General features: G+C 49.1%; 21 protein-coding genes, 6 long non-coding RNA genes and 1 other non-coding gene across 108 annotated transcripts in view; 16 read left to right on the forward strand and 12 right to left on the reverse strand.

Annotated features, from left to right (window-relative positions):
• NEMP1 (nuclear envelope integral membrane protein 1) overlaps positions 1–11,653 on the reverse strand; it is a 30,391-nt gene extending 18,738 nt beyond the window's left edge. For 2 of the 3 annotated variants that reach the window (XR_002515959.2, XM_021923279.2), the window contains exons 1-4: positions 11,385–11,557; positions 3,686–3,810; positions 1,554–1,773; positions 111–183 (exon numbers count right to left, since the gene is read on the reverse strand). Coding sequence is in view for 2 of the 3 variants with exons in the window: in XM_021923279.2 (XP_021778971.1) it covers positions 111–183; positions 1,554–1,773; positions 3,686–3,810; positions 11,385–11,511 (545 nt within the window). In the remaining variant the exon portion in view is untranslated. Of the gene's footprint in view, positions 1–110; positions 184–1,553; positions 1,774–3,685; positions 3,811–11,384 lie in introns of all 3 variants that reach the window. The other variant, XM_009181016.4, reaches the window with a different exon arrangement.
• Positions 11,654–21,913: 10,260 nt separating this feature from the next.
• Positions 21,914–28,483, forward strand: NAB2 (NGFI-A binding protein 2). Of its 2 annotated transcripts, XM_003906637.2 has the most exons (7): positions 21,914–22,340; positions 24,127–25,000; positions 25,450–25,583; positions 25,917–25,968; positions 26,063–26,195; positions 26,407–26,598; positions 27,617–28,483. In XM_003906637.2, the coding sequence occupies exons 1-7, from the start codon at positions 22,258–22,260 to the stop codon at positions 27,724–27,726; spliced, it is 1,578 nt and encodes a 525-aa protein (XP_003906686.1). In that variant the 5' UTR covers positions 21,914–22,257; the 3' UTR covers positions 27,727–28,483. The 2 variants fall into 2 exon arrangements, with proteins under 2 accessions (XP_003906686.1, XP_009179285.1); XM_009181021.3 differs by lacking the exon at positions 26,407–26,598.
• On the reverse strand, positions 28,423–44,689 carry STAT6 (signal transducer and activator of transcription 6). Of its 5 annotated transcripts, none has more exons than XM_009181020.4 (22): positions 44,568–44,689; positions 41,429–41,565; positions 40,872–41,010; positions 40,498–40,581; positions 39,965–40,103; positions 39,800–39,852; positions 39,463–39,611; positions 38,750–38,881; positions 38,433–38,621; positions 37,999–38,086; positions 37,730–37,852; positions 36,089–36,181; positions 35,550–35,756; positions 33,322–33,416; positions 33,093–33,229; positions 32,620–32,766; positions 32,339–32,402; positions 32,116–32,226; positions 31,832–31,924; positions 30,070–30,135; positions 29,852–29,980; positions 28,423–29,763 (listed from the first exon to the last, which is right to left on the reverse strand). In XM_009181020.4, the coding sequence occupies exons 2-22, from the start codon at positions 41,542–41,544 to the stop codon at positions 29,574–29,576; spliced, it is 2,544 nt and encodes an 847-aa protein (XP_009179284.1). In that variant the 5' UTR covers positions 41,545–41,565; positions 44,568–44,689; the 3' UTR covers positions 28,423–29,573. The 5 variants fall into 5 exon arrangements, with proteins under 5 accessions (XP_009179284.1, XP_009179283.1, XP_003906682.1 ...); XM_009181019.3 differs by having other exon boundaries at positions 44,564–44,688; XM_003906633.4 differs by having other exon boundaries at positions 44,402–44,688.
• An 18,943-nt stretch (positions 44,690–63,632) lies between these two features.
• Positions 63,633–149,357, forward strand: LRP1 (LDL receptor related protein 1). The gene is given in 90 exon segments (XM_031651048.1): positions 63,633–63,699; positions 73,137–73,259; positions 76,036–76,173; positions 78,363–78,482; positions 79,943–80,071; positions 80,198–80,461; positions 89,490–89,652; positions 89,761–89,983; positions 91,381–91,570; positions 92,068–92,211; positions 93,693–93,929; positions 95,117–95,297; positions 96,191–96,413; positions 97,594–97,795; positions 98,136–98,261; positions 100,704–100,844; positions 100,983–101,108; positions 101,862–101,978; positions 102,378–102,458; positions 104,081–104,248; positions 108,334–108,516; positions 108,947–109,147; positions 110,613–110,858; positions 111,062–111,259; positions 112,190–112,394; positions 112,575–112,739; positions 113,377–113,476; positions 113,478–113,622; positions 113,904–114,035; positions 114,343–114,570; positions 114,796–114,970; positions 115,061–115,155; positions 115,398–115,547; positions 115,728–115,868; positions 116,219–116,353; positions 118,471–118,602; positions 118,868–119,002; positions 119,179–119,308; positions 119,430–119,556; positions 119,927–120,078; positions 120,169–120,293; positions 120,619–120,996; positions 122,347–122,536; positions 125,852–126,056; positions 126,367–126,559; positions 129,308–129,433; positions 129,640–129,768; positions 130,057–130,176; positions 130,390–130,503; positions 130,843–130,992; positions 131,066–131,188; positions 131,429–131,545; positions 131,724–131,852; positions 132,109–132,231; positions 132,314–132,454; positions 132,538–132,728; positions 133,443–133,626; positions 133,770–133,855; positions 134,016–134,135; positions 134,630–134,817; positions 134,939–135,144; positions 135,663–135,851; positions 136,320–136,468; positions 136,884–136,977; positions 137,134–137,250; positions 137,469–137,588; positions 137,935–138,057; positions 138,218–138,343; positions 138,864–138,980; positions 139,622–139,728; positions 139,829–139,961; positions 140,811–140,930; positions 141,027–141,149; positions 141,502–141,642; positions 141,744–141,878; positions 141,951–142,070; positions 142,866–143,134; positions 144,037–144,215; positions 144,710–144,816; positions 145,083–145,199; positions 145,691–145,867; positions 146,028–146,168; positions 146,304–146,477; positions 146,713–146,874; positions 147,179–147,353; positions 147,486–147,587; positions 147,752–147,816; positions 147,929–148,019; positions 148,118–148,262; positions 148,416–149,357. Coding segments are annotated over 90 exon segments (13,635 nt in total). The 3' UTR covers positions 148,557–149,357.
• A 3,452-nt stretch (positions 149,358–152,809) lies between these two features.
• NXPH4 (neurexophilin 4) lies at positions 152,810–162,384 on the forward strand. 3 transcript variants are annotated; one of them, XM_009181023.4, is made up of 3 exons: positions 152,831–153,046; positions 160,830–161,667; positions 162,212–162,380. In XM_009181023.4, the coding sequence occupies exons 1-3, from the start codon at positions 152,990–152,992 to the stop codon at positions 162,322–162,324; spliced, it is 1,008 nt and encodes a 335-aa protein (XP_009179287.2). In that variant the 5' UTR covers positions 152,831–152,989; the 3' UTR covers positions 162,325–162,380. The 3 variants fall into 3 exon arrangements, with proteins under 3 accessions (XP_003906687.2, XP_009179287.2, XP_009179286.2); XM_009181022.4 differs by having other exon boundaries at positions 160,830–161,642; XM_003906638.3 differs by having other exon boundaries at positions 152,810–153,046; positions 160,830–162,384.
• A 3,512-nt stretch (positions 162,385–165,896) lies between these two features.
• SHMT2 (serine hydroxymethyltransferase 2) lies at positions 165,897–171,347 on the forward strand. Of its 7 annotated transcripts, none has more exons than XM_003906639.3 (12): positions 165,897–166,386; positions 167,379–167,576; positions 168,056–168,135; positions 168,288–168,488; positions 168,787–168,868; positions 169,029–169,151; positions 169,278–169,417; positions 169,754–169,919; positions 170,137–170,236; positions 170,325–170,480; positions 170,579–170,686; positions 170,810–171,347. In XM_003906639.3, the coding sequence occupies exons 1-12, from the start codon at positions 166,354–166,356 to the stop codon at positions 170,935–170,937; spliced, it is 1,515 nt and encodes a 504-aa protein (XP_003906688.1). In that variant the 5' UTR covers positions 165,897–166,353; the 3' UTR covers positions 170,938–171,347. The 7 variants fall into 7 exon arrangements, with proteins under 7 accessions (XP_003906688.1, XP_017801455.1, XP_009179290.1 ...); XM_017945965.2 differs by having other exon boundaries at positions 166,241–166,386; positions 168,962–169,151; XM_009181025.2 differs by having other exon boundaries at positions 166,241–166,386; positions 169,001–169,151.
• On the reverse strand, positions 171,124–174,704 carry NDUFA4L2 (NDUFA4 mitochondrial complex associated like 2). Its single transcript, XM_017945967.3, has 4 exons — positions 173,630–174,704; positions 173,198–173,286; positions 172,353–172,413; positions 171,124–172,222 (listed from the first exon to the last, which is right to left on the reverse strand). Exons 1-4 carry the CDS (start codon positions 173,684–173,686, stop codon positions 172,166–172,168), a joined length of 264 nt encoding a protein of 87 aa, XP_017801456.1. The 5' UTR covers positions 173,687–174,704; the 3' UTR covers positions 171,124–172,165.
• Positions 174,705–180,057: 5,353 nt separating this feature from the next.
• On the reverse strand, positions 180,058–188,378 carry STAC3 (SH3 and cysteine rich domain 3). 5 transcript variants are annotated; one of them, XM_003906646.5, is made up of 12 exons: positions 188,185–188,378; positions 186,775–186,841; positions 186,245–186,512; positions 185,911–186,008; positions 185,324–185,396; positions 184,331–184,428; positions 181,745–181,811; positions 181,516–181,565; positions 181,137–181,222; positions 180,915–180,966; positions 180,688–180,825; positions 180,058–180,510 (listed from the first exon to the last, which is right to left on the reverse strand). In XM_003906646.5, the coding sequence occupies exons 2-12, from the start codon at positions 186,838–186,840 to the stop codon at positions 180,412–180,414; spliced, it is 1,095 nt and encodes a 364-aa protein (XP_003906695.1). In that variant the 5' UTR covers position 186,841; positions 188,185–188,378; the 3' UTR covers positions 180,058–180,411. The 5 variants fall into 5 exon arrangements, with proteins under 5 accessions (XP_003906695.1, XP_003906696.1, XP_031506936.1 ...); XM_003906647.5 differs by lacking the exon at positions 186,775–186,841 and having other exon boundaries at positions 188,185–188,372; XM_031651076.1 differs by lacking the exon at positions 185,324–185,396 and having other exon boundaries at positions 188,185–188,273.
• Positions 188,379–190,996: 2,618 nt separating this feature from the next.
• R3HDM2 (R3H domain containing 2) lies at positions 190,997–371,239 on the reverse strand. 25 transcript variants are annotated; one of them, XM_031651057.1, is made up of 27 exons: positions 371,106–371,239; positions 341,089–341,151; positions 249,186–249,385; positions 244,556–244,579; positions 242,071–242,112; positions 238,756–238,842; positions 238,006–238,132; positions 236,419–236,497; positions 235,661–235,720; positions 234,748–234,888; positions 233,746–233,854; positions 230,912–231,007; positions 227,362–227,393; positions 227,210–227,263; positions 222,194–222,426; positions 218,647–218,819; positions 210,328–210,429; positions 207,516–207,758; positions 207,087–207,213; positions 206,684–206,844; positions 206,071–206,225; positions 204,193–204,293; positions 196,085–196,254; positions 195,218–195,365; positions 193,642–193,739; positions 193,222–193,306; positions 191,961–192,349 (listed from the first exon to the last, which is right to left on the reverse strand). In XM_031651057.1, the coding sequence occupies exons 3-27, from the start codon at positions 249,348–249,350 to the stop codon at positions 192,009–192,011; spliced, it is 3,153 nt and encodes a 1,050-aa protein (XP_031506917.1). In that variant the 5' UTR covers positions 249,351–249,385; positions 341,089–341,151; positions 371,106–371,239; the 3' UTR covers positions 191,961–192,008. The 25 variants fall into 25 exon arrangements, with proteins under 25 accessions (XP_031506909.1, XP_031506923.1, XP_031506924.1 ...); XM_031651058.1 differs by having other exon boundaries at positions 341,089–341,156; XM_031651049.1 differs by lacking the exon at positions 371,106–371,239 and having other exon boundaries at positions 190,997–192,349; positions 341,089–341,545.
• Positions 192,336–199,793, forward strand: LOC116268972. Its single transcript, XR_004176287.1, has 2 exons — positions 192,336–193,509; positions 199,698–199,793. It is a non-coding gene; the product is annotated as an uncharacterized LOC116268972 (long non-coding RNA).
• Positions 238,117–238,920, forward strand: LOC103875784. The gene is made up of 2 exons (XR_634743.1): positions 238,117–238,208; positions 238,539–238,920. It is a non-coding gene; the product is annotated as an uncharacterized LOC103875784 (long non-coding RNA).
• LOC116269003 lies at positions 360,054–360,161 on the forward strand. The gene has a single exon (XR_004176329.1). It is a non-coding gene; the product is annotated as a U6 spliceosomal RNA (small nuclear RNA).
• Positions 371,240–375,763: 4,524 nt separating the features above from the next.
• Positions 375,764–392,161, forward strand: INHBC (inhibin subunit beta C). Its single transcript, XM_003906648.5, has 2 exons — positions 375,764–376,278; positions 389,495–392,161. Exons 1-2 carry the CDS (start codon positions 375,966–375,968, stop codon positions 390,238–390,240), a joined length of 1,059 nt encoding a protein of 352 aa, XP_003906697.2. The 5' UTR covers positions 375,764–375,965; the 3' UTR covers positions 390,241–392,161.
• Positions 392,162–394,550: 2,389 nt separating this feature from the next.
• On the forward strand, positions 394,551–398,113 carry INHBE (inhibin subunit beta E). The gene is made up of 2 exons (XM_003906649.5): positions 394,551–395,923; positions 396,183–398,113. The coding sequence occupies exons 1-2, from the start codon at positions 395,626–395,628 to the stop codon at positions 396,938–396,940; spliced, it is 1,056 nt and encodes a 351-aa protein (XP_003906698.2). The 5' UTR covers positions 394,551–395,625; the 3' UTR covers positions 396,941–398,113.
• On the reverse strand, positions 397,550–399,997 carry LOC103875787. The gene is made up of 3 exons (XR_634745.4): positions 399,818–399,997; positions 399,224–399,634; positions 397,550–397,848 (listed from the first exon to the last, which is right to left on the reverse strand). It is a non-coding gene; the product is annotated as an uncharacterized LOC103875787 (long non-coding RNA).
• On the forward strand, positions 399,865–412,277 carry GLI1 (GLI family zinc finger 1). Its single transcript, XM_003906656.3, has 12 exons — positions 399,865–400,281; positions 403,706–403,832; positions 404,038–404,130; positions 404,720–404,915; positions 405,158–405,302; positions 405,648–405,737; positions 405,829–405,966; positions 406,281–406,430; positions 407,674–407,838; positions 408,328–408,558; positions 409,447–409,714; positions 410,319–412,277. The coding sequence occupies exons 2-12, from the start codon at positions 403,733–403,735 to the stop codon at positions 412,061–412,063; spliced, it is 3,321 nt and encodes a 1,106-aa protein (XP_003906705.1). The 5' UTR covers positions 399,865–400,281; positions 403,706–403,732; the 3' UTR covers positions 412,064–412,277.
• Positions 402,032–403,038, reverse strand: LOC116268973. The gene is made up of 2 exons (XR_004176288.1): positions 402,805–403,038; positions 402,032–402,686 (listed from the first exon to the last, which is right to left on the reverse strand). It is a non-coding gene; the product is annotated as an uncharacterized LOC116268973 (long non-coding RNA).
• Positions 412,267–420,530, reverse strand: ARHGAP9 (Rho GTPase activating protein 9). 13 transcript variants are annotated; one of them, XR_002515962.2, is made up of 18 exons: positions 420,393–420,434; positions 419,753–420,086; positions 419,194–419,411; positions 418,105–418,326; positions 417,814–417,927; positions 417,529–417,621; positions 417,244–417,305; positions 417,018–417,108; positions 416,725–416,820; positions 416,487–416,585; positions 416,124–416,265; positions 415,932–416,039; positions 415,218–415,316; positions 414,969–415,046; positions 414,766–414,819; positions 414,377–414,572; positions 413,934–414,039; positions 412,267–412,694 (listed from the first exon to the last, which is right to left on the reverse strand). XR_002515962.2 is itself a non-coding variant. In XM_003906651.5 (18 exons), exons 2-18 carry the CDS (start codon positions 420,066–420,068, stop codon positions 412,523–412,525), a joined length of 2,205 nt encoding a protein of 734 aa, XP_003906700.1. In that variant the 5' UTR covers positions 420,069–420,086; positions 420,393–420,530; the 3' UTR covers positions 412,267–412,522. The 13 variants fall into 13 exon arrangements, 11 of the variants coding, with proteins under 11 accessions (XP_003906700.1, XP_009179315.1, XP_031506938.1 ...); XR_002515963.2 differs by having other exon boundaries at positions 414,377–414,511; positions 414,795–414,819; positions 420,393–420,433; XM_003906651.5 differs by having other exon boundaries at positions 414,377–414,511; positions 420,393–420,530.
• A 9,187-nt stretch (positions 420,531–429,717) lies between these two features.
• On the forward strand, positions 429,718–455,659 carry MARS1 (methionyl-tRNA synthetase 1). 4 transcript variants are annotated; one of them, XM_021923286.2, is made up of 22 exons: positions 429,718–429,975; positions 430,805–430,895; positions 431,057–431,135; positions 431,214–431,348; positions 431,692–431,767; positions 432,005–432,177; positions 432,324–432,430; positions 437,878–437,994; positions 438,141–438,344; positions 440,031–440,232; positions 444,500–444,574; positions 451,041–451,211; positions 451,351–451,446; positions 451,576–451,693; positions 452,088–452,301; positions 453,730–453,861; positions 453,961–454,065; positions 454,157–454,343; positions 454,921–454,992; positions 455,135–455,158; positions 455,248–455,340; positions 455,439–455,659. In XM_021923286.2, the coding sequence occupies exons 1-22, from the start codon at positions 429,867–429,869 to the stop codon at positions 455,583–455,585; spliced, it is 2,727 nt and encodes a 908-aa protein (XP_021778978.2). In that variant the 5' UTR covers positions 429,718–429,866; the 3' UTR covers positions 455,586–455,659. The 4 variants fall into 4 exon arrangements, 3 of the variants coding, with proteins under 3 accessions (XP_021778978.2, XP_009179310.2, XP_021778979.2); XM_009181046.4 differs by lacking the exon at positions 455,135–455,158; XM_021923287.2 differs by lacking the exon at positions 431,214–431,348.
• DDIT3 (DNA damage inducible transcript 3) lies at positions 455,597–460,430 on the reverse strand. 3 transcript variants are annotated; one of them, XM_009181045.4, is made up of 4 exons: positions 460,363–460,430; positions 457,214–457,261; positions 456,274–456,429; positions 455,597–456,185 (listed from the first exon to the last, which is right to left on the reverse strand). In XM_009181045.4, exons 3-4 carry the CDS (start codon positions 456,409–456,411, stop codon positions 455,814–455,816), a joined length of 510 nt encoding a protein of 169 aa, XP_009179309.1. In that variant the 5' UTR covers positions 456,412–456,429; positions 457,214–457,261; positions 460,363–460,430; the 3' UTR covers positions 455,597–455,813. The 3 variants fall into 3 exon arrangements, with proteins under 3 accessions (XP_009179309.1, XP_003906709.1, XP_009179308.1); XM_003906660.5 differs by lacking the exon at positions 460,363–460,430 and adding an exon at positions 460,194–460,307; XM_009181044.4 differs by lacking the exon at positions 460,363–460,430 and adding an exon at positions 460,194–460,288 and having other exon boundaries at positions 456,274–456,524.
• MBD6 (methyl-CpG binding domain protein 6) lies at positions 460,418–469,937 on the forward strand. Of its 10 annotated transcripts, XR_634749.3 has the most exons (15): positions 462,479–462,768; positions 463,834–463,897; positions 464,089–464,225; positions 464,529–464,631; positions 464,763–464,925; positions 465,157–466,197; positions 466,375–467,036; positions 467,311–467,464; positions 467,653–467,822; positions 467,948–468,364; positions 468,470–468,522; positions 468,750–468,813; positions 468,964–469,133; positions 469,399–469,462; positions 469,723–469,931. XR_634749.3 is itself a non-coding variant. In XM_009181062.4 (13 exons), the coding sequence occupies exons 3-13, from the start codon at positions 464,113–464,115 to the stop codon at positions 469,036–469,038; spliced, it is 3,015 nt and encodes a 1,004-aa protein (XP_009179326.1). In that variant the 5' UTR covers positions 460,418–460,523; positions 463,834–463,897; positions 464,089–464,112; the 3' UTR covers positions 469,039–469,931. The 10 variants fall into 10 exon arrangements, 6 of the variants coding, with proteins under 6 accessions (XP_009179326.1, XP_009179324.1, XP_003906708.1 ...); XR_634748.3 differs by having other exon boundaries at positions 468,964–469,462; XR_634747.3 differs by having other exon boundaries at positions 469,399–469,931.
• A 158-nt stretch (positions 469,938–470,095) lies between these two features.
• Positions 470,096–487,538, reverse strand: DCTN2 (dynactin subunit 2). Of its 4 annotated transcripts, XM_003906655.3 has the most exons (16): positions 487,234–487,538; positions 486,242–486,310; positions 481,181–481,189; positions 478,323–478,328; positions 475,536–475,632; positions 475,271–475,332; positions 474,847–474,945; positions 474,080–474,240; positions 473,741–473,885; positions 473,021–473,086; positions 472,767–472,805; positions 472,514–472,591; positions 472,353–472,424; positions 472,005–472,107; positions 471,803–471,894; positions 470,096–470,553 (listed from the first exon to the last, which is right to left on the reverse strand). In XM_003906655.3, the coding sequence occupies exons 1-16, from the start codon at positions 487,267–487,269 to the stop codon at positions 470,467–470,469; spliced, it is 1,221 nt and encodes a 406-aa protein (XP_003906704.1). In that variant the 5' UTR covers positions 487,270–487,538; the 3' UTR covers positions 470,096–470,466. The 4 variants fall into 4 exon arrangements, with proteins under 4 accessions (XP_003906704.1, XP_021778986.1, XP_003906703.1 ...); XM_021923294.2 differs by lacking the exons at positions 478,323–478,328; positions 481,181–481,189 and adding an exon at positions 478,057–478,151; XM_003906654.3 differs by lacking the exon at positions 481,181–481,189.
• Positions 487,539–490,446: 2,908 nt separating this feature from the next.
• On the forward strand, positions 490,447–528,911 carry KIF5A (kinesin family member 5A). The gene is made up of 29 exons (XM_003906663.3): positions 490,447–490,925; positions 504,741–504,828; positions 504,922–504,995; positions 505,415–505,519; positions 505,770–505,818; positions 506,227–506,282; positions 508,275–508,362; positions 508,645–508,769; positions 510,227–510,331; positions 510,520–510,668; positions 510,797–510,945; positions 511,265–511,440; positions 513,503–513,571; positions 514,264–514,470; positions 514,783–514,929; positions 517,305–517,493; positions 517,876–517,993; positions 518,323–518,387; positions 518,505–518,614; positions 518,997–519,098; positions 519,951–520,011; positions 520,242–520,313; positions 520,472–520,576; positions 523,231–523,447; positions 523,690–523,843; positions 524,145–524,227; positions 524,854–524,881; positions 525,351–525,465; positions 526,478–528,911. The coding sequence occupies exons 1-28, from the start codon at positions 490,797–490,799 to the stop codon at positions 525,427–525,429; spliced, it is 3,099 nt and encodes a 1,032-aa protein (XP_003906712.1). The 5' UTR covers positions 490,447–490,796; the 3' UTR covers positions 525,430–525,465; positions 526,478–528,911.
• A 4,238-nt stretch (positions 528,912–533,149) lies between these two features.
• PIP4K2C (phosphatidylinositol-5-phosphate 4-kinase type 2 gamma) lies at positions 533,150–545,383 on the forward strand. The gene is given in 11 exon segments (XM_003906665.4): positions 533,150–533,448; positions 535,982–536,079; positions 537,072–537,168; positions 537,842–537,864; positions 537,866–537,986; positions 541,039–541,185; positions 541,374–541,412; positions 542,284–542,397; positions 542,771–543,038; positions 543,205–543,308; positions 543,488–545,383. Coding segments are annotated over 11 exon segments (1,266 nt in total). The 5' UTR covers positions 533,150–533,274; the 3' UTR covers positions 543,569–545,383.
• On the reverse strand, positions 544,923–546,744 carry LOC103875789. The gene is made up of 3 exons (XR_001892714.3): positions 546,660–546,744; positions 546,180–546,226; positions 544,923–545,787 (listed from the first exon to the last, which is right to left on the reverse strand). It is a non-coding gene; the product is annotated as an uncharacterized LOC103875789 (long non-coding RNA).
• Positions 546,578–551,770, forward strand: DTX3 (deltex E3 ubiquitin ligase 3). Of its 6 annotated transcripts, none has more exons than XM_009181082.4 (6): positions 546,578–546,828; positions 548,156–548,218; positions 548,401–548,476; positions 548,837–549,585; positions 550,490–550,707; positions 551,047–551,770. In XM_009181082.4, coding segments are annotated over exons 3-6 (1,044 nt in total). In that variant the 5' UTR covers positions 546,578–546,828; positions 548,156–548,218; positions 548,401–548,475; the 3' UTR covers positions 551,123–551,770. The 6 variants fall into 6 exon arrangements, with proteins under 6 accessions (XP_009179346.1, XP_003906719.1, XP_009179342.1 ...); XM_003906670.5 differs by having other exon boundaries at positions 548,856–549,585; XM_009181078.4 differs by having other exon boundaries at positions 550,490–551,164.
• Positions 551,771–552,092: 322 nt separating this feature from the next.
• Positions 552,093–559,227, forward strand: ARHGEF25 (Rho guanine nucleotide exchange factor 25). Of its 4 annotated transcripts, none has more exons than XM_003906672.5 (16): positions 552,093–552,287; positions 552,542–552,656; positions 554,905–555,119; positions 555,240–555,335; positions 555,416–555,492; positions 555,670–555,736; positions 555,992–556,095; positions 556,306–556,375; positions 556,490–556,579; positions 556,663–556,755; positions 556,941–556,991; positions 557,212–557,289; positions 557,495–557,695; positions 557,818–557,998; positions 558,266–558,477; positions 558,762–559,219. In XM_003906672.5, the coding sequence occupies exons 1-16, from the start codon at positions 552,189–552,191 to the stop codon at positions 558,870–558,872; spliced, it is 1,860 nt and encodes a 619-aa protein (XP_003906721.1). In that variant the 5' UTR covers positions 552,093–552,188; the 3' UTR covers positions 558,873–559,219. The 4 variants fall into 4 exon arrangements, with proteins under 4 accessions (XP_003906721.1, XP_009179337.1, XP_003906720.1 ...); XM_003906671.5 differs by lacking the exons at positions 552,093–552,287; positions 552,542–552,656 and adding exons at positions 553,404–553,962; positions 554,729–554,871 and having other exon boundaries at positions 555,016–555,119; positions 558,762–559,225; XM_009181073.4 differs by lacking the exon at positions 557,818–557,998 and having other exon boundaries at positions 552,137–552,287; positions 558,762–559,227.
• Positions 555,364–559,487, reverse strand: part of LOC103875788 — a 4,674-nt gene continuing 550 nt past the window's right edge. The window contains exons 2-3 of the long non-coding RNA XR_634752.4: positions 557,201–557,635; positions 555,364–555,685 (exon numbers count right to left, since the gene is read on the reverse strand). This is a non-coding gene — a long non-coding RNA (uncharacterized LOC103875788). The remainder of the gene's footprint in view (positions 555,686–557,200; positions 557,636–559,487) is intronic.

The raw sequence follows: 559,487 nt of genomic DNA on the forward strand, positions 1-559,487 counted from the left end.
CAAGCCATAAAGATCCTGGAAATGGGAATGGCAGTACTTAATAGTTATTATAAAACCCAAGCAGGATAGGTATGAGCCGTGTCATTCTACACACTAGCCTTGGAACCTACCTGCTCAGCAAGTCTCCACAAAAAAATAGCATAAGTCCAAGAAGGAAAACAAGAAAGAGTTTGGGATCAAATCCTGAAATAAATAAAGATTTTTGCTTAATAAGGGAACAAAACAGCTTAAGGCATTATAGAATAAAAGACAATGTTGGCACTATTGGTCAGCTACAGTAAAAATAAATGCGAACAGCCCACCTAAAAAGCATTTAAATTCCACCTAAAGCCTGGGCACCCTTCCAGTGTATAATTAGGTCTCTGTCTAACCTGTATTTCCCTGATGATCTTACTTTTATTTCGGCTAAGGTTAAAAGAAACTCAAGCTTCATTTTGGACAAAGCTAGACACAGTACCATCAGCAATTCATGCAATCACCCACTAGGGGTCTCTATCACTCTGGCTTTCAAGCTTTAAGTCACTCACAGTCATGGAACTCAGCAGATTTGCCCAGAACTCCCAGAACTGTGGGTCAGGGCCTTGTGTTGTTCTCTAACTGGCCGCTTTTCTTGCCCAACAATACCACCTACTTCCCTTTGCTACAGAGCACTGTGCTGGAAAAGCCTACACGCAAATACATCTCACTCAGGACCAGGGGGCCCTTGCAAAGGCCCCTCGGTGGCATACCAGATACTCCCACAGCTTTCACATTCAACAGCTCTACGGGAGGCCCACAAACAGAACAGGAGCAGCAGGAATCAGTAAATGTGGAAGGAACGTCAAAAAACAAGCCAACCCTACATAACCAAAGAACCCTAAGACAAATGGAAGGGCACAACCTATTTCATACTAAACCTAGAAACATTTCTACTACTTACAACATCCCAGGACCCTGTGTAGTAACCAAGGGGAAACAAAGTCAGAGAGAATTCAAGAGGATCCATCTCCTCTGAAACTTTCTCAGTCATCTTCAGAAAAGAGAAAACTTCTCCCAGTTCCACTGAGTAAGTTTTAAACTGCAGTGGTCTTCATCTTTATTTATAGTTCCATGAATACACTTTTTACTTGTGAATGATTAATATTCAGTTTTACCTTTCTTCAATTTTTATTAACCATTCATGTCTTTAAATATAGGCATGTACACATCGGATAGTTACCTTTGTCTAGAAGTGTCCAGAAGGCAGAACACATCTATCTGATTTACTCTTAAGAGTATTTGGCATATATGCTCAGGGCCATTAGCAGCACATTGTAATTATGAATAAAAGTCTTCACAGTTCCAGGTAAGGAAGTACTCAGAATTTCCTGAGGTGGAGTTTCAATTCTAGGCCTAAAGTGTCTGATATGGAGTGAAGTCTCCATGAACTGTTTGGAGCAGTGGTATACTCAGGGTTATAATCAGAACCCAACTGGAGATGTCTTGGGCTGACTTCTCAGTCTCACTAATTATACCCTTCAGAACTCAGTCCTTATCACTACAGAATCCATCAGAAAAACAGAGGTGAGACTTACTCCGGATCACAATGACACTGTACTTGGTGTCCTTCTCTATAATTTCAACTTTGAGGCAGGTTTTCGTGCTGTATAGACCCACGTTAACATAGGTGTCATTCAATTTCTCCTTTAAAAAGGAGGAAAAAAAGTTCCAGATACTAAACTGCTCTAGCTCCTTCAGTTTATCCTCATTCTCCACCTGCGTGACTCGAATCAATTTGGAACTATTTACTCGGATCTGTAACACAAATAAAATCAGGATGAGAAAAAAGTAAGTAGGAATTTTAATTTTTCACAAATACAATTTTTTTAAAACCCTCAGAGTAAACAACTAAATCAGTAATAGTGTCAGTTTTCCACAAGGCTTATCAGAAATATAGAAATACAGAGGCTAAAACATAATTGGGCAAGTAACACTGCACATGTTAGAGAGACAGCTGTTAGAATACCTTCTTGTTAACACGACCTGAATCTACTATTAGGTCGTTCTGACCTAGAACGTAGAACATAGAGGAAAAAAGGCTTCCAAGCTGAAAGAGTTATCGACACAGCTATTTATTAGAGATCACACAAAGCAAAGGTCTATAATATTAAGAAAATTGCCAGGCATAAACTGCCCCAGAAGACTAAAAACGTTTTCCATAATGACAGGCTGAGTTCAATCCATTGTCACAAGTCACTGATTATGAGTAAATGTTGGTTATAATGTGCCCCAGATGGAGTATCACTTTTTTATCAGATAATTTTTTTTTTTTTTGAGACGGAGTCTTGCTCTGTCGCCCAGGCTGGAGTACAGTGGCATGACCTCGGCTCACTGCAACCTCCGCCTCCTGGGTTCAAGTGATTCTTCTGCCTCAGCCTCCTGAGTAGCTGGGACTACAGGGTGCATGCCACCACCCTCGGCTAATTTTTGTATTTTTAGTAGAGACAGGGTTTCACCATATTGGCCAGGCTGGTTTCGAACTCCTGACCTCAAGTGATTCACCCGCCTCAGCTTCCCAAAGTGCTGGGATTATAGGCATGAGCCACCGTGCCCAGCTTATCAGACTTTTTTTTTAAATAATTTTTTTTAAAAACCCACAAGTGGGTCAGGCACGGCCCCCAGCTACTCAGGAAGCGGAGGTTGCAGGGAGCTGAGGTCGTGCCACTGCACTCCCTCCCACCTGGGTGACAGAGCAAGACTCCGTCTGAAAAAAAAAAAATCCACAAGTCCACCCTATGTTTTTGATGTGAACAACAAATGCCCTTATCAGTAACTATGCTTATAACAACTACGACATTTCTGAAAGGACTCATTTTGTTCAATCACTGTTACTGCCAGACACTCCTGTTTGCCAGGTGACTTAACAGTGTTATGAAACAAATGAGACCAAAGTCATTCTTCAGCTCTGGGGGTTTATGAAATACCTCATGTAGAATCAGAATAGGAACAGCGGGGCAAAAGAGTTTACATCCTGACAGGCACATAACAGTTTCCAGCCCAAAGAAGGCATAAGACCTTTAAAAAGAAAGAGGAGGGCTGGGTGTGATGGCTCGTGCCTATAATCCCAACACTTTGGGAGGCCGAGGCGGGCAGATCACTTGAGGTCAGGAGTTTCAGAGCAGCCTGGCCAACATGATGAAACCCCATCTCTGCAAAAAATACAAAAAAATTGGCCAGGTGTGGTGGCGCGTGCCTGTAATCCGAGCTACTCGGGAGGCTGAGGCAGGAGAATCGCTTGAACCCGGGAGGCGGAGATTGCAGTGAGCCAAGATGGTGCCACTGCACTCCAGCCTGGGCAACAGAGGGAGACTGCCTCAAAAAATAAAAAATAAAAATAAAAAAAGCAAGAGGGGTGTGTGTGTGTGCACACATACTTACTGCAAAATGAAGGACAAGAAAATGAAGCAGTTTCTTTGGGAAAAGGAGGGAAAAGGAAAGGAAGTTTACCCTGGAATACTGTAATCTACTTGAGGGAGCAGAGGGGAATACAAAGTAGGCATAAATGCTTATTGATGAAAACACAACTCAGGATAATCTCAACCCTAACAAGATTGTTAACATTTTTTTTTAAGTATGTGAAAGGGAGAAAAGTGTCAAAATACTCATTAATCACCGACAGACAGAAATTTACAGAAGCTGCCCCTGCCAGAGGATTCCAAGTTATTACCTGTATCCGTGTCCATATATCATGCCATTTTGGAATAAGCACATTTGTGTAACAGAATTGTTGGCTGGCACGCTTTTCACAAACTTGGGATTCCTGAAGCATGACCACATTTACATCAATTTCAGCTTTATGCAAAGAAAGGAAAAAAGAATTAAACATAACAAGCTAATAACTATAACTCATTTCATGAAAAAGATTAAACTAACCACTTTCCTAAACTTTGGGTTAAAACATTAGCCAGACTGAGAAATAAGGGAAAAAACTGAGAAGAAAGAACAACTAAGGCAGAGTCTTATTTCTGTTGTTTAATTATTTAAATATTACACAGTCATTCAGTCAGACAAGTAATAATAAAAACTACTATTAAGTACCTATTAAGACAGTATGCTGCCAGGCACAGTGGCACATGCCTATAATCCCAGCACTTTGGGAGGCCGAAGTGGGCGGATCACCTGAAGTCAGAAGTTTGAGACCAGCCTGACCAATATGGAGAAACCCCGTCTCTACTAAAATACAAAAACATTAGCCAGGCATGGTGGCACATGCCTCTAATCCCAGCTACTCGGGAGGCTGAGGCAGGAGTATCGCTTGAACTTGGGAGGCAGAGATTTCGGTGAGCGAAGATCATGCCATTGCACCCCAGACTGGGCAACAAGAGCAAAATTCTGTCTCAAATAAATAAATAAATAAATAAATAAATAAATAAATAAGACAGTATGCTGTCTCATTTAATGCTCCCAACAATGCTATGAGGTAAGCACTCTCATAATCCCTATTTCATAAATGAGGAACGGATGTTTAAGAAAGATTAATTTGCTCCAAAATCACACAAGTAGTAAATAGCCTATCTGAGATTCACCCCCAGGTTTGACTATGGTCTAGATATACTTCCTGTCCTATAAAGGAATAGTTAAAGTAAGCTAAAATACTCCATCTGTTGATTTTCTCTATCCCTTTCCTGAGTGGAACAGAATTGGCAAGTTTTTTCTTTTTTTTAAGACAGGGTCTGGCTCTGCTGCTCAGGCTGGAGTACAGTTATGTGATCATAGCTTATTGCAGCCTCAAACTCTTGGGCTCAAACAATCCTCCCACTTTAGCCTCCCAAGCAGCCAAGACTACAGGTACACGCCACCACACCCAGCTAGTTTTTTTTTTAGAGAGACAAGGTCTTACTATGTTGCCCAGGCTGGTCTTGAACTCCTGGCTTAAAGCAATCCTCCCACACTGGCCTCCCAAAGCACCCACACTGGCCTCCCAAAGCACTGGGATTACAGATCTGCCACCACACCCAGCGAGCATTTTTTTTTTTTTTCAGACAGCGTCTCCCTCTGTCACCCAGGCTGGAATACAGTGGTGCAATCTTGGCTCATTGCAACCTCTGCCTCCCAGGTTCTATCGATTCTCCCACCTTAGCCTCCTGAGTAGCTGGGATTACAGGCATGAGCCACCTCAACTGGCTAACTTTCTTTTTGTATTTTTGTAGTAGAGATGGAGTTTCACCATGTTGGCCAGACTGATCTAGAACTCCTGGCCTCAACTGATCCACCCACCTCAGCCTGCCAAAGTGCTGGGATTACAGGCGTGAGCCACCACGCCCAGCCAGCAATATTTTTAATATATAGTACTTTAGGAGGATACTAAAAGATTTCAAGGTTGTTTCCTTCCAGCTGTTTTGTCTCACTTCAAGTTTTAAGAGCAGGCAATGATTATATGAAGTCCCTCTGATATACCAAAACAGAAGATTCTCCTCTCAATTTCTATTTAGTATCAGCTAATTCAAGGTTTAAAAGTGACCACTGTCCAGCCGGGCATGGTGGCTCACACCTGAAATCCCAGCACTTTGGGAGGCCAAGGCAGGCGGATCACTTGAGGTCAGGAGTTCGAAACCAGCCTGGCCAACATGGTGAAACCCTGTCTCTACTACAAATACAAAAAACTCAGCTGGGCGTGGTGGCGGGCGCCTGTAATCCCAGCTTCTCGGGAGGCAGAGGCAGGAGAATCACTTCAACCTGGGAGGGGAAGACTGCAACTGCAGTGAGCAAAGATTGCGCCTCTGCACTCCAGCCTGGGTGACAGCATGACTACGTCTCAAAAAAATAAATAAAATTAAATTAAATAAATAAATAAAAAGTTGGGGCGAGGCATGGTGGTTCACGCCTGTAGTCCCAGCACTTTGGGAAGTCAAGGTGAGGGGATTGCTTGACCTCAGGAGTTTGAGACCAGCCTGGCCAACATGACGAAACCCCATCTCTACAAAAAGAAAAAAGAAAAATATGGCCAGGCATGGTGGCTCACACCTGTAATCCCAGCAGTTTGGGAGGCTGAGGCAGGCAGATCACTTGAGGTCAGGAGTTTGAGACAAGCCTGGCCAACATGGCGAAATCCTGACTCTACTAAAAATACAAAAAAATTACCCGGGCATGGTGGCGCACACCTGTAATCCCAGCTACTCGGAAGGGTGAGGTAGGAGAATCACTTGAATCTAGGTGGCCGAGATGGCGCCACCGCACTCCAGCCTGGGCAACAGAACAAGACTCCATCTCAAACAATTAATAAATAATAAAAATTTAGGCCGGGTGCGGTGGCTCAAGCCTGTAATCCCAGCACTTTGGGAGGCCGAGACGGGCAGATCACGAGGTCAGGAGATCGAGACCATCCTGGCTAACACGGTGAAACCCCGTCTCTACTAAAAAAATACAAAAAACTAGCTGGGCGAGGTGGCGGGCGCCTGTAGTCCCAGCTACTCGGGAGGCTGAGGCAGGAGAATGGCGTGAACCCGGGAGGCGGAGCTTGCAGTGAGCTGAGATCTGGCCACTGCACTCCAGCCTGGGCAAAAGAGCGAGACTCCATCTCAAAAAATAATAATAGGCCGGGCGCGGTGGCTCAAGCCTGTAATCCCAGCACTTTGGGAGGCCGAGGCGGGCGGATCACGAGGTCAGGAGATCGAGACCATCCTGGCTAACATGGTGAAACCCCGTCTCTACTAAAAATACAAAAAACTAGCCGGGCGTGGTGGCGGGCGCCTGTAGTCCCAGCTACTCGGAGGCTGAGGCAGGAGAATGGCCTGAACCTGGGAGGCGGAGCTTGCAGTGAGCCGAGATCGCGCCACTGCACTCCAGCCTGGGTGACACAGCGCGAGACTCCGTCTCAAAAAAAAAAAAAAAAAAAAAATAATAATAATAATAATAATAATAACAACAACAATAATAAAAATTTATACACAAAGATGTTCACAAACTTACAACACTGAAAAACTAGAAATACCACAAATATCCAATCAACAGTACAAACCACCAATATCCAACCAAATGTTTAACCCAGAAACATTAATAATGATTTTTATCAGGCAGATGACACATGCCTGTAGTCCCAGCTACTTGGGGAGACCGAGATGGGAAGTTACAGTGAGCTATCATTGTGCACTGCATTCTAGCCTGGATGTCACAGCAAAACCATGTCACTAAAAAATAATAAATGAAGGCCAGGCGTGGTGGCTCACACCTGTAATCCCAGTACTTTGGGAGGCTGAGGCAGCTGGACCACCTGAGGTCAGGAGTTTGAGGCCAAGCTAGTCAACATAGTGAAATCCCATCTCTACTAAAAATACAAAATTAGCTGAGTGTGGCTGGGCGTGGTGGCTCATGCCTGTAATCCCAGCACTTTGGGAAGCTGAAGTGGGCGGATCACAAGGTCAGGAGTTTGAGACCAGTCTGGCCAGCCTGGTAAAACCCCGTCTGTACCAAAAATACAAAAAATTAGCCGGGCATGGTGGCGTGCACCTATAATCCTAGTTACTCGGGAGGCAGAGGGAGGGGAACTGCTTGAACCCTGGAGGCTGAGGTTGCAGTGAGCCGAGACTGTGCCATTGCACTCCAGTCTGGGCAACAAGGGCAAAACTCTGTCTAAAAAAAAAAAAAAATTAGCCAAGTATGGTGGCACACGCCTGTAGTCCCAGCTACTTGGGAAGCTGAAATGGGAGAATGGCTTGAAACCAGAATCAAGACTGCACCACTGCACTCCAGCCTGGGCGAGACAGAGCAAGACTATGTCTCAGGGGAAAAAAAAGAGAAAAAATTAAATGAAGATTTGCCCATATATTGGAATGTAATACAAGTAAGACAACATTTATAAAGAATTTTAATGCCAGGTGTGGGGGCTCACGCCTGTAATCCCAGCACTTTGGGAGGCCGAGGCAGGCGAATCATCTGAGGTCAGGAGTTCGAGAACAGCCTGGCCAACATGGTGAAACCCCCGTCTCTACTAAAAATACAAAAAAAAATTAGCCGGGCATGGTGGCGGGCGCCTGTAATCCCAGCTACTCAGGAGGCTGAGGCAGGAAAATCATTTAAACCCAGGAGGCGGAGGTTAAAGTGAGCTGAGATTGCACCATTGCACTCCAGCCTGGGCAACAAGAGCAAAACTCCATCTCAAAAAAAAAAAAACAAAAAAAAAACAAACCAACCAAACAACAAACTAACAAAAAAAAAAGAATTTTAAATTACGTGGGAAAATTATTGTACTACAAAATCAAACGATAAAACTATCTCTGGTAACAACTGGCAGCCTCCAGGGAAGAGAACTAGAGTACTGACTGGATACAAATTATCAATTCATAAAAAATTAAAAATATGTGGAAAAAGATCAGAAGAAAATGTGCTATTTTAAAATAGATTGCTTCTGAATGGATTAACAGTGAGGTTTCTGCCTACTTCTTTATACTTAATTGTACCTTGCCAAATCTTCTAAAATAAACATGCATTATTGTGGCCGGGCACAGTGGTTCATGCCTGTAATCCCAGCACTTTAGGAGGCCGAGGCGGCCGGGCGTGGTGGCGGGCGCCTGTAGTCCCAGCTACTAGGGAGAATGGGGCAGGAGAATGGCATGAACCCAGGAGGTGGAGCTTGCAGTGAGCGGAGATCGTGCTACTGCACTCCAGCCTGGGTGACAAATAAACAAACATGCCTTATTTTTACAATCAAATTTCTTTTTTTTTTGAGTCAGAGTTTCGCTCTTGTTGCCCAGGCTATAGTGCAATGGCGTGATCTCGGCTCACCACAACCCCTGCCTCCCAGTTTCAAGTGATTCTCCTGCCTCAGCCTTCCTGAGTAGCTGGGATTACAGGTGCGCGCCACATCCGGCTAATTTTATATTTTTAGTAGAGACGGGGTTTTTCCATGTTGGTCAGGCTGGTCTCGAACTCCCAACCTCAGATGATTCGCCCGCCTTGGCCTCCCAAAGTGCTGGGATTACAGGCGTGAGCCACCTCGCCCAGCTACAATCAAATTTTTCAAAAAAATTTCCAGTGAGAAGGAACTCTCTACATTTTGAAGTACTCCATTCTAACTTTAGGTAACGTCTGAGTTTTAGAAAGTTCTTGTCTAATTCCATGATTGCTCTTCCTAGCTGCCACCAGTCTATCAGGCAGCACTGAACAAATGTAACCCCTTGAGTTTACTCTTCTCCAAGCCAAGAAGTCTCTGTTCCTCTCCTCATTTAAGAAACTTAGATCTCTACTAAAAAAATACAAAAAACTAGCCGGGCGAGGCGGCGGGCGCCTGTAGTCCCAGCTACTCGGGAGGCTGAGGCAGGAGAATGGCGTAAACCCGGGGGGCGGAGCTTGCAGTGAGCTGAGATCCGGCCACTGCACTCCAGCCCGGGCGACAGAGCCAGACTCCGTCTCAAAAAAAAAAAAAAAAAGAAACTTAGAGAGAGACTGCTAATTGAGTGCTTACTATGTAGGAGCATTTTTGCCTATATTTTCTCTTTTCTTCACAACTCACTACCCCATTTATTAAGAAGTTTATTCACATCATGGCCCTTCGAATGCTATCCTGGGCCCTCTTCTAAGGATGCTGAGACCACCTTAAAGCTGTAAGGATAATCCTCAAGTGGCAGCATGAGATAGGCAGGAACCAAAGGGAGAGGTGAAAAAGAGCATGGCCAAATGTGGTGGCTCACTACTGTAATCCCAGCACTTTGGGAGGCCGAGGCAGGTGAATTACCTGAGGTCAGGAGTTAGAGACCAGGCTGGCTGGCTAACATGGTGAAACCCCGTTTCTACTAAAAATACAAAAAATTAGCCGGCCGTGATGCCGTGCGTGCCTGTAATCTCAGCTACTTCGGAGGCTGAGGCAGGAGAACCGCTTGAACCCGGTAACTGGAGGTTGCAGTGAGCCGAGATCGGGCCACTGCACTCTAGTTTGGGCAACAAGACAGAAATTCCTCCGTCTCAACAACAACAAAAAAAGCCGGGCACGGTGGCTCACGCCTGTAATACCAGCACTTTAGGAGGCCCAGGCAGGTGGATCACGAGGTCAAGAGATCAAGACCATCCTGGCCAACACGGTGAAACCCCGTCTCTACTAAATACAAAAATTAGCTGGGTGTGGTGGCACACGCCTGTAGCTCCAGCTACTCGGAAGGCTGAGGCAGGAGACTTGCTTGAACCCGGGAGGCGGAGGTTGCAGTGAGCTGAGATCCTGCCACTGCACTCCAGTCTGGCGACAGAGCGAACTCCATCTCAGGAAAAAAAAAAAAAAAGATGGTAATGTGTGTTTATGAGATACTATTATCTTTATTCTCTTGAGCGTCAACTTCCTCCAGTGGATTCTAGAAAACGTCACGTATTTTTCTGTTTTGAATTTAATGATAAGGGGGTAGAAGGAGGTTTTCAGAAACACATTCTAAATTTTCTGGATTGGAGCAGAAGAGTTTCCTTTCCAGTCCAAACTTCATTATCCAGCAGCAGGTACCAAATAAGTGGAATATAATGTAAGTGGAAAGTGGAATAACTTATAATTCACTTATAAGTGGAATAACTCCAGTTCCGTTCTACAGGGCTGTTAAGAGTCAAGATCTTGGAAGGGCGCAGCGCCTCACGCCTGTAATCCCAGCACTTTGGGAGGCCAAGGCGGATGGATCACGAGGTTCAGGAATTCAAGACCACTCTGGCCAACGTGGTGAAACCCCGTTTCTACTAAAAATACAAAAATTAGCCGGGCGCGGTGGCGGGCGCCTGTAATCCCAGCTACTCGGGAGGCTGAAGCAGAATTGCTTGAACCCGGGAGGCGGAGGTTGCAGTGAGCGAGATCGCACCACTGCACTCCAGCCTGGGTGACAGAGCAAGACGCCATTTGAGGGCGGGTGGGGGGGGGGGAAGGAGTCAAAGTTTTACATGAGAAGATAGTAGAGATCACTGCATTTAGGTCAACCACATTCGTTCTGCCACCCGTGCCCTGCGTCCTGACAGAGCATAAGCTCAGATGGTGTTTGCTAATTTGCCGAATGAATGAGATGGTCCTTTTCCCGCGGCAGCTCTGCCTGCCCAGAATGGTCCCCTGGTTTTCTCTTTTAACCAAGAAACTCGAGGAGGCCTCTGCGGCGCGACAGAGCCCCCAGGATCGCTTCTCAATGAGTCTAGGCCTCCCTTCCTGTCTCCGCCAAAGGGCTTCAGGCTCCTCCCCACTCTGGGAAGCTGCCCCAGCCCGCTCCAGGGCCCAGACCCTCAGCCCCGGGGCCCAGACCCTCAGCCCCGACGCCCACTAGCCCGCCAAGTTTCTTCCACCACATTACGCCGGCGCCCCTCGGTAGAGCCACCGCCTGTCTGCAGAATAACGGCCCGCGCCCTCCAGACAATCCCTTTTCCAAAAATAACCCCCTCGGCACCCGCCCCCTTGGCAGCTGCTGCCCGGGCGGTACCTGTGCCGTAGACCAAGCAGCCGGAGAGGATCAAGAGTAGCCGCACTGTCCTACCGCCCCCGACACCCCAGCCCCAGGGCCCGGGACCAACTGCCGGCGAGACCGCCACTTTCATTCCTCCCGCCATGGTTGCCTCAAGCCGCCTCCTCCTCACGTGCCTTACCCCAGCAACTAACTCTGAACGGGCAGCACCAGCAGCCTATCCTCTACGAAACCCGCCCCTATCAACCAATCGGATGGGCAGAACTTCGAGCACCCGGCTCTCCAAGGGTCCTACGAGTCCCGCCCCTTAGCAACTGAAGAGAGAGGGCGGGAAAAGCAGCTGTCAGCCTATTAGAAAATGGGTTCTCACCCTAGCAGTGGCGACAGGAAGATCCCACCCCGCTAACAACACGCTTCCGTCTTCAGTTTATTTACAACTGGTGTGATTGATGGTAAGCTTAACCAATAGAAAATCGGAATGGGAGAGGCCTTCTTGACCAAACTCGGTATAATCATCAAAGCTGTTTGAAGTTCCTTCGCTTTTCTTTCGGTTACTTTTTATCACGACCTTTCTGTTATGAGGCGCCTACAATTGAGATCGCTTTATGAGTAGGGTCTTGATAGGCCATTTTTTAAAGTCGACTGACAAAAGTGTGGTTCTCCAAAATCCTAAAGGATTTAAAATAGAAGTCACAAAAAAGTGTGTGTTGTCAATATTTTATAAGCATAAACATTAGCTTTTAAAAATGTATTCATAGGATTTTTATTTTTGGAAGTAAAATTAATGTTAGGATTAAGAAAGATTTATTTGCCGGGCGCGGTGGCTCAAGCCTGTAATCCCAGCACTTTGGGAGGCCGAGACGGGCGGATCATGAGGTCAGGAGATCGAGACCATACTGGCTAACACAGTGAAACCCCGTCTCTACTAAAAATTCAAAAAACTTAGCCGGGCGAGGTGGCCGAAGCCTGTAGTCCCAGCTACCGGGGAGGCTGAGGCAGGAGAATGGCGTAAACCGGGGAGGCCCGAGGAGCTTGCCCAGTGAGTTGAGATCCGGCCCACTGCGCACCTCCCACAGCCTAGGCGACAGGCGAGACTCGTCTCAAAAAAAAAAAAAAAAAAAAAGAAAGATTTATTTATTCCTCTTATCATCTTGTGAGACAAATGTAATTCTCTCCATTTAAGAAGCCAAAGCCAAGACAGCCACAGGAACCTGCCCAAGATTTCATAGTTCATCTGGTCTGTGGTCCCAACCTAAATCCTACTGACCCCAAAGCCTGAGTTATTTATACGGATTAGCTGCTTCCCATTCAATGATTTAACACAGGTCCCAGCAGAGAGCCAGGTGTTCCGAAACTCTTAGTAGAAATTGAAACCTTTTTTTTTTTAAGAGGATCCGATGGTGGTGGGTAGGAAAACTACAGATGATAAAGCCAAATGAATTGAAGAATTCAAGGAAGGGGGTATCTTCTGGGGAAGGCTCAAGCTTTCAAAACAATTTTTTTTTTTTTTTAAATATTTTTAGAGACAGGGTCTCTCTCTGACACCCAAGCTGGAGTACAACAGCACCATCACAGCTCAGTGTAACCTTGAATTCCTGGACTTAAACCATCTTCCTACCTCAGCTTCCTAGATAGGTTGGGCTACAGGGATGCACCACCATGCCCGGCTATTTGTTTGTTTCATTGTTGTTGTTGTTGTTGTTGAGACAAGGTCTCCTTCTGTAACCCGCCTGGAGTGCAGTGGCATAACCACAGCTCACTGCAGCCTCGAACTCCCAGGATCAAGCAATCCTCCCACTTCAGTCTCCCAAGTGGCTGGGACTACAGGCATGAGCCACTATGTCTGGCTTAATTTTTTAAATTATTTTTTGTAGAGACTGTATCTAGCTATGTTGCCCAGGCTGACCTCAAACTCCTGGCCTCAAGTGATTCTCCCACCTTGGCCTCCCAAATTACTGAAATTACAGGCATAAGCCACTGCACCTGGTCTAAAACAAGGAATTTTTTAAAAGTCAAAATGGGCCAGGCACGGTGGCTCAGCTCTGTAATGCTAACACTTTGGGAGGCCAACACAGGCGGATCACCTGAGGTCAGGAGTTCAAGACCAGCCTGGCCAACATGGCAAAACCCTGTCTCTACTACAAATACAAAAATTAGCCAGGCGTGGTGGTAGGCACCTGTTACCCCCGCTACTCGGGAGGCTGAGACAGGAGAATCCCTTGAACTTAGGAAGCGGAGATTGCAGTGAGCCAAGATCACCCCATTGCACTCCAGCCTAGGTGACAGAGCAAGACTCTGTCTCAAAAAAAAAAAAAAAAAAAGTCAAAATGGGCTGGGCGTGGTGGCTCATCCCAGCACTTTTGGGAGGTTGAGGTGGGAGAATCACTTGAGGCCAGGAGTTCAAGAACAGCCTGGCCAACACAGCAAAACCCTATCCCTACCAAAAATACAAATATTAGCCCAGCATGGTGGCAGGTTCCTGTAATCCCAGCTACTTACAAGTCTGAGACAGGAGAATTGCTTGAGCCCAGGACGCAGAGGTTGCAGTGAGCCGAGATCACACCACTTCACTCCAGCCTGGGCAACAGAGCAAGCCTCTGTCTCAAAAAAAAAAAACAAAGGAGGCTGAGCGCCTGTAATCCCAGCACTTTGGGAGGCCAAGGCGGGCGAATCACGAGATCAGGAGTTCAAGACCAACCTGGTCACCATGGTGAAACCCTGTCTCTACTAAAAATACAAAAAATTAGCTGGGCATAGGGGCGGGCACCTGTTATCCCAGCTACTCGGGAGGCTGAGGCAGGAGAATCACTTGAACCTGGGAGGCGGAGGTTGCAGCAGTGAGCCAAGATCAGTGCCACTCCACTCCAGTGTGGTGACAGAGTAAGACTGAGTCTAAAACAACAACAACAACAACAAAAATAAGGCCAGGTGCGGTGGCTCAAGCCTGTAATCCCAGCACTTTGGGAGGCCGAGACGGGCGGATCACGAGGTCAGGAGATCCAGACCATCCTGGCTAACACGGTGAAACCCCGTCTCTACTAAAAAAAACACAAAAAACTAGCCGGGCGTGGTGGCGGGCGCCTGTAGTCCCACCTACCCGGGAGGCTGAGGCAGGAGAATGGCGTAAACTCGGGAGGCGGAGCTTGCAGTGAGCTGAGATCCGGCCACTGCACTCCAGCCCGGGCGACAGAGCGAGACTCCGTCTCAAAAAAATAAATAAATAAATAAATAAAAATAAAAAAGGAAATCTGAATAAACTGTAGACTTTAGTTAATAATAATTTTCAATACTGTTTCATTAATGGTGGCAAATGTACCATACTAATGTCAGATAATAATTGGGGAAATTGAATGTAGGGTATATAGGAATTCACCATATTATCTTTTCAATTTTTCTATACATGTAATGTTTCTAAGTTGGCTAGGCTCAGTGGTTCACACCTGTGATCCCAGCACTTTAGGAGACCAAGGCTGAGGATGGCTTGAGCCCAGGAGTTCAAGACCAGCCTGGGCAACATAGTAGGACTCTGTCTTTACAAAAATACAAAAATTAGCCAAGTGTGTTGGCACGCGCCTATAGTCCCAGCTGCTCAGCAGGCTGAGATGGGAGGATCACTTGAGTCTGGGAGGTTGAGCCTCCTGTGAGCCATGACCATGCCTCTGCAGTCCACCCTGGGTGACAGAGTAAGACCCTGTTGCTAAAAAAAATGAATAAATTGGCCAGGCGCAGTGGCTCACGCCTATAATCCCAACGTCTTGGGAGGCTGAGGCAGGTGGATCACTTGAGCCTAGGAGTTTGAGACCAGCCTGGGCAACACAGTGAAATGAAACCCTGTCTCTACAAAGAATACAAAAAAAAAAAAAAGAAAAAAATTAGCTGGGTGTGGTGGCATGCACCTGTGGTCCCAGCTACTTGAGAGGCTGACGTGGGAGAATCGCCTGAGCCTGGGAAGTCAAGACTGCAATGAGCTGTGATTGCACCACTGTGCAGCCTGTAATCCCAGCACTTTGGGAGGCCAAGGTTGACAGAGTGAGACCTTGTCTCAAAATAAATAAAATAAAGCCTACTAAAAATATGTATGTATAGATATGTATGTGTATTTTTTATGTGTAGGTATATATACACATATATAAACACATGCTTCATTTTTTTTTACCAGGCCCCATCCTCACCATTCAGAGCTTGCTCTTTAGTTTTCACTAAAGGCAAATCCAGGGAAACTAATCTCAGAAGATCACTGACCACTGACTATTGAAATATAATGAAGTGTATAGTAATGAGACTGGCTGTCCATAAAAACATTACAACCTATCATCCAAATGAGTGCTGTCACTTCAAAATAGTCATTCAAGAAGCTTTTAGCCTTGTTTTAATGAGGACACTGCTCAAAACAAGAAGAATCTCCTTCGGAGTCTATAACACACAATGCAATGAATATTCATTATCTGCAGGTGGATTGGATTTATGCAAATAGCCAAAAGAACTCAGGCCAACACTGATGAGTAAATGGGGTGGGAAATCTGGATGGTAAATGTGTTTCAAAATTTTTTGGATTTTTGAAAGATAGTATGGTGCATATACAAAATATAAAGCAACAATCCCAACGCATCTGGACAGCACCCAGTAATCAAATAAATTAATATTTATGCAATGACATATATGACTATTCATACCGTGATAAGTGAAAGATGGAAAAGTGAAAACTATGAATAACTTTATGTAAGTTTAGGTCAGGTCCTGCCACAAAATAAATTCAGTTCAGATTAGGTTTCATTGTCAAATACGTTATGAAAAAGATTTTGTTTTTTGTTTTTGTTTTTTTGTTTTTTTGAGACAGAGTTTTGCTCTTATTGTCCAGGCCAGAGTTCAATGGCGTGATCTCGGTGATTCTCCTGCCTCAGTCTCCTGAGTAGCTGGGATTACAGGCGCCCACCACCACGCCCAGTTAATTTTTGTTTTATTTCGTTTTGTTTTGTTTTGAGACCAAGTCTCAGTCTGTCATCCAGGCTGGAGTGCAGTGGCGCGATCTCGGCTCGGCTCGCTGCAACTTCTGCTTCCCAGGTTCAAGCAATTCTCGTGCCTCCGCCTCCGAGTAGCTGGGATTACAGGCACGTGCCACCACGCCCAGGTAATTTTTGTATTTTTTTTTTTTTTTTTTGAGACGGAGTCTCGCTCTGTCGCCCGGGCTGGAGTGCAGTGGCCGGATCTCAGCTCACTGCAAGCTCCGCCTCCCGGGTTCACGCCATTCTCCGGCCTCAGCCTCCCGAGCAGCTGGGACTACAGACGCCCGCCACCTCGCCCGGCTAGTTTTTTGTATTTCTTAATAGAAACGGGGTTTCACCATGTTAGCCAGGATGGTCTCGATCTCCTGACCTCGTGATCCGCCCGTCTCGGCCTCCCAAAGTGCTGGGATTACAGGCTTGAGCCACCGCGCCCGGCCAATTTTTGTATTTTTAGTAGAGATGGGGTTTCACTATGTTGGCCAGCTTGTCTTGAACTCCTGACCTCCGGTGATCCACCCACCTCAACCTCCCAAAGTGCTAAGATTAAGGGCATAAGCCACCATACCCAGACAAGCTTTTGGTTTTCATAATTTTTTTTAATTTAGAAATTGTGAATGAAGGATTTGCAAACCACGAATATTTGATGAAGGCAATTCCAGAGTTTTGAGAAGGAGCACTCCATTCCACATACTCAGTCACCCAAGCTAGGAGCCTGAGGGTCATCCTAAACCCTCATTCTCTCCCCTCAACCCTCAGTCAATCAGTCAAGTCCTGTTGATCTTATTTTCTATCTTTTGAATCTGTTCTTCCCCCCATGCCAGTGCCTTGCCATCTTTCAATTGAGAGGGTCCTTCAGTTTTTTTCTAGCTGACCTTCCTACTCTTTTTGCAGCCATAAATCCTTCCTCCACTCTGCTCCTAAGTGCAGATCTGACCATGCCATGAGTCTTTGTTTCCAGAGTCTTTATGGTTCCAGTAACACCACAGGATGAAGTCCAACATGCTTAGTATGATCTAAAACTCAGATGCAAAGACACAAATAGCTATAATAATGTTATTCAATGTTTGTTACCAATCTGTAATGAAACAATTCCAGAGATTAAGTGTAGCCGGGCACGATGGCTCACGCCTGTAATCCCAACACTTTGGGAGGCCAAGGCGAGTGGATCACGAAGTCAGGAGATCGAGACCATCCTGGCTAACACAAAACCCTGCCTCTACTAAAAATTCAAAAAAATTAGCCAGGTGTGGCGGCGTGGTGGGACTACTAGCAGTAGTCTTAGCTACTGGGGCAGCTGAGGCAGGAGAATGGCGTGAACCTAGGAGGCAGAGCTTGCAGTGAGCCGAGATTGCGCCACTGCACTCCAGCCTGGGCAACAGAGCGAGACTCTGTCTCAAAAAAAAAAAAAAAGAAATTAAGTGTAAGCATTTAGAAAGTTTTATAGGAATTTGACAGAGAAATTTTATATTTATTGAATCTAACAAAATGGTAGTTTGTTTTTTGAATAATTCACTTTTAGTGCATTCTATAAAAGTAGTGGACAATAATAGATTGAAAATGTTTTAAAAATTGGTCCTTAACCATACTTTGAGAAGCACTGGTCCATAATATTTTTAATGTCATGTACTTGTACACCTCTCTAGGCTCATTTCTAACCACCTCCACCCACCACCCAGCAATAATGAACAACCTTTTATAGTTTCTGAAACATATCACTCTGTTTCATATCTCCACCTCCATGGAAATGCACTTTCTGGCCTCTCTGACTTGACTTCCCTTCCTCCTGGAAAATTTTTTTTTTTTTGAGACTCACTTTTTGCTCTGTGGTGCAGGGATGCAGTAGTGCCATCAAGGCTCACTGCAGCCTTCAACTCCTGGGCTCAAATGTTCCTTCCATCTCAGCCTCCTAAAGTGCTGTGATTACAGGTGTGAGCCACCGCCCTGGCCACTCCTGGAAATCTCAAATTGACTGCATCATCACCTCCTTTGGATGCCTGTCTAAACCAAGGCCCCTCACAACTCCAAGCAGAACAGATCACTCACCCTCTTATACTTTGGTCATTGTTTATACCCCCATTATTGCACTATGTTGTAATTATTTGTTTATAGGTCTATTTCCCTATTAGTCTGTGAGTTCCTTAAAGGCAGTGGTTAGGATTATCTGTCTTTCAGGACTGAAACATTTCTTGTAAAATAACTAACTCGAAGGACAACATTCCTTAGATGATAAATTCTGGCATGTTACTGAAAGAGAAAAAAAGGGATCATTATTTTATATTTTTCTATTACCAGCCGGGATTTCAGCCTACTACCTTTTGCATCTGACTCTGAATTAACTTACCAGAATGGTGGACATTTTAGAAGGCCAAGGAGCCAGACTTGTGGGACTCACTGGAAACTTTACAAGGGAAAGAGATATGGAAAACAAATGTCTCCACTTAAACAGTTTTGCCCAGGCTCAGTCCCTTTGGGAGTAAAATCTGTGTCACCTGCCCTTTCAGAGTTGCACAGGCCCGTGAATAGGATCAATTCATTCATTTCAGAGGGTCCACCAGATAACAGGCTGGAGAGCTCCTGGGTTTTGGCTGAAACAAGCAACTATAATTGGAAATGTGTACAAAGAGCAATGAGGAGGCCACCGAGGGGTGGGAGGAATTAATTCTGCCTGAAGGAGTGGAAGGGGTCCAGGAAGGAGAGGGTGAGCCAAACCTTGCTGAGTGAGTCGGATCTGGCCCAGTGGAGACGTTGGGGGAGGAGTGAGCAGAGCAATCTGCTAGATGAAAATCTACACGTGCGTAGGGACGACAGTCTCTGCACTCCTCTTCCGCCCACTTTCCTCCCTTTCCTCGCAATCGTTTCCCCTTTTCTTGGAAAACTAGGACTGAGGATACTGTTTCCCTTCACGGAGGAGACCAGTACAGATAAAGGGAATATTAATCCTTTTTATCACGAGACCAGTTGCTCTGCTCTGTGTGTCTTTGAGAACACTGGGGATGGAGGGAGCAGGTGAGTCAAGCAAAGAAGTGGTCCTTCTTTGAGTGAGCCAAGGGGACACGGGAGAACAGGGCCCATGCAGGAAACAAATGAAAATTTTTGTATTTGTCCCCACTCCCTTTTTGTCACCACTCCCCGCCCGGCCCTCCCCCCCCCCAAAACACACACCTGTCTCTCTATGTTTTTCTATAGTTTCCCATGGTCTCCGTCTTTGTCTTTGCCTCTTTCCCTTTGCTAAAGGCTGGAAATTCCTTGTTCTCAACGGAAGGGAGTAGGAGGGGAGCTGGGGGTGGCAGGAGTGGGCGGGAAGAACAGACATCTCGGCAGCTCTGGCTGCGGGCTGCGGGGGCGCTCTGGGCCTCTGGCGGGCCCTGACAAGTCAATGATTTTTTAAATAGGGGCTCATATACAAACCTAGAGAGAGAGAGAGGGACACAGATATACAAGTGGATGTAAAGAAACATATAAATACATAATCTCAGGTACAGAGACACAAACTGGCAGTAGCGTCTTAAATATGCTTAGCATTCTACAATTTAGAGAGTTTTCCTGTACATTCTCTCATCCGAATCTCACGACAATCTTGAGAAACAAGGACACAAAGACACAAACACCCAGTAGTTTCACTCTCACACACCGGGTCACACCCGGACCCCCGCGGGCTCCCCTAGGGGAGTGGGCAGGCCCCTTCTGCGGAATTTCTCTTCCCTCGTCCCTCTCTGGCCGAGCACCCCCTCTCCCAGGACCGGGGAGTGGAGAACTCAAAATCAGCTCCTCCCTCCTCCTCTTTCCCGGACCAGGACCACGACCCGGGCGACCGGCGCCCAGTAGGTTGCCGCCCACTTGCTCACGCCCTACTCCGCCTCCTCCTTGGGCGGGCGTCTCCCAGATCCCAAGGCTCAGCACCGCCCCAAGGGGGCCGGGGTGGGAGGGAGGGGGGCGCCTCGAGCAGAGGCTGCGTGGGCGGAGGATGTGCGTCACGGGGAGCGTGGGCTGGGGGAGGGAGGGGGCACGTGGAAACCCGGGGCCAGCGGCTGGCAGCCCGGGATCCAAAATAACCTGAGATGGGGAGGGAGGGAGGGAAGGGGCGCCCACACCCCGTACGGGGTCGGGAGTGTCCCCTAGGGGAGCCCGTCTAGCCGCGCCCTCCAGTTGCGGGGCGGGGGATTGGGAGACGGGACTCTGCTCGTTCCCACCACCCCCACTGTGTTTGGCGCTTAATAGGATGAAGAAGGGGACCTGAGCAACTGAAATCCCCCCACCAACAACGCGCTCATTCTCCCCGGACCCCACAAGGCGGAAAGGTCTCCTCTCTAGGCCAGAATGTAGAACCAGCCCCAGCCCACGGCCTCCACGCCCCAGCCCCTCAGAAGTGCGGACAGAGGAGAGGGGCGGGGCGGGGCTCAGGTTTCGGACTAGGGGAAACCTCACCTGTGGCCAGTCCGCTGGCTTCCCTTTGTCCCCCACCAGCCCCCCTTTCCCTGGGGCTTAGAGCCTTTGGGCCGGGCCCTCAGAGCCCCCGCCTCCCCCAACAGCCCTCCCAGCCGTGGGCGGGAGTGCAATGCGAACCAGATGGGGCTAGGAGAAACCAAAGGGGGAGACGGTGGTGGGTTGCAGGGGGTGGGGGACTAAGCTCCTTCAAGGCGCTCCTCCCTCCAGCTCCGCCGCAGGAAGTCACGTCGGAGGCTCCCGACCTCTTATCTTCCACTTGACTCTCGGGCGAGGTCCCTAATAGACGGCCCCAGGAAGGGTATCGTCTTTGTCACAGCCTTGCCACACAAAATTCCCAAGCAGGGCCTCATCCTCAGCAAACAGAGGACAAGTGGAGGAATCGCTGCCTGACCTACGCGCTGACAAAACCCGATGCGTCTAATCAACACTTGCACCTAAGTGGTGGCATGCAGCATAACCCCCCCATCCCTGTTTCCCAAACTTTTCCAGGCTAGCATGGAGGCCTCGGTTTCTGAAAGCTGCCCCCTCAGATTACTCCACTGGGGGACTGGGGAGGGGCGCGGGGATATCTAGGGGATCCCTGCAGAACCCCACGCTCTCAGGCCTGCCTTAAGTGCACACATATTATGGGAGTCAGATGCACACACAGGAGGAGCCGCACACCCCAGCCTTCGCGAACTTTTCCCGACTGACTCCTAACATTCACAGGTCCAGCACCACAAGGCCTGAGTGTGGGCAACGGGCGTCCCCGTAGTTGTTTAGGCGCGTGTGCACGTCCGTGCGCTTCTTTGTGTACTTGTGCGTGGTTGTGAAACTCCTCTCAACTCGGAGGAGTGGGGGAGACTAGGAATGTCGCCGGCGGGGCGCTCACGTGGGTACGTGGGCGCCAAGAGGGCCGGCTGTGCATCCGGCGTGGGCGGCACAGAGCGACCTCGCCCCGCCCGCTGGGTCCCCAAGCCCGCCCTCCACAGCCGGGCCTCGGTCACCTCGGTCCCCAATTCGGCGCCTCGGCTCTGAATCCCCGCCCCCGCCTCCTGCTCCACACCCCCTCCCCCCAGTCTCCGCCTCTCCCAGTCTCTAAGCCGCGGCGTCTCCGCGGCCGAGAGGCCCTGGTGCCCGCCCCCCGGCCCCCGCCCCCACCCCCGCCCCCGGCTCTGCCCACGCCCTCCGCCCGCCAGCCCGGCAGCCAGCGCAGCGCCGGGCCTCGCTCCCCGTGCGTCCTGCGGGGGCGGAGGCGCGGAGAGGCGGCGAGCGCAGCCGGGGAGGGTGGGGGGGCAGAGGCACAGACAGAGGCGCGGAGGCTCGGAGAGAGAAGACGTGGAGGGAGGGACAGAGCCTGGACAGCGGTGGACACGGCATCGTGCGCGGGGCAGAGTGCAGCACGCAGCAGGCGCCGAGCGCTGGGCACCGAGAAGAGCAACCCGGGTGGTCTCCGGCTGTCCATGCACAGAGCGCCTTCCCCCACAGCCGAGCAGCCGCCGGGCGGAGGGGAGAGCGCCCGCCGGACCCTGCAGCCCAGACTCAAGTTAGTGGGCAAAGGGAGGCAGCGGGGAGTGGAGATGGGTGGAGCTGGACTTGGGAATGGGGTCCAGAGGGCGGAGGTCGAGGGGAGGACGTGGGGAAGCGGGACGGGGGTGGGGGGTGGAGACTGATGGAAAAGGGGGTGCGTCTTCGAATTAGGGGGCCCTGGGAGCAGGCAAACATCTGATGAAGCTGGATATGAAAGAGTAGTACCTAAATCTCCATTCCTGGTTTAGTCTGTGGGCTCTCTCTGGCCTAAGTGCCCCCTGTAAAGAACGTGGGAGCCTCCTAGCACCAGGGAATGCCCTGGAGCTCGAGCTGGCGTCAGTGCGGAAGGTGGAGGGACGCTCAGTTACCTCAGTCCCTCGTTGGCACGGAGCGCGCGGGCCCCCGGGGTCCAGGAGAAGGCGGTGCCTTTGAGTTAAAGGAGCATCAGCTGGGGGAAGGGGGGTGACGAGGGAGGCAGGGAGGCCTCAGGCAGTTCCTTGCTATATCTGTTCCTTTATTCACAGAGTGGGGAGGGGAGTTTCAGTGTGCAGCCCCTTCAGCAAGAGGCCTTGAGCCTCTCCCCTACTCCACTTGAAGATGCGGATGGAAAATAAGGGAGAGGAGAGTAGGCGGGAGCCCCTGGGCGGTTTTCGCCCACAGACGCTACCACTGTGGGAGTGTGTGTGGGCGGAACGGCCCCGGAGCAGAACAATTGCGCCCCTCCCCCTGCCGCAGCCCCTGAGCTGAAGGAAAAGGCCGACCGAGGAAGTGGGGAGTGTCACTGCTAGGAGAGGGGCCACTGAGGAGCACTGGGCAGCCTGGAAGGGTGGAGAGGTCCTGGGGGGAGAGAGGAAGCGTGCTGGTTAAGAATGCTTAACCAGGCCATTCTTAACCAGGCCGGGCGCGGTGGTTCACGCCTGTAATCCCAGCACTTTGGGAGGCCAAGGCGGTTGGATCACGAGGTCAGGAATTCGAGACCACCCTGACCAACATGGTGAAATCCCGTCTCTACTAAAAATACAAAAATTAGCTGGGCGTGGTGGCGGGCGCCTGTAATCTCAGCTACTCAGGAGGCTGAGGCAGGAGAATCGCTTGAACCCAGGAGGCGGAGGTTGCCGTGATAGCGCCACTGCACTCCAACCTGGGCAACAGAGCCAGACTCTGTCTTAAAAAAAAAAAAAAAAAAATGCTTAATCCCTCGGAAAAGCTGAGCGGAGAAGAGCAAGGCACCACCTGGCTCACTGAGTGGGAAAGCCAGGGAAGGTGCCACACCCTCCCTCCTAGCCACCTGGGGCTGTGGCTCCTTCACAGGGAATGAAGCTGGCCAGCAGCGTCCACTGTGCGGGAGACAGGGGTTCTACATTCACTTTAGTATAGGCGACTTCACTTTAGTGTTGAGACTGCTGAGTGTTTAGAGTGGAAGGTGAGGATTGTGTTTTGGGGGAGAGGGAGGTCCAGCCATCCGAGGTCGGTGCTGGTTAGCCTCAGCGCTCAAGTTCTTCTTACCACAGACCAAAAAGATAAAAGCTGAAGATAAGGTTTAAGAGGCTTCGACTCCTGCAGACACAGGGCACTGGTTTTTGGGGCTTCGGGCCAGTCTAGGACAGCACTAGCTTGTCCGTGCCTCTGAGCAGTGCCTGATTCTCAGAGTCTGTACTCAGACCTGGGCACTGCGCAGGACAGCATCCAAATGAGAGAGGGGAAGAAAAGCAGGCAGGGAAGAGGGAACAATTGTTAGTGTGGGTTGGTACCCAGTAGGGGACTTGCACCGACTGCCTCTCTCTTGTGCCCCTCCTTCTCAGGCCCAGTGCCCGAGCCATGGCACTGCCTCGGACGCTGGGGGAGCTGCAGCTGTACCGGGTCCTGCAGCGCGCCAACCTCCTTTCCTACTATGAGACCTTCATCCAGCAGGGAGGGGACGACGTGCAGCAGCTGTGTGAGGCGGGTGAGGAGGAGTTTCTGGAGATCATGGCACTTGTGGGCATGGCCACCAAGCCCCTCCATGTCCGGCGCCTGCAGAAGGCACTGAGAGAGTGGGCCACCAATCCAGGGCTCTTCAGTCAACCAGTGCCTGCTGTTCCCGTCTCCAGCATCCCGCTCTTCAAGATCTCTGAGACTGCGGGTACCCGGAAAGGGAGCATGAGCAATGGGCATGGCAGCCCAGGGGAAAAGGCAGGCAGTGCCCGCAGTTTTAGCCCCAAGAGCCCCCTTGAACTTGGAGAGAAGCTATCACCACTGCCTGGGGGACCTGGGGCAGGGGACCCCCGGATCTGGCCAGGCCGGAGCACTCCAGAGTCGGACGTTGGGGCAGGAGGAGAAGAGGAGGCTGGCTCGCCCCCCTTCTCCCCCCCTGCAGGGGGAGGAGTCCCTGAGGGGACTGGGGCTGGGGGGCTGGCAGCAGGTGGGACTGGGGGTGGACCAGACCGACTGGAGCCAGAGATGGTACGCATGGTGGTGGAAAGTGTGGAGAGGATCTTCCGGAGCTTCCCAAGGGGGGATGCTGGGGAGGTCACATCCCTGCTAAAGCTGAATAAGAAGCTGGCACGGAGCGTTGGGCACATCTTTGAGATGGATGATAATGACAGCCAGAAGGAAGAGGAGATCCGCAAATACAGCATCATCTATGGCCGTTTCGACTCTAAGCGGCGGGAGGGCAAGCAGCTCAGCCTGCACGAGGTGAGAACCCCCAGGCCTCCTAGGATTGACCTTGACTCCTGGGCCTCCAGCCGCTTACCTCTGCAAGTTTCTACGGTCTCCAACTCTGTTTCATTACCCCTTGACCAGGACCCCAGGCCCTGATCCCCTCCCTGACAGGCCCCCACCCCAGCGGCCACAGTGCTTCCACCCTCAGCTGAGGGGGAAGCAGAGATACAGGCCGCACCAAGCTGTTCAGCTCCTTGTCACTCAGGACCCCACAGGAGTGGAAGAGGCCCTGGGCATTCCTAGGAAGCTGTGGGTGCTGATCTCTGTCTGTCTTCCTCAGAAAGCTCCCATGTAGTGTCAAAACCAAAGCAAGCATCTGATGGATGGGCCTCATTTGTCTGATGGTGAAGGGGTGTGAGGAGGTCTGGTGAGGCAGCAGGGGAGTTCAAATTCTGACTCTCCTGGTTGCCCTCTCTCCACAGCTCACCATCAATGAGGCTGCTGCCCAGTTCTGCATGAGGGACAACACACTCTTATTGCGGAGAGTGGAGCTCTTCTCTTTGTCCCGCCAAGTAGCCCGGGAGAGCACCTACTTGTCCTCCTTGAAGGGCTCCAGGTGAGACCCCTTCCCCAGGTCCTTCCTGGACTGGAATCCTGCTATGGAGTTAGATCATGTCCTAACCTTCAGCTCAGGCAGCTCTAGGCCTGCTTCCCGCCCACCTGGATGTCCTGCTTTTGGTCAAGTCAGCTTGTCTCAGGTCTGGTCTCTCCTCCCATCCATGTCGGGTCCCCCCAACCCCCTACAACAATAGGGCCTGAGCTAGAGACTCTTTCTCGGCCAGCTTCTTGACAAAGGTTTTAAATAACACGTCTCTGGCCGGGTTCTGTGCTCTGCCCGTCACGTGGCCCTCATCAGCCTCACCCACTTTATTCTTATCCATCTTTTCAGGCTCCACCCTGAAGAACTGGGAGGCCCTCCACTGAAGAAGCTGAAACAAGAGGTATGTTTTCCGGGGTGCATGTAGGGGCATTGGGCAGCCTTCCCCAATCCCCTCCCTTGCCAGGTCTTCATTTCCCCATTTTGGGCATCCACAGGTTGGAGAACAGAGTCACCCTGAAATCCAGCAGCCTCCCCCAGGCCCTGAGTCCTATGCACCCCCATACCGCCCCAGCCTGGAGGAAGACAGCGCCAGCCTGTCTGGGGAGAGTCTGGATGGACATTTGCAGGGTGAGTGTGCCTCAGAATACTTTTCTCTTCATTGAGGGTGGGGGAGTAGGGGAGGGGTTGGGGGGAGGAGTGAGCCAGGAGGCAGTGCCTGGAACAGGGTTGGGAAGCTTGGCTGGAGGGGGGGCAGAAGGGCCTGTGGGCTGGCTGTGTGGTTGAGGGTGGGGGTTCCATTGGCTGCAGCCCCTTACCTGACCAGTGCCCATGCCCACAGCTGTGGGGTCATGTCCAAGGCTGACGCCGCCCCCTGCTGACCTGCCTCTGGCATTGCCAGCCCATGGGCTATGGAGCCGCCACATCCTGCAGCAGACACTGATGGACGAGGGGCTGCGGCTCGCCCGCCTCGTCTCACACGACCGCGTGGGCCGCCTCAGCCCCTGTGTGCCTGCGAAGCCACCTCTCGCAGGTGAGGCAGCCAGCAGTGCTGTCCCCAAGCACCCCGGCCACCCAGGCCCCACACAGCAATTCTGGTGTCCTGGGGCCAGGTGGGAGGAAGAGGGATATAGTCATCAGAGCGGGCAGTAGGAGGGCTGGGCTCCAGCCAGCCAGGCCTTGGGGTGCGGTGAGGCAGACCCTGCCGGGCTGCTCCCTCCCACCTTGAAAAGTCTGGTCCTAGTGTAGATCTGTGAAAGGGGAACTGGGGAACGGGGAACAGAGAAAAGAGGATGAAAGCGCAGGAAGGAGGAGCATCAATAAGGGAAGCTCAGATGGCACTTCCACCAACCCAGGAGTGGGGAGCAGGCTAGGAGTTGCGGGGATGGGGATGGGGATGCCCAGCTTGGAAGCAGAGGAGCCCAAAGCAGTGATGCTTTGTGTGTGGAAGGGGGAAGAGGGAGTGGGCAGGCAGAGGGCTGGGCAGCCGCTGGGCTGAGAGTGACGCAGCAGACAAAGCCACCAACCCTGGCTTGGTATTTTTAAACTGTGCGTGGGTGGGAAGTGGGGGCGGGGACTGGAAGGGGGCCTCTTCTTGAGGGAGGAGCTCGGAGGCTGGCTTCCTGTGCTCCCCCTGATTTGGCTACCAAAACACTTGGGGGGCCATGGTAGGGTGACCTGGGAGGGGCCTGGGAGGGGGCCAGGGATGAGTGGGGGGTGGCAAAGCTTGGGAAGAGGGGGAGGGGAGAGGTCAGAGCCAAACCACCCCCGCAGCTCCTGACAGAACCAGAAATTCCAGCACAACGGAGGAGGCGGGAGAGACAGAGAAAGAGAGAGACACAGACAGAGACAGAGCTACACACAGCCAGAGAGGGGAGGGGGCTCACACACACAGGAATGGAACCCCCCATACACATGCAGTGGGCAGGAAGCAGTAATTCAACAAACGGAGCCCATCTTCACAACTTTCTTTGCCCTTGCTTCTGTTCCCAACCACTTCTGTCTGCAGCCAGTCACCCTACAGTCTCCTAACTGCCCCCTTTTCCCTGCAGAGTTCGAGGAAGGGCTGCTGGACAGATGTCCTGCCCCAGGACCCCATCCCGCACTGGTGGAGGGTCGCAGGAGCAGCGTGAAGGTGGAGGCTGAGGCCAGCCGGCAGTGAGGGGTGGACTGGTGTCTTCAGACCCAGGACCTCAGACTTCTGGCTCACACAGACCCCCATGCTCTCCATCCCCGGAATATAGTCACAACCCTGGATCCTTCCTCTGCCCTTCTCCTGCCTCCCCACCTGCTCCATGGGCATAAGACTGTGGGGCTTCAAGCAATAACAAGCAGGGGCCTGGAGAGAGGACACAAGGAGGGTGCGTGGTGCCCTCACCCCTGCCCAGAGCGAGGGGGCAAGGACTCTGCCTCCAGGGCATCTGGGGTTCTCCCCTCCCTCACACGACACACTCCCATTCTCTTTAGGTTTGCACCAGTGGTGTGAGCAGTTGGACTCAGTTTGGACAAGGGGGAAAGGGGGACTTCCCTGGGAAGGTCCAGCAGCTAAAAGTGGCAACATTTGCCCCCAGAATTGGGGGCCTGGGAACACTGGACCTGCTCCTTCTTCCCTCTCCTTCCCCGTTTTTGTGCTTCTGGTTTGTTTCTTTAATTTAACAAGTGCTGCAGTTTGCCCTCCCATTCCCATCTATCCCCCAAGTCCTTTGCAATTTCCTCCCTCCTGCCCTACATGGGGGCGGTGGGTGTGGGATCCCTTCACTGGCCCCCTTGGGAGGCCTGGGTTGGACTCAGGGTCTCCTCCAGCTGGGGGCTGGACCGCAGCACCTATCTGAGCAGTTAGAGCGTCTTTCTTTTCAGATTGTGTACAGTAGATTATTTATTTTGTTATTTTGGAATAAAATTTATTTTATGGCTTAGGATCTATGACCCCTGCCTCGAGAGGGAGAAACGGTGACATGGGATGGGGGAGTGAAGGGAAGCTGGCAGTGGATAGGGCAACAGAGAAGATACAGCAGGCAGGGCCCCTTCATACACTGGAGGGCCACATGGTCAGGCCTGGACCCAGACTCTCACCCTGGCTCCCAGGCAGCATTGGAGATATGGAGCCATATGTAGATGTCACAGCCACTTGGACCCACTTGGGCACAGTCAGACTCCAAATTCAGAGTAGTTTTGGGTTAGCATATGTCAGAGAGGCCAGCACACTTGCTGCTGTCTTCTGTGCAATGTCTCACACTCCCAAATTTGTGTTGTCAAACAGGCAAAAGCAGACACATGTTCTATGTGGTCATGCAACTAACATGCCAGCTATACATTAACATAGGTACATACACGTTCACACAGCTATACATGAAGAAACTCGGCCCTTGTACTTTTGCATAGTCTCATACACATATCAGAAGCCTCCACCTCGCTAACAGGAATTTGGGGCTTTGGGAGATTTTTTAATCAGGGCAAAACTTGTATTGGTAACCACATGTCCAGACTCCTCCTGTGCTCCATCCAGGGTCCCTTGAGCTGCTTCCCATTCCCCCAGGGCTGAGACCCAATATTCTCTATCCCTGGCCTCTAGTGTAAATACGTCTGTATGTTCCTGCCTAACCATCCTAGGCCTTGGGTCAGAGTGGGCGGAGAAGCCTTCCATGCCCTAACCTGTACTCCTACCCAGCCCACCTCCTGCTCAGCCCCATCACCCTCAGAGAGCTCTGTATGTGTGTGTGCGTGCGTGTGCGCGCTGCAGGTGCGGGCATGTTGGGGCGTGTCTCAGAGCCTGAACTTCCCTTCCAGTCAGTGCTGGAAGGAGGTGGGCAGGGGAATGATAGAAAGGAAGGAGTGGATTGGCTCCACCCACCATGCATTCTCCTGTCTTTTCCTCCTGACCGAGAAGTAGGTGGGGATAGGAGGGCACCCTCCCCATCTGCTGCTTGGCAGGGCATGAGTAAGTGTCCAGAGCAGGTCTGTGGGGGTAGTAGAAGAGCTGTCTCTCTGGGTTCTCCCTCCCGGCTGGGATCACCAACTGGGGTTGGCCCTTAGGTCCATGTGGGACATTGAGATCCCAGATTGCCCATAGTGGGAGGGTTGCAGGAGGGGCTGGGCCCCCAAGGACCCTCCCCCCGATTCCCCTTGCCCCTCCAGGAGAAGCTTAGTGAGGTCCTGTTCAGTGGGAGGCAGCAGAGGAGGGAATATGTCTTCACCAATCCTACAAGGAGATGGGAGAAGCAGTGGAGTAGGCATGGCGCCCACTCCCCTAGATGCCACCCAGCCTCCACTACTAAGCTGCCACTCACCAAGTGCCCTGAGAAAACGCTCTCACTGGCTGGCTCAGGCAGCTGTCTTCCACCATGGTCACATCTGAGCAGAGCAGGGGGTCAGGGCTGGACACAGCATGCTCCTGAGGCTGGCATGGCAGCAGGCCCCTGCCAGGAACCAGCAACGGAAATAAGGAGGGAGGGGCAAGGCCAGGAAAGAAGAGGCACATGGGGTCAGGAGGGGCCTTGTCACTCACTGGGGGTGAGGCTGGTCAAAGGACAGGCTCATCTGGCCCAGGCTGGGGGGCATCTGCAGGTGAGGCCTAGAATTAGGGAGACCACAGTTAGAGGAAGGCAGGCTAGGCAAAGGCAAAGTGGTGCAAAGTCAGGACCACTGAGTGAGGAAACAAGCTCCAGCTCCTTATCCTGACTTAGTAGTGGCTTTGGGCAAGCTATTTCTATGCTCTGAGCTCAGTCTTCTCGTCTGTAAAATGTGTGTGTTACGGGGGTGGATTAGCCAATTTCTAATGTTTCTTTGGACTCTGAACTTTGATAGTTCTTAAGTCCCCAAGTCCTCACTCCCGCCTCACCTTCTGGGAGGGAAGATGTTGTGCCTTGACTAAGAGTTAATAAGCACCTGAGTGTTATACTTGGGGAAGAAAAATGTCTAGGCCATCTCAAGGCCAAAACAGATGAGTAAACAAAAATCAACACAGCAGAGAAGTGACAGTGGCTCTCAGGGGCAGGACAGAAACAGTCATGCACCACACAACGACATTTCTGTCAGCTACAGACCACAGTGGTCCCATATGATTATAATCAAGGCCAGGCAGAGTGACTCACACCTGTAATCCTAACACTTCGGGAGGCTGAGGTGGGAAGATCACTTGAGCCCAGGAGTTTGAGACCAGCTTGGGCAGTAAGTGAGACCTTGTCTGCAGAAAAACCTTAAAAAAGAATTAGCCGGCCGGGCGCGGTGGCTCAAGCCTGTAATCCCAGCACTTTGGGAGGCCGAGACGGGCGGATCACGAGGTCAGGAGATCGAGACCATCCTGGCTAACACGGTGAAACCCCGTCTCTACTAAAAAATTCAAAAAACTAGCCGGGCGAAGTGGCGGGCGCCTGTGGTCCCAGCTACTCGGGAGGCTGAGGCAGGAGAATGGCGTGAACCCGGGAGGCGGAGCTTGCAGTGAGCTGAGATCCGGCCACCGCACTCCAGCCTGGGCGACAGAGCCAGACTCAGTCTCAAAAAAAAAAAAAAAAAAAAAAAAAAAAAAAAAAAAAAAGAATTAGCCGAGTATCCTGGTGCACAACAGCATGAGGATTGCTTGAGCCCAGGAGGTAGGGGTTGCAGGGAGCTAAGATTGCACCACTGCACTCCAGTGAGTGAGACCTTGTCTCAAAAAAAAAAAAAAAAATTATAATCAAGCTGAAAATTCGTATCACACAAATATTTACCATTATGTAACTATTTCCTTATACTGTTCAGAACGGTATCATGCTGCTCAGGTTTAAAGCTAGGATCAACAGGCTACACAATATAGCCTCAGTGTATAGTAGCCTATACCATCTAGGTTTGTGTAATTACACTCTATGATATTCGCATAACTATGAAACTGCCTAAGGACAGAAAATGCTCTTTCATTAAGTGATCCACGACTGGACTTACACAGCTTTTGCTATGAGCCAGGCACTATGCTCAGCTTTGTAAGTGTTATGAACTCATTTAATCTCCAAAATAATGCAGTGACGTAGGTTATTATTATTAGCATTATTATCCCTTATTGGGCAGATAAGGCACCAAAGGCTAAGTAATTTGCCCCAAACCAGTAAGTGGTAGAGCTAGAATTCAAACCTAGGCAGTCTGGATCTTAACTACTATCCCCTCATTAGAGTGGACAGAAGAGAAGAAAGGTTGTTAGCATTTGGTGCTCCTTTCTCACAGAAGAGCCTCTTCTAACAATTCGAATGCCCACCCCCTTAGAGTGGGATGGTATCCCCATGAGGTTTTTCACTTACTCCTGGAAGGCTGACAACACATTGACTGATTCTTCTGGGGAGAGGCCTTGATACGGGGGGATGGAGTGAGAGTGTGGTGGGTACACCTGGGGCCTAGGGAAAGAAAACAGACCCCCTGATGCCAGCCCTTCTCCTGGACACCACCACACCCTGCTTTTGAACGGGTGTCCCTTTCATGGAAAGGAAAATTCCCTGTTCAGCCCCCAGTGCCAGCTCTCCCAGCTGCCCATGCTAAAAGCCCATCTGCACAGACCACTCCCATTCCTGTCTTTCCAGCTCCTTACACCATATCTGGGCCAAGCTGCATGCTCATGGAGGAATCAGGGGCCATTCCAAGGTCATAAGAAGGCACCATGGTAGGCATCTGGAGCTCTGGGGTAGGAAGTGGCTGGTCCCTGGAGGAGGGAAGGAGATACATATGACTGACCAAGAGTTGATGGCACCCCTCCTTCCTGCAGATAAGCACTAGATCCCTAACCTACCCACTGTCCACACCACCACACTCACCTTTCCACAGTCATCTTGATGGTAGCTGGGACATAACCCCTGCCATCCTTACCCATCTGTTCAGCTGTTGTGAGAAGGAAAAGAGAGCCATGGAGTGCTCTGGAGTTAGGGAGGAAGGGAGGTGGAAAAGGTGGGCATGGATGATGGGGAAGTAAGAGAAGCGCAGCTATGTAATAGGGAGTGACATCAGGATGACACAGGCAGGCAGGGAGAGGAGGGCAGCGGGGAGCAGGGAGGAAGTGGGTGACAGGAAGGAATCAGAACTTCCAGTTCCAGCTCACGCTTGTAGTGGCTCCGGAAAGCCTCATCCTTGGGCTTCTTGGGATAGAGGTTTTTGAGCTGAGCAAGATCCCGGATTCGGTCCCCCAGTGAACGAATGGACAGGTCTTTGGCAGAGAATGGCTGGATGTTCTCTATCTGTGGAGAGCCTATGGTAGGAATGAGACCCTGAGATCCCCCTGTTCAGACTTTCTTCCCCTTCCCCAACCCCCACCACAAGACCTGTTCTCACTCCACCAAGGCAAGAGGGAGAGGACGTAGGGTGGGGCTCCTGAGGGAGCGAGACCCACTAGTCTCCATTCCCACAGAGGTCACGGTGAGAAGGTGAACATTTAGACCCCAGAAGGAAGAAGAGAAGCTGGAAGAACTTCCTAAAGATCAGGATCAGCATCAGGAAGGTCAGGACGTTTCATTCCCAGAAGAAACCCCAGAGGGCACAGGCACAGAGACATAGGACTGGCTGGGGTGGCCTCACCATCCTGGCCCCGGATGACGTGGGCAATGGTGATGCCCCCAATCTCTGAGTCGCTGAAGCGGAGGAGAAAGGTTCCGTCGGGCTCGTTGAGAAGAAGGCTAGTAACGTACTGTTTGCTGATGAAGCCGATAATCAGCCTGGCCGGGATGAAAGAGAGGATGGGGCATGGGCAGTGAGTATGGAGGTGACTGGGGTATGGCTGCTCAGACCACCCAGGGCGGGGACTCACCGGTCAGACCAGTAGCTCCGGAGACAGCGTTTGGTGAGGTCCAGGACACCATCAAACCACTGCCAAAAGGTGAAGCCACGGCCCAGCAGGATCTCCTAGCGGGAGAAGGGAAATGGTGTGAGCCAAGAGAGGGCCAGAGCTGGAGCCTGTTTAGGGCAGGCACTGAGCTGTGAGTGCCCTCATGACAGAATCACAGGGCTGAGGGATCGGACCGAACCTGAGACTCCATCAATGACAACGACCAATCCTCATGCTTACATGTGCCAGTCACTATTTCAAGCCTTTCCATGTATTTATTTGCTCTTTATAAGGCTATGGAGGTAGGGACTATAATAATTCCATTTTACAGATGAAGAAATGGAAGTCCAAAAACATCGAATGACTTGCCCAGGTCTACACAGCTGGTAAGAGGCAGAGCTAGGATTTAAACCCAGGCATTCTGGCGCTGGAGCCCCTGTTAACTACTGTGCTACACCCTCTCCCTAAGGAGGTGTGGCAGAGGTGAAGCCCAAAGGAAGGTAACCTGCTGGGTGTGACTGTCTTGCTCCCTTTTGCTAAAACACCCTCTGGTCACATGAGCCTTTCTTTCTTCTCTTTAAAGATTCTGTCTCACACTAAGAAAGAAAGAAAGAAAGAAAGAAAAGAAGGAAGGGGAGGGGAGGGGAGGGGAGGGGAAGGGAGGGGAAGGGAGGGGAAGGGAGGGGAAGGGAAGGGAAGGAGGAGGGAGGGAGGGAGGGAAGGAAGGAAGACCAAAAATTAAAATAATGTAATATAACATAAAATCAAAGAGCAAGAGTCAGAAATATGTAGTTCTGTCCTAGCCATGGCACTCACCTGCTTTGGACCTTGAACAAACTACATAACCCTCTGAGCATCAGATTCCTCATCTGTAAAATGGGGATAATAATAGTATCTACCTCAAAGGAATGTCAGGAGGCTTAAGTGAGATAACATACATAAAGTGTTAAGCACGGTGCCTGGTATATAATAAGCTGTCAACACGTGGTAGCTGGTATTACTGCACATGTCCCTATGGGATTTTGTTCAGTTTAGACAGAATCTCATTCTGTCAGCAGGCTGGAGTGCAGTGGCACAATCTTGGCTCACTGCAACCTCTGCCTCTCAGGTTCAAGTGATTCTCCTGCCTCAGCCTCCCAAGTAGCTGGGACTACAGGCATGCACCACCATGCCCAGGTAATTTCTGTATTTTTAGTAGAGACAGGGTTTCACCATGTTGGCCAGGATGGTCTTGATCTCTTGGCCTTGTGATTCGCCCTCCTCAGCCTCCCAAAGTGCTGGGATTACAGGTGTGAGCCAGCCTGGGCCTTTTTTTTTTGATATGGAGTCTTGCCCAGGCTGGGGTGCAATGGTGCGATCTTCCCTGCAGTCTCTACCTCCTGGGTTCATCTCCTGCCTCAGCCTCCCGAGTAGCTGGATTACAGACGCAAACAACCATGCCTGGCTAATTTTTTGCGTTTTTAGTAGAGACGGGGTTTTGCCATGTTGGCCAGGCTGGTCTCGAACTCCTGACCTCAGGTGATCCACCCGTCTCGGCCTCCCAAAGTGCTGGGATTACAGGCATGAGCCACCATGCCTGGCCCCCTTCTTTTTTTTTTTTTTTTTGAAACAGTCTTGCGCTGTCACCCAGGCTTGAGTGCAGCGGTGTGATCTCAGCTCACTGCAACCTCCGCCTCCCGGGTTCAAGTGATTCTCCTGCCTCAGCCTCCCACGTAGCTGGGATTACAGGCATGTGCCACCACAACTGGCTAATTTTTGTATTTTTAGTAGAGATGGAGTTTCACCATGTTGGCCAGGATGGTCTCGAACTCCTGGCCTCAGGTGATCCGCCCACCCCGGCATCTCAAAGACTGAGATTACAGGCATGAGCCACTGTGCCCAGCCAGGAACAATTTTTCCAATGGGTCAAAGTCACTTTGAATCAGAGCTCTGTTTACACACAACCTGGGTGAGTCATGCAAGTCGCTGGTAAAGAGAAAGGACAGATGACCCCCAGACCAAAACCACAGGGATGTCAGAGAATGCATCTCTGGAGCCAACCCCCAGACCTGGGGTTTTTCCTCCCTGGTCCATGACAGGCCTTCCTAAAGGACCTGAGAGGGCACTGTGGAGACTCCAGCGGAAGGTCCCTGCGTGGAGGCTGAGCAGGCCCTGAGTGCCTGAGGCATGAAGAGCTTGGGGGTGGGAGGTCCAAAGGGCAGGAGAATGACCTTGTTGAACTGTGACCAGGACACAGAACGGTGCTGGAAGGCCTCCATGCTGAGGCTGTTGTCATTGAAGATCTTCTGGGCCAGGAAGAGGAAGTGCTCTGGGAGCAGCCCCCGGTTGGTCCCCACCTCAGCCATGAACTTCAAGTTCAGAGTTTCACACATCTTCTCCCAGGGCACCCGCTCAGCCACCACAAAGGGCACGCGGTCCTGAGGAGAAGGGGGAAGAAGAGAGCATCAGAGGCTACCGTCTTGTTCTTCCTCAGGCCGGCCTTCATCCCTCCCACCTGCCTGTGGCCTGCCCATCCACAGCACCTGATATCGCTCACGAACATGCTGCTTTTTCTAGGTTACAGTGCTGTGGCCTGATAGTTGTTAAGACTGGGGTGAAAAGAGGTCAGAAGTACGAAAATAGGCCCATGAGAAGGTGTTAAGGTCACACCCATTTAAACATGCCTGCCACCCCATCAACAGGCCTGCACCACTGCCCATATTAGAACCCACCCTGCCCCTGTTCCCTCCAACTCCAGGAATTTCCTCACCATCTCAGAGAAGGCATTGTCCCACAGGATGGTGGCTTTGGCATTGTTGTCTTGGTTGCCATGGACGATGACCACCAGGGGCAGAGACAGGGCCTGAAGAGGGTGAGGACAGGGGTTTCTTTTCTTTCTTTCTTTCCTTTTTTTTTTTTTTTAAGATAGTATCTCACTCTGTTGCCCAGGCTGGACTGCAGTAGCACAATCTCAGCTCACCGCAGCCTCAGCCTCCAGGGCTCAAGTGATCCTTCCACCTCGGCCTCCTGAATAGCTGGACCTACAGGTATGGACCACCTAATCCAGCTAAGTTTTTATTTTTTGTAGAGATTGGATCTCCCTATGTAGCCCAGGCTGGTCTTAAACTTGCAGGTTCAAGCGATCCTCCTACCTTGGCCTCCCAAAGTGCTAAGAATTTTTTTTTTTTTTTGAGACAGAGTCTTGCTCTGTCACCCAGGCTGAAGTGAAGAGGCGTGATCTCAGCTCACTGCAACCTCTGCCTCCCGGGTTCAAGCGATTCTCCTGCCTCAGCCTCCTGAGCAGCTGGGACTACAGGCCTGCACCACCACACCCAGCTAATTTATTTATTTATTTATTTATTTATTTATTTATTTATTTAGAGACGGAGTCTCACTCTCACCCAGGCTGGAGTGCAGTGGCGCGATCTCGGCTCACTGCAAGCTCTGCCTCCTGGGTTCACGCCATTCTCCTGCCTCAGCCTCCCAAGTAGCTGGGACCACAGGTGCCCGCCACCACGCCCAGCTAATTTAGATATGGGGTTTCACCGTGTTAGCCAGGATGGTCTTGATCTCCTGACCTTGTGATCTGCCCACCTTGGCCTCCCAAAGTGCTGGGATTACAGGCGTGAGCCACTGCGCCCGGCCAATTTTTTTATTTTTAGTAGAGACGGGGTTTCACCATATTGGCCAGGCTGGTCTTGAACTCCTGACCTCGGGATCTACCAAAGTGCTGGGGCTACAGGCCTCCCAAAGTGCTGGGGCTACAGGCCTCCCAAAGTGCTGGGGCTACAGGCGTGAGCCACCACGCCCAGCTGGACAGGGGTTTCTTAATAAAGCAAGAAGTTTCCTCAGGGGGCTGGCTCTGAGCACTCAGAGAAGTTACTGGACTCACACATCATAATCAAAAAGTTCATGCCATGTTATTAAAAGTTTTCTGAAGCTCAGTCAGGGCCTCACTCTAGAGAAGTGGTTATGAGTCACTGCTATGGAGCCAGACCTCCAGGTTTCAAATACCAGCTCCAACACTTAGCTGTGTGACTGGGACAAACTACTTAAACTGTGTCTCAATGTCCTTATCTATAAAATGAGGCTGATAATACTGCCTACCTCATAATGTTACTGTGAAAACCAAACATGTGTGTGCTGGCACACATGTGCGTGTGTATCATTTAATAGAGAGACCTGGTCTATAGGAAGTGCTTCCTAAGTGTTTGCTGCTATCCGCTACCATTCCCTGCCCCGTGCGCTCCATGTTCTTGCTTCACCCCACTCACCCGGGCCCCAGTGTGCATGAATCCCAGACACATGGGGTATGGGGCAGTCACAGGAGGTGAGGGTCCAGGGACCCTGTGTGTGGCATTAGAGAAGGACTCGGGGTCCCAGATTGGGGTAGGGCTGGGCCACGGTTCACCTGGAGCTGGATGGGGAGTTTGCCGGGGCCAAGTGTGAAGCTGGCAGAGAAGAGCACAGCGCACTTCTCCTCTGTGACAGACTCAGTGCCCTTCCGCTCACACCGCTTGATCTTCTTGAGAAGCTGTGGGTGGGGTGAGGGAGAGCAAGGGCGAGTGCATGAGAACAGAGACCGCTCCTCTTGGGCTTCCCGACATCCTCTCCAAGGAGAGTCCCATAGTCTCCTAGTGGTGCCCCCCTCACTGCCCACTGCACCCCAAAGCCCCTCACCAGGTTCTTGAACAGGGCAGAGCAGCAGTTCCCAGGAATGCTGTTCTCCAAGGGCACAGTGTTGTTGATGATTTCTCCAGTGCTTTCTCTGCCAGGGGAGGTCAGAGTGTGAACAAGCTCATCTCACTGTGGCCAGGTGTGGCGACGCGCTTGAGTGCATGAGTGAGTGTAGACTACCCATTGTTGCCAGCCCTAAATCTCCACGTCTCTGTTTGGGTTCTTAAGGGAGGAGTCCCCATCTTGGCCAAGTCATGATGCCCCCACCCCATTCCAGCCCTAAATGGGTCCCTCCCTTTCCTCTGCCTTGACCATTCAGGGTCTCCACATCCCATGGCCCTCCCTCCCCATCCCTTGCTCTTTTCAGTGCCAGCCCCCCAAGCTGCCTCCATCATCCTAACATGCCTTCTCCAACCCCAGGTCCAATCCCAGCTTACGCTCCAGCCCCAGGACCCTGAGGCACACTCAGCTCCCTCGCCTGCTTCTCTGTCACCATGTCAGCCCTGACCAGTGGAGGCTTGGCTGGGGCCCCCAGGAACCTCAAGCCCAACAGGAATCGAACTCCAGCCTGGAACTTGGTCTGAGTCTTCAGTACCTGGGGCGGCTGCTTCTCCACCAGGAAACAACTGGGAGTGAGGAGGACACAAGGGGAGTTGGGGGCTAGGTCTCTGCTGGTGCCCTCCCCACAGCTCTAGCCCCCTTCTTTTCTTCCTGAGGTCTGTTCTAGGCCAGACTGGGGACTCCCAGAACATACCTGGTGACGAGGGTTCGCAGGACTTCATCCAGCCGGCCAATCAGCGATGCCCGGGTCTTGGGCTCAAGCTCCCCACCAGCTGCCCCTACCTCCTGCTGTAGCTGGGAATAAATGTCCACCAGGCTCTCACACCTGGGGCCAGGACAGTGGTCAGGGGGCATAGGATTAAGGCTGCTTGCTCCGGCCCAGACCCCCTTCCACTATACCCAGGGAGAAAGGCTATCATGCGTGGAGGAGTGGGGTGGGTAGTGGGTATGGCTGCAAGGCACCTGGGCTGAAGGGGGTTCTGTGATCTGTTGGCCTAGGGTCTGGGTGGGAGGTTTGTTCTCAGTGCCTACACCCCTGTGGAAACCCAGCTGCCTCTCCCCCGATGGCTCTTGCACCCAGGACAGCTACCCGCCCTTACAGTGCTTTGTAGCAAATTGGAAAGTGTTCCCACCCAATAAACCAAATGGAAAAGCCCTCCTATTCCTCTGGGCATGGAGAGAAGCCTGGGTTGGATGAGTCCCCGTTTGTGCCTCTCGACTGGGCCCACTTGTACAGGATGCAACCTGAACGACAGTGTGCACAGCCCCGCTGGAACTGGCTTTTGTGCATCTTGGTCCACTCCAAGGCCCTCCCGCCTGGCTTCTCTCTCTCACCTGTAGGGCCTCCAGCAGTGTCAGCTGCCCGCCCCCAGCTTATCCCCCCTTCCCCATCAGCCCTGGCCCAACCTCTCCTGGAGTGGGGCCAGGCTCTCCTCAAAGGGTGCGCCATTCCCTGCCAGCTGCTGCTGCCGTTTCCAAATCTGGATCCTCTTCAGCACTAGGGCCTTGGCTGTCTCCAGCTCTCCAGTGGTCTCCTGCAGTAGCATGGCCAGGGCCTATGGGCAGAAAGGGGCCTGAGCCAGAGCCTCACGCTGCCTCCGCACCCAGCTCCTGGGATACGGCTCTTTTTCTCACTCCTCTGGAATTCCCTTACCCTACTTCAGCCTGTGTGTCTCTGAGGTCTGGCTTCCATCCCTCCAGCTGCACTTTGACCTCAGTCTCCACCTCTCAGCCCGTTACTCACCTCACTTGGCCCAGTCCCATTAGCAGGAGTTTCTATCAAGCTGTGCAGAGACACTGAGGGTTGGGGGCAGAAATCAAGGGTGCAGACAGATTAGAGGTTCAGTTAAGGTTGAGATCCAAGAGGGGACCACTCCTATACACTCCCCAGAACCACCCTGGCCCCCACCTTGGCCAGCGTCAGCCCCCTTCTGCAGGGCTTCTCGAAGAAGGTGGATCTCCCCTACTCGGTGCTGCAGCCTCCGCAGGGCTGTCTTGAACTTGAGTTCTTCCTGCTTCCAGTGGAAAGGCATTGGCAAGTGTCGAAACTACGCAGGAAGGACAGATGCCAAGAGGTGAAACACTCTGCTCATCCCTCTATACCTGGCCTCTACTCTCTGCTCTGCAGAGAGCGTTTTCTTGCTCCCCTCTCCCCTTTGGCAGTTCTTCCTGACCTTTTGGAATATCGTGGGACCTTGCTCCTAGCAGAATCAGCTCCTTATCCCTTGCTGTGTTCTCTCCAGGCCTCTTACCCTCAGTCCCTCATAGAAAGATTCCCTGAGCTTGATTTGGGGTTCACTCTGACCTTAAGAACCTCCTTTGGTTATTCCTGGGCCTAGAACACTGAGCCTTTACTGAGGTTCAAATTCTTTCTAGTTTGTCATGGCTCAGGCCAAAGTCTCAGGGAATTGAGTTGGGGTGGGAAGTGGAATATCACAATACCTGTTCCATAACAGCTTTTTTCTCTCCTTGAAGTATTTGTCTGAAAGTGGCCACCAGCTTCAGGGGGTCCCTCTGATATATGCTCTATAGAAATGAGAGTGGTAAACAGTGAGCTTGGCTCTTACCCATGTCCCTCAATCCCTCCAATCCCCAGGCCCCCATTCACACATATACTATAAGGCAGCACAACTGTAGACTCCAGAAGTTTTTGTGCATTTGCATGCTTTTAAAATCTAATTTGCCTGCTAGCTAGTAGCTAACCACAGGAACACAAATTTGCTTCCAGCATCCAACCAATTTTCTTCCAGGGCCCAATGCTCAACCCAGTTCAACCTCAGCCCCACCCAGCCTTGTTCCCTCCCCTCCTGCCCCACCTCCAGGGTACTGATGTGTTGCAAGATGGTGCTCCCCTCCCCCTGCTCTCCCGCCGAGGCCTGAAGGCGCTGGACAGTGTCTGAAAGTAGGGCACTAGCCATGTTGCAGCAGAAGGCGTCTGAGCCGACCAGGAACTCCCTGCAGGAAGATCAGGATGAGGCTACCTCAGGCCAGGGCTTCCTCAGCTCTCCTGACCCTTTACCCCACAGCCAAAAGCTCAGCAGTTCCTTTCTCGCTCCTTATTCTCCATCTAGGCCCTCTGTAGCTTTCACCCGTGCTCCTTGTTCCCCAGTCTTCTAGCTGTTATGAGAAGTGCCTTTGTCCCAGCCCAAACCTCCCTCCTCTTCAGCTCAGCCTCCTAAGAGATGGGGTCTCCATCTGTCAACATTCATAGGCTGGTCTTGATGGGGCACAGACTCCCTGCTAAATCTAGGTCACTACACATGGAATAACAGGTCTCAAGTTCTGAATCCATGGCTGAGGGGAAAAAATCTAAGGAGAAGGAAGATGAGTCAGGGAAGACTTGGGGAACCAGCAGGGAACAGCCAGGACTCACCAGGGCTGGCTCTCCAGCCAGTCACCCAGAAGATGCCGCAGGTGTTGGGGAAAGTCGACATAGAGCCGCTGCACTTTTTCTGGGGGCATCTTGGAGACCAGACCCCACAGAGACATGATCTGGGACTTGGAGGTTGCCTGGAGGAGAAAAATAAGGCCACTCTGAGGGGTGCCCAAGAAACTTGGCCTATCTTCTGGAGCAGCCAGGGACCTCCTATAGATAGCCCTCCTAGGGACCATCCCCACCACCACTCATGGCCAGACCACCTTAAACCAGGGGCATCCTGGGTCAATGCCTGAGATGGGGGTGACTCCTTCAGTGATAGACACAGGGGTGGAAAGAGCTGAGCTGTAGCCAGAGGGGTGGGGAGGCAAAGGGAGACAGGGCAGTAGGGAGAGAGCTCTCTTGGAGATGGCAGAGAATTTGGTTGCAGCTCTAGACCTGACTCTGGTTCTATGGGCAAGGAGCCTTCCCTGTGTGGGCTTTGATTTTCTCATCTATAAAATATGAGTGTTAGATGAATGGAAAACTTTCCAAACTTTTTAAAGCAGTAGGCAATGTCAGCTTTTAATCTGTGGAATCTCAATTACATAAAAGGTACGAAACTGAAGATGCCCTGTTGAAAGCAAGCATGGAAAGCCTGAAACTTGACTGCTTCTACTTCCCTCTCCCCATCTCCTGACACCAAAGGCGTCCCTAGACAAACCTCTCAAAATTCTAGGACTCCATGAGATAATTTGAAAACCACAAGGCTCGGCCAGGAGCGGTGGCTCACACCTGTAATCCCAGCACTTTGGGAGGCCGAGGTGGGCGGATCACTAGGTCAGGAGATCAAGACCATCCTGGCTAACACAGTGAAACCCTGTCTCTACTAAAAATACAAAAACAAAATTAGCAGGGCGTGGTGGCAGGCCCCTGTAGTCCCAGCTACTTGGGAGGCTGAGGTGAGAGAACGGTGTGAACCCGGGAGGCGGAGCTTGCAGTGAGCCAAGATTACACCACTGTACTCAAGCCTGGGCAACAGAGCGAGACTGTCTCAAAAAAGCCTGGGCGACAGAGCGAGACTCTGTCTCAAAAATATATATATATAAAAGTAAATAAAATTAAATAAAAATGAAAACCACAAGGCTAGATGATGAAGAGGATGGGAGAGTAATAACAGCTACTATTTGTTAAGCACTTACCACGTAGGAGGCATTACACTCAGTGCATTATCTCATTCAGGCCTCATGACACTTTTGAAAATATATAATATCCATTTTATAGATGAAGAAACTGAGGCTTAAGGAGTTTCTCTACCCTGCCCAAGGTCACTCAGTAGGTGAGTTTGGAAAGCAGCCTTTGAATCTGAGTGGGGATTAACCATCGCACTGTGTTGTTAGGATCCCTTCCGGGGCAAATCTGATCATCCTAAGAAGCGGGGGAAGATGGGAGACTTGAAGGAGGAGAGTTGGAAAAGGAAAGTAGAGAGAACTAAGGAAGAGGATGGGAGAGACCGGAAAAAAAGGCAGGTTTAGTAAGCCAGGAGGAAAGAGCCTAGAAGAGAGAGGAAGCTGGAGGTGAAGAAGAGAGACGAAAAGAGGGAGAAAGGAGAGAAGGGGACAGGGAAGTAGAGGAGGGGGTTGCATCCCCATTTCCAGGTTCAGGGGGAACTGGGTAGACCAGTGGTTTCCCAGGGGCCTCTCAGTTCACGTTTCTCACAATATCCCTCTCCTAGAGATGAGGGAGAGGATGGGATGACAACTCCCCCGGTCTCCCAAAAACCAGTAACCCCAAGTCCTCCTGTTCCACGTTCAGCCTCTCACTTCACCCAGGACTCTCAAAGGGATGGAAAATGGAGAGGCCCCTTCTCTGGACCTTCCTGCTCCAAGACCTTCATGCCCCTCTTTCCTCCAGTTCCCACTTCCCCCAGCTCTTTTCTCCTCAAGGCGAATCCTTACCCCTCCTGCTTAGGTCCCTCCAATAGGCCTTTCTCTAACCCAAGAGAGAAAGGTCCTCTGGAATGGGTGGGCATCGCTTTCCTCTGCATCCCCTTGCAAAGTGACCAGCCTCCTGGCATGGCCCTGGCTAGAAATATCCAACCCCTCTTCTTCCCCAGACATTAGGAGGACACATTTCTCCCCACCCCAACTCATAACAAGGCTGGGTCGATTGGCTTGACCAGGACAGGGGCTCCTTTAGCGTTCAGCCCGCTGTAGGGGAAGGGAGGGAGGAACCACGGCGTGAGGGGCGGGGCCAGTGTTCCCTCCCAAACCCAGAAGGGAAGCGCAAGGTCTGGGATCCTTGTCCGTCCGCTTGGTGGCCTAAATTCGCTTATCTCAACCCCTACCTCCCGAAGTCCTCTGACTGTGGGACCACAGGATCGAAAGTTAAAACAGCTTCTCTGAGTTGCCCAATGTGTGGATGTGGCGGTGGGGGCGGGCGGGGAGGTGGAGCCAGTTCAGCACGAGGAGGGTTAACTCGGCGCCACCGCTGGGAAATCTCAGCGTCTACAGCAGCCAAGCGTGGAGCAGTTTTGAGGGGGAAATTCCCCCTCCTCTGGGGCACCATGAGGTCTACATCTGGGGCTCGCTCACCCCCCAGCCACACCCTTGAACAGGAACCTTTAGCGGAGGGCAGGATAGGGGTTTAACGAGGATCCACTGCCCTCTGGCATCAACCTTCCAGGGAGGGGCGGCCACTTCCCCCGACCCAGGGCAGAGGAGCACTCCTTCACCTTCTTTCCCTGACTTTCCATTGCCCTGGGGGTGCAGGGGTGAGGCTGTGAAAACGTGACCCATGGGGGAGGGGAGTACTGAGGCCTGGACCCTCCCAGATTCCTCCAGGAGTTCGAAACTGCCAAAACCCAGTGCCACCAGCCACCAACACTAGCTGAAACCATCTCTTGGGGACCATCCACCCAGCCAGGGGAGGATCCCGAGAGCTCCCCCGCCGAATCCACCCCCACACACTCAAAGAGGCCCCCGCACCCACCTCGGAGGCAACCCCTCTGCTGTCTTCTCCCTTTCTCAGCGGGCACTGCCAGGCCCCATAGGTCTGTAGCTCTGTCCAGCGAGTTCAAGGCTGGCCCTGCTAGCACCTCCCCCCTTCCACCACCATCACCAAAAAGAAAAATAAAATAAAACACACACATACATACACACACACACACTCCTCTCCCGTCCTCCCTCTTCAGTGTAAGCAGTGGCTGCCCCAGCCCGCTGTTTCCGGCTTCTCCTTCTACCCAGGTCCCTCCCTGGAGCTCTGACGACACAGAGAAGAGAAAGTGGGCTGGAGGAGGAAGAGGAAGAAAGTGGGGTGAATATGTGTGCCTCCTGTGCCGAGTCGGGGAGCACGTGGGGGATCAGGACTGGGGTCCAGGCCCTGGAGCCAGGCTCCGGCGGAGGCTGACCCCCACTTACTCTGGCCCCCTCAAAAGCATCAGCTTTTCTCCAGAAAGTCACCCAATATCAAACAGAGACATGCCACCCCTAACTGGTTGGCTCCCAAACTCAAACTGCCAAGGGCTGGGGTTTGGGCCCACGAGGGACTGGGCTCCCCAGGGCCTCAGGAAAAGTAAATCCCTCTGGACTCTGCGCTCCCTCCAGTGGAGGACCCTGAAAAGCAGCTGGGGAGCTCGATGCCAGCCCACTCCTAGGTCCCCCTCCCTTCTGGCAGGGAACGCCTTAGAGGTCGGTCTCGTGACCACTGACGGGAGGGAGTGGGGGAGGGGAACCCTCAGCTCAGAATTCTGGAAGACTCCAGGAGTCCCTTGGACTGAAGCTGGTCTTTGCCCTCTCCTCACAGGGCACCCCTTCTGAGACTGTGGGGGGAACCAGCACAAGCCGGAGCTGCTGCCTGCAGATTCACAAGGGACAAGTTTGAATTCGAATCTGCTGTGTTCCTATCTGCCAAGTTCCTATCTGTTTCTGGGGTAAACACTGAGACACGCCAAGAAACAAACACACACATGCACAACTTCCCTGACCACAAGACTACACACACACACACACACACACACACACGTGCAGGCAGGCTCACAAACATATCCGCACTCAGAGCCCACTGTAATCACACCACCACACGCACACACACACACACACACACACACACACAGTCTTGCTCAGCTTCTGAGTCATCATCATAACTAGTGGAGGGTTCTGCAGTTTTTGCTGGGGGAGGAGCTGGAGGATACCAAGGGACCCAGAGAGGCCTTTACTCCCGGACACCTGAGAGCCCAGGTGTGTGGAAGAGGTGGTGTCTGAGGGGCGGCGGGAGGAAGTTTCTGCTCCCCTCCTCCCTCCCATAGCCGGGCTGGGCTGAGGGGCCAAAGCTAGGCCTATGCTGCCCCCTGGTGCCTGAACTGATTTCCAGACCCAGCTCCTCCCACTCCATCCCTTGGTACCCCGCAGGTCTGTGCATGAGTGCATGTGTGTGGATCCAGCCAGGCAGCAGAGGGTTTGAACACAGCAGAATATAGCAGTTAAGAGACTGGACTGTGCATACAGGCTGCTTGGGTTCAAATCCTGCTAATGCTGCTAACCACACAACCCTGGGCAATTTACTCTGTGATTCATTCTCGTCATCTGTAAAGTGGAGCAAATAAGTCTTAACTCATAATGTTGTGAGAATCAAATGCAGTAATACATCTGAAGGCTTAGAACAGTGACTGACACACAGTAACTGTCAGGCACTATTTTTATGGTTCTTAATAAACCAGGTATGAGGAAAGGAGAAGGGTCTCCATCCTACATAGAAGTCCCCAGATTTGGGGGTCATATTACTGCCAAAAGAATCCTATTGAGAGTGTATGTGCATATGTGTCCGCTGTGTCTGCAGGGCAGTGAATGGAAGAGAAGGGAGGCACGGGTGGAGGTGGCAGGCAGGGACTCTGTCCATTGGCTTGTCCAACAAGCCATCCTAGGATCAAGGTGTGTGTACATACATGTTCACGGCACACGTGCTTTGTATGTGCTCCTGGGTGCCCACTCTGCCTGCAGACATCCACAGACAGTAGGTGAAGCCAGGTTTCACCATCTAGGGGTGTCAGAGCTACAAGTCCCCAAAGACTTGGGTAGCAGGAGGGAAAAGAGTAAATGTGCTCTCTGACTTTCGCTCCTTTTAAGGGGTAGGAAGGCAAGGGGCAAGTACTGGTAGAAAAATGGTATTTATTGTCTCCCTCTCTAACTGATTATACCAATGGGAACACTGTGATGCAAGGGGGAAAAAAACAGAATTTAGAGGCAAATCTGGCTTGGGTCTGATTCCATTTAGGAGGTTCTCAATCAGGTGTCAATCCCTCAAATGAGAATAATAGTCATACCTACTTCAACAGAGTCTAGGCTAGGGTAAAGTGCCTAGAGTATGAAATTTAAGGAGATACTCATCTTCAGATTGTACAATTGCAGGGTCTGTCAGACCTTCATTAATGACATCTGCACCTGCATGACTGTGAGGGTGACTGTATCACCCTCTCCTGGGCCCTGCCATCCCATCGAGTGGTGGTAAAGATTGCACAAGAGAGGCTCATGCCTGTAATCCCAGGACTTTGGGAGGCTGAGGCAGGCAGATCACAAGGTCAGGAGATTGAGACCATCCTGGTCAACATGGTGAAACCCTGTCTCTACTAAAAATACAAAAAATTAGTCGGGCGTGGTAGTGCATGCCTGTAGTCCCAGCTACTTGGGAGACTGAGGCAGGGAAATCACTTGAACCTGGGAGGCAGAGATTGTAGTGAGCCGAGATCACGCCACTGCACTCCAGCCTGGTGACAGAACGAGACTCCGTCACACACACACACACACACACACACACACAAAAGATTGCACAAGAGAAAGCAAAAGGAAAAAATAACTTTATGTCTGTGTACTGCCGGTTACAACCCAATAGTGAGTCACAAAATCAATTTGACAACCCAATAGTGAGTCACAAAATCAATTTGGTGAGTGTATCAGTTTGCTAGGGCTGCTGTAACAAAGTACTACAAATTGTATGACTTAAACAACAGAAATCTCTCAAGATGCTGGAGGCTAGAAGTCCAAGATCAAGGTTAACATGAGCAGGGTTGATTGATTCCTTCTCAGGGATGTGAAGGAAGGCTCTGTTCCAGGCCTCCCTCCTTGGCTTGTAGGTGGCCATTTTCACATTCACACAGTGTTCTCTTTGTATGCAAGTCAGCCTCCAAGTTTCCCCTTCTTTCAAGGATACCAGTCATATTGCATTAAGCACCACCCTAATGGCCTCATTTTAACTTAATTACCTCTGTAAAGACCCTGTAAGTGGGTCCTTCAAAATAAGGTCACATCCTGAGGTATTTGGGATTAGGACTTCAAGAGAATTTTTGAGGAACGCAACTCAGCCCATAACAGCATCTTGACCAGGCACAATGGCTCACACCTGTAATCCCAATACTCTGGGAGGCTGAGGCAGGAGGATTGCTGGAGGCCAGGAGTTCGAGACCAGCCTGGGCAACATAGCAACATCCCATGTCTATGAAAAAAATTTAAAACAAAATTAAAAACCAAAACATAAAAAAAAAAAAAAACAGTGTCTTGACCATCACTCTTTAAAACTGAAGTAAAGGCCAGGCGCAGCGGCTCATGCCTGTAATCCTAGCACTTTGAGAGGCCGAGGTGGGTGGATCACCTGAGGTCAGGAGTTCGAGACCAGCCTGGCCAACATGATGAAGCCTCGTCTCTACTAAAAAACACAAAAAATTAACCGGGCACAGTGGCACGTGCCTGTAATCCCAGCTACCTGGGAGGCTGAGGCAGGAGAATCACTGGAACCCAAGAGGTGGAGGCTGCAGTGAGCTGAGATCATACCACTACACTCCATTCTGGGCAACAGAGCAAGACTCCATCTCAAAAAATAAAAAATAAAAATAAAAAAGTGAATAAAATTAAAAAATAAATATCAGAAGGCATCATGTGAAGTAAGGATAAGTATTGTTTAATTAAACTTTTGTTTCAGCTTTATATATGTATCTGAATTCTTTTTTTTTTTTTTTTTTTTTGAGATGGAGTCTCCCTCTGTTGCCCAGGCTGGAGTACAGTGGCGTGATCTCAGCTCACTGCAACTTCCGCCTCCCAGGTTCAAGCAATTCTCCTGTCTCAGCCTCCCCAGTAGCTGGGACTACAGGCGCATGCCACGACACCCAGCTAATTTTTGTATTTTTAGTAGAGACACCATATTGGTCAGGCTGGTCTTGAACTCCTGGCCTCAGGTGATCCACCCACCTCGCCCTCCCAAAGTGCTGGGATTACAGCCATGAGCCACCACTGCCCGCCCTATATGTATCTGAATTCTAAGTCATGATGTAAAACATACTTTTTAGTGCTGGTTGTGTAAAAAAAAAAAAAAGCAATTCCAGCACTTTGGGAGGCCAAGGTGGGCAGATCACCTGAGGTAAGGAGTTCAAGATCAGCCTGGCCAACATGGTGAAACCCCATCTCTACTAAAAATACAAAAATTAGCCAGGCATGGTGGCACTGTCCTGTAGTCCCAGCTACTTGGGAGGCTGAGGCACGAGAATTGTTTAAACCCAGGAGGTGGAGGTTACAGTGAGCCAGGATCACACCACTGCACTTCAGCGACAGAGTGAGGGTCTGTCTCAATAATAATAATAATAATAATAATAATAATAATGGAAGCACAATTTGGATACTGGTGGCCACTACATGTTCCTTTGTATTGCTTTTTAATTATTTTGTGGGTACATCTTTCTTCCTCAACAATAACACAAGTTCAAGGAGGGCAAGGACTCATATTATACTGTACACACTGCTGTGCAGCAGCTAGAAAAGACAACATGCATTCTTGCTGGTAAAGATACCAAGGGCTACAATTAACTGAGTGTCTCCCGTGTACTTGGTTCTGGGCTAAATGTTTTACACATAGTCTCCTATATAAGGACTAAACTGATTGATGGATTGATTGCTGGAGCTCAATACATTTCACAGACAAGACAGTTCAAGAACACTGAATAGTGGCCCGTGATTTGTGGAGGATGAGGGAAACGAGAAGGGGGTCACAAAAGAATTGTGGGAAGCTGCTGAGGGCCCCTAGCCAACTCTATCTCCCAGGCCTTCACTGTTCTCCCCAAGTTTCCATCCATCTTCATACCAACTCATCATTTAATTAGGAAACACCTGTGCTCAAGGCCCCTCCCTTCTGCCTCTTCAGGCACTTGTTCCATTTATTATCCCCTTGATTCCCCAAATCTCCACCCTCCTGCTCTGTAGTTATGACAGCTCTATACTTTCAGCATAAAGCATGCCTGAATCCTTCTCTCTCTCTCTCTCTCTCTCATAGAACAGGGTCTCAATATATTGTCCAGGCTCTTGAACTCCTGAACTCAAGTGATCCTCCTGCCTCGACCTCCCAAAATGTTGGGATTACAGGCATGAGCCACCGTGCCCAGCCTGAAATGAATCTTGAAGGGACATAGGAATTATTCAGGCAAAGAACAAGAAGAGCATTGAGGCAGGAAGAAGGTTTAGTATATGCAAAGGCACGGATACCTGTGGGAGCATGGTACCTTCTGGGAACGGGTAGTAGTGGGCAATGGGGAGCATTAGAAGATTTAGACAGGTGGGTCATATGATAAGATTTAGTAGAGGGATCAGCCCAGCCTAGCTGCAATGTGGAGGATGGATTTTTTTTTTTTTTTTTTTGAGACGGAGTCTCGCTGTGTCACCCAGGCTGGAGTGCAGTGGCGCAATCTCGGCTCACTGCAAGCTCCGCCTCCCAGGTTCACGCCATTCTCCTGCCTCAGCCTCCGAGTAGCTGGGACTACAGGCGCCCACCACCACGCCCGGCTAGTTTTTTGTATTTTTAGTAGAGACGGGGTTTCACCATGTTAGCCAGGATGGTCTCGATCTCCTGACCTCGTGATCCACCCACCTCGGCCTCCCAAAGTGCTGGGATTACAGGCTTGAGCCACCGCGCCCGGCTGAGGATGGATTTAAAAGATAAGTCCTGAAGCAAGGAGATCCATTCAGAAGGTTAATAACAACAGAGAGGGAGACAATACAGTTGAAGAGCAGAGGTGAAGCACTGTGGAATGGAGACTGGTTAGGAAGAAAAGTAAAGACACGAGGGGCCAGTGTCAAAGGAAAGAAAGGCAAGAAACTGGAAGTCTCAACAGACTTAAAGACCAGGCTTCTTAGAGGCAAGGGAAAGAAAGAACTGTAAGGGTAGGATGTTGTGGTCAGAATCTAGGGAGTGAGATTTCAGTCCAGCTCTCCTGCAAGGGTGTGGTAAAGGTGGTGGCTATGAGAGTGAGTGGTTACAGCAACACAGAGGTAAGTCATTGGCGTCAAAGAGAACAAGGAACCAAGAGGCCAGGGTGTTGGCTGGACTACCTGCATGAGCACTGAAACCATCTGGGTTTGTGGAAAGCCTGAGGTGGACAGGAAGACAGTCGGCTGCTAAAGTCTTCACAGAAGGCCAGGCGTGGTGGCTCATGCCTGTAATCCCAGCACTCTGGGAGGCTGAGGTGGGCAGATTGCTTGAGGCCAGGAGTTTGAGACCAACCTGGGCAACATGGTGAACTGCTGTCTCTAGAAAAAATACAAAAATTAGCCTGGCATGGTGGTATGTGCCTGTAGTTCCAGTCATTGGGGAGGCTAAGGTGGGAGGATTCCTGAGCCCAGGATGTCAAGGCTGCAGTGAGCCATAATTGCACCACTGCACTCCAGCCTGGGCAACAGAGTGAGAGCCTGCCTCAAAAAAATAAAAACAAAATAAACAAAGCCTTCACAGAGTAAAGTGACCAGGACATCAGTGGATAACAGCAAAAATAATAACTAACACTTAGTGGGGCTTTATGTGTTGCTTCAATTCTTACTCTAAAATTGAAGCACTGTACTTTTTATCCTACAATAATAATATGAGCTAGAACTACGTGCCCAATACAGTAGCTACTAATCACTTGTGGCTATTTCAGTTTTAAAATTCAATGCCTCTGATGTATCAGCCATATTTCAAATGTGCAATAGCCATGTATGACTTGTGGCTACTATATTAGAACAGACATGGGGCATTTCCGTCATCACAGAAAATTATATTGGATAGTGCTGATAACCCTCATTTTACAAATGAGGAAACTGTGGCATGGAAAGTTCAGCAACTTGCTCAAGGTTAAAGTGAGAGAGCTGGGATTCGAATCCATTTGGTTTGGCACCAGAACTGTTGCCCTTAAACCCTATGTTGCACATCCCAGTGGAAGGTGAAATAGCTGGTTCTTAAAGGAAGAGGAATTTGATATGACTATTGAGGCAAGCACTGGCGGTGCCTATTCAGCAGCCAAGCTTTTCTCCCTTGCTAGCAAAGTCTGGATTTCACACAGGTGTCCCCCTCCTATATATTCAGGAGATGAATCCAGTTGGCTTAGCCAATCATAGTATTTCTATTCCCTTGGCCAGTGACCCAATCCTGGTCAATAGGACTTAGGGGGCTTCTGGGAAAAGTTTTGTTCTTCTTCAGTGCCATGCTCACTTTTAGGATTGGAATAGCTGCAACCACATTGCAACTGGGAGGGGAGATACTACCAACCAATGAGGATAAAGTATGAGTGTGAAGAGGTGGAAAACCCTTGATGAATCAACCAGTCCTGGACCTGCTATAAAACTCCTCATTGTTCAGCCTGCTTTAATTGGGTCTTCCATTACTTGCTGTTAAATGCATCCCTAACTAAGACCATGGTGAAGCCACATGGCCATAGGAAATGGAGACTCCCAGGTGGGCTGCCTGTCCGTCTTCCCACTACCACCCGCCCTATACACTTGAGAGAGTAAGTGATACCTCATTAAAGGAAGAATGTTCTCAAGGAAGGATCAGGTTCCAGACAAGTCAAGAGGAGCAAGGATAATGTGAGCCAGGGGTGGCTCCAGGCTGCAAGCAAGAAGAGGGGTGGAGAGCAGTATAACAGTGTTAGGAAGAGGAAGGACTGGGCTGAGTGGAGAAGGATGGATGCCCATCAAGGCCTGCCAAGGATGACAGGATGTGAGCAATGGTGGAGTCAGCTGATCTCAAGGCTTCAAATGGAGCCCTCGGGCTGTCACAGGCTTACTGTGGTGAAGGGACCTTTACTTCACAGAAAGACAAAGTAGCCATCCTGGTGAATGGGCAAAGTCATGCAGCTCTGGATGGAGTCAGCTGTGGTCAGGATTGTGCCTCTGCAAGGAAATCTCAGCTTTCTAATTACTGTCTTGCCTCTCTCCCTTCCCCTATGCAGTTACTCATATTCAGTCTTCTCTTCCTTACCTCCTCATTACACTGCCAGCTGGCTGCTGCCCCCACCAGTCATGAAACTGTCCTGGCCTATGTCACATACACTCTCCTAGGGGCCTTGAATGATGGCACATTCCTGTCTCTCTCTTGTTGAACCTCTTACCAGTACTCAACACTGTTAGCCATTCTTGAGTAAGTTCTCCCCCAAGTACTTTTCATGATTCCTTTCTTGGTCTTCGGCCTACCTCTCTGGGTCCTTCCTCTCAGTCTCCTGTCTTCACGGGATACTCTTTCTGTGTGATCTCATCCACATTTGAGGCTCCACAGCCTGGGCAAGGCTACATAGTATGGTGATTAAAACCATGGTCGCTGGCAGACCACATGTGTTCAAATCTCTGCCCTACCAGGTGGTTGCTTTGTGACACCCAAACTTCTATCAAGATGTGGATCATTACCCTTACCCCAACCCACAGGGAAAGCTACTGTTCTGATTTTTTTTTTTTTTTTGAAACGGAGCCTTGCTCTGTCCCCCTGGCTGGAGTATAGTGGGGCGATCTCGGCTCACTGCAAGCTCTGCTTCCCGGGTTCACGCCATTCTCCTGCCTCAGCCTCCTGAGTAGCTGGGACTACAGGCGCCCGCCACCGCGCCCAGTTAATTTTTTGTATTTTTAGTAGAGACAGGGTTTCACCGTGGTCTTGATCTCCTGACCTTGTGATCTGCCCGCCTCGGCCTCCCAAAGTGCTGGGATTACAGGCGTGAGCCACCGCACCCGGCCTCTGATTTTTTTTAAAGCAGAGTAATGTAGGATGTACTTTTATGTCTGGTTTCTTTTCAGTAACATGTTTTGAGGTTCATCCATGTTGCTGCATGTATCTATAGTTCTTTCATTTTTGTTGCTGAGTAGTGTCCCATGGTGGATCTATACCACAGTTTGTTTATCCTTTTTCAAATGAAGGATACCTGAGCTATAGCCAGCTTTTGGCTACTGTGAAGAGAACTGCTATGAATATTCTATGTTCAAGTCTGTGTGTGAACATATGCTTTCATTTCTCTCGGATAAATAACTAGGAATAGAATTGCTGAGTCATAGGGTAGGTGTATGTGTAGTTTTATGAGAAACTGCTACATATTGTTCCAAATTGATAGTATACTTTACATTCCCACTAATGATGTATGAGAGTTCCAGTTGCTCTGTATTCCCACTAACATTTGGTACTGTCAGTTTTTTAAAGTTTAATCATTTTGGTGAGTATGGAGAGGTATCATACTGTGGTTATAATTTGCTTTTTTTTTTTTTGAAACATAGTCTCACTCTGCACCCAGGCTGGAGTGCAGTGGCACCATCTTGGCTCACTGCAAGCTCCGCCTCCTGAGTTCACGCCATTCTCCTGCCTCAGCCTCCCGAGTAGCTGGGACTACAGGCACCTGCCACCACGCCCGGCTAATTTTTTGTAATTTTAGTAGAGACAGAGTTTCACTGTGTTAGTCAGGATGGTCTCGATCTCCTGACCTCGTGATCTGTCCATCTCAGCCTCCCAAAGTGCTGGGATTACAGGCATAAGCCACCGCGCCTGGCATAATTTGCATTTTCTGTTTCTTTTTTTTTTTTTTTTTTGAGACGGAGTCTCACTCTGTTGCCCAGTCTGGAGTGCATTGGTGCGATCTCCGCTCGCTGCAAGCTCCACCTCCCGGGTTCACGCCATTCTCCTGCCTCAGCCTCCCAAGAAGCTAGGATTACAGGCGCCCGCCACCACGCCCGGCTAATTTTTTTGTATTTTTAGTAGAGACAGGGTTTCACTGTGTTTGCCAGGATGGTCTCAATCTCCTGACCTCGTGATCTGCCTGCCTCGGCCTCCCAAAGTGCTGGGATTACAGGCGTGAGCCACTGTCCCCAGCCAATTTGCATTTTCTTAATAACTAAAGATACTGAGTTCTTTTCTTTTTCTTTTTTCTTTTTATTTTTGAGACAAGGTCTCACTCTGTTGCCCAGGCTGGAGCACAGTGGCACAATCACTGCTCACTGCAGCCTCAACCTTCTAGGCTCAAGCAATCCTCCTGCCTCAGCCTCTTGAGTAGCTAGGACTACAGGAATGCACCTCCATATCTAGATCATTTTTTATTTTATTTTTTATTTTTTTTTATTATTTTGAGACGGAGTTTTGCTCTCATTGCCCAGGTTGGAGTGCAATGGCACAATCTCAACTCACTGCAACCTCCACCTCCTGGGTTCAAGTGATTCTCCTGCCTCAACCTCCCAAGTAGCTGGGATTACAGGCGTCCACCACCACGCCCAGCTAATTTTTGTATTTTTAGTAGAGACATGGTTTTGCCATGCTGGCCAGGCTGGTCTCGAACTCCTGACATCAGGTGATCCGCCCACCTCGGCCTCCCAAAGTGCTGGGATTACAGGCATGAGCCAGGGCACCTGGCCTCGAGTACCTTTCATATGCTTATTGTCCATTCATTGGGCTGTCATTTTATTACTATACTATAGGAATTTTTAATATCTCTCACATTCCTTTGTCCCTTCTCAGATCAATGTTTTGTCTATCTATTTGACTTACGTTCATAATAACATCTTTTTTTTTTTTTTTTTTTTTTTTTTTTAGTCAGGGTCTCACTCTGTCACTCAGGCTGGAGTGCAGTGGCACAATCATAACTCACTGCAGCCTCTAACTCCTGGGCTCAGGCAATCGTCTTTTCTCAGGATCTGGAGTAGCTGGGACTACAGGTGCACACCACCACACTCAGCTCATTTTAAAAATTTTTTGTAGTGACAGAGTCTAGCTTTGTTGGCCAGGCTGGTCTCAAACTCCTGGCCTCAAGCAGTCCTTCTACATCAGACTCCCAAAGTGCTGGGATTGCACGATAATGATGTCTTTTGACGAGCAAAAGTTTTCTATTTTGACGTTTCACTTATCAAGAAATTTATTTTATGTTATTGCTTTCTATAGCTTAAGAAGGGATTGCTTTCCTCCAAGTTATGAAGATACTCTGTGTTTTTGCCTAAAAGCTTTATGATTTTAGCATTTGTGGTTTAGGTCTATAATCAATCTTTTTTTTAGACGGAGTCTCACTCTGTCACCCAGGCTGGAGTGCAGTGGCGTGATCTCGGCTCACTCCACCCTCTACCTCCTGGGTTCAAGCAATTCTCCTGCCTCAGCCTCTTGAGTAGCTGGGATTACAGGCGCTCACCACCACATCCAGCTAATTTTTGTATTTTTATTTTATTTTATTTATTTATTTTTGAGAGGGAGTCTCGCTGTGACACCCAGGCTGGAGTGCAGTGGTGTGATCTCGGCTCACTGCAAGCTCTGCCTTCCGGGTTCACGCCATTCTCCTGTCTCAGCCTCCTGAGTAACTGGGACTACAGGCGCCTGCCACCACGCCCAGCTAATTTTTTGTATTTTTAGTAGAGACGGGGTTTCACTGTGTTAGCCAGGATGGTCTCGATCTCCTGACCTCGTGATCCGCCCACCTCGGCCTCCCAAAGTGCTGGGATAACAGGCGTGAGCCATCACGCCCAGCCTATGTTTTTAAATTAATTTTTTTTTTTGAGACAGAGTCTTGCTCTGTCATTCAGGCTGGAGTGCAGTGGTGTGATCTCAGCTCACTGCAACCTCCATCTCCCAGGTTCAAGCGATTCTCCTGCCTCAGCCTCCTGAGTAGCTGTGATTACGGGCATGCACCAACACGCCCAGCTAATTTTTGTATCTTTAGTAAAGACAGGGTTTTGCCATGTTGGCCAGGCTGGTCTTGAACTCCTGAGCCCAGATGATCCACCCACCTTGGCCTCCCAAAGTGCTGAGATTACAGGTGTGAGCCACCATGCCTGGCCTGTTAAGGTTTGTATTTTTAGTAGAAACAGAGTTTCACCATGTTGGCCAGGCTGGTCTTGAACTCCTGACCTCAGGTGATTTGCCCGCTTCAGCCTCCCAAAGTGTTGGGATTACAGGTGTGAGCCACCAGGCCTGGCCTGTAATCAATCTTGAATTAATTTTTTGCATATGGTGGGAGGTAGGGGTCAAGGTTCATTTATTTCTCTCATATAGATGTGAAGTTGTTCCAGAATTATTTATTGAACAGACATTCCTTTCTCCACTGACTGGCTTTGACATCTTTGTCAAAATCAAATGACCTTTACAGTGGGGTCAGCAAGTTGGTGCAATAGGAAGTCCCACCTCTCATCCCCTTGCAGAAACACAGACTTAACAATTTGCTGATCAAAATACCTTTATGAGAAGTACAGAATCCAGTTGAGAAGTGTGGTACCCCAGACAAGTAGAGAGCTGAGAACAGTTGCACTGAGATGGATCCTGCATTCCTGGGTGTGGGAGTGGGGCTTTCCCAGCGATACCATCCTCCAGCAGTAAGAGACTTCCAATAGTCTGGTCTCAGACAGGTTCCAGCTCCGAGTAAAATTCCAGATCAATGGTGAAGAGGAATTTAAGAATGGATGCTGACGCCAGGCATGGTAGCATGTGCCTGTAGTCCCAGCTACTTGGAAAGTTGACAGGGGAGAAGAGTTTAAGCCTGGGAGGTTGAGGCTGCAGTGAGCTATGATCATACCACTGCACTCCAGCCTGGGCAACAAGAGCAAAACTCTGTCTTAAAAAGAAAAACGAAGGCTGTGCCTAGTCAACATTGAAGCAAGAATGCAGAAGTTGCACAGGGTGAGATAGGGATGAGCAGGGTGGAGGGGTGGTAAACACGAAGGAATTGCAATAAGAAATCGAACAACCATCTGATTTTTAAAAATTATGTTGAGATATTTGGGAAAAATGATAGATGCATAGAAAACTAATCAAATGAAAAATAATAATTCCAAGATAAAAGTGTATAAAAGTAACATTATGAAATAATGAATGCATATATAATTTTTATTTAAGAAATCAAATGATTGTAAGTCTATTTCTGGTTCTCTATTCTGTTTCATGGATCTGTTTATCAGTTCTCATGCTAGCACCACATAGTCTTGATTACTGTGGCTTACAAGTCTTGAAATCAAGTAGCATAAATCCTCCAGCACTGATACATTTATTTTTCTTTTTGAGACAGGGTTGCACTCTGTTACGCAGGCTGGAGTGCAGTGGCATGATCATGGTTCACTGCAGCCTCAACCTCCTGAGCTCAAGCCATCCTCCCACCTTAGTCTCCTGAGTAGCTGGGCCTACAGATGCATGCCACCACAGCACTGGGATTTTTAAAAACTCTCCAGGTGATTCTAATGTGAGCCAAATTTTCTAGACTCAGAATTCTCTGTCACTATCTTGAGGCCTATACAGTTAACTGGTTAGTATACTAGATCCTACTTTTTAATTGTTTCTGAATCCTCTTCCTCTCCAGCTCTATCGCTCATGCATTAAGGACTTCACCAATTTCTCAACTGGCTCTACACTACTTTTAGAAAAAAATTCTAAGTCCTTACTGTGGCTAACATCATGCTTTGTGATTAGGCTTTCTGATACTTCATCTATCCCTCCCCTCAAAGTACCTTAAACTTCAGCTATCATACCATATTTGATGTTCTTCACATATTTTAAACTTCTCATGCCTCCAATGCCTTTGCCTACCATGCAGCCTAAAACACCCTTTCTTTTTGTTATCGGTTGTCATTTTCTTCCTCTCATTCAACGTTTAGCTTGGCATCACCTGCTGCTTTCTCTCTTGACCACCTTGCCTGGAAGAGGCATCCTTCCTGGGTTCCCATGCCCTTCTGTGCATGCCTTCATCACGGGTGTTAAGGTACTGACTGTGTTGTCATTGTCTGTCACTTGTTGAGCACCCAGCTAACCTGCAAGCTTCTTGAAGGCTGAGACTGTGTGTTTCCCTTTCTTATCCCTAGTGCCTAGCAATGTACTTGCTTATACAAGGTACCTAATATTTTTATTAAGTGAATGAAATCCGGGCTTGGATCTGCACCATTATTTGGTGCAGATTCCTTACTCTCTCAGAAGATTCTTTTTTTTTTTTTTTGAGACGGAGTCTCGCTCTGTCGCCCAGGCTGGAGTGCAGTGGCCGGATCTCAGCTCACTGCAAGCCCCGCCTCCCGGGTTTATGCCATTCTCCTGCCTCAGCCTCCGGAACAGCTGGGACTACAGGCGCCCGCCACCTCTCCCGGCTAATTTTTTGTATTTTTTAGTAGAGACGGGGTTTCACCATGTTAGCCAGGTGGTCTCGATCTCCTGACCTTGTGATCCGCCCGTCTCGGCCTCCCAAAGTGCTGGGATTACAGGCTTGAGCCACCGCGCCCGGCCTCTATTTTCTTATACACACTGGAAATAACACCCATGACAAAAGGTAGACTTAAGTGAGCTGATACTGTAAATAAAGTCCACTGCGTGGGCCTGGGACATGGTCAGCGCTCAATAAATACTGGTCCTTCTCCCTCTCTCCGCCTGCCGTCAGACTTTTCCGAGATACCCTTCCTACGCACACTTCCTTAACTGACCACTAGGTGGTGCTAGCCTCTGGCTTGACATTCAGTTCCAGAGCTGCCCAATTAATGCCCCAGCCCAGGCCCTATTATACTTAGAAAAGGGAGTATTTTGTAATTTGCTGAGCGACCTGAAAAAGGAGATACCCTTTCCCCACACTAGCTTCTTTGCCCTAATCACCATTCCAGGTATCAATCATGAATTGCAGAGAATTCCTCCATGATTCCCTACTATTTTGGTTATAATCCCAACCCAAGAATTTGAAAATGCCTCTTAAGAACAGATGTGGGGAGGAAGAGAAGGCGCTGAGGCGGAGAGGATCAAACAATGAATGCTATAGGAGAAAGAGAGGGAAGAAGATGCTTGAAGTCACATCCTGTTCCAGGGAAGGCAATTCTAGTCCTAACATTCCTTTTACCAATCAAGAGCCTCTCACGCTGGGTGGAAACAAAGAAGAAAAAGACATGGTTCCTGCCCTCAAGGAGTATATAGTCTAGTGGTGGATATAGAGCCCACAAAATAAAGTAATAAAGTGCTACACTCTGGATACTGAAGCTATCCTGAATACAAGTTTGGAACAGGAGAGATGGGCAGAGCGAGAATAACAGGAGGGCTTTTCTGAGGAGGGTAGAGGAGCAGGGGAACTGTATAATCAATGGCTCAGGTAGAAATATGCATTCTCAGCAGGGCGAGGTGGCTCACACCTGTAATCCCAGCACTTTGAGAGGCTAAGGTGGGTGGATCACCTGAGGTCAGGAGTTTGAGACCAGCCTGGCCAACATGGAGAAACCCTGTCTCTACTAAAAATACAAAAATGAGCCAGGCATGGTGACGGGCGCCTGTAATCTCAACTACTCGGGAGGCTGAGGCAGGAGAATAGTTTGAACCTGGGAGGCAGAGGTTGCAGTCAGCCGAGATCATGCCACTGCACTCCAGCCTGGGCAACAAAAGTGCAACTCCGTCTCAAAAAAAAAAAAAAAAAAAGACATAAATACGCATTCTCTCACCTTACAGACATACCCTGAGCAGTTCACCTGCTGGAAATAACCCAAGTGCCCAACAATACCAGCAAATTGTGGAACATCCAAGCAAGGAGATTCCAAGTAGCCAAGATAAAAGGGTAAGCTAAATGCGTTCATGCAATGTGGAAAGGGATCAAGCTAAGTTAATTGAAAAAAAGGCAACTTACAGAACAGTATATATCATATGAGTTCCTTTGTGGTTTTAAAGGATATTCACTTATATTTGTATATTACTGTTTTATTTATTTATTTATTTATCTATCTATTTATTTATTTATTTATTTGAGAGAGGGTCTCCCTCTGTTGCTCAGGCTGGAGTACAGTGGCACGACCTCGGCTCACCGCAACCTCCACCTCTCGGGTTCAAGCGATTCTCGTGCCTCAGCTTCCCCAGTAGCTGGGATTACAGGTATGCGTCACCATACCTGGCTCATTTTTGTATTTTTAGTAGAGATGGGGTTCCGCCATGTTAGCCAGTCTGGTCTCGAACTCCTGAAAAGTGATCCGCCTGCCTTGGCCTCCCAAAGTGTTGGGATTGCAGGCATGAGCCACCACACCTGGCCTGTATGTTACTGTTTTAAAAACTCCCCTGGCCGGGCACGGTGGCTCACACCTGTAATCCCAGCACTCTGGGAGCCTGAGGAGGGGAGATCACGTGGTCAGGAGTTCAAGAACAGCCTGGCCAACATGGTGAAATCCCGTCTCTACCAAAAATACAAAAACATTAGCTGGGCATAGTGGCGTGTGCCTGTAATCCCAGCTACTCGGGAGGCCAAGGCAGGAGAATTGCCAAATCTGGGACACAGAGGTTGTAGTGAGCCGAGATAAGGCCACTGCACTCCAACCTGGGCAACAGGGCAAGACTCTGGGGGCAGGGTGTGGGGGGGAAATTCTGCTGGTAGGGGAGACCTGAAGAACTGTTAATAGAAGTTACTCTAAGGGTGCAGCTGAAAAATGGGGGTGTGGAGAGCATCAAGTTTCCTTTTACTTTGTACCTTCCTGTACTTTTTTTAACCACTAGTTATTACTTTTTTTTTTTTTTTTTTAACAATATAAAGTTAATACACATTCACATTCAGGATATAGCAGGGGATAGGAGGTTGCAAGTGAGAAGTGCATGCCGACTGAGGCCAGGTTTTGGAAGACCATGACTGAAGAGGAGTTCACATTTGACTCTGGTCTATAGACACCCACTAGAGTTTCCCCAGCAAGGAAGAGACACAGGGAGAGCAGTTTTTGGAAGAGTCACCTGACAGATGGGTAGGGGGAGGGAGGAAAGCCCCTTCAAGCCCTTTCAGGCTACATGTGGTTGCTCCAGATACCATTTTCCTTTCAAAGCTGTCAAGCTGTCCCAAGTCTGTTTCAACCTGATTTCACTTGAATCCCAATACTGGGAGGGGCCCTGGGAGGAACCTGGTAGGCATTTGGTGAGTCCCCACAGTGCGTCTCACACTGTATTGGGCTATGGGAGCTGGATAAAAGGAGAAATAAGACCCTATTCTTGCCTGGAGCAACTCTCCAGCAGTGGAAATGGAGGAAATCTGAGATATATTTCAAAGGAAAAAAAACGACAAGCCTGGAGCATAGGCTGGCAAGATTGGATATAGGAAGGAAAGGCCCCCTTGAGTTGGCAAAAAGTCTGAGGTTTCTAGCCCGGGAGACTAAAGGCAGGTGGCCACGGCGCTGAGCAAAGCCGGCTGGAAGAAGCTAAAGGTTGAGATCACTGTCATTAGGAGGCAAGTCCTTTGTGCTGCTCCTGTTTCTGCCAAGGACAGACTGGAGTGGGGATCTTTCCGTGACTAGAACGTAAAAGGGGGAATCGTCCCTCCTCTCCAGCGTCAATTTTTGGCAGCCGACGTCGTCTGCCCGGCTCCTTGAACTCTGACATGCAGACACCCAGAAAGTCAGACACTAAGGGAACAGCCATAAAACGCCGCCCAGAAGGGGGCAGTGGCCAGAAGCACGTTCACTGGCCCCTGGGAACCGCCCGGCGCCTGCCTTCTGCAAAGTATCATTCCCGTGTGGGCTGAGCCTGGGGACAAAGGTCCGGCACTCAGCAGACACCTTCTTGGAACCCGAGGCCTGGAAATGAAGGTCCAGAGTCCCTCATCTTATTCCAAATCCTGGCTCTAGGAATCTAGAACTCTGAATTGATGGCAAACCAGTCAGAAGGTATTTAAAAAAAAAAAAAAAAAAAAAAAAAAAGCAGAAAAATAAATGAGCCCCGGCTTCTTGGGCGAAAGGGGGTGGCCCTTCCTCAACCCCACCCGCTGGTGACTCACCTCCCTCCAAACCAGGGCCTGCCCCTCCCGTGCCCAGGGCTGGGCGAGCAGGGTGGGCGGGTACTAAGGTGGGCTCCATCCCCGAGTCCCACGCGGGAGGACAAGCTCCGGCGTGTCCCCGCGGGTGTCCCTGTTTACTCCGAGCCCGGGAGCAAGGTGGGGGCGGGTCCTCTCGGTCCCTCCCCCACCCCGCCCCCTCCTCCGCAGGCCCCAATCCCAGTCCAGTCTTCCAAAGTCTCCAAATCAAAGCTCAGCCTTTCCCTGCACCTTCCCCGCGGACTGGCTGCCCCAGTCCCCACCCCGGGCAGAGGAGGCACCTTCAGGGTTCCCCTAGAAAATCGGGCCTCGGCCCAGACCACCGAGTCCCGGACGCCCCCGGAGGGAGCCTGAAATCTAGAGTATGACACTGAGTTTCAAAGGGGAGCCGCTCAGCTCTCCGCCCACTGCCCAATCCCACCCTCGGCCCCTTCAGCTCTCTGGAGCACCAGGGATGAGGGTCCAGCCAGGGGAGAGGGCGCCCCAGGCCCCAAACTAGCTAGCGAGTCCTCGGGACCCCCACGCTCGGACCGCTTTCCAGAACTCCTAACCCTGTCGCGGGTCCGCGTCCCCCTCCCCCGGGCAGCGCGTCAAACCGGCGCATGCGCACTCACCGGATTGCCGCGTAGCTCTTTCTCCCCCCCACCAACCTTTTTTCTTTCCCCGCCCCTTCCCTCCCTCCCTCCTCTACCCGTCCCCTCCCTCTCCCCCATCAGCCCCCTCCTCGGCACTTCAGTCCGGGGAACAGCGGTGCGAGCTCCAGGCCCATGCACTGAGGAGGCGGAAACGAGGGGAACCCCCAGAGCTCCATCAAGCCCCCTTGAAAGGCTCCCCTACCCGGTCCACGCCCCCCACCCCCCCCCCCGCCTCCTCCCAATTGTGCATTTTTGCAGCCGGAGGCGGCTCCGAGATGGGGCTGTGAGCTTCGCCAGGGGAGGGGGAAAGAGCAGCGAGGAGTGAAGCGGGGGGGTGGGGTGAAGGGTTTGGATTTGGGGGCAGGGGGCGCACCCCAGTCAGCAGGCCCTCCCCAAGGGGCTCGGAACTCTTCCTCTTCACCCACGCCCCTGGTGCGCTTTGCCGAAGGAAAGAATAAGAATAGAGAAGGAGGAGGGGGAAAGGAGGAAAAGGGGGACCCCCCAATTGGGGGGGGGGTGAAGAAGAGAAGTAGCAGGACCAGAGGGGAAGGGGCTGCTGCTTGCATCAGCCCACACCATGCTGACCCCGCCGTTGCTCCTGCTGCTGCCCCTGCTCTCAGCTCTGGTCGCGGCCGCTATCGACGGTGAGTGAGATTCCGCGTCCCCCTTGGACCCCTGGGGGCACCCTCTCCCCAGCCCCCACTCCTGCATACGGATGGGGAAGGGAGACGCGGGAGGGGGTGCCTTTTGTTATCCCAGTCCAGCTGACACAGCAGCGGCCCGACTGGGGGCGGGGATGGGGGTCCGATTTGGGGGATGGGGGCCCTGGGCAAATGATGCTTCCGGGGCCCCCCAGCACAAACAAAGACCAGAGGCCTGGGTACAGAGAAGAGGGATCCCCATTTTTCTGATCCTGGGGAGGAGAGGCCTTCTTTTCCTATCTCTGTTCGGGGAGGGCCTCCGCCTCCCCTACATCCTCCAACCCCCCCACCCCCCATCTGAATTGTGAAGGAATCCGGATTTGCAATGTTCGGCTGCAAAAGGGGGTGGGGGTGGGGTGGGGGGGCTTTTTGCAGTGACCTCTGTAGCTCGAAGGGGGAGCCAGGCCAGGGGTACCCTGCTGGGCACAGGGCAGGCAGGCCCGGGAAGGCTGTGGATGGGGAGAGGGAGGGCCCCCTGCTTGGGCTGAAATGGACCCCAGAGCCCCGGCTGGAGGCCTGGGTGCTGAAGTGGGCTCTTCCCCCTCTCAGGGCCTCTGTCAGTGGCCTGGGGTAGGGCTGTGTTGGGGGGCAGAGAGGGGGAGCTCGCCATACTATGTGACTTTGAATTTTCCTTCTTAATTCCTGGGAGCTTTGAGATGAAAAAACGTCAGATGTCATCATTGGGGAAGGGGACTGGAGAATGGCCTGGAATGCTGGGGTAGGAGGGTGGGGGAGGCTGCCTTCTCCCTGACTTCTGGCTTCATCACAGTTGGATTGGAAGGAGAGCTGGAGGTTGGATAGGGATTATGGCTGTGCCCCCACGCTCCTTTAGTAAATGGGTTTATTCCCTGCACCCCTCCAAGCCCAAAATCCCATATACACACATTTTGTATATTGCAGAGTTAGGCTTAGGCTAGAACTGCGTCCTTTTGGGGAAATGGGGTGCCTCTCTTCCCTTTTCTTGTCAGCTGTTTTTTTTCTCTTACTTGTGAGTCACTGGTTCAAGTCTTGCCCAAGCTTTAAGCGTTAAGCTGGGGTCATGGGGTTGGGCTGGGCTAGGTCCCTGATTTGAGACGGGGTGGGATCTCATCCCTTCCTGTCATCTTAGCCCTCTCATCCAAAGACAAAACTGGGCCCAATACCATCATACACCCCCTCCTCTGTCCTGCTAGAGTGGGATTGGGAAAGTTTTTCTCAAACCAGACTATCTCCCTCCCTCTCCCTAACTTGCTTCAATTGGGGGAGGAGACTTACAGGGTGAGGAAGCAGCTGTGCCCCCAAAAAACATATTTAGTGGCCCTCAGTTGTGCCCTCTTGGGGACTGTCTAACCCCCACCCCCACCCCACCAATTATCTGCCCCGGAGTAGGAGAGGAGCTTTGCCTGAATATCCTCCACACATCGCACAGCCAGTCATTATCTGTGCATAGCTCCTGTCATTATCATGTGTTTTGCTCTTGTTTTCAGCCCTGTGAGGTGAGAAGGGAAACTGAGGCAGGGAGATTGGCGTTGCAACCACTTCTGAGAGGAATAGAAAAAAAATTGAGAGAGAGAGAGACCCATCAGAAGCCCCATGAAGGAGGGTGGCTAGAGTTAGGCAGCAGCAAGAGGGTTTCTGTGGAGAGCAAGGAAGGTCAGGAAGGGACCCCAGATAGTGTCACTCCCAGGGCTCTAAAGGAGTTCTATTTGCCACACCAAGTTAGTGGAAGAGAGAGACTGGACATGTTCTCCTTATCTCCCTACCCTTTCTTAAAATGTTCACCCATACCCCCTCTATCTCCAGCTCAGATCAAACTATCTGAAACCCCAGGAGAGGACCCTTCCGAAACACACACCAGTGGTTCTGCCTTGGGAGTGGGAATATAAATAATCAGCTCCACCCCACTCTTGGGTACAGGGTGGTGAGAAAGGAGAATTGCACAGAAATGTAAGTTCAACTCCATCCAGAGGCAGCCTAGAGGATCCCTTATCCCTAACCCCTGCCCTCTTGCCTCGGGGTCCATCAACACTGAACTTTCTTGTTTACTTTCCAGAGAATGAAAATGACCCAGCTCACCTGACTTAGTATGTAATCTTCCTCCTGCTATCACAGCCTTGCTGCTTTCTCTCCAGTGCAGCAATCCTAGGGGCTTTCCTACCTCTTCTACTTTCTCTTCTGTGTCTGAATCTGCCTCCGGGGTCCCCTGCCCTTTGGGGAGTAACATCACTCCCCACTAGTGACAAAATTGAGTGTACCTGCTGCTGGAGAGATTGGAGAAAGATGGGGTGGAGAATGGGAAGAGGGACTATTGAGGGCCCTGCTGAGATTGGGGAACATTTTCTAGTGGGGAGGGTACCCCCAGACAGATACAGCTCAGAGAATAAGGCTGACTTCCTCCCTCCCTTTTTCCTGACCTTTCTCCACCCACCCCCTTGAGCCAGCATATTACCAGTTACTAGAGTAGGTACAGTGGAAGTGAGTTACGAAGCTGGGGTGTTAGCGTCCTGGATCCCTGAGAGAAAGTTCCAAACTCCTTTCTCCCTGATCAGACTCACATCCTAAACGTCTCCCTTTGCCTCACTGTCTTTTAAAGCAAGAATGTGTAGAAATTCATTTTGGGGTTGGAGGGATATTTTGATGTTTAGGGCTGCTTCACTAGACATCTTTTTCTTCTGATCTTGTTCTCTTGTTCTCTCTCCTCTCTTCATTTTCTCCATTTTTTTTTTTTAACCCTCAACCACCCTTCCATCACTGAGCCTCCCAAAGGATGACAGCCCAGGTTCTGGCCAGTCAGTTCCTGTCCAGATGCCCCCATTCTTCAAAACCCCTTCCTTACCTTTTGGGAAGCCCTTCCTCACTCAAGTCTAACTCTGTCTCCTCCTGCTGCAGTGTGAGCCCTTGCACATCAGAACCCCAAAGCCTAGTTTTATTCCCTCCCAGTACTCTCTTCTCAGGGTCCTCCTTGCTCCTTAGACTCTCTACCTTTCAGGTCCTCCAGCTCTGGGTGTGGGCTTATTGCTCTTGAGGCATCTGGGTGCAGTTGAATGGTACTGTGGGAAGGCCCCTGACTTGGTGGTTCTGGATTTGAGCGGTAGAGAACCTGCCTCCCCCTTCTGTCCCAGATTTCAGCCTGGTTAGCAGGATCCTGCATTGTTTGGAGAAGGAAGCAGTTGGCTTTGGAGTGTTTCCGGTGCGATGGCCTCAGGCACCAATATAAACCCTCCCTGGGAAGGAGGTGAGGGGTATATGTGGAGAGTGGTCCCTCTTGCTCCCCCAAGGGAGATGAGAGCCTCTCCCCCCAGGCCTTAGCTTCCCTGATGGAAGAGCTCCATTTTCCTTCCTCCTTTCTACCCTTCTGACTCCAGGGGTTGTAGTGGTCCCTATTCTGGGTCTCCCTTGCATCCGGCACTGCCTAGGACCGACACTGTCTCTCCAAGCTAGGACAGATCTTGCTCCCACCCTACCCTAGGCCCAATGGGGTAGTCATTCTCTGGGTTCATCCCAGGACAACTGTGTCATCGCCTTGGCAATTTCTGGACTGAGCCCCCTTCCTGGCTTTTCTGCCTGTCTGTCTGTCTTTCTGTCTGTCTCTCAGTGTGCGCTGTCTTGGCTTTTTAGAAACTCTGTCTCTCACCCTCTCGGTTCATCTCTTACTGCCAAACCTTTGTGACATTATCTGCCCTTCTTTCTGCGTCTCTGTAACTTGTCTTATTTTTCTCTGCCTATCTCCATTTACCCACGTCTAGGCCTCTTGGTATCCCAAAAGCTTCTTGGGAGCAAGAGTCTCTTGGGGCTTCCCCACTTATCCCCTAGCTCCCTCCCCTCTGTTTTGGCTATTTTTCCCCCTTCCTGGCCAGACCCAGTGTCCAGTTCAGCACCAAAAGTTTCCTCTCCACTTTCCTCCGACTTCCTCTTTCTTCTTCCCCCTCCACTAATTTGGGGAATGGGTTTTGGAGAGAATGTTTCTGGAAGAAAAGAACTTGATACCCTTTGTGGGCTAGGAGGGAGAAAGGAGGTATTTCAGAAGGAAGGAGGGAGGTTAGACTTCTGGCAGAACTTCCTCCTGACCAGGAGCCTAAGAACTGGAGAAAAATGTAAGGAGTGAGTCAAGAGCTTGGAGCTTTTACTCTGGTGAGCATAAGCCGTGTGTGGCTGGGGTGGGGGGAGAAGGAGGGGAGGCTTAGAAATGCCTGGTGAGTGATATGGTGACCTCTGGAGGCCTTCTAGGGGTCTGGCTTTTATTTGTGGGGAAAGGAAAAGCTGGTGGGGGAGGTCACGGGTCAGGCTAATGTCCTGCTGCGTCAATATTGACTCAGAATGGAAGCGGAGACCCTTCCCCTCCCCTGTCTGTCTGTCTGTCCAGGCCGCAAAGCAGAGGCCCAGACTCAGGAATGACAAAAATGTGTCTGAGCCTCAGGAAGGAGCCACCGGGCAACACCCAAAATACATAAAATTCAATGAAAACCTCTCGGTTTAGGTTTGGGAGGCCCTTGCTGCCCCACCCCCATAGGGTTGAAAATTCAGATTCCTGCAGGCTCTGTCCCCGCCCCCTTGAGCATCCTCCCCCAACTCTGTTCCCTTAGCTATATCATGTGGTTCCCTTTCGAAAACCCCCCTCTCACCTATCTCAGAGGGGAGCCTATCTCTCCTTCTGCTGTGTCCACTCTTAAAAAGGGCCCCAAGGGTCCCTGTCATGCTTTTGCAGTCCCTGAGTCTGCTTGTCCTTTAAGAAGCACCTCTAAGGTCTTAGCTCTCTTCCTCGACCTCGCCCTCGCTCCCTCAAGGGGTATCAAAGGATGGGTTCCCCTCCTCTGGAGAAGACTCCTTCAGGGTTGGACTTCGCTGTCACCTTCTCTGGCCAGGAATTCTCACCCCACTTCCCCACCCCTAAGGTCCCAGAATGGGACAGAGGATGACAGCCAAGGCTTAAGCAGGGCAGTGGGGTCTGTGTTGTGTCTGGACGCACACCCAACTCTACACCTCCTGCCCTGGCTCCAGTTTGGTGGCCCTGGGGGCCATGGCTGGGCTGGGTGCCTGGGTTTGGGGGGGTGGGGCAGGGTGTTGGCCAAGTTAGCATGGCAGTCACATTCATCTTCAGGCAAAGCTGAGAACAGACGGCCCCTGTGTCCTGGTGTTCTTCCTCTAAACTCACTCCCTCTCCTTCCTCTCTAGTTCTCTCCTCCTTCTTCTCCTGCCTGTCTTCCCCTTCCTCTGTCCCATTCTTGCTCCTCTCTCTCTCCTCTGTGCCCTCCCCTCCTCTCTGAGGAGCCCTGAAGGCCACCCCTCATAATCCTCTCCCCACTGCCAGGGCCAGAGAACGACAGCGTGCTCCCTGTAATTTCCCTTCCTTGTTTTTTGTTTTTGTTTTGTTTTGTTTTTGAGACAGAATCTCACTCCATCACCCAGGCTGGAGTGCAATGGCACAATATCTGCTTACCGCAACCTCCGCCTCCCGCTAATTTTTGTATTTTTAGTAGAGACGGGGTTTCACCATGTTGCCCAGGCTGATCTCGAACTCCTGACCTCAAGTGATCTGCCCATCTCCGCCTCCACCTCCCAAAGTACTGGTACTACAGGCAGGAGCCACTGCGCCCAGCTGGTTTCCTTCCTTCCTTCCTTCCTTCCTTCCTTCCTTCCTTCCTTCCTTCCTCTCTCACTCCCTCCCTCCCTCCCTTTCTTTCTTTCCTTTCTTTATCTTTCTCTCTCTGTTGCCAGGCTGGAGTGCAGTGGTGCGATCTCAGTTCACTGCAAGCTCCGCCTCCCTGGTTCACCTGCCTCAGCCTCCCAAGTAGCTGGGACTACAGGTGCCCGCCACCACGCCCAGCTAATTTTTTGTATTTTTAGTAGAGACGGGGTTTCACCGCGTTAGCCAGAATGATCTCGATCTTCTGACCTCGTGGTCCGCCCGCCTTGGCCTCCCAAAGTACTGGGATTACAGGCGTGAGCCACCATGCCTGGCCTGGTTTCCTTTCTTAACCTGGCTCCATTCCATGGCCAATGAGGAAACCACCTGCTCAGTTACCGTCACTCTGTGCCTCAGCTTCCTCATGTGTGAGATGGGGGTTGCAAGGGCACCCACCTCACAGGGTTGTAGGAACTAAATGAGTTAATAGTTACTGTATTTCCAATCAGTGGCAGGTGGTTAGCAAGGTGAAAGGGTTAGCTTCTATCAGTCATGGAGACCGCCAGGTTCTCTCATGTGGGCCAGGAGGTGGGAAGGCCTTAGCGCGATGTTGTTCTCTCATCTAAACTGCAGGCCACAAAGGTGGGTTTTCTGGGTGCTGGATTCAGACACAGAAGGCTCTGCTGAGGGGAGTGGGGTTGGCTTTCCCTCTAAGCAGATGATAAGTGTCCTACCCCACCCCCATCACGGCTCCCTCCCAGCTCTGAGTGAGGCTTCCCTTGGCTGTGTAGACTGCCCCAAAGTCGTTTATTTGTTTCTTTCTTCCCTCTCCCGCTGAAGGAAATCAAAGACAGGCCTTAGCCTTCTCACTCCAGATTCCTGGGGCCTTCAACATCAGCCCTGACAGGAAGTTCTTTCACGTATCTCTCTGCAATCCTTGTGCTGGCCAGGCCCTCAGGAGATGTGGCCCCCTCCCCTGGTGCTGCTGTGGGATAGGGGCCTGGTCCCTCCTCTTCCTTTCACTTGCCCCATCCCCCATCCCCTCCCTGCAAGAGCACATCTGGTTTGTGAATCTCTCTCATTCCAGCTTTTGGAGTTTGCCAGCTGCTGTTTCCTCTGTGGAGTTCAGGCCAAAAATGGGGGTGGGGGACAGCGGGGGGACTCAGTGAAGGCTAAAGGAGGGGGCACCATAGCTGGGATGTGAAATGGAGGGGAGGTTAGGTGACCACCCAGTGACCTCAGGCCTTGGCTGTGCGCTCTGCCCCTGGGAGGAGCCAGGGCATGGACCAAGTCCCAGGTGGGTGGCACGGGGGTCTGTTTCTGGGCTCCAAACATCCCATCTGCCTCTGAGTCCCATTCCAGCCCCCCTCTTCCCCCTCAGCCGGCCACGGCTGGTCAGGGGAAGCGGACAGTTCTCCGGCATGCTAACTAGGCTGGCGGGCTGTGTTTCCCGGGAAGACCTCACAGCTGGCCCAGTGGGGCAATGAACTCAGCATTATCCACCTCCTCAAGGGGCCTTTATTCCAGGCTCAGGGTGGGGGCCAGGAGAGGGGGGCTGAAGGGGGAGCCTGGCTAGGCCATCCTTGATGTGTTTCCTGAACTCGGTCATTTTGGCCAGGGGCCTGAGTGCGGTCCCCCCTGCCAGCGGTGGGGGTTAGGAGGGAGGACATCTCGGTGTGGCTCCCATCAGACTCCCTCCCTCCTCTGAACCCCCCTGACATTTTCCTTATACTTCTGTCTCTGCCCTGCATTTGCATTAGTTGGGTACAGCTGTCTTCTCAGGCGACTCTGGCTTCTGCGGGGCAGAGGGTCATCTCACCCTCCTTGGCACCCTGATGCCTAGTGCAGTGCCTGGCATAGAGCTGGCCTTCAGTGTGTGCCAGCAGAATAGAAATGCGATGGCACAGGCTGAGGAAAAGGCACGAAAGGCCGGGAGACTGGGAGCCCAGCCTTGGGTGGGGGAGAAGGGGTGGGTGACTGTTCCTCCTGTGAAGGATGTGGTGACAGAGGTTGGGAGGAGTGGGAATGGGAGGTCTGGTGTGGATTTCACTGGTTCAGAGTTTGGAGTCAGCTTAGCTGGTCTGAGTCCTGGTTTTGTCACTTGCCAGCTATTTGACCCTGGCCAAGTCACCTGGCTCAATTTCTTCATCTGTGAAATGGTGGTATTAGTTGTCCCCACTTTGTCATACTGTGGAGGGGATTAAATAAGATGATACATGGAAAAAACTGCTTTACCACAGTTCTTGGCACATACTGAGCCCACAACAAGAGTTAGTTGTCAGCCAGGCACGATGGCTCACTCCTGTAATCCCAGCGCTTTGGGAGGCTGAGACAGATGGATCAGCTGAGGTCGGGAGTTCGAGACCAGCCTGACCAACATGGAGAAACCCTGTCTCTACTAAAAATACAAAATTAGCTGCACGTGGTGGTGCATGCCTGTAATCCCAACTACTCAGGAGGCTGAGGCAGGAGAATCCCTTGAACCCGGGAGGCAGAAGTTGCAGTGAGCCAAGATTGCGCCATTGCACTCCAGCCTGGGCAATAAGAGCAGAACTCCATCTCAAAAAAAAAAAAAAAAAGAGAGAGTTACTTGTCACCACTCTTAATTCCTCCTTGGGGATGAGGGAAGAGAATGGGTAGGAGTGAAAGAAGTCTGGTTGGGGTGGGAGGGTAGGGCCAAGAGGTCCTGAATATAGTAGCTAACTAGGTTGACTGGACTGAAACCAGTTCCTAGAGTTCATTTCAGCCATCCCCCTTCCTCTGCTCCCCAATTCTGATATCTTGAAAATCTTTAGGTGCTTCTTCCCTCTAAGGATGTCTACTGAAACTACCCCTGAGGTCTAACCAAGGGAGGCTGTGTCTTTAGAGAATGGAGAGGACAAGACAGGTGGATCACCTGAGGTCAGGAGTTTGAGACCAGCATGGGCAACATGGCGAAACCCTGTCTCTACTAAAAATACAAAAATTAGCTGGACATGGTGATGCATGTCTGTAGTTCCAGCCACTGGGGAGGCTGAGGCGGGAGAATTGCTTGAGCCCGGGAAGTGGTGGTTGCAGTGAGCTGAGATTGTGCCACTGCACTCCAGCCTGGGGGACGGAGTGAGACCTTGCCTCAAAAAAAAAAAAAAAAAAAAAATTAGGGAATGGAGATGGAAGCAGGGCTCTCCATCCTGCCCATTCCTGCCCAGCCTTGCCCTCCTGTGCCTCTGCTAATACCATCTCCAACTACTGTGTGTGCGAAAGGCATCCCTCCCCACTGCTTCCAGCTAGGGGCCTAGTGATTAGGGGTTGGGAAGTATGGGGTGATGGGTCAGGGGACCAGGAGCGTCCCAGAAGGCAGAGAAGCAGAGAGGTTGGATAAGACCAGCTCTGGGCCTGTAGTAGTAGTCAGAGGAAGATAAAGAGAAAACATGTCAAGGCCTAAATGTACCCCCCTTCACCATCACTCTGTCATCAAAGCCAGGGGGTGCTGATGTCTGATCACAGTAACCAAAAATAGCAAAGGCTTTGACCCTGACTCCTAGGAACAGGCAGCCTAGAGGACTTGGAGGGGTGCAGTAAAATGTGCTTCTGGATCCCCCCACCCCCACCACAGATACACGGTGTGTAGGAACTACCCAAAGCCACCCCCTGACACCCTCAGGCACATAGACCATGGCTCAGGGTCTGGGCCAGATGGAAACTGATGCTAGGGAAGGAAGAGGAGTCCTAAGGAACTTTAGGGCCACAGAGTCAGCCTCCACCCTTCATTTATATCCCCTTTCTTTCCTTGCTCTAGCCCCTAAGACTTGCAGCCCCAAGCAGTTTGCCTGCAGAGATCAAATCACCTGTATCTCAAAGGGCTGGCGGTGTGATGGTGAGAGGGACTGCCCAGACGGATCTGACGAGGCCCCTGAGATTTGTAAGTACCTTTTCTGGATTCTTCTCCCCAAACCCTTAACTTATCCCTCTTCCTTTGGCAGATGTTTGGGAGGAGGACAGCTGATCCCTAGCCTGGCATGGACCTTGCGCAGTGATTGTATTTGTCCATGACACAGCTAAAACTGTCCTTTACCCCCTTCAGAATGCTTCGCGTGGTGCCTGTTGGGCTTAGAAATGGCGCCTCAGATTTCTCCCTCAGGTGATGCACCCCAAGACAGTGTTCTCTGGGCTGACAACTTTGCTAGAAGATGGCCTGGCCTCCCTTTCCTTCCAGCTCTTCCCTCGTTCCCCCTCTCATCCTCCCTGACCGTTGATGATTGGCCCCAGGTCTTGTCGGATCCTCAGATCTTCCTCTGTCCTTTTGCTCTCGGGCCAGAGGCCACTGGCGCTTGCTCAGCCCCATACCAGAAGCCCCACCCCTGTGCGTTTCCCGCCACCCCCGCCTTCCCCTGCCCCCAGTAAGTGGTGTAATCAGAGGCAGCTGTTTTAACTGGGAGAAAGGTCCCCGCCCAGCTTTTGCCCTGCCAAGGGAGGTGGAGAACTTGTTGGTGGGACCCCAGAGTCCTGGATAGCTGGCACAGTCCTGGTGGCTCCACCTTTAGCCCCTCCCCTGCTTGGTTAATCTGGGCCAGGGTCAAAGCGACCCTGCATTCCTAGGTCTGTCTCTGTTCTCTCTCGTGGGCTTTATCCTGCTCCAGTCCTATCTGGTGTCCTGTCCCCACACCCCCACCCATAATTATCAGGGGTAAATTTAGGGCTGGAAAGGGAGCCACGAATGGGCTCTGCCTTACCCCTACACTCTGCCCTGGAGGGTGGGGGCCGGGGTATTCAGCGAGTATATGTATGGCGGGGTGCTTCAGCCTGGAGTCTCTTCTTGTCTGATGCCACCTGCTCCCCCACACTTTTGACCCTGATTCTTGGGCATTAGAAGTAAAGAAAGTCATGCAGAAGGGCCAGATCTGGCTCTTTTTGTTCATTCTTCCTTCAGTTTGCTGTAAACCTCACCTTATATGCATTACTACTCTGTTCACGCTCATACCCCCTGGACTCATAACATCACACACAGACCCACCTGGCACTGATGAGCCCACCTCCCACCCAAAGGCACAAACACATTCTCCCAGTAACACAGAGTCACACTCAAATGTGGATGCAGAAACACACTGTATACTCAGACAGATGTCCCCAGACACAGAAACTCAGATTGATTCACATGGAAACTCACATACTGAGGCCAGAAACACCAGCATACAGAAAGACACACAGATACACTCTCACTACACACCCCTGCATGCTATACAGCCACACCCTCAGTTGTGTACGTGGACTCCTGTCCAGGCACACATGGATCATAGACACTGTCACTCACACACCATGTCCAGGCTTGGGGGCCAATAGACAGTAGTCTCTCTATCTCATCCATCCTCCAGAGCAACAAAGGAAGTTCCAGAGATGATATGACCAGTTGGTCACAACCTTCTTTTTTTTTTTTTTTTTTTAAGAGGTGGGGTCTCACTATGTTGCCTTGGCTGATCTCAAACTCCTGACCTCAAGTGATCCTCTGATCCTCCTGACACAGCTTCCCAGAGTTCTGGGACTATAGGCGTGACCCACCATGCCTGGCCAGACCGCAACCTTTGATTCTTCCCAAATCCTTCTATCAGGCCTGTCGCTTTGGGGTTGGAAGTCTAGAATAGTGCTGTCCAATAGAAATGTATTAAAAACCACATGTGCTATTTTGAAATTTTCTAGTAGCCACATAAAAAAGGTAAAAATGAACAGATGAAATTAATTTGAATATTTTATCCAGTGGATCCAAACTATTATCTCTTTAGTACAGTATATTCATATAAAATCATTAGCAATCTTTTGCATTTTTCTGGTAAGTCATCAAAATCCAGTGTACATTTTATACTTACAGTTTGAACTTGTTGCCTTTCCAGTGCTTGATAGCCACATGTGGCTGGGCTACGTATTGGACAGTGAAGGTCTAGAACATTTGGTACCACTCTTGGCCCTGGGTTCTGCAAACTGGGAGCTACGGGAAGGAGTTTTTCTTTATCATTGGAGTTTCTCTGCCATGGACTCTGCTTCCCTCAGCTCATCAAAACCTGTTTTTGTTTGTTTGTTTTGAGACAGATCTCGCTCTGTCATCCAGGCTGGAGTGCAGTGGTGCAATCTCAGCTCACTGCAACTTCTGCCTCCTGGGTTCAAGCGATTCTCATGCCTCAGCCTCCCGAGTAGCTGGGACTACAGGTGCATGCCACCATGCCTGGCTAATTTTTTGCATTTTTTAGTAGAGACGGGGTTTCACCATGTTGGCCAGGCTCATCTTGAACTCTTGACCTCAAGTGATCTGCCCACCTCAGCCTCCCAAAGTGCTAGGATTACAGGCAGGAGCCATCACTCCCGGCATCATCAAAACTTTTACTGACCTCAGTCACCATAAAAAACCAGGCTATCCTCAGCCTGTCTCCTGAGCATAGAATGTTGAGGCATTGGGGTCCATAGGTATGGGACATTGCGGGGGTGGACTCTTTGCTGAAGGCCTAGTCTCTACCTCCGCCTGTTTGCCTACAGGTGTGTGACTACTGTGGGGAATGCCGTAACAGAGTTCTAGGTGGAAGAGTCTAACTAGCCCTGAGACCTCCTGAGATCTGAAACCCCAGTTTTATCTCCCCTCGTCCCCAGTGAACAGCTGGCCAGAGAGCCACCATAGCCAGCTTGTTCATACCCACCCTTCTGTCTGCCCTCAGGTCCACAGAGCAAGGCCCAGCGATGCCAGCCAAACGAGCATAACTGCCTGGGTACCGAGCTGTGTGTTCCCATGTCTCGCCTCTGCAATGGAGTCCAGGACTGCATGGACGGCTCAGATGAGGGGCCCCACTGCCGAGGTAAGCACTTTTCCACTCTCTACTCTCCTGTGTGGATGCAGCATGTTGCCAGCCCACCTTCCGAGGACTGTCCTGGCACCTTCAGTGGGGATGAGGCCTTGTCCTGGTCCCCTGCCTAGATTTGCCTTCAGAGAGCAAATGAAATTGATGTGCCCCATGGGCCTGGAGCTTGGTCAGACAGCCCTGTGGGCCTCAGCCGTGGGCCCTAGCCTGGGCACTTCCCTCTGGCTCTATGTTCTCGGACTAGTCACTACTGCTCTCCAGGTCGCAGTTTTTCTTCTGTAAGATGAGAGATCAGTGTTTTCATACATTTTTTAAAATAGTATGATCCTTTCTTCAAAAGGTTTTCTGCATGAAGCCTGAGTGTGAACACAGGGAGGAGCAGAGGTGCTGTGACTAAAGCTTAGCAATCTAGTTTAGTCCACCTGCCACCCCTATGGGTGCCCTAGAAGGCATCCCCCAGGAGCTGCAGATCTTTGGGGGGCCCTAAAGCTGCCTTGGTCCCTCCCTCTCTGACAGTCTGGACTGTCTGAGGTGGTTGATAGGAAAACCATTCAGGCCGAGGTGGGAACATTAGGATGATAAGTCAGACTGCTTCCAGCCTGTGGCTCAGGTCACCAGCTCTACAGTCTTTACCCCAAAGGGCCCTGTGGGCCATGGAGAGTCCGGTCACAGCGTGAGCATTTGAGAGTCGTGTCGGGGGAGGAAGAGCCTCAAGCCTGCATGTTAGGGAATAATGGCTTCTCCCTTCTCTTGTCCTCCGGGTCCAGGCCCAGAGCAAGAGGCCAGCTTTGAGAGGCCATGAGGCTTTGAGAGGCCATGAGCGTGGCCCTAGGGGAGGGGCTGTGCTTGGGTGTGGGGGCAGCGTCCTGTGCTGTGTGCCCGAGAAAACATCTGTCTGTGGGAGGAGACTTGTCTGGATCCTGTTCACTAGGAAGGAGCAGGGAGGATGGAGCAAGGGAGTTTGTGGAAGATTTTTCTCCCTTTCTTTGGTTGGTTTTGCATGTTTTCATCTGAAGCTCCTGGGACAGGATGCAGAATGTGGGCCTAGGGGCTGACTTAAATGACAACGCGCACCCCTTCCTCTCGGGTGGCGTGTGTTCAAGTTTGCTTCCTTTTGAGTACCTTTACAGTCTCTAAAACAACAGAGAACTTCAAAAACCTCAGGTCTGAACCTCCTTCTCTGATATTACAGAAATTGGCCTCCTCATCCCCTCACCCTATACCCAGAAAAGTTACTCTTTTCTAGGTTTTCCAGAGCAAATGGTATTTTCCCCCTCTGTGGAGGAAGGCTGGGCAGGCAGCACGAATGGCTCTCGGGTGGAAGTGGGGAGGAGAAAGAATTGCTGGGGTTTGGCCCCCCATCCCAACTCTTCCTGGCAGGCTTAGTGCCTCTAAACGTCTTAGCATCTTGGGCGGCTCTCTCTCCTAGGTGGGGGTGGAGGGGGAAGCCAGGGTGTGAGGCCGCTGGACAAAGGGGTCTTTGTGGCCAGGCTGCCTGGCCCCACGCAAGGCCATTAACTGGGTCGCTGGTCTAGGGGGGGCAACTGCTCTCCCACCTCTCCCCCCTCCTGTCTCATTCCCTTCTGTCTCCCCTGTGGAAGTGGGTCAGTGGCAGGAGAAAGATTAGAAAAGAATCCAGAGGGAACCAGTTTTGCTCCTCCTTCCCGTCCTCTACCTGGGCCTTAGGTCTTCTCTCTGAGGCCTCTAGGGCTTGGGGGATGAGTTAGACGGGTGCTTCCAGGCCAGAGCTGGGATCCTGTGGGGACAGACACAATTCCATGCCCAATCTTCAGCCCCAGCTGAAGCCAACATTGTAATCTCCAGGCAGTGTGGACAAGAGGCATACGAAAGGGATAAGACACACCGTCCCCTCTTCCTGATGACCCCAACAAAGTGCCAGAACCCCTCTCAATGGGGACAGAGGTAGCCCAGAACATCCAGAACAGGGACATGTGGGTTCTAAGCCATCACTTGCTGTGTGACCTTAGGCTTTTCTTATAGCCTCTCTGGGCATCAGTTTCTTCACTTGTGAAATATGGTAGATGCTTCCTAAGGCCCCTTCCATCTCTGACACTGCAGCCCTTAGAAGTGGTTTCTGAAGGTTGACTGGGTTTAGGGGAAGGGTGTGGCCTGCGTGCGGGTGCCAGATCTGGTGACCTGAATGTGTCTCTCCTGCCCCCACACAGAGCTGCGAGGCAACTGCTCTCGCCTGGGCTGCCAGCACCATTGTGTCCCCACACTCGATGGGCCCACCTGCTACTGCAACAGCAGCTTTCAGCTTCAGGCAGACAGCAAGACCTGCAAAGGTATGTGAGTGCATATGCCTGTGTGCATGTGTGTGTGCCAGTGGCCAGTTGAGGTGGGCAGGGAGGGGCAGAGAGGGGTAGGGAGCTTGGCTGGAATAAGAAACTAGAAGGAAGGTGCAAGAGAGGGGGTGCCACCACCCCAGGGCATGACTGTGAGCTCTAACCATTTGCTTCCACCAGACTTTTAAAAATTCACCTTAAAATTATAGTTTATATGTAAATTTTTCTGTTGTAAAAAACTGAAGCATTAACAGATAAAACCAAAGTCCCCTTTGACAAATCCCCCTCAATTCTGGTCCCCTTCCCTTCTCCCTGGAGTTCAACTCTATTATCAGTTTGCTCTCTCTCTTTCAGGCCCCTTTTTATGCGTTTGTCTGTGTGTATTCACAGAAAATCTAATTGGAAGTACTGCTCAAGAGTACTGTGTGCTCTTTTTTGCGTAAATGATACTATACTGTATGTATTATTTTCAAGTTTTTCACTCATCAATATGTTCCACAATTTTTTTCTGTATTAATATGTAAAGATCTACATCATTCTTTTAGAAACCACTGTGACGTATGACTTTTACCACAGTTTACTTAGTCACCTCCCTGTTGATGAGTAAGATGTTCCCAATTTTTCACTGCTACAAGCAATGCAAACTTTTCTGTTTTAAATTTGCCTCCCTCGGGTCTTTGCGCAAATGCCACCTTCTCAGGTGCCACCTTCTCAGTCAGGCTGTCCCCTGACTCCTCTAAAATCATACCCCTGCCATCTGCATTCTCCATCCCTGTTCTCTTTCCGTGGCACTAGCACCTCTAACATATACTTTATTTACTTTGTTTCATTTGTTTTTCACCCAGGCTGGAGTGCAGTGGCCGGATCTCAGCTCACTGCAAGCTCCGCCTCCCGGGTTCACGCCATTCTCCTGCCTCAGCCTCCCGAGTAGCTGGGACTACAGGCGCCCGCCACCTCGCCTGGCTAGTTTTTTGTATTTCTTAATAGAGACGGGGTTTCACCGTGTTAGCCAGGATGGTCTCGATCTCCTGACCTCGTGATCCACCCGTCTCGGCCTCCCAAAGTGCTGGGATTACAGGCTTGAGCCACCGCGCCCGGCCTTCATTTGTTATTATAGTAACTATATTTCATTTATTATCTGAATATAAGTTTCCTGAGGACAGCAATGTGGGTCTATTTTAAAGTTCACTGATGTACCTCTGGCACCTGACACATAGTGGGGACTCAATAAATCTTCCCTGCATGAATGAATGATATGCACATGTGTGTTTCTCTAGAGTGGATTCCAAGACTAGACTTGCTGAGTGATAAGGTTTGCACATTTCATGCTGTAATAGATTCTGCCGAACTGTCCTTCAAGGTGGCTGTAAGGATGGACACGTTGGTCACGTCTGATGATCACCCACTTCCCTGCCCTTGTCACACTGGAAATGACCACATTCTTGTCCTTTCCCCGGCAGATTTTGATGAGTGTTCAGTGTACGGCACCTGCAGCCAGCTATGCACCAACACAGATGGCTCCTTTGTATGTGGCTGTGTCGAAGGATACCTGCTGCAGCCGGATAACCGCTCCTGCAAGGCCAAGAATGGTGGGTGGGGTTGCCTGTGGCCACAGTGCTAACTAAGCCCCCTCAATGCTATTCCCTGATGGGTGGTGGCCTGAGAGGTGGTCCTAGAGCCCTGGCTACACTGACTCTTCTCTTCCCCATTCTCAGAGCCAGTAGACCGGCCCCCTGTGCTGTTGATAGCCAACTCCCAGAACATCTTGGCCACGTACCTGAGTGGGGCCCAGGTGTCTACCATCACACCTACGAGCACTCGGCAGACCACAGCCATGGACTTCAGCTACGCCAATGAGACCGTATGCTGGGTGCATGTTGGGGACAATGCTGCCCAGACGCAGCTCAAGTGTGCCCGCATGCCTGGCCTAAAGGGCTTTGTGGATGAGCACACCATCAACATCTCCCTCAGTCTGCACCGTGAGTCACCTGCTCTCAGCTTGGAGGGCTGGGGAGGGTAGGGGAGACAGGAAAGCTGGAAGCTGTCTGGAACAGAGGCCGGGAGTTACACAGGATGGCTCCTGTCTGGGGCAGGAGAAGCAGGAGGCTGGATACAATGGTGTGTGTTTGAGGCAGGGGCAGAGCTCCCTCCCAGCTCTCTGAGCAAGTGTCTGGATGGTCCCTGCATTTCTGGCCAAGGGCTGAGGGGGCAATGAATGGTCAATCTCCAGAGACCAGGGACTGTCCCTTCTCTGAGAGGGGAGTGTTGACTAGACTGCAGAGGGACTTTCCAGTGCGGTGGGAGCCAAGGCTAGGGAAAGAAGGAGCGGAAGCCTGAGGTGCCCTGTTAGGCTGCAGCTGAGGGTAAAGGAGCTGGGGCCCAGCTGCTCTGTCTCCATGGGCCATCGTTTCCCTCGGGGACCATTGCCAATGGACTCTCTGCTGCCATCGGGGGAGGGCAGTACTGAGGTTATTTCTCTGTGGCTTTGTGGCAGTGAATGAGGCTGGGAGAGAAGCGTGAGCCACATGAGATTTTAGAATATCCTGGATGCTTCCATTCAGGCTCCTACCTAGGCTACACTTTGCTGTCCTAGTTGTGGAAGAAGGGGTGTCACAGGAAGGGGCGCGAGCATAGCTGGGTGTAGACCCACTGCCAGGAACAGCCCTGCCCATCTCAGATGCTGTTACACCAGCAGCCTTAAAGTCAACATCTGGCAGCATCACATTTCCAACGAAATGCACCACAGGGCTGAGAGGAAGAATCTGGCCTGTGGTTGATCTGACCCCCTGAGGGAGACTAACTTGATCCCTGACTGTTTAGTAAACCAGAATTCCCATCTCTGCCTTGGTTTCCTAATCTGCATAATGGGTTTGAGCTTATCTGTCCAGATCAGATTAACTAGAGTGAAAGCCAGTGGTAAAGGATAGCACGCTTTGAATTGAGGATTGTGAACCTTGGGCCTCTCTAGAAGATCTTCAAGTTTCTTTATTTGGTTCTTGTGATGGAAAGAAAGATCCCAGGAGATTACAAGGGATTCATTCTGGGAGAGAGAAAGGCCCCTCCCCGGGATGGTGGAGAGCAGGGGTCCTTCTGAGAGCCCTCACTCTCCGTGGCCTCAGCTTAAGGTTCACATTTCAGCCTTTGGCTCCTCCAGAGCATCCCTGATAGCGTCCTTGTGATAGGTCCACAGCTCACCTGTGATCAGACATGTGTCCTCCTTGGGGTGCTGAGCTGGGGGTTGTCAAGCCTGGTTGGCTGAGCTCTTAACGCGTGGGTGGCTCAGGGAACCCCATGGCCGATAGGGTGGGATTGGCACTAGACCCTCTTGTGCAGCTGCCCTCCCCCTGTTCCATGTCTATTGCCCTACTTAACAGGCCTGTCTGGGCAGACAGCCTGTCAGTTCCCTCCCCAGCCCTGCATCTGTGCCATACAGTGGGCTTGTGGGTAGGTGGCTATGGGGTGTCCTGGAGGGAACCTTCTCAACTTCTACTCTGGCCTCGTCTCCTTATCTGACTTCCTCCCCAAGAGAAGCCGGTACCCCTCCCTTGGCAAACAGATTTGCCTTGCCTCCCAGTCTGCTAAACTCATTGGGCCTCTCAGGGGCAGAGTCCAGGAGGCTAGAAGAGTCCAAGGGGAAATGCTTGTGGGGTAAATGAGTGGGTTTCTCTTGTCCCAGCTTCTGTCCCTTCCTCCTTGCCCTCCCCCTGCTCCACACCCCTGCCGCCTGAATGTCTGGCTGTCACCCTGAGGATGGTTGTTTTGCTCTCTCCCACAAACTAATTATGGGTCCCAAACTGAGGATGTCAGTGTCTCTCCCCTAGCCCCTCCCCCAGTTCCCGGGTCATCCCCCTCCCCAGGAGACGCTGACTGGCCTGTCCTGGTGTGTGGGGTGGCTGGTCCCAAGCACTCACCTGCACAGCAGCTGCTGGCCTGTAATTAGCTCCCCAAGGAGGATGATGAAGAAAGGCTACAGCTTTCTCCTGCTTTCACTCTGCCCTCTGGGGCAGCCCTGCCTGCAAGCCTTCCATTCTGTGCTGTGACTGTGACCTCTGTTGGATCCCTGGGGCTGAGCCTCATGCAGCAGGGGTGCACACAGAGGGAGGAGTCTAACAATTGAGGGGTGTTCGAACCAGCGAGACCAGCCCGCTGGTGCAGGCAGAAGAGGGAGTCTGCCCCAGAGAAAACTCTGGAAGCAGAAATAGAATAGAAAGAAGGAAGGAGGCCAGGAAATGAGCCTGGTTCACATGTGTCCTGGGCCATGTGAGTCAGACCTGCTGTGGAGTCCTGAGAGCCCCCGAGGGCCCCCCCGAGGCCCTGCAGTGTGTGCACGTTCCTCTTCAACACCCCAGGGCTGCTGACCCTCCTGCCCCAGGCCCAGTGTCATCCCCCTGGGTGGGGTGGATCATCTCTTTTTCTCCCACCTGAGATTACCTCCCCTTTCCCTCTGCCACTGGCCTAGTGGTTTGGGGAGGTCTATGAGGCTCGAATTCCAAGACCGGAGAACTCGATGGTGAGAGCTGGAAGAGGAGGGAAGACCCTTGGCCAGCACCAAGAGCAGCCCTTTCACTACTGCTTTCTCAAAGGGGCTATGCATTGATTTGATTGTAGGTGGTACCTGCACAAGTTTTTTTGTTTGTTTTTGTTTGTTTGTTTGTTTTTTTAACTGTTACGTTTTTATTTGATATACATTAGGAAACTCCTGTAACTAGCACATCAAATCTGTTATTTCAGCAATTGTTTAGGATGCAGTGAAATAAGAAAAGTAAGTTAATTGAAATATCTGGCAATAAACAGTAGCACAAGCTGTACATAAGCATGGCAGACATTTTGAAAGTGATACACAAAAGACTAAAGTTCTGAAAATTGAGACCCAGAGGGATCAACAGGCCTGATAGTCCCTGAGTCAGGAACCAGGCCTGCGCACTCTCGCCCCCACCTGTGACCAGTCTCTCAGCTCCAGAGGGCTATGGAGCCTGTAACCCCAGCTTTGTCCAGCCTCCTGCCAGGCTGCCCCTGGGCAGGGCTGGTGGTGCAGTCTACCCACCCCAGCCCAGCCCTGCATTTCCTAAGCTGAGCTCCTCTGATCTGTATTCCCTTCACCTTGGAGGATGCCACCACTGTAGAAAGAATGAGGCAGACTGCAAGAGTGGGGCCCTGGGAACATGTGTGTGTATGGTGAGGGGAGGTTCTGAGGTTGTAAATAGAGGCCTTAAAGGAAATCGGGTTTGCTGAAGTCACTCAGGAGTTTGGACTGTGTGTGAAAGGATGGTCTGAAGGGGCCCTCAGAGGTCTCAGGGTTCCGCTCCCTGCACCATGCTGCATGGGGAAGAAGGAGGTGGCCGGGGAGCTCAGCAAAGGCCCCCTAGGCTGCAGGCAGCAAGGTTGCGAAATGGGTCCCCAGGTCCAGCTGGCCAACTTCACTTTTCCCTTCCTCTCCCTTTCTTTTATTTATTTTTTTAGTGTGTGTGTTTTCGAAATCACAACAGGAAATGGGGTAGTGATTTGTCTAGAGGGGAGGCAAAGAAGGGGCAGACAGCTGCCCCTCTGAGTCTAATGAACTGGCTGCTGCTGCTGGAAGGGGTGCTACCTCCTCACTGTGCTGGGCACCCCTGGACCCTCTCAGCCGCCCACCCATGCCTACAGAGCACTTCCAGACTTCACATGTGAAAGCTAACCATGCCCCTCCTTTCCCTTTCTGACCCACAGGATGCCAGGCTGTTTGGGAAGGGGTGGCTCTAGCCACCCTACTCTTTGGCCTTGGGCCCCCTGCATCCTGGCACTTTTGCTTCCCATTCCTGTTCTGAGTTTCCTAATCATTTAACAGCTCACTCTTGCTCCTCCTCTCTCCTGGCCAGGGCCAGCCCTGTGTCTCCCGGCCCAGATCCAGCCCTGTCCTCTCCTCCCCCGCTGTCTCCTTGAAGTTGCCTCTCCACCCAGACTGCTCCCAGCACTCCCCTCGCTGTTTTCAAGCCAAAGGAAGTAACTTAAGCAAGAGAGATGTGTTTTAGAGCCCGGCAAGGATTTCTCAATAGAGGGAAGACCCTAGGATGGGCTGAGCGGAATCCAGGCGTCATCCCTGGGATCTAGGTTGAAATGCCTCTTGGGGACCTAAGCCAGGCAGGGGAAGGTAGCGGTACATAACTTCAGACTGAAATCACAGGCAGGAGCAGGAAGGGAGCCCAGGGGAAGGAGGTGACACAACACGGCTAAGCTCCAGACTGGCTGGTGGAAGGAGGAAGAGCTGAAGTCGGGACCCAGCAGGAAACAAGGAGCATGAGGCCACGTCATTTAGCAGAGCTGCCAGGCTCACCACGAGGCCTCCTTTTCACCTTCGAAGTCCTCAGACTCTCCGCCATCTCTCCCAGCCCCCAGGCAAGATCCCTGAGTGGGATTACTAGACAGACTGCCCTCTCCCACTGTCTTGGAGTGTCCCAAGGCCAGAGAGGGAGGATCCTGGCAGTAGAAGAGCGGGGGGAAATGATGTCCCAGCTCTAGAACAACAGACTGGGGGACTCAGTCTTCAGTAAATATTTGTTCAACGGATCAATACATGTGTGTCAGGCGCCTGGGACAGAGACAAAAGGCAGCACCCTCCTCACAGTATTTGTAGTCAGGTGAAGAGGCCATGATCAAATAAGCTCCAGAGGCCTATGGAGCCTGTAACAGGAAAACTTCCTTCTTTTTTTTTTTTTTTTTTTTTTTTTTTTGAGACAGATTCTTGCTCTGTTGGCCAGGCTGGAGTGCAGTGGCGTGATCTCGGCTCACTCCAAGCTTTGCCTCCCGGGTTCACGCCATTCTCCTACCTCAACCTCCTGAGTAGCTGGGACTACAGGTGCCCGCCACCACGCCCGGCTAATTTTTTTGTATTTTTAGGAGAGTCGGGTTTCACTGTGTTAGCCAGGATGGTCTCGATCTCCTGACCTCGTGATCTGCCCACCTCGGCCTCTCAAAGTGTTAGGATTACAGGCGTGAGCCACTGCTCCTGGCCTCGAAAACTTCCTTCTAATAGGACAAGCTTCCTTCTGGGAGCCTGAGCCGAGTCTTGATGAATAGTAGGTGTTAGCCCCAAATGGCCCACCTGGAGGGCCCACCCAGAGTCAGGAGACCACAGGGCTCTGGCTGGAGGCACAGAGGGCGACTTGGTGGAAAAGATGGGAAAGGATGGGCTTGGGGAGGGGAGGACATGGTGGGAACTGCAGCCCCCATGTGGGGAGTGTTTATCATGCACCAGGCCCAGTGCTAAGTGCTGTTAGTCCACCATCCAGTTCTACAGATGAGGAAACAGAGACTCAGAGACATTAAGTAACTTGCCTATAGCCTCAGTTGGAAGGTGATGGAACCAGAATTCAAACTCAAGCTGTGAGTGTCTAGGGCCCAGCTGGACCCAGGGCAGAGCAGAATGATAGGAGGAGAGGTGGGGAGGCTCCTGGAACAAGGGCCAGAATCTAGTGTGCTCCCTGGGGATGTGGTTAGAGGTCCAGGGACCTCTTTGGATGTGTATACACTCTTTGGGTGTGTAGATGTGTTGGGTGACATTTTCTCAGGGCATAAAGGCTTCTTCCTTCAGAGTTCCTTATTTTAGAGCAGGTGACTAGAATCCTGCAGCTGAAGCTAGAGTCTTCTTGGGCATGGGGTGGGGCCTGTGTGTTTGAGAAAGCAGCCACCATGTACGGAAATGCCTCTTGAACAATGGGAATGATGAAGAAGTTGAGAAAAGCTGGAGTTGTAGTGAGTGCAGATGCTGAGCAGTGGGATGGGGTGCAAGGACACCAGGTCTATTCTGGGGCCTGGAACTGAAAGTCCTCTGTGACATCACGGGTAGCTGTGGTCTCTCGTCTGACTCCTGCACCTCTTCCCTGCTTCCTAGCCTCCCTCTTGATGCTGGAATCCCCTGCCCTTCTGCCCCTAAACCGTCCCCAACTCCTCCCACAACACAGCCTCCCTCTCTCCCCTTGGGTTTATTTGAGATTCTCCCGTCCTCAGGATTTTCGGTCTTTGGCCAGAGCCCCTTTTAGAAGGTGCGCTGGGGTGAGTTGGCCCTTAGAAGGCTGGGCCGCAAGGGGATGGCTCCCCTCAGGGTTGGTGGAGCCAGAATGATCAGCATCTCTGGGCTGAAGCCCAGGACTCCACCTGGACCCCAGTTCATAAGACAGAGAGGGGTGGCCCAGATACTGCCTATAGGGCAGCCCTGGAGGCAAGGTTCCTCTTCTCAATTCAAGCCCATCTCTCTACACTGGCCTTGGAGTGGTGGCCAAGTGTATGTGTGCGGGTGACTGTGTATGCATGTGTGTGTGTGCATATGTGCGTGTGTGGTGGGGCAGGCAGAGGAATCTGAACTTTAGGAGAGAGAAAAATAATGTGGTGCAGGGGGTTGGATAACAAAGGATTTTTGCTTGCAACTAATAGTCTCCAGCTGCAAAAATACCAAAGGGGAGGCCAGGCAGGCTGAGGACTCCAATTCTTGCCAACTCCTCACCGGCCTGCTGAGTGGGGCCCTGCCTGGCCTTTGGGGAGGTGGAAGGGAGACCGGCCAAGGGTAAATATCTGAGAGCAGGATGATCTCTCTGCCTTCCTTCCCGGAATTGGGAGGGAATCCAGGCCACATCCTGGGGCTGGGGGCGCTGATTGTGGAGCTGCACCTGGGATGGTGGCATCAGATCTCTGCAGGTTTCTTCCTCCTCCCTCTTGCCAAGAGAAGGGTGGATAGGGGGAGCAGGGGCAGGTTATTGCCAGCCCTAGGGCTGGGCAGTGACTCAGGGAAGCCTCAGGAAGTCGGAGAGAAGGCCGGCCATAGCTGCGCCAGCTGGTGCTGGGAAAACAGCTTTCACTGATGAAGTTCATATACATGCCAGCAGCCCCCAGACCCCTGCCGTGCCCACCAAGTAAAGGGCACGCAGCCCTGTTTGACTTCCAGCCACCCTGCTGGCTGCCAGGGGCTGCAGGCAGGTCCCCGCTTTGAGACTTCGATTTCCTTTGGAGGCAGCCCAGCAGCATTCATTTGAATCTGTTTTCTCTGTGGTTACAGCGTGTGGGGCAAAGAATTTGGTTGCCTTACCCCTGCACTAGGCCCTCTTCCTACAGGGCCTTGGCCTCCTCAAGCTACTCTTCCCCCTCTCTCTAATCTTGTGAGGATGGGACAGTATTGGGGGCCCAGAGGAAAGAGTGGCTGGGCTTGGGGATGCATGAATGCTTACAGGGGTAATATATTGACTCTGTGGCCTTGTTCTCCAGGCATTGGGGTGGGATTTAGAAGAGAGGACCTGAAGAAGAAACTAGTTTGGTGAAGCCCTCAGTTGGCTCCTTCCCTTCCTGTCCTGTGACTCTGAGTCAGTTTCAAGGCCCTGCCAAGTTCCTTGAGAGCTGTGTTCCTGTTCTTGTTGCCCCCACCCACCCCCACCCACTGTTAGGGAGCAGCCCCTGAATTCCTGTGGGGAGGAGGGGGAAATTAGGGAGCAGTTAAGCAGAACAGCAAGTCATTATACCTGTAGCTGTGTGGGGGCAGAAGAATCCCTGTTGGGTTGAGTATGGGTAATGGAGGATGAGTTTCAGCCCAAAGCAGGTAGCCCAATGATTTCTTTAGCTGTTGGGGAAACTAGTGGAAGTGGAGTTCCAGGCAGGGGTCCCAGAAAGTCACTGCCTTAGGAGTTTCCCAGTTTGTAAGAGGCATCATCTCTGATGGTGGTAGTTGAAGTGGGCAGTGAGTAGATGGAAGGAAGCCAGTGGTCCTGGAGAGGAGGAGCCCAGAGGAGGCCAGCAGGTGTCCCTGTCCCCAGACTTCCTGCCTCCTTGAATTCCAGCCACCCTTGCCCTGCCTCTCTTTCCTTTGGCCCTTCTTGGCCTCTTCCATCTCCTCCAGAACCATGCCTGAAACTGAGTCTAGGCAGCAGGGCTCCATCTTCTTCCCCAACTCCCATCCTCCTTAAGCCCCACCTTTTTCTGAGCCATACCTCAGTTTACCCTGAGGGTTCTTTCATGGCCCTTTTCCTAGACTCTCTCTCCTCCTGCCCTGTGACTTACTCCCCACCTCTTCTGACCCTCCCTAGGACATGAGGACATTGAGCAATAAGGACATTGCAGGAACAGGGGACTGGGACTGAGTAGAGGAAGTTTGGCCCATGTCACTGGTGCCCAACCTTTTGCCCCCATGAATCTTCCCTTTTGCATCTCTGTAGAGCTCATATTTTAAAATACTTTTCTCTCAAACTGGGTTTATTAGCGTGTACCCTGCTTTTCCACTTCAAAAATTTATGCCATATGTCCAGCTTCCAGTCAGTGCTTCTGGTTAGCATGAGATAACTAGATTTATCATAAAAAGTAGATAAAAGGGCTGGGCTCAGTGGCTTACCCCTGTAATCCCAGCGCTTTGGGAGGCTGAGGCGGGCAGATCGCAAGGTCAGGAGATTGAGACCATCCTGGCTAACACGGTGAAACCCTGTCTCCACTAAAAACACAAAAAAATTAGCTGGGCGTGGTGGCGGGCGCCTGTAGTCCCAGCTACCCTTGAGGCTGAGGCAGGAGAATGGCATGAACCCAGGAGGCGGACCTTGCAGTGAGCCGAGATCCTGCCACTGCACTCCAGCCTGGGCGACAGAGCGAGACTCTGTCTCTAAAAAAATAAAAAGAAAGAAAGAAAGTAGATAAAAGTCCAGTGAAAAGCAAAGATGTGTAATGTTTTGGTAGCCTGAGTGCTCTTATCCCAAGTAAAAGCAAAGTTAAAAAAAAAATACTGGACTGAGCTAGTGGACTTGTGCTCTCTACCTTTTGGTGCCCCGAGAAGATGGTCCCTTTTCAAAGATGGGCTAGAATTGGGAAGCCTGTCAGTCAACCGGCCAGCCAGCATTTATGCGAGGCCTCCTGTATATCCACCCTGAGCTCAGCATGGGGGTGTTGGGCGGGAGGTCATCCAGAGAAGGTGGGCTTCCAGGTGTGGGTTCTCACCAGCAAAGGGTGGGCATCTCTGCAAGAGGGCCTACCCCACCCCATGACTCTTTCATTCATACTCTCCAGACGTGGAACAGATGGCCATCGACTGGCTGACAGGCAACTTCTACTTTGTGGATGACATCGATGATAGGATCTTTGTCTGCAACAGAAATGGGGACACATGTGTCACATTGCTAGACCTGGAACTCTACAACCCCAAGGGCATTGCCCTGGATCCTGCCATGGGGTGAGAGTGGCAGGCGGGGTTCTGGCCCTGGAAGGTGGGAGGCTGAGGCTACAGTGGTAAGGAGGGTGCCCAATGTCCAGACCCCATTTAACACGCATCTTCCCACAGGAAGGTGTTTTTCACTGACTATGGGCAGATCCCAAAGGTGGAACGTTGTGACATGGATGGGCAGAACCGCACCAAGCTTGTCGACAGCAAGATTGTGTTTCCTCACGGCATCACGCTGGACCTGGTCAGCCGCCTTGTCTACTGGGCAGATGCCTACCTGGACTATATTGAAGTGGTGGACTATGAGGGCAAGGGCCGCCAGACCATCATCCAGGGCATCCTGGTGAGGGAGCTGCTGTCTGAGGCTTTTGTGGGGGAACTGTGATCCAGGGCCTTCTGGTGAGGGGGAAGCCTCTGTACGGGAACCGTTCTCTGAGTCTCCTGGTAAAGAGTGTGGATGCCCCAGGCCTCTAGTGGGAGTAGGGTGGGCGTGAATACTGCAGAGAAAGGACAAGATATGTCTTCCACTGTGATGGGAATAGTCATTTTAGAGACACCACTTCTGTTTACTTCCTTTTTCTCATTTGACTCTTATAATAACCCCTAGTTGATGAACAGGGAGGTGGTTCAGTTCCCTTTCAGCAGATGAAAGAGCAGGATCAAAGAGGTTAGGTGATCTGCCTGTGTTTGCAAAGCCAGGTGATAGCACTGGAACCTGGTCTAGAAGCCTTGCTGGCTTGGAGGTAGCATCTCCATTCTGGGATAATTAGGGTGAGCAGCCAGCCCAGTTTGCCTAGGACTATCCCAGTTTTAGCCCTGAAAGTCTGGTAAGCCAGCAAACCCTTACCTTTGTCTTAGGCAAACTAGGACAGTTGGCCACCACAGATAAGCTATATGGGTAGTCAGGGTGTTACAGGGCTTGCTTGGGGCAAGCGTGTCCTCTTAGCCCTCATAACAGGCTAAGAATGTCCTCTGTGGACAGAGTTTACAGCCCAACTCTAATTCAGTCTAAAATCACTAAAGTATCTACCGAGTGCCTAATTCTGTGAAGGACAGGGTTTCTGCCCTCAAGGGGTCAGAGTAGAGTGGGTGAGATAAGTCCACAAATCACCATGCCAGACATGGATAGATAGCAGTGTCACGGAGGACGTATAGAAGGAGAAAACATCTCTGGTTAGAAGATCCCAGAAACTCTTCAAAGACATGCTCTGTAGAGGAAGAGTGGAATCTTGGCAAGCAAAAATCTTCAGAATAGGTTAGTCCAGCCAGAGGAGACAGGAGTAAAGCATGGAGTTAAAAAATAATGGGGCCAGGCACGGTAGCCTGCACCTGTAATCCCAGCACTTTGGGAGGCTGAGGCAGGAGAATTGCTTGAGCCTCGGAAGTCGAGACCAGCCTGAGCAACATAGGGAAACCCCATCTCTACACAAAAAATTTTTTTAATTAGCCAGGTGTTGGTGGTATGTGCCTGTAGTCCCGACTACTGAAGAGGCTGAAGCAGAAGGATGGCTTAAACCCAGGAGGTGGAGACTGCAGTGAGCCATGATCGTGCCACTGTACTTCAGCCTGGGTGACAGAGTGAGGTCCTGCCTCAAAATAAATAAATAAATAGAAATAAAAAACTACAGGATGAATTGGGGAATACAGGTCATGAACTCTGGAGGAAGCTGAGGGGATCTCCAGGGCAGAGGGAGGAACCCCTGTCATCTCATGCTGTCCATTCTTGCCTGCCCATCTCAGATCGAGCACCTGTATGGCCTGACCGTGTTTGAGAATTACCTCTATGCCACCAACTCGGACAATGCCAATGCCCAGCAGAAGACGAGTGTGATCCGTGTGAACCGCTTTAATAGCACCGAGTACCAGGTTGTCACCCGGGTGGACAAGGGTGGTGCCCTCCACATCTACCACCAGCGGCGTCAGCCCCGAGGTGAGCAGGGCTCCATGGCCTCTCCAAAGCTGGCTTTACCCCACGACGGCTCTGGGCCCTTGGGATCACAGCCCCTCTATGGGCCCTCCTGTGGGGACCCTGGCTCCCTTCATGTCATGGCTGATTCTCCTAGCCATCCACTCGGGCTACCTGCCCTGGCCCCCCCAGCTTCCCCTGCCAGCCCCCGTCTACCCACTCAGCCTCTAGATCCCACTCTGTCCCTCCCACTCCCCTTGCCAGTCTGGAGCAGGAGAACCTGGCCATGGACAACCCTGGAACTCTCTCCCCTGACTACTGAAGCCCCCACCCAAGAATCTGAAGCCTGGATTGTTGAGGGGGGGTCAGAGGATTTCCACCCCTGTGGCTTCCAAATTCTAAAATGGGATAGCAAGCACAAAGACCACAGCAGCAGGGGGTGTGGTCAGATTCAGGAAGCCTTCTCAAGGCCTGGCACAGGGGCTCTGAGGGGTCCTGACAGCTCTTCACCCTGTCCCCAGTGAGGAGCCATGCCTGTGAAAACGACCAGTATGGGAAGCCGGGTGGCTGCTCTGACATCTGCCTGCTGGCCAATAGCCACAAGGCGAGGACCTGCCGCTGCCGCTCCGGCTTCAGCCTGGGCAGTGATGGGAAGTCATGCAAGAGTGAGTGACAGGGAAGGGGGTTCGTGCCCGTTGGGAGGCGGCAGGAGGGTATCCTCAGGTGTCCCCCACAGCCTGGCTACCTCTGTCTGGCAGGGAGATGAAGGAAGTGTCCCAGAGTGTACCTGCTAGTGAGGGCAGAGATGGGACTCGAATCCACATTTGAAAAATGTGCTTTTCTCACTCGCCCACTGGACTCTGCAGAAAACTAAACTGATTCATTCAGCAAGTGTCTAGTGAGCAGTGAGCACTCACTACATGTTTGGCACTGTTCTGGTCATCAGGATTAAGCAGTGAACGAGACAGATGTTGTCCATGGCCTCATGGAGCTTACAGTCTAGTTGGGGAAACAAATAAATGTGTAACTTTAGGGGTAATAAGTGGTTATGAAGAAAATAAAACAGAGAATAGTCAGGCGTGGTGGCTCATGCCTATAATTCTAGCACTTTGGGAGGCCGAGGCAGGCAGGTCACTTGAGGTGAGGCGTTCCAGACCAGCCTGGCCAACATGGTGAAACCCCGTCTCTACTGAAAATACAAAAATTAGCTGGGTGTGGTGGTGCATGCCTATAATCCCAGCTACTCGGGAGGCTGAGGCAGGAGAATCGCTTGAACCTGGGAGGTGGAGGTTGCAGTGAGCTGAAATGGCACTACCGCACTCCAGCCTGGGTGACAGAGCGAGACTCCATCTCAAAAATTAAAAAATAAATGAATAAATAAAGCAGACAATAAAGTTAATGAGGACAGCGAGGGCCTCTCTGAGGATGTGGCATTTGAGCCGAGCTCTCTGTGAAATGAAGAGGGCAACCATGTAACTCCCTGAGGAAGGAGCATGTCTGGCAGAGGGAATCAACAGTGCAAAGGCCCCGAGGCCAGCGTGAGCGTGGCAAGCTAGAGGGACAGCATGACGGCCAGCAGGGCTGAGTAGTGTGAGGGCAGAGAAGGAGGGAGGGGTTGGATTTTATTATAACTGGGATGGGAAGCTCATGGTGACTTTTGAGAATGGAAGTGACATGATTGGATTCACATTTGTATAAAAGTCACGTAGCTGCTGGGTGGGGGATGGGCAGTAGGGAAGTAGCCAGGAGACTGTTTCAGTGTAGTGGGCAAGAAGTGATGTGGTTTGCACTAGGATGGCAGCAGAGGAAGTGGTAAACAATGATGTAACTCCAACATATTTTGAAGGTATTCCTTTTATACCACTGATTTCATGACTGATCAGTGGGCACTTAGCTGAAAACCTGCTATTCTTCCCTCATTTCCTACCCTTGGAGTGCAGAGGTCAGACCCCGGTGTGTTGCGGCCAAGACCCAGAGTCCTGCATGTTAGCGTGTGTGTGGTCAGTCCATCTGACCCAGAGTCTCACCTCCCCAGCGTCTCCTGACCCATCACAGCTAGGGCATTGCAGCCCCTTGGCCGCAGCCCCTGGGTGGGGATGATGGTCGTGTGTGTGGCTGACTGTACCCTGGCTTGTGCCTGCTCTAGAGCCGGAGCACGAGCTGTTCCTCGTGTATGGCAAGGGCCGGCCAGGCATCATCCGGGGCATGGATATGGGGGCCAAGGTCCCGGACGAGCACATGATCCCCATTGAAAACCTCATGAACCCCCGAGCCCTGGACTTCCACGCTGAGACCGGCTTCATCTACTTTGCTGACACCACCAGCTACCTCATTGGCCGCCAGAAGATCGATGGCACTGAGCGGGAGACCATCCTGAAGGACGGTACAGGCTCCTAGGGATGTGGCCCATGGGGATGGAAGGGGGCTGGGGCCCAGACATCTGTTTCTCGGTGCCCTCTCAGCAGGATGGTCCCCTGATGACCGGCTGGCTGCACTGGTTGGCATGGAGATGAGGGGATAGACAGATTGACCCCTGTGTGACCCCCTTCTTGGCTGAGCTGAAGAGGCAGGAGGATGGATGGGTTAGGCAGCATGGGCTGTCCTTGCCAGCCCTTGGGAAAACTCAGGGTCTCTCTGCATTGGCTCAGAGCCCTGGAGCTGCACACAGCAGACAGCCAGGAGACAACTGAGGTCTTGAATTGGAGACAGGCCTGCCAGATCAAAACAGGGCACACCCACACGTACGTGCGCACACAGGGTCTGTGCAGCTGACCTTACAGCCGCCAAAAACTGCATGCTATTGTGTCCTGAGAAAATCGTGTTTTGTGAATTGCATCCAGGTCTTCCCTCTTAGCTGCTTGGGCAGGTTCACAGTGCATCGTCTTTTTAATGTCTATGTGAAGGATTCTGAGCTGTACGAGTTCTGCCCCAAATCTGCACTTGGGCCCCAGGATCAGGCCACCTCCTCATCAATCTGGCGGATGCCAGTTATAACCTTTGCCCTGCACCCCATCCACACTGCAGTTCAGAGAAAACCAACAGTCAGCAATCATATCATAAGACTTTGGGGAAATCAAAAGTAACTCATCAGGAAAAGATTGGGGATCCCTATACCAAGGGAACTGCTATTTAAAGGGCACTTGGAGTGAAGCCTTTGGCTAAGTGAAAAATCACTTCCTAATTTATTCATTTTGTTAGTTCAGGATTTTTAGGCCTAGGATATGATGTCACACTTGTGCCCAGAGCCACATACCCGTTGTTTCAGCTCTCCACTCAGGCACAGGCCAGATGCCCTCATACAAGAGCCCACATCAGCCATGTAGTTTACTATCTGCCACATGTGGTTTTGAGAGGCTGGCCCCAGTACAAATGGCAGCACACAGGGCCTTCCCCTATTCCTCTTCCAGCCTCCTATTCCTGCCCCCACCCACCTGTCTAGGGCCCCAGAGGGTCTCTGCACCCCTCTGTAGCCCAGGCTGCTCAAAGGTACCTGAGTTCGGGAGGGCCAGAGGCAGGCAGCTTTGAACTTCCTTTGAAGCTGTTCATCACTGATCCCTCTTCCCCCAACAGGCATCCACAATGTGGAGGGTGTGGCTGTGGACTGGATGGGGGACAATCTGTACTGGACGGACGATGGGCCCAAAAAGACAATCAGCGTGGCCAGGCTGGAGAAAGCTGCTCAGACCCGCAAGACTTTAATCGAGGGCAAAATGACACACCCCAGGGCTATTGTGGTGGATCCGCTCAATGGGTGAGTCCTCCCAGGCCTTGGGGGTGGGAGGAGCTGGGAGTGTGTGGGCCTCAGAGAACTAGAAGATGAAATGGACAGGGAAGCAGGAGAAGGCAACTGAGGCAGGATACTTTAGCAGGAATGGGAGGCTGCAAGGGGAGAAGGAGTCCCTGTCTTCAGGGAAATAGGAGTGATTCCTTAAACATAGAAGAAATCTGATCCTGTCACTCCTAGCTCAGAGCCTTCCACCAGCTCCCCTTACCCTGAGAATGAGGCCCACGTTCTCATCAGGCTTGCACAGCCCCACAGCGTCTGCCTGGCCCTTGTCTGACCTCATCTGCATCTCACTTCCCACACTTGAAGTTCTGTCCCCACTGCCTGCTGTCTCTTTCTCAAACAAGCACCCCAGCTCCTCCTGCCTCAGGGCTTTTGCTCTTGGAGTTCCTCGGCCTGGAACTCCCAGATATTTGCAGGACTGACTCCTTCTCTACATCAAGTCTCACTCATGCCACCTCCTCATGGCAGCCTTCTCCATCACTCTCCTCACACTCACCCCCACCTGCACCCCGGTTACTCTCCACCCCATCACCCTGCTTTATTTCCCTCCTGGCCTTTATTGCTCTCCATGTAACCTTGATTGACCTGTTTCTTATGGGATAGGAGCTCCATGGGAGCAGGGACCTTGGCTGCCTTGGTCTCCACTGCATCCCTGAATGCCAAAACTGTGCCCAACTTACAGACACTCAGCGAATATTTGTTGAATGGAGTGAATGAATGAAATGTGTGGTCCAGGGATGAGCAGGACAGGAGACCCCTTTGAGGAGCTCTGGGACAGCACTCATGGATTGGGATCACAGGGGAGGCTGTTGATGGGACAGTGGGCCCACGTGGTGCTGACCAGTCACTGCCCACAGGTGGATGTACTGGACAGACTGGGAGGAGGACCCCAAGGACAGTCGGCGTGGGCGGCTGGAGAGGGCCTGGATGGACGGCTCACACCGAGACATCTTTGTCACCTCCAAGACAGTGCTTTGGCCCAATGGGCTAAGCCTGGACATCCCAGCTGGGCGCCTCTACTGGGTGGATGCCTTCTACGACCGCATTGAGACGATACTGCTCAATGGCACAGACCGGAAGGTGGGCAGGCATGTGCCTGTGTGCGGGAGTCTGTGTGCGTTGCTAGACTATGCTTGTGCATGGTTGAGGTTCTGTGTGAGGATGTGGGTATCTGTGTGTGTCCAGGCCTGTGTGCCTTGTGTATGTTTATCTGTGCGTCTATAGATGTGTACATCTGTGTGCTTGCATATCTTATATATTGTGTTGTTATTTGTTTGAGGATTGCCTCCATTTGTGTCTCTTTGTGTCTATTTGTGTTGTCTGTGAAGTTGACTGTCCACGTGCCAGTCTCTGCATACACATCATGTGCGTCTTCTCATACGTGCATAGATACACGGCATGCCTTGGTGTGTGTCTGCACTCTCTGCAAGTGTGAGTGCCTAGGGGCGGCATATCTCTACACTTGGTCATTTGGGTTGTCACGTGCTTCATGAGTCATGTACATGTTCTAGTATATAAGGCCCTTCATGATATGGCCCCTGACCCCCTCTCTGGTCTCTTTTCCCCCCACTTCCTGCATCCCAACACTCTTTGAACAAGCAGCACTAGGCAGATTGTTCCTCCCAGCACACGTCACAGAGCATCTGCCCTCTGTGCCATTACTCATGCAGTTCATTCCACATGGAATGTTCATCCCAGCTCCTCTTCCCCTGGCAGAGTGCTCAGGGGCCACCTCCTCTAGGATGTCATCTCCAGACCCCTCTTCACACTGAATCACCCGTATGTGCCCTGCATGAGACAGTGGGCAGCTCATGGGCACAGACCATGTCATTTTCACCTCTTAATACCTACTACAGCTCAGCCCGTAATAGATCCTGGTAAATGTTGAAGAAATGAATAGATGAATACTGACTGTCTACTCATTTGTGTGTATGTGTGTGTGTGCACGTGTGTGTGCGTGTGTGTATGTTTGGGGACTATGAATGAATGTGAATGAGCCCAGGAGAGGATGGTGAGGATGGTGAGGATGGTGACCAACCTCACCATCAGCATCCTTGCTGGATCACTCGATCACCTGCTGGCTTCAGGATCTACCATCCTACTGTGTGCAAAGCTATCACCCCCAGGGGCTCCCAGGCTAATGGGGGAAACAAAGCAAACACCATGCTCAGGACATAGACAAATGAATGTACAAAAAGTGATCTCACAGGCCTCCCTCAATTTTCTTCCAAGTCCTGAGTAACATCCTCTCCATCCCTAGATTGTGTATGAAGGTCCTGAGCTGAACCACGCCTTTGGCCTGTGTCACCATGGCAACTACCTCTTCTGGACTGAGTATCGGAGTGGCAGTGTCTACCGCTTGGAACGGGGTGTAGGAGGTGCACCCCCCACTGTGACCCTTCTGCGCAGTGAGCGGCCCCCCATCTTTGAGATCCGAATGTATGATGCCCAGCAGCAGCAAGGTACCCCCTTGGGGCCGGGGGCAGCATGGGACCTGGAAGGGGTGGTGGGACCTAGGCAGGGATTTGAGACTTCCCTGGGGGTGAAGGCACTTCCCAGGGATCCTAGGCTCTGACTTTTGAGGATCCTGAGAAGAGAACTCCCCCCAACACAATCTGATTCTCAGTTCCCCATTTCCCTTCCTGCCCCATGTCTGTGTCTCCTGTTCTTCAACATGATCTTCTTCCTCTCCATATTTCCTCTTTCTGTCCCCGTATCTTCATGTGTCTCCTCCCCTATCCCTTCTCTGGCCTCTCTTGACCTCCTCCTCCCCTTGCCCTTCTCCATGGCCCCTCCTCACAGTTGGCACCAACAAATGCCGGGTGAACAATGGCGGCTGCAGCAGCCTGTGCTTGGCCACCCCTGGGAGCCGCCAGTGCGCCTGTGCTGAGGACCAGGTGTTGGACGCAGATGGCGTCACTTGTTTGGGTATGAGGGGCCTGGCTAGGTGGGAGTGGGAAGCAGACCCCAGCAGGAGGATGCCTCAGAGAGGGTTGGGGAGGCTCCAGGGTCCCAGTCAGAGATTAAGGAGGCAATGAGGGGGCCTGAGGGGGCCAACAGGAATCAAGGGAGGGGGTGAGCAAAGGCTCTGGGGGCTAGGAGGGAGTATAGGGAAGATGGGAGGCTGGGAGGGACTTGCGAGGGGATGGCGATTAGGGGAAACTGAGTGAAGAATGGACAGCTATGGATGGAAGGAGAAAATTATCCTTTACTTCTTTTAAATGTATTTCTCCGTTACTCAAGTAAAATAATAATAGTTCGAAATACTGGAAATTACTTTGGGAGGCCAAGGCAGGTGGATCACTTGAGGTCAGGAGTTTAAGACCAGCCTGGTCAACAAGGCAAAACCCCATCTCTACTAAAAATACAAACATTAGCCAAGCGTGGTGGCAGGCACCTGTGATCCTAGCTACTCGGGAGGCCGAGGCAGGAGAATCACTTGAAGCCAGGAGGCGAAAGTTGCAGTGGGCCGAGATCATGCCACTGCACTCCAGCCTATGCAACAGAGGGAGACTCTATCTCAAAAAAAAAAAAAAAAATAAAAATTAAAATTAAAAATATATATAATATATATGTTGGAAATTAGAGAGGAGAAAAAAGCCCAAATCCCACCAGTGAGCAGCACTACATTGTTAGCATTGTGGTAAAGTGAACACCATTCTTTTTTCCTCAGGGGGATTATGTTATTTTTTACATAACTATAATCATCTCTTTATAAAATGTCTTCTGCCTTTTTTGGTTCAAGTGTCACAGCATTTTCTGTGTTATTATTGCATGATTTTAATAAGCCTTGTTTTTTCTAAAAGTGGGTTGTATTCATTGTAAAACTAAATAAGTAAGGCCGGGCACAGTGGCTCACACCTGTATGTAATCCCAGCACTTTGGGAGGCCGAGGCAGCCGCTGCACATACTGTTCTGTTTCCTGCTTTTGTCACTTGACAGCATGTAATGAGTATGTAAGCAGCATTTTTAATGGCTAAAATATCTTTCATTTGGTAAATATAATGTAATTTACTCAACTGTTTCTCTACTGTTGGATGTTTAGGTTGTTTCCAGTTTTTTGATATAATCCCAACCCACATTTGTTGAGCATGGACTATGTGCTCAGCACTGTCATAGACATTTCCCTTGCAGTAATTTGTTTACCCCTAAAAACATCCTGGTGGGAAAGGTGGTTTTATTATCCCCATTTTACAGATGAAAAAACTGAGGCCCAAAGTTAGAAGCAGGATTTAAACCCAGGAAGTTTGACCCAGAGCCTGTTTTGTAATCATACCTCTGCTATTTCTCACATCATCATGCCTGCCCATATTCTGGATGGTTTCCTTAGGATAGAATCCTGGAAGTGAAAATGGGTCAGTGCAGCCATAGTGTACAGCTAAGAGGGAGTGGCTGGCATCAGGAGAGGGCATTGACTGAGGGGGTTAAGGAATGGAGGGGCCAAGGTAATGGGAGGATCATCCACATGGAAGTTGAAATCACCAAGAATTGAACCAGGAGTGATTTTGGAGAAAGTGCTGGTGAGCCAGGAGCTAAAAACCCTTACAGATGACAGGGTGCGGCTTGGGAGCCTTCCAGAAGTAGATGTTTGTATAGAAGCATGATGTAAGGGGAAGAACAGTCCAGGGAACAGCAGTGAGGAGCAAGGAGGACACATACCAGCCTCCAGACCCATGGTCCACGGGATACGGGAGGGGAAATCGCCACCCATGGGGCCATGAGAATTTTAAGAGATTAGAGAGGAGTGAGAGATGAGTCAGACCAGGCAAGCGCACAGCTATGAGGTCTGGAGACCGGACTCACACAGGAGCCTGCACTTGTGGAGGTTACCAAGGCACAGACAAAGGATGTCGTGATTTAGCTGCTAATGGGCCAAGACAGATAGTGATGGTGAGGTGTACATGCTGGGGACAGGAGGGGTGGAGCCTGTGCGGTTCTGGTGCCTGTCTTCACTCCTGCTGGTGGGGTCGATGAAACTGTGAAAGAAAAAGTCCAGGGACCGGGGCAGGGCCCTGGGGTTCCCGGAGATGACTTTCAAGGGGCAGTTCATGGAGAAGGCAGAGAAGGAGTGGGGAGAGCCTGTTTGGTGGTGACAGAGGTATAGAGGCGATGGGCTCTCTTGGACACCATTTGATTCTCAGATCACACTGAAGTACAGCAAGTATTAAGTAGAGTAAACATCACTATTATTGCTTGGGAAAGAATTGCAGTTTCCATCCAGATAATTTGTTCATGAAGAATTTTGTACTAGAAAAAATTACTTTATATTATTAAAAAATAGTAAAACAAACAAAAATGGTGCAAAGGGCTTAGCACTTGTCCCACGACCGGGGTCTGACTTTCCCCCTCACGATCCTGTGGTGCCCACAGCGAACCCATCCTACGTGCCTCCACCCCAGTGCCAGCCGGGCGAGTTTGCCTGTGCCAACAGCCGCTGCATCCAGGAGCGCTGGAAGTGTGATGGAGACAACGACTGCCTGGACAACAGTGATGAGGCCCCAGCCCTCTGCCGTGAGTCACCCGCCCTGCCCCACCCTGTTGGATGGCAGACCTGCAGGGCAGCTCAGCTCTGGCAGTGCCTATCCCAGAGTGAGCAGGAAGCTGGGGGCACCCAACCTCTCGCTGACCCCTGACTCATTCCCTCCCCAGATCAGCACACCTGCCCCTCAGACCGATTCAAGTGTGAGAACAACCGGTGCATCCCCAACCGCTGGCTCTGCGACGGGGACAATGACTGTGGGAACAGTGAAGATGAGTCCAATGCCACTTGTTCAGGTGTGGAATGGGGCTCAGACCACACTAGGCACCCCTCAGTCAAGGAGGCAGGGGAGACGAGGGGTCAGGCCTGGGAAAGAGAGAAAAGAACCCAGGGGCCAGGTTCGGTGGCTCATGCCTATAATCTCAGCACTTTAGGAGGCTGAGGTGAGAGGATCACTTGAGCCCAGGAGCTCAAGACCAGCCTGGCCAACATAGTGAGACCTCCCACTCTCTACAAAAATTTTTAAAAATTTGCCAGGCGTGGTGGCGTGTACCTCTAGTCCCAGCTACTTGAGAGGCTGAGGTGGGAGGATCACTTAAGCCTGGGAGGTTGAGGCTGCAGTGAGCCATGGTCATGTCACTGCATTCCAGCCTAGACAAGAGCGAGACCTGTCTCTAAAAGTAAAATAAAATAAAGGAGGAAAGGAATTTAGGACAGAGGGGATGGAGCCCTGAGCAGGAGAGGGGTCTGCTATCCCCTTCCCAGCCTGGGACACTGAGAGGGCTGAGCTTGCAGGGCATGGAGCACAGCTCTAGACTGCAGAGCAGTAACAAGGCAGGGTAGATCTCCTCCTGGGAGGATACCAGAGACCCCTTGAGAGGAAGAGTAAAGCATCCAGTAAGACCAGAGAGACGGTGTTGAATTCTCTAAAAGAAATGGTTTTGGATCCTTGGAAATAAGGGACACCAAAGGCAGAGAATAACAGGGAAGAAGAGGCAGTGAAGAGAGGGTCGGGACAACGAGTACTCACGCCCATCCCTGCCCCCCAGCCCGCACCTGCCCCCCCAACCAGTTCTCCTGTGCCAGTGGCCGCTGCATCCCCATCTCCTGGACGTGTGATCTGGATGACGACTGTGGGGACCGCTCTGACGAGTCCGCCTCGTGTGGTAAGAGGGATGGGCAGAGGGAGTCAGGCTGGGCCTGGGGAAGGGGCATCCTGAGAGCATGCCACTTGGGGGTGCCCGAGACACCTGCGACTCAGTACTTGGGTGGCCTTGAGCAAGTTAATCTCGGTGGCCTCTGTGAGAGGAGAGCCCCATCATCACAGCATTGTGTCTCAGCAAACTCATGCAGGAAAAGCACTCAGCACAGGTCCTGTGTCTGCTGACTCATGGGGATGAGTGAGTGAGCGGAGTTTCCAGCAGAGGCACTGCTGTGGGGCCTTCCCCACCCTTCCTGACTGGGCTAAGGGCTGCCGGTTATGGGAGGGCCCCTGCACTCACCTGCCCAGTACCGTGGTGCTGTGTAATCTTGAAGGCCCTACTCAGCTACTTTCTTCCTCACAGCCTATCCCACCTGCTTCCCCCTGACTCAGTTTACCTGCAACAATGGCAGATGTATCAACATCAACTGGCGATGCGACAATGGTAAGAGCTTGCTCTCTTCACCTGCCAATTCCTAAGACAGCTAGAGGCTACAGCCAGGCCCTTCAGGGAAGGCAAAGGGCTTTAGAATCCAGCGGGGCCTCCCTCCAGGACACTGAATCCCTGCTGGGTTGCCTGGGAGAAAATAGAAGTCAGAAATGCCAGGAGGGAGTCACGATGGACCAAGGGGAGACCCTAGCCATCACCTTTTAGTGGTGTTCCTACCCCAGGCAGGGCCTGAGCTGCCCACCCTCTAGTAGGGCTCGGGGGCCAGGGAAAGACGAATGAGATGGGCCAGAGAGGCAGAGTGAGGAGAAACCGGTGCCTGATTCCTTTCTCCCTGCAAACCCCCATCTCCTGGAGTCCTTGGTGCACCCCTCAGGCTCTGGGCTTGAGGCTCGGAAGCCCACCTAGCGGTTAGCCATGGACCAGGTGATGTCAACCTCGAGCCACCGGGGCCATTGTGTGTGTACATGTGTGGGCAGGTGACCGCCGTGTGTGGTGTCTCAGGGCTCTATTGGGTCTGCGTTGTGTTGTGACGTGCTGCCCCAGTGGTTCCTGTCCCAGCTGATGTGTGAGCAGATGTGTTGGGTCAGTGCCACGTTGCCCCTCACCTTTGCTGTGTCTCGCGTGCCAATGGTTGCCCCGGCGGTTTCTGTGTTTCAGAGAAGGATTGTGGGGACGGCTCTGACGAACAGACCTGTCCTGAGCCTGCCGGTCAGTGCATAGAAGCACATGCACCATCACCCAAAGCCCAGCTGGCCCCAGCCCCCTGCAGGTTCTCCAGGCCCCCACTCCAGAGCTGCTAGGATATGAAGAAAAAGCAACAGAGAGGAGGGAGAGCAGAAAACAGGGAGAAAGCAAATAGTGGACAGGAAAGAAGCAGAGAGGGCAGAGGTAGCCTCTCAGGAAAGGAGATGACAGAGAGGTGGTGACAAGAAGGCCAAGATGTAGGGGGAGGAGAGAGTTAGAGAAGCAAATCCAGTTGGAAAAGAGGCAGGAACATAATCCAAACCGCAGTCTCCACCACATGTCCCGTAAGTGTCGAGGGTCAAGTTGAGTAGCCCCCACCCAAGGCCGAGAAAGCAGGAGCTTCCTTCAGTCAGCCTCAGTGAGCTTGGTCCAGAAGTGGCCCCCACCCTTGCCAACCACAGGCAGGGCCCCTGTGAGCCAGGCACCCAGAGCATGGTACTCAGCAGTGCCAGGCTCAGGGCAGGCCTGTAAAGCTCGTCTCACCCCATTAGAGAGGCCTTACCTGTACCCCACCTACCTCTCTCCCTCCAAAACTAGAGAAACCCCTGCCTTTTCCCCAAACACAAGCAGACCCCTGTTCCCACACCTGCCAGAAAGGGGGAAGGAATGTTTAATGTTCCCTACACCCAGCCTTTCTGAGCTTCAGTGAGGGGCCCTCCAGGAGCCTTCTCCTCCTCCCCATTCCGACCACGTGGGCCATGGTGCATGCTGCAGTCTATGCAGTTTCTGTGTCTTTTCTGTTTGTTATTTTCCCAGCGGGTGGGTTGGGGTGGGCCGAGGGTGGGTTCTGGGCAGGGGGCCCAAGCTGGGATCACAGAGAAGGCTGCTCCACCAACTCCCTCTTTGCCTGTCCCCTTCTTCCTTCCCCCCAGACAATGACTGTGGGGACAACAGTGACGAAGCCGGCTGCAGCCACTCCTGCTCTAGCACCCAGTTCAAGTGCAACAGCGGGCGCTGCATCCCCGAGCACTGGACCTGCGACGGGGACAATGACTGCGGAGATTATAGTGATGAGACGCATGCCAACTGCACCAACCAGGGTGGGCACCGGGGGCCCGTGGGGCGGGGATGAGATTGAGCCCCCTGCATCAGACACCCAGCCCATCTGTCTTTCAGACCCACGGTGCGTCGGCCACCATTTGGGAGCCAGAGGTAGCCTAGGCATGGCTCTTGCCCTTCAGGAGCTCCCGGTCCTGTGGGAGAGGGAGGTTGCCAAAAAGTAATTGCCACACACTGTTAATATCATGCGCTTTGCAGTTGGTGGCCTTGGGTTTGAGCTCCAGCTCTGCAGCTCATTATCTGGGTGGCCTTGAGCAAGTTACTTAATCTCCATGGGCCTCTGTGAGTTTTGTCTGCAAAGTGGGGTAATAATAGCACCAACATCACAGCATTGATGTGGGGGTTTAGTGAGATCATGCACGAAGAGCGCTCAGCACACAGCCTGTGTTTGGTAAATAGTAGCTTGAGAAAAGGATGCTGCAGGCAGGGATGAATGAGCATGAGGAGACAGAGGAGAGAGGGGCTGGCTCCACAAGGCTCCCAGTGCCCTGGCCTCTGGAGCTCAGCCTCAGGGGCGGTGGAGGCCTAGTTTTCTAGAGGGATGGGATGTTTTCCTCTCAAGGGATGCTGGCTTTCTAGCTCTGGCCTATTATTACCATGGAGGAATGTAAACCCAGGGTTGCCTTGACTTCAGGAGAAATCAGATGTGCAGATTTTTATGTGGAAACTACCAAACTTTTAACACTACAGTGTTAGTTTCTCTCATCTCACAGTTCTAGAGGCTTGAAGTCCCAGACCCAACTGTTGGCAGGGTGGGTTCCTTCTGAGGCCGTGTGGGAGATTCTGTCCCAGGCCTCTCCCCAGCCTCTGTGGTTTGCTGGCAATCTTTGCAGCTCCTTGGCTTGTCAAAACTTGACCCGATCTCTGCCTTCATCTTCACAAGGTGTCCTCCCTGTGGGCATGTCTGTCACCAGATCCCCATTTCCCCTTTCTGTGAGGACACCTGTCATATTGGATTAGGATGCACCCTTATGACCTCATCTTAAGTTGAGCGTCTGCAAAGACACTATTTCCAAATAAAGTCATATTCACAGGTATTATGGGGTAGGACTAATATCTTTTTTTTTTTTTTTTTTTTTTTGTACGGAGCCCCGCTTGGGTTCCGGCTTGAGGGTAGTGGCCGGGTCTTTTCTTCCTTCCAGCTCCGCCTCCCGGGTTCACGCCATTCTCCGGCCTCGGCCTCCCGAGCAGCTGGGACTACAGGCGCCCGCCACCTCGCCCGGCTAGTTTTTTGTATTTCTTAGTAGAGACGGGGTTTCACCGTGTTAGCCAGGATGGTCTCGATCTCCTGACCTGGTGATCCGCCCGTCTCGGCCTCCCAAAGTGCTGGGATTACGGGCTTGAGCCACCGCGCCCAGCAAGACTAATATCTTTTTAGGGAATACAATTCAAGCCATACCAACTGGCAGTTAATTTTAGAGGTTTTAAAAGGCTGGGTGCAGGCCAGGCATGGTGGCTCATGCCTATAATCCGAGCACTTTGGGAGGGTGAGGTGGGAGGATCACTTGAGGCCACGGGTTGAAGACCAACCTGGTCAACATAGCGAGACCCCCATCTTGGAAAAAAAAAAAAGGTTGGGTGTGGTGACTCACACCTGTAATCCCAGCACTTTGGGAGGCAAGGCAGGAGGATCACTTGTTTCTAGGAGTTTAAGACCAGCCTGGGCAACATAGTGAGACCCCTTTCTCTGTAAAAAATAAACAAAATTAGCACTTGCCTGTAGTCCCAGCTACTCAGAAGGCTGAGGTGAGAGGATCACTTGAGCCCAGGAGGTTGAGGCTGCAGTGAGCTGGGTGACAGAATCAGACCTTGTCTCAAAAGAAAAAAAAAAGTTTAAAAAAAAACTACAGACCAAACTGTTCCTGCAGGCCTCATCTGACCCATGGACCATCAGATTACAGCCTCTGCCTTACAGAGTTAGGGCACATTCCCATCCTAGTAGGAAAAGACTGTAATCTGATGGTCCATGTCGAGTGCCCACCTTGAGCCCCGCCCTGAGAGGGAGGACAGCTAAGGCTACAGGAAGCTCAGGAAATAGTCTCCAGGGCCATCTCTGTGAAGGGGAGGGTAAGGGGCACAGGTGATATCCCTTGGGGTTCTGAGAAGGGGCCTCTGGAGGCTGCGTGGTGTGGTGAGAAGAGCTCCCTGCCCCTCCCAGATAAGCTGGGCAAATTTGGACAAGTTGGTTCCCCTGAGCCTGGGCATCCTCCCGTATGAAATGAGCTGAGGTATGTGAGGCCTGGCGTGGGGGAGCAGGATGTCACTACTGGTAGCAGTTGTTAACTATGGTATGAGCTGGATGATCTGGGACCATTCAGGAGGAGTTGTGTTTAGACTGCAGGTAAATGGACGGGAGGGAGGGTCTTCCAGTGGGGATGGCATGGTCTGGAGAATGCTGTCGTCAAGACTTACAGGGTGAAATTGAGCACTTCTGTAGGGTGACAGTGGTGCCAGGTGGGGCCGTTCAAACCGAGGGAAAGGCTCATGCAGGGACAGTGGGGAATGAGGCTGTCCTCAAAGGGGGCAGATGATGACAGCAGGTGTAAATCAGTAAGAGGCTTGATTTGGGAGTCATGGGAACCTTTGAAGGATTTCCAAGCTGGAAGGTGTAGGAGATGATTTCGGAACACAGCCCTGGAGGAAGATTAGATTGAAAAGAGGTTCAGGGGCCCCAAGAAAGGAAAATCAGTTCAGAGACTGCTGCTGAAAGTCCCGGCATGAGATGAGAGCATCAGCCAGGTCCAGGGTAGGGAAGGGGGAGGAGCAGGGTGCCTGTGGCAGCATGAGTGTATGAGTGTGAGACTCCACCAGGCAGTGCTCCTGCTCCTCTCCAGGCCTCCTGAGTCAGATCTCAGGACAGCAGCCAGAGTGATCCTGACAACATAAGTCAGATCATGCCCCAGCCCTACCCTCGAGCCTGTACTGGTTCCCTGCACCCTTGGAATGAATGCCAAGCCCCTCTGCATGGCCTGCAGGGCCCCCTCCCTTACCCCTCTGACCTGCATTCCTGCCCTCCCCTCCCCCTGCACTCTACTCCAGCCGTGGTGTTTCCTTTTTTTTTTTTTCTTTTTTTTTGAGATGGAGTCTCACTCTGTTGCCCAGGCTGGAGTGCAGTGGTGCAATCTCAGCTCACTGCAAGCTCCGCCTCCCAGGTTCATGCCATTCTCCTGCCTCAGCCTCCGGAGTAGCTGGGACTACAGGCGCCTGCCACCACGCCCGGCTAATTTTTTGTATTTTTAGTAGAGATGGAGTTTCACTGCGTTAGCCAGGATGGTCTCGATCTCCTGACCTCGTGATCCACCTGCCTTGGCCTACCAAAGTGCTGGGATTACAGGCGTAAGCCACTGCGCCCGGCCTGTGTGGTGTTTTCTGAAGTGCCAGCATAGTCCTGTCTCGGAGATGAGACTTTGCAGCGGCTGTTCCCTTTGCCTGGAGTGTGCCTCCAGGGATCCTCCGGGCTCACTCGCTCTTCATGCAGGCCTCTGCTCAGATGCCTTCTGCCCAGAGGCCTTCCCTGACCATCTTACCTGACAGATCACCCCCATCGCTCTCAGCCTTTACCCAGCTTTATCTCCATAGCTTTATCAATACCTGAAATTACAGTCAAGATTTATAGGTTATGTATTGTCTGTGTTCCCCATTAGAACCTAAGCTCCATGAGGGTAAGGACTTTGTCTGGTTCAGTACTGGCCCCAGGACAGTGCGTGGCACACAGGAGGCACTCAGTAAACATTTGTGGCATGAATGAATGAAATAGAGGCTAAGGTGGTGGGCATTTGGGCTCAGGCCTTAGCAAATTGCTTCTCCAGTCGACATCTCCTGTGTCAATGTGGGGATTAGATGAGATGATTGTGGGCCCTTGGAGGTGTGATGCCTCCTGACTCTACTACTGAGTTGGTGCTTCCAAGGAGTGTCAGCAAAACTCAGCAGACTCTCCAGGCCTGCCTCTGCTCATAGCCACAGGCTGGGCATACCGGGGTTGCAGGGCGGGTTGCAGGGCGCAGGGATGAGGAGGGCTGACCTGGGCAACCCCTCCCTCCTGAGGCCCTCTCCTGTCCCTCTGCAGCCACGAGGCCCCCTGGTGGCTGCCACACTGATGAGTTCCAGTGCCGGCTGGATGGACTGTGCATCCCCCTGCGGTGGCGCTGTGATGGGGACACTGACTGCATGGACTCCAGCGACGAGAAGAGCTGTGAGGGAGTGACCCACGTCTGCGACCCCAGTGTCAAGTTTGGCTGCAAGGACTCAGGTGAAGAGGAGCGTTGGAGGGCATCTGGAACAGCACAATGTGGGCAGGAGGAAACCCTGTTGAGAGCAGAGTAGCGGCAAGGGGGATGGCACTGTGCTGTGTGGCGTGGGGCTGGGGACAGTGCAAGGCAAAAGGCAGTCCAGAGGAAGCTTGTGTATCATGGGTGGGGGAAGGCATGAAGGGCCAGAGCCGGCACAGAGGAGCCCAGGAGCCAAAACCCTTGCCAGAGTTGAGCTTCAGCACCTCCTGCTGCAGATTCCTGCCTTCTTTGTTGCCTATGTGAATCTGACCCAAAAAGCCTCAGGGTTCCTTGTGGACCCCACAGCGTTGCAATCCTGACCCTATTAGAGAAGCCCATGGGGCCTGGAAGGAAGGGCAGGGGGAGCCCCAGTCCCTAGGCCTGGGCCCTCATAATGCACCTGTCCCTCAGCTCGGTGCATCAGCAAAGCGTGGGTGTGTGATGGCGACAATGACTGTGAGGATAACTCAGATGAGGAGAACTGCGAGTCCCTGGCCTGCAGGCCACCCTCACACCCCTGTGCCAACAACACCTCAGTCTGCCTGCCCCCTGACAAGCTGTGTGATGGCAACGACGACTGTGGCGACGGCTCAGATGAGGGCGAGCTCTGCGGTGAGACCTGGTCCCAGGAGAAGGGTGGGGAGGGTGGCTGGGTAGGAGTCTGGGCCAAGGCCAGTCTTGGGGGGGACCTGAGTCTAGGAGAGAGCAGCTCTGGCAGCCGGGCAGGCAAGCAGCACCCAGAGTGGTCACCAGCAGCCTGTGTGGACCTGGCGCTCCCCATGGCGCTGTGGTGAGCGAGCCACACCATTAGAGCAGTTTATCCACAAGGCATCCCTGAGGGCCAGGAGCTCTGTTCTCTCCATTTTACAAATGGGAGGACTGAGGCATAGAGGGGTTCCATAGTGGTCCCCCAGATCTGGGCCAAGGTCGCACAGCTCCTAAACTGCTGTGGAGACATGGACCCCTCGCCCACATACATACCACAGAGAGGTGTGGAGTGGTCTTTTGGAGACGAAGACACCAGGATTGAGTGCTGATGGTCAGGGCAGGCTTCCTGGAGGATGTGGGGATTGCATGGGATTCCCAAGGACAGGCAGAACTTGCAGAGTGAGTGAGAAGGCATGGGGGCAGGTGCGGTGGCTTCATGCCTGGCATTCCAGCACTTTGGGAGGCTGAGGCAGGCAGATCACTTGAGCTCAGGAATTCGAGACCAGCCTGGCCAACATGGCGAAACCCTGTCTCTACTAAAAATACAAAAATTAACTGGACATGTCTGTAGTCCCAGCTACTTGGGAGGCAGAGGCAGGAGAATCGCTTGAACCTGGGAGGCGGAGGTTGCAGTGAGCCAACATCCTGCCACTGTGCTCCAGCCTGGGCGACAGAGCGAGACCCTGTGTCAAACAAACAAAGGCAAGGGGAGGAGGGTGCCCATTCAAAACCAAAAGAAATGAGGTTGGGGGAGTCCAGGAGTCAGGGAGGACCATGTGGTGTGACTTGGGGATAAGGAGCAGAGCAGCCTTATCTGGTCCTGTTAGCTAGGCAGAGCCCCCAGTTCCTTGGAAGGGAGGAGTGGAAGATAAGGCCACAGGGACTGGCTGGGAGAACTGCCTACAGGCCGTCCGTCAGGCTGGCAGGTTCCAGGGTGTGCCAAAGGACCCAGGGCAGGATAGGTCCTACCGCACCCCTCCCCAAACCCCTCCAGATCAGGAAAGATCAGCACAAGGAGACTGGACCTAAGGACCTCCCAGAGTCCCTCCCAGGGAGGCAAAAAGCTGGGGCCCCCGCCCTGGGCCCAAGAAGGGAGGGACATATTGAGACCAGACAGAGCTATTGAGGGGTGCTCCCTGTGGGAAGGGGAGGTATGGTGCCAGCTGGTGGGTGCAGGGGTCCCAATTCTGGTCCTGAGGGAGCCCAGGAAGTCTTGGGCTGAAGCTCAGCAGGAATGGAGACAAATAGGGCCGTAGGCAGGGCACGAGGACTTGGTCCAGGCTGCCCCAGACTTGGCCCAGCAGGGCTGTGGTCTTGCCTCCTCTCAGCTTCTGACCCTGGGTCTGTTCCCTGCCTGCCCCTCCCCCAGACCAGTGCTCTCTGAATAACGGTGGCTGCAGCCACAACTGCTCAGTGGCACCTGGCGAAGGCATTGTGTGTTCCTGCCCTCTGGGCATGGAGCTGGGGCCCGACAACCACACCTGCCAGATCCAGAGCTACTGTGCCAAGCATCTCAAATGCAGCCAAAAGTGCGACCAGAACAAGTTCAGCGTGAAGTGCTCCTGCTACGAGGGCTGGGTCCTGGAGCCTGATGGGGAGAGCTGCCGCAGCCTGGGTGAGACAACAGTGAGGTGTGGCAGGGCAGGCCGAGGCAGGCCTCTGAGCTGCAGTGGGTTGGGCTTGGCGGCCAGGTGCCAAAGGCTGAGTTTTCCACCCTAGCCCCCAGTGCCGGGACCAGCAGAGACCTGCCTGTGCCCAAACGGGTGGCACGCAGGCAGCTAGCCCCCTGCTGACCCCGTCACATCCCTCCCACCCCAGACCCCTTCAAGCCGTTCATCATCTTCTCCAACCGGCATGAGATCCGGCGCATCGATCTTCACAAAGGAGACTACAGCGTCCTGGTGCCCGGCCTGCGCAACACCATCGCCCTGGACTTTCACCTCAGCCAGAGCGCCCTCTACTGGACCGACGTGGTGGAGGACAAGATCTATCGCGGGAAGCTGCTGGACAACGGAGGTGACTACCGATTGCTGCCAGGCGGGATGCACACAGGCGGAGCACTTAGGCGCTAGGGGCACAGGTCCCATCCAAGTGGCCCCAAAGCAGAGGCTTAGCTCCCCCATCCCCCACACTTCTGTTAATTGGGTTAGATTTTGCTGTGGGTCTCCATGCCTGACGCCCCGTAATTATCGTCAGCAGAACTGCCAGCCTGATAATTAACAAAATGATCACCCTTACCTTGGAATGGCCTGGAGCTCTGCTCCCCAGATCTAGAATTGCAGGCTTGAAAGAAAAAAGCCACTTAGGAGAGGCGTACCTGAACCCTGCCTTCTGTCCCAGGCAGCATGGCGCACCCCAGACTTCCTTCAGTCACACGCGATAGTGAGTGAGTGCCCACTGTACACACTGGGCAGTGGGCATGAAGCAGTGATCAAAACAGGCTGTTTTCAGTTGTGTGGTCAAGGAAGGTCCCCTGAGAAGGTGACATCTGAGTAAACACTTGGAAGAGCCACATTTTACTAGAGAAGTTTGTATTGTTTGTAATAAGGAAAACTTGAAACCATTACAAATTTCCATCAACAAGGGGAGGCTAAGTAAACTGTGATGATATTCACACTGTGCAACAGTCTCTAAAACAATGAGGCACACACATAATGTGTTAGCGTGGAAAAATCTTTATGGCAGTCACTTGAGCTCAGGCAGTTGAAGCTGCCGTGAGCCATGATCATGCCACTGCATCCAGCCTTGGTGACAAAAGACCCTGTCTCAAAAAAAAAAAAAAAAGTTGGGGAGACAATAGGAGTCCTACTCTTGAATATGGGCACATCAGAAACTTTGGCAGAGGTTCCAGGGATGAGGGTGGGTCATCGAGGGCTCCCAGGATTTCACACATTCATACACAGCTCCCCAGGAAAGGCTAACCTTTCACTGCCCTCTCTTCTCCAGCCCTGACTAGTTTTGAGGTGGTGATTCAGTACGGCCTGGCCACACCTGAGGGCCTGGCTGTAGACTGGATTGCAGGCAACATCTACTGGGTGGAGAGTAACCTGGACCAGATCGAGGTGGCCAAGCTGGATGGGACCCTCCGGACCACTCTGCTGGCCGGTGACATTGAGCACCCAAGGGCAATCGCACTGGATCCCCGGGATGGGTGAGGACCCTGCCCAGCCCTCTCCTGGCCCCATGGCCCCCCTGAAGTCCCATCAGCCTGGCCAGGGACACCTTACTTCTCAGTGCCATTTGCCTCCTCCCACCCTCTACCTAGGATCCCACTACAGTCCCTCCCCAAGGGCCCCAACTTTAGCCCTCCTAACCCCTCCCCACTCCCCAGGATCCTGTTTTGGACAGACTGGGATGCCAGCCTGCCCCGCATCGAGGCAGCCTCCATGAGTGGGGCCGGGCGCCGCACCGTGCACCGGGAGACCGGCTCCGGGGGCTGGCCCAACGGGCTCACCGTGGACTACCTGGAGAAGCGCATCCTTTGGATTGACGCCAGGTCAGTGCCCTCTATGCCCTGGGGAGGCCCAAGTCTGTGGCACCAGGACAGGGTGGGGAAGGAACTGTGGTGACAAGGGTGGTGAGAAGGCCCAAGGGATCTAGAACTAGGAACGGTGGCAAAGGATTGGGCACAGGAGAAGGACGGAGGGGCATGGGGAGACTGGGGCTGAGGGGAAGGGGCGGGTAGAGGAGGCGGAAGCAGGGCCGTCAGCTGTGGTTATTCACACTGTACCGTCCTCTCCACTCACCTGTCCGCTCCCTGTGTTCCCTCTGCTGGGGCTGTGTCTGCCCAGAGGGAGGGGAAACTTCTTTCTAATTGGTCTGCCCTGGGAGGGTGCATTTTTCTGACTTTCATCAAAGCCCTGAGTGCTGACAGCAGCCCTGGGGAGAAGTGACTGAAAGATTCCCTTGTGGCTTGGGAATTGGGGCCTGAGAGCTGAAACCTGGACCTGTTGGGTTCTCACACCTTGGTCATTCTGTCTATCTGCTCTGGCCAGCCGGGCTTAGGGGAGGGAACGGTCCTGTGCTCTTCGCTGGGAGGGCTGTGGCCAGGGCCCAGAGGATGGGCGCCTGGGCAGAGCTCTGAGGGCTGAGATCCCGGCTGGCATCCTCATTCTGCTCCATCATGCTCTCAGGTCAGATGCCATTTACTCAGCCCGTTACGACGGCTCTGGCCACATGGAGGTGCTTCGGGGACACGAGTTCCTGTCGCACCCATTTGCAGTGACGCTGTACGGGGGGGGAGGTCTACTGGACTGACTGGCGAACAAACACGCTGGCTAAGGCCAACAAGTGGACCGGCCACAATGTCACTGTGGTACAGAGGACCAACACCCAGCCCTTTGACCTGCAGGTGTACCACCCTTCCCGCCAGCCCATGGGTAAGCGGCTCAGGGCCTCGAGCCAGAAGGGAGCCAGCAGCCTCTTTAGAAGCTCTAGAAGCTCTTAGGAGAGGAGAGGGCAGTGAGAACAGGAGCAAGTGTGCTGGGACGGCAGGGGTGGGCCGGTTGTTGACAGAGGCACCGTCTAGCAGCAGAGGAGGGTCTAGCAGTAGTGGCTGCTGGAACAGGGGGAGGAGAGTGGGTGAGGGAGGGGTGGTCCATGTAGGGAGCAGCAAGTCACAGGATTCTCTGGCTTCTTCTCTTCCCCACCCTGCCCCCAGCTCCCAATCCCTGTGAGGCCAATGGGGGCCGGGGCCCCTGCTCCCACCTGTGTCTCATCAACTACAACCGGACCGTGTCCTGCGCCTGCCCCCACCTCATGAAGCTCCACAAGGACAAAACTACTTGCTATGGTAGGAGCCCCTCCCTCCAGAGCCAGTGAGCAACTGAGGCTGAAGGGAAGGCTGCAGGCCCCAGGCTCCTGGTTGTCCGCGAAGGCAGAGTCCCAGTCAGGAGGGTCCCAATAGGAGAGGCTCAAGAGACAGCCACTGTGAGAAGGGGCTACAGGTCTGCCAGGGAGGCTGCACCCAGGGGGGTGTGTCCATGGAACCAAGGGCCAGTAGCAAACAGACAGATCCAGAAGAAGGCAGGGCCTGAAACCAGGTGGGTGGGAAGCACAGAGGCAGGGACTGCCTTCAGTGACCAGCCCGTGCCCCACAGAGTTTAAGAAGTTCCTGCTGTACGCACGTCAGATGGAGATCCGAGGTGTGGACCTGGATGCCCCCTACTACAACTACATCATCTCCTTCACGGTGCCCGACATCGACAACGTCACAGTGCTAGACTACGATGCCCGTGAGCAGCGTGTGTACTGGTCTGACGTGCGGACACAGGCCATCAAGCGGGCCTTCATCAATGGCACAGGCGTGGAGACAGTCGTCTCTGCAGGTTCTTCCCGGCCCTGGATGCCCACCAGTGGACATGGGCACCCCCACCCACCCCTTGCTCCCAACCCTGGTCTACTTGGTCCGAGTGGTCCTTCTCCCAGTCCTGTTGCCCCTCAGTGCTCCAGCCTGGTTTCCTGATCCCTTTTCTCCAGAAAGCACACTGGCTCCCCTCCTGACCCACTGCCCTGCAGACACCCAACAACCGACTCCCTGCTTGTGCCCTCAGACTTGCCAAATGCCCATGGGCTGGCTGTGGACTGGGTCTCCCGAAACCTGTTCTGGACAAGCTATGACACCAATAAGAAGCAGATCAATGTGGCCCGGCTGGATGGCTCCTTCAAGAACGCAGTGGTGCAGGGCCTGGAGCAGCCCCATGGCCTTGTCGTCCACCCTCTGCGTGGGTCAGTCTAGGGCCCAGGGCCAGGGAGCATGGGGTGTGGGGCTGGGAAGAAGAAGACGCTGACCCTTCCCTCTTGGTACTCTCCCCCCAGGAAGCTCTACTGGACCGATGGTGACAACATCAGCATGGCCAACATGGACGGCAGCAATCGCACCCTGCTCTTCAGTGGCCAGAAGGGCCCCGTGGGTATGAGCTTCCCTGCCCACCCCCACAACCCTTCCCTACTTCCTTGACCAGGAGGTGCTCACAGGGTACCTCAGGTGCCCCTCAGCCTCCCCAGAGCCTCAGCTTAGTGCCTGCTCTCACCACCTGCCCCCTCGCCTCCCCGCCACGCACAGCCACACATCCTCACACACATATCCTCTGCTCCTATCCCTGGATTCCCAGCCCTGAGCCAGACTCCCTGGCAGTGACACCCCCTTTTCCAGGTCTGGCTATTGACTTCCCTGAAAGCAAACTCTACTGGATCAGCTCCGGGAACCATACCATCAACCGCTGCAACCTGGATGGGAGTGGGCTGGAGGTCATCGAAGCCATGCGGAGCCAGCTGGGCAAGGCCACCGCCCTGGCCATCATGGGTGAGGGCTGCTGGGTGAAACAGAGATGACGCAGAGCAGGCCAGGCCAGACCTGGGAGACGGGCTGGCTTGGGGCAGAATCTCACCACGTGGGGGGCCTGATGACTTAGGGCCAATGAGCCCTTCAGGAGAGCTGGGTGTGGGGCCTTCCCAAGGGTCTCATCCCCTCCTGCTGCCCCAGGGGACAAGCTGTGGTGGGCAGATCAGGTGTCGGAGAAGATGGGCACATGCAGCAAGGCCGACGGCTCGGGCTCCGTTGTCCTGCGGAACAGCACCACCCTGGTGATGCACATGAAGGTCTATGACGAGAGCATCCAGCTGGGTAGGTGTGAGGCCAGGCGGCCGCTGGGGTCTCAGGGGTAACAGGGGAGGCTCCAGAGCTGCAGGCTGCAGGTCCACGGGGCAAGGGAGTAAGTGGGTTAGGCTGCACCCACCACCCAAAGAGACTCCTTGTTTCCTTCTCACAAAGGCACCTTATAGGCTCCCAGCAGCCCTATTCATAAGGCCAGGGGCCCAGGAGGACAGAAAACCTGAGAGCCGGGTGGGGTGGTGACCCCCATTAGGTCCAGGGTGAAGGCAGTGACCATCCTGTTTCTGAGCAGCCCAAGCCTGACCCTGAGGTCCCAAGGAGGGCCACCTAACCCTTTCCCTCTGCCTCCCACCTGCCCCCAGACCATAAGGGCACCAACCCCTGCAGTGTCAACAACGGTGACTGCTCCCAGCTCTGCCTGCCCACGTCAGAGACGACCCGCTCCTGCATGTGCACAGCCGGCTATAGCCTCCGGAGTGGCCAGCAGGCCTGTGAGGGTCAGTGCCTGGCTCTCCTCCCAGCCTTGTCCCAGCTCCCCAACCCTGACTCCTCCTACCCTACAGCCCTACCTTTCTCTTCTTACCTTGGGGGCAAGACTACATTCATGGTGTAGGGGACACTGGACCATGAAGTGGCTATGAGTCTCCAGTGCTTCCAGTAGGATTTTGGAAAAATAGATGTCAGCAGGCAGATCAGTGGTAACTGCATGGAAGAGGCATGCTCTGAGCTGGGTTTTATAGGACAAGTAGGATGTGGATGCAGGGCTCAAAGGAGAGGGAACTATACATAACGTAAGGTGTGTGTGGGGGCCCCAGCCAAGAGTGGTGGGCAAAGTGTGGGGAAGTCCTGGAGATAAGGCTGTGAGCTATGCGGGGCTCCTGTGTTCTCAGCCAGGAGTGCCTGGAAAGTGATGTTTGGGGAAGATCAACCTGACTGCATTGGTGGTGGGGAAGAAACAGAGGCGGTTAAACCAGTTAGGAGGCTATCAGGAGTAATCGGAGTGTGAGGAGATGATGGGCCTGGGCTGGGCTCAGCAAGTGTTGAAGAAAAGGAATGAAACTCAGACCCATTTCACAAGAACCTGCTAACTCATTTATGAGCTTGCCGGGGGGACAGCATTTCCCAGAAGTGCATTCCTAGGAGCCTCCCTCTTTGATGTGGGTAGATTTTACCAAAAGAAATTCTGAGTTGAACAAAGTTTAAGAGTGTTTTGTGCTGCAGAACTTCTCAGAGCCTTGAATATGTTTATGTGTGCTAAGAATTTTTCAAGTGTTTGGGGTTTTCCAAAACTCGCTTGACCTTCATTCTTCTTTTCATGGAGTCTGAGCAACCAGGGCCCATTTGGGGATTCACTTTGGGACATGCTGTATCAAAGGGATAAAGGCAAGGGAGGATTCTGAGATGCATGGGTAGTGGTGCCTCAAGACATGGGAAAACTGGGCCAGGCATGGTGGCTCATGCCTGTAATCCCAGCACTTTGGGAGGCCGAGGCAGGCCAATCACTTGAGGTCAGGAGTTTGAGACTAGCCTGGCCAACATGGCAAAACTCTGTCTCTACTGAAACCACAGAAATTAGCTGGATGTGGTGGCGGGCACCTGTAATCCCAGCTACTCAGAAGACTGAGGCAGGAGAATCGCTTGAACCGGGGAGGCAGAGGTTGCAGTGGGCCAATATTGCGCCACTGCACTCCAGCCTGGGCGACAGATCAAGACTCCACCTCAATTTAAAAAAAAAAAAAAAAAAGGCCTAGCGTGGTGGCTCACGCCTGTAATCCCAGCACTTTGGGGGGCGGAAGCGGGCAGATTACCTTGAAGCTGGGGTTCGAGACCAGCCTGACCAACATGGAGAAACCCTGTCTCTACTAAAAATACAAAATTAGCTGGGCGTGGTGGCACATGCCTGTAATCCCAGCTACTCGGGAGACTGAGGCAGGAGAATCACTTGAACCCGGGACATGGAGGTTGCGGTGAGCCAAGATTGCGTCATTGCACTTCAGCCTGGGCAACAAGAGCGAAACTTCATCTCAAAAAAATAAAACAAAAAAACAAAACAAAACAAAACAAAATGAAAAAAAAAAAAAGAAAGAAAAGAAAAAGAAATGGGATAACTGGGTAATGAGACTGGCTTAGGAGTGACCTTATGGGGTTGAGTTTTAAGTGTTGGAGAGAGGGTGTGGCATGGACCAGACAGAGGGAGGACAAAGAGGAAACTAGAATCAGGCTGAGCGCCAAACTGGAAGTCTAGATTTTGGAGTCACCTAGTCCTGATTGTCTGGTCTGAACTCCCAGACTTTCCCTAAGGGACTTGCAGGGTGCAGATTGGGTTGTGCTGGATGGAGGAGGGCAGAGCACAAGGCGAGAAATCCGAGTCTCTGCTGCCCTCTCATGGTGGCTAGGGGTCCTGCAGGTGGTTCCCCAGAGCTACCAGCCAGGTGAGCTTCCTCCCGGTCCATGCTCTGACCTCAGGCTAGGGTGTGTGTGCTGGGTGGAGGATAGGGATGATGGCGGGGGAAGACATCAAAGGAAAAGCAGAGAACAGTTGGAGGGTGACAGCAACCAAGCTTAAGGGGAGAGTGTTGGCGATACCCATGCCTTAAGTGTCCTTGTGTTTCAGGCGTGGGTTCCTTTCTCCTGTACTCTGTGCACGAAGGAATCAGGGGAATTCCTCTGGATCCCAATGACAAGTCAGATGCCCTGGTCCCAGTGTCTGGGACCTCGCTGGCTGTCGGCATCGACTTCCATGCTGGTGAGCCATTTAGTGGTGGAGGGAGTTGGGCGTGGCGTGGGAGCTTTAGGGGTAGTGTGGTGTGCCCTGAGGGTCCAGTGAGAGGCTGCCTGAATCGGCCCGAGGTGGGGCACTTGCTACAGCTGCCACCCCGACTCCACCTCTCCTTCCAAGCACCTGACCCCTCCGGCACTCTCTCACCTCTGTCCTGAGCCTTGTGAGATTTTGACCCCTCGCCTTACCCCTGCCTTACTGGTCATCCCCATGTCACCTCCTCCAACTCCAGAAAATGACACCATCTACTGGGTGGACATGGGCCTGAGCACGATCAGCCGGGCCAAGCGGGACCAGACGTGGCGTGAAGACGTGGTGACCAATGGCATTGGCCGCGTGGAGGGCATCGCAGTGGACTGGATCGCGGGTGAGCAGTGGGTGGGTTTGTGGGGCTTGAGGTGTGGCAGAGGACTGGGGGATGTGGGGGGAGGAGGAGTTGGTGGGAGCAGGAAGAGGAGCTACAGGGGTGCCTGGGGGCTTGGAGGACACCAGGTCCACCTGTCCTCACCCAACCTCCCTGAGCCCCACCAACTCCCTCCTTAGGCAACATCTACTGGACGGACCAGGGCTTCGATGTCATCGAGGTCGCCCGGCTCAATGGCTCCTTCCGCTACGTGGTGATCTCCCAGGGTCTAGACAAGCCCCGGGCCATCACCGTCCACCCAGAGAAAGGGTGAGGAGCTGGACAGACTGGCTCCGGTCTGGCCTTGTCATTCTGCCCATGGCCCATGCTGATGAGGCCCTGTCTCCCCAGGGTCTGGGGACTGACCCCCCACTTCCCCTCTACCCCACAGGTACCTGTTCTGGACTGAGTGGGGTCAGTATCCACGTATTGAGCGGTCTCGGCTAGATGGCACGGAGCGTGTGGTGCTGGTCAACGTCAGCATCAGCTGGCCCAATGGCATCTCAGTGGACTACCAGGTTCGCATGCCAACTTGGCCCTGGAGCCGATGGTAGACCCCTGACCCAGGCCCCTCCTCCCTGTGATGAGCCCATTCTGGGAGGACATGAAGCCCAAGGGAGGTCACGGGGTCTCCCGGCCCAGCCCTGCACCCAGAGTAGGACTCCTGCTACCACAGAGATGATGGGCAGGGGTCACTCAGAAGTGGGGAGTAGGGGAGGGGAAGGATGCCTGGATGTTGCCTTATCAGCAGGGCAGAGGGCAGGAGTGTGTGAGGGGGGGAGGCTGAACTGAGGGCCCCACTCTGGCCCACGCACTCCCTGCTGCCCCGGACATGGGGCTGGCAGTGGGTTCAGCCCTGGAGGTGAGGTGGGTGCCTCTGGCCTGTAGGATGGGAAGCTGTACTGGTGTGATGCACGGACAGACAAGATTGAACGGATCGACCTGGAGACGGGTGAGAACCGCGAGGTGGTTCTGTCCAGCAATAACATGGACATGTTTTCAGTGTCTGTGTTTGAGGATTTCATCTACTGGAGTGACAGGTGAGGGCTTCTGTCCTGGCCTCCTCAGCTGATCTGTTCCTTCCCTCCCCGCTCCACTGACGCTCTTCTTGTGACCTGTCCTTCCCTCAGGACTCACGCCAACGGCTCTATCAAGCGAGGGAGCAAAGACAATGCCACAGACTCCGTGCCCCTGCGAACCGGCATCGGTGTCCAGCTTAAAGATATCAAAGTCTTCAACCGGGACCGGCAGAAAGGTGAGGCCGGGGCTCTGGGCTGAAGTGGAGAGGTGAGGGGGACTCTGGCCTGGGAGGGCGCTCCCCAGGGAACCCAGCGTGAGAGGGCCAGGAGACAAGTTAGACCTATGGGGCACCTTCTGATGGCCCAAGAGACCCAGGGATGGGGAGGAAAGGCTGATGTGCTCCGGGACAGATCTAGACATTGGGCTCTGGGCCCTGGAAGGTCGTCCAAGCTGGGAATACTGAGGCAGAGGGCAGCACTTTTGCCAAAGCCTGGATGACAAAGGCACCAGCGAGCCTTTCCCAAGGCAGGCCCTGCCCTCTGTACCCTCCCCTCCCCCAGGCACGAACGTGTGCGCGGTGGCCAATGGTGGGTGCCAGCAGCTGTGCCTGTACCGGGGCCGTGGGCAGCGGGCCTGCGCCTGTGCCCACGGGATGCTGGCTGAAGACGGAGCATCGTGCCGCGAGTACGCTGGCTACCTGCTCTACTCGGAGCGCACCATTCTCAAGAGCATCCACCTGTCGGATGAGCGCAACCTCAATGCGCCCGTGCAGCCCTTCGAGGACCCTGAGCACATGAAGAACGTCATTGCCCTGGCCTTTGACTACCGGGCAGGCACCTCTCCAGGCACCCCCAATCGCATCTTCTTCAGCGACATCCACTTTGGGAACATTCAGCAGATCAACGACGATGGCTCCAGGAGGATCACCATTGTGGAGAGTGAGCCCAGACCCCAAGTCTTCCCAGGAAGTGGGACGTGGGGCGGGGAGCAGCACACACTCTCAGACCCCAGCCAGGCACTCTACCCTGAATCCCAGCAGCTGCAACTCAGCCGACTCCCACTGCACCCCCGCAGTTACATGACTCCTGATGTGGAGTCAGTGTCGGCTCCCATCTTCCTCCCACCACTGGTCCTAGTTCTGCCTTCAGGGCTGCACAGAACAAGCCAGAGGTCACTGTGGAGCCCAGCGCTCACAAACCCAGGCTGCAGACACGGGGCTGAGCTCCAGTCCCTTGGGGTTGCGGTAACTTGGGTCAGTTTCCTGCTCTTGCCAAACCTGAGCCTTCTAATCTGCATGGTGAGACAGGATTCCTTGAGCTGCTGCGCATGAAGGCCTAGCTCAGTGATGCTGGGGATGGAGTGTGTGCTCTGGAAAGAGCAGTTACAGTGTCAGGGCTGTCATCATAGGACAGCCTTTCAGCTCTTTGAAAACTGCATCCCACTACATTTTCTCTTCTTCAGCCTGGTTACCACCAGGTCCTTTGACTCATTCATTTGCTCATTTATTCATTCAGCTGGTCCATAAAGACCTGCCAGGCGCCGAACTAGGTGCTGCATGTTCAGACCTGTCCTTTCAGCCTTCTCTGGGACATTTTCTGCTGCAACTTAGTCCAGCCCACATGTCTGTCTAAAAATGTAGCATCCGAAGCTAAACCCGGTACTGCATGCTCGCAGCTTGATCAGGAGAGACTGGCAGATCAATCCCCAGTCCCCTGGAAGGGATGTCCCCTCCCCTCTGGTTGTTTGCAGACCATACCACAGCATGGCCTTTTGGCAGCCACCATCACTTTTAACCACTAACGCTCGAGTCTTTTCTCTTACACTGCTGTTCAGCTGTGTCTCTCACTGTGCCTTGGTTCTTTAACCTGAGTTTAAGATGTCTGCTTTATAAAATAATCAATCCAGCTCAGTGTCTTTTTAAGTAGGGGGCTCCCCGGTACAGCCCAAGTAGGCTTTGATTTACTGAAATCTATGTTGCACTCAACTTAGCGGAACTACAGCTCCAGGAAAGTGCAACCACACCAGGAAGCCCGATCGCCCTAAGTGGGAAGACCGAGGGAGAGGGTTGGGAGGTGACCACAGGTCATTTGGGTGAGGACAGCAGAGGTTGGGGGCATGAGTCAGACCCTGGTGCCCCCGAGCCCCCTCTGCTACACCTCATGCACTCCCATACGCCACACTTCCCCTTCCAGCCAGGACAGCACGTGTCCCAGGCTGTCCCCCATGGCTCCTGTGCAGGCTGCCCTCTGGCCCCGTCCCGCCCAATGGCTGCTCCTGTCTCTTCACAGATGTGGGCTCCGTGGAAGGCCTGGCCTATCACCGTGGCTGGGATACTCTCTATTGGACAAGCTACACGACATCCACCATCACGCGCCACACAGTGGACCAGACCCGCCCGGGGGCCTTCGAGCGTGAAACCGTCATCACTATGTCCGGAGATGACCACCCACGGGCCTTCGTGTTGGATGAGTGCCAGAAGTGAGCTGCTGCCTGGGGATGGGGATAGTGGGGAGAGGTGGGACTTGGGGCGGCAGAAACTCCCCAGGCAGACCCAGGTTGGGGTGCAGGAGAGGCAAGCCCTCACTTGAGCTCCACCCTTCCCTGCTGTGTGATCTGGGGGGAGTTGCAAAAGCTTCCTAAGCTTCAGGTTCCTCTTCTGTGGTACAAGCTGGCTAAGATTTCAGCTGTCTGCACCAAGGGGAGCATGAGGACTGTGGGGGACGCTCTGCCTTTGTGGTTGATTCATTCATCAGAACACCATGTTGGAGGCACAGGGTAGGGCCTCTAGCTCTGGGATCCAAAGCTTCAGGCAAAGAATGTCTGTTGAACCCGTCGTATGGAAGCCTCGGGCTGGGCCTTCAAGCCACTTAGCTAGGTTGAGAAGTCATACTTGTGGGAAGCAATGGTAACTGGCACAGGGCTGTATACGGGTGACCACAGGTCTCATGAAGACAGTAGATTGGCCCAGAGTCTGGGATTGGAAAAGACAAGGAAGGCCAGCTTGGACAGGGCAAGTGCTTTGAGCAAAAGCCTGAAGAAAAACAAATTCAAGACAGGGAGGACAGAAGGGGACCTCTGCACACCATGGGACATAGGCAGGCCTGAACCCAGCCGGGAAGTGAGGTCAGGGTGCGGAGGAGTTAGGAGCACAAGCCAGGACAGGTGGCAGGAAGCACCTGGCGGTGGGTACTCCCCCTGGGGGGTTCACCCGCAGTCGGCCTGCTCTGTTCTCCCACAAGGGCAGCCTTCATCCTGGCTGTTTGGGCCTCTAGTGAGCCACCCCTCACCTTAGGGATCCTGGCCCACATGTGAGCAACATTTTTTTCCCAATTCAGCAGTGCTTGGAATGTTTTTCAAAAGCTTTACTAGGAAACTAGTAAACACAACCCAAAGCAGCTGTATAGATATGTGAGCGTCCCGAACCCAGATTCCCCCTACCTGTACCCCAGTGTCAGTCACATCCAACCTGGTTCAAGGGCCCTCTGTTTCCTCCTGCCTCTGTTGTCTGGCACATCCGCAGCTGATGACGAAGGTCCAGTCCCCGCTTTCATGAACCTTGGCTGCCTCACCTGTCTGGGGATGGCCTCAGGGCCTGTACCTCATGAGTCTGGAGCCTCCATGGAGGGTCCAGCAGGGCTGCCCTGCCCTCGTCCCAGAGGACATGTCCTCCTGGCTGCCCACCAAGCTCCTTTCCTATGAGCCAAGGGGATTCCGTTGCACATTCAGCGAGTGGCTTTTGAGAGCAAAGAAGGTGCAGAGGACCTAGCAGGGAGCGCGAGGGGCGTCATGAAGAGCTTTGTGGCTGTGTGCTGAGGACTGGCCCCGCCTGCAAGTCAGGGAACATGTCCTTGAAGAGGAGGCATGTGAGCCGACATCTGAGGATGGCAGGAGTGGCTGAATGGGAGCATGGTCCCAGCACCCAGGAGAAAGAGCTGAGCCAGCAGGAGGGGCCCTCCCCCTGGCCAGAAGGAGCAGGCACTTTCAGGGAATCGGAAGGAGCCGATGTGGACCCCAATGGAGGGGGCAGGGGCCAGTGGAGACTTCAACACCCCAGCCTCCCCCTGAGCCCTCCCTGCAGTCGGCACTGGAGCACTGATGACCCTGTGGAGTCACAGTCGGATAGTTAGAAGGCCTGCCATGTTGCTGGACACTGAGCACCTGCCCCAGGAAAGCCTCTGTCTTCCCTCCCGCCACATTCCTGGGAAGCAGGTTCACCCAGACCACAGTTGTGTCACATGGAGGAGTCTGTTGACGCCAGGAGGAAAATCACTTCTCACTGCAGGTGTGAGTGGTTTCACTTGAGGTGTGGGAGTCCCTGGTGGGGACTGACAGGCCAAGTCGAATCCTGACAAGCCAGGAAGATCACCGGTCGCTGCCCCAGGACACCCATTCTCCCTTGTGGAGGCTAGAGGGACACGCCGCCTCCCTCCCAACTTACATCCCGATTCCAGAGCCATCACACACCCCTGCTGTCCTCCAGGATGAGGCCCTTAAGATCAGAGCTTCTCATGAGCTCGTGGAGGCTCAGGGCAGCCAGTGTCTCCCAAGGGGCAGAGCAGCACCGTTTTCCTATGTGAGCCCAGCAGAAGGCGCGATAGTTCAATGGTGCTGGAGACGCTGGGGGTGGGCAGGAAGGGTGTGACCTGGAGAGGTATGAGGAGACAAGTTCACAGGCCAGAGGAGAGATCTGTGGCCAGAATGGTGAGGGACGGAGGTGGGAGGGGGCCAGAGGCACGGGTGGGGGCAGGGGCAGGTCCTGTTAGGGAACTGGAGAATGGAGCTGGCTTTCATGTGGCTTGGTGGTCTCAGACTCCACTGTGCATAAGGATCGCCTGGGAGCAAGAGAATTTGGAGTCCCCTGCCCCGCCCTGGTCCTAGCTGAGTGACAAGCTCTGGGACTGAGGGCCCAGGGCTCACCATCCAATGCCGGTGGTCCGAGGATCACTCTGTCACACCCAGGATAGTGCTTGACCAGCCTTGAGGCCTTCCTCCACCCCACAAGGAGCACAGCATAATTGGGGGCTGGCTGTTCCCATTGCCTCCTTTACTGAGAGGAAACCAAGGCTCAGAGGGGTGACAGGCTTATTCGAGGTCAGAGCCATTATGAGGCAGAACGGTGGCTCCAACCCCAAACATGTAAAGGCCTCAAAGTATGGAGAAGGGAACTCGAGGGTTCCTTGAGGATAGGACCCACATACCCCAGGACCAGGGACACATGCCACACTCAGCTCCACAAGGGCTTCCTGAATGATCTGGAAGACAGCCAGCCTCCCTGCACAGAAGAGAGCAGTTAAGAATAAACTCCTGGGAAATACTCACATAGCGTGTGCCATCTGTCCTTAAGATGGAGATTAACTTCTTCCACTCTCACAACCACCCTGCAAGGCAGGTGGTGCTACCATCCCCACCTCATAGAGGAGGAAACTGAGGGATAGGGCTGTTGAGCAAATTGCCTAAGGGCACCTAGCTGGTGGTGGCGTAGCCAGGGCTGGAACCCTAGAGCCTGTCTCACTTGGCTCTCTTCTTAGCTAGTAGACGGTCACTGCCCAGATACTGCAATGTGAATATCTCACACTTGGCCCTCATCCCCTCACACTCAGCCACCTCATGTGAGAACTGCCTGTGCAATAGCGGGGCCCTTTGTGGGCGTTGGGGCACTCTTGGCCTCAATGACTCTGAGGTTGCTTTGCCTTGGCGGGCCTCCAGGTTCCAGGTGCCTACGTGTCCTGGCCTGTACCCTCTGTGGTAGCCTCTCAGGCTTTTCCTCCTGATCCCTGGACCCTCTTCCCCCAGCCTCATGTTCTGGACCAACTGGAATGAGCAGCATCCCAGCATCATGCGGGCAGCGCTCTCGGGAGCCAATGTCCTGACCCTCATCGAGAAGGATATCCGCACCCCCAACGGCCTGGCCATCGACCACCGTGCCGAGAAGCTCTACTTCTCTGATGCCACCCTGGACAAGATTGAGCGGTGCGAGTATGACGGCTCCCACCGCTATGTGAGTCTGCGGGGTGGGTGAGCTGGCGGGCGGCTGAGGGGAAGCCAGGGCCAGGGTCAGCCATCAGCTGAGACCGTCCAGGCACAGACGTGGTGGGAGCAGCTGGGAGGAGGCGAGTCCCTCCAGGCCCCAGCCTCGGGCAACCCCACCCTGTCCAGCTTGCTCCTCATCAGCTAGGTGAGGGAGATGGCAGGATGCCTCTGTGGGCCCTCATTCTGTAGCTGTCAGAGGCCAGGCCAGGCTGTGGTCCAGTGGAGACTGGGCGAGAGGCCCGAGCGATGCTGTAACAGTGATGGCGCTGTCTCCACAGGTGATCCTAAAGTCAGAGCCTGTCCACCCCTTCGGGCTGGCCGTGTATGGGGAGCACATTTTCTGGACCGACTGGGTGCGGCGGGCAGTGCAGCGGGCCAACAAGCACGTGGGCAGCAACATGAAGCTGCTACGCGTGGACATCCCCCAGCAGCCCATGGGCATCATCGCCGTGGCCAATGACACCAACAGCTGTGAGTGGGGCTGCTGCCACCTGCCTCGCCCTCCTGCCTGTCGTGCCTGGACATACAAACACACACCCCACACCCCCCCACACATACCCCACACACCCCCACACATACTACACACACCCCCACACATACCACACACATACATCCCACACATACTATACTACACACACCACACAACATACACCACACCCCTCCCACACATACCCCACACACCCCACACATACCACACACATACCACACACACCCCCCACACATACCACACACACACATCCCACACATACCATACTACACACACCACACGACATACACCACACCCCTCCCACACATACCACACACACCCCCCACACATACCACACACACACCCCCCACACATACACCACACACACCCCTCACACATACCACACACACACATCCCACACATACTATACTACACACACCACCACACGCACATACACCACACCCTCCCACACATACCTCCCACACACCCCCCCACACATACCACACACACCACACATACCACACACACATACATCCCACACACCACACACACATCCCACACATACTATACTACACACACCACATGACATACACCACACCCCTCCCACACATACCACACGCACCCCCCACATATACCACACACACACACCCCACACATACCACACACACCCCCACACATACCACACACACCCCCACATATACCACACACACCCTCACACATACCACACACACACATCCCACACATAATATACTACACACACCACACGACATACACCACACCCCTCCCACACACACAACACACACACACCACACCATACACACCCCCCATACACCACACACCACATACATACACACCCCTGACACATACACACCCCACACACAAACCACACACACACCCACACACACACCACACATACCACACATACACCACACCACATACACACACACCACACACACACCACATCACACATACCACACACACATTCCACATACCACATAAACACACCCCCACACACACACCACACACATACCACACACACACACCACACCACACATACACTGCACACCACATACACACACCACACGTATCACACACACCCCACATATACCACACCACACACACACACCACATACACACACACACCACATACACACAGATACCACACACACATCCCACACATACTACACTACACCACAGCACATATACCACACCCTTCCCACACAACACACACACCACACCATACACCCCCCACACCACACACCACATACACACACCCCAACACGTACACACACATACACACCCCACACACACAAACCACACACACCCACACACACACCACACATACCACACACACACACCTCACACCATACATACCACACATATCCCACACACCACATACACACACACCCCCACAAACACACCACACATACCACACATACACCCCACACACATACACATCACACATACCACACAGCCCACACATACCACATACACACACCACCACACACACCACACATACCACACACACCACACACACCCCCACACACCACACCACATACACACATTCCCCACACACACCACACATACCACATACACACACCACCACATACAACACATACACCACATAGCACATACACTGCAGCACACACAAGACACACACCACACCATACAGCACACCATACACACCACACAGGACACACCACACCCAGCCAACACACACACGCATACCACATGCACACACACACTACAACATATATACACATACACCACACATACTGTACCACATACACACAGCACACACACCATACCACACACACACCACATACACACATACCACACACACTGCAGCACACACAAGACACACACCACACCATACAACACACCATACACACCACCCACCAACACACACATACCACATACACACCACACATGACACATACACACCACACATAGGACTTATATACACACACCACACACCTATCACCCACAACACATATCACACGCCACATAGCACACACACACACACACATCATACATACTATAAACACCCCACACCCCACACACACCACCACTCCCCACACACACTTGCCTGGTCCTGCTGTCCCTGAGCCTCCGTTACACAGACACATACAGCTGTACACACCTTTGAAACTGCAAAACCCTCAGTGCTCCTGTACCCCTTCCCCACAAGACATCTACGCACACAAATGGACTCTGCACACGCCTGGCGTCTCCTCCACATTGCACACACACATTCATGTCACCCCCGCCCCTCAGGGCTCATCCACGCCCTTGGTGCCCCCACCCCCACCCTGGTCACTCTCCTCACTTGGAGCAACACAGACACCTGAGAGCCTGGGCGCACGTGCCCTCAGTGGGCACAAGTACATGCCCCACCGCCCCCCACCACAGACCTGCAGCTTTCCCAGGCATCTCTCATGCGCCCTGGGGCTCACTACTGCACCCATAATCTCAGGGCCCTCAGACTGGAATCTCCCAGAAACACTCAAAGCCCACCGTGCCCTGCCTAAAAGCACACACATCCTCAACAGCACAGCTGCCAAAAACCCCATGCACCTGGCCCTTCCACAGCAGCCATCCCCATGCCCTTCCCACTGGCTGCAAGCCGCTGTGCCTGCCATGGCTGAGCAGAGGCTTGGGAGCTCTGTGAAGTCAGTGAGTGGGTGAGCACTCTGGGTGCATGCACAATAGAGAACACTCTGCAGCCCTGCGCCCGCCCTGTCCCTGCTCAGGTGAACTCTCTCCATGCCGAATCAACAATGGTGGCTGCCAGGACCTGTGTCTGCTCACTCACCAGGGCCATGTCAACTGCTCGTGCCGAGGGGGCCGAATCCTCCAGGATGACCTCACCTGCCGAGGTGAGACAGGCAGCGGGGGAGGGGCTGGCGGGGAACCCAAGCACACACCAGGGATGGTGACTATCTCCCCAAAGTGCTCCAGCCCAGCCCCCCAAAGCCTTTTGCCAAGAAGAAGCTGATGATGACCTCAGCTTCAGGGGGGAGGAGGCGTGGGCACTGGGGCCCACAACCCTGGCTCAGAAAGCTCCCTCCACCTCCCTCCCCAGCGGTGAATTCCTCTTGCCGAGCACAAGATGAGTTTGAGTGTGCCAATGGCGAGTGCATCAACTTCAGCCTGACCTGCGACGGCGTCCCCCACTGCAAGGACAAGTCCGATGAGAAGCCATCCTACTGCAGTAAGGAGCCCTCTGCAGCCCCTCCCTCTTCTAGGTCCAAAGCCCAAGTCCTCCTGCCCCAGGCCCCTGGCCCTCCGGCAGCAGCCTCAGCCCCTGCAGGATGGAGCAGGATCAGGACCCAGCTTCCTGACCATGAGTTTTGGGAGCTCATGAAGGGCAGAACCACTGTTAGCCTGTACTGGGCCTTTGGGTTGGGGGGCGGCCAGCTGGACATGTGCATGACGTCTCAGGGAGGCAGCCCTTTCCCTATGCCTGTGGCTGATGCGCATCCTACTCCTCCATCTGCAGACTCCCGCCGCTGCAAGAAGACTTTCCGCCAGTGCAGCAATGGGCGCTGTGTGTCCAACATGCTGTGGTGCAACGGGGCCGACGACTGTGGGGATGGTTCTGATGAGATCCCCTGCAACAGTAAGTGAGGCGCACTGGCATAACCCATCTGTACCTCAGTTCCTGCCCCACCCTTCCCTGGCCGAGCTTTGTCCTTGGGCCCCGTGGTGTCTGGTTTAAGGCACTCTGTGACAGGCCAGGGCAGGTACTGTGGGCCAGGAGCTCTGTCCTGCATCCTCCAGGCCCACACAGAGAAAACTCTGGCCTGACAGTACGGGGCGGGCACTGTTCTAGAGACAGCTTGTGGTGTGGGCGAGTTCCGCTGCCGGGACGGGACCTGCATCGGGAACTCCAGCCGCTGCAACCAGTTTGTGGATTGTGAGGATGCCTCAGATGAGATGAACTGCAGTGAGTGACACCCTTTGCTGGCACCTCCTGGGCTCCTCCCCATCGCTCACTGCATCTCCCGCCTTCAGGCCCTCCTGCACCTGCCCACATTCCTCTCTGCCTTGCCCTGTCCCCACTGACAGCCTCCATCTCCCGAGGCCCTGTCCCCATCCCGCTCCTGCTCCTGGGCTCCCATGGGGTTCCGAGAGGGGACAGTGAGCGGATGGTGCAGACAGTGCCCCACTGGAAGGGCACTGTTCAACTTTTGGAAAAGCATGAAGGTACCGTAGGGCTGGCAACTGCCCCAGTGGGCGGTGATCGGGGGGAACCAGGAATCACCCTCACCCCTGCCCCCACCAGGTGCCACCGACTGCAGCAGCTACTTCCGCCTGGGCGTGAAGGGCGTACTCTTCCAGCCCTGTGAGCGGACCTCGCTCTGCTACGCACCCAGCTGGGTGTGTGACGGCGCCAACGACTGCGGGGACTACAGTGATGAGCGCGACTGCCCAGGTGGGCAGGGGCAGGTGTGTGGTGGGCGGTGGCCTGCGGTGAGCACGGCCTTCACACCTGCCTCGTCCCCTAGGTGTGAAACGCCCCAGATGCCCCCTGAATTACTTCGCCTGCCCTAGTGGGCGCTGCATCCCCATGAGCTGGACGTGTGACAAGGAGGATGACTGTGAACATGGCGAGGACGAGACCCACTGCAGTGAGTGACCACAGCACCCACTCAGTGCTCCAAGAACCTACTGGGCCCCACTTCTTAGTCCCCCCTTGGAAAAGGGCACCCAGGGCCTTCACCCCCTGCCCCACTCTGCCTCTAGCTGCTGCTGAGCCCCCCCACAGAGGGTTGCTGTGGGCATTTCTCCTGTCCTTCCCATGGCATCAACCTCCCCAGGTGGGTGACCCCCGCCCTTCCACATCTAACTGTGGCTTCCGACTGCCCCAGACAAGTTCTGCTCAGAGGCCCAGTTTGAGTGCCAGAACCATCGCTGCATCTCCAAGCAGTGGCTGTGTGACGGCAGCGATGACTGTGGGGACGGCTCGGATGAGGCTGCTCACTGTGGTGAGGAAGCTGGGATTGGGCTGGGGGAGGTGCCCCAGGGAGAGACAGACTCCACCCAATTCCACCCCACACACAGACACCCCTGCAGACAATGGCGAAGCAGCGAGTGCATCACCTCCGCTGCTGGCCCTCATCCACCCCCTCCTGAGTCTCTCGATGGCCCCCTCTCCCCCCACAGAAGGCAAGACGTGCGGCCCCTCCTCCTTCTCCTGCCCTGGCACCCACGTGTGCGTCCCCGAGCGCTGGCTCTGTGACGGTGACAAAGACTGTGCTGATGGTGCAGACGAGAGCATCGCAGCTGGTTGCTGTGAGTGGCGGGGCTGTGTGGACCGGGTGGACAGCAAATGACCCCAGTCTCACTTTGCAGATGGGGAAGCTGGGGTGCAGGAGAGGAAATGCCTCAGCGGGGTCTGCTGGGGTGGAGCCATAGCTGTAGTCCAGGTGTCCAGACTCCTCATAAGTGCCCCGCCCACTCTACCAGGAGAACCACAGGAGGTCAGGGTGGGGGACGGTCAGCTGCTGGCCGAGCAGGGCTGAAGGGCTGTGTCCACCTCTGTCCACAGTGTACAACAGCACCTGTGATGACCGTGAGTTCATGTGCCAGAACCGCCAGTGCATCCCCAAGCACTTCGTGTGTGACCATGACCGTGACTGTGCAGATGGCTCCGATGAGTCCCCCGAGTGTGGTGAGCCCTCGGCGGTGGTGGGAGGAGGCCCTGCCCTCCGCTGGGCCAGGGCATCAGCCTCACAGGTCCCTTCCTCCCCCAGAGTACCCGACCTGCGGCCCCAGCGAGTTCCGCTGTGCCAATGGGCGCTGTCTGAGCTCCCGCCAGTGGGAGTGTGATGGCGAGAATGACTGCCACGACCAGAGTGACGAGGCTCCCAAGAACCCACACTGCACCAGCCCAGGTGGGCCCCAGACCTGGCTTCCCTCTGCCCCCTCCCCAGACTGCCTGAGACCCTGCTGACCTGCTGCCTCCGCCCCTCTGCAGAGCACAAGTGCAATGCCTCGTCTCAGTTCCTGTGCAGCAGCGGGCGCTGTGTGGCTGAGGTACTGCTCTGCAATGGCCAGGATGACTGTGGTGACGGCTCGGATGAGCGTGGCTGCCACATCAACGAGTGTCTCAGCCACAAGCTCAGTGGCTGCAGCCAGGACTGTGAGGACCTCAAGATTGGCTTCAAGGTATGCCCAGCCCTGGGGAGGAGCTTCCACACCCCAGACGTGCCAGGAACGCCTTTTTCCACTGCCTCATTCATTCATTCATCCCCTAGACACTGGGGATACAGCAGTGAATGAGATGGAAATCTGCTTGGTTGGGGTCTGCCTCTATCTGGCAGGTAGAGAGCCAGCAGATTTGCTGACAGATGAGATACAGAGTGTGAGAGGAAAAGAGGAGTGAGGCGTCAAGTAGGCAAAAGATACACAGATCTGGAGTTCAAGGAGAGGCCCAGGTTGGAGAGGGAAGTCTGGGAGTTATCACCATAGAGATGCTATTTGAATCTATGAATCTGGATATGATTCCCAAGGGAGCAGTGTAGGTGGAGAAGAGAGCAGTCCAAAGTCTGAGCCCCAAGCTGAGCAACAGCCAGGAGCAGGGAGGTGAGGGGACCAGCAGAAGAGCCTGAGAAGGAGCAGCTGCTGAGGCAGGAGAACAGCCATGAGAAGAAAGCGTTTCCAGGGGGAGGGCACACGCAGCTCTGTCAAATGACACTCGGGGGCACACAGAAGGAGGCCTGGACTGCGAAGGCCAGACAGCCAGCTGGGTGGACTTAGTACCCATGTGCTGCTGCCCCTAATGAGGCTGGGTAGAAGGAATTGGAGTCTCTGAGCCAGGTCTCCAGGGTGGGAGGCCCAGACCCTGCCACACGCCCAGCCCAAGGCTCCCTGTGCCTGCAGTGCCGCTGTCGCCCTGGCTTCCGGCTGAAGGACGACGGCCGGACATGTGCCGATGTGGATGAGTGCAGCACCACCTTCCCCTGCAGCCAGCGCTGCATCAACACCCATGGCAGCTATAAGTGTCTGTGTGTGGAGGGCTACGCACCCCGCGGCGGCGACCCCCACAGCTGCAAGGCTGTGACTGGTGAGATTCACGCTTGGAGGGCATGAGGTGACCCAGGCAGCTGGGGGCTGTGTGGGACTGCCCGGGTGGCAGAGCTCCAGACAGGCAGGAGACCAGGGCCACTAGAATGTGCCAGGAGCTGAGGCAAGATCCTCTGTCTGCAGACGAGGAACCGTTTCTGATCTTTGCCAACCGGTACTACCTACGCAAGCTCAACCTGGATGGGTCCAACTACACGTTACTTAAGCAGGTACCAAACCCAGGCCTTCCTCCCCTTTGCCCATCTCCCAGACCCAGCACAGCCTCCCTTGCAAGTCTCCCCACTTAGGTCCAACCATCTCTCCCCCAGATGTAAATGTGGCCCCTGCTGCCACAACAGACTTCTGCTCTCCCTCATTCCCCTAATCCAGGGCCTGAACAATGCCGTTGCCTTGGACTTTGACTACCGAGAGCAAATGATCTACTGGACAGATGTGACGACCCAGGGCAGCATGATCCGAAGGATGCACCTTAATGGGAGCAACGTGCAGGTAAGGCAGGCGGCCCTCAGCGACCGACACTGACCCACCTCAGATGGCTGTTTTCAGATCGTCTCTCCTTCCCGTCCCACCAACCCAAATTGCTTCCTTCTCACTCCACTAGTCACTGTATGACTGCTTGTTCTGGCTGCTTACTCTCCTCTGGGCCCAGACAGCAAGGACCAGGAGATTCCTCTTGCTCTTCCCCTCACTGCTAGCCCCACGTCTCCCTAATTATCAGGAAGTTCCCCCTGAGGTCTGGCCAAGCACTGTGAGGCTTGGAGTGTGGTCCCATTCCCCACCTAGAGCCCCCTCTCCTAGAGGCTCTGCTGACACGTACCTAGTGTCAGGCCCAGGACTGGGCATTTTACTTCCATGGTTCTCCCACCAGAGCTGGCAGAGGGAGCTCTACCCCATTTTATGCATGGGGAGGCTGAGCCTCACAGAGGCTTGCAGGTCTTCCCCCAGGTCACCCAGAGCTCTCCCTCCCCTGCCCCTTCCTGCAGGTCCTACACCGTACGGGCCTCAGCAACCCCGACGGGCTGGCTGTGGACTGGGTGGGTGGCAACCTGTACTGGTGCGACAAAGGCCGGGACACCATTGAGGTGTCCAAGCTCAATGGGGCCTATCGGACGGTGCTGGTCAGCTCTGGCCTCCGAGAGCCCAGGGCTCTGGTGGTGGATGTGCAGAATGGGTATGTGGCTGAGGAGGGGTGGGGAAGCCCTTGAAAGCAGCATCCAAGCCCAGCCTCCCTGCAGGCCACTGGTGGGATGGGTTATGGGATCTCCCAGGGCTCACTGCCTACCCATCTCCAGGTACCTGTACTGGACAGACTGGGGTGACCACTCACTGATTGGCCGCATCGGCATGGATGGGTCCAGTCGCAGCGTCATTGTGGACACCAAGATCACATGGCCCAACGGCCTGACGCTGGACTATGTCACTGAGCGCATCTACTGGGCTGACGCCCGCGAGGACTACATTGAGTTTGCCAGCCTGGATGGCTCCAATCGCCACGTTGGTCAGTGTGCCAGTGAGGCTGTCCAGGCACAGCACACTCGGTGGGGATGGAAGTCTGAAGCGACAGGGGATCAAGTTTTGGGGGCAAGAGTGGACATAAAAAGCAGAGGACATGGCCTCAGGACACCACTCACTGGGGTGTGAGGTTCAGAGCACCCCAGGGGCTTCCCCAGCCTGGCCACCACCCAGGGAGAGGCCCTTCCCTTATATACACAGTTCTGGAGGACTGGCCCCAAGGAGGGTGGGGGTGGGAGGCCTGCGATTGGGAACTGCAGTGCTCCCCACTTCCCAAGGGAAACCATACACTGGCGGGGCAGAAACTTGCCATGAGGCAGTCTAGGTTTGAACTCCAGCTCTGACACTTGTTAACTGTGAGACCATGGGGGGCCCCTGAACCATCTGGAACTGGGGCTGACACCCATCTCGCAGGGTGGTGGTGGGGCTCGAGGAGGTGGAGTGGGCTGGCACCCTGTCCGAGCTCAGGCTGACTGGCACCGTGCCTGCCCCTCGGCCCCACAGTGCTGAGCCAGGACATCCCGCACATCTTTGCACTGACCCTGTTTGAGGACTACGTCTACTGGACCGACTGGGAAACAAAGTCCATCAACCGAGCCCACAAGACCACGGGCACCAACAAAACGCTCCTCATCAGCACGCTGCACCGGCCCATGGACCTGCACGTCTTCCACGCCCTGCGCCAGCCGGACGGTGAGCAGGCAAGGGGTGGGAGCAGGTGAAGGGTGAGCTGGGAACTGGGGTCCCTGGGAGTTCCTGCTTATCCCTTCTCCAGCACTGACCAAGCCCTCTCCTGGCCAGACACTGGGAGACTCCAGGAGGGTCTAGACGGGGGATGGTTTGGCTCCCGGGAGCTTCAGCCAAGCCTGGATCCAGTCCTGGAATCTGGCAGCAGCAAGGCCCTGAGGCCAATCAAGTGGGGGTCTGGGTGCCGGGCCCCCAGAAGGACCCTGGGGGGGAAGCACAGAGGAGGTGGGGAGCTGGCCTTCAGGCCTGGCCTGATCCTGGGACCTTGAGAGAATCCTCTCCTGTCTCTGGCTTCAGCTCCCTCCTAAAAGAGGCAGGGTTTAGGCCACTCACCTCTGTCCAGGATGGAGTGAGTGAGGCAGCCTTTGGTAAGGCAGGAAATGTCACCACATTTCACGACGTTTTCTCTGGCAGTGCCCAATCACCCCTGCAAGGTCAACAATGGTGGCTGCAGCAACCTGTGCCTGCTGTCCCCTGGGGGAGGGCACAAATGTGCCTGCCCCACCAACTTCTACCTGGGCAGCGATGGGCGCACCTGTGTGTCCAACTGCACAGCGAGCCAGGTGAGGCTGTCCCCCAGATCCCATCACCAGTGCCCACTCCCTGACCCCCAATCCTCCTTAGACCCCAACACCTGCTCTGTCCTAATGCCCTCACACATCTGGTTTTCCCACGCTAACACCCCCACATTTCTTGCCTACCTCTTGTCTCCCCACAGCAATACTTTTACCCCCGTCACCTCACACAGATACCTCCACACCCTAACCTTGACCCTCCTCGCCATGCTCCAGTGCTGCCTTCCCCACCCTACCCCACGCAGCGCCACACCTGGCCTTTCTGCACTCACCATAGCCCAACCTGCCCCAGAACACCCTGACCCCTGCCTCAACTTCTTTGAAACATCCAACCCCCTCAAAAGAAGGACTTCTGAGTCTCCCAGATCCCCACCAACCCCTCTTGCCCCCGCCTGCCCTCCAGTTTGTGTGCAAGAACGACAAGTGCATCCCCTTCTGGTGGAAGTGTGACACCGAGGACGACTGCGGGGACCACTCAGATGAGCCCCCGGACTGCCGTGAGTGCCTGCTGGGGGTGACACAAGGGTCCCCAGCTGTGTCAGAGGCGGCCTGACTCCTGAGGCTTTGAATGGCCACTGGAGAGGCTGTGGCTGCAAGTGGACCTGGCCGTGTCCACCCCAGCCACTCTGACCCTGAGCCTCCCTCTCTGGCAGCCGAGTTCAAGTGCCGGCCCGGACAGTTCCAGTGCTCCACAGGCATCTGCACAAACCCTGCCTTCATCTGCGATGGAGACAATGACTGCCAGGACAACAGTGACGAGGCCAACTGTGGTAAAGCACTGCCTGGCCGCCCTCCCTCCTTCCCCAGCATCTTCCCCGCCCCAGGATTTGGGGCTCTCAAGGACAGGGAAGCTGCAGCCCATGGCAGCTTGCTCTCCAGGCTGGATTCCTGCGGCTCAAGCCTTTGTCCTCCCTGCTGAGGGATGGGCACCCTCTCCCTGCCCCTGAATCCTCCCTTCGCCATGAGTCACTCCCTCCTCCCCCCACAGACATCCACGTCTGCTTGCCCAGTCAGTTCAAATGTACCAACACCAACCGCTGTATTCCCGGCATCTTCCGCTGCAACGGGCAGGACAACTGCGGAGACGGGGAGGACGAGAGGGACTGCCGTGAGTGCCAGAGGTGGTGGGGGGGCAGCGGTGGGAGATGACACGGAAGCAGGGCAGGCAGAATCCCCCCCCCCCAGCTTTGAGAGGCTCTCAAATAGCTTTAGTAGATGGGCAACACAAATTATATTGGGTGTAACTTGCTTTGCTCTTAAAAATCACCACGCGTGATATAGAGACATAGAGATCCAGAAAACAAAAAGCACCAAAACTGGGGGTAAACTGTTCCTTCCTCCCAAGAAGTTGCTGGCAGGACCAAGGCCAGGGCTTGGAAGAGGGAGAAGATGGTGATGGTGAACTGGAGTGGCAGGTGTAAGGGAGGGCCCTCATTCTCTTGCCTGCCCCGCAGCCGAGGTGACCTGCGCTCCCAACCAGTTCCAGTGCTCCATTACCAAACGGTGCATCCCCCGGGTCTGGGTCTGCGACCGGGACAATGACTGTGTGGATGGCAGTGACGAGCCCGCCAACTGCAGTGAGTTGCCTGGCCTGGAGCCCAGCTTCCCTCCCCAGTGTCTGCTACTCACACCACCCCAACGTGCGACCCCCTCAGTGGCCGCTCCCAGGCCTTCCCCACCCTCCTGGCAGACTCCTGGAAGGAGTCTCATCCTCACTGCGTGCCCACCCACTTGCAGCCCAGATGACCTGTGGCGTGGACGAGTTCCGCTGCAAGGATTCGGGCCGATGCATCCCAGCGCGCTGGAAGTGTGACGGAGAGGATGACTGCGGGGATGGCTCAGATGAGCCCAAGGAAGAGTGTGGTGAGCTGAGACCCCACTCCAGGAGGAAGACGGTCTACCTGGGTGGGAGGCACGGTGCCCCTGGCAGGCGGAGGGCTGGGGGCCGCCTGCTTACCATTCTCAGTGTGGCCCTGGTGCTGGGCTTCCTGGGCCTGCTGTAGGGCTGGGGAAAGAGGCCTGGCTGGAGCTTGCTTCCCCACATCCACCTGTGCCCCATGCCTCCCAGTTTCCCTATCCCTGCCCCTGCCCACGCCTCATCTGCACATACCTGTGTGGAGTTTTCCTTGCCCACCCTATGGGACCTGTTCATCTTCTCCCCAAGGCAGCTGCCCACACACACACCCCCAATCATGTCTCCTGTCCCCAAACCTCCTTATAGACCCCACATCTCAAAACACTGCCTGGGCTCCCCGCGGCTGACCCTTCCCAAGCCAGGATGCCCACCCTCCCCGCCAAGCCAGCCTGACCATGCCATGCCTGTCTGGATCGTAATGTCTGCCCCAGCCCTGTCCCTGACTGCCCTGACACTTGCCTCCTCCAGATGAGCGCACCTGTGAGCCATACCAGTTCCGCTGCAAGAACAACCGCTGCGTGCCCGGCCGCTGGCAGTGCGACTACGACAACGATTGTGGCGACAACTCCGACGAGGAGAGCTGCAGTACGTCCCACCCGCCAGCCCCACGGGAGCCCCTCCCAGGCCTGGCCCTTGCCGTGCCGCCCTCCTGCCACAGGCCGCGCCAGAGCTGGCAGCCACCTCCCAGGGCGGGGGCAGGAGCCGCCCTCCTCACCCACCCCACTCCATGTTGTGTATTTGAGTTTGTGCCATTTCACCTCATCTCATGTTTCTCTCCATTTTCACACTGTCCTCTCGGGGTTGCAGAGGTAGGTGTCTCTGATGTGCCTGTGCTCCCACCACACCCCCACCTCTGCCCCAGAGCCCCCCATCCCTGTGCCGTGCCTCTACCCATCATCCTTGACTGACCTCTCCCCAAACCCTGGTGCTTGTCTCAGTGGTCTTGTCCCCGCTCCCCTCCCCAAACACAGTCTGTCCTGAGGGCAAGGCCAGGGACCTGTGCCCTCTCTGGTGTCTGTCCCATGGGGTAAGTGTGAGCCTGCCTGTGCCAAGCTGTTCCATAGAGGCAGCCAGTGGGCTCTGCCAGGACTGGCTCGGCCTCTGGGTCAGTCAGCTGTGGTCTTCAGAGACGTGGGGATGGGCCTTGGGCTCAGGACTGTGGCACTGCTGAGGCCTGGAGTCCTTGTGCCCACCCTCCTGGGCCTGTCTCCCCCTGTCCTTCCCAGCCCCTCGACCCTGCTCTGAGAGTGAGTTCTCCTGTGCCAACGGCCGCTGCATCGCAGGGCGCTGGAAATGCGATGGAGACCACGACTGTGCGGACGGCTCAGACGAGGTGGGCAGGGAGATGAGAAGGAAGGAGGTGGCTTCAGAAGAGTTCAGGCAGGGCTTGGGGGTGCCAAGAGCTGACCGGCTGCCTGTGCCCATGCCCACAGAAAGACTGCACCCCCCGCTGTGACATGGACCAGTTCCAGTGCAAGAGCGGCCACTGCATCCCCCTGCGCTGGCGCTGTGACGCAGACGCTGACTGCATGGACGGCAGCGACGAGGAGGCCTGCAGCACTGGCGGTGCGCCCCTTAGCTTGGTCTCCCTGGGTCCTCCCTCTGCTGCCCACCCTGTCACGTGGCTCAGTCATTCACTCGATCTTTCTCTTCTGTATTCATTCTTCATGCAACAAATATTTATTGAGCATTTACCATGTACCAGGCACTGCCATAGGTGTTAGGGACGTAGTAGTAAACAAGACACAGGACCCCTGAATACACATTTTTGTGCAGGTTGTGCCCAGCTCAGCGCCCCCTAGTCTAGGGGACCAGTTGAGCTGAAATCCAGCAAACCCTGAGGGCTGTACCTGTCTAGGCCCCAATCCACAAGTTCCTCCGAGACAGTCTGCTGCCCCAAGAAGAAAAGCCCTGCTATTTTCCCTTCCTGGGGCAGTGAGATAGTACCTGTCCCTCGTTGACCTGCCTGGGCTCAGCAGCACAGAGGGGGCAGGTGAAGCCCAGGGTGAGAAAAGACTGGGGCTTGGAGCGGAAATCCCAACTGTGTGGGCAGATGTCTTGGCTCTGCCTTGGTAGGCCAGGCACAGGGATGGGAACCTGGTCTTCCATTCCCAGCCCTGGTCTTCCATTCCCGCGTCCCTGCTGTGGAACTACACAGCCCCATGCCCTGCCACATACCAGAGAAGGAGTGCCCTCTGAACTCTTCCAGACACCCCTGAAAAATGACCTCTTCTCCCCTAAATACCAGAAAAGGCAGTTTGGCCCCACCAAGTAGAAAATTAAGAGACCTGATTCCAATTTGGCTGTGCCACTGCTTACCTGGTGACCCCTCTGAGCCTGGAACCCCCACCTGTGGAGAGAGGGGTCTGGGTGGGCTCATGGCTCATTCTCTCTCTTGGCTCCCCCTGGCACCAGTGCGGACCTGCCCCCTGGATGAGTTCCAGTGCAACAACACCTTGTGCAAGCCGCTGGCCTGGAAGTGCGATGGCGAGGATGACTGTGGGGACAACTCAGATGAGAACCCCGAGGAGTGTGGTGAGATTTGGTGCGGGGTTCCCGGGCTCCCCAGTGGCCAGCAGCCACCCCACCCGCAAGACTAATTCCGGCTCTGTGTTCCCCTGGCTGTCGCAGCCCGGTTCGTGTGCCCTCCCAACCGGCCCTTCCGTTGCAAGAATGACCGTGTCTGTCTGTGGATCGGGCGCCAATGCGACGGCATGGACAACTGTGGGGATGGGACTGATGAAGAGGACTGTGGTGAGCAGGGGGCCGACAAAGGCCTGCAGGGGGCGGATAGTGCACAGTGGGGTGAGTGTGAGCCTTGTGGGAGCTGCACTGGGGTTAGGATTAACCAGGAGGACTGGCCCAGGAAGGGGAGGATCCATTGCTAGGAGTCTGGAGGCTCTTTCAAGAGAAGCCCCTGGGGAAGGCTCTGGGGGCTGCCTGATGCATTAGGTCTTGGAGGTGGGGTTGGGAACCTGAAAGTTTGACTTGCCCCCACTGCAAGCCTTGTCAGTTAGGAATTGGGAGCCACTGGTATCTATGGGGTCACTGTGGGAGGAGGGGGCAGGGGTGAATACCCAGGGTCTAAAGCCTCCACCCTCCTCAGAGCCCCCCACGGCCCAGACCACCCACTGCAAAGATAAGAAGGAGTTTCTGTGCCGGAACCAGCGCTGCCTCTCCTCCTCCCTACGCTGCAACATGTTCGACGACTGCGGGGATGGCTCTGACGAGGAGGACTGCAGCATCGGTGAGGCCCAGCAGCAGACTGGACGCTGGTGGGGAGCGGGGAGAGCCGAGCCCCAGCCTGGGGTGGCTCAAGGGAGGGCATCCACTCTCTGTCCCCCACAGACCCCAAGCTGACCAGCTGTGCCACCAACGCCAGCATCTGTGGGGACGAGGCACGCTGCGTACGCACCGAGAAAGCAGCCTACTGTGCCTGCCGCTCTGGCTTCCACACCGTGCCCGGCCAGCCCGGATGTCAAGGTAGGAAAGTGGAGCAGAGCAGGGGCGGACACCCCAGCTGTGGACCCCCATGACCCTCCCTGTAACCCCTAGACATCAACGAGTGCCTGCGCTTCGGCACCTGCTCCCAGCTCTGCAACAACACCAAGGGCGGCCACCTCTGCAGCTGCGCTCGGAACTTCATGAAGACGCACAACACCTGCAAGGCTGAAGGTGCCAGAGCTGCCAGAGGGCAGAAAGGCTGGATGGGGCAGGGCGATCGGGTTATCAAACGGGGCTGACTTGGAATTGAATGTCTTCCTGTGGACATCTTGCCCGGACAGGAAGCCCCATACTCATAGGTGCAGCTGCCTGAGCAAAGGGCTGGCCCGAGCAGAGGGAGCAGGTCCTGGGGCTGGCTCACTGAAGGAGTCTGGGATGCAGTAGTGCTCTGAATTGCACACACGCCTCCTCACCCACCACTGCCAGAACGAGAGCACACTCAGACACGCAGTGCACACTCACAGTCATGGGGGCCTTACCTGCACATTCCCCACACGCTTTGATGCCCACCTGTGCCTTCCTCATGCCTGTGCACATTCACACACACCCCTGGAACACACACACCCCCACCATGCACTGCCGTGCACACCCACATGCTCCATGCCAAGCATACACACCCCATGTGCCTATGCACCCCCGAGCATGTGCCAGGCAGTTTGTAGCAGAGAGCATGGTGATGCCCTCCAGCAGCCTTGAGGAGGCAGAAGTCTCTGGGTCTAGAGGGACAGGGACAGCTTTTTGGCTGAAAGGAGCAGGTCACAGTGGATCAGCTCAGGGGAGGAGAGGAGGAGGTCCAGAGGCTGAGGTTGGAGCCTGCAACCCTGAGCAGGGAGGGTAAGCAGCAGCTTCTGGCCAGAGCAGATTGTTCTACTAGGAGAGAGGACACCGTTCATGTGAAAGGAGCTGAGCTGGGTGGGGTGCACATCTCCATCCCACAGCCCCAGCCCTGACCTCTTGTTTCTCCAGGCTCTGAGTACCAGGTCCTGTACATTGCTGATGACAATGAGATCCGAAGCCTGTTCCCTGGGCACCCCCATTCGGCTTACGAGCAGGCATTCCAGGGCGACGAGAGCGTCCGCATTGATGCCATGGATGTCCATGTCAAGGCTGGCCGTGTCTATTGGACCAACTGGCACACGGGCACCATCTCCTACCGCAGCCTGCCACCTGCTGCGCCTCCTACCACTTCCAATCGCCACCGGCGACAGATTGACCGGGGTGTCACCCACCTCAACGTGAGTGCCCACGCTGGCGTGGATGGAGTGGAAGAGCTCCATAGAGCAAGCGGTTCAGAGCAGGATTTGAAAAGAGCAGTGGCACAGTGGCTCATGCCTCTAATCCCAGCACTTTGGGAGGCCAAGGCGGGCAGATCACCTGAGGTCAGGAGTTTGAGACCAGCATGGCAACATGGTGAAACCTTGTCTCTAAGAAAAATACAAGAATTAGCCAGGCATGGTGGCGGGCGCCTGTAATCGCAGCTACTCAGGAGGCTGAGGCAGGAGAATCCCTTGAACCTGGAAAGTGGAGCTTGCAGTGAGCCGAGTGCCACTCGGTTGCAGTGGCACTGAGGTTGCAGAGTACCACTGCACTCCAGCCTGGGTGACAGAGCGAGACTCCGTCTCAAAAAAAAAAAAAAAAAACATAAGAAAAGAAAAGGGCAGTGTGAGGGGCCAAGGGTGAGAGTGGGGCAGGGGGGCAGTCTTAGGATTGTGTTCTGTGGCATGGCCGGCAGGAAGACAGAGCAGTGGGAATGGTCAGCAGCTGGCTGTGCTGTAGGCAGCCCAGGGCGCAGGGCACGATGGGCAGGCAGACAGCCCTCCGGCACCAGTCCCCCGTCGTTGCCACCACACAGTGTACGTCTTAGCTGCCTCACTTAACCTCTTTGGGTTTCACTTTGTTTATCAATAAAATTAGGTGATCATCGCCATCGTGCAGGCTTCAGGGAGGGCTCACCAGCCCCGTGTGAGAGCTGCAAGTCTGGTGCATAAGCTCCATGCTGCTCGAATCTCTTTAAAGCCAGGGGCTTGGCTGTGAGCCTGGGGTGACGTTCCAGCAGGCACAGGCTGGCAGAGTGGTGGTGGGGGGATAATGGCAGGAAGACAAAGCGGTGGGCCCTGAACCTGTGGCTTCCATTCAGATTTCAGGGCTGAAGATGCCCAGAGGCATTGCCATCGACTGGGTGGCCGGAAACGTGTACTGGACTGACTCGGGCCGAGATGTGATTGAGGTGGCACAGATGAAGGGCGAGAACCGCAAGACACTCATCTCGGGCATGATTGATGAGCCCCACGCCATTGTGGTGGACCCACTGAGGGGGTGGGCAGGGGCCCTGGGGGGAGGCCTCTGGGCTGGTGGTAGGAAGCCTTGGGGACAGGGTTGGGGGCTGCACCCACAGGCATGCCCTTTCCTCCCTGGCCAGCCTGAGGACAGAGTCCTTCTCAGGCCCTTGGGCCTTCTTGGCCACCCCTGCCTGGCCCTCCCGATGCTGCCTCTGCCCAGGGCCCCCAGCTGGGCCTGCTTGGGCAGGGACCTGACTTCTGCTCGGCCGGCTGTCATGCACAGCCACACTCTGCCCCAGGGAACAGCTCTGCCAGTGTCGGTGGCTCTGAATGAGCACACTGTGGCTTTAGAGGAAAAGCCCCTCAACCCGCTCCAAAGTGGACTCCCTCCTGCTTCTCTGTAGAAGAACAGAACGCCCTCCTCCCAGTCCCTAGCAGTCCCTGTGCCCAGACCAAGAAGCTGGTGTCCTGCCTGGGCCTGTCTCCTCTGGCCCTCCGGCCTGCCCACACTCACCCCTTCTCCCTCCCTAGCACCATGTACTGGTCAGACTGGGGCAACCACCCCAAGATTGAGACGGCAGCGATGGATGGGACCCTTCGGGAGACACTGGTGCAGGACAACATTCAGTGGCCCACAGGTTCATGGGGCAGGGGGCAGGAGGGACCAGGTGTGGAGGGGGCCCGGCTCACAGAGCCCAGCTACTGCTGAAGTCACACAAAAGTGAAGGATGGAATGGGGCTTGGACTGGGACGGGGTGGATTGGCCGTGGAGGCTTTTCCCGGAAGAGGCGACTGTGAGTGGCATGAGAACAGGGTGGAACTGTCCCAGGCATGGAGGCAATTCTTTCCACCCTAAGGCTGCGTTGGGGAGGCCAAGCCCTCACAGTGCTCTCTCCCTCCCCAGGCCTGGCCGTGGATTATCACAATGAGCGGTTGTACTGGGCAGATGCCAAGCTTTCAGTCATCGGCAGCATCCGGCTCAATGGCACGGACCCCATTGTGGCTGCTGACAGCAAACGAGGTCAGAACCTGGTAGCAGTCGCAGTCCCCAGCCCTGTCCCCAACCCTGACATCCTCCCTACTAAGCCAGAGGCCTCACTTCAATGCCTCCCATCCTTTGTCACTGACCCCCAGCAATGCTGTAGCACCTTCCAGGCCTCTCCAGCTGGCCTCCCCCTGAACCTGCCCTGCAGGCATGAGGCCCACCCTGACCCTCTGGCCTACTTGTCCATTCATTGGTTGGGTTGCACGGAGGCAGCATAGGTACATTAGGAACATAGCAAATGCGGGGAGAAGGAACAGAAGTCAGCCATGAATGACCCCAGAAGTCTAGGGGTGATGGGACCTTTTGCCAGTAGTGGCCACAGGAAGAGGAACAGGCGTGGGGAGGGGAATTTGGTCTGGATGTGTTGAGTTTGAGGTGTCTGGGAGCCATGGGTGCCAGTGTCCTGGACAGCGTGGCCAGGGTCTGAGTGCCCCTCAGGTCCCCTCTGACTCCACCTCCTCCCCTAGGCCTAAGTCACCCCTTCAGCATCGACGTCTTTGAGGATTACATCTATGGTGTCACCTACATCAATAATCGTGTCTTCAAGATCCATAAGTTTGGCCACAGCCCCTTGGTCAACCTGACAGGGGGCCTGAGCCACGCCTCTGATGTGGTCCTGTACCATCAGCACAAGCAGCCCGAAGGTGGGGGCGGAGGGGAGCCTGGGCTGGGGAAGGGAGGCCTGTGGGCATTGAGTCTCCAAGCTGTGGCCTTGGGACCTGGTGGAGAGGGGGTCACCCTGGGCTCATAGGGCTCAGAGAAGGGTCCTGCTCAGCATCCTCCCCACCCCACCCATACCTGCAGTGACCAACCCATGTGACCGCAAGAAATGCGAGTGGCTCTGCCTGCTGAGCCCCAGTGGGCCTGTCTGCACCTGTCCCAATGGGAAGCGGCTGGACAACGGCACATGTGTGCCTGTGCCCTCTCCAACACCCCCCCCAGATGGTACGCTCATGCCCTCCCAATCCCAGCCATGCCTCAGGACTCTCCTTCCTGTGGCTCCTGACTTCCCCTGACCTTGTTGCCTGTACTTCTCCTCCTATTCCCCTGGCTCTGCCCCTTGACGGGCCCTTCCTGCAGCTCCCCGGCCTGGAACCTGTAACCTGCAGTGCTTCAACGGTGGCAGCTGTTTCCTCAATGCACGGAGGCAGCCCAAGTGCCGCTGCCAGCCCCGCTACACAGGTGACAAGTGTGAACTGGACCAATGCTGGGAGCACTGTCGCAATGGGGGCACCTGTGCTGCCTCTCCCTCTGGTATGCCCCCTCATCCTGCAACGCCTGCTCCTTGCCCCGGGTCCCAACCCCACCACCCACCACCCCACCTTAGGCAGATGCCCACCCCTGCCTCGCCTCCAGCCTCCTTTCCATGACCCAGCATCCATTCACTCCAGTCTCTGACTCTCGCCCAGGTCCCCCCAGCCCATTCCTCTGCTATAGGGCCAGGTGGTCCCAAGGGCCACAGTCCCGCTCACACATCCTCTCCCACCAGGCATGCCCACGTGCCGGTGCCCCACGGGCTTCACGGGCCCCAAATGCACCCAGCAGGTGTGTGCAGGCTACTGTGCCAACAACAGCACCTGCACTGTCAACCAGGGCAACCAGCCCCAGTGCCGATGCCTACCTGGCTTCCTGGGCGACCGCTGCCAGTACCGTGAGTGAGCCTTCCCTGGGCCCCAGGGCAGGCAGGAGGGTGACGGGTGATGGGGAACCCCAGAGCATGGGGTGATGTTCAACCTGTGCCTGGGACGCACAGGGTCAAGTTCAGGAAAAGAGGCCTTAAGCAGCTGAGCCAGACCCAAGCTGCTGGTGCTTCCCCACAAAGGTGCTGGCACACTTCCCCCGAGGCAGTGCACCCCCCGGCACCAAGATCATGCAAACAGAAAAGCTCTGTTCAACCTTTGGAGAGCCCTCATGAGGGTGGGGCTTGAGACACTTCTCTCCCTCCCCAACCACAGGGCAGTGCTCTGGCTACTGTGAGAACTTTGGCACATGCCAGATGGCCGCTGATGGCTCCCGACAATGTCGCTGCACTGCTTACTTTGAGGGACTGAGGTGTGAGGTGAACAAGTGCAGCCGCTGTCTCGAAGGGGCCTGTGTGGTCAACAAGCAGAGTGGGGATGTCACCTGCAAGTGAGTGGAGCCCTCCTCCACAGTTCCACTCAGCCCAGCCCCTGCCCTGTCCTAGCCCTGCCCTGCCCCTTCCTCAGCATCCCAGACACACCTCTGCCGGCCCCAGCACCAGCCTCTGATTCCTTCCTGCAGCTGCACGGACGGCCGGGTGGCCCCCAGCTGTCTGACCTGCATCGGCCACTGCAGCAATGGCGGCTCCTGCACCATGAACAGCAAAATGATGCCTGAGTGCCAGTGAGTTGGGCCCGGGCTTCACCCAGGCATAGATCATCCCTCCCTTCCCCAGATCTGAGCAGGAAGAGCGTCAGGCGTCAGCGCCCACCCCCCGCCACCCCGTTTCCCTGGCAGCAGCGGCTATGGAGGTTATGCCTACTCATCTGTGTCCCTCCTTTCTGCAGGTGCCCACCCCACATGACAGGGCCCCGGTGTGAGGAGCACGTCTTCAGCCAGCAGCAGCCAGGACGTAGGTGGCAGGGGGTGGGGCAGGCAGGGCCACTGGGACCTAGAGCAGGGGGACCGTGTGCCTCCTGCTTCCCTGAGCCTTGGTGACTCAGTGTCCCACCTCTTCCCTCCAGATATAGCCTCCATCCTAATCCCTCTGCTCTTGCTGCTGCTGGTGCTTCTGGTGGCCGGAGTGGTATTCTGGTATAAGCGGCGAGTCCAAGGGTGAGTCACAGGGAATCTGGAACATTCTGGCCATTATTTTGCCATCCTAACCTTCCCCCCAGTAATCTCTGCCTCCTTATATTCCTGCCTCTCCCCAGGGCTAAGGGCTTCCAGCACCAGCGGATGACCAACGGGGCCATGAATGTGGAGATTGGGAACCCCACCTACAAGATGTACGAAGGCGGAGAGCCTGATGACGTGGGAGGCCTACTGGACGCCGACTTTGCCCTGGACCCTGACAAGGTGGGCTGGAAGGCGGGCAGGGTGGAGGGCCAAGAGGCTGTGGGTGGCCTAACCAAAGGTGTTGGGTTAGGTGAGGGACAGAGGTGGGGGTGGGGTGACCTGGGCCACAGGCCCAGCCCCTAAGCCCTACTTGAACCCTCTGTCACCCTGCAGCCCACCAACTTCACCAACCCCGTGTATGCCACACTCTACATGGGGGGCCACGGCAGTCGCCACTCCCTGGCCAGCACGGACGAGAAGCGAGAACTCCTGGGCCGGGGCCCTGAGGACGAGATAGGGGACCCCTTGGCATAGGGCCCTGCCCCGTCGCACTTCCCCCAGAAAGCCTCCTGCCCCCTGCCAGTGAAGTCCTTCAGTGAGCCCCTCCCCAGCCAGCCCTTCCCCGGCCTCGCCGGATGTATAAATGTAAAAATGAAGGAATTACGTTTTATATGTGAGCGAGCAAGCCAGCAAGCGAGCACAGTATTATTTCTCCATCCCCTCCCTGCCTGCTCCTCGGCACCCCCATGCTGCCTTCAGGGAGGCAGGCAGGGAGGGCTTGGGGCTGCACTTCCTACCCTCCCACCAGAACACACCCCACCGGGAGAGCTGGTGGTGCAGCCTCCCCCTCCCTGTATAAGACACTTTGCCAAGGCTCTCCCTTCTCGACCCTACCCCTGCTTGCCCGCTCCCACAGCTCCCGGAGGGCTAATTCTGGGGAAGGAGAGTTCTTTGCTGCCCCTGTCTGGAAGACGTGGCTCTGGGTGAGGTAGGCAGGAAAGGATGGAGTGTTTTAGTTCTTGGGGGAGGCCACCCCAAAGCCCAGCCCTGACTCCAGGGGCACCTATGAGATGGCCATGCTGAATCCCCCTCCCAGACAGGCCCTTCCCGTCTCCAGGGCCCCCACTGAGGTTCCCAGGGCTGGAGACTTCCTCTGGTAAACATTCCCCCAGCGTCCCCTCCCTTGGGGACACCGAGGAGGTGGGCCACACCCAGGAAGGGCAAGTGGGCAGCCCCGTTTTGGGGACGTGAACGTTTTAATAATTTTTGCTGAATTCCTTTACAACTAAATAACACAGATATTGTTATAAATAAAATTGTAAAAAAAAAAAAAAAGTCAAAAAAAAAAAAAAGAAAGAAAGAAAGAAAAAAAGCCGCTGGTGTCTGCCTGTGTGTGAGAGACGCTGGGACCTGGGGCTGCGCTTTCCTGCTTCGGCCACCAGAGGGAGACCTGCCCCGCGCTGGAGGCAGGCTGGCGCGTGGTTTTCAGTGCCCTTCTCCCAGGGCCCTCTCCCTCTCTCCATCTTGCTGTGCCCGGGAAGCGGGTGGCACTGGACTTGACATGGAAGATCTGCTTCTCCTGGCTGTGTGACCTTCAGCCGTGACTTCGTGTCTCCGGATTTTGTGTTCCTTCTGGCTCTAGGACACTAACTCAGATCTGTTTATCTGCGTTCACTTCTACCGGACACCACCCCCCTACCCAAAATGATCTCCCACAGTGAGAAGCCCCACTGTAAGAAGTGAATACACTGAGGCTGCGTAGGCTTTCCCATCCTTCAGGGTGCTCCCATGCGGTTCTGTCTGCCTGAGTTTGCTCTTGAAGCATTGACATCTCACTTTGTGGAGGCTAATGAATGAAATGCGAAGTAAAATGCTGCATTCCAGAGCGGGGTGTCTTCTGCGGTGAAGGAGAGCTGGCGAGACCAGTTTGCCAGGCCCCCTAGGCCCCCAGAAGCTCCAGCTTACCAATCATTTCAGTCATTCCAGGGGGTAACAGGAAAAAACCGTCAATCAAAAGTGTCCAGGTTCATTTCAACCCCTGCCTAGAGGGGGAAACTTCTTGCAGAAAGTTGCACAGTTTACACTGCCCAGGACTGAGAGAGGGTTTGAGTTCCAGGACAGCAAATATGAGCTCAGGGAGGGTGGGTGCAAATGCCTGAAGATCCCTTACCCAACTCCCAACGGGGGAGTACTGCCTTTCATTCCTCCTCCCTCACTGGTTCAAATCCAGGAGATTCCTCCCAGGCTTCCTTCTGACTTGGGGAAGCTGCAAGTCTAGGCACCTGTGGAAACAGGGGCCCTCCCCTTCCCTCTTAGCCTTGAGAAGCCCTCTCTAACCTCATCCTCCAAGCCAACTCTGAGATCCTCCCCTGCCTACCCAAGGGCCCTGGATGGGCAACTCTGCCAGGAAACAGAATCCGTGTTTGCCAACTGGGAGGTCTGTGTCCCAATTTGGCCACCAGGTGGTGTCTGTACTCCTACAGCACTGCCTATCCTGAAGGCCCACACAGCCCCCGCCTCAGCACTCATTATGCACCTGGGACCCCAGCCCAGCCTCTCATTTCCTTCCCTCTGGCTATTTTGCCACACCCCCCCCCCCCCTCTGCCAGCCGGCTCCCCTCCTTCCCCCAGTGCCTGCCCGCTCCCACCACCACCAGCCCCACCCCTGCCCCTCTGCCAGCCACGCATCTGGCGCCCCCCGGGAGCCACTGATTCTCTGCCTGTCACCTCAAGATCCTGGGCAGAGTGACAAAGGACCCCTGCTGCAGCTTGGAAGGCACACCCCTCCAGTCAGCATCAGGACCTGCTAGGAGAGGGTCCAGCAGGAGGCAGTTTTTCAAACTACCCACCTGGGAGGCAGGTGGGAAGCCCTCACCTCCGCGTGAGAGACAGGAAGAACCAGGGACAGAGGCTGAGAACCAGGGACAGAGGCTGATACCGAATGAGAGGCAGAGACCCAGAGGTGGAGAGACAGGGGGACAGAGGCAAAGACCCAGAGACAGGGCGAGTAGTGTGCATGTGAGTGTTTGCACTTGTGTTTGTGCAAGCGCGCACATATATGTGTGTGTAACTGGAGAGAGAACAGGTGGCCTGTGACTGTAGCTAAAGAAGGAGAGATGTTGTGGGTTGGGCCCCCAGAAGACCAGGACCCTGATAATGGGCTTCTGTCCTGGACAGCCTAGGCCTTGGTGTGCCCACTGCTCCCACCCACTACTGAAGCAGCCCCCTTGCTTGGAACCTGGGCTCAGGGTTCTGGCTCAAGGCCAGAAGGACCTTCTGTCCCTTCCTGCCTCTCTGAAGACTTCTGCCCCTTCCTGCCTCTCTCCTCTCTACTCCCACCCTGGCACCCAGGTTCCTGCCTCCTCGCTTCTGCCTGTCTCCCTGGGTGTCTCTGCCTCTGCCTCATCCTCTCAGCACCCGGTCCTTTTCCTGACTCGTGTGTGTGGTTGTCACATCCCATATCTATCTGTCCATTTCTTTGTATGTGCCCCTGCTCGTCTTCTGGGCTGCCAGTGACAGCATACACCTGTGTGTGTCTCAGTGTGTGTGTCCACCTCTGGGTGTTTGCTTTCTGCCAAGACAAGGAGAGGGTGAGCGCACTGAGCAGCTGTCTGGATGTGCTTGTCTGGGTGCAGGTGTGCTCCTCTGTTGCTGTGCTCCTGTGTCAGGGTGCCGCTAAGTGTGTGCCTGTCTCTGTATTTCGCTCTGTGTGCCCTGTCCCCGTGAATGCATCTGCATGCATCCCTGGGGTGGGCTCTCAAGGGATGTTTCTGTCTCTCGGTCTCTTTGCTTGTCCCTATCTCTCACTGTCTAGGTGTTGGTCATACCACATCCTCAGCCACAGTCTCAGAGCATAGCAACAGCTGACAGCTGAAGCTTCCCGGGCAGGAGAGAGAGAGAGAGGCTGTGGGGAGGAGGGAACCGAGGAAGAAACAGAGAAGAGGATGGGGACAGAGGGCTGGGGCTGGGGACAGAGACAAGGACAGAGATAGGGAAGGGGACAAGGATCTAGAAGAGCTGGTAGTGAAAGATGGGACGGCGGGAGGGAAGGAACAGAGACTGCACCAAGAGGCCGGGCAGGCAGCGCTGAGAGGGATTTCCTGCCCAGCCCTTACGTAGGGGTGCGCTGGGCCTCGTGGGGGGGTCAGTGGTGGGGGCGAGGGGCAAAGGTGAACAGCCGGTCTAGCCGAGGGGTCCTGAGACCGCAGAGGCGCGGTGAGGCGGGGACAGGGCGGCAGGCGCCGTTTGTCAGCCCTATTGACAGACGTGATGGGGTTTCCGTCCGTGATCAATGATTCTCATCTCCGGGCCGAATAAGCCGCGGGGCGCCCATCCATCCCCGTCAGCATCGCGCGGCGGCAGCCACCCGAGGCCCCGCCCGTCCCCACCTCGGCCCCTGCCCTGGGCCTGCCCCTATCCACCTCGGCCCTGAACAAGGCAGAGGCCCGGGGCATGGAGGGCCTCGCCGGGCCCGGCTCCGCGGCACCCCCACTCCGGGTGCACAGGCCCGGAGCCCAGAGCCCCACGCCCTGCCCCTTTCTCCTGGGCGCACAGACGCGGCCTCTCGGGGGCCCAGTGCCTGAGCCCCTCGACCCCCTCCGCTTCGCACCTGGGCCAGGGGCGTGTCTGGGGTGTGTCGGAGTGAAAGTCACCTTCGGTGCCCCCAGCTGGGCGGGAGGGGGCGCGCAGGGCGCGGCCGGGATTGGAGCGCCGCGGAGCCCCGCCCCCCGCCCGCGGAGTCAGACCCAACTTTCTCCCCCGCCCGCGCCTCCCGCCCCTCAGCCGGCTCCCAGCGCCTGCTTCAGTCTCAGGGCCGCGCCGCCGCTCCCGCCGCTCCCGCCGCTCCCGCAGCCGCCCTGCCGCCCGCCTGCCCGCCTCCAGAGCCCCGCGCCCCTAGGCCTGGCTCCGGCCTGCCCGGGACCTGCCCCGCCCTTCTGCTCAAGCTGTCCTTGCCTCAGCTGCTAGAGATGCGGCTGCTCCCGGAATGGTTCCTCTTGCTCTTTGGCCCGTGGCTCCTTAAGAAGGTAAGGGTGGCAGGGTTGGGGCGCGAGCGCGGGGGTCCGGGACGCGAAGGTCCCAGTGTGCTAGGGGCTCCGTGCGCCCGCCCCGCCCCGCCCCCAGCTCCGAGCGTCCCAACTTTGCGCGGCGCGGGGGACGCGGACAGACAGACTGCCGGATTCAGGACGGGCACTCTCCTAGCGCAAGTTGGCTGAGGCTTGGAGAGGGTGCCGGGCGGAGGTCCCCCTAGGAGCCGGCTTCAGGCGCGGCGGGGGAGGGGACGAAGCCCGACCTGCGAGTGCGCCAGACAGAGCGGGAGTGCGAGACAGACAGACAAGCCAGCAGGGCGTCAGCCTTGCCGTCTTTCCGCGCCAGTCTCGCTCGCCTGCCTCACTGTCTGTCTGTCCTTCCACCCATCCACCCCCGCCTTCCCATTTCTCTTCTCTGCACTTGTCACCATGCCAGGTGGGCTCCGTGTCGGGAGCATCCATGGCCCGAGCACACGCGCACACACGGACTCAGGCAGACGGCTGAACTTGGCTACAGCCAGCCTCCCATCACATTTCCCACGGAGACACCATCTCCCCTGCACGACCTCACAGACACACCCCCCTCTCGTGCCCCACTGAAGGGGGAGGCTGTCTGGAAGGGGAGTCTCTCCTCCCGTGCCCTCCCTGCCTCCAACCCCACTCCAAGGCCTGTTTCCCTAAGGCTCTTGGGCAAAGAGCCAGAGGCTAAGGGGACTCAGACTTGATCTGCCTCCTTCCTGACTTGGAGGCTTCAACCCGCGAACATGGTGTGCTCCTATGTACTGGGTGGAGGGCGTGGGTCACCGTGTGCACCTGTGTTCATGTGTCCAGGGAAGCCAGACTTGGCTATCCAGTACTGGGGCCCAGGTTACATGTGTATACTGGTGTGGCGTGTGGTGTTGGCTTTGCATGAGTGAGTGCCAGTGCCTGCCTCACAGTGCAGCCATCTGTCTATGCCCCTGGTGTGTGCCCTCAATGGGGGGCCCAGACCCCAGTCCCCCATTTTCCTTCTACCAGCCTCCCCTGCCTATGTCTTCCCTGTTTTCTGCCCCGCAACTGTGACCTCCCTAGTTTGGGGGCAGGCAGGTCATTCCCCAAACCCTCACTTTCTGTACCCCCAGCCTCTGTAGAGTCTAGAAGGGGTATATTTCTCCCCCCAACACTTGGACCTCTGCCTGTTCAGCCAAATCACACTGGGCAAACTCCAGCAGGGCAGGGGCTGCCCCAGTGAAGCTAGCGTCAGAACTCCCTGGCCCTCCCAGCCCTGCCTGGTGACCTTGAGGGGCTGGAAGGTAGGCAGAGGAGCCCCTCCATGAAAACTGCTTCCGCTAGCAGGAGCTTCTCATGGACTTGCTGCACAGGTCTGTCCTTAGTGGACTGGAGGGGTGGGGGGTCTGTGCCCTACCACCCACCCACCCATGGATGAAGGCCTGGGGTCAAAAGGTGGTAGGTATGGCATTCCCTTGCCCCTCCTTTCCACTTCCTCCCACCTCATCTCCACTCTCCCCGGCAAATAAACTCCCCTGTGGACAGATCCGGTTTAATTTCCTTTGCCCCCTGAGGGGGAATGAAACATCTGGTGGAGACTTGAGGGAGAGTGAGCTGGAGGATATGAGCGATGGGATCTATCTGAGTGTGTGTGAGAGAGCTGCAGCTGTGGGGCCTCCGTGTTGGAGTCAACAGGGAGAGTGGATCTGCTATTTAGTCCAGCTTATGTGCATGTGAGAATGTGTTTACGTGTGTACACACTGCAGGTGTATGGATATGTATAGCTGCATGGGGAGGTATGTGTATAGGAGTGTTTGTGTGTCCAAATACTTGTGTGTGCTTCTGTGCACTTGTGAGTGTGGTGTATTCATGTGTATTCCCTGGGGTTTCTGGTGCATCTGTGTGCTGGGGCCCATGTGTTGTCTGTATGAGTCTCTGGGGTTTGTGAGTGTGTTTCTGTGTGCTTGTGATTGTGAGTGCATTTGAGTGTGCTATGAGATTGTGAGTCTCAGGATGTGTTTATGTATCTGAGTGTGGCTTATGTGTTTGCGTGCTCAGGGATGTCTTGGTGCCAGCACTGGGAGTGGGCAAAAGGTGAGGCTGATCCTGGGTAAGAGGTAGGGGACAGTTTACAGGGCAACTCTTTGGCAACCCTAACCATGAATGGCTGACACCTCTGCCTCTCTGGTCCTGCTTGCTCACCCTCCTCCAGGTTTCTCTCCCTTCCTCCTCGCTCCAGGCTTCCCATCTCTCAGAGCCTGGGACTCCTGGCTTCTACTGCCTCTGGGGTTCTGGCCTCTCAGCCAGGGATTCTTCAGGATCTTTCTCATACAGTCTCTGACTCCTTTCCCTCTCGGTCTCTGTCTCCCCGACCTCTTGCCAAAGCAGCTGCCTACAGGGAGAAGCAGCAGGCGATCAATAGTCACTAATCACTAATCACTAATTACTAATTAGCTGGGGGAGGGCAGGGGCGGGGCCCTGTGGGACCTGCCAGCTCTATCCCACCTCAGGAAAGGATTAGGCCTGATTCTCTCAGAGCTGGCTGGTCGAAGCCCTTCAGCCAGCTACCCCCTCCTGCCTCCACACCCTCCTCTAGCCCCCGAGCTAATCTCTGGCTGGGCCACTTAGGCACGCACAGCCTGGGCTAGGGCCCAGAGCTGCTGGCGGGGATTTGGGGGTAATCAGGGGCCGCAGCTGGGCCAGGGGGACAGGGGAGGGCCTGCTGTGACAGCTCCCTTGGGCCAGAGCCTGCAGTGGAAGCTTCACATTCCTAATAGGAGGGGCACGCGTCAGAAAGGAGAATTTAGAGTGTCAGCGTTGGGATGGGTGGAGGAGCTGGAGACCCAGGAGCGGGTGACTGGGGAAGAGGTGAGGTAATAAGGTCAGAAGCAAGGCAAAGAGGGCTCAGGGACGAGGTAATTGGAGAGAGACAACACAAACGTCTAAAGAAAGCAGGTAAGTGGGGGGACCTCACAGGGGTCAGAGATGGAGTAATTGGCAAGGAGATGGGGAACTTTGGATCTAGTCCTGCAACTCAAGATGTGTGGGATCCGTGAGGGACAGGGCAACAGAGATGGGTCAGAGTCATAGGAGAGGGGTCCCAGGGCTCAGGCGCAGGCAGGAGTCGCAGGGCGTGGGGTGGGAAGCAGCTGCCCAGTGGGGATGGGGAGCAGGGAGTGCTGCCTTGAGCGCTGGAAATTGGCGCGGCTCCCCCTCTCCCCCGCCTGCCCCTCCTCCACCTCCACCCCGCCCACTCCCCCTCCGGCTCCGGCTTCGGGAAATTACATCCCCGCTCCGCGGCTCCCCCCAACCCCCACCGCGCCCCGGAGCCGGTGCCTTTATAGGCACATTTATTGCAATAATAAAGTGAGGCGCGGGGCGGGGGGCGGGGGGCAGCCGTTCCCGCGGGGATCGCGCTGGCTCTAGGAAGCAGGGAAATAAAATAAAATAAAATAAAATCAAAATTCAGATAACGGTGAGCCTTGCGCGGCAGGCCGAGAGAAGGCAGGCAGGCGGGGGTAAAGAGAGGGGGCGTCCAGCCCAAGGGCAGAGCCCACCCCACCCCACCAGCGGTCCCCGCCCCCTCATGCCGTGATAGGGACTGGAAAGAGGTGTCTTTGCTTCAACCTGCCTGGCCCCCTCCCACAGCCTGATCCTGCCTGGTCTTTGCCTTGCCCTCTGGCTCCTCTCCTATACCTGTCCTCAGCCCCTGTCTCTGTCCCCATCTCCTGTGTCTTCCCTTGTCCCCCATTTCCCATTCCAGTCTTCCTTCCTGTCTCCCATCCCCATCTCCTGGGTCTCTGCATCCATCCCTGTTTCTGCCCAGTAACCATTCGAATCCCCCATCTCTGTTTTGCCCCCACCCTGACCCCATCCCTGCCTGTCCCCTGTCCCTATCCCTCATCCACCATTCCTGTCCCCATGCTTCTTCTTGGACTGTTCTGTAGCCCATCTTCACTCCTCTGGTCCTTACCCCATCCACATCTCTGTCTCTGCCCCACGCCTGGCCACCATTTCTGTTCTCTTTCTCATCGCTGTCCCCAGGCCTATCCTTATTGTATCCTCATCCCTGTACCCTGTATCTGTGCCTGCTAGTCCCCAATCCCAGTCCCCCATCCCAGTCCCCCCACCCCCCTGTCTCAGTCCTCACCCCAGGCTGTCCTGTCCACCCCACCTCTGTCCTCACCCACATCTCTATCCCTGGTTCCCAGCCAGACTCCACCAACCCCGACTGCGGCACCCCTGCCTCTTTCTAGGTGCAGGGGCTCAGGATGCTCTTTTCTCCCCTTCCCAGCCCAGGCCTGTACTGTCCCTTCCCCCGGCCAGATCCTGGGAGCACCCTGCCTGACCCAGGTGGCAGGGGAGAAGCAACCGACCAGTCTGGAGGCCCAGGGGAGGTGCACCCTGCAATGCGGCTGGGGGGCTGACAGCCTGATCCTCCCCCAATCTCAGCAGTGACATCCCCAAAGAGCCACTCCCTGAAGTGGAGTTTGTTGCCCCCAACAACAGGAGGCCACCTCAATTCCCCGCAGGTGCGTGGGCCCGCTGCCTCACGGGCAAAGCGCTCCTGGTGCAGTTCCCCCTGCCCCCACCCCCCGCATGGGCCTGAAGGAGCCTGTTGAACCCCCCCAGCTGCTGCGCACCTCCACCCCGCCCCCGCGCCGACAGCAGCGCTAGCCTCTCCCCTCCGCAAATGTCACCGCGCCCAATTAGCTTAATTAAGCCAGTTCTGGAGCAAGGGGGACCCCTCCTCGGACAACATCCTGCTCCCACCCTCAGCCATGGAGGTGGGTGACAAGAGCTCTGGGCAGAGAGGAGCTCCTTACCACCTGCCTTCCCGACTCACCCACCTCCCCCCATGTCGCTGAAGACAGACAACCTGAAGGACGGCAGGAGAAAACCACAGACAGAAAGAGGGAGAAAATCAGAATCACGGGAGAAGGAAATTTGAGACAGAGACAGTGAGAAAAGAGACTGAGAGACAAAAGAGACTGAGAGAATGGGGAGAGAGAGATGGAAAAATAGCGCAAGAGGGAGAGAGAGCACGAGCAATCAAGGGAGCCAGAGGGAGGATTTTATTTTATTTTATTCCATGTTCCCATTTCTCGGCTCGTTTCCTCACAGACTCTCACCCCTCCCTGTCCGAACTCCCCCACAAGGTCGCTTCAGCCGTGCCCCCCCAACTCTTCTTTTTTATCTTGGCTGTCTACAGCAGTGGGTGGGGGCGGGAGTGCCCAAAGCCAGGGGATTTGCCAGGATCAGAGAAGCACAGACGGCACTTTGTCTGAGATCAGAGATGGGGGTGACACCCTCGCACCTCTCCTTACCCTGCTGAACCTCCTCCCCTCCCCCTGCCCCTGACTTCTACCCCCTGCCCCTGCCTGGTAGAAGTCACTGGCCTGAATCACCCCAGCCAGGTTCTGACTGGGTACAAGACACAGGGGTGCTCTGGTCTGCTGGGAGGAGATGGCTTGGAGGCATTTGGGGTCAAAACATCTGACGGCATGGGGATAGTGGGGACCTGGACGACTGGGCTTCTGGAAAGAACAACGGTTGGGTGAGATTAGGGATCGGAGTTCAAATGGCTTTCCCAGGAAACCTAACCTCCCTCCCCCAATGCCCTCTCTCAGGTTCAGGCCCTGCCCTCTGCAAGCCCACTTCTGGGACCTCTTCTCCCTCCCACTGTACCCTGGGACCCCTCCCTCCACCCCCTCTAAGGCCCACCCTCCAGGTGTTAGCTGCCGGCTTAAGCCTGTCTGTGGGAGTCAATCATTCTTGCCACCCCCGCCCCCTCACCTGGGCTGGGAGGAGGGATGGATGGAAGGGGGAATGAGGGGGGCGATAAATATGTATGATGAGCGGGTGGCGGCAGCATTAATAACCCGGGATCGCAGCGCGGCGGGGACGGATCAGGATCAGGCAGTAGAGATTCTAGCCCAGCAGCTTGGCTCTGCTATTCCTGTCCCCAGTGACACTGAGTGTGTACACATGGGTGTGGGCAAACAGAGGGGGGCACCCATGCTTCCTGGCCTCCTTACGTACCCACAGCACAGCCTGCGGGCCAGTGTGGGACACCTCCCCAGAGACCACTCAGATATAATTGACATGCATATATGTTGTCCCCATCAGAACACAGCGAGATCACACTTGTTCTGTGACTACGGATACACCCCCTTTAGAAAGAGCTTGATACTTGGGCAGAGGATGACAGGGGCTTACACAGGAAAGGTGACACCTCCAGACAACCACATATAGCTACCCTCAGACCGCTATACACAGCCATACAGCCAACCCAGACACACAACCACACCAGCCACACAGACATCACTCCACAAATTGACACACACACAGCCAATCCAGGCACATACACATAGTCACCACCGATTTACACAACAGACATGCAGCCATGACAAGCAGCCACACACACACAGGCTCCTCAGACTCATATCCATGGGCACCCAGACACACAGCCACCACAGCCACACACACACATGTACAGACCACACGCACACAACCATTTGGGGCTAACAGAGACACAAGAACCCCAGGTTGACACACACGGTACTGCTTCCCCCCACGGGACCTGTGCACAGTCAGGGCCACAGCACACGGCGGTGGCGGTTAGCTCAGGCTGACTGACACACTCTGACATGCAGCTCCTCTCTCGCCTGCTCCCCTCGCTGGAGCGGCATCTCCATATTTCTTCCTCTTGCTTCCTTTCTGTCTCCTTCACTCCCAGCCACCCCCACTCACCCCTGCCCCAGATAATTGATGGCCTGGGCCTGGCCCGGCCGCTCCTGCCTCTCTATCCATCTTGTCCTCGAGCCCCTGCTGTCTCTGAGATCAGTGGCCACCTGAGACACACAGAACGGGTGGGAGCAGGAGGGGGCTCCTCAGCCCCCTTGGAGCCCAGGGAAAGAATGACCAGGCGGCCTCCACCAGAGTGGAGTGCTGGGGACTGGGAGGTATACCTAGGCTTTCCTCCTCTGCTCAACTGGTTCCCAGCACTCACTCCTTGCAGGCCATTTGGGGCTGAGGCCCAGGTGGGGGCTTTCGTCTCTGAGGTCTTGGAGCCTCTTTCTTTTTCTTTTCTTTTTTTTAAAGGGAGTCTCGCTCTGTCGCCCAGGCTGGGGTGCAGTGGTGCGATCTAGGCTCACTCCAACCTCCACCTATCGGGTTCCAGCGATTCTTCCACCTCAGCCTCCCGCCGCCTAATTTTAGTAGAGATGAGGGTTCTCCATGTTGGCCAGGCTGGTCTCGAACTCCTGACCTCAGGCGATCTGCCGACCTCGGCCCCCCAAAATGCTGGGATTACAGGTATGAGTCACCGCGAGTGCCGGCCTGGAGCCTCTTTCTTGATGCTGGATGTTAACTGGTCACAGCCTCTCTGGCTCAGTTTGCTCAAAGTCCAGTCCCTCCCTGGCTCATTACTGGAACCAACCAGGGGCCGGGCCAAGAAAGATAAGCCAGGATCCAGAGCTCCACTCCCTACTCACGTTCACACTGGCTTTGGGTTTTTGGCCCTCATTGGAGCTCTGTGGGCACAGGAGGATTCTTGACGTCATATCACAGATGTGCAAACTGAGGCCCACATAAATGAAGTGACTGGGCCAAGACCACATGACTTGAAAGGGCTGCAGGTCTCCTCCAAAGCACACTCTCTGCCCCCTGCGGTACTGTGTGGTTCCATTTGGTCTCCTAGCGGCTGTGAAAAGGGGCTGGTGTGATAGGGCTCTGATGGGATGGCGGGGGACAACCCCAGCGTCTCTCTCCCCTCTTTCTTCGTGCACAGGCGGTCAATGCCCAGATACCAGAGTCCGGAAGGCCCCAGTACCTGGAGCTGCGCCCCGCCGCGGCCGGAGCGGGCGCCCCCGGCCAGCAGCTCCCAGCGCTAAGGTCTTCCGACGGCCTAGGCGCCGGTCGCGCCTGGAGCTGGGCCTGGCCGACCAACCACACTGCGGCGCTGGCCCAAGCAGGGGCAGCCGGGGCGTTGCCCGCGCAGCGCACCAAGAGGAAGCCGTCCATCAAGGCGGCCCGCGCCAAAAAGATCTTCGGCTGGGGGGACTTCTACTTTCGGGTGCATACCCTCAAGTTTTCACTGCTGGTGACCGGCAAGATTGTGGACCATGTGAATGGTACCTTCAGTGTGTATTTCCGCCACAACTCGTCCAGCCTGGGCAACCTCAGTGTCAGCATCGTGCCACCCTCCAAGCGTGTCGAGTTCGGGGGAGTCTGGCTGCCCGGGCCTGTCCCCCACCCTCTGCAGTCTACGCTCGCCCTGGAGGGGGTGCTTCCTGGGCTGGGGCCCCCGCTGGGGATGGCAGCAGCAGCGGCAGGGCCGGGCTCCTTCGGGGGCGCACTGGCAGGGCCGCTTGGGGGCGCGTTGGGAGTGCCTGGGGCCAAAGAGTCGCGCGCTTTCAATTGCCACGTGGAGTATGAGAAGACAAACCGCGCGCGCAAGCACCGCCCGTGCTTGTACGACCCATCGCAGGTGTGCTTCACCGAGCACACGCAGAGCCAGGCCGCCTGGCTCTGTGCCAAGCCCTTCAAAGTCATCTGTATCTTCGTCTCTTTCCTCAGCTTTGACTACAAACTGGTGCAGAAGGTGTGCCCAGACTATAACTTCCAGAGTGAGCACCCCTACTTTGGATAGCGCCCCTCCCCAGCCCCAGCCCTGAGCCTCGTGCCAAATCCCAGCCTCACTAGGTGGGACCCCCTTCCCAGTGTTCTGCCGCTCCTGTGGCCATGTCGCCCACTCCTTCCACTCTGGGGGCGGAGGGGAACGGCCCTCTCGGGACCCTTAGCTAACGTGGGTGCCCTTTTCCTTATGCGGAGTGCCCGTGAGGCTGGGGTAGCCCCTTCCAATGCACCCCAAAGTGAAAGGGGTAAGAGTGCAGCCCCAGAATAGGTGGGGCTTGGAGGTGGTCCCAATGTCCCCTAGGTCCACAGTGGGTCCCCTTTTCACCCTTAGCGCTAGGTTGCACACTCCCTTTCCCCGCAGCTTTAATAACTCCTGGCCTGGCACCCTCACCCCACCCTGACTTTCCTATCCCCCAGCGCTTGTCCTGCTCCACCCTGCCCCGCCTAAGACTGTAAAGGCCTAAAAACCTCAGCCTGTCCTCCCACCTTTCTGCCTGCCATATGCCTGTCCCCTTTTCCTCCAAACCCCATTAGGGTACCGGAAGCAGAACCCCTGGGCTGAGGCGCTGGCCCCGGCCCCTGCCCGCCCCTTTCCAGTCCCTGCAGTCCAGCTCCACCTGGCCTCTCCTGCTGCTTCCTCTCTGTGATATTTTTTTCTACGCCAAAACAGACGGGAAAGGGAACAAAATAAAGTGAAATCCAATACACGCCTGTGTGAGACCTTTGTAGGGAGTGGGGAGGTGGTGTGGGGTTTCTCTCTGTTAGAGACCTGGCCAGGGCCTTCTCCCTCAGCGGCTCGTGGGGAAACCAAGGCAAAGACTGACAGAGCTAGCACCTTGGAAGTCACCAAAGACCGGATCAAAAAGAGCTGAGGGTTACCCTCGGGGTAGGAGCCCCGCCTGAGGTTGGGATTCTCCTCCAGAGGTGGGCGAAGGGAAGCTGCAGCAAGTGGGATGCAGATGAGACCTGAGTGGGGCTCACCAGCGGATGATTTGGGGAAGGAGGTGTAAGACCTTGAATGGGATGGAGATGCAGGGACAGTGTAAGCAGAGCGCTGACAACCTGCTAAGCTCCACGGGGCCGGCGGAGGTGGTGGCAGGTTGGGAGGGAGGGGGAACGGTGTTTGCGGCATCTGGAGTCATCGATCTTCCTTTTCCTTCCTAATTTCGTGGGCGCTGAGTTTGCAGACGGAGGAGGTGGGGAGGGAGCTTTGGGATGAGGGGGTGGGGGAAGGGACCAGCGCGGGTTTGGAGGGCGGGGCCCGTGGCTGCTACTTGCCACTAGCAAACACGGCCCCCTTTAGCCAGCTGCCCATCCTCCCCCAACCCGCGCCTCCGGCTCCCTCCTGCAGCCCAGGCTGCTAATTTTATCCGCCCCCCCGACCCTGGCCTGGGCGTTAATTGGCTGCGGCTTCATTAGCGGTTCTCAGCTCAGCCGCCCCCCTCCCCTTGGGACCCCTGGCTGGAGGAGGGAGGGGGAGCGGTGCCGACAAGCTGAGGCACCCAGGAACTCCTCATCTTCGCCTTGATTCCGGGGTCAGGGTGCCCACTGGAAGGGCAGTGTTCCCCAGGGGCTTGCCCACTGGCTCCAGCCTGAAACTGAGTCAGACACAGGTCTGACCCAGACATATCTGGGAGTGAAAAGTCAGTAAGCAGAAAATAAATATCTGCTGGCTGGATGGCTGAATAACAGGGTCAACTGAAAGAGGAGGGAGATCGGGAATGGTTCTGCATCCGAGATTGGCCAAAAGCAGAAGAACCCGGAAGTCTTCTAACACCAGGCTTATTGCTGGGAACACCTGAGAAAAGCTGAGCCTAGAGTGGCAGGGAAGGAGGTTCCAGCTAAGGGGAGATTTCTAAGGGCTGGTATGAGAGCCAGGTGGGAATGGCTGGAATTAACAAATTAGCCCATCTGGGCCTTAGTTTCCTCACTTGTGAAGCCACAGTAAAACAGTGTGTGGTGGGGATTCAATGAGGCTTTTCCTGTGAACATGTCTCTGTGCTGGATTGTCCTCCCCTCTTCCTCTGCCTCCTCCTCCTCTTCCTCATACATCTGGACATCTGAGAGCAGAGTTAGGTGTCCCTGCCTGTCATTGCACTTGTCACACGTTGTTACCTGTTCACCTGTTGGTATCCTAGCAGCCAGTGAGCTCTTCATATATCTCCAGGGCTATGGAATGCCTGGCATAAAGAGCTCAATATGTCTGTTGAATGAATGAATAACATTGCTACATAAGGCAATGATTCGCAAAACCACTGCTTATCAGGCTGGTCCAAGTGCAGTGATGTTTACAACTAATTGATCACAATCAGTTACAGGTTTCTTTGTTCCTTCTTCACTCCCACTGCTTCACTTGACTGGCCTTTAAAAAACAATTTTTTTGGCAAGGCGCGGTGGTTCACGCCTGTAATCTCAGCACTTTGGGAGGCCGAGGCAGGCAGATCACCTGAGGTCAGGAGTTCAAGATCAGCCTGGCCAACATGGTGAAACCCTGTCTCTACTAAAAAAATATAAAAGCGTGATTGGCTCAAGCCTGTAATCCCAGCACTGCAGGGAGGCGAGGAGACAGAGGCGGATCCGAGGAGTCCAGAAGTCGAGACCATCACAGCTGCTCAGGAATTTGAAACCCGTCTCACTGAAAAATACAAAAAGCTAGCCAGAGGGAGTGCAGGACACCTGTAGTCTCAAGGTACTTGGGAGGCTAGAGGCAGGAGAATGGCGTGAACCGGGGAAGCGGAGCTTGCAGTGAGCTGAGATCCGAGCCACTGCACCCAGCCTGAAGCTGAACAGAGGCGGACTCAATCTCAAAAAAATAAAAATAAAAATAAAAATAGCGGTAGCTGGCTCAAGCCATAATCCCAACACTTTGGGAGGCGAGGGCGGATCACGAGTCAGGAGATCAGGGCCATCCCACCAGGCTGACCACAGTGAAACCCCGTCTCTAAAAATACAAAAAACTAGCCAGGCAGTGAGGAGCTGTGAGTGCTTCTCAGGAGAGCTGAGGCAGGAGGAATGCGTAAACCCTGGGAGGCGGAGCTTACAGTGAGAGCTGAGATCAGCCACTGCACTCAGCCAGTGTGGAGCCAGACTCCGTCTCAAAAGAAAAAATAAAAGTAAATAAAAAAAATAAAAATTAGCCAGACATGGTGGTGGGCACCTGTAATCCCAGCTACTCAGGAGGCTGAGGTAGGGAGAATTGTTTGAACCCAGAGGCAGAGGTTGAAGTGAGTGAAGATCATGCCACTGTACTCCAGCCTGGGTGACAGAGTGAGACTCCGTCTCAAAAAAGAAAACAAAAAAAAATTTTTTTTTTTTTAAGACAGTCTTGCTCTCTCAGGCTGGAGTGCAGTGGCTTGATCATGGCTCACCTTGAACTCCTGGGCTCAAGTGACCCTCCTGCCCCAACCTCCCCAGTAGCTGGGACTGCATGCACATACCACCATGCCTAGCTAATTTTAAATTTTTTCTTTTGTAGAGATGGGGTCTCACGATGTTGACCAGGCTGGTTTAGAACTCCTGGCCTCAAGAGCTCCTCCTGCCTCAGCCTCCCAAAGTGCTGGGATTACAGGCGTGAGCCACCATGCCTGGCCAAAAAGATTTTTTAATTAAAAAAAAAAAACTTGGCTAATCAGAACCAATGAGGAGAGGTTTACTTGTGTGACAGCATAAGTGGGCAAATGTCTACTCTTTGAGATCCATTGAATTAGAACCTCTGAAAACAGACCCCACACACATATTTATATCATATTTTCCAACCCATTCTGTTGCCAAGGTTTGGGAACCTACTCCTGGAGGGGTCGATGAATTCCACTCCCAAGGGTTTCCTCCAGATGAAGTCAGGCTAAAAGGAAGATCCCTTCCATTCTCAAAGATCTATAGCCCTGGGGAAAAAAGCAGAGACCACTTACTCCTGGGACATCAAGAGATGGACAGGTAACAAAATGGGACAAGTGAACAACAGGAGGGGCACCTTCCTCTGCTCCCAGATGTCTGAGGAGAAAGAGGAGATGCCATGTAGGAGGCAGGTCTGTGGATCAGAGGAAGAGGGGAGGACAATCCGTGACAGCGCATGTTCACAGGAAAAGCCTCATTGAATCCTCACCACACAGTATTTTCTTGTGGCTTTACCAGGGAGGAAACTGAAGCCCACATAGGCTAATGCACCAGTCCCAGAGCTGGAACTTGAAGTTAGGTCTCCGACCCTTCTAAACCATGGTGCTTTCCAGTGCGCCATAGCTCTCTATCTTGTGTGGGGGTCCAGATCTCCTGGAGTCTAATAATGCTAGCTAGATATTCAGTAGGCACCCAATAAACGTTTGTCTTGACAACAAACAGAGGGAAAACAAACAAACCCTGAAAAGCTTCAGGACAGTAAGGAGAGGGGCCGGCACTGGACCTCGGTTTTTTTGTTTTTTGTTTTTTGTTTTCCAGGCAAGGGCCTCTAACCCTGGAGCTGCAGACGAGAATTGTAGAGAAAAAAAACCGGGGAGGCTGAGAACTACAATTCCCAAAAGGCCACAAGGGCGCCACCATTACGCATGCGTAGGTCCCTCCCCTTAGCCTTGGAGTCTCAGCGCGCTCTTCTCGCGCATGCGTTCTCCGAACGGTCTTCTTCCGACAGCTTAGTGCCCTAGACCAGAGTTGGTGGCTGGACCTCCTGCGACTTCCGAGTTGCGATGCTGTACTTCTCTTTGTTCTGGGCGGCTCGGGTAAGAATGGGGCTCCAGATGCTGGGTAATCAGTGGAAAGGAAGCTCTTCTCCTACCTTAGTTACTAGTCACAAACTCTGGGGTTCTCTTGGCTTTTCCACGCACGTGGACTGGGGCCTCAGGGAACGGACGTGTAACTAGGGAATCCCCAAGACCCGTGGGCGCGCGTAGGGTTAACTGCGAGCCTGTCCTCATTCTGGCGATCAGACGCCCCAGGGCCTCGTGACCGCCCATTTCACGTGGCATTAGGGGAGAGGACAGCCCCGGATGCCCCGCGGACCCCGTGCTGGCGAATGAGTGGAGTTCTCGGCCTGGCCTCACAAGCTGAGCCTTTTCGGCCAGCTCTGAGCCCTGCAGATGATGCAACCGAGCCTTACTGCTTGCGTCAGACAGGGGTCCCGGCGGCAGTGAGGGCTGGAAGGAGGTGGAACGGGTAGGGGGCTAAGTAAGGGGAAAGGGTATTGGCTTACTCTCGGGCAGATCCCCACCCCCACCACTCCCACACAGCTCTTCCCCAGGGACTGCTAAAGGTCTACCCTCCCACCTCCATTGCTCTACAGCCTGTGGCCGCAGCCCTTGCCAACTCTTGCTTCTCCCCACGCTGACTGGGGTATCAGTTTATGGTGCCCTGCAGGAAGACCTTCTTGTTCCTGTGGGTGGGAAGGTTCTGGAATCTCAGTGGCCCTCTCTGGAGTTAGGGAGACATAGGCTTTTGGAGGACAAACTTTGCCAAGTGGTTCATGGAGTGAGCTGGTGGGAGATTTCTGAGGTGCGGTGCAGTGAATGGAACAAATCAGAACCACCCCCTGGACGTTGGCCTCAAGCTTGGCTCCAGAACTGGCTTTCGAAGGTGGAGGTGGGGGTAGTTAGAACTGAAACAGGCTGGCTGGACAACTGGCTGCAAGGTGTGGCCTTACAAGCATGAGTGAGGGTGGCTGGGAGACGATTCGTCCAGACTGTTGTGATTTCACCCTGACTTTTCCTGCCTCTAGCCTCTGCAGAGATGGGGGCAGCTGGTCAGGATGGCCATTCGGGCTCAGCACAGCAAGGCAGCCCAGACTCAGACTGGGGAAGCAAACAGGGGCTGGACAGGCCAGGAGAGCCTGTCGGACAGTGATCCTGAGATGTGGGAGTTGCTGCAGAGGGAGAAGGACAGGCAGTGTCGTGGCCTGGAGCTCATTGCCTCAGAGGTGGGACCTGGGGAGATGGGCAGGGGTTGGGCCACCATGGGTACAGAAAGTAACAAAGTTATCTTAACTGATATTTCTCCAAAACCCCTTTTCACACTCAGGACCTTTCTTTGGGCTTTATCTTCCTTTCTTATCTCTCTGAAGCAAAGGCAGGGCAAGTCCAGTTTATGGGGTTAGGGCATTAGGGAGCCTCCAGGGTCCCTACAGTCTCATCTGATCCCTTCCTTCCTTCCTCCTGTGAGGAAGGAGGAGCCTAGAAGCACAAGTTTGAGTGGGTAGGTGGCACTGAGGGGCCACCGCTCATGACAGCTGGGTTTCTGAGAATGCTGCCTCTGGCTTTGCCCCAGGCCTGGTGCTGAGTGAATGGAGCTTTCTGCAGGGAGTATCCCCGCTTTCAGCTCTGGCTCTGGCAGGGAGGGACTGTGGGAGTCCAGGGGAAGGGGCTCAATACCTTCTGACATTGCCCCCCACCACCCCAGAACTTCTGCAGCCGAGCTGCGCTGGAGGCCCTGGGGTCCTGTCTGAACAACAAGTACTCGGAGGGTTATCCTGGCAAGAGGTGAGGGCTGCAGGGCAGTGTCAGGGATGGTGCTCCCAGTGGGGGAACCCACCTGTACCTTCCCAGTGTTCATTGAGGAGTGAACTTCCCAGTCCTTTGCTGCTGGTTGAGAGTCCTTTCTCTGCGCCCTCATTACCCCTCTCCCACGGCAGATATTATGGGGGAGCAGAGGTGGTGGATGAAATTGAGCTGCTGTGCCAGCGCCGGGCCTTGGAAGCCTTTGACCTGGATCCTGCACAGTGGGGAGTCAATGTCCAGCCCTACTCTGGGTCCCCAGCCAACCTGGCTGTCTATACAGCCCTTCTGCAACCTCATGACCGGATCATGGGGCTGGACCTGCCCGATGGGGGCCAGTGAGTATGGATGGGCTGGCTGATGGTCTTGGCGGGCAGGATTGGTGTGGGAAAGGAGTTATTTATTGAATACCTACTGTGGACCATACAGATGGAACAGGCCTTGCCCTGTCCTGCATGTCACAGTGGATGAGGAAGATAAGATCCCAGTTACAGTGCCTACCACAGAGTGGACAGAGCAGTGAGGCAGTGTGTGCTAGGACTGGTGTTCCGGGGACAGAGAACTGTGGAGTTGAAGGGAGCGGTTAAGTCTGGGAGTCCTTCCACCCAGGCCTCCTTACTTCCTCTCACTTCCCAGTCTCACCCACGGCTACATGTCTGACGTCAAGCGGATATCAGCCACGTCCATCTTCTTCGAGTCTATGCCCTATAAGCTCAATGTGAGTGCTCCAGGGTGTGGGGAGGGGCTCTTAGCCCTGGTGGGGGTCCTCTCCTGGAGAAGCTGAGGAACTGAAGTGCTGGGCTGTCCTTAGGGTCAAGGAGGAGAGTGAGCTGCCCTGCTTCCTTCTCAGGGCTTTAGCTGTTTGTGTGTCTGTCCAGCCCAAAACTGGCCTCATTGACTATGACCAGCTGGCACTGACTGCTCGACTTTTCCGACCGCGGCTCATCATAGCTGGCACCAGCGCCTATGCTCGCCTCATTGACTATGCCCGCATGAGAGAGGTTGGTGGGGGGCTGGAGACTGGGCACCTCCCCAGGGGGTGGTGAGGAGGTGTGAGAGGAGGGCAGCCTTGGGCAGGCCTCTCCAGGCCCTCCCCAGGCTGAGGCCTTGCCTCCGTACCTGCCCAGGTGTGTGATGAAGTCAAAGCACACCTGCTGGCAGACATGGCTCACATCAGTGGCCTGGTGGCTGCCAAGGTGATTCCCTCGCCTTTCAAGCACGCGGACATCGTCACCACCACTACTCACAAGACTCTTCGAGGGGCCAGGTCAGGCTCCCTGAGGTCGGGCCTTGCCTTTCCTTGCCTTCAGGCCTATTCCTGGGGCACCGTTGGCCTGGACCTGAGAGGAATTCATTCCCACCTGCAGCCCTTAAGATTCCTACCCAGTCTGTGACAGTTCTCCTTCTCTTCCCCATGGTAGCTATGCTCTGGCAGGGGGTTTGGGGATGGGATTGAGGGACTGATTCCCTTTACCACTGGAACCCAGTGTACCTAGCCCATGTGAGGTGTGCCCTTGGGGCCCAGGTCCACCAGCTTCCTCTGCCTTCTCTGTGCCTTGTCCTTCTTTTCAGCTTAGACTCTGACCACCCACCTCTCACACAGGTCAGGGCTCATCTTTTACCGGAAAGGGGTGAAGGCTGTGGACCCCAAGACTGGCCGGGAGATCCCTTACACATTTGAGGACCGAATCAACTTTGCTGTGTTCCCATCCCTGCAGGGGGGCCCCCACAATCATGCCATTGCTGCAGTAGCTGTGGCCCTAAAGCAGGTTGGGCATCCTGTCCCTGTAGGGTGTCGGGGGGCAATGGCCTGGAGGCTTAGGTCCTGCACCTTGCTAACTGATGCTGGGGCTGATGGAAGGGAAATGCCAGGATGGAAGGGGTCAAGGCTGGGGTCACAGAGCTATGCCCAGGGTGCAGGGCCAGAGGGTAGTGCAGGGCTTGGGTCCAGGCCTAGGGTCACAGCTGCTACTGTCTCATCTCCAGGCTTGCACCCCCATGTTCCGGGAGTACTCCCTGCAGGTTCTGAAGAATGCTCGGGCCATGGCGGATGCCCTGCTAGAGCGAGGCTACTCACTAGTATCAGGTGAGCCAGCAGGGGATGGGTGAGGGCCTCTGTAGCTTCAGGCAGAGGCCCAGGAGACTCACCACTCCCCATTTCTTACCCACCTTAGGTGGTACTGACAATCACCTGGTGCTGGTGGACCTGCGGCCCAAGGGCCTGGATGGAGCTCGGGCTGAGCGGGTGCTGGAGCTTGTATCCATCACTGCCAACAAGAACACCTGTCCTGGAGACCGAAGTGCCATCACACCGGGGGGCCTGCGGCTTGGTGAGACCTGGGGTTCGAGGAGGGAAGGGGCTCCCATGCTGGATGACTGCTGGGTGACCTTGGGCTATGCTCATCCCTCCCCTTGTGCCTCGTTCCAGGGGCCCCGGCCTTGACTTCTCGACAGTTCCGTGAGGATGACTTCCGGAGAGTTGTGGACTTTATAGATGAAGGGGTCAACATTGGCTTAGAGGTGAAGACCAAGACTGGTGAGTGAGCAAGAAGGAACCTGGGGCCAGCCAGTTCCCACTCACTGTCTGCTCCCTCCCCCAGCTGATCTCACTGCCTTCCCTAGAGCTCTGACCACTTGTTTCCTCACCCTCTCTCTCTAGCCAAGCTCCAGGATTTCAAATCCTTCCTGCTCAAGGACTCAGAAACAAGTCAGCGCCTGGCCGACCTCAGGCAACGGGTGGAGCAGTTTGCCAGGGGCTTCCCCATGCCTGGTTTTGATGAGCATTGAAGGCACCTGGGAAATGAGGCCCACAGACTGGAAGTTACTCTCCCTCCCCCTACCTGGGCCAGTGGAATAGAAAGCTTTTCTATTTTTTGGTGGGAGAGGGAAGACCTCTCACCTAGGGCAAGAGCCAGGTATAGTCCCCCTTCCCAGAATTTGTAACTGAGAAGATCTTTCCTTTTCCCTTTTTCAGTAACAAGACTTAGAAGGAGGGCCCAGGCACTTTCTGTTTGAACCCCCTGTCAGGATCACAGTGTCAGAGATGCGTGCTCCTTCTTGGGGAAGTTGGGGAGTGCCCTTCAGAGCCAGTGGCAGGCAGGGGTGGGTAGGCACCCTCCTTCCTGTTTTTATCTAATAAAATACCAACCTGCCCTGAGTTTCCATTACTGTGGGTGGGGTCCTCTGGGCCAAACAGTGATTTGTCTCTTTCAATGTGTACACTCCTCCCCTCCTACCACCTCTACCACAAGGACCCCCGGGGCTGAAGCCTCCTCTCTCTGTCTGTGATCAGAGCCGACACCAGACGTGATTAGCAGGCGCAGCAAATTCAATTTGTTAAATGAAATTGTATTTTGCCCACGGCTGCTTCTGTTTGATCCCTGGGGACAGAGGGGAGCAAGGGAGGGGAGCAGCAAGGGGAGGCCCAGGTATGGGGCTGGAGGGGGTACTGATGGCAGCGACAGGCAGCGGGCTTGGGCAGGGAGACAGGCAGCGGGCTTGGGCAGGGAGGAGTGCGCTGCACCTCAGGAGGCAAAGGTGCCCCAGCCTAGGCAGGCCCTGGACCAGCCGGAGCTGAGCAGCACCGCCCCTGGGCTGGCTCCCAGAGCCTGGGCGAACGTGGAGCCCGCCACGTCTCTTGGCACTCAGAGGTCCCTGCTTCTTGTTGGCTCACGTAGGCCACGCTCAACACGTAGCCTCTGTGCCACACCCTTCGAGGCCTGGGTAGGAGGGCAGAGGGGCTAGTCTGGGCTCTTTTGATGGACCCCTGCTGGTGCTGCCTGCCTCCTCCTCCCCCACGTGGGACTCAAGCCAAGGGTCAGAGGCGCTTCCGCTGCTGGGAGCAAGGGAGGAGAGTAGGAGTGGAGCAGCCTCCCCTCTGCGTGGGAACCCGGCCTGTGTGAGCAGGAGCAGGACAGGGTGGCCAGAGGGACGCCTTGGGGCCTGAGGGGAGGAGTGGAAGAAGTGGATGGGCTGGCTGTCCGTGGTTTGCATGGCACTGGCAGCCCAGCCTGGCTTAGAAGTCCGGCCGGTCCTTCTTTAGCTTCTTATAGTCAGTGGAAACTGCAAGGAACTAAGAGGAGAGGGAAAGGGGGTTGCGCTGAGTGCTCCAAGCCTCCCTTTGCTTATGGTACGGGAGTTGTGGGTCACCGGACCAGGAGGTAAGAGGATGGGGGGGTGACCCTAGAGCCATCAAGAGGTACCTTGTATTGGTCATTGGGACTCAGGCGGTTCCAGGGCTCCGGGTTGTTCTTTCTGTCCCAGCTGTGGAGCAGGAAGGGGAGGGTTAGGGTCTCCTCCCTGGGACCCAGGACTCTGTAACCCAATTTGACCCTCAAGCTCCAGCTAGAGGCTCTGGCCCCACCCCGGTACTCCTGCCTCCTGCCCTGGGGGTCCCAGTTCCCAGGATTGACAAAGGAAGGGTCGTATTAGCAGATGCTGACAAGTGAGACAAGAAGCCTGTCACCATTGTCAGCATGGGACTGGGTGGCAAACTGACAACGGGGCCCAGGGATTCCCACTTGCTACCTGCCACCCTAGGTTAACCCTAAGAGCAGAGTAGTGGGAATCAGAGATCCCAAGAGGCTGGGTTTCTGGTGATGTGCCAGGAATTATAAAGCCGTTGGTGCGCCTTTCACTTCTGGACCCCCTCCGCGGGCCGGGTGTGAAATCTCCGCCCCATACTGGTCCCCAATGCCACCCCCAGCAGCTCACCCAGCCACACCCCCAGTGCTCTGGCAAGGACTTAGAGGTACCCAAAAGCCCGAGCCCGCCGCTGGCGGAGCAGCGTCGTCATGGCAACCAGGCCGGGGAGAGGGGGAGAGGCGTCGGTTCCGCATTTCAGGGCGGGCCAAGCTGAGGAGTGAGCAGTCAGGTGGGCTGGAGGGGATAAAGCGGTCTCCCAGGTCAGTGGGCTCCAGCCCTGAGATGCGGGTTGGTATAGTCGAAGGTGCATGCAGCAGGTCATGGGATCCCTACTAGGGCCGCCTATTTCCACCGCATCTTGCCTCACCCAGCCCCCACTGAGCATCCCAAGCCCGGCCTTTACCAGACGTCGGGGCTGCGCAGGGCGAGTCGCAGCAAGTAGAGCCCAGCGCTGCCCATGCCCAGGCAGATGAAGCCAATCATCGGGATGATCTGCGGGGAAGATGAAGAGCACTTCTGGGGTCAGCTCTCTCCCCGCAGTCACCCTTCACAAGTTTTTGTGCCTACCCCAACCCCACCCCGGGTCTGGTGCTCCCTCCCTGGAATCTCCTACAACCATATTTCCTGGCATGGTCTCCCTCACCCTACAGCAATCCTGTCCAAGGTAGTAGATTTGTGGGACACAGGGACTTTTCGGAGAGAGACTGGGGTAACCTTAGGGGAAGATTATGAGCGCTGAGGGACCTGGGCACAAGGCAAGGCACTGGGGGATTTGAAGGGTGGGGCAGCAGGAGAGTTAGGAGTTAGAATCAGAGGTTCTGAGGACGGGACTCACCCCCGGATGTCTTTTGATCTGCTGGTAGAAGCGGGCCCCAAGACTGGCTCCTGCCATATCGTTTTTCCAGTGTCTGGTCTTCTCCAGTGGCTCTGTCCTCTCCCTCCTCCTGGGATCCCGCCCCTGAGTGGGGAGGGATCAGCCCAGCCCAGAGCAGCTTAGCTTGGCCCAGCCTGTGCTTCTTTGGACTCGCCCCACCCCAACTTAGCTCACTTTCTCCTCAATTCCAGGCCCAAAGCCTGGAGGGGAATTGTCTGGGAGCCAAGTGGTTTCTGCTCTCCCATTCTCTCCTCCAGATGCCTGCACCCGGACCAAGGGACACCATCATTCTTGGGGCTTTTGGCATCTGAGGGAAGGACCTCACTGGCATAGGACCCCATAAGATGTAGGAGGAGGCATGGTCATGGAACGGGCACTTAGCAAAATACATGTGTAGAGTGTTCACAGCTGGGACCAGGAGGGGCCAGGGCCAATGAGGCCATGTGCAGCACTTCCCTGACACCCCTAGAGCTGTCCAGGAGCAGGTCCTGAGAACCCTAGTTCTGTCCCCTTCACAGTACAGTGGGGGAAGGAGGAAGACAGGCCCACACCATAAAGCTCCCCCAGCCCCTCTTGTTCTGAGTGGTTTCTTCAGGTTGTGGTTGAACTGGAATCGTGGTTGGAGGCTGGAAGAACCAGGTGTATCTTAATCATGGCTCAGGATCAGGATGGAATACGCCAGTTTATTTATTCTACCACAGTCATGGCAGTGGCGCTTGAGAGACTTGCTTGCTCTGCCTACCTGGGGTAGGGTAAAGGTGGGGCCGCCCAAGGAGGCCATCCCCTTCCTCTGGCTGTGGGATGGAGAGGAAGGGAATGGAGTGGGGGAAACAGGAAAGATCAGACAGATGTTGAAAGAGAACAAGACACAGACACAGAACTGCGAGCGATTCCCTCCTGTCCTCAACCATCTCAGGTGGGTGCTATGCTGCCGCGGTTGGGAAGCCCACAACCCCCGTCTCTGGGGAATTTGGGTCTTAGGGACGCAGGAACCGAGTCCTAATATCTCTCCCCACTCCCACCATAACCTCCACCACCCCCTCCCTCCTTGCTGCTGAACCTGCAGAGCACCCCCCCACCTCCCCTTCCAGAGCCTGCCCTGTGGAGGGCGCGGGCAGGAGCCAGTTATGCACCTATGGCTGGGATCCTCGGGGTACAGGGAGGGAGAGGGCGCTTTCTAGGGTCCCCCTCCCTTTCCTTCGCACTGATACCTCCACCGCCCCCTACTCTGACAAGCGCGGCTGTAATTAGGCTGCAGGGTCCCGGGCTCTCCGCCTCCCTCCGGCGGATAATGAGATAAAGTGTCAGAGACACGGCGAGAACAAAGAGACAGAGACTCGCTGCGATTTGTGTGGAGGGCGGGAGAGCGGGGCTGACGGGATGTCAGAGCCTCCAGCAGCCCAGCCCTCCCAGAGAAGAGCCCGCGCCTCCAGGGCCCAGGAAGGGAGGGTGTGTCCTGTCACCAGAGTACCCCAGCCCTCCAGTCTCTGGGAGCAAAAAGCAACCCCAGAGCTCGAACTTGAGCGGCCGCACAGCTGGGCTGCACATCTGGTTCTCTGTGGCGCAGCTGGGGAGCAAGGACGCGGGAATGGACGCCTGGTCCTTGCGCCTTTGCTCACGAGCCCTTGCCTGCCTCCTTGGGCCCTTTCTTCTGAGTTCCGGTGATCCCGGCCAGGTCCCACATTCTCTGTCACACTCCTTTTCCAGGGCCGCCGCTGTTCCTCCGGCCTTGGGCCTCCGCCAAGCTCACCGAGCTGCCACGTTACATTATTACCTCCGCTCCGCCTCTCCGCCACTCTTTGACCCTTCTCCTGCTTCTGGTCCCTGTCTCTGTGAACTTATTTCTAATCCCCCTTCCATCTTTGGTTCCCGTCTCTGGCTGGCCCATGGGGCCGATCTGGAACACAGGACTCCTTGAGTTCCGGATCCCATCTCTCCTGGCTCCCCACACTTTCCCACCACGAGGACTCAGGCCACGCTGGCCCAGCGGGGTGAGGAACCGCAGGAGTCATTAGCCACAGATTAGGCGCGGCCCGGGATCCCGCTGGGACTGGACTCCAAGCGCTAACCCACACCAGGATCCCAATCCGCGCGCTGGCTGCACAGCGGGTCAAAGGCAGCCGGACTCAGCGGATTCAGCGTGTTGCAGGGGCCGTGGGCACGGGCGCCCCCTGGAGGCCGAGGAGCCCCCAAGCTCGGGGAAGAGGCCTTGGGCACCCCCTATCCGGCAGTGCCGACCCTGCACTCCCGGCATTCGGGCAGCTAAGTTGGTGCCTGGAGTCTCCGTCCACGCCCAGCGAGTCACTCCGCCACTCCCGCCGCCAAGACAGTGGGTCCCGCAGCCTCCACTCTTCTCGTGTGAGATGGGACCGGAGGGCGGAGAGGGGACGCGGAAGCTCCTGTCTCGCCAGCCACAATCAGCACCCAGGGTTCAGGCGGGTTCCTCTTCTGGGGCTGGGCAGACTCAGATGCCTGGGGGCGGGGGAGGCGGGGGCTTCATCTCTGCTTCTGGGCTGCAAATTCGAGATTGCCCTAAACCCTCTGACCCGGCCTGTCCTAGCCTCTCACTGCCCTTCTTTCTGCCTCTTGTTCGGGCGGTCTGTCTGCTTCCTCTCTCTGGGTATGTCCATCTCTCTCTTCCTTATCATTCTGGCTGTGTCTGTCTGCTCTCTTGCTGCCTTCCCTACCTGGCTTTGTCCCTCTGCATCGGTTTCTCTGTGTCTCTCTGTGTCTCGCTCCCTCCCTTCACATCTCTCCATCTAACTGTGTCTCTCTTTACTAATGCCTCTCTTTGTCTCTGTCTTTATTTCTGTCTCTCCCCGACCCCATTCCCCAGCTCTATTCCTATTCTCTGGGTTGCTACTTCTGGGGACTGCAGCAGCCCAACAGGGCAGCCCGGGGACGCCTCGGGGCACTGCCCAGGGTCCTCCTCCTCAGTGCCCAGGGTCCTCCTCCTGGTCACCTCCACATGCCCGTCACCTCCGCGCAGCGTTGGTCTTCCCGCCGCGGCTGTGGGACGTGGAGGGGCGCCCGGGAGGGAAGACACAGGGCCCAGCATCTGCTCGGGAGCCCCGGGGCCCCTGACCCCCTCTGCCATTATTAAGGGTGCCGGTTCCTGAGGCACCGAGATGATCATGATTGCATCAGCCAGACAGAAGCGAAGCCGGGAGCTGCGCGGTGAGCGAGCAAGTGAGACAAAGACGCCCGCGCCATCTGTTTATGCAAAGCGCTCTCCGCTGGGCACCCCGGCGTCCGGCTCGTGGCCGGGCTTGGGGCAAGGGTCATAAGCCCATTCCCACCAGGCGCCCCCACCGCGCCTTGGCTTCCCCTCTCCTCAGCACCCAGAGGGGCCGCGGGGCGAGCGGAACGGAGAAGGGGCGGGAGTATTGATGTGATTGGAGTGGACGCGGCTGTTTCTTCAATAATGGATGGAGATGATGCGGACGGCGAAGCCGAGCTGGCCGGGAGAGGAGAGAGGAATAGAAATGGGGAAAGGAAGGAGTGGGGGCGGGAGACTCACTCCGGCGCGCGCGCGCGTGCGCACGTGCGTCACACTGTCATTCGGATACACGCCGCCGCGCGGCTCACACCCAGGCACACGCCCACGCATTGTCACCGAGACACACATACCTGCAGGCGGAGACGCGATAGCAACACACACTCCCCGCTGGCTCTTCCTGATTTTCACACATACCTGCAGGCGGAGACGCACGGAAACGCCCCCACGCAGAGGCACATCCGGGCAAAATCACCCAGATGGGAGCTGGGGAGCGGGAAGTGGACAAACCCGACAGATATAGACACACTCGGGGCACAGACACACACCCGGACACAGAGTCGGACACACCTGGGGCTCAGGTGGACACACCTCACATACCCAGGGAACAAACGGACACACACAAACCACACGCCGGGGATACAGACGTCCATAATTGCCAGGGGCACGGAGAGACCACCCACACCCACTCAGAGGCTAGCACACTTTAGTATATGCAAGAGTTGCCATCTGTGCCCTGCAGGGTGGAATGTGGCAGGGAGGTCCTCAGGGTCTCCGGAGCAGGCCTCGTTAACCTAGCAGTATAATGAAGTCTTGGTGACAGGAGGCGCCTGGGGCTGTGGACTAAGAGGCCCGTGCGCCAGGGCTTAGCTGCCTGCAAGCTTCCTTGACTGGCCCCTAGGGAGCGTGGTGTCGATGTTGGGCCGCCCCTGAGCAGCAGACCCGGGGGACCCCACAGACCCAAATCGGGCAGTTTGGTGGAGGGAGAACCCAAAGGGAACATTGGAGCTGCACCAGAAGATTCTCAGGATCCCCAACACGGCTGCCAGTGGGGTTTATAGAGAGGGTCACTCTGTACTCTGCCCTTTCCCCCCGTGCTGCCCAGTCTTCCAGCTTCAAGGGGCACGTGTGTGTGTGTGCGCGCGCGCGCGCGCTGAGTGGGCAGTGGAGGAGGTTGGGGTGCGGGTTGTCTTGTACCCCAGTACCGGCCCTTCCTCGGATCTGTTTTCAATTCATTCTGCTCCTTGGCCCAGACTTATGACCTTTGCAGCGTGCGGCAGTATCATCCATCACCTAGGCGCCGCTTACGGGGATGAAGGGCGCTGGGAGCTCACACAGGGTCGCTGTCACGCCTACCGCGCTCTCTGGGGACCTGCTCTCTGGCCCGCAGGCCAGGGCTTAACAGTCTTGGTGAGTACTGAGGGGAGGGTGTGACCATGGGGCTCCATCGGGACACTGGGTCACATGTCCCCACCCCTGGTACCCTAGCACCCCTCCTTCAAGTTCAGCACAGCCTGTTTCCCCGCTTTTCCCGCCCCCCTTCTCTCGGGCCCTTTGCTTAATTTCCTATTAACTGCTGATAAATCCAATTAAACCGCCGCTCTAATTAGGGACAGCTGCCGGCTCAGTGAGGCTAGGGAGGGGGGCGCCCCCCGAGTGTAGGGAGAGAACAGCCGTTCTCCCTGCTCCTCGGCATCCGCACACCAGCACTGCCGCCCAATGAGCCAGTAAATTGGTTTTGCCTGAGCATTGATGGGGGGCCCTCTCGAGGATCTCGGGGGGGGCTCTGGTTTTGAGTCCCTCAGACCTTGATGAATAGAGACGACCCGAGCCCTCCGGTCCCTCCCCTCATACATTCCTGTTAGGTGGATTTCAAGGAAGGATGAGGACAGAAGGCTTGATTTGCGTGTGGTTGGTGTGTGTGTTTGCCTGTGATCTGCTCCTATTCCAGCTCAATCGCGATTAAAGGGGGGTTTTCTTTAATGACTCCACCTCCACCCCCTCAGGCATCCGGGACCGTCAAGGGCAAAGGGAACAGAAAACTGAACCCGGTCCTGCAGTCTTCTTGTGTGCTTCCCTACCCCCATCACACCTCAGCCTTCTGGAAGGGGGGCGCGCCTGTCCCAGGCCCTCCTCCCAGCTGAGTCTCGGCCCTCCCCCCGCCAGCAGCAGATGGTGCCCGGGCTCCCGCTGCCAACCTTGCTAGGCGGTGCCAACCTCAGTCCTGGCAGACAACGGGCAGACGAGAAGAGGAGCTCCTGGCTGGCCAAGCCGACCCTCCCCCACCCGGCATCGAGCTCAAGACCCCCCCCCCACACGCTTGCCCCACTCCAGCGACCACTTCAGCCTCCCTCTCACTGGGTCCGCTCCCAGGTCCCCAAACTCCTCGTCTCCTTCTGCTCCCTTCCCCACACCTTCCCGCTCTTCGCCACCTGCCGCCCTGACCAGGGCCGGCGTATTTGCATATTTGCATATGCAAATAATAACATTTGCATACGGCGCTCCGCAGGGGGTCTCCGCGAGAGCCGGTTAGCTGTCTGCCCTCCGTCCTCACTCGGAACCTGTCGGAAAGGGTTAGGGCAGGGGCCGCGTGGGAGGGGTTAGGCCCCAGGCCTAGCTAGCTCGGTTCCCGGAGGACTTGAGGAAGTGTTGCCATGGAGACGGCACGCACCCCACCCCCTCCCAGGCCCAGGGTCTCGGGCTTGGTGTCTCTGGTTCTCTCCCCTTACCCACCCTCTACCCCCTCCCCATCCCTCGCTCTCCAACCGAGATCTTGCATCGCCCCCTGGCGGCCTAACTCGGCGCCAAGCCAGATTCCGAAATACAAGGGGCTGCCTGCGGCTAAATAGCCAAGAGCAAGGGGGACTTACCCTACTACAAGAACCGGCTCCCAGCCGCTGGGGCGCGGGGGCGGCGACTGCAGCCCCGCGCTCCCCTTTCTTCACTGACCACAGAGGCCTCACCTGGCGGGAGCACTTGTCTTCCCACCTCCCGCCAACCTCAGCCCAGATGGGTCTCAGGTTACCCCATGGTAACGAGGTCGGGCAGTTAGGGAGGATTCTCCACCCCTCCGCAGGCCCTCTCCTCAACCCCAGTTAAAGAACAACTTTTCTAAGTTTTGTCAAAAGTTTAATAAAACTTGCAACATTCGACAGTTCGCCCTCCCTCGCCCCCGCCCCCTGCCCCAGTCCCTCGCTTCTGCTAGTAGATATGCGTTTTTTTCCAGCTCTTGCAAGCGGGGCCTGAAAGGTTTCGGATCCGGGCTGTTCTGGGCAGCGGGTATCCGAGACCCCAGGCTGGGGAACGGGGCGAGAACCAGTCCCTTTCCGGAAGCCCCGTCGCGCTCAGGCGGGCCTTCCAACCCCTCCTCTCCCAGCAGTTCCGTTGTTTTCGCCCCCTCCCCAAACTCCACTGGGCCCGCCCAGAATGGGGTGTGGGTGTCTCCCGCTTGCAGGCGCCCGCACGCCTAGATCTCCTCCAGAAAGTCGGTGGGAAACAGCCCCACCTTGCGGCCGGTGTAGACCTTGACGTAGCCGCCCACTTCGTCTCCTTTCTGCACCACGATCTAGAAGATTAAAGGATCAGAAGTAGGAGAGGAATCAAAGGAAACGGTAGGAGAGGACAGCAGGGGAGCCGGGGGTTACAGGGGCTCACCCTAATCTCATTAATGGTTAAGCTCTCCAAGGAGTGTGGTCGGCTAGGGAGCATTCAGACCTGGGATTGGATTGGGGCAACAGCCTACCTGGTCCTTCTTTAGAGTGATCTGCCCTATCTCGCGGTTCCCCACGAAGGATCTTGTCACGCGGTGCACACGTTCTCCAGTCCGGACCCGAATGATGAAGTTTGGAGGGAAAAATCCGACCTTCTCCCCGATTTTCCCCTAGGGAAGATAGTAGGGAGAGTCCATCTCTCAATGTCGGGTTCGTGACTCAACCCACACTCCATCCTAGCCCTAGCCATTTTTCTCACCCGCCACCATTCTTCATTGGAGTCATCAATGACTGTGATCTTCTCTCCTGGCCTGAGAGGGGAAAAGAGAGGCCTCACTCACATAGCAGGTCCCCTTCTGTGCCCCTGGTCCAGCATCAATAGGCTCCAAGCCCTGAGTCCCCCTTTTTCCTTTCCCTTGGGGGAACCCAGCTCTTTCTTCTTCACTCCACAGTACCAGCCCCCTGCCCCAAGGCCTCTCACGGGAAATCCAGATCGTCCTTCTCCAGGGCTTTGAACCGATAGAGAGCCACAAAGTAATGAGACTGCTGGAAGCCAGGCTGCTTGTGCTGGGGGTGAAAGGGAATGATGAGTCTTAGGGCTCCTCTACCCCACACTGAGGGGCAGGATTCCAAGGCAGGGACATTCACCACACACTCTACACTCCAACTCTCTTCTAGGTCCCTGAACTGAGAGAAGTGTTTTGGTTGTGGGTGGGTGTGCAAGGTGATGGAGAGAGTAGGTCAAGGGTGATGGGAAGCCTAGGAGTTAAAGAGTGAGCTTCCGCCAGGGCCATGAGTGGTGGTGTCAGAGCTGGGTTGGGGAGAGGACTGGGGTCCTTGCAGGGAGGAAAGATTCTTACCTTGTCATCAGGTGTCTTCTTCTCAGCCTTCTTATCGCCTTCAGGGTTTCCTGGGATAGGAAACACCAACAAATTGTCTGTCTCCTGGAGGTCAATTCTTATTCTCTAACCCTTCTGTGGAAGGGCCTCATCTATCCAAAGCTGGCCTGCCCTTTGCTCCTCCACCCTCTGTGCCACAGCTGAGCCTCTGATCCTACTCCATCTCTGGATGGAGGTGGGTGACACTCACCATCCTGGGGTTTGCCTTCCTCTGGTCTGGCCGACTCTGGCTCCTCCTCCATCATGGCTGCTAGAGGCTGGAGGGGGCACCAGAGTTAGGGAGACGCTGTCTTGGGAACCCATGCCCTGGCTCTCTATATCAGGTCAGAGAACTACAGAATAATGGGATCTCAGGGTTGGAAGAGGCCTTGGAGGAAATATCTAGCCCAGCCCTCTGCTTAATGCAGGGACTTTTTCTAAAACATCCTATCAGGTGGGTCACCCACATTCTGCTTGAATGTAGCTAAATTACAGGGAATTCACTACCAGATTCCAGGTCCTTGACTATGCTGTCAGCCTTTAAAAATACTCCAGTGTGTAAGTAAAAAATGAGCAGCATGGCCAGGCGCGGTGGCTTACACCTGTAATCCCAGCACTTTGGGAGGCTGAGGTGGGCGGATCACCTGAGGTCGGGAGTTCGAGACCAGCCTGACCAACAAGGAGAAACCTCCTCTCTACTAAAAATACAAGATTAGCCAGGCGTGGTGGCGCATGCCTGTAATCCCAGCTACTCGGGAGGTTGAGGCAGGATAATTACTTGACTCTGGGAGGCGGAGTTTGTGGTGAGCCAAGATCATGCCATTGCACTCCAGCCTGGGCAACAACAGCGAAACTCCGTCTAAAAAAAAAAAAAAAAAAAAAAGAGCAGCACAATTTTTATAATTCCCTTAAAAGAATATAACCCAAGAGTATGTTAGCCCTTCTGGAAGCAGCCAAATCACACTGCTAGTGCCTTGTAAGTCAGAATTCACTCCATAGAAATCCCTTATCTGTGCCCAACCTCCATATCAACAAGTCTGAGGCCAGATTTCTAGTTCTGTTTTTTGCAGGTGATTTTTTGATCAAGAACAAATATGTACATTTATCTTTTCTTTTTTTTTTTTTTTTTGAGACAAGGTCTTGCTTTCTCCCCCAGGCTGAAGTGTGAAGTGCAGTGGCTCACTGCAACCTCTGCCTCCCGGGTTCAAGTGATTCTCCTGCCTCAGCCTCCCAAGTAGCTGGGATTACAAGTGAGTGCCACCACGCCCTGGAGATATATATATATATATATTGTGTGTGTGTGTGTGTGTGTGTTTTCAGTAGAGACAGGGTTTCACCATGTTGGCCAGGCAGGTTTCGAACTCCTGACCTCAAGTAATCTGCCCACCTTGGCGTCCCAAAGTGCTGGGATTACAGGCATGAGCCACAGCACCCGGCACGAACATACAATTTGTATCTTCATTATATCTAAATCATGTTATAACGCACCAGAAATCTCCCTCTAGCTGTATAATACTGAAAGGACCTGGACTCTGAGTACTGCCATTCAACCAATTTTAGGAGTCCATCTAACTGTAACCATCATCCATACTGGTCCAACCCTGGTTGTCCAGAAAGATATAAGAATATTCTAACAAATTCCATGCTGAACTGAATGCAAATCTATGGCATTACTAACCTAGAAACCCTGTTACAAAAGGAAATGAGGTTTATCTTGGCCAGTAGCTTTGTGCCTCAGTTTCATCATCTGTAAAATGAATGGGTCAGACCAGATGATCTTCATGGATCCTTGCATGGCTCTAGAATTCTCCAGTTACTTGGCATGACAAGTTCTCTTTCCTACATCCAAAAGCACAGCTCTTGCCTCTGTCACCCAGCAATGCCAAAGACTTTGGGCCTAGCCTTCAGGTGGTTGTAGTGGCTAATCTGACAATTTCAGAAGGAAGCTGAGAAAACGTAATCTATGGCTGGAGTTCTTAACCAGAGGCCCATGGTGAGTGAGCTGCAGTAGGTCCCAAAACCCCCTAAAATTGCATGCAAAAATATTTCTGTTGGGTTATGTGCAATTTTGTTTTTCTTTTTCTTTTCTTTTTTTTTTCTTTTTTGAGACAGAATCTCACTCTGTCAGCTAGGCTGGAGTGCAGTGGCACGATCTCGGCTCACTGCAACCTCCGCCTCCTGGGCTCAAGCAATTCTCCTGCCTCAGCCTCCCAAGTAGCTGGGATTACAGGTGTGTGCTACCACGCCTGGCTAATTTTTGTATTTTTAGTAGAGACGGGGTTTCACCATGTTGGCCAGGCTGGTCTCAAACTCCTGACCTCAGGTAATCCACCCGCCTTGGCCTCCCAAAGTGCTGGGATTACAGGCGTGAGCCACCTCATCCGGCCTTTTTTTTTTCTTTTTTTGAGATGGAGTCTTGCTCTGTCACCCAGGCTAGAGTGCAGTGGTGTGATCTCAGCTCACTGCAACCTCCACCTCCTGGGTTCAAGTGATTCTCTTGCCTCAGCCTCCCGAGTAGCTGGGATTACACACAACCATGCCTGGCTAATTTTTGTATTTTTAGTAAAGACGAGGTTTCACCATGTTGGCCAGGATGGTCTTGATCTCCTGGCTTCATGATCCACCCGCCCTGGCCTTCCAAAGTGCTGGGATTACAGGCATGAGCCACCATGCCTGGTCGGGTTATGTGCAATTTTAGGGGAAGACAATCCATTACTTCTGTCAGCTTCCCAAATGGGAAAATGACCTGCTCCATGGGATCTCTGGGAGGGACCTCGTGGGGAGGTACAGTGCTCACATTTTTTTTATCTGCCTGTCCCTTCTTCCGTTCCTTGTTTGCCATGATCACCCCAGTGCGCAGGGTTTCAAACACAGGGTCATTGCGATTGGCAGCAGCTAATCAAATTGGAGGAGAAAGAAGACATTATTGGGGAGGCAGAGAAAGGCTTGGAGGAAAGGAAGCGAAAGGCAGGATCGAGTAGATGGATACCCATGTGTGTGCTGGGTGGCAGTGGGGGCGCCGTGGGGGAAGATTAGGGAAGGGTCAGCTGAGCAATACCTAGGACATCGATCTAGAAAGGACTCTAAAAACATCACTGGTAATGTAATGTGAGGGAGAAAAGTATTTATCAGAACTCCTTCCAGGCAGAGCATTATATGACGTTTGAAAGACAACTTTGGTTGCTTGGGAGTTGAGACATGCTCAGAATCACTATTCTCCTTCTAAGGAGAATGGGCCCTTAACTTCTGGTTTTTGTTCTGCTGAATGGCATGTGTAAGCTGAGGTGCTGCCACCAATAGGTTCTTCTTTTTCACCCATGCTCTTCACAGAGTTCAGCCTCTGCTCCAAATAAATGTTGAGCAAATTTGTCAATGAATATACTTTTAAGGGTTGCCAAATTATGAACATGCCCAGGGTGCCTGCAGCCTTTGGGTCTTGCCCCAAGTCTGGTATGACTCTGTAGTAAGGATGAGGACAATCTAGAATCCTTGTTCTTCCTTAGAAATGATTTTGCACATGAAGAGCACAGATTCTGAAGCTAGCAACTGAAGATTCCAGTCTTGGAGCTACCTCTTGCTAACTGTATGTAGTTGCAACTAAATCTTATCTCCCTCTGCTGTAAAATGGGGATATTGCCTCTGCATCCAAATGGATATAAAAATGTTAGGTTGAGGGAGAATTATGGGAAATAGAAAGTTTCTGTTTCAGAATTTGGCTTCCAAAGCTAGAGATTGCATGAAACCATCTCTAGGCTTGCCCATTCCCTCATGTTCCATAAAGGGCACTTACAGAGATCTTTGATACAAGCGTACTGCTGGTTGCTGTAGAGTGGGGAACTATAGGCCCGACGGAAACCAGGCGGCTGTAGGATGGGATGGGAGGAAGCATTAGAGGTAGCAAAGTAAGGTCCAGAAGCCCATCTCTCCCATGAGTGCTCACCCTTTCTCAGAAAAAGAGATGGGCTGAGAAAGAAAAAGCAGAGAAATGAATGGGATGGAGGAGGGACCAGCAAGGGGTAGCTGGTGACATGTCTCCTCCTTTCTTTTTTTTTGAGACGGAGTCTCGCTCTGTCACCCAGGCTGGAGTGCAGTGGTGCAATCTCAGCTCACTGCAAGCTCCGCCTCCCGGGTTCACGCTATTCTCCTGCCTCAGCCTCCCGAGTAGCTGGGACTACAGGTGCCCGCCACCACGTCCAGCTAATTTTTTGTATTTTTTAGTAGAGACAGGGTTTCACTGTGTTAACCAGGATGGTCTCGATCTCCTGACCTCGTGATCCACCTGCCTCGGCCTCCCAAAGTGCTGGGATTACAGGCGTGAGCCACTGTGCCCGGCCATGTCACCTCCTTTCTACACCTTGTTCCCCAGAGCCTACTCACGATCTTGCCGAAGCATCTCTGCATTTCCACATAGGACTGACAGTGTTCATGGATGTTGGTTTTGCAGTTCTTACAGCGAAGCCCAAACTTGTTGTTGACTTGGGAGAGGGGGAGAAAATTCAGATAAGATTCCAGATTGCCCTTTCCCTTTGTACCACTGCTGCTACTCTTAGGTTCCCTTTTCTGTCTGGGACCTTACTTGCTCAATCTCTAACAGCATTGCCTTACACCAACTCTAGCCACAGCCCATCTGCTACAAATACTCCTCTCGTATGCCCTCTCCCCAACCTCTGCCTTCAACATCATACTCTCTTCACTCCCCTTTATGACTCACGAACAATCATCCGGGCACAGACATCACAGAACTTTGGCTTCTTGAAGAAATGATCTTTGAATTTGTGGGGCTTATCGTTGACCAGCTTAGGAGGTTCTGGGAGTGGCTCCTCCTCCTCCTCTTCTTCTTCTTCCTCTTCCTCATAAATGTAGTAGATGGGCCCACCCCCAGCTCCCACTGCCTCCCCATTGGCCTGGGGCTCTGGGGGAAGTTCCATTTCCTTTGTCCCTGTAGAACCCTTCCTGAGTAACTGCTTCAGCCGCTGTAGCTGAGGGAGGGAGTGAAGAAAACCCAACGTTAAAAGGACTTGTCACCCTCTCTAGAGTAGGGGGGCGTTAGAGCAAACTAGACAGTTTTCTAGTTTTGGGCAAGGAATGTACCCCAGGATTAGGCAGGTATTGGTATTGGGGACTGCAGGTGCTGGCCAGCAAAACATGAGTCACACACAAATGAGATCAATTTAAGCACTCTTCTTCAGCTGTAAAGGTTTCCTGGCCCCCCACACCCAGTGGTCACAGGCCCAGACTCACCCCGCTTTGCCGAGTCTCTGCTGGGAAGGAGGGCTTAGGGGACTCCAGCACCTCCTTTTCTGTCATCCTGCAAGAGGTTGGACCCCACTATGAAATCTAATCCCTTTCACTCTTCTCCCCCTTATTTCTGTCCCTTGCAGGAGGGCGGTACTCAAAGGGAAGGTTTTTGGAGAAACGTGATTAGAGATTTTGTTGTTGTTGAGATGGGGTTTCACTCTGTCACCCAGGTTGGAGTGCAGTGGCATGATCATGGCTCACTGCAGCCTTGACCTCCCAGCCTGAAGCAATCCCCCTACCTCAGCTTCCTGAGTAGCTGGAACACAAGGTGCACACTACCTGGCTACCTTTTTATTTTTTGTAGAGACATGGTCTTGCTTTGTTGCCTAGGCTTACCCGAACTAGCTCAAGCAATCCTCCCGTTTCAACCCCCAAAGTGTTGAGATTCCAGGCGTGAGCCACTGCACTGGGCCAAATACAGATCATTTGGCAGGTTTTATTAACAGATTTCATGGAAGTCTAGAAAAAAGCCCAACATGACCAGGCGCGGTGGTGCATGCCTGTAATCCCAGCACTTTAGGAGGCTGAGGCGGGCAGATCACTAGAGATCAGGAGTTCAAGACTAGCCTGGCCAACATGGTGAAACCCCATCTCTACTAAATATACAAAAATTAGCCGGGCGTGATGGCGGACACTAGTAATTCCATCTACTCAGGAAGCTAAGGAAGGAGAATCGCTTGAACCCAGGAGGTTGCAGTGAGCCAGAATTGTGCCACTGCCCTCCAGCCTGGGTGACAGAGCAAGACTCCATCTCAAATAAATAAATAAATAAATAAATAAATAAATCCCAACAGACTAAAGAGCTCCCCAATTAGTTCCTCAAACTGATACTCATCCTTCCATCCTGAGGGGAGACCCCATAGTTTACAGCCCTTACAGTGTTCAAGGCTGCATGGTTTATGTTATTTTCCTATAGGTACTTTGTTTCTCTTGGGAATCTGTGGGCCACAGAAATGTGATGCATACCTTCCCAGATCTCCTCTCTTCAAGAGGTTTAATGTGTGTCCTCGTGTGTGCACAAGGAAGGATAGACTGCAGACATTTGTCCTCCCCTACTTCTTTCTTGAGCCCTGGGGGCCCTGTGCCTAGTTCTGTCCCAGCCTGCCTCAGGGCTCAGCTATTTTAAGTTTTCAGGGTAATATGAGCCTTTCCTTCCCTTACTACTTCATTCCCTTTACCCCACCCCCACCCCCCCTCCAATCCTAACTTATACTAGAGTAGAATAATAATTTTACTCCTAAAACCCAAACGACTCACAGACCAAGGAAAGAAATGAAGAAGCTGAATAGATTATAGATCAGGGCAGCTGGCGTGAGCAGTCGTGGAAATCGAGAGGATGAAGAGGTAACTTACGTTTGGGATTCCCTAAATCAGTCCACAATCTGTAGAGGGAGCTGGGAGCCCCGAGGCCTTGATGGTGGTGCTGGGGAAAAACTGGTCCTCTTCCTTGGGGGCTAAGCCCCCCCAGTACCCTGTGTTCACACCAGCTACCCAGTCGCTATTTGTAGACCTCCTAGCCTCCTGCCTTGGTGTCAGGGCTGAAATGACAGGGCTGGAGGAAAGTGAACAGCTGAGAAACACAGCTGACACAGAGAAATTGGACACTGAGAGGTCTGGGGTAGGGCCGGACCCTAACTCCTCCCATCCCTCCAGAGCTGCTGTTCCTTGATTCTTCATCTAAGGCGAACAGGTGAATAATGGCCAAATTCAGGAAGGGACAGTTTCTGTTCATGCTCATGTAACATTTAAAGGGAGTTTATTTTTATTTTTCATTTATTTTTTGAGACAGGGTAAAAAAAAAAAAAGACTAATTCGAACTCATAGAGCTCTCCTATCAGCCATACTAGATGGCTTTCTTTTTTTTTTTTTTTTGAGACAGAGTCTTGCTCTTGTCACCCAGGCTGGAGTGCAATGAAGTGATCCGGACTCACTGCAACCTCCCAGGTTCAAGCGATTCTCCCGCCTCAGCCTCCTAAGCTGCTGGGATTACAGGCGCCCACCACCATGCCCAGGTAATGTTTGTATTTTTAGTAGAGACGGGGTTTCACCATGTTGGCCAGGTTGGTCTCAAACCCCTGACCTCAGGTGATCCGCCTGCCTCGCCCTTCCAAAGTGCTAGGATTACAGGCGTGAGTCACCGTGCATGGTTAGATTGCTTTTTATCTGTGGGTGGTTGGAGAAGTACTTTGCTATCCTGTAAGAAAGTGAAGAATATGTAGTATTGCTTCATTCCCTCCATCAGCTCCCAGAGACATCTCCCCACCCTCCTTCTTGCAAAATTTTGTCCTCAGGGTGAACGGAATTACCAGGGCTATTAAAAAGGGCCAGTTAACACTAGACAGAAGGATATAGCTGCCACATAAGGAATCTTTTTAATAATTTCTAAGTAATGTCCCCTTCCTCATGAGAACTGCAAACTCTTAAAGGTAGGATGGCCAACCTCACACTTCCTAAACCCTTTTGATTCCCTGATTCCATCTCCCACCTTTGATGCCTCAGTATATAACTGATGGATCAAAGAGACAGATGCCATTCTGATCTCACAGGGGTTTACCCTTCTCCTACTCTTTGGGCTGTGACATAGATGAAAGAGGAGATACTCCCATCTCAGGGGAGAGCAATTTAGAGGTGGCAATGCAGTGCTGCTTTATTCCTTATATCTGTAAGAAATAAAGGACTGTGTTGGAGACTGAGTCAGGCAAGCTCCTGTAGGACCGTGGTTAGGGATACAGCTACTTGGACCCAAGAGATTTCCAGGGCAACATGCTTTGTCATTCTCACCCACTACTTTTTTTTTTTTTTTTTCTATTTAAGGGGGAAGTCTGAAAAGGGGGTGCAGGATGGTTCTGACTCTGCAGGTTCTTTAATGGCCCTGCTCTGACAGACTGCAGAACAACAGGGCTTGCTTTGAGATGCTCTAAAGGAAAAGCTGCACCTTGCAGGCAAGATGACTTCTGCTCTTCCCCTTTTTTCAGCCACATAGGACAGGGACTGCTGAGCATGTTTGGATAATATAGCATCTTGGCACTGTGAATTCAGTTGCTGTAGCTTTTATTGTAATAAACATCTGCTTCTGTCCCTGACAGGTAAAACCCAATCCTCCAGCTTTAGGATTAAAGAAAGGCGGCCAGGTGCAGTGGCTCACGCCTGTAATCCCAGCACTTTGAGAGGCCGAGGTGGGTGGATCACAAGGTCAGGAGTTTGAGACCAGCCTGGCCAACATGGTGAAACCCTGTCTCAACTAAATATACAAAAATTAGCTGGGCACAGTGGTGCATGCCTGTAGTCCCAGTTACTTGGGAGGCTGAGGCAGAAGAATTGCTTGAACCTGGGAGGTGAAGGTTGCAGTAAGCCGAGATCATGCCACTGCACTCCAGCATGGGCGACAGGGCGAGACTCTGTCTCAAAAAAAACAAAAACAAAAACAAAAAAAACCCTAAAGGGTTTTCAGAAGATGAGTTGGGCTGGGAGCAGTGGCTCATGCCTGTAATCACAGCACTTTGGGAGGCCAAGGCGGGGCATCACTTGAGCCCAGGAGTTCAAGACCAGCCTGGGCAACATGGTGAAACCCTGTCTCTACCAAAAATACCAAAATAATAATAATAATAATAATAATAATAATAATAATAATAATAAGGCATGGTGTATCGCACCTGTAATCCCAGCTACTCAGGAGACCGAGGCACAAGAATCGCTTGAATACAGGAGGCCGCTGTAGTCAGCTGAGATCTGCCACTGCACTCCAGCCTGGGTGACAGAGCAAGACCCTATCTCAAAGCTCAACTACAAGGGCCCTAAATGAGTACCACAGTACCACAGAATTAATAGTCTGGAAGGAAACTTAGAGGTCACCTAGTAAGTCCAAGTCTCTTATTTTACTGATATGGACACAGATCCAGAGCTGAGAAGTGATATGCTCGATGAATCGCAGTGGCAGGTTTTGGGAGAGCCCAAAACCATGGTCCCATTAGAGATCTAGTCATCTATCAGAACCGTGTACAGGGAAGAGGAGACAGAGGGAATTGTGTTAAAAATAGTGTGCATATGCTAGAGAAAGCCATCCCAACCCACGACAAACACCTCCAACAGCTGTAGGACTATACCTACCCAGGGCCTCCAACCCTTTACCCATTCTAGGGTGGCAACAGAGAAACAGTGACTGATGTCCAGTGACAGATTTTTTTTTTTATATTTAAAAACAAAACCAACCTCCCCCCAAATAACCCCCAAACAAACAAAAAACCAGATTAAATAAAATTTACAGTGAATATACCCAGCAAACATCTGTATGTGCAATTAAATACTGTGTCTGTTACTGCGGCACGAACCTCAAACAAACAATATACAAGTGTTCTGGTGGGGGCCAGGGGAGTCCCAAGTTTTAACTCTGTGGGGTCTAGGAAGACAACATGGGGAAGTGAGAGAATGGGGAACTCAATTTTGTTTATCTTAATTCTGTCCATATAAATATATTCATAAAGACCAAAAAAGGAAAGGAAGCTTGGGATGTTAAGGTAATAGGAGGAGAGTGTGGGACTTTCCCAATTCTACCTGACCAAAATTATGAGAGAAATTAATTTTATGATGGGAGAAGAGATTTAAAAAATGATAGAAGAGGATGGGGGCCGGGCACAGTGGCTCACACCTGTAATCCCAGCACTTTGGGAGGCCAAGGCGGGCGGATCACCTGAGGTCAGGAGTTTGAGACCAGCCTGGCCAATATGGTGAAACTCCGTCTCTACTAAAAATACAAAAATTAGCCAGGCATGGTGGCGCATGTCTGTAGTGCCAGCTACTTGGGAGGCTGAGGCAGAAGAATCACTTGAACCCAGAAGCTGGAGGTTGCAGTGAGCCAAGATCGTGCCACTGCACTCCAGCTTGGACGACAAGAGTGAAACTCCGTCTCAAAAAAAAAAAAAAAAAAAAGAAGAGGATAGGATGGGAAGAAGAGTGATGCAAGGGTGGGGGTCAACCAGGGAAAAAGAGGGGACCCATGGCAGGGGAGCAAGAAGGAGTCCAATGCCAGTGTGGGTATCTGTTTCCATCTTCATCACTGTCTTAGGCTCCAGTTTAACATAAGTCTCCTTACTTGCCTCTGTCCATGGTCTGTCAGGATCCTTCAACCCCCTCCACCCTGCCCTTGCTCCTTCTGTGACAGTCCCTTTCCCCTCCTCCATTTATTGGGAGCTGGCTCGCTCCAGGATCCTCAGGTCATAGTTCTTTTTGGCCATTCGAAGTTTGAAGCGACTCACGGAGTTGTTGAGACGAAGGGAGGCATTTTGGGCAGCCAGGGGGCTGGGGAACACAGCCACAATGGTGTACAAGGCAGCGAGGTCCGAGTGGCGGCCATTCTCAGCAGTCCCACTGTTGTCCCCCCCACCCCCTCCAGGTAGCCCCTGAGCATCCTTGAGCCACTGGATCTTGGCGCCGGACATGGCGAGCTGCGTGAAGAGTTTGTCCGCCTCGGTACGGGTGATGCCCTCAGGGAGATCTGTCACCTCCAGCACCCGCCCCAGGACTGGAAGGGGAGGAGAGAGGATATGGTTGTGAGACGAATAGGACAGGAAAGACTGGACAGCAGCCCGGCAGAGAAGTGTCCAGCTGACCAAATCTGTATACAATGTTTTCAAAAGTCTGGCCTTTCTCTCTTAGCCCTTTCTTCCCCTTCCCACCATCCCAGCTCTGATCAGGGCAACTAGGAGAAAAACAAATAAACCTTTTTCTCCTAGCCCAGAGATGTAGGCAAGAAGGGACTAGGAATCAGAATCCCGGGTTTCTGAGCTGAGAACCTATACCTCAGTTCTCTCATAAGGTGCTATTGCTATGAAGAAAATGTGGCTTTTGCTAATGTTCTTTAACAATAATGTATCAATCTGAAATATGTTCCATAGTTCCCTTCCCACTCAGAGGCTGGCTCAAATAGATTCTTCCTTCTTATCATCTCAGGAAGTCAGTTTCCCTTCCTTTCCTTGTTTAGGAAATTGCTCCAAATCCCAAGACAGATCTTGTTCACCTAGTGGGAGGCTTGCAGGATGAGCGTTCCTCCCCCATATTCTCTACCAATATTCTCCTAAACTGGGTCTAGGACTACCAAAGGTAGATGTTGTAGATTAGGGACAGGACACTAATTAGAAAACTCTTTGTTAATAAGAGGCAACTCCCATAATTGTGTTACTCCCACTTTTTACCATGATCTTCCTCACAATCTGAGATGGCTTGGTAAGGAGGACTGAGATACTTCACTTCTCCAATTTCTGCTTGCTTTTGAGCACAAAGGGTCCCACTTCCACTCCCCATTCTAAGCTGGCTTTTCCCACTCATGCTGGACTGGTAATTAAGGGCTGGAAGGGTGGGCACCTTCTCTTGGGGATTCAGCATCCTGTGACTCACCGACATCTGCTGTCCCCAGGTCAGTGGAGGCAGATTTGAGTGCTTGTCTCTTGCCCCGGTTTCCATGCTTCAATCCACTCTGTCCCTTCAACATTTGAAAGACGACTCTCATCCCATGTAAACAACATTGACTTGCATCACAATGTCTGCCTGAGAGATTGTGGAGTAGCACCAACCCAGAGGACCCCACCCCACCAGGCAGTCAGGTTGGCCATGGAGCAGCGACTCAGAAACAAAGAGCCCCTCCCTCTTGGCATGGGGGTCGGGTGGGAGACATGAGTACAGGAGGTAGGGCAAGGCTCCTGCTTTGTTCATTCTGTGTTATTTCCCTTGTACACCCAGCTGGTTGAAGCTCAGAGACAGGCATCCAAATAAGAAGAGGGGTCTGACGGCCCTACAGTTGCTGGTGGACACCCTTACCTGGTGCACCGTGTAAGTTGACTGGCCATGGAGCAAGGGAGGGCAGATGGACAGATTGTACTGTAATGGCTGGCCCAAAAGGGAGTAGCGCCCATCACCTAGGGAGTAAGAGCAATTGGTTTTCTGGGAGCTTAAGCTTCATAGTATGACTTTTATAAGACTTAAAGGGGCTTTGGAGATAGACAGCAATAATGCATGCTATTCCTAATTTTCTATGATGGAAATGCCCATGTGACTGGTATAAGAGATGTTTTTCTTCCTAAATCCTTTGGCTGTCAACTGTATCTCACAGACAAATGGGACTAGTAGGTCCCATCATCCTTGAAGAAAGGCTCTATCCATTGTAGACAACAGTCCTATGAAAATGACCAGGGAAGAAACTTACAAACCGTTATGCATGTCTTTTATCTCTCTCTCTCTTTTCTTTTTTTTGAGACAGAGTTTCACTCGTCACCCAGGCTGGAGTGCAATGGCATGATCTTGGCTCACTGCAACCTCTGCCTCCTAGGAAGCGATTCTCCTGCTTCAGCCTCCCGAGTAGCTGGGATTACAAGCATGTGCCACCACCCCTGGCTAATTTTTTTTAAAACTTTTAGTAGAGACAGGGTTTCACCACGTTGGCCAGGCTGGTCTCGAACTCCTGACCTCAGGTGATCCACCTGCCCTGGCCTCCCAAAGTGCTGGGATTACAGGCGTGAGCCACCGCGCCCAGCTGTCTTATATCTCTTATATAGATTCTCCCAACCCCTAAACCCAGGGTTCAACCTTCCGACTCGTGAGAGACAATATAAGTACAGTAGACAAGAGCATAGACTTGGAGCCAGACTGCCTAGGTTAAAATAGTGACTCTGTTACTGGAAATACGATGTTGGGTATTTTTTTCCCTCATTAATGTTGCTGGGAAGGTTAAAAAAATATAAGACACGTAAAGCATTTATAGCGATGCCTGGTACATATTAAGTACCATTAAGTGTTACCTATTATTGATAAATATTACATTTCAGAGCACTTTAAAGTTTTTAAACTACATTCTCATTTTTATACTGCTTGTGACAGCTAGGGCAGAAAGCAGATAAAATTCCCATCTTACGTGTGATTAACTCCATTTTATAGACGAGGAACTGAGGTCTAGTTCTGAGTTGAGTTTAACTAACTTGTTGAACATCGTGAAGCTAGTTAGTGGTGAGACTGGAACTTCTGAAACCAAATCTAGTGTTTCCTTTTCTAAGACCATACTGTTTCTTACAAAGCCCCACATTCCCAGCCCTCAGACTTGGTATTGATGTTAGGTTAAACTCTTTGGTCATTAGAAAGTTCAGTGAACTTATTTTCCCCAGCTCTTTTCACCTACTTGGTTGTAAGTACTAAGTATGTAAAGAAGGCTAAAGAAAGTTAAGTATGGACAGCACTAGAGAGTGGCAAGTGTCCAAGGCCTATACAGGGATGTTAAGTTAGCTCCCAGAACTGGATCATCCACACTGGTCCCCTGCCTGTTGTTACTCTTTCAATCTCTGCAACTGGGAATGGGATGTGAAAGGTGAATTCCACAGCAGCCAGCACTAATCTAAGCCCCTACCCTGTGCTGGACCCCCAGGCCGGGGGAACTGTGTGAGGACAGGCAGGGGACTGAGTCCTGCGCAGACGCTGCTGAGGCTGGTGACAGGAGAGGGTGCTGGAGACTGGGTAGGAGATGTGACAGGGCTGCTGCTCATTTGTGTGTTGGCCTGTGGAAAAGAGGAGCACACGATAAACATCAAACGTTACCCTCTGGATATTCCTATGACTTAGCTTAAAATTCACCTCTCTCAGGAAATCAGTTTCTCTTGCTGAACTCTGCCAAAGTCAGACTCTTCCTTCAAACTGCAACCTCAGACCTTAATTCATTTATGCTATTTTATTTTTATTTTATTTTTTTGAGATGGAGTCTTGCTCTATTACCCAGGCAGGCTGGAGTGCAGCGGTGCAATCTTGGCTCACTGCAACCTACACCTCCTGGGTTCAAGCGATTCTCCTGCCTCTCAGCCTTCTGAGTAGCTGGGATTACAGGTGCCCACCACCACGCCTGGCTAATTTTTTACTTTTTAGTAGAGACGGGGTATCACCATGTTGGTCTCAAACTCCTGACATCAAATGATCCTCCCACCTCATCCTCCCAAAGTGCTGGGATTACAGGTGTGAGCCACCGCGCCCGGCCCATTTATGTTATTTTAATATCCACTTCTGGCACATTGATTTAAGTATTCTCTGAGCATTTTCAAGTGTATATCCCATCTGCCACCTTAGATATTAGGTTCCTTAAAAGAAGATGCTCTCTATTTCTTGTGTTTCTCCCCAAAAAGTACCCAGGAAAAGATACGTAAAAGAGGTTGCTCAGTCAATAGCAAACATTGCGCCCTGGGAAGAATAAGGTCATCTCCTTGCCAAGGCTGAGTGCTGCATTCACCTGGGGGCTGCTGTCAGGACTGTACAGGTCTCCAGGCTTCTGCCCCCGCTGGTCCATGCTGTAGTATTTACAATGACTCCACTGGACCATGGATGGGTTCTGAGGGGGCTGGGGTCCATTAGGGACATTCAGCTGCATGACCACCACACCTGGTCCAGAAGGTGACACTCCTGAAGGGCGGGAAGAAAATGGTTACAAATTCAAACTGCATTTTTGCCCTCCAGCTAGCCCTGAGTGGGAAAGCAGCAAACAAATCCACCCATTGCCTCAGGGTCACTCGAGCTACATCTTGCCAGGAACCTGAGATGGCTGCTGATGTGGCTTCTGACTCTATCTTCTCAAACCAGTAGAAGTTTGAGGGGAAGGGATATGAGCCCCAGATGCCAGTGTTCCCCTGGCCTTCACCTGATGAGGGGTACTTTGGTATGCTTGGCAGAAAACTACTCCATTCTGTCAATACTGGCTATAACCAAATGCCCAGGTCAGACTGCTCAAATGTCTAGGCATTGTACGGGTTCTGGTCTGGGTCATGGGCCAGGGCTGCAGACACGTGCAGGCTTTTCTGGTAATGGCTGTAGATAAGCCAGTGACCTCTGGTTGTTCTGGAGAAGATAAATGCACATAGTTTTACTATGCCAGACCCAGAAAGTATGTCTTGGCCAAGAATGGGGTAAGTTGGGAAACATTTCAAGCAGAGGGAACAGCATGGAAATGTATGTCATATTCAGGAAATGACAAATGATTCAAGGTGCTAAGACACAGGGGCCATGTAGGGGAAGCAGCAGGAGATGAGACACGTTTATTTATTTATTTATTTATTGAGACAGAGTCTCGCTCTGTAGCCCAGGCTGGAGTGCAGTGGCCAGATCTCAGCTCACTGCAAGCTCCGCCTCCCGGGTCCACGCCATTCTCCTGCCTCAGCCTCCCGAGTAGCTGGGACTACAGGCACCCGCCACCTCGCCCGGCTAGTTTTTTTTTTTTGTATTTTTTAGTAGAGACGGGGTTTCACCGTGTTCGCCAGGATGGTCTTGATCTCCTGACCTCATGATCCACCCGTCTCAGCCTCCCAAAGTGCTGGGATTACAGGCTTGAGCCACCGCGCCCGGCCCCGAGACACGTTTATTTAACAAACACTTATTGAACATTTGCTATGTGCTAGTTCCTATGTTGGGCACTGAGTGTACAAGAAATAAAGCTGTCCCTGTCCTGATAGAATGGACAGTCTATTAAGGAGTCAGACATTAAACAAATAGTTGGTATCAGAGTTTGAAGCACATTCTGGTAAGATGTTTGAACTTTATCCTGTAGGTGTTGGGAGACCTGTGCTTTGGAGAGCTAACACAAATGGCCGAATGTAGGATAGCTAGGGAGAGAGACTAGTAGCAAGAAAGACCATTTAGGAAGCTACTGAAGGTCGGGCACAATGGCTCATGGCTGTAATCCCAGCACTTTGGGAAGCCAAGGCAGGTGAACTGCTTGAGCCCAGGAGTTCAAGACTAGCCTGGGCAACATGGTGAAACCGTCTCTACAGAAAATACAAAAATTAGCTGGGCATGGTGGCATGCACCTGTAGTCTCAGCAACTCAGGAGGCTGAGGTGAGAGGATCATGTGAGCCTGGGAGGTCGAGGCTGCCGTGAGCCGTGATTATGCCATTGCACTCCAGACTGGGTGACAGAATGAGACCCTGTCTCAAAAAAAAAAAAAAAAAAAAAGCCTACTGAAACAGAATGAAAAGATTTGAAATTAGGGCAATGCCAGCAGGAATGGAGTGAGAGTCAGACCTTTTGAAGGTTACACTGACAGGTTCAAGTGACTGACTAAATGCGACCTTGAGGTTTTGGCACTAGCAACCATGGAGAGACTCACCCTCCCACAGGGTGGGAGAAGGAAAGGCCTTAATAAGGAGGAACATTAAGACCCAAATCTTCATGGTGAAAAGCAAGATAAAGAGTCAGGGTCAAACAGTTTGATGGACAGTCCCTGCTGGGAGGGATGGGCTGGAGCTCTGCTTCCTGGCAAGGGACTGTCTAGAGTGAGGGTTTGTTCCTGACCTCCCAGGCTATATTCCTGTTGAGGCTGAGTTCACATGTGGGTGGTGGTGGAGAAATGGACATTGGGGGTTACTAGCTTGAAAACCTGCTGCAATGCTGCTGTTTTCATGGCTCGATGCTCCAGGGCTGCCACCGCTGTTGTCATCAAATTGCTTCCTGTGACAGGAAATGTTGCAGCCTCTGCCCTGGGCACCAGTCATGCTGGGAAGTGAGTTGATTGTTTTTCTCAGGTAGTATCAGTCAAAAGAAGGAAAAAGAAATGGTGGGAGGTCTGAGAAAGAAGCTCAGGAGACAAGATCTGTCATATCATATTCCCCAGCCAATTTGTACCCCTGATCCTCTAGGATTCATCCAATCAGAGAGCACAAACACTCAGTGCAACAGGCTCAGATATCCCCATCTCCTGCCAAGGTGGACAGAGTATTCATGGGCATAGATTGTAGTAGGGCCATAGGAAAACTGCACAGTTGTGGAGTGTCATGCATTTAACAACTGCCCCCTTACTGTAGTTTTTCGGGGCATTTTATTTCCCCATCCTAAGACTCGCTCACATCCTGTACCAACAAAATTGCAATTGACCTTATTCAAATACCTCATTGCTACTTGAGGGTCTAATGTAAAAATAATTAAATCTATTGTTTTTCTAGAAGGTATTCAAATACCTCATTGCTACCAGAGGGTCCAATGTAAGAATAATTAAATCTATTGTTTTTCTAGAAAGTAGCTCATAATCTGAGCCTAATGCTCTGGGCCAGGAAAGGTGGAGAAGGGGGTGAGTGTGTAGGAATAAGCATAAGGAAGTGGAAGCTCTTTCTAATACCAGCAGGTAGCCATAAGGAGCTATTAGGGAGGTCACAGAGAAAGGGAAACAAAACAAAGTCCTCATATTATTATCTCTGATCCCAACAAAAACAAAGCCTGGGTTTTTAGTTGCAGCCTGTCCTGAGCTCCTCCCCACACTGAGTCCTCCCCTGCTGGCCTGAAGCATTGTTCCTTCACTTAGCTGAGGACACAGAGCACTACTCCACTGATGAGCTGATTTTTATGCTTCTCTTCCTTGAGCCCAAAGCAGGTGGCATCTGTTAGCAGCTGAACTGTCGCTACTTCTTAATAGACGTGGCAAAAAAAAAAAAAACCCACTGCCCAGTGACAGCACTTCCATATAATCAGGTTGGGGGAAGGAGCATGGGTTGGCAGCGGGTGGGAAGGGGGAGAGGGGGGTTGAATAACGAAATCAATTTCAGCTTGAAAGCTCTGAAAGGAGAGGGGACGTGTGGATGGCTTTTTAAGTGGCATCATTAAGCCTGGGCAGAAAGGTCGATTGGGCACAGCAAACTGCATAAATACAAACAGATGACATTTATATCTGGCAGAATTGTTTTTTGTTATTGTTTTTTTGTTTTTTTAAATCACTGAGGTAGAAGACTGATAGGCTTTCTTACCACCAGAAATCACATCTATGGAAAGGAATTGTTCAGAAAAATAAAATCCACAGGCATCTTTCCCAAATTAAAAGATAGAAACCAATAATATCTTGGTATTTTTCCTTTTTTTGGTGCAGGAGTAGGATATCTTCACTAAATGGAAGACAAAAGAGCAGTCTCAGCTTTGGAAACCCCTCAGCTAAACAATGAGCCAGTAAATATGTGAGAGGCTATTTCTGTATGCATTTCACTCTGTCCATGCTGCTGTGTCACTGTGAGTTGGGAGTCTCTGTATAGGTATCACTGCCATTTCATGTCTGCGTGCATCTTCCCCAGACAAGCACCCCTGTAGAAACCTCAAGGGACCTGCAACTCATCATTTTAATGGGAGTTTTTCCTGGGGTTAGAGTTATGTCTCATACTATAGTGAAGGAATTAAAGTTTAGGCCTGGGGCAACTACAAAAATGTATTAATAAACCAGAACAGTTGTTCCAGGAACAGCCAATCCTAATCCCTGCCTTTATTTTTGGAAAAGTGACCATGTTGCTACATGAGAGAAGGGCGGGTAACTGTCCTCTGAAGGTGACAGACGGGCCCTTGTGGGTTATGCCTGCGGTCTATCTTTTCAGTATAGGGTAAACGAGGCAGAAGAAGCACTTGTTTCCCTTTTTCCACTTCCTCTTAGATTTCCACAAGCAGGGATTAAAGACCTGTAAAATCGATGATATGGTGAATACAGTCTTTTAGATGATATGGGTAGAACACAAGGTCCCACTATCTAGGACAAGTACAAGGGGTCAGTCAGAAGCCTAGGATCAACCAGGGTAACTAGGAACAAAGGAGATAAAACTGAGAAAATTCCAAAGAAACAAGGAAAACAGACGATAAAGAGGGATTCCCCATTTCTTTTGATGTGGGAAGCCTACGTTAATTATCTCTTTCTTCTAATCCTAGTCCAGATTTCTAGTGTTGCCAACTTCCAGAACTATGGTTTTAGTTTACTTAAATTAACCTAGTATGATGGCCAGAGTAGGTAATGAAAAATTATTTTCACTTGATTTGTTTATGGTTCAAAGACCTTGCATTTGAAGATGAATAGATGTAACCACAGTGACCCAATAGATATAAGGACATACCACAAAGGATACACAGAAAAATGCACATACAAGTATACCTACAAGTACGTGCAGGAGAAAAAATGCTCTGCAGTACCCAGCACCACCACAGGCTACAGTGCTTCTTGGAGCTGCTTTCTGCAATTTCCATACCCCACTGGAAATTTTAAGGCCAAGTGCCCCTGGCGGACACTAGGAGAAACAGCCAGAGAGACCAATAACATAATAAAAATTAAGGACTTTTGAATTAAAAACCTCAGCCTGTATGAAGGCAGAAGTCATTGCTCCTTTTTTTGTTTTGTTGTTTTGAGACAGTCTCGCTCTGTTGCCCAGGCTGGAGTGCAGTGGCGCAATCTCGGCTCACTGCAACCTCTGCCTCCTGGGTTCAAGCGATTCTCGTGCCTCAGTCTTCCAAGTAGCTGGGATTACAGACGTGCACCCCCATGCCCGGCTAATTTTTGTATTTTTAGTAGAGATGGGGTTTTGCCATGTTGGCCAGGCTGGCTGGTCTCGAACTCCTGGCCTCAAGTGACCCACCCTCGTTGGCCACCCAAAGTGATGGGATTACAGGCATGAAACACCGTGCCTGGCCTAGAAGTCATTGCTCCTTAAAGGTAAGAACTGATCATGTCTAATGAGTAAGATTAATTCTGGAATCTACGCCACAGCATCCAACATAGTGAGGGTACAAACAATCTTCAAGTGAAAATATTCCATTTCTAAATGGGGAAAATTGACAAAATATCTCCCTCTCACCAGAAGAGGGCACTCTGACATTCCCACGATAGAGTGGAAAGGAGATGGTTGGAGGCTAAATTCAGACTTCCTGCGGAGGCGGGCAAATCACGAGGTCAGATCAGGCCTATCCTGGCCAACATGGTGAAACCCCGTCTCTACTAAAAATTTAAAAATTAGCCAGGCGTGGCGGCATGTGCCTGTAATCCCAGCTACTCGGGAGGCTGAGGCAGGAGAACTGCTTGAACCCGGGAGGCGGAGGCTGCAGTGGCCGAGATTGCGCCACTGCACTCCAGCCTGGGTGACAGAGAGAGAGTCTGTCTTGAGAAAAAAAAAAAAAAAAAGACTTCCTTCCCAAGCTGGACTGGGAAGATGGCTCAACGCCTGTAATCCTAGCACTTTGGGAGGCCAAGGTGGGTGGATCACCTGAGGTCAGGAGTTCAAGACCAGTCTGGCCAACATGATGAAACCCCGCCTTTACTAAAAAAAAAAAAAAAAAAATAAATAAATAAATAAATAAATTAGCCGGGCGTGGTGGCAGGCGCCTGTAGTCCCAGCTACTCAGGAGGCTGAGGGAGGAGAACTGCTTGAACCTGGGAGGGGGAGGTTGCAGTGAGCCGAGATTGCGCCACTGCACTCCAGCCTGGGCAACAGAGCGAGACTCTGTCTCAAAAAATATATATATAAAAAGAAAAGAAAAGAAAAAACAAAGACTCCCTTCCTTCCAGATTTTTTTTTTTTTTTTGAGACAGGGTCTTGCTCTCCATGATGGTAGGGTGACATCACCGTGATGCAGTGGCACCATCATAGCTCACTGCAGCCTCAAACACCTGGGCTCAAGTGATCTTCCTGCCTCAGTCTCTCAAGTAGCTGGGACAAACTAAAAGCACATGCCACCATGCCCAGCTAATTTTTAAAATTTTTGTAGAGATAGGGTCTTGCTTTGTTGCCCATGCTTGTCTTGAACTCCTGGCTTCAAGAAATTCTCCCGCCTTGGCCTCCCAAAGTGCTGGGATTACAGGTGTGTACCACTGCACACAGACCCCTGAAGTTTCTTTAACTGCAGTGCACTGCTATTTCAGAGTAGGGTAAAAGGGATACAAACAAGGGCAGCTGTACTTGTGTGTTAGGGGAATTCTTGGCAAAGGCAGTGAAAGGCTGCATGGCATAAACTTACTAACTTGGAATGGATGGCCTCTTCAAAGAGGGCCTTTAGCTGTGTAACATGACGTCCATTCATTTTCCACTGGAGAGAAAGAAACTAAGTAAAAAAATGTGTTGAAAATGTGTTGAAGACTTAGTATAGGATGCGGAAAGTCAAAAGATCCAAATTCAAGTTAGAGGATTGTGACTTTAGGCAAGTCATTTAATTTCTTTGAGTTTTAAATTTCCTCCTCACAAAGTTATGGTGAGAATTAAAATGTTACAATGTATGTGAGTACACACTAAAAGCTGCTAAACAAATCTAAGCTGTAAGTTAAAAAGTATTTTATCTACTTCCCTCACACTTCCAAGAGAAAAGAAATGCTGTCAATACGAAGGATAAGTACAGAAGACACAGGTCTTCTGTGTCTTCATTTCATGACCCAAAGGCATGTGAGTATAGTGCTAGATTCAGATAAAAAAAAAAGGAGAAAAAAAAAGAAAAAGAAAACTAAGAATTCAAAGACATAGCTTTTCAGGGCTGAGGCAACAAATGTCATTTCTTTTTTATTTCCCCTAGAGACAGGGTCCCAACTCCCTATCTGGGTCCATTCAGGCTGGAGTGCAATGGCACAATCCCAGCTCCTTACAGCCTCGACCCCCCAGGCTCAAGCGATTGTTCCCCTCAGACTCCTGAGTAGCTGTGACTACTGGGCGCATCACCATGCTTGGCTTGTTTTTTTTGTTTGTTTGTTTTTTGTTTTTTTTTGAGACAGAGTCTTGCTCTGTTGCCTAGGCTGGAGTGCAGTGGCACCAGCTAGGCTCACTGCAACCTCTGCCTCCTGGGTTCAAGCATTTCTTGTGCCTCAGCCTCCTGAGTAGCTGGGATTACAGGTGCACGCCACCATGCCCAGCTAATTTTTGTATTTTTAGTAGAAGTGGGGTTTCACCATGTTTGCCAGGCTGGTCTTGAACTCCTGACCTCAGGTGATCTGCCCGTCAAAGTGTTGGGATTACAGACGTGAGCCTCCACACTCGACCATAATTTTTTTTTTTTTTTTTGAGACTGAGTCTCGCTCTGTTGCCCAGGCTGGAGTGCAGTGGCATGAGCTGCAACCTGTGCCTCCCAGGTTCAAATGATTCTTGTGCCTCAGCCTCCCGAGTAGCCAGATGACAAGCGTGTGCCACCATGCCTGGCTAATTTTTGTATTTTTAGTAGAGATGGGGTGTTTAGCCATGCTGGCCGGGCTGGTCTCAAACTCCTGGGCTCAAGTGATCCACCCGCCTTGGCCTCCCAAAGTGCTGGGATAAGCCACCATGCCTGGCCTTTTAAAAAAGTTTTTTAGTAGAGTCAAAGTCTTGCTGTGTTGCCCACGCTGGTCTTAAACTCCTCAGCTGAAGTGATCCTCTTGCCTTGGCCTCCCAAAGTGCTGGGATTACAGGTGTCATCTTGAGAGGTCAGCTTCAGTACCCTTGGAAAACACCAGTCAAGACTTTGTTTTTTCTTTATGATGGAGTCACAGTGGGGACAGACCCAATACCTGAACTCTTTTTGCCCTTCCCAGCTCTAAAGCATAAGCCCTTCCACAATGTTTGCTCTTGCCAGTGCCCAAGACCCGCAATTCTTTATCCTCTTACCTGAGTACTGCTGTGGCATCTGTGGTGGACTGCAGGGAGAGGGAGACTGAGGCATCTGGTACTGCTCAGAGCCAGGGGGTTGCAGAAACCCTACAGAAGGGCTGGGAAGACAGAGAAGAGAGGAGTGGTGAAGCAGCAGAGGGATGAACACAGCTCCTGGCAAACAGCTGCTGCTTCCTGGTCCTCCCCTATGGGAAGCAGAGGCAGCTTCAAGCCATTCCCAGACCAATTTGCCACGCAATTTCTAAAATCACTCATCAGTTCAAAGTTAATTATATGTATTTGTACTTGATCATCTTTCAATTAGGAAGCTGCTAATCAGTGCTACAGATGGAATGTTAGCAACACATGCTCTTCTCAACACTGTGGAAACACCAGACACACATACATGCACATAAGCATGCACACACACAGATTACAAGAAACACAATAGAAACACAAAGAGAGTGTCACAGACACAGACATAGAGTGCTAGAGAGAGATGGGTAAAAAAAACAAACACAAAAACTAAGGATTGCTAATTATTTTTGAACTGAAAAAAAAAAAAAAGTCAGCCAGGCACAGTGGCTTACGCCTGTAATCCCAGCACTTTGGGAGGCCAAGGCAGGCAGATCATGAGGTCAGGAATTCGAGACCCACCTGGTCAACATGGTGAAACCCCGTCTCTACTAAAAATACAAAAATTAGCTGGGCGTGGTGGCGCGTACCTATAGTCCCAGCTACCCAGGAGGCTGAGGCAGGAGAATTACTTGAACCCAGGAGATGGAGGTTGCAGTGAGCACTCCCAGCCTGGGAAAAAAAAACAAGACTACAACAAAAAAAAAAAAAAAAAAAAAAAAAAAAGGAAAGTCAAAAACAAATATAGTCACATAAAGACAAATAGAAAACAAACTCAAAACAACCTGGAGACATATATAGAAAAAGACAAAGGTAAATGCACATACACTGGGAGACAGGCACATAGAAACACATGGAGTTGCCCAGACTCCAGTTCTTGTTCCACAGCTGCCTCTAACTAGCTACGTGAATTTAGGTAAATTTTTTAACAGCCCTAGCTGGAATTTCCTCATTTAAAAATGAGAGAAAAATGAAACAAGGGGTGTTGACTAGATAATTTCTTTTTTTTTTTTTTTTTTTTGAGATGGAGTCTCGCTCTGTCGCCCAGGCTGGAGTGCGGTGGCGCGATCTCGGCTCACTTCAAGCTCCGCCTCCCGGGTTTACGCCATTCTCCTGCCTCAGCCTCCCGAGTAGCTGGGACTACAGGCGCCCGCCAACTCGCCCGGCTAGTTTTTTGTATTTTTTTTAGTAGAGACGGGGTTTCACCGTGTTAGCCAGGATGGTCTCGATCTCCTGACCTCGTGATCCGCCCGTCTTGGCCTCCCAAAGTGCTGGGATTACAGGCTTGAGCCACCGCGCCCGGCCTACTAGATAATTTCTAAGGTGCCTTCTACCACTAAAAATTCTATTCATGATGACCTATATTCAGGTATATATAGATACAGAAATAGATACATCATCAGTTTCATTGATAAACAGAAGTACATGGAAAAAGTTACATATCACAGTCCAAAAAATTTCTTCTCTTAATGATGAGCAGTCTCTATCCTCTAGTTCTGAGTCCCATTCTTTTGAAAAATAAAAATGGAGGAAATCATAAATTATAAGTCTCTGAGGCAGGAATTTTTTTCTGCTGATAACCTCTTATGCAAATGTCAAATCAGTAAGTGAAAAGGAGAATGAACTCCCTCATATTCTACCTGAATTAGGGAACCACTGGGATCTTTACCCCTGCCTTTCTTAGGCCAGTGGAAACAAAACCATGACGCAACCATTGCTGAAGGTCTATGGGAGATGTCCTGGCTCTCTGGGAGTCCTCACCTCGTACCGTTCTGCTGAGCAGGTGGGATCATGCTATAGTACACTGGTACCCCTGCTGCTGGGAGGCCTCCTTGCACAGACTGGCTCGCAGGAACCAGCATGGGTTGCTGGAAAGGCGGCTGGACCACATTTTGTGAGTCACTACCCACTGGAACCTGGGTGAGAAAGAGAAGAGAATGACTACTCACATTCGCATTGAGCTCATCCACAAACAGCCTAGTCGTCACTATATTGGGGCATTACAACTTCCTTCCCTACCTTACAGCCTCCTCCTGTTCTCCCCATCTGCCTAAAGAAAATGTTTCCAGAGCTGTCTCTATTTCTGCCTTCTCCAAATATCACCCTTGGGGCATGTGACATAAAGAAAGGAGCCTGATTTCCTTTAGCCACTACTTTCCTGGACATATACTCATTCCATGGCTGTATAAAGACCAAACAATTTAAATATTCTTCTCAAACTCCATGGGCTGTCATAGGAAAAAAACCTAAACATTCTAAGGGAAAGTAGACAATATTTTAGTATTGGAGTTTTTAGTATGGATGACCCTGGGAGGCTCTCCTTTTCCTCATGCCAAGGACTAGGGTGATCCTTCCCAATGCAGAATGCACCCACTTGGTAAGAAGGCAGTGGAGTGTACTGAACCACCAGGCCTTGCATCTGGCCCCCCATGCTGCTCCTCTGGCTGCTGAGCAGGCCCTGGTTCTGTGGCTGCTGGACCCCAATCATGCCTTGGTAAGCCGCCTGCTGCTGGTTAGGCATCATGGGCTGTAAACCTAGAGATGGGCAAGGCAGAAAATACATTAGTATGAATGTTTAGGAGGTCACGGTCTATCTGTAATTTCTCTTCTCCATTCAATTTTATCTTTTCTTTTTCTGGAGAGCCTAGGTCTGTTTGTAGGACCCTAATCATTCCTGCCCCTAGACCCACCTTCATTTTAATGGAGAAGGTACTTCTTTCTTTCCTGGTGTGCCCTTCCCTTATTCACTGCCTTCTTAAACCAGTGGTTTCTCTTACCAGGCTGCTGGGATGGCTGAGGCAGCTGTTGACCACGTTGGGGGCTATAGGCCACCGGGTGAGAGAGAGGTCGATATTGCTGGTTGGAGTTAGGATATTGTCCAGGGGGATAGTAAGAAACCTGGATCTATGGTGAGAGGAGACAGATGTGTGAGAAGTCCCTAGAATTCAGCCGCAACATCAGCATACTACTATAAATGCCTCAAGATTGATGGCTAGAAGTATGTAAATGGAGGTATTTTGGACCTGCAGTTGCAGTAAAACAAGGATTTATGTTATATAGAAAGAAGACTTTCTGGCTAGAACAACTCTCAAGTGCAAGGTAGGGAGAGGTATTCCCTCTGGTCTGTCTAAACTAGAGGAATAAAGAAAGTATAATACGAGACAAAATGAATTAAGTGATTTAAGCTGGGAACTGGAGCTGCTCACCTGTTGAGGGGGCTGCATGTACCCCTGGGGTGGCAGAACTTGCTGAGTAGGTGGTGCATGGCTAGAGGTGGAATAGTTGGAAGTGGGGAGGGGCTGACCCGTGGAAGCCATGATGAAGCTAGTCTGCTGAGGGTGCTGGGAGATAAGTGGGGTCTGGAATAGAGCTGCAGATGGGTCAGCTGCTTCAGTAGAACCTTGGCGACTAAGGCTCATTTGTCCAAAGGGGTTGCTGAGGTCATCTGCCTGTTGAGAGAGTATAAGACGCAAGGATTGGGGCTGTATCAAACCTCATGTCTTTGGCTTCAACATAGACAGAGAGAAATAGTAATGCTTTTTACAACCTTCTTTAAAACAATGTGGGATAGTCCTACCTCTGTGCTGTGCTATGAAATGAATAGCTGTTGAAGCCCAACTCCAGAGCCAGTCTCTCTATCACATATGAGGTAACAACGGTGACCCTGATTATAGTTGTGTGCTTTTTTGTTTGTTTGTTTTTGAGACACGGTCTCATTTTGTTGCCCAGGCTGGAGTGCAGTGGCTCACTCCCAGCTCACTGCAATCTCTGCCTCCGAGGTCCAGGCAATTCTCGTGCCTCAGCCTCTTGAGTAGCTGGGGTTACAGGCTCCTGCCACCAAACCCGGCTAACTCTTGTTTTTTGTTTGTTTCTTTGTTTGTTTTTTGAGGTGGAGTTTTGGTTCTTGTTGCCCAGCCTGTAGTGCAATGGTGCAGTCTTGGCTCACTGTAACCTCCGCCTCCCGGGTCCAAGCAATTCTCCTGCCTCAGCCTCCCAGGTAGTTGAGGCATGTGCCACCATGCCCAGCTAATTTTTTTGTATTTTTAGTAGAGATGAGATTTCACTATGTTGGTCAGGCTGGTCTCGAACTCCTGACCTCAGGTGATCCACCCACCTCAGCCTCCCAAAGTGTTTGGATTACAGGCGTGAGCCACTGCGCCAGCCTAATTCTTGTATTTTTAGTAGAGACGGGATTTCACCATGTTGGCCAGGCTGGTCTTGAACTCCTGAACTCAAGTGATCAGCCCGCCTCGGACTGCCAAAGTGCTGGGATTACAGGTGTGAGCCACCACACGTGGCCTATGATTGTTGTTAGGGTTAGTCCCCGGGAAATGGGAGCAATGACACAATTACTGTATATAGAAAAAACAGGACAAACTAGTGGGTTAACAAAAAAGATTAAAGAGTCTTCCCATTTCCTGTCTTTCTCATGCCCCCAACCATAAAAAGGCCCCTACATTGCCACAAATCCTGTTTTTATAATAAAGGACCCAGATAACACCTTGAGTGGATCATGGGTAGCTAGGTTCATGTGCCTTCACAGCTCTGCCTATGCAGCAGCAAGACTGGGGGCACCCACTCCTGCTGCTTATCTCCTTACTCCCTCTGGAGGTCATTTCCACCTTTGTTCTCTGACACTAGCCTACAGTTCTCCTGTCCTTCAGAAACTACTTCCAATTCTCACCTCCAAAAGGAGGGCAGAGTGAGTGACTAAGCTGGAGGGTAAGACTGACTGGCCAGGCTGTAATTGCCTTCTCTCTCAGCTCTCTTTCCTAAGCAGCAAGGGTGATGGCGTTCCATCTCTCACTTGTATGGTGATAGGTTAGAGTTTGTTAGCTTCCTCTTCCCTTCTGCTCTCTGGACAATAATTCTCACACACACACACACACACACACACACACAAAACCAGCAGAAACCAAAAGACAATGCTTTTCTGTAGTTTCATTCCATTTTCAGGGATCTGATCTTCAAGTCAGCTCTTTTGCCACTTATTGGGCAGGAAAAGATGACAAGTGAACTGGATTGCAGATTATTTTGAACTCCATATTCCAGGACAATCAAAATAGAAATAAGAGGTAGGAGGAGGGAGGGGATTCTAGTGAAAAAGCAGATGTTAAGACAGAGCAAAACAATTCAGGGCTCCTACACTATGACGGAAGTTATCAACGATGAGGCAAATCAGATCTTCAAAGGATTTATAGAGTACAAACGATTTAAACAGCATGTGCTATGCAGTGGATGAGGATTTTTAAAATATAAACTGATAGCAAAATAGGGGAACAGTTTTAAGTTTTTGCCAGTGATACCAGAGAAGTCTGCAATTGCATTTTTTTTTTTTTTTTTTGAGACAGTCTTGTTCTGTTGCCCAGGCTGGAGTGCAGTGGTGCAATCTTGGCTCACTGCAACCTCAGCCTCTCAGGTTCAAGCGATTCTCCTGCCTCAGCTTGTCGAGTAGCTAGGACTACAGGTGTGTGCCACCACACCCAGCTAATTTTTGTATTTTTTGGTAGACATGGGGTTTCACCATGTTGGGCAGGCTGGTTTTGAACTCCTGACCTCAGGTGATCTGCCCGCCTTGGCCTCCCAAAGTGCTGGAATTACAGGCGTGAGCCATCACGCCCGGCCTGTGTTTTTACTTTTAAAGGAAATTATAGAGAACCATTCTGTATAGAAAAAACTGGGTTCCTCAGACATGCCCAGGGAGCAAATTAGATTTAGGATGTACATGGTAGAGATGAAGAGCCTAGGTTATACCAACATCCAATTTCATTCTCTGTCCTGGAACTCGGGGGAACACAGTGTTCCTCTGTCTTACATTTAAGCATCTTTTGATGTGCTGTGATGAGGCCATTAGCATGGAGTATAGTTCAGCCTGTGCTGGCCCCTCAAGAAGAAATAGCTTTCAATATACCCTCCAAAAGCACAACATACTTACAAGGCCATCACAGACTGACCCAGACATACTCACAGATACAGGCCACACATATACGAGACAGAAAGGGGGAATGGAGTTTATACCATGTTGTACTGCTGGGGCGGAGAGACTGGCAGAAGGACTTGGGGACAGGAGCTTGGAGAGAACTGAACAGGCTGCGGAGAGGGCTGCAGAGCCGGGACTGGCTGCGGACCAGCAGAGAGGCATGTGGAAAAGGGAAGAGAAAAGAGAGGCAGGGAGTGGGGCAGGGGGTGTGGGCAGAGATGGGGAGGGAAAGGGAAGGAACAATAAGGTTAATAATCATAGAAGAAATTTCACATGAGTAGCACGACTGCTGAGCAGGTAGGTGACCAAGCCCGGGACAGCTTGAAGATTTAACATCTCTTTGACAAACAGACAATCTCTCTTATCAGGGTAGACCTGCTGTACTCCCTTCCCCATTAGCCATTCAAAACTGTGCAGCTGTTGTGAGCAATCTGAGGACTCTCAGGGTCAGGGTCTGCTGTCTGATTCCAAATACAGCTTTTCCCAAAGCAGTTTTTCTGAACACACAATCCTGGGGAGCATGATCATATAACCCTCCTTGACTGCCCACTTGAGAAGGGATTCCTGTCTGCACTGCTGCACTGCTTCTGCGGGAAGGGTCATCCAAGGTCTGGCTCAGCTGCTTTTGATTTCACACCACAGCTCTCCTAGAGGAAATACTCATTCACAAGGATCATCTCCCTCCCAAGGGCAGAGAAGGAAAAAACACCCAAGATCGTGCCTGCTTCTGGCTACTTCCTTCCACTCCATGATTGCTCCTCCAGGCTATGACAGCAATATGAAAAATCCACCTCCACCCCACAAACAAACAGGAAAGATTTAGGAATAAAATATAAATAGCTTAGCTTTAGTTTTTGTCCCTTCAGTCCCCCTTCACTAGCCTCAAGCAGGAGGATTTGTTTACTAGGAACACAGAATGTTCTAAATCAACTAGTGGGTAGTTATTATTTTTTCCTTCCCTTCTTCCCAACTCCAGGCATTTTGATCACCTCATCAGTTCTCTAGTCATAGTCCCTGGTGGTAGGAGAGATGAGAGAAGGAGAGAGGCAAGTAAGGGGAGAAAATAACATTTGTATATATTATTTTATTACATACATTGTCTCATTACAGCCTCACACAAGAATCCTATAGGGAGATATAACTTGTATTTGCAATTTAAAAAGGCTCAGATAAATTAAATCACTCATCTAGGCTTACACAGTTAACATGGCAGAGCTGAGATTGAAATCTAGTTCTGCCTGGCATAGTTCTTTCTACTCCACTCTAGTAGTGGGGAGGAGGTGAAGGAAGAAGTCAAGCAGAATTATCTAAGCACCTTCCACAGGCTCCTCGCTCCACATTTAGAGCATTAAGATGTGTGGGGCCACGGTATCGATATCCTCTCCTGCCACACATCTCCAGAGTTTCTCTCACAGAAGGGACTAACAGTTCAGGAGGCAGAGTACACAGAAGGGACTAGCAGTTCAGGAGGCAGAGTACAGGAACTAAAAGACTCCCCAAAGAGGAGAATACTCTGGAGGTCTCAGCAGAGGACCTGATACCTGAATTAAATAAAATGTAAGTAATTTTGGTTAGGTAAAATTATGGAGAATCCACTGTGTGACCTGGGAGAGTTGCTGCTGTAGCCTTGAAAATAAACTCTTAGCTCTACTGGCACACCTATTTTCTGTCAGATAATGGCATTCCAAATATAACTGATAGACAAGATGCTCAGCATTAGCTGCTTATGCTGGTGGCTTTCATAGACATTTTCTATTATCCCAATTCTCTTCATTCTTTTGGAGAAGGGTCTTTCTTGGATCAGGGCATATATATTCTGGGGGGAAAAGGACAGTAAAGTGGCAAAAAAAAAAAAAAAAAAAAAAAAAAAGCTGCCTGTGGTGGCTCACACCTGTAATCCCAACACTTTGGGAGGCTGAGGTAGGCGGACCACCTGAGGTCAGGAGTTCAAGACCAGCCTGCCCAACATGGTGAAACCCCATTTCTACTAAAAATACAAAAATTAGCTGGGCGTGCTGGCATGTGCCCATAGTCCCAGCTACTCAGGAGGCTGAGGCAGGAGAATCACCTGAACCTGGGAGGCAGATGTTGCAGTGAGCCAAGCTGACGCCATTGCACTCCAGCCTGGGCAACAGAGCAAGACTCAGTCTCAAACAAAACAAAACAAAACTGTCTTGTTTTCCCCACACTTGTAGGTTGTGACTAAAGAGTAAAGTGAGAAGAAGTGATGCTCCTCTTAGGCCTCCCCTAACTGGGGAAGGGCAGTGATACGGGCAGGGATATCAGTGTTATTTTTTTAGTTACTCCACAGCTATCCTCAGCTGTAGTTCTCTTCTTGAAGGGTGTCAAACTCCAAAGCCAGGGAAAGTCTGAAAAACCATGAGGAAATTTATTTTTAAAAAACTTAGGAAGGCCGGGTGCAGTGGCTCACGCCTGTAATCCCAGCACTTTGGGAGGCCGAGGCGGGCAGATCACGAGGTCAGGAGATCGAGACCATCCTGGCTAACACAGTGAAACCCCATCTCTACTAAAAATACAAAAAGTTAGCTGGGCGTGATGACGGGCACCTGTACTCCCAGCTACTTGGGAAGCTAAGGCAGGAGAATGGCGTCAACCCGGGAGGCGGAGCTTGGCGTGAGCCGAGATTGTGCCACTGCACTCCAGCCTGGGCAACAGAGCGAGACTCCGTCTCAAAACAAAAACAAAAACAAAAAAAAACTTAGGAATATACCGAACCAAGGAGCTGAAAGACCTCTACATGGAAAACTACAAAACACTGCTGAAAGAAATCATAGCTGATACAAACAAATGGAAACACATCTCATGCTCATGGATGGGTAGAATCAATATTGTAAAAATGACCATACTGCCAAAAGCAATCTACAAATTCAAGCAATCCCCATCAAAATACTACCATCATTCTTCACAGAATTAGAAAAAATTCTAAAATTCATATGGAACAAAAAAAGAGCCCCCATAATCAAAGCAAGACTAAGCAAAAAGAACAAATCTGGAGGCATCACACTATCTGATTTCAAACTATACTATAAGGCCATAGTGACCAAAACAGCATGGTACTGGTATAAAAATAGGCACACAGACCAATGGAACAGAATAGAGAACCCAGAAGTAAATCCAAATACTTACAGCCAACTGATCTTTGACAAACCAAACAAAAACATAAAGTGGGGAAAGGACACCCTTTTCAACAAATGGTGCTGGGATAATTGGCTAGCCACATGTAGGAGAATGAAAGTGGTTCCTCATCTCTCATCTTATACAAAAATCAACTCAAGATGGATTAAGGACTTAAATCTAAGACCTGAAACTAAAAATTCTAGAAGATGACATTGGAAAAACCCTTCTAGATGTTGGCTTAGGCAAGGATTTCATGACCAAGAACCCAAAACCAAATGCAATAAAAACAAAGATAAATAGCTGGGACTTAATTAAACTAAAGAGCTTTTGCATGGAAAAACAAACAAACAAACAAACAAAAAACAGCAGAGCAAACAACAGACAACCCACAGAGTGGGAGAAAATCTTCACAATCTATACATCTGACAAAAGACTAATATCCAGAATCTACGACAAACTCAAATAAATCAGTAAGAAAAAAACAATCCCATCAAAAAGTGGGCTAAGGACATGAATAGACAATTCTCAAAAGAAGACATACAAATGGCCAACAAATATATGAAAAAATGCTCAACATCACTAATGATCAGGGAAATCCAAATCAAAACCACAATGTGATACCGCCTTACTCCTGCAAGAATGGTCATAATCAAAAAATCAAAAAACAGTAGATGTTGGCATGGATGCAGTGTCAGGGAACACTTCTACACTGCTGGTGGGAATGTAAACTAGTACAGCCACTATGGAAAACAATGTGGAGATTCCTTAAAGAACTAAAAGTAGGGCCGGGTGCAGTGGCTCACGCCTGTAATCCCAGAACTTTGGGAGGCCAAGGCGGGCAGATCATGAGGTCAGGAGATCGAGACCATCCTGGCCAACAGGGTGAAACCCCATCTCTACTAAAAATAAAAAAAATTAGCCAGGTGTGATGGCGGGCGCCTGTAGTCCCAGCTACTTGGGAGGCTGAGGCACGAGAATGGCGTGAACCCGGAGCTTGCAGTGAGCTGAGATCGCGCCACTGCACTCCATCGCGCCACATGCACACTGCTCTGGGCAACAGAGCAAGACTCCATCTAAAAAAAAAAAGAACTAAAAGCAGAACTACCATTTGATCCAGGAATCCCACAACTGGATATCTACCCAGAGGAAAAGAAGTCATTACACAACAAAGATACTTGCACATGCATGTTTATAGCTGCACAATTCACAATTGCAAAATCATGGAACCAACCCAAATGCCCATCAATCAATGAGTGGATAAAGAAACTGTGGTATATACACACAATGGAATACTATTCAGCCATATAAAGGAATGAATTAACAGCATTTGCAGCGACCTGGATGAGACTGGAGACTATTATTCTAAGTGAAGTAACTCAGGAATGGAAAACCAAACATCGCACGTTCTCACTGATATGTGGGAGCTAAGCTACGAGGATGCAAAGGCATAAGAATGATAAAATGGGCCAGGCACAGTGGCTCATGACTGTAATCCTAGCACTTTGGGAGGCCGAGGTGGGCAGATCATGAGGTCAGGAGTTCGAGACCAGCCTAACTTACATGGTGAAACCCCCATTTCTATTAAAAATACAAAAATTAGCTGGGCGTGGTGGTGCACACCTGTAATCCCAGCTACTCAGGAGGCTGAGGCAGGAGAATCGCTTGAACCCGGGAGGTGGAGGTTGCAGTGAGCCAAGACTGTGTCACTGCACTCCAACCTGGGTGACACAGCGAGACTCCATCTCAAAAGAAAAAAAAAAAAGAATGATAAAATGGACTTTGGGGACTTGGGGGGAAGAGTAGGAGGGGGGCAAGGGATAAAAGACTACAAATATGGTACAGTGTATACTGCTTGGGAGATGGGTGCACCAAAATCTCACAAATCACCACTAAAGAGCTTACTCATGTAACCAAATACCACCTGTACCCCAATAATTTATAGAAAAATAAATAATTTAAAAAAAAAAGAAAAAAAAAAAATGACTGGCCCTGAGGAATGTGGCTGCCACCTACTGGCAAATTCTGGGCTCGTTCACTGGCTCTCGGATGCCTGACGACAAGAGGAGGCCCAGAGAACTCCTTTTCAAGAAGTCTACTTCATTTTAAGTAAATTGGGCAAAAGGGAGCCCCTGGCCCTTTAGTCTTCAGCCTCACCCCTGGTTTCACAAGCTTCACTGACACACAATTTGAAGGCCTATTTGGACAGAGGAGGCCCGCCAGGAAGGGAAAGATCATGGTTTAATCAGTACTATTCCCAGACCTGGGGCAAGTGCCTTGTGTGACAGAGTTAAAGTTAAAAACCCTTCCTCGAAGATTTTTTTTTTTTTTTTTTTTTTTTATTTAGGCAGAGTCTCGCTGTGTTGCCCAGGCTGGAGTACAGTGGTGCAATCTCAGTTGACTGCAACCTCTACCTCCCAGGGTCAAGTGATTCTCATGCTTCAGCCTCCCAAGAGGCTGGGATTACAGACGTGCACCACCACACCCAGCTAATTTCTGTATTTTTAGTAGAGACGGTGTTTCACCAGGTTGGCCAGGCTGGTCTCGAACTTCTGGTTTCAAGTAATCTGCCCTCCTCAGCCTCCCAAAGTGCTGGGATTACAGGCGTGAGCTACCGCACCCAGTCTCAAAGTTTTTCTTCTACAGGAAAAGCTTTAGAATAAGCACAGTGGTGTTTGTGTGTGCACGTGATCACTTCTTTAATCCGTGCACAGTTACGTGCCATTAGAAACTGAACAATAATTATTCTCAGGCTCAGCAGCTTCGGTCTAGGGAGCCCCCAGTGCTGAAGGCCAATCAGGGAAAAAGAAAGCAAAAGAAAGAAAGAAAATGGCAGTAGAAAGAAGAGTAAAAAAATAAAAAGGGTGAAAAAGTGGAGAAGAAGAAAAAAGGAGATACATACAGTGAGAAGGTGGGATAATTTTTAGCAGCTTCCATAAATGCTTATAGGGCATCAAAACTTGGATAAGATTCTTTCATTTGGAGTTAGTGATCACAATTAATCTCAAGAATGAATTTCGAAGAGAACATGAATCTCTGCACTAAGTAGTGTTCCCTTACCCCCAAGCTATAGCACCTAACCTGGCACCACACTCCCCACAGGAGATAAGCCAAGCCAACGATCGACCAACTGACCCTCACAATCCAGTAGCAGGAATAGAACCTGAGTAGAAGATTGGGGTTTAGGGCCAGTCACTTGGACATTCTGTATAAATTTCAGTCCCAAATGGTTCTTCTCTTATCTCTTTATTCCTCTCCCACTCTTGCTGTCTGTTTCTAGGTATGAGATGATAGGTGGAAGGTGGAGGCAGATGGGAGACTAAGAGGGAGAAAAGGGAGCAAGACTATTAAAATACACCTTTTAGGGGAAAAAACCCCAGAAAATATTAGGACCTTGGAAAAGCAAGTCATACACATAAAAAAATACAGTAGCAGACAGCAGAAGGAGAAGCACAGTTTACCTACTTACAGGTTTGAATTAAGACACAGACAGAGAAAAGAACACAAACACACTATGCTTCAGTAGGGAGCAAGGTAAACTGAAGCGAACGGGACTTACTGGGGTAGATGGTGGTAGAACAAGGAAGTTAGGACTATAGAAAGAACTGACTTAGACTAAGATAGAGGGCTGCACTGACTTGCATGCAAATTACATTTAGACACAAAGTAGGATTTCCTAGATCTTCACTGTTCTTTATTTCAGCTTCATTTCACAATATTTGAGATAGGGCAATACTGGGCCATTCTGGGGTCTTTGCACTCTAGTTTCTAGTTCATGGGGTATTAGTGTTTGGGACTTGCTTCTTACGCCTAGGGAAGAAATATATCTAAGGCCAAGCTGGACTAATAAGCAGGGGGATGAGGGAGCCTGGGAGGTGAAATGACAATGTAAACTGCAGCAGAAAAGACCGCAGACATATAGGCTTCCCAGCTACAAGAGAATACTTCAGGATAAAGTATGGGGCTCTCCTCACAAACAGCTCTATTCATGTGAGAAGAGAGTAAGTGAAGATCTCAGCACAGCTCTGCTCAGATTATTAAGGTGACTTTTTGTTTGTTTGTTTTTTAAGACAGGGTCTTACTCTGTCACCCAGGCTAGAGAGCAGTGGCGCGATCTCAGCTCACCACAACCTCCGCCTCATGGGTTCAAGCGATTCTCCTGCCTCAGGCTCCCTAGTAACTGGGATTACAGGCGCCCGCCACCATACCTGGCTAATTTTTGTATTTTTAGTAGGGACTGGGTTTCACCATGTTGGTCAGGCTGGTCTTGAACTCCTGACCTCAGGCGATTCACCCGCCTCAGCCTCCCGAAGTGCTGGGATTGCAGGCTTGAGCCACCACGCCCGGCCTTAAGGTGACTTTTAAACACAGTCACCTTAATGACACTGGCCAGGCATGATGGCTCATGCCTGTAATCTCAGCACTTTAGGAGGATGAGGAGGGAGGATCACTTGAGCCCATGAGTTTGAGACCAGCCTAGGCAACATAAGCAGGATCCTGTCTCAAAATAATAGTAACAACAATACATTTTTTAAAAATTAAAAGAAAAAAATAAAACAGAATACTAAAGTTCTGGTTTAGAACAGGACCTGATTCTTAGATGACCTTCCTGGTCTCCACAGATGCAGAACTTCACTTAAACTCTAGTTGGTACCAACATTTACCAGTCCAGCAACAGAATGAGAAGGATACAGCCCTTTTGAGTCATGGAAAACAAAGACAACATTTGGAGTCTTTGTGTTTCATGACATATGTATGGCAGGGGTCTTGAGTGTTATTTATTTTTCCCCCAAACCCCAACACATAAATACGTGTTTATGGGTCCACATAGTTGGCCAGATGATGGCGGAAGTTATAATCTTTTCAAGTTCCATATATAGATGTAATGGAAAAAAATGCCTTGTTAATTACACACGGACATAGAGGGAGATGGGGCATAGTAGAAATGTGGTATGAAATAAAAGATTCTACTGACAATGTTCAGGAGGCAGAGGAAGAAATATAAAGCAAAAAACCCCCAAGCTGACTCTACTAAGAGTTATTTGGCAAAATCTTTGCCCAAGGTTCTTTCCCCACAACTAACAAATGAGAAATGGGGGAGAGAGTGGCATGTCTCCAAAAACTGATCCTTCCTGCCACCCACAGCACAAGAGACATGACGGTACATCTAAAGTTTGCTTGAATCAGAGTGGAGAGGACTCTGACACTGAGTGGTGACTCACCTGTGAGATCATGTGATTATTCAAGGGTGGCTGTTGCTGAGGCGTGGGCGGGAGAGCAGGAAGTTGCTGCTGCTGCTGCTGCTGCTGCTGCTGGGCAGTACAAGGGAGAAGGCCCCGGACAGACTGGGATGAGGTGACCTGGTTGCACACTTCTGGGGCACCTAGTGCCATACCTAAGGCAAAGAAGAAACCCAAGAAAAGTTGTTAAGCACAAGCCATGAACACATTATCCCTGGAAGGCTTAGAGGGCTCTACTTTTTCTTTGTCTTTCCTCTTTATTCCCTTTTGTCCCCTCCCCTACTGTCTTTTGAAGATTCACATATAAGCACAGATGCATTTCAGCTGCCTTGCTGATGCCAGTCCTCCCCTTTGCAGGCTTTTGCTCCCTAGGGACAGGAACCACCTTGACTGTCAATGTTTGGTTATGAAATTGAACAAAATGTGAGGCTGCTGAAGCACCTCCCTTGAAGTGCCTGGAATCTGTCCATCACACTTAGATAGCTGAAAACATGAATGCTTACTTTCTGGGAAAGCACAGATTTTTGGTCTCTTAAGAGATCTGTCTGTTTGCTAGAGAGATTTTGCTAGAGAGAGAGAGAGAGATCTGTCTTCTTGCTAGAGAGAGAGAGAGAGATCTGTTTTCTCTTTGCTTTCTTCTCAATTTGCAACATCTCTTATAAAAGTTGCTGAGGGGCGGGTGTGGTGGCTCACACCTATAATCCCAGCACTTTGGGAGGCTGAGGCGGGTGGATCACCTGAGGTCAGGAGTTTGAGACCAGCCTGGCCAACACAGTGAAACTCCATCTCTACTAAAAATTATCTGAGCTTGGGGGTGGGCGCCTGTAATCCCAGCTACCTGGGAGGCTGAGACAGGAGAATCGCTTGAACCCAGGAGGTGGAGGTTGCAGTAAGCTGAGATCGCATCATGACACTCCAGCCTGGGCAACAAGAGTGAGACTCAGTCTCAAAAAAAAAAAAAAAAAAGTTGCTGAGAAAACTTCAAGCATACACATGGGCACATGCATACACATAACTTTATCCAACTATTTTCCCCATTTCTAGGCTCTCAAGGCATGAACTCATTCAACACAACATACTTTTACTGAATATCTACTATGTGCCAGGCACTGTATAATGAACTAAAGACATAAAGATGAGTGAAACACAGTCCTTGCCCTTAACAGCAGAGGAACTTATTTCTTTCTTTGAGACAGAGTCTCACTCTGTCGCCCAGGCTGGAGTGCAGTAGCACAATCTTGGCTCACTGCAACCTCCACCTCCCAGGTTCAAGCGATTCTTCTGCCTCAGCCTCCCAAGTAGCTGGAATTACAGGCACCCACCACCACGCCCAGCTAATTTTGATGTTTTTGGTAGAGACGGGGTTTTGCCTTGTTGGCCAGGCTGGTTTCGAACCCCTGGTCTCAAGTGACCCGCCTGCCTCTGCCTCCCAGAGTGCTAAGATGACAGGTGTGAGCCACCATGCCTGGCCAACAGCACAGGCACTTCTGATGGGAGATAGACATCCACACGACAATTAAAATCTGGTAAGGATAAGGAATACATCAGTGATATTGACAAAGTTGTATGAAAGCAAAGATGAGGAAGCAAAAACTCCTGGGAGGGTCAGGAAAGGATTTAAAGAGAGGTCAGCAGGAAAGCTGGGGTTGAAGAATGACAGATGCTTGTAAGACCAAGAGGAAACAAAGCTAATGTCATATTCAAGAAATGGTTGGTGGGTGTGGTGGCTCATGCCTATAATCCCAGCACTTTGGGAGGCTGAGGTGGGTGGATCACCTGACATCAGGAGTTTGAGACCAGCTTGGCCAACATGGTGAAACCCCATCTCTACCAAAATTTTGTAAAAATACAAAAAATTAGCCGGGCATGGTGGCAGGTGCTTGCGATCCCAGCTACTTGAAAGGCTGAGGCAGGAGAATCGCTTGAACCTGGGAGGCGGAGGTTGCAGTGAGCCGAGGTCATGCCATTGCACAATAAGAGCGAGACTCCATCTCAAAAAAAAAAAAGAAAGAAAAAGAAAGAAATGGTTGGAAAGAAGGAAAGATCTGGAAATTAGACAGCAATGGCAAACCGGAGTCAGAAAGTTATGTTATATTAAGTAGTTTGGATTTTACTATTCAGGTGATGATGCAGAAATGAACATTTTTAAGGAGCACTGATGTGTTTAGATCTGTTTTAGATTGGCAAACTGGCTCTAAAAAGGGATAAGCAACCAGGCACAATGGCTCACATCTGTAATCCCAGCTACTTGGGAGTCTGAAGTGGGAGGATCATTTGGGCCCAGGAGTTCAAGGCTGCAGTAAGCTATGATGGTGCCACTGCAATCCAGCCTGGGTGATAGCAAGACCCCAACTCTTGAAAAAGTAAAAAAAAAAAAAAAAAAAAATCAATAAAAAGAGCTGAGAATGGAGTAGAGATATCAGTTTGGGCACCAGTGTCATAGTTACATAAAAGAAAATAAAAGCCTGGATAAAGGCTGAGGCAGTGGGATTAGAAAGGAGGTAACAGAGAAGGGCAGCAGAGACCTAGGGGTCAGAGGCAAAATCTTCAGCACTACTGATGCCTTTTGATAATAACTACAGAACTTTTGGGATGAGATTCAAGCAATTCTTCAAAGAGAGAAGGATGATGAAATAAGAGGTCTAAATGCCCTTCTGCTAAGAGTGCAGCAGAAATAGATGGAGAGCTGATGGGTGGTTACAGAGCTTTCATGTGGAACATAGAAATGTCTGCTCCTTTCCAGTGACTGAGCTCCAGGGAAGCAGCCATAGCAGCATCCCTCTAAATTCTAGCCTATTGGCTAGTATCAATTAATTACAAACAACTAAACTCTAAGGATTCCCTCTGCTCTACAAAGCCTCTACAATCTCAAGAGTCACAGAATGAAAGTGGCTATCATTTTTATCTTAGTATATAACTTGAGACCTAGGCTGATATGGATGTTCCACCTTAGATGAAAATCAGAGAAAATAATCTAATCACAATCAATTCTTTTTTTTTTTTCTTTTTTTCAATCAGGCATAAGGTTTGAAAGAAAATGAGGAGGATTAAATCCAAGCAAGTACAATGGATCCAAAATTCAAATTTCCCTTTGCATGGCTGTATTAGATTTCCAGGAAACTATCCTGGGACAAATATTTTATTAAAAGTAAATAAGGGCTGGGCGCCGTGACTCACGCCTGTAATCCCAGCACTTTGGAGGGCTGAGGCAGGTGGATCACCTCAGGCCAGGAGTTCGAGACCAGCCTGACCAACATGGTGAAACCTCACCTCTACTAAAAATTCAAAAATTAGTCAGGCATGGTGGCACAAGCCTGTAATCCCAGCTATGCAAGAGGCTGAGGCAGGAGAATCTCTTGAACCCGGGAGGCGGAGGTTGCAGTGAGCTGAGATCACACTACTGCACTACAGCCTGGGCAACAGAGGAGACTGTCTCAAAAAAAAAAAAAAAAAGTTAAGTAACAGTGATGTTTCACAGGAGACAAGCAAGAAGGGATGGATATGACAGGAAGAAAAGAAGCTGTAATACCTGGCCTGGCGATCCTTCCTGCACTGCTGCCTTTACTGCTGCCGATACTGTCACCTCGGGTAAGGATAGAGATTCCACTGAAGCTGCTGGCTTTGGTGACAGGGGGTCGCATGCTCCGGACAGAGCCATCAGAGTCTGTGCTGCTCCAAGGGCGTGGCTCCAGGGATTTGAGTTCGCTGTCTGTGCTGCTCTGGCGGCTGCTTGAGGTACGGCTCAGCCCTTCACGGTTCCCCCTGCAGAGACCATAGTGGTCAGAGCTCCTCCCACCCACCATTTTAGCAGAAGGGCTAGGAGATAATTCATTTCTATTCTCTCAATAATAAAGAATGAATAAGAATTAAAGGGAGGATGGACACTGACTTATTGTTAGTTGGCTGGCCAACTAAGAGTTGATGGGAGCAGACAGAACAAGATCCAGTACAGTAACAAATAACACAGAGGCAAATCTGGAAGACAGTGTGCTGGCAACTAATTTAATACATCAGACCAGAGGTGGATGGGAAACCATATACATGATGCTGAGATTGGCTGTGGTCTCTTCCCCACCCTCTGAGGGTAATCCCACACATGCAAGAAATAATGGGGAACAGAGGGACACCAGTTTCTTCTGAAAGTTCTTAAAATAAAAGGACTCCTAGAAGTTGCTATTGCTAAAAGACAGGAGTAGCCAATGACATGGATAAAACCCACAACGGGTCTTCCACATAACACATGTCCACATGTCTAAGCCAGCAGAGGTGCTGCTTATGGCCACCCTTCCAGGAGTTGCAAGAAGAGTATAGTGAACTAAAGGGGCACTATGGAAAACTCAGTTTGATAGTCTAGGATTGATCCAACCTGTTTTGTGGAAATTCCATGTTACTGTCTGCGAACAATTGGTTTCAGGATCTCTAAGCGCTAAAGTCTTCAGCAAATACGCTCTTGGGACTCAGGAAGGCAAGGAGCAGGGGGGCTGACTGTGCCTAGTTGCCTTCATATTCATAATCCTATCTCCCTAAGCAAAACTATTAAGGAAAGGGATTCTCCCTCTCTTATTTGGCTCTGGAAACATCAGGGTTATCATGATGTTACAATCACTGTCTGATTATTAACAGCTGTATGCCTCAAGATAGCCAGGTTGGCCTGAAAACCCTGTCTTGTTGAGCTCTCATTGCTTCTTAATCATTAAGCAACAAAGACCCAGCAATTTTTCTTTCATACCCCACATCCCCAACAACTAATGACCTAAGGAAACCAAATGATAACAATTACAGATTTTGGTAGGTATACCAAGGAATAATTAAGCAAAAAATCATTGTAGTTTGGGCTCCCTTCTTTTTACCACCATCCCCCCAAAAGCAAATAGAAAATCCCATTCCAATCCCACTGGCTCCAAAGGCACTAGGCTCAGAGTTATTTTAATACAGAAAGGCGTTTTTCTTAAGGGTGTTAATATTAAAGAAAACACCTTTCTTTATTAGAATACCTACTCTAAAGACACTGTAGAAAAAATGGGCAAAATACATGCGAGGGTCCTTCTTTTAGGTTTTAGTGAAGCCAATCACGATGAGCTAAGAATACACTGGCACAACGGGTTAGGAACATGCTAATTCTTCTCTGCAACCCCAAGAGTGAGTGTGTGTGTGTGTCTGTGTGTGTGTGTGTAAGCACTTAAATGCTTCTCTCTCTATAGTTAGCGAATTAAAAAATATTTGTTTCTCCAAAGCTTTACCCCTTTCCTTGGAATGTCAAAAGTAGAATGGGAAACAAGAAAGAAGTGTAAGTTAGGTACTCTTCAGGAACAAAACCAGACCTGAAGTGAGAGACAATAGCTACATCTCAATGGACAAAGGCAAGTATACTAAGAGGACTCAATAAAAATGAGTGTTTGTGGGGTAAGGGAATACAGCAGTGGCAATAGATGAGGCTGCTCATTAGACATTAGAGCTTGAATTTTGCAAGACAAGTCCTAAAGGCCTTTTCCACTGAAAAGGAAATCCTGCCATTTATTTTCTCTTGCTACTAGAGGTAGACAGTGAACAAGGCAACTTTAAACCAAATACCTTGAAAAGCTAGGGCCAAAATGGCAGCACTTCTATACTAATCCAGTTTCCCCAAGACAGTGATGACCAAACGCTCAAAATGTAGACTGCCTGATTATCTTCTGACTAACCTGGGTTAGCACACTACTCCCCTGAGACTTGGAGAATCTAAGTTGAGTCTTGGCAGGAAAAAGATCAATTTCCCCTCTCTACAAATAAAAATAATTAGGGAAAGCTACCCAGATTCAATTCTGAGCACTATATTGGATTGTGTGTATGTTGGAGAGATGGAGATAAAGGATAAAGAGCAGTCACACCTCATATTCGTATAACATCACAGCTGATTAGTTTTTACAAGCAGATTTAGTGCTGGTGAAAAGTTCAGCTTATTGGGTCTGGGGAATGGGTAAAGATGCCTGTCGAAGAGGTGGCAATAAACATCAGTAAGGCCTCACTGTGGTTTATTTGTCAATGGAGCAGACTCTTCCAAAGAACTGGGAAGCTGCCATGTTATTGTCAATGTGGATGATGGAGTTTGGTTTACAGGTATTTGTTTCACAAACATAAACTGGGCCAGAAAGGTGTAAAGCAATTAGAGAAGATCAGCTTCTAAACATTAGCATTTTGGACTAGTATCCAAGTAGAGGAAGAAATTATTCTCTTAAGTGCCCATGATGCTGCATTTTAGATGACCTAGATCATCAATCAAAGCTCAGTTTGAAAACCAGTAGCTTAAAAGGTCTAGAGAGGCGTGGTGGTTCACGCCTGTAATTCCAGGACTTTGGGAGACTGAGGCGGGCGGATCACCTGAGGTCAGGAGTTTGAGACCAGCCTTAACATGGAGAAACCCCGTCTCTACTAAAAATACAAAATTAGCCGGGCGTGGTGGTGCATGCCTGTAATCCTAGCTACTCAGGAGACTGAGGCAGGAGAATTGCTTGAACCTGGGAGACGGAGGTTGCAGTGAGCCAAGATCACGCCCTTGCACTCCAGCCTGGGCAACAAGAACGAAACTCCGTCTCAAAAAAAAAAAAAAGAGAAGAAAAAAAGAAGTCTGGAGAGGAAAGGGCTGCACCTGCTCAGTAGATCTTTCAAACTATTATCTGCAGTTTGATGTAGTGTGATGGTCCACAGCACTAAAAAGAGCATCATTCTAATCAGTGAATCTGGATTAGGGCTCCAAATGTAACACTACTAAGAGAGGAAGGGGTGACATCTGTAGAGAGCTGGTGTGGTGTAGTGAAGAGGACACTAAACTACGAATCAGCTCCATTTTTGCTTCTATTAGCCATGTAAACTCGGGCTATTCACTTAATCTCTCTGCTTTTGTCTTCTTACATGTAAACCAGCTGACCAAATTAGGATGTTGAGAGAACTGAATCAGATAAAGTATACTCTGGTGACTGTAAAGCACTGTGCATTAATTCACACATAGGAGTTGGTTTAAAACTCCTATTTCTTGTAGTTATCCTGGGATGATCTATGACCCCAAAGTGTAGACTGTGAAACAGGAATCTTAATTTTTTTGTTTTTTGTTTTTAATGAAGGGGACTCGATCTATCTCTACTACCACCAACAATGCAAGGCCCTCTCTGCCTGGGGTTTTCAGATGAACTGCAGGGCAGGATAGCCTAAGAAAAAAAGACTTGAGAAAGATGGAAAATCCTCTACCTAAGAATGGGAAATCTCACTATCCCAATTTCCACATGGTTTGGCTAGCTTTAGAAAGGACAACAGAGAAAGGACAACTAGAGTACTAGGAGTGAGATCTCAAATCTGAGTTAGTCAGACAGTCCTTATCAAGTGTAGTAGTCAGTAAGAGAGAAACCCTTTGGAAAGGGGGTTAGACCTGAATTCTAGTGTTAAATACTCAGGTTCTCAGTATTTTCTAGTTTTTCTATTGGTAAATTGGGAAGAATATACCTAAAATGAGTTGGTAACAGACTAGACCCTATTCTATTTACACTGCCTTGTATTATCCTCTGGGGTAGGATTGAGAGACTGAAATGAAAGGGAGGGTAGTATACCTGCTTTGCGGGGAAATGGAGAACATTGGGAACTGGGGAAGTTAATACAACAGGTTGCACCAGCATTCAGAGTAAGTAATGATCATATGAAGGACACACTTTAAGTCCATTCTAAGGCAGACAGGTCCCTTTTTTTTTTCTGAGACGGATTCTTGCTCTGTTGCTCAGGCTGGATGGAGTGCAGTGGCGCGATCTCGGCTCACTGCAACCTCTGCCTCCCAGGTTCAAGCAATTCTCTGCCTCAGCCTCCTGAGTAACTGGGATTACAGGTGCCTACCACCACGCCTGGCTAATTTTTGTATTTTTAGTACAGACAGGGTTTCACCATCTTGGCCAAGCTGGTCTTGAACTCCTGACCTTGTGATCTACCCACCTCGGCCTCCCAATGTGCTGGGATTACCGGCCTGAGCCACCGTGCCTGGCCAGGTCCTTTCTGAGGTCATCTTTCTTATATATTACATTGCCTCAAGAGAAAACTACATACATAGAGGTGTCCGTATATGTGTCTCTCTCTCTATATATATATATGTGTGTTATTTTTTCTTAAAGATATCTTTAAGATATGCTGGGTCAGGAATAATGTCTATACATCTTTTCAACAGATTCAGAAAAGGTTAGCCAGAAGACGCCCATTCTTTTACCTTACTATAAATATGTTTGAATCTTTCAAAAATGCCCAATTCCAGCAAATTTCTGGGAGGAAGCTGTACCTATCCCAGACACACCTATTTGGTCCCCTTCACCACCTATTTAGGACTCAAAATGAAATCAGCAACAATACAAATAAAGTCATTGACCAGGAGCCATTTTTTTTTAAATGGGGAAAAATATCCAATGTTGCAAAAACCACAAATTTAATTATTCCACAAGCAGCCATGCATGGAGCAAACCCACTCTGCTGAAAAGATTACAGCAAAACAAAATAAAATTAAAAATAAAAAGGAGAGATATAGATCACACAGAGGTACCTAAAAATCTGCCTTCTCTTGTGAGAGCTAGAAGAAAAGGCTTCTTTGGAGAGTCTGTTGGTTAACATCAAAGAAAAGCATCATTACAGGATTATATTAACCTCACTGGCAAAGCTCAATGAGAAGCAGGGAACATGCTAAGTGGTACTAACCTGATGTCATTTAGATATCCGTTCTGGCCAGTCTAGGTGAGGGGGAGAAAACGGAAAATAACTTATAAGAAAACAGCATGGCATGACCGAAAAGGATGTCCATGATGCTATGAATACCCAAGGTCCTCAAACCAAAGCTCACCCCACCAACAGGGAGAGAGGGGCCAGGGACAGGATGACCCACACCCACATACCCAATCTGACTTCTCACCTTTAATGGGAAAGAGCATTTGGTGGTTTTAGCCTTCGGATAGGTGTTTTTAAAAAAAGAGGCTGACAAAGGCAGGAGTGTGAAAAGGAGGAAGAGGAAAGTATTAACCTAATTATTATTTCCTTTTTAGCTCTAAATTTATTGGTAACCTGGGAATAACAACTCATGTCCTCGGTCCTAAAGAGTGTGTTCAAAGGAAGGGAAAAGGGAGACAAGAGAAAGAAACTTTGTTTTTGGAAATCATCCTCAATGGCTTTTCCATTTCTGTTTCCTACATTGGCCAAAATGAAAGACATTCTGACCTGAGACCCAAGGAGGGTGGGATATTGTGGAAGAGGTACTTTTCAGGGCCTAGAAAAAATGAGAAAATTAAAAGCCTGAAACATTCCCTTTGGGGATCATTTCCTGACAAAGCCACTGAGCTGAGTGAAGTGAGCATTGTGGTGGATTCCCAAGCTTTAGGAAAAGGTACCAAGAGTGTCCAGCTGCTGAGCAGAGTGAGCTCCATGCAGAGCAGAGCCTATGCTGGGCAGCTTTTCCAATATATAGCTCAGGCTCCAGAGAAGGCTGCAGCAGCAGCATTTCCATCCAAACACCCTTCTTGCCACTTCCTTTCTTTATGGGCTGCCTCCTGCTCCCACACCCAACCCCACAACTCCACCCCTAATCAGCTTCCTTTAGCCAGGCTCCTCTCCACTTGGAATCTTTGGAGTATGATGGGCTTTGGCCATAGTTCCTTGTCTAGACTTTCTGAGATTCCTGATGCCTCTACCACTACAAGAGTTAGAAGTGCTGAAATCAAAGTGATAAATCTACAAGGATCTAACGAAGAATACATACATTAGTAGAGGCTTGAAGACTAGAAATCAGGATTAAAAAAAGAGAAGAGCTAACTTTGCCTTTGTTATAGTTGTAGGTAGATACAGTCCAGTGTTGTACATAATTAGCTCCAATACCCTATTATAAATTGTCTGTGCTTTCAGAACATCTGTAGCTTTGCTAATGGCTATCATAGTGGGGCAGTCATTTTCCATGTGTAAGTGAAGCAGAGGAACACATCACAGATAGTCAGTTAGGTTACGATGTCACTGGTACTTCTTAATCTAAAGAGCCCAGAGCAGAGCAAGCTATTGAGAGGTGGTTTACATTAGGGGGTTAAGAGCGTAGACTCTGGAGCCAGGCTGAATTCAAATACTTAGCTCTTTTGCTAACTAGCAGTGTGAACTTAGGTGGTTGTTTAACCTTTATGTGCCTTAGTTCCTCATTTATAAAATGGGGAAAATAATATAAACTACTTCATAGGCCTACTATGAGGACTGAGTTAATCTATATCAAGTACTAAGAACAATGCCTAAAAGATAGTAAGTGCTATATAAGTGCTTGCTGCTTTTTTTTGTTTTTTTTTGAGACGGAGTTTTGCTCTTGTTGCCCAGGCTGGAGTGCAATGGCACAATCTTGGCTCACCGCAACCTCTGCCTCCCGGGTTCGAGCAATCTCCTACCTCAGCCCCCTGAGTAGCTGGGATTACAGGCATGTGCCACCATGCCTGGCTAATTTTGTATTTTTAGTAGAGACGGGGTTTCTCCATGATGGTCAGGTTGGTCTCGAACTCCCGAGCTCAGGTGATCCGTCTGCTTCGGCCTCCCAAAGTGCTGGGATTACAGGCGTGACCCACTGCACCCGACCAGTACTTGCTACTATTATCCACCAACCCGTTCTGTTGGCCACAGCCATGTACAAATTTCTCCTCTCATTCCATCTAGTTGGTTTGTAGGTAAAGGTAGAGAACCCTCTTTGGGCTATGGTTGAATAATTTGGAAGATGGACTTTTCTGACTCAGAATGGAAGTCTACACAACAGGAGGTAAGAAGGTTCCTTCTCCTTGGACTTTGGGCCAGAAGGTTTGTTGTATATCAGTTCCCAGTGAGGATCTCTGAGACAATGGAGCAAGTACAGTTGTTCAGTTTTTTAGTTGGAGACAGTATTTTTCTAAACTAATGATGATGATGAAAAGATACATATCTCTATATCTATATCTATCTATATATATTTATATTTCCCTCGTGAGAAGGGGAGAATGGGAGAATGGGAAGAGAGTAGTGTTCATCTAAGTATATTGATTAAAACTGACCATCTTTTGCCAGGCACAGTGGCTCATGCCTATGATCCCAGCACTTTAGGAGGCTGAGGTGAAAGGATCACTTGAGCACAGGAGTTTGAGACCAGTCTGGGCAACACAGTGAGACCCCGTCTCTACAAAAAAAAAAAAAGTTAGCCAGGCGTGGTAATGCGTGCCTGTAATCCCAGCTACTCGGGAGGCTGAGGCAAGAGGATCGCTTGAGCCCAGGAGGTTGAAGCTGCAGTGAGCTGTGACTGTGCCACTGTACTGCAGCCTGGGTGACAAAGCAAAACCCTATCTAAAATAAATAAATAAATAAATAAAAATAAAAAACAAAGAAAACCCTGACCATCTTTTGACAATGAAGGGAGACTGGTTTTCCCTCTTTTGTTACTCCTGTGATTGTGAGATGGTGCTCATATCTGGATACTACATTTTCTGGAGATTTGTTTCCCTCTTGTACACCCACAATGTTTCCTGAATTTCTGCTATTCTTCTCTTCAATCTGATAGGCAAAGGCAACCAGATACAGGGGTACCAAGTATATTTGATGTGGCCCACACATTTAAGAATAACGTTGCCTAAACTGATTCATGTTGGCTTTTAGCCCTAGGAGCTACTCCTGCTGTAGGAAGCAAGGTAAGAAATATAGGAAGAAAGAGACTTCCTTTTCAGGTAGAGACTGGAGGGAATAGTGGTACTCTCTGTGCATGCAGAATGTGGAGCTCATAGAGAATGGATGCCAGACCTGCGCTCTAACAATCACCAACATATCCTAAAAACGAGGCTGGTCAAACAAGATGAATGTACAGCCTGTGTGAACACTATGTCTTCCACTTAGAAGCAAAGATGCCTAAAATGGATAGAGGGAGTGAAAGAGGGTAAGCAGGAGGAGGGTTTTAGAGGCAAGATTCAGACCCTGCCAAAACCATTTCTATTTTCAGTCTAGGCAAATTTACCAAATTCAGCCACTCCAAGTTTTAGTTCTCTTTGTATACCATATGGCAGAATGTATTGAAACAATATAAGTGAAAATCTGCAGCTTCCCAATAAGCCACATTTAGTTTTAGAGATCAAATCTGGGGTTGGCTGATGTTGGTTAAAATAAAACAAACAAACAAACAAACCCAAAAACATTTGTGGAGGGTTCATTCCATTCACAGTTCCAACGTTTAAGAGCTAAAAGCTATGGGCTGACAACTCTCAGATGCTACACTTACCTCTCGGGCAAATATTCTCTCTCGGACCCTTTGATATTCCTCCTCTCTCTCTTCTATTGACTTGCTCCTCCTTCCATCCTGCAATGGAACTCTGATCTAGATCGATGAGCAGAATTAAGCTAGTTAAGTTCTCCTCGTACTGCAAGCTCACTGCACACCAGCAAGGAAGAGAAACCGGGAAAGTTTATAGTTGCCATCAAAAAAATGGAAAAAAAAAAAAAGAATAAAATTTCCAGTCCTGGAGAGGTTTCACTGGGTACATCTGACCATGCAGTTTGGGAGATCAGGTTTTCTGGATGGCTGGGGACTCTCCATCTCCCCACCCCTCCCACCCACCCAGTATCAAGAATAACAACTATTTATAAGGACTGGGTTGCTTCCCTCTAGTAATCAGGTAGCCTCCAGTCAGTAAGGATCGAGAAAATAGCCCTGGGAAAAGGGACAACACTGCTTTAGAGGGAAAGCAAAGGATAGACGGAAGCTGAAATGGGAGAAGAAACAGGTGTTTAGCAGAGCTGAACATAGAGGAGGAGGTTTATAGAACTAGCACCTGGCATTATTCCTCATTAATCACTAATGCCATGGCCTGAAGACCCAAATCACACACAGCTCAGCAAAGAGGGCCTTGGAAATGAAATCCCAAGGGCGAAGCTAAACTCAAAGTCTAAGCATTTTTTTCCTAATCTTAACTATATTAACTGGAGGTGGGGAAGGGGAGAGACAAATTACAGAAATAAAGAAGAAAGAGAACAGAGCAATACAAAGAGAAAGAAAAGGAGAACAGATAGAAAGAGGGGCAGAGAAAGGAAGAGAAGTAAGGTACAGTGGAGGAAGGGGAGAGATAGAGAGATCGACAAGGAAAAGAAGAAAATGGAGGATAGAGAAGAACCTTACATTCTCTAGAAAATGTAGTGAGGTAACCAGAAGGGATGGCTGGGCAAATCACCACCTCTGAGTAGCCTACCATCTAAATCCTCATCATGATCTTTCCTCTCCTGGCCTGCAACTGGTCAACACTGTCCAGGGTAGGGTGTAATAAGAGTATCCTTATCCGTACTGCTCTTGAAGGCAAGGAGTTCTAAGGGAGAAAACTCATCAAATGAATATCACCAGATTATAAAAGATTCTGACTTCCACTCCAGAGGCTTTGAAAGCTTCACAAGAAGCAACTAAGGAGATTGCTGCTCTAGGCTGGTCTTCCTGATCTTTACCAATCTCCAAAGGTAGCCATAACTTCAAGAATATCAACCTTGCCTAGATTTAGTTCTCATTAGCTTCAAGAACCTAAATCCTACCAAATGTCCTTTTATAAATTCAGTTCCAAGAAGACACAGGACCTCAAGGAGCTATATTGTCCTCAGCCCCTAGGTAAACCAATGGCAAAGTAGAAAGAACATAATGGCCTTTGAGGTCAGGCAGAATCTCAGCTCTGCCACCTCCCAGCAATATAACTTTACGCAAGTAACTTAACATCTCTTAGCCTCAGTTTTCTTATATGTAAAGTGGGGATAATAACCCCCATCCGTATTGGGTTGTGAAGAGGATTAAAAGAGATAATGCATACAATGTGTTTAGAACACAGCCTAGTTCAGGGAAAACACTCAATAAGATAGCAATTATTATGCTTATTATTAACGTCACAGACAGAAAGTACACAGAAACAACCCTACTGGATCAAGCCTGAAGCTGAGAGATGAAAAGTTCACAATAGGGACAGACTCCACTTTGCCCCAATGTGCCTCTAGGCCTGAATAATTCCTGATCCACAGAAAAAGGGTTTTGGAAAATGGAGAAGGGCATCAGGATGGAAAGGCTCTTTCTCGTTTTTAAAATTTTGTCTTTTTGTATGTTTCTTTGTTTTCAATCAGTCCCAGTGTGTTTGTCCACAGTAGATAATGGCACTTTTCTCAAAAGGACTCCCTCAAATACTCAAGTAGCAAGCAGGAAAGGTCCTGGTCTCAAGACCATACAATATCCCAAGAAAACTAATTTTGACACTAGAGGTAAGATATTATTATAGTTATTAATTAGCAAGATTCATGTAGGCTCTACTCAACCATGGTCTTCAAATCTAATCCCTTTTGGAGGCCAAGCAGAGGCAGGCTGGATCTAAACCTTCTTAGCTAACCCCCAAATAATCACTTACTATCTAAAGGATAGGCTTGAGGTCAAAGCAATAGCCAGGCCCATTTAAAGGGACGGGACAGGTTGTTCCCTTCTTATTCCCACAGCAGTGGATCACAAAGGGGATCTATCTGAGGTTCCCATCATCAAATGTCAAATTAACTCACTCACCTTGGTGGAAGGAGTTGGAAAAAGATTAAGGAGTTTGCAGAAAGGGATCAGAAACACTTTTGTAATTGGGTAAATTAGATCACAACTTTGCCAGTTCAAGGCTAGCCCTAAGCTAGGATAAGAGCTGAAGTGGGACAAAGTAGCTTTTTGTGGTTCCCAAAGAAATCCCTAACTATTAAAGAAAAAAAAAAAAAAAAAAGAATGAAACCAACAGCTGGATCAAGGCTGAGGCAGGGATCAACCTTGCTTTATTCCAAATGATGTGGTGTTAGAAGTCAGTGGCAGACCCAAGGAGTTCCAGGCCAAATGAGATCACCTAGCAAACCTCAGCACCATGTCTCTCTAGGGCTAAGAGGGTGGCATCCAGTTCAACAAATAAACAGTTCTCAACATTAAGCCAAAGCCAACTCAGTATAGCTCAATACATTTCTCCGTACTAAGATATTTTGAGTTTTCTCCATCCCACAAAAATTCTTCTCCCTTCCCAGTTTCTCTTACTGCAATCTCTCTGTATAGGCCCACCCCTTTCCATTCTTCACCTGGTTATCATCTCGGTCCATACTGGCATCATCTCTCTTGAGAATGAACCTCTGTTGAAATTCTGTATTCTTCTCATCCTTTATATGTTCTGAAAACCTCTGTTCAGGGCTGAGATTTGGAGAGAAATGTGAAAGGAAAGGAGGACAAAGACCCTTTTGTTAGGAAGCAGACCTATTAGGTACAGCTCTCCTAAATTACACAACTCACACTCAGGGAATTTCTGGAGTAAGGAATCCAAAAAGTCACATGCAGGTTTTAATGAAATCCTCAGGGTCTGTTCTTTATACATCTATAACTTCTCTTCCTCCATAGTTATATCTGTCCTATCAGTGAAGAGAGGCTAAGGCCAGACTTCCTGAAACACCAGTCCCTCTAGAATCTACCTCCAAGGCCTCAGAAAGAGTAGGAATTAATTATATAACCAACCCCAACCCCAAACCCCTTCCCCGCAAAATACTTAAAAATATATATATATTTTTTGAGATGGAGTCTCACTCTATCACCCAAGCTGGAGTGCATGGTGTGATCTCGGCTCACCACAACCTCTGCCGCCGGCGTTCAAGCAATTCTCCTGCCTCAGCCTCCCGAGTAGCTGGGATTACAGGCACCTGCCACTGCGCCCGGCTAATTTTTATATTTTTAGTAGAGAGGCTGGCTTCAAGACAGCTTGGCCAGGCTGGTCTTGAACTCCTGACCTCATGATCCACCCGCCTCGGCCTCCCAAAATGCTGGGATTACAGGTGTGAGCCACTGCGCCCGGCCATTTTAAAACTTTTTTTAAAAAAAGTAATAGAGATAGGATCTTGCTATGTTGATCAGGCTGGTCTCGAACTCCTGGCTTCAAGCAGTCTTCCCATCTTGGCCTCCCAAAGTGCTGGGATTACAGGCGTGAGCCACCACGCCCAGCCATCTGCAAGAGACATCCTGATCCTACACCTTCCTCTTCCAACCCAGCAGGTTATCCCAAGGAAGTCTTCCCAAACCATGGTTTCCTCCCTTACATTCTTGTGTTACTAGTTTTGTTGATGATGACAGCTTTCCCAGTTTGATCAACATTGTGGTCCATCCCAAAATAGGCAGCTACCCGGTGTAATAGCATCCGGTGATATGAGGTCATCTGAGGGAACTTCTTGAACTGATTACTGAAGGGAAACACGGGTGAAAAAAGTGAAATAAGACAAACAACTGCAATAACAACCAATTTTAATTTTTCTTACGAGTGTCTAAAGTGGAAAGTTTCTTAGGAGAAACAGACATAAGAAATACGGATATTTACTAAATGGGAACCAAACAAGGTTTCTCTCAGTTTCTTTATCTACAGTATTCTGCAGATTACTATGACCTAGTTTCCTCATTAAGACTACTCATTGCTGGGTGCAGTGGCTCATGCCCATAATCCCAGCACTTCGGGAGGCCGAGGCGGGTGGATCAATTGAGTTCAGGAGTTCAAGACCAGCCTGGTCAACATGGCAAAACCTCGTCTCTACAAAAAATACAAAAATTAACTAGGCATGTGCCTATCATCCCAGCTACACAATGGCTGAGGTACAAGAATCACTTGAACCCAGGAGGCAGAATTGCAGTGAGTGAAGACTGTACCATGGCACTCCAGCCTAGGCGACAAAGAAAGATTGTCTCAAAAAAAAGACTACTTATTAAGCCCTAGGTCCCACCCACCTAGATGATGTTTGATAAAGAAAAGGGAAGACATTTAAGAATAGTAAAATCTGGGACAAGGGCGAGCTGCTGAAAAGATATAAATTATTTTTCAACTGAAATCTACATAATAACTTAAAAACTTCAGTATGTTTTCAAAAATCACACTTCAAGGGAAACATCTCCTAAAATTGTACCTAAATTTATTTCCAGTGCCCCCTCCCACATCTAAATATGTATTTCATGCAAGTAACTTACTTGTTGTCGTTAATAAATTCCAGAATCTCCTGTTCTAATTTTAGCAGCATCATTCTGTCCCTGTTTAAAAAAGATTAAAACAAAACAAAACAAAAAGCAGCCCTCCCATAGACATTGAAAGCAGGGATTGAAAACACAACTTGCTCATTATAGAAGTTGAAAAAGGTATATATCCAAACCCAGTAATGAACCATAACGCTGCTAAGCCTCACTTGCCTGTTTTATAATATTTTTAAAAAGAAAAACAACCCGAGTATACATTTTGCAGGTCCTTCAATCATATACTTTGTTATACCATATCAGAAATCTCACTGTTAGCAACATATTCATATAAACACACGTTATAAATCTAATCGTCATTCTATATTCCATCTTGTTATATACAGAATTTTAAAGGAATTATAATTTAGCTTATGTACAATCAACTGTTTTTTCTTTCTGTGCTTTTTATTTTAGCTCCTCTTACTATCACTCCCAATGTGTGCTTTTTAATCACTGTACTTCCAAGCCTTCATATTTCTCTGTTTCTGCATTCTTCTTTCACAGAATTTTCCCCAATTCTTCTGAAAACAGAAACCTCAATGTGAGAGTATTTTGAATCCCTCACAGAATATAAAACTATACCTGACAAATACTGGGGGGACAGGGAGATGAGCATCCTAGATTCTAAGAATGGAAAAATTCTGGAAAGCCATTTGGCCTCTTGGAATCTTGCTATCCTCTAACCCCTTTTCCTCTTATACCCATCATGTTATTACCTTGGGTTCTTTTTCAGTGTATTTACAAGAAATTCATGTAGGTCTATTCCAGTGGAGTCCGTATATTCCTGGCTGGAGTCTAGAACCACCACAACAAAAGAAATTTAAAATAAATGAAACTGCTTTGCATGCTATCTAATCCTAAGCAGAAGTCCACAACCTAACCAAGAGATACAAGAATAGGAAAGCAAAATCAAACTTCCAGGGTTTTAACATAAAATCCAGAATGACCTTGATGTGCTAGATCCCAAAATTCCACATCAAAATGACAGAAGAAACAATCTGGGCCATAGTATTACATCAATATTACACTGAAAAGCCATCTGTCATCAATAGGTATTTACTGAATGTCCTGATCAAAACAAAGCAGGTTTTATTAAGGAAAATAAATTCCAGGTAAGGGCAGTCAGGGCTGAATTTTCCAGAATCTCAGTAAATATGCCCAAACATTATTTTTTAATCCTGTTTGCCTTTTCTAATCAATTATCATTTTTATGGACTATGTCTTTTTGCTACCAGTACAAGAGTTTAAAGGCAAAGACAGTCGAATAATTAGAGACAAATCTGCATTATTTAAAAAAAAAAACAAACAAACAAAAAACCAGGCCAGGTGCAGTGGCTCACACTTGTAATCCCAGCACTTTGGGAGGTCGAGGTAGGTAGATCACCTGAGGTTAGGAGTTCGAGACCAGCCTGGCCATCATAGTGAAACTAAATATCTCTACAAAAATACAAAAGTTTGCTAGGTGTGGTGTCATGTGCCTGTAGTCCTAGCTACTCGGGAGGCTGAGGCAAGAAAATCGCTTGAACTTGGGAGGCAAAGGTTGCAGTGAGCCAAGATCATGCCACTGCACTCCAGCCTGGGTGACAGAGGGAGACTCTGTCTCAAAAAAATAAAAATAAGGCCGGGCGCGGTGGCTCAAGCCTGTAATCCCAGCACTTTGGGAGGCCGAGGCGAGTGGATCACGAGGTCAGGAGATCGAGACTATCCTGGCTAACATGGTGAAACCCTGTCTCTACTAAAAATACAAAAAACTAGCCGGGCGTGGTGGCGGGCGCCTGTAGTCTCAGCTACTTGGGAGGCTGAGGTGGGAGAATGGCGTGAACCCGGGAGGCGGAGCTTGCAGTGAGCCGAGATCACGCCACTGCACTCCAGCCTGGGAGCACAGCGAGACTCCGTCTCAAAAAAAAAAAAAAAAAAAAAAATAAATAAATAAAAAAAAATAAATAAACAAATATCACCCTAGCCATCCCCAAACCAAAATATAAATGGCATCTGGAGGATTTGCTACCAATGATGATCAATGTCACCATTATTCCAGAGCACAAGTAAAATCAGAATTGACTACATTGTCCTCCCATGGATAATGCCAATGCATATGGAGTAGCTGTCTGTGGCATGCGAGCTCCTAAGGCAGGTTCAGTTACAGAAACAAAGAAAGTAACCTAGTTAGGCATCTCCTCAAGCAACCAAGTTAGCAGAACACTACAAATTGATGGGCCAGTAAGGCTAGCAGGTACCAGGCTTCAGGATAAAAGTAAAGCGCACAGCCCTAGAACAGATAAGAGATGGGAAAAACTCCTCACCTCTGGACAGCATCTTTCTTGGGATCTTTTCTTTGTTTTTGTCCTTGTCTTCCTTTTCAGAGACATCTTTTGTGGACTTTTCTTCCTCCTTGTCAGAAGGGCAACTGATGTGCAATTGAATTATATCCTTAAGAGGAAAAAGGATAATCAAAGGGGGAAAAGGATTTTAACTTTCTTGCAGCTCCCTTGGAATCTCAAAGAAGGTAAATATTGGGGTGGCAGCTCTCTCTTACAGATTAGTGTTATTTTGCTAATTAAACTGTTTTAGTTTTGTTCTATCAAGAGGGTAGAGGTACAGCTTTTTCTGCCAGCAAGCACAGCCTACTTTATGGAGAGCTCAAATTACACAGGCTGTTCTTGGCATAGGTGTTGGATGGGAATGGTTCTAACCACCAGAGCGGGAGGGTACACATAAGAAAATAAGATCTAGCTCTGGGATCTTCTTGTCTGCATCATCCTAGGTGGTCAAGATATGAAGTCCTATACTTCATGCTGTCAGCTATGCTGGGGTTATTTCCTTTTTTCTTTTTTAGGGTTCCCCTCCTCCCTGGCACAGATCTGTCAGCACTGCCACTGCCACTGGAACCCGCAGCTGGGAGGAGAGACCATGCCCTGTTTTAGTACAACAGCTTTGTTCTGAAGTACCTTCTACCCTGATTTTCAAGTCTGATGTTGCTGTGATTGCTGTACTACATTTTACCAAAAAACTGCCAAGCGTAAAAGCCACACTTACTCCTGCAAATGACCTACCTGGGTTTCTAATGGCCCATCAGCAAATGGGGTGGAGGACTCCTCACACACTGCCAGGCTGCGCACCAACTTTAGCTTGGAATTAGACTGAAAAAAACAATTTTCAGTTTTGTTTTTTTATATATATCTTATATCTTTCTTCCCTTGGTGAATATTCAGAAAGCTTTTGGCTGAATGAAAAGTGTCCTCTTTGGCTCTGTTACTTGCTGTTTCCATTAAACAAGGGATGGGTCCTACTCACCAGTTCCTGATTCACTTGAAAGATACTTCTCTTGCTTACAACAGTAGACATGTACAAACTGGCTACGTGGACAGATGGTAGGAAACCATTTCACTTAGCCCTCTTTTCTCTTCAGCCCCGTACTCTAATTTCAGTCTCAGAACTTTATGCAAATACACATCAACATAGCATAGTAGAAACACAATGGGGCTGAGAGCCAAAAGTCCTAGCTTCAACTCCTGGTTTTGTACTTACAAGCTATGAGACCCTGAGCAAATTACCTTACCTCTCCAGGTCTCTGTTTTTCCTCAGGAAAATGGCGATAAATACCTAAAATTATCTAAAAACCTGTTGTGAGAATTAGATAATATATAGTATGTAAATATACATATCATTAAATAGTGCTTAGCATACAGTAGACAATAAATGCTAAATGACTCTAAACCTGAGATGCCAAGGGTATGGAAAGAAGTGTCTACGAAAAGAGTAAGAGAAAGACAGGCCAAGCATGGTGGCTCACACCTGTAAACCTGGCATTTCGGAAGGCCGAGGTAGGAGGACCACTTGAGGCCAGGAGGTCACAGTCTGGGCAACATAGTGAGACCCTATCTCTAAAAAACTTTTTTTTAAAAATTGGCCGGGCGCAGTGGCTCATGCCTGTAATCCCAGCACTTTGGGAGGCCGAGGCGAGAGGATCACTAGGTCAGGAGATCGAGACCATCCTGGCGAACACGGTGAAACCCTGTCTCTACTAAAAATACAAAAAAATTAGCCGGGTGTGGTGGCGGACACCTGTAGTCCCAGCTGCTCAGGAGGCTGAGGCAGGAGAATGGCGTGAGCCCAGGAGGTTGCAGTGAGCCGAGATTGCGCCACTGCACTCCAGCCTGGGCGACAGAGCAAGACTCCGTCTCAAAAAAAAAAAAAAAATTAGCTGGCTATGGTGGCACATGACTGTGGTCCCAGCTACTCGGGAGGCTGAGGTGGGAGCACTGCTTGAGCCTGGGAGGTTGAGGCTGCAGTGAGCTGTGATCATGCCACTGCACTCCAACCTGGGCAATAGAGTGAGACCCTATCTCAAAAAACCAAAAACAAACAAACAAAAAAAGATAGATAAAACTTTATTAATACTTGGGATTTAATGCAATAAAACCTAATTTGCCCGCTTTACTTCTGCTAGCTGGTGAATCCCAAAAATATCAGAAATCCACTATGCAAATCATTTCTCTCCTAGTGACCCACCCAAAGCTAAAAACTGTAGGGTGACTCATCAGAAATCTACCTATAAACATTTACTGAGACTCAATACAAAATAAAACCAAGGATTACAATAAACACCAAAGCACAAAACATGACAGGTATGCTCCAGGTAGTGCAGTACAGAGGAAAGAACTTGTGAGCCTGAAGAATTAACTTCATGCCTAATTCTGCCACTTGCTACTGAATGCACTTTGTTAAGCCACTCAATCCCTATAGCCCAAGTTTCCTCATCTGTAAAATGGAGATAATAGCTGTCTTACTTATCCCAAAAAATTTGAGAGGAACTAAAGTAGCAGTAAGTAACCTCTGTTTTGAACTTTAACATCAAGCCCATCACTATGGATCAGGCCACGCAAGACAAGCCACAGAGCCAATTTTTAGTTCTTGGCCTTCTTCAAACTCAAGTCACACAGTAGCTGAGCCACTCTCCAAATTCTATCATTATTTTTTTGGAGGAACAGAGTAGCCAACCTTAATTATTACTTTTGGAGGCAATTCTTCCCAATGCAAGAAAAATTTAATACTTTACTGCTTCCCAGCTAAATTAGAAACCTATCACATACTAACACATGTAGTCTTCCCTGATAACTCTGCTTAAAATAATCTGTGAGGTGCTAATTGTATCATGTAATGATTAAAAGCAAAATCCTCTTCCTGCCCCTAAAAAGTGAAACATTAAGTTAGCTGGGTACAGTGGCTCATGCCTGTAATCCTGGCACTTTGTGAGGCCAAGACAGGTGGATCGCTTCAGCCCAGGAGTTCAAGAACAGCCTGGGTGACATGGCAAAATCCCATCTCTACTAAAAACACAAAAATTAGCCTGGCATAGTGGTGTGTGCCTGTAAGCCCAGCTACTTGGGAGGCTGAGGCATGAGAATCACTTGAACAAGGAAGGCGGAGGTTGTAGTGAGCCGAGATCGCACCACTGCACTCCAGCTACAGAGTGAGACTCCATCTCAAAAAAAAAGAAAAATAGCCAGGCATGGTGGCTCATGCCTGTAATCTGAGCACTTTGTGGGGCTGAGGCGGGTGGATCACCTGAGGTTGAGAGTTCGAAGCTGGGCATGGTGGCTCATGCCTGTAATCCCAGTACTTTGGGAGGCTGAGGTAGGCGGATCACTTGAGGTCAGGAGCTCCAAACTAGCCTGACCAACATGGTGAAACCCCGTTTCTACTAAAAATACAAAATTAGCCGGGCATGCTGATGCATGCCTATAAGCTCAGCTACTTGGGAGGTTGAGGCAGGAGAATCACTTGAACCCGGGAGGCGGAAGTTGCAGTGAGCCAAGATCGCGCCATTGCACTCAAGCCTGGGCAACAGAGCAAAAAACTCCAAAAAAAAAAAAAAAAAAAAGTAAAACATTAGCAGGAAAAAAAAAAAAAAGCCTGTATTTTTAGGATATCCAAAAATGTTGAGTCATTTTTCTTAGTGGGCAGGATTTAATCTTAAAGAAAATTTACAAGGGAAAAAAAAAAAAGGAAGGATTTGTAAGACTCATATAAGCAGCCATTCTCCTAGAGAAGCTAGGAGTGAGCAGAGAAACTGGTATTTCAGCACAACTAGTATCCAGTTCTTTCAGGCTCTGTGGAAGGCTCCAGCTGGGCAGCCTTTCAGGCATCAAATGTGTATACACCTATGTATGCATACAGTTTCCATTAGAGGTGTGTATGTGTAGGTGTACATGTGTGTATTATGCAGGTTCACAATTGGGGTACAGAGTACAGGTGAGAAAACTCTGCCTACATAATCTGAACAAACTAGATATTCATGACAAGTCCACTTGTGAAATGTATTACTAATAACATTAGAAAAGAAGCTACAGAGGAAGGGCTCTCACCTTGGCTCTTTTCCTGGCATGACCATGGTTAGATGTCCGCCTCTGTTAGAAGGGAATTGGAAAATATTAAAGGTGGAAGAAAATCAACATGTAAGTTAAAAACAACACATGTTTAGAAAGAAAAAGCACTAACTGTAAAAACCATTACAACAACAGCCAAACCATGATGAAGACTAATTGATGTGAGTTTCTCCCTACAACCTACAACTCTAGCAACTGTGACTGGAAAGGGACTACAGGCCATCTACAGTCAAATCACCATTCACCATTAAGTAAGAGAATCAGAAGATGGTCAGATGTGGTGGCTCATGCCTGTAACCCCAGCACTTCAGGAGGCCGAGGCAGGCGGATCCCTTGAGCTCAGGAGTTTGAGACCAGCCTGGGCAACAAGGCGAAATCCCATCTCTACAAAAAAAGAAAAGAAAAAAGAAAGAAAAAAAGAAAAGGAAAAAGAAAAAAATTATCCATGTGTGGTGGCATGCACCTGTAGTCCCAGGTACCTGGGAGTCTGAGGTGGCAGGATGGCTTAAGTCTGGGAAGCAGAGGTTGCAGTGAGCCGAGATCATGCTATTGCACTCCAGCCTGGGTGACAAGAGCCAAACCCTATCTCAAAAACAAAACAAAACAAAAACCATTAAAAAAAAAAAAAAGTTGGAAGACACTGATTTTGTTGGCCTATTTCATAGACTGACAAAAGCTACTTTTGGACAAACCATGGTATCCTGTCCTATTTAGGATGCTTCTGGAAATGTCCCTACCACAGCATGAAAGAGTGCTTTTTCCCCCAAGCCTGTTCACAGAAGCCTATTTAACCCATAATGGATATGAAATATGGCCCCTGACCATCAATTATAATAACATCTTTATAGGACAACACACACATTCATTGTTCCAACTTGGGATACCCAAAATATCTGTTCCGATAGCTGCAAAAATGCAATGAAGAGTCTTCTTCCCAAATGCCTCCCTCCCTGAGTATCAGGATACAAAGAAGGGAGCATAAAAGACAGGGATAAGACCTTCAGAGCAAAGGGGAGAGAGTGGATAAGGGGCAGGACAGAAACTGAGGAAGATAAAGAATGAAGGTATAAGGTGGGATAAGGAAGGAACAGCCAATTAATAAGATTTGTAAACATCTGAGAAGTCAAAATGGGGGCTTTTGGGAAGAGGTTGGGTAGGGTTATATATGGGGATGAGGCACTTAGGAGTTCTGAGATGTTTGGAATGGAACTCCAATGAGACGTAGAGGGAACTGAGGCAGGAGGATAGGGGAGGGGAAACAAGTCAGAGACAGAGTACCAGCATGGCCTTGGGTGGGTGAGGATTTCTCTTTTCTTGGTCTTCTTCACTAGTTAGCAAATAACATGGCCACAATGCAAAATGGAGAACTGAGAAGGCGGATGGAAAGAAAAAGAAATGATGGTGGATCTGGCTCAGTGGTAAGATCTGTTGCAGTAAGGGAAGATTCATAATCCAGAAGTATGAAGCAGTATTTGTCACTACTTTTTCAAACAGGCAATACATACACATGGCACAAACATTCAAAAGGCACAATGGGAGTATATATAGAACAGTAAGTCTCCTTTTACAATTGTAGCTGAGACAATTGTAATTGTCCCCCAGATACTTGGTTCTCTCTTAAATGGTCAACCAGTATTGAAGTTCTTTTGGATATATCCAGGAATATTTTATGCATATATAAGCTTAGTATATGTGTACACACAGGTTTTTAAAAAATCAAATATATTGGCTGGGGGCAGTGGCTCACGCCTGTAATCCCAGCACTTTGGGAGGCCGAGGTGGGCAATCACCTGAAGTCAGGAGTTCAAGGCCAGCCTGGCCACCATGGCGAAACCCTGTCTCTACTAAAAAAATACCAAAATTAGCCAGGCGTGGTGGTGGGCACCTGTAATCCCAGCTACTTGGGAGGCTGAGGCAGGAGAATTATTTGAACTTGGGAGGCGGAGTTGCAGTGAGCTGAGATTGCACCACTGCACTCCAGCCTGAGTGACAGAGAAAGGCTCCGTTTCAAAAAATAAAAATAAAAATAAATACATTGTACATACTACTGTGAACCTTGCTTTTAAACTTTTTTTCATGAGTATCATTCTATAGAAGATCTACCCCATTTTTAATGGCTATATAGTATTCCACTGTATAGCTATACCATAACTTATTTTACCAGTCTCTAATGTTTCACCATTTAGGACATTTCTGACCTTTTGTTAGTATAAACAACGACCATATCATTGAATACATATGTAAATATAGTATATCTGTAGTCCATTTAAAAGTTTTTTATGAAGTATTCCTAAATTGCCCCTCAAAGTGGTTGTACCAATTTACACTGTTACCAACAATATATGAATGAATCTGCTTATTTCCCAGAATGGATAGTTTTAACAGCCAAACATATATTAAAAGCCTAATATACACCATGTTATCATGCTAGCTACTGGAGGATATGGAGATAAAAGGCACAAACCTTGTCAAAAAGGAACTCATAATCCTGTTGGAGAAGACAGACAAACAGACAATTACAATACAGTACATTAAGTGTACTAGAGAGGTACTCATGGAGTGCTACAGGAGCACACAGCAGAAGCATCTGACTCAGACCTAGCAACCCATAGATTCATACATTTATAGATATTGAATGCCTGCTATGTGCCTGTGTTGGCCTTAGAGATACAATGGTGAGCCAAAACTGACCTAATCCTGGGCCTCGTAGTGCGTATAGTTCTGTAAGGAAGACAGACATTGATCAAAGAATTATACTATATAGACCTACAATAGGTTTTCAAAGGCTTCCTAGAGAAAGACATCATCTAGATTGAGTTTTGAAGGATAAATAGGCATTAGACAGATGTTGGTAGGAGTGGGAATTGGAGGAGGTCAGGGTAAGAATATTAAGGTGGGCATTCTAGGCAGAGAAAGCATGTACAAAAGCATGCTTTTCCCAAACTTTCAGCTCCTATTTATAACAGGGACCAAGGAATCAGATAATGCTGATGCACTGGATATCAGAGGTGATGGCTGACAGGCAAGAGACTAGGTCACAATATACCATGCTGAGAAACACTGGACTTGGCTTAAGGCAGTAAGACACATAGAATGTTTAAGGCAGTAAGACACATACAGTTAACACAGGCAGTTCTTTATTTCACAACCACCTTTCTAAAACAATATGGTACATTTATCAAAAGGGATTACAAGTTTAAAGGCAGAAAGCCCAACTAAGAGGCCTTACCAAGTTGGCTTTTTTTTTTTTTTGAGATGGAGTCTCGCTCTGTTGCCAGGCTGGAGTGCAGTGGTGCGATCTCGGCTCACTGCAACCTCCACCTCCTGGGTTCAAGCGATTCTCTTGCCTCAGCCTCCTGAGTAGCTGGGACTACAGGCACGCATCACCACACCCAGCTAATTTTTTTGTATTTTTAGTAGAGACGGGATTTCACCATCTTGGCCAGGATGGTCTCGATCTCTTGACCTTGTGATCCACTCACCTCAGCCTCCCAAAGTGCTGGGATTACAGGCATGAGCCATCGCGCCTGGCCTCCAAGTTGGCTACAGGACATTCCTGGCTGGGCTCGGGTAATCCCAGCACTTTAGGAGGCTGAGGGTGGGTGGATCACCTGAGGTCAGGATATTGAGACCAGCCTGGCTGACATGGTGAAACCCCATTTCTACTAAAAATACAAAAATTAGCCGGGCATAGTGGCACGCACCTGTAGTCCCAGCTACTTGGGAGGCTGAGGCAGGAGAATCACTTGAACCTGGGAGGCAGATGTTGCAGTGAGCCAAGATCACGCCACTGTGCTCCAGCCTGGGTGACAGAGCGAGACTCCATCTCAAAAAAAAAAAAAGGACACAGGACCTAAGTTCAGTATGTGTTGAGGACTTGCCCATTCTAAACAGAATCTCCGAACCTGCAATTTATAGCATTGTTTCCATGCAAAAGTCTGAGTTTCACTTGCTGATCCCAAGGATATATCTCATACATTATATATCATGAACGTCCCTTTTCCCCAAGCTTTTCAGCTCCAATTCATAACAGGGACTTCTTTGAAAGGACCACTTAGGTTCTTGGGGAGACTTCCAGGGTGTAAAACCAGGGAAGACTAGAGGAGAAGCAGAAATGCTTTTTCTTTTTTTTTTGTTTTTTGAGATGGGGTCTTGCTCTGTCACCCAGGCTGGAGTGCAGTGGTGCAATTTTAGGCCACTGCAACCTCCACCTCCCAGGGGTTCAAGTGATTCTGCTGCCTCAGCTTCCTGAGTAGCTGGGATTACAGGCATGCGCCACTAGGCCCAGCTAATTTTTGCATTTTTAGTAGAGATGGGGTTTCGCCATGTTGGCCTCGAACTCCTGACCTCAAGTGATCCACCAAGCTGGTCTCGAACTCCTGACCTCAAATGATCCGGCTAGGTCTCCTAAAGTGCTGGGATTATAGGCATGAGCCACTGCACCCGGCCATGCTCTTTTTTTTTTTTTTTGAGACACGGTCTCACTCTGTCACCCAGGCTGGAGTGCAGTGGTACAATCTTGACTCACTGCAACCTCCACCTCCCGGGTTCAAGCAATTCTCCTGCTTTAGCCTCCCAAGTAGCTGGGATTACAGGGACACGCCACATGCCCGGCTCAGAAGCAGAATTTTTAGTGCTGATGAAGGTGTAAATGGTATGTTGGGAAATGGATAGAGAGTAGAGCGCTTCTTAAGGTACTGTTCCATAGGATCCAGGGAGGCTGACAAGACGGCACTTTGCAAAAGGAACATGAGCTCCAGTAGATGGCAGCAGCAGCCCCACCTGCTCTACCAGCAGCAAAAGGAGTCAAGTCCGAGAGGAGGCAGGTCCCCTTCCAAACCCTGACACGTTGTATTTGTATTTCCAGGTGAAGACTTTTTTTTTTTTTTTTCTTTTGGGTGGGGGTGGGGTGGGGTGGGACGGAGTCTCACTCTGTCACCCAGGCTGGAGTGCAGTGGAGTGATCTTGGCTGTGACCTCCACCTCCTGGGTTCAAGCAATTCTGCCTCAGCCTCCCGAGTAGCTGGGACTACAGGTACACGCCACCAGGCCCAGCTAATTTTTTGTATTTTTAGTAGAGACAGGATTTCACCATGTTGGCCAGGCTGATCTCGAACTCCTGACCTCAAATGATCTGCCCACCTTGGCCTCCCAAAGTGCTGGGATTATAGGCACGAGCCACTGCGCCTGGCCTGAAGACATTTTTAAACTAAGTGAGTGTCCATAAAGCATATAAAATCTATAGATGGGGCCAGGTGCAGTAGCTCATGCCTGCAATCCCAGCACTTTGGGAAGCCAAGGCAGGCAGATCACCTGAGGTCAGGAGTTCAAGACCAGCCTGGCCAACATGGTAAAACCCCACCTCTACTAAAAATACAAAAAATTAGCCGGGCATGGTCGTGGGTGCCTGTAATTCCAACTACCCTGGAGGCTGAGGCAGGAGAATTGCTTGAACCCAGGAGGCGGAGGTTGCAGTGAGCCAAGATTGTGCCATCGCACTCCAGCTTGGGCAACAAGAGTGAAACTCAGCCTCAAAAAAAAAAAAAAAAAAACCTATAGATGTCCCTTCTTTTCTGCCTAGCTTCAAGTACACAAAACAGAAATTCAGAACACCATTTATAATTGTGTCCTAAGAATAGAATAACTTAGACCCAAAAGTTCATTTAATTATTATCTTTCATGTAACATGACAGCACATAATGAAACATTCATCACTTATCTGTACTGAATATTTAAAATTCATTATTTGTATCAGTGGAGGCTAGAAGTACAGCTGGAACGGTGGCAGACTGTCTCCACAAACTGTGGTAGAATTGGTAGGGAATGACAACTCACATGTAATAATGGAAAGAAAAATAGCCAGAGCAGAGACTGGTGAATTGTAAGAGGAAAAACAATAGAAAAGCAGGCAGTTAGAGAACAAAATATCTCAGAGAGCTGTCTAATTTTAAGTCATTCCTTTATATTATTGCTGTTTTAATCTTTAAAGAAGACAAGCCTTATGTGAATTGAATTGTCTAGAAAAATTATGCTTCAAGTTTCCAGATCCTCTAAAATGTTGTTGTTCCTGTGTTTTAATCTAACTTCTTGCTAGTGTTAATTGTCTCTTGACTTATAATAAAATCAGTTTTCACCCCTGGGCACGAAGGAAAGGATTTATTGGGCTTGGGTAACAGAAGAAACCAGCAGTGACCACAGAGGAAGGGCTCTAACAGGTAGATGAGAGGAGGCTCAGAGTTTGGGCCGGCCAGGCAGAAACCAAAGAAGAACCCCGTGAGGAAGTTTGGCTAACTATCTACTACTATCATTTCTGTACTACAGTATGAATTTGGATGAAAAACAACATGGCCAACAAAGAGTGAAATTCCTTTTACTCACATTTACCAAGTGGCAAGCTCAGAGGCTATTTCTGACCCAGAAAAATGCTGACTGCTTTAACACAACCAGGATATGAATTTAACACTGTGTGTAGAGCCAGGAAGCTCAAGTTTTAAGAGTTTATTGTATGAGTCATTTTATGACTTGTTAAATATGTATTTGTATACAGTTTATTTTTTGGTAATAAAAAAAGTCAAAATGCAGCAAAAACCAGTGAACTCAGGCCCAAATAGATTAGGAATTTTACTGTCCTTTTTAGACTTCATTGTGGACTACATGACAAAAATGGAAGATTTTATTTTGAGAGCTGAAGCTGGAGTTTTTAAAGAGAATCAAGTGTTTTTAAAAGTGACTAATTCTTACACATTTCCACTTTTATTCAGATATAAAGAATGTTGGCCGGGCACAGTGGCTCACACCTACAATCCCAGCATTTTGAGAGGCAAAGACAGGAGAATCATTTGAGGCCAGGAGTTTGAGACCAGCCTGGGCAACATAGAGAGACCCTGTCTCTACAAAGAAATTTTTTTATACTAGCTGGCTGTGGTTGCACATGCCTATAGTCCCAGCTACTTGGGAGGCTGAGGTAGGAGGATCTCTTGAGTGCAGTGAGCCCTAATTGTGCCACTGCACTCCAGGCTGGGTAACAGAGCTGGGTAACCCTGTCTCTAAAGGAAAAAAAAAAAAGTGTGCATATAATGCACTTCCAATCTTTACCTGTGTCTCCTGACGCAAACTGGTATCTTCACATTCTTTCTCAATTTCTTCCTTACTTGGAGTCTTAGATATAAACTTGTTTTTGTTTACAGATTCTTCCACCAGTTTTTTTTCTGATTCTTTCATTATTTCCAGGGTCTCTTGAGTAGTGTTACTGTTAGACATGTTCTTCAATAGAATACAGTGGCCTCTATGGACTCCTAAAGAAACATCAAATGCATTAAGCAGGAGGTATGTATCCATACTTAACAAATACACAGGACTTATATTTCACATGGGTACATTTTTTTCCAGTAGCCTTCCTATAACCCAGAAAAGAGTTATTTAATAAATGCTGTCCCTGCGTTCATTTCTTTAAAAAAAAAAAAACAAAAACCTTTATTGAGGTAAAATTGACATAAACTGCATATATTTAAAATGTATAATTTTATATTATGGCACATCCATTCACCTGTAAAACCATCACCCCAATCAAGACAGTGAGCACATTCATCATGCCCCAAAGGTTCCTCATGTCCCTTTGTAATCTCTTCCTCTCTTCCCTCTACCCCCAGCCAACTACTGATCTGTTCTGACACTACAGATTAGTCTGCATTTTCTAGAATTTTGTATAAATGGAATCAATCACACTGTCTGGACTCTTTTACTCAACATAATTATTTTGAGATTCACCAGGATTCAGTTCTAAAGTAGTATGAGCCCTCTAGACACTTTATTTTCTCCCCTTGTTCCCTACAGAAATTTGCTCACATTTCTGGCTCAGTCACTTCACCCATTAGATTCTCTCCAGCAAGAAGAAAATTATAAAGCTCTATTGACTACTAGAAAGGAATATTCTCCTTTCCCAAGGAAGAAATTTCACAGCTACCACAAACCCACAACACTGTTACCAACTTCAAGCTATTCTCCCTTCAAAAAGAAGTAAAATCAGACAAGGCTTAAATGGTTATAGAATATATAAAATCCTACAAATATATATATATTTTTAGATGGAGTCTCACTCTGTCACCCAGGCTGGGGTGCAGTGTCACAATCATAGCTCACTGCAACCTTGAACTTCTGGGCTCAAGCAATGTTCTCACCTCTGCCTCCCAAGTAACTAGGAATACAGGCATATGCCCAGCTAAATTTTTTTTTTTTTTTTGAGACGTAGTCTCGCTCTGTCGCCCAGGCTGGAGTGCAGTGGCACGATCTTGGCTCACTGCAAGCTCTGCCTCCCGGGTTCATGCCATTCTCCTGCCTCAGCCTCCCGAGTAGCTAGGACTACAGGTGCCTGCCACCACGCCCGGATGATTTTTTTCTATTTTTTAGTAGAGATGGGGTTTCACCGTGTTAGCCAAGATGGTCTCGACCTCCTGACCTCATGATCCGCCCACCTCGGCCTCCCAAAGTGCTGGGTTTACAGGCTTGAGCCACTGCACCCGGCAGGCCGGCTCATTTTTGAGATTTTTTTTGGGAGAGATGGAGTCTTGGTATGTTGCCCAAATTGGTCTTGAACTCCTGGACTCAAGTGATCCTCCCACTTCGGCCTCCCAAAGTGTTGGGATTAGAGGCGTGAGCCATCGCACCCAGCCTTAAATTCTTTCCTTTATCTTAAGCAAGCTGAAAAAACAAGAAGAGAACTTTGTAGATATCTGTCCTTCAGAAAAATTGGGTCCCTCCCTGGAGGAAGAATCTTTACTTTGCTATACACTATTTGGGTTCAGTCAATCTACTCTCTGCCAGTGATAGAGTATCTATAGTGCAGGGACGGCTGTTTCTTTATCACTTACTATCACTACCTGGGAAATCCTGTAATGAAGCCTACACAGTTCTCCAACCACACACTAAGAAACAGAAGTTGATACTCTATACACAGATGCATGTCCTCAATTGCCCAAGTCAAACACGTTTAGCTCCAACAATAGTTTGCAGAGGTTTCTCCTTATACAGGTTACTGACTGTACTTCAACCCTAAAGACTTCTTTCCCTCCTTTACTGGTAACTCTCCCAGATGTCACATCTATTCCCAGTGAAGCCCTAGAAACAGAATTAAATAAACAGACAAATGGTTAGCAACGCTTCAAGAAAATTGTCACAACAGATATTTTTCTCTCTTTTAAATCAGTTTAAAGGGTAAGACCCAGAAGTCTTTCAAGAAGCAAAGGTAGCCACATCCTGACATAAGTTAGATGGTCTGCCAGGCTATTGCTTTGTGATTTTTTTTTTTTTTTTTTTGAGACGGGATCTCACTCTGTCACCCAGGCTGGAATGCAGTGATGCGATCATAGCTCACTGCAGCCTCAAACTCCTGGGTTCAGGGAGCGGTGGCATGTGACTGTAGTTCTAGTTACTCAGAAGGCTGAGGGGGTTAGATCACTGTTTTGTTCACCTTGTGGTGGCTCTTCAGTAGCTGCCTGGAGACTTGGTTTACTTAGGTAAATTCTCTTTAGAGGGCCAGAGAGTCATTCACACAATTGCAAAGTCATATAGTTGACGGCCGGGCACAGTTGCTCACACTTGCAATCCCAGCACTTTGGGAGGCCGAGGTGGGTGGATCACCTGAGGTCAGGAGTTTGAGACCAGCCTGACCAATATGGTGAAACCTGTCTCTACTAAAAATACAAAAATTAGCCTGGCGTGGTGGTGAGCCATTGCGTCTAGCCTTAAATTTTTTCCTTTATCTTAAGCAAGCTGGCTCAATTGCACTCGATTGCCTCCCAGCTATTTGGGAGACCGAGGCAGGAGAATCACTTGAACCTGGGAAGCGGAAGTCACGGTGAGCTGAGATCACACCATTGCACTCCAGCCTGGGTGACAGAGTAAGACTCTGGTTCAAAAAAAAAAAAAGTCATATAGTTGAAAGTTGAATTTAAAGACGAAAAATATTAGAAGAAACTGGCTACAAGTATTGAAAGACACTGATACAAACTTCTACTTTAGAATTATCTGCTTCAGTAACTAAAAGCTACTATAAAAACAGTTATAACCTACAGACCTTCATGGATCATTTGCTATACATGGGACTTTGTTTATGTATGTAGTATGTATGTATGTATTACCACCCCCACAATAGGTAAATCAAGCCTCAATTCTCTTCAGTCTGAAGTACTAGTAAAACTCACCACATGCATTCTCCCTATCTCTTGGCTAGGAAACATTAATAAAGATCAAAATTGGGGGCTGTGTGTGTTGGCTCATGCCTGTAACCCCAACACTTTGGGAGGCTGAGCCAGCAGGATTGCTTGAGCCCAGGAGTTCAAGTCAACACAGTGAGACCCTGTCTCTACAAAAAAAAAAAAAAAAAAAAAAAAAAAAAAATTAGCCAGACATGGTGGTGCACACTTGTAGTTTCAGCTACTCAGGAGGCAGAGGCGGGAGGATCACTTGAGCCCAGGACGTCAAGGATGCATTGAGCCATGACTCTGCCACTACACTCCAGCCTGGGCGACAGAATAAGATCTTGTCTCTAAATAAATAAATAAATAGTGCTGGGTGCAGTGGCTCATGTCTGTAATCTTAGCAATTCAAAAGGCTGAGGTGGGAGGGTTGCTTGAGGTCAAGAGTTTGAGACCAGCCTGGGCAACACAGTGAGACTTCCTCTCTACAAAAAAAAAAACAAAATTAGCTGGGTGCGGTGGGGTATGCCTGTCGTCCCAGCTACTTGGGAGGCTGAGGTGGGAGGATCACTTGAGCCCAGGAGTTCAAGGCTACGGTAGGCTATAACCACACCACTACACTCCACCCCAGGTGACAAAGCAAGATCCTGTCTCTGAAAAAAAAAAAAAAAAAAAAAAATCAGGCGCAGTGGCTCATGCCTGTAATCCCAGCACTTTGGGAGGCTGAGGTGGGCAGATCACCCGAGGTTGGGAGTTTGAGACCAGCATGACCAATATGGAGAAACCCCATCTCTACCAAAAATATAAAATTAGCCAGGTGTGGTGGTGCATGCCTGTAATCCCAGCTACTTGGGAGGCTGAGGCCGGAGAATCACTTGAACCAGGAAGGTGGAGGTTGCGGTGAGCTGAGATTGTGCCATTGCAGTCCAGCCTGGGCAACAAGAGTGAAAAATCCATCTCAAAAAAAAAAAAAAATTAGTCAGGCACAGTGGCTCATGCCTGTAATCCCAGCACTTTGGGAGGCCAAGGCGGATGGATAACCTGAGGTCAGGAGTTAGAGACCAGCCTGACCAACATGGAGAAACTCCATCTTTACTAAAAATACAAAATTAGCCGGGCATGGTGGTGCATGCCTGCAATCCCAGCTATTCGGAAGGCTGAGGCAGGAGAATCACTTGAAACTGGGAGGTGGAGGTTGCGGTGAGCCGAGATTGTGCCATTGCGCTCCAGCCTGGGCAACAAGAGTAAAACTCTGTCTCAAAAAAACAAAAAATTCATTAAATAATAGTCAATACTGGAAGAGTTCTTAGATTTGACCTCCCACAATCTTCCCCTATTCCCCAAAGAAGAACTCATTTTTGTAATTTTCTGAAAGGCCTGCTAACCTCTGGGAAAACTGAAACAGGATCATTTCACTATTTATGAAATAGTCTTAATTGTTGTATAGTTGCTCCCTATTATAAATTATGAACTGCTTCAATCTTGATCCTAAATCAGTCTTAGAGACACAGAAAATTAAATTTACATCTTTTATCATATGATAGGCCTTCAGTATTTTTCTCTTTTCCAAGCTTAAATAGCCTCAAATTTGTCAGAAAGAGAAGGTGATATAAAAAATTATAAAGCAGTTTTTGTTTTTTGGTTTTGTTTTTGAGACAGGGTCTCACTCTGTCACCCAGGCTGCAGTGGCATGATCATGGCCCGACCTCGACCTCCCTGGGCTCAGGTGATCCTCCTATCTCAGCCTCCCAAGTAGCTGGGACTACAGGTATGGGCCACTATGCCTGGCTAATTTTTCTATTTCTTTTCTTTTTTTATTTTTTTGAGATGGAGTCTTGCTCTGTCACTCAGGTTGGAATGCAGTGGCAATCTCACTCACCGCAACTTCTGCCTCCCAGTTTCAAGTGATTCTCCTGCCTCATCCTCCCAAGTAGCTGGGATTACATGCGACTGCTTCCACACCCAGCTAATTTTTGTATTTTTAGTAGAGACGGGTTTTCACCATGTTGGCCAGGCTGGTCTTGAACTCATGACCTCAGGTGATCCACCCACCTCAGCCTCTCAGAGTGCTGGGATTATAGGTGTGAGCCACTGTACCCAGCCTGATTTTTCTATTACTTTTAGAGATAGGGTTTTGCCATGTTGCCCAGGCTGGTCTCAAACTCCTGAGCTCAAGTGATCCACCTGCCTTGGCCTCCCAAAGTGCTAGGATTACAGACCTGAGCCACTGTGCAAGGCACAGCAGTGGTTTGTTTCTTTTTCAAGGATGGGCCTTAATTACCAAATGGGTATACTTCATCAAATCAAAATGACAACTTTGCAGCTCTCCTTCACATGTGGGTCAGGAATCAACTATCTGGATACCTGGAATAATTCCAGTGTACAAACACTGTTTCTCAGCCAAAACACTATGAATGCAAACAAATAAAAAATGATCTTTCATCTGCAGAATATGGTCACATATTCAACCTCAAGTTTTACGGAGACACATGGCTTCCTTCATTCATTGGAGAAACAGGAAGACTTGAACTTTAGGTTCTTATAGCTACCCATAAAACAGACTGATTTAACTACCCACTTTTAAGAATTTAGTCAGTTGGCTGGGCACGTTGGCTCATGCCTACAATTAGAGCACTTTTGGAGGCCAAGGCAGGTGAACTGCTCAAGCTTAGGAGTACAAGACCAGCCTGGGCAACATGGCAAACCCCATCTCTACCAAAAATACAAAAATTAGCAGGGCATGGTGGCACACGCCTGGGGTCCTAGCTACTTAGTTGAGCCTGGGAGGCAGAGGTTGCAGTGAGCCGAGATCGCTCCGCTGTACTGCTGCCTGCGTATCTCAAAAAAAATTTAGTCAGTCATTCTACTGAGACCACCGGCCTCTTGAAGAGCTGTATAAAACAAAGTAATTCTTACACTGAGAAAAATGAAGCAGCAGAGGAAAGGGCACCTCCCCAGATTTCCCTGTTCTTCCACATTCATTGATCTAACCCAGATTTCTTTTGGCACTTGCCTTCCCTTGAGAATACATGATCAGGGAAGGAGATCTTATCCCCAATCCCTGGGAGATGGATATTAATTAGTTAAACCAATTGTGGCAATTCTGTTTCCTTTTTGTGACTGGTTTTAGAAGGGACAAGTGAGACACAAAGGGACTTTATTGGATGGAAAAAGTTTCCTACTTTATTTAAAAAATTTTTAAAGCCTCTGGAAGAAACAGGTATCTTCTACCCAAGGTGATCTTCTATGCAGATGATACCTGGACTGTGGCAGCACCCTGTCAACACATGGAGGATGGGGAAGCAGAGAAAATAAGCCTGCAGCCATCATTTTTTTTTTTTTTTTTTTTTTTTGAGATGGAGTTTCACTATATCATCCAGGTTAGAGTACAGTGGTGAGATCTTGGCTTACTGCAACCTCCAACTCCCAGGTTCAAGTGATTCTCCTGCCTCAGCCTCCCCAGTAGCTAGGATTACAGGCATGCACCACCATGCCCAGCGTTTTTTGTTTTGTTTTGTTTTGTTTTGTTTTGTTTTTTAACACGAAGTCTCACTCCGTCACCTAGGCTGGAGTGCAATGGCATGATCTTGGCTCACTGCAACCTCTGCCTGCTGGGTTCAAGCGATTCTACCACAGCCTCCTGCGTGGGTGGGATTATAGGCATGTGCCACCACATTTGGCTAATTTCTGTATTTTTGGTAGAGGTGGGGTTTCTCCATGTTGGCCAGGCTGGTCGTGAACTCCTGACCTCAGGTAATCCACCCACCTTGGTCTCCCAAAGTGCAGGGATTACAGGCGTGAGACATCGCACCTGGCCTAATTTTTGTATTTTTGTAAAGATAGGGTTTTGCCATGTTGGCCGGCCTGGTCTCAATCTCCTGACCTCAGGTGATCTGCCTGCTTCAGCCTACGAAAGCGACTGGAATAAAAGCGTGAGCCACTTTGCCCAGGCTTTTTGTTTTTGTTTCTTGAGACAAAACAGTCTGTCACCTAGGCTGGAGTGCAGTGGCATGATCACAGCTCACTGAAGCCTCAACCTCTGGGGCGCAGGTGATCCTTCTACTTCAGGCTGATTACAGGCACCATCACCAAGAATGGCTAATTTTTGTATTTGTAATAGAGATGGGGTTTCGCCATGTCGCCCAGGCTGGTCTCAAACTCCTGGGCTCAAGCAATCCACCCGCCTTGGCCTCCCAAAGTGCTAGGATAACAGATGTGAGCCACCATGCCTGGCTGGAGCCTGCATCCTTGATGCTATGATTAGACACTAGTTAGTCAGTCTGGACCCTCCCTATCTCTGGACTTCCTGATATTTGAAGTCATAAATCCTCTTACCATTTAAGCTACTCTGAGTTGAGTTTATTATGTCAGAATCCTGGGAGACAGTAAAAAAAAAAAAAAGGTGGGGGGGATATTAAAAGAAGAATGGGCCAGGCCAGGTGGCTCACGCCTGTAATCCCAGCACTTTGGGAGGCCGAGACAGGCGGATCATGAGGTCAGGAGTTCGAGACCAGCCTGGCCAACATAGTGAAACCTCATCTCTACTAAAAGTACAAAAATTAGCCAGGCATGGTGGTGCGTGCCTGTAGTCCCAGCTTCTCAGGAGGCTGAGGCAGGAGAATCACTTGAACCCAGGAGGAGGAGGTTGTGATGAGCTGAGATCATGCCACTGCACTCCAGCCTGGGCAAAAGAGTGAAACTCCATCAGAAAGAAAGAAAGAAAGAGAGAGAGAGGAAGAAAGGAAGAAAGAAAGAAAGGAAGAAAGGAAGAAAGAAAGAAAGAAAGACAGGGAGACAGGCAATAATAATAACAATCAGCTGAAACTTTTGAGTGCTTACATTGTGCCAGGCACTATCCTAAAATATTTTATATATCTCATTTAATCTTACAATGATCTTATTACATATTTATTCTTACTATCATCACCATTTTACAGACAAGTAAACTGAGGCACAGAGAAGTTAAACAGTTTGCTTAAAAGGGCACACAACTGGCATATGGCACAGCCAGGACTCAAAGTCAGAAAATCTGGCTCTGGGACTTGCTTTCTTAAACTTTATACAACACTGCCTCTAACTAAGGGGAGAAATAGTCAAAGACCAGAAAGGAAAGTCTACCAAAGACACAAAGGAATCATGGAATCTCATAACTCTAGGGGTACTTAGAAGCTTTTTCATTCTGCTCCATTTTTCTTTTTCTTTTCTTCTTCTTTTTTTTTTTTTTTTCCTCTCTGAGACTGAGTTTTGCTCTGTTGCCCAGGCTGGAGTGCAGTAGCATGATCTCGGCAACCTCCGCCTCCCGGGTTCAAGCAATTTCCGGCTAATTTTTGTACTTTTAATAGAGAAGGGGTTTCACCATGTTGGCCAGGCTGGTCTCGAACTCCTGACCTCAACTAATCTGCCCACCTCAGCCTCCCAAAGTGCTAGGATTACAGGCGTGAGTCACTGTGCCCAGCCTTAGCTCTATTTTTCTACATACATAATCTTTCATAACTAGGTTCTTGACTCATTAGTAACTCTGAAAAATGTCCCTGCTTGTATATCTCTTAGTGAAGGGAAAGTCTTCACCTCCAGAAAGAAACCATTTCTTTCCGGAATACTTTCCTTTTAAAGAGGCAAAATTTACGTCTTTGGTACTTCCTCCCACTGGCCCCTGTTTAGCCTTCTGTGCGAGTCATAAAGATTCCATATCAGCTCTTTACAAAAGAAAACTTTACCTTATTTCCTTCTCTAAACATTCCCAGCTTCAAGTCAGGCTTTCAAATCACATGGCTTTAAGTCTCCTCACCATTTTCTTCTAGGATAAAAGAAACTGCCCTGAAAGTAGGCAGAAGCTAGTAATGAAGGGTCAGAGTGTTACTAATCCAGAGTTAAGATCCACTGGAAGATAAACTAAGCATAAAACTGTATTTCTTTTTTTTTTTTTTTTTTTTGAGACGGAGTCTTGCTCTGTCACCCAGGCTGGAGTGCAGTGGCGCGATCTCGGCTCACTGCAAGCTCCACCTCCCGGATTCACGCCATTCTCCTGCCTCAGCCTCCCGAGCAGCTGGGACTACAGGCATCTGCCACCACGCCCGGCTAATTTTTTGTATTTTTAGTAGAGACAGGGTTTCCCCATGTTGGCCAGGATGGTCTCGATCTCCTGACCTCGTGATCCGCCCGCCTTGGCCTCTCAAAGTGCTGAGATTACAGGCGTGAGCCACCGCGCCCGGCCAAAACTGTATTTCTTAGCCTGAGGCTCTTTTGCTTTCCAAAATAACCTTTAATTAACGTAATTTCCAGTCCTTTCAGCCAATGCAGAAGGTTGTCGTTACTCTTGGGGCATAAAGATTCCTGGAAATAATTTTTTCCAGGCCAAAACAAAAGCAAAAGTAAGCAACTAACTTAAAAAAGCCTTAGGCTGGGTGTAGTGGCTCATGCCTGCAATCCCACCACTTTGGGAGGCGGGTGGATCACTGAGGTCAGGAGTTCGAGACCAACCTGACTAACATGGTGAAACCTCATTTCTACTAAAAATACAAAAAATTAGCTGGGCGTGGTGGCGTGTGCCTGTTAATCCCAGCTACTCGGGAGGCTCTATTGAACCCAGAGGTGGAGGTTGCAGTGAGCTGAGATTGCGCCACTGTACTCCAGCTTGGGCAACAAGATTGAAACTCTGTCTCCCAAAAAAAAAAAAAAAGCCTTAAACAGCTAAAATAAACCCAGTAGTATCTTAAAAGGTAGAGAAGTAACTCCATTCTTAATAGTTTATTTGGTATAGATAAGAAATTAAGGGTTTGGGAGGTTTTTGGTGGGAGAAGAAAGGAACTATTTCATATCCAACGGTGACTAGAACAAAGCAGACATTAGGCTCCCAGGAGGGCCTAGATGTGTGCTTCCCTACAATCTATTTGTGTACAGTATACATTTCATACAGCCAAATAGCACAATTTCAAAGGCAGGATGTCTCCTGAAGATACTCAGTAGCTCAAAGCTGCACACAGGGGACTGTGCTGTGAGATGTCAAGGGGACAAGTGGGGGAGTGAAGAAATAAGATAATACAGGGGAGGATTATTGGAAGCCAAGATTCAGCTATTTTTTTCAGGGAGAATACTGCATATTCCCTATAATTTTTTTTTTTTTTACTGCTAAGATAGGTACCTTCCATAACAGAGTGAGATTATATATCTTTCCATCAATTTATAAACAACTTTCTAGGCACTGAGCCAAAAGGAATATGTTATATAGGGGACATTCAGAGACAGAAGGATAATTTCATTTTCTCCCTTTTAATCCATGGCCAAGTAGGGAGAATGCAAGCAAGACAAAGATATCTAGGTGCTAAAAATTCTGGTCTACCCTGTGGCAAATTCCTTGGAAGCTTTCCAATCCTGTACTAATTTGTGTATCAATCATAAGTTACTCTCAATTGATAAATTTAAAAAAATGTTTAAAATCTAGGGGCTCAAGAGAATAAACACATGTAATATTATTTAATAATAAAAAACACTGAACTATAGGCTGAGCATCACTAATGAGAAAATCTGAAATCTGAAAGAGTCCAAAATCCAAAGCTTTTTGAGCATGAGTATGATGCTCAAAGGATGTACATAGGAACATTTCCAGTTTGGGGTTTTTGAATTATGGATGCTCAACTATAATACGCCAAAAAAAAAAAAAAAATTCCGAAATCCAAAAAATCTGAAATCTGAAATACAGGAAGTCCTAAGCATTTTGAATAAAGGTCGCTCAACCTATACTGTACATACTGAGACACACAAAACATGGATAGGGCTGGGCACAGTGGCTCATACCTGCAATCCTAGCACTTTGGGAGCCAGGGTGGATGGATCACCTGAGGTCAGGAGTTCGAGACCAGCCTTACCAACATGGTGAAACCCCGTCTCTATAAAAATGCAAAAATTAGCCGAGTGTGGTGGTGGCATGCCTGTAATACCAGCTACTCAGGAGGCTGAGGCAGGAAAATCGCCTGAACCAGGGAGGCAGAGGTTGCAGTGAGCCAAGATCGGGCCATTGCACTCCAGGCTGGGCAACAAGAGTGAAACTCCATCTTGGAAAACAAAACAAAAACATGGATGGATCTCAAAACTACTATGATAAATTAAAGAAAGTAGACTCTCCTCCCCACCCCGCCACCACAAGAACACATACTATATATGTCTATTTATATGAAGCTCAAGAACAAGCAAAACTAACCTACAGTGATCACAATCAGAAAATGATTGCTCAGGACTTGGGGGGTAAATATTGACTGGAAAGAGAAAGAAGGGATCCTCCAGGACTGATGGAAATATTCAATTTTATTTGATGAGTGGTTACATGGGTGAATACAATTGTCAAAACTCATTAACTAGGCCAGGCGCCGTCACGTCTGTAATCCCAGCACTCTGGGAGGCCAAGGCGGGTGGATCACGAGGTCAGGAGTTCGAGACCAGCCTGGCCAATATGGTGAAACCCCGTCTCTACTAAAAAATACAAAAATTAGGCGGGCATGGTGGCGCTTGCCTGTAGTCCCAGCTACTCAGGAGGCTGAGGCAGGAGAATTGCTTGAATCCGGGAGGCGGAGGTTGCAGTGAGCCAAGACCGCACCACTGCACTCCAGCCTGGGCGACAGAGTGAGACTCCATCTCAAAACAAACAAACAAACAAACCTCATTAACAAAATGGTGAAGATCTGTGCATTTTATTATACATTATTTAACTACACCAAACACAAACAAATAAACAAACAAACAAAACCAAAAATTCCTTTAGGAATCAAACAGTAGGAACAAACATCCACAGGGGTTAAGTGGTAGGTTAAAAACAAAACAGTTTAGGTGCTCCTGTGTCATAAGCCTTTTCTTCCATTCTTTGACATTAGAAATTAGGAGAAAAGGAAAAGGTGCATGATTTACTGAGGCTTACTGAGCATGATTATGAGCCTGGTGCTTTATGTACTTCAACTCATATCCACCAAGTGCAGCTAAGCAACCTGATCAAGGTTTCATCACTAAGTGGCAGAAATAGACCAGAACCTCCATGTTGTCTGATTCCAAAGTCTATGTTCTTTCTCTACTTTACTTAAAAAAATTTTTTTTTCTTTTTATTTATTATTTAATCCTAACACAACTCTTTGTTAGGGTATTTTCCAGTTGAAGAAACCAAAGCTCAGAGAAATCCAGTAACTTTCCCAAGTCAATACAAGAGAGGCAATGGTAGAATTCCAACCTAGCTGTGTCTGATCCCAAAGTTAAAGTCGTAGGTGTTCCAGGGTGGCTACTCATTAGAAGCATTCTGGGGTGTGGAGTGTGGGATGGGAAGGGTGCCTAGATCTGAGGCCTCTGAGTATCAGTGAGGGGACATATTTTTGAATTAAAAAGTTAGATTTGTAAACTGTCACCTTTCCCCTCAACCTGGGTCCACACCTCATGACTTTGAATTTTTTTAGTTTATTGAGATCATCTTACTCAATATTCTCAAGGTATAAAGCGTTATCTCCACTTTATAAAAAAAAGATACCAAAAAATAAAAAATAAAGATACCAACACTCAGAAATACTAAGTGAATTGTTCAGGGCCATACACTACATGCAAGGAGCCAGAATTCAAACCCAGGTCTACTTGGTTCCAGAATTCCATGTTCTTCCCATTGCATTGTCAAAACAAAGGACAAAAACAAAAACAGTAGAACTGCATGCCTGAAGAGGTAAATGCCTAACAGTTGTTTGGAGAAGGACAGGAAGGAAGGTACTACTGAGTTACAAATAAGAGATATAGGTCCAAATCTTCATTCTCTTCAAAGAGAGAATGAATATATGGGAATAGGGTGTAAAGTACTTATGAAACACATAAAGCTATAGGTATATGACAGTCACCAAGCCCTTTAAGGACTGCAGAAGTAAACTGTCATAGGCTTTACTAGTACTGGGCCAGTAACAACAATAGTTGTGCCAATATTTCAAATCAGGGAAGCATGAAAATCATTCTGTTCTGTAACTGCAAAAGGATTCACTGCTGTGTAAGGAAACCCATAGGAACTGGCTGGTGACTACAGCAATTCCTTAGGCAAAGTAAAGAGAGAAACAAGATTAAAATGTTCTGGACATGTATACCCTCTTTATTTGCTCAGTATCTATTATTGCTGTACTTGCCTTAAAATGAGAACTGTAGGTGCTTTGATCAATGGACTGAAGTGGTGGTTGGGCCCTGTTACAGTTTTTGTCAGCTTCTCTAAATTCTTGGTCAAAAATGCCCTTTTTACGCCCTAAAGTGGAAAAGAACAAACCACATAGCCTCCTCTTTCAAACAAAGAGGAGTAGAAGGTCCTTCCCCTCTAAAGCTTCCATTTTCTCTAGCTTTATCAAAGAAATCTCACTATGCAGAAAGCATCACAGAATCTTAGGGATGAAAGAGACCCTGAAAGTTCACACTGTCTTTTCCCACCCCTTTGCAAAACTGTTTCCAACTCAACCCAGAGAAGACATCTGGAAAATGAAAAAAATCACAATTTATCTACATTCATGGCACTCTCATGCCTTCTATTGCTAACTTAAATGCCAGGCAACTACATCTATCCTGCCATAACCTATGACCTTAGAAAAGGACACCTCAGACAACAATTCAGTATTAAAACAATTTTTCTTTCGAGATGGAATTTCACTCTTGTTGCCCAGGCTGGAATGCAATGGCACGATCTTGGCTCACTGCAATCTCCATCTTCTGCCTCCATCTCCATCTCAAGCAATTCTCCTGCCTCAGCCTCCCCAGTAGCTGGGATTACAGGCGTGCGCCACCACACCTGGCTAATTTTGTATTTTCAGTAGGGATGGGGTTTCACCATGTTGGGCAGGCTGGTCTCGAACTCCTGACCTCAGGTGATCTGTCTGCCTCAATCTCCCAAAGTGCTGGGATTATAGGCATGAGCCACCGCGCCTGGCTGACAATCTTTCAAAATCTAACATTAAATATGAGATTGGCCAGAGAAATTAGATAACAACCTGATTTCAAAGAAAAAATGGGAAATCTGTAATAATCATTAGTCCTCAAGCCTCTGCTGCAAAGGAGAAACTGCTACTTGTTCCCCAATATCCAATCATCTCTTTGTAAGAGAGGTGCTGATTTTAAGTTGGGGCACACAGCTTCCTGGGGAAAAGCTATGCATATCCTAATCTCCATTGTAGCTAAATGAGTACATGACTAAGTTATAGTCCATGCGATGTAAGAAGTAGTGTTATGGGCTGAACACATGATGTCCCCCACCCAGTTCCTGTGTTAAAGTCCGTACCCCTAGTACCTCAGAATGTGACTGTATTTGGAGACAGGGCCTTTAAAGAGGCGATTAAGTTAAATGAAGCTGTTAGGGTGGGCCTTAATCCAAGCTGACTAGTGTCATTAAGAGGAAATTTGGACACGGAAGTACACCAGAGAGGCACGGTGCCCACAAAGGGAAAATCACATGAGGACAGAGAGAAGGTGACTATCTGGAAGCCACAGAGGCTTCAGGAGAAACCAAACCTGCCAACACCTTGTCTTGGGCTTCTAGCCTCCAAAACTGTAATGAAATACATGTATACTGTTTAAGCCACCCAGCATGTGCTCTTTTGTTATGGCAGCCCTAGCAAACAAATACAAGTAGTAAATACAACTTCTGTGAAGTATCTTTTTTTTTTTTTTGAGACAGTCTCATTTTGTCGCCCAGGCTAGAGTGCAGTGGCACGATCTCAGCTCACTACAACCTCCACCTCCCAGGTTTAAGAGATTATCCTGCCTCAGCCTCCCCAAGTAACTGGTATTACAGGCACACACCTCCATGTTTGGCTAATTTTTGTAGTTTTAATAGAGACAGGGTTTCACCATTTTGGCCAGGCTGGCTATGAAGTATCTTTAAAGGAAGTGGGCAGTACTTCTTCACTCATCCCTAATTCCTTCTGGCTTGAATGTGAAAGTAAAGGCTAGCACTCCAGCAGTCATTTGGACCCTGAGATGATACCAAAGTAGAAAACCATAGACATAGATACCTAGGCCCCTGATTAGTCCTGGACTGACTACCTCTGGGTTTTTTTTTTTTTTCCAAGACACAGGTTCAGGCTATGTCACCCCTTCTGGAGTGCAGTGGTGTGATCATAGCTCACTGAAGCCTTGACCTCAGGCCCAAGCTATCCTCCCACCTCAGCCTCCCAAATTGCTGGAACCACAGGTGTGCACTACTATCCTCAGCTAATTTTTTTTTTTTAGTAGAGATGGGGGTCTCCTTATATTGCCTGGGCTGGTCTTGAATTCCTCAAGCAATCCTGCCACCTCAGCCTCCCAAAGTGTGGATTACAGGTATGAGCCACTGCGCCTGGTTTTTTCTTTTCTTTTCTTTTTTAAACAAATTGAAGGCTTGTCGCAACCCTATGTCAGGCAAGTCTATGGGCACCATTTTTCCAACAGCATGTGTTCACTTCATCTCTCTGTGTCACATTTTGGTAATTCTCATAATATTTCAAACTTTTTCCTTATTATTATATGCGTTATTGTGATCTGTGATCAGTGATCTTGGATGTTGCTATTTTAACTGTTTGGGGGCACCATGAACTGTGCCCATGTAAGACAGTGAACTTAATCAATAAATGTATGTGTTCTGACTCTTCTACCAACCGCTACCCGATCTCTCTCCCTCTCCTCAGCCCTCCCTATTCACTGAGATGCAACAATATTGAAATTAGGTCAATTAATAACTCTACAGTGGCCTCTAAGCGTTCAAGTGAAAGGAAGAGTCACACATCTCTCACTTTAAATCAAAAGTTAGAAATTATGCTTAGTGAGGAAGGCATGTTGAAAGCTAAGACAGGCCAAAAGCTAGGCCTCTTGTGCCAAGCAGTTACCCGTCTGGTGAATGCAAAGGAAAAGTTCTTGAAATTAAACATGCTACTACAGGGAACACACAAATGGTAAGGAAGTGAAACAGCCTTATTGCTGACATGGAGAAAGTCTCAGTGGTCTGGACAGAAGATCAAACCAGCTACAACATTCTCTTAAACCAAAATCTAATCCAGACCAAGTCCCTAACTCTGTTCAACTCTATGAAGGCTGAGAAAGGTGAAGAAGCTGCAGAAGAAAAGTTTGCTGCTAGCAGAGGTTTAAGGAAAGAAGCTGTCTTCATAACCTAAAGGTGCAAGGTGAAGCAGCAAGTGCTGTGGTAGAAGCTGTAGCAAATTATATAGAAGATCTAGTTAAGAAAATTGATAAAGGTGGCTACACTAAACGATAATTTCAATGTAGACAAAAGAGCCTTTTATTGGAAGGAGATGCCATCCTTCATAGCTAGAGAGGAGAAGTCAAAACCTGGCTCCAGTGCCTCAAAGGACAGGCTGATTCTCTCGTTCGGGTCTAATGCAGCTGATGACTTTAAGTTGAAGCCAATATTCATTTACCATTCTGAAAATCCTATGGCCTTAAGAATTATGCCAAATTGACTCTGCCTGTGCTCTAAAAATAGAACAAAGAAGCCTGGATGACAGCGCATCTGTTTATAGCATACTTTACTCAGTATTTTAAGCCCATTGTTGAGATATGTTGCTTAAAAAAAAAAAAAGAGGCCGGGCGCGGTGGCTCAAGCCTGTAATCCCAGCACTTTGGGAGGCCGAGACGGGCGGATCACGAGGTCAGGAGATCGAGACCATCCTGGCTAACACGGTGAAACCCCGTCTCTACTAAAAAATACAAAAAACTAGCCGGGCGAAGTGGCGGGCGCCTGTGGTCCCAGCTACTCGGGAGGCTGAGGCAGGAGAATGGCGTGAACCCAGGAGGCGGAGCTTGCAGTGAGCTGAGATCCGGCCACCGCACTCCAGCCTGGGCGACAGAGCCAGACTCAGTCTCAAAAAAAAAGATTCCTTTCAAAATATTACTGCTCATTGACAATGCACCTAATCACCCAAGAGCTAAGATTCATATGTACAAGGAGATTAATGTTATTTTCAGGCCTGCTAACGTAACATCTATTATTCTGCAGCCCATGGATCAAGGAGTCAAATATTTAGACTTTCAAGTCTTATTATTTAAGAAATGCATTTTTTAGGGCCAGATGTGGTGGTTCACACCTGTAATCCCGGCACTTTGGGAGGCCAAGGCAGGCGGATTACCTGAGGTCAGGAGTTCAAGACTAGCCTGACCAACATGGTGAAATCCCGTCTCTACTAAAAATACAAAAATTGGTCAGGCGTGGTGGTGGGGGCCTGTAATCCCAACTACTCGGGAGGCTGAGGCAGGAGAATCACTTGAACCCTGGAGGCGGAGGTTGCAGTGAGCCGAGATTGCACCATTGCACTCCAGCCTGGGCGACAGAGCAAGACTCCGTCTCAAAAAAAAAAAAGAAAAAAAAAGAAGAAGTACATTTTGTAAGGCTATAGCTGCCATAGATACTGATTCCTCTGATGGATCTAGGCAAAGTAAATTGAAAACCTGGAAAGGATTCACCATTCTAGGTGCCATTAAAAACATTTGTGATTCATGGGAGGAGGTCAAAATATCAACACGAACAGGAGTTTGGAAGAAGTGGATTCCAACCCTTGCAGAAGACTTTGAGGGGTTCAAGACTTTAGTGGAAGTATCTGCAGATGGGGTGGAAATAGCTGAAATAGCCAGAGAACTAGCATCAGAAGTAGAGCCTGAAGATGTGACTCAATTGCTGCAATCTCATGGTAAAACTTCAATGGATGAGGGTTGTTTCTTATGGATGAGCAAAAAAGTAGGTTCTTGAGATGGAATCTACTCTTGGTAAAGATGCTGTGGACACTGCTGAAATGACAATAAAGGATTTAGAATATTACATAAACTAAGTTGATAAAGCAGTGGCAGGGTTTGAGAGAAGTGACCCCAATTTTGCAAGTTCAACTGTGGATAACATGCTATCAAACCGCACCGTATGCTCTAGATAAGTCTTTCATGAAAGGAAGAGTCAGTCGATTCGGTAAATTCATGTTATCTTTTTTTTTTTTTTGAGACAGGGTCTCGTTCTGTCACTCAGGCTGGAGTGCAGTGGCGCAATCACAGCTCACTGCAGCCTGAAACTCCCAGGCTCAGGCGATCCTCCCGCCTCAACCTCCCGAGGAGCTGGGACTACAGGCAAGCCTGGCTCATTTTTGTATTTTCTGTAGAGACAGGGTTCGCTGTGTTGCCCAGGCTGGTCTCGAACTACTGAGCTCAAGTGATCTGCCTGCCTCTGCCTCTCAAAGTGCTGGGATTACTGGTGTGAGCCACCACGCGTGGCCAGTTGTCTTATCTTGAGAAATTGCCACAGCCACCCCACCCTTCAGCAACCACTACCATGATCAGTCAGCAATCATCAACCTCGAGACAAGGCTCTTCACCAGCCAAAATACACTACTTGCTGAAGGCTCAGATGATTATTAGAATGTTTTAGCAATAAAGTTTTTTCATTTCTTTGTTTTGAGACAGGGTCTCTCAGTAGGTTGCCCAGGCTGGAATGCAAGGTCTATTCATGGGTGCAATCATAGTGTCCCACAGCCTTGAATTCCTGGGCCTTAAGTGATCCTCCCATCTCAGCCTCCTGAGCAGCTGGGACTACAGATACGTGTCACTGCACCTGGCAGCAATAAAGTACTTTGAAATTAAGGTATGTATTTTTTTAAGACAATGCTATTGCACACTTACTGGATGACGGTATGGTGTAAACATAACTTTTATGTGCACTGAGAAACCAAAATATTTGTGTGACTTGCTTTATTGTGATATTCAATCGCAGTGGTCTGGAACAAAACCCATAGTGTCTCCAAGGTATGCCTGTATTTGGGTTTTGTTAAATTGTAGAAGATCCCAAACCTAATATACTCTCTACACGGTATCTCATATATATAAAACACACACACACTAAGTATAATAATGAAAAAGTAATAAACAATTTATATAAGCAAAGAATACTATCTCAACATCCTGGAGCTGACTGGGAGGAAAGAGGTAAAATAAGGGAGAGTTGCCACTTTTATTATGGAGGAAATAAGGGTATATCACCCTTGTGCCTAACACTATCTCTGCTGCAAGAACGATGAGCATCATTATAAGGTGAATAAGGGGTAGAACCTATCAAAATAAAGAATATTAATCTCTACAATGCAGGAGACAACAATCATGTTACGGTAGATAAGATTGTGGACTTTGTAGACCCACATGAATTTGGCTGTGTGACTACTGTTTCTACAACTTATTAATTATGTCACTGAGCCTTGGCCTCCTTATCTGTAAGACAGGGATGATACATATCTCACAGAGCCACTAAAAATTACAAAATAACAATTTTAAGGTGCCTGCACAGTAGTTGCTCAGTGAATACTAGTTCCTCCTAATCATTTTATAGTAAGAAGGGAGAGAAAAATAATTGAGACATCTCTTTTCCTTGCTGTTTACTGGTACTGTTTTTCTCTTACGAGTAACATATTTCCACTCCAAATTGGTATCATATAAATAGCCAATACTCGGGAAGCTGAAGCAGGAGAATCACCTGAACTGGGAGGCAGAAGTTACAGTGAGCCGACAGAACAAGACTTCATCTCAAAAAAAAAAAGAACAATATTAAGTCTTCCAATCCATGAACATGGGATGTGTTTCCATTTATATTTTCTTTAATTTCTTTTCTCTCAGCAAGGTTTTATAGTTTTGTTTTTTTTTTTTTTTGAGACGGAGTCTCGCTGTGCTCCCAGGCTGGAGTGCAGTGGCCTGATCTCGGCTCACTGCAAGCTCCGCCTCCCGGGTTCACGCCATTCTCCCGCCTCAGCCTCCCAAGTAGCTGAGACTACAGGCGCCCGCCACCACGCCCGGCTAGTTTTTTTTGTATTTTTAGTAGAGACGGGGTTTCACCATGTTAGCCAGGATAGTCTCGATCTCCTGACCTCGTGATGCACCCGCCTCGGCCTCCCAAAGTGCTGGGATTACAGGCTTGAGCCACCGCACCCGGCCCGGTTTTATAGTTTTTATTGTGTAAGTCTCTCACGTCCTTGGTTAATTCCTAAGTATTTTATTCTTTTTGATGCTATTGTAAATGGAATTGTTTTCATAATTTCCTTCTCAGATTTCATTTTTGTTGTTGTTGTTTTTATGAGATGGAGTTTCGCTCTTGTTGCTCAGGCTGGAAGTGTGATCTCGGCTCACCGCAACCTCCGCGTCCCGGGTTTAAATGATTTTCCTGCCTCAGCCTCCTGAGTAGCTGGGATTACAGGCATGCACAGCCATGCCTGGCTAATTTTGTATTTTTAGCAGAGACTAAAAATTTTTAGGGTTTCTCCATTTTGGTCAGGCTGGTCTTGAACTCCTGACCTCAGGTGATCCACCTGCCTCGGCTTCCCAAAGTGTTGGGATTACAGGCGTGAGCCACCGTGCCTGGCCGGATTGTTCATTACTGATGTACAGAAATGCAACTGATTTCTGTGATAACTTTGTATCCTGCTATTTTGCTGAATGTGTTTATTCTTTTTTTTTTTGAGATAGGGTTTTGCTTTTGTTGCCCAGGATGGAGTTCAATGACACAACCTCAGCTTACAACAACCTCCGCCTCCTGGGTTCAAGTGATTCTCCTGCCTCAGCCTCCTAGGTGGCCTGGATCTGAGCACCCGCTGCCAGCTAATTTTTTTGTAATTTTACCCCACGGTAGAGAGGCCGGGGCTGGTCAGCGGGCTATCAGGATGGGTGATCCACCAGCCTTGGCCTCCTCTGAGTGCTGGGATTACAGGTGGCAGAGCCACCATGCCACAGCATTTAATATTAATTCAGAAGTGTGTGGTGCACTGTGGAATCTTTAGGGTTTTCTTTTTTTTTTTTTTTTTTTTTTTTTTTTTTTTGAGATAGGGTCTGTTCATCCCACCGCCCGAGGCAGGAGTGCAGTGTGTGATCTTGCGGCTGCAAGCTCTGCCTCCCGGGTTCCACATTCTCCAGCCTCCTGAGTAGCTGGGACTACAGGCAGCCATCATCATTAATTTTTGTATTTTTGAAAGTGAACACAGGGTTTCTGCTTGTTACCCAGGATGGTCTCGATCTCACGAGCCTTGTGATCCATGCGCCTGTTTACAAAGTGCTGGGATTACAGGCATGAGGCCTGCCAGCCTGGTTTTAGATCTTTAGGGTTTTATATCTAAGATCCCATCGTCTGCAAATAGAGATAATTTTACTTCTTCCCTTCTAATTTTTATGCCTTTTATTTCTTTTTCTTGCCTTGTCATTCACCATCCTCTCTTGGCTGAATGACTGTAACATCCCTCTAATTGGTCTCTTTACTTCCACTTTCACCCCCACCATAGTATTTTGTAAAAAGTAGCCACAACGATTGTGTAAAAATGTTGTTAGACCATTTTACACCTTTGCTCAAAATCCCCCAATGGGTCTCCAGCTCACTCAGAGCAAATGTCCCTAAAATGATCTACAAGACCTTAAATGACCACCAGTGTTTGTTATTTGACCCTATCTCTTACAAAACCCCAAATACCTCCTATCCCATTTCCTTGACTTTATTTTTCTCCTCATCATTTATAATTGTCAAACGATCAATTTATTTTACTATTTATCTTGTTTATTATCTCTCTGTCCCCAAGGTACATTCAAAGAGGGCAGAGATTTTGATTTTGTTTTGCTCACTGCTTATAAACAGAATAGAATACTGCCTGGCATATAATAAGTGTATTTTAAAATAAATAAATGAATTAAAGTAATTTGAAGGCTGGGCAATATAGGGAAACTCTGTCTCTATAAAAATTTTTTTGTGGCTCACGCCTGTAATCCCAGCACTTTGGGAGGCTGAGGTGGGCGGGTCATGAGGTCAGGAGATCAAGACAATCCTGGCGAACACGGTGAAACCCTGTTTCTACTAAAAATACAAAAAATTAGCCAGGCGTGGTGGCAGGCACCTGTAGTCCTAGCTACTCAGGAGGCTGAGGCAGGAGAATGGCGTGAACCCGGGAAGCAGAGCTTGCAGTGAGCCGAGATCGCACCACCGCACTCCAGCCTGGGTGACAGAATGAGACTCCGCCTTAAAAAAAAAAATTTTTTTTTTTAATTAGCTAGGCGTGGTGGCATGTGCCTATAGTCCCAGATACTTGAAAGGCTGAGGTAGCAGGATCACTTGAGCCCAGGAGGCTATGGTGAGCTGTGATTGTACCACTGCACTCCAGCCTGGACCCCAGAGCGGAAGATCCTGTCTTGAAAAGAAAAAAGTAATTTGCCATATTAATAGAATGTAAACAGTGGCTAGGTGTGATGATCTACGCCTGTAATCCCAGCACTTTGGGTGGCTGAGGTGGGAGGATTGCTTGAGCCCAGGATTTTGAGACCAGCCTGGGCAACATAGTGGAACCCTGTCTCTACAAAAATAAAAATAAAAAAACCAGGTGTGCTGACAAACACCTGTAGTCCCAGCTACTTGGGAGGCTGAGGGGGGGGATCGCTTGAGCCTGGGAGGTCAAGGCTGCAGTGAGCTGTGATTGCATTGCTCCAGCACTCCAGCCTGTCTCAAAAAAAAAAAAAAAAAAAGTAAGTGGCAAAGCTAGAATTCAACTCAAGGATGCCTCCAAATTCATGTTCTTTCTTTGATATCACACTGTTTTCTCAAAACGGTCTGCTGCTCTCCCAAATTTAGATCAGGGTGGCTTTCCAAAATTCTCACCTAAGAGATCAGTGATTCTCATTCAAAATAAAGCTTAGCAAGAAAAGATTCACAAGATCTAAAAAACTGTGTGAACTGAGATTCAACCTTATAACCTGTGAATCTAACGTGATACTGTTTCCTCCTGCTTTGTGCTTATCCAATGAACCAAACCACATTCCTTATTCTTACCCTAAGGTAAGCTATCCAGTCAGATACTGAACACCCTTTTTGTCTCTCTTTGCTTAATACAGAATCTAAAATTGGTTTTTCCTGAGATGGAGGTGATGGTATAATGATTCACATCTTACAGAGACTTCAGTAGCTCAAAAGAAAGGAATAAATTCATGGACCTCTGGATATCGCTTTCAATCCTTCAGCTCTGTAAATAGCTAAGTATGAGAACACTGGGAGAGCAAAGAATAAGACCCAACCCATAATTTCTCAAGTATCCCTTGACATAAAGTGTAAGAAGGGAAACGCAAAACTCTCAACTTCTTTCATTTACAAGATCTAGAGAGGGTAATTTCTATGAATGAATCATTCTTATTCTCTTGGGCAATAAAATAGGAAAAGGAACATGCCATGATCAGCTATGACAAGGAACCAACACTGAGTTCAGTGAAATATCCCAGACCTAAGTCAATATATACAAACAAGCTAGAGAACTGAAGATGGAAAACATGGAAGCTACCCCCAGCTATTCCTCTATCTCCAGACCCAACAGAGAGACAACTACATAACGCTGACAGGGATCTACCATGTCAGATTGGAGGAGAAAAAAAGAAAAACATGGAAGAAAAAAGCTAATAATTTCCGATGCAGATTTAAAAGCTATCAAAATAAGAAAGGCAGCTTCAGGCCAGGCACGGTGGCTCATGTCTGTAATCCCAACACTTTGGGAGGACAAAGCTGGCGGATAACCTGAGGTCAGGAGTTTGAGACCAGCCTGGCCAACATGGTGAAACTCCGTCTCTACTAAAAATACAAAAAAATTAGCCGGGCATGGTGGCAGGCGCCTGTAATCCCAGCTACTTGGAAGGCTCGGGTAGGAGAACTGCTTGAATCTGGGAGGCAGAGGTTGCAGTGGGCCGAGATTGCACCACCGCAGCCTGCGTGGCAAGAGCGAAACTCCATCTCTAAATAAATAAATAAATAAATAAATACATGCATACATACATACATACATACATACAGATTTCTGGAGGGAGGGAGGCAGGGAGAAAGGAAGGGGACTGGGCGTGGTGGCTCATGCCTATAATCCCAGCACTTTGGGAGGCTGATGCAGGTGGATCACAAGGTCAGGAGTTCGAGACCATCCTGACTAACATGGCAAAACCCCATCTCTACTAAAAATACAAAAAATTAGCCAGGTGTGGTGCACTGCCTGTAATCCCAACTACTTGGGAGGCTGAGGCAGAAGAGCTTGAACCCAGGAGGCAGAGGTTGCAGTGAGCCGAGATCGCACCACTGCACTCCAGCCTGGGACAGAGCGAGATTCCGTCTCAAACCAAAAAAAAAATAGAAAAGAAAAAAGAAAGGCAGCTTCATATATATTAAAAAAAAACTCCTCTAGTCTAGAAGGTCATAGTTAGACTTAGACTTAGCACAAGCCCAACTGGCTGCAGTAGCAGCCCAATTCACAGATAGGTGGTAGGTATTTCCCACAATATCCTCCCCCAATCAAATCACATTAAGAATATGCAATTATCATATTTATATTTAACAGCAAATTTAAAAAACATCTTATATCATTTTTGAAACATTTTATTTCACAGTTTCTATATACAATTATGGTATTAATGTCACCTATTATTGAATAATACATTCCGCAAAGTTAAATGATAATGTGTTTATGTTCTATCTGTTCATTGGCCCCTGGGTCAGCCAATCTGATCCAAGACTCCATGGCAACAGGTTCTATCACTAAGAGCCTCAAGATGAGATTTCCTTTGCCTTTTTTTTTTTTTTTTAAATAAAGCATTTTCCACAGAAACTGCTGCAAAAATTGTCAGAGAATAGTCTCTACAGACAAATAAGAAATACTGCCATTCTGTTATACTAAAAATGAAAGGGGCAAGGAGTGAGTAGCAAAGACAATGAATCTATACAAATAACAAGGGATCCCAAAAACCCTGGAGATTTTTCCTTGTTGAATTTCAGTAAAGAAATTCAAGAATCTTTCAACTGCCAGAAAACCAACACCAGGATATATTGAGGAATTAGTGTAGGGAAGTGCTGTCCAGCTAAATCACAATATTTAAACTTCCCATGCCTCAATATACGGAGAGCTAGATTTTAGTTTAGGACTGCTGGCTAGGTGTCATGGCTCATGCCTGTAATCCCAGCACTTTGGGAGGCCAAAGCAGGAGTGTCACTTGAGGCTAGCAGTTTGAGACCAGCCTGGGCAACAGAGAGAGACCCCACCTCTACCAAAAAAAAAAAAAAAAAGCTAGCTGGGTGTAGTGGTACCTTTGTGTAGTCCCAGCTATTTGAGACGCTACAGCAGAAGGATCCCTTGAGCCCAGGAGGTTGAAGCTACAGTGAGCTATGATTGGGCCATTGCACTCCAGCCTGGGCAACAGAGCAAGACCCTGTCACTACAAAATATGTAACATATTTTTTTTCATATATGCGATTTAGTACTGCTGATCTGTGTCAATCTCCCATACTGTGTGTGTGTGTGTGTGTGTGTGTGTGTGTGTGTGTGTGTGTGAGACAGAGTCTTTGCTCTGTCACCCAGGCTGGAGTGCAATGGCACAATCTCAGCTCACTGCAACCTCTGCCTCCTGGGTTCAAGTGATTCCCCTGCCTTAGCCTCCCAAGTAGCTCGGACCACAAACGCCTGTCACCATGCCTGGCTGCTTTTTGTATTTTCAGTAGACACAGGGTTTCACCATGTTGGCCAGGCTGGCCTCATATTCCTGACCTCCGGTGATCTGCCCGCCTCAGCCTCACAAAGTGCTGGGATTACAGGCATGAGCCACCACACCCGGTAACCTTTTTTTTTTTTAAGTGACAGCGTCTTGCTGTGTTGCCCAGGCTGGAAGTACAGTGGCCTAGTCACAGCTCACTGCAACTTTGAACTCCTGGGTTCAACCAATACTCCTGCCTCAGCCTCCTAAATAGCTGGGACTACAGGCAGGCACCACCATGCCCAGCTAATTTTTTTTTTTTTTTTGTAGAGACAGTGTCTTATTAGGTTGCCCAGGCTGGCCTTCAACTCCTGACCTCACAAGATCTTCCCATCTCAGCCTCCCAAAGTGTTAGGATTATAGGTGTGAGCCAGGCGTGGCGGCTCACCATTGTAAACCCAGCAATTTGGGAGGCCGAGGCTGGAGGACTGCTTGAGCCTACGAGTGCCATCATCTACAAGGAACTTAAATTCACAAGAGAAAAACAAACAACCCCATTAAAAAGTGGGCAAAGGATATGAACAGACACTTCTCAAAAGAAGACATACATGTAGACAACAAGCATATGGAAAAAAAGCTCAATCTCACTGATAATTAGAGAAATGCATGAAAAACACCCACAATGAGATACCATACCATAGTATCTAATGGTATCTCATTGTGGGTTTTTTTTTTTAATTTCATACCTCACACCAGTCAGAATGGCTATTACTAAAAAGTCAAAAAATAACAGATGCTGGTGAGGTTACAGTGAAAAGGGAACACTTATACACTATTGATAGGAGTGTAAATTATTAAATCATTATGGAAAGCAGTATGATGATTCCTCAAAGAGCTAAAAGCAGAACTACCATTCGACCCAGCAATCTCATTACTGACTATATACCTAGAGGAATATAAATCATTCTACCAACATAAAGACACATTCACACAAATGTTCACTGCAACACTATTCACAATAGCAAAAACAATGCCCATCAATGACAGACTGGATAAAGAATATGTGGTACATACACCATGGAATACTATGCAGCCATAAAAAAGAACGAGATAATGTCTTTTGCAGGAACATGGATAAAGCTCAAGGTTATTATCCTTAGCAAACTAAGGCAGGAACAGAAAATGCCACATGTTATGACAAATGCCGCATGTTATCACTTCTAAGTGGGAGCTAAATGATAAGAACTTATGGACACAGGCCGGGTGCGGTGGCTCAAGCCTGTAATCCCAGCACTTTGGGAGGCCGAGATGGGCGGATCACAAGGTCAGGAGATCAAGACCATCCTGGCTAACATGGTGAAACCCCATCTCCACTAAAAAATACAAAAAACTAGCCGGGCAAGGTGGCGGGCGCCTGTAGTCCCAGCTACTGGGGAGGCTGAGGCAGGAGAATGGCGTAAACCCGGGAGACGGAGCTTGCAGTGAGCTGAGATCCGGCCACTGCAGTCCAGCCTGGGCGACAGAGCGAGACTCCGTCTCCAAAAAATAAAGAAAAAAGAACTTATGGACACAAAGAAGAAAATAATAGACACTGGGGTCTACTTGAGCGGGGAAGGTGACAGGAGGGAGAGGAACAGAAAAGATAACTATTGGGTACTGGGCTTAACACTGGTGGCGAAATAATATGAACAACAAACCCCTGTGATACATGTTTACCTGTATAACAAACCTTCATATGTACCCCAAACCTAAAATAAAAGTTTAAAAAAATAATAGGCTATGGAATAGAAACAAAGGTTTCTAGAGCTAGGCAATGCTAACATTTATATTACAAAATTGTCTTCCATGCAAGTTTTACTTGTAAGTAGATTCTTAAAGTTGAAAAGTAATTTTTCAAATAAATTTTTGAAAATTATTTGTAAAAAAGTAGACAGATGTCTAGATCTCATTTGTTAGCACTGAGTTCCAAGGGACCAACACAGCAGACTAACATGAGAAGCAATGACAGAATTTCAGAAATTCCTAAAACTGAGAAAATCTTCTCTGTAATGCTATTTCAAATTTCCCAAGAATTCTCTTTCTTTCTCTCTTTTTCTTGTTTGAGACAGGGTCTCACTCTGTTGCCCAGGATGGATGGAGTATAGTGGTGCTATCTCGGCTCACTGTGGCCTCAACCTCATGGGCTCAAGCTACTTGGGAGGCTGAGGCAGCCTCCCAAGTAGCTGAGCCTACAGGGCCATACACTTAGCTGATTTTTTTTTTTTTTTTGTAGGGACTGGATCTCCCTATCTTAAGAGCCTAGGCTGGTTTCAAACTCCTGGGCTCAAGGGATTTGCCTATCTTGGCCTCCCAAAGTGCTGGGATTACAGGTATGAGCCATCATGCCCAGCCTAAATTTCCCAAGAATTCTTAAGGCAACAACTCAGAAAACAAGGTAGAAGCAACTTTCAGTGGGAGTCATAAATTGTATTAAAGCATTTTTTTAAGTCACTGCAAAGAAAGTCACCAGTAGGCCTCTCTCCACGTTAAATTTCCTCTATACCATCACCAAAAAAAAAACCAACAACAACACACACACACTGTAAAGATCTTAGGCTAGCAGATACAGAAAGAGCATATTTATTAACCTCAGAAGGACAAGAAGGTGCATGAAGAGGGTATCTTCTCAGAGATGTTACCTCCCAATATGAAAGCCCCAAACTCTAATCATAGGATGCTATCTTTCTCAATTTTCATCTGTCAGATATGAACACTAGAAATTTTTATATTTTTTAATTTTTATGATTAGGAAAGTACTGCAGGTTTCTTTATACTTAGAAAAAATACGCACGGCCGGGCACGGTGGCTCACGCCTATAATCTCAGCATTTTGCAAGGCTGAGATGGGCGGATCACCTGAGGTCAGGAGTTCAAGACCAGCGTGACCAACATGGAGAAACCCTGTCTCTACTAAAAATACAAATATTAGTTGGGCGTGGTGGCACATGCTTGTACTCCCAGCTACTCGGAAGGCTGAGGCAGGAGAATCGCTTGAACCTGGGAGGCAGAGGTTGTGGTGAGCCAAGATCGCACCATTGCACTCCAGCCTGGGAAACCAGAGTGAAGCTCCATCTCAAAAAACAAACAAACAAACAAACAAAACCAAACAAACAAAAAACCACGCACAAGTATAGAGAAGAAAATAAACAAACAAAAAACCCATGATCAACAACTCAGAGATAACTCCTATTAAAAACAGCGATGTTTTGAGGTAACTCTTTCTAAACTTTGTTTCCATATTAGTACAGAATTTGTATCCATATTGGTTGGATATGTTCAAGTGATCCTCCTGCCTCAGCCTCCTGAGTAACTGGGACTACAGGCCTGAACCACCATGCCAAGCTTATTTATTTGCATTTTTAGTAGAGACGAGGTTTTACCATATAGCCCAGGCTGGTCTCAAACCCCAGACCCCAAGTGATCCACCCACCTTGGCCTCCCAAAGTAAACTGCTGGGCTTACAGGTGTGAGCCACCATGCCCGATCCTGATGTTCATTTTAAAAACTCAATCTCTTACACGGCTTGAAAATCTCTTCTGGCTTCCTCAAAAATTACATGTGATCTGAAGACACAAATAGTACATCCCCCTGCCTTTTTTTTTTTTTTTTTTTTTTTTTAAGAGAGAGAGAGAGAAAGATAGGGTCTCACTCTGCCACCTGGGGTGGACTCTATTTCTAAATATTAATAATAATGGCTAATGCTAATTCTTTAAAATGACCAGGAACTGTCTTAAAAGCTTTATTATGTATGTAGTAACTCTTTTAATCCTCAAAACAACCCTAGGAAGAGGGTACTAATTATTGTCTTCATTTTACAAATGTGTGTGTGCATGTGTGTATCTTTTTAAAAGACAGAGTCTTGCTCCGTTGCCCAGGCTGGAGTGCAGTGGTGTGATCTTAGCTCACTGCAACCTCTGCCCAACAGCTGGGATTATAGGTGTTCGCCACCATACCCAGCTAATTTTTTTTGTAGTTTTAGTAGAGACTGGGTTTCACTATGTTGGCCAGGCTGGTCTCAAACTCCTGACCTCAAGTGATCCACCCACCTCAGCCTCCCACAGTGCTGGGATTAAAGGTGTAAGCCACCACATCTGACCCATTTTACAAATGGAGACGTTAAGTAATTTGGCCAAGGTCACAGAGCAGCAATTGGCAAACCTGGGATTTTAATTCTCGGGGGCAAGCATTCAACCAGTAAGTTTTTTCTAAAGAGAAACTCTTGCCAGATGTGGTGGCTCATGCCTGTATTTCCCAGCACTTTGGGAGGCCAGTGGGCGGATCACGAGGTCAGGAGTTTGAGACCAATCTGGCCAACATGGTGAAACCCCATCTCTACTAAAAATACAAAAATTAGCTGGGTGTGGTGGCATGTGCCTGTAATGCCAGCTACTCGAGAGGCTGAGGCAGGAGAACTGCTTGAACCCGGGAGGTGGAGGTTGCAGTGAGCCAAGATCATGCCACTGCAGTCCAGCCTGCGCGACAGAGCAAGACTCCGTCTTAAAAAAAAAAAAAAAAAAAAAAGAGAGAGAGAGAGAGAAGCTGTTAACAGTGAGAGCTGTTAAGGGAGTGGGCTAGGAGAGGAAGATATCAGAGAGAAGAGAATTAAGTAGTTATAGTAACTTTTAGGCACAGTAGTGTCCTTCCAACATATGTATCACACTTTTAATTATCCCAAACAGGGTGATGCTAAAAACGATTTATAAAAGCTGTTCTTGATCTTTCCTTCTTCCAGAAACAAAAAACAAAAAAAGTAGGGGAAAAGGGGATAAAAAGAAACAGAAATCTTACTTCTCTAACATCTTTCAATAGCTTTTCTTTTTCCTTGACCTCTTCCAAAACCTTGATGGTTAGAAAATAAAGATTTCAAAAGAAGGCACTTCCAGTTGAAATAAAAAGAACTTTGGCAATTTTTCCCTTGGTAATGACAAACATTTAAGAAAGACTTTAGGTCTATCTTATCTACCCTCAAATGAAAGGAAAACCAAGTAAACAAAACCGTCATCTTTTAATTTCACAGCAGTTTTCTTCCCCCTCAAAGGCTATTCCTGTCCTAGTTGCAGACGGGGAACTGCTCCCAGTGACGTCAGAGCAGTCTCCCAGCAACGATTAATGAGGGTTGTCCACCACAGGGGTTTCCTGAAAAGCTAGCAAGAAATTACCCACAAATTTGCTGCAATATCAAGATGCAAGGATGTGGTGGAATTTCTCTTAACCCTTATAGCTCCTATCTGTGGCAAGCTTCTAAATAGGTTATTTCTTCTAGAATTCTCTCAGTTTGCCCTAGGATTATCTTCCTTTTTCTCCTCCTACCCCTGCAACAAATAGATTGTGTTGGTTTGAAACATTTATGGCTGTAATAAATATTAATATAATCAAACCATCATAGAAAAATAAGAATATCTAATGTAAACTGAGAAGCAGACATTATTACTCTTCTCACTTCACACAAAGAATTTAGAGTAAATGAAAGCACAGAAGAGAAAATAAAGATAGAAAATAAACCAGCACATTCTTAAAGGCACTTTTCCACATATGTTACCCAAACACACATTGACAGATAGGTAAACCTTCAATTTTCCTAGGCTCTAGTTTACTGAGTTTTTCAAACTGACCTCTGCAGCCCTCTAGAAATCAGCGGTATTAAAATGGAGTTGCATGAAAAGGCACTGGAAGCCCAGATACTCAATCCAAAAATTAAATGGGTTGGGCTGTTATGCTCACACCTAAGAGTATATCTAACAATTTCTTCCTAAAGCTTTGCTTTAGCTACATACATCAAAATTAGAATTTTATTCTAAACTACAGTGTTAAGGAATTTCACATAACTACCTATTTTTTAGGTCTGAGAAACAGTGTACAAACTGTGCAAATAAGGCAGAAAAATTCCAAATCCAAAACTCAACCTAAAATTATTCATGCATCCTGGTTCCAGAAACCTGCTCATAAGTTCTTTTTCTTTCCTTATTTAGAAAAAGTAATTAGGTAAAATTAACAGCAGGACATACAGGGTTAATTCAGGCACCTTGCTTCAGCAATTCTGACTTCAGTCTGAGCCTATTCTAAAAGGAAACAAAATTATAGCACCCTTAAAACATCCCATTTTGGTTTCAGCTCTATTCAATGGCACCCAGTTACCAACATCAAGTCACAGAAGGAAGAACGCACCGCTTCAGATGGATTTTTCTTCTTCCTTCTCTCCGTCCCCTCCCTCTCAGAAGAAAAAGACTGCAAACAAAATCACTACGTCACTGGAGGTAGAGGGAATCCCATCTCTGCACTCTTTAGAAGCCAAGGCCAGCAAATAAAAACAAGCCAATTATAAGAAAAAGTAATACAAAATAAGAATAAATAAACCCAGAAGAAATCCATGTGACAATCTCAACACATCAAAAGGCATTTTTTAGTAAAAAGGTTTTAACAAATTCCTCCTTGGATGTTCACAATCAAAAAAGCTCCCCAGACATAGCAAAGGCTTATCACATTTAAGACTAGGGGATAGTTACATAAAGATAGAGGACAGAGAGGTACATTCACCAGCCAGGTGTGGATAGCTGGGTAATGACACAGTGAAGGATATTTATAGGGGAATCCCTGCTTCCTGCAATGTGCGTCAACAGCATCACCAAAGAGAACAGAAATCACCACTGTTCTCACAAGCTACATCTGAATAAAGCATTGCTTGAAATAGCCATGGAAGAGGTAAAATCTGAATAGAGTAAAAGTTCTAGCAAACCTAATTTTTATAATATTTTAAAGATAAAAAACAGTGAACGAAAATGCCCAAAAAAACCCTCACAAAACTTAGCACTTCAAAATTCTCTAATTTCCCTACTGTGTATTATACAGTTAAATCAGCCAAGATAGAAAAATATCTTTATAGCTTCTTTCTAACCAGTCTGTGGAGTTCAAGGACTTTTATATAAATAAATAAAATTATCCAAAACTCACCCCAGATGGATCTGTACTTACACCAACAGCGAGCTCACATTATTAATGGAGACTTCATTGTAAAGATCTGTTCTGCCGGAATTTTGCCGGAAGAAATTCCTTCTGGGAAACCTGTGCCTCTTCCCCCACCCACAGCCCTCTCCCGCCCCCCACCCTTGAATGAAATGATACTGATCCTTGCTGTTGTGGCTCCAGCTAGCTAATTGCTCTGACAAGCAGCTCTGAAGCCGACCATGGCCAGCTGTTCAGAGAGATGTCATCCAGAGCTCTGCCAACAGTCACACTGGCACACACACTCACAGACACAGACACAGGCACACACAGACACACTCACACACACAGAGGCTGTAAGAGCACCCCCTCCCACCTCCTCTTCTCGCTCTCATTCAAGTACTTCAGTGGCACGCCTGCCTCCACACTGCTCTGAGGATAGCTTTTAAAGACACAGCAGCAGCTCCTTTCTGCTACATATGTCGAAATACCAAAATAGTCTCTTTAGTGAAGAATAACAAGTTGGAAATAGGTATTGAATTAAAAGCTGACCTTTAAATTTATCTTACCTTTTTCTCACCTGCAAAATAATTGAGGCCAGAGATATGATCTTTGCCTAAAAGATACTGGGCTGGACTTTAAAAATGTAAAATTAAGACCAAACCTAGTTATAGAGAATTTTCTTGCCAGCAAGCTATATTTAGTAAAATTGTTTTTCATTTTGGGGCAGAAGGCAGACAGCACAGGATACCAGTAGCTATCTGTTCCTCTTCCTATTATTTGCCCCCAAAGGAAGAGAAAAATACTTTGGCTATAAAATGAGGGAATAAGGAAACCATGAAGGCATCTTACTGACAGAACTGATGAAAAAGGATGTTAATGGAGAGTATAAGTACAGGGATGACAATAAGTAGATTAAAATAAAGTGATACAAAAGAGACCAGGAAAGAAAAGTACTTATTTGAGTACTTTTGGCTCTGGAATGGCAAGCTTAGCTACGACCCTCAGGTCTTAATTTTTTTTTTTTTTTTGAGATGGAGTTTTGCTCTTCTTGCCCAAGCTGGAGTGCAATGGTGCAATCTTGGCTCACAGCAACCTCCGCCTCCCGGGTTCAAGCGATTCTCCTGCATCAGCCTCCCGAGTAGCTAGGATTACAGGCATGCGCCACCATGCCCAGCTAATTTTGTATATTTAGTAGAGAGGGGGTTTCTCCATGTTGGTCAGGCTGGTCTCGAACTCACAACCTCAGGTGATCTGCCCGCCTTGGCCTCCCAAAGTGCTGGGATTACAGGCATGAGCCACCGAGCCTGGCCTCAGATCTTAATTTTTAAGAGCCCAAGGAAAGACAGCAATAATCTCTATTGCTCAGGAAGTAATGAACATTACAGGCAGTGCACGATCTGCAACAGCACAAAATAATGTATAGCTATGGTCAAGGCATCCTGATGAAAACAATAAAACCTGTCACAAAGACACATCTATTCATTCAGACAAATACTTGTGTGGTTAGGTTCTTACTATGGACAGGCACTAAGATAAGCTCTAGGAATAAGAGATAGACCCATTAAGGGTCATACAAAAGGTTAAAACAAAAACAAAAACAAAAACAAAAAACAGGTTCTGGCTTTTACTCTGAGTGAGATGAGAGGCCTTAGGGGGTTGGAAGGCTGATCCCGCAGGGCCAAATCGATCATTGAAAACAATCTAACTTTTACACTTCATGACACAACAGGCCATTCGTGGTTTTTAAGCAGATGAATAACGTGTTTTTGACCTTTATTTATTTCTTTGTTGCCCTGAAATTTTTACTTGAGAAATTTCTAACATATAGAGAATTTGCAAAACTAGCACAACAATCACCTAGATACATATACAAACTTATGTATATACATATGTGCATGCATATATGTGCATATAAATTTTTTTCAGGCCTATTTGACATGCTTTCATGATGACTCTTCACACCTAAAACAATTCAGTACGTATCTCCAACATTAAGGTCATTCTGAACTATAAGAATAGCCATCAGCCAAATCTCAGATGAGTGGCTAGGTGATATACATGCAAGGCAGATCTAAACAGCATTGCAAAGCCTTCAAAAACTGAACAGACTTTGGAATCACCACTCACAAAATGCTGCACGGAACTTGAAGTTGAACACAACCAGGTTGAATTGTCTGCTAAAATTAAAGTCAATATTTACCACAGGATTTAAACAAGACCCTGACACTGATGACATAATATTCAAATTTTCCAGGATATAATTTAAAATTTCCTGGCATATGAAGAACCAAGATAATTTGAATTTGTATAAGAAAAGAGATGAACAGTCAAAACAAGAAGATGACACAAATGTTGAAATTAACAGCCTCACATTACAAAAATATTCCAACAAGGTAGGACAAACATTCTTGAAACTAATGAAAAGACAGAATGTCTCAGCAAAGAAACAGAGGATATAAAGAAGAACCAAATGAAAATTTTAGAACTGGAAAATATAACAACCAAAATATAAAAACTCACTTGATGAGTTCAATAGCAGAACAGAAATGACAGGGAAAAGAGTCAATGAATTTGCAGTCAGATCAACAGAGTTATCAAATGTGAATATTGAATCTCAACACTAAAGGAAAAAAAATTTCTCTCTCTTTCTTTTTTTTTTTTGAGATGGAGTTTTGCTCATGTTGCCCAGGCTAGAGTGCAATGGTGCAATCTTAGCTTACTGCAACCTCCACCTTCCTGGTTCAAGCGATTCTCCTGCCTCAGCCTCCCGAATAGCAGGGATTACAGGCATGCGCCACCACGCCTGGCTAATTTTGTATTTTTAGTAGATACTGAGTTTCTCCATGCTGGTCAGGCTGGTCTCAAACTCCCAACCTCGGGTGATCTGCCTGCCTCGGGCTCCCAAAGTGCTGGGATTACAGGCATGAGCCACTGCGACTGGTCTAAAAAAATTTCTTCGTTGGGGGAAAAAAAACCCCAGATCATCAAGGACCTGAGGAACAATACCAAAATGTCTAATATTCAGGACATTAGAGTCCCAGAAGGTGAGAAGAAAGAGTGTACTGAAATATTGAAAGAAATAATGGGGCCGGGCGCGGTGGCTCAAGCCTGTAATCCCAGCACTTTGGGAGGCCGAGACGGGCGGATCACGAGGTCAGGAGATCGAGACCATCCTGGCTGACACGGTGAAACCCCGTCTCTACTAAAAAATACAAAAAAACTAGCCGGGCGAGGTGGCGGGCGCCTGTAGTCCCAGCTACTCAGGAGGCTGAGGCAGGAGAATGGCATGAACCCGGGAGGCGGAGCTTGCAGTGAGCCAAGATCATGCCACTGCACTCCAGCCTGGGCGGCAGAGCGAGACTCTGTCTCAAAAAAAAAAAAAAAAAAAAGAAATAATGGAAGCAAACTTCACAAGTTTGACAAAAGACATAAACCAACAGATTCAAGCAGCTCAGTAAACTGCCCCAAACAGGATAAACACAAATCCATGATAAACTCCTGGATTCATCATAATTTAACAGCTAAACACAAAAAGACAGAAAAAATCTTGAAGGCAACCAAAAGGAAATGATGCATTTGTTATGAAGGAAATGATTCAAATGGCTGCATATTTCTTTCATATATATATACATATATAAAGAGACAGGTCTTGCTCTATCATCAGGCTGGAATGCAGTGGCAGGATTGCAGCTCACTTCAGCCTTGAACTTCTGGGCTCAAGCAATCCTCCTGCCTCCTGACTCTGGCTCTCAGGTAGCTGGGACTACAGGCATGTGCCCCCATGACCCCTAATCTATATTTACTTTATTTTTTTAGAGAAGAGTTCTTGCTATGTTGCCCAGGCTTCTCTTGAACTCCTGGCCTCAAGCAATCCTCCCACTTCAGCCTCCCAACTAACTGAGATTACAGGCACCAGCCACCATGCCTGGCAGCTTCATATTTCTTATCAAAAACCAGAACGAGGGCTGGGTGCAGTGGCTCATGCCTGTAATCCCAGCACTTTGGTAGGCCGAGGCGGGCAGATCACCTGAGGTCAGGAGTTTGAGACCAGCCTGGCCAACACGGTGAAACCCAACCTCTACCAAAAATACAAAAATTAGCTGGGTGTGGTGGCGGGTGCCTATAATCCCAGCTGCTCAGGAGGCTGAGGCAGAATTGCTTGAACCCGAAAGGCAGAGGTTGCAGTGAGCCAAGATCGTGCCATTGCACTCCAGCCTGGGCAACAAGAGTGAAACTCCGTCTCAAAAAAAGAAAAAAAGGCTGGGAGCAGTGGCTCACACCTATAATACCAGCACTTTGGGAGGCCAAAGCAGGTGGATCACCTGAGGTTAGGAGTTCGAGACCAGCCTAGCCAACGTGGTGAAACCTCGTCTCTACTAAAAGTACAAAACCTTAGCCAGGCATGGTGGTAGGCGCCTGTAATCCCAGCTACTTGAGAGGCTGAGGCAGGAGAATCACTTGAACCCAGGAGGCAGAGGTTGCAGTGAGTCAAGGCCGTGCCATTGCACTCCAGCCTGGGCAACAAGAATGAAACTACATCTCAAAAAAAAAAAAAAAAGAAAGAAACCATGAGAACTAGAAGGAAGAAGGAAGTGGGATATATTTTTTAAAGTGCTAAACGAAAGAACTATAAATACAGTATTATATATCTAGAGAAAATATCCTTCAGTAATAAAGATGAAATAAAGACATTCTCAGATGAAGGAAAACTGAGAGAATTCACAGTAGCAGATCTGCACTAAAAGAATGGTCAAAGGACATTTTACAAAAAGAAAATAATACAACAAAATATGGAAGACCAGAAGGAAGAAAAACATAAATGGTAAATACTTGATGACATATAATAGACTATTCTCCCATTGAGTTCCTTAAAATGTTTGATGTTTGAGAGCAAAAGTTTTAAGTTGATGGGGTTTTTATTGTATGTAGATGTAATACATAAGGCAACTACAACATAAAGAGGGATACGAAAGAAACCTATATTGTGGTAAGGTTTCAAGACTCCACCTGAAATGTTAAAATACCAATTCTAAATATTAAAAGTTACATGTAGCGGCCAGGAGCAGTGGCTCATGCATGTAATCCCTGCATTTTGGGAGGCCGAGGCGGGTGGATCATGAGGTCAGGAGATCGAGACCATCCTGGCTAACACAGTAAAACCCCGTCTCTACTAAAAACACAAAAATTAGCCAGGCATGGTGGCAGGTGCCTGTAGTCCCAGCTACTTGGGAGGCTGAGGCAGGAGAACAGCGTGAACCCGGGAGGCAGGGCTTGCAGTGAGCCGAGATTGCGCCATTGCACTCCAGCCTGGGTGACAGAGTGAGACTCCATCTCAAAAAAAAAAAAAAAGTTACATGTAGCTGGACATGGCGGCTCACACCTGTAATCCCAGTATGTAAGGAGGCTGAAGCAGGAGGATCACCTGAGGCCAGGAGTTCAAGACCAGCCTGGTCAACATAGTGAGACCCTATCTTTACAAAAAATTAAAAAATTAGCCAGGTTTGGTGGCATATGCCTACAGTCTCAGCTACTCAGGAGACTGAGGAGGGATGATCACTTGAGCCCAGGAGTTTGAAGATGCAATGAGCTGTATTTGTGCCACTACACTCCAGCCTGGATGACAGAGTGAGACCCCATCTCAAAAAAAAAAGTTAAGTGTGTATATCTACACGCACACATATGCACACATGTGTACATGTACCACATATATGTGTGTGTATATGTGTGCACATATACAAAGAGATCTAGAGAGATCTCTAGAGTAACCAATAAAAAACCTATACAAAAAGATATGTCAGAACCTAGTAGATAAATTACAAAGATTAAAATCCAGTACTACAAAAGGTTCAACTCACTCAAAGGCAAAACAACAGAATCAAGTGATTAAAAAATAAGAGGAACAAAGAAAAAACACATAATAAGATGGTAAACCAAATCTAACATAGTAACAATTATATTAAGTGTAAATCATCTAAAACTGCCAGTTAAAAGACAGAGATTGTCCAAATACATTTTTAAAAATGACCCAATTACATGCTGTCTACAAGAAACTCACTGCAAGTATAATGATATAAGTAGGTTAAAAGTATACAGATTAGGAAGTCCCCCTTGGGCACCCCTCTCTTTCGCAGGAGAGAGAGCTGTTCTTTCTCTCTTTTGCCTATTAAACCTCCACTCTTAACCTCAAAAAAAAAAAAAAGTATATGGATTAAACTACTCCATATGGTTCTTTAAGGGTAGATACATGACATTATACATTTGTCAAAATCAAAAGAATTGTATAACACAAAGAACAAAAAACCTAATGTAAACTATGGACTTTAGTTCATAAAAATATATCAAGCTGGGCACAGTAGCTTTGTGCCTATAATCCCAGCCACTCTGGTGGCTGAAGCAGAAGGATCGCTTGAGCCAGGGAGTTAGAGGCTACAGTGAATCATGATCACACCACTGCACTCCAGCCAGGGCAACAGAGTAAGGTTCTCTTTTTCTGTTTTTTTTTTTTTGAGATCGAGTCTCACTCTGCTGCCCAGGCTGGAGGGCAGTGGCACCATCTCGGCTCACTAAGGTTCTGTCTCTTTAAAAATAATAATACATCAATATTAGTTTATCAGTTTTAACATATGAACCATACTAACACAAGATGCTAATAATAGGGGACACCACTGTGTGTATGGAAGACAGTGGGTGGCATATGGGAACTCTGTACTTTCTGCTCAATTTTTCTGTAAACTTACAACTGTTCTAAAAATGAAAGTATATTATTTTTTTTTTTTGAGATGGAGTTTCACTCCTGTTGCCCAGGCTGGAGTGCAATGGCACAATCTCGGCTCACCACAACCTCCGCCTCCTGGGTTCAAGCAATTCTCCTGCCTCAGCCTCCCAAGTAGCTGGGATTACAGGCATGCACTACCACACTCAGCTAATTTTGTATTTTTACTAGAGACAGGGTGTCTCCATGTTGGTCAAGCTGCTCTCAAACTCCCAAATTCAGGTGATCCGCCCACCTCGGCCTCCCAAAGTGCTGGGTTTAGTGGTGTAAGCCACCATGCCCGGCCTAATTTTTTTTTTTTTTTTTTTTTTGAGACTAGGTCTCCATCACCCAGGCTGGTGTGAAGTGGTGCAATCATGGCTTACTGCAGCCTCAACCTCCCAGGCCCCAGAAATCTTCATACCTCAGTCTCCCATACAGTTGAGACCACAGGCATGTACCACCATTGCCCAGTTATTTTTTTTTAAGAGGCAGGGTTGCCCTATGTTCCTCCGCCTAGTCTCAAACTCATGGCCTCAAGCGATCTTCCCACCTCAGCCTTCCAAAGGGCCAAGATTACAGGCATAGCCACAGTGCCTGGCTAGTCTATTAAATTTAAAAAGTAATAGAAGAAGGTATACCATATTAAACACTAACCCAAAAAAGGCCAGAATTTTAATCTTAGACAAAGTATACATCAGATCAAAGAAAATTACCAGGGATAAAGAGGAACATTACATAATGATAATAACTCACCAAGAAGACATAATTCTAAATATCTAGGCACCTAATAAAAGAACTTCAAAATACACAAACAAAAACCGAGAATTAAAGGAAAAGTAGACAAATGCACAATTACAATGGGATATTTCAACACCTCTCTCTCAGAAATAGAACCATTAGACAGAACAAAAAAAGCAAGGATATAAAAGAACTGAATACTCTGGGTTCAGGAATTTGTTTTAGAAAGAAAAAGAAAATTAAAAAAAAAAAAGAACTGAACATCATCAACCAAGAGGATCTTACTGACATATATGGAACACTCCAACTGCAAACAGAATACACATTATTTTCAGGTGCTCATGGAGCATTCACCAAGGTAGATCATATCTTGAGTTATAAAACAACCTTAACAAATGTAATGGAATCAAAATTATACCAAGTATATCCTCTAATTATAATGAAATTAAAGTAGAAATCAATAACAAAAATAGAACAGGAAAATCTCCAAACACTTGGAAATTAAATATACTTCTAAATAATCCATGGGTCAAGGACGAAGTCTCAAGGGAAACTGGGAGATATTTTGAGCTGAACAAAAACACAAACATAATGTAGCAAAATTTGTGGGATGCAAACTAAAAAATTGCCTAAAGAGAAATATATACATAGCAATAAATGCTTACACTAGAAAAGTAGTGCTATAGACTAAAAGTCTGTGTCCTCCCAAAATTCGAATGTTGAAGCCCTAACTGGCAGTGGGGCTGTATTTAGAGATGGGACCTCTAAGAAAGTAATTAAGGTTAAATGAAGCCACATGAGTGAGGCCCTGATCTGATCGTATTAGTGTCCTTATTGAAAGAGACACCAGAAAGTTCTCTCTCTCCCTCACTACCTCTCACACAAAGAGGTCATATAAACACACAGAGACATGGCAGCTGCCTACAAGCTAAGAAGCTTCAGGATGCTTCAGGATTACGACCACCTTGGCAGTACCTTGATCTTCAACTTCTCAGCCTCTAGAACCATAAGAAATAAATTTCTGGCAGGATGCAGTAGTTCATCCCTGTAATCCCAGGTATGAGCCTTATCTCTACAAAAGAGACAAACCCCTTATCTCTAATATATATATATTAGCCAGGCAAGGTGGTGCATGCCTGTGGTCCCAGCTTCTTGGGAAGATCACCTGAGCCTGGGAGGTCAAGGTTGTAGTGAGCCATGATGGCAGCAATGTACTCTAGCCTGGGCAACAGAACAAGAGCCTGTCTCAGAAAAAAAAAAAAGAGAGAGAGAGAGAGAGAGAGAAGGAAAGCGAAGAGAAGGGGAAGGGGAAGGGAGAGAAAGAGACAAATAAAGAAGAGAAAGGAGGAGAGAGGGAAGTGGAGGGAATGGGGAGGGAAGGGGAGGGAAGGGGAGGGAACAGGAGGGGAGGGGAGGGGATGAGAGGAGAGGATTTCTGCTGTTTAAGCCACCTCGTCTGTGGTATTTTGCAACGGCAGCTGAAGCTAATACAAGTAGAAAGCTCTTATATCAATAATCTAACTTTCCATTTTAAGAAACTAAAAAGAGGAGAACAAAATACATTCAAAGGAATCAGAATGAAGGTAATAATAAAAAGCAAAAATCAATGAAATTGAAAACAGGAAAAAATATGAAACAAAAAACTGGTTCCTTCAAAGGATAAATAAAATTGATAAATCTCTAGCAGACTCAGATAAACAAACTGTGGTACACTCATACAACAGAATTATACTCAGCAATAAAAAGGAATGAACTGGCCAGGCATGGTGGCTCACTCCTATAATCCCAGCATTTTGGGAGGCTGAGTTGGCCAGATCACTTGTGTCCAGGAGTTCAAGGCCAGCCCGGGCAACATAGTGAGACCCCATATCTACAAAAACTACAAAAATTAGCAGGCATGGTGGTATGGCTGTAGTCCCAGCTACTCAGGAAGTTAAGGCAGGAGGAACACTTGAGCCCAGGAGGTCGATGCTGCAGTGAGCTGTGATTGCACCACTGCACTTAGCCTGGGCAATGGAGTGAGACTTTGTCTCAAAAAGAAAAAAAAAAAAAAGAACTACTAATATAAGGAACAAGTTGGATGAATCTCAAAGACATTATGCTGAGTGAAAGAAGTCAGTCTCAAAATGTCATATACTGGCCAAGTGCAGTGGCTCACGCTTATAATAATCCCAGCACTTTGGGAGGCCAAGACGGGCGCATCACTTGAGCCCAGGAGTTCGAGATTAGTCTACTAATATATATGCATGTATTAGTCTGGGCAACATGGTGAGGCCATGTCTCCACTAAAAATACAAAAATTAGCTGGGCATGGTGGCTATCACCTGAAGTCCCAGCTACTCGGGAGGCTGAGATGGGAGGATTGCTTGAATTTGGGAGGCAGAGGTTGCAGTGAGCCAAGATTGTGCCACTGCACTCCAGCCTGGACAGAGTGAGACTCTTGTCTCAAAAAACAAACAAACAAAAGGTTATATACGGTGTGATGCCATTTACATGGCATTCTGGAAAAAAGGCAAAATTATAAGGACAATAAACATATTAGTGGCTGCCAGAGTCTGGGGGTAAGTGGAGGGAATGAACTACAAGGGGCAAAAGGTAACCATCTGAGAAGATGAAAATATTTTATATTTGGATCGTGATGGTGGTTACAAGATTGTAAATGTTTGTAAAAATCTGCAGAACTGTTCACCTAAAAGGGTAAGAGTTATTCGAGTAAATTATATACAATAAATGAGACTTTTATTATTTTTAATAAAATATATATATTTTTTATCAGAGATGGGGTCTTACTATATTGACCAGGCTGGTCTTGAATTCCTGGCCTCAAGTGATCATCTCATCTTGGCCTCCCAAAGTGCTGGGATTATAGGCATGAGCCACAGTGCCCAGCCAAATGAGACTTTTAAAAATAATAACCAAGTGGGGATAAGCAATGTGTAGAGTCATAGATTAAACAAGAATAGTAGAATGTTGATGATTATGAAGGGTACATGAGAGAGTTCATTATAATATTAAAAATTTACTTTATATGTTTGAAATTTTTCATAAAGAAAAAAAGGAGGGTCAGAAGAACCAACAAAGGAGACTAAGAAAAAATGGCCAGTGAGAAAAGACAGTATAGTGTTTTGGAAGCCAAATGAAAAAGCATTTTAAAGAGGAGAAGGTGATGCACTGCATCAAGTACTGATATGTCAAATGAAATGAGAATTTTTATCTGATTACTGGATGTAGGAATAGAGAGTGGTGGTGAAAGCCTAATGGGAGTAGGTATAAGAAAGAAAAAGGAGAGAAATTGGGGATAGCAAGAATAAACAACTCTTTCAAATAACTTTGTTGTAAAATGAAATTGGCTGATAACTGGAGGACGGAGGGGATAAAGAAGGGTTTTATAAGATGGGACAAATTACAACAAAACTTAATGCTGACATTCCTTTACAAAGTTACTTTATTTATTTTTTTTTTTTTTGAGACAGGGTTTGGCTGTCACCCAGGCTGGTACAAAGTTACTCTCTTTTTTTTTTTTTTTTGAGACGGAGTCTCGCTGTGTCGCCCAGGCTGGAGTGCGGTGGCGCGATCTCGGCTCACTGCAAGCTCCGCCTCCCAGGTTCACGCCATTCTCCCGCCTCAGCCTCCGAGTAGCTGGGACTACAGGCGCCCGCCACCTCGCCCGCCTAGTTTTTTGTATTTTAGTAGAGACGGGGTTTCACCATGTTAGCCAGGATGGTCTCGATCTCCTGACCTCGTGATCCACCCGCCTCGGCCTCCCAAAGTGCTGGGATTACAGGCTTGAGCCACCGCACCCGGCCCAAAGTTACTCTCTTAAAGGATCATTTACAAAATCCATATATTAGTATGAAAAGACCTCCAGGACACATTAAGTGATAAAAGCAAGGCTGGGCACCAAGGCTTATGCCTGTAATCCCAGCACTTTGGGAGGCCAACGCAAGAGGATCACCTAAGGTCAGTTCAAGACCAGCCTAGCCAACATGGTGAAACCCTGATTCTACTAAAAATACAAAACATAGCTGGGCATGGTGGCACATGCCTGTAATCCCAGCTACTCGGGAGGCTGAGGCAAAATAATTGCTTGAACCCGGGAGGTGGAGGTTGCAATAAGCCGAGATCATGCCACTGCACTCCAGCCTGGGTGATAGAGCAAGACTTCACCTCAAAAAAAAAAAAAAAAAAAAAGGTAATAAAATGAAGTTACATTTGTCATAATCCCCTTTTGAGAACTTGTGTAGTCCAGGCACTGTTCTAAGCACTTTATTTTCTATTTTTTTATTTAGAGACAATGTCTCACTCTGTCACCCAGGTTGGAGTGCAGTGGCAATAATAACTCACTGCAATCTCAAGCTCCTGGGCTCAAGGGATCCTCCTGCCTCAGCCTCCAAAGTAACTTGGACTACAGGTACACGTCACCACACGAGGCTAAATTTTTGTTATTATTTGGTTTTTTTTGGTAGAGAAAGGATCTCACTTGTTGCCCAGGCTAGTCTCGAACTTCTGACCTCAAGCGATCCTCATCCTCCCAAGTCTTGGGAGGCGTGAATCACTTTGCCAAACCTATCCTAAGCACTTTATTATTTTTTTGAGACGGAGTCACACTCTGTTGCCCAGGCTGGAGTGCAATGGTGCAATCTCAGCTCACTGCAACCTCTGCCTCCCAGGTTCAAGTGATTCTCCTGCTTCAGCCTCCTGAGTAGCTGGCATTACAGGTGTGAGTCACCGTGCCTGGCTATTTCTTGAATTTTTAGTAGAGATGGGCTTCTGTCATGTTGGCCAGGCTGGTCTCAAACTCCTGACCTAAGGTGATCCGCCCGCCTCGGCCTCCCAAAGTGCTTGGATTACAGGTGTGAGCTACCGTGCTCAGCTATTTTTTGTTTTTGTTTTTTTGAAATGGAGTTTCATTCTTGTTCCCCAGTCTGGAGTACAACAGTGCAGTCTCAGCTCACTGCAACCCCCACCTCCCACGTTCAAGCAATTCTCCTGCCTCAGCCTCCCTAGTAGCTGGGATTACAGGCATGCACCACCACGCCCAGCTAATTTTGTATTTTTCGTAGAGATGGGGTTTCTCCATGTTGGTCAGCATGGTCTCGAACTCCTGACCTCAGGTGATCCTCCTGCCTCAGCCTCCCAAAGTGCTGGGATTACAGGCGTGAGCCACTGCGCCGGCCTTATTTTTTCTATTTTTAGTAGAGATGGCATTTTGCCATGTTGGCCAGGCTGGTCTCGAACTCCTGATCTCAGGTGATCCACTCGCCCTGGCCTCCCAAAGTGCTGGGATTACAGGTGAGAACCACCATGCCCGGCATCACCGCTCTCCAGCCTAGGCAACAGAGTGAGATCCTGTCTCAAAAAACAACAACTAGAAAACAAACAAACAAACAAACACCTATGTGCTATCCATGCCAAACATGAAACAATTATGCCAAACGACATCCAGCTAGCATACTACATACATGGAGAACGTGGTAAGAATCCACTGCAGGCTGGGCATGGTGGCTCATGCCTGTAATCCCAGCACTTTGGGAGGCTAAGGCAGGATGATCACTTGAGGCCAGGAGTTTAAGGCTGCAGTGAACTATGATCACGCCACTGCACTCCAGCCTAGGTGACAGAGCAAGACCCTGTCTAAAAAAAAGAAAAAAAAAATCCACTATGATGACAGATGTTTCATCCTAAGGAAAAAACATCTTTTTCCTGTTATTGGTAGTTCTGATTGTTCTATATTTTCTTCTGTGGAGTCAAAAGGTATCAAAATCTATCACTGTAAGTGGAAAAGTGAGAAACACAAACCAGCTTGGCGCAGTGGCTCATGCCTATAATCTCAACACTTTGGGAGGTTGAAGCATGAGGATCGATTGAGCCCAGGAGTTCAAGATCAGCCTGGGCTGTTAACATGGCAAGACCTCGTCTCCCTTGTCTCTATTAAAAAAACAAAGAAGGCCAGGTGTGGCGGCTCACACCTGTAATCCCAGCACTTTGGGAGGCCAAGGCAGGAGGAGCACTTGAGCTTCAGAGTTCAAGAGAAGCCTGGGAAACTAGTGAAACGTCATCTCTATGAAAAATAGGGCCGGGCACGGTGACTCATGCCTGTAAACCCAGTACTTTGGGAGGCCAAGGCAGGTAAATCATCTGAGGTCAGGAATTCAAGACCAGTCTGGCCAACATGGCAAAACCCTGTCTCTACTAAAAATACAAAAATTTGCCAGGTATGGTGGCACACGCCTGTAATCCCAGCTACTCAGGAGGCTGAGGCAGGAGAATCGTTTGAACCCAGGAGGCAAAGGTTGCAGTGAGCCAAGATTGTGCCACTATACTCTAGCCTGAGCGACACAGCGAGACTCCATCTCAAAAAAAAAAAAAAAAAAAAATTAGCCAGGCATGGTGGCACACACCTGTAGTCTCAGCTAATTAGGAAGCTAGGGCAGGAAGATCACTTGAGCCCAGGAGGTTGAGGCTGCAGGCTGCCATGAGCCATGATCACACCACTGCACTCCAACCTGAGCAACAGAGGGAGACACTGTTTCAAAACAAATAAGCAGAAATCAAGTAGTAGTGGCTGTTTTTCCATTTTCATTTATGTGTGAATTTTTAATATAAATTTGGGTACATAAAGCATTAATGCAAGTCAAAATGTTTCAGTGAACAAGTTTCAGGAGTTCAATTCTAATTATAAATAAACTTGTTGAATTTTTCTGGATAATGCCAGAATTTGGATTTTTTGAAAATCAAGGCCAGGTGTGGTAGCTCACGCCTGTAGTCCCAGCACTTTGGGAGGCCAAGGCGGGCGGATCACGAGGTCAGGAGATCGAGACCATCCTGGCTAACACAGTGAAACCCTGACTCTACTAAAAATACAAAAAATTAGCCAGGTGTGGTGGCAGGCGCCTGTAGTCCCAGCTACTCGGGAGGCTGAGGCAGGAGAATAGTGTGAATCCAGGAGGCAGAGCTTGCAGTGAGCCAAGATCTCGCCACTGCTCTCCAACCTAGGCGACGGAGCGAGACTCCGTCTCAAAAAAAAAAGAAAATCAAGTAAATTTCTTACTGTTGGCAACTAAATAGTGTTTGCAGCATTTTTATCATGCAGTTAATTCTATCCATTCACTATATTTTTCTAATTTACCAAGTACATGGTTTGCTGTTTGCTTTTTTTTTTTTTGAGATAGTCTCGCTCTGTCACCCAGGTTGGAGTGCAGTGGCATGATATCGCCTCACTACAACCTCCACCTCCCAGGTTCAAGCCATCCTCCTGCCTCAGCCTCCCGAGTAGCTGGGACTACAGGCACGCGTCACCACACCCAGCTAATTTTCTGTATTTTTAGTAGAGACGGGGTTTCACCATGTTAGCCAGGATGGTCTCGATCTCCTGACCTCATGATTCGCCCACCTCAGCCTCCCAAAGGGCTGGGATTACAGGCATGAGCCGCAGCGCCTGGCCAGTACATGGTTTTAATGTTGTCTATCTTCTGTGCTGTTCCTGTAAGTTTGCTATTAAAATACATTAAACTCAACCATGCACAATGGCTGACGCCTGTAATCCCAGCACTCTGGGAGGCCGAGGTGGGCAGATAATCTGAGGTCAGGAGTTTGAGACCAGCCTGGCCATGGTGAAATCCCATCTCTACTAAAAATACAAAAATCAGCCAGGCATAGTAGCGTATGCCTATAGTCTCAGCTACTCAGAAAGTTGAGGCAGGAGAATCACTTGAACCCGGGAGGCAGAGATTGCAGTGAGCCGAGATCGTGCCACTGCACACCAGAATGGGTGACAGAGCAAGACTCTGTCTCAAAAAAAATAAAAATAAAATATATTAAACTAATAAATAATTCAACTTTAATAACAACAATAAAAAAATGGGAGGAGACTGTGTTGAAACTAGGTGTTGGATTCATGGAAGTTAAACTATTCTCTATTGTTATTTATTTTTAAATTTCCGTAAGAAAATTTTTGAAAAGAAAAAAAAGCTTACATGAGCAAAGAGAGATGAAGCCTGAGATAAACTTCCAAAACTTCTTCCACATCTGGATGGCAAATAAAACTACATCAAATGGTCGGGCATGATGGTTACCCTCTAATCCCAGCTACTTGGGAGGCTGAGACGGGAGGATACCTCGAGCCCAGGAGTTCAAACTGCAGAGAGCTATGACTGCACCACTGCACTCCAGATGGGGCAACAGAGCAAGACCTCACTCAAAAAATAACCAAAACCAAAAACAAACAACTACATCAAATGTCTAAAGAATGAGAACTCACGCCTATAATCTCAACACTTTGGGAGGCCAAAGTGGGGGGATCGCTTGAGCTCAGGAGTTCGAGACCAGCCTGGGCAACATAGGAAGACCCTGTCTCTACATAAAATTTAAAAATTAGCTAGGCGTTGGCCAGGTGCGGTGGTTCACACCTGTAATCCCAGCACTTTGGGAGGCCAAGAAGGGTGGATCACAAAGTCAGGAGTTCGAGACCAGCCTGGCCAAGATGGTGAAACCCCATCCCTACTAAAAATACAAAAATTAGCCAGGTGTGGTGGCGGGAGCCTGAGGCAAAGAACTGCTTGAACCTTGGAGGCAGAGGTTGCAGTAAGCCAAGACCATGAGCACCACTGCACTCCAGCCTGGGTTACAGAGTGAGACTCTGTCTCAAAAAATAAAAATAAAATACAAAATTAGCTAGGTGCTCACCTGTGGTCCCAGCTACTCAGGAGGCTGAGGTGGAAGGATTGCTTGAGCCCAAGAGATTGAGGCTGGAGCGAGCCATGATGGCACCACTGCACTCTAGCCTGGGCGACACAGCAAGATCCTGATTAAAAAAAAAAAAAAAAACGGTCTAAAGAATGATAAAAGAGATGTAGAACAAAGAGCTGCTGGTGATTCTAACAGGCAAAATCTGCTTATGTGATGAATAAGACATAATCTGAATTAAGCAATAATTAAGACTAAAAAACAATAGTGTTCATTTACATCAACAGGATATAAAGGGAAGCAATAAGTAAGACCTGCGGATGGTGAGTACTGAGGGAGTATGTGCCATTTCTATAGCATGTAGCAGATGGAGAATTCATAAAGAAAATGTCAGCATTTCATTTTAGCAAGACTTTCTGCTTCTCCCCGCTGAGAGATTTTCTCTAGGTAAAATACAAAAACTAATAGTAACTAATTGTCAGACCTTCTACTCACTAATTACGTAACAGGCAAGCTACTACTCTTCCTGTTTGAAAGTCATATATAAAATGGGGTAACTCTATCTGTCTCACAAGATATTATAAAAATTAGAAACAAATCACTAACACACTATGTGATTTGTACATGGCACAGAGTAGGCACTTAATAAATTGCAGTCAGTATTGTCATTACTGACTTTATATGAAAAAAAGTCATCATGAGAGTCAGGAATGATATAAGGATGCTCACCATCACCATCTCTTCTCATTATTGAATGGGAAGGCTTAGACAAAAGAAATAAAACATGAAAAGCAAAGAAGGTGTAATTAAAAAGAAACAAAACTTTCCTAAATTTAACCAATGTGGCTGTCTAGTACCCAAGAAAATCTAAGTACCAAACATTTAGCATTTAAAAGAATTCAGCTGAAATGAAGATCAATGTACTAAAATTAACAGCGTATCTATATTCTAACAGTAGAAAAAGGAAATACAATAATTAACAAAGCTACTTAGGTTATGGGAGGCTGAGGCAGGAGAATCACTTGAACCCAAGAGGCAGAGGTTGCAGTGAGCCAAGATGGCACCACTGCACTCCAGCCTGGGCAACAGAGCAAGACTCCACTTCTAGGGAAAAAAGATCTTCAATGAAAAATTTATGAAATGTTATTGAAGGGTATAAATAACCCAAATAAATGGAGTCATAGATCATATCTCTGGCTAGAAAGACTCAATATTGCAAAGCCAGTTCCGCCATGTCAATCTTTACATTCAGTTCAATTCCAACAAAAATGTCAATGGAGTTTAAGTAAGATGAATAAGGAAGGAAAATCTGCCATACTAGGCAAAGCCTTTTTTTTTTTTTTTTTTTTTTTTTTTTTTGAGATGGATTCTCACTCTGTCACCCAGGCTGGAGTGCAGTGGCATGATCTCAGCTCACTGCACCTCTGCCTCCTGCGCTCAGTCGATTCTCCTGCCTCAGCCTCCTGAGTAGCTGGAACTACAGGTGCACACTACCACACCCAGCTAATTTTTGTTCTTTTTTGTAGACATGGGGTTTCACCACGTTGGCCAGGCTGGTCTCAAACTCCTAACCTCAAATGATCCACCCGCCTCAGACTCCTTTAAAGTGCTGGGATTACAGGTGTGAACCACTGTGCCCAAGGCATAGGCTTCTTATATAGTAATTAAGACATGAGAATTGAGCAGATAAATGGGAAAAGAATAGAGATCCTGTACATGCCCCAAAACTTGATTATATTAGAGGCATAATTAAATACAATGCCAGATGTGTTGGGGCAACTAGTTATCTATATAGAAAAAATCAGAGCCCTATTCGCATCACACATAAATATAAATTTCAGGTAGATTAAAGACCTACACATGAAAAGTAAATCCTTAAAATGTTCAAAAACAAATATACAAGATTCTTTATGACCTCAGCATAAAGACGGATTTCTTGAATAAGAATTAGCACAAACCAGAAAAAAAATTGAAACTTTTGATGACTTCAAAATTGAAAACTTCTATACAATTTTAAGAATTCATAAACAGTTAAAAAATAAGCTACAGGCTGCAAGTTTTTTTGTGAAACATACATATAGGACAAATAATTGGTACTCAGTATATACAAAGAATTACAAACCAAAAAGAAAAAGACAAGTAAGTAATTAGAAAACTTGGCAAAGACTAAAAATTAGAAACCCAAATGACTAATAATAAATAGAAATTCATCTTCTAGGAATTGGGAAAATACAAATTAAAACCAAAAATTTTATGTCACACCCAACAGACCATCAAAAACTTAAAATAAGTCTTACAATTTCCATGTAGTGATATATCAATAAATTGTTCATTTTATTGTTGAGTTATATACCACTGAATAGATAAAGTATAATTTATTCATTTACATGTTGAAGAATATCTGGGTTGTTTCCAATTTATTTATTTTAATTTTTTTAGATATGGGGTCTTGTTATGTTGCTCAAGCTGGCCTCCAACTCTTGGACTCCAGGATCCTCCCACCTCACCCTCCCAAAGACCTAGGAACTATAGGCATGTGCCACCATACCCAGCTACTTCTAATTTTTAACTATTACTAATAGAGCAGGTATAAAAAATCATATATAAATCTTGACATGGACGTATGGATTCATTTCTCTTGCATAAAGACATAGAGGGAGAATGGGTGTCTCCTGTGGTAAGAATATATTTTTTTTATTTTTTTGAGAGAGAGTCTCGCTCTGTCACCCAGGCTGGAGTGCAGTGGTGCAATCTCAGCTTACTGTAACCTCCACCTCCGGGTTCAAGCAATTTTCTGACTCAGCCTTCTGAGTAGCTAGGATTACAAGTGCAAGCCACCACACCCAGCTAATTTTTGTATTTTTAGTAAAGACAGGGTTTCACCATGTTGGCCAGACTGGTCTTGAACTCCTGACCTCAGGTATCTGCCCACCTCGGCCTCCCAAAGTGCTGGGATTACAGGCCTGAGCCATCGTGCCTGGCCTATTTTTTTTTTTTTTTTTTTAAGTGGTTGTACCATCTTTCTTATCAGTAACATGAGAGTTCAAACTGCTCCACAGTCTCATCATTTGGTATGGCCAGACTTTTTGTTTGATGGGGGTTTTTGTTGTTGTTGTTTTTGAGACAGAGTCTCACTCTGTCACGCAGGCTAGAGTGCAGTGGTGCAATCTCAGTTCATGTAAACTCTGGCTCCCAGGTTCAAGCGATTCTCATTTCTCAGCCTCCAGAGTAGCTGGGACCACAGATGTGGGCCACCATACCCAGCTACTTTTTTGTATTTTTAGTAGAGATGGGGTTTCACCATGTTGGCCAGGCTGATCTCGAACTCCTGGCCTCAAGTGATTCACCTGCCTCAGCCTCCCAAAGTGCTGGGATTACAGGAGTGAGCCACTGCGCCCTGCCTGCATTTTCTTAATGACTAATACTGAACATCTTTTCAGGTGTTCATTTTTCAACCCTGTATCTTGTCTGGCTAAATGTTTGTTCACATCTCTTGTCCATTTTTTAATTGAATTGTCTTCTTATTGATGAATTCTAAGAGTTCTTCATACATTCTACATATGAGTATTTTCTAAAACTTACATTTTCTGCCAGTATGAAACTTGCGTTTTTATTTTCTTAACAGTGTCTTTAATAGAGAATTTTATTTTCGAGACAGGGTCTTGCTCTATTTCCCAGGTTGGAATGCAGTGGGATGATCACAGCTCACTGTAGCCTCGACCTCCCAGACTCGAGCGATTCTCCCACCTCAGCCTCCAGAGTAGCTGGGATTACAGGCATGTGCCACCATGCCAGGCTAGATTTTTGTTTGTTTGTTGTTTGCTTTTCCTTAGTAGAGTCTGCCTCTACCTCCCACAGTGCTGGGATTACAGGCATAAGCCACCACACCCGGATCTATGATCCATTTTGAGTTAATTTTTTGATGTAAGTTTGAAGGTTTGTTTTTAGTATGGTTTATCCAATTGTTTAAGAAACACTTCTTAAAAAGTCATCTCTTTCCCACTGAAATGACTTGACAACTCTGTCAAAAATCAACATGCTTATTTCACATACCATTTTAATTAATGAACTTTTATAGTAAGTCTTGAAATCAGGAAGTTTAAGTCTTCCAACTGTAATCTTCATTTTCAAACTTGTTTTGTCTATTCTAGACCCTTTGTGCTTCCAGACAAATTTTGTCAATTGGAATTGTATTGAATCTATGGACATGGGAAGAATTTTAAAATATCAAGTCTTCTGATCCACAAGCAATGTTTTGATCCGTAAGCAATGGTATTGGAAGTGTCTTGTCAAATTCAGCCCTGAGTATTTCATATTTTTATGCTATTTGTACATGGTATGTTTTATCGATTTCAGATTGCTCTTGCTAGCATATAAACATATAATGGATTTTTATATATTGACTTTGTAACCTGCAACCTTCCTAAATTTTTCTAGTTTTATACATTTTATGATACTCTACATACATGATGCTATCCTCTGCAGTGGGAAAACTGTTTTTTCCTTTTCAATCTCATGCCTTTTACTGTTTCCCCCACCCCCTTACTTAGTACACTGACCAGAACCATCAATGCTATGTTGAAAATAATTGGTAAGAGCAAATACCCATGCCTTTTTCTTATTCGTAGGGGCAGAGAATTTAGTATTACCACTAAGTATTATATTAGCTGTAAGTTTTTCATAAATGCCCTCTATCAGTTGAAGACATTTCCTTCTCATTTATTCAGTTTTTAACATGAATGAAGCCTGAATTTTCTTTTTTTTTTTTAAACCCAGTGGTTCTTAAGGAAGCTGAATTTTGTCAAATGCTTTTTTGGCTTCTATTGAGATGATCGTGGGTTATTTTTTCAGTGTGTTAATAAAGAATTAAATTGGTTGAATTCTGAATGTTCAATGAACCTTGAATTTCTGTGATAAACCCTACTTGATCATGATGTATTGTCCTTTTTAACGTATCATTAGCTTTAATTTACTAAAACTTCGTTAAAGATTTTTGTATCCATGTACACAAGAAAATTTGGTCTGTAGTTTTCTTTTATCTTTATCTGGTTTTGGAATCAGAGTAAGGTTGGGCTCATAATATGAGTTGGGCAGTGTTCCTCCATATTCTTCAAAAGTTTATGCAGAAATGGTATGTCTTAAATTCTCGATAGACTTCAGCAGTAAAGCCATTTGACCCTGTGGGTGAGTTTTTAAACTATAATTTCTCTAGTAGATATAAACCTATTCAGGTTGTGTTTGTTTTTTTTTTAATGAGCTTTAGCAGTTTGTGTCTTTCATGAAATTTGTCCATTTAATACAAATAGTAAAATCTGGTCGGGCGCGGTGGCTCACGCCTGTAATCCCAGCACTCTGGGAGGCTGAGGCAGGCGGATTACGAGGTCAGGAGATCGAGATCATCCTGGCTAACACGATGAAACCCCATCTCTACTAAAAATACAAAAAAATTAGCCGGGTGTGGTAGCAGGTGCCTGTAGTCCCAGGTACTCGGGAGGCAGAGGCAGGAAAATGGCATGAACCAAGGAGGCGGAGCTTGCAGTGAGCCGAGATAGCGTCACTGCACTCCAGCCTGGGCAACAGAGCGAGACTTCCGCCATCTCAAAAATAAATAAATACAGAGTAAAATTTATTGGCATAGAATGGTTTATGATAGGCCAGGTGCGGTGGCTCTCCCATGTAATCCCAGCACTTTGGGAGGCCGAGGCAGGTGGGTGAATCACCTGAGGTCAGGAATTTGAGACCAGCCTGGCCAACATGGCAAAACCCCGTCTCTACTAAAAATACAAAACTTAGCTGGGCGTGGTGGCACATGCCTGTAGTTCTAGCTACTTGGGAGGCTGAGGCAGGAGAATCGCCTGAACCTAGGAGGCGGTGGTTGCAGTGAGCCAAGATCACACCATTGCACTCCAGCCTGGACAGAGCAAGACTCCATCTTAAGAAAAAAAAAAAAGAATGGGGCCGGGCGCGGTGGCTCAAGCCTGTAATCCCAGCACTTTGGGAGGCCGAGACGGGCGGATCACAAGGTCAGGAGATCGAGACCATCCTGGCTAACACGGCGAAACCCCGTCTCTACTAAAAACACAAAAAATTAGCCGGGCGCGGTGGCGGCGCCTGTGGTCCCAGCTACTCGGGAGGCTGAGGCAGGAGAATAGCGGGAACCCGGGAGGCGGAGCTTGCAGTGAGCTGAGATCTGGCCACTGCACTCCAGCCTGGGCGACAGAGCGAGACTCCATCTCAAAAAAAAAAAAAAAAGAATGGTTCATGATATTCAATGCCTGGAAAATCATCAGTGATGTTCTCTCTCTCTCATTCACACCTGATACTGGTAAGGCATGTCTTCTCTCTTCCTTTCCTAGTAACTCTGGCTAAAAGTTCAATTTTGTCAATCTTAAAGAACAAACTTTCAGTTTTGTTCATTTTTTTTTGGCTTTTTAGTTCATTAATTTTTGCTCTGGTCTTCACAATTTCCTCTCCTTTGCTTACTTTTAGCTTGCTCTTCTTTTCTAATTTTTTTTTTTTTTTTTTTTTTTTTTTTGAGAGGGAGTCTCGCTCTGTCGCCCAGGCTGTGATGCAGTGGCCGGATCTCAGCTCACTGCAAGCTCCGCCTCCCGGGTTTACGCCATTCTCCTGCCTCAGCCTCCCGAGTAGCTGGGACTACAGGCGCCCGCCACCTCGCCCGGCTAGTTATTTTTTGTATTTTTTAGTAGACATGGGGTTTCACCTTGTTAGCCAGGATGGTCTCGATCTCCTGACCTCATGATCCGCCCATCTCAGCCTCCCAAAGTGCTGGGATTACAGGCTTGAGCCACCGCGCCCGGCCTCTAATTTCTTAAGGTTAATGATTTCAGATTTTTCTGCTTCTTAATGTAACTATTTAATGCTATAAACTTCCTTTAAGTACTTCATTAATTACATCCCACAAATTTTTCCATGTCATGTTCCCATTTTCATTCTGTTAACATTTTCTAACTTCCCTTATTAATTCTTTTTTGACAGAGTTTCAGAGAGTGTTAGGTTTCTAAATATTTGGGGATTTTCCAGATATTTTCATGTTACTCATTTTTTTTTTTTTTTTTTGGAGACAGAGCTTCTCTCTGTCACCCAGGCTGGAGTGTAGTGGTGCGATCTGGGATCATTTCAACCCCTGCCTCCCAGATTCAAGCAATTCTCCTGCCTCAGCTTCCTGAGTAGCTGGGACTACAGGTGTGTGACGCTACACCCAGCTAATTTTTTTTTTTTTTTTTCAATTTTTAGTAGATATGGGGTTTTGCCATGCTGGCCATGCTGCTCTTGAACTCCTGACCTCAAGTGATCTGCCCACCTCGGCCTCCCAAAGTGCTGGGATTACAGGCATGAGCCACCGCGCCCAGCCAAATTTAGGATTTAAATATACAAAGTATGTTTTGTCATAAAGGGATTTAGTTAGAAATTAGTAATAGAGACCGGGTGCAGAAGTGCACGCCTGTAATCCTAGTACTTTGGGAGGTCAAGTTGGGCAGATCACTTGAGGCCAGGAGTTTGAGACCAGGCTGGCCAACATGGCAAAACCCTGTGTCCACTAAAAATACAAAAAAAAAAAAATAGTTGGGCATGGTGGTGTGCACCTGTACCAGCTACTTCGGAGGCTTAGGCAGGAGAATCAGTTGAACCCAGGAGGCGGAGAGTGCAGTGAGCCAAGATGGCACCACTGCACTCCAGCCTGGGCGACACAGTGAGACTCCATCTCGGGGGGGAAAAAAAAAAGCTAAATTTATTGAAACTTATTTTATGGCCCAAGATATGGTCTATTGTAGTAAACAGTCTATGAACATCAGTAAAGAATGTGTATCATGCTGTTGTTGGAGTGGTTAAGTGTTAACTGGGTTAATTACCGATTTGTTTTTTACTTATTCTACCAATTATTTAGAGAGTGGTGTTGAAATCTCCAACTATATTATCCTCCCACCTCAGCACCCTGAGTAGCTGGGACTACAGGCACACGCCACCATGGCTGGCTTGGTTTTTTTTTTGAGACGGAGTCTCACTCTGTCACCCAGACTGGAGTGCAATGGTGCGATCTCGGCTCACTGCAACCTCTGCCTCCTGGGTTCAAGCAATTCTCCTTCATCAGCCTCCTGAGTAGCTGGGACTACAGGCGCCCATCACCACGCCCATCTAATTTTTGTATTTTTAGTAGAGGCGACGATCCACATGTTGGCCAGGCTGCTCTTGAACTCCTGACCTCAAATGATTCACCCACCTCGGCCTCCCAAAGTGCTGGGATTACAGGTGTGAACCACCGCACCCAGTCCCCTGGCTAATTTTTGAACTTTTTTGTAGAGATGGTGTTTCGCTATGCTGCCCAAGCTGGTCTTGAATTCCTGAACCCAAGTGATCCACCTGCCTTTTCCTCCCAAAATGCTAGGTATAGGTGTGCACCACACCTGCTTCACATATTTGGAACTATTACTAAATGTATAAACATTTATGATCATTGTCCTCTTGAAGAACTGACTCCTTTTGCATCATTAAATAAACTGCTTATATCCATGGTAATTTTTCTTGTTCTGATATCTACTTTAATATTAATACAGTAAAATCTTGATTTCTTCTAATTGCTATTTGCATGGTATATCATCTTTCATCCTTCTACTTTTAGTCTGTGTATTTAAATATATTTAAAAGTTTCTTGCAGACAGCACGCGGCCGGGTCTTGCTTTTAGATACGAGTTGATAATTTTCACCTATTGGTAGTGGTGATTAGATTGTTTGTATTTAGATTATTGATATGGTTGGATTTAAATCGACCACACTTGTCCAGTATGTTCATTTTCCTTCTTCTCTTATCTTTTAGATTAATTAAGCATTCTTATGATTCAATTTTATCTCCTTTATTGGCTTACTAGCTATACCTCTTTGCTTTTTTAAGAAGTGGTTTATTGGCCGGGCACGGTGGCTCAAGCCTGTAATCCCAGCACTTTGGGAGGCCGAGACAGGCGGATCACGAGGTCAGGAGATTGAGACCATCCTGGCTAACACGGTGAAACCCCGTCTCTACTAAAAAATACAAAAAACTAGCCGGGCGAGGTGGCGGGCGCCTGTAGTCCCAGCTACTCGGGAGGCTGAGGCAGGAGAATGGCGTAAACCCGGGAGGCGGAGCTTGCAGTGAGCTGAGATCCGGCCACTGCACTCCAGCCTGGGCGACAGAGCGAGACTCCGTCTCAAAAAAAAAAAAAAAAAAAAAAAGAAGTGGTTTATTTAGTATATACTTTTATCATAATCTATCTTAAAGTAATATAACACTTCATATATAAGAATCATAAAACAATATACAGTTGACTCTTGAACAACACAGGTTTGAACTGCATAGGTCCACTTATATGTGAATTGTTTTCAGTAAATATATATATATATATGTGTGTGTGTGTGTGTGTGTGTGTTTTGTTTTTTTTATTTAAGACAGAGTGTCACTCCTGTCGCTCAGGCTGGAGTGTAGTGGCGTGATCTCAGATCACTGCAACCTCTGCCTCCCGGGTTCAAGCGATTCTCCTGCCTCAGCCTCCCTAGTAACTGGGATTACAGGTATGCACCACCATGCCTGGCTAATTTTGAATTTTTAGTAGAGACAGGATTTCACCATGTTGGCCAGTCTGGTCTCGGAACTCCTGACCTCAGGTGATCAACCCGCCTCGGCCTCCTAAAGTGCTAGGATTACAGGCATGAGCCACTGTGCCTGGTCTCAGTAAATACATTGGGAATTTTTTTGGAGATTTGCAACAATTTGAAAAAAACTTGCAGACAAACTGTGCACCACAGAAATATTTTTCTAAATTAAGAAAAAGGTATGCCAGCCTGATCAACATAGTGAGACCCCCGTCTCTTAAAAAAAAAAAAATTTTTTTTTTTTAATTAGCCAGGCATGGAAACCAAGCAGCAGGGAGCTAAGGTGGGAAGATCGCTTGAGCCAGTAAGTTCAAGGCTACAGTGAGCCCTCATTGTGCCACTGTACTCCAGCCTGAGCAACAGAGACTGCAGGAAAGGAAAGGAATAAGGAAAAAGGAAGGGAAGGGGAAAGGAAAGAGGAAAGGAAAGGAAAAAGGAAAGGGGAAAGGAAAAAGGAAAGGAAAGGAAAGGAAGGAAAGAAAAGAAAATGCGGCTTTTATATGGATGCAGGATTGCTCTAAGAAAGGCATAGGGCCGGGTGCGGTGGCTCACGCCTGTAATCCCAGAATTTTGGGAGGCCAAGGCGGGCAGATCACCTGAGGTCGGGAGTTGGAGACCAGCTTGACCAACATGGAGAAACCCCGTCTCTACTAAAAATACAAAATTATCCGGGCGTGGTGGCACATGCCTGTAATCCCAGCTACTCAGGAGGCTGAGGCAGGAGAATCACTTGAACCTGGGAGGAGGAGGTTGCGGTGAGCTGAGATCGCGCCATTGCACTCCAGCCTGGGCAATAAGAGCGAAACTCTGTCTCAAAAAAAAAAAAAAAAAAAAAGAGCATAAAGTGAGCACACTGGCTCATGCCTGTAATCCCCACACTTTGGGAAACTGAGGCAGGAGGATCATTTGAGGCCAGGAGTTCAAGATCAGCCTGGCCAACAATGCAAGTCGCTGTTGCTACAAAAATTAAAAACCAGCTGGGTGTGGTGGCATGCACCTGTAGTCCCAGCTATTCAGGAGGCTGAGGCAGGAGAACCACTTGAGCCCAGGAGTTCAAGGCTGCAGTGCGTCATTACTGTGCCATTATACACTCCAGCCTGGGTGACAAAGTGAGACCGTCTCCAAAAAAAAGCCTAAGAAAGGCATACCTATAGACTCTAATATGATTCAAGAAAAAGAAGTAATTATATGACAACCAAAGCAAAAGGAAGATGAAGGATCTAAAGCCAGAGAATTTAATGCCAGCAAAGATAGTTTCATAATTTTAGAAAGAGATTGAGTTTTAAAAATGTCAAGATAACAGAAGCAGCAGCTTTTGCCAACCAAGAAGCAACAGATGAGTTTCCAGACACCATTAAGAAAATCACTAAGAGCCTGGGCAACATGGCAAAACCCCGTCTCTACCAAAAATACAAAAATTAGCCAGGCACGGTGGTGTAGGCCTGCAGTCCCAGCTACTCGGAGGATAAGGTGGGAGGATTGCTTGAGCCTGGAAGGCAGAGGTTGCAATGAGCCACTGCACTCCAACCTGGGAGACAGTAAGACTCTGTCTCAAAAAAAAAAAAAAAAAAAAAGGCAAAACAGTCAAACATAAATTATGATGCATTTCTGTAAAGTTACAAGTGTGCCTGCCTCTCCTTTCCCCTCCTCCCTCTTTCATCCCTGAGAAAGCAAGACCAACCCCTCTTCTTCCTCTTCAGCCTACTCAATGTGAAGACAAGAATGAAGACTTTTATGATGATCCGCTTTCACTTAATAGTAAATGTATTTTCTCTTCCTTATGATTTTCTTAACATTTTCTTTTCTCTTACTGCATTGTAAGAATATGATACATAATACATATATGAAATATGTTTTAATCAACTGTGGTTATTGTTAAGGCTATTAATCAACTGTTTAATCAACTGCTTAATTGTTAATGAACTGTTTATGTTACTGGTAAGGCTTCTAGTCAACAGTAGACTATTAATAGTTAAGTTTCTCTGGAGTCAAAAGTTATATGTGGATTTTTGACTGCAAGGGGGGTCAATATCCCTAACCCCCACATTGTTCATGGGCCAATTTGACCTTGTACTACTATTTCACCTCTCCCAATCTTTTGGGCAACTGCTGTCATCCACTTTATTTCTGCACGTTATAAACACCACAGAAGTTTTATTATTTTTGTTTTGAACAATTATCTTTTAAATTTTTTTCCAAATAAAATAATTAATATTTTCTCCACAGATTTCTAATGATCTGCATTATTTTATTTCTTTTTTTTTGATACAGAGTCTTGCTCCGTTGCCCAGGCTGGGGTGCAGTGGTGCTACGTTGGCTCACTACAATCTCTGCCTCTTGGTTCAAGCAGTTCTCCTGCCTCAGCCTCCTGAGTAGCTGGGACTACAGGCGCATGCCACTATGCCCAGCTAGTTTTTTTGTATTCTGAGTAGAGATGGGGTTTTACCATGTTGGCCAGGCTGGTCTCGAACTCCTGGCCTCAAGTGATCCACCCACCTTGGCCTCCCAAAGTGCTGGAATTACAGACATAAGCCACTGCACCCAGCCTGCATTATTTTAGTTCTATCTAAATTTTGATTTGGCGTAGTTTTCTCCTGCCTTTAACACTTTCTGTAGCAGTGGTCTGATGGTGGTGAATTCTGTCAGCTTTTGTTATGTTTTTAAAAGGCCTTATTTCATCTACACTTTTTATTGTGACATAATTCACATACCATGCAATTCACCAATTTCAAGTACACAATTCTATGGCTTTTAGTATATTCAGAGTTACACTTCCATAATCAAAATCAATTTTAGAACACTTTATCATCCCCAAAAGAAACCTTATACTCATTAGAAACAACTTCTGATTAAGGGTAGGGGGAACGGGGTATACGGAGAGATTTGTTAAAGGATACAAAATTACAGCTAGATAGGAGGAATAAGCTCTAATGTTCTATACCACTGCGGCACAACTATAATTAACAATAATTTTTAGTTTCCAGTAACTAAGAGGATACTAAATGGTCCCAATGCAACAAAATAATAAAATTTTAGACAGATATGCTAATTATCCTCATCTGATCATTACACATTAGAGTATCAAAACATCACTATGTAACCCATAAATATATACAATTATTATATTATGTCAATTTTTTTAAAAGGCTGGGTGTAGAGGCATGTGCCTATACTCCCAGTTACTTAGGAGGCTGAGGCTGGAGGATTGTCAGAGCCTGAGTTCAATGCTGTAGTGAGCTAGGATCACACCACTGCGCTCCAACCTGGGCAAAGCAAGGCTCCATCTCTTTAAAAAACAAAAACAAAAAAAAGGCAAAAGAATGAACTTCCCATTTTCTCCCAATTCCCAGCCCTAAGCCACTAATGTTTTGCCCATCCTGGACAGTTTCCTCTTCAATTTTGAAAGGTATTTTTGCTGCATATAAAATTTTAGGTTGATAGGTTTTCTCATCTAGCATTTTAATGTTATCTCTCAGAATCATTAGCTTGCAATGATTCTGATAAAAAGTTTGCTGTAATTCTTACCTTATGTATTAGTTTGCTAGGGCTGTCATATGAAAATAGCAGAGACTGGGTGTTTTTGGTTTTTTTGTTTGTTTGTTTTTTGTTTTTTTTTTCAGATGGAGTGTTACTCTGTCACCCACATTGAAGTGCAGTGGTGTGATCTCAGCTCATTGCAACCTCCACCTCCCGGGCTCAAGCAATTCTCCTGCCTCAGCCTCCAGAGTAGCTGGGATTACAGGCGCACATCACCATGCTGGCTAATATTTTTGCATTTTTAGTAGAGACAGGGTTTCACCACGTTGGCCAGGCTGGTGTTGAACTCCTGACCTGAGGTGATTTGCCTGCCTCCCGCCTCCCAAAGTGCTGAGATTATAGGCATCAGCCCCCACGCGCAGCCTACAGGCTGGGTGTCTTAAAAAGAAATTTATTTTCTCACAGTTCTAGATGCTGGAAGTCCAAGATCAAGGTGTTCACAGATTTGGTTTCTCCCAAGGGCTCTCTCCTTGACTTCCAGATGGCCATTTCACTGTGTCCTCATATGGTCTTTGCTTGGTGCAAATATATGTCCATGCCCCAGTATCCCCCTGTGAATCTAAATTTCCTCTTCTTAAAGGGACACGAGGCTAGGTGCAGTGGCTCACATCTGTAATCTCAGCACTTTGGGAGGCCGAGGTGGGCGGATCATGAGGTCAGGAGTTTGAGACCAGCCTGGCCAATATAGTGAAACCCTGTCTCTACTAAAAATACAAAAATTAGCTGGGCGTGGTGGCAGGCACCCGCAATCCCAGCTACTCAGGAGGCTGAGGCAGAAGAACTGCTTGAACCCAGGAGGTGGAGGTTGCAGTGAGTGGAGACTGCACCACTGCACTCCAGCCTGGGCGACACAGCAAGACTCCATCTTAAAAAACAAAAACAAAACCAAAAAACATATATATCAGTGATAAAGAGTAAATCTTCAGTGAGTTTTCCAGATCTGTGGGATTACAGTTTTTACTAAAATTAAAAAACTTCAGCCATTATTTCTTCAAATATTTGCCTCCCTTCCCACTTTCCTAAGACTCCAATTACACATATTTTTAGACTTCTTGATGTTGTTCCACTGCTCACTGACACTCTTCACTTATTTTTTTTGTTTATCTATGTTTTATTTAGAGACAGGCTCTTTCTCTGTTGCCCCGTCTGGAGTACCGTGGTATGATGTTGGTTCACCGCAGCCTTAAACTCCTGGGTTCAAGCGATCCTCCCACCCTGGTTTCCCAAAGTGCTGGGATTATGTGTTGGTACCAGCCAGTACACCCAGTCTTTTTTTCCATGTTACATTTTTAGTAAGTTTCATTTGCTATGTCTTCAAGTTCACTAATTTTTTCTTCTGCTGTGCCTATCTGCTATAAATCCTGGGCACTATATTTCTCATCTCAGACACAGCAGTTTTCATTTTTAAAAGTTAGATTTTGGTCATTTTTATATTTTCCATGTCTCTACTTAACATGCATTTTCTGAATCATTTCTGGGTCTATTTCTATTGACTGTTTTTGTCCTCATTATGGACTGTGTTCTCTAATTCTTTGTATGCCTGATAATTTGTGACCAGATGCCAAATGTAAATTTTACACTGTTGGTTTCTAGTTTTAAAATATTCCTTTAACTAATTTGGGGCTTTTTTGTTGTTATTGTTTTGTTTTGTTTTGTTTTGTTTTGTCTGAGACGGAGTCTAGCTCTGTCGCCCAGGCTGGAGTGTAGTGGCACGATCTCGGCTCACTGCCAGCTCTGCTTCCTGGGTTCATGCCATTCTGCTGCCTCAGCCTCCAGAGTAGCTGGGACTACGGGTGCCTGCCACCATGCCCAGCTAATTTTTTTGTATTTTTAGTAGAGACGGGGTTTCACCGTGTTAGCCAAGATGGTCTCTATCTCCTGACCTCATGATCTGCCCGCCTTGGCCTCCCAAAGTGCTGGCATTATAGGCGTGAGCCACCACGCCTGTCCTTGGCTTTGTTTTGAGACTCAGTGACTTAGAAATAGTTTGATCCTTCTGAGGCTTGTTTTTATGCTTTATTAGGCTAGTTTTTGACAGCCTTTACATTGGAGCTAATCTGGTATCACTACTGAGGCAATACCCTTCTAAGGACGCAACTCAATATCCCAGGTGTTAGGTGTTTCTACTCTGGTTAGTAGAAATAAAAAATACTCATGGCCCTTTATTCCTTGACTGTTCTAACTAATCCTTTCCAGAAGTCTTTCTCTGACCTTGAGTAGTTTCCTCACACCAGTGAACTGATTAGTACTCAGCTAAAGCATCTATGACAGGAAAGTTCAATAGAACTTTCTGTGATGATGAAACTGGCTATTAAGTACTTGAATTGTAGTTAGTGTAACTGAGGAACTCAATTTTTATTTAAATATCCACATGTAGCTAGTGGCTACTGTATTGTACAGTGTACGTTTAGGGGAACCCTCTGCAAATTTCCAGAGCTCTCTTTTTCTTAAGAAGCTCTCGCCTCTTAAATATTCTGCCCCACAATCCCAGCTGCCTTGGCTTCTTGATTCCTACCTCTGTCTCCTCAATTCAAGATTGCCAGCTCTGTATGTGTATCCCTCCCGACCCTAGTTTCAACACAGAAACTTTCTTCAGGATGAAAGGCGGACAATCATAGTGCTCAAACTTCTTTCTTTTCTCTCAGGAATTACTGTTCTGTGCTACTCTTTGTCCAACATCTGAAAACATTTTTTCATATACTTTGTCCAATTATTCACTTAAGGCAGCAGCATAAATCAGCTTCCTGTACACAGCTATTACCAGAACTGTAAGTTCCCTTCCACTGAGTCTCTTTCAATCATTATTTTTTATTTCTAAAATAATTTAATTGCTTATTTTACAAACCAACCAGTCTTGCTTTATTCTCTCATTTCTTATTCTTGGTCTTTATTCACTGTTCTATTTCATTAAATATATTTATTTTATGTTCTATATTCAATAATTCCAATACCTAAAGTTTCTCTGGGTCTGTTTCAGTTGTTTCTATTGATGCTGGTTCACAGAACCTTGTTTCTTTTGTTATTTTTTTTCATTTTTTGGTTACTATTATAAGCTCACATATGTTGGTAATCTATCTTTAAGAATTATTTGAAGCCAGGGTTGAGGTATATTCCACCAGGGATGATCTGACTTTGCATTTCTCAGGTGCCTGTAAGCACTCTATCAACTCGGATCTACTTTAAAAAAAAAAAAATTCCATGTGTGTATATATATATTATATATATACACACACATATATATACATATTTATATATATTTTTTTTCTGCTTAACTTTCTAAGCAGAAAATACATTTTCTTAGTTCAAAAAACTCTAAACTAGTTCCCTTCCCCTTCCTCTTAGTTAGGCCTAACACTTCAACTAGCACGGTATGTAGTAAAGAATTTAACCTTGCCCAAAGAGAGGTCTGGCATTTGCCCTTAGCTCTTAGGAAGTAATGTTAAACTCTTTGAATATCCTCTTGATAATGATTTATTAGGAGACTTAAGCCATGACAGTAAGTCTACCAATATGATTTATGGTAGGGACTTTATGTTACATACTATCAACTCAACCTCAGGAAGGGCTGGAGACTGAGGTCAGCCACTTTGCCAATTATATCTATGTGATGGAGCCCCAGTAAAAATTCAGGACATCAAGGCTTACGTAGCCTCCTTGGTTGGCAATACTCCATGTGTATTACCACACAACACTAACAGGAGTTACACTATCCATGACTCCACTGGGAAAGGAAAACCGGAAGCTCAGCATCTGAAACCCTCCTGGACTCTGCCCATGTATCTCTTCTCTTGGCTGATTTTAATCTGTCTCCCTTCACTGTGAGTATAATAGGTTTAGTGAGTTCTGTGAGTCGTTCTAGCAAACTATGGAACCCGAGGGTGATCTTGCGGAACCCCCCGCCGCCAGAAACTCTGCAGTTGCTGCCAGAAGTGGGGGGTGGATTTGGGGACTGTTCTCTAACTTTGCACACAGTCAGCAGGGCCAGGGCTGACAATTTGTCTGTCATGGCTAGGGCGGGACTAAGAAAGCAACGCAAGTGATCTGGAGACTAATTTACAATCTCCTAATTCTAATACAGAAGGATTAGGCAAATAAGTAACCTCAGGTAGTTTTCCTCCTAGCCTCTACTCAAGAACTTTCTTGTCATCTACCCCCACTCTCCCATTTCCCACTTGCTACCCCTACCCCAGCATCTTAACACCATCAAATGATCTCAAGTGTCAGGAATATCAAACGTAGCTCCACCTCTTAAAAGCTGAAGGACCCTAGTTCTGAATTAAGATCTCTGGGGCAAACATAACTCTTGTGCAAAGTGTCATGAGAATTTGGAAAATGAGGTTAACAGCTCTGCAGATAATATGTGATTCTGGTTCTGAAAGTCACCTAAAAGACTTTCATCATAAATTGATGCGAACTCAATTTTATTGAGAGTGTAAAACTACACCATCAGGCCATCAGGGACAGACTTTAGCTCAAGTAAGCCACCGTTCTAGCATGCCAGTAATAAGTAAGCACTAACTTTGTTATGCAGCGAAAACTTGGATGGCTATTTCAGAAATCTAGCATGTCTTTTTTTGTACATTCAATTTGTAGTCTGTGTCATTTTAGTCTCCAAAATATAATTTCAAGTAAGACTATAAATACTTAGAATTTTTACCATTCGAAAAGGCACAAAACAGAAAATCCCCAACACCTAAGATCCCTCTTTCCCACACTGTTACCCTATCAGCCAACAGGTCTGCCCCATGGTAAGATGGATGAGGGCAGTAGGAACAGTTCGTAAGATTTCACAGGAAACAAGATCTTTGCTCCTGCCCTTACCATTGAAATCTGGAATTTAAAAATACATATATGAAATTTAAAAGCAACAGAAATTCAAAGTAATACAAGAAGAAGAAGTCAATTAATTTCTTATTTTCTCCCAAGATAACTCTTTGAGTGCAGGGACTATGTTTTAAATTATAAGCACCTTCAAAACAGGTTAAATAAATACAAAATAAAATAGTACATATAAATTAATAAGAATTTGATAGCCTAAATCTTAGAAAGTTTCCTAAAAAATGTAATTTTCAACTGGCTTTTTCAAGGAGTAATAGCAAAGAGAGGGTGCTATGGTTTGGCTCTGTGTCCCCACCCAAATCTCATCTTGAATTATAATCCCCACATGTGTGAGGGAGGGAGGCTTATTGGATCATGGGGGTGGTTCCCCCCCTGCTGTTCTCATGCTAGTGAGTGAGTTCTCACAAGATCTGATGGTTTTATTACATAAGTGTCTGGCATTTCCCCTGCTTGCACTCGCGAAGACATACATGCCTGCTTCCCCTTCCACCATGACAGTATGTTTCCTGAGGCCTCCCCAGGCATGCGGAACTTCCTGTGAGCCAATTAAACCTCACTGGGCATGGTGGCTCACGCCTGTAATCACAGGACTTTGGGAGGCCAAGAAGGGCAGATCACCTGAGGTCGGGAGTTCGAGACCAGCCTAACCAATATGGAAAAACCCCATCTCTACTGAAAATACAAAATTAGTCAGGCATGGTGGTGCATGCCTGTAATCCCAGCTATTTGGAAGGCTGAGGCAGGAGAATAGCTTGAACCCGGGAGGTGGAGGTTAAGGAGAGCCAAGATCACGCCACTGCACTCCAGCCTGGACAACAAGAGTGAAACTCCATCTCGAAAGAAAAATAAAATAAAATAAACCTCTTTCTTTGATAAATTACCCAGTCTCAGATAGTATGTTTATAGCAGTGTTAAGATGGACTAATACAGAGGGCAAGATAACTAAGAAGGGAGCAAAAGCACAAGGGAAAAATAGTTAAATTTAGTCTAGTTTGACTTGGTTGATACAGTTCAAAGAAACAGGCTAATGTCAGGACAACAGTCAGTGAGCAAAGATGATACAAGCTGCTGAGAAATATGGGATTTATGCAACTGAGAGCCACTGTTACAGGGAAATGAATGGAATAATAATAAATCACTGAGCAGTGATATGCCAGTTTCTGGGCCAGTAGAACTAGAAAGCAGCAACAGAAGACTAAAATTTGTTCTGGTTCAAAATATAAAAATATTTCATCATTACTCCAAGAATGGGAACCAAATATATACCATTACTTTTTTTTTTTTTTTTTTTTTTTTTTTTTTGAGATGGAGTCTCGCTCTGTCACCCAGGCTGGAGTGCAGTGGCGCGATCTCGGCTCACTGCAAGCTCCGCCTCCCGGGTTCATGCCATTCTCCTGCCTCAGCCTCCTGAGTAGCTGGGACTACAGGCGCCCGCCACCACGCCCGGCTAATTTTTTTTGTATTTTAGTAGAGACGGGGTTTCACCGTGATAGCCAGGATGCTCTCAATCTCCTGATCTTGTGATCCCCCCGTCTGGGTCTCCCAAAGTGCTGGGATTACAGGCATGAGCCACCGCGCCGGCCACCTTTTTTTTTGTTTTTTTTAAAAGATACACACACACAAACTCAGAGACAGCCAACAAAGTAAGGCAGGCAAACAAAGTTTTACCCTCTTCAGTGCCTAATTGATTAACCGCTACCCTTTTTCTGCCTACAGTAACATAAAAGGGTTAACTGTTTAAAGAAGTAAAGAACACCGAAGTAGCTGTGTATTCATATATCAAAAAGAAAAAAAGCAGTGATATCAAGGGAGAGAAAAATATTTTCATGAAAGACGGGATGCAGAAAAAAACAGAATGAAAACAAAAGAGAAACATCAGTTCTGATGTCCTGCAAGACAGAAAAGGGAAGAAATATCATTCAAAATAACTGCCTTGCTCATAGGTTTTGTCATTCTTCTTCCAAGCCTACAGTCTGTAACAAGATGAGAAGACAGACAATGAGAAGAAATACTCTCAAACAAAACAAGCCAATCCCCCACAACCCAAACCCCTAAAACAGAGAATTTCAAGGTATCTCCAAATATTCACGTCACATTTATAACTAAAATGAATCTTGATTTAACATTGTGCTTCTCATAGAGATTTCTCTTTCACCTTTCCTAAATGAGTAACATCAATGCAACAACTATAAAAACAAAAGGTAAATATAATCAGAAAAGCCAGTATAACATAATATCTTTGAGCATAGTCTAAGGGAAGAACATGGCATAGCTTCTCTCGGTCCCACTGCTGCTGAAACAAAATAACAGTAATCCAAAAGTCTGAATGCTTTTACAACATATCATAGATTGTCTTGTTTTTTTTTTTTTTTTTTAAATTTTGAGATGGAGTTTCACTCTTGTTGCCCAGGCTGCAGTGCAATGGCGCGAACTCGGCTCACTATAACCTCCGCCTCCCGGGTTCAAGCGATTCTCCTGCCTCAGCCTCCCGAGTAGCTGGGATTACAGGTATGTACCACCACACCTAGCTAATTTTTTATTTTTAGTGGAGATGAGGTTTCTCCACATTGGTCAGGCTGGTCTCAAACTCCCAACCTCAGGTGATCCACCCGCCTTGGACTCTCAAAGTGCTGGGATTACAAGCGTGAGCCACTGTGCCCAGCCAATTGTGGCCTGTTCTTATACTATCTCAAAGCCTTCCCAGGATGGGCCAGTGGGATTTAACATGAACCAGATATGTCATCCAAGTTGAAGACAGACACGTGGGTCCTAATGAGCAGTGGTAAAAAAACATTACTGCTCCATTCAGCTCCCAACAATGATAAATAATTCAGGAAAAGAACTGCCGCAATACAGAGCACAGCAGCAGGATTTAAAAATAGAACACAGGCTAGAAAGCCTTGGGGCGGGGGTGTTGGGGGGAATCAGGAGTCATAGAAAAATGGATTTCTGTCAACAAATTCCCAAGTTCTTTGCAATAAAGGGTGCTGCTGAAATTGTCACACAAACCAAATACCAAACTCTAATGTACTTTCTCAAAAACCAAGTATTTTTCAGGAATTTGGCAAATCTGATTAACAAGAGAGCTAATAAACAACGGTACTATTTGGAAAGAGCAGTTATGATAGAGAAAGCAAATCTAAATCACATAGGAAGTATATTTTTTAAAAAATAAGAAGGGATTAAAACTCGATTTTCTACACCACCAAATTATAGCTAACATCAATTTAGACTTTTCCTAATTATGCCTCTAGTACTGAGATAGCATTCAAGATTTTGCTATTCCTTTTTCCACCTCTAATAGATCCTACAACTCAACACACGCGAATGCAAGAGTCTCACCAATCAATAAAAAGGGTAGCTTGAAAACCAAACAAAATCCATGATTATGGTCTTCCCAGATTTAAATTAAACTCCAGCTCTGGCCAAGCATGGTGGCTTGTGCCTGTAATCCCAGCACTTTGGCAGGAGGCCAACGTGGGAGGATCACTTGAGGCCAGGAGATTGCCCATAGCCTGGGCAATGTAGTGAGACTCCCATCTCTACAAAAAATTAGCCGGACATGGTGGCATGTGCCTGTAGTCCTAGCTACTTGGGAGGCTGAGGTGAGAGAATCACTTGAGCCAAGGAGTTTGAGGCTGCAGTAAGCTACGACTGTGCTGCTGCACTTCAACCTGGGTGACAAAGCAAGACTCTGTCTCTAAAAAAAGTAGTAAGAATAGAGGCTGGGTATGGTGGTTCACGCCTGTAATCCCAGCACTTTGGGAGGCCGAGGCGGGCAGATCACCTGAGGAGGGGAGTTTGAGACCAGCCTGAACAACATGAAGACATCCTGTCTCTACTAAAAATACAAACTTAGCCAGGTGTGGTGGCGCATGCCTATTTGTAATCCCAGCTACTTGGAAGGCTAAGGCAGGAGAATCACTTGAACCCAGGAAGTGGAGGTTGCAGTGAGTCAAGATCATGCCATTGCACTCCAGCCTGGGCAACAAGAACAAAACTCCATCTCAAAAAAAAAAAAAAAAAAAAAAAGACCAGACCAGGTATAGTCCAAAGAAATAATACTCTGCATCCAAAACTGCATTTCTCTGCAGCCATCAAAATATACACCTCTCAAAAATTAAAAATAAATAAAAATATACACCTCTTTTCATATACACCTCAACTCATTTCAGACAACTGGAAATTTTAGGACAATATAAGATAATTTTTATGTCTAATCTCCCTGTAAAAGTATAATATAGAATATAAAACCATAATCTGATCCTTTTATACATTACTTTATCCTAAGTAAGCAAACAAATGGTACTGAAAAAAATTCTTGTTCAGTATAAACTGCAAACCAACATATAGATCAATATGCTCCTGCCTCACCTATTTTTAGAGGGAAAAAAATGACTGTATCTCTTCATAGCTGTGCCATTCAACTTAAAGGGCACAAACACCAGAACAGAATGCACTTAGAAGAAGCAGCGTTTTTTCAATTCTTAAATTCTCTAGATTCTATGAGTAAATACTAAACTGTATCTTCAAAGGAGAAACAGGCTGGTTCTTTCAAAATATGGTTCACTTAAAGCACTTCTCCAGGTCAGATCAGCTGCTTTCTTTTTTTTTTTTTTTTTTTGAGACGGAGTCTTCCTCGGTCGCCAGGCTGGAGTGCAGTGGCACAATCTTGGCTCACTACCACCTCTGACTCCCTGGTTCAAGCGATTCTCCCACCTCAGCCTCCCGAGTAGCTGGGATTATAGGCACACACCACCACGCCCAGCTAATTTTTTTGTATTTTTAGTAGAGTCAGGGTTTCACCATGTTGGCCAGAATGGTCTCGATTTCCTGACCTCGTGATCCACCCACCTCGGCCTCCCAAAGTGCTAGGATTACAGGCGTGAGCCACCACGCCCGGCCATATCAGCTGCTTTCTATCCCCTCTCCACTAACCATAGAGAGTAAGTCATCATCTCATTCTGTAAACCCAGGCTTTCTTACTATTAACAACAGACAGCATGGTCAAATGGGCCCAGTTTTGAGTTCTGGCACTCTTGGTCTTGGACCTATTCTGGGTCCTTCACTGAAGATAGAACCACTATGACCCTCCTCTGACTTGCCCATGCCCTCAGGGCAAGATGTCCATGGGACCAGAGGACATACCTACCTGAAGACCCTCACTCCACTACTCTCAGCTATGCTCCAGATCCCAGGTTTTCCTGCCTAAGCAGCCCCAAACCCAAATCAGGGCCTTCAGTGGATTTCTTCTCATCTCAAACTTTGTCCCTCCATGGACAATAACCTTCTGTTATACATGTTCCATTGTCTGAATGGTGGGCAAGGGACAAACAACGGGAAGGGTACAGATGGAGACTAGGCTTGTAGGATATCCCTGAACTATCCTATTCTGTCTCAGAAAAATAATTTCCCCTCAAAGTTCTAACAGTTTTTTTTTTTTTTATTTTGATTTACCAGGTGAGGTGGCACATGCCTGTGGTCCCAGCTACTCAGGAAGCTGAGGCAGGAGGTTCACTTGAAGTTCAAGGCTGTAGTGAAATAAAATTATTAGGTTCCTTTTACAAAAATCTTTATTTATAACTACTAAATATTTAGAAATATGGGGATGGGGGCAGTGGCTCACACCTATAATCCCAACACTTTGGGAGGCTGAGACAGGCGGATCACCTGAGGTCAGGAGTTCGAGACCAGCCTAGCCAACACGACGAAGCCTCATCTCTACTAAAAAATACAAAAATTAGCCAGGCATGGTGGCAAGTGCCTGTAATCCCAGCTACTTGGGAGGCTGAGACAGAAGAATCACTTGAACTCAGGAGATGGATATTGCAATGAGCCGAGATGACGCCACTGCACTCCAGCCTGGGCAAAAGAATGAGACTCGGTCTCAGAAAAAAAAAAAAAATTAAAAATATGGAATGTGGGCTTCCATTCATGCCGTTGCCCAGGGACTGAAGTTGTTAGTAAAACCATGCCCCAAAAAGTTAAACCAGTAACTAACAGAAATTCTTGAGTTTGCAAGATAGTAGATAAGAAAAGAAACAACTTTCTGAAACACTGAAACTCCCTCTGCTTGTAAGATAACAAAACTGGCTGAAATCAGTTGCAACCAATATAGCCAACTAGAGTTCACACTGAAGGAGCTTCACATAGCCTGAATTGCCACCACATGCTTCATATTAACTCCTCCCAAATTTGAACATGGGACCCATGAGTCATGAAGAGAAAACTGGGTACTGCCAAGGACTTTCCAGACCTCCCCTTTCCTTCCACCAATCACCTAGTAATCTCAGAATCTACCCGCTAAACCTGTTCAAATAAAATTACTGCACCAGGAGACAGATTTGAGCTTGACTCCTGTGAGTCAAACTGGCAACACAAGCTTTTCTTTTCTCAAAAACTCAGTGTCATAGTATTGTCTTATAGTGGGCAGCAAGCCCCTTTTGCTTGATAACATTAGGACCATGCCTACCTAGCACTATCACATACCAGTCTTTGTGATCCTAGATAAGTAATCACCTCTCTAAGCCTCTCTTTATCTCACCGTAAAATAAGCAAGCTGAAACCTTTTGGCTGGGTTCAGTGGCTCACACCTGTAATCCCAGACGTCTGGGAGGCCGAGGTGGGTAGATTGCTTGAGGTCAGGAGTTCGAGACCAGCCTGACCAACATGGTAAAACCCCATCTCCACTAAAAATACAAAAATTAGCCAGGTGTGGTGGTGCCTGCCTGTAATCCCAGCTACTCGGGAGGCTGAAGGGAGGCTGAAGCAAGAGAATCTCTTGAACCCAGGAGGTGGAGGTTGCAGTGAGCTGAGATCATGCCACTGCACTCCAGCCTGGGTAACAGAGCAAGACACTGTCTCAACAACAACAACAAAAAACACCTTTCATAGGTTATTAATGTGCTTATATAATTTTCAAAGTAGTTTTGCAGGGTGTCTGGCCCACAGCAAACGTGTAACAAAAGAAAACTATTATTACATGCTCTGTCATCACTCTGTTTCCTATCATGGGCAAAAAGGGGACATGAAAGGACAAAAAAGTAGAGCCAATTTCAGATAAACTATAATTAAGAGAGCTGTCTGTGGGTCTCATTTTAAGGATTTGCTTTCATGGATTCCATGTTGGTCTGTCTGATGGTATTATTTTTCCTTTTTTTTCTTTTTTTGAGACAGAGTCTTGCTCTGTTGTCCAGGCTGGTATGCAATGGTGCACTCAAGACTCACTGCAGCCTTAACCCCAGGCTCAAGTGATCCTCCCATCTCAGCCTCCCTAGTAGCTGAGACTATAGGCATGTGCCACCACGACTGGCTAATATTTTTTGTATTTTGTAGAGACACGGTTTTGCCATGTTGCCCAGGCTGGTCTCAAACTCCTGGACTCAAGACATCTTTCTGCTTTGGCCTCCCAAAGTGCTGTGATTACAGGCCACTGCACCCAGCCTATTTTTCATTCTTCTCACTAAAGTGTAAGTTCTGATTCAGCAATTCGACCTCTGGGTATATATTCAAAAGAATGGAAAATAGGGTCTCAAAGAGATATTTGTACATCCATGTTCACAGCAGCATTATTCACAATAGCTACATGGTAGAAGCAAGTGTTTATCAACAAGCGAATGGATAAGCAAAATGTGGTATATACATGCAACAGAATAATAGCCTTAAAAAGGAAATTCTGACATATGCTGCAACATGGATAACCTTGACGACATGCTAAAGCCAGTCACAAAACGGCAAATTCTGTATAATTCCACTTATATGAGGTAGTTAGAATATTCAAAATCATAGAAGAAAGTAGAATGATAGTTGCCAGCGCTGGGGGGAAGGGGGAGAGGAGGATGGAGAATTATTGTTTTATGAGTACAGAATTTCTCAGTTTTACAAAATGAAAATAATTATAGAGAAGGATTGGTGGTGATGGCTGCATGACATCATAAATGTATTTAATACCACTGAGCTGTTAAGAGGGTAAATTCTGTTAAGATAGTAAACTTTATGTTATGGTTAAGATGGCAAATTCTGTTATGTGGATTTTAACACAATAAAAAAATTGGAAAATCAGACCAGACGCGGTGGCTCATGCCTGTAATCCCAGCACTTTGGGAGGCCGAGGCGGGCAGATCACCTGAGGTCAGAAGTTCGAGACCAGCCTGACCAACATGGACAAACCCTGTCTCTACTAAAAATACAAAATAAGCCTGGCGTGGTGACGCATGCCTGTAATCCCAGCTACTCAGGAGGCTGAGGCAGAAGAATAGCTTGAACCCGGGAGGAGGAGGTTGTGGTGAGCCGAGATCGCACCATTGCACTCCACCAGCCTGGGCAACAAGAGCGAAAAATCTGTCTCAAAAAAAATTGGAAAATGAAAAAAAAGATAAACTCAATAAGGGGAGGGATTTTTTTCTGTTTCTTCGCTGCTATATCCCTTACTCTTAGATAATTACGACACAATGAGTATTTGTTAAGTAAGCTATTGGCCACAAAAAGCAAATATGAAGTGTTTATCTAATATTCCAACATCAATATATAAGCCTATATATGTAATATATACAATATAATATGTAAGCAAGCTTGGCCTGACCAGAAAATAAATTACTTATATATGGCTACTTCACTTAGTGCTTCCTCTAACTTTAGGACAGTTTCCTTAAAAATAAAATTAATGAATATTAGAGTATATATTTAATATAAAGGTATTTCTGATCTCTTCAACTTATCTTCCTCACCTGTCTACATAGGCATACTAATAGTAACTCCATACATAATCTCACCAGAGAGAATTACTAGCATAATTCAATTAACTAAATTGTACTGAAGCTCTGGTTTTAAGCTCCAAATATAATAGGATGTAACAGAAAGAAGTCCAAAAAAGCAGGTAGGAAAACGAAAACTTTCTTCCTGTTTCTCTTGAGTCTTGAATAATTCAATCCTACTAACTCCTAAAAACTCAAAGCCAAGTCTATGAACTATATCCTATACACCATGACACTCTCAAAAACATATTGTGTTTTTCAAATTTCCCTAATCAATCCATTTTTATCTTTCTGATGAAAGTTCATTTCCCAACTAAAGGTTAAAATATTATAGAAGTAAGTGATTCAGAATCAAATCTATTCTGAAACAGATTTAAATGACACTAATATTACACAAAAGACCCTTGCAGGTAGACAGAATGATGGCTGGTAAAAGAGAATTCAGCTACACATCCTGCGAGGCCTAACTGCAAATTAAAGTGTGGCAACAAGGGGGCAGGTTGTAGATGTTCTTTCTGTGTTACACAAGTCCCCAAACTAGCCTGGGTACTTATTCAAAGACACAATAAGATTGCATCCTCCATACTGGTCTGATTCTGAAACTCATCTACAACAAAAGACATCATCTTAAAACTCTCGGTGACCTCAAAATGCTATGAACAAAATACAAATATGATATTCTTGGTCACTGACAAAATAAACCTCTAATAGCCCTAAATTCCACTTAGATGGATTAACACAAATCTTCCCTGAACAGAATTCAAAGCTTTCTTAAAAAAAAAAAAAAAAAAAAAAAAAAAAAAAGACACAAAAGCCAAAAAACGACGACATATCAAGACCAAAACTACAAAGCTATAAATGTCCTGAAATGCCTCAAGGTGTGTAATTACTGAAGCTAATTAGTATTCTCAAAATTAAATATCCATTGCAATGCTCAAGGAATTGGAGAGGTGGGCAGAATGAAAGAATGGGCAGGCCGGGCACGGTGGCCCACGCCTGTAATCCCAGCACTTTGGGAGGCAGAGGTGGGAGGATCACCTGAGGTTAGGCGTTTTTGAGACCAGCCTGGCTAACATGGTGAAACCCCATTTCTACTAAAAATACAAAAAATTAGTCGAGCATGGTGGCACACACCTGTAATCCCAGTTACTTGGGAGGCGGAGGCAGGAGAATCACTTGAACCCAGGAGGCAGAGGTTGCAGTGAGCTGAAATAGGGCCATTGCACTCCAACTTGGGTAAAACTCCCTCCCAAAGAAAAATTAACATAAAAATAAGAAAGAATGGGCAAATGCGGCCGGGCGTGGTGGCCCACGCCTGTAATCCCAGCACTTTGGGAGGCCGAAGCAGGTGGATCACGAGGTCAGGAGTTCAAGACCAGCCTGGCCAACATGGTGAAACCCCGTCTCTACTAAAAAATACAAAAATTAGGCCGGGCGCGGTGGCTCAAGCCTGTAATCCCAGCACTTTGGGAGGCCGAGACGGGCGGATCACAAGGTCAGGAGATCGAGACCATCCTGGCTAACAATGGTGAAACCCCATCTCTACTAAAAAATACAAAAAAAATAAAACTAGCTGGGCGAGGTGGTGGGCGTCTGTGGTCCCAGCTACTCGGGAGGCTGAGGCAGGAGAATGGCATAAACCCAGGAGGCGGAGCTTGCAGTGAGCTGAGATCCGGCCACTGCACTCCAGCCTGGGCGACAGAGCAAGACTCCGTCTCAAAAAAAAAGAAAAAAAAATACAAAAATTAGCTGGGCATGGTGGCGCGCATCTGTAATCCCAGTTACTCGGGAGGCTGAGGCAGGAGAATCTCTTGAATCCAGAAGGCGGAGGTTGCAGTGAGCCGAGATTGCACCACTGCACTCCAGCCTGGGCAACAGAGCAAGACTCCGTCTCAAAAAGAAAAAAAAAAAAGAATGGGCAAATGAATCCCATCAAAAAGATAAAATTCAGATGTATCTCTCTAATAAAGAAAATAGCGTTCTAGAATTAAACAATATAACTTACTGAGAGAAGAAAAATGGTATCGACTTCATAAATCACAACTAAAATGTGAAATGTCTTATTGATGTTATTCACAGGAAAGTGAGAATTAGGTGGGCAAGAGGCTGAGAATTGCAATTTAATGTACACATATATATATAGAGAGAGAAAGACAGAGACAGAGAGAGAGAGAGAGACAGACAGATAGAGAGGCACACAGGGTCTTGCTCTGAGGCCCAGGCTGGAGTGTAGTGGTATAATCATGAATCACTGCAGCCTCAACCTCTCAGACGCAAGCAATCCTCCCATCAGCCTCCTGAGTAGCTGAGACTATACACATGCACCACCATGCCTGGCTAATTTTTTTTTTTTTTTTTACTTTTGTAGAGATGGGGTCTCCCTATGTTGCCCAGGCTGGTCTCTCTAACTCCTGGATTCAAGTGATCCTCCCAACTCAACCTTCCAAAGTGCTGGGACTACAGGTATGAGCCACTGCATCCAGACCTTTTTTTTTCTTTTTGGAGGCAGGGTCTCTATTGTTCAGGCTAGAGTGCAATGACACAATCGTGGCTCATTGCAGCCTCAACCTCCTAGACTCAAGCGATCCTCCTACCTCAGTCTCCCAAATACCTGGGGCTATATGCACACACCAACACATCTGGCTATGTTTTTTTTTTTTTTTTTTTGGTAAAGTTTCACTATGTTGTCCAGGCTGGTCTCAGACTCCTGGCTTCAAGCAATTCTCCTGCCTCAGCCTCCTGAGCACCTGGAATCACAGGCATGCACCACCATGCCCAGCTAATTTTTGTATTTTTAGTAGAGACAGGGTTTTACCATGTTGGCCAGGCTGGTCTCAAACTCCTGACCTCAAGTAATCTGCCTGCCTCAGCCTCTCAAACTGCTGGGATGACAGGCGTGAGCCACCACACCCAGCCTACAAAAAAAAAAAAGGGCCGAGCACAGCGGCTCACACCTGTAATCCCAGCACTTTGGGAGGCTGAGGCGGGCAGATCACGAGGTCAGGAGATCAACCATCCTGGCTAACATGGTGAAACCCCATCTCTACTAAAAACATAAAAAATTAGCTGGGCGTGGTGGCAGGCACCTGTAGTCCCCGCTACTCAGGAGGCTGAGGCAGAAGAATGGCTTGAACCTGGGAGGCGGAGCTTGCAGTGAGCCGAGATCACGCCACTGCACTCCAGCCTGGGCAACAGAACGAGACTCCATCTCAAAAATTAAATAAATAAATAATAATTTTTTAACAATATAAAATAATTTTTATTTATTTATTTATTTTTGAGACGGAGTTTCATTCTTGTTGCCCAGTCTGGAGTGCAATGGCGCAATCTCTCCTGACTGCAACCTCTCACTGCAACCTTTGCCTCCCAAGTTTAAGCAATTATCATGCCTCAGCCTCTGAATAGCTGGGATTACAGGCATGCGCCACAGGGCCCAGCTAATTTTTGTATTTTTAGTAAAGACGGGGTTTCACCATGGTGGCCAGGCTAGTCTTGAACTCCTGACCTCAGGTGATCCACCTGCCTTGGCCTCCCAAAGTTCTGGGATTATAGGCGTGAGCCACAGCGCCCAGCCAAAAAAAAATTTATTAGCCAAATGTGGTGGTGCATGCCTATAGTCCCAGCTACTTGGAAGGCTGAGGTGAGAGGATCGCTTGAGCCAAGGAGGTCAAGGCTGCAGTGAGCTGTGGTCCCACCGCTGCACTCCAACCTGGAGCGAGACCCTATCTAAATAAAGGTTAGCTATTATTTTGTGTTATTATTAAGTCTTCTTTAAACTAATACATTGGGATCACAATTTGTAAAATCTGGAAGAATTAATAACAACATGACCGGCCAGGTGAGGTGGCTAACGCCTATAATCCCAACACTTTGGGAGGCCGAGGCAGGTGGATCACCTGAGGTCAGGAGTTCAAGACCAGCCTGGCCAACATGGTGAAACCCCGTCTCTACAAAATACAAAAAAAAAAAATTGGCTGGGCATGATGGTGGGTGCTTGTAATCCCAGCTACTCAGGAAGCTAAGGCAGGAGAATCACTTGAACCCAGGAAGCGGAGGTTGCGTGAGCCGAGATCACACCACTACACTCCAGCCTGGGTGACAGAGCGAGACTCCGTCTCAAAAACAAACAAAATAACAATAATAATAATAATACATGTTTTACAGCTCCTCCTAAACTGAGGGTCCTGCTTGCTTAGAATGAACAGAATAAGAAGGTCCAGAGGGATATCGATTTTAAGGACCTCAATATGCACATTTGTTCAGGGAGTAAATATTAGATGCAATCTAATATTCCTATTCCAAAGAAATAAAATTCCCTGACAAACAAGTAAAAACTGTATCATGTTAAGGGCTACCTCAAGCTGCTCACAAGGTAAGCCATGGAGGGAGCAGGTATCTGAATCAGACCATTGAAAAGGCTTCAGAAGGAGGGGATACTTAAGCCTGATTCTCCAGGATAAGTAATATTTAGCCAAATAGAAAAGTAGGGAAACAAACCTATGTTCCTTGAGATTATTTTAGAGGTTTAGAGAGATCAACCATCCTCTCAGTTTCCTCATCTATAAAACAGAATAATAAGAGTACTTCTTTTGGAAGGTTATATAAAAAAATAACGTATGTAAAGTACATAGAACAGTGCAAACTCAACACTGTTAATACAGATGTACAGGTCACCATGATGTTTCTCAGAGCTGCAAGTATTGCATAAAGAAAGCTATAACATAAAGGTACTCATGGAGAAATGAATGGCTTGAGAAGAATCTAGAGAGGTTAGTAGAAACAGGATTATAAAAAGTCTTACATACTAATAAAGCTGTATGAAACTCATAAAGGACTTTTGGAAAGGAGTTACATCATCAGATTTCTATTTTAGAAAGATTACTTTTGCTACAATGTGAATGGCTTAGAAAAAAAAAACGGAGACAAGAACACTAGACAGAAAAAAATGTGAAAGTACTCTGGCCCATGCCAGGCGTGGTGGCTCAAGCCTGTAATGCCAGCACTTTGGGAGGCCGAGGCGGGTGGATCACGAGGTCAGGAGTTCAAGACCAGCCTAGCCAAAACGGTGAAACCCCGTCTCTACTAAAAATACTAAACTTAGCTGGACGTGGTGGCAGGCGCCTGTAATTCCAGCCACTCGGGAGGCTGAGGCAGAGAACTGCTTGATCCCAGGAGGTGGAGGTTGCAGTGAGCCAAGATTGTGAGATTGCACCACTACACTGTAGCCTGGGCAATAAGTGAGACTCCATCTCAAACAAAAAAAAAAAAAACAAGAATAAGAAAAGTACTCTGCCTGCAGAATGAGTAGAATGAGGGGACTCTGACTTAAGATACACTGAGGACATAAATACTTTAAGACTTTTTTTTTTTTTTTTTTTTGAGACGGAGTCTTGCTCTATCGCCCAGGCTGGAGTGCAGTGGCGCAATCTCAGCTCACTGCAAGCTCTGCCTCCTGGGTTCATGCAATTCTCCTGCCTCAGACTCTCGACTAGCTGGAACAACAGGCGCCTGCCACCATGCCTGGCTAATTTTTTGTATTTTTAGTAGAGACGGGGTTTCACCGTGCTAGCCAGGATGGTCTCGATCTCCTGACCTCGTGATCCATCTGTCTTGGCCTCCCAAAGTGCTGGGATTACAGATGTGAGCCACCACGCCTGGCCTAACTTGAAGACTTTTATCTGGATGTGGTGGCATACACCTGTGGTCCCAGCTGGTCGGGAGGCTGAGGTGGGAGGACCACTTGATCCTGAAAGGTCAAGGATGCAGTGAGCCCTGCACTCCAGCCTGGGCAACACAGCAAGATCCTATCTCCAAAAAAAAAAAAAAGACTTAGTAACATATGAGATGTGTGTGATGACTGGGAGAGAAGACATCTAAGAAGACACCTGGGGGACTAGACAGAAAAGCAGCTCTCAAAGTGTGGCCTGGAACCCCTGTGAATCCCCAAGACTTTCATGGAACCTACATGATCAAAACCATTTTCACGGTAGTAGTAAAACCCTGTTTGCCTTTTTCACTGTCATGCTCTCATGGGTATATGGTAGCATTTTCCAGAAGATATATGAAATGGAATATTGTAACTAATTTGAATGAAAATACAGTTATGAGAATCCAGCTGTCTTCTATTAGTACCATCATTAAAAATAATTACAAAAATGAAAAAAATGCTACATTTCTCACCAAATTTTGTTGCTGCTGTTTTGTAAAAAATTATTTTTCATAAAAATTTACTTTCATGTTAACATGCAATGGGTTTACTGTCACTTTCAGTAAATGTATACTTTTTTAAGTAGATATTTTAAATTTTTTCAGTTTTAACTTCTAATAATTAATATTTAATGTTACAACTCACAAAGACAAAAGCTCTCTGGATACTTCAGTCATTTTTGAGAGTGTTAAGGGGTTCTGATACCAAAAAGTTTGAGAACCACTAAGTGGGTAATATTTCTACTCACTGAAATAGGAATACTGAAGAAGAAACAGTTTGGAAAGAGAAAGTCCTGTTTCATACATAATAAATATGTTATGCCCATGGGCAGACAAATTAAAGTGTGCAATGGGTAGTTATACCAGTAGAACTGGAAATCTAGAACACCAAACTGAGAGTAGTTGAAACCTTGGATTTTAAACAGGGTCACAGAGGGAGAATACACAGTGAGAACAGTGGCATAGTAACCAAAGAAAAGGCTAGAAGAGAAGCAGAGGCCTCAAGACACACCAATTTTTTTTTTTTTTAAGCAAAGTCTCGCTCTTGTCCCCCAGGCTGGAGTGCAATGGCGAGATACCAGCTCACTGCAACTCTGCCTCCTGGGTTCAGGTGATTCTCTTGCCTCAGCCTCCCGAGTAACTGGGATTACAGGCGTCTGCCACCATGCCTGAAAAATTTTTATATTTTTAGTAGAGATGGGGTTTCACCATGTTGGCCAGACTGACCTCTAATTCATGATCTCAGGTGATCTGCCCACCTCAGCCTCCCAAAATGCCAGGATTACAGGCGTGAGCCACCGCACCTGGCCAAGACACACCAATATTTAAAGGGATAAAGAAAAGGAATATTTTGAGTGGCAACTATCTGAGGCCAGTGTCATGCAGGTAATAAAAAGAATTTACCAAGACAGCTGTAGGTAAAGAAAGGCATATTTATTTATTAGAGAAAGTAAGAAAGTATGTTGGAAGGAAGCAAAGGACAAGTCAGCAAGAGAAGAACTGGCCGCCAGGAGACACAAAGGCTTGCTGGGGATTCTATAAGATGGTGCTTGTGCTATGTGCTGAAGAGGGTTAATGATAACACCTTGTGCAGTACTGACAATGCCAAGGCTGCAGTAAGCTAACTTGCATTTTTCTATCAGCTGAGGGTCTGGTGATAGCTGGGTGCAGGAAGATTATGAGTTATTTGTGCAGGAGGACTATGTGTCCTGGACCACGAAGGCAGACTTACAGTTTATCTGCTTTCTCTTTTTGCTTTCCGTTGGTCCCGCCAGCCTGACTCCTTTTCCCGAATTAGGACTCCACATGGAAGAGGCTTCCATATGGAGGGGGAAAAAGTTATAAAAATGATAAATAAAATAAAAAATCTAAGAGGACATCACTAGCTATAAACTAAAGAGAAAAAGATGGTCAGGGCTTTGAAGAAAAGAAAAAACAGCAAAAACCGAATCCATAACTAGTAGTGGCGGGAGAAATAGGATGAAAAAATGAAATCCAGCATTAACTCCAAAATCTCATTTTCACCAAATATTTCAATCCTTTTTCACATAATACTTTTTTCTTATCAGGGTTACTAATAAACAACAGAATGGTTTTGGGCTCATCTCCTTTGCCTTCTTGGTTTACCCTCCAGAGGAAATGCAAACAAGAAAGAAAATAACCAAAAGGATAGAGATGGAAAGAAAAGGAAAGATCCCCTGAAATGTTAGGAGGGAATTGACTGATGCAGTGACTCAATGAAGAGACATTCGTTCATGCAACAAATAACCACTGAGTAACCACTTGCAAGGCACCATGATAGGCAATGTTGAAAACAGCTGACTAATATACAAAGCTATACCCAGATTCATCAGCAGAAGCAGCACACTGGAAATACAAATAAAACTCTAGTGGTAAGACTAGCACAGAGGCAGCTCTATTCCAAAGGTGGTTCTAGGATATGACTCCAAGAGCTCAAAGTCATCTAATTACTGAAAAGTGGCCTAATTCCAGAAAATAACTGCAAAGGAATATTTCAAATGTTTGATAGCCTGTGGCAATACCATGTCTTGCTGATAAGCACACTGTGGAATACACAGATAAATCTTTAAGAAATCTTAGTATATACACTACATTGTCAAACTCTGATCTAAGCTCTAAAACAAATAATAAAGCTCAGAGGAGAATTACCTAGCTAGATGCACTTAGGTTGGAAAGGCTGCTTTAACTGGTCAACCTACCCTTTAAATGTAGAAGCTGTGATTTTATAAACATGACCATATTTTTTAACAAAGAATAAAAAGATTAGAATAGAAAAAAAGCATATGATAACACCCAGAATTCAGCATTATATCCAAAAAGAACCCTGAACAAGAAAGGATATATTATCATGCACAAGCTGTCACTAAAATATTTTCACACCATCATCTTGTGCTATGGTAGCTGACCTACTTCTAGCTCTAAGCCTGTATCTGATTGATTTGCAATTTTCTGGAATTATGTGGGCTTCAAGAGACACTGAACAACATCAGAAGTATCTTTTTTGTCTGAGCTCTATTTGGCTGCCATTTCCTTTTTAAGAACTCGAGAGGCCGGGCGCGGTGGCTCAAGCCTGTAATCCCAGCACTTTGGGAGGCCGAGACGGGCGGATCACGAGGTCAGGAGATCGAGACCATCCTGGCTAACACGGTGAAACCCCGTCTCTACTAAAAAAATACAAAAAAATAGCCGGGCACGGTGGCGGGCGCCTGTAGTCCCAACTACTCGGGAGGCTGAGGCAGGAGAATGGCGTGAACCCGGGAGGCGGAGCTTGCAGTGAGCTGAGATCCGGCCACTGCACTCCAGCCTGGGCGGCAGAGCGAGACTCCGTCTCAAAAAAAAAAAAAAAAAAGAACTCGAGAAAGAAAGGAATTATTGGATAGTAGTCAGTAACAATAGGTGTAATAATGCTAATGAAAACTTTACAGGTTGCGGGAGGGGATTCCACTTCTGGCTAACAGAGTAACAAGAATCAGAATACCTTCCTAGGAGAAATAACTAAAAAAAAAAAAGACAAAATATATAAGTTACTGGGCATCAGGCAGTGAAGGATAGTGATTCCTGGGAGATGGGAAACAAACCAGGTGAGTCCTGTGATTATCCAGGCTTAATCCCTAAACAGTGTTTCCAAGGAATTTAACAGGGAAGGAGAGTCTAGGGGGAACAAGGGCAGAGTCCAGTATGCTCCCTGAGTGAAGAAAATAGGACTGAGGCCAAATGCAGTGGCTCACATCTGAAATCCCAGCACTTTGGGAGGCTGAGACAGGAAGATCACTACAACTCAGGAGTTCGAGACCAGCTTGGCAACACAGTGAGACCCCATCTTTACAAAAAATAAAACAATTAGCCAAGCAAGGAGGAATGTACCAGTGGTCCCAGCACTTTGGGAGGCTGAGGCAAGAGGATCACTTGAGCCCAGGAGTTCGAGTTGCAGTGAGCCATGATCACACCGCTACACTCCAGCCTTGATGACAGAATGAAATCTGTCTAAAAAAAAAAAAGAAATAAAGAAATATGTAATTACCAGGCTGGGTGAGGTGGCTCATGCCTGCAATCCCAGCACTTTGGGAGGCGAGGCGGGTGGATCACCTGAGGTCAGTTTGAGACCAGCCTGGCCAACATGGTGAAACCCTGTCTCTACTAAAAATACAGAAAATTAGCCAGGTAGGGTGGTGGTCGCCTGTGATCCCAGCTACTCAGGAGCCTAAGGCAGGAGAATCACTTGAACCCGGGAGGCAGAGGATGCAGTGAGCCTAGATCGTGCCACTGCACTCCAGCCTGGGCAACAAGAACAAAACTCAGTCTCAAAAAAAAAGAAAAAAGAAAAAAAAGAAAAGAAATATGTAATTACCATACCCCCAGCAATTAGACTCTTAAGCATTTATCACAAATAAAAACTAATAATTATACAAAAATCTGTACATGAATATTCATAGTAGCTTTATAGGCAATAGACAAAAATTGGAACCAACACAGAAGTCCTTCAACAGTTGAATGATTAAGCAAACGCATACAGCTACACCATGGAACACTACTCAGCAATCAAAAGGAACGAATTATTGATATATGTAACAACTTTGATGAATCTCCAGAGAATTAAGCTAAATGGGGCAGGGGTTGGGGTAAGCCAATCTCAAAAAGAAGAAAAGCCAACTGTATATACTGTAGGATTCTATCTATGTAATATTTTTGAAATAACCATATTATAGAGATGGAGAACATATTAGTGGTTTCCAGGGAATGGGGTAGAGGGAAGAAGGTGTAGTTATAAAAGGGCAACAAGAAAGATCCTTGAAGGGATGGAACTGTTCTGCATCTTCACAGTGATGGTGGATACACAAACTCACACATTATGAAATTCAAAGACTGGTATACACAAATACAAGTACATGTAAAACTGGACAAATCTGAATAAACTCTGTAAATTTTACCAATGGCTACCTCCTAACTTTAATATTCTACTATAGTTATGTGATGTTACCCATGGAAGACACTGAGTAAAAGGATATCATAGGATATTGCTATACTCTTTTTACAACTTCCTATAAATCTATACGTGTTTCACAATGAAAAGTTAAAATGACTGACTGATAAATGATACAAATTATAGCATTTATAAAGACACTTGGAAAGTTATTACAACTACATTCCACATGTGCAAAGAGCTATAGTAAAAACTAAGCAGCCAGGACTGGTGGCTCACGCCTGTAATCCCAACACTGTTGGAGGCCAAGGCGGGTGGAATACCTAAGGTCAGGAGTTTGAGACCAGCCTGGCCAACACGGCGAAATCCTGTCTCTACTAAAAATACAAAAAATTAGCCAGGTGTGGTGGTGGGCACCTGTAATCCCAGCAACTTGGCAGGCCGAGGCAGGAGAATCGCTTGAACCCAGGAGGTGGAGGTTGCAGTGAGCCGAGATCGAGCCACTGCACTCCAGCCTGGGCAAAAAGCGCAAAACTCTGTCCAAAAAAAAAAAAAAAGTGAGCATGTCAGGCAGAAGTAAAAACAAAAACAAAAACAAAAACTTTGAATTGTTTGAGATTAAAAATATACTATATGGGACTAACAACAGATTAGAAATTGCAGAAGAAAAAATCAGGGGAAAAAAATTTGAGAACACAGCAATAGAACTACCCAAAACAGAAACAGGAAAAAATAAATACTGAAATAAAATGCATAGCTGGGCACTGCAGCTCATAGCCATAATCCCACCACTTTGGGAGGCCGAGGTGGGAAGACTGCTTGAGCCCAGGAGTTGCAGGCCAGTTTGGACAATAAAGCAAGACTCCAACTCTACAAAAATGTTTTTTTTTATTTTAATAAATTATCCTGGTATACATGTAGTCTCAGCTATTTGAGAGGCTGAGGTGGGAGGACTGCTTCAGCCCAGAAGGTCGAGGCTGCAGTGAGCTGGGATCCTGTCACGGCATTCCAGCCTGGGCGACAGAGGGAGATTTCATCTCAAAAAAAAAAAAAAAAGGCCTACCTAATACATCTGTCAGTGCATTTTTCAAGGAAGAGAAAGTGAAAAAAAAATTAAAGAAATAATAATTTAAAAGTTTCCAAACTGGAGTATAACTATAAACACACAGATCTAAGAAGCGCAATGAACCACACCAAGGCATATCATTACCAGAATATATATACACACACACACACACACACACACACACACATATATATATATATTTTTTTTTTGAGACAGGGTCTTGCTCTGTCTCCCCAGGCTGGAGTGCGGTGATACGATCTTGGCTCACTGTAACCTCCGCCTCCCAGGTTTAACTGATTCTCATACCTCAGCCTCCCGAGTAGCTGGGACCACAGGCACACACCACCACGCCTGGCTAACCTTTTTATTTTTAGTAGAGAGAGGGTTTTGCCATGTTGGCCAGGCCAGTCTCGAACTCCTGGCCTCAAGTAATCTACCCACCTCGGCCTCCCAAAGTGCTGGGATTACAGGAGTGAGCCACCATGCCTGGCTCTTTTATTTTATCTTTTTAAGAGATGACGTCTCGCTGTGTTGCCCAGGCTGGAGCTCAATGGCTATTCACAGGCATGAACATTGTGTTCTACAGCCTCAAACTCCTATGCTCAAGTGATCCTCCTACCTCAGGCCTCCCAAGTAGCTGAGACTACAGGCTTCATGAACCACCACACCCAGCTAAGGGAAAATCTTAAAAGCAGCCAGAGCAAAAGGATACATGTAACAGTGGTCTCCAACCTTTTTGGCACCAGGGACTAGTTTTGTGGAAGACAAATTTTCCATGGACAGTAAGGCGATGGTTTCAGGATGAAACTGTTCCACCTCAGATCATCAGGCATTAGATTTGCCTAAGGACTGCAACCTAGATCCCTCACATGCACAGTTCACAATAGGGTTCACACTCCTCTGAGACTAATGCCACCGCTGATCTGACAGGAGGCTGAGTTCAGGGGGTAATGTTCACTCGCCTCCCGCTCACCTCTTGGACCAGTACTGGTCTATGGCCCAGGGACTGGGGAACCCTGACATATAGAAGAACAAAATGAATGTAGCAGAATCCTCTCTCTTTTTTGAGATGGGGTTTTTAATCTTGTTGCTGAGCTGGTGCGGCTGGCGCTTGTCTCGGCTCACTGCAGCTTCCATCTGCTGGGAAATATTGAGAACAATGGTGTCAAAGCCGCCTGGTGGCTCATACCATAAATGCTGCACTTTGGAACCCCAGTTCAGTCTGTGGCTTTTTTTTTGCCAGGCTGGAGTCTCCTCTGTCCCCTGCAGGCTGGGTGCAGGCAGGCACAATCTCGGCTCTCCCGGCTCACGGCTCCCAGGTTCCACCTTCTCTCGGCTCTGGTGGCTGGGACCACCCGTTTTCCTTGCTCTGCAGCTAATTTTTGTATTTTCCCAAGTGGGGAACAGGTTTGCCATTGTTAGCCAGGAGTCGGTCTCAGAATCTCCTGGCTGTGGAAGGCCTGCCCGCGCCTCAGCCTCCCAAAGTGGCACAAGGATTGGAGGGTGTTCCAGCTCACCTGGCACTCAGGGCTGAGATCTTGCTCTGGCAGCTGACTGCAGGTGCAGTGTTTGTCACCAGGCTCACCTCGCCCTCTGAGTTCAAGCAATTCCTCCTGCCTCCCACCCTCCCATTAGCTGGGGATTACAGACCTTACCCACCAACCGCCTGGCTAGTGCTGGGTGCAGTAGAAATGGGGTTTTGCCATCAGTAAGCTAGACCGGTCTCAAATACAGCCTCAGGTGATACAGCTCTGCGAAGTGCTGGGAGTTATAGGCGGCATAAGCCAGGGCCTTGGCTTCCATGGCCTTGAAACCTTAATGCCTGTGTATAGCTACCGCTTAGCCACAGGCAACCTGGCAGGGCCTCATCTCCTAACAAAGGCCAAATAAAGCCAGAGAGCAGCAGGAATGTGGGTTTGGGGGGCAAGAAAGGTGAGAAAGAGGCAGGCCAGTGCAGGGGGCTGGGACACCATCAACACTTCTTTCTGACATGCCACCTAGGGGCGGGCTGGGGCTCAAGCCTGTAATCCCAGCACTTTGGGAGTGAGATGGGATCAGGTCAGGAGATGAGACCATCCTGGCTAACAAGAACAGATCTCTCTACTAAGAAATACTAAAAATAGCCCGAGGCTGAGGTGGCAGGCTTAGTCCATGCACCAGGAGGCTGGGGCAGAGGAAGTAGTGGGCCAGGAGCCTGATGAAGCTGAGAGATCCCGGCCACTGCACGCCAGCCCTGGGGGTGAACTCCGTCTCAAAAAAAAAAAAAAAAAAAAAAACAAATACATACTAGGAGTCTATGAGAGGAGAAAAAGGGGCAAGAATAATATTTAGCAAAATAATGGCCAAAAGCTCAAATTTGATGAAAATCATTATTTATACATCCAGGAAGCTCAATAAATTCCAACCAGGAAAAACTCAGAAATCTACACCTACACACACAAACTGTTAAAAAACAAAGACAAAGAGAAGCTTGAAAGCAGCAAAAGTGTCTTATCACACAAGAGATCCTTAAGATAACACATATTTTTCATCAGAAACCATGGAAGCTAAGAGAATGTGAACCAAGCATTCCCAAAATCCAGCAAAACTATCCTTCAAAAACAAAGGAGAAAAAGATATTCCCAGATAAAGAGACAGACATAATTCATCACCAGCAGACCTATTCTACAAGAAATGGCTCTACTCTAGGCTGGGTGTGGTGGCTCTGTAATCCCAACACTTTGGGAGGCCAGTGTGGGCTCCTGAGGTCAGGAGTTTGAGACCAGCCTGGCCAACATGGAAAAATCCCATCTCTACTAAAAATACAAAAAATCAGCCGGGCGCGGTGGCTCACGCCTGTAATCCCAGCACTTTGGGAGGCCGAGGCAGGCGGATCACAAGATCAGGAGATCGAGACCATCCTAGCTAACAAGGGGAAACCCCATCTCTACTAAACAATACAAAAAAAAACTAGCCTGGCGAGGTGGTGGGCGCCTGTAGTCCCAGCTACTCGGGAGGCTGAGGCAGGAGAATGGCGTGAACCCGGGAGGCGGTGCTTGCAGTGAGCTGAGATCGCGCTACTGCACTCCAGCCTGGGCAACAAGTGAGACTCTGTCTCAAAAAAAAAAAAAAAAAATCACTTGAATCTGGGAGGCGGAGGTTAAAGTGAGCTGAGATCACGCCACTATACTCCAGCCTGGGTGACAGAGCAAGAGCCTGTCTCAAAAAAAGAAAAGAAAAGAAAAGAAATGGCATAGCGTGCGCAGTGGTGGCTCATGCCTGTAATCCCAGCACTTTGGGTCGCTGAGGTGGGCGGATCACTCGAGTTCAGGAGTTCTAGACCACCCTGGCCAACGTGGTGAAACCCCATCTCTACTGAAAATACAAAAATTAGCCAGGCATGGTGGCATGCACTTGTAGTCCCAGCTACTTGGGAAGCCAAGGCAGGAGAATCACTTGAACCCAGGAGGTGGAGGTTGCAGTGAGTGAACTGAGAAAGTGCATGCATACTTTTAATATGTGCAGTTTACTGTATGTCAACTATACTTCAATAAAGGTCTTTTTTTAAAAAGACAGAGAAAGAAAAATAGGACAAATGTATTAAGGCTGGCCACTCAATAACTGATATGATACTACTGCAATTAATGTAATCTGTATATAAGCATTTAAATGCACCAAGAAAGGTCCTATAAGAAACTCTAATAAGGCTTCTTAAAGCTGAAAATACCTGTGAACAGTATCTCAAGCGGAAAGAAATCAAGAGATTTCTGTTATCTATATTAATCACCTCTTAAGAAAGAATTCCCTAGTTATACATATTTATCTTATATGGATATTCATGCAAATACATTTTAACTATTTCAAAATGTTTTATCTACTTTATAAAAAATTATAAGGCTGGACGCGGTGGCTCACGCCTGTAATCCCAGCACTTTGGGAGGCCGAGGCAGGTGGATCACAAGGTCAGGAGTTCAAGACTAGCCTGGCCAACATGGTGAAACCCCGTCTCTACTAAAAATACAAAAAAAATTAGCTGGGCACGGTGGCGGGCGCCTGTAATCCCAGCTACTAGGGAGGCTGAGGCAGGAGAATCGTTTGAACTTGAGAGGCAGAAGTTGCAGTGAGCTGAGATCGTGCCATTGCAGTCCAGCCTGGGCCACAGGGAAAGACTCCATCTCAAAAAAAAAAAAAAAAAAATTAGAGCTGGGCACAGTGGGTCACGCCTGTAATCCCAGCACTTTTGAGGCCGAGGCAGGCAGGTCACCTGAGGTCAGGAGTTCGAGACCAGCCTGACCAACATGGAGAAACCCTGCCTCAACTAAAAATACAAAATTAGCCGGGCGTGCATGCCTGTAATCCCAGCAACTTGGGAAGCTGAGGTGGGAGAATTGCTTGAACCTGGGAGCGGAGGTTGTGGTGAGCTAAGATGGTGCCACTGCACTCCAGCCTGGGTAACAACAGCGAAACTCCATCTCAAAAAAAAAAGGTGATCCATCCACCTCAGCCTCCCAAAGTGCTGGGATTACAGGTGTGAGCCACTGCGCCCAGCACTGAACTCACTCTTGATACACTCTCTGCATCTCAATTTCTTCATCTACTAAATGGGTACAATAATACTTCCAACACCATGGAGTTGTGTAAGGATTAAATGAGAACAGAGGTATAACACTTAATTTGTTGCCTGCCACATAGAAAGTGATCCATAAATGTTATCTATTATTACCTGAATAAATGCTCAGCCTCCATGAGTCCAGTGCTGGAATGGCGTCACATGTAAGAAACAAGTCTAACCTCAGGGGGGCAGGGAAAAAAACAAAAAGAAGCATGTTAAAAGCAATTTTAAACCTTAATATATTAGATTCAATTCAAAATCCACAGCAGCACCTGTTAATATCATCTTTCCCAATTTCTTTGGCTCACAATGTTTCTCCTAACACTGCCCCGCCCTTAACCCTCTATATCCATTCCCACTGTCAATTCACAATAAAAAAAAAAACCCTGTATTTTGTTCCTGTCCACATCGACCCCCTTTTTGTATGAGCAGTTCTTGGTCTACCGCTTTCTAACATAAATTAATCACCCAGTCTACTCCCTGAAATTCTTCAGCTGTTTTTTACTCATTAAAAAGAGTAGTCTAGACCGGGCACGGTGGCTCACATCTATAATTCCAGCACTTTGGGAGGCCGAGGCGGGTGGATCACGAGGTCAGGAGTTCAAGACCAGCCTGGCAAAGATGGTGAAACCCCGTCTCTGCTAAAAAAAATACAAAAGCCGAATGTGGTGGCGGGTGCCTGTAATCGCAGCTACTCAGGAGGCTGAGCCAGAGAATTGCTTGAATCCAGGAGGCGGAGGGTGCAGTGAACTGAGATCGTGCCACTGCCCTCCAGGCTGGGTGACACAGTGAGACTCCGTCTCAAAAAAAAAAAAGAGTAGTCTAGGCTGGGCATGGTGTCTCACACCTGTAACCCCAGCACTTTACTTTGGGAGGCCAAGGCAGGTGGATCACCTACGGTCAGAAGTTCGACACCAGCCTGGCCAATATGGTGAAACACCATCTCTACTAAAAATACAAAAAATTAGCTGGGCAAGGTGGCATGCACCTGTAATCTCAGGTACTTGGGAGGCTGAAGGAAGAGAATGGCTTGAACCCAAGAGGCAGAAGTTGCAGTGAGCTGAGATCACACCATTGCACTCCAGCCTGGGCAACAAGAGCAAAACTCCATTTCAAAAAAAAAAAAGTCTGGAACTGAGCAAGCAAAACTAGACTCTCTCTTAATAGATGAGAAACAGAAGTGAAAAGAGACCAGAGGCAGAATTTTATTCTGTGAATATAAGTAAGCATTGCAAGTATATAATTTAGTATCTCTTCACCCTAAAAGCAGTAGTTATTATTATTATTACAAGACCCTGAGGGCTGTCTATTTAATCTATTTCAGGAGGCCACCATTGGAACCCTTTGTATGCCCAAGTCAGTCATATCCTTGGAAGCCTTCAAAACACCCAAGCCCTACTGTGTTCTATGCTAAAGTGAGAATATCCCTAACTCACCATTTTGTTTTATAACCCTGTTCCACAAATACCACATCATGAAAGTCTGCCCTCTTGATACCTTAACAAAGGTTTCTATGAAAAAGTTCTAGTTTTTTTTTTTTTTTTTACCTAGCCCCTGCACATCACGGTTTTAACATTAGGAATGTGGAGTAGTTGACTAAAGTTGCGAAGGAATGACCAGAGGATATTGCCCTTCCCCTTTTCACCACTAATGCTGGTCCTAAAACACTACTCCTGTAGTAAACTTTTTCCCATGAAATACCTTGTTCTCCCCTATACGAAATATTTACTAGTTTCCTTTCCCTATTGGCACTCAAGCCATGCACAGATACATCTCATTTTTAAGTGGGCACAGTGGGTTCACACTAAGAACTTTGTCACACCAAGAGGTCACTCTCTAACTCTGATGAATAGAATCAAGAGCAACATAATTTTGACTTTCTTGCCCTAATTGTAATCATATCATAATTGAAAGTGAAATACTGTGGGCCAGGCATGGTGGCTCACGCCTATAATCCCAGCACTTTGGGAGGCTGACGCAGGCGAATCACGAGGTTAGGAGTTTGAGACCAGCCTGGTCAACATGGTGAAACCCCATCTCTACTAAAAATACAAAAATTAGCCAGGCATGGTGGTGGGCGCCTATAATTCCAGCTACTCAGGAGGCTGAAGCAGGGAAATCGCTTGAAACTGGTCGGGGGGTGGGCAGGGGAAAGGGGCAGAGGTTGTAGTGAGCCAAGATCGCGCCACTTCACTCCAGCCTGGGTGAAAGAGCGAGAGAGACTCTGCCTCAAAAAAAAGAAAAAAAAAAGAAATCTTTTATTGTTCTTGTTCATATCTGTACCTGCAATTCTAAACAGTGTCTCACACATAATAAGCACTGAAACAGTTTTCTAATTGTTTGGTGCATTTACAAAGCTAAGAAGTTACTTCTTCTGAAGTAAACTTGGGTTTCCTAAGGTGTTTAAAACTTATTTGTATAGCCAATAAAATGGCCAAATTGTCAAAACATTGTTCTTTTCTTCATTCTAACAATCTGCCTTGTATTCTCAGAAATCTCTCGTTGGGCGCGGTGGCTCACACTTGTAATCCCAGCACTTTGGGAGGCCGAGGCAGGGGGATCATGAGGTCAGGAGATCGAGACCATCCTGGCCAACGCGGTGAAACCCTGTCTCTACTGAAAAAATACAAAAAAAATTAGCCAGGTGGCGTGCGCCCATAGTCCCAGCTACTCGGGAGGCTGACGCAGGAGAATGGTGTGAACCCGGGAGGCGGGGCTTGCAGTGAGCATTCTCTCTCTCTCTTCTTTTTTTTTTTTTTTTTTTTTTTTGAGATGGAGTCTTACTCCGTCATGCAGGCTGGAATGCAATGGCGTGATCTCGGCTTACTGCAACCTCCGCCTCCCGGGTTCAAGCCATTCTCCTGCCTCAACCTCCCAGTTAGCTGGGATTACAGGTGCCCGCCACCATGCCCAGCTAATTTTTGTATTTTTAGTAGCAATGGAGTTTCACCATGTCGGTCAGGCTGGTCTCAAACTCCTGACCTCAAGTGATCTGCCTGCAGCCCTCTCTTCCTTTCTCTGAAGGTAAAATTTACACTTGGAAAATAAGATGGCAGTCATATCTGGCAGTTAACTGTTCTCTGCCTCCGTGGGGCCCAAATCCAATCTTCTGAGGCAGCAGCAATTGTCAAAGCTCTGACTACCAGCATAGCACTGAGGAGCACTTCACAGTTTAGAACCATTTAGACTAAATTGACCCAAGTAGCAAACATCGATAAGAGAATCACTGCTGATAAGACTTCTATGAAGGATTCCAAATGTCTTAAAGATAACTTCACAGGAGTGGAAAGGAGCTGAACTCAGCCATCTGACTACAGAAGCGTTCTATAAACCTTTAGGCCAGGCATGGTGGCTCACACTTGTAATCCCAGCACTTTGGGAGGCCGAGGTGGGCGGATCACGAAGTCAGGAGTTTGAGACCAGCCTGGCTGGCGTGGTGAAACACTGTCTCTACTAAAAATATAAAAATTAGCTGGGCATGGTGGCACACATCTGTAGTCCCAATTTCTCGGGAGGCTGAGGCAGCAGAATCTCTTGAACCCGAGAGGTGGAGGTTGCAGTGAGCCGAGATCACGCCACTGCACTTCAGCCTGGGCAACAGAGCAAGGCTCCATCTCAAAAACTAAACTAAACTAAACTAAATAAAATAAAATAAAATAGCTTTAATAATGACCCTGTCACCAGAAAAACAGACACTTTGTCCTAGCCTTCTAATCAGCTGTATTTGGCAGCCAACATCCATCTTTTGCAATAAAATGCCACCTCTTAGTTCCTATTCCTATCAAATTATCACAGGTTTGGGCAATAGATAAATCAGAAACCACAGTTAACTTGTCTAGGACCCAAGACAATTAATAAAACTTACTTGGAGAAGCAGAATAGCCTCTAGTCACCTGAAGACAAGTTTTAAAGATCCTAACAACTGTTAACACTTGGGCACACCAAAATGATTACAATCTGAAAAACAGCCACATGTCACTTCCAATGGGTGTCATTATACAAAAAGTGATCTTCCCCCTCCGAAATCGTTTTTAAAGTCAGCTAAATCTTGAACAATGACTTCTACTCTTCTCTAAAATAGGAGCTATGACAGCTACCTTAATGAGATGCCTGATAAACTCAGGGCAAGGGGCTCACTGTGCTGACATTCTCACCTCACCTAGGACTTCTGCTGATTCATCCTGATGGGCTGACAAGTCACTGACTTGCCAAATAATCTTGTTTATTTCACATATAAAAATACTGTCTGCTCAAGACAACTACTAGCCAGATACCTTCTCCTGCTCCTGCTACAGAGCCTTTCCCTCTCTGACTTCATGGAACAACTAGCAACAACAAAATATGTATGTATATTTCAGGTGACTATTAGTAACTCTCTATAACTAACAAGCCATAAAGGGCTGGAAACAGAGCCCATAAAAGGGCCAGAGTGTTAACCCTCAGCAATTTGCCAGTTTTTCAAAGAGATCAAAATCACCTGGGGAAGAAACAATAGCTTTTCAGGATTAACAGATGTTTGGTATTATTACGGTAATCTGAAAAATAGTTGCCAAGCTGGGACCCGAAAATATCAGTCGCGAGGCACACCAAATAATCACAGAAATATTTAAGTAAGTAAGCTTTGTTCTAACGTGAACTTCAAAAAGAAAGACAAGTCAGGGCAATAAAAACAAGCAGAAAACATCCATTTCATTTTAAAAGAATGAAAGAGAGAAAGGGAAGGGGAAAAAGAGAAACAATAAAGAACTATGCCCACGTTTAACATGGCCACAGTTATGTGTAGCAATTCACATCAAGAAGTGCAGTTCATCTCAAAAAAAAAAAAAGTACAGTTCATTTCCCCACCCCTTAAATCTGAGCTGGCCTTGTGACTTGCTTTAACCATCAGAGTGCAGCACGAATGACACTGCGACCACCGAACCCAGGCCTCAAGAGGCCGTTCAGTTTCCACTCAAAACCTCTTGGAATCTAACCATCATGCAAGGAAGCCAAACCAGCCTGCAAGAGGCCATACCAACCTAGAGGACAGCTTTAGCCCAATGCTAGACGTGTGAATGAGGCTATCCTGGTCCAACCAGCCCCTAGCTAACATGCCAACTGACCACAAATGAGTGAGCCCAGCCAAAACCATGTGGAATAGAGGCAAGCTGTGACAGATGAACCCACTTACATCATAAACAAAGAATGCAGCTGACCCTTGAACAATATAGGTTTATTACCAATGATAAAAATCAAGCTCTCAAGTGAAAATCAGAATTTTGAAAAACATGTAATCACTATGATGAGCCTGACAGTTTCTCAATACTTAAAGACTATTCTGCCAGGCACAGTGGCTCCTGCCTATAATCCCAGAATTTTGGGAGGCCAAGGTGGGTGGATCATCTGGGGTCAGGAGTTTGAGACCAGCCTGGCCAAAATGGTGAAACCCCACCTCGACTAAAAACACAAAAATTAGCTGGGTGTGGTGGCAGGCACCTGTAGTCCCAGCTACTCGGGAGGCTGAGGCAGGAGAATCACTTGGACCTGGGAGGTAGAGGTTGCAGTGAGCCGAGATCGAGCTGCTGCATTCTAGACTAGGCAACAAAGCAAGACTCTTGTCTCAAAAAAAAATAAATAAAAGAAAAAGTGCATGCACAAGCCAGATGCAGTGGCTTACACCTGTTATGCCAGCACTTTGGGAGGCCGAGGCAGGTGGATCTTTTGAGGTCAGGAGTTAGAGACCATCCTGGCCAACATGGTGAAACCCCATCTCCACTAAAAATACAAAAATTAGCCAGACGTGGTGACAGGCACCTGTAATCCCAGCTACTCAGGAGACTGAGGCAGGAGAATCTCCTGAATCCGAGAGGCAGAGGTTACAGTGAGCTGAGATGCCACCACTACACTCCAGCCTGGGCAAGAGAGCAAGACTCTGTCTCAAAAAAAAAAAAAAAAAAAGTGCATACATATCCCACAATACTCTGCATGCATAAACAAAAATAAGGAAATTTTTTTGGAGATAAGAGTCTCACTCTGTTGCCCAGGCTGGAGTATACTGACGTCATCTCAGCTCATTGCAACCTCCACCTCCTGGGTTCAAGCAATTCTCATACCTCAGTCTCCCAAATAGCTGAGATTACAGGCATGCACCACCACATCCAGCTAATTTTTATATTTTTAGTGGAGTTGGAGTTTCACCATGTTGGCCAGGCTGGTCTCAAACTCCTGGCCTCCCAGCCTGGCCAAAATGGTGAAACCCCATCTCTACTAAAAATACAAAAATTAGCCAGGCGTGGTGGCGGGCACTTGTAATATCAGCTACTCAGGAGGCTGAGGCAGGAGAATCACTTCAACCCAGGAGGCGGAGGCTGCAATGAGCTGAGATCACAGCACTGCCCTCCAGTCTGGGTGACAGAGCAGGACTCTGTCTCCAAAAAAAAAAAAAAAAACTGGCCTCAAGTGATCCACCTGCCTCGGCCTCCCAAAATGCTGGGATTACAGGCATAAGCCACTGCAGCCAGCCAAAAATAAGGAAATTCTTGATGTATAATACTTAAAAGCTACATTGCTAAATGAAAAAAAATGCAGAACCATTTTTGTAAAATGGGGGAAAATATACATATACATACTTGCCTTTTTTAATGCTTATCAATGCATATGATGCACAAAAACTGGTAATAATAGTTGCCTCTGGAGAGAGGTATAGGAACCGACCGGCTTGGGGGTATAAAAGCAAGATGGGGCCGGGCACAGTAGCTCATACCTGTAATCCCAGCACTTTGGGAGGCTGAGGCGGGTGGATCACCTTAAGTTAGGAGTTTGATACCAGCCTGACCAACATGGTGAAAACCTCGTCTCTACTAAAAATACAAAACAACTGGCCGGGTGCCAGTGGCTCACGCCTGTAATCCCAGCACTTTGGGAGGCCAAGGTGGGCGGATCACGAAGTCAAGAGATCGAGACCATCCTGGCCAACACTGTGAAACCGCGTATCTACTAAAAACACAAAAATTAGCTGGGCGTGGTGGTGCACACCTGTAGTCTCAGCTACTCGGGAGGCTGAGGCAGGAGAATGGCTTGAGCCTGGGAGGCGGAGGTTGTAGCGAGCTGAGATCACACCATTGCACTCCAACATGGGTGACAAGAGCGAAACTTAGTCTCAAAAAAAAAAGAAGAGCAAGATGGGGCCTGGCATGGTGGCTCACACCTGTTACTCCAGCACTTTGGGAGACAGGGGCAAGTGGATTTCTTAAGCTCAGGAATTCGAGACCAGCATGGGCAACATGGCAAAAACGCATCTCTTCTAAAAATACCAAAAATTAGTCGAGTGTGGTGGCTCACACCTGTAGTCCCAGCTCAACTTGTGAGGCTGAGGTGGGAGGAGGGAGGATCATCTGAGCCCAGGAGGCAGAGGCTGCAGTGAGCCAAGATGATGCCACTACACTCCTGCCTGGGCAACAGAGTGAGACTCTGTCTCAAAAAAAAAAAAAAAAAAAAGCAGGATGGAAACTCCATTTCATACTTTTTTCTATCCTTAAAACTCTGAACCACATAAATGTAACACCAATTCAAAAAGTAAATCCAAAATTGTATAAGAATTCTCATTTTACATAAGGAACAACTTCTCATACCATTTTTTTCTCTAGTCTCAAAAAATATCCATCCCATGTGCTTACTTTGGCAGCACATATACTAAAAAAAAAAAAAAAAAAAAAAGTCCATTCCTAATTTTTAACTGTAGGTTCAGTGCTACCTAAACAAGGTATCTAGCCAGGCATGGTGGCTCATGCCTATAATCCCAGCACTTTGGAAGGCCAAGGAGGGCAGATCACGAGGTCAAGAGATGGAGACCATCCTGGCCAACATGGTGAAACCCCATCTCTCTCTATTAAAAATACAAAAAAAAAAAAAAAAACTGGGTGTGGTGGCATGCACCTGTAGTCCCAGCAACTCAAGAGGTTAAGACAGAATCGCCTGAACCCAGGAGACGGAGGTTGCAATAAGCCGAGATCACGCCACTGCACTCCAGCCTGGTGACAGAGCAAGACTCTGTCTCAAAACAAACAAACAAACAAAAAACAAGGTATCTAGGCCAGGCATGCTGGCTCACACCTGTAAGTCCCGTACTTTGAGGTTGAGGCCGGAGGATCACTTGAACGCAGGAGTTCAATACCAGCTTGAAAAACATAGTGAGACCCCATCTGTATTTGTAAAATTAAAAATAAAAATTAAAAAAAAAGCTATCTATAATTAATATGAGTCAAAGATACCCATCCACTATGAAACCTTTGAATTGTTAAGTAGGTTAAATAGTGATTCTGGGGTAGGGTCAGAATTTTCATCTTTTACATTATATACTTTTTTCCTTTCTTTCTCTTTTTTACGAGACAGGGTCTCACTCTGTTGCCCCAGCTACAGTACAGTGACATGATCATAGCTCACTGTAACCTCAACCTCCTGGGCTCAAGTAATCTTCCCACCTCAGCCTCCCAAGCAGCTAGGACTACAGGTATGTGCCACAGCACACTCAAGTAATTTAAAAATTTTTTTGTAGAGATGCGGGTCTCACTATGTTGACTAGCCTGGCTTTTATACGTTAACATCATTTAAATTCCTTATAATGAGTATATATTACTTTTGTAATTTGAAAAATGCATATTTCCATATGATTGAAGAGGTTAAAGGAAAACCTACTGGCCGGGTGCAGTGGCTCATGTCTGTAATCTCAGAACTTTAGGAGGCCAAGACTAGAGGACCACTTGAGATCAGGAGTTCAAGACCAGCCTGGGCAACATAGTGAGACCTTGTCTCTACTAAAAATAACAAAAGGCCGGGCGCGGTGGCTCAAGCCTGTAATCCCAGCACTTTGGGAGGCCGAGGCGGGTGGATCACGAGGTCAGGAGATCGAGACCATCCTGGCTAACATGGTGAAACCCCGTCTCTACTAAAAATACAAAAAAAAACTAGCCGGGCGTGGTGGCGGGCGCCTGTAGTCCCAGCTACTCGGAGGCTGAGGCAGGAGAATGGCGTGAACCTGGGAGGCGGAGCTTGCGGTGAGCCGAGATCGCGCCACTGCACTCCAGCCTGGGTGACACAGCGTGAGACTCCATCTCAAAAAAAAAAAAAAAAAAAATAACAAAAATTAGCTGGGCATGGTGGTGTGTGCTGTAGTTCCAGCTACTGGGGAGGCTGAGGCGGGAAGAGGACTTAAGCCTGGAAGATCAAGACTGCAGTGAGCTATGATCATACCACTGCACTACGGCCTGGGTGACAGAGTGAGACTCTGTCTCCAAAAAAAAAGGAAGACAGACCAACCTACAGTCCAAATGTTGAATTGGAAATACTGACATGAATTTAGGATATACTTTATTTAAAAACAAACAAAAAAAATACCTTATTTTCTATAGAAAACTCCGAGAAGCAATGACCAACACACTAAGCAAATGAGTACCTCTTGCACCCAGATTGTGGTCTCTAAACATCATTTCCCCATAAAAGGAACCAGGATTTGGGAGACAATGTCTGATCCATGTTCAGAAATGAAAATGTAAAAAATGATCTTCGATCATCTTGTCAGAACAGAAAACAAGGAAGCTATCAAAGATTAACAGGATCACATCCAAAGGACATAGGAGCCAACTCGAAGAGGTTCATTTGCCAAAGATGAGACAATGAGACATTAATAAGGATAAAACTGAAATTGGCCAGGCGCAGTGGCTCATGCCTGTAACCCCAGCATTTTGGGAGGCCCAACACAAGTGGATCACCTGAGGTTGGGAGTTTGAAACCAGCGTGACCGACATGGTGAAACCCCATCTCTACTAAAAATACAAAATTAGCCAGGTGTGGTGGCAGGCGCCTGTAATCCCAGCTACTCGGGAGGCTGAGGCAGGAGCATCGCTTAAACCCAGGAGGCAGAGGCTGCAGTGAGCCGAGATTGCACCACTGCGCTCTAGCCTGGGCAACAAGAGTGAAACTCTGTCTCAAAAAAACAAAACAAAAAAAAACTGAAATTGGCTTAAACACATTAAATATATTTAAATTGAAGAGTCTATTATTGAATTGAATGACTATTTTTTAAAAACTCATCAGTCAACTTTAGAAGATGTTAGTAAACAAACTAATTATTTTGAAAATGGTCATAACTGTTAATTAAAAGACTTAAGCATTTGTCTTGTCTGTCCTATACAAATTGTACCTCAGAGAAACCAAATAAGCGATGAGGGGAGTATCTTTTATAAAAAGTACTGCAGCTAAAAAAATTTTTAAATGATAGAATTTGAGTATCACCATTTATAATCTCTAATGAAGTTCAATGAAGTAAGGGATCTAGGCAATGATTACCAATGGCTGCTGACATCATAAAAAGGAGATTAATAGACATCACATGCCCTTGATGGAAGTATACAACACTGCATAAAGTATGCTAACCAAAAATATTGAATCTGAACCTGATCATGTAGATATAACTACCAATCTGAAGAAAATACGGGAGACAGAGAACATGTTAAATGACACCACAATAATGTCAGTCAATTAATCCAGCCAACTGTGGGAAACGCTACTAGACAGATGACCCAGTTTCTTTAATACATAAGCTACGAAGGAAAATAACTGAGGAAAAATATTTTAGAAAAAGAGATGTGAGGGTGGGCACAGTGGCCTATAATCCCAGCACTTTGGGAGGCCAAGGCAGGTGGATCGCTTGAGATCAGAAGTCCGAGACCAGCCTGGCCAACATGGTGAAACCCCATCTCTAACAAAAACACAAAAATTGGCCAGGTGTGGTGGCGGGCACCTGTAATCCCAGCTACTCGGGAAGCTGAGGCAGGAGAATCGCTTGAACCCTGGAGGTGGAGGTTGCAGTGAGCCAAGATCTCGCCACTGCACTCCAGCCTAGGCAAGAGAGCAAGACTCTGTCTCAAGAAAAAAAAAAGAAAAATTAAAAGATATTAAATATGCACTGACCAACTACAACAGACTTTATTTGGATCCTATTTTAAACATATAAGCTACTAAAAAATCATGATACGATCAATGAAACACCAGATATTTAATATTAAGGAATTGTTATTTTAGATGGGCAATTGGTTTTTTAAAGTCCTTATTTTTGTGTATTTTTTTTTGTTTTCTTTTTTAGAGAAAAGGGTCTCGCTCTGTTACCCAGGCTAGAGTGCAGTTTTAAAATCATACCTCACTGCAGCCTTCAACTCCTGGGCTCGAACAGTCCTCTCAGCTCAGCCTCCCACATAGGTGGGGGCTACAGGTGTGTGCCACCACATCCAGCTAATTTTTTGTTTTTCTGTCTCACTCTTGTTGCCCAGACTGGAGTACAGTCGTGCAAACTCAGCTAACTGCAACCTCTGCCTCCCAGGTTCAAACCATTCTCCTGCCTCAACCTCCCGAGTAGTTTAAATTACAGGCGTTCGCCACCACGCCCAGCTAGTTATTATTATTTTAGGTAGAAACGGGGTTTCACCATGTTGTTGGTCAGGCTGGTCTCGAACTCCTAACCTCAAATGATCCTCCCACCTCAGCTTCCCAAAGTGCTGGCATTACAGATGTGAGCCACCATGCCTGGCCTAATTTTTAAAGTTTTTGTAGAGATGGGGTCTCACTATATTGCTCAGTCTGGTCTTGAACTCCTGACCTCAAGTGGTCTTCCCACTTCAGATTCCCAAAGTGCCAGGATTATAGGCATGAGCCACTGTACTCGGCCAAGTCCTTACTTTTTTAGATACACGCTGATATATTTATAGACGAAATAACATATCAAGGATTTGTTTCAAAATAATCAATAAGGGGCCAGGCATGGTGGCTCGTGTCTGTAATCCCAGCACTTTGAGAGGCCAAGACAGGCGGATTGCTTAAGCTCAGGAGTTCGAGACCAGCCTGGGCAACACGGTAAAACCTTGTCTCTATTTAAAAACAAAAAAATAAAATAAGGGAGGTAGTAGGAATATAGATGAAACAAAATCAACCGTGAGCAGATAATTGCATATGGACATTCATTATACCACTCTTGATGCTTTTGAATACATATGAAATTTTCCGTAGTAAAATGTTTCATAAAAGACCAAATCTCAAAAAAGAAAAATACATATATTTGAAATACGATGACTGATGAGAGTTCCACCCTCATGGGGGGATTAATGCTATTATCGAGGGAGTTAGTTACCTCAGGAGTGGATTACTGATTAAAAGGATGAGTTTAGCTTGAAAAAAAAAAATATGATGACCGAAATAAATTTTGTATACTAATCTTTAAAGCCTAGTTCAATTTCTACTTCTTCCATGAAGCTTTTCTATATTGATTTCTCTCTTCTTTTGTATCTATTTGTACTGAGCAATTGACTTAATTAAATTATACTGCATTCTGTTTACATCACAGGATCTAATCCATTATACCCTGATCATTAATTGTTCATTTTTTATCTCCACAGCTAGCCAGTCAGTAAGGTTCTTTAATACACACAAACCCTAAAATGATTATTAAGCCTCCTAATGATCCCAAGTACCTTATCTGACACTCAAGTTGTCTCAAAAAACCTTGGGACCTATGGAAAAATACCGTATTCTTCCTTGTCATCCCAAGAGCCACTCTGCACTAAAATTAGGTTTTTACTCTAGTAAAACATACAATATTATGTTCTTCAAATTTTACACAGATCACACCAAAACACTGCCTCTAGTCACTTAAGGCAAGCTAACACGCACCAGCTTTCCCTCTCCCAGAGTTCAACTGAGCATATTTATACTCTGTCACAGAAAGAGAATTATATACTACTAGATTTAAATAGAAGTTCTGTTAACTAACTGATAAAGTAGAGTGAAGTTATTTAATAAACCATAGGCCGAGAGGTGGGGCAAAAAAAGAAGGCCGGGCGCCAGTGGCCTGCCTGTAATCCCAGCACTTTGGGAGGCCGAGACGGGCGGATCACACCGCCGAGATCGAGACCCAACCTGGCTACCACGGGTGAAACCCCGCCTCTACTAAAAGTACAAAAATAGCCGGGCGAGGGTATGAATGCTCTGTAGTCCCAGCTACTCGGGAGGCTGAGCCAGGAGAATGGCGTGAACCCGGGAGGCAGAGCTTGCAGGAGCAGAGATCCCGCCACTGCACTCCAGCCTGGTGATAGATGCAGACTACCAAAAAAAAAAAAAAAAAAAAAAAAAAGAAAAACAATGCAACACACACAGGGAGGAAAGCCTACCCAAAGGAAAAGTCACAAAACCCAGGAAAAAAAGAAATCACTACCTAACTGAAGACCAATTAAGACCACCTGATCTACTGAAGTATATACAAGCTTCAGAGATGACATATAGCCCCTTTATCCCTTTTGTAAAAAGTGTTAAGATAATTGGGTTCATTCCTCCAATTATAAAACTAAATATTCTTTATGGAAAAAAATAAGCTAAAGGAAAACAAAAATTTACCCCATAACCCCCTTCATAACTTTTTCTTGTCTCAGTAAGTTCTTTGAAGACAGCTCATTTTTCCAAAGAAAATATGTCCCTCACTTCTAAAACTGATGTAGGAAGCCCCAGAAGGAAGGAAAGAAAAGAAAAAAAGCACATGGGCTTATATCAATGAGAGAATTTTCTTTTACATTTACCATTTGTATAAATCTAGGGTCAGAATAACCACACATTTCCATTTTTATGAATTAATTTTGTTGGTTAATAAATGTTTTGCATTTTTTTCTACTGCCCCTAAAATTTCTTGCTATAGTAGCAACAAGATCCTACTTTTCCAAATACCAAATCAGGTGGTAAACATATCATATTCACTCTGTATGTGTAATCTTACTCTATTTTAACTTATTTTTTATTTAAATGAATTACTCAACATAACCATTCCTTTTATCTGCCATTTCTTGTGTTGAGGCTCTACCAACTATTAATACATCAAGAGATCTTCACATTACCAGGGAAGCAGTATAACCTTTAAAAAAAAAAAAAAAAAAAAAGAAACTTTACATTTCATGGACAGCTAAATGTACATGGAATTACTAAGGTTCTCCTCAAAGTATCCTACATAAACTCTAATCTGAATTCACATACATGCAAAAGCAATTCCAGCATCATAAAATTCTCCCACAAGCACCCAAGTGTAAGGCTCACCTGATCTCAAGTTCAAATGTATTGCCTCATCCATCCAGGTGAAGTGTTAAGAATTATATTTAGTGGCCAGGCACAATGGTTCACACCTATAATTCCAACACTTTGAGAGGCTGAGGCAGAAGAATCACCTGAGGCCAGGAGTTTGAGACCAGCCTGGGCAACATGGCAAGACCCTGTCTCTGCACAAAAATTTAAAAATTAGCCAGGCATGGTGTGTGTGCCTGTAGTCTCAGGTATATGGGAGGATGAGGCAGAAGGATCACTTGAGCCAAGGAGGTTGAAGCTGTGGTGAGCCATGATGGCACCACTGTATTACAGCCTGAATGATAGAGCAAGACCCTGTCTCTAAATAAATAAAAAGAAACTCTATTTATCAAGTATAATTTGGAGAGACACTAGGGAAAAAAACAGTGGATTTCAATTCTACAGGAGAGCTCTACATGGTTCTAAATTTGGCCAAGTAACAGAAATAATGGGAAAGCATACAATCTTAATATCTGTAATTTATGTTACCAGGCAGCTCATTTCTTAAGTAATCTTAGAGCAGTCATTCACATAAAACAAAAGAATATATAAGCCACACAATTAACTGATAAGTTAGTAAGTTAATTAAAATACCAGCTAAAATGTCTGAAAATGACCACCTTCCTCCACCAAAACAACATTTTATACTTCCTCAATACTGAGGTTCTTAGTATATGCATTAATATGCAGAATTTTTGTTTGTTTTTTTGAGACAGCATCTCACTCTGTTACCCAGGCCAGATGGAGTGCAGTGGTGCGATCTTGGCTCACTGCAACCTCAGCCTCCAGGGTTCAAGCAATTCTCCTGCCTCAGCCTCCTAAGTAGCTGGGATTATAAGTGTCCACCATCACATTTAGCTAATTTTTGTATTTTTCAGTAGAGACCATGTTTGCCAGGCTGGTCTCAAACTCCTGACCTCAAGTGATCCACCTGCCTGCCTCAGCCTCCCAAACTGTTGGGATTACAGGCATGAGCCTCGGCCTAATAGGCAGAATTGTAACTATTTCAAAAGAACACATTGCTAACACATCATCACCTTCTCTGCAGCTTATTTATATGTTTCCATATCAAAGGAATATGCAGATATATTTAATGGGTTTCACCTACAGCGCAAAATATTTTTGTGGATAAGACTGACATGTAGAGTCCCAGAGCAGTACATTCTCAAGCTGTTGAATCAGAAGTGATTTTGGTATACCAGATCCCAATTCCAAGGCTAATCCTGTTTCAGACTTTCTAAAACATGAGACCTCATCAAGAACCATAAAACTATGCTCCAACAGAAATGTTCAATACATTGAACACCCTGATATGGTTAGGCTTTGGATCCCCACCCAAATATCATCGTGAATTGTAATACCCAGGTGTTGAAGGAGAGACCTAGCGGGAGGTGACTGGATCATAGGAGTGGTTTCCCCCATGCTGTTCTTGTGATAGTCAGTGAGTTCTCACAAGAGCTGATGGTTTTATAAGGGGCTCTTCCCCTTTTGTTTCCTTCACATGCTCTCTCACCGGCTGCCATGTAAGACATGCCTGTTTTTTCTTCCACCATAATCTTAAGTTTCCTGAAGCCTGTCCGGCCATTCAAAACTGTGAGTCAATTAAACCTCTTTTCTTTATAAATTACCCAGTCTCGGGCATTTCTTTATAACAGTGTGAGAACAGACAAATACACATCCTAACTTCATATGAGTTCTAGATTGTATTCACAGATCAATATGTAAAATATATATGCAGATGAATGCAAGATGCAAGTTCAAAACACAAAGCATTGGCCAGGCGCGGTGGCTCATGCCTGTAATCCCAGCACTTTGGGAGGCCAAGGAGGGGCAAATCACTTGAGATCAGGAGTTCAAGACTAGCCTGACCAACATGGCGAAACCCTGTCCCTACTAAAAATACAAAAAAATTAGCCAAGCATGGTGGCATGCACCTGTAATCCCAGCTACTTGGGAGGCTAAGGTGAGAGAATCACTTGAACCTGAGAGGCAGAGGCTGCAGCGCGCCAAGATCACACTAGTGCACTCCAGCCTGGGCAACAGAGTGAGATTCTGTCTCAAGGAAAAAATTAAAACAAACACACAAAACCCACAAAGTATTAAAGGCTTGGGTTGAGAAGATTCCCTACCTAAGAATATTTTAATTCAGAGAGCAGAAGATACAAAGAGGGAAACAACTCTTAAGTGACTACAGCCTGGATTACCTGAGCATAAGAGGGATACAAAAATGTATTTTTGGTCAGGCGCAGTGGCTCACACCTGTAATCCCAGCACTTTGGGAGGCTGAAGCGGGCAGATCACAAGGTCAGGAGTTCGACACCAGCCTGGCCAATGTGGTGAAACCTCGTCTCTACTAAAAACACACACAAAAAATTAGCCAGGCGTGGTGGCATGTGCCTATAGTCCAGCTACTCAGGAGGCTGACGCAGGAGAATTGCTTGAACCCGGAAGGCGGAGGCTGCAGTGAGCCAAGATCACGCCATTGCACTCCAGCCTGGACGACAGAGCAAGACTCCATCTCAGAAAAAAAAAGAAAAAGAAAACTTATGTCACCACCAAATTAGGGGAAAAAAAGCAGTACAATGCCAATCTTCTGTGCAATATCCCATCTCCCATGGCAAGTCACCATAACTACTTATAAATCACTTCATTATGTGAAATAATTCAGGTTAAGGCTAGGCAAGGTAGCTCAAGCCTGCACTCCCAACACTTTGGGATGCTGAGGTGGGAGGATCGCTTGAGCCCATGAGTTCAAGACCAGCTGGGCCAATATACTGCAACCTTCTATTTAAAAAAAAAAAAAAAAAAAAACCCGGCTGGGCAAGGTGGCTCATGCCTGTGATCCCAGCACTTTGGGAGGCCGAGGTGGGCAGATCACTTGAGGTCAAGAGATCAAGACCAGTCTGACCAACATGGTAAAACCCCTCTCTACTAAAAATACAAAAATTAGCCAGGCGTGGTGGTGAGCACCTATAATCCCAGCTACTCAGGAAGCTGAAGCAGGAGAATCACTTGAACTCAGAAGGTGGAGGTAGCAGTGAGCCGAGATCGCACCACTGCACTCCAGCCTGGGTGACAGAGCAAGACTCCATCTCAAGGAAAAAAAAAAAACTCAGGTTAGATAATTTATTGCTCAAGCACATTTGGGAAGCCACAGAGAGTCTTAGATCTGTAATCCACTTCTTTTTTTTTTTTTTTGAGATGCAGTCTCACTCTGTCACCTAGGCAGGAGTGCAGTGGCGTAGTCTCAGCTCACTGCAACTTCCGCCTCCCAAGTTCAAGTGATTGTCCTGCCTCAGTCTCCGAGTAGCTGAGATTACAGGCACGAACAGGCACGCAACACCATACCCAATCAAGTTTTTGTGTATTTTTAGTAGAGACAGGGTTTCACCATGTTGGTCAGGCTGGTCTTGAACTCCTCACCTCAAATGATCCATGCATCTCGGCCTCCCAGAGTGCTGGGATCACATGCATGAGACACTGCGCCTGGCCCACTCTACCTTTTTTTTTTACTACAAATAACTAATCTCATAAAAATAACAAAGAATAGGCCACTTCCGCCTCGCGAGTTCAAGTGATTGTCCTGCCTCAGCCTCCCGAGTAGCTGAGATTACAGGCACGTACAGGCACGCAACACCATACCCAATCAAATTTTTTTGTATTTTTAATAGAGACGGGGGTTTCACCATGTTGGTCAGGCTGGTCTTGAACTCCTGACCTCAAATGATTCATGCATCTCAGCCTCCCAGAGTGCTGGGATCACAGGCGTGAGACACTGCGCCTGGCCCACTCTACCTTTTTTTACTACAAATAATTAATCTCATAAAAATAACAAAGAATAGGCCAGGCGCTGTGGCTCACGCCTGTAATCCCAGCACTCTGGGAGGCCAAAGCAAGCTGATCACCTGAGGTCAGAAGTTCGAGACCAGCCTGGCCAACAGGGTGAAACCCCATCTCTACGAAAAATACAATAATTAGTCTAGCCGAGCGTGGTGATGCGCACCCGTCATCCTAGCTACTGGGGAGGCTGAGGCACGAGAATCGCTTGAACCCAGGAGGCGAAGTTGCAGTGAGCTGAGATCACATCACTGCACTCCAGTCTGGGCAAAGAGAAAGACTCCATCTCAAAAACAAAACAAAACAAAACAAAAAACAAAACAAAAAAAAACAAAGAACAGAGAATCAAGAATGAGAAGCAGGCTGGGTGCGGTGTCTTATACCTGTAATCCCAGCACTCTAGGTGGCTGAGGCAGGCAGATCAGCTGAGGTCAGGAGTTCGAGACCAGCCTGGCCAAAATGGCAAAACTCTGTCTCTATTAAAAATACAAAAATTAGCTGGGGATGGTGGCAAGCACCTGTAATCCCAGCTACTTGGGAGTCTGAGGCAGGAGAATCACTTGTACCCAGTAGGCGGAGGTTGCAGTGAGCCGACATCATAACACTGTACTCCAGCCTTGGTGACAAGAGTGAAACTCCATCAAAAAAAAAAAAAAAAATACAAAAGAAAATAATGAGAAGCAATTTCTCTTTATAGGAACCATTCCCCATTAAAGGAATCAGGATTCCTTACAGAAACAATTGATTCCAGGTCTGGGGCAAGTAAAATACAAAGTGAGCACAGAACCCCTTGTTGTGCCAGAGTGTAAGGAAGTGCTCAAAACATGATAGAGATATGTCAAAAGGACAAAGCAGCCAGCTTGAAGGTGCTCCCTCAAGCCCCTCTGAATCAAAGTTAGGACAACTTTTGTATTTCTAATAATAAGTATTACTGGTACTTTTAATACCAACAGCAATGGACTGTAACTTGTTGAATTTTTTAAAACTGTCACATCTATACTTATCCTCAAAAACATAGGGGAGGAGAAAAGCTCTTCTCTTTAGAACAATACCAGCCATAAATGCAGAGGGAATGAGAGAATGTGAAAATCAACATATTCAAAGCACCAGTGGTGCTCGCTTCCACAGCACATATACTAAAATTGGACTGATACAGAGAAGATTTAGCATGGTCCCTGACCAAGGATAACATGCACATTCATGAAGCATTCTATTAAAAAAGGAAAAGGCCGGGCGCGGTGGCTCAAGCCTGTAATCCCAGCACTGTGGGAGGCCGAGACGGGCGGATCACGAGGTCAGGAGATCGAGACCATCCTGGCTAACACGGTGAAACCCCGTCTCTACTAAAAAATACAAAAAACTAGCCGGGCGAAGTGGCGGTTGCCTGTAGTCCCAGCTACTCGGGAGGCTGAGGCAGGAGAATGGCGTGAACCCGAGAGGAGGAGCTTGCAGTGAGCTGAGATCCGGCCACTGCACTCCAGCCTGGGTGACAGAGCGAGACTCCATCTCAAAAAAAATAAAAATAAAAATAAAAATAAAAAAGGAAAAAAGAAACCACTAATGTAACAACAGATTCAGACAAGGATCATCAATGGATGCTAATGTCACTGGGTAAAAGGTTGTGGAGGAAAAGAGACCCAAAATCTTAAAAGTATCATCCCACAGATGTTTCTTAATTACAAAAGAAAAGGATCCAACATCACAAGGCCAGGAGTGAAAAAGAAAAAAAAAAAAAAGCAGAAAGATTCCTTTACAATGAAGAAATCTAGCAGATATCAATTTAACCAAGTGATCAAAGTTATCATCAATAATGAGACAAAGTGACATTATGTGCACACAACATCACCTGGGTAGTATTCTTGCCAAGTATATTTGACTTGAATCTAATCATGACAAATTCAAACTGTACAATATTCTTCAAAACAACTGGCCTGGACGCTTCAAAAATATTAATGACATGAGAAACAAAAAAAAAAAAAAACAGAAGAGAACTGCTCTAGGTTAAAAGAGACTACAAACATACAACAATTAAATACAACACATATTCCTTGAAGGAATCCAGGATTGTGGGGGTAAGGTATAAACCATGTTGAGATAACTGAAGAAATATGGACTGTTTATAACATTATATCACTGTAAAATTTCTGAATGTGATAGTGAACTTAATTATGGTATTATGGAAAACACCATTGTTCTCAGGCGATATATGCTTAAGAAATTACGGAGTGAGGTGTCCTGATGTCTGTAATTTATTTCCTAATACGTGAATAAAAATTCCTAATATACAGTAACACAAAAAACTGTGTGTGTGCTATGCGTGCAGGGAGGTACGAGAGAGGAGAGAGAAAAAGTGAGAGGGAGAGGAAGAGAGAGGAAGGGAGAGAGCAAACATACAAATGTGGCAAAATATTATCAATTGGTAAACACAGGTAATGTCCTACGGGTGTCCACTGTATCATTTCTCCACCTTTCCTATAGGTTTGAAATTCTTCCACATAAAATGTTGGAGCCAAAAAGAACAAGAAGCAACATTAACCAAAATACTTGACTGCCCAACACAAACTTGCCGTGTCCTAAAAGGTAATTTGAGATGAGGGTTAAAAGCACAGACTTCAGGCCAGGCACTATGGCTCACATCTATAATCCTAACACTCTGGGAGAATGAGGAGGGCTGGCTGACTGAGCCCCAGGAGTTCAAGACCAGCCTGGGCAACATGGCGAAACCCTGTCTCTACTAAAAATACAAAAAATTAGCCGGCAATGGTGGCGCATGCCTGTAGTCCCAGCTACTCGAGAGGGTGAGGCAGGAAAATCACTTGAATCTGAGAGGCAGAGGCTGCAGTGAGCTGAGATTGCGCCACTGCACTCCAGCCTGGGCAACACAGTGAGACACTGTCTCCAAAAAAAAAAGCCAGCCAGGCGTGGTGACTCACGTTCGTAATCCCAGCACTTTGGGAGGCCAAGGAAGGCAGATCATGAGGTCAGGAAATCGAGACAAGCCTAGCCAACATGGTAAAACCCCATCTCTACTAAAAATACAAAAATTAGCCAGGCGTGGTGGTGGGCGCCTGTAGTCTCAGCTACTCGGGAGGCTGAGGCAGGAGAATTGCTTGAACCCAGGAGGCAGAGGTTGCAGTGAGCCGAGATTGTGCCACGGCACTCCAGCCTGGGCGACACATTGAGACTCCGTCTCAAAAAAAAAAAAACAAAACCCTAGGTAATCCCAGCACTTTGGGAGGACAAGGTGGGTGGATCACCTTAGGTCAGGAGTTTGAGACCAGCCTGACCAACATGGTAAAACCCCATCTCTACTAAAAATACAAAATTAGGCCTATAATCCCAGCTACTTGGGAGGCTGAGGCAGGAGAACCGATTGAGCCCAGGAGCCAGATGTTGCAGTGAGTGGAGATCCCACCACTGCACTCCAGCCTGGGCTACAGGGCGAAATTCCATCTCAAAAAAAAAAAAAAAAAAAAAAACACATAGACTTCCACATCAAACTGGGTTTATATCCTGGCCACATGATGATGGTCATATAATCTAACCTAACTTCCCTAAGCCTCACTGTGAAATGGGGATAATACAATACTATTCCATGAGGATTATTATTCTGAGGATTAAATGATCTAATATGTATAATTTGTTACTATATTCCCATGATATTATCACATTATGTGTTCTTGTTTTGTGTGTCTTGGCAGCTTACAGGTAATTTTGTCAAAATTTTTGCCAAATATATCTACAATCAAATAATTATAATGCATTCCATCCAAGGACCAATAAAAGTCCGTCCTCCATTGGCACAAATAAGTGAGAACCAACATTCTCTAAAGAATATAGCACATGATGGGAAATGTAGCTTATCAGCTTATGTTTGCTCCTTCCTCAAAAAATTACTGGGTTACCTGTCAGGAATGGGCATAGGCTACCTTGGTCCCAAAAATGTCAGTCTTAACATTAAAATCCAATGCCATCAAGCCAGGAGTGTCCCTAAAATTCTGGTATTTCCTGGGGTTCCATGTCAGCTCTCCTATCACTTTCTTAAGTTTGCCCTGGGTAGCCCTCTTTCCTAACACGGATTAACCCTTCTTGTGAAGAGTACTTCCAAATCTAAATACCCCTGCCTCTCTCTAGCACTCCAGATCCACTTAGACAACTAGCTGCTAGACATTTCCAAAAGTGAACTCTCTACCAACATTTCCTCTAATCCCAAACCTACCCTTTTCTTATCTCAGTAAGCAACACCACCCAGTTCGCCCAAGACACAAACCTGAGCGTCATCCATCCACGATTCCTCCCCTCTTCCCACATTTAAACAATCTCCAAATTCTGGAACCATCTCGCATTCATCTGCTCTTCTCAGCTCTGTTTCCTCTCCTCCATTCTCATTACTTCTGCGCAGAGCATTTAGTTAATGAGGCAAGGCCTCCAGAGCTTTCTTTTGCCTTCAGCAGAGCAACTAACAATGTTGCCAACGGTGGTTGCGCTGGCTGCCCTGTTGGTCTTCGTCCTTGAACAACTAAAAGTCTTTAGCCTATCTTTGATGGACGTGTAGCGATAGTGGAAAGGAAACTGTTTCAAGCTACTGAGATATAGGCTGTTTTTTACCCAGCACACTCTAGGCTACCCTGATTTCTATTTTTTTTTTTTTTTTGTAAACGGAGTCTCTGTTGTCCAGACTGGACTACAGTGGTGCGATCTCAGCTCACTGCAACCTCTGCCTCCCGGGTTCAAGTGATTCTCCTGCCTCAGCCTCCCCAGTAGCTGGGATTACAGGCACCCACTACCACGCCCAGCTAATTCTTTTGTGTGTATTTTTGGTAGAGATGGGGTTTCACCATATTGGCCATGCTGGTCTCAAATTCTGACCTCAGGTGATCTGCCCGCCTCAACCTCCCAAAGTGCTGGGATAACAGGCATGAGCCACTACACCTGGTCTCAGTTATATAGACTACAACAGCCTCCTAACCAGTGTCACTCCCTCTACTCTAAGTACTCTTTCAAATTGCTGCCAGTTTCCTTTGCAAAACACAAAATAATCATTTCATTTATCTGATTAAAAATCTTCAGAGGCTCACCTTTGCCTCAAAATATTCCAAATTCTTTAATATAGCTTGTAAAGCCCACCATAAAATCAGGCCCTAAATATATCCTTCTCTTCAGCCATTCAAAATACTGCCCCATATATACCATCCATATTCTCCTTTCCTTTTTTTTTTTTTTTTTTGAGATGGAGTCTTGCTCTGTCGCCCAAGCTGGAGTACAGTGATGCGGTGTGGGCTCACTACAACCCCCCCTCCAGGGTTCAAGCAATTCTTGTGCCTCAGCCTCCCCAGCAGCTAGGATTACAGGCAAGCACCACCACGCCTGGCTAATTTTCTATATTTTTAGTTGAGACAGGGTTTTATCATGTTGGCCAGGCTGGTCTTGAACTCCTGACCTCATGGATCCGCCCACCTCGGTCTCCCAAAGTACTGGGATTACAGGCATGAGCCACCGTATCTGGCCATCTTTTTCTTTTTTTAGAGACAGGGTCTCACTGTTGACCAGCCTGGGGTACAGTGGTACAATCACAGCTCACTGCAACCTCAGACTCCTGGGCTCAAGTGATCCTCCTACCTGTCTCTCAAGTAGCTGGGACAAAAGGTGCATGCCACCATATCCAGCTAATTGCTTTAACTTCTGGTAGAGGTGAGGGTCTCACAATGTTGCCCAGATTACTTTAAAACTCCTGACATGATGCAATTCTCCTGCCTTGACCTCCCAAAGCACTAAGATTACAGGTGTAAGCCACCGTGCCCAGCCTCATACCATATTCTTTAATACCTCTAGGTTTTGCCCAGGCTATTATACCTGCTTGAAATGCTCTCCCACCCTTACACTACCCCATGATATCTTTTGTCTGCCTAGCCATACAAGTACCCTCAGCAGCTATCCCTCCCATCCTCTCAATAGCTATTCAAATTTGCCTCTCTTTTTTTTTTTTTTTTTTTTTTTTTGAGACGGAGTCTCGCTCTGCCGCCCAGGCTGGAGTGCAGTGGCCGGATCTCAGCTCACTGCAAGCTCCGCCTCCCGGGTTCACGCCATTCTCCTGCCTCAGCCTCCCGAGTAGTTGGGACTACAGGCGCCCGCCACCGCGCCCGGCTATTTTTTTGTATTTTTTTAGTAGAGACGGGGTTTCACCGTGTTAGCCAGGATGGTCTCGATCTCCTGACCTCGTGATCCGCCCGTCTCGGCCTCCCAAAGTGCTGGGATTACAGGCTTGAGCCACCGCGCCCGGCCTCAAATTTGCCTCTCTTCTCAAGGCCCCTATTCAACCAACTTGCCTTACTCTAAGACATCAGCTCCCTGACTCATAAAAGTAAGTCTCCTACATCACAAGTAATATAAAGGTCATAAGCCAGAAACTCTCTCAAATGCCTTTGTTTAGATATCAAACATTTCTCCCCACCCCTTTCCTGACCTTTTCCTTCTCTTAATGAAGGGGATAATAATTCTACCCCTGCTTTAGATTGCATCTTCTCTACAGGCTCAAGAACTTCATTCTGTTATCACAACTCTGAATTGTCTTGCTCATTCTCCTGTATATATAAATACGCCACTTTCTTGCACATTCCTTCTAATTACTGTCCTCTCTCTCCATCTCTTTGCAGTCATCTTCAAAGACAAAGTTTGTTTTTTCTCTCCTCCCATTTATTCCTCAAAATGTCCTCATCATTCTAGTGACCCTGATCTCACTGAAGACACCAATGACCTGACTGCCACATCCAATGATTTATTTTCTGTCCTTACCATACTTGGTCTTTCTACCACCTCTGATACTACTGCCTTCCTCCTCCTTGAAACTCCTCCTAGTTCTCATTACACACACTTCACTGGTTTTCCTTTTTTTTTTTTTTTTTTTTTTTAAATAGAGATGAGGTCTCATTATGTTGCCCAGAATGGTCTCAAATTCCTGGCCTCAAGTAATCCTCTCGCCTAGGCCCATAGTACTGGGATTACAGGCATGAGCCACTGCACCCAGTCTTTACTAGTTTTCCATCTACCTTTAGGCCTCCTCAGATTTCTTCTGGGGCGCCACTTCCACCAGTCACACCTTTAACCACCAGTGTTCTTCAAGTCCTCTCCTCAGCCTGCAGCTCTTCAGTCTCAACATGCCTCTTAGCTGACCCAAATCCACCACTTCAACTACAACATATATACTACTATACTACTGACTCCCAAATCTCTCTCTAGTCCCAACTTCTCTACCTCTGGACTGGTATATCCAACTACCTAGCAGGCGTTTCCATATGGTTCCACAGGTACCTCAAATTCAACCATTCCAAAACCAAACATCTCATTTTTTATTCCCAAACATGCATCTTCCTGTATTCCCTAAATTATAAATGGAAGGCACTATCCACCCTAGCATGGAACCCAGAAAACTAGAAGTCATCCTTCTCATTACCACTATTATCCTCTCTCTTGCTCTGTAGCTTTGTCAATCACGCATGCACACATCTCCATGTCTACCAGGTTCTGTCTTTTTTTTTTTTTCCTCTGAGTTTTGCTCTTGTTACCCAGGCTGGGGTGCAATGGTGGGATCTCTGCTCACGGCAAACTCCGACTCCCTGGTTCAAGCATTTCTCCTGTCTCAGCCTCCCAAATAGCTGGGATTATAGGCATGCGCGACCACACCCAGCTCATTTTGTATTTTTAGTAGACGGGGTTTCTCCATCTTGGTCAAGCTGGTCTCCAACTCCTGACCTCAGGTGATTCGCCCGACTCAGCCTCCCAAAGTGCTGGGATTACAGGCATAAGCGACCACGCCCGGCTTTTTTTTTTTTTTTTTTTTTTTAGCCTTTTGGCTAAGATCAAGCGTAGTAAAAGACAGGGTCTCACTCTATTGCCCAGACTGGAGTGCAGTGTGGTGGGATTGTGGCTTACTGTAGCCCTGACTCCCAGGTTTAGGTGATCCTCCCACCTCAGCCTCCTAAATAGCTGGGACTACAGGTGTGCGCCACCAGGCCCAGCTAATTTTTCTTATATTTCTTTAGAGACAGGCTCTCACTAAGTTGCCCCAGGCTGGTCTCAAACTGGGCCCAAGAGATCCTCCCACCTCAGCCTCCCAAAGTGCTGGGATTATAGGTGTGAGCCACCACACCCAGCCTGACTATCTATTAAATATCTAATGGTGGCTCATGCCTATAATCCCAGCACTCTGGGAGGCTGAGGCAGGAGGATCACAAAGTCAGGAGACCAGCCTGACCAACATGGTGAAACCCCATCTCTACTAAAAATACAAAAATTAGTCAGGCGTGGTGGCACGTGGATTACAGAATCCTAGCTACTCAGGAGGCTGAGGCAGGACAATCACTTGAACCCGGGAGGTGGAGGTTGCAGTGAGCTGAGATCATGCCACTGCACTCCCAGCCTGCGACGTGAATAGGCTGTGTCTCAAAAATAAAAAAATTAAAATTAAAATTAAATAAATAAATAAAACAAATATGCCTGCTCTCCTGAAGCTTACTTTTTTTTTTTTTTTTTTTTTGAGACAGAGTCTCGGTCTGTTGCCCAGGCTGCAGTGCAGCGGCACAATCTCGGCTCACTGCAACCTCCGCCTCCCGGGTTCAAGACGTTCTCCTGCCTCAGCCTCCCGAGTAGCTGGGACTACAGGCATGTGCCACCACACCCAGCTAATTTTTGTATTTTTAGCGGAGACGGGGTTTCACCATGTTGGCCAGGCTGGTCTCAAACTTCTAACCTCAGGTGATGCCCCAGCCTTGGCCTCCCAAAGTGCTGGGATTACAGGCGAGAGTCACTGCGCCTGACCCTGAAGCTTACTTTCTACTGGGGGAGATTAAAATATATGTTACAGGTTGATAAGGATTGAGGCGGAAAATAAAGCAGAAAAGGTGGATAGGGAGTTATGTAAATGCATATGCAGGAAGGGCTTTGCCATCCAGATAGCCAAGGGAGTATCACTGTTAACAGTGACATTTGGGCCAGGCACGGTGGCTCACGCCTGTAATCTCAGCACTTTGGGAGGCCAAGACAGGCAGATTACAAGGTCAGGAGATCCAGACCATCCTGGCTAACACGGTGAAACCCCATCTCTACTAAAAATACAAAAAAAATTAGCCGGGCGTGGTGGTGGGCGCCTGTAATCCCAGCTACTCGGAAGGGTGAGGCAGGAGAATGGTGTAAACCCAGGAGGCAGAGGTTGCAGTGAGCTGAGATCGCGCCACTGCACTCCAGCCTATGCGACAGGAGTGAGAGTCCGTCTCAAAAAAAAAAAAAGAAAGAAAAAAGTGACATTTCGGCAGGGCGCAGTGGCTCACACTTGTAATCCCTACACTTTGGGAGGCAGAGGTGGGTGGATCACTTGAGGTCAGAAGTTCAAGACCAGCCTGGCCAACATATAGTGAAACCCTATATCTACTAAAAATACAGAACAATTAGCCATGCATGATGGTGGGCACCTGTAATCCCAGCTACTCGGGGGGCTGAGTCAGGAGAGTCGCTTGAACCCAGGAGGTGAAAGTTGCAGTGAGCCGAGATCATGCCACTGCACTCCAGCCTGAGCGACAGAGTGAGACTTCCATCTCAAAAAAAAAAAAAAGTGAAATTTGAGTAAAGACCTGAAGGAGGTGAGGGGACAGACAGGCTATGCTCTTATGCAGCTTAGAGAAAGGTAATTCAGGAAGAGGAAACAAGAGCATAGACCCTGAGGCAGAAGTATGCCTAGTGTGCTCAAGGAACAGCCAGAGGCCAGTGTGCATGTTAGGGGGAAAGAGTGCCACAGATCTAGAGCTTTGAAGTTAAGATTGGTTTGGCTGGGCGCGGTGGCTCACGCCTGTAATCCCAGCACTTTGGGAGGCCAAGGTGGGCAGGTCATGAGGTCAAGCGATAGAGACTATCCTGGCTAACACAGTGAAACCCCGTCTCTACTAAAAATACAAAACATTAACCGGGTGTGGTGGGGGGCGCCTGTAGTCCCAGCTACTAAGGACGCTGAGGCAGAATGGCGTTAACCTGAGAGGCAGAGCTTGCAGTGAGCCGAGACTGCACTACTGCACTCCAGCCTGGGCTACAGAGGGAGAACAGAATAAAAAAAAAACAAAAGTAACATTAGTTTTTATTTTGAAAGAGAAAGGAAGCCATCTCCTCTCTTAATTTTCTATTAAAAAATATTAGGCATGCTTTTTTTTTTTTTTTTTTTAAGACAGTCTCGCTCTGTCACTCAGGCTGGAGTAGAGTGGCACAATCCACAATCTTGGCTCACTGCAACCTCCGCCTCCCGGGTTCAAGTGCTTCTCCCGCCTCAGTCTGCCAAGAAGCTGAGATTACAGATTCCACCACCCCTCGCTACTTTTTGTATTTTTAGTAGAGACAGGGTTCCAGCATGTTGACCAGCCTGGTCTCAAACTCTTGACCTCAGGTGATCCACCTGCCTTGGTCTCCCAAAGTGCTGGGATTACAGGCATGAGCCACCCAACCCAGCCACTCAGGCATGCTATTTGTCAAATTTTTTAAAAACTTTACATTGTAAAGCTCTGCCAAGAGCAATGGCTCACACCTGTAATTCCAGTGCTTTTGGGAGGCTGAGGCCAGAGGATCACTTGAGGCCAGGAGTTCAAGACCAGCCTGGGCAACATAGCAAGATCCCATCTCTACAGAAAAAAAAAATTGTGAAGCTCTACTAATCATATAATGGACACAAAGACAACTAGAACTGCCACTCTGAAATTTAACTTGTTAAGAGTTCATCAGGCCTTCAAGAAAAAAGTTATCTTTTCTCTTAACTCTCTGGAGAACAGCAACAGGATAAGAAAAATACAACTAAAAACTGAACTGAATTAATCTAACAGGCCACTTTTCACCACTATTTAAACTTTGTCTTTCCCGGCGCGGTGGCTCACGCCTACCACTTTAGGAGGCCTGTGGCAGGTGGATCACTTGAGCTCAGGAGTTCCAGACCAGCCTGGGAAGCAAGGTGAAACCCCGTCTCCACAAAAATCAGCCAGGAGTAGTGGCTCACGCCTCTACTCCCAGCTACTTGGGGGACTGAGGTAGGAGGATCGCTTGAGGCCAGGAGGCAGAGGTTGCACTGAGCCAAGAAGGAACCACTACATTCCATCCTGGGTGACAGACTGAGACCCTGTCTCAAAAAAAATACAACTTTTTGTCTTGCTACCCCAGCATCAAAAAGGGGTTGGGATGGGGTGGGGGAATATTGGTGGAAGAAAATGAAAAAAAAAAAAAGCATTAGGAAGAAAAGCCACAAATAATGCAACTGCAAATCTATCTAAAAATACAAAATGCTAGGAATTTGTGATATTCCTGAAATGAAACCTGTCACTTTCCTCCTTCCTTGAGTCTCCACGTGGCTTATGCACATAAGACAGGACTCAGGCTTCTCAGTCTTAGTTATCCATTTGAACAACACATGTACAAGGATATTCACCTAACTGGGATGTGAATTTAAACTTTTCCACTTTTCTTTCTTCCGTTTTAACGCAATTCTGGGATTGTTATTCAGTCATTTCTCCTCATTATCCAATAAAAATTCACTCTAAGAAAGAATTCCTGGTAGTTCCAAGACTAATGGCCACAAATGTTTAAAGATGTTAGCTCTACAGGAAAACGAATCAAAGCGTTTTCAGGGCCTCAAGTAAGTTATGAGCTTAGTGTAGGCCCAAGTTTTAAGCTATAGAAACATATCCCTGTATGTGCCAACTCAAATCCCCGTCCCTGTGATAAACCTGGAACACCAGTATGATTTTAAACACTTCTACACCTCTCCGTCCTATTTTTCCATGCTCCAAGCTCGAAGGAAAACCGCCACCCAAGAAACACACGGAGCTAGCCACCCCGAAGCACTACAAGGGCACAACAGTTTTTAGGTGCCCCCGCAAAGGCCACAGGTGGCGCCATCCCTCTGCCCCCGCACCGCCGCCCTCCGCCCTCCGACCCGCGCCCTCCGGCTTCTGTCCAGCTGCGCACACTTGGAACACTCCTTCCCCGGGCCATCCCACCCTGACCCATCGCCCCTGGGACCGGCTGCCCGGCGCGGGAAACCCAGGCCGCGGGGCCTCCTAGCGCCCGTCCGCGCGGCCGCCACGCCCCCTCCCCACAGGCCGTCCGGGCCGCCAGCCCCCTCGGCCGGGAGGTGGCCTCACCTCGCACGGGCCGTAGCGGGGAGGGCGCCCACGTCTCCGCCCGCCGCCCGGGCCCACGGCCGCTCGGCTGCGGCTCGGCCCCGACGGCCGGCGGCGGCGCGCTTCTGGGGGCGGGCTCTTCTCGGCCGGGGCTTCCCCGGGGCCGAGGGCTGGGAAACAGGGGGGACTGGGGCGGGGGAGGGGAAAGGGGCTTGGGAAGGAAGGGGGAGAGGGGAAGAAAAGGGGGGAACCAAACCCGGAAAGGGAGAAAAAGGGGGAGGGGAAATCAGAAGGGGAAGAAAAGCCCAGAGTCCGCCCCCCGCTGCGGCCTACGCGCTACGTCACTACGTCCGGCGTTGTCGTCACCGCGTCCTGCGTTCAGTCTGTCCCCGCTTCCTGCCTGCCCGCGTGCGCCTCAGCAGCCCTGCGGGGCCTACCGCCTGCCGCACGCACTCCCGCGGGCGCGCGCGCACTCGCACTCGCACTCGCTCGCTAGCCCTCTCTTCCCTCCGCGTTACCTGTGTCAGGACACCAATCCGGAGCCACTGGGAGCCTCGGTCCTCCTTAAACCCATCAAGTCTGTCAGATAGAATACCCTGGATTTCAATATAATATTAATAGTGATCATCCTAAAGTAATTTCAATTTACAGAGCACTTTCAAAACAGCCTTTCACTTAGGGCAGTAACTCCTGTACCAAAGAACGTGCACTCGGTATTCGCTGTACACATGGATAACTATAATTCAGGTAAATGTCCATTTTACAGATGAAAAAACCTGACCTAGGAGGAACTCAGCCTGTCCTATAAAGATCACATTCTTACCATCCTCCCTTCTCTAAGATACAGTTCTCAAAAATCATCTTAAGGCCGGGCGCGATGGCTCTGGCCTGTAATCCCAGCACTTTGGGAGACCGAGGCGGGCAGATCACGAGGTCAGGAGATCGAGACCATCCTGGCTGAAACGGTGAAACCCCGTCTCTATTAAAAATACAAAAAAATTAGCCAGGCGTGGTGGCAGGCGCCTGTAGTCCCAGTTACGCGGGACGCTGAGGCAGGAGAATGGTGTGAACCCGGGAGGCGGAGCTTGCAGTGAGCTGAGATCGCGCCACTGCACTCCAGCCTGGGCGACAGAGCAAGACTCCGTCTCAAAAAAAAAAAAAAATCTTAAATTTTCAACCTTCCCCGTTTTGTCCATTCTAGGCAGAATCAATTTAGTTATTGATTATGTGCGTGTGGATAATTTACTAACCAAACTCCCTCAAAGAAGCAATGTAAGCTGGGCGCGGTGGCTCAAGCCTGTAATCCCAGCACTTTGGGAGGCCGAGACGGGCGGATCACGAGGTCAGGAGATCGAGACCATCCTGGCTAACCCAGGTGAAACCCCGTCTCTACTAAAAAATACAAAAAAAAAAACTAGCCGGGTGAGGTGGCGGGCACCTGTAGTCCCAGCTACTCGGGAGGCTGAGGCAGGAGAATGGCGTAAACCCGGGAGGCAGAGCTTGCAGTGAGCTGAGATCTGGCCACTGCACTCCAGCCTGGGCGACAGAGCGAGACTCCGTCTCAAAAAAAAAAAAAAAAAAAAAAAAGAAGCAATGTAGTCTTTTGTAGAATTCGACCATTAGATATGTACCTTGCGACAGGAACTGCGGTAGGCAAAAAAAAGTCAAATAATTATAGTACAATTTAAGTGCTATAATAGAAAGGTTTCAGTGTGCTATGGAAATACAAGGAACAACAATTCATTCTTAGAGGTAAAAGAGGTTGAGTAAGTTACAGAGAAACTACAGGTGAAATTCCAGCTAATCTTGAGACTATAAATAGTTCACTAGAGAGGTAAGACTGGAGATTCCAGCAAAGTCATAGAGGCATGAAGTTCATCTTTCCTTCAAGGATGAGCAAGTTCCAGGTTGGTTGGCCTGTTTTTTTTGTTTGTTTTGTTTTGTTTTTGTTTTTGTTTTTGAGATGGGGTCTCACTTTGTCATCCAGGCAGATAGAGTGCAGTAGTGCAATGTCAGCTCACTGCAACCTCCACCTCCCAGGTTCAAGTGATTCTCCTGCCTCAGCCTCCCGAGTAGCTGGGACTACAGGCGCTCACCACCATGCCTGGCTAATTTTTGTATTTTTAGTAGAGACAGGGTTTTGTCATGTTGGCCAGGCTGTTCTTGAACTCCTGGCCTCAGGTGATCCACCCACCTCGGCCTCCCAAAGCGCTGGGATTACAGGTGTGAGCCACCTCTCCCAGCCCTCTTGCCTGGTCATTACTGCCTCCTGCCCCCAAATTCTCTCAACCCCCTGGAGAACAGCAACGGGGGAAGAAAAATACAACTAAAAACTGAGCTGAACTAATCTAACCTGCCACTTTTCACCACGATTTAAACTTTTTGTCTTGGCCAGGTGCAGTGGCTCACACCTAGCACTTTGGGAGGCCAAGGCAGGAGGATCGTTTGAGCTCAGGAGTTCCAGATCAGGCAGTGATGACCAGGAGGAAATAATAGTTAATATTTGTATTATGTGTATGTAAGTACAATATACAATGTGTAGCATTCTAGATCTACTGTTACTATCAAATCCTCAATAAAGTAGGTACTATTATTATACCTGTTTTATAGATGAGGAAACCTGAGGCACAATAATTAAACCAAAGTACTAGATTTATTTATTTATTTATTTATTTTTGAGACAGAGTCTTGCTCTGTCACCCAGGCTGGAGTGCAGTTGCATGATCTCGGCTCACTGCAACCTCTACTTCCCGGGTTCAAGTGATTCTCCTGCCTCAGCCTCTCAGGTAGCTGGGACTACAGGCATGTGCCACCACGCCCGGCTAATTTTTTTTATGTTTTTTTATTTTTTACTTTTATTTTTTGGTACTTTTAGTACAGATGGGGTTTCACCATGCTGGTCAGGCTGGTCTCAAACTCCTGACCGCAAGTGAGCCGCCCACCTCGGCCTCCCAAAGTGCTGGAATTACAGACGTGAGCCACCACGCCCCACCTACAAGCATGTTTTAAGGGCTAAAAAGAAGGGGACAGGGAGTGGGCTGATAAAAGTTGTCGGGTATTCTTGTTGGTTTACAGAAATAACATTGATTAGTGATTGGCTATACATTGTTAAGCTATAGGATCTAGGTTATAGTGTCCAGTGCAGCATTATTAGGTTAATTTATAGTTACTTGTGGCAATTGCTTGCTATTGCCACATTGCCAATTGCTTGATGCTGTTCATCAAGAGATGAATACATAGCTCAAAAGCAGGGAGTAGGACATGATTGCCGTCTCATTTTATTTATTTATTTATTTAATTAATTTTTTTTTTTTTTGAGACATGCTCTCACTCTATTTCCCAGGCAGGTGTGCTGCAGTATGATTACAGCTCACTGCACCTTCAACCTCCTGGGCCCAAATGATCCTCCAGTCTCAGCCTCCTGAGTAGCTGGGACTACAGGCACATACCACCACTCCCAGTTTCTTTTTATTTTATTTTTTTATTTTAGTATGTATAGGGTCTGGCTATGTTGCCCAGGCTGGTCTTGAACTCGTGAGTTCAAATGATTTGCCCGCTTTGGCCTCCTAAAATGCTGAGATTACAGGCTTGAGCCACCATGCCTGGTCTGCTGTCTCATTTTAATGTCTCTCTGAGCCTGATCATTTTAAAAGACTTGCATTTCCCAGATTAAAATTGTTTTCTTTTCTCAGTGCTGTGACACAGAATGAAAGCCTGAAATGTTTCTGAGACAAGTACAAGAACTGAAGAACAATAACCAAGAATACCTGGCTTTAAAACCTATACTCCTGGCCGGGCACGGTGGCTCATGCCTGTAATCCCAGCACTTTGGGAGGCTGAGGCGGGTGGATCACGAGGTCAGAAGTTCGAGACCACCCTGACCAACATGGTGAAACCCCGTCTTTACTAAAAATACAAAAATTAACTGGGAGTGGTGGTGCACACCTGTAATCCCAGCTACTCAGGAGCCTGAGGCAGGAGAACTGCTTGAACCCAGGAGGCGGAGGTTGCAGTGAGCCAAAATTATGCCACTGCACTCCACCCTGGGCGATAGAATGAGACTCCGTCTTAAAAAAAAAAAAAAAAAAAAAAAAAAAAACTCAAAACTTCTTTTCCAAGACAGATAAAAACGCCAAAGGGTGAGCAAATTTGGAACTGAAGGCCTTTGCCTACCTTAAGAGTTCCCTCTGAGAGCATCAAAGACATGGCTAGAACACTGTGCCTCCCTTCCCTTACCCTTCAGACTTCATGGTTTTGAGACCTCTTGGGCAAAACTCAACCAAGGCTAACAAATAAGGCTAGATTGAGAACCCCAGGGAGGGAGGATGGAGGGATGGGAATGGGCTTTGAGAAACACCAGGCAAAAAAGAATGCAACTCTCAATTGTTCATGCATGACAGTGAGCTAAAGTGCCTTGCCAATGACCCGTTCTTCTTTGAGAGTCTCCCTTTAACATTCTTTCCCAAAACCCGTGATCTGTGCCTTTCCCCCATCCCCAGGATTCCCAGCAAGGGTAGTGATCTGAGGAGAAATTTAATCTCTCACCTTTGTCCCCAGGTTTGGCAGCTCACATGGATAACAACTGTCTCCCAACATTGGCCCAGGGACATGTCTTTCCCTAAACAAACCAAACTCTCCTCACGTCCCCCACTCTGTACTTTCACTGACTATGCGTTGGCAGATTCTGCCAAGTTCTACCTGTAACTGGCTTCATTTTCAAGTCAGATGTTTGGCTGCTGCTCTGTCCCCTGCAACAAGGAGCCATGCCAGCTGGACACACACTTCTTCCAGGGCCTCTGGCAGCCAGGACAGAGTTGAGACCACAGCTGTTGAGACCCTGAGCCCTGAGTCTGTGTTGCTCAAGAAGGGCCTCCCCCAGCAATGACCTCCTCATTGCTTCTGGCCTTTTTCCTCCTGGCTCCAACCACAGTGGCTACTCCCAGAGCTGGTGGTCAGTGTCCAGCATGTGGAGGGCCCACCTTGGAACTGGAAAGCCAGCGGGAGCTGCTTCTTCATCTGGCCAAGAGAAGCATCTTGGACAAGCTGCACCTCAGCCAGCGCCCAACACTGAACCGCCCTGTGTCCAGAGCTGCTTTGAGGACTGCACTGCAGCGCCTCCATGGGGTCCCACAGGGGGCACTTCCGGAGGACAACAGGGAACAGGAATGTGAAATCATCAGCTTTGCCGAGACAGGTGGGTTCCTGGTCTGTAGCTTTTCCCCAGAACTTGACCTCTCAAGGAAAGGAAAAGTTTCCTCACCAGCCTTACCTCTGACTCCTTCCCCAAAAACCATCCAACCCCTGCTTCCCACGGGCTGTAATCTCCTTATCCCAGGTATCCCCACATCCCCCTGGGGCTCACTCTGGTAGCTCAGACCTGACCAGTAGGCAGCTGGAAAGCTGGTAAATTTCACTTCTTTTGAGACTGCCTGTCGTCATCTCCTCTGCCTCCTCTTTCTGCAGGCCCCACAAACCCACAGGCTGTGGTGTGAGCCCATCCACTTCCTGGGCCTGCACGCAGCGACTGGGAGGTGAGCAGTCTCTCTTTTCTTTGGCCCTAGGATCTAGCCCCTCCCTTCCCCTGTCCTCCAGATGCCTCATTTGAGTAAAAGAAGAAAAAATAAAACACCAGGACTACAATACCTCACTATATGTCATGTTCCCATTAGACCTCAGGTCACCATATCAGAAAACAGGGTCAAAATGGGACTCAGAAAAATGGATAAAGGGGCTGGGCACAGTGGCTCGTGCCTGTAATCCCAGCTATTCAGAAGGCAGGAGGATCACTTAAAGCCAGGAGTTCCAGACCAGCCTGAGCAACATAGCAAGACCCTGTCTTTTTTTTTTTTTTTTTTTTTTTCCCCAAGACAGAATCTTGCTCTGTTACCCAGGCTGGAGTGCAGTGGTGCGATCTCGGCTCACTGCAACCTCCACCTCCTGGGTTCAAGCAATTCTCCTGTCCCAGCCTCTCGAGTAGCTGGGATTACAGGTGCCCACCACCACACTCGGCTAATTTTTATATTTTTAGTGGAGACTGGGTTTCACCGTGTTGGCCAAACTGATCACTGATCTCAAACTCCTGACCTCGTGATCCTCCTGCCTCAGCCTCCCAAAGTGCTGGGATTACAGGAGTGAGCCACCGTGCCCAGCGACCGTGTCTCTCTTTTTTTTTTTTTGAGACAGAGTCTCGCTCTGTCGCCCAGGCTGGAGTGCAGTGGCGCGATCTGGGCTCACTGCAAGCTCTGCCTCCCAGGTTCACGCGCCATTCTACTGCCCCAGCCTCCCGAGTAGCTGGGACTACAGACGCCCGCCACCACGGCCAGCTAATTTTTTGTATTTTTAGTAGAGACGGGGTTTCACTGTGTTAGCCAGGATGGTCTCGATCTCCTGACCTTGTGATCCACCCGCCTCGGCCTCCCAAAGTGCTGGATTATAGGCGTAAGCCACCGTGCCCGGCCCGTGTCTCTTTTTAAAAAACTTTTTTTTTCTTTTTTTTTTTTTTGAGACAGAGTCTTCCTCTGTCACCCAGGCTGGAATGCAGTGGTTATGATCACAGCTCACTGTAGCCTCAACCTCCCAGGTTCAAGTGATCCTCCCACCTCAGCCTCCCAAGTAGCTGGGACTACAGGTATGTGCCATCATGTCTGGCTACTTTATTTTATTTTATTTTATTTTATTTTATTTTTTGAGATGGAGTCTCGCTTTGTCACCCAGGCTGTAGTGCAGTGGCACGATCTTGGCTCACTGCAAGCTCCACCTCCCAGGTTCATACCATTCTCCGCCTCAGCCTCCCGAGTATCTGGGACTACAGGTGCCTGCCACCATGCCTGGCTACTTTCTATGTATTTTTTAGTAGAGACAGGGTTTCACCGTGTTAGCCAGGATGATCTCGATCTCCTGACTTCGTGATCAGCCTGCCTCGCCCTCCCAAAGTGCTGGGATTACAGGCATGAGCCACCATGCCCAGCGTATATTTTTTTATAGAGACAGGATTTCATCACGTTGCCCAGGTTGGTCTTGAACTTTTGGGCTCAAGCAGTCCACTCGCCTCGGCCTCACAAAATGCTAGGATTACAGACACGAGCGACCGCCCCCGGCCTAAAAATTAGCTGGGTGCAGTGGAGTGCACCTGCAGTCCCAGCTGTTTGGGAGGCTGAGATGGAGGATCATCGAGCCCAGGAGTTTGAGACTGCACTGAGCTATGTTTGCATCACTACCCTCTAGCCTGGGCAACAGAGACCCCCATCTCTAAAATTAATTAAATATTAAATATTTAATTAATTTAATTAAAACGAGACTCCCTTTCAAAAAAAAAAAAGGGAGAAAGAAAGAAAATGCAAACTGAGCCCTTTGCAAGCTCTTTCTTAGGTCTGAAGACCCCTCCCATCTCTGGCCCCTCATTCCCTCTTGTTTTTTTGTGGTTTTTTTGAAATAGAGTCTCATTCTGTTGCCCAGGCTGGAGTGCAGTGGCATAATCTCAGATCACTGCAACCCCCGCCTCCCAGGTTCAAGCCATTCTCCTGCCTCAGCCTCCCGAGTATCTGGGACTACAGGCGAACGCCACTAAACCAGGCTAATTTTTGTGTTTTTAGTAGAGACGGGGTTTCACCATGTTGGCCAGGCTGGTCTGGAACTCCTGACCCCAAGTGATCTGCTCGCCTTGGCCCCCCAAAGTGCTAGGATTACAGGTACTGCACCAGCCCCCGCCTGTTTCAAGACCCAGCTTTGAACCGGAGCTAGATAGCCTGGGCTCAGATTCTTGCTCAGCCATTTATTAGCTGTTTGACCTAGTGGTTAATAGTTCTCTCATTTGTTAAATGGGATAGTTGACAGAATTAAAGGGCTAATACAGGTAAAGTACTTTGAATGTTAAAGTGGGAGGGAGCAGGAACTAGAGAGTAGATTTGGCGCCTGCCGATGAGGGAATTATGGTGAGCGTCCTCTTCTCTTGATAACCTTCCATGGAGGAAAGGGGCAAGGCAGCTCTCTAGAAATCTTTTATAAAGACACTAATCCTATTAATGAGGGCTCCACCCTCATTACTTAATCACCTCCCAAAGGCTCCGCTTCCTAATACCATCACATGGGGGTTAGGATTTCAACATATGAATTTTGAGAGAACATAACAGCCTCTCTCCATGAAGCCTCTTAGCATTCAATGGTCTATCCCAAGTTTCTTTAGAGAATGGTGGCTAGATTCCAAGAGGATAATTTCAATGTGTAAATTATTCTCAAGCTTCTGCATACACCTTGCTTACTAATATTCCATTGACAAAGCAAGTCATTGTAGCCAAGCCTAGAATCAATCACTGTGAGATGGAACTAGATGAAGGCGTGAAAGCCATGAGGTACTGTTTATTGGGGACTACCAATCTGGCAGTCTCCTGAAGTCTGCCCTCTGACCCCTAACAATTTATATCTCTCCCACAAGCAAAATACAATCATCCTCTCCCAGCCACCCCCATCAAACTTTCATCCCTTGGCCAGGCGCGGTGGCTCAAGCCTGTAATCCCAGCACTTTGGGAGGCCGAGACAGGCGGATCACAAGGTCAGGAGATCGAGACCATCCTGGCGAACATGGTGAAACCCCGTCTCTACCAAAAATACATAAAAAAAACTAGCCGGGCGAGGTGGTGGGCACCTGTAGTCCCAGCTACTTGGGAGGCTGAGGAAGGAGAGTGGCGTAAACCCGGGAGGCGGAGCTTGCAGTGAGCTGAGATCCGGCCACTGCACTCCAGCCTGGGCGACAGAGCAAGACTCTGTCTCAAAAAACAAACAAACAAACAAACAAAAAAACAAAAAACAAAAAAAACAAACTTTCATCCCTTTATGGCATCAGGATCAAGCTTGAAGTCCAGCATCTCATCACCTGAATTAGGTGCAAATATAGGTGAGGCTCCTCTGGTACATTTCTTCAGGTGCAGGGGCCTTCAGTGATGTCCTAGCGCCTGGCTTATTCTGACTTATGAAAGCTGATTGTGAACATCTCCCAACTTAGGATTCAGTGATGTCACATTAGCAGCTTGAAATCAGTCATGGTGGGAGAATTTATACAAAAGAAATTGACAAAGACTACGAATCAGGGCTTTTGATTTTTTTCCCTGGAAACCAGTTATTAAACATTTACCAGCATACCACTCTCTGTGTCCTAAAAATACAAGTTCTCCACCTCCCACGCACTTAACATACAATGCTGAGACAGGGACAGGATAAACATAATAGATACTCCTGTTCAAAATGGGATGTGGGAGAATAGGAGACACAGAGGAGTCACTGATCCGTAAAGCTTCTTATATTCAGCCGGGCAAATATCAGGTCCACTCCAAATCCAGAATTCCCTTGGTTAGTTAGGGCCTGGTTCTGCTCCCTGGTATTTCCAATTGTGCACTACTGCTCTCCTGGACTTCCAGATTCACCCTCTCAGCCCTTGGCACTCTACCTGCTGAGATGTCTTTCCTTTTAAATAGGAAATGATCTATGTTTGCGGCTGAGTACTTTTCTCAGCCTACTTTCTGCCCAGAGTTGGGGGCCCAAAGACCTCTTTTTATTTTGAATTGTCCCTTTTAGTCCAAACTGGTGCTGCTTTCAGTATTAAACTTCTCTTTTAAACTCTGTGGACCCTGTAAATAATAAATTGTAGTCTACTCAATTACACAGAAGGCACCACATTCTATCAAGACAGACCCTTATTTAGGCTACAAGTCTGTGTCATGGGATAACACCTTTAAGATGTTTAGAAGTGCATTTGTCTAGTTGTAAGGGTTAACAGAACATTGTCTTAAATTTTAAATCTCAAAAAATGTTAGATGTTAACAAACAAAAAGTTTTTTTGGTTTGTGTTTTAGAGATGGTCTCACTATGTTGCCTAGGCCGGAGTATAGTGGCTATGCTATTAGCAGCCTCAATAATATTGCATTATAGCCTCAAACTCCTGGCCTCAAGGGATCCTCCTGCTTCAGCCCTCTGAGTAGCTGGGGCTACAGGCATGTGTTCCCATGACCAGCTAACAAAAGATTTTATAGCTGACCCTTTATTTGTTTTGATCTTCACTCTGAGTCCCTGTATTACTGGAAATACCCTGGATTTGATTTTTGCTCTGAGGTAATTTCTTACTTTAAGAACCTTTTGTCAGAGAGGAAGAATGAAAAAGAATTTTTGTTGTTATGTTTCTTTTCTTTCCTCTACATGTACAACATGAAGAAAAAGGTTTCGTTTTGTTTTTTTTCTGAAAAATTAGCAACACAGAGTAAGGGGTTTTATTTTTTAATTTAGCAAGTGCTTTTAGAAATATTTTCTCTAAATTCTGTTTGAAAATTGAACAGTGCCTTTTTTTTTTTTTTTTTTTTTTTTTTGACGGAGTCTTGCTCTGTCGCCAGGCTGGAGTGCAGTGGTGCAGTCTCAGTTCACTGCAACGTCCGCCTCCCGGGTTCAAGCGATTCTCCTGCCTCAGCCTCCCAAGTAACTGGGACTATAGATGCACACCACCACACCCAGCTAATTTTTGTATTTTTAGTAGAAATGGGTTTTCACCATGTTAGCCAGGATGGTCTCAATCTCTTGACTTTGTGATCTGCCTACCTCGGCCTCCCAAAGTGCCGGGATTACAGGTGTTAGCCACCACACCCAGCCGTGGTTCCTTTTTTAGTTCATCACTCTCCCGAAATGCCTTATCTTAGGCAACTAAAATATACCAGTTGGCATTTTCAGCATTCTGCCTGGAAATACCATTAGCTAAATTCACAACTTTGTTAGATAGCTTTCCTGGCTTCTAAGTTACCACAGGTGAGAGCCAATACACAATACAAGTTCCCCTTTTTTCAGCTTCCAATAGCAATTTCCTCACTGTTCTTCCTTTAATAACAGTTTCTTCCCTATCCTTCTAACTTCTCCCTGCCACTCATTCCCGAAGCCAGTGCAACTGACCAAGCACAGTGGCTCATTCCTGTAATCCTGGCACTTTGGGAGGCCAGGGTGGGAGGATCACTTGAGGGCAGGAGTTTGAGACCAGCCTGGTCAACATAGCAAGATGTTTCTTATTAAAAAAAGAAAAAAAAAAAGCCGGGTGCTGTGGCTCATGCCTCTAATGCCAGCACTTTGGGAGGCTGAGGCAGGCAGATCACTTGAGGTCAGGAGTTCGAGACTAGCCTGACCAACATGGAAAAACCCCATCTCTACTAAAAATACAAAAATAGCTGGATGTGCAGGGCGCAGTGGCTCACACCTGTAATTCTAGCACTTTGGGAGGCCAAGGCGGGTGGATCACCTGAGGTCAGGAGTTCAAAATCAGCCTGACCAACATGGAGAAACCCATCTCTACTAAAAATACAAAAAATTAGCCAGGTGTGGTGGTGCATGTCTGTAATCCTAGCTACTCGGGAGCCTCAGGCAGGAGAATCGCTTGAACCCGGGAGGTAGAGGTTGCAGTGAGCCAAGTTCGTGCCATTGCACTCCAGCCTGGGCAATAAGAGTGAAACTCCATCTCAAAAACCAAAACATAGAGGCTTAAAACAACATATTCATTATTTCTCATGATTCTTTTTTTTTTTTTTTTTTAGATGGAGTCTCACTCTGTTGCCCAGGCTGGAGTGCAGTGGCGCAATCTTGGGTCACTGCAACCTCCGTCTCCAGGGTTCAAGAGATTCTCTTCCCTCAGCCTCCCGAGTAGTTGGGATTATTGGTGCCCACCACCATGCCTGACTTTTTTTGTATTTTTGGTAGAGACAGGGTTTCACCATGTTGGACAGGCTGGCCTTGAACTACTGACTTCAAGTGATCCACCCACCTCAGCCTCCCAAAGCTTATAACCCTGGGATTACAAGCATGAGCCACTGCCCCCGGCCACTCGCATGATTCTGTGGCTTGACTGTGCTTATCTGGACAGTTCTTCTGCTCCATGTGGTGTAGCTAAGGTCTCCCATGCAACTGCATTCAGCTGGGGACTCGGATGGGACTGGAACCTGTAAGATGGTCTCTAATCCTCCAAAGTCTCTCTCCACATGACTTCTCATAATTTAGTAGTCTAGCTCAACTTCCTTTAAATCACTGTAGCTGGCTTCCAAGAGTGGAATGCCTCAATATGTAAGTGCTCAATAAACACCATGCTTGCTAATGTCTCAGTGCCCAAATCATGTCACATGACTAAGCCCAGAATTAATATGGAAAGGGACTGCACAAAGCCGTGAATATTGGGAGGTGTTGACCATTGGGGCCAACCATGTAATAGTCTACTACAGCCCCTGTTGGTCTTGTGTTTGCCTGCCATAACTGGAGTGACTTAAAAGGTACTAACTGCAGGGTGCTTTGTGACCTAGCAAGAAAAAGATTCGTTGGGCCAGTCAGACTCTATTAGGATTTTGGAATTGGGACACTGGAAGATCTGCTCACTTAGGAGGAGCTGAGCAAAAGGTCGTGTAGACTTGGGACCTGGGCCACAATTTTGGTACCTGAGGAAGCTGACAAGGAGGTAGAAGTAGTAGACCCACAGAGAGAGGAGAGTGGAATTGACTTATCTAGAGAGAGAGAGAGAGATGAGAGAGATCTTGTTGGCTCTGAGAGCTGTCAAGAACAGCGTTATTCCTGCTGGGCACGGTGGCTCACACCTGTAATTCCAGTACTTTAGGAAGCTGAGACGGGCGGATCACCTAAGGTCAGGAGTTCAAGACCAGCCTGGCCAACATGGGGAAACCCTGTCTCTACTAAAGATACAAAAAATTAGCTGGGCGTGGTGGCAGGTGCCTCTAATCCCAGCTACTTGGGAGGCTGAGGCAGGAGAATCGCTTGAACCCAGGAGGCGGAGGTTGCAGTGAGCCAAGATTGCGCCACTGCACTCCAGCCCAGGCGACAAGAGTGATACTCCATCTCAAAAAATAAAAAGAACCTTATTCCTGACTTTCTAATTTACATGAAGCCTAGTTGAACTTCATATCCTGCCTTTTGAACCCATGAGAGTATCAGTTGACTTCCCATAATAAAGCACTGTTTTTGTTTTTTTTTTGAGACAGAGTCTTGCTCTGTTGCCATGCTGGAGTGCAGTGGCGCGACCTTGGCTCACTGCAACCTCCGCCACCCTGGTTCAAGTGATTCTCCTGCCTCAGCCTCCCGAGTAGCTGGGACTACAGGGGCATGCCACCATGCCCAGCTAATTTTTTTTTTCTTTTTTTGAGACAGAGTTTCACTCTTGTCCAGGGTGGAGTGCAATGGCGCGATCTCAGTTCACTGCAGCCTCCGCCTCCGGGTTCAAGCAATTCTCCTGCCTCAGCCTGCCGAGTAGCTGGGATTACAGGCACGTGCCACCACACCCAGTCAATTTTGTATTTTTAGTAGAGATGGGGTTTCTCCACGTTAGTCAGGCTTATCTGGAACTCCCGACCTCAGGTGATCCGCCTGCCTCGGCCTCCCAAAGTGCTGGGATTACAGGCATGAGCCACCACACCTGGCCTCATAAAGCATTTTTTACTTAAAAAAAAAAAAAAAAAAAAAAGTAGCTAAGGCCAAATTACAATGGGTATTTAACTGCGTCCTAAAAGAGTTAGGACTTTATTAACTAATAAGGTTTTTGAGACAATGAATTTTATGATCCATCCGTGTTTTGAGAAAAGAATTCTGATGTTAACATAAAAGAATTAAAGAAATGAAAGACCATTCAACAAGTATTCTGTTTGTTTGTTTGTTTGTTTGTTTGTTTGTTTGTTTTTGAGATGGAGTCTGGCTCTGTCACCCAGGCTGGAGTGCAGTGGTGTGATCTCTGCTCACTGCAACCTTTGCCTCCCGAGTTCAAGCAATTCTCCTGCCTCAGCCTCCTGAGTAGCTGGGACTTCAGGTGCATGCCACCACACTCAGCTAATTTTTGTATGTTTAGTAGAAACGGAGTTTCACCATGTTGGCCAGGCTGATCTCAAATTCATGACCTCATGACCTCAAGTGATCCACCCATGTCGGCCTCCCAAAGTGCAGGGATTACAGGTGTGAGCCCACCACACCTGGTCTCAACAAGTGTTTATTGAGTGCTTACTAAATACCAAGTACTAGGGATACAATGGTGAACCATACAGGCACAACTGCTGTTTTCATGGAGCTTACGTTCTAGCTGCAGGGAAGAAGGAGGGGTAGGAGAAATTCTTAGTAAACAAATGCACGAAGAACCACACTGGACCGGGCTTGGTGGCTCATGCCTGTAATCCCAGCACTTTGGGAGGCCAAGGCAGAAGGATCACAAGGTCAGGAGTTCGGGAGCGGCCTGGCCAACATGGCAAAATCCCGTCTTTATTAAAAATACAAAAATTAGCAGGGCGTGGTGGTACATGCCTGTAATCACAGCTACTCGGGAGGCTGAGGCAGGAGAATTGCTTGAACCGAGGAGGTGGAGGTTGCAGTGAGCCAAGATCGTGCCACTGCAATCTAGCTTGGGTGACAGAGCAAGACTCTGTCTCAGAAAAAAAAAGAACCACACTGATTACAGAGCATGATAATGGCTATGCAAACAATTAAGCAGGATGATGTATTAGAGAGATGGAGGTAGAATTGAAGGCTACTTTTATTTTATTTTATTTTATTACGTTTTATTTTATTTTATTTCATTTTATTTTATTTTTGAGACAGTCTCGCTCTGTTGCCCAGGCTAGAATGCAGTGGCATAATCTTGGCTCACTGCAGTTTTGACCTTCTGGGTTCAAGTGATTCTCCCAAGTAGCTGGGATTACAGGTGTGTTGCTCCGTGCCCAGCTATTATTTATTTATTTATATATTTTTTTACTTATTATAGAGACAGGATCTCACTATGTTGCCCAGTTGGTCTCAAACTCCTGGCCTCAAGCAGTCCTCCCACCTTGACCTCCCATAGTGCTATGATTACAGGCATGTGCCACCACGCCTGGCTGAAGGCTGCTTTAGATAGATTAGGAAGGAAGCCTGAAGCCTTTCTGAGGAGGAGACATCTGAACTGAATGCCAAAAAGAAATCAGTCATTCAAAGATCTTGGAAAGACGTTCCAGGGAAAGGGACTAGCAAGTGTAAAGGCTGTGAGATGGCTTTATGTTTGGTGAATCTGAGGAACAGAAAAAGGCCCCGTATAGGCAGAATGTAGTAGTTAAGTGTCAAACAAGTTTTCTATTTCAAGGAGTTTAGATTTTATCCAAAGAGCAAGGGGAAGACTTCGAAGTGTTTTAAGCTGAGAAGATAAAACTAATCAGATTTATAAGAAGATCACTGACTGATATTTGGAGAACGGTTTGGAGGGCAAGAGTGAATCACTTGAGTGAACGAAAGCTATAGTTAAAGAAAAAGATGGTTGTGAGTTGGACTAATGTGTAGTAGAGGAAGTGGGGAGAAGTGAAATTGTATTATGAATTAGAAGTAGAGTTGAGAAAACTTTCAGATAATTTCAAAGTAGGGGATAAACACGATCAAGATTTTGCCTTAAGCAATGCATTTACAGAGGAGAAGTTTGGAGAAGGGACAGGTTTGGGTTGGAGGGATACATTTAGACTTCCTTGTACAGGATTGAGGTGTGGCCCATTGACTCATGCCTGTGATCTCAGGCTGAGGTGAGAGGATCACTTAAGGCCAGAAGTTCAAGACCAACCTGGGTAGCATAGTGAGAATCGCCCCCAACTCCAAGTAAATTTGTTTTTTTTTTTTTTTGGAGACAGAATCTCGCTCTGTCATCCAGGCTAGAGTGCAATGGCACGATCTCATCTCACTGCAACTTCCGCCTCCCAGGTTCAAGCGATTCTCCTGCCTCAGCCTTCCAAGTAGCTGGGATTATAGATGCCTGCACCATGACTGGCTAATTTTTGGTGGGGTTTTTTTTTTTTTGAGAGAGAGAGTCTCGCTGTGTTGCCCAGGGTGGAGTGCAGCGGCGCAATGTCAGCTCACTGTAACCTCCGCCTCCTGGGTTCAAGCGATTCTCCTGCCTCAGCCTCCCGAGTAGCTGGGAATCCCGGCTGATTTTTTGTATTTTTAGTAGAGACAGGGTTTCACCATGTTGGCCAGGCTGGTATCGAACTCCTGACCTCAACTGATCCTCCTGCATCAGCCTCCCAAAGTGCTGGGATTACAGGCATGAGCCACCGCATCCAGCCTAATTTTTTGTATTTTTAGTAGAGACAGGGTTTTGCCACGTTGGTCAGGCTGGTCTTAAACTCCTGACCTCAGGTGATCCACCCACCTTGGCCTCCCAAAGTGCTGGGATTACAGGCGTGAGCCACCACACCCGGCCTAAAAAATTTTTTTAATTACAAAAAAGAAGAGATTGAAATATTATTGGATGTCCAAGTCAAGTATCAGATAGGCACTTGGACATGCAAGGCTAGGGTTCAGGGAGAGGTCAGGACCAGAGATATACATTTGGAAGTGATCTGCATATAGGTGGAATTGAAAGCCATGGAATGGATGATCATTCTGGGAGAGGGTATAGATAGAGAAGAGGAGGGAGCTTAGGACTTGATTAATTGATTGATTGATTTAAGACAGGGTCTCACTTTGTTGCCCAGCCTGGAGTGCAGTGGTACGTTAATGTCTCACTATAGCTTTGATCTCCCAGGGTCAAGCAATCCTTCCACCTTAGCCCTCCCTAGTAGCTGGGACTACAGGTGTACACTACCACACCTGGGTAATTTTGTATTTTTTGTAGAGACAGAGTTTTGCCAAGTTGCCCAGGCTGATCTCACTGATCTCAAACTCCTGGACTCAAGCAATCCATCCACCTCAGTCTCCCAAAGTTCTGGGATTACAGGTGTAAGCCACCACGCCTGGCCTGACTTCCAACATTTAAAGGTTAGGCCAACAAAGAGGAGCTGTCAATAGAGGAGAAAAAGATAGAGTGACCAGTGTTATAAAAGCCAGGAGAAGAAAATATATAAGAAGGAGGGAGTGGTTAACTGTGTCAAACACTACTTAAAGGCCAAGTCAGATGAATATAAATGGATAGATTTGCTGTGGAAGGTGTTGGTGATCTTGACACGTGCAATTTCTGTAGAGCGGAGAGAACAGAAACCAACTAAGATGTTCAGTAAGGAAGGTGAGGGATGATAAGAGGCAACTGGGCAGTAGTAATAGGGATATAAAGAAATGTGCAGACATTAGAACAATTCTGGTGAGACAAGGTATATGGGGAGTGAAGAAAGTAATCATAGAGTTGTTTGTTTGTTTAAGCAGAGCCTTGCTCTGTCACTCAAGATGGAGTGCAATGGTGTGATCTCGGCTCACTGCAACCTCTGCCTCCCAGGTTCAAGCGATTCTCCTGCCTCAGCCTCCCAAGTAGCTGGGATTACAGGCGCCCACCACCATGCTTGGCTAATTTTTGTATTTTTAGTAGAGATGGGGTTTCACCATCTTGGCCAGGCTTGTCTCAAACTCCTGACCTCAGGTGATCCAACTGCCTCGGCCTCCCAAAGTGCTGGGATTACAGACGTGAGCCACCCACCGCACCTGGCTGATCATAGAGTTTTTACAGGTGATAAGGAGGGTAGTGGCACCACCAAGAATGGAAAGGGGGTATATAGGAAGGAAAATAATGATTTTTCAGGTTGAGAAAAATTGATTAAAAATATATATATACATATTGGCCAGGCGCAATGGCTCACGCCTGTAATCCCAGCACTTTGGGAGGCTGAGGAGGGCGAATCACCTGAGATCAGGAGTTCAAGACCAGCCTGAGATCACATGACTGCACTCCAGCCAAGGCGACAGAGTGAGACTCCATCTAAAAAAAAAAAAAAAAATTGTGTTGCTTGACCATGAGTCTAATTAAGAGCTACCTTAATGTGAACTGGAAGGAAATGGAAGTCCAAGACAGACCTTGGAAAACTCTGATATTGAAGGGATGGTCACAGAAAGAAAAGCCAGCAAAGAAAACCAGGGAAGAATTATAACAGAGTTGTATCATGGAAGCCAAGAGAGAAAAGATTTTCAGGAAGGAAAGGATTGTCAACAGTGCTGTCTTAGTCCATTTTGTGCTGGTATAACAGAATACTGCAGACTAGGTCATTTATAATGAGCAGAAATGTATTAACTCATCATTATGGTGGCTGGGAAGTCCAAGATCAAGGGGCTGGCATCTGGCGAGGGCCTTCTTGCTTCTCACTGTGTTATTCCATGGCAGAAGGGCAAAGAGAGGGTGGGGCTGAGGAGAATTAAACTTATCCTTTTATAAGGAACCCATTCCCAAGATAAGGGCATTAATCCATTCATGAAGGTGGTGTTCCCATGACCCAAACACCTCCCATTAGGCCCCACTTCCCAACACCACTGCATTGGGGATCCAGTTTCCAGCACACGAACTTTGGAGGACGTGTTTAAACTGTAGCAAATGCCAAGTGCTATAGACAGCTCAAGAATGCTGAGTATAGAGAAATAGTTGGTAGAAGTGACACTCAGAAGGCCACAATGACTGGCGCTTCTTATGTCCACAGGCCTCTCCACCATCAACAAGACTCGTCTTGATTTTCACTTCTCCTCTGATAGAACTGCTGGTGACAGGGAGGTCCAGCAGGCTAGTCTCATGTTCTTTGTGCAGCTCCCTTCCAATACCACTTGGACCTTGAAAGTGAGGGTCCTTGTGCTGGGTCCACATAATACCAACCTCACCTTGGCTACTCAGTACCTGCTAGAGGTGGATGCCAGTGGCTGGCATCAACTCCTCCTGGGGCCTGAAGCTCAAGCTGCCTATAGCCAGGGGCACCTGACCCTGGAGCTGGTACCTGAAGGCCAGGTAGCCCAGAGCTCAGTCATCCTGGGTGGAGCTGCCCATAGGCCTTTTGTGGCAGCCCGGGTGAGAGTTCGGGGCAAACACCGGATTCACCGACGAGGCATCGACTGCCAAGAAGGGTCCAGGATGTGCTGTCGACAAGAGTTTTTTGTGGACTTCCGTGAGATTGGCTGGCACGACTGGATCATCCAGCCTGAGGGCTACGCCATGAACTTCTGCATAGGGCAGTGCCCACTACATGTAGCCGGCATGCCTGGAATTGCGGCCTCCTTTCACACTGCAGTGCTCAATCTTCTCAAGGCCAACACAGCTGCAGGCACCACTGGAGGGGGCTCATGCTGTGTACCCACAGCCCGGCGCCCCCTGTCTCTGCTCTACTATGACAGGGACAGCAACATTGTCAAGACTGACATACCTGACATGGTAGTAGAGGCCTGCGGGTGCAGTTAGTCTATGTGTAGTATGGGCAGCCCAAGGGGGTGTGGGAAAACACTCCCCCACAGAAGTGCACTTCCTTGAGAGGAGGGAATGACCTCATTCTCTGTCCAGAATGTGGACTCCCTCTTCCTGAGCATCTTATGGAAATTACCCCACCTTTGACTTGAAGAAACCTTCATCTAAAAAGAGTCACTGTACCATCTTCCTGACCACTACCCTCTTTCCTAGGGCATGGTCCATCCCACTAGCCTCACGTGCTTAACCCCGACTCCAGGGACTCAGACCCATCTCCAACGATGAGCAAGGCCATCTGGTTCCCAGGCAAAGACACCCTTATCTCACCTTTAATTGACCCCATAACCCACTATGCCTTCCTGTCCTTTCCACTCGATGGTCCCCACTCCAAGATGAGTTGACACAGCCCCTTTCCCCGATTTTTGTGGATCTCCAGAGAGCCCCTTCTTTGGATTCACCAAAGTTTAGATCACTGCTGCCCAAAATAGAGGCTTACGTACCCTCCTCTTTGTTGTGAGCCCCTTTCCTTCTTTCTTGTCCAGGTGAACTGCTAAAGGTCTCTTTGCATACCCTCATCCATTTTTTGTCCTTCTCTGCCTTTCTCTGTGCCCTTAAGAGCTGACTTGCCTGAGCTCTATCACCTGAGCTCCCCTGCCCTCTGGCTTCCTGCTGAGGTCAGGGCATTTCTTATCCCTGCTCCCTCTCTGCATAGGTGCCATGGTTCTCTGTAACTGTGGCTATTCTGTGTCCCTACACTAGTAGCCTGGCTACCCACTTCCATGGCCCCAACTCTGCCTACATTCTGCTATCACTGTTTCAACACTAGGGGGTCCTAAAGGCTTTCTATCTTGCTAGTCCCTGGGGCCTCAACATCTCTTACTGGTTCCCTTAACTCTGCCTATACCTCTGTAAATAATTCCTTCACTAAGTTCTCTTGATGAAGCAAAACCAGACAGCTGAATGGTCCTCTATCTCCTACAAGGGCCCTAACTGGCACCCCAGATGACACAGAACCTGCCTGCCTATGCTGTAGTCTGCCTACTCTGCTCTCTCTTCACATGGTCTCCTCAGGACTGAGCTATTGTATCCATCTCACACTTTATGCCTCTTCTTTCTTAGGCACCGATACTTAGTCACCCAGTAAACTGACCAGCTGTGGGCACGCAAGCGTGGGAGGCAGAGGCACGCTCAGAGCTGCCCGTCAGGACCTCTGACTTGCCTTTCTTTCACCCGCCCGCAGTGCTCCACCCAGGAATCCTGCCTGGAATCTGGAATAGGCAAGGGCTGCTGGAGTGGGACAGGGAGAAGAGGAAGGCCTGGATGAGGAGAGGGTGGCATTTGCTCTGAGACTGGGTCTTCTTTAGACCTTTGCCCTTCCTCCCCCACATCTCCTCCCTTTGGCTGGACAGTCCTGAACCACGAGGTCGATATTGTCTGCAACCCAAGGCCGAGTTTGCGCAAAACCCATGTGTTCTTTGGTAAATGTGATGTCTGTGTTTGCTCAGCTTATAACCCCCTCCTATGAGGGTAAGAGGTCCCTGAAATAGGAACCCTAGAGGAGAAAGTCTGAAAAGGACTGCCTGGGGGACTGTAAATCTGAGCTCAAGGGCTTCCTGAGCAACCCATGGATGTTATTCCACCTTTGACTTGAGGAGACCTTCACCTAAAGAGAATCTAAGGAGGCCTTCTGGTGTCTCCCCCACACACCCCCGGCCCCCAGATCTAACCTCCTTCCCAACTACAGCTTAGTTCCCAGGGCCAAGACTGGGATAAGGCAAAGTGAGTCATTCACCTGGCGGGGGTGCTAAATTTTAAGGGGGTGGTGAAAAATTTATTAATCAAGATAGGACTTTAATGTAATTTTTTAAAAGTCAAAATTAATGCAAAAAATCCATGATGAATAAAATAGCCTCCTTTTTTCTTTTTTTTTTTTGCGACGGAGTCTCACTCTGTCACCCAGGTTGGAGTGCAGTGGCGCAATCTCGGCTCACTGCAAGCTCCGCCTCCCGGGTTGACGCCATTCTCCTGCCTCAGCCTCCCGAGTAGCTGGGACTACAGGCGCCCGTCACCACGCCCGGCTAATTTTTTGTGTTTTTAGTAGAGACGGGATTTCACTGCATTAGCCAGGATGGTCTCAATCTCCTGACCTCATGATTCGCCCGTCTCGGCCTCCCAAAGTGCTGGGATTACAGGTGTGAGCCACCCACCGCGCCCAAAATAGCCTACTTTTAAATAAAAACAGGATCATCATTATTCCCTTTCTGTTTTGGCTCTGCCTTTTGTAAAAAGGGGAAAGAGTGGGTCTGCCTCCTTCAAACATTTTCTCCTAGAGCTTCCTAGCTCCTACCTCTGGACTCCTTCAGGCTTTTCTCATTTGAGCAAGATAACCACTCCCGTTTCGCTTATTCTACTTCCTTACCCACCCCCAAGCCTGTCTTCTACTTCCTTACTCACCCCCAAGCCTATCGCTATCCCCCAGCCCCCAACCAGGTTGGTGGTAGGGCAGGCAGTGAGGCAGATGGCTGGGGTATTTATAACCCAGGAGCACTTCTTGGGAAAAGTGACTAAGATGCTAAGAGCGTATTTATAGCTGAGCTCTGACGTAAGTGTCAGTGGGGAGGTAGGGCCAGGCCAGGCGCAGCAGCAAGGAGGTGGGAAGAGCTGGAAATTGGGGGCACTTGACAGTGAGGGTGGGGAGAGATGGGGTCAGTGACTCCTGCAGCCACTTCTTGTCACTTCCCCGACTGCCTACTGATACCAACAGGTAAGCCTTCTGAGGCACCACCATGGATAGATACCTCTGCTTTGCCGACCCGATGTTCCAGACCAGAGCGGGTAGAAGGCTGTCATTTACCAGCCCGACCAACAGAATGGGAGTTGGGAGCTGAGAACACTGGACAGAGCTCTTGAATGTGTTTCAGAACGTGGGGAGAAATGAAGGGTGGACAGGAGGATCTAAGTGTCTCAGTGCGCCCCCACCCCACTCCACCCCCACCAAATAGTGCCCTGAGGTTCTAGGAAAAGCCTGGTACATCACCAAGCTCCATTGACACGTGTTTGTATGAGGAAGTCCAAAACCAAAGGTAGCAGTGATGTGGATCCTGAAGACAGTCTCTCTTCTCTGGCAGTGTGATGGGGAAAGAACAGAGGAACCAGCGTGTCCCTGTCTCTTGTGGGTGAGGCAGGGTCCCCAGAGGGAGAGGTCAAGGAGCACTCTTCATTGCTGCATTTCCCAGAGCTGCCCCTTCCCTGTCCCTGGGAAGCTCCAGCCAGCTACAAGCCAGCTGCTGTCCAGAGGCACGGCACTGCCACATGGTGGACACTGGTGGTACTGGGGCCCAGCCTTCCAAGTAGGACCCCAGTTCCCCAGATCTAATAGTCTCTCTTGACAGCCCCCATCATCTAAATAGAGGGGAGATGAACAAAGTGGAGTAAGGACGCATTTCCAAATCACACCCACTTCCCCCACAGCTTTCTCCCCGTCAAGCTTCTTGGAGAAACTAAGGAGAAAAGCTAGCATGAGGCCCACCCTCATGAATTCAAGGTGGAGGGGTCTGGGTCCCCCCGTTTAAAGCCAGTGAGGACTGGGTGCAGTGGCTCATGTCTATAATCTTAGCACCTTGGGAGGCTGAGGTGAGAGGATCGCTTGAGATCACCCTGGGCAATACAACAAGACCCTGTCTCTACAAAAGAATAAAAAATAAATTAGCCTGGCGTGGTGGCACGCACTTGTAGACTTAGCTACTCTGGAGGCTGAGGTGGAAGAATCACTTAACCCGGGAGGTCGAGGCTGCAGTGACCCAGGCCACCACACTCCAGCCTGGATGACAAAGTGAGACCCTGTCTCAAAAATATAAAAACTAAAATAAAAAATAAAGCCAGTGAGGAAATGTGGTCAGGACGGCTGAGACTGGGAACCAAGAACTGCTGTACTTGCCTTGCTTTGTTGTCAATAGCTCTTAAAGCTCCATTTTCTACCCCCATTAATAGGCCTGAAGGGTGGTGCAGTGGCTCACGCCTATAACCTCAGCACTTTAGGAGGCTAAGGCAAGTGGATTGCTTGGGCCCAGGAGTTCAAGACCAGCCTGGGCAACATAGCAAGACCCCATCTCTATGAAAAATTTAAAAATTATTCAGGTGTGGTGGTGTGCACCTGAAGTCCCAGCTACTAAGGAGGCTGAGGCAGAACGATTGCCTGAGCCCAGGAGTTCAAGGCTGCAGTGAGCAATGATTGTGCCACTGCACTCCAGCCTAGACAACAGATTGAGACCTTACCTAAATAAAATAAAATAAAATTTAAATTCCAAAAATTTAAGAAAAAAAAGACCTGGCACTACTTCTAGGATGCCCCAAATTTAGGCAACTCTCACAGTCACTTGAAAGAGAAGTGGCAGCTGGGTATATGCCCTCCCAAGTGTCATGCCCCTTGACAGTCCTGGTGGACTCTGCCCTGTGCAAGATTGCATCACCACCACCACCACCTCTCTGGGCTTCCCCAGACATCACAGGAACACATTCCCCACCCCAACCCCCCTGCTCTGGCCCTCCTCCACATCATGCTGCAGGCCAACTGGACTCTGGGCAGCCAGCACAGGCAGGGTCAGGGGGTGACTTCTGTGCCTCGTGGCACTGCCATCTGGGCCTGAGCAAGAGAGTTCCATTCTCCGACCCACCCAACCCCTCACCCCTGTCCCAACATCAATGCTAGAAATAAAGAGACCAGAATTTTCCTTCTAGCCTAAGGGCCCCAGAGAAATACCCACTGGAGCTCACAGCTGCCTCATGGAAACTGCTGCAGCAGTGGTGAAGCTAGAAAGACTAGAGGTATGAGGGAAAATTGCCCTTCCCCACCTGGCTCATAAGGCGTTCCCTCCCCCGAGTTCCAGACCTTGGGGACTGAGCATGTGAAATCATCCTCTTTCTTGCATCATGCGTGTCCACATTGCACCCCCCCACCCCCATACCCCTACTTCAGGCCCAGTCACCATGGCCAGATGGTGAAACCTGAGCTGGTGGGGAGGAGGACCTCCACCCCCTGCAGGGGCCTGATGGGCAGCACAGCTGGCCAATCCTGGGACTCAGAGGGTAGGTCGGCTGGCTGACCACTAGGTTTGGAAGCCCCAGGCAGCTGGCTCTAAAGAGGCCCCAGGTCAGTAGCCAGACATGAGCTGTGAGGGTCAAGCACAGCTATCCATCAGATGATCTACTTTCAGCCTTTCTGAGTCCCAGGCAATAGAAGACAGGTGGCTCTACCCTTGGCCAAGGGTGGGTGTGGCAGTGGTGTCTGCTGTCACTGTTCCTTCATTGGCCCCCAGCAATCAGACTCAACAGACGGAGCAACTGCCATCCGAGGCTCCCGAACCAGGGCCATTCACCAGGAGCATGGGGCTCCCTGATGTCCAGCTCTGGCTGGTGCTGCTGTGGACATTGGTGCGGGCACAGGGGACAGGGTCTGTGTGTCCCTCCTGTGGGGGCTCCAAACTGGCACCCCAAGCAGAACGAGCTCTGGTGCTGGAGCTAGCCAAGCAGCAAATCCTGGAGGGGTTGCACCTGACCAGTCGTCCCAGAATAACTCATCCTCCACCCCAGGCAGCGCTGACCAGAGCCCTCCGGAGACTACAGCCGGGGAGTGTGGCTCCAGGGAATGGGGAGGAGGTCATCAGCTTTGCTACTGTCACAGGTGGGTGATGGAGAGAGCAACAGGCAGAGAGCAGACAGGTAAAGGGAGGCAGAAGGGGAGCCTGGCAGGAGCACCAGAGGGAGTGGGGTGTGGCAGGAGAAGGAGGAGGTGGGGCAGGGACTGGTTACAGAGGACACAAAGCAATATCTACTTTTCTAAAGGTGGGTTCAAGGGAGATCAGTGGGCAGGGCTCGGGGAGTCTCAGAGGAGAGCTTCATCTCTGCTCACATTTTCTTTCCCTTCTCTGTCTTTTGGGCAGACTCCACTTCAGCCTACAGCTCCCTGCTTACCTTTCACCTGTCCACTCCTCAGTCCCATCACCTGTACCATGCCCGCCTGTGGCTGCACATGCTCCCCACCCTTCCTGGCACTCTTTGCTTGAGGATCTTCCGATGGGGACCAAGGAGGAGGCACCAAGGGTCCCGCACCCTTCTGGCTGAGCACCACATCACCAACCTGGGCTGGCATGCCTTAACTCTGCCCTCTAGTGGCTTGAGGGGTGAGAAGTCTGGTGTCCTGAAACTGCAACTAGACTGCAGACCCCTAGAAGGCAACAACAGCACAGTTACTGGACAACCAAGGCGGCTCCTGGACACAGCAGGACACCAGCAGCCCTTCCTAGAGCTTAAGATCCGAGCCAATGAGCCTGGAGCAGGTCGGGCCAGGAGGAGGACCCCCACCTGTGAGCCTGCAACCCCCTTATGTTGCAGGCGAGATCATTACATAGACTTCCAGGAACTGGGATGGCGGGACTGGATACTGCAGCCCGAGGGGTACCAGCTGAATTACTGCAGTGGGCAGTGCCCTCCCCACCTGGCTGGCAGCCCGGGCATTGCTGCCTCTTTCCATTCTGCCGTCTTCAGCCTCCTCAAAGCCAACAATCCTTGGCCTGCCAGTACCTCCTGCTGTGTCCCTACTGCCCGAAGGCCCCTTTCTCTCCTCTACCTGGATCATAATGGCAATGTGGTCAAGACGGATGTGCCAGATATGGTGGTGGAGGCCTGTGGCTGCAGCTAGCAAGAGGACCTGGGGCTTTGGAGTGAAGAGACCAAGATGAAGTTTCCCAGGCACAGGGCATCTGCGGCTGGAGGCATCAGATTCCTGATCCACACCCCAACCCAACAACCACCTGGCAATATGACTCACTTGACCCCTATGGAACCCAAATGGGCACTTTCTTGTCTGAGACTCTGGCTTGTTCCAGGTTGGCTGATGTGTTGGCAGATGGGTAAAGCATTTGTTCTAAAGGGGTCTACTCAGAAAGCATGATTTTCCTGCCCTAAGTCCTGTAAGATGTCAGGGACTAGGGAGGGAGGGAGGGAAGGCAGAGAAAAATTAGCCTCTCCCAAGATGAGAAAGTCCTCAAGTGAGAGGAGGAGGAAGCAGATAGATGGTCCAGCAGGCTTGAAGCAGGGTAAGCAGGCTGGCCCAGGGTAAGGCCTGTTGAAGCGCCTTAAGGGAGGGTCAAGAGGGAGATGGGCAAGACGCTGAGGGAGGATGCTTAGAGGACCCCCAGAAACAGGAGTCAGGAAAGAGAGGTACTAAGCCTAAGAAGTTCCCTGGTTTTTCCCAGGGGACAGAACCCACTGGGAGACAAGCATTTATACTTTGTTTTTTCTTTTCTTTTTCCTTTCTTTTTTTTTTTTTTTTTGAGACGGAGTCTCGCTCTGTCATCAGGCTAGAGTGCAGTGGCACGATCTCGGCTCACTGCAAACTCCGCCTCCCAGTTTCAAGTGATTCTCCTGCCTCAGCCTTCTGAGTAGCTGGGATTACAGGTGCCCACTAATTTTTGTATTCTTAGTAGAGACGAGGTTTCAACATGTTGGCCAGGATGGTCTCGATCTCTTGACCTCGTGATCCACCCGACTTAGCCTCCCAAAGTGCTGGGATTACAGGCGTGAGCCACCGCACCCGGCTTATACTTTCTTAATAAAAAGGAGAAAGAAAATCAATAAATGTGACTCATAAAGAAGGGTTCAGGTGATGGTCCGGAGCAACAGTTCTCCAAGTGTGTTCCGTAGGCTTCTGGGAGGTCCCTCTTCAGGGGTGTCCACAAAGTCAAAACTATTTTCATAATAATACTAACATGTTATTTGCCTTTTGAATTCTCATTATCTTAAAATTGTACAGTGGAGTTTTCCAGAGGCTGTGTGACATGTGATTACATCATCTTTCTGACATCATTGTTAATGGAATGTGTGCTTGTATAGTCTTGTGTTAGTCTTTTTCAGTTTTAATTTCTAATGTAGTGAATGATTTTTTTTTTTTTTTTGAGACAGAGTCTCACTCTGTCACCCAGCTGGAGTGCAGTGGCGTGATCTCGGCTCACTGCGACCTCCACCTCCCAGGTTCAAGCGATTCTCCTGCTTCAGCCTCCCAAGTAGCTGGGACTACAGGTCTGCGCCACCACGCCCAGCTATTTTTTTGTATTTTTAGTAGAGACAGGGTTTCGCCATGTTGGCCAGGCTGGTCTCGGACTCCTGACCTGAGGTGATCTGCCTGCCTTGGCCTTCCAAAGTGCTGCAATTACAGGTCTGAGCCACCGTGACTGACCTAATGACTTTTAAGAGTATAGAGGAAACCAAAAAGTTTGAGACTCACTGGTCTACAGAACTGGGTGGGGAGAAGAAAGTAACGTGTTCTAAGAGAGCTCCTCTTGCTGGGCACCAGTGGTCCCAGTTACTTGGGAGGCTAAGGTGGGAAGACCGCTTAAACCCAGGAGTTCAAGGCTATGATCACACTTGTGAATAGCCTCTGCACTCCAGCCTGGGCAAATAGTGAGACCCCATCCCAAACAAAAATAAATGCATACATACCTACATCCATAAATAGCTCCTCTGGAAGAAGGGGCTTGAGGCTGGGACAGGAGCATGTGGGGTGCCTTTTTTTCAGTGACCATTAGTCTGGTCTGATTAAGCTGGGTCTCTGACCTCCTGGGGATAACTAGTCTGGGTCAAAGTCCCTGACCTCCTCCTACCTTCACCTTTTCTTTTCCCCCTTGACTCTCAGACTGAACAGTTAACCCACTGACCTTCCAGACCCAAGGGGGTGGTTCTTGGAAGCAGAGCTAGAATGTGGGAGGTCTGCCTGTGAGGTTGAAAAAAAGGGGAGCGGGTGCTCCTTTTCTCTATCATGCTTTCTCCTCTTTCTCATAAAAATCAGAGACTGAAATGCTGCCCCTCCCCTATATCCAGTCACGATGGCAACGCAAATCTAAAGAGGCAGAGCACTTGCCTGTCAGGCAGTACCGCTGGGCATAGCAATCTCTGCCTCTCCGTTTCTCTGAGCTCACCTATCCACCTCCTGGGCTTCTAAATGGGCTTTAGTGAGGGGACCTGTCTGGGCTCCTCCTTCAGCTCCCCCAGCTCTTCTGCTTCGACTCCGAGCGGGTGTCATGTGTGAGAACGGCCAGCAGAGGGAGTAGAAAGCCTGGAAGAGCGGCTAGAGCCTGCAGTGGCGTGGTGCAGAGGGGCCTCAGTCTCCAGAACTTCGAGACGCAGAGCCGGGGTTCCCCGGAAAGGGGCTTCAGTCCCAGTGCTCCTTGGTGACCTCATGAACACACACCCTGCATCCAGAGCCTCAGCCGCTGCTCCTTGCTTTTATGCTCCAGAGACTCCTCACCTTCTGCCAGAGCCCCCAACCCCTCAACTTGATTTGCCCCAAACCCCAGCTCTGCCCCAGCAGCTCCAAGTTCCATCCAAAGGGTGAGGCCTGCCGATAAACCACAGGATGACAGAATGCTCAGTTAGCACCAACCAAAGGCGACTACCCCACCTCCACTATTATCGTTCTCGGTTGAACTCCCCCTGCCCTGCAATATTTTCCTCAATCTGGTTGTGGGAGCCTCTTTGGGACCAGCCGATCCAAAAATCCAAGCCGGGATTTACTACCTACCAACAGCAGCGTGTTCAGCGGCGGGGGGGGGAGGGGGTTGGGGGGGCGTAGGCAGTATAGGGTCCCTCAAGGGAGGGGGAGGATCCTGGGGGTCCTGGGGGTGCAATAAGCCCGGCACCCCCTCTCTTGCTTCCAGCTACCCCGCCTCATCCTCCAGAACGGCAAGAGGGAGGGAAATAGAAGGGAGGTGAGGGGCGAGCGGGAAGAGCGGCGACGCGCCAGCGGCTGGAGCGAGAAAAAGTTTTTGCAAAAGGGAAAAAAAAAGTTTGCGCTTCTCGCGGGTGGTCCGGGCTTGCGGCCCGGCGGGCTGGGCCGGCGGGAGGGCTGGGGGCCAGGTTGGGGGGGTGGGGGTGGCATCGAGGCTGCGCTGCCGTGGCCCTCTCCGCCCCCCCTCCCCACCGCACACCCCCCAGCCCAGACTCCAGCCCTGGACCGCGCATCCCGAGCCCAGCGCCCAGACAGAGGTGAGAAGGAGGGGCAGGCGGGGGACCACCTGGGAGCAGTGGGGGAGGGGGCCTGAGGGGATGCTCAGCTTCCTAGGGACTCATCCCAGACCCGGGACATAGAGGCAAAATAGGGGTGGGAGAGTCTGGAGTGAGACATTAGAAACTCCAAATTTATCACTTGTATCTTTCTCTAAATATTCTTTTTCTTCCTTTTTTTCTTCTGTCAGTCTGTGTATCTCTGTCTCAGGGAACCGTGGGTCTTTGTCTCAGCCTCTCCTATATATTAGAAATATCTCACTTTCATGCGGTTGAGCTGAAGAGGCTGGAGGGATGGCTAGTTGGAGGTCTGCGTTGTAGAGAGGGAACTCCAGGTGTGTGTCTGCGCGTGGGGCAGGAAGACGTCAGTGTTCCTGAAAGGAGGGGACTGCAAAGGAGGGAGCTCCAGGTGGGGTGGGGACGGGTGTGTGGGAGGCAACAGAACTACTAGGGGCCAGCCAGGCTTGAATCCTTGACCTGTCTTGTGACAGATGTGCCAGTGGATGCTTGTGTTTTGGGGGAAAGGAGTGTCTTCTGGACTAGGAAGGGGTCTGGGAGTGGGGGCTGTCCAAGGTCTAGTGAAGGCCCTAGAATGACTCCAGGCAATTTTGGACTCCTGAGTCCCAAGGCCTGTGGGCAAGGCGCTCAGGAGGAGCCGGGGAGACCTTGTCTTGACCCTCTGACCTTAGGACCACCGGGGCAGCGGGAGCCAGCGGCAAGGAGACCCCTACCGGGGCTGGGCGGGACCACTGGCCACTGCCAGCCTGTGTATCCCCGTTGGCCCCCCGCCCAAACGGGAGCTGGGGATCGAGGCCCCTCCTCCGGCTCAGACCACCCTGCCTGCCCTTGCTCCCCGCTCTGAATCCTCTTTCAGGCCCCATGACCCCGAAACAATCAGCCCTGGGCAGCTAGCTTTCGGGACAGGATTAGGGAAAGGGGACCCCGTAGAGCCTGGGGACTGAGGGTTTTAGGGTTCTGGAGAGCTGGGGTCTTACAGGGTAGGTCTTTACGTTCCAGTAGAGGGAGAAGGCGGACGGTTTCCCGGGGGAGATGTAAGGGTCGGAATAAGGGTGGTTTTCCCTAGGGGGCGGGGTCCAGAGACCTCTCCCCCTCCACCATTATCTCCCTGGCATCCCCGCCCTTGACGTCACCAGGGGGTTCCCGGGGGTCTGGAGGGGTTAACCCTTGGGAAGCCAGTTGCGATAACCAGGAACCTAAGGTGTCCTGGCCACTCCTCCTCCCCATACACACCTAATTTTATTGACCCAGTCACTTTCTCTCCTTTCTCTCCCCCATACTTTCTGGATTCTTCTCCCTTTCTCACCTCATCAACGGGAACCCCCCACTCTCCAGTAGTGCCCCCCTGGGCGCCACTGCCTGCTTTCCGGATGCGCTGAGAGGAGGAGGGAAGAATGTGTCCCGCCCCTCAGCCCCCACCCCTACGGCTCGCTCGACTGGGCTCCCGGGGCGGGCGGGGGGAGCAGAGCCGTCTGCAGCCAGTGCCTGCGGCGGCGACTTGGGTGGGCCGAGGAGGCACGGGGGCGGGGAAGGCGGGACCGGGAGTAGGGGGGCGGAGCCGACTCCTGGGAGTTGGGGAGCGGGGGTGCGAGGGGGACGCTGGAAAACAGGGAGACACCGAAGATGGTTTGGGGCTCCGGCAGGGGATCCCTAGAGCTCCCTGTCCCATCCCGAACTCTCACACCCCAGAAAAACTTTACCGAAGCTAAAAAAGTTGGCAACATTTTCCTTTTACTAGTCTGAAGGGGAGATGTGGGTGGGCTGTGGCACGCGTGGGCGAGGAGGGATGTCGCCCCATTTCCTTGGAGGCTCTTCGGCGGCTGGGCAGTAAGATGACTGAGTAGGCAAGTTTGGGGGAGTCTCTAGTGTTTGGGGGATCATTTGCGAACTTGCCTCCTTCCCCTGGGTGAGTCATAGAGGGAAGGAGGCGGGAGAAGTGTCCCCCCTTCCAGCTGCCAGCCAGCTGTGCCCCCCGCCCCCAACATGCCAAGGTCGAGTTGGGAGGTCTTGGATGCGGGATCCGCATCTCGGCTGGAAAAGGAGGAGTTAGGAAGGGTACAGCCCAGGCTGCCGGGCTCGGACTGGGTCGCGGGGTCCGGGTTCCGCTCCCCATCTCACCCCGCCCTCACCCTAAATCCCAGCATCCCGGGATCACCCACCGCGCCGGCGGGCCCGGCCCGCTCCCGGTGGTTCTCCACCCCACCCCGCCCCACCCCACCCTTATTCTCGGGAGACCGGAAAACCCGGGATGGAATCAAAACTGGAGTTTGGAGAGAAAAACGAACCGCAGCACCTTCTTCCTCGCTGCTCTTTTATAACGACGACATTGTTTTTTTCATTCTCTCAAGTCTCCCCTCATACTTTCTTTCCTGTTCCCCCAAAACAGAGACCAAAAAGATTAGTTGGACCCGATTTAAACTACCCCAGAATAACACCAGCTTTCACCTTTGTACTCAACAGACTCAGGAGACCCCTCAGGAACCTTACCTCCTCCTCCACACAGTTTTCTGCCTAAAAGAAGAGGGCAGATCGCTTGTGCTGCCTCCTGGCCCCACCTGCCTCTCTGTCGGGACTGTGGCTAGGGCTCCCTCTGCTGGACACTGCAGAGATTGTACACGGGCTGTCCCTGAAGAGGGGTATGAGAAGAGAAACAGGCTCAAGCAGAGCGGCCCAGTGCTTGAAGTCAGATTCATCACACGTATTCTTCCATCCCACCCCTCAAAGCCGGCCCAGGGTTAGAACAAGAAGAATTAGAGGGTCCATGTTACTAAAATAACTTGAAGTTAATATAGGCACAATTAATCCAAAACATGCCCTCTCCACACAGGCAAAGCTCCCACCAGTTCCCAAGAAGATCCCCAGACTACACAGACTATAAGACTCCCTCTGCCTCTCTGGGACATTTCCCCTTACCCCTTGCCTGGCTGAGTGACGCTTTTTTTTTTTTTTTTTTTTTTTTGAGACGGAGTCTCACTCTGTCACCCAGGCTGGAGTGCAGTGGTGCCATCTCAGCTCACTGCAACCTCTGTCTCCCGGTTCAAGCAATTCTCCTGCCTCAGCCTTCCGAGTAGCTGGGATTACAGGCACCCACCATCATGTCTGGCTAACTTTTGTATTTTTGTAGAGACGGGGGTTTCACTATGTTGGTCAGGCTGGTCTTGAACTGACCTCAGGTGATTCGCCCACTTCAGTCTCTCAAAATGTTGAGATTACAGGTGTGAGCCACCGTGCCCGGCCCAGTGATGCTCTTTTCAACTCGATTTCCGTGGCAGATGTCTTAGAGGGGCTGGGGACACCAGGGATGCTGTGCCCAGGATTCAGTGCCTGAGACTGCTGTCTGACCGTCTCTATTTGCCTCCACCTTCATAACTACCTTCCCTTTCTGCAGTGTCCCCACACCCTCCTCTGAGACGCCATGTTCAACTCGATGACCCCACCACCAGTCAGTAGCTATGGCGAGCCCTGCTGTCTCCGGCCCCTCCCCAGTCAGGGGGCCCCCAGTGTGGGGACAGAAGGTCAGTGTATATACCAATTCCTGGGCCTTGAGGATTTGGCAGATCTCCCACTTGGGCCCATCCCCGCCCCATGCCAGTTTCCTATCTACAAGATTTGAGGCCCCATGTCATATGGACCTGGAATCCTGGGATCAGGTCCTGCCTGGGGTTTTAAGGTGAGGCTTACATGTCCTCCATTCCCATTCCAGCTGTCTCTTTTTTCTAGGACTGTCTGGCCTGCCCTTCTGCCACCAAGCTAACCTCATGTCTGGCCCCCACAGTTATGGGCCAGCCAGAGAGACCAACAGCTGCACTGAGGGTGAGGACTCAGGCAACACCTCTCCCCTTTCTGCCCCTCTCTGACTTGTTCTGAAAGAGAAAGTGGGAGGGCAGGGGATCTCACTTGGAGGAGGAGATGTTTGGAGATGTGAGGTGTCAGAGCACCATCAAGAAATCACAGATGGGGCTGGGCGTGGTGGCTTACGCCTGTAATCCCAACATTTTAGGGGGAGGCTGTGGCAGGAAGATCGCTTGAGGTCAGGAGTTCAAGACTAGCCAGGCCAACATGGTGAAACCCCACCTCTATTAACAATACAAAAATTAGCCGGGCGTGGTGGTGAGCACCTGTAATCCCGGTTACAGGGGAGGCTGAGGCAGGAGAATCACTTGAATCCAGGATGCGGAGGTTGCAGTGAGGCAAGATGGCACCACTGCCCTCCAGCCTGGGTGACAGAGTGTGACTCTCTCTCTCTGTCTCAAAAAAAAAAAAAAAAAAAAAGTCACAGATAGGATCAGTAGGGCAAAGCAGAATCAAGTCTCATTGGTTTTGCCAAGTCAGGACCTATAGGTTAGGTGTGTGGAGAGACATGCCCCTTTACCATATCCATCTCCCCTGTCTCCTGCCCCAGGCCCACTCTTTTCTTCTCCCCGGAGTGCAGTCAAGTTGACCAAGAAGCGGGCACTGTCCATTTCACCTCTGTCGGACGCCAGCCTGGACCTGCAGACGGTTATCCGCACTTCACCCAGCTCCCTCGTAGCTTTCATCAACTCGCGATGCACATCTCCAGGAGGCTCTTATGGCCATCTCTCCATCAGCACCATGAGGTGCAGTCAGCCCCGGGCCAAGAGGCCCCTAAAGCCCCTACCCAAGTCCATTAAAAGTCTCAAGCCCTCAAACCACCTGACCCTATTTGAATCCTTGTCATTTCAAGGGCAACTCTCCTCAGTACTTCCCTGGGACTGCCTCAACCACTTAAAATCCCAAGTCTTCCAGAAATCCTCCAAATAGCCCAATCCCTCCTGAGACTTCCAGATTGTCTTAAGTAACTGCGTTCTCTCCTCCTCAGCCCATCTCTGGGATTCCCAGCCCAGATGAATCACCAAAAAGGGCCCTCGCCTTCCTTTGGAGTCCAGCCTTGTGGTCCCCATGACTCTGCCCGGGGTGGGATGATCCCACACCCTCAGTCCCGGGGACCCCTCCCAACTTGCCAGGTGAGAGTCCCCATATTGCTACCTGATTTCCCTTAGCTCAGGGTGGGTGGGTGGTGGATTTTGTAGGGGAAAGGTGAAGAAGGACAAGGGTTATAAGTTTTCAGTACTAGAAAAGTAAAGAGGTGTGGATGCTGGGGTTCACTCCTTGCAGTTGAGTCAGACACTTCCAAATGGGATCTTTTGCCCATCCCATTCACCAGTGTAGTCTGAGGAGGAAGTCCCTTCCAAACCCAGGAGGTTCCAGCTGCTTGGGTGGGGGCACTTAGGGCAGGAAGACCTGGCTTGGTTTCCTCTTCCTTCTGCTGACTTCCACCCTCATCACCGTCACCTCTTCCCCTGGGGAAGCTGAAGTCTGAGCTGGACATGCTGGTTGGCAAGTGCCGGGAGGAGCCCTTGGAAGGTGATATGTCCAGCCCCAACTCCACAGGCATACAGGTAAGGGGATGGGCGGGAGCTTTACCTCTCGGACCTGAGCAAAACTAAAGCTGTCACCCAAGTGACCCTAAGATTGCCTCTCTTGCCCTAGGATTCCCTGTTGGGAATGCTGGATGGGCGAGAGGACCTTGAGAGAGAGGAGAAGCGTGAGCCTGAATCTGTGTATGAGACTGACTGCCGTTGGGATGGCTGCAGCCAGGAATTTGACTCCCAAGAGCAGCTGGTGCACGTGAGCCCCAGGGGGTAACAGGAATGGCTAACCGAAAACTTTAGGAGATTCTGAGTGGGACATGGTAGAATCTGGCTGAGGGCAGGAGGTCAGAGGAGACTGAGGTTGAATGCTCAGTTGGGTAGGCAGAAGCTCAGAAGTTGCAACTTTGCCTTAGGGAGCTGGAAGACCTGAGATGTGAGATATGATATTGTTCCTGCCTCTTCCTCCTTGAGTTGGAGTCGTGGAAGAGGAACAGGGAGTGGAGGGAAGGTCTGTTCTGGACCTTGGGGGCATGGCGGAGCCTCGGAGAGCCTTTGTATCTTCTCCCTCAGCATATCAACAGCGAGCACATCCACGGGGAGCGGAAGGAGTTCGTGTGCCACTGGGGGGGCTGCTCCAGGGAGCTGAGGCCCTTCAAAGCCCAGTACATGCTGGTGGTGCACATGCGCAGACACACTGGCGAGAAGCCACACAAGTGCACGGTGAGGCACCAGGGTCCCAAGTCCAGGGTCTCTTCCTAAATCGGGGCTCTCCAAGGTAGAGCCCAAGGCAGACTTTTGCTTTTGTAAGTCCTTTCTTCCATAAACAAATATTAAAAATAATGTTTGTGCGACTGTGTTGGCATAAAGATGAATATAATGATATATATAAAAACACTCTTGGATGTAAAAGCTCATTTTTTTTCCGCTTGATTTTAAAAGAAATTAAACAGGCCAGGCTGGGCGCAGTGGCTCACGCCTGTAATCCCAGCACTTTGGGAGGCCGAGGCGGGCAAATCACAAGGTTAGGAGTTGGAGACAAGCCTGGCCAACATGGCGAAACCCTGTCTCTACTAAAAATACAAAAAATTAGCTGGGCGTAGTGTCGGCCGCCTGTAATCCCAACTACTCGGGAGGCTGAGGCAGGAGAATAGCTTGAACCCAGGAGGCGGAGATTGCAGTGAGCCGAGATCATGCCACTGAACTCCAGCCTAGGCGACAGAGTGAGACTCTGTCTCAAAACAAACAAACAAAAAACAGGCCGGGAGCAGTGGCTCACACCTGTAATCCCAGCACTTTGGGAGGCTGAGCCGGGCAGATCACAAGGTCAGGAGTTCGACACCAGCCTGGCCAATATGGTGAAACACTTTCTCTACTAAAAATATAAAAATTAGCTGGGCGTGGTGGCGTGTGCCTGTAGTCCCAGCTACTCGGGAGGCTGAGGCAGAAGAATCACTTGAACCCGGGAGGCGGAGGTTGCAGTGAGCCGAGATGATGCCACTGTACTCCAGCCTGGGCGACAGAGCAAAACTCCGTCTCAAAAAAAAATTTTTTTTAAAAAGACATTAAAACATGTTCGTGGGCCTCTTAAAGTATTGTCGGCCTTCAGTACTGTGCCTATTACTCTGCCTAATGGATAAACCCTGCATCAAGGACAACAGCCCATTCCCCCAAGATGACCCCATCTTGGGACGGCGTAAGATCCCTATGCAGGGAAATCTGCCCTGGCTTGGTCAGAAGATGCTCTAGCATCTTTATATTCCCACAGAGAGAGTGCCTCCAACTGCTTCCCTTCCCCAAGTTCTTACCTGCCCTTGTCCCCTAGTTTTGGGAATTCTCTCAAAGCCCCAGTGCCTTTCATCTTGAGTTATATTCTCTGATGTGTGTCCTTTTGGAGACTGAGGATTCCTTCCATCTCCATGTCCTCTGTCTGAGAACTATCCTTTGACCCCCGCATGTCCCCCAGTTTGAAGGGTGCCGGAAGTCATACTCACGCCTCGAAAACCTGAAGACGCACCTGCGGTCACACACGGGTGAGAAGCCATACATGTGTGAGCATGAGGGCTGCAGTAAAGCCTTCAGCAATGCCAGTGACCGAGCCAAGCACCAGAATCGGACCCACTCCAATGAGGTGAATGCCCCAACTAAGAGACCTTCCCCTCTTGAGAAGCTACCTACCAGGGAGATTGCCCCATAAGAAATCCCTTAGCCCAGCACCCACTCCACAGAGGTGAGTCCCTCTCCCCACATAATTCGCCCAGAAAAGGCTTTTCTGAAACCCAGAATTTTCACTTAACCACTCCTCCTACCTTTAACCTCTAACCAGCCAAAGGGCTAACCTAAAATATGCCATCTAGAGGAGACCCCTGATCCCTCCATCCCCTGGATTTATGGGACCTCACAGCCCTGGGTTCACCTCATCTTTCCCAGGCTGTCAGTTTTCCTAACCCTCCACTTAATCTCTGCATCTTTGACTCCCACCCGAGGCCTCCACCCTCGTTACTTCCTTTGGTGCTGTGTGCTCCTCCCCTGCCCCCCGTGTTGTCATCACTTTTTCCCATTTCTTCTGCATTCTTCCACTTTGATCCATTTGCCTCTGTCTCCACTCTGCACTCAACAGAAGCCGTATGTGTGTAAGCTCCCTGGCTGCACCAAACGCTATACAGATCCCAGCTCGCTGCGAAAACATGTCAAGACAGTGCATGGTCCTGACGCCCATGTGACCAAACGGCACCGTGGGGATGGCCCCCTGCCTCGGGCACCATCCATTTCTACAGTGGAGCCCAAGAGGGAGCGGGAAGGAGGTCCCATCAGGGAGGAGAACAGACTGACTGTGCCAGAGGGTGCCATGGTGAGAGAGCCCAGGCAACCCTCACTTCCATACCCCAGCCCACCCTGTGGACATCTTTCTAGTTACTTCCCAACCCATCTGTCCCCTCCTATAGCAATCACTCTTCTGTGACCAGTCTGCCTGTCTCTTGTCTTAGTGTTGCTCTTTGGGCTTCCCCAAATCTAGAGATTTTAGAATCTTTCTCTTTCTTTCTCTCTCTCTCCTTCCTTCCTTCCTTCTTTCCTTCCTTCCTTTCTCTCTCTCTCTCTTTCTCTCTTTCTTTCTGACAGGGTCTTGCTCTGTCACCCAGGCTGGAGTGTAGTGGCATAATCATAGCTCACTGCAGCTTCGAACTTCTGGGCTTGAGTGAGGCACTACAGGTACACACCATCATGCCTGGCTAATTTTTCTTCTTTTGTAGAGATGGAGTCTCGCTATGTTGACCAGGCTGGTCTCAAACTCCTGGCATCAAGCGATCCTCCCACCTCAGCTTCCCACAGCGCTGGGATGAGCCAATGCATCCAACTCAAACTCTTTCTTAAATAGCGCTTAGTATATGTTCCAAGCCTTTTACATGTATAATTTCATGTACTCCTCACAGCAACTTCATGAGAAAGGGACTCACTCGTCCCATTTTCAGATGAAGAAACTCAGGCATAGAGAAATAGCCCAAGGTCATAGAACTAAGAGCAAGAATTTGAGTCCAGCCAGTCCGTGCTCCAGCCTAAGTTCTTCTCATCAAACGTCTCACATTCAGTTTGCTCCCCTATCTCTTACCTGCTTAGCCCTTTCTACACTTACAAACTTCCTTGGAACCCCAGCAGTCACTGGGACACAGGCTTCAGCCACTCATCAAGTTGAAGGAGCTGTGGGGAAGGGTGTTGCCCTCAGACCTCATCTTCTCCACAGAAGCCACAGCCAAGTCCTGGGGCCCAGTCATCCTGCAGCAGCGACCACTCCCCGGCAGGCAGTGCAGCCAATACAGACAGCGGTGTAGAAATGGCTGGCAATGCGGGGGGCAGCACTGAAGACCTCTCCAGCTTGGACGAGGGGCCTTGCATTGCTGGCACTGGTCTATCCACTCTTCGCCGCCTTGAGAACCTCAGGCTGGACCAGCTGCATCAACTCCGGCCAATAGGGACCCGGGGTCTCCAACTGCCCAGCTTGTCCCACACTGGTGAGACCTGGGTGTGGGAGGTGTGGCTAAGGTGAGATCTGGACCTGCCCTGAGGTTGAGAGGAGGAAGTCACCCTTGAGGGCTGCCACGTGGCACTTTTGTATAATTAAAAAAAGATCTCCTTCCTCAATACACTTTCCGTTTATCAGAAAATAGTTGTGATGTACAAATACACAAAGGCTAGCCAGACATGGTGGCGGGCACCTGTAATCCCAGCTACTCAGGAAGCTGAGGCAGGAGAATCACTTGAACCTGGGAGGAGGAGGTTGCAGTGAGCGGAGATTGCACCATTGCACTCCAGCTTGGGCAACAAGAGCAAAACTCCGTCTCAAACAAAACAAAACAAACAAGTATGCAAAGGCTATGATACGAATGCTGTTCCCTAGGATTGTGCAGCATACAACCTGCACAACTGTTCATAGCAACCCTGAATCTTTGGTAACCCAGAAACAGAATAGACATGGAAGTAGTAGGAGACAGAACTGACTGGTTAGGGATAATGAGCTTATCCCTGGGAATCTAGGACAAGGCTGTTGCATGGAGGAGGCAGGGTGAGATTTAGAGACTCCTTGACCATCCTACCTTTTCTCCCCATAACTTGCAGGTACCCCTGTGTCCCGCCGCGTGGGCCCCCCAGTTTCTCTTGACCGCCGCAGCAGCAGCTCCAGCAGCATCAGCTCTGCCTATACTGTCAGCCGCCGCTCCTCCCTGGCCTCTCCTTTTCCCCCTGGCTCCCCACCAGAGAATGGAGCATCCTCCCTGCCTGGCCTTATGCCTGCTCAGCACTACCTGCTCCGGGCAAGATACGCTTCAGTCAGAGGGGGTGGTACTCCGCCCACTGCAGCATCCAGCCTGGATCGGATAGGAGGTCTTCCCATGCCTCCTTGGAGAAGCCGAGCCGAGTATCCAGGATACAACCCCAATGCAGGGGTCACCCGGAGGGCCAGTGACCCAGCCCGGGCTGCTGACCATCCTGCTCCAGCTAGAGTCCAGAGGTTCAAGAGCCTGGGCTGTGTCCATACAACACCCACTGTGGCAGGGGGAGGACAGAACTTCGATCCTTACCTCCCAACCTCTGTCTACTCACCACAGTCCCCCAGCATCACTGAGAATGCTGCCATGGATACTAGAGGGTTACAGGAAGAGCCAGAAGTTGGGACCTCCATAATGGGCAGTGGTCTGAACCCCTATATGGACTTCCCACCTGCTGATACTCTGGGATTTGGGGGACCTGAAGGGGCAGCAGCTGAGCCTTATGGAGCGAGGGGTCCAGGCTCTGTGCCTCTTGGACCTGATCCACCCACCAACTATGGCCCCAACCCCTGTCCCCAGCAGGCCTCATATCATGACCCCACCCAAGAAACATGGGGTGAGTTCCCTTCCCACTCTGGGCTGTACCCAGGCCCCAAGGCTCTAGGTGGAGCCTACAGCCAGTGTCCTCGACTTGAACATTATGGACAAGTGCAAGTCAAGCCAGAACAGGGGTGCCCAGTAGGGTCTGACTCCACAGGACTGGCACCCTGTCTCAATGCCCACCCCAGTGAGGGGCCCCCACATCCACAGCCTCTCTTTTCCCATTACCCCCAGCCCCCTCCTCCCCAGTATCTCCAGTCAGGCCCCTATACCCAGCCACCCCCTGATTATCTTCCTTCAGAACCCAGGCCTTGCCTGGACTTTGATTCCCCCACCCATTCCACAGGGCAGCTCAAGGCTCAGCTTGTGTGTAATTATGTTCAGTCTCAACAGGAGCTGCTGTGGGAGGGTGGGGGCAGGGAAGATGCCTCAGCCCAGGAACCTTCCTACCAGAGTCCCAAGTTTCTGGGGGGTTCCCAGGTTAGCCCAAGCCCTGCTAAAGCTCCAGTGACCACATACGGACCTGGCTTTGGACCCAACTTGCCCAATCACAAGTCAGGCTCCTATCCCACCCCTTCACCATGCCATGAAAATTTTGTAGTGGGGGCAAACAGGGCTTCCCATAGGGCAGCAGCACCACCTCGACTTCTGCCCCCATTGCCCACTTGCTATGGGCCCCTCAAAGTGGGAGGCACAAACCCCAGCTGTGGCCATCCTGAGGTGGGCAGGTTAGGAGGGGGTCCTGCCTTGTACCCTCCTCCCGAAGGACAGGTATGTAACCCTCTGGACTCTCTTGATCTTGACAACACTCAGCTGGACTTTGTGGCTATTCTGGATGAGGCCCAGGGGCTGAGTCCTCCTCCTTCCCATGATCAGGGGGGCAGCTCTGGACATACCCCACCTCCCTCTGGGCCCCCCAACATGGCTGTGGGCAATATGAGTGTCTTACTGAGATCCTTGCCTGGGGAAACACAATTCCTCAACTCTAGTGCCTAAAGAGTAGGGAATCTCATCCGTCACAGATTGCATTTCCTAAGGGGTCTCTATCCTTCCAGAAAAATTGGGGCAGCTGCAGTCCCCTGCACAAGATGCCCCAGGGATGGGAGGTATGGGCTGGGGGCTGTGTATAGTCTGTATATGTTTTGAGGAGAAATTTGATAATGACACTGTTTCCTGATAATAAAGGAACTGCATCAGAAAAAAAAAAAAACAACATGCCACTTTATGTGTTATTATGTTGGGGAGGAATGATAACAGGGAACAAGAAGAGAAGCAGGGGTTAATCCACTCACTTTCCTCTTTAGAGAAGCTCCCTCACCCATCCCAACCCCTCAAGTCACACTCATGAAGATGGAGACAGTCATTTGGGAGATTTAAAGGGATGTCCTCAAAACAGAACACCAGCCTCTCACCACCAGAGATGACTGGAAATAGGTTTTCTCTTCCTTCCCTGGGTCAGGGGAAGAGGCTGGTGAAGTTGGTGAGCATCAGCTGGACCAGCTGCCCTGGGTAGAGAGCATGGGCTGCTGGGTCAGATGTCTCCTGCTCTGGCCGAAACAGGGTTGGTCCAAACACAATTCCCAGGTTGTGGGGAGTCATGCGATTCTTATCTGAGTGTGCTATTACCCTGTGGGCAAAGGCAAAGGAAGGGGATATATGGCAGCAGCTTGCCACTTCATAGAATCTAACCCTTCAAAGGTCTGAGCAGGGAGGAGGCCACTCTGGGATTCCTTCACGTGGTGACAAAAAAAACAAAGAGACACAAGGGGAATGGAGATGGACCAGTGGAGAAACCTTCAGGATACAATCTGAAGATACAACTGCCTCTTCTGGCTTTAGGGACTACTGTAAGAGTTCTATCTGCTCACGGTTTGGGAGTCTTTAATTCAAATGGCCATCCCCTCTCAGAAGTCACTGCCCAGGCCCAGTTCAACCAAGGAAGCCATCAGCAAGGTCCCAATGGGAGACAAAGAGGCAGAGGGAAGGGAGAGGCAAGATTTCCCTTATTTCTTTCACAGCATCTTGGTTCCATTTCCCCACTTGATGCTGATCTTTAAGTTTTGACCTAAAGGCTTTGATGGGCGTGGTGGCTCACACCTGTAATCCCAGCACTTTGGGACGCTGAGGTGGGTAAATCACCTGCGGTCAGAAGTTTGAGACCAGCCTGGCCAACATGGTGAAACCCCGTCTCTACTAAAAATACAAAAATTAGCTGGGTGTGGTGGCAGGCGCCTGTAATCCCAGCTACTAGGGAGGCTGAGGCAGGAGAATCATTTGAACCCGGGAGACAGAGGTTGCAGCGAGCTAAAATTGCACCACTGCACTCCAGCCTGGGTGACAGAGCAAGACTCTGTCTCAAAAATAAAAAAAATAAAAATAATAGCCGGGCGCGGTGGCTCACGCCTGTAATCCCAGCACTTTGGGAGGCCGAGGCGGGCGGATCACAAGGTCAGGAGATCGAGACCACAGTGAAACCCCGTCTCTACTAAAAATACAAAAAAAAATTAGCCGGGCGCGGTGGTGGGCGCCTGTAGTCCCAGCTACTCAGGAGGCTGAGGCAGGAGAATGGCGTGAACCTGGGAGGCGGAGCTTGCAGTGAGCCGAGATCGCGCCACTGCACTCCAGCCTGGGCGACAGCGCGAGACTCCGTCTCAAAAAAAAAAAAAAAAAAATAAAAATAATAATAATAATAATTAAAAAAAGGCTTTGACCCTGGTAATATGCTCCTACACAGAGGTTGCCTGTTTCCTCACCTGCCCATTAAACTTGGGTGCTTCCCTACCTTCACTCCACCTGCACGGAGTCCCTGTGGCATTCCCCACTCCACCTTTCCCCAGCATGAACAAAGAGGTTCAGTCTTCCTGACCTGCATAAATGCTCCAGGAGGTACCGTAGAGTGTCATGGTTGGGCTTTGGCATTGAGCCTATTAATTCTTGTATCTGAGAGAGGCACTGCTCTGATTCGGAGAGTGCTAGAAAGAGAGAGTAATGGGAAAGGCATTTGAGTGAGGTTAGGGAAGGTGCTAGGACAGGGTGAATAAATTCACTGCTCTTTCCTACAGGCATGGAAGACATCACAAATCTAGTACAGCTTTCTTTTTCACGTAGCCCAACTATTACCTCATAATTCTTTTCAGTTCAGCCCTCTAAACATTCACAAAAAAGCACCTGGAGTAGGCACCTGAGTTGAATGTTATTTTCCATCTCTAAAGTCAGAATGGGAAAGAAGAGTATAAGGGAACCTCTATTCTATTATTTACCACCCGCGTCTCCCATATCAAGGGTTCTTTCCAAAGCTCCAATCCTTACCAAGGGCAGCGCGGAAATGGGGCAGCAGCAGTGGTGGCACCAGAGGCTGGGGCAGCTCCCGGAGAAAAAGCTTCAGGGCTCCGGTGACCACATGAATGTCATCCCACTCAGTACTGTCCAAATCTAACCGACCTTCTGGAGGGAGAAGGAGGTATAGGGGCTTCAGGGCTCATGAAGGGCCAGAAAGATCTAGAGACTGAGAGATTAGAAGTTCTGGAGAAATCCAGTCAAAGCAGACTATAGGAATGCCTAGAGGGTCTACAGTGGGGCAAGGTAGCTAAGGTGGGGATGAGGACAACCCTCCCAGGAGTGGTACATGGAGGTATCCATGGGAAACAAAGAGGATATGTGGAAGTTTTAGGGATCTGAGGGGTCTTCCATGTAAGTACCTTGTCCTGGCTGTTCTGGGAACACATACCTCCCATCGGAGGTGACTGCACGCTCTGCAACATGAATGAGAAGAGATCAGGAGCTAAGACATGCACTTCCAGCCTGACGGTCTCTGTGCTCTGCCAGCTTCCTCATGTAGAATCTCCCATGGTTCTCAGGCAACACATTCTTAGTACAACCACTGGCCCACAAACCTTCTCACCTCTGTCCACCAGAAAGCGAAGTTTCTGGACCACTGCCAAGTTCCCGCTCACCCGATAAATGCCATCCACATCCAGACCTGGGAGATGAGGGAGGAGTAGATGAGGACTGCTGCTTAAAAGTGTGTGTGGTGAGGAATATAAGGGTGGAGAGAAAAAGGGCAGTAGGAAGACTAAGTAGAATGGGGGAGGCAGAAAATTCTACGCCTTAGCCTGTTGGAAGAGAATTCTGGGGTCTCTGAGAAAATGACCTCTTTTATCCACAGCAGCAATGCAGAGCCGCACAAAGCTGGGCACCGTGTCTCCTTCCCGCTGGCAGAGTGATTCCAATTGGCAGCCGAACACCTGGTCTGGGGAGGCAAAGTGAGGCGGGAAGCCAGTGCCAGCGTCACTCACCGGAGCTCTTTTCAGCATAGGTCTTTTTTTTTTTGTTGAGACGGAGTCTCGCTCTGTCGCCCAGGCTGGAGTGCAGTGGCCGGATCTCAGCTCACTGCAAGCTCCGCCTCCCGGGTTTACGCCATTCTCCTGCCTCAGCCTCCCGAGTAGCTGGGACTACAGGCGTCCGCCACCTCGCCCGGCTAGTTTTTTGTATTTTTTAGTAGAGACGGGGTTTCACCGTGTTAGCCAGGATGGTCTCGATCTCCTGACCTAGTGATCCGCCCGTCTCGGCCTCCCAAAGTGCTGGGATTACAGGCTTGAGCCACCGCGCCCGGCCTTCAGCATAGGTCTTTACCCTTAAGTGAGGCTGGTCCTCCTGGCTGCCTGGGCAAGGAAATACACTCCGCCCCCCTTCCCCTGCTTCAAACAATCTGACAAAGGGGTACACGTCTTCCCGGCTTCTCCTCTAAACAATCTGGGGTAGTGGGAAAGCAGCAGTCACAGAAGGCTGTGGTCTAGTTCTGGGAAGCTCTACTCTGAGCCTCGCTGGAGTTTTCTTATCCAGGAACCTGGCCCAGCCCCCTCACCTCGGAGCAGACCCCGCTCCTGCAGGCTTTGTAAGGGCGGTCTCTTTGCGATGAGCCGCTTTAGTTTGTTGCGCACGCGGTTCTGCTCGGTGCCTTCGGGCCCCCGAACTACAGGAGGCAGGTGGAGCGGGGCGTGAGCGCCCAGGAGCCTCGCTGCGCTCCCGGACCCTCCCTCCCCGGCCCGCGCCTCACTGGAGCTCCGGCGGCTGCTGAGGCGCAGCAGCGGTTTGGACACCGGCTCCGACTCCTCTTCTTCGTCCTCCCCGGCGCTCAGCTCCGCCAGCTCCGCGGGTCCAGAGCCCGACAGACGCAGCTCCAGGGGGTTCTCCCGATCCTAGACCCGGGGCGGACCGTGTCGAAGGTGAGAGAGGAGAGAAATCTGCACCCCTAGGGGGACTCTGACCCACTGCCAGGGTCCCACGTCCCAGCCCCGCCCCAGGCCGGGCTCTCCACCGAGCCCACCCTGCCCCCACCGACCCTGATTCCTACAGTTCCTACCCCACTCCCTTGGTCCCGGCCGGCCCGAGCCTCCCTCCCAGCCTGCACCCCTCTAACCAGCCGCTCGATGACAGTCCGCAGCGCGCGGTGCCAGGCTCGCAGCTCTGTCTCGTGGTCGGACTGCAGCAGGAACTCGTGGCCAGGGACCGTGCGGATCTGAGGGCCAGGCGGGGAAACGTTCGGGTCAACGGGGAGGAGTATAAAAAGCAGGGAGACCTAGTGGGAGGCCTGCGCGGGAGATTGGGGGCGTCCTCTGGTCGGGTGGGGCCTTGGAGACGCGCGGGAGGGCGCTCACGTGCAGGACGTTGCGGCGACTGGACAGGTGGCGGCCGTGCGCCAGGGCCGCCCCGCGCAGGTCCACGCTGCTTTCGGGCCGGCTACCCGCTGGCCCCTGACAATGAGGGAGGAAACTGAGGCCACGATGCTGTTTCCTTCAATGTTTCCCTCTCCCCGGTGGACTGTGAGGAGGTGGGAGGCTTCCTCACTTCTTTACCTTCCTCTGCACCGCCCTCCGCGCTGCCGCGCCCCACATTGGCGTAAGGCGGAGGCAGCGCCCTCACCCCTCCTGCTCCCCTAGCTCACACTCACCCAACCAGAGGAGGGCGCTGTCGGCGGTGGCTCTCGGTAGAACACTAGGCTGTTACCCGTTAACACCACCCAAGACGGGCCCCAGTTCTTCCTGCGGGGGCAGAGAGGGGAGGTAGTGGTAGTGAAAAGGTCATTCTAGAATTACACGGGGAGGGTGCTCTTCCAACACCCTGCTCTACCCTACGGAGTTGACAGCCCAGGCCCTAGCTGTATTCCGGGTTCTCACCTGAGCTTGCGCCCCCCTTGGGCAATCTTGGTCATGTTGAGCAGACCCGACTTTTCCACCTCCTGGGAAATGGAGGGAATGGTATCTGTAAGTCACCCTGCGCCCTCCACAGTGGCCACGGCTTTCCCTAGGGGGTCTCCCAGGAGTGAAGTCCCTTAAAGTTGCTGAGGGAGGGCTGGGTAAGAGGATAATTCAGAAAGAGGAAGATGTTTTTGAGGAGCAGGAATTGGGGGGGGGTGTGGGGCAGGGAGGATCTTGGCATTCACAAAGAAATGGGAGATTCACATGGGGGTCTTCCAGGAGCTGCGGCAGAGGTCGAGGGGGCTGCAAGGCTGGAGGATCAAGCTTCGAGGTGCGTTGGCTGAGGCTGAGTGAACCCTAGGGGAGAGGATTGGAGAAGCAGGTGGGGAAACCCTTGACTCAGGGATCCCTGGCTGAAGGGGGAAGAGGGGTGGGATGTGGGTGAGAGGCAGGGGGTGTGATGGGGAATGGAGAATGTTTTACACAAAACAGAAAGTCATAACAAGCTGGCTTTTTCTGCATGTGATTGGGAGATGGGAGGGATCTCACCTGTGGGTCAAGCGGTTCTGGGGTCCCTGTGTCAGATCCGAAGCCTTTTGCCTGATGTTGCAGGACATCATTGTTCCTCTTCAGGGTCTGTGTCCCCTCCATGGAGCCAGGGTTCTGGGTTAGGGGAGGAGGAAATAAAGCTACATCCAGATGCCACCTCCACACCCTTCTTATACTTGGCTGATTCTTCTGATCTTCTGAGAGCCCCAGAGAGAAAACACACTACCTGAAGGTTCAGTAGGGGAAGGAAGAGCTTGGGGGACAGTGGAGAAGCAGGAGGTAAGGTCTCACCATCTCGCTGCGACTGCGGCGCGGGGGCTTCCAGGACTTGCAGCCAGTCAGTGAATTGATGTAGAAGCAGCGTCCGGAGTTGGGGTCCAGGTACTGCTCCCAGGCATCCAGCCTCTGCAGCGGGGGGCATGCAGGGCCTGGGGGTGGGGACCGGGGACAGCGGCGAAGGTCCACCAGGTTACAGTACACGGGGGGCTCTGACATGAGGGGCTGGGGGCCTGCCTGCCAGAAAAGGGGGAAGAAGGAGGTGGTCATTCTGCCTGTTGCCCTTCCCATGCTTCTCTTGGCCTTCCCACCTCCTACTCCCTCCCCATCGTCTTCTCACCGCCAGCTCCAGGCTGAGGTGACCCAGGTACTGGGGGAGAAACCCCAGGCCCCAGCTGCTTTTTAAAAATTCTCTCTCTCACAGTTTTCTTTGCTCTTCTCCTCACTTCCTGTTGCCAACTTCCCGCCTCCCCCACCCCACCCCCACCTCAGGGCCACAGGAAAGGGGAACAGGCTTTTTGTGTGTGTGTGCAAGGCGGGGGCATGCTGAAGGGGGTGCTCCACCCTCATATCCTGCAAGGTAAAAGAGGACAGAGAAGGGTCTACAGAAGGCAGGAGGAGCCCCTTTCCACCCACTATTAAGAAAGAGAGGGGAGGGCTGAGCAAGTCACATCTTTAGAGGAGACCTGCTGTGGCTTAACAGGCAAGCAGAACACAAAAAAATCCTGCCCTGGGCTAGGAGTCTGGAGGAAGGAAGAACACAGGGCTGGCCTTTCAGTGCCTCCACTGCTCCCTGTTCCCTGTCCGCTCCGGGCCTTTGGTACCTGCTGTCCCTTCTCACCTCCTACCCAGTTTGCCTCTCGGCTGCCTCTTTCTCCTCCTGGTTCAGAGTCAACTGAATGCCGTCATCTCACAGATGCCTCCCTGCAACACCCCAGCCACTCTCCACCACATTAACTCGCCTTTGTAGATTTATCGTAGTACCAAGGGTTATCTTATTTATTCGTTTTTGTGTTTGTCATCCCCAGGGGAGTCCCTCGAAGGCAGGGGTGCTGTCTGTCTTGTGCCTAGAACAGGGCCCAGCTCAGAAGAGCTGTGACTCACTGTGCTGGCACTGGCTTCTGACGGCAAGTCTTCCCGGGAGAGGCATCTTCCACTTGGTCCTTCCTGGAAAGGCTTCAGAAGGCAGGGCCTCAGACTGTCAATGCTGACGCTCCTATACATTTTGGGGGGAAGTGGAGGAGGCTGCTCCAAACTAGCCTGAGCCCTGCTTGGGAGGGCCTGAGACAACTCCTCCAGGGAACCATGAAACAACTTCGGCCCTTGAAACAGAAAAGGGGAGGGTGGGTGGCAGATGATCAGAGGTGTTGTTGTAACTGGGTCCCCCATCTTGGGAGCTCACAGGGAAGACAAGGAGGGCAGAGGCAGGATGTAGAAAATGGCATGAGACCTAGAAGCCTTGGGACTAGGAGGACAGGTGGTGGGATGAGGATGCCATGGCCGCGGGAGGAGGGGAGAGGTAGGCTGATCAAAGAAAAACAAGAGAAAATGGTTCGTAGAAGCTTGAGGGAGGGGGGTCCTCCCAATAATTCCCAGAAGCCAGGGAGGTAGGAAGGTGAGGGGAGGTAGGAAGGTGAAGGAGGAGGGCTTAGCACTTACTCACCAGGAGTCCAGAGCAGTTGGCTGGGGATGGCGGTAGTTGGACTCTGGGAAGGGATGGATTCCTCTGTCATATAGGCCGCTGGGACAAAGATGGGTCGAGAGGTGGAGGGAGCTTCTAGGCGTCTTGCCAACCACCAGTCAGAGTTGGTCTTTCGAAGCAGTAGAAACCTGTCCCCTTCAGCCAGAGACACTTGCCGGCCATCTGCCCCAGTATAAGTAAAGGCATAGAGGGCACAGAGCTGGGATCCCCGAGAAGGGCTTCGGGGGCCCAGTCCTAGGCTCCCCCAGGAACTTGGCCACCACCGGCTGGACAGCATTGTAGCCAGCACTGTCACCTGTGGGAAAAAGGGACACTGGAGACCCAGAAGGGAACAGGCCTGGCTGTCTCCAGGTAGAGAGACATGGTTCTAGGAGCAGTGTTGCAGGGAGGTGGGGACAGGAGCCCTTGAGTGGGGGGGAGAGGGTAGAGCAAACAGCCTGGTGAGGATCGGTGACAGGTTTTGGGGGCTGAGAACTCCTGGTGGTGTCTGGTGAGGAAGTATGTAAGTAACGTGAGAGAGGATGTGGTCAGCAGGGCTGCATGGCCGGCAAGGCAGGAAATTAGAGGAGATGACCCAGGTCAGTAGTCTTCCTCCAAGTACCTTATGGGGCCCATCAGAAGATTCAGGGGCAGGAGTTGGTCCTGGGTGGTGGTGGGAGTCTTGAGCTGGACACAGGAAGGAGATAAGAAGAAAGAATCAGGTTTTAGACAGGAACAGGGAGACACAAGGTTAATGACAAAGACAAAAATGTGTGTTATTCTTTATTAAATTTACACAAGCATCAATGTTTCCGTTACCAATCACCTCAGACCATAGCTGCGTGCTTCCTGTGCAGACTTAGAGAGACATGGTGACAGAGAAACAGAAAGCCAAATAAATAGCAAGACCAAATTAGAAAGAATGACAAAGTGGGAGAAACACAGAGGGATTCAGAGTTAAAATATCACCACCCTCCCAATCCAGGACACAATTTTAGGAGCTGAGAAGCCTTGATACTGTCCTGTATACACAAGCCTCTTGAGGCGGGAGCTACTTTAGTGGTGTGGGTTCAGTCGTGCTTTTTTTTTTTGAGACAAAGTCTCGTTCTTGTCCCCCAGGTTGGTGTGTGATAGTGTGATCTCGGCTCACTGCAACCTCTGCCCCCCAGGTTCAGGTGATTCTCCTGTCTCAGCTCCCTGAGTAGCTGGGATTACAGGCGCCTGTCACTATGCCCGGCTAGTTTTTGTACTTTTAGTAGAGACGGGGTTTCACCATGTTGGCCAGGCTGGTCTAGAACTCCTGACCTCAGGTGATCCACCAGCCTCGGCCTCCCAAAGTGCTGGGATTACAGGCGTGAGCCACCGCGCCCGGCCTCATTTATGCTTTTAACAAGGATTGATTGAGCGCCTCCTGCGTGCAAGGAGCAGTGTCAGGCACTGGAGATGAGAGAAGGGAATGAGCCCTTTTGGAGCTTAAGGAGAGACAGACCTTAACTAATGACACAATAAACTTAATAATTACAATTGAATCAGAGACAATGGACAAGTAATACAAGATGCTATGACAGGTAGATAGGGGGCTGATGTCAGCTTCTTCCTGGTGGAAGGTGGGAACTGACCTTCCCTGGATTCCCAGCACTTTAAAACCCACACTTCTGCTTCTGCCTTACCTGACCACTCCTCTTTTCCCCTTCTCTCAGCTTCTCCATTGCACAATGTGAGGCTTTCTGTCTGGGTTTGGAGAGGTGGATTAAGGAGCGAATGCCCCTCCCCACTGGTGATATCAGAGAGCCAGCTCTCTTTCCCTGAGGGCTGGGTGGCTAGTACTGGGCTTCTGCCTCAGTGATCTTCCTTCTTAGTTTACCTTACTCCAACACATGGAGAACCCTACCCCTCAACTCTTCCTTCCCACTTCCAAAATAGTGACTAATTTCACCCATTTAGTCACTTATTCATTCATTTGGTGTTCAGTGCTTGAATCCACCCTTTTTTGCCTTCTCTGAAACTCTCTCTCCTACACTTTAGCTTGTTTTTGTTGGCTTCTTTGCATTAACTTTTAAACATATCCAAGTCTCTCCCGTCTTTAGACAAACCTCCCCTTACTGGGCTTTCCAGGTGCCACCATATATATGTCTCTCTCTTTCTTCTTCTTTTTTTTTGTTTTTGAGACGGAGTCTCGCACTGTCGCCTGGGCTGGAGAGCAGTGGCACAATCTCAGCTCACTGCAACTTCTGCTTCCCAGGTTTAAGGGATTCTCCTCAGCCTCCCAAGTAGTTGGGATTACAGCCGCCAACACGCCCAGCTAATTTTTTTGTATTTTTAGTAGAGACGGGGTTTCACTGTGTTGGCCAGGCTGGGCTCGAACTCCTGACCTCGCGATCCACCCACCTCAGCCTCCCAAAGTGCTGGGATAACAGGCGTGAGCCACTGCGCCCCCTCCTCTTTCTTTCTTTTTTTTTTTTTTTGAGGCGGAGTCTCGCTCTGTCGCCCAGGCTGGAGTGCAGTGGCGCGATCTCGGCTCACTGCAAGCTCCACCTCCCGGGTTTACGCCATTCTCCTGCCTCAGCCTCCCGAGTAGCTGGGACTACAGGCGCCGCCACCACGCCCGGCTAATTTTTTGTATTTTTAGTAGAGACGGGGTTTCACTGTGTTAGCCAGGATGGTCTCGATCTCCTGACCTCGTGATCCGCCCGTCTCGGCCTCCCAAAGTGCTGGGATTACAGGCTTGAGCCACCGCGCCCGGCCTCCTCTTTCTTTTTACAGTCAAACTTCTTGAGTTGCCTACACTGTATGGGGACCTCCATTTCCTGTCCCCTCACTCCACCACTTTTTCAAAGTCATTCCTCAGTAGAGTCACCCTGACCTTGCATGAACACGCTGCAGTCCTTTTTTTGCTTGACATCTCAGCAGCAGGCAACACAATTGACCTTTCTCTCCTACAAATGCTCTGCTGGTATCCCTCTTACCTTTCTAGCAGTTCCTTGTCTGTGGCATGAGGAATGACCTTCCTCTGCCTGTTCCTTAAACCACAGAAGCCTGTCTGAGATCCTGTGCCCTGTGCTTTCTGCGCGTCCTCCCTGGGTGGTCTTATTCTCTCCCCAGCTCAAATGATTTCCATATGCTGCTAAGGACCATATCTCCAGTCCAGATCTTTCTGTGGGGCTTCCATCTAATCCACTGTCCACCAAAAAATCCACTTGAGTATTTCGCAGGTACCACGAACTCAGTATGAACCAAACTGAACTTGTCAGCTTTCCCCACAAACCTGTTTCTCTCCCAATACCACTACTTAGTTTAATATGAAATCAATAAATATTGACCTGGTACAGTAGCTCACACCTATAATCCCAGCATTTTGGGAGGTCAAGGCAGAATATAACTTGAGCCTAGGAGCTTGAGGTGCAACATAATAAGATCCTGTCTCTACAAAAAATTTTTAAAACTTAGCCGGGCGTGGCAGTGTGTGCCTTGTAGTCCCAGCTGCTTGGGAGGCTGAGGTGGGAGTATCTCTTGAACCTGGGAAGTTGAGGCTGCAGTGATGCGTGATAGTGCCACTGCACTCCAGCCTAGGCAACAGAGTGAGACTCTGTCTCAAAATAAATACGTTAAATAATTTAATAAATATTTATTGAATGTTCACTACCATAAATGCCAGGCAGGAACTATGTGCTAGGCATTGTCAATTAAGATGGTAAATATGGGACCGGGTGCAGTGGCTCACACCCAGCTCAATCTCAGCACTTTTGGGAGGCTGAGGAGGGCAGATCACCTGAGGTCAGGAATTCAAGACCAACCTGGCCAACGTGGTGAAACCCCACCTCTAAGAAAAACACAAAAATCAGCCGGGCGTGGTGGCAGGTGTCTGTACTCCCTGCTACTCGGGAGGCTGGGGTAGGATAATTGCTTGAACCCAGGAGACGGAGGTTTCAGTGAGCTGAGATCGTGCCACTGCACTCCAGCCTGGGTGACAGAGCGAGACTCTGTCTTAAAACAAAACAAAAAAAATATCCCTGCCCACTCATAACAATGAAACTACGATGTAATAATGATCACTATGATAGAGGAAATACTATCATCTGCTGTAGCACATAGAAAGTATGCCCTGGCCGGGCGCGGTGGCTCAAGCCTGTAATCCCAGCACTTTGGGAGGCCGAGATGGGCGGATCACGAGGTCAGGAGATCGAGACCATCCTGGCTAACACGGTGAAACCCCGTCTCTACTAAGAAATACAAAAAATAGCCGGGCGAGGTGGCAGCGCCTGTAGTCCCAGCTACTCGGGAGGCTGAGGCAGGAGAATGGCGTGAACCCGGGAGGCGGAGCTTGCAGTGAGCTGAGATCCGGCCACTGCACTCCAGCCTGGGCGACAGCGCGAGACTCCGTCTCAAAAAAAAAAAAAAAAAAAAAAGAAAGTATGCCCTATTTCCCATGCCAGAAACCTAGCAGCCGACCTGAATTTATCTTGTTTCCTCACCACCCGCATTGATTCAATTGATGACTGAACACTTCAATTTATATTTTCCCAATCTACCTACCTTTTATCCCTACAACTACCACTCCTTTACCCTGGACGATATAACTTCCTAACTAGTCTCATTGCATATAGTTCTGCTCCCCTCCCATCCATTCCTGACACAGCAGCCAGAGTGACCTTTCTAAAACACATATGCCCTGCTACTCTTCTGACTTAAACTTTCCACATTTTATAATGTCATTTACAGATTCCCTCTCTATCCTTTTCACAGTCTCCACCACAAACTCCACACTGCAGTCTTATGCGAATTCCTCACATTCTTAAAGTGCACTGAAATCTTTGATCCTTTGCATATGTTGTTTCCTCTGCCTGAAACACATCTCTTCTCCACTCCCTCCAGTCTTCACCTAGATAACTCTTACTCATCACTGAGATCTCAGCTGAAAGGTCACTTGCACAGGAAAGCATTTCAGCCAGGCGCGGTGGCTCACGCCTATAAACCTAACACTTTGGGAGGCCAAGGACGGTGGATCACTTGAGGTCAGGAGTTTGAGACCAGCCTGGGCAACATGGTAAAATCCTGTCCCTACTAAAAATACAAAACTTAGCTGAGTGTACTGGCCCAGCTACTGTAGTCCCAGCTACTTGGGAGCCTGAGGCACAAGAATGCCTTGAACCTGGGAGGCAGAGATTGCAGTGAGCTGAGATCATGCCACTGCACTCCAGCCTGGTGACAGAGCGAGAGTCTGTCTCAAAAAAAAAAAAAAAAACAGGTTGGGTGCAGTGGCTCACACCTGTAATCCTAGCACTTTGGGAGGCCGAGGCAGGTGAATCACAAGGTCAGGAGTTCGAGACCAGCCTGGCCAACATGGTGAAACCCCGTCTGTACTAAAAATACAAAAAAATTAGCTGGGCATGGTGGTGGGCACCTGTAATCCCAGCTACTTGGGAGACTGAGGCAGGAGAATAGCTTGAACCTGGGAGGCGGAGGTTGCAGTGAGCCAAGACTGCGCCACTGCACTCCAGCCCGGGTGACAGTGCGAGACTCTGCCTCAAAAAAAAAAAAAAAAAAAAAAAAGCGTCTTTTCACCCTTTAGAGGGGCCCTAACTCACACTTTAAGGATTATTTGATTTTCTGACTTTCAGGAAGTCTGTGAGTGCTTCCAAGGTAGCAGAAGCCCACATCCATTTTGTTGATAACTGTGCCTTCAATGCCTTCTATGGTCACTTCTACAGCGATTTCTGGCGTAAAGTCACATCTTTGTGCCTCAGTTCCCTCATTAGTAAAATGGAGATGAGAGACCTACCTCAGTTGGTTTATTTATTTTAGACAGAGTCTCGTTCTGTTGCCAGCCTGGAGTACAGTGGTGTGATCTCGGCTCACTGCAACCTCTGCCTCCCAAGTTCAAACAATTCTCCTGTCTCAGCCTCCCGAGTAGCTGGGATTACAGGCATGGGCCACCATGCCCAGCTAATTTTTGTATTTTTAGTAGAGATGGGGTTTCACCATGTTGTCCAGGATGGTTTCGAACTCCTGTCCTCAGATGAGCAGCCCGCCTTGGCCTCCCAAAGTGCTAGGATTACAGGTGTGAGCCACTGCGTCCGGCCTATTTATTTATTTTTTTTTGAGACAGAGTCTGGCTCTGTCGTCCAGGCTGGAGTGTAATGGCACGATCTCGGGTCACTGCAACCTCCGCCTCCCGGGTTCAAGTGATTCTGCTGCCTCAGCATCCTAAGTAGCTGGGATTACAGGCGTGTACTACCACACCCCGCCAATTTTTTGTATTTTTAGTAGAGACAGCGTTTCACCATGTTGGCCAGACTGGTTTTGAAATCCTGACCTCAGGTGATTTGTCCGCCTCGGCCTCCCAAAATGCTAGGATTACAGGTGTGAGCCACCGCACCCAGCCTCTTGGCTAGTTTTAAAAACTATTTTTGGCCAGGAGCGGTGGCTCATGCCAGTAATCCCAGCACTTTGGGAGGCCGAGGCAGGTGCATCACCTGAAGTCAGGAGTTCAAGACCAGCCTGGCCAACATGATGAAACCCCGTCTCTACTAAAAATACAAAAATTAGCTGGGCGTGGTGGCAGGTGTCTGTAATCCCAGCTACTAGGGAGGCTAAGGCAGGAGAATCGCTTGAACCTGGGAGGTGGAGGTTGCAGTGAGCCAAGACCACACCACTGCACTCTAGCCTGGGTGATAAGAGTGAGACTCCGTCTCAAAAAAAAAACAAAAAAAAAAAAAACAAAAAAAAACTATTTTGTAGAAATGGGGTCTCACTATGTTGCCCAGGCAGTCTTGAATTCCTGGGCTCAAGTGATCCAGCTGCCCAAAGTACTGGGATTATAGGCATAAGTCACTGGGCCTGGCCTAGTTTTTGTTGTTGTTGTTGTTGATGTAACAACAGCATTATTTTATTTTATTTTATTTTATTTTATTATTTTATTTTATTTTATTTATTTTTGAGATGGAGTCTTGCTCTGTCTCCCAGGCTGGAGTGCAGTGGCCGGATCTCAGCTCACTGCAAGCTCTGCCTCCCGTGTTTACGCCATTCTCCTGCCTCAGCCTCCCGAGTAGCTGGGACTACAGGCGCCCGCCACCTCGCCCGGCTAGTTTTTTGTATTTTTTAGTAGAGACAGGGTTTCACCGTGTTAGCCAGGATGGTCTCGATCTCCTGACCTTGTGATCCGCCCGCCTTGGCCTCCTAAAGTGCTGAGATTACGGGCATGAGCCACTGCACCCAGCAAGTATATGTTTTAATCAAAAGCTTACTGGAGTTTTGATTGGGACGTTTGCAAATTTTCAACATGAAAATCTTGCATATATTCTATTAGATTTATCTTAATGTATTTCATGGCATTTGGTGCTATTAGTATTTTTGAAAATTTTAATTTTTAATTGTTCATTGCCAATATGCAGAAAAACCACTTTTTTATTTTTTACTATGACAGCTTTGCTCACTGCAAGCTCCGCCTCCCGGGTTTACGCCATTCTCCTGCCTCAGCCTCCCGAGTAGCTGGGACTACAGGCGCCCGCCACCTCGCCCGGCTAGTTTTTTGTATTTTTTAGTAGAGACAGGGTTTCACCGTGTTAGCCAGGATGGTCTCGATCTCCTGACCTTGTGATCCGCCCATCTCGGCCTCCCAAAGTGCTGGGATTACAGGCTTGAGCCACCGTGCCCGGCCAACAGCCATTTTATTATAGTTTAACAATTGTACAGGTATGGAGCAGAAATTTGGGTAGGGCTTAGGTGGGTGATTCTTCTGTCTGATGTGGCCTTGACCAAAGGTCACTTAAGAGTTTTCAGTGGGCAGATGGGCTGGTCTGGAAGACTTCACTCACATGTCTGGCACCTTGGTAAGGATGACTGAAATGCTAGGATTAGCTGGAGCTGTCAGACAGAATATCTACATGAGACCTCTCTAGCATGGCAGCTCAAAGTGGTAGGATTTCTTACATGGCAGCTCAAAGCTACCAGTGTGCCAGATAGCCTGCAACTGAAGCTGCAAAACTTCTTATGGCCTAGCTTCAAAAGGCCCAGAACCTCCATAGAATTTTCTGAGATCAAATGTAAAGTGCTTAAAACAATGCCTAGCTCATGAGTACTATTAGATATTATTCTTAAAATAATATGAAGATGAATAAGAAGCATCCCTTTCTCAATAACAGGTATGTGCTTCCTTGCATAATATATACTTATTGCCAAACTCTTAGCCATCTTGCATCTCCTTTTTTTTTTTTTTTTTGAGATGAAGTCTCACTCTGTTGCACAGGCTGGAGTGCAGAGGCACGATCTCGGCTCACTGCAACCTCTGTCTCCTGGGTTCAAGTGATTCTCCTGGCTCAGCCTCCTGAGTAGCTGGGATTACAGGCTTGCACCACCACACCCAGCTAATTTTTGTATTTTCAGTAAAGAAGGGATTTCAACATGTTGTCCAGGCTGGTCTCAAACTCCTGACCTCAAGAGATCTGCTCGCCTCAGCCTCCCAATGTGCTGGGGTTAAGGCGTGAGCCACCCCGCCCGGCCTTACTTCTCAATTTGATCTTTTCCCTAGAGATGTTTGGCCGGGCACGGTGGCTCACGCCTATAATCCCAGCACTTTGGGAGGCCGAGGTGGGCGGATCACAAGGTCAGGGAATCGAGACCATCCTGGCTAACACGGTGAAACCCCGTCTCTACTAAAAATACAAAAAATTAGCAGAGCTTGGTGGCGGGCATCTGTAGTCCCAGCTACTTGGGAGGCTGAGGCAGGAGAATGGCATGAACCCGGGGGACGGAGGTTGCAGTGAGCCGAGAGCGCGCCACTGCAGTCCACACTGGGCGACAGAGCAAGACTCCGCCTCAAAAAAAAAAAAGAGATGCTCTTCTACCCCTTTGATGAGACGTAGAGCTGTATATGAGCTCAAACTGGTATTAATATTTTACTATCTACATTCTTTTTTTTTTTTTTTTGAGACGGAGTTTCCTCTTGTTGCCCAGGCTGGGGTGCAATGGTGCGGTCTTGGCTCACTGCAACCTTCGCTTCCCAGGTTCAGGCGATTTTTTTGCTTCAGTCTCCCGAGTAGCTGGGATTACAGGCCCCGCCACCATGCCCGGCTAATTCTGTATTTTTAGTAGAGATGGGGTTTCCGCATGCTGGCCAGGCTGGTCTCGAACTGCTGACCTCAGGTGATTCACCCGCCTCGACTCCCCAAAGTGCTGGGATTACAGGCATGAGCCACCGCGCCCAGCCTATCTACATTTTTGTTGTTGATAGGATGGATGTGTACACTAACTTCCGCTTTGTCACTAAAATAATTACGCACATGGTAACTCCGAACTCCAAAACTCTGACAGTTAAGAGCTTGAATCCAGAGCCACTAAGAATAGCCGCTGTTATGACATGGCCATTTCAGGAGAAGAGAAGAAGCCGCGGTTTCAGCCATCGCCCTCCAGCAGTGTAAGAGGGTAAAAGTGCGACTTGCCCTAAAACCTAAACGTCTCTTCTGGACTTCCAGAAAAATAGTGCTGCTCTAGGCCGGACGCGGTGGCTCACGCCTGTAATCCCAGCACTTTGGAAGGCCGAGGCGGGCAGATCATCTGAGGTCAGGACTTCGAGACCAGCCTGGCCAAAATGGTGAAAGCCCGCCTCTACTAAAAATACAAAAATTAGCCGGGCGTGTGTCACGTGCCTGTAGTCCCAGCTACACAGGAGGCTGAGGCCGGAGAACCCAGTAGGCAGAGGTTGCAGTGAGCCAAGATCGTGCCACTGCACTTCAGCCTAGGTGACAGAAGGAGACACACACACACACACACACACACAGTGCGCTCTAGCCACACACACACACACACACAGTGCGCTCTAGCCACACACACACACACACAGTGCGCTCTAGACACACACACACACACACACACACACACACAGTGCGCTCTAGCCGCGCATCTGCGGCCTCTTCATCTCGATGATAGTCTTTTCCTATGTCCTAGTGTTGCATGATGGGAGAAATAGTCTACCTTCCGGTAGCGGTGCCCGGGCAGTGGCCTAACACGGGACTCCATTTCCCGGCGTGCCTCGCGGAGGCCGCTCAACTGAGCAGCGGAAGGCCAGTTCCGGTTGCATCAGCGTGGGATTCACGGCGAAATGAGACTGTTCGTGAGCGAGGGCGCTCCGGGTTGCTTGCCGGTGCTGGCCGCGGCCGGGAGAGCCCGGGGCAGAGCAGAGCTGCTCATCAGCACTGTAGGCCCCGAAGGTATTCGTGCTGGTGCTGGTGGGCGGTGGATGGGGGTGGGGGGCGGGACCGAAACACCTCAGATTCTCTGCAGCTGTCTTTGCCAAACCCCCAGTCCTCGCCACACACCCCAATCGACCACTTCCGTTATTCTTGATCACTCCACGTCTTCTTCCCTCCCAGTCACATCTTTCACTTCACTTCCTTTAATTACCCTCAATATAATGCTCTTCCCTTATCTCTCTCCTCCCCTCTTCCGTCTTCCAGGACCCCGCCTCACCACAGTAAACTGTTCTTCCCTTCCCAACCTTCTCCTACATCTATCAGGCACGCCCCTCTGCTCTTTAGTTACTAGTATGACAGCCCCCAGGCATCCTTTTGTGTTTTTAGGAAATACCTCTCTCCCCTCCTAACACACACACACACACTTCTTTCTGTTTACCTCTTCTCATTCTCAGCCGATTGTTTGGGTGACTCTTAGGAGGTTCTCTTGTCAGTCTTCTCAGCTCTTTTAATTTTGTTCTCCCACTGTGACCTTCAGATAATTATTAAGATATCCCAGTTACTTTTAGTCGTTAAGTTCTTGGCTGCAGCACTATCCCATTACCACCACCTCCTCTGCAGTCCCCATCTGTTGCTTCCAGCTGGCAGTTTCAGCTGAACACCTGCTGGCCTCTCCAGCCCATTCCGGACCCACCCCCTTTCAGTGGTCCTATCCTGGAACTTCTGGGTTGAGACTGCCCATCTTTCTTTTCTAACTCACTGAACAATGCAAGATTATCCTAAGTTTACAAAGCATTTCTTTTCTTTTCCTTTTTTTTTTTTAACCCATTTTCCGTTTTTGCATCAGACTGTGTGGTCCCATTCCTGACCCGGCCTAAAGTCCCTGTCTTGCAGCTGGATAGTGGCAACTACCTCTTCTCCACTAGTGCAATCTGCCGGTCAGTATTGGGCCTTGGTGTAGGGAGGTGGCTGAATCAAATCAGACCGCACTGTCCTTTGTGTGGCTTTATTTGCAGCCATTGTTTCCCTGTGTGATGAGAAATGGGCTAGATAAACAGGCCCCTCTAAATCCATCATCTGTTGCTGTCTTTCTGGGCAGATATTTCTTTTTGTTATCTGGCTGGGAGCAAGATGACCTCACTAACCAGTGGCTGGAATGGGAAGCGACAGAGCTGCAGGTAGGACTAAGGTATGGGGGATGTCTGGCAGGCCCTTGCTCTGCGTGGCCATCCTGACTCATGTCCCCTGCATTTTAGCCAGCTTTGTCTGCTGCCCTGTACTATTTAGTGGTCCAAGGCAAGAAGGGGGAAGATGTTCTTGGTTCAGTGCGGAGAGCCCTGACTCACATTGACCATAGCTTGAGTCGTCAGAACTGTCCTTTCCTGGCTGGGGTGAGTTGGGTCTTGAGATGAGGATTGGGGAAGGCTTATGGTGTAAGGATTAAGAGGGAAGACTATTTTCAGATTGTTCAAACCCAACACTGCCACTTACTAGTAGTGTAATCTTGGCAAATCACTTAATCTCTCTAATCCTCAATTTTTTTTTTCAGTTGTGAAATAGGGGGAATATTATTACCTACCTCAGTAAGTTATTGTGAGGATTAAGTGAGTTAATATAAAGTGCTTAATACAGTGCTTGACACACAGTAAGTGCTCAGTAAATGTTAGATATTACCATTGGGAAGAAACTGAGTGTCTCATTTGTGTACATTTTCCTTTTCTATCCCCAACAAAGGAGACAGAATCTCTAGCCGACATTGTTTTGTGGGGAGCCCTATACCCATTACTGCAAGATCCTGCCTACCTCCCTGGTGAGAACTGTGCATATCACTCCAACCCTAGGAGCTTGGTGTAGGGGGGTTATAGAATGGGCAGTAGAATACTGAGAACTCCCTTCAAGGTGCAGCTAGACTGGGTAACTATAGCAGGAGATGGCTGAGGGAACTGGGGAAAGCAACTGGAGAAACCTCACAAAGAAGGGGGAAGAGGCCTGCTTCTGCCTACCAGGTCCTTATGTTTGCTGATTTTCTTTTCTCCCATACCCACAGAGGAGCTGAGTGCCCTGCACAGCTGGTTCCAGACACTGAGTACTCAGGAGCCATGTCAGCGAGCTGCAGAGACTGTACTGAAACAGCAAGGTGTCCTGGCTCTCCGGCCTTACCTCCAAAAGCAGCCCCAGCCCAGCCCCGCTGAGGGAAGGGCTGTCACCAATGAGCCTGAGGTTTGGAACAGGGCCTGAGGTGGGAGGTGGCTAGGAGATGGACTTTGAGCATGGCCACCAACTTTTTCAGGTAGTGGCAAGCAGAAAGTTTCTTTACCCTGTGGGCCCCCCCTCACCTGGTAAGGGATTCTCTCCACTCTTCATAGGAGGAGGAGCTGGCTACCCTATCTGAGGAGGAGATTGCTATGGCTGTTACTGCCTGGGAGAAGGGCCTAGAAAGTTTGCCCCCACTGCGGCCCCAGCAGAATCCAGTGTGAGTAGACATGGCACATGTGAGTGGGGCTTGATTTTGTAGTGGAAATTGTTGATAGAGCCAGAACCTGCCTGGTAGGTCCCGTGTGCTGATCTCTCTTAAGTTTTTCATTCTCTCCTTTTAATTCTTACATCTCTTTTTTTTTTTTTTGAGATGGAATTTTGCTCTTGTTGCCCAGCCTGGAGTGCATTGGCATGATCTCGGCTCACTACAACCTCTGCCTCCTGGGTTCAAGCGAGTCTCCTGCCTCAGCCTCCCAAGTAGCTGGGATTATAGGTGTGCACCACCATGCCTGGCTAATTTTTTGTAGAGATAAGGTTTCACCATGTTGCCCAGACAGGCTGGTCTCAAACTCCTGACCTCAGATGATCCACCAGCCTCAGCCTCCCAAAGTGCTGGGATTACAGACGTGAGCCACCGTGCTGGCCCTGCACCCATGTTTTTAGCTAGTTTTTAACCCACTGATGGAGCTAAATCTATTTTTCTAGTCCAGATCTGTATTCTGAACTCCAGACACATTTGCCATACCATCCTAGATTCCTTTACCTCCACAGGCATCTCAAATTCAACATGTCCAAAACCAAACCTGTTATCTTCCCTGCCAACTGCCCTTTTATTCATTCACCTGCCTTTGTTGAACAGCCTCCACCTTCCACCTAAAAATTCAAGCCAGGAATCTTGGTGTTATCTAGACTTCTTCCTTTCTCCCTAGCTGTATTATTCATTCCCTTAGCAAGTCATTGATTCTAACTCTTAAGTAGTCCTTGAATCCACCCCTTCTCCTCTGTATTATCACTGTCACTACACAGATACTAGCAAACCTTGTCATCTCTTACCCTCTTTCCCTGCCACTCTGTACTCCACACTGCTCCAGAGTGACTGCTTAAAACTGCACAGACTATTATCACTCCTCTTTAGAATTCTATCGAGGGTTCCTTTGTGTAATTCACAAGGCCCCTGACTGCAGGCTCAGTAACATATTTTGTCCCTCTCCTGCGACACTAAGATAATATTTATACATATGCAGATTTTTCCATCAAAATGAAATTATTTATAGTTCTGAGTATGTTGCCATTCAATAAAGATTTGAGTGTTGACTCCTTGCCAGTCCCTGCATGCTAGGAGCTGGGTATACTGAGGGGAACAAGACAGACAGGATCTCTGCTGTCATGGGACTTTCTGTCTGGTAGGATAGAGAGGTATTTTAAAAACTATCACACAAATGTAGAATTATACATTTTGAAAAGTCCAGGCTGGGCGCAGTGGCTTATGCCTGTTATCCTAGCACTTTGGGAGGCTGAGGTGGCTGGATCATTTGAAGTCAGGAGTTCAAGACCAGCCTGGCCAACATGGTGAAACCCTGCCTCTACTAAAAATACAAAAATTAGCCAGTTGTTGTGGCGGGCACCTGTAGTCCCAGCTACTCGGGAAGGTGAGGCAGGAGAATTGCTTGAACCTGGGAGGCGGAGGTTGCAGTGAGCCAAGATCATGCCACTCCAGCCTGGGCGACAGAGCAAGGCTCTGTCTCAAAAAAAAAAAAAAAAGTTCAATGAAGGAAAAGAAAAGGTTGATATGAGAGGAAATATCAGAGGTGACTAATTTAGAGGCCTCTCTAAAATATTGAGTAAAGACTTAAAATGGCCGGGCGTGGTGGCTCATGCCTGTAATCCTAGCACTTTGGGAGGTCAAGGCGGCAGATCACCTGAAATCAGCAGTTCGAGACCAGCCCTGGCTAACATGGTGAAACCCCGTCTCTACTAAATACGCAAAAATTAGCTGGGCATGGTGGCTTGTGTCTGTAATCCCTGCTACTCAGGAGGCTGAGGCTGGAGAATTGCTTGAACCTGGGCAGCGGAGGTTGCAGTGAGCCAAGATGGCGCCACTGCACTCCAGCCTGGGTAACAGAGTGCAACTTCATTTCACACACACCCACAAAAAACACTTAAAACAAATTTGAGACTTGCAAGATAAGCAGGGGCTAGTTAGGCAAGAGTAAGAGTGGAGAGAGGGTGTTTTCAGAGAGAGAGGAAACCTAATATGCAAACACCTGAGGAGCAAGAGGGTTTGCCTCTTAAGGAATTCCTGAAAGGACAGTGGTGGCAGGCTGGTCAGTCGGGGGCACATGGGTCAAAATGAGTTTTGAGAGGGAGGTGGGGCTGGCATCATGCCATTGTCTCTCACCTCTGTGCCTTCATGCATACTTTTCCTTCTCCCTGGAATGCCAGCATCTTACCTGCCTGATGCACAACTCTTCTTGCAGAGAGGAGTTCTGGCTTTTCATTCTCTATAGAGTATGAGACAGTCCTAAGTGCTTCAATTTCTGGGAGGTCCCATTGTCATATTATGTTGTAATTGTCACATTACATGTCTGTTTCTTCACTAATTTGTAAGCTCATTGAAAGTAGAGATGTCTCTTTTATGGGGCTCACTTGCTAGCACAGGGCCAAGTGTTCTGTAGATATTGATAAAATTTGAATGAATTTATGAAAGTCCATCCTTGTTTTGCTTGTTTTTTTTGAGATGGAGTCTTGCTGTGTCGCCCAGGCTGGAGTGCAGTGGTGCAGTCTTGGCTCACTGCAAGCTCCGCCTCCTGGGTTCACACGTTTCTCCTGCCTCAGCCTCCCGAGTAGCTGGTACTACAGGCGCCCGCCACCAGCCCACCTAATTTTTTAAAAATTTTTAGTAGAGACAGGGTTTCACCGTGTTAGCCAGGATGGTCTCGATCTGACCTTGTGATCCGCCCGCCTCGGCCTCCCAAAGTGCTGGGATTACAGGCGTGAGCCACTGCGCCAGGCCTTCTGTTTTGCTTTTTTTAAGTATATGTTGAGCATATATTATGGATTCAGTTTAATGCTAAGCACTCACTGTTTTGTTTTTGTTTTTGTTTTTGTTTTTGAGACGGAGTCTCGCACTGTTGCCCAGGCTGGGGTGCAATGGCATGATCTTGGCTCACTGCAACCTCCGCCTCCCAGGTTCAAGTGATTCTTCTGTCTCAGCCTCCTGAGTAGCTGGGATTACAGGTGCCTGCCACCATGCCTGGCTAATTTTTTGTATTTTTAGTAGAGACAGGGTTTCACTATGTTGGCTAGGCTGGTCTTGAACTGACCTCATGATCCACCCATCTCGGCCTCCCAAAGTGCTGGGATTACAGGCGTGAGCCACCACGCCTGGCAATACTAAGCACTTTTCTTTTTTTTTTTTTTTTTTTGAGACGGAGTCTCGCTCTGTCACCCAGGCTGGAGTGCAGTGGCCGGATCTCAGCTCACTGCAAGCTCCGCCTCCCGGGTTTACGCCATTCTCCTGCCTCAGGCTCCTGAGTAGCTGGGACTATAGGCGCCCGCCACCTCACCTGGCTAGTTTTTTGTGTTTTTTAGTAGAGATGGGGTTTCACTGGGTTTGCTAGGATGGTCTCAAGCTCCTGACCTCGTGATCCGCCCGTCTTGGCCTCCCAAAGTGCTGGGATTACAGGCTTGAGCCACCGCGCCCGGCCTCTTTTTTTTCTGAAACCAAGTCTCACTAGGATGGAGTGAGTGACGCAATCTTGGCTCGACACAATCTTGGCTCACCGCAACCTCTGCCTTCCGGGTTCAAGCCATTCTCCTGTCTCAGCCCCCCGAGTAGCTGGGATTACCGGCATGTGCCACCACACCCGACTAATTTTTGTACTTTTTTAGTAGAGATGGGGTTTTACCATGTTGGCCAGGCTGGTCTTGAACTCCTGACCTCGTGATCTGCCCGCCTCAGCCTCCCAAAGTGCTGGGATTACAGGCATGAGCCACTGCGTCCGGCCAATACTAAGCACTTCCAAGGCTCATATAGAATAGGAAGCACTGCCATCGCTCATGCCTGAAATCCCAGCACTTTGGGAGGCTGAGGCAGGAGGATCACTTGAGCCCAGGAGTTCGAGACCAGTCCTGGCAACATAGACTGCATCTCTTCCAAAAAAATTTAAAAATTATCCAGGCACGGTGATGCATGCCTGAAGTTCCAGCTACTTGGGAGGCTGAGATGGAAGGATCATTTTGAGCCCAGGAGTTCAGGATTACAGTGTGCTGTGTTGTGCCACTGCCCTCTAGGTGACAGAGGGAGACTCTGTCTCTAAAAAAAAAAAAAAAAAAAAAAAATAACCTTTCTGAGGCATGGAGGAGGAGATAATTGGCATTGAAGATCCTATGGGCAGACTAAGCTGTGTTGGGCTAGAGTGCTTGCCTTCCTTTGATCTTCTTTGGCACTTTGCACCTCTTCATTACACTGATCCCAGTCAGCAGTTACATAATAAAATGTAATACTCTTGGAAGCAGAACCTAGGGCATATTCACCTCCATATTTGCCACAGCAGTAAGCACACTCATTCTGAGAGAGAAGTGACAGTGTAACACGAAAGGAGCAGTACTCAATATGGTACAAAGTGGTTAGGGGCTTGGGATACAAAAAAGACTGTGTGGGAAGATGGCCGTCAGTGAAGGAAGGTTTTCTTGGAGGAGGTGATTTCTAAGCTGGATTTCAGAGAAAGTTACGATACTCAGTTATGGGGAGAAAGGGTGATGGATGCACAAGAAATTAGTGAGATGTGTTTTATGGCAATAAGCTGTAAAATGTTCTAGGAAGTATTTGGTCCATCTATTGGGATATGTAGCAGCGGCTGGGAAGAAGGGTTGAGGTTAATGTGAGGGAATCGGGGAGCCAGTGTCTGTAGGCTAAGAATGGTTGGAAAGATGACAGGAGCCTTAGTGTATTGTCAGTGCTAAAGAGGGGATGTCGATACAGGGTATGTACAGCTCAGATGTCAAGGATGATGAAACTTGAAAAGGAATACTGAATTGAGTGCCTTCAGACAGCAGGTTGAATGGCATGACCAGCAATAATCCTGGAAAAGTGGGGAGGAGAGGGTGACAGTGAAGGCAAAACTGGTGCCTGCTGGTTTGAGTTAGGCCATGAGGAAGTGACAGACATGAGTTAGAGAGTCGGTACAAAAGGACTTGTTAAGGGTTGTGTCTAGAGGGTTGAGCTCTTCGGATTTCAGATAGTGACTAGAGATGATAGTAACATAGCACCTGGAAAGAAGAGGAGAAGCCAGCGCTGGGAAAGTATTCTTGGGAGTGGTGAGAGGATGATGATTAGAAAGAGTCTAGGGAGAGTTTGAGCCTGAGAATGAGGTAATAGAAAAGCAGTCATAATAGTAAAAGGGCAGAAATTGGTGTTGGAACAAGGCTCCTTCATAGTATAGGAGACTTCCTCACTGTGGCAGCGCCCTATATTTGCAGCTATAAGGGATCTTAGGGTCCCCGGGGGACCTAAGATCTGTGGTCCTGTGGGTTCGTGTGCAGAAAGACTTTGAGTGTACATGAACACATGACAGAACAAATCTGTGTCTGGGTGTTCTGTGCACTTTGGGTCCCTCTTGAGCCTCACATCCCCCCATGCACTGTTCTCTTCCTCTTTACTAGGTTGCCTGTGACTGGGGAAAGGAATGTGCTCATCACCAGTGCCCTCCCTTACGTCAACAACGTCCCCCACCTTGGGAACATCATTGGTTGCGTGCTTAGTGCCGATGTCTTTGCCAGGTGGAGCCAGCTGCTGGGGGAGAGACCTCCTAAGGGAAGGGCGGGTCCCAGGGGAATAGGATGCCTCAAGGGTGGGGCTGGTGAGATCCCAAGGACAAGGGAGCACTGAGGCGGGGCCCCCTAGCAGTCACCATATTCCCTTGCAGGTACTCTCGCCTCCGCCAGTGGAACACCCTCTATCTATGTGGGACAGATGAGTATGGTACAGCGACAGAGACCAAAGCTATGGAGGAGGGACTAACCCCCCAGGAGATCTGCGACAAGTACCACATCATCCATGCTGACATCTACCGCTGGTTTAACATTTCATTTGATACTTTTGGTCGCACCACCACTCCACAGCAGACCAAGTAAGTTTCCTCTAATGAGGCAGAAATGGGGCTTGAAGGCCGGGACTGGGAACAGTGAGAGTATCTTGGAGACAGAAGGAACCCAGGTGACTGTCTGGGCACTCCTAAACTTAGGATCTCAATATCACCCTGGGCAGTTGTCCAGGCCTTTTTGGGGAAAGACGGTGTGTTTAGAAGCCTGACCAGGGACTGAAGGAGCAGCTGAGGGAGGCAAGAGACCAGACGCAGGCTCATGGGAACTGTCTTCCCTCTGGTGCCTCCCTTCCTGTCTGGCTGTCCTGGAGTCTAAGATACTTCTTCCCACTCCTGTATGCATTTATAACACATAAACTCATTCTTCCTTTGCCTAATACTCATCTTTATAAAAAGTTTGCATAGCCGGGTGCGGTGGCTCACACCTGTAATCCCAGCACTTCGGGAGGCCGAGGCGGGCGGATCACCTGAGGTCAGGAGTTCGAGACCAGCCTGACCAACATGGAGAAACCCCATCTCTACTAAAAATACAAAAATTATCTGCGTGTGTTGGCTCATGCCTATCAACCCAGCTACTTGGAAAGCTGAGGCAGAAGAATCTCTTGAACCCAGGCGGCAGAGGTTGCGGTGAGCCAAGATCATGCCATTGCACTCCAGCCTGGGCAACAAGAGCAAAACTCTGTCTCAAAAAAAGGAAAAAAGGCTGGGGCTGGGCGTGGTGGCTCACGCCTGTAATCCCAGACTTTGGGAGGTAGAGGCGGGCGGATCATGAGGTCAGGAGATCAAGACCATCCTGGCTAACATGGTGAAACCCTGTCTCTACTAAAAATACAAAAAAAAAAAAAAAAAAAAAACTGGGCGTGGTGGCCGGCACCTGTAGTCCCAGCTACTCCAGAGGCTGAGGCAGGAGAATGGTGTGAACCCGGGAGGTGAAGCTTACAGTGAGCCGAGATAGTGCCACTGCACTCAAGCCTTGGTGACAGAGCGAGACTCTGTCTCAAAAAAAAAAAGGGCTGGGTGCGGTGGCTCACGCCTGTAATCTCAGCACTTTGGGAGGAGGAGGCAGGTAGATCACGAGGTCAGGAGTTCAAGACCAGCCTGGCCAAGATGGTGAAACCCTGTCTCTACTAATAATACAAAAGTTAGCCAGGCCTGGTGGTGGGTACCTGTAATCCCAGATACTCGGGAGGCCGCGGCAGAGAATTGCTTGAACCCAGGAGGCGGAGGTTGCAGTGAGCTGAGATTGCGCCACTGCACTCCAGCCTGGGCAACAGAGCAAGACTCCGCCTCAAAACAAACAAACAAAAAACCCCCAAAACTTTGCATAGTAGACAGGCCGCCAACTGATAGTGCTATGCAGTTTAGTTTAGCACTTGGACTGATTTAATTTTTAGGATATGTTAAAGAACAGACAGTCCTATCCTATTGGAGATTTTTGTTAATGAAAAATACAAAACAGATAAATCTGTATTCAACAAAAGTAAATTCTAAAATGTTGAGGGGAGAGACTGTGTGGGCAGTTGGGGAATATGTGTGAGGGATCTGGGCTCGTCCAGTAAAACTCTCAAAAGATGAATAGATGGCCTTTTCCTTGAGGAGCCTTCTGCCCGATTTCTTTGTCACTGAGTTTGGGTCCCTAGTTGGAGTGGCAGGAAGAAGGGGTGCACCACGTCTTCTGACTATCTCTTCCTGATTCCTGGCCTGCCTCACCAGAATTACCCAGGACATTTTCCAGCGGTTGCTGACACGAGGTTTTGTGCTGCAAGATACTGTGGAGCAACTGCGGTGTGAGCACTGTGCTCGCTTCCTGGCCGACCGCTTCGTGGAGGGTGTGTGTCCCTTCTGTGGCTATGAGGAGGCTCGGGGTGACCAGTGTGACAAGTGTGGCAAGCTCATCAATGCTGTCGAGCTTAAGGTGAGAGGAGGGTCTCCATGGGAGCCTGAAAGTAGACAGTCCTTATTCTTAAGGGACTCCCTTCTTGTCCCATTTAGGATTTTTATTTTAGCATTCTAGACCTTTAACCAGTGGCCCTTTCTGCCCCATCTCAGCAACTCATCATTTAGTTCATTTGAAAAATACCCCCTAGGCCAGGCGTGGTGGCTCACGCCTGTAATCCCAGCACTTTGGGAGGCCGAGGCGGGTGGATCACGAGGTCAGGAGATCGAGACCGTCCTGGCTAACACGGTGAAACCCCGTGTCTACTAAAAATACAAAAAAATTAGCCGGGCGTGGTGGCGGGCGCCTGTAGTTCCAGCTACTCAGGAGGCTGAGGCAGGAGAATGGCCTGAACCCGGGCGGCGGAGCTTGCAGTGAGCAGAGATTGCACCATTACACTCCAGCCTGGGTGACAGCGAGACTCTGCCTCAGAAAAAAAAAAAAAAAAAGAAAAATACCCCCTGAGCACTTACTATGTGCTGAGCACTGTGCTAAGAAATGGACAAGTTGAGTTTCTTTTTTTTATTTTTTTTTTGAGACGGAGTCTCGCTCTGTCACCTGGGCTGGAGTGTAGTGTCGCGATCTCAGCTCACTGCAAGCTCCGCCTCCTGGGTTCACGCCATTCTCCTGCCTCAGCCTCCTGAGTAGCTGGGACTACAGGCGCTGCCACCTCGCCCGGCTAGTTTTTTTTTTTTTGTATTTTTTAGTAGAGACGGGGTTTCACCGTATTAGCCAGGATGGTCTCGATCTCCTGACCTCGTGATCCGCCCGTCTCGGCCTCCCAAAGTGCTGGGATTACAGGCTTGAGCCACCACGCCCGGCCGACAAGTTGAGTTTCTATTTCCCAACCTTTGGTCTTGCATCACACCACCTGATCTACATTTGTTTAGATCCTTCTCTCTTCCATAAATACCTTCTCTTCTAGCCATTTGTTAATTTATTTCTTCATTCATTTATTCAACGTACATTTTTTGAGTCCTTAGAATAGGCCAGTTACAATTCTGGGTGCTGGGGATATAGCAATGTACAAGACAGACTTTTATTTCGTATGGTTAGGAGACCAACACTAAATAAGGAAATGATATAGAATAAACTGCCAGGAAAATGTGATAGAGAGTGACTTCTGGGGGAATATTTAATTTAGGTAGATAGGGAAGGCCTTTCAGAGGCAGTAACATTTGAACTGAGAGTTTAACCAAAGAATTAGGAGCAAGCCAGGCAATAAGAGATTAAGGATGTTCTAAGCAGAAGGACTAGGAAATGCAAAGGCCATGAGGCAGCTAAGAGCTGAAAAGGCAGAATTGGCAAGGCCAGTGTAGCAGTAACACAGTGAGTGAGGAGGAGGGTAGACTGAGATGAGGTGGGAGTCAGGCAGGGGCCAGATCACCAGGGCCTATGAAGCCATTGTGGGAATTTAGATTTTATTCTGGTTGAATGACAAGCTGCTCTGTGGAAAATGGATGGCAGGGAAGTAAGAAAGAAAATATGTTAAAGAGGCTGGGCATGGTGGCTCATACCTATAATGCCAGCAATTTGGGAGGCCAGGCCGGGTGGATCACTTGAAGCCACGAGTTCGAGACCAGCCTGGCTGTAACATGGCAACCCTGTCTGTACTAAAAATACAAAAATGGCCAGGTGCGGTGGCTCACGCCTGTAATCCCAGCACTTTGGGAGGCTGAGTTGGGCAGATCACTTGAGGTCAGGAGTTCAAGACCAGCCTGGCCAACATGGTGAAACCCCGTCTCTACTAAAAAAATACAAAAATTATCTGGGTGTGGTGGCGGACCCCTGTAATCCCCGCTTCTTGGGAGGCTGAGGCTTGAGAATCACTTGAACCTGGGAGGCAGAAGTTGCAGTGAGCCGAGATTGCGCCACTGCACTCCAGCCTGGGTTACAAAGTAAGACTCTATCTAAAAAAAAAAAAACAAAAACCACACACAAAAATTATCCAGGCCATGGTGGCACACACCTGTAATCCCAGCTACTTGGGAGGCTGAGGTAGGAGAATCTCTTGAACCTGGGAGGTGGAGGTTGCAGTGAGCCAAGATTGCCACTGTATTCCAGCCTGGGTGACAGAGCAAGACTGTCCTCCCTCCTCCCCCAAAAAAAAAAAGTATGGAGAAGGATTTGGAGGCTACAAGGTTACAACCCAGAAATGGGATGATGGTGGCTTGCACTAGGTTAGTAGCACTAGAAATGGAAAATTCAAAAATAGACTTGAGGTATATTTTTGGAGGTAAACTCTACGGAGTTGGATAGACTGGAATTTGGGATGGTCAGGAAAAAGATGCCTTGTAGGTTTTTGGCCTGGGTAGATGGTAGTACCATCTGTGAACTTGAGTGAGGAGAACAGGCTTTCAGGTGGGATGCAGCCATACTGTTTGGGTTTGTTAAGCTTGAGATGCCTGTTAGATATCCAGGCAGAGAAGTTAGGTAGACAGTTGGATATTAGGCATATGGAGTTCAGGAGAGAGGTCCTGAGAGGATTATAATTTCTCACCTTCAAAAACTCAGATCAAAACTCACTTGGGGCCAGGTGTGGTGGCTCACACTTGTAATCCCAGGACTTTGGGAGGCTGAGGTGGGCGGATCACCTGAGGTCAGGAGTTCGAACCAGCACGGCAACATGGCAAAACCCCACCTCTACTAAAAATACAGAAATTAGCTGGGTGTGGTAGTGTGTGCCTGTAATGCCAGCTACTAGGGAGGCTGAGGCAGGATAATCTCTTGAACCTGGGAGGTGGAGGTTTCAGTGAGCTGAGACTGTCACTGCACTCCAGCCTGGGTGACAGGGCGAGACTGTCTCAAAAAAAAAGCAACAACAAAAAAGCCAGGCACGATTGGCTCCGCGCCTATAATCCAGCACTTTGGGAGGCTGAGGCCGAGGCGAGATCAACTCATTCGGCCATCACCCTTCCATGTTTATATAGTCAGTTTATGCCACACAAATAAATTTACTCTGTAAAGATCTACACTTGTTTCTTTTTTGTTTTGTTTTTGTGAGATAGAGTTTTACTCTTGTTGCCCAGGCTGGAGTGCAATGGCGCGATCGTGGCTCAGTGCAACCTCCACCACCCAGGTTCAAGCGATTCTCCTGCCTCAGCCTCCTGAGTAACTGGGATTAGAGGCACGCACTACCAACCCTGGCTAAATTTTGTATTTTTAGTAGAGACGCGGTTTCATCGTGCTGGCCAGGCTGGATTTGAACTCCTGACTTCAAACCACCTCAACCTCAGGTCCCCGAGCCTGAGCCATGGTGCTAGCCACACTTGTTCTTTTCTTTTTCTTTTTTTGAGATGGAGTCTGCTCATGCGAGCAGATGCGGTGGCACGATCTTGGCTCATGCAGCCTCCGTCTCTCAGGTTCAGAAGCAATTCTCCCTGCCTCAGCGTCAGTAGCTGGGACTACAGGTGCATGCCACCGCAGCCCAGCTAATTTTATATTTTAGTAAAGATGGGGTTTGCATGTTTGGCCAGGCTGGTCTCAATCTCTTGACCTCATGATCCCGCCTCGGCCTCCTAAAATGTGGAGATTACAGAGTGAGCCATGGCGCCCGGCCCACACTTGTTTCTTTTCTTTTTTTTTTTTTATTCTTTTGAGGCGGAGTCTGGCTCTGCAGGCTGAGTGCTGTGGCTGGATCTCGGCTCACTGCAAGCTCCGCCTCCCGGGTTCCCGCCATTCTCCTGCCTCAGCCTCCTGGTAGCTGGGACTACGGCCATACCTCATGGCCTTCAGTTTTGTATTTTTAGTAGAGGCGAGGATTTCACCGTGTTAGCCAGGATGGTCTTGATCTCCTGACCTGCGTGATCCCGCCTATCGGCCTCCCAAAGTGCTGGGATTACAGGCTTGAGCTGCCAGCGCCCGGCTGCAGCTTGTTTCTTATACAAGTCATCTCTCCCTCACTTGTAGCTTCCTCAAAGAGAGGGGCTGTGTTTTTACTTTGTCACTCCTTCCTCCCCTCACGCAGTCAAGTACAGTGCAGTGCTCTGTACCTAGCCTGTGCTCAGAGAACGCTTTTTCTACTCTGGTGTGATGGGACAGAGATCTGAAACTCTGAGGAACAAATGGAGTTACACTGAGAAGATTTGAGTCTCGATGTTTAGAGCAGGCCACATAGTTTGGGGTGTGAGCATGAAGCTAAACTAGATGGCAGATTGAGGAGCTCATCCCTCTCTGCTCGTCCCCTTGCCTGGACCACTCCCCTGGCCTGCAGGCCTGATCTGTCCTCTGGAATTTTCCTTCGCAGAAGCCTCAGTGTAAAGTCTGCCGATCATGCCCCGTGGTGCAGTCGACCCATCACCTGTTTCTAGACCTGCCTAAGGTAAGTGAGCTTTTCTCTCTAACCTAGTTTTCAGGACGCCTTTTCTGTCCCCTCTGCCTTAGCCACAGATACTGAGAGCAGATTACTCTTAAATGTTTTAAATTTCCATTAATAATTGTACATATTATTGTCAAGAGATGAAATAGATTAAAAGGCACAAAGTGAAAGCCCCAGGCCCACTTGCGAGAGGTATTTACTACTCATTTTCCTTTGTGTCTATTCAGAAATGTCATATGCATGTAAAAGTATTTTTATGTCTCTCTCTTTTTTCTTTTTTCTTTTTTTTTTTAAGGGATAGGTTCTCACTCTGTCACCTAAGCTGGAATACAGTGGCATGATCATAGCTCACTGCAGCCTTGATCTCCTGGGACTAATCAATCCTCTCCCCTCAGCCTCCCAAGTACCATGCCTGACTGATTTTTTTTTTTTTTTTTGAGACAGAGTTTCGCTTTTGTTGCCCAGGCTGGAGTGCAGTGGCACAAACTTGGCTCACTGCAACCTTCGCCTCCTGGGTTCAAGCGATTCTCCTGCATTAGCCTCCAGAGTAGCTGGGATTACAGGCACCCCCCCCCCCCCTGCCTGGCTAATTTTTGTATTTTTAGTAGAGACAGGTTTTTGCCATGTTGACCAGGCTGGTCTCGAACTCCTGACCTCAGGTGATCTGCCTGCCTCAGCCTCCCAGAGTGCTGGGATTACAGGCATGAGCCACCGCACTGGGCCACTTGACTAATTTTTAAAATGTTTTTGTAGAGATTGGTTCTCACTATGTTACCCAGGCTGGTGTCAAACTCTTGGGCTCAAGCAGTTCTCCTGCCTCTGCCTGCAAATGTGTTGGGATTACAAGCATGAACAACTGTGTCCAGCATTGACCTCCTTTTTTTTTTTTTTTTTTTTGAAGTGGAGTGTCTCTCTTGTTGCCCACGCTGGAGTGTAATGGCACAGTCTTGGCTCACTGCAACCTCTGCCTCCCAGGTTCAAGCAATTCCTCTGCCTCAGCCTCCCAAGTAGCTGGGATTACAGGCACCTGCCACCATGCCTGGCTAATTTTTGTATTTTTAGTAGAGACGGGGTTTCACCATGTTGGCCAGGCTGGTCTGGAACTCCTGACCTCAGGTGATCCGCCCACCTCAGCCTCCCAAAGTGCTGGGATTACAGGCGTGAGCCACCATGCCCAGCCTGACCTCCTTTTTAAAATACAGTGTTCCTCTTTCTGTACCCTGGGCTTGGAGAAAATAAAAAATAAAAAAAAAATAGGCTGGGCACAGTGGCTCATCATGCTTGTAATCCTAACACTGTAGGAGGCTGAGGTGGGAGGATCTGTTGATGCCAGGAGTTGGAAACCAGCCTGGAAAACATAGTGAGACACTGTCTCTACAAAATAATCGAAAAATGAAAAATTAGCCAGGTATGGTGGTGCGATCCTGTAGTCTCAGCTATGTAAGAGGCTGAGGTGGGAGGATCATTTGAGCCCAGGAGTTTGACGTTACAGGGAGCTGTGATTGTGCCACTACACTCCAGCCTGGGCAACAGAGTGAGACCCTATCTCTAAAGTATAAAAATATTAGGTCAGGCGCAGTGGCTCACGAGGCCGGATGCGGTGGCTTACGCCTGTAATCCCAGCACTTTGGGAGGCCGAGTCCGGTGGATCACGAGGTCAGAAGATCGAGACCATCCTGGCTAACAATACAAAAAATTAGCCGGGCGTGGTGGCGAGCGCCTGTAGTCCCAGCTACTTGGGAGGTTGAGGCAGGAGAATGGTGTGAACCCGGGAGGTGGAACTGGTAGTGAGCCGAGATCGTGCCACTGCACTCTAACCTGGGTGACAGAGCAAGACTCCGTCTCAAAAAAAAAAAAATTAAATGCCACATGCAGTGACTCACGCCTATAATTCCATTACTTTGGGAGGCTGAGGCAGGAGGATTGCTTGAGCCCAGGGGTTTGAGACCAGCCTGAGCAACTTGGCAAGACCCTGACTCTACAAACGTGAAACAATTATCCTGGCCTGGGCGCAGTGGCTTACATGTTAATCCCAACACTTTGCAAAGTCTAGGTAGGTGGATGACTTGAGCCTAGGACTTTGAGACTAGCCTGGGCAACATGGTGAGACCCCATCTCTACAAAAAATACAAAAGTTAACTGGGCGTGGTTGTGTGTGGCTGTAGTCCTTGCCATTCAGGAGGCTGAGGTGGGAAGATCACCTGAGCCTGGGAAGGTTTGAGGCTGCAGTGAGTCGTGATTGAAACACTGCACTGCAGCTTGGGCGACAGAGTAAGACCCTGTCTCAAAAAAAAAAAAAAAGGAAGAAAAAAATTTAGCCAAATATGGTGGTACACATCTCTGGCCCCAGCTACTTAGGAGGCTAAGGTAGGAGGGTTGCTTTGAGCCGAGGAGCTGGAAGCTATAGTGAGCCATGATTGCACCACTCACTCCAGTCTGGGCAACAAAGTGAGACCCTATCTCAAAAATAAATAAATACATAAAATATAATAGTTCTCATGTTGGGTTTGTTGGGTGTTTCCTCTTGATTAGATTCAGGCTATGCATTCTTGGTTGGAATGCTACATAAATGACTGTCCTTTTCAGAGGCACATGATGGCCATCCCCTTCACTGGGAATCTTAAATTTGTTTGGTCAGGTGTTATTCAGTTTGTCCATTGTGTAATTACTATTTTCCCCATTGCAACTTATGAGCAGTCTGGGAATACACTTTATTTTTTTCTTTTCTTGAGATGGAGTCCTGCTCTGTCACCCAGACTGGAGTGCAGCGGCATGATTTCAGCTCACTGCAACCTCCACCTCCCAAGTTCAAGTGATTCTCCTGTCTCAGCCTTCGAGTAGCTGGGATTATAGGCACATACCACCATACCTGGCTAATTTTTGTATTTTTAATAGAGATGGGGTTTCACCATGTTGGCTAGGCTGGTCTCAAACTCCTGACCTCAAGTGATTCACTCACCTTGGCCTCCCAAAGTGTTGGGATTACAGGCGTGAACCACCACACCCAGCCTTGTGGGAATCTACTTTAAGACAATGCAATACTTTGCTCTTCATGAACAAAATATTCCCTCTAAATTTAGCATTCATTGATAATTTTTACCTTTATTATGGTGATTTTCCAACTCTACCACTACCCTCTATATTTATCCTTCTCCCTCCATTTATTTTTAAATTTAGTTAGCTGTTTATTATCAGTATGGACTCATGGATTCCTATTTTTTTCAACTTCTTATAATCCTTTCCTGTCCTAAATTTATTTTCATGTTCAAATTGTCACTTATTTCGTCAGTAGGAACGTATTCAAGGTGACTTCTCTGCTTTTGAGATCTCCCATCATTTTTTAAACCCTTCCTTAATTTGTGGCATAAAAAGATACTCTAGGTTCATCTGGTTCAGCCTTGAAATCAACTGTGTCACCAACCTTGAGTTTAATTTAGTAGGGAACAGTATTAGTTACCGAAATCTAGGTGGTAGATGTGCTCATTGCTACTGGGTATCTTTGCTACTAGGACCTTTCAGCAAAGATAGTTGGTATTTGTTTTTTGTTGTTGTTGTTTGTTTGTTTGTTTTGAGACAGGGTCTCGCTGTCATCTAGGCTGGAGTGCAGTGGCACGATCTTGGCTCACTGCAACCTCTACCTCCAGGGTTCAAGCAATTCTCCTGCCTCAGCCTCCCAAGTAGCTGGGATCACAGGCACCTGCCACCACACCCAGCTAATTTTTTTTTGTATTTTTAGTAGAGACGGGGTTTTACCCTGTTGACCAGGTTGATCTCCAACTCCTGACCTCAGGTGATCCACCTGCCTCAGCCTCCCAAAGTACTGGGATTACAGGCGTGAGCCATCGCGCCCGGCCAGTTGGTATTTATTTTAGGTTCACATGGACACCTGCAATTTCAGTCCATCCCCACAGAGTTCTTCGTCACTTTCTCTTATTTATTTCATGTCTCTATCTACCTTCTTCCACTGTAAGTGTCCTGGTTCTCAATAAGCATCAGCACATTTACTTATTAGCTCAATCCTACAATACACCTAAAACTATTTCAGAATTGCTTTGCTGGTACGTCTACAAAAAAAATAACCTATTAAAAAGAGTTTAGGTGGTTGGGCGCAGTGGCTCAAGCCTGTAATCCCAGCACTTTGGGAGGCCGAGACGGGCGAATCACAAGGTCAGGAGATCAAGACCATCCTGGCTAACATGGTGAAACCCCGTCTCTACTAAAAAATACAAAAAAAACTAGCCGGGCTAGGTGGCGGGTGCCTGTAGTCCGAGCTACTTGGGAGGCTGAGGCAGGAGAATGGCGTAAACCCGGGAGGCGGAGCTTGCAGTGAGCTGAGATCGGGCCACTGCACTCCAGCCTGGGCGACAGAGCGAGACTCCGTCTAAAAAAAAACAAAGAGTTTAGGATTTGTTGACAATCCTGATTCCTCCCCTAGACTAAGGGTATATAGTCAAGTGTGTTCAAACAAAATTTTTTTCTAGAGACAGGGTCTCTGTCATCCAGGCTGGAGTGCAGTGGCATAATCATAGCTCACTGCACCCTCAAACTCCCAGGCTCCAGTTATCCTTTTGCTTCAGCCTTCTGAGTAGTTGGGACTATAGGCGTGTACTACCATGCCTGGCTAATTAAAAAAAAATTTGGCCGGGCGTAGTGACTCAAGCCTGTAATCCCAGCACTTTGGGAGGCCAAGGCAGGTGGATCAAGAGGTCAGAGGTCAAGACATCGAGACCATCCTGGCCAACATGGTGAAACCTCACCTCCACTAAAAATACAAAAGTTAACTGGGTCTGGTGGTACCCACCTGTAGTCTCAGCTACCTAGGAGGCTGAGGCAGGAGAATCGCTTGAACTTGGGGGTGGGGAGGTTGCAGTGAGCCAAGATCGTGCCACTGCACTCCAGCCTGGGCAGCTGAGCGAGACTCCATCTCAAAAAAAAAAAGATTTTTTTTTTTGGTTGGGCATGCTGGTTTACACCTGTAATCCCAATGCTTTGGGAAGCCGAGACTGGAGGATTGCTTGAGCCTGGGAGTTTGAGACCAGCCTGGGCAACAGAATGATACCCTACCTAAAAAAAAGAAAAAAAAAAATTTTTTTTTTTCTGTTTTGCACTTCCTTGGCTGGCCATGGTGGTTCATGCCTATAATTCCAGCACTTTTGGGAGGCTGAGGCAGGAGGATCGCTGGAAGCCAGGAGTTCAAGAATAGCCTGGGCAACAAAGCAAGACCCTGTCTCTATTAAAAAAAAGAAAAAATTGGTTGGGCACTGTGGCTTATGCCTGTAATTCCAACTTCCAACACTTTGGGAGGCTGAGGCGGGAGAATTGCTTGAGCCCAGGAGTTTGAGACCAGGGTGAGCAACTTGGTGAAACCCATTTCTACTAAAAATACAAAAATTAACCAGGTGTGGTGGCACGTGCCTGTTGTGCCAGCTACTCAAGAGGCTGAGGTGGAAGGATCACTTAAGCTCGGAAGGTTGAGGCTGAAGTGAGCCATGATGTGCCACTGTACTCCAGCCTGGGTGACAGTGAGACCCTGATATGGAGCAGATTACCACGTTCTCTGCACAAGAATGACATGCAAACTTGTGAAGTGTTCCATATTTTTAAAAATTAAAAAAAAATTTTGTTTTTAGGGATAGGATTTTGCTGTGTTGCCCAGGATGGTCATGAACTCCCATCCTCAAGTGATCCTCCTGCATCAGCCTTCAGAGTAGCTGGGATTAGGCTGGGCGTGGTGGCTCACGCCTGTAATTCCAGCACTTTGGGAGGCCGAGGCGGGTGGATCACCAGGAGATCGAGACCATCCTGGCTAACACGGTGAAACTCCGTCTCTATTAAAAATACAAAAAATTAGCCGGGCGTGGTGGCGGGTGCCTGTAGTCCCAGCTACTCAGGAGGCGTGAACCTGGGAGGTGGAGCTTGCAGTGAGCTGAGATTGTGCCACTGCACTCCAGTCTGGGAGACACAGCGAGACTCCGTCTCAAAACAAAAACAAAAACAAAAAACAGAGTGGCTGGGATTACAGGCGCAAGCCACTAGCTGTGTGTTAAAAATCTAGTTAAGGCTGGGCATGGTGGCTCACAACTGTAGTCCCAGCCCTTTTGGAGGCTGAGGTGGGCAGATTGCTTGAGTTCAGGAGTTTAAGACCAGCCTGGGCAATGTGGCAAAACCCTGTTTCTACAGCAGTTACAAAAATTAGTCTGACATGGTGGTGTGCACCTGTGGTCCCAGCTACTGGGGAGGATGAGGTAGGAGGATTGCTTGAGCCCAGGAGGTTTAGGCTGCAGTGAGCTGTGATTGTGATTGCACCACTGCACTCTAGTCTGGGCGACAGAACTAGATTCTGTCTCAAAAAAAAAAAAGTTATATATTGCCAAATTTTGCTCCAAAAAGGTTGTATGTGTTTATCCTTATGCTAACCATATACGAGACTTTCCTAAATCAACCCTCTTGTCTTTCTCCGTTATCTCAGCTGGAGAAGCGACTGGAAGAGTGGTTGGGGAGGACATTGCCTGGCAGTGACTGGACTCCCAATGCCCGGTTTATCACCCGCTCTTGGCTTCGGGATGGCCTTAAGCCACGCTGCATAACCCGAGACCTCAAATGGGGAACCCCTGTACCCTTAGAAGGTTTTGAAGACAAGGTAAAAACCCTTTTTTATTCATATCATTCAGCCTTGGTGTTCAGACCCTGGGCTAGCAGAATAGACTGCTGATTATGTCTTGTTTCAGTTTGAGACTTTGGATTGGTCCCTAACATGTTTACCTCCTCCTGACCTCCAGGTATTCTATGTCTGGTTTGATGCTACTATTGGCTATTTGTCCATCACAGCCAACTACACAGACCAGTGGGAGAGATGGTGGAAGAACCCAGAGCAAGTGAGCAGTTCTTGGTTAGGCTGTGCATGGGGAGGGTAGGTGGTAGGGTGTGGGTCTTAGGGTTGGGTGTCTGGTCTCCTGGCCTTTGAAGAAGGTATCAGGAAATCTCTCCTAACTACATTCTCTTAGGTGGACCTATATCAGTTCATGGCCAAAGACAATGTTCCTTTCCATGGCATAGTCTTTCCTTGCTCAGCCCTAGGAGCTGAGGATAACTATACCTTGGTCAGCCACCTCATTGCTACAGGTAAGTACCCTGGAAGACTACTGATGGGGTGTTCATAGGAAATGAGGGTTGAGGCAGTACTTGGAAAAAGATCTTAGAGAGCTGCTGTCTTGAGTTAGGAGTTGAGATGAAATAGGAAATAATTAAAATGAGAACTCAACCTAGAGAAATGAAACAAGAACCTGAAGAAAGCAAAAGTCCAAAGCTAAAACTCTGTAGTAGATACAAGCAAAGACAAAAAAGGGCCAGAATGGATAGGAAGGGACTCCCAAAATCTGAGCATACCAGCCCCTTAAGGAGAAATGTTGCTAGACAACCATAGTTGAGGTTAGAAAGAGGAAAGAAGGAAGAGTTAGTGGGCTAGAGAGGGGAAGGATGTGATTTGAGCAGATAGTTCTCATTCTCCTCTGTCCAGAGTACCTGAACTATGAGGATGGGAAATTCTCTAAGAGCCGGGGTGTGGGAGTGTTTGGGGACATGGCCCAGGACACGGGGATCCCTGCCGACATCTGGCGCTTCTATCTGCTGTACATTCGGCCTGAGGGCCAGGACAGTGCTTTCTCCTGGACGGACCTGCTGCTGAAGAATAATTCTGAGCTGCTTAACAACCTGGGCAACTTCATCAACAGGTGGGAATTGGTAAGGGGTCAGAGTTAGCAGTGAGCTGGGGTGGGGCTCATTTTCCCTCAGGAGATGGGAATGTGGAGAGAACTAGAAAATGGGCAGGAGGCTGTGAGGACAGTGTGGAAAGTTGATTTCTATTAATTGGGATCTGTTCCTAGCACATATGAGGCTATGTATGCTTGATGGAACAGTTAACTATAGAGATGTGATTTAGCAAAGTTGGTTATAAAGTGGGTTTTTGTAAATTGTGTTCTTATTACTGTTCTTTGTAGAACTGAAGATGTATTCTTTCCTAGCAAAATAGTTCACCTGCAGATCATTGAAAACTGTGGCCGAAGAAAGGGGTTATTTTGGTGTGGGGGTAGAAGGCTTCTGTGGGCTGGGCATGGTGCCTTACGTCTGTAATCCCAGCACTTTGGGAGGCCAAGGCAGGAGGATCACTTGAGGCCAGGACTTGCCTGACTGACATAATGAGTCTCCCATTTCTACAAAAATAATCAGCCAGGCGTGGTGGCGCACACCTGTAGTCCCAGCCACTCAGGATGCTGAGATGGGATGGTCTCTTGAGCTCGAGAGATTGAGGCTGCAGTGGAGCAGTGCTTGTACCCCTGCACTCCAGCCTTGGCAAAAGAGGGAGATCCTGTCTCAAAAAAAAAAAAAAAAAGACTTCTGCTATACTCAGAGTTTTTGTTACCTTAGGCTCACATTCTATCATTGGTGCCTATCTCAGCTCTTCTGCACTCTAAAGCAGTATCCTCCGTAGCTTAGGATTCTTTCGTCACGCTCTCTGAACCCTGGACCCTTATAGGTCAGTCCTGCTACTCACTTTCAGGTTTGGTCATTAACCACATTTAATAAATAGTCCTTACCTACAGGAGTTCGAGACCAGCCTGGCCAACCTGGTGAAACCCTGTCTCCACTAAAAATACAAAAATTAGCCGAGCATGGTGGCGCACATCTGTAATCCCACCTACTCGGGAGGCTGAGGCAGGAGAATCACCTGAACCCGGGAGGCAGATTGCAGTGTGCCAAGATCATGCCACTGTGCTCCAGCCTGGGCAACAGAGCGAGACTCCTCAAAAAAAAAAAAAAAAAAAAAAAAAAGAGTCCTTACCTAGAGTATTTGTTTCATAGCAATTAACACATATTTCAGCTTGGTCATTTTGAGCAATGACTTCTTAAAAATAAGAAATAGAGTTGTTTAACTTAATCAGGTTTTTTTATGTGCAGAGTCAGATTCTTAGGGGAGAGAGAGAGTAAATAATTCATTTGTTAAGCCTTGTCTACTGGCTTAAGGGAGCCAGGAGTTACCTGTTCTAGGCAGGAATCCTGAGAGAATGTACAGTTGTGGAAATGGGGTCAAATTCTAAGGAGGAGAGTGGATAATAACTTCCCCTCTTTTTTCCACTTCTCCTTTCCTACTCCCAACCAAGAGCTGGGATGTTTGTGTCTAAGTTCTTTGGGGGCTATGTGCCTGAGATGGTGCTCACCCCTGATGATCAGCGCCTGCTGGCCCATGTCACCCTGGAGCTCCAGCACTATCACCAGCTGCTTGAGAAGGTTCGGTAAGTAACTGACATCTCTGTCTCATCTGCTGGTGTGTTGAGAGCCTTGTATGGGTCCCTGTAGGACATTACACCTTGGCCTGCTTCCTCCCTTCCCAGGATCCGGGATGCCTTGCGCAGTATCCTCACCATATCTCGACATGGCAACCAATACATTCAGGTGAATGAGCCGTGGAAGCGGATTAAAGGCAGTGAGGCTGACAGGTAGGTAAGCGGGGAGGGTTGGCTAAAGGAATAAAGTGGCTTGTAAGCTGTATCCTCCTGGAGGTCTTCACTAATATCTCTTCTTCCTCAGGCAACGGGCAGGCACAGTGACTGGCTTGGCAGTGAATATAGCTGCCTTGCTCTCTGTCATGCTTCAGCCTTACATGCCCACGGTTAGTGCCACAATCCAGGCCCAGCTGCAGCTCCCACCTCCAGCCTGCAGTATCCTGCTGACAAACTTCCTGTGTACCTTACCAGCAGGACACCAGATTGGCACAGTAGGTGGAAGAGCCAGCCTGTCTTAAAATTGACACTTTTGCTATGCAGCTTTTGGAGTGGGTGAGAGAAGACCTAACATCTCTCCAGTGTTACTTTGGTCATGGGACTCAAGTTTCTGATATAAAGTCCTTGGTAGTCATTCACAAGTTCAGAATTATCTGTACATCCTCATTGTTCTTCATGCCAGAAACCAGAACCTGGCACACAAAACTAACTGGTAAACAGATATTTGAAGAAACACTGGTCACCTAGTCTCCACAATGCTAGCAGATAGTGGGCAGTGAAAAAGAGGAAATAGCCATTTCCTCTTTGACACAAAATGAAAAAGTAAGTACGTCGCTAAACTTCTGGATCAGCCTAGCATCCTTAGAGTGCTTAAAGAATCTGTCCCTATAAATTATTTGGGGTTTCATAGGGAAAGCTGCCGCTGATTTCCTAAAATCAGCAGATATTAGCTTAGTGTTATGCTCGTTCTTTCTAAAATATATCAGAGATTGGGGTTGGAGAGGTCATCTGTATAGTCCGGTAGAGGCTGTATCTAATCAGCAGATGTTTCTGGAACTTTTTTTTTTACAGGTCAGTCCCTTGTTCCAAAAATTGGAAAATGACCAGATTGAAAGTTTAAGGCAGCGCTTTGGAGGGGGCCAGGTGAGAAAAGCTAAAGGCTGTGCCCTCGCTCCACAACAGCCACAGCATCACTTCCTTAATTTCCCTAAGTAGTCCTCACCCATCACTCTTTCCATCTTTTGGCCCTGCTGCTTCCTCACTTAGTTTTTCTTTCCTGTCTTAGCTAGAAGAGACCTTCGACTTAAAGGTAATCACTTTCCCTCTGAGATGCTGTATAAAACTGGAGGTTAGGGGATATTTATGGTTGCTGGTGCTAACTTTGTTGTTGTCCTCCAGGCAAAAACATCCCCAAAGCCAACAGTTATAGAGACTGTTACAACAGCCGGGCCACAGCAGATACAAGCGCTGATGGATGAAGTGACAAAACAAGTATGAAGCTTAAGCCCTGTGGGAGACTGGACAAGCTGAATCCTAAATAGATCTTTTTCTTGCCTCACTGTTACCCTTCCCACCCCCCTTTATCTTAGGGCAACATTGTCCGAGAACTGAAAGCACAAAAGGCAGACAAGAACCAGGTTGCTGCGGAGGTGGCGAAACTCTTGGATCTAAAGAAACAGTTGGCTGTAGCTGAGGGGAAACCCCCTGAAGCCCCTAAAGGCAAGAAGAAAAAGTAAAAGACCTTGGCTCATAGAAAGTCACTTTAATAGATATAGACAGTAATAAATAAATGTACAATCTCTATATACAAGCTGAGACCCTTTCCTTTTGTCTACTCCAAGCCTTCCCCCTGAATATGTGGGATTGAGGGTCACATCATTGGCACTAGTGAGAGGGTGGTCAGTAGCCACTTGTGGGAAAGGTGGGTAGTGTGGCCCAAGTGGAGTACTGATGCTCCCAATTGTTCATGCTTGGTGCAGATTCACCATTCGGTCGATCAGAGCTCGACGAGTCGCCTCTACTTCCCTGGTCAGGCGCTCGATTTCCTGCTTGAGCCGTTCATTCTCTTCAGCTAGCTGTGCCACTTTCCTTTCATTCTCCTGTTCTTTCTCCTTCATGCGCTGCTTTCCAGCCCGGGCTGGGGAATGGCCACTCTGTTTCCGTTTCCTGGTTCTCCCTTGGTCTTCCTCCTCTTCCTCCTGAGCCAGGGAGCTCTGACTGGAATCTGGAGAGCGAGGGCTCTGGGAGGTGCTTGTGACCTCTGCTGGTTCTGGCTCCTCCTCAGTCAGCCAAGCCAGCGAAGCAGGGTCAAGAGTGGTAAAGGTTTTTGATTCTTCCTTCAAGGAAATGAGGAAAGGGAACGTAGATATTAATTGAGAAGGAAAAGGTAACATCCCCCTTTAGCTTTAGGCCTAGCATTCTTACCTCTTCATTTCCAGGAGGTGAGACATAGGTACCCCCATTTTCGTCTGAAGACAGGACCTCTTGCAGGTCCTCATACCAGGCTTCCAGCTCCCAGCTGGACAGTGTCCCGAAGGAGAAAGGCAATGACTCAGCTGCCATCTCTGCAGTTGGATCAGTCTGGAAAAGCACATTTGCAGGGTAATGGGGAGTGGCTGGAACAAGCTCCATGTAGCAAACAGTCTATGCCACAGGTTGGCAAGCTGGTCTGATGCCTGTTTTTGTAGGTAAAGTTGTATTGGAATACAGCCACATCTGTTTATTTACATATTGTTTATGGCTGCTTTGGTGCTACAGTGGCAGAGATGAAGAGTCACGCTAGAGACCATAGGGCTCTTAACATCTAAAATATTTATTATCCTGCCCTTTAAAATTTATCAACCCCTAGTTTATATTAATACTCCCTCCTTGCTTTTGCCCAGGACTTGAAGAAGCAAAGTGCCTGGATATCCATGCTTAGGGGATCTGGAGGACTAGTCAAATTCCTGCCCCCATCAAGGTTAGGCTGAGCTGAAGGACTATTTCCCTGAGCTCCGCACACAGGAGAAGGGAGCACAAATGACCTGGTAATTGCTCCTGGAAACTATCAATAGAGTTCGCAAGTGGGACTGAAGACTAGTGAAAGTTTAACCCTGACTGAAGACTGGTAAGGCAAACCAGTTGTCTGTTGGGGCTTTCTTTGAGGACCATCTTTCCATTAGGACATTCTTTAAGAAAAGTGGTTTGCTCACCTTGTAGGAGCAAGCCAGGAGAATAGACAGCCTGATAGCAAAAGCTTGCTCAGATTCAAACCCTCCTTTCCCACCTTCTCTAGGTCTTTTCATAATCTCTTAGGGTCTCAGCAAAAGGAGGCTAAGCAGCATCTCTTAGGACTTGGTTTTGGGAAAGGGTAGGTTAAGTTTACCTGCTTTCAGGTGTGGTGATGTATGAAGATACACTTCCTTCTTGAACACTGTAGGCAACAAAGAGAAATGTTAGCCATTTTTGAAAGGGGGAGAGGCAACTTATTTTTTTCTTTTCTTTTATGACGGAGTCTCCCTCTGTTGCCAGGCTGGAGTGCAGTGGCGCAATCTCGGCTCACTGCAACCTCTGCCTCCAGGGTCAAGCGATTCTTCTGTCTCAACCTCCCAAGTAGCTGGGACTACAGGTGCGTACCACCGTGCCCAGCTAATTTTTGTGTTTTTAGTAGAGATAGGGTTTCACTGTGTTGGCCAGGATGGTCTCCATCTCTTGACCTTGTGATCCACTTGCCTCCCAAAGTGCTGAGATTATAGGCTTGAGCCACCGTGCTGGGCCCTTATTTTTCTTTTATCTCCAGCCTCCTACTGGTCCGTCCTTACTTCTGGTCTTTTTTTTTTTTTTTTTTTTTGAGACGGAGTCTTGCGCTGTCGCCCAGGCTGGAGTGCAGTGGCCGGATCTCAGCTCACTGCAAGCTCCGCCTCCCGGGTTCACGCCATTCTCCGGCCTCAGCCTCCCGAGTAGCTGGGACTACAGGCGCTGCCACCTCGCCCGGCTATTTTTTGTATTTCTTAGTAGAGACGGGGTTTCACCGTGTTAGCCAGGATGGTCTCGATCTCCTGACCTCGTGATCCGCCCATCTCGGCCTCCCAAAGTGCTGGGATTACAGGCTTGAGCCACCGCGCCCGGCCTCACTTCTGGTCTTGTGGGGTATGCATACTTGGTCCCTGTAGCCATTTCCAAGGGCAGAAGAGGGCCTGACTTTATTTTTAGTTGCTGACATTTGTAGTCCTGGTTACATAATAGCAAAGTTCTGGCCAACTCAGCTTTCTCTAAATTCAAGGCAGGCCTTAAACCTGCCAGGGTAAAGACTAAACTATAGGGAAGGGAACAAATCGTAGCATTTTCCTAACTCCATTCCCACACTGACATCCTCCAAATGTATATTTCCAGTCTGGACCTCTTCCAGAACTTCCGACTCTGCTGTCTACTGCCTACTTGCCATTTCTTTTTCAATGTCTAATAGGCACCTAAGACTATGTGCAAACTTGTTGATTTTCCCCTTCCAAGGTCATCCCCATCTCAGATGACAACTCTAGTTGCTTAAGCTAAAAACCTTGGTATCATCCTTCATTCCTCTTCTCTCACACCCTGCAATCCAAAGTACTAGCAAATTTTAACTTTTTTTTTTTTTTTTTTTGAGATGGGTCTCCCTCTTTTTGCCCAGGCTAGAGGGCAGTGGCGCAATCTCTGCTCTGCAACCTTTGCCTCCTGGGTTCAAGCGATTCTCATGCCTCAGCCTCCTGAGTAGCTGGGATTACAGGCATGCACTACCATGCCTGGCTGATTTTTGTATTTTTAGTAAAGATGGGGTTTCACCACGTTGGCCAGGCTGGTCTTGAACTCCTGACTTCGTGTGATCCACTCCTCTGGTCTCCTAAAGTGCTGGGATTACAGGCATGAGCCACCATGCCCGGCCCTTAACTCATTCTTTAAAAATGAGTTTTTAAAACTTTGCTTAGAAGAATCTAAACACCTCTAATTCCATTCTTTCCAATCTAGATCAATTCACCACCATCTCTCAATTACTGCAGAAACTTCCTGATTGCAGAAGGTCTTCCCATTTCTTCTCTTGCCACCCCTCCGTAAGTCTATTCACCATACAGCAGCCTGAGTGAACCTTTTAAAACAGGTCATTCCTCTGCTCAAAACTCTCCAATGACTTCCTATGTCATGTCAGGGAAGTCATTGGAGGGTTTTGAGAGGAGGAATTACCTAAGGTAATTCCTGACCACCTGATGTAACACAGTAACCTCCATCCTGAACATTCTCCATTCCTTTCTCTGCTGTAGCTTTCTCCATGGCACTTATATTTTGTTTACTGTAGGCCTCCCACTGAGATGATTTTTTCCTCTTGCTCACGGATGTTCCCTGAGCCCCAAACTGTTTGGCACACAGTAGGTCCTCATTAAGTATTTGTTAAGAATGAATGAATTCCCCCCAATCTCTCTTATAGGGAAGGGGCAGACGCAGAGTGGCAGCTGCCGATCCCTAGGGACTGAAGATGCAATATTGCCCGAAATATTTCTCTGCAGGGCTGTCCTCCCTGGGGAACCCTCCCTTGCCTTCCAGTGTGTGGGACTTGGCTTTCATCAGCAGTGGAGCCTCAGGTCAGAAGGCTGCAGAGCCAAACAGGGGGCTGGCCTGATGCAATGGTTACACAGAGATTAGCTGGGAGACAGGACCGGGTTAAAGAGGCAGGGACTAATCCCGAGGGAAGGACGATACCCTGGGGAGACCCCAAATGGCCTCCTACACTTAAGAGATCCAGGCTGCTCTCTTGTGCGGGAGGCCCAGAGACCTCTACGGCAAAGGGAAAACATACTGCTCCCTGTCCATCGGCACCCCTCCCAAAGGCTTGTGTCAAGGTTCCCCTTTCAGCCCTGCAGGGTCCAGTAGCCCCAGCTACCGAGGTGGCCATGCTGACACCAGAGACGCTGAGACTGAGACAGGATTGGGGGTAGGGTAGGGAGAAGGCCGATGGTGGCGAACGGGCGGAAACGGCTTGAGCGATGGTAACTCAGTCTTAGAGCGGGGGTGTGTCCTGCTGCCTCCCCCCGGACAGGCCTAACGAGGTGGCCTGAAGTTGGCTACGGGAGAGAATGAATTTCCCTAGGGCAGCCGAGGTCCCTTTGCCCAGCAGCACAGAGCAGGGCCCATGCTCCGGCTCCGGGCAGGGGTGGAGAGACGCTGTCGTCCGAAGCAATGGGGGTTTGTAAGCACCACCCCAGAATAAGGGACTCTCCCCATTCCTCTCTCGGACGGTCCCTGACTTCACTGTGGAGGCGTGAGGCCAATCCTAAAGAGCGGATGCCCCAACTCTGAGGAGACGGGAGGGTAAAGGGCAGATGGGAGTCAGTACTCGCCTCTCTCCTCAGGTTCCAGCTCTGATTTTGGCTCTGTCGCTGCCACCCGCTCATCTTCAACATGATACGCTCAGTGCCTTAGACTTAAGCCTCTGACCTCGGGAGCGCCTAGCTGTAATCTTTTACCATGGCCTTGCCCTCCTCTCAGGGGCGGGACCCCAAAACCTACCAATCAGAAAGTGGCACGCCGGCATTGGCCCCGCCTCGTCCCTCGTATCCGCCACTCAGGAGCTCCGCAGAACCGCCCCCGTCGCTCCCTCTCGCTAGGGGGTCGACGTAGTGTCGGACCCGGAAGTGGCTTTGGGTCACGAGGCTTCACGGAGGCGGTGGGTGAGTCATGCGCGCGCGCGGAGGGGAGTGTAGCGGGGGGAGGGGAGGAAAGGGGGGCGGGGATGATGCAATGTTTGGCAACCGGTGTCTCCACGCGCACGCGCAGGGGACTACGAGGGTGGTGGGAGGTGCAGAGGGTGGGGGAAAGGAGAGAGGGCGGGGCGCCAGCTCCCGGCGCCCAACGGCCCCAACGGCTATCAGCGTTGGCCGTCCGTAGTCGGTCGTGTGGAGCCTCTTTGCCGCTTGTCTCCCCCAGAAGCTGCTGTTCCGCCCACCTAGCTTTAGCCGGCGTTTTACCTCCACTATAAGGGACTCCCATTTTCCTTGGCCCCTCCCAGCTAATGGTCATATAGGCCTTTTGAACTTTTCCTTTGAAAGTTGGTATCCATCCACTGGGATTGTCGACATCTCGAGTCTTCTTAGAGAGGTCTCCGGGCTCGGTGACTCATGCCTATAATCCCAGCACTTTGGGAGGCTGAGGAGAGCGGATCACTTGAGGTCAGGAGTTCCAGATCAGCCTGACCAACATGGTGAAACCCCGTCTCTACTAAAAATACAAAAATTAGCCGTGTGTGGTGATGCGCGCCTGTAATCCCAGCTACTCTGGAGGCTGAGGCAGGAGAATCGCTTGAACCCTGGTGGCGTATGTTGCAGTGACCGAGATCGCGCCACTGCACTCCAGCCTGGGTGACAGAGCGAGACTACGTTTCACCGAAAACGAAAAACAAATTAAAAAACCGGGTGGTCTAGCCCCGTAAATCTCCCAAAAGGGGCCGAGGTACTGGAATCCCTTGGTAGTCATTTTCCGCTTCTCTCACAACAGCGCCCTTGACTTTTACCTTGGAGTTGCTAAGCCCTCAGCCTGCCAGAAGTCATGTATTTTACCCAGTGGACCCAATTCTGTTTGGCCACCTATTTTCCCCCACTGTACTCTTACGGCTTTCTCCAATACCAAGACCCTCTCTTGCTGTACCAGACAGCAAGTCCTGTGACTCCCTGCTGTGAGGAGCGCGGCACAGGCCTGCCTCCTAGGTGTTCGGGTCGAGATTTACAGCGGAGTCTCATCCTGGGACGTGTAAGTGCACTTCAGCGCAGGACAGCCCTGGACTGGGGAGACCGGGGCCGCGATTTTAGCCTCAACTCTCCCTCACTTACCAAGGGATCTTACCGTCCTTGTTTGTAAATTAACGAGTTGTAAGGGTAAAATGAGAACCATGAACTTGGAGGCAACTTGAACAAAAGTAAAACGCACCACGCAGAATGCAAAGTATTTTTCTTGTGCCTTGAAAACAGAGGCCATGTGGTGGCCTGTTACATATCCTGTCATACCCTCATGGGGGCAGCCAGAGTTTAACTAGAAACTGTCACAAGGCCGGTTGTGACTGGAGTGGTGTGTCTGTGACAGGTCTTTGGTTAGGCTGCTCCGTTGCTCCACACCTCCATTTCCCCTCTGAAAATGGGGGTGGTGTGGGGGGTGGACCAGATGGTCTCTCCTGGCCTACAGACAGACCAGGTTGTCAGTGACAGGCAGAGGTCATGTGACTTGACAGGCCGAGGTCGTGTTGTGACATGTTGACCTGGAGAGGCGGGTCAAGTCCCAGCACACTACCCGGGAAGCCTTTGGGGCGGGGCAGGGCAAGTCGCGACTTTCATCTTTCGGGCCCGGCCCCTCCCGGACCTGGCATTCCTGGCTCCCGCAACAGACTGTGGCTTTGGAAGGGGCCCCTCCCCAAGGAGGGCTGGGATTGGCCACCAGTGGCCTGGGAAGAGGCGCAGATCCTTCCGCGGAGGGAGGGGGGCCGCGTGGGGTGTTTGTTCTCTTGGGGATTAATGGGGGGTTGTGGGGGAGGGGTAGGCGCGCTCCCGCATGCGCACTGCGGCCCCTCCAGTTGGCTCGTCGCTGTCCGCTGGGCGGGGGCCCGGCCCCGCCCCTCTCCCGTCCGGGCAGCGGCGGAGGCGGCGGTGGCTGCGGCGGTGGCTGCGGCAGCGACGGCGGCGGCGGCGGCAGCGGCAGCAGCCTGCGCAGTGCCTTCTGGGAACGGAATCCCCAGGGCTGCCCCTGGCCCCCATGGCGCATGCGCGGGAGGCCGCTCGGTGATCCGCGGCGGCGGCAGCGGCGCTTCCTGCTAGGACCGGCCGGGGCCGTACCGGAGGCTCGGGCTCCACCGACCCTCCTCCCACCCCCTCCCACTCACTCTCTGGGCCGCGACTGCGCAGGGCGGGGCCGGCCGAACCATGGGCCGCGGTGAGTGCGGGGCCCGGCCCCCCCACCCCGCCCCTCCCCCTCCCCTCCCCTCCTGTCCCTACCCTCTGCCCCCTCCGCGTCCTCTCGGCCCCTTTCCCCGGCCCCATCCCCACTCCCCCGCCCTCACCTGCCCCCGCCGCTTCTCCCTCTCACTGCCTGACTTCTGCCTTCTTCACCGCCCTCCCCTCAGTGCTTCGCCCACCCTCCGCCCGCCCTCTCCCCAAGTTCCTTCCTACTTCGTGCGCCTTCCCCTCCTCCTCAAGCTGAGGGAAGCAGTCTGGGTGACAGGGCGCCTTGTTATGAGAGGGAAAGTTTGGAAGCCGCCAGTGTGGGGTGGGAGCGATGGTGAGTCTGGGGAGGATACCTGCAGGTTGGAGGGGCTTCCCCTCCTATCGGAGGATAGGCTCTCTTGGAGATATCGGAGAACAGGCTCTCTTGGAGTCAGTGGGATAGGAGGTTCTGAATCTCTTTGCCTTAGGCTTGAGGGAAAATCAGGAGCTTCTCAGGATCCTGGGAAAAGACTGAGCTGTGATCCTCACCTTTTAAGACCCGAATGAACTAGATCAGCGATTGTCTGATGGAGCAGGCATGGGGGGAGTTCTGCTGGTACCACCCCAGCGGGCAGTTGGGCAATTGCCTGGTGACCTGTGGGGCAATCTGTACTTTTTATATCATCTTCCTGGGTAGGGAACGACAGGAGCCAGACACTCTGGGAAACTTCCTAGTGGCCTAGCATTATGGGAATGTGCCCATACTCCTGGTTGAAGTCTTCAATTCCGAATGGACGGAGGCCTTGCCCTTCATATGCCTAAGAATTGTGCTAGACTTTCTTGGTCCCAGGGAGCTGAGGTTCTGACCCTCTGGTCCCTAGGGACTGGGCTTGGAAAGGATGGTTGTAGACTAAGCCAGCAGATCCCCAAGGTCTTTATAGGCGCTTGCCTCACATTGTTAAGGATTTTTCTCTTGAGAGGATGTAAGGATCTTTCTCTTGAGAGGGTGCTGGGCTGTGGTGCTCTTCAGAGTTGGGCAGACTCCTGATAGTCCCATCTCTACTTTGCGTTGCAGGTGTGGGCTAAGCTGGTGGCCCCGGCTTTAGACTGGACCCCACAATGTTTGCAGAGATGTTCAGGTAGCTGTGGTGATACGGCAGAGGACTCCTCATTCTCCCTCCCAGCTCTCTGAGGGGTTCCCCTTGCTCCTCTGGGGCTTTCCCTGAGTTTTCTTGGGTCTCCCCACAACCTTTGCCTTCCTGGAGTCCTCCCTCAGGTACCTCGCCCAGTTTAATCCTCCTAGTGCCTACATGGATGTCTGTGTTATCAGGCACGCGGGAGCTGATTACACACAATGAATGGGGGCAATGAGAGCAGTGGAGCAGACAGAGCTGGGGGCCCTGTGGCCACATCTGTCCCCATCGGCTGGCAGCGCTGTGTGCGAGAGGGTGCTGTGCTCTACATCAGGTACGGATCTTCCCAGGTCCCCAAGCTCTGCCACTCCAGTTGCCCGGGTTTTCTTTCTTCCGCTTCTCCTCTCAGCTCAGCTCTCTGGTACCCGATTGCTCTCCTCTCTTCCCCTTCCTTCCTCAGCCTTTTTGCTTTCTGTAGCTCTTGGCCTTTGAATCCATTCTCCCTCTTTCTGTGTCTTCCCACATTCCTTACCCTCTGTTCTTCTAGGAGGATCTGTAACTTCAGCACTGTGCTTTAGGAGTATTGCCTGATTCACTGCCAGCTAACCCCATGTCCTCTGACCCTGTCCTCTTCCAGTCCAAGTGGCACAGAGCTGTCTTCCTTGGAGCAAACCCGGAGCTACCTCCTCAGCGATGGGACCTGCAAGTGCGGTCTGGAGTGTCCACTTAATGTCCCCAAGGTCAGAGTGGTGAGGGGTACCTGAGAGTACAGAGATAAGCTAAAAGTCTTAATGCAAATCTACTGACTGAGGTAGCCCTTTCCACAGATTCCAGCCCCTCAGGGTCCCTGTCCTTGCTTTCCACCTTACAGGTTTTCAACTTTGACCCTTTGGCCCCGGTGACCCTGGGTGGGGCTGGGGTGGGGCCAGCATCAGAGGAGGACATGACCAAGCTGTGCAACCACCGGCGGAAAGCTGTTGCTATGGCAACTCTGTACCGCAGCATGGAGACCACCTGCTCACACTCTTCTCCTGGTGAGTCTTCTGCCACTTTACAGAAGACGGAGGAAAACCTAAGGGCTTGGAAGGCTGGTGGTGGGAGTTCCATGAGAGGGAGCAAAGAGAAAGGGGAGTGGGTGGGGAGCTACGTGGTGAGAGGAGGGCACAGGGAGGTTGGGAACTTGTGGGAGATGGGACTAATGAAGACAAAAGAAAGTTTTTGGAAGGGGAGCCACAGGCTGACCCTTCATTTTTCATTTATTGCAGGAGAGGGAGCGAGCCCCCAAATGTTCCACACTGTGTCCCCAGGGCCCCCCTCTGCCCGCCCTCCCTGTCGAGTTCCTCCTACAACTCCACTTAATGGGGGTCCTGGCTCCCTTCCCCCAGAACCACCCTCAGCTTCCCAGGCTTTCCCCACTCTAGCAGGCCCTGGGGGACTTTTCCCACCAAGGCTTCCTGACCCAGTCCCTTCTGGGGGCAGTAGCAGCCCCCGTTTCCTCCCAAGGGGCAATGCCCCCTCTCCAGCCCCACCTCCTCCACCTGCTATCAGCCTCAATGCTCCCTCATACAACTGGGGAGCTGCCCTCAGATCCAGCCTGGTGCCCTCTGACCTGGGCTCTCCTCCGGCCCCTCATGCCTCCTCCTCACCACCTTCAGACCCTCCTCTCTTCCACTGTAGTGATGCCTTAACACCCCCTCCCCTGCCCCCGAGCAATAATCTTCCCGCCCACCCTGGTCCTGCCACTCAGCCACCAGTGTCTTCAGCCACTATGCACCTGCCCCTGGTCTTGGGGCCCCTGGGAGGGGCCCCCACGGTGGAGGGGCCTGGGGCACCCCCCTTCCTTGCTAGCAGCCTACTCTCTGCAGCGGCCAAGGCACAGCATCCCCCACTACCCCCTCCCAGCACTTTACAGGGCCGAAGGCCCCGTGCGCCGGTGCCCTCAGCTTCCCACTCCTCATCACTTCGTCCCTCTCAGCGTCGTCCCCGCAGACCCCCTACTGTATTTCGATTGCTAGAAGGGAGAAGCCCTCAAACCCCTAGACGGAGCCGTCCTCGGGCCCCTGCTCCTGTCCCCCAACCCTTTTCTCTCCCAGAGCCATCCCAACCAATTCTCCCTTCTGTGCTGTCCCTGCTGGGACTCCCCACCCCTGGCCCTTCCCACTCTGATGGAAGCTTTAACCTTTTGGGGTCAGATGCACACCTTCCTCCTCCCCCAACCCTCTCCTCAGGGAGCCCTCCCCAGCCCAGGCACCCTATCCAGTCCTCCCTGCCTGGGACCACCAGTGGCAGCCTCAGCAGTGTGCCAGGTATGTGAGTGTTGTGGAGCCCTTCCTCATCCTGGATGGAAAGAGGCAGCCAAGGGATTTAGGGGAATGTTCAGAGAGCTCTTTGAGGGTTTTCTGGGTTGGGGGCAGGGAGGTTGGCTTCTTTGGATGCTGGGAGAAAGGGCCTCCCTTGAGCTGAATTTCTCTCCTCTTTTACAGGTGCCCCTGCCCCACCAGCTGCCTCCAAAGCCCCGGTAGTCCCCAGCCCTGTGCTTCAAAGCCCATCCGAAGGGCTGGGGATGGGGGCGGGCCCGGCCTGCCCTCTGCCTCCCCTGGCTGGTGGAGAGGCTTTCCCTTTCCCCAGCCCAGAGCAGGGCCTGGCACTGAGTGGAGCTGGCTTCCCTGGGATGCTTGGGGCCTTGCCTCTCCCTCTGAGTCTGGGGCAGCCTCCACCTTCTCCATTGCTCAACCACAGTTTATTTGGTGTGCTGGCTGGGGGAGGAGGACAGCCTCCTCCTGAGCCCCTGCTACCCCCACCAGGAGGACCTGGTCCTCCCCTCGCCCCAGGAGAGCCTGAAGGGCCTTCGCTTTTGGTGGCTTCCTTGCTTCCTCCACCACCCTCAGACCTTCTTCCACCTCCTTCAGCACCTCCCAGCAACCTCCTTGCCTCTTTCCTGCCCCTGTTGGCTCTGGGCCCCACAGCTGGGGATGGGGAGGGATCTGCAGAGGGAGCCGGGGGTCCAAGTGGGGAGCCATTTTCAGGCTTGGGAGACCTGTCGCCCCTACTTTTCCCCCCACTTTCAGCCCCCCCTACCCTCATAGCTTTAAATTCTGCGCTGCTGGCTGCCAGCCTGGATCCCCCCTCGGGGACACCCCCCCAGGTGAGGATGGGGGTGAGTAGCTGGGACAGAACACAACGTAGAATGAGAGATGGGAGCTGGGAATCAAAAGCTTTCAGTTTCATTCCTGAGCTCTTCCTTGGGGCCTTTGGGGAGGCCTTAGTTCTTGGCTGGGGTAGGATGACTACAAGAATTGGGTCTGTATTTAATAAGCATGGTTTATCTCACTTGAGGCTTCAGTCAGATAGTGGATGTGAAAGCACTATAAATCTGTTGAGTATTTTACACACGTGTTAGAATCATTCTTTTTTCTTAGCCCTGTGTCCTGAGTGCCCCCCAACCTGGACCACCTACCTCCAGTGTCACCACGGCAACTACTGACCCGGGAGCCTCCTCTCTGGGCAAGGCCCCCTCCAACTCAGGGAGACCCCCCCAACTCCTTAGCCCTCTGCTGGGTGCCAGCCTGCTGGGTGAGTCTGAGGGAGTGTGAATTCACACTCTTGGTGTGAAAAAGCAGCCGTAAAACTTGGGAGTAGTGGCTGAATAAATTGGGGAAGAAAGTCTTTGGCCACTGGATAAAGCCTAAAGAGAATAGTAGGGTCTGCTCAGCCTAATTGGTTTGCCTAGGGAGAGACCCCTGACTATAATTTCTCAATAGGTGACTTGTCTTCGCTGACCAGCAGCCCTGGAGCCCTCCCCGGCCTGTTGCAGCCTCCTGGCCCTCTTCTCTCTGGCCAGTTGGGGCTGCAGCTCCTCCCTGGGGGGGGAGCTCCTCCACCCCTCTCAGAGGCTTCTAGTCCCCTAGCCTGCCTGCTACAGAGTCTCCAGGTGAGGGTGTGGGCATGTGTTTGTCAGGGAGATAATTTTTTCTCAAACTGGAAATTTAGGGCTTTCTGAGTTATAGCAGAAGAGGGACCGTATTTGGGATTGACTGAGAACTTACTTTTTGCCAGCAGATCCCTCCAGAGCAGCCAGAAGCCCCCTGTCTACCCCCTGAGAGCCCCGCCTCAGCCCTCGAACCAGAGCCTGCCCGGCCTCCCCTCAGTGCCTTAGCCCCACCCCACGGTTCTCCCGACCCCCCAGTCCCTGAGCTGCTCACTGGGAGGGGGTCAGGGAAACGGGGCCGGAGGGGAGGAGGGGGACTTAGGGGCATTAATGGTGAGGCCAGGCCAGCCCGGGGCCGAAAGCCTGGCAGCCGGCGGGAGCCTGGCCGACTGGCTCTCAAATGGGGGACACGTGGTGGCTTCAATGGACAAATGGAAAGGTCCCCAAGAAGAACCCACCATTGGCAGCATAATGGGGAGCTGGCTGAAGGGGGTGCTGAGCCCAAGGATCCACCCCCTCCTGGGCCCCATTCTGAGGACCTTAAGGTGAGTGCAGAGTGCTGGCAGTCTGGGCTCAGGGGCTCTGAGGAAAGGCTGGGGCTGTGGTACCTTTTTTGAAATTTCCCACACACACAGTCCATCTTTTCTCAGGTGCCCCCAGGAGTAGTCAGAAAGTCTCGTCGTGGCCGTAGGAGAAAATACAAGTGAGTGATGGGCCTACTATAGTGCTGGCCTTTGCCTACTTCTTTTTGGTTTGGACAGTTCTAATGTCCAAATAGTGGCTTGGTTTTCAAAAGGGCACATACTTATTTGAATATGAGTAAGGATATTATGCCTTTACTATCCAAATGTAAAAAGTTTCCCACCCAAACTTCTGAAATTCACCTGGTGCTTGGGAGCTGTTGCTGATCATCTGTGCCCCTTATTGCAGCCCTACGCGGAACAGCAATAGCTCCCGCCAGGACATTACCTTGGAACCCAGCCCTACAGCCCGAGTAAGTGTGTGTTTGGGTGGGTGGGTGTATGGGTAGGGTGTAAGCGATGAGGCAACAGGAGTAAAGGAGGGTTAGAGGGAGTGGGGAGAAAAGACGACTTCCTGATACCTAGCAATTGACCACTTCTTTCAACTTCTCCTCTGGTATTAGGCGGCTGTCCCTCTGCCTCCCCGGGCCCGCCCTGGCCGTCCTGCCAAAAACAAGAGGAGGAAACTGGCCCCATAGCAGCCATACCTGGAGCTGGATCTAACCCTGATTGGGGAGAGCTGAGTGCTGAGCCTTGGGAGCCCCTGCCAGCCACCTGCACCTGTGGACAGTGGGTGGGGGCACTACTCCCCACTCAGAGCACAAATGCAACTCCTTCCCTACAATCCCATCCTGAGCCATTGCAGGGGGCAGGGAAGTTCACCCCCTCCCCCCCAAGCCATGTCACTGAAAAGGCCTGGGGGGGGATGGTATATGGCCCTTTCCCCACCAGGCGCTAAGGGGAACACCCCCTTCCCCAGGTCTTTTATTTGTTTAAGTTATTTTTGCACAAATGACTCTTTTATATTTAATTCGATTTCATTGCCTCCCTTCTTAAAGCCAACAGGCTCAGTTTACAAACCTGTGAGCTACTGTTGGCTGCTGCCCTCCTTCCCAGTGAAAGGTACAAAGCAATAAGCATCATGCATCCTCCCCTTACCCCTCCAACACCCCTCTGCCTCTGGCTCAGGTTGCTCAAAGCACAGATCCCCTCTTACCCCTGTCCCCAGGTTTGAAACACATAGCCTCATTTCAAGGTGTAGCCAGGTTCCCCCCACTTTCCTCTGGGATATAAAAAAGGGGGTAAGGGGGCAAAGAGAGCCCTCTGGGCCTCTCCTCCCATACACACTACACTGCCCCTTCTCCCCCCATCAAAACGCTCAGAGACGTTGTGATGATGCGACTGAGGATTATGCAACGTGGTCCAACCGGAGCGGCCAGCATGACCAGCTGTCCAGGGGCTGCCTCCTGCCTTTTCTTTTGTAAAGACAAGACCCTTGGGAGTTTTAATTCTGTTTTGTACTTGCCCTATGGGGCCTCCACTGCTTTTCTATGGGAGACACTCTTAATTTAACAGATGAGAATATTTTGAACCTCTGGCTCTGGCTCTGTACTCATTTTTTATTTAGTTCTTTGGTAAGAACAGGTTACAATTTAAATCCATCTGTTGTAGTATAGAGTGGCTTAGACTGCCTGTTATGATGAATGCCTATGTCCTAGTGCTGCTTCCTCCCCAGGAAACACAGCAGAGGCCACACAGAGTACAACAGCATTTAATGGTCAGAAACAGTTGTACAGTATTAGAGTCAGCCACAGAAGCTGTGTTGGAGGACAAGACCCAATCCTTCCCCACACCAGGCAAAGCAATATTGGACATGAGCTGGCATGTGGCTGGGCCCACGTCCTTATCCCCCAGGCCTGAGGGGAGACCACCTTCTAATAACCAACCCCTAGCTACCACTCTATTCATCAGGGGAGGGGTGTAAACCCCACATGCAAGAAGAACCCTTGCCCCCAGTGTCAAATGGGATGGGGATGCTAGAGTTATAGTAAAGGGGAAACCCTATGTAAGCTGTTAACAGTTCACAGGGGTAGGGATTACCCCTGTTCTCCAGCTCCCAAATGTGCTCACTTTCCGAGCTTCTTCATCCGTTCATCAATGCTGGCAAAGTTCCCCTCAACTGTGGCCAGGTTTTCACGCATGGTTGTCTGCACCTACAAAGTGGTAGAGAGGTTTTACTCTTTGTCAGGTCCAGATGCTTAACTGGATGAGGACCTGAAGGAATTCTCTGAGAGAAGACAAGAAATGGAAGCAGTTTGTGGGCCACAGAGGGGGATGTTTATAGCACCAATTTTCAAGCTACCCTTAAGAGTACCACAGACCAAGCTCTAGGTGTGCCAAGCAGGCAGGACTCTTGAGAATTCCCATCCTGACTTCAACCAGAACAGTTTTTAAAAATCTGTTTTATGCAATGAGAGCTAAATAAGATTTTGTTGAAATGAGCGTTTCACTAGTTCAAAATGTTAGAAAACTGCTCTGGAGGAAGAGGATGTTATTCTAAGTCCTTATATATTTTTTCATTTATCTCAGTGATCCTGTGATTGATGCTGGTCTCTCGACTTTAATGCTCCTTCCAGCACTGAGAATAGTGCCTCCAACAGAAACTGTGGACTTGTGGCCAGGTGCAGTGGCTCACACCTGTAATCCCAGCACTTTGGGAGGCCGAGGTGGGTGGATCACTTGAGGTCAGGAGTTTGAGACCACCCTGGACAACATGGTGAAACCCCATCTCTACTTAAAAAAAACAAAAATTAGGTGTGGTGGCGTGTGCCTGTAATCCCAGCTACTCAATAGGCTGAGTCAGGAGAATCGCTTGAGCCTGGGAGGTGGAGGCTGCAGTGAGCTGAAATCGCGCCACTGCACTCCAGCCTGGGCAACAGAGCGAAACTCTTATCTTAAAAATAAAAAATAAAATAATAAAAAGAAATTGTGGACTTGCTGTGTGCCAGGCATTACTAAAAGAATGAAGGAACTAGGTGAGGCTCATTGTCCAGGGTCAGAAAGGAAGCAACAGAACTAGATTAAGGCCTGACTTCTAACTTCAAAGCCCAGATTCCTTCCAGTGTACTGTGCTTATCAGGGAGAGTAAAGCTGAGACGACAGAGGGAAAGAGTGGGGTTTTATAAGAAAACATGTTCACTAGCCCCTAACAATTTGCCTATATTATTTCACCTCATCTACATAACTCTGAGAGAGGTATAATTTCCCAAATGGAAAGATGGAGGTTCATAGGTTAAATAAGTTGTCGAAGGGCCTTCACATTGAAAACAGGATGGAGACTCCAGACCAACCCCCTGCCACAACACCATGCTACAAAATAGGCTACAGCAGAACCCTATAACACTAGAGAACCTAGTTTGTACATGCTAGAAAAAGGAGGCAGATCAACGAAGGGGCACACACCTGGGTCAAGAGGGTGGTATTGTCCTTCAGGGAATTAGCAATCATCTGCTGGGTGGTATCCAAGTGTGTCAGGAGCTGACCAAACTGCATGGCTACAAAAGTGAGAAAAGTATGGTTGAGACTAGAATCCAAGACGAAGGAGGGGACCAAAAGTTGCCCATTTTTCAACTTCTCTTAGCACTCCTCGCAGCTGGCCTCCCACCTTGCTCGTGCAGCTGCTTGATGGTGACAAGTCTCTGCACCAGCTCAGGGAGGGTGGAGGCAATGGGGCTCCAGCGCTGTATAGTTTCATATAGCTGGTGCACCTGAAGGGACACAATAGGGCCCACAGGGGATGACTGAGGCAGCCAGGTCAGTAAGCACAGGCTGCTACTTCACCATAGTGGGGAAAAGGATCAAGTGGGCAGAGGGAAGCACTGCCCTGACATTGCCAGCTGATAAGAGCATATGAAGATGGGGACCTGAGGAGTCAGTGTGTTCTCATGCTTTGACACTGCCACTCGGAGAACCTGAGGGAGTGGAAAGGAGATGGGAAAGGTGTCTTCCTGACCTTGCTTTGTGTATCTGCATCTTCCACAGAGGCTTTATGCTTGGCAATCTCGTTCACCTTTCCCAGAACACTCTGAAAACACAGATTTTAAGGTTGATAGGGCATCCAGGGCTTCCAAAGTCCCAAGCTATCCATAATTTAATTTTCCCTCCATTTAATACCTGTAGCCGAGCCTCTACTTGATCCAAAACTGCAAGGTCCAGGGCGCTCACCTTTGCTTGCAACAGCTCTACAGTCTCCTGGGGATGAGAGTTGGGACAAGCATCATGAAGAGGAAAGGATCAGACTAGGAAGAGGCCTCCCATATTCCACTAAATTAATACATAGCTACAAACTCAAAAATAATCCTCAAAGCAAACCCAATCCCAATTATCCCCTCTGTAATCCAAACACTCCAGTTTCTTCCAAACTCACCATGAGACAGGCTCCCTGTAGACCTGCAGAAAGGGGATTCTGGTGGGAAAGGGAGGGAAAAAGTCAGTGGTCCTTGTATCTCCATGATTATCATCTTCTCCCATCTTTCCTGGTTCTAGCTGGGAACCCACTAGCTGATCCCTGTAACTGAAGCCCTTTGATGACTCCTCCCAGGCTTATGTGGAATGTCGTAGACCTTAAGGCCTAGAGTTGCAGGATCTAAGGCTCAGATTATGTACAGGAGAACACCTGACCTGAGCATCCTGATCACAACGTACAGCTGCCTCCAGCTCTGTCAGGCGCTTTTCAAGTTCTGCGACCTAGTGGGAGGAAGGAGGTGAGATTTGCCGTCTGCTTCCCTGCTGCTGCAGTGGGAGGAATACGATCCTGTTCTACTCTGCATGCCACTTGCCACCCCAAGGAACTCCTTTCCCTGGAACACATACCTAGCCACAATCTTAAAATCTTAACCGAAGGTAGATGGGCAAGGGAAACATAGAGAATAAGGCCAGGTAAAGCGGCTCACGCCTGTAATCCCACCACTTTGGGAGGCCGAGGTGGGCGGATCACAAGGTCAGGAGATGGAGACCATCCTGGCTAACACGGTGAAACCCCATCTCCACTAAAAATACAAAAAATTAACCCAGCGTGGTGATGGGCGCCTGTAGTCCCAGCTACTCGGGAGGCTGAGGCAGGAGAATGGTGTGAACCCGGGAGGCGGAGCTTGCAGTGAGCTGAGATAGCACCACTGCACACCAGTCTGGGCAACAGAGCAAGACTGTCTCGGGAAAAAAAAAAAAAAAAAAAAAAGAAAGAAAAGAAAGAAACATACAGAATGAGGAATCAGAAGAGGAATCAAGAGGAATCAGAGGAATCAGAAGCCTTCCCAGCACTCTCTCCTTGGAGAGAGACAGGAAAATCTCTAGGGCCACGTCTCCCCTTGGCTTCCCAACCAACGCTGTATCCACACTTACTTTGGCAGCTTGAGAGAACTTGTCCTGCTCAGGCCGAGAGTGTAGTTCATAAGTGACAAGGCTGCTATCTGGGGGGATCCCAATGGTTTTTCCCCCTGAGCCACCTTTGCTGTTCTTCGTTGCTTCCAGCTGCAGCAGTAGGCGCCTAGTTAGGAGACCGAGTAATAATATCATGACTGGAAGGAGGAGGGTCAGTCACTCTCCCTCACTTTTGGCTCATAATCAGCATTAAGAAACATCTAGGCCACTTCTCTGCCACTTAGCACCCCTGTCAGTAGCTGGCTGAGTCCATCCACAACCCCAATCAGCAATGATTTTTCAACAAAGTAGGGTACCCACTTAGCCAGGGCGCCATCAGGGTCGGTAAGGTTGATTGCAGCATCTGGTCCCAGCAGCTTCTCCAGGTGGGAAGCAACCAGCTGCTGCTTCAGGGCTGCCAGCTGTTTAGCCAGCACCACAGGGGTCAGCTTCTCCTCTGTGGCTGACTCCTTCACTGTCGTCTAGTGTGAAAAAAGGTAGAATCGGGGGATAGGAAGAATGAATCAAAAAGCAAAAAAACAGGTCAAGCCCTTTACAGGTAGTTGTAGCTGGAGGTCACTGGGATGGTTTTTAGCGTGACAGACTGACCACCTGTATGTTGCACTGCATACAGATGGATGCATATTTCTAAACTCTGGAAACCTTAGCCCCTTTATCAATGAGCTTAAGGAATCTTTCTATCTTTCTTTTGTTTTTCGAGATGGAGTATTGCTCTGTCGCCCAGGTTGGGAGTGCAGTGGCATGATCTCAGCTCACTGAAACCTCTGCCTCCTGAGTTCAAGCAATTCTCCTGCCTTAGCCTCCCGAGTAGCTGGGACTACAGGCATGTGCCGCCACGCCTGGCTAATTTTTTGTATTTTTTAGTACAGATGGGGTTTCATCATGTTGGCCTGGCTGGTCTTGAACTCCTGACCTCAGGTGATCTGCCCGCCTTGGCCTCCCAAAGTGGCAGGATTACAGGCGTGACCACCGTGCCCGGCCAGGCAGGGAATCTTTCTCTTCTTGCTTGAGGTCTTCCTCTACTGTGTAAGTCACAACAGAGAGGGGAGAAGAGAGTTTGTAGTTACCTTGATTTTTTCAACTTCAGTTGTCAGCTCTTGGACCTCATGCAGTAGGCGCTGGTACTTTTGCTGGGGTGTCTCCTTCACTCCCAGACCCTCTCCAAGCTAGAGAGCAAGCACAGAGGGTAATGTTATACATCTCATTATAGGGAGCCTCAAGAATTCATCCACACCCTGGGCCTAAGTCATAAAGGTATCATATCCAATTGAGAATCCACAATACCCTAGTACCAGAGAACTGAGGATAGCCAGAGGGCTGGAGGCTCTCCAGAACAAACAGCAGTGGGGCAGAGGTTCCCTGGCTGCATCCTGCTGCTTCCTCAGGAACAGAGGAGAAACAGAATCCCACCTGTATCCCTTGATCTCCCTACTACATGTCTGCTAGATAGGGTCACTACACCATTCCCATCAACATACACACACAACAAACCATCTCATATTCTCCAGATTCATATCCTGTCCTCTTGGTTTTTCCAATACGATCTGAGAAATCTGCCAAGAAAAGAAGATGGAACTGAAGACCTGATCTAGGCCCAAGGCAGTCGTGGTCTTAGGTGACTGTCCGGGCTTCCATAAAAGATCTCCATGAGGGACCCCTTCCCCCGAGCACAAGTCACTAAGACCTTAGGACAGGAAACCACTTCTCATGCTTACCCTCCAGTCTTCCCCCCACCCAACTTCCAGTCCAGTCTCACCAAGTCCCTTTGTCCCCACTCTCTTGTCCTTGAACTTGTCATAGGCAGCATTAGGATTGACAATGATGTGTTCCACACTTGTGCTTGTCAGCTCCTCCTGCAAGAACAGGGAGTTTAGGACACAGACAGACTCATTCCTACTCTAGAACTTACTCTATCCCACAAAATCCCCAAACCATTAGGTGACTGGGCCCTACTTGTCCAAGGGGAAAGAAGGGTGGCTCTATTCCAAGGTGCATACCCAGGCTCAACCTAGGAAACTGAAGCTTCCTGGTAAATTTGGAGCCTCAGTTGTATAAATATTAACACCCTCATTCAACTGGGAACAGAGGGAGAATAACCTCCCCACCCTCTCTGTACATAAGCCTTCCCATCCCCCCACCCTACCCCTCCCAGTTGTCTGGCACACACCATGCACTCAAGGCAAGAAACTAACCTGACCTCTTTTAACCTCCCCCTCCCAAAAGTAAATCTCCTTGCCCGCTGAGCAAGTTAATTTTAATGCTAACCTCCTATCCTTGCTAGAAGGAAAGAGGAGGGAAGGCAGATAATCAAGCCACTAACCCTGAGTGTGAATGTTAGGACTTTAAACCTGCTGAAAGTAAGACACAAGCTCTTAGTACAAAAAGAAGGCCAACAGAGGGCCTGACCAGAAGCCTGATTTCCAGGCTGCCATGAGGCCAGCAAATTCAGGGATAGGGAGAAGGGGCAAGGGCTTACTGGATTATCTTTATGGGACATCTCAGAAGCAACTAACATAGGCAATATCTGCTTGCCAAGAGTATCCATGGGCAAGAGCCACATGTAAGCTCTGAAATGGAGACAGCCCAGCATCTCTTCAGAGATGCTGCAGCACCTGATTTTTTTCCCTGACTCCTCTGCCGTGCTTTTGGCACTGAAGTTCTTCCAAAAACAGGGGACACAGTAGGTGGTAAAAGAGACTTCACCCTAGAAACTGAAGCAGAGAGGTTCCCTCCTTACTAGGTATCTACATGCTGTTCAGATTCCAGTGACAACAGCAAGACTGCACCAAGCACTCCTGACTGCATGTCCCTTTTTCAATTGTCAGAAGCCTGACAGCTCCCAACAGAGTACTGATGGAAGTAGAAGGGAGACCCAGGAGTCCTTTTCTGTTGGGGATGACATTTCCACCATCTACAGGAGGAAGGCAAAATGAACCTTCCTTCTTTCACCTAGAACAATGGTTCTCACCCCAGGCTGCATGTTAGAATCACTTAGAAATTTTTTTTTTTTTTTTAAGAGACAGCCAGGCAATGGCGGCTCAAGCCTGTCTGTAGTCCCAGCACTTTGGGAGGCCGAGGCGGGTGGATCATTTGGAATTCGGGTCCAAGTGATCCACCCGCCTTGGCTTCCCAAAGTTCGGCCAAGGCGGGTGGATCTCAGGAGTTCAAGACCAGGGCAACAGAGGGAAATCCCATCTCTATAAAAAATATAAAATAGCTGGGTATTGTGGCACATGCCTGTGGACCCAGCTACTCAGGAGGCTGAGGTGGAAGGGTCACTTGAGCCTGGCAGGTGGAGGTTGCAGTAGGCAGAGATCATGCCACTGCACTCCAGCCTGGGCAACAGAGTGAGACCCTGTCTCAAAAAAAAAAAAAAAAAAAAAGGAAAAGAGAGAGAGAAAAGAAAAAAAAAAAAGAAAGGCCTGGGCCCACTTCTAGAGATTCTAATCTGGGGTAGGGCCAGATGTCCAGGTGATTCTAACCCACAGCCAGGACTGAGAACCTCTGCCTCTGTGTAGGTATGTGGGGAGAGGGTGTGAGGGGGACATGGTGGGACATCATTGAGAAAGAAAAGCAGATAGAAGGAAGCTCCTTCCTTCATTTCTGCTCTATTAGTCAGAGCAGGAATCTGTGTGGGTGGCAGCTTTAAAAATAAGGGAAGAAGGGGGAAAGGACAAATTATCAACTTTGATCTTTACCTCTTCCTCAGGGAATTACTGGGCAAAGGGGCACAAGCTATAGATCAAGGGAAAAAAAAGGACTCAATGTCCCATATGCCAGTGCCCAGGGGAAGAGACATTTGAGTGCCAAATGATTATCTCTTTAACCTGTTCTGAAATGTTACGGCCAGAACACCCACCCATCTAATAGCTGTGTGGTCTCTGGCCTCTTATCAACTGAGAAGAGCTCAGGCTAAGGATAAACAACCATCTTCTCTGAAGTTCATACTCAGGAACATGCCACTTCTCCCTGTGAAAGCCCCAATCCAGGCCAATCCCACCCATCCTCTTTTGTTTAATCCTCTTAAAAAAGAGGAATGGGAGGCATAACCTACAGACCCAGGAAAAAAATCATAGCTACCATTTGTTAAGCCCTTATTATGGGCGGGCACTATGCAGATGGGAGCCTACTTTCTTATTTATGTTCCTAAGTAGTGAAAGCAGGGAGTAAAGAGGGTCAACACACAGACGGTGAGTCTCAGAGGTTCTGGACAGTCACAGGGACAGACAGCATTTTCATTCCTGCTGTGGGAGAGTGTCCTGGGCCAGTTGGGCTACCTGGCGCTGGCATCCTCTGGAGCCTCTCCAAGGCTGTGGCCTGGGGGCACACTCTAGTCCTCCAGTAGCACCTACTCCAGCAGTATCTTGAAGATCTGGGGCATGAATTGGGGGCAGTATAATTACAGTGACTTGTGAGATAGGAAAAGGCTGTGTGTGGGACTGAATAGAGGAACGAAAGATTTAGTAGAATCTAAAGGACAGAGAAACAACTGCTCATCATAGCACACCCCGTTAAAAAGCAGATGAAAGGTCAGGCTTCTTACCAGCTCCTTGTGGTTTCCCCAGAGGTGAGAAAATCAAAAGAGTTAAAAGGAAAGGGAGTGGGGGAATGGGGATGAGGGAGGGAAAAAAAAGACAAAATTGTTATTAGCAAATTGTCACATGCACTACATGACAGTCTTCAAACACACTGCACCACAGGGCCCCAGGGGAGCCTAGTGAAATTTAGGGGCCAAGAAATTTCAGCTGGGGTCACCATATACCCCAAGAGAAAGAACAGCATGAGACCCTTTTCCCTCTGGTGGTGAGGATGTCATGAAGCGTTGCCATTAACAGCAGCAGTTTAGGATCATCTGAAAACTAGGAGTTAGATGTTACAAGCCAGTGGCATGGAATAGGAAACTGGGGAGAGAAGGCTGAGGTGGCGGGGAAGCTATTAGAAATGGCAGAAGATGAAGCAGAAGTTAAAGAGATTCTTAGGACTTGTAGCTGATAGAGGGTCAATGATTCTCAGGAGAGGAGTTCCCCTTCTTAGTTCATGGCCCTTGTCTTCCTATCTCTTGGTTTCTCTAGCTGTGAAAAATCAGACATTTGGATGGCAGAATCAGTCGCAATGAGAGCGATCAGGTAGGAAGTCTGATAAGACTTTAGGTGAGACAGAACAAAATATGTCAGGTACAGATGGTGAGTTTAAGGAATGATGAAGTACCTAAGTATAGATCCATTCTCATTTCCTCCTGCAAGGGAAGAGGCAGGGCTGCTCCTGGTCCCTCACGCAGCCTGGCACGTTTGCCTCCACCTTGAGTGGTTGATAACTCACCCCGCAGCTCCGAGGGATCCAGAGCAATTCTGCCATGATGGGTCCAGGGGACACTAAGATTCACAGCTACCAGCGCATGTGCAGAACATGTTTCTTCAACCCTCTGTTCATAAGATTCACAGGGGTTGGAGGGTAGACAAGGGGGAAGGGTGAGAGTATTTCCAAGAGGCCTTATTTGAGTTTGGGCAACATAGATAAGGCTCCCACTTCGAGGCAAGGCTGGTTTAGAACTGCCAGGAGGGGATATCCAGTGGTATGCCCTGCCTTTCTAGGAGCTCTGCTGATGGGCAGATGGAAGTGTGGAAGGTTGAGGATGGTGTGTGCATGTGAAAAAACATGGTGGGATTAAAAACAAGTGCTTCCTTTCACCAGTATTTCATCCAGATACCTCTGACCCATAACCTCTCTGTTCCCTAGATGATGCTAGGGTCCCAGCCAAGATTCCTCTTTCCGCCAGGCACAGTGTTTCATGTCTGTAATCCCAGCACTTTGGGAGGGCGAGGCGGGTGGATCACTTGAGGTCAGGAGTTTGAGACCAGCCTGGCCACCGCGGTGAAACCCCATCTCTACTAAAAATACAAAATTAGCCAGGCGTGGTGGTGGGCGCCTATAATCCCAGCTACTCGAGAGGCTAAGACAGGAGAATCATGTGAACCCGGGAGGTGGAGGTTGCAGTTGAACTCAGGAGGCGGAGGTTGTAGTGAGCCGAGATCATGCCACTGCACTCCAGCCTGGGCAACAGAGTGAGACTCTGTCTCAAAAAAAAAAAGATTACTCTTTCAGTTCAGGGTAGAGGTGGCTCCAGGTCCTGTCCTGTGGTCGAGGCTGGGATGTCTCTGCATAGAGAGGGCATAAGCACCCATAGCTGCACACATGCAAACACAAAGGAGAAGTACACACACTATACCTTTCTCTGATTTGTCCCACCAAGCTAAAACCAGCTTGGGAGAAACTCAAGGAGAAAGAGAAGACAATGGGCCATAAGCTCAAGTTCAAACCAAGTGGACTGGGCAGAATAGGGAGGACAGAAAATCAAAGAAAAGGAAAAGTGGTATATTAGTTTGCAGATAGTATATACCACCTCCAGGTCTGTCCTATGGGTGGGTTGAAGGATGATGAGATTTTAGGCATGATTCCTGCATAACCTGCAGTAGTACTAGTCACCTTGATTGGAAGATTTCAAGTGCCCTGACCCCGGGTGCCAGCTTACCTAGTATGTGACTCCCAGTCTCTTTCACTAACAGACTCCCAGACCCCCCAGGGCTGTTTGGCTAAGTGGCTATGCCTCAGAGGGCAAGATCTGAGGTTCTAAATCAGACAGGGAAAGTGGCCACTGCTATTCTCTGAGCCTATTCAGGCTATACACCAACACTGCAGCCAGGGTACTTCAAAATCATGATGACAAGGAAGATGGACAGAGCTGTAGAGTAAAACTGTCCGGGATGGATCAATATATTGCTGACCATCCATCCATCCATTGCGAAAGGAGGGGTGCAGAAACAGAAAGACTCACAAAAGCACAAATAATCCAAGTTATTATCTTACAATTGCATATAAACCTCCTTCTGATCCCATTTACATTTCTCTGAAGACCTAGCATAGGGGAATATTAAAATGAGTTTTTCCCAGAGATAATCCACATACAGCCAAGAACTGAGGACTGTGGATGTCATCCCTTTTGTTCTCTATCCTTGTCTAGCATAGCTAAAAGTCGTTCCATAAAAAATATCTTCATTTGATCTTAGTCTGAGGAGGAGAAAGGCAACTGTCTTCAAACTCCAGCCCCTAAATGCCTCATGTTCAAAAGCATTTATAGCCTCCATGCTTCTATCCCATCCTCCATTGGACAGTTTTACTCTGCAGACCTCACAAGGGGAAGAGACAATGATTCATGGATCATAGCTGTTTCTAACCCTTGATTAATGATCTTTAAACATAAGGCCATCAGGACCCTCAGTGACCCAGCCAGGGACTCACTGGAATTTAAAACGATTAGCTACAACAATAGCACAGTGGCAGAGCATTGCATGCGAGATGGCAGATGAAAAAAACATGCAGAGAAGAAGCATTGAATGGTCTTACTTGTGCAAACTAGTGTCCAGGCAAGGTGGTGAGGAGGGAGGATGGGGGAAGCATTAGGAAAAACTCAGGTAAGTTCAAGTGTGCCAACAGTCAATGAACACAATCAAGCATACTCCAGGATCTTCTAAACTGTAAGGAAGAGACCTACTGTTTCTCATCTCAGGAGTGTCCAGTAATATCTACCTTTTGGAGAAATGAAGCCTCTGCCAGGGCCACCTCAAACTATGGCTAGGTCATTTTTTCCCCTTTTACTGGGGGTAGTTACGCCATAAAGAGAGAAGCTAAATTGTTTCTAATGAGATTTTTCTTAATTTACTTCCCTTATTGCAGCAGTTCAAAAGCCATTAGCAGAAAGCCTTACCGACCCAAGGTGGGCCCGGGGGTTAGGGTGGGGGTGTGTGTGGGTGGAATTCTATTTGGGAATTAGTTTTCCAAACATTTTAAGAAAAATCTCCAAGCAAGCCTATTGCCCCAATTAACCTGGCAGTGTCTGAAGTGCAAAGAGATCTTCTCAGATTGAGGAGGAAAGGGCTACAGCCTGCGCCCTTTCCTGGTCCATTCCTGTTCTAGAAGATTTTACTTCCTGATAAAATTGTTTTAAAGGGATAGTAGAAAAATCAGGATTGGCCAGGCACAGTTGGCTCACGCTTGTAATTCCAGCACTCTGGGAGGCCGAGGTGGGTGGATCACCTGAGGTCAGGGGTTCCAGACCAGTCAGCCAACATGGTGAAACCCTGTCTCTACTAAAAACACAAAAAAATAGCTGGTGTGGTGATGGACACCTGTAATTCCAGCTACTCGGGAGGCTGAGGCAGGAGAATCTCTTGAACTCGGGAGGTGGAGGTTGCAGTGAGCCAAGATCACACCATTGCACTCCAGCCTGGGCAAAAAGAGTGAAATTCCATCTCAAAAAATTCAGCCACAAGACAGGTTTCAGGATCATCTGTAGCAAACTTTAAATCTTTTATGCTTTCCTCCCCCATCCTCCCCACTATGGGAATCGGAAAATGTTTATGTTTAAGTTAAATTAGCAATTTAAATCTTTAAGGGATGTCTAAGGACATTTTTCCTTCAGTAGCCCAATTTCTTCCACAGTGGAGGAATCTGAGGAAGAAAGTTATGGAGCAGTGGGGTCGACACAACTTGACTATTCCTTCAGACAGAAATCTGGAGACCTGGCTGGCATGGTAGCTTACGCCTGTAATCCCAGCACTTTGGGAGGCCAAAATGGCTGGATCACTTGAGGCCAGGAGTTTGAGACCAGCATGGCCAACATGGTGAAATCCCATCTCTACTAAAAATACAAAAAGTTAGCCAGATGTGGTGGCGCATGCCTGTAATTCCAGCTACTCGGGAGGCTGAGGCAGAACTGCTTGAACTGGGGAGGCAAAGGTTGCAGTGAGCCAAGATTGTGCCACTGCCCTCTGGCCTGGGGGAAAGAGTGAGACTCTGTCTCAAAAAATAGAAAGAAATCTGGAGACCCCCTGAAAGGTTCCACAAGAGGCTGTCCATATTGGTTGTCTCTAGGGAAGAGAACTAAGTGGTGGTAGGCAGGGGTGGGAGGCAGATTTTTCACTACTTAGCCTTGAATCCTCTGTTCCCTGTGACCTACTTTAAAAACTGAGAAAATTAAAGTTGAAAATAATCTGATGGCCGGGCGCGGTGGCTCAAGCCTGTAATCCCAGCACTTTGGGAGGCCGAGGCGGGTGGATCACAAGGTCAGGAGATCGAGACTATCCTGGCTAACATGGTGAAACCCCGTCTCTACTAAAAAAAAAAAAAAAAGAAAATAATCTGAAGATTAAGGCAGAGAATGCTGTTGTCAGGGGTTAAGAAAGTGACTGAGGCTGGACACGGTGGCTTACGCCTGTAATCCCAGCACTTTGGGAGGCCAATGCAGGCGGATCACGAGGTCAGCAGATCGAGACCATCCTGGCTAACACGGTGAAACCCCATCTCTACTAAAAATACAAAAAAATTAGCCAGGCATGGTGGTGGGCATCTGTAGTCCCAGCTACTCGGGAGGCTGAAGCAGGAGAATGGCGTGAACCCGGGAGGTGGAGCTTGCAGTGAGCCAAGATCACACCACCGCATTCCACCCTGGCGACAGAGCAAGACTCCGTCTCAAAAAAACACACAAAAAAAGAAGGTGACTGAAAATCTCATGGTTCAGCCACAAGACAGGTCATGTGCACTGTCACTCATACTAGGTCTTGGGCAGGTAGGCAGGAAACAGACAGGCTGCTGGTGAGATCCCAGGCCTCATGGACATGACATTTCTAGATTATCTAAGCACACAATTCACTGCTCCTCAAATTGCATATTTACGTCAGTATTAAAAGCAGCGGCAGAGCCATTACTCAGCTGACTTCCCGAAAGCTGCAAGCCCCATAGGGACATGCTGGGGCCAGAGACATTAGCTGACATCAGGAAACATCTTGGCTCTTAGGGCTCCTGAAGCGGCTGAAGGTCTGCCCACCCCATTCCTCCCTAGTGACAGAGAGTCACTTAGCTGAGCCTTAGGTGACAGAAACAATTCGACTCTTCTTCTATTTGCCATTCAGCTCATATGCACTTCTATACTGGCACCCTGGGCAATATGCCACAGGAAATGAACACTCACGGTGTCCTCTCCTCATCAGCCACCCCACTAGATGCTACTAAAATAGGCTGTTCAGGCTCTGGGGGAGAAACAGCCACTCAGAGCTGCACAATCAGGTTCTTCCACACCTGGAATGGGTGTCATCTCCTTTTTATTAAGAGATATCCCAGTATCTTCAAACAGGAATGACAATATATTTTTTTGTTTGTTTAGAAAGGGGATTACTGTGAAACTACTTGTTTGTATCACAGTCAGCGACAAAAGGAAAGAGTTCTACTCATTATCTCACCATGAAGGGCAGAAGCCTAAGCCTAAGTTGAATAGTCTGAACTGTGGTAGTGCAGTAAAGTTCTCAGCATACAGCTGTCCCTTGGCAACTGTGGGAGACTGGTTGCAGGACCTCCCTTGATACTAAAATCTGCATATGTTCACATCTTCTGTATAAATTGGCATAGTATCTGCATATAGCCTACACATATCCTCTTGTATACTTTAAATCATCTCTAGATTACTTAAAATACCTAGTACAATGTAAATGCTATGTAAATAGTTGTTATATTGTGTTTTTAAATTTTGTATTCTTTTTTTTTTTAATACTTTAAGTTCTAGGGTACATGTGCACAACATGCAGGTTTGTTACATATATATATATATATATATATATACACATGTGCCATGTTGGTGTGCTGCACCCATTAACTCATCATTTACATTAGGTATATCTCCTAATGCTTTCCCTTCCCCTTCCCCCCTCCCCACAATAGGACCCAGTGTGTGATGCTTCCTTTCCTGTGTCCAAGTGATCTCATTGTATTCTTTTTATTGTTGTAATGGTTTTTTTTTGAGACAGAGTCTTGCTGTTGCCCAGGCTGGGGTGCAGTGGCGCAATCTCGGCTCACTGAAACCTCCACCTCCCGGGTTCAAGCAATTCTCCTGCCTCAGCCTCCCTAGTAGCTGGGACTGTAAGTGTTCGCCACCATACCTTGCTAATTTTTGTATTTTTTAGTAGAGACGTGGTCTCGAACTCCTGACCTCAAATGATCCACCTGCCTCAGCCTCCCAAAGTGCTGGGATTATAGGTATGAGCCACTGCATCGGGCCTATTTTTTATTTTTAAAAAATATTTCCCATTCGTGGTTGGTTGAATCCATGGGTTTAGAACCCATAAACACAGAGAACCAACTGTATACACTCCTATTCTGTGAGGACAGAGGCAGCTTCCTATAAGATGCCTCTTGGAGTGACAGGTGCACACCCAGGTTCTTGAGTAACATCATCATCTGCATTATCTCCAAGATACTCAAGCTTGGGGGATAGATTGGCATGCCAGCAAATATGGAAGCCACAAGGACCACACCACTGGGAGAAGGGACAGAGAAGGTGTTTCCCACAATGTAAGAACCACTTCCACATGGGGGAGTCAAGTAAGAAATAAGTGAGTACGCCAAGCCATACATTGTAAGCCAGCAGTCAGCATTCCCCAGAACTAACAAGCCCCACAGACAATAGCCACAGGACTTACAGACAAGCAAACTGAGCCTGCATATTGCAATGACTCTTGGACACACCTTTACTGAGAACTCACATCACCAATGTGATCCCAGCGCAGCTCTCTTCAGAAATAATAGAACCTAAAACACATCCTATAAACACACCCCTTGGCACTTAAACAGAGTTTTTACTATGTTGATTTCCATTCACTCAATTTTGTTGTTGTTTTTTTTTCCTTCTATACGTTTCCTATATGTATCCTAATTCCCCATTAGTCTGGGGCTCATTGGGGGCAGTGACATTTCTTCCTCTGCATTGCACAAAAAAAAAAAAAAAAAAAAAAAAAAACCACAGAATGAACACATTCAATAAACCATGCTAAGTGTTTCCCCTCATAGTTAAAATGTGTCCGCACCTAATTACTCCATCCTCAGAGTTCTCAGATCTAAAAATGCAACCACAATCTCACCTCTGCTGATATGAAATTCTTCCTCAAATTTGTTTTACTCTAAAATCTTGGAATCACTTTCTTAATTCCTTGCCCAGTGGATACTGGGTATTCATATTTTAAAAGTATTTCTCTATATTTCAAAGTCTAGTTCTCGGTAGCAGTTTATTACAAGTGCCCAGGCTTCATGATTCATCTCCATGGGTTAGAACCCAGGGGCCTAAGTCACTAGCCCCAAATCTGTTTTGAGATATTTCAATTTTATTTAAAAGGTCCAAGGATCAGGGCTTTGCAAACAGATGTTGTTAGCTGTAATTCCACTGACATGACTCTCCCTCCTGCCGTTGCTCATTGGTGGCTGCAAGCCCAGCAAGGTCTTTTCAAGTCCTGCAACCTATATACCACCCAGGCTGGGGTTGGCATACCCGCTTATTGCTGTAGTTCCCCAGAGAAAGGGAAGGACCTGTCTAGGGGAGAAAGGTCAGAGTTCGGAGGAATCTGTGGCAGCACACATTCTTACCGCATCAAACTCCGCTTGATCATCCTCAGGCAGGTCGCTGGTTTCATAAACATCTGGCTCATTCCTGGCCTGCAGGTAGAAGCAGTGACCACCCAACCTCACTATCCAGCATCGCAACACCCCTTACCCCACTCCATTTAAATAAGCTAACGGAGAAGGCAGGGTGTGATGCCAGGGTTCTGTCCTTTCTCCTCCACCTGCCCCGTGAGTCAACAGTATGTCAATTCCCATGTCTCAAGGGGTAGGGATGACAGCGGAGACAACTGGGACCTGACAGTAAACGGTGAGTGTAAGTGATAGCAACGATGTTACCCTAAATCTAGAAGCGGGCAGGTCCTTGGCAATCACTACTGCCGAAGAAGGTGAGGGCTATCCTCCAATTAGGCCCTGTACACCACTACCCTGGCACAAGGATTGAGAGTGACTCAGGACCTTAGTACTCAAGGTCCTGTGTCCCAACCCGCACCTTGAGAAGCAGGCAGGGCAGCACAAAAGGTACACGCCAGGATTGTCATGGGAGTGGGAGGTGGGGGAGGGCACAGGTTCCCCCAAGGATAGAGCTCCCCATCTGGCACAAGAGGGTTCTGCCATGGTAACCTTTTCCTTGTCAGGATGAAGGTAATCGCTAAGTAGTCTAGTGTGTGTGTCTGGGGTAGGGATGTGGGGGTCTTATGGAGAGATTTGGGGGGGCATGGGCGGCGCTGACACGGATGGTGGAAACACCCGGGCACAAGCGGTCAGTACCCGGAGTCGATTTCTGGGCCAAGCTACCGGCGACTGCCGTAAAGGGGGCCTGGTGAGCCGTCCGGCGGCCCGGCCCAGTCGGGTCAGAAGAGTTCGGGGGGTGCTGCGGCCGGTCGGAGAACGAGCGGCGGGAGCCCTTGGTCGGAAGATGGGCTGCAGGCGGGAGGGGTCGCGGGCTGGTTTCTGTTGGGGGTCCTTGGGAGGTCGGGGGCGCGGTCCTGGGAAGCCGGGGCCGGCCTTGTACTCACAATGCCGGGAAGGTCGGCGTATTTAGGGTCCGCCATGGCGGCGGCGAGACGGGGCTGGGGGACCGTTGCCTCGGAGGAGCCGGGGCCGGTGTTCGGATAGGGGAGAGGCTGGGTTCGGGTCCCGGGCTAAGGCGGCGGCAAAGGGAGCGGCAGATGAGCACGAAGTCTCGCGACAGCAGTAGCACAGCAGAAGGGTAAAGCAAAAGTCGCGAGAACAGCCCCGCTGCCACACCCCTGGAGAGGCCGGGACTGGGGAGAACGAGGCCAGGGAATGAGGTAATGGCCAAAGGACGCCGCCAAGGATTGTGGGATGTGTAGTTTTGGTGTACCGGAGCTTGGGCGGGGAGCGACAATAACGAACCTTGGGGAGCTATTTCAGCAAGTCAATGAAAGAACATTTATAATTCCTGTTTTGGGCTCCCAGGAATAAAATGACTAGATTAAATCATACAGCTAGTCATAAGTGACACAGCCAGGGTTTCAAAAACAACAAGTTTGCTTGATACTGTGTATTATAAAAACAAAATAAAAACAAGAAGTAAAATTTAGTAAACGCTTAGTGTAAGTTAGGAATGAAAAAGTTAGGCAATCTTCTCAAGTAAGGGCTTTCAGATAATTTGAATTTTAGATAATAAGTAGGTGTGTGTGTGTGGTGTGTGGTGTGTGTGGGTGTGTGTGGGTATACTAACCCCCAAATAATTATGTATCTGAAATTCAACTTTAACTGGGCATCCTGTTTTTGTTTTTTGTTTTTCAAATCTGGCAATCTTATCTGAAGTTCATAAATAGATAAGTGGTGTCTCCATGTCTGTCTGAACACTCTGTGTTCTTAACCGCTTTGTTAATAGTTCTCAGACTTTTATTTATTTTTCAATTTTTTCAATTTTGTGGGTACACAGTAGGTGTATGCATTTATGGGACACATGAGATATTTTGATACAGGCATGCAATTTGAAATGAGCACATCCCGGAGAAGAGGGTATCCATCCTCTCAAGCATTTATCCTTTAAGTTACAAATAATCCAATTACACTCAAGTTATTTGAAAATGTACAATTGAGTTATTCTTGACTATAGTCACCCTATTGTGCCATCAAATAGTAGGTCTTACTATACTTTCTAATTTTTTGTACCTATTCACCATTCTTACCTCCCGTTCTCAGACTTTTAAATTTCATCGTTCAATAAAATTAAAACAACTACAAACCTTGAAGATTTACTTTCTTATCAAGTAAGTATATTACAAACAGAAAACCTACTGTTTACTGTCACAATCATTACTTAGTAGAAAAGCAGGAAGGACACACTCAGAATAAAAGATAGTCTTTTGAAACTTATCAAATCCAGCTTTATATTAAAAAACAACAAAAACAACAACTCACCATTGTTCTTTTGGAGGTGAGGGCATACTCAGTGAACTTTTGTCTCTGACCAGTGACCCTCCATGGACTGGCATTTTTTTTTTTTTTTGAGGCCAGTCTCGGCTGGCATCACAGGCTGGAGTGCAGTGGCTGTGATCTTGGCTCACTGCAAGCTCCAGCCTCCCAGGTTCAGGCCATTCTCCTGCCTCAGCCTCGAGTAGCTGGGACTACAGGCCCGCCCACCACGCCCGGCTAGTTTTTTGTATTTTTATTTAGAGGCAGGGGTTTCCTGCATGTTAGCCAGGATGGTCTCGATCTCCTGACCTCGTGATCCGCCCGCCTCGGCCTCCCAAAGTGCTGGGATTACAGGCTTGAGCCACCGCGCCCGGCCCATGGACTGGCATTTTGAAACCCCTTTACTAAATATGCCACCTTGGAGGCCCTGGGGACCCAAGGATGGGATGTTTCCCAGGATGTTTCCTGAGCTTGCAGGATGCTGCAACACTTAGAAATTGTGCCAAACCAAGTGACTAGAGAGTTCCTGAATTCGGAACTCATTGTCTTTCTTTCTCCTGGCTCCTCCCCAAGCCTCTATCCCTTTCTCCATAGTCCTACCGCTTTCCTATCCCATTCATTATATTGGACTCTTTTCTTTCAGTTCCCTTAAGATTCAAGGTGGGTTAGAGGTGTAGCCCCAATGTGGGAAGCCCCTGAGTTCTGAGTAGTTAGGTCTTGTCTGGCCAGGCTATGAGCCTCTTGCTTTTGTCCCATAGTGTCTAAGTGACCTTAACCACTCATGAGACAATTGCTGAGCTGAATTTTCCTTTCCTCCTCCTTGTCCCATCCACCCTGCCCTTCCCCTTTGCCTAGAACCTCAACTCCTGCAGTCCAACTCTCTGTTGGCTAGCAGAGGCCTGTGACGTGGAGAAAAATCAATTTGGCCAGCTTCTTGGTGGTTCTTTCCAGGGGCTGCAGCAGGAGTCTGACCCAAAGGGAGAAAGGACAAGGAATCTCTGGGGCTTGGCATTTCTTTCGTTCTTCTTCCCCCACACCATTTTTTTTCTTTTTTTGGCCAGGGAAGGGGGCTGAAGTATTGGGACTGTATCCTCCAATGGTTACTGAGACGGGAAACACACACTCCCATAGGTACCTGAATTTGCCTGAAACCCAAATGCAGGTGTTTGCCTTAGACTTCAAAGTCTCTCTGGCCTTCCCCATCCCCATCATTGCCCCTCCTTCACTGCTTTCTGACTCCCTTTCTCTTGCAAAAATGTTTCCTACCCATCATCATCCCATCCTCAACCTAGGACACAAAAATAAGTATTGTGTCTGCTTTTGAATTCCCATAACCCAGAATGGGAGTTTATCTTCCCTGAAACTGGGGACCTGCTGCGTACGTTGGGGAGACAGTAGAGTGCACCTTTGGATGTGGAAGGGGAAGGAAGTAGCGAGAACCTCCCATGACACTCCTCCCTGACACCCACCTCCATAGGAGTACAGGCAGCGATCCCCCAGAAAGCTGAGTGGGTTGGGAGTCCAGCTTCCGTGCGTGTGGGGCATGGGATGGGCGTAGGGGGAGAATGAGAAGTGTGATCCCAGTTTGGAGAGAGGCTAGTGACGGGTTGGGGGATGCCCTGGAATAAAGGGAGTGGGAGATCTGTTTGACCCTTTTGGCTACACAGGCGACAGGCCCACCTCGGTCCCCTTATCCCTTCCAGGGGGTGGAGTCTGAGGGAGGGACAAACAGATCGAGGGTGTAGGGGTGGGATGCAGTGAGTTGGGTAGGGAAGGGTGGAGGGCAAGGTTATCTCCGAACGTTAGGGATGGGGGAGGAAGCAGAGGAGCAGTGAGGTTCCAGCCTTCGGGGGTCGACGTCGAGCCAGCCTCCCCAGCTGAGGGAGCCCCGCCCCCGCTCCTCCATCGCGGCCCCGCCCAGGCCCGCAGCGCGGCGCTGCAGCGCGAGGGGCGGAGAGGCAGAGCGCCCGAGAGGACCAGACGCCCAGGTCTCCCGCATCCCGCTGCCGCAGGAGAGCGAGAGCGCGCCCCGGCCCTGCTCCCCAGGCTTCGCCCGGGCGCCCTCAACTCTGCCCCCAGAGACTGAGCACCTGTCCTCCGCCTCAGCCTTAGCTGAGAGCCCTCTCCTCTGGAGCACACACTACCCCTGCAGCCCAAGAAGTGTTCCAGCTCCACGCCGGCGACCACCATGGCGGAGACCAACAACGAATGTAGCATCAAGGTGCTCTGCCGATTCCGGCCGCTAAACCAGGCTGAGATTCTGCGGGGAGACAAGTTCATCCCCATTTTCCAAGGGGATGACAGCGTCGTTATTGGGGTGAGTGTCGCCCAGGAGGGAATTCGGGGAGGGGGCGGGTGGCTAAATCTCCCCGCCTCCCGCAGAACCTTAGTCTCTGCCGGTCCCTCTGCGCCCGCTCCCCGCCGCTCATCCTTCATCCTCTTCCCCGCAGCCCCTCCTCTCCCCTGCATCAGGATGGCTGGGTGTGGCCTGACCAGGCCAGCGGCTGAGTCTCTGCAGAGTGGCAGGGGGCTGCTTTCCTACCTTCGGGAGACTCAACTCCCCTTTGCTGCTGTCTACAGCGTCTCCACCCGTTAGAACCAGTTCCATGTTTTTCTGATGTTTTCCCCTTCTCCACCCTCCCCCCCCAACCAAGAGAAAGCGCATCTTCCCTTTGTTATTGGCTCAGATCTCTACCCCCACCTCCCAAGAAGGTAAGGGGGAAGACTTTTGGGTGGACTAGAGGGGAGGTAAGCAGCCCAGGGTCTCTGCAGAGTGTGGATGGAAGTGGGCTCTAAGACCAAACCTTCCATCATTCCCTAAAGTAGTTATAGCCTGGATTTTTGTGTGTGTGTTGGGGGGAACAGGTCTGATGCAGGGTTTACCGGGAAAGAAATCATTGATGCCACACCCAATCTTGGGGGGAGCCTCTAGAATCCTAAGGTCAGGTCTGCCTTTCGTTCCCAGTTACAGCAGGAAGAGGGTTTCAGATTCCCCAACTGACCCCCTGAAAGAAAAATGCCCAAACCCTGAGATCCTAGTAAGTACTTGCTTATTCATCCTTTCTCTTGAGGATCCAAGAGAAAGTAGCCGTCCAGCTCTACCTCATCATGACAGCCCTACCCAAGGAGGATATCTTAAGGGAACTAATATTTACAGTGGGCCTGTTACTCTATGTATATTATTTAACCCCCGATGCAGCATTCGAAAGTAGTATCAGTATTTCCATTTTACAGATGCAGAAATTGAGGCCCAAAGAACTTGAATAACTTTCTCAAGGTCATGCTATTAATCCATGGATCTGAACCTAAATCTGTGACTGCAAACCTCCCATCTCTTCCTATCACATTGCCTACCCAGGTTTCTGTTCTGCACCTTTATCTGTAATGGCCCAAAGGGAAATTCTAGGCCTTGCCCACTCCCCCTGAAGTTGGTAGGGACCTCAGGCTGTGTGGGGAGAAAAGACCTGGGGTTGAGTCCTGTAGGGCTTGAGGGGTGCTGGGCCAGGAAACGAAAACTAGCTTGAGAAGGGAGGGGCATGTACGAGGGCAGTCAAGGTCAGAGGTGCATCTTAGGTATCTTTATCCACAGTGCTTGGCACAGAGCACCTGGAAACATGCTTGTTAAAGGAATGAAAGAAAGAAGGGGAGGAAGCCTGGGCCTTCTGAGTCAGTGAGAATGGGACTTTGAATAAACATGCCTGGGGGGAGACCTGCTTACTAGTCTCCAAGGGCCCCAGTCTGTCACCACCTTGCACCCTTACCCACACTGTTAACTCAAATGGATGCTTTTGTCTCTCTCTCTCTCTTTCTCTCTCTCTCTCTCTCTTTCCCTGTCTCTGTGTGTGTGTGTGTGTGTGTGTGTATTTGTCACATGGAGAGGGCCTCTGTTTCTTTTTGCTTCAGGGACCTCTCTGGCCCTGCAGACTGTTCAGTCTGACTGGGCTAAAAACAAAACAAAACAAAACAAAACAACCACCAAACAACTCCTGGATCAACTCGGGAGGACCCCTCTCAGAGTGTCCTGGAGAGCCAGCATTAGTTGTGAGAGTTGGAGCTTAAGATCCCCTTGAGACATAAAGGCTGACAAACAGGGTGGGGGTGATGATGGGGGGCAAAACTTTTAGGCCCTATTTCCATGCTCTGGAAGGTTTTTTCAGTAAGTCTGAACCAACTCCTTTAGGCTCTCTGGGCCATCCTGGTGTAGTGGGATGGGGCAGGGGGTGATGTTGGGAAGAGGGGTGTGGTGTCGATCTATTGTTAGCCCAGCTAAACAGGAGAGACACACAGTGGGAGGTGGGCAAGGAGGAGAGATGAAAAGAAGCCCAAGGCCCCCTGCCAATTCAGATTCCATCTCAGCTCCACTGCTGGATCTTCCTTGTCTGTTTTGCCTGGTATCTGTAGGGCTGTATCTTTGTCTCGTTCGCTTGTATCTTCCCTCACCCTAGCCCTCCCTGTCAGTCTCTCACTTGAAGATAAATGCTTATGGGGGGCCATTTTGTCTCAGGCAACATCTTTGGAGTTTGCTTTTTCAGACTTAATATTCATTCATCATTTAGGGAATGAGGGCTACAGGGGGCATGATTTTTAGGAGACCCTTGAGGGTCCCAATAAGGGAAGGAAACTCCTACTCCTTTTTCTCTTTTCTCCTCTAGCTCTCTTTGGAGCCCACCGGGTTGGGAGCTGGCTTAGGAATTAATGGAGGAGGCTGCTTCAGGATGTCTGGGAAGGTTCGGGAAGAGTGAAGGTGGGAGAGATAATCTTTCCCAGTGCAGCCCCTACTCCTTCCTGTGACTGCTCTCCCTTCGCCTCTGCAGCACTGCAGCTAGCGCTGAGCTTCAGAGTCCCTTCTGTTCATGGGCTTTGTTCTGCTTGTTAGAGGGTAGGAGAATAAGCTGGAGAGACAGCTCTGTGTGCCTTTTTTCTCCCCTACTCCTCTGACTTCTTCCAGGAACCTGGGGGATGGGGCTTAGCCAAAGTAAATGGCCTGAGTCATAGTAGAAGGGTGTCTGGGTCACTATGTGTGGTGCCTATCTTGTTTTTGCACACTCAGAATCCAGTGTGACTTTTTCGCCAGACCCATTTAAGTGTCTCTCTGTCTTCCTCTGCCTTGGTCTTTCTCAGCAGTGTCCCAATGCCTGCTGTCTGGGTGGATGCATGTGTACCAGATGTGGGAGGGATGACAGTGAAGAAACACATATGTACATACACACTCTTTCTCTTTCCCCTTCATTCAAGTGTACACAGCTACCTCCCTCAGGTCTCCCGATGGTTAAGTGGGTTCTTAATGCAAGAAGCTAGGACCATTGTGTACCTCACTTGGCAAAGCTAGGTTGGGACCTGCAGGGTTATTAGAGCAGAATCAGTATTGTTTGCGGTGGCCTGGGATTTGATATCTGAAGTGGGGAGCAGGGCTCTCCCTTGCTTTGGAGGAGTCTCATAAAGAAAAATGGAGACGAGAAGTAACGTTCACAGTGGCCAGTGTCTTTCCAGCATTACCATGGCAACAATCCCCACGGGTGTCACTATGGAAATCAGGCCTGGCACTTGAAGTTCAGCTTATACCAAGTGCTTTACTGAGGGTTGAACAGGTTGGTCATCTTTGGACCCCTGATCTTAAACCCCCAGCCCCAATTAGCTTTAGTCAGCACACATGATAGAAAAGTACAGAAAGGTACTGGGATACACAAATGGAAGAGGAGACATCAGGGAGGCTCCGAGTGTGATTAAAGGAGAACAAAGAACCCTGGACTGTGGGACTCTGAAGAGAGGCCCTTCAGAGAAGGCTATAAGGAACACTTTGACTGCTGGGGGTGGGAGAGAGATTGGATCTCGGGGACATTCCTAAGAGGAGGAGAGACTCTGTGACTATTTCTCATTAACAACTCACAGAGTCTTTGATTACCTACAGGTAGAGAGGGTGGATGGGAGGATTACATACTTCTGAAAATGGGATTGAGGTTGGAAAAAGGGAGTGATGAAAGGCTTTAGTTCTGTCTGGAAATACTTGGAAAAATGCCCAAATGTGAGGAGGGGAGATATGGAGGAGGGGAAAGAAAAGCCTTGATAAGGCTCTGACACAGTGTTGGCATTTCAGTTCTTTGGATCGATTTGTCTGGAATCAGATTGCTTGAATTTGAAACTGTGCTCTACCATTTCTCAGCCATGTGACTGTGGGGAAGCTACCTGACCTCTTTGAGCCTGTTTCATCATCTATAAAGTGGGAATAATAACAGTATCTATGTCCTAGGATTACTATGAACATTAAATGAGATAATGCATATAAACTGCTTTGTAACACGGCAGACAAACAGTAAACCCTCAATAAGAGTTAGATATTATCACTATTTTATATGCTATCTCCCCACAAGCTAGCTTTGACAAAATTGGGAAGTGGGTAATACTTTTCCTTTTTACTAATTGTTTCATCCAAACCTCCAGATCCCAAGTATCTTCTTGCTCCCTTCTTTGTCAATATCTATGTTTATTCAACAAATATTTATGAAGTGCATCTGTCATAGTCCTCTATATGGTGCTATAAAGGAATATCCCAGGCTGGGTAATTTATAAAGAAAAGAGGTATATTTGGCTAACAGTTCTGCAGGCTGTGCAAGAAGCATGGCACCAGCATCTGCTCTGGTGAGGGCCTCGGGAAGCTTCCAATCATGGTGGGAGGCAAAGAGGGAGCAGGAGTCACATGGTAAGAGAGGGAACAAGAGGGAAAGCAAGAGGTGCCAAGCTCTTTTTAACAGCCAGCTCTCACATGAACTCATAGAGCGAGAACTCACTCATTACCATGGGGAAGGCACCAAGCCACTCATCAGGGATTTACCTCCTTGAGCCAAGCACTTCCCACCATGCCCCGCCTCCAGCATTGGGGATATCAAATGTCAACATGAGATTTGGGGAGGACAAACATCCAAACTACATCAGCATCCTATAGGCCAGGGACTGTGTTTGGTGTTGGGGATTTAAAGGGAATCCCTGCCTTCAGGAAAATCTGGATCAAGGTTGTGATCCACAGTCCATGGAGTGGCCCGGGCAGAGGCAGGGGAGAGGAACATCAGATATGGCTTTTGCTAACTATCTATATACTCCCCCAGATTCTGATAAGAAACCTCCCACAACATACTACAGTCTGGTTCAGAGTAATTGTGTGTTATAAGATCTGTAAATAATGGTGGTGCTTCCCATGTCTACAGGCAGGAAAAGTGGAAGACCACTGGTCTAGTTATTTTCATGAAAAGATCAGTTTACTCTGGGCACACTGCCCATGGGTTAGCCCTGCTGTACAAGGAGCAGTAATTAAAAAAAAAAAAAAATCAGACAAAATTAATTCATCCTGAGTATAATCAATAGAAAATCAAAAGAAATGTACAAAACTTAGCTGGGCGTGGTGGCAGGTACCTATAAACCCAACTACTCAGGAGGCTGATACAGGAGAATTGCTTGAACCTGGGAGGCAGAGGTTGCAGTGAGCCGAGATTTCGCCACTGCACTCCAGCCTGGGCAATGGAGCAAGACTCCATCTCAAAAATAAATAAATAAATAAATAAATATTAAAAAAAGAAATGGGCTGGACACGGTGGCTCACGCCTGTAATCCCAGCACTTTGGGAGACTGAGGCGAGCAGATAACGAGGTCAGGAGTTCGAGACCAGCATGGCCAACATGGTGAAACCCTGTCTATACTGAAAATACAAAAATTAGCCGGGTGTGGTGGTGGGTGCCTGTAATCCCAGCTACTTGGAAGGCTGAGGCAGGAGAGTCACTTGAACCTGGGAGGCCAAGATTGCAGTGAGCCAAGATCATGCCGCTGTACTCCAGCCTGGGTGAAAGAGCGAAATTCCGTCTCAAAAAAAAAAAGAAAAAAAAAAGAAAAAAGACATTTACATTTTAAAAGGAATAAAAAAGTCTTAAAGAAATAAAGAGCTAGGCTTGGAATTTTAGAGCCCAGCCAAGAATAGAGAAGTAGGTAGCAGGCCTTCCCAGAACTCCTGAAATCATATCTCTTGTCACGTGGCTTTCCCTGTTCAGGAGATTACTAAATGCACCAATTTTTAGCTCTTGGGTATCTTTTAGACTCACAAATCTGAGAACCTCTCCCTTCTTCCCTCTCTGCTCTTTTCTTTCTTCCCAGCCTAGACTGATGTAAAGGGGTTCCTGATGAAAAGGGGCTATAATTGGCTTCAGCATTTGGAGAGCGCTCTCCATTTTAATGCATCTGTGGAGCCTTCTAGAATCCTGTAACTGGGAATATTTTGAGGGAGTGTGTGTGGGGGCTGGGGTGGGGTGGTTGGTGTGTTGGTGCCCATGTTTGTAGGGGGAGGGGAGGGGCAAGGTTGGCTTGAGAGTTACATTTAATCCCCTTTGGCTGGATGCCTGGCTTTGTGAAGCATGGGTAGAGATTGTTGGTGGAAAAAGAGATGAGAAAGCCAGTCTCATCTTTTCACATTTTTCTGCCTGTTTTATATTCTGGCTGCACTGGCAGCTGATTAAATTATGCCCACCCAGGTTAAGGGTGGGTCTGCCTTTCCCACTCCACTGACTCATATGTTAATCTCCTTTGGCAACACCCTCACAGACACACCCAGGATCAATACTTTGCATGATTCAGTCCAATCAAGTTGACACTCAGTATTAAACATCACAAGTCCACCCCTTGTCAACTTGTACCCATACACATCTCCTGATACAAATCTTCAAATAAGGACAATAATAAGGTCATAATACGCCTAATATAATACCACTATCCTTCGTACAACCGGAAATGCACCAATCCCCAACTCAAATGCTATTACATAAAGTTAACAATACTTAAATGCTAATATGAAGTCAATAAGTGTATGTCATATAATAAAGGAAAAAGGAAGTTAAAAAATAAAAGAGATGAGAGGTATTGGCCTGAGATAGACATATTTTGCTTGTTTCTATTTCTTGGCCACTGGGTGGGAGAAACATTGAGGTAGATTATAATTCAAGAATTAATCACAATTCAAAATTAAGGTAGATTTTTCTTTAATAATTTTTTTTTTTTTTTGAGGCGAGTCTGGCGCTGTATCGCCAGGCTGGAGTGCGAGTGGCGGATCTCAGCTCACTCCAGCTCACGCCTCCCGGAGTTCCATTCGGCCTCAACCTCCCGGTAGCTGGGACTACAGCAGCTGCCACCTGGCCCGGCTATTCCCTGTATTTCTTAACCAGAGAGCGGGGTTTCACCGTGTTTGGCCAAGGATGGTCACCGATCTCCTGACCTCGTGATCCAGCCCATCTCGGCCTCCCCAAGTGCTGGGATTGCAGGCTTGAGCCACGGCGGCCTTCTTTAATAATGGCCAAAGCCAATGAAATTGCGGCCCGGTGGCGGTGTCCTGTAATCCCCAGGCCGACCATCACCAGCGATCATCGAACTTCATCCTGGCAGCTACTGATGAAACCGTCTCTAAAAATACAAAAACCCAGCGGTGGTGGCGAGCCTGTAGTCCCAGCCTCCGGAGGCTGAGGCAGGAAGAATGCGTGAACCGGGAGGCCCGAGGCTTGCAGTGAGCTGAGATCCCGGCCACAACACTCCAACCTGGGAGTGACAGAGGCAAGACTCCGTCTCAAAAAAAAAAAAAAAAAAAAAAAAAAGAAAGTAATTCACGGCCGAGCCTTGTTGGCTCCGCCTGTAATCCCAGCACTTTGGGAGGCGAGGCCCAGGCGGATCACACGGAATCAGGAATCAAGACCATCCTGGCTAACATGGTGAAACCCGTCTCTACTAAAAATACAAAAAAATTAGCAGTAGTGGTGAAGCCACCATGAGTGCCCCTACTCGGGGGGAGGCTGAGAGGCAGGAGAATGGCCTGAACCGGGAGGTGGAGCTTGCAGTGAGCCGAGATCGCGCCACCGCACTCCAGCCTGGGCGACTGAGCAAGACTCCGTCTCAAAAAAAAAAAGAAAAAAAAAATGTAATTACAACACTAATACATTTTAATTGTTAACAAAGTTAAAGACAAAGAAAAGGATGCAGAAGAAGCTAAAAATCACCCAATATCTTACCACCCCAAAAAAGCATTGTTATTAATAATAATTTGATGTATTTTGCCAGTGTTTTTCCCTGCATATATACATGTGTTAATTTTAATAAGATTATATCATAAACTATATATAGTTTTGTAACCTTTTCTCTCTAACAAAATATTATTACTATTTTGCCATTGTTAAATATTTTCACATAACTTTATTATTTTACAATTTTTTTTTTGAGATGGCGTCTCATGCTGTCACTCAGGCTGGAGTGTGCAGTGGTGTGATCTCGGCTCACTGCAACCTCCACCTTCTGGGTTCAAGCAAACCTCTCACCTCAGCCTCCTGAGTATCTAGGATTATAGGCATGTGCCACCATACCTGGCTATATTTTACAATTTTTAATTTAACTTTCGAATGTCTTACCTGCACATGTGACAAAATGCAAAGGATATGAAAAGGTTTATATTGTTTCCTTCTCTTTCTTACCCTTCTTTTCCAGCCACACAGTTCCCCTTTCAGAAGGCAACTTCTTGTAAATCTTTCCAAAAACCTACTATACATTTATGAGCAAATACATATATACATGCATACCTTTTTTTACACAAACGGTAGCATATTATACATCCATTCTGCACCTTTAATAACAAAAACAGCCTGGGTGTGGTGTCTCATGCCTGTAATCCAAGCACTTTGAGGCCGAGGCAGGCGGATCACTTGAGGTCAGGAGTTCGAGACCAGCCTAGCCAACATGGTAAAACCTCATCTCTACTAAAAATACAAAAGTTAGGCCAGGTGTGGTGGCTCACCCCTGTAATCTCAGCACTTTTGGAGGCCAAGGCGGGCGGATCACCTGAGGTCAGGAGTTCGAGACCAGCCTGGCCAACATGGCGAAACCCCATCTCTACTAAAAATACAGAAATTAGCTGGGTGTGGTGGCAGGTGCCTGTAATCCCAGCTACTCTGGAGGCTGAGGCAGGAGAATTGCTTGAGCCCAGGAGGCAGAGATTGCAGTGAGCTGAGATGGTGCCACTGCACTCCAGCTTGGGCGACAGAGCAAGACTCTGTCTCAAAAAACAAAAACAAAAAAACAACCCCAAGACAAAACACTGAGTCTTGGAGATCCTTCCTTATCAGCACATAAAGATTTATCTCATTCTTTTTTGGTTTTTGTTTTTTTTTTTGTTTTTTGTTTTTCAAGACAGGGCCTCGCTCTGTTGCTCAGGCTGGAGTGCAGTGGTGCAGTCATGGCTCACTGCAGCCTCCACCTTCGAGGCTCAGGCCATCATCCTGCTTCAGCCTTCTTAGTAGCTGGGACCACAAGGCCCATGCCACCATGCCTGGCTTTTTTAAAAACAATTTTTGTACAGGCAGAGTCTCCCTATGTTGCCCAGGCTGGTCTCCAACTCCTGGTCTCAAAGATCCTCCAGCCTCGACCTCCCAAAGGGCTGGGATTACACCTCACATGAGCTATCTCATTCAACTGTATAATTTGTTGTAGGGATAGGCCATTATTTAACGAGGCCTCTGTTGGTGGACGTTAAGGGTTGTTCTAATCATCTGCTATCACAAACAGTTGAATGACCTTGTATAAATATTTTTTGCATATGTGCAGTATGTCTACAGGATAATTTTTTCGAAGTGGAGGTGATAAGGCATATGCATTTAAAAATGTGAGGCTATTTCCAAATTGCCTTTCATAGAGTTGGCTCCAATTTCTATGTACCCTCAGCAGTATGTGTGAATATCTATTTACTCACATTGTCACTAGTGTAATGCGTTGTCTATTTTATTTTGGCCACTTTCATAGGTAAAAATGGTGTTTCACAGTTTTAGTATGCATTTTGCTTATTAACAGTGAGGTCGAGCATTAATTAATATTAATTAATATGTTTTAATTAATGTTTAAGAACCACTATAACATCATTTTGTGATGTTATAATTTATAATAGTGATATAATTTACATACAGTGTACAGATCTTAGGCAAACAGCTTGATGAATTTTATAACATATGTAGACACCTATGTAACCACTACACAGATCAATATCTAGAATATTTCTGTCACTCCTGAAAGCTCCTTCATATCCTCTTCCTGTCAATACCACGTGTATGTTGTTATCACAATAGCAGGTAGCTACTATTTTGACTTCTAGTGCTACAGATAAGTTCTGTCCATTCTTGAACTTCATATAAAGGGAGTAATACAGTATGTGCTCTTTTGTGTTTAGATTCTTTCAACATGTTTTTGAGATATATTGACATTCTATTTATTAATATTCTATTATGATATATTTATTTTATTTTATTTTTGAGACAGTCTCAGTTGCTCAGGCTGGAGTGCAGTGGCATAATCTCGGCTCACTGCAACCTCTGCCTCCTCGGTTCAAGCGATTCTTGTGCCTCAGCCTCCCAAGTAGGTGAGATTACAGGCATGCACCACTATGCGCGGCTAATTTTTGTATTTTTAGTAGAGACAGGGTTTCACCATGTTGGCCAGGCTAGTCTCGAACTCCTGGCCTCAAGTAATCTGCCTGTCTTGGCCTCCCAAAGTGCTGGGATTACAAGCATGAGCCACCATGCCCAGCTAGTTATGGCATTATTTTAAGTAACAGTGAGGAATAAAATATATGTATATGCTATAATTTAATCCACTCCTTAGGTTAACCAGTCTCCTAAATGTTACTCCTTTAAGTAATTTCTCATTATTATAAGCAATGTGATGATAAACACCCTTGTAGCGAAATCTTGATTTCCATGATATCAATTCTTAGAAGTAGAGTTTCTGGATCAATGGATATGTAAAATTTAAGTCTTTTGAATATGCATTTTTGAATTGTTTTATGGATGTACTCACCAACCAGAAAATAATGAAAGTTCTCATTTTTTTGAACCCACATCTACACTAGGTATTACAATGCAAATTTTGTTTTCCAGTTTGAGTGGTGAAAAGAGATTTTACCATTACAGTTTCTTTTCTTGGAAAATGTTGAACATCTTCATAGTTACTGAACATTTATATTTCTTCTTCTGTTGCTTGTTTCTAGTTCTTGTTCACCTTTTTCTGTTTAGTTTTTGTCTTTTTGTTACTAATTTATGAGAGTTTTTAAGGCGGGGCATAGTGGCTCACGCTTGCAATCCTAGCGCTTTGGGAGGCTGAGGTGGGTGGATTGCCTGAGCCCGGGAGTTTGAGACCAGCCCGGGCAACATGGTGAGACCCTGCCTCTACAAAAAATAAACAAAATTAGGCAGGTATAGTGGCATGTGCCTGTGGTCCCAGCTACTTGGGAGGATTGCTTGGGCCCGGGAGGTTGAGGCTGCGGTGAGCTGTGATTTCGCCACTGTACTCCAGCCTGCATGACAGATGAGAACCTGACTCAAGAAAAATAAAATAAAATAAAATAATAGAGATTTTTTGTTTGTTTATTTGTTTGTTTGTTTGATGCAGGGTGTCTCTCTGTCGCCCAGGCTGGAGTGCAGTGGCCCGGTCTTGGCTCACTGCAACCTCTGCCTTTTGAGCTCAGGTAATTCTCCCACCTCAGCCTCCCAAGTAGCTGGAATTACAGGCGTGCACCACCACACCCAGATAATTTTTGTATTTTTTGTAGAGATGGGGTTTCACCATGTTGCCCAGGCTGGTCTTAAACTCCTGACCTCAAGTGATCTGCCTGCCTCAGCCTCCCAAAATGCTGGGATTATAGGCATGAGTCACCGTGCCCAGCCCAGCAAGTGTTTTGTAAAAGGAAATTTTAGCACTGGAATCCTGGTACAGACTGTGAACAGTATGGACATTTAAATATTTAATAGAATGGTCCTCCAGAAAGGTTCTTTCTGTTGGTACTTTACAGAGAGCACTTTTCTAACTTCTTTTCCTTAGTGGATTCTGTTTCTTGGGTTTCAGAGGCTTTCACCACAGAGAGACTAGATGAATATTTTAGGTAGGATTTTTTTCTATAAGCCAGATTTAATTTAATTTTTTAAATATAAAAAACATTTATTAGTTTTCTTTTATATAAAGAAATATAAAGAATAAAATAATACACAATTATCTCTTCTTTGCCATTAAAACTTTTTAAAAATATAATGCTTGTACATAGTTTAAAAATGTAAACCATGCAGGATGCAAAATGAAAAATAAAAGCCTTTGTCTCAGTTTCTCTCCTCAAAGTAACCACTGTTAACACTTTTGTATAATTCCTTCTAGAAAAAAAATTCTGTATATACTCATGCAATGTTATTGCTATACCTAGAGCCACATCTCCAGCTCTAGCCATGGTTTATAACTTTCCTTAATTAGTTAAAACATATCTCCCAAACTCTGCAAACTCTGGCTTCTGTAGATCTTGAGGTTTACATTTCGGTTGGATAAAGATGGACTCTGTAATAAAACAATTTGACAAGTCAGTCACCTATGATAGAGAACAAGCATTGTCTCATTTACTCTTCCCAGAGATTTACCGCTAATGTGATTAGCCATCAAATATATTCATTGGTTAGCTCCCTAAGTTGTATTTTGTATCTTTATCATTCTTATTAGCACACGTGATATACAACATATTCCTGAATTCAACAAGGATTTGTAGATCTGAATGATTTGCTTTACAGTTCTTTCTTTTTTTCTTTTTTTTTTGAGATGAAGTCTTGCTGTTGTCCCCTAGGTTGGAGTGCAATGATGCGATCTTGGCTCACTGCAACCTCCACCTCCCGGGTTCAAGAGATTCTCCTGCCTCAGCCTCCTGAGTAGCTGGGATTACAGGTGCCCACCACCACACCTGGCTAATTTTTGTATTTTTAGTAGAGATGGGAGTTCAGCATGTTGGCCAGGCTGGTCTCGAACTCCTGACGTCAGGTGATCCGCCTGCCTCGGCCTCCCAAAGTGCTGGGATTACAGGCGTGAGCCACCACACCCGGCCCAAATTAAAACTTGTTCTGTTCTTAAAGGGAGACCCACATATCTGATTGCATATATTCCTTTCACAAAGAGAGAGAGCTTGTGTTAATGTTTCCACAGAGGCTCTCAGTGTAGACTGAATTTCATTTACATGGTAGGGAACATGCTGTACATATATGTCACTAACTTTGCATCTTTCATTTAGTACATCTGAAGATCTTTCCATATTAGGGTATGTGGATCTGTTGAGGAAGATATTTCTAGCTTGAGATACTTTTTAGTGTTAATGAATTGTTCTTCACTTTTCATCTCCTGTGGCCCTATTGTCTTTTTTCGTGTGATTTCCCAGGGAGGAGTTTGGGGTAGTGGAGTGCTCAATCATCATACCACAACTAAGATCCCCTAACGCAATCTCACTGTGCAATACTCCTCTACCACAGACACAACTCCTGGCATCAGTACCTTTAGTTTCTCTTATTCTCCCACATTTCTTTTTTTTTTTTTTTTTTTTTTTTGAGACGGAGTCTCGCTCTGTCACCCAGGCTGGAGTGCAGTGGCCGGATCTCAGCTCACTGCAAGCTCCGCCTCCCGGGTTCACGCCATTCTCCTGCCTCAGCCTCCCGAGTAGCTGGGACTACAGGCGCCTGCGACCTCGCCCGGCTAAGTTTTTGTATTTTTAGTAGAGACGAGGTTTCACTGTGTTAGCCAGGATGGTCTCGATCTCCTGACCTCGTGATCCGCCCGTCTCGGCCTCCCAAAGTGCTGGGATTACAGGCTTGAGCCACCGCGCCCGGCCCCACATTTCTTTTCTTTGTTTTTGTTTTTGTTTTTTGAGATGGAATCTCACTCTCGCTAGGCTGGAGTGCAGTGGCGCAATCTCAGCTCACTGCAAGCTCTGCCTCCTGGTTTCATGCCATTCTCCTGTCTCTGCCTCCCGAGTAGCTGGGACTACAGGCACCTGCCACCACACCTGGCTAATTTTTGTATTTTTAGTAGAGACGGGGTTTCACCATATTGGCCAGGCTGGTCTTGAACTCCTGACCTCGTGATCTGCCCTCCTAAGCCTCTTAAAATGCTGGAATTACAGGTGTGAGCCACCACAACCGGCCATTCTCCCACATTTCTGTTCATTAGGGGCATTGAAGAAAAGGGTGCCTTTCTCAGCTGCTGGAAGGAGGTTGTGGTATTTCTTTTCCCTCACATCCTGCCTGCTGATGTCTGATATCTTTTATTTTCATTCCAGGGGAAGCCATATGTTTTTGACCGTGTATTCCCCCCAAACACGACTCAGGAGCAAGTTTATCATGCATGTGCCATGCAGATTGTCAAAGGTAATAGATTTCTTTTTAGAATGTCTCTTCTCAGCACCCCATTTCCTACCCGACTTATCTCCACCAGTACTCTTTCTCTACTGTCTCTTCCAGATGTCCTTGCTGGCTACAATGGCACCATTTTTGCTTATGGACAGACATCCTCAGGGAAAACACATACCATGGAGGTGAGGGTTTTAGCTCTGGTGGTTGAGGGGCTAGGAGTGTTAATGAGTGTTAAGATCAGGGAATCTCAGTGGGGGAAGATCTAGGAATCAAGGATTGCCTGGTCCAGAGGCAGATAGATGGGTACAGAGGATGAACTGAAGGGCAATATTAGGGGAAGTGTAATGGAATCCCTTCAGCCCACTGCAGTGGATCATCCTTTCCACTACTCCAGTCTTCTTTGGATCTGGAAAAGCAATGGAAGTCCAAAGGGCTACTCAATTATCTCCTTGCTCCTCTAAAAGGCAGACATGGTGGTGACCATCTCCTAACTTAGGATGTTCTTCTTATTGACTCTTGCCTTGGTGTTCACCTGCATATATCTGAGTTGTCTCAATATCCCTGAGCCCCAGCTTCACTCTCAAATGCCTTCACTCGCCAGGGAAAGCTGCACGACCCCCAGCTGATGGGAATCATTCCTCGAATTGCCCGAGACATCTTCAACCACATCTACTCCATGGATGAGAACCTTGAGTTCCACATCAAGGTGACCAGGGCACGACAGCTGGGCATTCAGATAGGGACTGGGAGGGGAAGATCTAAAATAAACCCACTGAAGAGCCTGGGCTCCCCAACTTGACTCCCTTTCCGGTTACCACAGTTCTTTGTCAAGATGTTCTCTTCTGTTCTTTTCCTCCCACCACCACTGTTTGAGCAGGTCCCATTAGTGTGGGATTCCTGAACCAGATTTAAGATAGGCCCTCTTTACTTCACATTCCTTCTTTCTTCTTAACCAGGTTTCTTACTTTGAAATTTACCTGGACAAAATTCGTGACCTTCTGGATGGTGAGTGTTTTGCCCCAGTGGATGAAGGTGTGTGAGGAGGGTGGAGAAAAGAGAGCTCATACTGCACATGGAATTAGGTACCAATTGACAAGAGATGCAGAGGGCACACAGCACCCAAGTCCTTTGGCTCCATTCGCCAGAATTACCAAAAACTGAGAAGGTCAGGAGATGGACTTAGGAGCCCAGGACTACATATAAACAGTTTGAGAGGATCTGGGGCTGGGGTGCAGGAGCCCTAAGGAGAAGGAGGAGGAACTGAGCCTTCAGCTCATGCAGGGAGTTTAGGCTTCACAGGGAGAGTCTTCCTTTAGCACAGAGAAGAAAACCACCATCTTAGCCGACTGCAAGGTGCAGGTGGGGGCGGTAGAAGTACTAGTCTTGCTCTCACCCTGCATTCTTTCGATTTAGTGACCAAGACAAATCTGTCTGTGCACGAGGACAAGAACCGTGTGCCATTTGTCAAGGTGAGAGTGGGTGTGGGGCACCTATGTGGGTCCAGTGTATTGAGAGTGTGGGTTGGGGAGGATCATAGGTCAGTGACTCTGAAGTTGGAGAGTGGATATCCTGGAGGAATGAGATGTGTCTAGGGGCCAGGGAGAGTCTAGGGGATCAGAGACTGTCTTGGCTGAGCATGGTGGCTCACGCCTGTAATCCCAGCACTTTGGGAGGCTGAGGTGGGTGGATCACTTGAGGCCAGGAGTTCGAGACCAGCCTGGCCAATATAGTGAAACCCCGTTTCTACTAAAAATACAAAAAATTAACTGGGCGTGGTGGCTCACGCCTGTAATCCCAGCTACTTGGGACACCGAGGCAGGAGAATCTCTTGAACCTGGGAGGCAGAGGTTGCGGTGAGCCGAGATTGCACCACTGCACTCCAGCCTGGGCGACAGAGTGAGAACCTGTCTTTAAAAAAAGGAAGAAGAAAAGAAAAGATACTGACTTGAAAGGTCATTGGTCAGTGTGCATGCAGTTTAATTTGCAAATCAAAGTTTAGTGGAAGACATGCCTGGAGGCTGTGGCTCATGCCTGAAATCCCAACACTTTAGGAGGCTGAGGTGGGAGGATCACTTGAGGAGTTCAAGATCAGCCTGGCCAACACAGCAAGACCCTGTCTCTTATTTAATTTAATTTTCTTTTTTTTGAGACAGAGTCTTGCTCTGTTGCCCAGGCTGGAGTACAGTGGCTCGATCTAGGGTCACTACAACCTCCCCATCCCGGGTTCAAGTGATTCTCCTGCCTCAGGCTCCCGAGTAGCTGAGACTACAAGCATGTGCCACCACGTCTGGCTAATTTTAGTATTTTTAGTAGAGATGGGGTTTCACCATGTTGGCCAGGCTGGTCTCAAACTCCTGACCTCAGGTGATCTGCCCACCTCAGCCTCCCAGTGTGCTGGGATTACAGGCGTGAGCCACTGCAACACTGTTTTCTTTTTTCTTTTTCTTTTTTTTTTTTTGTGATTTTTTTTTTTGAGACGGAGTCTCGCTCTGTCGCCCAGGCTGGAGTGCAGTGGCCGGATCTCAGCTCACTGCAAGCTCCGCCTCCCGGGTTCACGCCATTTTCCTGCCTCAGCCTCCCGAGTAGCTGGGACTACAGGCGCTGCCACCTCGCCCGGCTATTTTTTGTATTTTTAGTAGAGACGGGGTTTCACCGTGTTAGCCAGGATGGTCTCGATCTCCTGACCTCGTGATCCGCCCATCTCGGCCTCCCAAAGTGCTGGGATTACAGGCTTGAGCCACCGCGCCCGGCCTTCTTTTTTTTTTTTTTTTTTGAGACAGAATTTCTCTCTCGTTGCCCAGGCTGGGATACAATGGCGCCTGATCTTGGCTCACTGCAACCTCAGCCTCCTGGGTTCAAGCAATTCTCCTGCCTCAGCCTTCTGAGTAGCTGGAATTACAGGCATGTGCCACCAAGTCTGGCTAATTTTGTATTTTTAGTAGAGACGGGATTTTGCCATGTTGGCCAGGCTGGTCACGAAATCCTGACCTCAGGTTATCCACCCGCCTTGGCCTCCCAAAGTGCTGGGATTACGGGCGTGAGCCACCGTGCCCACCGCTGTTTCAAAAAAGTAGTAAATACACAAGATAAAAATAAATACAAAGTTGGGCGCGGTGGCTTACACCTGTAATCCCAGTACTTTCGGAGGCCAAGGCAGGCGGATCACGAGGTCAGGACTTTGAGACCAGCCTGACCAACATGGTAAAACACCATCTCTACTAAAAATACAAAAAGTAGCTGGGTGTGGTGGCAGGCGCCTGTAATCCCAGCTTCTTGGGAGACTGAGGCAGGAGAATCGCTTGAACCTGGGAGGTGGAGGTTGCAGTGAGCCGAGACCTCGACACTGCACTCCAGCCTGGGCAACAGAGCTCCATCTCAAAAGGAAAAAAAAAAATAATAAATAAATAAATACAAACTTAAAAAACAAAGCGTATGGGTCACTGTCCATTTGTCCCCCACAGGGTTGTACTGAACGCTTTGTGTCCAGCCCGGAGGAGATTCTGGATGTGATTGATGAAGGGAAATCAAATCGTCATGTGGCTGTTACCAGTGAGTGAGGAGACAAGGGGATCTCTCGAGTCTGAGGATCCACCTGTGTTCTGTGTCCTTTGGGGTGGAGGGACTCAAAAGTGAGCAAGGAAACACTGTGCCCCACAGAGGAGGAGGACCCTTTGTCTGTAGGACCCTGCTGCCTGGGAGATGTGGCAGCAGGGCTAGTTCTGGTGGGTGCCTTCTCTCTGGGTGGGCGGGGCTGGGGTCAGTGGAAGCCTGGGGCTGAGGACCACAGTTCTGCAGAGTGGTGCAGTTCCTGTTTCTCCCTTGCTCCTGCAGACATGAATGAGCATAGCTCTCGGAGCCACAGCATCTTCCTCATCAACATCAAGCAGGAGAACATGGAAACGGAGCAGAAGCTCAGTGGGAAGCTGTATCTGGTGGACCTGGCAGGGAGTGAGAAGGTAGGGGGTCCTGTGGATATGGGGCGGGTGGAAGCCTTGGTTCTTTTCTTTTTTTTTTTTTGAGACAGAGTCTCACTCTGTCGCCCAGGCTGGATTGCAGTGGCACCATCTCGGCTCACTGCAACCTCTGCCTTCTGGGTTCAAGTGATTCTCCTGCCTCAGCCTCCCAAGTAGCTGGGATTACAGGTGCCCGCCACCATGCCTGGCTAATTTTTTGTATTTTTAGTAGAAATGAGATTTCACTATGTTGGCCAGGCTGGTCCTTGGCTCTTTTTTTTTTTTTTTGAGACAGATTCTTGCTCTGTCACCCAGGCTGGAGGAGTGCAGTGGCACACTCTCCGCTCACTGCAACCCCCGCCTCCCAGGTTCAAGTGATTCTCCTGCCTCAGTCTCCCAAGTAGCTGGGATTACAGGCTCCCGCCACCAAGCCTGGCTAATTTTTGTATTTTTAGTAGAGACAGGGTTTCACCATGTTGGCGAGGCTGGTCTCAAACTCCTGACCTCATGATCTGCCTGCCTCGGCTTCCCAAAGTACTGGGACTACAGGCATGAGCCACTGTGTCCGGCCAGCTGTTTTTTAACTAAAAAATGATTTGTATTGGGATATAATTCACATACCATAAAGTTCACCATTTTAAAGTGCAATTCAGTTGTTTGTAGTATGTTCCTAAGGTTGTACAACCATTACGCTATCCAATTCTAGAACACTGTCATCATCCATTCACAGTCACTCTCCATTTTCTTTTTTTTTTTTTGAGACGGAGTCTCGCTCTACCGCCCAGGCTGGAGTGCAGTGGCCGGATCTCGGCTCAGTGCAAGCTCCGCCTCCCGGGTTTACACCATTCTCCATTGTCTCTTAACCCCATCCCCTGTCAATTTCTAATCTACTTTCTGTCTCTATGGATTTGCCTATCCTGAACATTTCATATAAATGGGATCATATGGCTGGGCACAGTGGCTCACACCTGTAATCCCAGCACTTTGGGAGGCTGAGGCTGGTGGATCACCAGCCTGGCCAACATGGAGAAACCCCATCTCTACAAAAAATGCAAAATTAGCCAGGCATGGTGGCACATGCCTGTAATCCCAGCTACTCAGGAGGCTGAGGCAGGATAACCTATTGAACCTGGGAGGCGGAGGTTGTGGTAAGCCGAGATCGCACCATTGCACTCCAGCCTGGGAACAAGAGTGAGATTCTGTCTCAAAAAAAAAAAAAAAAAAAAAAAGCAAAACGGAATCATATAATATGTGGCAGGCGTTAGGGGCAATGTGGTGTTTGACAAGAGAGTTTAGGGGAACAGAAGAAGGGCCTTCCCCAATCCCAGCCAAGGATCTCTTTTACTCCATCTTCTTCCCCGTTCCTTCCTTTCTCCGTGGACTGAGCCCTGGAATGAGGTAGTGACAGCCCTCTCCATGTGCAGCTGCTCATACACACTCATCTCTTACTGCCCTGGTAGGTCAGCAAGACTGGAGCAGAGGGAGCCGTGCTGGATGAGGCAAAGAATATCAACAAGTCACTGTCAGCTCTGGGCAATGTGATCTCTGCACTGGCTGAGGGCACTGTGAGTGATCCTTAGGTCCCCTCACCCCTCAAGCCCCACCCCGTTTCCTCCCCCACCTGCTAATGCCACCATATAATCATGCCCCAATTCATGGGTTGCTTGATCCCCGGGTGACACCACTATCCTTTCTGATTCCCTGTTGAATTTTATTTGTTTATTTCTGATTCATGGTCTCCTTCCTCCCCCAGAAAAGCTATGTTCCATATCGTGACAGCAAAATGACAAGGATTCTCCAGGACTCTCTCGGGGGAAACTGCCGGACAACTATGTTCATCTGTTGCTCACCGTCCAGTTACAATGATGCAGAGACCAAGTCCACCCTGATGTTTGGGCAGCGGTCAGTGGCAGGGTCCCCAGAGGGATCCCTGGTACCCAGCTTCCCATCCCAGCCCCTGCGGCTCTCTCCTCAGGGTCACCCAAGTCTAATGTACGTCTCATATCTTTGTTCCTCTTCTCCTCACCCAGGGCAAAGACCATTAAGAACACTGCCTCAGTAAATCTGGAGTTGACTGCTGAGCAGTGGAAGAAGAAATATGAGAAGGAGAAGGAGAAGACAAAGGCCCAGAAGGAGACGATTGCGAAGCTAGAGGCTGAGCTGAGCCGGTGGCGCAATGGTTAGAGATGGATAGATGGGAGTGAGGGGCAGTGGGAGGAGGAGGAGGAGGAGGTGGCTTGGGAGCCAACTCTGTTTGGGTGATGTTTCTGGCCAGTTCAGTCTCCAGGAAGAAGGACTGTGTTTCTGGACAGGTGCAGTAGAGCAGTCATGAGGGAAGGGAGGGGCCTGACTACCTACCTCCCAGACTCCCAAAAGGTAGAAGGTCCACCTGGCAAGAGAGTTCAAGGGCCCAGAGGTCTTGGCATGCAGAATGAGAAGGAAGAACTCGTGGATGCAGCTTCTTCTCCCATCCCTCACCTTGTCCTGCCCCTTTGCAGGAGAGAATGTGCCTGAGACGGAGCGCCTGGCTGGGGAGGAGGCAGCCCTGGGAGCTGAGCTCTGTGAGGAGACCCCTGTGAATGACAACTCATCCATCGTGGTGCGCATTGCGCCCGAAGAGCGGCAGAAATACGAGGAGGAGATCCGCCGCCTCTATAAGCAGCTTGACGACAAGGTGAGGGTGGCCAGGCAGGGCACTGAGACACGCCGGGTGGGACGAGAGGTAGAGGATCAAAGAAAATCACTTATATTGCTTCTTCCTGGTTTTAAAAGGGATAAATGCTCATGCTTGAAATGTGGAAAAATCAATATAAATGTATAGAAGAAAATTAAAATCATCCACTATTCAGAGATAACACTTAACACTTTTTGTTTTTCTCTGTACATATACCATGCAATTGAGATATACTGTATATGTAATTTTTTTTTTTTTTTTTTTTTTTTTTTTGAGACGGAGTCTCGCTCTGTGGCCCAGGCTGGAGTGCAGTGGCCGGATCTCAGCTCACTGCAAGCTCCGCCTCCTGGGTTTACGCCATTCTCCTGCCTCAGCCTCCCGAGTAGCTGGGACTACAGGCGCCCGCCACCTCGCCCGGCTAGTTTTTTGTATTTTTTTTAGTAGAGACGGGGTTTCACCGTGTTAGCCAGGATGGTCTCGATCTCCTGACCTCGTGATCCGCCCATCTCGGCCTCCCAAAGTGCTGGGATTACAGGCTTGAGCCACCGCGCCCGGCCCTGTATATGTAATTTAAAAAAAATTTTTTTTCTGAGACAGAGTCTTGCTGTGTCACCCAGGCTAGAGTGCAGTGGCACGATTGTGGTTCACTGCAACCTCTGCCTCTTGGGTTCAAGTGATTCTCCTGCCTCAGCCTCCAGAATAACTGGGATTACAGGCACGCGCCACCATGCCCGGCTAATTTTTGTATTTTTGGTAGAAATGGTATTTCACCATGTTGGCTAGGCTGGTCTCAAACTCCTAACCTCTGGTGATCTGCCCGCCTCAGCCCCCCGAAGTGCTGGGATTACAGGTGTGAGCCACCGTGACCAGCCTGTATATGTAATTATGTCAGCATTATATTATGCACGGTTTCCTACTTCATTAATAATTCTTGGTCAGGTACAGTGGCTCATGCCTGTAACACCAGCACTTTGGGAGGCCAAGGCAGGTGGATCACCTATGGTCAGGAGTTCGAGACCAGCCTGACCAACATGGAGAAACCCTGTCTCTACTAAAAATACAAAAAAAAAAATTTAGCTAGGTGTGGTGGTGCATCCCTGTAGTCGCAGCTACTTGGGAGGCTGAGGCCAAAGAATCACTTGAACCTGGGAGGTGGAGGTTGCAGTGAGCCGAAATGGTGCATTAGCACTCCAGCCTGGGCAACAAGAGCAAAACTCTGTCTCAAAAAAACAAAAAAAATGATGATAATTATTCATAAAAACATTTTTTTTTTTTTTTTTTTTTTTTTTTGAGACGGAGTCTCACGCTGTCGCCCAGGCTGGAGTGCAGTGGCCGGATCTCAGCTCACTGCAAGCTCCGCCTCCCGGGTTCACGCCATTCTCCGGCCTCAGCCTCCCGAGTAGCTGGGTAGCTGGGACTACAGGCGCTGCCACCTCGCCCGGCTATTTTTTGTATTTCTTAGTAGAGACGGGGTTTCACCGTGTTAGCCAGGATGGTCTCGATCTCCTGACCTCGTGATCCGCCCATCTCATTTATTATTGTTATTTTGCTTTGAGAGAAAGAGTCTTGCTTTGTTACCCAGGCTGAAGTGCAGTGGTGCAGTAATAGCTCACTGCAGCCTCAAACTCCTGGACTCAAGGGATCCTCCCCCACCTCAGCCTCCGAAGCAGCTGGGACTACAGGTGCACACCACCACAACCAGCTAATTTTTTTTTTTTTTTTGGTAGAAATGGAGTTTCACTTTGTTGCCCAGGCTGGTCTCAAACTCCTGGCCTCAAGCGATCCTCCCGCCTTGGCCTTTCATTGCACTGGGATTACAGGCATGCACCAACAGGCTAGCTAATATTTTAAATTTTTTGTAGAGACAGAGTTTCACTATATTGCCCAGGCTGGTCTTGAACTCCTGGCCTTAGGTGATCCTCTTGTAGGATATGGGGTTTCTAACTCAAAGCTTATACTATCTGGATTTTTATTAGGATCCTGCCTCTACCCCCAAACTTCTTACGTCTAAACTGGAAGGAGTAGCTTCCCTTCACCTGTCTTTCCCTGTTGCCTCCAACAGGATGATGAAATCAACCAGCAAAGCCAACTCATAGAGAAACTCAAGCAGCAAATGCTGGACCAGGAAGAGGTAACAGGAGGGAGGGCAGGACCTGAGAGCAAAGGGGTTCTGTTCATCCCTGGAAGGCATGGAATAGACCTTTTTAAAATCAGATGGAAGAAGGGGCTTTGTGCTTAGGGATTAATCACTCCCGCAAGCAATAGAAGTCTGGGAACCTCACTGGGGCTTTTCTTTTCTTTTTCTTTTTTTTTCTTTCTTTCTTTCTTTCTTTTTTTTTTTTTAGAGATGGAGTCTCAATTTGTTACCCAGGCTGGAATGCAGTGGTGCAGTCTCAGCTCACTGCAGCCTCGATCTTCCAAGGTCAAGCAGTCCTCCTGCCTCAGCCCCCTAAGTAGCTGGGACTACAAGTGCACCACCACACATGGCTAATTTTTTTATTTTTTGTAGAGATGGAGTTTCGCCACGTTACTCAGGCTGGTCTCAAACTCCTGAGCTCAGGCAATCCGCCTACCTAGGCCTCCCAAAGTGTTGGGATTACAGGCGTGAGCCACTGTGCCCGGCTGGGGCTTTTCTTAAAGCACAAATTTTAGAGTCTGGGGGCTTCTTCATTATTCGTTCTGTTGCCCTATTTCTATGAAGCCTAAAGCCTACTTCCTCTTAACTCTTTGTTTTGGGTGGGAGTGCTCAGCTTCCCAGACCCAAGGCCATAGAAGTGGTCACTGGCAGTGAGCTTTCCCACATGCCACTCCTCTCCCTTGAAGCTGCTGGTGTCCACCCGAGGAGACAACGAGAAGGTCCAGCGGGAGCTGAGCCACCTGCAATCAGAGAACGATGCCGCTAAGGATGAGGTGAAGGAAGTGCTGCAGGCCCTGGAGGAGCTGGCTGTGAACTATGACCAGAAGTCCCAGGAGGTGGAGGAGAAGAGCCAGCAGAACCAGCTTCTGGTGGATGAGCTGTCTCAGAAGGTGGTAAGTGGTGTACCAATGGCCCAACAGCTCCCTGACCACAGAACATCTCCCATGTTGAGGGAACCTCTGCATCCTTCCAGGGCTGTATGGTGGCTGCACCTCTGTCCTGCTGTTCAGTGCATTGTGAGTCCCTCCCCAACCCTGTCACTGCACTTTCCCCTCGAAGTCCCTCTCCCTTCCAGACTCTCTTGCAGGGCCTATGTTCTCTTCATAGCAGCCTTCAGGGTCTTGCTTGAAGGGAGAGGCCTCTGCCTGGGCTGGGCAGGGGAGCTGGAGGATGGCAACAGGAATGACCTGAGGGGCTGTCCCCAGGCCACCATGCTGTCCCTGGAGTCTGAGTTGCAGCGGCTACAGGAGGTCAGTGGACACCAGCGAAAACGAATTGCTGAGGTGCTAAACGGGCTGATGAAGGATCTGAGCGAGTTCAGCGTCATTGTGGGCAACGGGGAGATTAAGCTGGTGAGTGGTGAGAGACAGCAGTCTTGTTCAGGCTGGGCACTAGTGGAAGATGCAAGGTGAGCCATCCAGGCCTTCGCAGATACTGAGAAAGGCAGCCAGAGAGCCAGGGAACATGCCTTTGAACCAGACCCAGGAAGACAGGTAGAGGCTTGCATAGACCCAATTGAAAAGATACATTCTAGGTTGGGTGCAGTGGCTCACGGCTGTAATCCCAGCACTTCGGGAGGCCAAGGCGGGCGGATTGCTTGAGGTCAGGAGTTCGAGACCTGACCTCACCAACATGGCGAAACCCTGTCTCTACTAAAAATACAAAAATTAGCCAGGCATGGTGACGTGTACCTGTAATTCCAGCTGCTCAGGAGACTGAGGTAGGAGAATCGCTTGAACCTGGGAGGTGGAGGTTACAGTGAAATGAGATCACACCACTGCACTCTAGCCTGGGTTATAGAGTAAGACTCTGCCAAAAAAAAAAAAAAAAAAAAATTCTAAAGGGTACTGAATAAAGAAGCAATGGAGGCCAGGCATGGTGGTTCACGTCTGTAATCCCAACATTTTAGGAGACTGAGATAGGCGGATCACTTGAACCCAGGAGTTCATGACCAGCCTGGGTGACACAGTGAAACCTTATCTTTACAAAAAATGCAAACAATTAGCGGGGCGTGGTGGCACATGCCTGTAGTCCCAGCTACTTGAGAGGCTGAGGTGGGAGAATCACCTGAGTATGGGAGGTTGAGGCTGCAGTGAGCCATGATTGAGCTACTGCACTCCAGCCTGGGTGACAGAGCCAGACCCTGTCTTAAAAAAAAAAAAAAAAAATGAGGCTGTACACGGTGACTCACGCCTGTAATCCCAGCACTTTGGGAGCCGAGGCGGGCAGATCACCTGAGGTCGGGAGTTCGAGACCAGCCTGACCAACATGGAGAAACCCTGTGTCTACTAAAAATACAAAATTAGCCGGGTGTGGTGACTCATGCGTGTAATCCCAGCTACTTGGGAGGCTGAGGCAGGGGAATCGCTTGAACCCGGGAGGCAGAGGTTGCAGTGAGCCGAGATCGCACCACTGCACTCCAGCCTGGGCAACAAGAGCGAAACTCCATCTCAAAAAATAATAATAATAATAATTGGGAGGCCAAGGTGGGCTGATCACGAGGTCAGGAGATCGAGACCATACTGGCTAACACAGTGAAACCCCGTCTCTACTAAAAAAATACAAAAAATTAGCCGGGCATGGTGGCGGGTGTCTGTAGTCCCAGCTACGCAGGAGACTGAGGCAGGAGAATGGCGTGAACCTGGGAGGCGGAGCTTGCAGTGAGCAGAGATGCACCACTGCACTCCAGCCTGGGCAACAGAGCGAGACTGCGTCTCAAAAAAAAAAATAATAATAATAATAAAAAGAAGTAGCAACAGAGCAGTGTTTACAGCAGCAGTTAGAGGTGGGGCATAGATATAGAGTTAAGAATGAAATATGCAAATCTGTGGGTGTGAGAATAATCTGGGTGATTGAGCAGATCAAAATAAAATCATGTTGCTTTATAAGATTTATTTATAAGTGGGGGACTGTCAGAATTGGATTTTTTTTGTGTGTGTGTGTGACGGAGTCTTGCTCTGTTGGCCAGGCTGGAGTGCAGTGGTGTTATCTTGGCTCACTGCAACCTCCGCCTCCTCAGTTCAGGTAATTCTCCTGCCTCAGCCTCCCTAGTAGCTGGGACTACAGGCACACACCACCACTCCCGGCTAATTTTTTGTATTTTTAGTAGAGACAGGGTTTCACCATATTGGCCAGGCTGTTCTCGAACTCCTGACCTTGTAGTCCACCCACTTTGGCCTCCCAAAGTGCTGGGATTACAGGCATGAGCCACCGAGCCCAGCCCAGAATTGAATTTTTTTTTTTGAGATGGAGTCTCACTCTGTCGCCCAGGCTAGAGTGCAGTGGTGATCTCAGTTCACTGCAACCTCCGCCTCCTGGGTTCAAGCGATTCTCCTGCCTCAGCCTCTTGAGTAGCTGGGATTACAGACATGTGCCATGATGCCTGGCTAATTTTGTATTTTTAGTAGAGACAGGATTTCACCACCATGTTGGCCAGGCTGGTCTTGAACTCCTGACCTCAAGGTGATCCACCCACCTCGGCCTCCCAAAGTGCTGGGATTACAGGCGTGAGCTACTGCACCCAGACAGACTTGGATTTTTAAATGCAGGCAGAGGAATTTAACGTGAAATGCTAGTGATAGAGAGCTGCTAAAGGTCGTTTGGAAAATACCAATCCCATTTGAGTCCCTGCATACGTGGGTGTGTGTGGGTAGGTAAAAGGTGGGAGGGAACGGATAAAGCTTCCCAGCAGCCAAGAAGCATCTCTTCCTCCTTTACTCACCCTTAGCCAGTGGAGATCAGTGGGGCCATCGAGGAGGAGTTCACTGTGGCCCGACTCTACATCAGCAAAATCAAGTCAGAAGTCAAGTCTGTGGTCAAGCGGTGCCGGCAGCTGGAGAACCTCCAGGTGGAATGTCACCGCAAGATGGAAGTGACTGGGCGGGAGCTCTCATCCTGCCAGCTCCTCATCTCTCAGGTGAGTGCCTAAGTTTGAGAACCTTCAGATGCCATGGGAGAAAGAAGGCTACCCTGGGGTTATGGCTAAAACTCCTAACACCCAGGTGGGTGTCAAAAGTTCTGGGGTCAAAGTTCTGGGGTCAAGTGAAAGCAAGGACAGAAAAGCTGGGGTGGCAGGGGTGCAGATCAGGGCCAAAAAAGTAGAGGCTCAGGGCGGGTACTGCCCCCTGAGCCAAGGGAGCTAAAGGAAGAGCCCCATAGGAATGGCCCCCAACCCTGCACCCTCATAGGAAGTGTAGCAGGAGGGAGGGCTGCGAGCAGAGCTGGGGTTGGAGATCTGTGCGGCCTGGGGTTGTGTTCTTTACTCCATCTTCTTCCTCTCACCAACTTTCTCCCACCAGCACGAGGCCAAGATCCGCTCACTTACGGAATACATGCAGAGCGTGGAGCTAAAGAAGCGGCACCTGGAAGAGTCCTATGACTCCTTGAGTGACGAGCTGGCCAAGCTCCAGGCCCAGGGTGAGGTCTTCTTACTCCTCCATCCCACCATCCAGGGCAGAGAAGTCAGAAACATCAAAAGAAATCACCTCAGTGATCACTCACTCAAAGCATTAGCTTGAAATCATGGATGCCAACTCATATATTAGCCAAGATTTTGCATGTAGCTCATTTTACATGAACCATACACCCTTGTTCTCTGTTCCTGCTATATCAAATTGGACAGTCCTAACACAGAAGAACACCCCTGTGGGCCCATCCCCAGTCCTTCCCGGAGTTCTGGTCACAGCGTGAAGTTCTTTCTGAAAGAAGTAGGTTTGATGTCAGGTGTCTTCCCCTCTTTCCCTTAGAAACTGTGCATGAAGTGGCCCTGAAGGACAAGGAACCTGATACCCAGGATGCAGATGAAGTGAAGGTGAGTGGGGAAGGTGTCAGGGATAGTTGGGGCCTGGTGTGGTGAAAGCTGTGCTGGCTCTCACAGAGCTTGTTTCTGGGAGTCTGGCCTTTGAGCTTGGGGTGGGATTGTTTGCAGAAGGCTCTGGAGCTGCAGATGGAGAGTCACCGGGAGGCCCATCACCGGCAGCTGGCCCGGCTCCGGGACGAGATCAACGAGAAGCAGAAGACCATTGATGAGCTCAAAGAGTAAGGGTTCCCAAGGGCGACTCCAGCCCCTCCCAGTCCTGTCACCTTGCTGTGCCAACTCACATGTCCCCTCTGGATCTGATTCTTTAACATCCGTGTGTCATTCCCTCAACAATGCCACAACTTTGTAGCCCCACCTCAGGAGATAACATGGAATAAGGACTAGTCCCTATCCTTGAGGCTCCCAGGATTAGAGAGGTCAGGTTTCCTGGCTCTGTCATGGAGATGGTGGCCTGAGTCTGCCCCTGGTGTCTGAAACTGGACACATCAATTCTAACTGGACTCACTCGTTCAAGAAGGAAGATGTTTGAAGAGCTGGTCTTCCCTTCCCCCTCATTAACATCTTTTTCCCCTCTCTCCATTACCTCCTGATGCTCTGTAGCCTAAATCAGAAGCTCCAGTTAGAGCTAGAGAAGCTTCAGGCTGACTACGAGAAGCTGAAGAGTGAAGAACATGAGAAGAGCACCAAGCTGCAGGAGCTGACGTGAGTGGCATGGATTTGCCTGTAAGCCCACAGCCTTGTAAGCTCAGAACTGCGAACTCAGACATGCTTGCAGAGGCAGGATACACACGCAGACATGTTGGGGTGACTCGTGGGAAAAATATGATGGGGTAGGGAAGGAACAAAAAGGACACTCTCAGCAATGACTGCCGTTGAGTATTCACAGTATGGAAGGAGGTTTATGATGTTCTATTCAGTGTAAAATGCAGATTACAAAACCATATGCATGGTATGATCCCATAAAATGGATACATGGATATATAGGCATAGAAAAAAGAGTCTGGAAAGATGGACACTAGAAGGTTAATGTTGGTTTGATCTGTGAATAGTAGAATCATAGGCTTTTTATAAAAACTCGGCTTATCTCTCTCTTTAAAATTATTTTCTAATTTTTGCACAGCAAACATGAGTAACTTGTGTAATAAACAATAATAGGCTGGCTGTGATGGCTCACTCCTGTAATCTCAGCACTTTGGGAGGCCGAAGCAGGTGGACTGCTTGAGCTCAGTAGTTCAAGACTAGCCTGGGCAATGTGGCAAAACCCTGTCTCTACTAAAAATACAAAAATTAGCTGGGCATGGTGGCATATGTCTGTGGTCCCAGATGCTTGGGAGGCTGAGGTGGGAAGGATCCCCTGAGCCCAGGAGGTTGAGGCTACAGTGAGCCATGATTGTACCACTGTACTCTATCTAGCCTAGGTAACAGAATGAGACCCTGTTTCAAAAAGGAACAATAATAGTAATACTTAAATGGAGATAAAAGTAATAGAGGAAGAGGCAGGAGGAAGGAGAGTCCTGAGAGATCTTTCCATTTCCCTTATTTCTCTTGCTACAGATTTCTGTACGAGCGACATGAGCAGTCCAAGCAGGACCTCAAGGGTCTGGAGGAGACAGTTGTGAGTGGTTCCCTTCTGTGCCAAATTCACAGGACTGGGGAGTGGGAAGGCTTCATTTCTTCCTAACCCTATTCCTCCTGCCCTTTTTCAGCCATTCTGTAGCATAATCAAGACACATTTTTTGCTAAAGGATGAGTGACTCACTATAGAAACTGGAGGTTCCTATAATTCTGGAGGAATAGGACAGACCTGGTATCCGGCTATTCCCAATTTTTCATCATTCTTTCCAGGCCCGGGAACTCCAGACCCTCCACAACCTTCGCAAGCTGTTCGTTCAAGACGTCACGACTCGAGTCAAGAAAGTGAGTACTGTCCTTGGGGTCTTATCAGCCCTCACATCCTCCTCCCATCCTTAGGTTTCTCCCTCCCCTGTTGCCCCCCATGGGACTGGCTTGGCCTGGTCTTGGTGGGATCTGTTTGGCCTTGGGACAGCTGCGTCTTTCCTTCTATCTGTTCTCAGAGTGCAGAAATGGAGCCCGAAGACAGTGGGGGGATTCACTCCCAAAAGCAGAAGATTTCCTTTCTTGAGAACAACCTGGAACAGCTTACAAAGGTTCACAAACAGGTAAGAGGCTGCTGAAGGAGTGAAGAGAACTTTTGAGGCCAGGTACCTAGGATACCAAATCCTCAGAGGCCCCTTGGATTCAGGAAAATCTAGTTGCATTTTTTCCTTACTGTTCGCTTTTACTTTCCCTACTAATCCCTTCTTTATACAATATTTGGTCCACTTTTACCTTGTTCTTTGTTTCATGCCTGTATTCCCTTCTCAAAGTTTCTAACCCACCTCTGCTCAAAGTGGAATTCCCTAGGCCTACCTTGGAGGGAGAGGTTGAAACTGACAAAGTCATGGACTGTACATATACAGGAGGGAAACTGGTTAGACATTACCCAGAGATGGAAGGCAGGGAGACGAGAAGAAGCAAGGGAGTTGGGCTTCTCTCCTGGAGAGAACTCCATCGTCTAGGTCTGGGGCAGGCATGCAGGGACATTAAATGATGTCCCTGGCCAGGCACAGTCATGCACGCCTGTAGTCCCAGCACTTCAGGAAGCCGAGGCAGGTGGATCACTTGAGCACAGCAGTTCAAGACCAGCCTGGGCAACATGGCGAAACCCCATTTCTACAAAAAATACAAAAATTAGCCGGATGTGGTGGTGCACACCCATAGTCCCAGCTACTTGGGAGGCTGAGGTAGGGTGATTGCTTGAGCCCAGGAGGTAGAGGCTGCAGTGAGCTGGGATCATGCCACTGCACTCCAGCCTAGGTGACAGAGTGAGACCCTGTTTCAATTAAAAAAAAATGATGTCCCTGAGATGGTCCAGCCAGCCCCTGGTTGGGGCCCCAGTCAAAACTCCTGTGTATTAAGTTGCTGCCTCTCTGTCCCACTCCTTGCTGCTGCGGTTCTTTAGGTGGATGACTGGGTTTCAAAGGTATGGGGTGGGGAGGCAGAAGGGCAGTCCAAAGGAGTCAGGACAGGAAATGTTTGGTGTGTGCTGGGCAGGGGCACTCTCACTAGCACTAACTATCTGAGCCTTGAAGACAGGCTCAGCAAGCTGTCAACGGGTCCTTTTAACTAATTCATAAAATAAACCCTAACCTATACTTCATTCCTTTCCTTTCAAATCTACCTTAAGATTCCATTTAAACTTACATTCTCACTAGCCTAGCACTTAAACTTCTTTTCCTCCCAGTATAATGCCCAGCCTATATAGTAAATATTCAGTACTTTTTTTTTTTTTTTTGGTAATGAATCCCAAACCTGTGCCCAGTGATAATATACAGAGTTTATTTATTTTATTTAGGCCTGCAGAGGGCTTTGCTGCGATTTTTTTTTCCTTTGTTTATTATGAAACTGAGTAACAAAATTATAGAAAAGTTGAAAGGCAGATAGGAAACATTTGAAATCAATTCTGTCATTCGATTTTCATTCCTGCATTCACTTTCCCTCTCCGTCCAGATCCGTATTATATTGCTTAAAACACACACACACACACACACACACACACACACACACACACACACAAAGTGTATGTGTGCCACTCTGGGCCTCTCTGCCTATGGGAAAGCCCTGCTCCATGGAGCAAGCCCCCAAAAAATTTTCCACAAAAAAACACAACCACACGCTGTTTCCTTTATCTTCATTGAAGCCTCTGCCTCTGTTCAAAATCCCAAAAAACAAAAATGACTCACCTATAGGATAAATAGAGGACTCACTACAGTTTCCTACCTCAGCAGACACAAGAGTAAAAAGGAAAAGGAGATAAAAACTTCTCAGTTAACAGAATCTTAACAGCCAGGACTATAGCCCTATTATCAATTAAACTAACGTATTGTCACAGCAAAACATTGCTTATACTCCATAAATTGTCCAAATGGAAGCTGCATGGAAAAGTTTCTAGCTTGTCCCCTTGAGCCCGCGGTGTTCCCTGCTACGCTGATTTACCCGCTGTCTTCCAAGGCCCTGCTCCTTTTGCAACCTGTAGTGCCCCCAGTCATTGTGTGGAACCTATAAAAAAATCAGGAAGTCTTTTCTGGCTGCAGGGTGGTTGCTACCACGCTGTAGCTTAATTTCATTGGGGGAGGGATAACCCAGGAAGTCCCTGAATGTGAAGGTAATGAGTGCAAATGTTTGCGAGACCTCAAACATTTTCTTTCCTTCCTATGGGGCGGGCTCTGCCTGTCTGTGTGTGTATATCGGGGGCTCCTGAATTCCAGCTTCTGCTCCTGCACTGCAGCTGCCATGCACCCATTCTCCTCAATGCCACAGCCACCAAACTGCTACTGTGCCCCTGCTGCCCCACCTTTGCATGCCCACAAAGCCCTCTCTGGGGAAGGGGGTCCTCATCCCCATGGTTGCCCTGGGGCTATTGGTCTGGCACATGCTGGGAGATGTCGGGGAGGCCAGATGGAGACGGGACAAGGCACTGCCACAAGAGTTCTGGGCTGCAGTGGAGATGGCAGGTTTTACTGCCTAAAAAATTATATAACTTTTTAATGCCTGGCCACCCACCATTCACTCTGGGGGAAGGAATGAGCTGGACAGAACAGTCCGTTACATAAAGGCAATGAGGCCTTTTGAGGAAATGACATGGTCTCTGTCTTCTCTGACCCCTGATTTTTCTTTATTCTCTCTCCTCACCCCTGTCCCGTACACTCCTCTGGGTGACTGTCTTGGGTCACTTGCCTTCCTTTCCACTTCTTCCCTTTGGCTTGTCCTATAGCTGGTACGTGACAATGCAGATCTGCGTTGTGAGCTTCCTAAATTGGAAAAACGACTTAGGGCTACGGCTGAGAGAGTTAAGGCCCTGGAGGGTGCACTGAAGGAGGCCAAGGAGGGCGCCATGAAGGACAAGCGCCGGTACCAGCAGGAGGTGGACCGCATCAAGGAGGCCGTTCGCTACAAGAGCTCGGGCAAACGGGGCCATTCTGCCCAGATTGGTGAGTAGGTGTTAGCAGGCAAGGTGGGAGTATCTCCTGAAGCAAATTTAGCAAATTACTAATTGCCAAGCAACTAGATTATTGCTTCTTACATACCCCTAGCCTCATCCCACATCCCCCCAAAAAGTAAAAAAGTGATAATGTTACAAGCAACTCAGTTCAGCCCCAGCTAAATGACCTCAGGGACCGGGGCAAATGCAGGGTCATAGCCTCCTCATGGTTGTTTTCTTTCTTTATTGCAGCCAAACCTGTCCGGCCTGGCCACTACCCGGCATCCTCACCCACCAACCCCTATGGCACCCGGAGCCCTGAGTGCATCAGTTACACCAACAGCCTCTTCCAGAACTACCAGAATCTCTACCTGCAGGCCACACCCAGCTCCACCTCAGATATGTAGTGAGTGACCACAAGTGTGGGTTGGAGTCCCACCCAAGGCTCACTGGACCCTGGAAGGCATAGGGTGGGGTCAGTTATTGGTTGTGGCTTAATTATTTTCCTAAACCCTTTCTCAGCTTCATGCCTATGATTAGAAGGTGGGTGTCTGCCCTCCCAGCCTGTGGCCATGTTTGTTGTCCTCTGCTCTCTGGGGATGGGGAAGGCTGAGCAGCTCTATCGCTGAGGGTGAGTGTGGATTAGTGGTCCTCAGACTAATGGAGGGTGGGTGCCAGAGGCTGCCTCTTTCCTCTGCTCCATCCAGCTTTGCCAACTCCTGTACCAGCAGTGGAGCCACGTCTTCTGGCGGCCCCTTGGCTTCCTACCAGAAGGCCAACATGGACAATGGTGAGTGAAAAAGATGGGTAATCCCACCTTTGGGGTCCTCAGGGCTAGTTGAGAGGCATAAAAGTAAGTGACCTTAGTCTACAAAAAACACTAACTGAACCTTTCTGGTGTGCCAAGGCTTCAAATAAAAAAAAAAATACATATAGCCAGGTGTGGTGGCATGCACCTGTAGTCCCAGTTACTTGGGAGGTTGAGATAGGAGGATTGCTTGAGCTCAGGAACTTAAGGCTGAAGTGCACTGTGATTACACCTGTGAACAGCCACTGCATTCAGCCTGGGCTCTAAAATAATAATAATAATACATATGAACAAAAAGTGACCCTTTACCTACAGCCTGAGCACTGCCCAGCCCTTTAGGTCTCAGGCTGCCTCGGAGTGAATTCCTCCTATTACCATGCCAATCCCAGCCCTTACCTTCCAGTTCCCTTTTCCTCTCCTTAGTGAGGGGCTGGGGAGACTTTTTCTCAAACAAAATAATGATATAGCTTGGGATAATTAAGGAGAAAGTGTCACAGCTTATCTTTTTCTCTAAGGGATTAAGATGGGAGAGGGTTTGGGCAAACTGTTTCTAACACCCAATCTCCTTTTTTCTTCTAATCCTGTGTTCTCAATGATGATCTCTTCAGGAAATGCCACAGATATCAATGACAATAGGTACAACAGTCCCCACTACCCCTGGGTTCTCTGGGTGGGACTAGAAGAAATGATTAAATTTCCCTTGTGCCCCACTTGGAGGTTCCTGGATCCCTGGGGGAAGGAGGAGGGAGTGAGACTCATTCTTTTCATCACTGTGTTGTCCAGGAGATCCAGTCACTCCCCTGCCTCAGTGCAGAATATCTCCCCTCCTCCAATCCCATCTTGCTTCTTCCTACTCCAGTGATAAGGTCTGGGTGAAAACATCATGGGCATCTGATGACTGGGTTTCTCGCCTACCTTTGGGAGCCTTGTGACATTGGACAAGTCATTTATGTCCCTCTGGCCTTGAATTTCCCTGCATTCCTGTAAAACGCAAATAGTCCCTGCCCTTTGTGATCTCACAGGGATGCTCTCAGAGCAGAGTAACGATGATGACAGGAATACTTTCATTTCTGTGGAGCTGATCATGGTGGGTGTCTTCCTCCAGGAGTGACCTGCCGTGTGGCTATGAGGCTGAGGACCAGGCCAAGCTTTTCCCTCTCCACCAAGAGACAGCAGCCAGCTAATCTTCCACACCCACGGCTGCGTACCTGCACTTTCAGGTAGCGTCAGGCTGCTTCCTCGGACCAGCCTCAGGTTGCTTCCCTTCTTGCTGACAGCCTCTTTGGTTCTCCGGCTGCTGCTGCTTCTTTTTTTTTTTTTTTTTACCACCTCAAAACTTTTACTATGTAGTTACCCCTCAACTCCTGCTTTCCCCTGCTGGGGGCTACGCCTGTGCTGCCCCATGTAATCTGGACACTGACCTGCCGTGCCCCCTTTTGCTTTCCCTTAGGCTACAGCGGTAACCACAGTACTGTCTTTGTGCCACTAGGGGTCACTGTCATACGTCCAAAGAAGTGAGCTTGGCCGCTGTAGATGAGAGCCACACAGGGGTGGTAGACCGCAGATCTATCAAGAGACCCTGGGGGGCCATCTCAACCCCACCTATTCCTCCACCCTGAAATAATTTTGGATGGATAGGTGTTTTTGGAACTAAGGCATCTCCAGCTAAGGCGATGTTTGCTTTACGCCTGCACCTGTGTCCCATCCTTCTCCCATCTGTATATGCCACCAGTAAGCTTTAGGAAGCTGCCCACGAAGTCAGTCAGCGCTCCCCTCCCATCTTGCTCAGTGGAGGTGGAAAAGCCCCTCTTTTTCCTCATCTGTCCCCAGGTGTCTCCTTTAGCAGCACAGGAACCTTCTTTGTTCTTGTGTGTCACCAGGTTTGTCACCAAGGTTGCTTTGGGGCCCAGAAGTGGCACAGAGAACATGGCCAGTCTCTTACTGGGCTGAATCTAAGCTGAGCCCTCTCCAGGGGTTTCCCAGAATAGTAAATCGGGCACACACAGACAGAAAAGCCTGAGAAGCAGAGAAGTAGGAATGTGGAAGAGGTGTTGGGGAGGCCTAGGGATGGAGGTGCAAGCCTGGGTTGTGGGGGGCAGTGGTAGGGGGGTCTACTTGTTGGTGTTGAAGGAACAGGACAGTAAACCAAAGTGTGTGCAGATGCCACCTGTTCCTGTTCTCTGGTTGAGCTACAAGCTGGGCCCTCACACCCTCTTTCTCTTTCTTTCCCAGTTTCTAAGAGGGACTGAGGCCTCTTCTCTCAGCATGCTGCAAACCTGTGGTCTCTGATACTAACTCCCTCCCCAACCCCTGTTGTTGGACTGTACTATGTTTGATGTCTTCTCTTACTTACTCTGTATCTCTTTGTACTCTGTATCTATATATCAAAAGCTGCTGCTATGTCTCTCTTCTGTTTTATTCTCTAAGTATCTACTGATGTATTTAGCAATTTCAAAGCATAGTCTACCTTCCTTATTTGGGGCAATAGGGAGGAGGGTGAATGTTTCTTCTTTCTCATCTACTCGTCTCACACTGAGTGGTGTTAGTCACTGAGTAGAGGTCACAGAGATGACAAAAGGAAAAATGGGAGCTAGAGGGCTGTGACCCTTCACACACACACACACGCACACACAAACATGCACACACATGCACACACGCACACAAAGCCTTAAGCAGAAGAATGTCTTAGCATCATAAGACAGAGAAATAGACTCTTCCTCCCTCCTCTTTCACATATAGCACAGGGGAAGGTAAAATGGAAGGGCTGCTAATTGAGACATATAATTTTCTTCATACACCCCTCACCTTAATCAAAGGATTCAGGTGTTTACCTCTGCCCTACAAAGTCTGCCTTTTGCCTCCCTCTTCCTGTTTTCCCCTGGACTGAGAAATGGGTTGTTCACGGGACCATTTCCCTTTTTCTTCAAAGCTCCTTTTGATATTCCCTGCCCTAGAGCTTGTGACCAGAACTCAGAGTTGATTTAAAATATTTTGAAAAATGGAGGAGGCAGACTGCTCCCAGCAGTCAGTCAGTGGCTGCTCATCTCTCTATGGAGATGGTTACAGGCAGGTGTAGTCAAAATGATTGATTCCTTAGGTTTGTGGGTGAATAGGCTGGGAAATTTCTGAGTCTTTTTTTTTTTTTTTTTTTTTTTTTTGGTCACAGTGCCCTCAAGTGGAAGCGATGAGCTGGATTTCTTTCTCATTCCATAGTGGGCGGCATGCTCCTCCCATCTCCACCTTTGGTTTGGGGGCTTCCAGCTCACTGGCAAAATCTCTCTCTCTAGTTGCCATCCTTTCAAGCTGGAGTCTGACTTTTCCCCAATATACATTTTTTTTTTTTCTCCACAAAGAGTTCCTTCTCTAATGTCCCCATCTGGTATTAAGTGCACTTTAAAGAAAGGGGCAGGGTGGATTTTCAAGAGGCGGGGAGCTCTAAGGCTTGACCCTGAGGGCTCTTCTCCCAGCCATTCTCAGCCCATATGCAGCACCCCCCACACCGAAGAGGACTATTGTTTTAGTTTCACATGGTCCTTTCCTTCCACATGGTGCTAAGGTGGTTTTCTAGGTAACCGCAGGGATGGAGGTCACTAGCCAGTCCAAACCAGGAGAGAAAGTCTGGTGTCCTGATATCCAGTCTTTTCTAGGAGGAAGACCAAGATTCTCCAGCACCTGGGCAGCCTATCACCCAGCTTCTAAGTCAGGAAAGGAAGCTGAGTGGGAATGCCAGCCGGTAAGCGCAGGCTGCACTGGCCCATGACTCCTTCAAGGGAAAGAGGCCCTGCTCCCTTTACCTGCTGAGCTCCTTTTAGCAGTTAGGGAGAACTGCAGGGGGAAAAATACCAGTGGAGTGTGGAATGAATCCAAAGCAGTGATTATTTTTAAACGCTTTTCAAAACAAATCTTACGTAGTACCCCAATATAAAAAATAAAGTAATGCAGACCTGGGCAGTTTGCACTTTCTTTTTTTGGTGGAAGAATCCTCAGGGTCCTTAGGACTGACTGTTCAAAGCCTCCTCAGCGAATGAGCCCTTGAACAGTCCTATGAAACCCTGAGGATTCTGTGGAGTAGTTTGAAAACCATTGTTCTGAGGAAGGCGGTCCAATCTGGCTCCTCGCACTAAAGCTGCAACTTACAGAAAAGAGGGCAACGGTGGGGTAGACAAGCCACGCTGTCTCCAGACCCACTAGGGTAGAAGGAAGGTTCCTGTGGGCCTGTGGACTTAGGCTAATATTTGCTGCCAGCAGGGCACTTAAGATTCCAGGGGGTTTTATGTAATGTTGCCACCACATGGTTCTTTTAAAAACACATAAGAAAATGTGAGGGTGTAGCGCAGATGAGGAGAGAGATGACACAGAGGGAGCAGCCTTCTCTTTAGCAAGATGTAAGGGAAATATAATTCACTTACATAAAAAAGAAACAACACACATGCAAACCCTTCACCAGAAGCTTCACACTACATCCTTCTCCTCCTCCTGCTCCCCACCTTCACCGCATCCCTTTCAGAGCCAGGGTCACTGCAAGGGGCGCCTGGCCTGCCCACTCACATCTGCCAAAATTTTGCATGCCAGCGTGGAAGACAAACCAAACTGCACAACCCCCTGTGTGTATTTACTTGGTGTACATAGATATCTTTAAAATAAAATAAATTCATTGATGACTCTACATTGTTGTAAATATTCTTTATCCCTTCCCAATCTCACTCCCTTCCTTGGATGTAATGGAACTTGATAGAATATATCCTTCCAGATGTTTTTCTATAGACTTAGGCTTGGTTTCTTTCCCACTTGACAATATATTCTGGAGATCTTTTTATGTCAAATTGACCTCATTAAAATATAATTTTTCACATTTATCCTACAGTTCATTCAACCAGTCTACTACTGGTGGATATCTACACTGTTTGTAATTTTTACCAAAAGCAATATCTTGTTCTTTCATTTTTTACCCAGAGCAGCCTCAGTCCTGGCATCAATGCCTTCCCACTCTAGTGTGTCATCATCTCTCCACAGCCAACAGATCAATACTCCTGTCCCAAGATCATCCACTACAGTCACCCTTCCAATCCCCATTTTAAAGCATACTCTACCTCTCTTCTCTGCTCATACCTCAAAGCTTCTCAGATGGAGAAAACTGCACACCCAAAAAACTGGGGCAAATAAAACTGAAGAGTCTACAAACCTACCAGAACATTCGGTGCTGCTCACTTTCCTATCTCCCAGAGCAAGCGTCTACACCCTTTCCACCCTCCTCTCTCAGGCAGCAACTTTGTCATCTAAGGCACTTGAGCCTAAAATTCTTTATCTTCCCTCCTGCCCACATGCACCTACACAATTGCCTATCTGTGTCTGCACATATCCTTTCTTTCTCCCTTCTGACAAGTGATAAATCTCCTTTCTTTAGGCTAAAGTGAATCCCTTCTAGATATTTCATTCTTGAGATACTGATATAGAATCTCAATATATAAATATATAAAATATCTAAAACTGATAAATTGATGGAGACTTGAGGAGTTTGCAGCTTTTTTTTTTTTTTTTAAGAGTCTTGCTCTGTTACCCAGGCTGGAGTGCAGTGGCGCAATCTTGGCTCACTGCAACCTCTGCCTCTCAGGTTCAAGCGGTTCTTCTGCCTCAGCCTCCCAAGTATGGGGGACTACAGGCGCACACCACCATGCCCAGCTAATTTTTGCATTTTTAATAGAGATGGGTTTTCACCATGTTGGCCAGGCTGGTCTCAAACTCCTGGCCTCAAGTGACCCGCCCACCTTGGTGCATCTTCTTTATTAATGCCTGTCTCAGTGATCTCATCTCCTTGTAAGGTCCCTCCCATAAGAGTCCCTCCCTTTACTATGTGTTTCTCTATCTTACTTGTTTTCTTAAAGCCAAATATCCGGAAACCATCCCAAGCGTCACATCCCCACTTCCTCACCCCTCATTCATTCCTTAGCCCACCTTGATCTGCTGCTTGTTCTGCTCAAAACTGCTTTTCCAAATGGCATTAGTTACCAAATACGGTGGACATTTCTCTTGGACAACAGTCCTTGTTTCGCTTCACCTCTCCGTGACATATGACACTTCTTCAATCCTTCCTTCTTGAAACTCATCTCCCCTTGGCTTCTGTGACCCTGCTCTCTTGGCTCCCTGTACTTCCCTGGCCACCCTTCCGAGTCTTCCTCCCCAAGTCTCTTAAATGCTGCTCTATCCCAGGGCTCAGCCCTTGGTTCCTTCCTTGCTCTTTCTAAGACATGTCATCCATGCCTGCATATTCCACAACAATTCTTAAATCTGTATCCCCAGTCCAGACCATTCTGCTCAGCTGCGGAAGCATGTGTCCAACTGACCTAAGATGCCTCAAACATATTCCAGACCGAACTCACTTTCCTCTAAATCTGCTCCTTTTCATGTCACCATCGTCTCTTTGATGTCATCATCATCATTAGCCAGAAGCCTTAGACTCACTCTCAATGCCTCTCTTTTCCTTCAACCCCCACATTCAAATGAATTTTCCAAGTTGACATCAAACTGCATCTTTAGATGCCATCCCCTTCTTTCAAACACAGCAGCCACTGCTTTGGTTCGTTATCTGTCCCTGAACTTTTGCAATACTCAAGTCATCCTCCAGGAACATGCCTGAGTGGTCCTTTTTTTTTTTTTTGGAGACAGATTCTTGCTCTGTCGCCCAGGCTGGAGTACAGTGGAAGGATCTCAGCTCATTGCAACCTCCGCCCCCCACCCCCGCCCCCGGGTTCAAGCGATTCTCCTGCCTCAGCCTCCTGAGTAGCTGGGATTACATGCGTGTGCCACCACGCCTGGCTAAATTTTGTATTTTTAGTAGAGATGGGGTTTCACCATGTTGATCAGGCTGGTCTCGAACTCCTTGTAGGGTCCAGCCCTACGAGGCTTAGTGGGTGTTCTCCCTGTGTGCGGAGACAAGAGATTGTAAGAAATAAAGACACAAGACAAAGAGATAAAGAGAAAACAGCTGGGCCTGGGGGACCACTACCACCACCACCAAGATGCGAAGATGGGTAATGGCCCCGAATGGCTGGGCATGCTGATATTTATTGAATACAAGATTGATAAGGTCAAGCAAATCACGTGATCATGGGACGGGGGCCCTTCCCTTTTAGGTAGCCAAAGCAGAGAGGGAAGGCAGCATACATCAGCATTTTCTTCTATGCACTTACAAGAAAGATCAAAGACTTTAAGATTTCACTATTTGTTCTACTGCTATCTACTAAGAACTTCAAAGAGGAACCAGGAGTACGGGAGGAACATGAAAGTGGACAAGGTGCATGACTACTGAAGCACAGCACCACAGGGAGGGGTTTAGGCCTCCGGATGACTGCAGGCAGGCCTGGATAATATCCAGCCTCCCACAAGAAGCTGGTGGAGCAGAGTGTTCCCTTACTCCTCCAAAGAAAGGGAGACTCCCTTTCGCGGTCCACTAACAGGTGCCTTCCCAGGCACTGGTGTTACTGCTTGACCAAGGAGCCCTTAAGCGGCCCTTATTCGAGCATGACAGAGGGCTCACCTCTTGCCTTCTAGGTCACTTCTCACAATGTCCCTTCAGCACCTAACCCTATACCTGCTGGTTATTCCTAGGTTATATTAGTAATGCAACAAAGAGTAATATTAAAAGCTAATGATTAATGTTTATACTAATGATTGATAATTGTCTATAATCATCTCTATATCTAATTTGTATTATAACTATTCTTTATTCTATTTTATTATACTGCAACAGTTTGTGCCTTCAGTCTCTTGCCTCGGCACCTGGGTAATCCTTCGCCCACCACTCCTGACCTCAGGTGATTTGCCCACCTCGGCCTCCCAAAATGCTGGGATTACAGGTGTGAGCTACCGCATCGGGCTTTTTTTTTTTTTTTTTTTTGAGACAGAGTCTTGCTCTGTTGCCCAGGCTGGAGTGCAATGGCATGATCTCGGCTCACTGCAACCTCTGCCTCCTGGGTTCAAGCGATTCTCCTGCCTCAGCCTCCCAAGTAGCTGGGACTACAGGCACCTGCCATCATGCCCAGCTAATTTTTGTATTTTTGTAGAGACGGCGTTTCACCATGTTGGCCAAGCTGTTCTTGAACTCCTGACCTCAGGTGATCCTCCCGCCTCGGCCTCCCAAAGTGTTGGGATTACAGGCGTGAGCCACCGCACCTGGCCTCATTCTTTCTTCTCTCCATATCTTTGTATGCTGTTCTCTCTGTCTAGAAAACCTTTTAACCTCTATTCCTGAACTCCACCCACCCTTCCAAACTCAGTAAAGTCTCTATCCTCTTTGAAGCCTACCCTGACCAGCTACACTTCCTTTCTTTGTATCACTGGCTTTGCTTCATACACAGCTCTAGGATAGCCCATACCTCGCATACCGCAAACTTGATCTCCACTGGCCAACCAGTGCCATTAGACTCCCGGCTACTTCAGAGCAGTCACTGTCCTATCCTCTGCTTTAATAAAAGGAAAATCAGCCCCTAGACCAGGACCTAGTACAAGTAAGTGCTCAATAAATACTTGTTAAACGAATGAATGAATTTCAAGACGCCTGAGACCACTGATAAGAATTTTGGGTTTTCAAAACCCTCCCCTTCCCAACCCCCATTCGGTAAGAATGCTTTCGCATTAGCATCAGGTCCGAGGTTACTCATTAGAAACTGGGCAAAGCCAGAAGGCGGCCACTTTGCAGCAAAGAAGCCCTAGACCTTGGGAGTCAATCAGGCCAACCCAGGCCGCACCACGATCTCCTAGTTGACAGGTCGAGGGGCTTCGCGCGCCGCTTCCGTCGTCAGCTTACAGGGATCCCGCACGCCAGGTGAGCCCACACACTGCGCGGACATTGGGCAGGCAGGCGCTGGGGGCGGGGCCAGCGTCGCCCCGCCCCGTCCCGCCCCTCCCTGTTCGCGCGTCCGTTGTCCGGCCTCCGGTCACGTGACAGCGGCGCAGGTGAGCGCCGCTTCCGGGGTCGGGCTCCTGGATTGCTGCCGGCTCCGGCTTCCACTTAGTCGGTTGCGCGGGAGACTATGGCGTCCTCCTCGGTCCCACCAGCCACGGTACCGGCGGCGACAGCAGGCCCCGGCCCAGGTTTCGGCTTTGCCTCCAAAACCAAGAAGAAGCATTTTGTGCAGCAGAAGGTGAAGGTGTTCCGGGCGGCCGACCCGCTGATGGGTGTGTTCCTGTGGGGCGTAGCCCACTCGGTGAGAACCAGCCCTAGACCCCTGCAGTCCCGTTCAAACCCCTCGGCTCTCAGGCGTGCCTAATCCAGGCTCCAGCCTCCGGAGCCCCACGCAGTGCCACTCCCCTCCCCCGGGCTGTCTTGGTCCCTGCCCATCAATCCCCAGGTGTTCCCCCAGCAGGTTTTCTGACTGGGCTTTCTTCTCCCCATCAGTCCTTTACTGCTCCACTCTAGTTCCACCTTCCCCCCGTGAAATCCAGCTCCCTGTACGTTGACTCCTTCCTGCCATGTCTAGCTTCAGCCCCAGGCTACAGGGACTGACCAGGACCAGGCGCAAGCGGGGAGGACATTAGGGGGAGTGGCTTTTTCTCCGGTGGTTGTTGGTAAGAGTGTAGGTGGAGGGTGAGAGGCCGAGGGGAATAGATGGATGAAGTTCTTTCACTTTGCTTTCCACCTTGCTTCCCAGCCCCGGTCCTTGGCTTTTGAATCTTGGCTTTGTCTCGGTGAAGCTCCAGGTTTCCTGGACTTTCTAATCCTGCTTGTCCCTTCCTTTCCCTTCCAGAGGTACAGCATTTCAGAGAAGCTACCCCACCCTGAGCTAGAAGTTGCACTCTCTTAGGACTTATGTATATATGCCTTTGGTCTTAACTGCATCCTTATCGCTGGCTGGAGCGATCGTGTTTGGTGTAGGTGGTGGCGATTGTTGACCAAAGAGAAGGCTGAGGAGCTCTGTTCCTGCGGTCACTATGGTGGTGAACTTTTGAAGCAGGAAACTGCTCTGGGAGTTAGGAGGAGGCCTCCATCCCCTTTCCTGAGGATACCTCAGCTGAAAGAAGCACAGCCATTACCCATCTTCCATCAGGTCTGGAGTGGGAGAAATGCAGTGATCTCGAATGTGACACCGAATATTTTCGAAATCAACGTTCTTGAATGGTTATGGTCTTGGCTAGGCTGTGGAGATGGAAGTTGTGAGGAAGAATATCCGTTCTGTCACATTTTTAATTTGTGGTAAAGATTTTCTTAACCACAAATTAAGAATGTTGTTTGTGGCCAGTCGGATCCCTTTTGGATTTGTGGCTCTCCGGGTGGTAAGCTCTTAGTGAGTATTCAGTGGAAGGCACTTGGTATGGGGAAGGCTGATGGAGGTAGGACTGCCTCTCATATGTACCTTCCAGGTGATTCATCCATTCCCTGTGGGATGCTTAACAGGGAGGGTTTTCCCTTGTTAAGGATGGGGGAGTTACATGTAAGACCTACCTCAGCTTCCCTAGGTATATATACTCTAGCCCCAGCACCCCACCCTCTGCCAACACACATCTACTTCAAGTGTTTGGAATGGAGAAATTCCTTGAACATATGTCTTAGTGATGATTCAGCTTGCCTAGCAGGTGGAGAGGAGGGGGCAGGAGGAGCTGTAGCTGAATTTTAGGCTCAGAATCTCAAGTGGCTTTTTTTTTTTTTTTTGTCTGGAGGAATATGTTCTGTCCTCCTTTTCTACTGAGAACGGGAGGAGTTGGTTGCACTGCAGTGTGTGTGATTTAGGTTAGACTGCAGTTCATAGCCTCTGTGGAATGATCTAGTAAGGATAGGAAAGGCATTCATTTATTCAGTTAATAGACATGTCAGGATCACTGTGTGCCAAACATTGTGCTAGTTAGACACCTGAGAGATGCAGACGACTAGAATGAGCCCTTGCTCCTGAAGAGCTTGCAATCTGGATGGGTGAACTTACATAAACTAGCGATTGGAGTCATGCAGTAAAAAAGGCAGGTGAAAGATACTGTGGCAACACCAAGGAGAAAGTACAACTCAGGATTTCTAAGTACCAGAGCTCCCTTTCTACCCTGAATTAGCAGACTGCAGATCCTGGGGGCTGAGGAGAGCATGTGATGCTTGTGTCCTTTGGGCTGTGGGTTAGTTTGGCTTTAGGAAACAGATGCCTTAATGAGTTCATAGCCTCTGATTGCCTGCATTCACTCTGAAATCAGCTGCTCTTCCTTTACCTTACACCTAGACAGGTGGGGGCCTACTGCAAACAACTGGGTCAGAGTGGTCTAGGAAGACTGGTCCTGTTTGCAAAGAGATGCCTTTTGCAGGATCTGGACATTTATCCTTTTTGCTGCGGTTGGCCCCACAGAATCCCATTAATGCTCTTGTGCATATTAAAAATGCCTTTTTTTTCTTTTTCTAATGGAACATGTAGCTGCCTTGAGTTTGCAGAGTTTTTTTTTTTTTTTTTCTAGAATTTCTCACAGCTTTAAAAATAGTCCTGAGTTCCTTACAGGGTTAGCCTAATATAAAATGAGTGTTGTGAGCATGAAGTTCCACAGGGTGGGCGTGTTGGGGGCTGTGTGTGAGAGTTGCTTACTGTAGTCCTTCTTGGGCAGCAGAAGGGTTAGACGCATTCTCTCACTTCTGTCAAGCATATGCATAGCCAGTGTTTTTAAAGGAGTGAGGTTTGAGTGGCCCTTGCGTGACTGTTGCCCAGACACAGTGTGTGGGTAGCTCTCCACACCCTTCCCTATGGCTTCCCTATTCGTGCTTTGGCTTATCAGATCAATGAGCTCAGCCAGGTGCCTCTCCCAGTGATGCTACTGCCAGATGACTTTAAGGCCAGCTCCAAGATCAAGGTCAACAATCACCTTTTCCACAGGTAAGTGATGATCTTTGCCATTCTCATGTCAACCTTCTCAGAATGGAGTAATAAGTAATTTTAAAAGTTTCAGTGAGCTAAAAATTTAACATCCTTCCCAAATGCAGAAATTAGTTTTGTGCAAGGAAACCATGAGAATAATTTCTGGTGTTCCCTATATCCTTATATGAATCAGTGTTATCTGCCCTGTAGCCTGGCAATTCCATAGAGTAAATATGTGCAGATACCTGCTCTTTCTCTCTTTTTCTGCTTGTGACTTTGGAGATGCCGTGAGAACCATTAGCTTCTGACAGGGACTCCTTGAAAGAAAAACTTGAGTTCTCTAAGCCCTCCTAGTAAAAGAAGATGCCATTCAAAACAGTGGTGTCTGTTGCTGACTTTGGAATGCCTCTGACTTGTTTGAGATTTGGGAAATGGCTGCTGTTTGGATGGGTAGTAGATCCTGGTTCTACTATACCACTTACCAACCATGTTACTTAGGCAGATCACTGAGTCACTCTGAGACAGTCTTCCCTTCTATAAAATGGAAATAATATATTTTTTATAGGAACCTCGCAAGGGCCAGGCGTGGTGGCTCATGCCTGTAATCCTAGCACTTTGGGAGGTCAAGGCAGGTGGATCACTTGAGGTCAGGAGTTCGAGACCAGACTGGCCAATATGGCAAAACCCTGTCTCTACTAAAAATACAAAAAATCAGTCAGGCATGGTGGCACATGCCTGTGGTCCCAGCTACTTGGGAGGCTGAGGCAGGAGAATTGCTTGAACCCAGGGGACGGAGGTTGCGGTGAGCCGAGATTGCACCACTGCACTCCAACCTGGCAACAGAGTGAGACTCTGTCTCAAAAAATAATAATAATAAAAAATAAATAAAGGACCTAACAGAGTTTTATGAGAATCAAAGGAGGTAATATGTCTGAAGGTACACTATAAACTACCAAGTGTATGTAAATGTAATATTGTTTGTTTTCTTACTTTGAAAACCTGAATTTCAGGGAAAATCTACCCAGTCATTTCAAGTTCAAGGAGTATTGTCCCCAGGTCTTCAGGAACCTCCGTGATCGATTTGGCATTGATGACCAAGATTACTTGGTGAGAGTCCATTAAGGGGTGAGGGTAGCCCTTTCTCCCCAGCAACTGAGGAGTACTGTTTGGGACAGCCATATTTGGAGAAATGAGAAGCCTTGGCAAATATGATTCTTTACCTTTTTGTGATTGCAGCATTTTCAAAAATTAAATGAAAACTATAAACCTTGTCCTTGGGGGAAAAGATGTAGATACATTAAGAATTTTGGCCGGGCGCAGTGGTTCACGCCTGTAATCCCAACACTTTGGGAGGCCGAGGTGGGCAGATCACCTGAGGTCAGGAGTTTGAGACCAGCCTGGCCAACATGGCAAAACCCCGTCTCTACTAAAGATACGAAAATTAGCCAGGTGTGGTGGTGCACATCTGTAGTCCCTGCTACTTGGGAGGCTGAGGCAGGAGAATTGCCTGAACTTGGGAGGTGGAGATTGCAGTGAGCTGAGATCGCACCACTACACTCCAGCCTGGGTGACAGAGTGAGACTCCTTGTCAAAAAATTTAAAAAAAAAAAAGAATTTTGCATTCAGTTTCTTTCAGTCCACATATGAACACCTGATGAGGAACCTGTGCTGAATCTCCTACCCCAGGGATTCATCCACTTTCAGCTGACCATTTTCTTATGACTTGTTTCTGCATATAAAGGGGGAGGAAAAGAGCCTCTGGCCCATTTTGTGTCCCCAGGTGTCCCTTACCCGAAACCCCCCCCAGCGAAAGTGAAGGCAGTGATGGTCGCTTCCTTATCTCCTACGATCGGACTCTGGTCATCAAAGAAGTATCCAGTGAGGACATTGCTGACATGCATAGCAACCTCTCCAACTATCACCAGGTCAGGCCTCTCTCTAGCCCCATTCTTTCCCTCTCCTCCCTACTCACATATAGCTCAGCTGCTATCAGTAATAGATGCTGACTGGGGAGAAAACTCATTGGAAGAGAGAAGCCATAATCATATCTAGCCCTAAATGGGATGAGGGAAGCTATTCTGTCTGATAAGATTTACAGACCGGGCGCAGTGGCTCACACCTGTAGTCCCAGCACTTTGGGAGGCTGAGGCGGGAGGATCACCTGAGGTCGGGAGTTCGAGACCAGTTTGACCAACATGGAGAAACCCTGTCTCTACTAAAAATACAAAATTAGCTGGGCACGGTGACTCATGCCTGTAATCCCAGCTGCTTAGGAGGCTGAGGCAGGAGAATCACTTGAACCTGGGAGGCAGAGGTTGTGGTGAGCTGAGATCATGCATTTGCACTCCAGCCTGGGCAACAAGAGCAAAACTGTGTCTAAAAAAAAAAAAGAAAGAAAGAAAAAGAAAAAAGATTAAACAAAAGATTGACTTGGAGTGTGGAGTTTATGGAATGTTTTGGCAGTAAAAACACTCTTCTTGAATGTCTCTACTGAAGGAAAAATTTCACCAAAATCAGTGAGCAAGGGGAATACATCAAGCGTCCAAAAGGAGTCGTCGGTTTATGCAACAAATATTGAATATCTCTTATTAGGCCTTATGTTAGGCAGTAGAGAAGGAGGTAAATGAAACATTTGTGGCCCTTACAGATCCCTTGGTCTAATGGCAGTGACCAGTGACTCAGTAGCACACAGCAAGATATATACAATAGTAGAAGTCTGTACAGAATGTTCTGAAGCTAGAGAAGAGCATCCTAACTCACCTGGGGAAAGAAGTGAATTTGGGAGGCTAAAGAGAGTTTTTTAGAGGAGATACTGTAAGAGTTGATCCTTGAACGACTAGTAGAGATTAACCATTGGACAGGGTGGAAGAGCATTCTAGGCAAAGGAAAATAGCACTAGTAAGGTACAGAGCTATGAGAGAACTTGGCGTTAGGAAACTGCAAGAAATTCCATTTGGATGGGATATAATATTATGGAAATAGGCAGGAACCAGATTGTGAAGAGGCTTATAAGCCCCACAAAGAAGTTTGGGCTTTATCCTGAAGGTGGTTTTGCAAAGGGCATGATATATTTGTAATTTAGAAATATTTAGAAAATGTGACAGCATTTTAGAGAATGGATTGGTGGGAGGTGACGCTCGGAGGGTGGATACCAGTTAGGAGGCAATTTTAATAGTCCAGGGTAGAAATGGTGAAGACCTGAGGGAGTGATGGTGATCGGGATAGAAAGGAAGACCTATGGGAGAACTGAGATTTAAGAGACAGGGGCCTCCAAGTTCCTGGTGAGGGATAACTGGGTGCCCATTCGCCAGAAATTAGAAACAGAGGAACAGGTTTTTGGAGGAAAAAAGTTCTGATTTGGACATACTGAATTTGAGGTTTCTGCAATTCATCCAGATGAGGATGTCCAGTAAGTGGTTGGGGCATGGGTACAGAATTCAGGAAAAAGGATTAGACTGGGAGTATAGGTTTGAGAATTATATGTGAATAAGTGATCATTAAAACCATGACTATAGATACGATTATCGTAGGGCGGTTGTGTGCAGTGAAATGAAAAGAAAGTTGAGGACAACCTAAAGGAGCAAGTGAAGAGATGAGCCCATAAAGGAAACTAAGAGTAGATCGACACTTTTAGTTATTTATGCTGTACTACATTCCATAAAGGATTCGAGGACAGAGAGGAGGGGAAAATCGGGAAGGTAGTATAATAAGAGCTGAGGATGAAGAGAGTTTTAAGAAGAGACTGGTCAATAGGATCAAGTGCCACGAAGCTGAAATACAACAATGACTAGAATACTTACTAGATTTGACAACTGAGGGATATGGGGGAGATTTCAGAGGAGAAATGAGGTATAAACCTGATTTCAGTGATTCAAGGTGTGAATGAGAGACAGGAGATGAATTTATTGCTGATTACTTTTCTGAGAAGGTTGGCTGTGAAGAGAAAGAGGCAGCACACAGAAAGAGAGATGGTAAGCACTGAAGGAATAATTTTTTTTTTTTTTTGAGAGACAGGATCTCACTATGTTGCCCAGACTGGTCCCAAACTCCTGGGCTCAAGCGATCCTCCTGCTTCAGCCTCCCAAGTAGCTAAATTACAGGTGTGAGCCTGGCTTAATAGGATAATTTTTTAAAAAGAATCCAAGTTGTAGGCCGGGCGCAGTGGCTCATGCCTGTAATCCTAGCACTTTGGGAGGCCGAGCTGGGCAGATTGCCTGAGTTCAGGAGTTCGAGACCAGCCTGGGTAACACAGTGAAACCCCACCTCTACTAAATACAAAAAATTAGCTGAGCATGGCAGTGTGCACCTGTACTCCCAGCTACTCGGGAGGCTGTGGCAGGAGAATTGCTTGAACCTGGAAGGCGGAGGTTACAGTGAGTCGAGATTGCGCCACTTTACTCCAGCCTGGGCAATAGAGTGAGACTCCATCTCCAAAAAAAAAAAAAAGAAAAAAAAATCCAAATTGTAGGCCATCACGCAGACTTTTTTTTTTTTTTTTAGGTGTAAAAATCTGTGTTTATATTACAGTGACAGAATGATACAGTACAGCTCAACCCGATGCAGACATTTTAAACTATGGGAATCTAGCCTATGAAGAAACACTGCTCTAGATAAAATGATTTAATTGATAAGATGTAAGTTCTAATCCTGATTCTGTGCCACTTGCATATAGAGAGGGTCTAAAATAAGGATAACAACATTTAACCTCCCTCATCTCAAAGAATGATAAAGGTGAATCGAGAGATAACACTTTAAAATTAAGAGATGTAAAATGGAAAGAATCAGAGGAAAGGGGGATTCAGAAATGGCATGGATAACCTGGAGCATTTTGGGGAAGCTTCTACCACTTTTGACTTTGTAACCTCTCTACTTGAAGTCTTCTGCTCCACCCTGGAATGGCAGTGTTTGAATTTCCCTGGACTGTTTGTGTATCTGCTACTCAGTCTCTCCCCATTCCTTCCCCTTCTTTCACTATAGTACATTGTGAAGTGCCATGGCAACACACTTCTGCCCCAGTTCCTGGGGATGTACCGAGTCAGTGTGGACAATGAAGACAGCTACATGCTTGTGATGCGCAATATGTTTAGCCACCGTCTTCCTGTGCACAGGAAGTATGACCTAAAGGTAAGAAGAGGATATCTCGGACTTAGAGGGAGGCTCCTGATAGCCTGAGAATGGGGAAGACCCTGGGAGGTCTTTGGATGATTCCTTTTAAGGGAAAGAAGGCTGGGTTTGAGTACTCATCTTAGGGGCTGGGTTCTGACTGTTCTTTTAGCCACTTCTACTGACTTGGTCTTTGGGTCTCTCTGCAGGGTTCCCTAGTGTCCCGGGAAGCCAGCGATAAGGAAAAGGTGATAGTAATTTTATGTGCTAGGGTGAGGGATGAGGGATGAGGGAGGGCAGATGAGCGGAACTTCTTAGGATGGAGAGGCCACTCTATATAGGAATAGGGATTACTAGCTATTTATTATCTTAAACCACTTAAAAGAAGAGGGGGGTAAACTTCTGTTGATCCGGGGATTGTTTGGAAGGGGCAGTGGGAGCAGCTGCTTTAACACTGGCATGGATTATTCCATATGGAAGGCTTGGGGATGGGTGAGGATGCCAGACTTGAAGAGCAAAATGTTTAACTTCCACTTCCCATTCTGGGTTATTTTATTCAAGCAGCTATTTTGCTTAAGAAGACACAGGCCGGGCAGGTGGCTCATGCATGTAATCCCAGCACTTTAGAAGGCCAAGGCAGGAGGACTGCTTGAGCCCGGGAGTTCCAGACCAGCCTAGGCAACGTAATCTCTACAAAAAACAAAAAAATTAGCTGGGCGTGGTGGCATGTGCCTGTAGTCCCAGCTACTCGGGAGGCTGAGGTGGGAGAATCACTTGAGTCCGGGAGGTTGAGGCTACAGTGAGCTGAGATCGCACCACTATCATTCCACCCTGGGCAATAGAGTGATCGAGATCCTATCTCAAAAAAAAAAAAAAAAAGTCAGCCTGGAGGGTCTTGACTGAAAACCATAAGCAGAGAGTAGTGGGATGTGATTGGGGATACAGCTGTAGTGACTGAGTCTGTGGAAGTCACTGGAGGTGAGAACAAACCAGGGAAGCATCACAGTGTGGAGTTAGATGAGATCTAACTGAGCTAGCATAGAGCCCTAGACAGAAGGTGGGATTTTGAGACCTTGGGAAAGAGATATGCTCCCAAGATGTCCCTTTACCTATTCTTAGGTTAAAGAATTGCCCACCCTTAAGGATATGGACTTTCTCAACAAGAACCAGAAAGTATATATTGGTGAAGAAGAGAAGAAAATATTTCTGGAGAAGCTAAAGAGAGATGTGGAGGTGATGATTGGGTGCTCTGGGAAATGGCTTTCCTTTTTTTGCTATCTAGAGGGTAGTTGTCTCTTTCATTCACAGTATAAGGGAGCTCCACCCCTTCCCTTTATTCTTCAGGTCCTCTGCATGTATGGGGGTTTAGTATGAGACATGAAAAACCCCTGGAGTTGACCCATGGAAGGGGTGGCTGGAATAAGCTAAAAGGATGATCTTAGATACCAGGACATGTAGGCACTAAAGGGCAGTGGTATGCCCTGCAACCTTAATTTTTACACTTCCTTTCTCCAGGAGGGCCCCAGAAATTCAAAGGTACAGGTACGGGGTGATACCTAGCAGTGAAGAGTGAGAGAGAGGTGTCTGATTTGTCAGTGGGTCTCAGTTTCTAGTGCAGCTGAAGATCATGGACTACAGCCTTCTGCTGGGCATCCACGACATCATTCGGGGCTCTGAACCAGAGGAGGAAGGGCCCGTGCGGGAGGATGAGTCAGAGGTGGATGGGGACTGCAGCCTGACTGGACCTCCTGCTCTGGTGGGCTCCTATGGCACCTCCCCAGAGGGTATCGGAGGCTACATCCATTCCCATCGGCCCCTGGGCCCAGGAGAGTTTGAGTCCTTCATTGATGTCTATGCCATCCGGAGTGCTGAAGGTGAGAGAACCGGGACAATTTAAGGGTGGAGAGGGGATTGTTCCTGAAGGGCAGAGACCAGAGTGGTGGGGGAGAGCCTGATGAGCTTTTCAGAACAAAACTGACTGGTTCCTGGAGAAAGGGAATTGGAACTAAACCTGCTCTGAATCGTTGGTCTCTCTCCCAGGAGCCCCCCAGAAGGAGGTCTATTTCATGGGCCTCATTGATATCCTTACACAGTATGATGCCAAGAAGAAAGCAGCTCATGCAGCCAAAACTGTCAAGCATGGGGTGAGAGTTCCCAAAAGCCTTTCCTTTCCTGTCTTGACTATTCTTTGGGAAGAGACAGCCTCTTGTGCCAGAGCAATGGGGTGGCAAAAGAATGGAAGTGGTCTGGGGTAGATTGGGTGGGGGTGATGGGGACGGGTGCTAGGGTGGCCTGCCACATTGTTCCATATCTTCTCTCACAGGCTGGGGCAGAGATCTCTACTGTCCATCCGGAGCAGTATGCTAAGCGATTCCTGGATTTTATTACCAACATCTTTGCCTAAGAGACTGCCTGATTCTCTCTGATGTTCAAGGTGGTGGGGTTCTGAGACGCTTGGGGGAATTGTGGATATTCTAGCCACCACTTCTCTTATTCCTTTGCTAAATTCAGGCTGCAGGCTCCTTCCATCCAGATAACTCCATCCTGTTGAGTAGGCTGTTTCTGACCCTCAGAAATACATTGTCCCTTTTCCCCCTTTGCCCATTTTTCTTCCCTCTCCCTCCCCACAAGAAGTCTGCTTGTAGTATTAGAATGTCATTGTTGACTCTCTCCCAAGTGCCTTGATCTTTGTAATATCTCCTGTTGTTTCTATGATATAGGAGCTAGGGGAAGGGGGTTGTTTGTCATCTTCAGGACCTGACTGGACAGATGGACCTGGCTCAAGCAACTACTCTGGATGCACGTTGCTGTGTGGGATGAACTAAAAGTGTCTGAATTTTGCTGATAACTTTATAGAACTCACTATGGCATGCTTCCCTCCTGGTGGGCCCTAGGATGGATGACAGTCAGGATACTACAGATGTGGGTGCAGGCATGCACACACACGATGGAATATGGCCAGTCCTACCCAGGTGGGGTAAAGAGTGGGTCAGCAACCTGGCACCTCACAGAGGTGGGACCTAAGAGAACTCTTGTGATTATGCAGAGAATTGGATTGGGTCTCTGTCAAAGATTGAGTAATCTCTTCCCTCACCTCAATTCCATCTCCACTCATCTCTACATCTGGGCACAGGAGCCCAGAGATGGCCAAAATCATTCAAGCCTGGGGGAAGGTGTTTGACTACTGCTGCTCTTCACCAGAACCTCACACCTCTCCTGGGACTGGAACCCTTCAGTGGGTTTGTGGCCAGTTTTGGAGGCTGGGATGATGGGCCAGGGTGTAAGATTCATTCTCCATGTTAAATTTCCTTTCATCCTGCCTAGCCATCCCCAAGGTTTATTTCCAGAAGAAAGGAATATCTCTACTTGGATCAATTCTGGTCATTTCAAGAGGATGGAGGCCTCAAGTGTGGGAACTTCCCCTACTCCCTGGATGTGTGTGCCTAGCACACTTCCTTCTCCCTCCCCTTTTTTCCAGTTGGATTTGTTTTTCTGTTCTCTTCTGTCCTGTCTTATACTGCAACTGTGTCTCCTAGGGGACAGATGGCCTTCTTTGTCATCTTCACTCTCCACCCCCAGAGAGGAGTCAGAGCCATAACTCAATCACTCAGCCCCTCCAAAGATAGTTGAGTTGATGTGTGATATTCTCATAATGTTGAGAACCCTGATGAGATATATTATCTTCCCCTCGCTACAATGCCTCTGGGGCCAAGGCACCCATTCTTCTTGGTATCCTCCATCCCTCTTGAGGCTTCCACTTTTTTTTTTTTTTAAACATAAAGGTGGGCACCAGCAACTGGCCTGTGGTGATGCAAAGCTGCTTTGCTCTGTATCTGGCTGGACTGATCTGTCTCACAAGAAGCCATGAGGCCATAGGGAGAAGCTCTCTCTCCCCTTCATCTTCTGCTCCAAAGGTGGTAACAAGAGGCGTACCCATTGGGGTTGGAGCCCCCTTATAACATCTTCCTGTCAGAAGACTGATGGATCTTTTTCATTCCAACCATCTCCCTTTCCCCCGATGAATGCAATAAAACTCGGACACCAGCAACCGTTGTTCTTTAGAAATGGGTTTTCTGATCGCATGGCTGATGTATTATGGGCAGTATGGATGTCTTCATTTGTTGCTTCTGTTTTTCATCTTTTTTTGTTTTATTAATAAAAAATTGTGTATTTGCTCCCATTACTATCATAATACAGGGAATAAATTATTCAATCCAAATTCCTGTACAGAAATTTTTATTTTTTTATTTTATTTTTATTTTTTTAATTTCACTTCTCTGAGGAAGCCTGTGCTTAAGGGTGCAGAGACCAGCTGAAGAATTCTGGTGTTCAAGGTGTTGGGCCCCTAACTAAGGATGTGGGTTTCTAGACAGATGGCTGGGAACGTTTTTTAAAAAGCTGTGAAGGGTGTGCACTGGAATGGAAAACTTAGTCTTCAACTTCGTGGAAGGTCAGAGGTAGTGAGGGCCAGGGAAGGGTAGGGTGATGGGACCCTTCCTCTTCCCTGAGTTCTGGGCTTGCTAACACTCCATCTTTGTAAAGGTGAGTAGGCCTCTCAGCCCACCAGCTAAAAGAAACGGAATCCAGTATTCCCCCAGGCTTCCTGGGAAAGCTGTCTTCTTCCTGGAGGGAAGGAAGAGTACAGCAGAGTCCTGGGAAAGTGAAGAAAGTGACCAGCCCTCCAGTCTAGAGGGGGAGTGAAAAAGGGGTGGATGAATAGAGGTTGTTGCCAGTTTGGGAGATTCCTGTCTTGGCTGAGGAAGTCTTTTGGCTGGTGGAAAAACCTGGCTTGATGTGGCCCTAGGGAAGTGAGTTGAATTGGGCAGAGACTGCTTGATGTGGGAAGCAGAGCAGAGCTTTTTTTTTTTTTCCTGAGAGTTTTTAACTCTATTTGAACCATACACACTTGACACTACCACCACCTCAAGCCATTTTTTAAAAAATGTATTCGTTTCCCATTCTGCACCAGCCTCCATATCCCTGTTTGTGGAAAGAGAAAAATCAGAGGCACTTACCAATGACCAACTGAGAGCAGGTTGTGGGGGTCACAGGAGGTAACAATCTAGAAAGAGGCAGATGAGGGAGGGGATTGAAATAGTTTAGTACCCGGATTTGTTTATTTTTTAAAACCAATGCTTTTTTTTACTATGACTCTTCCCATCCCACATTGTTCCTCAAAGGCCCTTCTACCATAAGGATTCAAAAAATTGCCGCCCTCCCCCCCGAATCCCCATATACCCACCAACACTTCACCCACCCATCCACCACCAGCTCCCCGGAGCTGCTACGCAGCTGGCTGGGAAAGAAAAGGGAGAGTGCTCCGCCGGGAGCGGGGAGCGAGAAGGGTGGCGTCTCCAGGGATTTAACCTCCTACCCTCAGTTCCATGACGCCACCCCCTCCCTCCAAAGACTGGAACAGCGCCTCCATTTTTGTTTTGGGGAGGAAGGGCAGGGGCTTGCGGATAGAAGGGGGTCAAAGGAACGGTGATTATCACCTGTGAGGGGAAAGAGGGTGCTGTCCTCCCTCCTTCCCTTTCCCTCAGCCTGCACCCCCTGCAACCCCCAACCTTTCGGGGTCTCCCCCCCGCCTTGTTGCTAAGGCCCGGACCGTCATCCCAGCAACAGCCTCAGTCATGTGACCGGCAATGGCGGCGCTGACGAGAGGTAGGTGAGCCCGGCGCCCCCCACACCCACCGCGCGCCCCCCAGGCCCCGCTCGCACCCCTCACACGCCCCTCGCTCCCCTGGCGTCCCCTCTTCCATCTCCCCTCCCCGCGCGCGGCTCCGGGTTCCCCGCTCCGTGCCCGGCCGATCATCTTTCTAGCACCCTCCAGCCTTGGCCTCCATTCGGGGGTTCTGAGGGCTGCGATCGGGGCCGACATGCATCCCCGCCCGGCAATGGGGATCCGGGGGCTTTGGCGAGTGAGGGATGTGGGGAGTTGGTTCCGGGTCGGGTCTTGGAGGAGGCCGTGGGGGTAGGGCGGGAGCTGCCTCAGTGGATGCCCCCAGGGACCCTTGCCCTTCCGGGCTGTCCCTCCCTCTGGCCTCTATCTAGAGGGAGAGACTGTCCCTTGTCCGGCCTGGGTTCCCACAGAGGAATCACAGACCCACCCTAAACTGTGGCCCCGCCTCCCTTTTCTGTGCCAGCAGGACTTGGAGCTAGGACACCTAGGTCCTGGGTCCCCTGTGATGGGGAGGGGGGTGTTGCAGCGCAGATACACTGTATGGGCTGAGACTCTAGGGTTCCATTTTCACTTTATGAATCTCGAGGTGCATCTGGCCTTGGGGGACGATGATGGAGGCATGAAGGGACAGCTGCTCCTTTTTGGATCAGTCATTGAATGGAGGTCACACTAATGGCCCTTCTTTCTGTTTGAGCTGCACTTGGAAGTGTTGTGGGTACAGCCTGGTAGCCCAATGCGACCAGACTCAGGGGAAACATCAGGCCCCTCCAGCTGAGCCCTTGTGTGAGCCCCGCCCCTCCCTAAATGCCAGACTTAGGAGCTGACAGACAGCCCTGCCTGTGCTGGGTTTAAAAGGTGACAATGAGAACTTTGTTATTGCAGGGGCTGCTGCCACTTTGTTCACATCCTTAACAGACTTCAGCAGAAGGGACTGAGTTAGCTCTCAAGGAAGGCTCCCTGGCAATAGGGGCTGAATTATTTGGGAACGTGGAGCAGGGCGAGGAGTTGGAAAGCATAGGAAATATTCCGGTCCATGTGATCTGAGGGAGGTGGCAAGAAGACCTCCACCTGTGTGGGCGTTTTCTTTCCTGACATCTTTTATGTGTGCCCTAGGCTTTCTTGGGGGCCTCAGAGCTGGGGAAGAAAGGAGGAAGGTTAGCATGTTCCTTCTTGAGCAACTTGGGGAGAAGCTGATGATGGAATTCTGCAGAGGAGAGAGGAGATGGAAGTGGAGTTTTTATTTCTGGGTTGGCTGAGGGAAATGGTAACATTTGCCATCATAACTTTTTACCCTTCCCCTATTCCCAGTCCTGGTCAGCTGAGTGGAAATAGAAGGATTTCTGCTGCCATCATCTTCCATGGGCTTCCCAGGTATCTCCCCCACCAGGGATCCTCAATTTTCACCCTTAAGCTGGTTTCCTTCATTCCATGTTACCATTCTCAGTAACCTATACCCAGGTTTCTGTCTCTGTTCCATGGGCTGCTGGGTTGGGGGCCATGGGAATTGGGAGAAGGGGTTTCTCACTTTCCTTCCTTTTTTTCCACCCTACCAGCTCACACGACCTACAAGTAGGGAGCAGGGAAAAAAGAGTGAGCCTGCATGCCAATTCTAAGCTCTTCAGGATCAAAGTAAGCAAAAAGGAGGGGCAAAAAGGAGGGGCAAAAAGTCTCCCTCCCCTTTAAAGAGCCCATTTTCCCCCCCAGAAGTGGGAGGGGCAAATTGTTTCTATGATCTGGGAGAAATGACAGGAGAAATAAGACTGATACTTGGCTTAGATGATAATACAGCTCTGGAAACTTTTTTGCTCTTCAGTGGGCGCTGGGTTTGGAAGATAAGGGGAGAGAGAATATGAATTTGGGGGAAGGGTTGGGGATTAGGCTTTGAGAAAACAGAGGTAATAGAGGGTTTGGAAGGAACCTGAAGTAGGAGGCACTGATACTTGTCAAATGGGGACCCCCCACCCTGAGTCCCTTTCACCCTGGGGGCAGTGTCGTTCGTCCTGTCCAGAATGGCAGCCTGTGGAGGCACCTGCAAGAACAAAGTGACTGTCTCCAAGCCTGTGTGGGACTTCCTGAGCAAAGAGACCCCAGCCCGGCTGGCCCGGCTTCGGGAGGAGCATCGTGTGTCCATCCTCATAGATGGCGAGACTTCTGACATCTATGTTCTCCAGCTTTCCCCACAGGGCCCTCCCCCGGCCCCTCCCAATGGGCTCTACCTAGCCCGGAAGGCTCTTAAGGGGCTGCTAAAAGAGGCAGAGAAAGAGCTGAAGAAAGCTCAGAGGCAGGGGGAGCTGATGGGCTGCCTGGCTCTGGGGGGTGGAGGGGAGCACCCTGAGATGCACCGCGCAGGCCCACCCCCTCTCCGAGCAGCCCCACTTCTGCCCCCAGGGGCTCGGGGGCTCCCCCCTCCTCCTCCCCCCCTGCCCCCACCGCTTCCTCCTCGCCTTCGGGAGGAGGCAGAAGAGCAGGAGAGCACCTGCCCCATCTGTCTGGGGGAGATCCAGAATGCCAAGACATTGGAGAAGTGCCGGCATTCATTCTGCGAGGGCTGCATCACCCGGGCTCTGCAGGTGAAAAAGGCCTGCCCCATGTGCGGCCGCTTCTATGGGCAGCTGGTGGGCAACCAGCCCCAGAATGGGCGGATGCTGGTCTCTAAGGACGCCACCCTCCTACTACCCAGCTATGAGAAGTATGGCACCATTGTCATCCAGTACGTCTTCCCGCCCGGTGTCCAGGGGGTAAGAAGACCATGGCCCGCCCTTACCCTTTGGCTCTCCCCAGGCTCTGACCTAGGAAAACCGGGTGAGGGTGAGTGTGCTTGTTAGATGTGAGACAGTCTTGCTGTCTTCCACTATGCCCTCTTACTCAGTGCCCTAGACCTAGGAGGTCCCTGTGAGGCCCAGCTTTTCCATCCCTGTGATCCCAAGGCACATGTGAAAATCAGATATGAGCTAGGAAAAAAAAGCAAGTCAGATACGAGAGAAAGGAATTGCATATTACTTCCTTGATGAACACAAATACTGTGCTGACATCTTGGCAGAGGTAAATTCTGTGGAGGTGGTGGCTTAGGGGCAGGGAGGCACAATAGGAAGGGATCTGACCAACCCAACAGAGCGAGGAGCATCACTCGGTAAAAACGGGAGTGGTCAAGGCCTATAGGTGTCTTCCTGCTGGACAAAGAGTAATGTGCAATTCTGGCTGCAGACGGTTGAAGAAGCTGCAGAGAAGACTGATGGAAAATGGAACAGGTTAGACAGTGGCAGAAACATTAGGAATATTTTCAGGTTAAGGGAAGGCTGAAAGATAGATTATTCTGTCTTCACATTTCTGCTGAGTTGTCTGGAGTATAGGGACCAGCTACCTTCCATCACTTCTGAGAATCCATTTGTTGCTGAATGGAGACTTGAGGGATTGAGACAGCAGAAAAAACCTCTTAACATGTAAAGATTATGCTCTGAAACAGGCTCTTGCTGCCAAGGCCATATAATCTCTCCTTCTGTGGAAAGCTGTCAGCCTGTTGCTGCCCTATCCGCATTAGCTGGGGATGCTCAGACAGAGACTGGCCTGGATGATGCTTCACTGGCATCTGGGCCTTAGGATGCCTGGCTGCTCACTGCCCACTCTGCTTCACCTTCCTCCTAGGCTGAACACCCAAACCCAGGAGTTCGGTATCCTGGCACCACACGGGTGGCCTACCTCCCGGACTGCCCTGAGGGCAACAAGGTGCTGACCCTGTTCCGCAAGGCGTTTGACCAGCGTCTCACCTTCACTATCGGCACGTCCATGACCACAGGGAGACCGAATGTCATCACCTGGAATGACATCCACCACAAGACCAGCTGCACAGGGGGACCCCAGCTGTGCGACCCCTCTTCATTTCCTTTCCCTTGGCTCCTCCCCTTTCCTCCATTTCCACTGAGGGACCCATCAACCCCTTGCTCTGGGAGCCTCCTAACTGGAGAAGACCACTTCCAAACTGTTCAGCCGTCTCAGTTTCTCCTACATTCAGCCTGGTCCTGGTGTGCCCAGCTTAGCCTACAAAAATAAGCAGAATTGGGCTAAGTTATCTTGGGTTTGGAGGTGTCCTCCCTTAGGGGAGGTGGGGAGGTATCTGAGTCACCTAGAATAAGGGTGAGCATGGGGATAATAGCAAGTTCCAACAGCTAACAACCCTCACCCTCATTTCTCTTTGCTCCCAGGTTTGGGTACCCAGACCCTACCTACCTGACCCGGGTGCAAGAGGAGCTGAGAGCGAAGGGTATCACAGATGACTGAAGGACATCGCCTTTGCCAAGGCCCCTGCTGTCCACCTCTACTAGGACCCAGCAGAAGCCTCTTTCTCCTCTCTGCCCCCCGCCCCCCACAACACACCTGTAGGGGACCTGTCTGACTGGGAAGGGCGTTCTGAGAGGGAGGGGGCAATCCCTTCCCCCATCCCCCACCGGCCAAGTGTTTCAATGCAGTGTGAGCCACTCCCTTCTGGCAGAGGCCGACCTCCGAGGCTCTGTTCTCCGCTCCCGGTGTACATATATTCCCGGTTTCCCTGCCCCTCCAATGCCCTTGGCTTTTTCTGGTGTGCTGTGCTCCATGACCAAGCCGAGAAAGGACCTAGGGTGGGGAAGGGAGGGTCTCTTGATTCCCAACTGCCCCCACATACTGCTTCACCGCTGAACTTAGGGTGCTGGAGAGGAGGAATTGGGCTGATATGAGCTCCCCACCACCCCCCATGGAGCCGGCTGTGTGTGTTCATCAGATACAGTTCTCCCTTAACCTTGTCCTTTCTTTCCTGTGTCCCAGTCTCCGTCAGTCTGTCTTTCTCCGCTCTTCTCTGACCCCTGTGAGGAACCTCCTTACCCTGTTCTGGAATCGCTGCCAGACTGTAGCTTTTAATTTAATAAAAATAAAGTAAAATATGCAACTCTTCATGCCACACCCGTTCTTTTCCAGGGACTGGGTGGGGGTGGGGTGGGGAGAGGGACCTGCTGGAAAGGGGAGAGGGGGTGATAGGGAGATCCCTGTGTGCCCTCCCAGCCCCTCTGCCTCCTGAGGACCTGGGGAACGGGATGCACCAGCGGGCTTTGTAGTAATACTGCGAAACCCTGGGCCACACTTCGATGCTGGAATTAGTATTAAGAGGGTGTTTTTTTGTTGTTCAACCATCGCTGTAGAGAAAAGAACAACCCTACCCCCTTTGCGAAGTTTGGCTGGGGTGGGAGTGGGGGCGGAGCCGGGCAGGGGGCGGATTCCACAGCAGCAACTCCCTGGACGACAGCAGGCCTCAAAGCCCCCCAGCTTCCGTGCCCCCTCGACCCTGAAACGTGGAGCTGGGTGGGGGTTCAGTATGAAGCCCCCGGACCGCCCCGCCCCTGGCCGCACTGACCGGATACTGGGGGTCATGGGGAGCATGCTGCGCGCATGCGCCCTCCCCGGGCAGGAGGGGGTAAGAATGGGGCCCCGCGGTGGGGTCGGGGGTCTTTCGGGGCCTTCAGGAGGGCTGCACCCACAACTCAATTGATCCGAAAACGAGTTCTGCGGGGCAGTCGCAGGAATACATGAGTTCCATTACGAGGGCCTTAGCCCCGTTCTGGGCGACCTTTTTATAATAATGTAGATTTTGACAGGTGGGAGAAGGGGAAAGGGGAGGTCAGGGCTGCCTAGGAAGGGGGGTTCCTTACAGTGGTTCTGTCCCCGCAGCCCCCGAGGAGAAGCCCCCTAGGGTCGGGGGATACCGAGCCAGAGTCTGAACGTACGGAGGGAGATCACAGAAGGGACCGCGAAGATGAGGTCCTCGCCTGGGCTCTGCAGCCCGGTAAGAAGCTGGGGGTGGGGTGGGGCAGTTTGCTATCCTGCGCCAAGTGGCGAATTCAAAAATATTCTGCTTTTATTAGCATAAAGTTCGCATCTAATTTGCATGAGACCCATTTAATCGCAGAGACCTCCACTCTTCTCGCCCTCGAGTCCAATGTGTGTCCCCCATCCCAGCCGGTACCAAGCCCCCGCAGGCAGAGTGTCCCCGCGCCCCACCCCTGGCCCCTCGCCAGCCCGGGCTCCAGGACTTCGCCTTAATTGGCGATTAGTCTTAGCTGGAGTCCCGGGGCCTGGAGGAAAGAAGGGTTCTGAGAGAGGGCGGCATCTGGGTTGTGTTCACCCACAAAAGGCTCCCCATACACGCACCCCGTACCGGGGGTCCTCTGTCCACGCGGCCGGGGACAACCCCAAACCCAGAACATCTTCGCACAGGCCAAGGCCCCATCCACCGAGTGCTCCTTCACCTCAGAGGCCAAGGGAAGACCTGGGCAGACCCTGCCGACAGGCTGAACCCCGACCCCAGCGCTCCAAAGAGCCCGCGATGCGGGAGGGAGGGGGACCCCGGGGCGGGGGAGCCCAGGCTGGGGAGGGAAAAAAGCGCCAGGGACGTGGAGTGGGAACGTGGTGGTGCCTGGGGGAGGGGCGATCCGGGCGGGAACCCGGCGCAGGCAGGAGGGGAACGCGATGGAGAGGGCGGAGCTGGGCCGCAGAGGCCCCGCCCCGTGGCGGCCCCGCGGCCAGGCCTGTTATTCAGCTCGCCGCTCCGCTGGGACCCGCACAGCGCCAGTAGCTCGGGGGTCGGCTCTCGCCTCCTCCCCGGCCTGGGCCTAGAGCCACCCCCAACCAGAGGCCGGAGACAGCTGGAGCCGCTGCCGCATCCCGGCCCAGCCTCCCCTACCATCCCTCCCACTTCCACTGGACATCTGGACCCTGGGCCCCCGCACCGACAGGGTTCCGGAAACCCTCCCCGCCCAGCCCGGCGGCCGGGCCCTGCGCCTCCCTCTCTCTAGAGACCCCCAGCCCGCCTCAAGACTAGACTTCCGCCTACCCCTGGACACCTCCACCCGGTCCCCTCCCTCCCCCACTCCCACAGCCTGGACCGGGGTAGGAGGGAGGGGGGGTGTGCGCCCAGCGCCGTCCCCGCCCCGCCCCCCGTGATTCCCCCTGCATGGCCGGCCCGGGTGGGGGACGCGGGGGGGGCCCGGGCGCCATGCGGGGGGGGCACAAAGGGGGTCGCTGTGCCTGTCCCCGTGTGATCCGAAAAGTGCTGGCAAAATGCGGCTGCTGCTTCGCCCGGGGGGGACGTGGTGAGTGCCAGGTCGAAAGGGCCCAGTGTTGAGTGGGGGGCGGGCTGGGGGTTCAGGGCATCTGTTTGCCCTGGCCCTTGGGATTTAGGGTTGGAGACTGTATGCGTTTTCCAGCAAAGTGGTTTCTTAAGTGATCCCTAAGGTCCCTTCTGCCTCCAAATTTATGTTAGTTCAAGTTATGGAAATTGGGGAAGGGGCAGGGAACTCATCTCTTTCCCTTAGTCAAATGGGTTTGAGAAAAACCCATCCACAATCCCCTTAGGCCTAGAACCGATTATCTTTCCTCAAACCTTTTGCTAAGAATCTACTTCTGAAGAGGGACAGGGGAATGGAGGAATGAGAATGAGGTGGTTCTACAAGGGGCTTTATAAGGAATCACAGCTCTTCTGTCCCTGAGCCCAGGCCATAGATAACCCTGATGGACCCTCCTCACTGGCCTCCTCTATTGGGTCTACACATGTGTTGGGGAGGTGGGCTGCAGAAGTCTTTTCTTTTTATAGTGATTACTGCAATTGGTGGAGGAGGGGACTGGGAGTGGCAGATGGACCCAGCTCATCCTCCCCCCTTCCCAGAGAATGGTCTGTACCCATTGAAAGGGGGAGGGTTGTAGGAGAGCAGATGGCCACCCCCAGCTTCCAGTGTCTGCCCAGATGGCTGCCCCCACCCCCATATCTATGCTATGCTCAGGATATGGGGAACCTCCACATGTAACTGGGGGTTCCAGGTCTGGAGAGCCAGGTGTTTACCTTACTGTGCTTTCTCCCAGGGGTGCCCTGGTGAAATTTTCTATCCTGGGGGCAACTCAAATGAGGATGGCAAGAGAGTGAGCCCTTGGAGAGAGAGGCTGAGCATCATGGAGAGAAGACCCTGGGAGTTCCCTGGGGACCCTGAGTCTGGAGCTGGGGCAAGGTCTATCACCTCCTCTCTTTTTCCTCCCATTAGAATCCTATTCCATTGCTGGCAGTGAGGGGAGTATATCAGCTTCTGCTGCCTCCGGTCTGGCTGCCCCCTCTGGCCCCAGCTCTGGCCTCAGCTCTGGCCCCTGTTCCCCAGGCCCCCCAGGGCCCGTCAGTGGCCTGAGGAGATGGTTGGATCATTCCAAACATTGTCTCAGTGTGGAAACTGAGGCAGACAGTCGTCAGGCGGGACCGTATGAGGTGAGCAGGGAATGGCACCAAAGCATGTGGGGACATCTATGAAGGACACTGGCAGAGAGGGCAGGTTGGGGCCACCCAGCTACTGTCCCTGACCTCTGACACTTGATTTCTGGCCCCCAGAACTGGATGTTGGAGCCAGCTCTAGCCACAGGAGAGGAGCTGCCGGAACTGACCTTGCTGACCACATTGTTGGACGGCCCTGGAGATAAGACGCAGGTGTGAGGACAGGCTCTGGGGAGGCTCCTTTCACTCAAGGGGCATTCATTTGCTCACCCTAGGATGTTCTTTCCTTCCAGCCACCTGAAGAGGAGGCTTTGTCCCAAGCCCCTGAGAGTGAGGTGGAACAGAAGAAGGCGGCTCTGGAAAGGAGTATGTAAGTGTCCACAGCCCTTCCCTGCAGTTGCACAACTTCCAGAAGACTGTCCCTCACATTTTAGATGGAATTTCCTCCAAGGTTGGCTATGATGATGAAGGGGAGGAGGGAGGAACGGGTTGAACCAAGGATGAGCTCCGACACTGAAGTGGGGGCCTCCTCCTGCTTTCATCCTAGGTACGTCCTGAGTGAACTGGTAGAAACAGAGAAAATGTACGTGGATGACTTGGGGCAGATTGTGGAGGTAGCTCCCTTTACCCCTTCCCAGCCCCTTCTGCCTGCCTTTCCATCTGCCCAGGGCTATTTTCAGGAGGTGCCTGGGTGCTCCTCTGTCTCACCTCTCAAGTCTCCCCACTCCTGGACCTTCCTACTCTGGGGGCAGGGCGGCTCCCACCAGGGAGGGGGAGGTGGAACACAACCTGGATATGTGTACAGGAGCACCATTAAGGTGGGGAGGGGGCCACCACATGCTCATGACCCAATCTCAACTTTCCCACAGGGTTACATGGCCACCATGGCTGCTCAGGGGGTCCCCGAAAGTCTTCGAGGCCGTGACAGGATTGTGTTTGGGAACATCCAGCAAATCTATGAGTGGCACCGAGAGTGAGTGGTGGAACCCTGCCAGCTAGTTGCTGGGGAGGGGCCCTCATCTGGTTGTCCCTGTATCCTAACATCAGCCCACTGCGACTTAAGGAATGTTTGGAGAAGTTTTGTAGGGCACACTACCAGGCAGACAGCTCGAAATTGCAGGGAGTGGGCGAGGTGGGGGTTCTGAAATGTATTTGACCTGCCCTTCTCTACCAACCCCTCCAGCTATTTCTTGCAAGAGCTACAGCGGTGTTTGAAAGATCCTGATTGGCTGGCTCAGCTATTCATCAAACACGTGAGGCTTGAGGGGGCGGGGCCGGGGCGGGGCTTAGGAATGGGCTGGGATTCTCTGGAGATGTGTCCTCCCTCCTTGCCCACCCTACTCTCTCTTAAACATTACCCCTGTTAGGAGCGCCGGCTGCATATGTATGTGGTGTACTGTCAGAATAAGCCCAAGTCAGAGCATGTGGTGTCAGAGTTTGGGGACAGCTACTTTGAGGTCAGTGGCTAAGATGTCTTGGTGGGAAGGAGGACAGAACTGGGACTTTCCAGGCTGCATAACCACCCTGTCCCTGTTCCCAGGAGCTCCGGCAGCAGCTGGGGCACCGCCTGCAGCTGAACGACCTCCTCATCAAACCTGTGCAGCGGATCATGAAATACCAGCTGCTGCTCAAGGTCAGGACCCCCTTTTTCCTGGGGGCACAGCTGGCTGGCACAGCCGTTTCATCATTCATCACCCCAGGGTTCTTAAGGCTTCCCCAGACTTCCTGAGGGCCCTCACTGGTGTCCTCAGGGGAGGATGTGAGAGCTTCTAAGGGTGTCCTCACGACCTCCCTGAGCATTTTTTCTCTCTGTCTTAGGATTTTCTCAAGTATTACAATAGAGCTGGGATGGATACTGCGGAGCTAGAGGTGAGGACCCCCAGATCTTCCAGGACACACCATGTGCTCCTTATCCTCCTAGTCTATCATGGGTTCCCCCAGCCCCTTGGGTGGTTTACAGCTGTCTGGTTTTTAGGGGGAGGCTGTTTGGGGTTGAGACACCGTCTGAAGAGGCAACTGGCTGAGGAGGCCTCTTTCCCAATAATGACTCTCTTCGCCCAACAATGTGCCTCCCTCACCTGTGTCCCAGCAAGCTGTGGAGGTCATGTGCTTTGTGCCCAAGCGCTGCAACGATATGATGACGCTGGGGAGATTGCGGGGATTTGAGGTACGGAGATAGGGCAAGAAACTGGAGGCCCGATGCTCTTCTGCCCCAGCGCTAGCACTCTGGAAGTCCTTATGGGGAGTTGTCTTCTCCTGGGGCTGACCCCATGGTTGGTTGGTTGGTTGAGCATGTCAGGCGAGGAAGGGAGGAGCAGAGAACTGCCCTTTTTCTTGTTCTTTTTCCAAGGCCACTATCCCTTTTGTTTCAGGGCAAACTGACTGCTCAGGGGAAGCTCTTGGGCCAGGACACTTTCTGGGTCATCGAGCCTGAGGCTGGGGGGCTGCTGTCTTCTCGAGGTCGAGAGAGGCGCGTGTTCCTCTTTGAGCAAATCATCATCTTCAGTGAAGCCCTGGGAGGAGGAGTGAGAGGTGGAACACAGCCTGGATATGTATACAAGAGCAGCATTAAGGTGAGAAGGGGGCCATGAGAGAGGGCTTGGACAGAGAAGGCATGAGGCCTCTGAGAGGATGTCTCAGAGGAGCCAGAGAGGGTCTGAGGAATCTGGGGGCTGTCTCCTATCTGCCAATTCAGGTGAGCTGCCTGGGACTGGAGGGGAACCTCCAAGGTGACCCTTGCCGCTTTGCACTGACCTCCAGAGGGCCAGAGGGTGGGATCCAGCGCTATGTCCTGCAGGCTGCAGACCCTGCTATCAGTCAGGCCTGGATCAAGCATGTGGCTCAGATCTTGGAAAGCCAACGGGACTTCCTCAACGGTGAAGCTTTCATCCTTTCTCCCTGATGGGCTCTGTCAGCCCCTTGACCTCCTGAATCCCTCCCTCACTGCCCAGTCTCCAGTACCTACCCTCTGACCATGGCCCATCCCCTTTTCTACTGCTAGCTCAAAATTTGATAGAATCCCCTAAAACCCCAAGCAATTTGCATTGGCTGACAGGGAGGGAGGGCAAAGTAGGAGAATGATACAGGCCCTAGGGAAGAGACCTGTCTCTGTAGTAACCCTCCTGTTCCTCTCTTTGCTCCAGCATTGCAGTCACCCATTGAGTACCAGAGACGGGAGAGCCAGACCAACAGCCTGGGGCGGCCAGGAGGGCCTGGAGTGGGGAGCCCTGGGAGAATTCGGCTTGGAGATCAGGCCCAGGGCAGCACTCACACACCCATCAATGGCTCTCTCCCCTCCCTGCTGCTGTCACCCAAAGGGGAGGTGGCCAGAGCCCCCTTGCCCCTGGATAAACAGGTATGATGAAGAGAGCTCCCTCATTGTAGGCATAAAAAGGGGAGAGCCTCTCTTGTTTTGGGACCCCAAGCTTGCTCCCCATATCATTCCTTTTATCTGGTCCTTCCTACTTCCCATCCCTTACCCTTCTCCCCTCTATTTTAACTCTGGAGAAGCTGATAGTCTCAGACAGTCTAAGATATCTGGCAAGAGGAAGTGGCTTGGCTAGGGACTTAAACTGAAAAGAGAGAAGTGAGGGTAGATTTCTGGCCTTTTTAATCCTCTGACTTGAATCTTTTCTTCAGGCCCTCAGTGACATCCCTCAGGCTCCCCATGACTCTCCTCCAGTCTCTCCAACTCCAAACACCCCTCCCTGCCAAGCCAGACTTGCCAAGCTGGATGAAGATGAGCTGTAACTGGTGAAAACCATGGGGGTGGTGCTGACTCAGCTGCCTATTCCCCAAGAAGCTTCAGGGCAGTCCTTCTGGCACTGCTCCAGAATTCTTCCTTCTTGGTGTGTCTGGAGGAAGGGTGGGCAAGGCTGGGAGGGATATCAACTTGGAGGAGAGCACCTAGACCCAAGGACTTTTTTCTGCCCAAGGAACACAGTTTCCTTCAGCTCCCACCCCTATGCATGCATCATGGTTCCCCCAAAAGGAGGATATGTGGGTGGGTGGGAGGGCTGGGGCAAGGGCCAGATAGAAATTATTGGTTTCGTTTTTTAATTTTGTTTTTCCTGTTTTCTGAGAATAAAGGTTTTGTTATATCACTGAGGCTGCTGTCTTGGCAGAGGGAAGGGGAGGCTGTAGTCGGGGTAGGTGGGGTGAAGTGATATGGAAGAGACCAGTTGGCCCCAGCCATTGGAGGAGGGGGTCTGGTGAAAGGAGAAGGGGACAGGGTGTAAGATAAAAGATGTTGCTATCTTTATCCCTCAACTGCAGTTGCAGCAGTTGAGGGACAAAGACTGAGGCATGGAACCACTGGAAAGCCCTAGATTCTTCTTCTTCTTCTTCTTTTTTTTTTGTAGAGTT

This window comes from Papio anubis, chromosome 9 (genome assembly GCF_008728515.1).
Source record: "Papio anubis isolate 15944 chromosome 9, Panubis1.0, whole genome shotgun sequence".
Classification (NCBI taxonomy): Eukaryota; Metazoa; Chordata; class Mammalia; order Primates; family Cercopithecidae; genus Papio; species Papio anubis.

Coding starts and splice junctions, on each gene's coding strand:
- DDIT3 (XM_009181044.4), bottom strand. CDS start 456,480: ATGGAGCTTGTTCCAGCCACTCCCCATTACCCTGCAAATGTGCTTTTC. Junction 456,186..456,273: donor CACCTCCTGGAAATGAAGAG/GTAAGAATGCTA, acceptor ATTTCCTTGAAG/GAAGAATCAAAAACCTTTAC.
- NXPH4 (XM_009181022.4), top strand. CDS start 152,990: ATGCGGCTGCTCCCGGAATGGTTCCTCTTGCTCTTTGGCCCGTGGCTC. Junction 153,047..160,829: donor GCCCGTGGCTCCTTAAGAAG/GTAAGGGTGGCA, acceptor CTTCGTGCACAG/GCGGTCAATGCCCAGATACC. Junction 161,643..162,211: donor ACTACAAACTGGTGCAGAAG/GTGTGCCCAGAC, acceptor AAACCCCATTAG/GGTACCGGAAGCAGAACCCC.
- INHBE (XM_003906649.5), top strand. CDS start 395,626: ATGGGGCTCCCTGATGTCCAGCTCTGGCTGGTGCTGCTGTGGACATTG. Junction 395,924..396,182: donor CAGCTTTGCTACTGTCACAG/GTGGGTGATGGA, acceptor TCTTTTGGGCAG/ACTCCACTTCAGCCTACAGC.
- DTX3 (XM_009181076.4), top strand. CDS start 548,448: ATGCCAATTCTAAGCTCTTCAGGATCAAA. Junction 548,477..548,855: donor CTAAGCTCTTCAGGATCAAA/GTAAGCAAAAAG, acceptor CGTCCTGTCCAG/AATGGCAGCCTGTGGAGGCA. Junction 549,586..550,489: donor TCCCGCCCGGTGTCCAGGGG/GTAAGAAGACCA, acceptor CCTTCCTCCTAG/GCTGAACACCCAAACCCAGG.
- MBD6 (XM_009181062.4), top strand. CDS start 464,113: ATGAATGGGGGCAATGAGAGCAGTGGAGCAGACAGAGCTGGGGGCCCT. Junction 464,632..464,762: donor GTCCACTTAATGTCCCCAAG/GTCAGAGTGGTG, acceptor TCCACCTTACAG/GTTTTCAACTTTGACCCTTT. Junction 467,465..467,652: donor GCTGGGTGCCAGCCTGCTGG/GTGAGTCTGAGG, acceptor ATTTCTCAATAG/GTGACTTGTCTTCGCTGACC.
- NAB2 (XM_003906637.2), top strand. CDS start 22,258: ATGCACAGAGCGCCTTCCCCCACAGCCGAGCAGCCGCCGGGCGGAGGG. Junction 26,196..26,406: donor TCTGGATGGACATTTGCAGG/GTGAGTGTGCCT, acceptor CCATGCCCACAG/CTGTGGGGTCATGTCCAAGG. Junction 26,599..27,616: donor TGCGAAGCCACCTCTCGCAG/GTGAGGCAGCCA, acceptor TTTTCCCTGCAG/AGTTCGAGGAAGGGCTGCTG.
- NDUFA4L2 (XM_017945967.3), bottom strand. CDS start 173,686: ATGGCAGGAGCCAGTCTTGGGGCCCGCTTCTACCAGCAGATCAAAAGA. Junction 172,414..173,197: donor CTGCGCAGCCCCGACGTCTG/GTAAAGGCCGGG, acceptor CCTGCTCCACAG/CTGGGACAGAAAGAACAACC. Junction 172,223..172,352: donor GTCCCAATGACCAATACAAG/GTACCTCTTGAT, acceptor CTCTCCTCTTAG/TTCCTTGCAGTTTCCACTGA.
- INHBC (XM_003906648.5), top strand. CDS start 375,966: ATGACCTCCTCATTGCTTCTGGCCTTTTTCCTCCTGGCTCCAACCACA. Junction 376,279..389,494: donor CATCAGCTTTGCCGAGACAG/GTGGGTTCCTGG, acceptor TTATGTCCACAG/GCCTCTCCACCATCAACAAG.
- DCTN2 (XM_003906655.3), bottom strand. CDS start 487,269: ATGGCGGACCCTAAATACGCCGACCTTCCCGGCATT. Junction 474,241..474,846: donor CTGAAGTTGAAAAAATCAAG/GTAACTACAAAC, acceptor TTTTCACACTAG/ACGACAGTGAAGGAGTCAGC. Junction 473,087..473,740: donor AGTTCTCTCAAGCTGCCAAA/GTAAGTGTGGAT, acceptor TCCTCCCACTAG/GTCGCAGAACTTGAAAAGCG.
- ARHGEF25 (XM_003906672.5), top strand. CDS start 552,189: ATGAAGCCCCCGGACCGCCCCGCCCCTGGCCGCACTGACCGGATACTG. Junction 552,657..554,904: donor CGCCTGGGCTCTGCAGCCCG/GTAAGAAGCTGG, acceptor TCCTCCCATTAG/AATCCTATTCCATTGCTGGC. Junction 556,580..556,662: donor TTGGGGACAGCTACTTTGAG/GTCAGTGGCTAA, acceptor CCCTGTTCCCAG/GAGCTCCGGCAGCAGCTGGG.
- STAT6 (XM_009181020.4), bottom strand. CDS start 41,544: ATGTCTCTGTGGGGTCTGGTCTCCAAGATGCCCCCAGAAAAAGTGCAG. Junction 38,882..39,462: donor CTGGCCCCACTCCAGGAGAG/GTTGGGCCAGGG, acceptor TCCTGGCCCCAG/GTGTGAGAGCCTGGTGGACA. Junction 38,087..38,432: donor CAGGGTCCTGGGGCTGGAGC/GTAAGCTGGGAT, acceptor CTCCCCTGGCAG/AGAAAGCACTGGAGAAATCA.
- STAC3 (XM_003906646.5), bottom strand. CDS start 186,840: ATGACAGAAAAGGAGGTGCTGGAGTCCCCTAAGCCCTCCTTCCCAGCA. Junction 185,397..185,910: donor AGAGATGCTTCGGCAAGATC/GTGAGTAGGCTC, acceptor CCCATCCTACAG/CCGCCTGGTTTCCGTCGGGC. Junction 181,812..184,330: donor GACAGGCAGATAAAAAAAAT/GTGAGCACTGTA, acceptor TGCCCCCTCCAG/CCTCTAGCAGCCATGATGGA.
- MARS1 (XM_021923286.2), top strand. CDS start 429,867: ATGAGACTGTTCGTGAGCGAGGGCGCTCCGGGTTGCTTGCCGGTGCTG. Junction 432,178..432,323: donor CTGTCACCAATGAGCCTGAG/GTTTGGAACAGG, acceptor CACTCTTCATAG/GAGGAGGAGCTGGCTACCCT. Junction 452,302..453,729: donor CTGGGCAACTTCATCAACAG/GTGGGAATTGGT, acceptor CTCCCAACCAAG/AGCTGGGATGTTTGTGTCTA.
- GLI1 (XM_003906656.3), top strand. CDS start 403,733: ATGTTCAACTCGATGACCCCACCACCAGTCAGTAGCTATGGCGAGCCC. Junction 404,916..405,157: donor CTCTCCATCAGCACCATGAG/GTGCAGTCAGCC, acceptor TCTCCTCCTCAG/CCCATCTCTGGGATTCCCAG. Junction 405,967..406,280: donor CCCAAGAGCAGCTGGTGCAC/GTGAGCCCCAGG, acceptor CTTCTCCCTCAG/CATATCAACAGCGAGCACAT.
- R3HDM2 (XM_031651049.1), bottom strand. CDS start 341,191: ATGCTTCTTTTTGTTTTTTTCCCTGCCCCCCTGAGGTTAGACTTGTTT. Junction 207,759..210,327: donor CGCCCCAGCAGTACAACATG/GTATAAACTCCA, acceptor CTCTCTCAACAG/GCAGATGACCTCAGCAACCC. Junction 195,366..196,084: donor GTCCTGACAGCAGCCCCCAG/GTGAATGCAGCA, acceptor TCTTTTCCACAG/GCCAACACACAAATGAGCAG.
- KIF5A (XM_003906663.3), top strand. CDS start 490,797: ATGGCGGAGACCAACAACGAATGTAGCATCAAGGTGCTCTGCCGATTC. Junction 519,099..519,950: donor ACCAAGCTGCAGGAGCTGAC/GTGAGTGGCATG, acceptor CTCTTGCTACAG/ATTTCTGTACGAGCGACATG. Junction 524,882..525,350: donor ACAGATATCAATGACAATAG/GTACAACAGTCC, acceptor GTCTTCCTCCAG/GAGTGACCTGCCGTGTGGCT.
- ARHGAP9 (XM_003906651.5), bottom strand. CDS start 420,068: ATGCTGTCCAGCCGGTGGTGGCCAAGTTCCTGGGGGAGCCTAGGACTG. Junction 417,622..417,813: donor CAGAACCGCTTGACCCACAG/GTGAGATCCCTC, acceptor CCTCTCCCCTAG/GGTTCACTCAGCCTCAGCCA. Junction 412,695..413,933: donor CTCCTGGAGCATTTATGCAG/GTCAGGAAGACT, acceptor CTTTGCCCACAG/GGTAATAGCACACTCAGATA.
- SHMT2 (XM_003906644.5), top strand. CDS start 166,680: ATGAGTGGAGTTCTCGGCCTGGCCTCACAAGCTGAGCCTTTTCGGCCA. Junction 166,820..167,378: donor GCTGGAAGGAGGTGGAACGG/GTAGGGGGCTAA, acceptor TCCTGCCTCTAG/CCTCTGCAGAGATGGGGGCA. Junction 170,481..170,578: donor ACCGGGGGGCCTGCGGCTTG/GTGAGACCTGGG, acceptor GCCTCGTTCCAG/GGGCCCCGGCCTTGACTTCT.